Genomic DNA, 437,435 nt, shown 5'->3' with positions numbered 1-437,435 from the left:
CAATGTCCCATTTTATGTATTTTACTTTGTAGTTTGCTTTCATTTAAAATTTATATACTTAGTGTAAGATTATTCTGTTTTGTTTTGTTTGTTTGTTGGTTGTTGTTTTAAATCAAAGTCAACATTTTGGCTGTTGAGTGGATTACATGGCCATAGAATTTCAAAAGTGTTATCCACATTTTTTGTTAAGGTATATATGGGAAAACATTAGAACATTCTAAGACAACTATTGTCAGTGGCTAATTAAAATGTAAATTATCAAATCAAATGGTGCTATCACTATAAACCTTAAGATATTTTCTAAGACTGCTAAAATATAATGAATACATATTTTCCTTTCAAATTTTTATTCTGTTTCTTATTATGTTGTTTGAACATTCCTCCCACCCCCTTCATGCTGAGGTAACTGGTGATAGGACTCCCAGCAGTTCTGTTTTGTGGCTCATTTCCTCACTGGAAAAATGAGAACGGAAGAAATAAGATTATTATTCTGCATATGTGAAAATAATAGCTGTATTAATAAATTGTGATTTTTAACACCTCATTCCCTGTGACAGGAGTTCCAGATACATAAACAGTAAAAGAGGGAAAAGGCGCAAGGGACTGAAACATACTGGCTGATTCTTTCTATGTGGTGGATGTAAAAACTTGCTTCCAAGGCCAGTGGCAAAAGGTGTCTGTAGGTGGTGAAAACAAATTGGGTAAATGGGGAGTTCATTATGGATAGTTTGATAAAGCTTATAAACAATGATACTGTACCCTTGCTTTGTTCTGGTAGAAAGAACACAATCCAGAAGTGTGCAGAACGGTTCTACAGAAGACTTTCGGGAGTATGCCTTTTGTATATAGCATCTGTAAAATCATCTGTAAAACAGCTGTGGATTGATTTGCTTGTGGAAATTATTAACCTCCTCATGATCCTTTTTTTCACTTGCCATACTCTTACAGAAACACATACAAGAACGTTTAATCCTGTACCTGCTTTGACATTTCTGATGCACTGTCCTTGTTTCTTGACAGAAAGACATCTTTGTAGCTAAATGATACTGTGATGAAAAAAAAAATATCTAAATTGAGTATTTTTGTCACTAGGTAATAGAACAAAGATTTTATTACAGCTTTAAAAATAAATCATAGCATTTGCATTAGTCACAAAAGAAATCACACACAAAAATTGTTATTATGCATTTTAAAATGCATTGCACAGTATATGAGTTTATCAAAAGGGGCATTTAAAAGAAAGATAACCTCCTTACTTTGTCTAATTTCACTCGCATTCCCATCTGAATGGAGCTGAATAATTTCTTATTTATACCAATAAAGAGATGGATCAGCAAGACACACTTTTAATGTGTGGACCAAACTTCCTCCTTTCACACCTCATCACTTACAGTGTTTCTAAACCAAGAGAAAAAGTTCAGAAAAGGCCAGAGTTCTTAAGCGTTATTTCAGGCATATACCACAGTCAAAGTGAATTGCTTTATATTTGTATCTGGGGGTGGTTTATTAAGGACCAACCTAACTCCACACACATTAAAGTTTATGAAAATGTCATTATATTAAAAATATGATTTGAATGTGGCTAAAAAACCTATCATATGAAGCAAAAGCTGTGTTATGTCAACTGCAAAGAATTTAAAAGCTATAGACACTTTTCTATAGGCTCTATAATATCTTTTAAGGATGCTTGTGTATTTATAAAATATTTGAAGTATAACAGAACAGTGCTTTGTTGAAGTGGTTCATATCTACTTAAAACTGGATTTGTAAAACTGTGCAGGTGTGACTGATTTTGGTAAATAAAACCGTAGTTGAAATGCAGATTAAAAAAAATATATATAAAGAGATGCCTATGTGCAGCATTAACATTTATGTGCATTATGAAATGGTATGATGAAGTTAGATTGCTGTGCAAACAGTCTCTGTGAAGTTAGATAAAACCCAAAAGAAAAAAATACAAAGCAAGCATGCAAAAGCTGCAAATTCACAGACAGGTGGACATGTAAGTACAAAACACTCAATCTGTAAATACAAATTGATTCCATCAGGTTTACTATACAGTATGTTAGTAGTAACAGACAGTTGGAAACAACTTTCACTTAACAGCAAAATTAATTTTGGAGGGAACAAAATGGTGAAGTCTCATCCTAGAAAACAGCAAGAGAGGTATTATATTAAGGAGCTAAAATTTTCTTTGGCATGGTGAAAGGGGAGAATTGAGTTTGCCAGCCTATTTATATGAAGTTTCACGAAACTGTGGCCAGCACAACTATGTTTTGCACAGTCTACTTCTTACATAAACTTTCTGGATGTTTTTCGGTATGCCTTCATATAAATGTTTTATTCATCATGTTGAATCTGTGGATACAACAAATAATATTAAACACAAACTGTACAATGCAGACAAACTCTTTGCATGTATGTTTGTAAATTCACTAATACAGACCAACAACTCTGTGATACACACAACCTACTACATGCGGTTAATCCTTGCCATCCTTCTCCCATGCAATGGATGAGACGAGACAAAATTAAATGGAGGAACCAAAGCACAAAGACACCTTTGCTAATGTTTAAACAGACTAGAAAAAAAAAAAAAAAAGAAATAAAAATAGGATATCTATTCATTGGATTAAACACACAAGAATTTAGACTGTACAAACAAAAATAGAAATTAAAAATACTATGGTGCATTTCCAGAATGTATTAACTGCTTACAAAAATTAAACCTGTCCTTAATTGTAGCCCCCCCAAACTGGTTCTCAGATTATAATTACCTGGGATTGAAAGTTTAATGTTAAAAAACATACTTATGTACCATCAGGCTATGAACCAGAAGCTCCTTGCACAACTTAGCCAGTTCTCCAGTCCTGTCTGTGCCCAGACTCTTACACTTGCAAGAATCAAAAGACAGCTGGACTGGGACATGAACACATGTATTCCCTTCTCATGAGCTCTCAAAAAAAATTAGACGAGAGAGAGAAAGAGAATATAGCCTTCAGTTGTATTAGGTTACTTGAAATAATTGTGAATTGCTTCTCCTTGGAGACCCAGCAGGTAGGAAAGCATCAAGACTGCTGCCTCCCATGGGTCCTCCTGATGCAAAGCAAGCCACCAACTCATCGTGTGAGTTGCTTTGGTTTTGTTCTGTTTCCTCAGGGATGGTGCACAAATCCCACTGGACTGGGTGGGATGAGAAGGGTGCACCGAGGTTTTTATCAAAATGTTGTTTCCCCCCACACACACACATTTAGTGCTAGCAGGCAAGGGCACAGTCTAAAAGTTTTGTTGCATTTTTATCACAGTATTAAATTAGCTTTGTATTATTTTGTTTTCTTTGTACATGGTCAAGCATGGCTTCATGCTTGACTCATTCCCTCCCTGGAAAGACCCAACATCAAGTGTTTGCTTGCTGTTCTCATATTACATATATAAACAAGGAAGTCTGGCCTACCAAAAAGGAAATCATAATTTAGCAGCTTTATAGTAGCTTCCTTGAACAGTGCACTAAATGTTGCATATAAAAACAGAACACATTTGAAAATTAGCATGAAAAGTTCATTTAGACTGAATCAGTTATTCAGCTGAGCAGATAGGAAGTTTGAAATAACCAGTGGTCTCTGTTAGGGACACTTCAGCACAAAGACATGATAAAATAAACTGCAAGAAATACAATAGTAAAAAAGGAATGGATGATTTCCTTTTTTTTTTTTTTTTTTTGTTTTTTTTTTTTTTTTTTTTTTTTTTTTCTTTCTTTTTCTTTAAATATCAAGATAACAGCAAGAGGCCAAGAGAGTGTTGTCACACAGTTTTCCAGACTGAGGTACAGTTTGGTCCTTGTTGCCCTTTCAGAGAAACAAATACCTTAGTAAGCATACAGAGATTATCCACATTCTTAGTTTCTGAAAGCACGTGACTTAAGTATGTAACACTTCAGTGGCATCTCTGTGGTATTGTCTAATTCTTTTTTCCCTCTAACATCATTTTCATTGTTCAGAAGTGACAAACTCAAAGTGGTGATAGTGTTTCTCATAATATGATCCAAGGCTTCAATTTTGTAATGTTTTTGATTTCTTCTAGGTTCATGTAGGAGAAAGTACAGTAGACAGAGATCAAGGCAAGGCACCTTCAATCTAGCAATTTGGTGGGCATATTATCCTAGGAAGCTGGGTAGAGGTACGTACTGGAATATCAGTGAGATACATAGGACTGGACTTTGCATGCTTAGCTAAAAATAAAAATAAAGTTTTGTAATATGTCCAGTTTTAAAACTTTTTATTTTAAAACACCAGAAATATTAAACTATAATTTTTAACTACCCTTTGCATTGGTGCTGCAAAAAGAACACACAACATCCTTGCCCATGCTTTGCTAAGTAAGTGTGGAAATCAGCCAAAAATAACAATGGCATTAAGTTCTGTTCCTTAAAAACAGGAAAGGATTATATTTGAAATGGATTTAGGTAGCGCAATTCTGGTTAATCTTAACTTCTTTTGTTTACTGGTGGTGGTTGTTTTTCAAACAATGAAGATTTAGTAGATGAAAAATGAGCCTTAATTCAGGCCTACAAGGCCTACAAAATTCTTTGGACCCACTTTCCCAAAAATGAGTGGGTCTTGCTCGCTGGGCAAGGCAAATGTTACCATTACCAGTAAGCCTGTGATATGTATAAAACACACACACACAAAGAAACTATAGGGGGATGCCAAACACGTGTTTCAGAAAACTTCTTGTTGGTTGTGTTTGACACTCTTCCCTCCACTATAATGCCACCTCAGAAGCACAGTATCTGTTACTAAAGAGTATTCACATTTATCAACATTGTAAGCCAGAGACAACGATCCTATTCTTTATAGATATAATTTGTAATAATAGATTTTTGAAGGCTTCCTGATTCCCTGATTGCTTTCAAAACTAAGCCACCGGCAACACTTAAGTTATAGAGAAACACAATCCCTGCAAAAGGTCACAGACAGTGGAGCGAGCAGCCTTATAAAAAAGGGAAGAAGAGAAATCCATAATAGCACAGGTTTACAGCATCTACCTAGAAATTACTTGATTATTTGTGTGCTACAAAATAGAACTTAAACACATGGATTTTGCTGAAACTGGACTCAAAAAGGGATTATGGGTAATTGTCAGCAGGCAAGGTATCAAGTGTACTTGTGAAGTATGTCATTCACATGAAGTGTCACAGTCACAGAAAAGATATTAAAAAGGCATTCCAATATCTGGTAGGGCATTCCATGGTCTGAGTTTAGCTGGTTCATCCAGGTGTCTTCTTGTTGTGGGGGGAGCTACATGTTGAGATTTATCCGCTTGCGACAACTCAGTTCAGAAACAGCAACGCGCAAGTACTTGCTGCGAGCTGATCCACAGACACTGCAGAGGGGAAGTCCGGCAAGGATAAATTGCTCAACTGCACTCGGGACTCAGTCAGTCACAACACCTGTGAGGATCTGGCTATGTCGTCTTACTCTTGTTAACTGGTTTGCCGCCATTCATTATTGCAGATGCACTTGTGCTTTTACTTGGAGTTACCCCAGCCTTTGGCACTGTTTCTCCAATATCATGCAAAGATGGTTCTCGATACATGGCAACTGAGGGGAGGAAAGGAAAAAAAAAAAAAAAGAGAGACATTCTTAAGGATGTATCTCATTTAAGAACATAACTCAAATAAGATTAATTATCTACAATAACTAGTATTTTAATATACACCACATTTCTTTTGCATGCAAGGGAAATTATTTACTTTGACAGAGGCTTGTTTTGCATTAGTGTTATCTTTGCTTGACCCTCCATATTTCTCACTTCTGCTATGTCTGTGTTAAAAATGGTAGGAAATTGTATGCTTGCCCGTTAAAAGTAAACTATAGAAGCCTCAGAAATTAAAAACTACCATTATGTCTTTGCATGAGGCAGGCATATATTTTTATATACACACATATCTACAACCCTTAAATAAATATTCTGTGAGTTTTTAGAAGTAAAATGTTATGAGTTGTCTAGACTTAAATGTCCTTTTTCAGACCTACATAGCAAGACTAGGCTTGGGTACAGTTGTACTAAATTATTTGTACATCTGGCTCCCAACTCTGAGGACCTTGGCCATAATCTCTTGAGGTCTGCACTGAAGAAGTGTCCAGGTGTATTCTGCAGAGTCCACATGAAGTTTGGGGGTTTTCTTCCTTACCAAAACCATATGCAGGATCCATTTATCTTCACTGAACAAAGTGTAGAAAACTCCAAATTAACTATTAACAGAATTCTTAGATGAATTAAAACTTTGCCTCAGGGCTTCAGTACCTATCTAACCACTTCAAATCCTTTGAGAAAAATACATGTGTTCAATTACACAGTTTCGGCATTAAGCTGCCTTAATGATTAATGCTCTTGGATCATTCAATTTATTTTTCCATGTCAGTGAATCAGGTAATATTTCCACTTATGCCTAAGTTCAGTAGTATTTATTTATAATATACCAGAGCAGTGTTAAAAGACATATCAAAGCAGTCAAAAGAATTAATCATCACACTATGATTTGGGTGTGCTGCTATAGAGAGCACAATTCATTCCTTGGCTAATTAGAGTAGGAGGCAGGAGCATCAAAGTACAGGCCTTAATCTTCGGTGGTGTGGGGTTTCATAATAAATATGAAATTTGGTAACTAATCAAATACTTGTTCTAACATTTCCAGTACCATACTCTAAATCCCTCTATGACTTCTGAAAGTCTGAAATTAAATGTTTTCTCTAGAGTACATAAGTCTGGATATGATCGTCTTCAGGGTGAGCCCCCACAGCTGTGTTTAGGACACTTTTCTGGTTAACTAAAGATCTTGATGAAGTAACATTGTGACCTACAAAAATTATTAAGTCAAATAACATGAAATGAAACTGTAAAGTAAGGAATAACATAGAAGAGCTGCAATATTTAATAACCGTCATGGGCAATGTAAAAAAAAAAAAAAAATATATATATATATATGTATATTATATATATATATATTTTCTATTTTTTCTATGCCTTGCTTGGGGTATTTTGGGAGCATCTAACCATCCAAACATTTACAAAAAAAAAGTTGTTTTTTTTTTTTTTCCTAATCTATATGCATGGATGTTACTTTTAAAAATGCACTGGGATCTCCCCCTACAGTTCTTATAATTTACACAGGTTGACTTATAAAATGTCAGTAGAATAGAAAGCTTATGGAAATTCATAAAACTTGCAAAACAAGGGAAGCACAAAGGCATCAGCCTGAGTTCAAAGACAAATTTAAAACATAGGATTGTTCAGAGTTTCATCATAAAGAATCTAAAACATTTAACAAACTGATCCATTAATCAAAACTTTCAGTTAAAATGTTAAAAGAAAGAAATGAGACTGCTAACTAAAGCATCACTTGTGTGTGTTTTATGATGTTAAGTAATGAAATAATTTTCAGAATGACTGAGGCTGTGTGTAGCAATGGTCTTAGTGAAATTTGAAGTGCTGCCAGGACAGGATACAAAAAGCAAAAGGGGTAAGAAAAGGCCTGCGGAATAAATAGAAATGATCATAAATTCTGCTTCCAAGATATAAGTGAATGAGTTTTCCAAGGAACATGTGACACCATTTTAGTGTGTAAAGTAAGTAAGACTTATTTGCTTCTACCTTTGTTTAATAACCAGCTTACACAAGTTATGTGCATTACATCAACTGGTTAATTAATATAGTATAATTTATTTTTGATGACACCAAACTTGCTGATGACACCAAACTTGGAGGAGTTGTGGACTCAAATGAGGGCATAAAGGCCTTGCAGAGGGATCTGGACAGGTTGGAGAGCTGGGCGATCACCAACCGCATGAAGTTCAATAAGAGCAAGTGCCGGGTCCTGCACCTGGGACGGGGAAACCCTGGCTGCATGTACAGACTGGGCGATGAGACGCTGGAGAGCAGCCTAGAAGAGAGGGATCTGGGGGTCGTGATAGACAGCAAGTTGAATATGAGCCAGCAGTGTGCCCTGGCAGCCAGGAGGGCCAATCGTATCCTGGGGTGCATCAAGAACGGCATCGCTAGTAGGTCAAGGGAGGTGATTGTCCCGCTCTACTCTGCGCTGGTGCGGCCTCACCTCGAGTACTGTGTGCAGTTCTGGGCACCACAGTATAAAAAGGACATGAAACTGTTGGAAAGTGTCCAGAGGAGGGCTACGAAGATGGTGAAAGGCCTGGAGGGGAAGACGTACGAGGAACGGCTGAGGTCACTGGGCCTGTTCAGCCTGGAGAAGAGGAGGCTGAGGGGAGACCTCATCACAGTCTACAACTTCCTCGTAAGGGGTTGTCAAGAGGCAGGAGACCTTTTCTCCATTAACACTAGTGACAGGACCCGCGGGAACGGGGTTAAGCTGAGGCAGGGGAAATTTAGGCTGGACGTCAGGAGGGGGTTCTTCACAGAGAGGGTGGTTGCACACTGGAACAGGCTCCCCAGGGAAGTGGTCACTGCACCGAGCCTGTCTGAATTTAAGAAGAGATTGGACTGTGAACTTAGGCACATGGTCTGAACTTTTGGGTAGACCTGTGCGGTGTCGAGAGTTGGACTTGATGATCCTTAAGGGTCCCTTCCAACTCAGGATATTCTATGATTCTATGATTCTATGATTTTATAAACAGACCTATGTGTTTTGTATTAGAAGGTTTTTACCTTGAAATACTGACATTTCATCCATTCCAGTTATAACTCCCAACTATCCTACAATATCCATTAATTCATTCTGATTAATGAAAAGAGTATTATCTCACTGCAAGACTCACAAGAATTTTTGCTGCTAGCAAGAGAATATTTTAAAGGCAGCACAAAGCACTTCCACAAAAGATTTCTTTTCTTGCAAAATCACCTCTTAATCCCTTGAAAGAATGGTTTTAGACCTGTCCTTTCTAGCATCAGTATGCCGAAGCACAAATCTGCTCCATGAATCCTGGCGACTGTCACTTGGAGTGGCCCCTATATGTGGCACATACATTTGCAAAAGGTATTTTAGAAACCATTCCCTCTTCTTTTCCTGGGATTTATAGGAAGATCTGCCAGTGATGGACTGAACCTCACCTTCCAATGGCTTGGGTAGAAAATGAGCTGCTGGTTTTGTTTTCTTTACTCTGTTTCCTTTCATGACCTGCCCCTCCTTGTTCAGCCCCAAGAACCAGGCCCTTCCGGACTCCTGTTGTCTGTAGAGCATGGACGAGTAGATTACATAATAATTTTCAAAAACAGACTCCTTGAATTTGCACTCCGGTGTAAAAAGTTCCTGTGGGAGGAAAAGAATGTTAAATGATATCTCTGAAGTGCTGTTTCTGTTTTGTTAACTCATGAACACCTCTTGATTAGTTCAATATAAGACTTATAATAAGGTTCTGTTTTGAGACCAGAAGATCTGTTTTCCTCTAGATGACCTCAAGGTGAAGTTATTTCTCCTCTCGTGGATGCCTCTCTTTCCCTGTTTGTGCAACAGGGATAGTATATCTTCAAATACAGAGGAAGCAGCACAAACATAAAAACACTATTTAAAATATAGGCATAGTTATTTCTTGCTTTTCTGCAAGGATATCCTTGTTTATCTTGATTGAGAAAGTCTGTGCTAAAATAACATTGATAAGAAAACAATTGTTCAGTTTTAGCTTACTTGGCAGGTATAATAAATGCTATAAACTCCCTCTATGGTTTACAACAACTAATATTTAATGCTTAAAAATCACTGTTACCAACATATTATAAAATGCATCATTTCCTAGAGTAGGCCTTGGGGCCTGTAACACTGCAGGACAACACTGTGTTCATGTACAGATTTCTGTACCAAAAAATGTAATTCCTATTGACATCCTCAGCATTCATCTCAATATTGCTAGTGTTTCCACAAGTCACGTTCAGTAACAGAGCAGTTGTTCTGAACTCTTTATTAAAGTTAACCTAAGCACTAACTTCTGGAGCCCAGTAGCTGTATTCTTTTAACTTTAAACAAAACAAGTAGTAAAAAAATAGTAAAATAATGTACACATATATTGGGACAGTTTACCAACATCCTTAGGGGAAAAAAAAAAAAAAAAAGAAAAAAAAAGCAAGTTAATAAACAAATAAAATTACATATTTTAATGTACCATTAAACTTCATTTACACTTTTTATCATGAGAAAATGGGATTCTCTGTGAACATAGAACAAAGATTTTCAATCTTTGGTCATGTATGTTGAAGGCTGTGGACTGGATGATAATCCCATCATAAAAGGAGAAGGTGGAAAAGTTCTTAGCCGTAAATCCTCCTTTTTTAAATTATTATTTTTTTTAATTCTTAGTTTTATTTATTTATATTACTTTCAGTTATCTTTCCTAAGAAATAAAATTCTGGAAATATAATATATATTCTCTTCTTCATCACAGTATCTTTTCTTTCTTTCTCTACTTCTCTCTTTCTGCTACTGGCTCCTTGCAATACTCATTTAACACTATTAATATAAATTATATAAATTAATTTTGCACCACCACTTCTTTACCACCTATGTGTACAGATGTATTTATGTACATATGCAGAAATGCAAATACAATCTGTACTAGAGGCACCCAAAACCCACGAGAGGAAATTTCGTAACAGCAGTTTCTCCTTTGCCACGTTTGTTGTTTTTTTTTCTCCCCCTGTTCCAAGGCAGCTGATGGTTGTGTTACTCTCCTTTCCCCTCTGCTGATTTCAAATCACGATAGGGCTCAAGGAGACTCAAAACCAGCAGGTTGGGTGACATGCTAGAGGGAATACCTGCTACACCCTAGCACAGGCATTTACATGCAAGTCATGTTCCTCAGCTGTTGAAACAGCAGATGCTAATCAGGAATTGACTACACAGATCTCCTCATTACCTGCTTCGCTGCAAAAGCTACCCCCTGTGCTCCCCACTACATTTTATTTCCTTGTAAAAGCTCAATTACCATAAACACTACTTCTTAGCCAACAGTCACTTTTTGCTATAAACAAAAGCTATTTGTCCTTCTCTATTCCTCCTTACTGGTTGACTGTCTATGATTAGTATTTATTTATTTATTTATTTATTCCCCAAACAATATCCATTAGGACACTTAAACAAAATTCTGTGAAAACCATATTCCATGTTTGAATTAAGCCCAGTTCTTTGCTCAACTCCATTATTTAGCATGTTCTGTAGTGTCTCTAGCACTGCACAGCATAGGAGACTTTGGGTATTTTATTTTACCAAATAATAATAATAAAAAAGGATTGTATCAATACAGTTACTTATATACTCCTGGATTTAGGCTGATAGACTGGACAAACTGGCATCATTACTATTTCATAGTTATAAAAATCAAAGTAATAGTCTGATGATACTTTTTTATTATTATTATTTGAAGGAAGAACCAAAGCTGAATGTCAGTGTGACAGTGTTCTGCCCCAAATTATTGCAGCTAGTACTCCAGATGAACTGGTAGTACATCAGTTTTGGTCACGGTTTGCATTCATCTAGTCTATTAGGATGCAGTTATGCTTGGGATAAACTCTCAATCAAAAATTCACTTAAATATATGCTAGATTAAAGCATGATGCTAATAGCTTCAGTGAAGTGGAAAGAGGGTATTCATGAGTGAAAATTAAGCACCTGATGATGACTATACTGAAATACAGCCACCAATTCCTCTGAGACTTTCAGAAGCGACTTCTGAAATGGGCTTTTCCTTTGGTTTGAATATTTCTGACTTCTAAAGCCTTGCTGTAGACACCGTCTCAGGTGGCTGAAAAAACTGCTTACACACGTATTTTCTCCAGTAAAGCAGCCCTGGCACCTAAAATGATGCTTTTTGCATGTACCTGGGCTAAGTCTAGCTCTGTAGAGCTAAGCCTCAACCCAGTAGGAACTCTCAGAAAATGACTATCACGGGCTAACTGCACTCCCTTAAAAAAAAAAAAAATCAACTAAGCCCACTTTATCTGAAGTCACTGTTAGAGGGAAAACAGTATGATGACATTTTATAAGAAAAACTCAATGAGAGAACTCCCCTAGGCTACCTGGCTATCTGTATTCAGACAGAAGGAATCTAAATCTGCATCCGAGTGACATGAATCATGTAGATCTTCCCTGCAAAAATGACTTTTTGGGTTTTGATCACAGGACAATCTTTACATTTTGTATTACAAAATCAATGAATTGCAAAACCGGATATGACTTGCAAACACGAACTTATGCTCAGGATTTATTTTCCAAGGTCAGTACTCAGATTTAACCTGTAGTCTTACATAAAATGTGGTTTTCTTCTGTCAAAGCAACATTTGAAAAATAAAGTACATGCCAGCTGCCAATTTCCAAAACCCCAGGAGAGGGCTTTGGCTGTAAACTGCAATCAGTTACAGCTTCCTGGGTCCTATGGAAGTGAAAGATGTATTAAATTGCACCTTGCTGGGAAGAATTGTCACTTGAATATTTTTGCTAGATTCCCATTAAGCTTTTGCTTGGTGTGAGTCTTATTTGGAGATTATAATTCTCCTAGTAGTTGTAGAGTTAATAAGTATCATAACACATAGGTTGTGAGTTCCCCTTTTGGGATCAAAAAGTTCTGCCACTGAGGAGACCTTAGTTTTGGGGCTACCACCAGTGTTGCCAAAACTCCTCATTGTAGCATTACATCATGATAGCAGAGCCTTAGCTCACGGAGATATGTGCTGACGTCAGAATCTGTTTTCATTTAAGAACAAAACACTTTTTTATTTTTGTAAAGCCACTTTATCCACCTCTTAAACTTAGGAATGCTGGAAAAAAAGGAGCTCAGGTTACCCATGCTGTGGATAAAAAACAGGGATTGCTGTGAGGCTGTTCATATGACCAGTGAGATGAATTCCCTGCCAAGTAATGCTTATGCATTGTAACTTCCACTTGCCAGTCTTTCACTATTTCATCTGTTCAATTTAGCTAGCTTTAATACTGCAATAGTCATTTGTAGTGACTGTTTTTCACTAAAAACAAAACAAAACAAACAAAAAAACCCACAACATATAGTTTTCTGTTACAGCACTCAGAAAGAATAATTATACAGCTCTGAACAAGACACCTGTGTTGTGAACCATAACATTGCAAAGTAAAAGCATGAGCTAGCCATATAACTTCTAGATATTGTTTAACAATTATATGAACTCCTCCTGCAATTTTAAACTATATCTGTATTCAGTAAGTCAACCAGTAATGAACTGGCAGGACTGTCCAAAATGTAGCCTTTCACTGCACACCATGAGGGATAACATAAGGCCATGGCTCTACCTCAGTTGTTGAAAGGCATGAAAGAATCCCCATGGACAGGGCCTGCTAGAAAAGTTGCCTGCTGTCTGCTCCTGAACCTTCAAACCTCTTTAGATTTGTTCTATTTATTGAAATATAGGAAATGACGGTATCATTCTAGTTACAGCTCACAGAAATGATATACCTAGCAGTCAGCCTCTTGAATTGTAGGCAGCAGCACATAAGGAGGCAGTGGATTCCCCTGGAGATGGGCACAATGGGACCTGCTCATCCCACCAGGCAGCAAATGCACTGCTGCAGGCTGAACGAGCTACTCTATGGTGCTAAGCAGAAAACACAACAGTAAGACAAACTCAAAGAAACTGCCAGGTGAGGAACAGCCAGTCTAATCATGTACAGTAGAAAGACCTGATTACCAATCCATTTCAGAACTCAATACCAGTTTTAATCCTGTTTTAATCATACTTATTATTTGCATTTAGAAGTCCAGGTGATGAAACCGGGCATCGATGCTTTAGAAGTACAGACCAAGCAGAGTCTGCCTGATGCAAACATGTTACCATTCAAATACAGAATGACAGAAGGTATAAAGAAACAAAACACTCCAACAATGATCTCAGCATACTAGTAGCTGGTTATCAAACATTTTTGCTAAGAATGATGACAAATGAGTTCTAAAGAGAGGCTGGAGAAAAGACAACACTAGTTCTGCAGATGCTTATGGGAAACTTCTGCAAGGTGAGAAAAGCAGCACAGAGTAAGCACAAAGGTATTTTGGGGGTGTTAGAGGCTAGTGACACAGGAACCAAAAGGAGGAAGCGACATTTTGATAGTGGATAATAAGGTTGGAAATGACTCATGAAGAAGGGCCTTAAAATTAAAGAGAAGCAGTCTGTGTTTAATGAGGAGAAGGCACTCAGAGAAGAGAAATACAGTTAAAATAATGAAGCTGGAAAATGAACTTTGTGGCAGGCTTCTGAACTGAAACAGCGGGGGTGGTACTGCATTTGTCAGTGCAGGAGGGGAGGACACTGGAGTAATTGAGGTGTGGAATGATGAGATCCTAGACAGCAGTTGCTGCATTGTAGAAGGGTAAAAGGCACTGTCATGCAATAAAAATCAGGAGATATGGAGGCTTCACCTGCTTAGGAGTACTGGAAAATACCTAAATCAACGTTTATCTGACTTGTTGCACACTGAATTAGATTAGTTAGGCTGTTGTCTTGCAGAATGGCTATTTGACAAATGTTTATATAAAAGAATAAAAGATCTACTCAAGACTTCCTATCCATAGCACTATTTTTTTCCAATTCTTAAGCTGGCCAAAATGTTACCGTTCAAAATCATCTTGTCCAAGAGTTCCTCTTCAACTGGCAGAAAACTCAACAACATATGGTTAGATACTGTCTTGATAAAAGAGAAATTCATAAAGCTTTCCCTGTATATTGAGAAGACGTTGCTGATCTGTACCTAAAATCCCCTAATAGAGATTTAATTTTTAAACATAGTAGCAAGAACAAGAAAAGTTGGCAGAATTTTCTATATGCAAACTGGCTGAGTAAGATACCAAGGAAGAGGAAGACTGCAGGAGACTAGCTGCCATACTATGAACTTTGCAGCAACATTACTAACAAAGCTTCAAAATAGAAAGCAGTAATAGCTGAACCTGCCAATCCTACAGGCACCCCATGAAAGCAGCAAATGCTCAGAATTCTGTGTACACATATTTCATGCTCTTAAGACAGAAATTTTTCTCAATATACTCTTAACAGTTGGAGAACACCAATATTGTCTTTTCAGAGTTAGTGTTATTTATTTTCTCTGGAAGATTCCTAATACAATTCCTAAATACATAAGTAAACAAACACAGGACTTGATATCGTGCAGAAAAGAAACAGGAATGATCCTGCTGGTTAAAGAATCATTGAGAGTGCAGTCAGGATGCCAACATGTAAAAGCAAAACTTTTAGCTATAATTCTTGTCTCTCATCTTTGACCTTCTCAAAGACACAATGATGTGAGTATTACTGCTTGTACAAAAACAAAACAAACAAACAAACAAACAAAAAAGATATTCATGTGAAGGAAAGAAGGGATTGTGCATAAAAATTAAGGAAAAACAGCTCCCACTTCTTATAAAATATTTTCAGGTTAAGAACTGATAAAACAATAACAATAAAAACCAACTTCTGACTAAATTTAGGCAAAAGGAAATGTGAATCAGTGCTCTTGCAAATATTAGCACTTAACTGGCATTCTAATTAGCAGTGATATGACTGGTAATATTAATAAAATAGCAATTCCATTATTCATGTACATTCATGAGATTCACAGTAAGGTCAAGAATAAAAGGCACATAGCATGCACAAACTAGCAAAAAATATCTTGGACAGGTTTCTGTCTGTTTAAGATGGTGTGTTTAAGATCACAACCTGAATTTAGCTTCATTTTCTGTCCAGATCGAAAGAGAACATAAAACAGTTTGAATTACAAAAACTTCATTGTTTCATAAAAAAAGAAGTTGTTTTGATTGCAACCAGCAGTGATGGTTGTATTAGAATATAATTGATCACAGGCAATAATGTCTTGTATGGAAGGCAGTACGCATACTCATCACTTCCATAAACTTACTATTTGCAAGGCTAAATGTCAGATAAAAGTGTATTTTAAATAATAACTTGAAGAATGATCCCAAATACTTATAGGGGCTTGTACAACTCTTCTCTCTCTCTCCCCATCCGCACACAATATTATATCACAACCAGTGCTGAGATATTTGTGTGCTTTTGATTGATACCTACACTTCAGAGTCATCAACTCAGCAGGACATGGATGGAATAGAACAAAATTCCCTTGATGCAACTATTTCTGATATGTTATTTAATGTCGTACAGTTTGACTGCAAAAGAGAACTAATGTTTTTGAAATGAAGCCCATAATGCAGATCTGAATCATGACTCTCATATTAGAGTAAGTGAATCCAGGTTGTTTAAATTCAAACATATGCAAAAGGAGGTTTGGGGGAAAAAGCCTGGAAAGGTACCTAATGTTTACAACTGTGTTTTTAACATTTACATGCCAAAACTAGAATACATTGAGAGAACTGATAAAAAAATGTTGCCTCACCTGAATTAAAAATTAAATTTACAAATATTAGTGATAAACCAGATTTGTAAATATGGGTATAGAATGGGCTGCAGTCCATCCACAACCATCACACATTGTAGCATGTGGTCAAGTGTAACATCCTCCTTAATCTCCACAGACATATAAACGGGGGTGATGTTATTTTTCTGCTTCAGTCCCACTCCGAAATTCCACAGAAATTTATGGTTTCTGGCTTGAGTGCAACCTTGGCTTTAAAGGAAATGCAGCCAGAATCCTTGTAGCAGTGATATGATATATTCTTTCTTTCCCCCAGAGCATAATCTCTTCCCTACCTAATCCTCAGCACCTAGTTTCCCTTAAAATTTAAATTTGCAGCAAAAATCTGCTTTAAGGTTTCAGCTTAAACACCAGCTATAACTCTTCTCTGTATCAACACAGAAAGACATCTTTTATCTCCTGTACACACCTGTGATTAACAAAATCCAGTATCAGTAAGACAGGTACACACCCCAAGGCATGACTAGAAGAAATTGTGTGCATTGTAGGGAATATTTTCTTCTGCTACTGTTATGGGGTGTTCCATAGAAGAAAATGAGTAAACCAGCCAATCTTTCCAAGTCACTTCCACTCAGAACAGCCACGATTCATCAGCATGTAGACAGCATCAGGTTCTCAGCCGGAAAAGGCCAGTGCCAAGGGAAAAACGGGAAAGCACTAAATTAAGACACTGAAAGGAAGTACTTAGTAAAAGAGCTGTAGAAACTAGCCACAGTGGGTGAGGGAAGAAATTCTCATCCATTGCCAATCAATCCACTGTTCAATCCACAGGTAAATAACGTAGGAGTAGCACAGACTGCTCTCAGATTTAGACTGAACCTTTCCAAGTGACAGTGGAATTTTTTGACACAATTTTATCCAGACATTTTTAGTCATCACTGTAGATAATCTTCTGTATTCAAAAAACCTCAAATAATATAAATCATTGTGAAAACATGCAAAATAGTTATTGAAATGACCAAGTACCAAAAAAAAAAAAAATCACCCAGAGGATAATTGTTTCTTACCAGTTATCATAAATGAAATTCTGCTCCCCTGCAATACTTTATGTTGGATAAAGAAAAATGATTCCAGTTTTTGTCACTGTGTGACTGCTATATTAGCATTAATTAGCTACTATTATGCAATGTCAAACAAGGCAGTATGTTTTCATATACACACTGTTATATAGTATTTGCAGACCTCATTGAGTATAATAGTATATCTCCATAAGTATCTGCAAGTGCAAAAGTAAATACGAATAGATGGGAAAATTCTGAGGTATTCTGTAAGGTATACTTTAGACTCTTTCAGTTCTACATGTTCCTTCCAAAAGATGTGTGAATTTATGAAATTTTTAAATGGGTGTCATTTACAAGCTGAGGAGCTAGAAAAAGTCACAAGAACACTCCAGTTATAAGAAATGTCCTACTTTAGTGTACTCTTTTCAATTTCTTTTTTTTTTTTTCTTTTTTTTTCTTCTTTACAGTTGTGAGCTTGTTTTTCTGCATGCAGTCTTCTTTCTGTGATCTTTCAGTGCATGAATTAAACCACTTAAAGAATCAACTATTATAAAAGATAGGGACTGGAATGAATACAAGTCCATTAACTTAGGTCAATCTATGTTGATATCTCTTTGTCAGCCTTTTGCTCTTTTATGCTGGATGTCCATAAGGATAATGTGAGAAACAAGACCAGTGAAATCTCAGTTTGAGTTGCAAAACCATTCTGTAAGAAATGTATTCAATTCTCCGAGAAAATGCATTACAGAATCACAGAATCACAGAATTTCTAGGTTGGAAGAGACCTCAAGATCATCGAGTCCAACCTCTGACCTAACGCTAACAGTCCCCACTAAACCATATCCCTAAGCTCTACATCTAAATGTCTTTTGAAGGCTTCCAGGGATGGTGACTCCACCACTTCCCTGGGCAGCCTGTTCCAATGTCTCACAACCCTTTCAGTAAAGAAGTTCTTCCTAACATCTAACCTAAAAGTCCCCTGGCTCAACTTAAGCCCATTCCCCCTCGTCCTGTCACCAGGCACGTGGGAGAACAAACCAACCCCCACCTCGCTACAGCCTCCCTTGATGTACCTATAGAGAGCGATAAGGTCGCCCCTGAGCCTCCTCTTCTCCAGGCTGAACAAGCCCAGCTCCCTCAGCCGCTCCTCGTAGGACTTGTTCTCCAGGCCCCTCACCAGCTTCGTCGCCCTTCTCTGCACCCACTCAAGCACCTCGATGTCCTTCTTGTAGCGAGGGGCCCAAAACTGAACACAGTACTCGAGGTGCGGCCTCACCAGAGCTGAGTACAGGGGGACGATCACCTCCCTAGCCCTGCTGGTCACACTGTTCCTGATACAAGCCAGGATGCCGTTGGCCTTCTTGGCCACCTGAGCACACTGCTGGCTCATATTCAGCCGACTATCCACCATATTCAGCCGACTATCCACCATACATTAGCTAAGTCTTCTTTCAGTTTCATGACTCAAACCAGCTACAGCTGACCACTGAAGGTGGAGAGGCAAAGGGAAAAAAGAAAAAATTTTGTCAGGTGTTTGTTACTTAACTCTTGTTATGTAGAAAATATGTATTTTAGGAGAAAAAGAACTGTTATTTGCTTCTTTCACTGTGCCATGTCTGACAAGAAAAAGTAACATAGGAGAAAAGTTGTCCATCTTTAAATTATTTTACATATAAAATCCCTAATTTTCTTGCTAATATGTTTCAATCCAATTTGCTAAAAATATTCATATATATAACTCTCGTGTAAATAGTAATTTCAAAAAAAAAAAAAAAAAAAAAAAAGTACCTGTTTTCACTTCATATACTTCATTCAGAAATCTAAAAATATTTTCCTGCTATTATTTAATTCTCATAGCATCTACACAACTGTTACTTCAAGGATCCATTTTTAGGAGAACCTTAAAGTACCCAAGGTACCATTCAGACCCAAACTTTCAAAAGATGCACGGTGAATCAATACCAAAGACAATATAAAATCCACTCTGTGTCCTGTTTTAACTAAACTATTAATGGGAAATAAAATGTCAGCCACTAAAAGATATTTTTGGAATGGCATCACACTGTTAACCAGTCAGAAGTGGTGAAAAGAAACAAGTCAGACAGTTTTGTGTATATCATTACATGTTAAAAAAGAAGAAATTTACTGTATCTCATTAAATAGGAGATGATTATGTGCAACCTGTAACATACACTCAGCACTGATGCTTGTTTTTGTTATGGATGGGTAACAGCAGGATGATTATAGATACATCCTGATGCTCTGATAAAATTCCTCTTTTAGCAACAAGATTATGAAGGTTGATTATGAACAATTGTGAATATATAGATGTCTGGCAAAAATTATAAAAGGATAAAGTTCAGAGTGGTAACAAAGGATTAGGACTTCTTATTTGCTTCAGTGTTGCAATATGTACTGCAGATTCAAAAAAAAAAAGTTTGGAAATACTATTAGTAAATAGCATTCATAGCAACAATAAACAAAACAAGATTTTTATAAATAGCTGCTGGCAACTGAGTGATAATCAATGTCACTATTTGCTCAAGGTGTTAGAAATTTGACAATTTCCAATAAAATCATTTAGCCCCTTGCTTTCAGGCCTCCACCTACCTCATTGTATTTTATAGCATATTGCTATAATTGTCCTGTGGAAAGTCAAAGCTTAATATTGCATGGATGACAACATACTGATCCTAGAGCAGTTTTAATCTATTGATGAACAATTGTGGTGAATAATAAGATATGTATAAATCTAACTTTTAACCCTTCTAATCTATATATGAGGAATGTAGACTGCAAATGGGAGGAACAAGACAAAACACTTTTTTTGGCATCTGCAGAACTAATGGGAATTTTGAATCTTCCCTATATACTATTTTGTATCCCTCCTCTATATCCTATTGCTTTCCAACAGAATTCATTATAACATGCCACACATGCTACAACTTTTGCAAAGAAGCTCAGCTGTGGTGAATATGTTTCAAATAAAACAATGCGGTTTTATACAAGACTATAGTTGCCTTTACTTCTGCTTGAAAATGCATTTATGTCACCCGTGTTCCTGAGAAGTGGAAGATCATTCTCTTTGCCAACATGACATAAAAAATGCATTATCTATTTACTTTAATGGTTAATTGCAAAGACAAACTGAGCTAGAAAACGTGTATCACTACTAAATCATGTGTATAAAAAGAACTGGAGGCATAGGATCAGGGTCAAAACAACGGCCTACTCAATAGAGTATGTCTATCTGTAACCCACCTTCAATCGGCAGAAGAAATGTAATCAGTAGACTAAGGTGTTCCTTACTACATCATCTGTAAGAAGCAGGAGCAAACTCCCGAATGCAAAGAAAAGACTGGTTTTAGGTCTTGCAAACAGCATGCTAATATATAAAGCATGTACATGAAAATATCAGGTATGTTGATTTCCAAGTCCATTGGAAATGCAATTCTTTACCTGTACAAGATATTGGGAATGAAAAAAATCACTTGTATACATTTGTAAAAAAAATTTTAAAATACAATCACTTATATTTTAAAAGGTTTCTTCTGTATGTAGCTGTAATACATTGAATATTACAGTAGCCTTTAACTCAGAGGTTTAGATACATAAGCTCCACTCATGTCTGCTTTTCCACTGGGACTTGAGTGGCTGGTGGGAGTGAATGAGTGTCACAGCTGATCTCATCTGTGCTACTTTGCAGCAGCCCCAGAGGGATGGCTGGACCACCACATCTCTATCCATGCCCTCTGCTGTACTGACATGTCCCTTGTGACAAAGTGTAAGCCTGCAGAAGTGGCTATTTCCATAGTGGAATAAAGGCTGAACATGCAACAAGCTTGCTGTGCCTATAATCTCCAAGTGCTAAGGCAAGGACAGAACACAGCTGCATTTTAAAATGTGCAAAACCAATGATTTTTGGAGGAAGAAATAAGAGAAAGGGAACATTGACTGGAATAAATGGAAGATTTTGCAAATTATTTTTGGTGTTATGCTGCCTTGTTTTCTTTCTTTTTCTGGAAAAGAGAAGCTGTGGATACCCCATCTCTGGAGGTGTTCAAGGCCAGGTTGGATGGGGCCCCGGGCAATCTGTTATAATGGGAGGTGTCCCTGACGGTTGCAGGAGGGTTGGAAGCAGGTGATATTTAAGGTCCCTTCCAACCCAAGCCATTCTATGATTTTTTGTTTTTTAGATTTTTTTTTTTTTGTTTTAGAAATTTAACTCTTTGATTAGCTCTTTGGCTCTGAGCCTATCATCAGTGGTATTTCCTCAGGATTTATTCCATGCCACTTCCATTCTTTTGCAAGGAGTTTTTATAGCTACTGAAAAAGAACACTATGCTCAGATACTGTTACCTATTATTCTGCTCAAATATCTGATTTCTAAAATGGATTGAATATAGAGGTGTGGGAAAATAACAGTAAGGAGACTGAGTTTACTCATAGAGGGTTGAAGCTGCTGTATTTCAGGCATTATAAATGAGATGGTAATGTAGCATCTATTTGGCATTTTAGAACTGTATGTCTTTAACTTTTAGAATTAAAGAAGCAGCCCCTGCCCCTCCCCACCCTGCACACCAAGTTTTATACTGATGGGGTGCTGTGCTGCATGCTGGCTGCACCTATGTGTACATGTGGGGCAGCTCTGCTGCTTTTTGAAATATTGTTCATAGAGACCTCTCTACCTATATATCCTGCAACCCATTCAGGTTTGTTTCTAGAGCTTGTAAATTTAGTGACAGACTGGCATTTTTCTTACCAAAAACAGTATCTGAGACCAGCTGGACAGTAGGTAATGTAAATTTCCCTGCTTTTGCCCAGAAAGGTAAAAAAAAAAATATGTTTTCTCCCAAAGTTGTGGACCTCCAGGCCCAAGAAGGGGACATAGCAAGATCTGGGAAGAGAAAGAATGTGTTTAGAGGGCATTTAAGCCACCATAGATGTTTTTTCATTGTCAATGAAGCTATTTTAGAAACTGAAATTAAGTAAATGAATTCTTACTTACAAAGAAAATCGGGGTAAAGCCTTCTACTTTATTTTCTTAACCTATCACTATACCCAGAATGTTATTACTGGTATTCTGTTATTTGCTCCTATCAATAATAACAGAGAGGTGCAATATTTGAGAAAAAAATAATATAAAAAAAGATCCCTTCTCTACCCACACAGTGTCTGTCTCCTGCCTGACACTTCTGAGGCTCATGACTTGTGCACCACCCACAGTCGGCATACCTTTTTTCCGAAGAGTCCTCCGGTGTCTCAGCACATATATCTGCTAAACAAGCCAGACTCGAACCTAATTTACATTGGATTACAAGGCAGAGATGAAGTTTTGAATTACTACACTGATTGGAAAACTGATATAAAACACTTTGGGTCCTCACTGTGGGATAAAAATTAACATTTTAATTACACATCTCTGCATGCCTAATAAAAGTATATTTGCTTCTTAAACTGAAGATGAGTTGTTCTCTTTAGTTAAGCTCTAATTTTTTTCATTGATTAAGGAAACAACTACACAGCTACCTCTGGCCAGAGACTCCACCAAGGGGAGGGGAGGGGAAGGGAAGGGAAGGGAAGGGAAGGGAAGGGAAGGGAAGGGAAGGGAAGGGAAGGGAAGGGAAGGGAAGGGAAGGGAAGGGAAGGGAAGGGAAGGGAAGGGAAGGGAAGGGAAGGGAAGGGAAGGGAAGGGAAGGGAAGGGAAGGGAAGGGAAGGGCCAAGTGACATAGTGAAAGTATATATCTTGCCTGATTTGTTTACACTAATTTCCCTGGACTTTCTTGAATTCAAACTTTTTTGGCTTTGAAGACCCCTAAGTCAGATAATGCCCTGCACATAACCACAAGCAGAACACAGTGTGGGGTTGTTATCAGACTGCCAGTAGATCATTTCTCTAGGACCAGCCTGGCTCCTGTGAGGGACAAGGAGCCCAGTTCAGGAAGCACATGGTCTATGGCTGGCCACGATGACAGGGAGGATGCAGCTTCTTTCCCTGGTACCCTCTGTGGGTGCCTGTCCAGACCCCAGATTTTGGGGTCTTCTTGGAAGTTGCCATAGTGCATAACAGCAGTAAAACTTGACTTAAGCTTCCCAGATAAGTAGGCAAGGTCTGATGGAAGCTAAATATTATGCATTTCTTCTCTGTTGTGACCAGCTATAGGTCTCAAGGGAACAACATGAAGATGCAAGAGGGGAGGTTCAGGCTGGGTTGTAGGAAAAGATTCTTCATTGAGAGGGTGGTTGGGCCCAAGCCCAACTGGAACAAGCTCCCCAGGGAAGTGGTCACAGCACTGATCCAGATTGAGTTTAAGAAGCATTTGCACAACTCTCTCAGACACATGGTCTGATTTTTATGTGGTCCTGTGTGGAGCCAGGGGTTGGACTCAATGGCACTTGTGGGTCCCTTCCAACTCAGGAAATTCTATGATTCTATGATTTATTTTTGTATTCTTCTAAAGGAGTCCACAAACCGGGTCAGTGGGTGAAGGACACTGTTCTTGGCTGGGTCACAGCTTGGTTTATGAACATGATGATAAAATTTCTCTCCCTTCACTGAAGCTCAGTGGGTACACAGGCTTTCATTATCTAAGCCATTTCTTTATTATGCTTTTATTAGATTTCTTTTCTAAAATCATGTCCTCGAGCAATTGTGGTTTTACATCTTTCTAATACCCATTTTTTGCTCATATGTCACTCCTTGTTTATAGCTCAAGGTAAAGGCCTTCTGTAGGTATCAACACAGTTAAAAGTAAATAAAACAGCTAAAAGTAAATAAATTGTTAATTATATTTGATGAAACATAATTTTATTTACTGATAATTCACTGCTTCAAAAGGACAACAGAACTAGTAAATTGCAAAGCAGGAGGAATTCTTCTTTAATTATATTCTGTTTTACATGCTTTTAAATGAAGCAATAAATAACATGCAAAAATTACAATATTAGCATAATCTTCTCTATTCTAATGTCATGAACATTTTTCTGACTTGCTTAAGCCTCTACAAGGAGTCAATCCTCAGGGCCAATGAGCAGAATAGTAAAATAGAGCATATTTCAAAGCTGAGTAAAAGTATCCTTGCATAATTTATAATCATCAATGTTTTATTTGTCTAAATATAATATTTATGATTCTCATTTATGAAATTACTTAATGAAACATAAAATGTTATGAGCTATAATTTATTTTATTAAAATGAAAATCAGGAACATTCAATTACTAGTATGGATAATCTCATCTGAATTGAATTGCTATTGCTGGGCACTCTCTAATTTTCTCTAAGGCAAAGAAGCTGCAGACACATTACTTACAGAATAACTCTTCCTTGTGAAGAATAGAGAGCCCTCACAGAACCAGGAAAATGCTTGTTATATTTATTTTACATGGAATAAAACAGCATTCTTAAAAACTCTCCATGGCCTTTAACAAAGCTGCAACCTGTAAACACTTACAAATATCAATAACCTTAATTAGTGTACCTGACACTAGGGGGACACTCATATATTGAAACTAAAACATATACATAGCTATAATTAATAACTTAATTATTTGAAGATAGATAAAGCATTCCAGGTATTTATCAGTGCAGGTTCCTGTAAGCAGATATGGAGGTGACCTCAACTGTTTCTACCAAAATCACAGCTGAAAACTGTCAAAACACATAGATGTATAAACCACATATTTGAAATGTAATATAAAACAAAATGGCTAGATTGGGATACATTTCTTTCCCTTGCATAGTCAAAAGGAAACTCCTATGCTTTCATAGCTGAGATGCTTATTCCAAAGTGGCAAATGCATTCATACTCTTTATGAGTAAGTTAGCTGTATATGATGCTAGTGACAGTGAATGGAATGAGGTCAGCTGTAGTGTTAAAAAAAAATAAACAGATTACAGCTACACTAAAACCAGATAAAATTTAGAAAAGCACCTTGAATTGTTGAATATCAGCAGTTTGAACATCAGTCCATTAATTTTGCATTTTACTCTGTGTTTATATTTTCCTTATATTACAAGTTGATCCTTTTTTTTTTTTTTTTTTTTTTTTTTCTTGGCAAAAGTCAGATACCCATCTTTTCAACAGCAAAAAATCTTCAATAATAAATTCGATTTGTTATAGATACACATTATCATCTGATGCAGTACGTCAATATGTTCCAATGTCTGCTCTTACAAAGTACAGACCACTTCTTTCTTGCTATTAGTTATGAATCTCTTCAAATACAATCCCTTGCTAAAAATTCCTTTTTGCCTTTCACTTCTCTAAATATTGCTGATACACAAGTTCAGCATCATTGCCCTGCCTTTCTGAGCTCATCTGAAATCTGACTCAGATAAGGTTCTTTCTCCAGTGGATACTGGATTTGCTTTGCTTCTTGTGCATCTTCCTTAAAAGCCCACTGAGAGATGTTTTGGATTGGGACACAGTTTACTATGACGCAAATCCAGAACTAGAGGACACCAGGCAGTAACTAAAAGGAGTCATTAATTCTAAGTTCCACTTCATGAAACTGATTTTCAAGCACTTGTTAAAAGATATATCAAACTCTTAAAGTGGAACAGGTAGTAACTAAATCAATTAACCCATAAAACTCTATTCTATTGTAGCATTAAGTATTTCAGATCCCTTGAGCTACACTTCATTGTATTTTGAATACCAGTGAGTGGTATTAAAAGGCAGACGGAGATAACATATTAATCAGAGACTTCCTGCTACTTCTAGCTCAAAACATGGCACTCAACTGTAAAATGTAAATTTAAATTTCACTGAATAAACTGCATTCAAATGTGAGCATCCAAACCCAAAAATGCGATGACCTCTGCCTCTAGATGATCATGGAATAATATTAAAATTCCAATGATAAATAATTGACATTTTTATATTTGCCATTTGTTTATTGACCTCCTTATTCATTTGTCTCTCTAAAATTATACGGAGAAAAAAAATCTCATCTTTTTTTGCAATCATGAGGTTAGGACACTTGGGTCTGAAACAAAAATTTTGTAAGCATGCATTCACTTGCAGATTCACAGATCTTTTATTTGCCCCAAACCCACATCTATAGTTTCATTCCTAAAGCAGGTTGAGTAGACAATTGAACAATCTCACACCATTCTTCACAAGAGAAGAACTGGTGTCAATCTCTTGGCAAAGCAGAGTTTTATGAACCAGCCTGAAATACAGCTACTCAGTGCAGATAAATATCAGGGACCCAACAAGAAGTGAACTTCTGTCATTGCAAATCTTTTTTAACAGAAAAAGATTAGTACAATCGGCACCAAGAATGAACACAACTGAGCATGATAAATCCTAATACTCCTAATAATAATCCTAATATCCCTAGAGGAGAAATTGGTGTGAGATCAAGATTTAAACCCTATGGAGGTAAATTTCCTGCTCAGTATACTTGCGAAGAAAAGTTGTAAACAATCCCTTACCTTCCACCTTTCAGTTTTTTTCAGAGGAGTTATGAGAAAAGCCTTGGGAGAGACGAGTTGAATTATTTTATTGCCATATATTTCTAAGGGCTGCGTGGTTGGAACTGTTTATCAGCAGAAGGGGCTGCATGGAGCAGGAAGAACAATGAAGGTACATCATCTCCTGATCAGCCCTTCAAGATTACAACAGCTATGAGAATGAGTGAAATAACAAGTTCTCTTTTTGTCTTGAGGGGAGGAAAACCCAGCTATGATTTCTAGATGTGAAGGTAGAGCAGGATGGCCTCACTGTTTATAACAGGCCACTGATTGTGCATTGGGCCAGTGGCATGGGACGTGGGACTTGCATGGCTCTGGCCTGCCTGGAGCTTTGTCAGAGCTTGTTCAGCTGCAGCAGCAGTTATCATAGACTCAAAGAATAACTCAAGTTCAAAGAGACCTCTTCTGTGGAGAAGCACCTGGGGGTCCTGGTGGACGGCAGGTTGACCATGAGCCAGCAGTGTGCCCTGGTGGCCAAGAGGGCCAATGGGATCCTGGTGTGCATTAAAAGGAGTGTGGCCAGCAGGTCAGGGGAGGTGATCCTCCGCTTCTACTCTGCCCTGGTCAGGCCTCACCTTAAGTTCTGTGTCCAGTTCTGGGCTCTCTGGTACAAAAAAGACAGGGATCTCCTGGAAAGAGTCCATCAGAGGGCCACAAAGATGATGTGGGGCCTGGAGCATCTCCGCTATGAGGAAAGACTGAGAGATCTGGGTCTGTTCAGCCTTGAGAAAAGAAGACTGAGAGAGGATCTTATGAATGTTTACAAATATCTTAAGTGTGGGAGATGGAGGAATTTGGCCAACCTCTTTTCAGTGGTTTGTGGGAATGGGACAAGGGGTAATGACCACAAAATGGATCACAGGATGTTCCACACCAACATGCGAAAGAACTTCTCCACGGTAAGGGTGACAGAGCACTGGAACAGGCTGCCCAGGGAGGTTGTGGAGTCTCCTTATCTGGAGATATTCAAGGCCCATCTGGACGCCTACCTGGGCGACCTGCTCTAGGGAACCTGCCTTGGCTGGGGGTTTGAACCCGATGATCTCTCGAGGTCTCTTCCAACACATACAATTCTGTGATTCTGTGAGACCTCAGAAAGTCCAACTGCCCTGCTCCAGGCAGAGTCAGCTATGAGAGGAGGCTGCTGAGGGCTGTATTCTGTTTACTTTCTACACTGGGGGAGAGCAATTACTAGAGAATGTCAACTCTCTTATAATTGAAAGAAAAATTTTAGTCTTCACAGCTCCTAAAAGACTCTGAACAAGTGGACATTCTTGCTCAGAAGACAACAGAAAATTAAATTAAACTCTATGTTTACTATTTGTTTTCATATCTTGTCATTTTTGAATCAATGATTTCTGATGACTTGAGAGAAACAGTGCACAAGCGTACCTGTGACTAACTGGTTATCCATTCTGAGTCATTTCCAACTCATATTTAAACCAGCTTTTAGCTGATAGATGATAATTAGCGTACCACCAACCCAAACTCTTTGAATTCTAAATGTTCATTTTAAAACATGTGAAATGTCCCCCAAATTAAGTAATAAATATCCTCTTTTAGTTGATTTACCAAGAACCAAAGAAAAGCTAGAAAGACATTCATGCGGGATCTAACAATGGTTAAGATCCAGTATTTTTTATATATATATATATATATATATAAAGTAACAATGCTCAGTGAAACCAGCCCAAATGATACTGAAGTTAATCAAGAAATTGCAAATTATTTATTTTTGTGGCAGTCCATATGCTCTACATGTTTGTAGTCATGTCTTCAGTATACTTCTGAAGTAAATCAGAAGACTAATTCTCAGCCAACACGTTACCACCTTATACTCATGTTGTTTTCTGGATTCATTTTATAGCATCAGATATAAATTGCTGTTTGAAAAATATTTTATTAGTGGAAAGAATAGTAAATAATTCATTTTCCCTGTACATTGCACTTAGTTTGGATTTGCAATAAACTTTTGCAGTATATCAGCCTTAAGACTCCTACTCACCATATTGTTAATACCCTTTATAGTACCATAAGAAATAGAGACAAAATTAATCTGCTGTTCCACTTCTAATCCCTTACCACACTTAAAACAACATATGGCTGAGGCTGAATACATTTGAGGATTCTGTCTGTTTAGCAAAATTTAATAACAGCTTAAATTAATCTTTCTTTTAAATTTTATCAAGATTACACTTAAATATATTAGTAGTATTCTGATGCATTTCAAAAAGAAATAGGTAACAGCAAGGCAAAGTTTAGTGTTGTGCTTTATTAGCTGCCTCACAGAAGTGAGCAAACATTGCTATTCTCCCTTTTTTTTTTTTCTGCTGAAACACAAGCACAGGCAGATCCCAAGATTAACAATCTGGTGACAAGTAAGAACAAAGGCATATTTGCATTTTCCAAAATATCCACTAAGAAAGTCTCTCTGTCTGCCTAACACTGTGTTTACCTTCCTTGATTTACTCTTTTATCAGTACCACCCTTGCTTCTTTTAATTGCCTGCACCACTTCCCAATTTGTGTTCATCAAATTCTTTAGTGTCACTTTAGTGTTGTGAAGTCCCACATGTTGCTTCCTCCAGGTCTACGGGAGGTCCTGGTTTCACCAGCCCCATGCGTATCCTGCATGGCATTTTTTTCTTGGGGTTGAGAATTAGCTTTTGCCCACCTTCTTCTAGTCAGCACTAGCTGTTTTGCTATGTATGTCACTGTTCCCAATAAATAAATAGATCCTTATTATTAAATAGCAATTCTTCATCCATACCAATATTCAAGAACAAAATGGATGGGAAAATGCAGACTTCTTGCCTATCCATCACTTTGTTTAGACAGCAACAAATAAATGGAAACAATATGACTGAAAGGTGCGGGAGCCTTTCTGACATCTCTTCCACAACGGAAAAACTAAGTGTTTACTGTGATAATTTTTGAGCCTGGGATATAAAACCTGTCAAGGATTTTGCAGCATATGTGCAACGTTTCCAGTATATAGAGAAATAAGCCCTGTAATAACTTACAGTCAGAGACCAGGACTGTTGCCAATCTTTGTTATAATTTTTCAGAGCAGAAAAAAAGACACAACAATTGAGAATAGATTTAGCTATGCCCCCCCCCCCCCAAAAAAAAAAAAAAAAAAAAAAAAAAAAGAGAGAGACAGAGAAAAGAGAAAGAAAAAAAGAAAAAGAAAAAAAAAAAGAAAAAAAGACCAAAACCAGGGACAAAGTGGTAAAGTTTTTTTTTTTTGTTTTTTTTTTTTTTTTTTTGAAAGTGTGGGAGGAAGCAAATGAGCATCTTTTTGTGGAGCACATAAGGAGAAAATTCTCAGGTCAGAAGCAAACTGGAGTGCAGATGTATACAATTTACAGTTAAGGAAATAAAAGAACAGCAGGCTATTGTAAAAACTGAGCCACTATTAGCCAAAGTACATCAGCAGCACATTGAGGTTTTTGTCCTGCAAATTTCTGAGCAATCCTGCCCTAACCTATAATGAATGTAAGTGGATAACACACTGCTAACTCCATGAAGACATAAAATTGTTTTCTCTATGGGGCTTTTGGACAGTTTCAAAGTATGTTCTTCAAGAATAACAATCCCATGTCTTGTTCACGGCTCTAAAGATCATCCAGATCTCACTCTCGACAGATGAGGGTAAATAACTGAAGTGAAGATTATTGCACAGACCTTAAGAGTTGCAAATGAACTGCTGCACTACCCAGCAGGTTTTCTGTTAGTTTTAATCAAACAATTTCCCAAATCCAAAAAGTGCACTTTGGAAGGGATCAGCATCCTCTGTCTAAAACCTTCATCATGCTGCAAATGACTCTGGCCTTCATATGAAACAGTTCGCCAAATGATGTGTGCTGAACAACACTTTTGTGGAACTCCTGGAGCAAAACATTGCACACTGACACATTTTATGAGGTGCCCTATATTCTCAAGAGCAGTGACAAAATAAAAACATGTCATTGTTTTGACTTTTTCCTGTGCTAGTCTATGGTGTTTGGCTAACTAGTGTGAAACTGAATAGCTGATGGCATTTTTTCTTTTTGTGAAAAACAACAAAAAAACAAAACACAAACAAAACACACAAACAAACCAACAACACAACAAATCTGGAGGTTCAAAGGACTGTGGAATTGCTCCAAGATGCTTTCTGATGAGTCATTATCCAGCTGTCTGAAGCTGTTGGCAGAAAGGACATCAAAAACATATTACAACTGCACAGCTTTAGACCTTGCCCCAAATGTCTTTTTTTTTTTTTTTTTTTTTTTCCTGCCTCGATGTACTACTAACTACAATCTTTGTAGGATATTTACTCGCTTAGTATTCTGCTAATATTACAGTATTAGACAGCTGTTGGGTGGCCTCAAATGGTGCTATTCAACAGCAGTAGCTGGAAATGTCACATTTCCTCCGACTACTGCTTCAGCTACATTTCCTTCTTGTCATTTTTTTCCACATATGCCTGGAGGAACAGTCTCATTGCAGCTCATGACCTACATTAGGGCAGGCTGGCTGTCGCAGCTGCGGGGAGCACCTTTTCGAGCTGCGGCTACCTCCCTCCTGCAGTGCTCCAACTCTGACTGCTGCTTCTCATGGGAAGTCTCTCACACCCCCTCCAGTCTAGCATGAAATAATCTGAGACTTTCAAAAATATTCTGAGAAATTATCAAGAAATTAATTATGTTATACTAGTTACCTTTGAAAAATTCTCCCCTCATGCCAGACAGACAAAAAGCAATCAAGGATGCATACACTAATGCATATAAGCACATGCCTCTTCAGAGTTTAACAACCATTATGTTTCCACACTTGTGGAACATAGGACATATATTCAACCCCAGCAGTAGCATTGGGTGCATAGGATCCAGTAGAACTGGATATCTTTAGCATGTCTTTAGCTATCAAGTCTTCTTAAATAGCCTGTTGAAAGATAATACCTTCACAAAGTGACCCATTGCATCTTGTAATGTTGAAAATAAGTAGGTTTAATTGTTCCCTTGGGGGGTTGGTTCTCTTGTACTGGTCATGGAGGATGCCTAGAAGACTGATTCCATATGAATTGTTGAAGTCAGGAAAAGAAAATCCACACCCATAGAGTGAAGAATGAGTATTGAATAGTAAGTATATGACTGCAATTGTGTCCTTGATTAATTCAAAGCAGTGTTTCACTTCTGTTCTTTTGTGTTTGGTGTTATAGAGATCAGCATGTCATAATGATGTCAGCACCCCATCAGTACCTAACAGAAATAGCCTTTCTATAAAATAAATGCTGGATGAACACCTGAACATAATCAGCATCAGGGAACCTCAGGGTTTGAAGATTTCCTGATGTTTAATATCCAGCTTCACCAAATGCTTATTGCAATGGTAAAAAAAAACAAGAACAAGAACAACAATAAATGTATTTAATGCCTGTTTTTTAATGAAAAAATTAACAAAAACAAACAAACAAAACCCCACAGAGGTGATTAGAAACTAGTTCTGCCCTGATGTCTCAGAAGCTGTGCCAGGATTTGCAACCTGCTCTTCAGTTTAATTACACAGACTGGGAGAATAGGAAGGGTGATATAAAGGTCTTCAGAGTGCTCTTCACTTAATAAAATAAAATGCATTTAAAATACATTTTTATTTAGGAATAAAAATTAACTAAAAAACTGCAAATGGAAAACCCTACACATTGTTCCTACTTGCTTGAGCAGACAGAGGAAAGTATCTCTGGAAGAATGTATTTTTAAGAGAGAATTACTTAGTTTTGAGGAATCTTCAGCAATATGTACTTTAATACTAAAATATGATTCTTCTATCATGACTATCAAAGGCATTTTTCAGGGTAGCATGTCTTACCAAAATGGCATGCATCTGAGAACATTTCCTATATACTGGAATAAATTAATGATCAAAAAACTAAACTAAACTTTAAACTTTAAAAATTTAACTAAACATTATTGACTCCTGCTGCAAATTGTGTTTATACAGAGGAATTGTAGGGTCCATGAACAGGACCTCAGACCTCACAGATACAGACTTAGCTGCCTCAGTTATCAGATCAGGGCTAATACCCAGTTTGTCAAAGAGAAGGAAAAATAAAATAAAATAAAAAAATAAAAAACGAACACCAAAAAATGGCAGTGGTTTGGTTTGTAAAAAGTGAAGTTTCATGCTGCTAAGGCAATCTATATTCTTATACCACTTCTATCACCATAGTAACTGCAGCCTGAAAGGTGTTTCCAAGACACTAAGAGCAATTAACTTTCCAGGAGACATAAAGCCGTATATTTTTTTTTTCTTTTCTCCCCTCAGGTAAATTAGTTAGATGGAAAGGAAACCTGTGAGAAGACCCAAGGCAAAAAAAGAGGGCTGAGCAACAGCCTGGGTACTGCTGTGGATAGCGGGGAAAGCAGAAGGCATCACCACCTGGCAGGAAACTTGGTGGCAAACAGGTCAAGTGACCCAAGATAACAGGTCTTTTCACATGCTCCCAACCTACAGCATGCAACCATCTAAAGAAACCATTAGTCCACATAATGAAGTTGGGTGGGAGTGTTGGTTTGCTTGAGAGTAGAAAGGCTATAAAGAGGGATCTGGATAGGCTAGATTGATGGGTGAGGCCAACTGTATGAGGTTCAACAAGGCTAAGTGCCAGGTCCTGCACTTGGAGCTCAACAACCCCACACAATGTTACAGGCTGCAGGAAGAGCAGATGGAAAGCTGCCTGGTGTAAAAAGAACTGGAGCTATTGTTCAATAGCCATCTGAATATGAGCCAGCAGTGTGCTCAGGTGGCCAAGAAGGCCAACAGTGTCCTGGCTTGTATCAGAAATAGTGTTCAGGACTAGGTAAGTGATTGTCCCCCTTTACTCAGCTCTGGTGAGGCCGTACCTAGAATACTGTGTTCAGTTATGGGCCCCTCACTACAAGAAGGACATCAAGGCCCTCGAGCATGTCCAGAGAAGGGCAACAAAGCTGGAGAAGGGCCTAGAACACAAGTCCCATGAGGAGCGGCTGAGGGAACTGGGGTTGTTTAGTCTGGAGAAGAGGATGTTCAGGGGAGACCTTATTGCTCTCTACAACTACCTGAAAGGAAGTTGCAGCAGGATAGGGGTCAGTCTCTTCTCCCAGGCAACAAGTGATAGGGCAAGAGGAAATGGCCTTAAGCTGTGCCAGGGGAGCTTTAGGTTAGATATTAGGAAAAATTTGTTCACTGAAAGGGTCGTGAGGAAATGAAACAGGATGTCCTGGGAAGTAGTTTAGTCACCATCTCCAGAAGTGTTCAAAAGACACGTAGATGTGGTGCTCAGGGACATGGTCTAGAGGTAGACTTGGAAGTGGTAGGTTAATGGTTAGACCTGATGATCTTAGAAGTTTTTTCCAACCTAAATGATTCTATGATTCTACAACCAAAAACTTCATTCACAACTATATAACATCACAAATGCTTTTGTATACAAGCAGCAACCATACAGGGCCTGATATTAGTATTTCTGCTCTGAGAATTGAAGACCTCTCTGAAGTGTCACCAGCTTTAATTACAACAGCCAGGAACCTCCCTGCAAAAAATCTTACTATAGGAACAAAACATCCTATTAGTCATCACCCCACTGTGTACGGTATTTCAGAAATCAACACACATAAATAACTGTTAAAGATGCTATGATTTCATCAGAAGAGATTTTCTTTCAAGACAGATAGTGTATCTTCTGGCTAGCAGAGTAAATAACACAATTATGACTAATTAGTCTTACTAAGTATATTTTAAAGTATATGTGGTCATCTAGAGAGAGACTTAAAGGCAAATCCAAATATCTCACAAAAATTCAAGTGGCAACAAAATTCCTCCTTGTTATCACCATTCCTCTAATATTGTTCTCCATACCACATATTTTCTTATGTAGTTTGTTAAAAAATATATGTTCTTCAACTCTACCTTGCTCCCAATTCATGATAGCCTATCTTGGCTCACAGCTGTCCAACTCAGAAAACAGAGCTACCAGAAAAACTTCAGGCAGAACATTGTACTTTTTAAGTGTATGTTTCTTTTGACAAAGTATGAGAGAAATGGTAACACCCATAAATTCAGATCATGCAATATTCTAAAAGAACGGTAGCTTCAAATGCCATGACATTGACCAATCCTGGTAACATTGGAGCTTGCTTCAACAGTAGCAACTGGTGATCTTTCCTCAAACATCCCTTCATCTATGTTAATCCAACTGCTCTTTTTTCTGCAAGAATTATTTCACTTGGCATTTCATCATCGTATGATGAAAAAGCCAATCACCTTATTTTATTAATTTCATTATTAGCAACTCCCTTTTCCTTTCTGTCTTACAGTTTTCGGAGCCAATTACTTGAGGAACTTCTGATTACCACTGTTTCCTCTTCACAAACCCTGGGAATCTTGTCCTAAATTGATCACAGTGCTTTGCTAGTACTAGTCCCCTAGTTGATTTTCATTTATCCTTTTAATCTCTTCAGGTAGTCAGTTATTATCACATACTTACTACTTTACCACAGTCACCAATCTTTTCTTAATTATTACTTTAAAATGAAACGAATTAAATGTATGAAGGAATCTCTTAGTTTGTAAGACCAACTGGATGCTCATAGTTATATGAGTAACACAGGAGGAGAAAGACTGTGTTAATTTAATCTATTTTCAGCAGATAGTTTACATTATTCTCTCTATTAAGAGACTCTTAGACAACACATGGTTTAACTGCATAACAAAGATTAATCCATGCCTAACAAAATGCTTTTACCTTCCCTTGGAGAAGTAAACTAGTGGATTGCTAGACTGTAGTGCCAAAAAGTCCTTTAGCAAATGGAGAAGCTTCTTTCTGATAATCGGACAGGTCAGCAAAAGATGTTCATGTGATGGAGCTAAAGAACCCTGTTTAAAACAGATTAGGCAAGTATTTCTTCAGGACATGAGTTATAGTAAGGATTATTATGAAAGATGGTAACAAAATTACTTATTTGGTGTCATAATAGTTAAGTGTTTTAAGAACAGACAAGCTATGCAGGATTTCAACTATTTCATTATTATTTTCCAATTATGTTTTTCTTTTTTTTTTTTTTCTGCATTGCACATTATAATATATCATATCTTTAATTGTGTAAAAATAGCTCATATTTTCAATACCAAAGCAAACAGAAAAAATTGGGAGCAATATCATTTTAGGAGATTGTTATAGTGCAAAAGTACATAGTTACTTACAATACTGGCAACGAGGGTGCAGATAAAAATATATGGCCAAGATTCTTAATGGTGTCTAGAAATATAAATGTCCAGGCTGAGCTGTGATGCTTATATGAATCATCTGTAATTGGCAGCCAGAATACTGCCCATTCTGTTCTCCTTTTGCTATAGCACAATACTGGATGTGGTGGCCTGGAATAATAAATACCCTTCATGGTTCATCATTCTCCTTAAATTTAGATACAGTGTAGGTTCTGAATGTGCTTTGGTCTCTAGTGGGTCATCCCTATAACGATCTGAGCCCTGGCCCCTGTCTATAGTGATCATTGGGTACATAAACCAATGGGTTTGTTATTTACCTTCAATCTATCGTAATGGGAGTGTGTTGGGTGGGAAAATTCTGTATGCTAATCTAAAAACATGGTCAGTAAGGAATAATTATGCTTTCTGTAAGCATGTGCTGCTAAAGGCATATAATTTTTGCTACTAGAGATTACATCAGGAGGAGACTGTTATTTTTGATTTCTGTGGGGCATCGTTTCACCTGTCAGAGCTCAAAACACCATGACAGACTGCAGTGTAGAAACATGGGCACACATTTCAGAAGATTCATGGACAGAGCTCTCTTCCCTCTCTCTAATTCAGATTTCCAGCCACAGGTCTCTGCACTTAATAGAAGTCAGAGTTGAAGATGACTTATTTACTTAGATCCAAGAGCAGTCTGTGGGAAGCAGGAAGGGGCTTTACAGTATAATCAGCAAATGGAAAATGCTGTCAGTAAATAGAAACATCAAGAATAAAATATTTTTTATGTATTATGAGCCTTTCCAGTTTGCATATCTACTAAATATTATATAGAATATAAATTTTTCAGAAATGTTCCTGTTAGATACACTTATAAACTGAAAAACAAACAAACAAACAAAAACCAGCCTGTTATGGTATCTTTGCAGTAATTTTCATTTCAGTACAGTACTACCAAAGGAAGATACTTATTTTCAATAAGTAAAATGTTTTGATGTAACATCTCCACGGAAAAAAGAAAAAAAAAAAAATCTCCATATCTCACTGGCAATTCAGAATATAGGCGGTAAAATCTTAGACTCTGTGCCATTACAGAACCCACATTTGACAAAAGAACAGAATGAGGACTTTCAGTTCTTGAGTTTGGAGACTTTCCAAATAACAGGATAGCTTAAAGTAACTGAAGACACCTAGCCACTGTCCAGTAACTCTTGGGATCACTGTACATCACAAGCTATAGCGTCCCAGAGACACTATAGCTGAGTGACAAAAATGTGTAGCAGGCAGCTCAATTCCAACTTGATGCTAGTATGTATTGCCTACATGGAGAAATAGCCAGTTAAATACAAATAAATAAACTTCATTTGCAGACACTGTTATTAGAGCAGGGGAAAAAAAAAAAATAAGAGCATGAATACATGCCAATTATACTCTCCCTTAAGCGAAACGACCTGCAACTTATTGGAATAAATGACATTAACATAGCAGTGAGAAGTCTGGGACATGAGGTCACTTCCACGCCTTTCATCACAGCAAGGACTTTGCCTTCTTTTTTTCATAGCTCTGTCAAATACAATGTATCCCAATTAACACTTTATCTAACCCTTATCAGCACCTTCTTCAAATGACTTCTGAAAAGGAAATGAGAAAACTTATTCAGTTATGTATAATGAGGAAGTTAAATAGTGTAGAGTATTTTTCTATAATGAATGGGAAATAATTGATGGTTTTGAAACAAAATGTGTCTCTCCAGATAGATGTAGGTGCATTGACTGATGAGAATCATTTGTGTAAACTTATATATGTCCTTGTATATACAAATAGAAAAAATGTTTTTCGTGGCCTACTCTGCATTAAAGAACATGTTATGTTTTTAAACATAATCATAAGGCACTTCCTTTAATTTGTAGGTGCTACCAAAAATGTGCCCAGAAAAACAAATAAACAAATAAAACTACTTCTGTATTAGAATTATCAAATGCATGCTACCCAGAAATAGGTCCTTCTGGGATAAAATCTGAAAACTACTATTCAAATTTCAAGCTGTTCTAAGAAATGAAAGTAGTATGAACTACAGGGGAACACTATTACCACAATTTTAATGAAACTAACTTTTGAGCCTAAAAATCTCTTTATTACTAGAAATGAAATCCATTGTAACTACTTCTGAGTACTGTCTTCCTTGTGCATACTAAGAATCATCACTAACTGCCTCATTGAAAAAAAATCACACATCCACAAATATTCAGAACCAGCTGTTCTGTGGATACTAAGGTGCCCGTCTCTTCTGAACACATTCTGCTACATGAAAAAGAGCCAAAGGACAAAGCCAAACCCCAAGGGACCAAAAAACCTACTGGCAGACAAGCATTGTAGTCACCTGCCTACATGCAAAAGACATGGGATGCTGATGACCCTGCCAGTACATTTGTAATTAACGAGCCTTACTCTTCCGGGTTCCTGTCCTCCACAATTTCAGACCAGATCTCAAGAGGACACAGCTACTACTTTTTTTTAACTTTGCTTTCTCTGCTGAATTCACAGAATCTACCTTAGATGTGAATTCTCTCTTTGCTGTCCCAGGGTTTGTTATCAAGAACTTAAGCACATCCACACTTCAGACCAGCATGGTATATCTCACCTTTTAAGCCAAAATCCCTTAACAGTGATCACTTTTAAGTTCTGTTCCACTTCACAAAAATTATCTCTAAACCTTCCATATTTATTTATTTATTTATTCATTTTTCAAGGGAGAATCTTTTCCTTTTTCTACTTCACTGAAAATTTCTAGGCACTTTTTCACATGACTTGAGTTTGGACTGCCATGCCTGGCTGTGTTTCATCATTTGGTGAGAATTACACTGTATCTTTTAGAGGACCTGTGATTACTTGAACTTATTTCACTGTCCAGAAGGCTCACCAGAAGCAGTTTGACTTGATTTCTCAGCAAGGACTGTTCACAAGCTGCCTGGGGCAGCAGCCTGCTGCCCACTGAATGAGCTGTACAGGGCCTTGGCTTATGTTGACAAAAGGGGCTGTTAGTAAACATGTTTGTTACAGCAGAGGAAGGGCTTGGGAAAATGTCAATATCTTTGCATAAGTTAAGAAAACAAAACAAACAAACAAAAAACTAATTATGTTTGAATATTTATTTATGCAGAGATGTTATGTTACCGAACAACCTTAGTCTTCTTTGCTAACTGACTTTATGTATATTTTCAATAATGTCTCACAGGTACCATTGTTTCCAAAGGCATGCTTTCAGGTAACATGTCAAACTGATTTTATTCTGTGCTTCAGCCATAGTTCTGCTTCAATAATGGTAAAATTTAAATATTTAAGATGCTTTGCTGTTGTAATGCTAGGACTGCAGCAAGAATTCACTTGGAAAATTATTTTTTTCTTGAACAAGTGAAGAGAAAAACTCTGGAAAATATGAAATGTCTAATTGATTCTTGGCTGTGAATACAAAAATTGAAAATTACCTGTAACTGGAAATTACAGATTTCCATCTGTAAGTTTATACTTTTGAACCAAAAGATTTCTTCTGCTTTCCAGACTAAAAGAAAAACTCCCAAGTACTAAGAATACTGTCACAGAAAAAGTATATCACTAAGGTAGCAGAGCAGTGTGACAATAATGTGTTATCAGGCAGTGAGCAAAACACTGAATAAGAAAGAAAGGAAAGATACTTTTTTCTACCTGGAATACTGCTATCTCCAACTGAATTGAACAGTGAGCTCACATTCTTTAATTTTAGTCAAAGTTTTCAAATAATGAATTTTGGAAGAGTCTGTACCACCATATTAATATCAACTTGCCAATCACAATGTTACTCCATTCTTTCAACAGTGAGTTAAAATTGAGCCAAAAAGTTTTCTAACAAATCTGAGGATTTGTCATGATGAATTGAGGTGTCCTCTGATGATACAAAAATGTGTGAATAGCCAAGAGATGAATTAAAAAAAGTAAAAGATACCTTCAAACATTAACATGCTTTCCAAAATGATTGCCCAAAGGGAGAGCTCTCAGTCTCAGACAAGATATATAGAGGTTATAGATGGAGGAGCTGAAAGATCTCTCAGGAATCCATAGCCCGTGTTTTCCCTCTCCAGGATGCCACATCTATCATCTGAAGACATGATTAAGGAAACAGAAATATGTCTACTTATGAGATTTCCCTTCTTATGAAAAAATAAACACATATTTCCTATGCATCTTTTTGTATTCAGAATTCCAAGCACATGGAGCATGCATCTACCTTTACTTGTAGTCTTACTTCACTTCAAATATAATGGGTTATTAAAATGAAGTTGAAACCTACAGCATGTTTTAAACACCACTGATCAGCAGTTCTAAGACTGTAATTAAAAGACATGTTTGATATCTGAATTTAACTGACACCCATACATATGGCTTCAGGCCAGTCTCTGCTGCCATTGTGGTTTGTATAGCATTAATTGAAATGATTCGCTTGAAGCGAAACTTTCTGACAGCTAAGTGAGTAAACAGCTTGGATTCCAGCTCCCTTCAATCACTCTACTTTTGTGATAAAGTAGGAAGTGATTTTAAATCTAAACTGTCACTAAAGATCAAACTGCAAGGTTAAAAATAAGAAAGAAAGAAATGACTTTTTTTTTTTTTTTCCCATAACAACAGCAAAGGTTCAAGCAGAACTGTGTTTTCATTATGCCAACTTTGAAACAGAGTGGACTAATGATAGGCTGTGTGCTATAGAGAGGCAAAGACATGAGGAAAACCCATTTAGACTGAAAAATGCCATTACCACCAAACATGTTTATTAAATTAAGATTTGTGCTAGGAATGCTGGTTGAATCTGATGGAGATTTGGAGAAGAGAGTTTTGATACGAAAAAGCTTACCAAGAGCTCTTGCTTGCCAAATCAGAATTGCATAGATATATGGAAATCCAGTGGGTGGCATCCCTGCCCATAGTAGGGGGGTTGGAACTAGATAATCTTCAAGGTCTCTTCCAACCTGAGCCATTCTACAATTCTATGAATTGAGGCATGCTAAGGTCATACAATTCAGAAATATTACAAGTGAGATTGGACTGCTCAGTGTACTGGCAGTGCTTCAAAAGCAAGCAAGCCAGATACATTAATGTTATGGTAAATGGCTCTATGTCCAGGTGGAGGCCAGTGATGAATGGTGTCCTTCAGGGGTCTGTCCTGGGAGCAGTGCGTGTCAGTAACATAGTGCGATCAAGTGCACCCTCAGCAAGTTTTCAGATGACACCAAGCTGAGTGGTACAGTCAATACAGCAGAAGGAAAGGATGACATCCAAAGAGACCTAGGCAAGCTTAAGAAGTGGGCCCACATGAACCTCAAGAGGTTCAACCAGTCCAAGTGCCAGGTGCTGCACCTGGACTGGGGCAACCCCAGGCATGAGTACAGACTGGGAGAAGAACTCATTGAGAGCAGCCCTGCAGAGAAGAACTTGGTGGTTTTGGTGGATGAAGAGCTTGACATGAGCCAGCAGTGTGTGCTTGCAGCCCAGAAGGCCAACTGCATCCTGGGCTGCATCAGCAGAGGCGTGGCCAGTCAGCTGAGGGAGGAGATTGTTACCCTCTGCTCTGCCCTTGTGAGGCCCTACCTGGAGTCCTGCATTCAGCTCTGGGACCACCAGCACAAGAAGGAAGTGGATCTGTTAGAGTGGTGCCAGGGGAGGGCCAGGAAGATGATCTGGAGAGGTGTTCCAGGCTGGAGAACCTCTCCTGTGAAGACAGACTGAGAGAGATGGAGTTGTTCAGCCTGGTGAAGAATTATCTCTGGGGAGGCCTTACTGCGGCCTTTCAGTACCTAAAGGGCTTTTATCAAGAAGATGGAGAAGACTGTCCTTTTACATGGGCAGAGAGTTACAGGACAAGGGGGAATGGTTTTAAACTAAAGGAGAGGAGAGCTTTAGATTAGATGTAGGAAGGAACACTTAGAGAGTGGTGAGGCACAGGAATAGGTTGCCCAGAGAAGTTGTGGTACCCCATCCCTGGAAGTGTTCAAGGTCAGGCTGGACGGGGCTTTGGGCAACCTGCTCTAGTGGGTAGCATCTCTACTCATATCAGGGGGATTGGAACTACATTATTTTTAGGGTCCTTCCAATCCAACCCATTCTATGATTCTATGATTATAATAAGCCATTTCATACAGCACTCTTAAAATGGTCTCCTCATCATCCAAGAACAAGGGTGAAATGATTTGCCTACACAGCAATCTGCAGTACTGTTCCCTATGTGAAGAGAGGTAAAGGAGATCATTCTAACCTTTGCAGCTGAAAAGTTTTACATAGAAAAACTTTATATAAGGTATTTATGCTTTAACATAAAATAATTTATTTTACACATTTGGAGGAAATATATCAACATAGCTGTTACAGTAAAATTATCACAGACCAGATTATCTTTAGTCAGTTTTTATCTTATACATCAGTTTTATTTTGCTTTTAAATGCAAGGCATAATTTGTTGCCCGAGTATCAAGAGGGGATTTCTTTCCACATTACCTAAATTAAATCTTTGAAGGAAATAGCTGTATTGGACTATTGCAACATATTTCCAAACCAGAGGAAAAGTGATGATAGTATTTTGGGTAGAATATAATATTAACTAGTGATACATACTTCACTAGAAAAAGGAAAACTACTTTTATTACTACTATTACATTAATTGAGAAGTTTTCTTGCAGAATATATTTTCTATGTACTATACGCTGTGAAGTATTTTTTAAAGAAACTGTCAGACTTCATGTTAAAAGAATTTCATTAGACAGATGTCTCCATCTACAGCTAAAGTACTGGAGCAAGCCATCCACCTCTCTTCATTACACATCAGAAATTAGCCCTGAAGTGTGTCTCCCCAGAAGTTTGCCTACCTGAATGCACCGAATGATTTACATCCTCATGACAACTGAAACTATGAACAGCAAACACCAGCGTTTTACTTAAATTTTGAATTGAAAGGTAAATATAAATATGAACCAAAAATCACATTTTATAAATCTGAGGGCTAAAATAAACTTTTTTTTTTCTTTTTTTTTTTTTCAATTGTATTTTTTAAATCATCTTGCAAACTTACAAAGACTTGGAGAGAACAAGATTTGCCCCAAAACTGCATTTGACATGTCTTCTCAGACACACAATAAACGCTTCACTGCACACACAGATGAAACCACAATTTTCAGCCTAGGGGAACTTCAAAGTAAATCTTACAGTTCTCAACCTTTAACTGAAAGATATCATTCACAGTAACCCTGGATCAGACAGGTGACAAATTACTGAATTTTAAAAGGTCAACAACAGCTACCCATGTCCAAAATTTTTCTCTCTAACATATAATGAGAAATTTCATCTAGAGCTGCTAGCACCAGAGTACACAGGGAAAAAGGAAAATATATTAAAATGAGAGAACAGAAACATACGGCTGCTTTCTCAGAATTAAACCAAAGTTCCTTACTTCCTTAACCAGTAATAAAATTGATAAGCTTTCCCTGTATGTGGCTTGAAATTATGGGGACACTGCCTATTTTGATTTGCAGTGTGTTGACTTCTTCAATTACATCACCAAGGAGGACCATAAAGCAACACTTCTTTATTACTCTTTAGGCATTGCTAGCTACCTTATCTTAATTGGTTTGACGCCTGTTTCAGGAATGACCACTTCCATAATTCAGAAGCAATGCACCAGCACTTCAAACCTTTCAAAGCTCAAACTCTATCTCAAATGCTTTCACATTTCAGAACAAAGATTCCCTACCAAGCAGATCAAAAAATCTCTAGCATTCATAAGGAAGGTGTAGAAAGGTACCTCAATGGTTCTTTTGCCTTACTATCCAGGAAAACCATTAACATTGAAAGCTTACAAAGAAGCTATTACAGAACTTACGAGATAACACTGAGACTGAAAATAACTGAAATCTTTTATGTAGCAGAAGACATTTAGGTCTATATTGCTAGCTGACAGATCATCTCTTGATAATGGAAGTCAATACAAGAAAAATAACACAACAACACTGGGAAGGGTTTATCTGAGATGCCTTCCTTATCCAACATGATGAGTTCAGATGAACAATAAAAGTTTCTTTAATAGTTAAAAGCTTCATTCAAGCTTTGACAACCAAAAAAATTGCCCAACAGGTTGCACAGTACAGAATGAATGCAGTTACTGTCTTTTATTTTTTTCAAAACAAAACAAAACAAAACAATTATTATTTTTTAAATAATAACAGACCTTTTAGTTTAATGAGTGACACAGGTCAGACCACAAAGGAAAGAGGAATGCTTCTCATTATCTTCTCCCTCTTTCCATTTCAAATACAAGAATATTAATTGCAGATAGCAAAGGAAAATGTCTTTTTTTATGTGCACAGGTGCCTAAGTATATGTCGAACTTCAGACACAAAGTAAAACTCAGTAAGTCATGACGGAATAAGTGATAACCTTCAACTGCTACACGAACAGATTTTATGCCACAGAAGCAAACACAAAAATGCTTTTTGAATTTTAAATTCAAAAAACTATAAAGAATTTTCTTCCACTTCAACACATCTCAAAGTCCCAGTGCAAATCTCTTTTGCTATAAAGTTTATTTGTATACCCCCCCTTCTCCCACCCAAGGGAACCTTGGAAAGGGCTTTGGCTGAAATACCAGCAGGAATACATTCACTGAAATACTGCTTGGTACAGTGACTTATACATCTGGCTGGAATATCCAACCACTGGATGTCACTGTTACTCCATATAAAATAAGCAAATACAGCCTTGAGACCACCACCATCATACAGTAGATGTCTACTGCTAACTCCTTCAAGGAAAAATAAAAAAAATAAATAAATAAACTTTGGAAAGTACATTTAATTTAAAAGTCAAGGAAACTGTAAGGGAAAACTACACTTGGACCTTGGACAACAAATTCTTAGGGAGTCTGCAGTGCACTGGGTAGACAATGCTTGCCTATGTTACCATGCAAAATTTTGACTTTGAAAGAAACTGAAGGAAAAGTTGCCCAAAGAATGGGAAAAGAGGTCTGAAAACCCTTGCATTTTTGAACTCAGGCTGCAACTTGTTTTCAGTTAATAACCATTACATGTAGGCATGTCTTTGAAGGTACATTTCCAGTTGGAAGATTATTAAATAGCACCACAAAGACACACAGGCACACAATCAAAAATTTCCTTAAGTCCTCAGCTGGGTATCCTATTGGTGAATGGCTTTCAGTTCCATTAACTTTTTCATGAGTAAATTGGTTTTCTGGTGTAAAGGGATGTATCAGTTTTAAGCTGTTTCCAATTGCATTGTAAATGGAAATTTCAACACTCTTATTTGTCTCCCACACCTGCCCAAACAAACAAACAAAAAGAAAACAGCCAGGGGGTGGGTGAAATCACAGAATCATAAAGGTCAGAAAAGACCTCCAAGATCATCTGGCCCAACCATCCTCTACTACCAATATCACTCACTAAACCATGTCCCTAAGCACTACATCCACATTTTCCTTAAACACCCCCAGGGATGGTGACTCCACCACCACCCTGAGCAACTCTTTCCAATGCCTGACTACTCCTTCTGAGAATAAATTTCTACTAATTTCCAACCTTAACTTCCCCTGGCACAACTTGAGGCCATTCCCTCTAGTCCTATCACTAGTTACCTGTGAGAAGAGGCCGATCCCCAGCTCCCCACAGCTTCCTTTCAGGTAGTTGTAGAGAGCAATAAGGTGTCCCCTGAGCCTCCTCTTCTCCAGACTAAACAACCCCAGTTCCCTCAGCTGCTCCTCATGGGACTTGTGTTCCAGGCCCTTCACAAGCTCCTCTGGACACGCTCCAGGGCCTCAATGTCCTTCTTGTAGTGAGGGGCCCAAAACTGAATATAGTAATCAAGGTGAGGCTTCACCAGAGAATAGTACAGGGTGATATTCATCTTCTCACTATAATGCAAAAATAAGCAAGCAAACAAACAAAAACCCCTCTTGACCTCAAGTGATTTTCTCTGCACTAACACTGAACATGAAACTGCTTTGATCCACTGGGTAAGGCACAAACCCATTTCTTTTTCCCTTTTCAATCATGCTTTACCAAGCTGTTGTTTTACCCTTATTTTAACCTCCTCACTTGGATGTCTCCATTATTTCCAGTAGCCCCTGAAAATACAGAAATAACTGAGCTTGCTGTTGGTAACATCAGCTCCAAGAAGCAGTATGAGGATTTCTGCAGAATCTGAAAAAAGACATTTTAATTAAATGTATATATAGTTGTGCTTAATCAAAAGGTAAGCTCCTAGTAAATATTAATTCCGTATTTGAACAGCAAAAGTAGTCCTTATTTTTAAATGGCTATGATTTATTCTCAACATATTCATATTACCTCATTGTTATCATTTCAACTTCCATTTCAAACTGATAATTTTTGAAACTCTTCTTGCTAATTAAAAGTAAGCATTAGGAATGAAAATAAAATCTGAAGTTAATAATAGGAGTTTGAAAGCTGCCTAAAACATACTTGCATAAGTAAAAAATAATGTCTCTAAATTTCCTCAATTTTACTGGTTAATTTTACTTTGTGTATGTGATAACAGCAGAAAAGGAACCTTTTAAAAGTCATCTACACATTTTCCAGTTGTTTTTTTGTAGCTGAATAAATACAATAGTACTGACTTTGTTTACCCATATTAAAATAGGATCTCTATATTATCAAAATTAACTACAGGGAAACTGTAATTCTACCAAGAAACATTCAAATTTAGCATAGTGCTTGTCTATTTCCAGTCAACATGTGAATCTGCTATTATGGTTAGATATTATATGATTTTATTGTCTTGCTGCTCAGGTACTATGCTTCTAATTAAACTTAAAGCTTTAGAAAAGGTTAGAAACATATAATCTGTAAAATCAGGAAGAGGGGAATCCCTGCGAATCAAAGACAGAAAAAACATACAGAATGTCTTAAAAAATTATCTGTTCATTTATTAGAATGAAGTGGAAAATAATATTCTAATTATACAAACTGAGGGATTTCCAGATTCTTGCTTTGGAAGCAAGAGACACAAGAAATAAATAGCCACAGTGAAAACACTTCAGCAACATAACAGCATTTAAACAATCCTGCTAGCTTCAGATGAGGGGAGATGAAAAATTATCACAGAGTTGACCTTTACTGAATGGCTCATCAAACCTATCTTGCCCTTGAAACCAGCAGGACACAGAGACCCAGCATTTCATGAAGCATACATGAAACCTTACAAACTGGACACCAAATCTGCCAGCCTGTTTTTGAAACCAAGATGTTGTTCACATTTTGTTAATGAAATTTAATTTGGTAGAAGCGTCTGTATCAATACGTATCATCCACTGGAATAACAGGTTGTAAAAGACAGGCAACAGTATGGCATGTCACATGGACCCTGGCTATTTTATGTTAGCTTTTGTCTATACATTACTTTCATTTGACTTCTCTTACATTAATTAAGTAACCAAACACAATGTGGGTCAGTCAGTGACTGCAGTCAGCAACAAAGATTCTGCCATCAACAACATTGTAAACTTCAATAGAATAGCAGAAATTGGTTAAAGAATCTTCATGAAAGCAAAAGATTTCTGAAATTGTCTTTTTGTTGTCTTTAGACTGTTACAAGAATGAATCCTAGGTGATAGGAATGGGGGGGGAGGAGGGGGGACACAAATGTGCTGGGGGAGAACTCCTGAGTACTAGAAGACCTCATACAATATATTACCAGACAGTGCAAACTACTGAAATTCTGCAGATGATACCTCGAGGCATTTCCTGGCCTTATCTAAGCCCTAGTTTGAAATTTTTTGCCTTTAATCTTTTCACGCTGACTTTAGAAGATTCCCTCTTTTATGGGTGGTTGTTAAGCAGTTTCTCGTGTCACTTGCCACAGAGGAATTCTGACATTGAAAGGGTATTTTCTTTGATGAACTGTAACAAAACCCGAGTGTGAGACTGCGTTGTCTTCAGCCTTCATAATGGGATTGCTCATTAAATGGAAGGTAAACATATTAAGAATGACAATTTCCATCCAATCATTCAATTTACAAAAGGACAGACATTACTTACAAAGTCAAATAACACAGCAAGGTTATCTCTAATTAGGATTTTACTCTTACGGTACAACTGTCAGCATTTGGAGATCATCTGTTTACCAAAAGATATTTCTGCAACTGTTGTAGGGCTTTTCCCTAAGCAGAGAAGAAAACTGGACAATTACAGAATCATGTACAATATCATTGGACAAGTATCTATCAACATATGTCAATACCGTAGAGATGCCACTGTTTTTAGGCATACATTTCCAATTGCATCTTTTGTTTACACAAGAAAAAGAGATGGAAATCAAATGGAAAAGGTGCCAGAACTGCATAATCATTTAAGTACTGTAGGGGCTGAACTTGCAAACACTGCTGAGCCCTGTGCTTATTAGAATGTATATCCTTACTTAAATTATTAGAAGTAGTCAAGCAAATAAAGCTTTTAATGACTGAAATTGCCTGAGTCTTGAGGTCCACAGGTGCATAAACATAGATCATTACACCTATGTGGAATCCCCTGACTTCCCCAAAAACTTTCTGTTTAGGTGAAATTATCTGCCCACACAGCTCTTTTATAAAATAAATAAATAAATAAAAATTAGAGATGCAGTTTATGGAATGACGTACCAGAAAATTTCTTTGAACTTGAAGAAGAAATGGTTTTCTTCGTGTTCAAACAAGGAGGAAATAATATAAAGATACAATGTAGGACTGTTTGATGGAAATATGAATACCCTCATCTTCCAGATTTTTTCTCTTCTTTTGGTGACTGTAAAAAAAACTTCACTTCTATATGTTTATGGAACACACAACTCCAATTTGTAAATTATACTATATTTTGTAGAGGTTTTTCTCATTTTCATTTGGAATATGCACATTCTTTTAAAGTTGTTGATGTTCACTCCAACCAAAGGTTTTTTTTTTTCCTCAGAACTTCCACATTACATAGACCAAAGATACAAAGAGTAAAGACCACATTTTAAAGCTGATATTGGATTCACTTTTGATACAAATATTCTAGTGGTTTCTGCAAAGTATGTCACACCGATCCTTATCTGGACTACCTGTACCAAGCTCCAAATGGTATGATGTAAATGTAAAACTTGCTGGCAATGATTGAAATAACTCATTCTTTCAAAAATCAAAACTGAAAAATGAATACTACCTGTCACACTAAGTTAAACACATAATAAATGCATAAGAAGTCTGCTTTCATCTAGACGTGAAATATACATGTACATGATCCCAATGGGCTTCTTAGTCTCTGTTGACTTACGGCTAGGGAGAAAGTGTGGGCCCATCTGAGTCCCAACTCCAATAGCACAGAAAAAAAGCTAACAAATCTACAAATTTACCAAGAAGATGTGAAAAATGGACATCTATCTCAAGCCACTAAAGACAAAAGGATCATCCTAACTTTGTTGAAGTAATGCTCACAATACCATTTGCTTTGGGTGCAGGAAATCTCTATTGGCAATGTCCTTTTTAGTTTTTGTGAGGGCTAGCATAACTTCACAATTTCTGTCCATGGATGAGAAAATTTGTATTTGTATGATGTACATGCCATGTGTGAATATGCATCACTGATAAGAAATGTATATTTAAAATCCTTCAGGCAGCAACTACATTTTCTATTTTGCAGTCTTTTATAGTATCAAAGTTCCGTATGTAACAATAACTATCTACAAAATTTTTACAAACAGCTGACAATTTTTTGATAATAGAGAAAAGAAGTGAACATGTATTCTTTCTCCAAAATGAGAGCTACCTAAGTAGAATCTCTAACCACTCTGTTTATTTTTAATACATACATGAACTAGTGAGTAAAATACAGTTCTAAAGTATGCCAGTACTTGAAGAGAGCAAATGAACTCATGCATGTCAGCTAACAAAACATCAGTCCCAGGCAGAAGAATAGCAAAACAGCAAAACAGAACAGATTCAAATTGTTTTAATTAGTAGATAATTAAAAGTTAGAAATCTAATTAGGTGATATAACATGATATTATATTATCATGTTATGGAAAATATATCTTGTCAGAGAAATCCTGCTTCATTCTCCAAAACGACTTTAAATTTGTCATCTGACAAAGGTGTTTCTTTACACCATATTCAGTTTGGTAAAGCATCTGACTTGATATTTTACAGCATATTGACTGATAAAATTAAGACATCTCAACCATGATCCCTTATGGACTTGTCCTAGATGGGTATTCTGCTGTATTCACCAGTGACTCCATGACCTGTTGGCTGATGAGAAAAACAGGTACTAGGTGGACTGTTAGGTAAGGGTCAAATTCAGACAAAACACATGCTAACATAGCCAAATGGAGATTCAGGCATCTACGGACAAAATGCAAGCAATACTTCTAAAACACGGAGGAAGAATTATGGAAAATGCTAAATTTAAAAGGAAAGAAGTTCAGTGTAGACAAGCTACTTAACTTGAATTCTCAGTGCAGAATGTCATGGCAAATGGGTCTAATAGTGGCCTAGACTTGATAAGCCAAAGACCATCCAAAATTCAGAGAATGTGGCTTTAGGCTATAAATACAGCATTATTGGGCCAATGATGGAATAACATCTATGTTTCTGGTATTCAAGCTTTTATATTTGGAGACGTAGGAGTAAACAACTGTAAAGCTATCCAGTGTTTCATTTACCTGTCCTTTCATCACGGTTCGTTCTGGAAGATGTATATTACATATTTTGGAGACTGATGCAAGAGCAACTGTTGAAAATGATGAGATGTTGAGTCCTAAAATGTATAAATCTTGTGAGCAGGTAAACAAACTAGTCAGCCTGAACTGGCTACTTTTGTATCTCAGTGTGTGCTGGACTGTCTCTGCAATTAAAAAAAAAAAAAATCCTTCTGAAATAACTCCCAATGTATACTGTCTATCATTTAAATTCATAGGAAGGCTTCCAAGTGAAACTTGAATGCAAGTTTAGGTCCATGTATGAATAATATATCACCACAATATCTACAGAAGATAGCTGTACAAAAAAAAATCCTTGCTTTGGGGGACTTGGGATCATCCTATACTGCAACACCATGTCAAGGTATAACCAAGAGATAACCAGACATAACCAAGATAACTCCTACTGCCCAGTGTATCTCTACAGCACAGAATAGCCATGCAGAGATAGTTAGGTTTGGAAAGGAAAAAGGGTACATGAGCATATTTTTGTACCTATACTAATTACTCTCATGAGAATTTAGAATGTTCTAATAGTGCTAGAATGATGAGGCTACGGTGCTGCTGGCAGTTGTGCTAGAGCCAGCTCCTCTGCATCTAGCTTGTGCATCTGAACATTTTTCTGTTATGTGTTACAGGGTGTGTCCTGCATTTAAAGGAAATGCTACTGATTTTTCCTTCACCTGTCTCCCTAGTGTCCATGGTTATTACATGATTGTTATTATTATATTATAAAAATGAGGAACTAATATAAAGTTAAATGAGAGAACTGATGAACATTAAGGTGATGCCTACAGCATAGATTGAATAATTTCAGGAAAGTTTTGCCTTGTGCTCTAGAGCACAAGGCACAAGACAGCTCCAGTCCAAAAGCCCTGTGCCAACAACACATTTTTGAGCTCAAGCTAAAAATTTTTTTTGAGAAACAAATATATCAGCTGGGCATTTCACAACACTAACATGATTTTAAATTAGATAAAGCTCATAATCTAATTTGTTGATATACAGGTCAAGTTTAACCACTGACTATCCACCATACAGGTGAACACCAGAATATCAGTGGTAATGCCAGGAACACAGGCTATTTTGCATTCCATACCAAGATAAAACTTATTGTACAGAAGAGTTTAGATTAATTTATTGTATCTTTTGTTGAGCATATACTGGAAAAAAAGCACATGTTTTCAAAGAAAGCTATATAAAAACCTACTTGCTGCATATGGATACAGAAGAGATATTCCTAGCAAAAACACTGAACAAGATTAAGTTAAAAATATATGTTTTAATTTATACTATTTTGTATAGTGTCAACATATATATATATATATTTTAATTTCATTATTGCTAAGTCTCTATTGTACAGTTATGGAGCCATGAATGCTAACCTGTGGCTTCTAGTGCATGACCGCAGGGCATTTAGATATAAGAAAAAAATATTTTGCAACTTACAGTAACATGACTTATCATCACACATTATCCCATGAAATTGGGAAATGTTTCTACAATTAACTGCATACCCACTGTCAAATACCTTCTAAATAACTCTGTTCAAGCAGGCATGCAGTATCTACTCAAGCAGGAAAACAGTATCAAAACAGTATGGTTCATAGCTTTGCAAGTAATAACCTGATATGACGGAGTATTCTATAAAAATATAACTTTGCAAAAATTCAACAAAATGTTTTAACTACTTTTCGTATTTACAGAAAGGGTTTCAAAACATGGAAAATTGGCTATTATTGTTGACTACCTTATGAGAAGAAAGAGAAAATCACCACTGTGATAGAACCACTGCATTCTGTCTAACAGAAAGACTTTTCTAAGAAGCTTTTCAAGATATGAGATTTCGTGCTCCCAAGATTACAGAACTCTGCGGAATGACAAGAAGAAACAAAGAGCGGATAATTTCTACTGAATTCAAGGGACAAAACCAACCTAAACTTCATATCATGAAAAATTCTCATTCCTCAATCTGTTTTGATCTAAAGCAGTCATCAACCTTACCAAATCTTAAAACATCCTTATTGTTTGGATTCATCTCCGTTAATCTCTCCAAGATTTCCACTGTATCATTACAGAGAAGGATAGAAAAAATCATCAGTGAAAAAACGTCAAAAAATTGTCTCCGTGTCATTACTCAAAAAGTTTAAAAAGAAAAAGCAGTAGTCCAGGTCATTCATATAGGTCATTCAAGAAAAAAAAATATAAAAATATATGTGTTTTTAGTGATTAATGATTTTAACACATTCCTAGTTAGCATTAGATTTTCAGTAGGGAAGTATACACAACAGTGCCAACTCCAGTTTTAATTAACAACATCAAAACTAATCTGATGGGATAACAACATTAATTAAATTCACAGATAATATTAAATTGAAAGTTGCTGTAAACTGTAATGGGATTGGGGATATAATAAAAAGGAATGATAACTTACTAAGAGGAATTACTCCTCAAACCTGAAGATGTTCTTATACCAGTAAGCTCTATCAAAAGCTAATGCAAAGCTAAGATATTAAGTTCTGGTCATTTCCTACTATATTTTATCATTTTATTAAAATGTGCTTACTCAGATGTCAAAAGCAATAATGATGATAATACAATGACACTGAAAGAAAGCGTGTCTCACATACAGTAAACATGAAACAAAAGCCTCTGGAGAAAACATGTTGGAACACACGCAGGAAGATTTTGACTACATTTTTCCCAAACTAAATGAGTCCCAAGGAGAACAGGATAGTACAAGTGACATCTCGGAGAGGTATGTGTGGTACTACTCTTTATTAAGGCTCTAAGATTTTGTCTATATGCTGATATATTCACATAACTGATTTCTTTAATCACATGACTTTGCTGGTACTACACTTGGAACACTATATGCAGTTTGAGGCTCCTCTCTGCTGCTAAACTTGAAGATTTTTGGAGGAAATGAGCAAAAGTGGTTGAAAAGGTTCATTCACTCAGGCAAAAAAAAAATATATATATATATATATACATATATACATGTATATATATATATCTGCATATATATATATATATATTTGAAAGGTAGAACATGATGATGGGAGGATAAAATACAAAATTCCACATCCAAGTGTGCATTTAGAGAAGAGGATGATCAAGGAGATAGAAGCAGATATAATTAACAATAACAGGATTCACTTTCCCAAAGCTAAATATAGATATTACCAAACTAGCCAGACTAATGTGTTTCCAACCATTAAATTCACCCATATTATGCTAGATTTAATTGCATCCATTGTCTAAGAATTAATATTCGCTAATAGACTTGTTATCTGCTTTATTAGTGCTCATTATGCTAAGCTACATTGCTGTATTGGACAGCTGCCATTCCAATTTTATTTAGATTTTGTATACTAAATATATTTAATCCGCTACTGCTGCCAAGCACTAACAAAAGAAAAGATCTATGGCAAGAAAAACTGAGGTTATATATCTAAATAAACACAATCCATTTTATAAAGTATTATTGAATAACAAAGAATAATCCTGCTTTGACAAAGGAGAAGACCAGGTGGGATAGATCTTTTATATCATAAATATCAATCAAACTGAGAGTATACTAAATCCATTTTTAAAGGATTTATCCTTTTAAGGATTTTAAAGGATAACGTTTAAAATGTGCTCAACATTTCACTAGACACTTAAATATTTCTATCAAGAAAAATGTTTTTGCAAGGATGGCAAGACTGAGTTGTTATTATAAGGAGGTATTTTGAGATGGGACTCTGACAGCCAGCTAGAAGACAATGTAGTTCTTGCTATGTTAACATAAATTTTCTTGTGAAGTTTGCATTAGTTTCTCAGAAGTATGAATTTTTATTGTTAACTTTTTTTTTTCATATTTTCAAAATTATTTCAAGTATGTAATCTGCCTGATGATTTGCAGAAAGATAGTTTTGCCATAGACATATCTTGTATAACTTCACACTCACACAAACTTCAGTGATGATGCTAAGTTGTATTCAAAATAATAATAATAATAATAATAATAAAATGAAATAAAATGAAAAATGGTGTAATAGTCTGTTTCTTTATTTCTTGACAGGGCAGCTACTGACCATGAGAAAACAATATAAAGCACCTCTAGACTAAATATGTCAACTCCAAAAAAATCACTTATAAATGCATAGCATTTGTTGCTACTATCACTTGGGAGGCATCAGCTGAGGCAAGAGGGGGAAAAAACAGGCTCAGTTATACCCAGCACTGGTCACATACAAACATAGCTAGACCAAGCTCTCTGCAGAAGATATCTTGAGTTCAATTTCCTTCCTACGCTAAACTATGTGCCTTGATGTAACCTGGCCCATGCTAAAAACAGCAAGTGCAGTGAGTAAGCAAACATCCTTGCCAGTTAATTCAGCTCTCCGTAGCAAGAGATGTGCTATTTTACAAAGACGAATCACTTTGTGATAACTACATTTTTATTAATTTGTAAGTCTTCATATTAAGACTGCAAACAAGTGGAGAAAGAATGAGAATCAATGCATGAGTAATTCAGTAGCATTCCTGAGGGGCTGCACTGTCAACAGGTGGGTGCTACTGCAAAGGAATGTAACGGGGAGATGGTAACCTACAGCTTCATCCATTCTGAAGCTTTTTACCCTGTCAAACCAAATGGCACACAGCAGACTGACTGCAATTTATTCCCCTACAAAAAAAGGAATAGTGTCAAAGATGAAGCACTAGAATCCAAGAGTATACCTGTTTTGTATGTATAACTTACTGAAATTGATGACTGAAGAAAAATATATAGTGCTTTTTATAGAAAGTCTGACAAAAACAGAATTTTAACTCTGTTTAAATAAAACACATTTTTAGTTAAAAGTTAACAAAAGACTTAATAAACATTTAAAGAGTGCCATTATCCAAAAAGAGAAGTGAAGAAGTCAAGTTGTTTGTGTACATCTCAGCAATGATGAGGGCATCTCAGCCCTCGTGGAAAGCTTGATTATTCCAGAATTCATTCAACGATGTCCAAGTTCAAGGTGTAGTTTGAAGGCTAGTCAATAGAGGAAAGGGCCCCCCAAAACCAAATTCAGCCCAATTAAGTTACTTTCTGGTGGCTCCTGTACCCCAGAGGCAGATAGAATGACTGAACTCCTAAGTTAAGCATGACAATTACCTGAAGTCATCTGGGTGAACCTGGGCATTATCCCAGCTGTTCCTCAGTGTTCAAGTACATGCCAACTATGCTTTTTATAATCATAGAAAAGAATAACACACTTTGCTCACCACTGGAATTTATCTGAAATCAGACACGATGGTAACCATACAACATGGGACAATAGATTGGAGTTCAGATGATGTTCTCCAGGATATTATTATACTAGTAAATCCTCCTTGTCCTTCTCTCCAGTTCCCACACATGTGTTCCTCTTGTTTTGCTCTTGTACAGTAAGTGGCAACCTAACATCTTACTAAATATATGACTGTGTTGATAAATGCAACTATTGGTCCTTTTTCAATTCACAAGTTTGTAAGAATAATTCATGTTTTCTCATAAGTCCATTGTCCATGCATTACTCTAGGTTCAAGTAAACTGAAATGCACTTTCATAAAACTATGATTAGAAAGCTTGTTCAAAAGCTCTCCCTAAAAACACAGTAAAAGCAGTGACCAATCTCCTTCAGGAGCAGATTTTCTCCAAGAAGCACAAAAAGAGATGACAAGAATCCAAAGAAAAGGTTTCCTATTTTTGTCTGCAGGGTTGATAGCAATAAAAAAAAAGATATTTTTTTGACATTTTTTTTAATTATTGGAAATTTATTTTAAACATTAAAATGGCCTGGGAGTTTGCCTATTCATCCATAGACAAATACCTGCAGCATGCTATGTCACAAAGAATAGCTGAGGTCTCTGAGATGTCAGATTCTGAATACTCCCAAACAGGCTTCTCAGAATATGCAGCTACATTTAAGAAACTGTCCAGTCCTTTTAAGATCAGTTGTGTTTACTCTTAATTCTAGCAAAATCATTTTCAGCTCAAATTCCTAGGACTCCTTTCTTCCTCCTAATTTCACCTGCAGCTTTCAAAAATACTGAAAATCCTCAGAACCATGACAACCTTCACTTCCCCTGCAGTGTTGTGAGGTCAGACCTGTCTAACAGAAATGGTGAAGAAAAAAAGGGGAGAAAAAAACAGAGGCCTTTCTTAAAGTAATATTTTTGCTTGCCACTGTTCTCTAATACTTTATAGATGTATAAGCACAGCATAATCCCCTCAGATCGCCTCCTTTTCATACAATTGAGTATTGCCACAGTAAGCTGGGTTACTTTGAAATATTTCCTCTCCCTTCACATTTCTGTTGCTAGACCCATCACAGTAAGAAGCATTCAAGTAAGAAAGCATGACTTCCCAACTGTTTAAATTATGTAAAATGCTAACAATATTCTAAATACAGGAAAACTCTGTCTTTAGTGCTCCTCTCTGACAGTTCACCAGAACTGCATCCATTTCAAAGGCTTCTGCTCCCCGCACAGAATTAAATAGCTGCTACAAATGTCCTTTGAAAAAGAGCTGCCATCAGTGGGATAGGAACACAAGCAGCCCGGGGGTTGGTATCAAACAGTCCCCCAAAAGAAAGATTATGAAGCAACCAAGGACATCTAAAGAGAGAAATCTAGGCTGAGAACTATTTAAGGAATTATCCTGAGAGAGGTTTCTTCCTGAAAATATAGCAGACACTGCTTACGCTATAAAACATTTTCTTCTAGTACAGTCCAGAGCATACATGTATTCTAATCAAGTTTCAGTCCCAGGAGCTGAATCCCAACCTTCTACAAGTAAAGTAATAGTAATTGTTGGAGCTATGTGAGCCTTTTATTGGCACGTCTCCACTGTGGCAATCTGTGTAGGTGACTGTCAGCACAAACAGCTCTCTGCCATCAGACTGACAGTGCCATTGTCTGCAACACTGTGAATCAGATTTTCCAGCTCTGCTGCCCAAGGATTACATGACTATAAATTCAGGAGCTTTAAGACCTCACTGTGTCTTGGAAGAGTCCCTCCTTCACCTAGGTTATCAACACAAGTGCAGGAAGTCATGAGGGACTACAAATATTGCTTTAGACATTTCAAAACAGACAAAATTTAATGGAAGACGAACTTTACAACATGGTGAAAGCACAGCTCTGAAGCAAGAAAACAATGGAAATAAATGAAAGACTGTGCTGCCACATGCTGGTATTGTGTATGAGTGTAACACCATTTTGTGCAGGGACTCAGTAGCAGTTAATGAATGCAGCACACTCCTACAACGCACAGAGAAATGTTCCCCAGTACTGCTTAGCAAGGAATAGTTCACTGGGAAAGGCAACACAGAAGATGCAGAGCCCACAGAGATGGTTCCTGCCTTAGACTGGAACCATAGGTTTTAGGTAACAAAAATTAGCTGAAGTGAATCCCACAGTGTGACTTCAAATTCAAACTGGAACATAGCTAATGAGTTTTAGCAGCTGGACTGTACCATACCATGTGTGACCTGAGCAACCCAGTTTTTCTTCTGTTGTGACTAGTGCTGTGTTTGTCCTTAACTCTTATTCTGGTAGCATATAGAGCCCTGGTTCACAAGTTTCTTTTCATAGCTGCAACAAAGGTTATAAATATCAACAATAATACAGCCCTACAGCCTGGATCCACAGCAAAAGACAAGAGCGCACCACTTCAGGACTTCTAACATGACTTGTTTCACCTGCTTGTTGCACTGAATTTTATAAAGATTGTAAGTTTGTAGCCCATAATTTGTACACCACTGTCCTGCCAATGCCTGGCTGAAAGGAAATGCAGTGGAGGAAATTCAGTATTTTCCTTATTTTACTTCTAGATCAGAAATATTTATCTTCAGGTAATTATTCTAGTGGGAAATCTGAAATTATCCGAAATTGAGGATGTTAACACTACTGTCTTTGAGGATCACAATGTACATAAAACAATAGCAATTTCAGACTCTTGTTGAGTCTGAGTCTGAGACTTGTTGAGTCTTTCAGACTCAACAAGACCACAGAGAAAAATGGAGAAGGAAATGCTTCACAACTCTCCATACTACAGCCATTAAGAGAATAAACAACAAAACAAAATAAACAAACAACACCCTCTACTCTTTATTGTCTCACCAGTTTGTTCCCAATGTCTCATCACAATTTTCAAACAGTTCTCTTCCCCCTATAAATGCCAAGGAATAATGACACTGTACTTCAAGGTAGCCAGTCTGTTCCTGGGCTATGTATGTGGTAAAAGAAGGCACAGAGGACGACAAATTGTTAATCATTAACAACTTATGATAAGGAGCATGCCAAAAACATTGTTTTCCCAGCCAATCTAGTTTTGATTTGTTTTGTTTTTAAAAAGAGGTCATAAAGTCACCCAAAAAGTCTGTATTCCCCAAAGAAACCACCTTAATAGAGACTTCTAATGTAGTCAAATATAAAAACACTCACAAAGGAAATAAAGAAAAAATACAGAACAGTACCAATTGAAGTTATTTTTTGTGTGTTGAAAATTTCAAGGCATATCTAGAAACAATTTGGCAGCTGAATACCTGAACTTCACCAATTTACAAACATACTAAGAAGGACTCAACAAAAGTGATTTTATAAAAAATATTTTTTTTTTTCTATGCTAGATCAAAAGTTCAAGTACAAAACAAGCTTGCATGCTGCACCTCAGTTCAGTAATCATGTAGAAAATATTGAATGTTGTAAGAATAGAACAGAAGCAACCCTGTTCTCTGTAGGGACTGAGGTTCATTTTACCTCTTGTATGCTAGCAGACATTTATTTAATTTTTCCATTGTGTAATGACAGAGTTGTTCTATTGCTTTTTTTTTTTTTTTTTTTTTTTTTTTTTTTTTTAATAAAATAAGTTTTATCTTAACCCAGGGAGGAAGGGAGGAAGCAAAGCATAGGGCATCTTCTTGTTTAGATGTTGGCAGAGTAGGTGCTGGCACAAACTCAAAAGTTTGTTACCACACAATGTGCTCATGCTCCACTGAGGAAAGGCATTTCAGTCAGTACATGCCTGCCGTTCTTTGCTACTGTGCTCCAGTAGATTACCTCCATGAAGAAGCAAGTGGCTCATGAGAATATTTCTGACATGGCAAAGGAAGGTATTTCTGACGTAGCTTCCAACAACAGCAGCAATATTTGTTGAGTTAACATCTGGCTTAGTTTTGTGAAATTTCTGCTGCCTATATAATCGTATTCAGTGTCTCTAAACCATCTTGTGCCTGCTCAGATTTGGACTTATTCTTTCTCATCTGTTTTTCAGTTTTCTGAGACAGAGAACAGTCTGGGCACAGAAGAGCTGTTTGATCCTGAACACCTATTAATACTCTGAGAGCAGCACAGCACAATGCAAAAATATCCTAGCAAGTTGTAAGCCTGAAGGTAGTATTAGGACACCAGGGTGCCTGCATACTGCTACAATTAGTTATTACTATAAAATGTTGCTGTGAGAAAGGGTTGCCATGGAAAAAGATTCAAAAATCTCTTTGAAATCCATCTTCATAACAAAGGTAGAAGCTGTGCAAAAACTTTGATAGTGCAGTATTACAGCGGACTATGGGGTACTTGCAGTGGCACTTGCAGGGCACTTCATATCCACACTGGAGAAAAAATAAATAATGCAGGCTGTATCTTTAGAAATCCTGGAAGAACAAATGTAATGTACCGAGATGTAGCATGATGCAATATATAACCTGAGCTAGAGCAAAAAATGTGTATCACAAAATAAAATATTTTTAGAATGCACATTAGCATGCTTGACTCCTACTGAGATTAAAGTCAATTGATTATTGACTTATTGACTGCTAGGAATATGAATCTGACTTTAATATAACATAATTGTCAGGGAGTACTATGATATATTTTAATGAGTGTTCTAAGATAGCACAGTATCAGTAACATATGGAAGTAAAGCTGAGAGTTGTGATAGCGGTTTTTAAAAATATTGTTGTAATCGTCACTCAAGAGACCGCACAATCTCCACATTTAAAGGCACACAGGAATAATGCTGAATCAAAGCTTTTATCCAGTTACTTCATATACACGGAACTCGCTGGGGTTACAAGATTTCTGATATAAATATATACAGAATAAATAGCACTCTAATAAGCTGTAGTACAAATATTTGGCTCATTGCTTCATGGTTCATGGACAGTTTAATGATGGAAAATATGCTCATTTTGTGTTTCATTAACCTTCTCACTGCCTTGGGCATAAGTCAACTGCATTGCTCTAAAACTGAATGAATATAAAACAGTGAAGTAAAAAAATGAAATTCAGTTATCATAACAATTTAGACACAGATGTACATTAAACTCAGAACTGACAAGTAAATGCCAAAGTTATGCACATCACTTTATGCTAGTATTAATCAAAATATTTATACTGTTCAGTTGTGCAAGATGGCATACACAACTCTTGTATTGAGGAAAACTATGCAAAAGTCTACTAACATTTTAAAATTGGAAGTATTGGAACAGTGCTCCTCACTTTTCTGCAAGATATCGAAACTATCAGTGGCCGAAAGTCTCTTAACAGGAATGCCAATACTCTTTCCTTTTAAAAGCATCATGACACTGCATGCCTTTAAGGGCTAAATTCAGTGCTGTGATCCAGTGAGAGTCTGGAAATCCTCAGATCCCACTCCTGGAAAGTAGTAAGATGTGATGTTTAGAAGTGATGACATTTTAAGTTACAGAAAAGCTGCTATTGACCCTAAAGTGATTGCTGTTTGCCCTAGGGCTCAGGCAAATCTAAACCCATATTTTGGGATAGGACAAAAACAATGTTTCTCTGACAGAATCAAAGAGAAAAATCAAAATGTGCTTGTTCTGAAGCCTCTCAGGGGTCCTGAATAAATCTTCCAAGATCGCAATGACAGAAAATAAGCAATATGTATCTCTCTAGTCTGCCACAGTTTTGTTTCAGATGAACAGAAGGAAGAAAGAGAGGTGGAGACTCTATTAGTCATCATTACCTGTATAGCTTTAGTACCTATGATGCCTTCTTACAGAGCTCATTTCAGAGGACTTTCATGCTGGACATATGTGTATGAGAAAAGTTACATAGCAAAAATTCTGAAGACTATGCAACCACACCCAATCAGATATTTATTTATTTATTTATTTATTTATTTATTTATTGGTTGTGATGGGAAGGGATGAGATTGAACCTAGGTATGTCTATGCATGTAAAAATAATTCTTCCCAAACCTGACCCCAAATTTTTAACTATTTTATCAGCTCAGACTGGTTCCTAAAAAGAAATGTTTCTGTATGGTTAAAGGACCATTCAGATAAAAATCAAAAGCTGAGAGTTTGGATGTGCATTTGCAGAAAACATTGCTGCAGATGGTATAACCTGCCACCAAACAGATGCAGCTCCACAGGGTGAACAGAACAAGGAGGCAAGGAAATTCACAGCCTGGCCTCCAATATCACCAATAGGCAGTGCTGCAATAATGCTACAGGTACATAAGAGAAACAAAACAAAACAAAACAAAAAAAAACAGCATGTGCAGGCAAATTGGGAAATAAAAAACAAAGCAGAAGTCAGTTTGGAATATTTCCAGTAATATATATGTTGAACCATTAACCCTTATTTATTTTTTCCTGTTTTATCAGAGGGCACATGAACAGAGTAGATTTTGTACTATTTTACATCTGTAAAGCAGTAAAGAAAACAGAGTGGGCTTTGGTGCATTGGAGATGTTAAAAAGATGTTTCTAATACGGACTAAGATACATGTACATGTTCCTAGCGAATCTCCCTTCTCACCTGTGGGATCCTGTCTTACAGACTTCAGTCATCTTGCAAGTGACCTTTGGGGAAGAGCCATCAGGATTTTTGCACTTTGTTATGGAGGTTTGTTACCACAGATTTCAGGATCTTCCTGGGTCTTCTTGACCGCCCTTAATTTAAGGGCATATCCTGTTACCGACAGCAATGCTTACACTTAACTACAATCAGAAATAAAGCCATTTCTTGTACCTTAACAATTATGCTCATCATTTTGCCTTCTAGATTTTGTTCAGCCCTTGGCATACCTGCTTTGTCTAACTATTTTCTACACTCAACAGCATGTGAGAGGATTCAAGTTGGAATTAATTACACTGATATGAAGCCACTGGGGAATATGTCAGTGCAGATTGCTCATTTGCCTCATGGGATAATATGTCAAGGAGGAAGTAACAACAATATATCAGGCAACCTAATATTTCCAAAGCCTGACACAACACATTACAGGAATGAGAGATGTTGAGTTTTAGTGCAATCACAAAGCAAACACAAAAGCACGTTGCTTTGAAGTGAATTTTATGTGAAAGCACCGTTATATTTGTGGATAATGTACTGCTATTGAAGCTTTGCCTTTTGTACTGATTTCTGTTGCAAGTTTAAAAATCTGTGCAGAAGATAAATATGCTTAAACAACTTTAAGACTGTACATATCACCTGTGCTAAACAGGAGAAGGGTAGGTTAGTGGGGACAACCTCAAATTCAGATTCTCTATTTTGGCCTACATCTCAACAGAGAAATCTATTTGAAGCTTCTTCAGTGCACAGGGAAGAGCTGAAATGAAGACCATTTTTAACTTCTGCTTTAATTTTGCTCACTTGCCTACTTTACATCATATTTTTGCCTCTAGTCTTCATTACTGTGTTTTGAGAACAGCTTTCTGCCCACCACTTCCCCAAACTATAAAAAGAGCAGTACTTTATATTATTATATATATAAAAGAAAATTTAAACTGTCATTAAAACAAACATACGTGTAACCAATTTTGCTTTGTGTTACATGTTGTTAGAACAAACTGTGGGTTGGGTTTCCCCAGGCTCAAGGACTAAAGAACAAGAAAACTCTAAAATTACCTCTTATTTTGACAACCAGAATTAACTGTTATCTGCTTCACCTTTATATCTTTTATATGAATTGTTCAGCAAAACATTTTCCAGTGACTGCTATTCTGAATGAAGAAATTGTCTGATTTCATTGTTCCTAAAAGATCCAAAGGTGATTTCTCTAATCTACATCACTGACTGATGGTCTGCAAAACTGCAGCTTTTAAAAATAAAGTAAAACAAACACACACAAAAAAAAACTTAGGGAAGTATGAAAAAAAGAAAACCAAGAGTGTATGAGAAAAACACTTAATGCTTTCCGATCTCTGATTTTTTTATGCTGATGGTTTCTCATTAACCTGTCTGGTGGTATGAAAACAGTGTGCATTGATCACCAGATCTGAATGTGTTTGGGATCTCCTTGGTAGGGAGGGGACAGATGAAAAATACCAACATTAGGACTGGTTGGCTGGGGTGCTCTTCACAGTCCCAGTTACAAGGGAGAGGAATAAACCTGCTTGGTGGTAGAACTCCAGCTCTAAATACCAGTATGCCTGTTCCTTTACAACAAGTGGTTTTATATTATCTAGTCAGGGAATCATTCGAAGGTTCAGCTGAGGAAGCAGGAAGCATGAAAACAAGATTTTAAAAAGAGCTCAAAAAATGTTTTTTTGAAAAGAGTCACCACCTGAGCCTCCAGCGGCATACCACTGAGGCAAGACTACTGCTGCTATCTGAGCTGACCTAGTTTAAAGATAGTTATGCCAACATTTTACAGAAATATAGCACAATCAACCAGCAGAGGAGCAGTCTGATACACTAAGATTCATAGAATCATTGAATGATTTGTGTTGGAAGCGACTATAAGCATCATCTAATTCCAACTTCCCTGCCATGGGCAGGGACATATCCCACTAGGCCAGGTTGCTCAAAGCCCCATCTAACCTGGCCTTGAACACCTCCAGGGATGGGGCATCCACAGCTTCTCTGGGCAACTAGTTCAGTGCCTCACCACCCTCATAGTAAAGAATTTCTTCCTTATATCTAATTTAAACCTACCTTTTTAGTTTAAAGCCATTACTCCTTGTCCTATCACGCCACTCCTGATAAAGAGTCCCTCTCCAGCTTTTCTATAGCCCCCCTTTACGTATTGGAAGGCTTCAGAAAGATTTTACCAGAGCCTTCTCTTCTCCAGGTTGAACTACCCAAACTCCCTCAGCCTGTTTTCATAGGAGAGATGCTCCAGCCCCTTTGACCATCGTTGTGGCCCTCCTCTGGTGTTGTTGTAATACTTCCATGTCCTTCTTGTGCTGGGGGGCCCAGAGCTGAACACAGTTCAGTCTAGTTGGGATCTCATGAGAGCAGAGTTGAGGGGGAGAATCACCTAATTTGACCTGTTGGCCATGCTTCTTTTGATAAAGCCCAGAACATGGTTGGTTTTCTGGGCTGCAAGCACACATTGCCAGCTCATGTTGAGCTTCTCATCAATCAACACCCCTAACAACTCACGGGTTGAGATAAGGATAATTTAATTAAAGGGAAATAATTATAATAATTAAATAAAGACTACCATGAAGTAAACAATTTAACTAAGGGGAAATAAAAGGGAAAGGGGAAAAAGGGAGGAAAACAAACAAACAAAATAAATGAAAGCTATATGGAAGTGCAGAGGAAAGAAATTACTCTCTACTTCCCACAAATGAGCGATGATTGACCACGTCCTTGAAGCAAGGCCTCAACGCACGCAGCCGGTGTTCGAGAGGAGGACCGACGTCTTCTCAACGAGAGCCCACCCCTCCCCTCTTCTTCCTGTTTCCACCTTTTATTGCTGAGTGTGACACCACATGGTATGGAATATCCCTTTGATTGGTTTAGGTCAGCTGCCCTAGTGATGTTTCTCTCCTCACTTTTTTGCCCACCCCCTAGGAGGGTTAGAGAAAGGCCCAATGCTGTGCCACTGCTGCTCAGCAGTAGACACAACACTGGTGTGATAACACTGCTGTTCCAGCTACAAGTACAGAGTACGGCACTGAATGGGCTGCTGCCGGGAAAGTTAACATTCCAGCCAGACCCAGTACACTTATCAGGGCTTATCATTCTCCATCCAACCTGTGTTTGTGTGCTTGGGATTGCCCCAACCTAGACGTAGGACCTTGCACTTGGCCTTGTTGAACTTCATGAGTCTCGCACAGACCCACCTCTCAAGTCTGTTCAGGTCCCTTGGGATGGCAATTCAACAAATCTGTTATTTCTTACATCTGAAGGGTAAAAGCATCAGCTATCAAACACAGTATAATGTTCCCTAGTGGCAAATTATAAAAGAGGTTTATTGATTTATTTTTTTATTTTTTTAGCAATTGACTACATTTTACTGAAGTAAGCTATGTTGCAACACATATTGTATGGGATGGGAGATGACATATGACAAAAACACAAAAATGCACCAAGTTTCTGACAGAAAATGTATTGGTGTCTCTTCATTTCCGTTGTTTGAAATTGTGGCAGTTTTAAAATTAATGGTTTATTTGGAACTTAAAAGATACAGCTTAAGGACCAGGTTTGAACACACTAGAAATCTAAGGTGAACTGAAAATGAAACATAAGCAAAGGATGCTGTGAGAGAGGGAATGATATGATTATGTGTGCACTGAGGAAGGATGTTTCCCAACTGGGTATGGAACTGCTGTTAGTTAAGGTTTCATAACTTTTGTTGTGATGCAACTATAGCAATGACTAGGAGAGGCCAACTGGTATAGTCTTTAGTTTAATTGGTTTGTTGAAGCTGTAACACTGCTAACTGCATATTACTAAATTCACTCTGCTAGGAGAAACTTTTCAGCCTGAAGGAAATTGTATTATTTGACTGCAAAATCAACCAAAAGTCACAAAATGGTAGTTTAACTAATCACTGGGAAACATATTTTCTTCATTCACACACAATCCATTTGGCAACTACACATGGGGCTAATTCCATGAACAAGGAGACAAACCGTAGCTTATCATTATACTAGATTTAGGTAGAGCTAAAGTCCTAAAGATGACTGCAGAACTTGTGTCTAAAAATATACTTGTGCTGAATCCAACAACCTTCATAACTGGGGCAACAAGTCTCCCAAGGAATTATGAAGAAGAATGTTTAAATTAGATTTTGAATACTTATCATGCATAAAAGAGCACTTGTAAAATTCAGTGTATGGTTCTTCTACAGATGTCACCAGAATGCAGCTGTACTACGAAATCTAAGCATATCAGATCATTACCAAAAAGAGGAGTTCTCTAAAATATTTTTATTGATAAAAAGTTTATAAAATGTTTAAGAAAACCTTTTTGCAAGTCGTTTATAAACTGGAATGTTAAATTTTACACAAAGGATCATAAATGTGATTGTGTGATTTTTTTAGTTTATTCCAACATTTGTGCACATAATTCCTAAAAAAGTGCTTATAAATGTATACCCTTAAGTCACTAAAGTTCTGCTTTGTATACACATGGAAGGTGTATGGGGAATCAGAGCTACTTCAAACATATTACTCTTATTGTGTTGAAAATTTCTACACTGAAGGACATACAGGAAACTTCACTATAGCTATGACCAAAAGTCCATGAAGATTATTTTTTTTTCCCAAATTCTTAATCAAAACATCATATTTTTGAAACTACACCTCAAACTTTCATTTCTCTCCAACTTAATTAATTCACTATTTATATGTAACAGCTGAAACAACATGTTTCTATCAATTCTGAGTTTTGAACTTAAGATGTTTAGCAATAAAAATATTACATTATTATCAGTACTGGGGTATATGATTACAAATACTTAAAGAATGTACCAAAGGTCTCTGTGAAGCAGGATATAAATTATGAATATTTGGAATATATCAAATAATTTACAGCAGAACACCAGAAAAAATAGATAAATATATGTATATATATGTATATATACCATGGCAGATTGAACAAAAGAGGTAGTAGCCTGCAGCCAGACATATGAATGAGTTATTAACACTTACTTTTTTTCAGCACAGCTGTAATGAGGTCACATCATCTCTGAATTTCTAGTTATAAAATTTCACAGAATAAATTACTGTATGAAGAAATGCTACAAGTTACAGAAAATACAGAGCTAATGGAGAGCTTTCCACATAAAGGAAAGAACCTCTAAATGCTCTTAGGGTTCCTAGTTATCTGTTTTGTCAAGCTGACAAAAGTTCCAAAGCTATTTATTGTAACTAAACACCACTTTGTTCTTAAAGCAGGATATTGTGTTACTTTTACTGTGTACATTTAAGATGCTTTTTGTTTCTGTTTTGTTTTCTTTCCAGAAAGCCAACTGGAAAAAAAATGTAATTAAGATGATTTACATTTCTAACTTCAGCAATCTTCATATCAAAATTGCACAGCTAATATGCAAACCTTTTTAATGGTGTATTAAGCCTGGGAAGTAAGACTGTTATAGAATTACATTTTAAGTGGAATACATAAAAAATAATAATAAAAAAAGATAATAGAATTCATATCCGCTTTAATTTTCAAGGAATGGAATGAAAAGAGGTCAAAGAGGAAACCAGCAATGATAACTGAAAACCAGGCAAGCTGAGGTACGTAGAGGTTAAATGTCCCTGTGTCAGCAGTATTACAACTTAATTACTACTTAAAGTCTGATCAGATTTGACCACGTGAGAACCAGCTGCCTTCCTCTTCAAGCTTAAAGCCACCTCCCAAAAGAACTTCTTCTACAGTCTGTTCATATGGAGGTGAGTGATGCAGTATTTTAGTCAAACTGAATTATTGGTAGAAGCTTGCACAACCTGCACAATATAGAAGCGCAGAGTGCACCACAAGTGCTGCATCTGGGGCTGCATGGAGATCTCCTCTTTCTCCAGCAGTACAGATGGCTCTGTATTCTGGAGCCTCACCAAGTCTCAAACTCAAACTCTCTCAAAGCCTGTGGAGTCTCAAAATGCAGGGATAATATTACTTACTACACAATGAAGGTATTAACCAGTGTTAAACCTGACAAATTCACGTTTGCAAATGTACTGCAAGGGGAAAGTTTGAATTTGGAAGGATATCTATTCCTAGGATATTCAGGTCACTGAAAGTCGCGGCTGATGACAAGAACAGGCTTCTTAAAAATCAGAGCTCCATATTTTATAGTATTCTGAATAACAAATTAAGTAGAAAGAAAAGTACAGACTGCTTTGAACAACTTGTTTTGTGCTTTTTTTTAAAATAAATTTTTCTCACTTCTTCCTATCTTCAGCATTGCATAAAATAAATAATAATAATAATAAAAACATTAAAATTGAATTTGATTTAAATGTCAGTCATGAGAGAGACAGATGTTTTTCAAAAACAAAAGAAAATACTGAAGCTTTCTTCCCTATAGACAACATTGAAAAAGATTCTACCTGGCAGTCTAGTTAAACCATCCCATAGTCTGCAAAATCAAAAGCTAAAATTATATCAAAATTGGTAATCTTCCTTATGAAAAGGCCAGTTCATTTCAAGTGAAAACTCAAGAGAAAAAAAGGAAAAGAAAAAGGGTACCTTACCATATGTGAAAACTGCAGACTTAAATGTAAAGTCAAGGCCAAATATGGACATAATATGAAACAATTGAGTGAACTGTCTTTAGTTACATGAAATAATTCAGGGCACCAAGTTTAGAGCTACATTCACTTCTGAAACATATAAAATCAGTTGTCTCTACTGTCTGATGGTACTTGTTATTAAAATGTCCCATTAATCTGTTGCTTTAGTTTGAGGTAAATCTGTTTTGTCTAAAACATTAAGTCATTCATAAAAGCATATCCTTAAAAGGAAATAAAACAGATTCATTCTTGATAAATACTGAACAGAAAAGAATAAAACAACTATCTGTGCTTATTACATATCTGCATATATGTCACTGCACCATGTGCTATATCTCAGTTCTACAGGCAACAGACACATCAGCTGTTCAACTGAAGCACAACAAATCATTTTTATAGCATTGATTTGCAAATTTAGCTCACTGAATTTCATGCTGAATTCTGCCTTCAGACATTTGAAATGAGCAAGATCACTAGTAGTAATAATGATTTCTTTTGCCAACACAGCACCCTTATTAAAAAAAAAGAAGCAATTCAGAAAATCATTCCAGATTCTTTAAAATAAATCTGTCCTTTTATTGGAAATAAAGTATTTCTGAGTCCAACCAAAGTTTGCTGCCTTAACTTAGTAATTAATATTACCATGAAAATCTCAAACTGAGACTTGGAAGGACTCTTCAAAGGGACTACCTATAGTACATTTTTTTTCTGTACATACAAAAAAAAAAATAATTGAGTTTTGCATGTACAAAAATAAAACATTGATTTTTATTAGTTCCATAATAACTGTGCTGTTGCTTGTTATGTGAGCTAATGACTTTCTTTTTTGGGGTTAAGTCACGTCCTCACATGTTATATACCCTATATACACCTACTGTTATTCCAATTGTGTTTGCCAGTTTAAGATAGAGTATTTCACACTAATGGAAAAGAATATATTTTAAGATAATATATTTTACTGTATAGCACTTCTTTCTATTTCTGTATGTGGAAAAAAAAATAGTAAATGATAACCAAAGTTCTACCTCAATTCTTTTATCCCTCTTTTATATTTTCAGCCAAAGATTTGTTTCATAAAGAATTATATGAACCAATGATTATGAACTGAACCAAGTTTAGGATTACATATTTCACATAGAATCATTAGGGTTGGAAAAGACCTCCAAGATCATCTGGTCCAACCATATCACCCACAAAACCATGTCCCTAAGCAACACGTTCAACCTTTCCTTGAACACCCCCAGGGACAGTGATGCTACCACCTCCCTGGGCAACTCGTTCCAATGCCTGACTTCTCTTTCTGAGAAGAAATTTCTACTAATTTCCAACCTTAATTTTCTCTGGTGCAACTTGAGGCCATTCATCTAGTCCTATCACTAATTACCTGTTAGAAGAGGTCAACATCCAGCTCCCCACACCTTCCTTTCTGGTCGTTGTAGAGAGCAATGTCTCCCACTCCTCTGAGCCTCCTCTTCTCCAGATTAAACAATCCCAGTTCCCTCAGCCACTCCTCACAGGACTTGTGTTCCAGGCTCTTCACCAGCTTCGTAGCCCTTCTCTGGACATATTCCAGGGCCTTAGCGTCCTTCTTGTTGGTATGCATAGAGCCAACATGTGTCTAGTCTCCTTTATGGCCTGAGTTTTAAAAAGTAACTCTAGTTTAAAAAGTATAAAATAAATTAAATTAAAATGAATTCACAGCCTTCCTTCTCCTCAGTAGCATGCTTCAGTCAGTTTTTGATCTGCAGCTACAGCATGCTTAGAAATTACTGTTTCTGCTGCAACAATGCACGCACAAAGTAGGTATGTCATTCTTAAGATCTTCCTAATTAAAACTCCCACACAAAGTTTTGATAATGCTGGTGGAATTTCCTGGAGCTAGTGCAGAGATCTGACATGCTTCATCTTTCTTAATGCGGCACAGTCAGGCCTGACACCAGTATCATAGTTCCTCAGAAAGAGGAATAAAACCAAAATGCACTCTTTACTGCTATCTGTGCCTGGTTAGACAGCAATACCTTGCATACCTGTCCTCCAAGAAACAGATTTTGAACCAAAGTGCCCCACCAATGTCTTCAGACAGGGCAATGGCAAGAGTAACCAGGCCACACACCACTCTGGTTCTTCGATCTTATACTGCCTTCCAGGAGCAGTCTCAGTAAAACAGATGCTCCACAGAAGTCAGAACAGCTTCTTAAAGATTTATTATAGATGGAGCCACCCGCTGTGCCCACAGCCAGGCCCCCACACACTTGCTACATTTTCCAAGAATAATTTCCAAGAATTTCTGCCTCTAATAAGAGGCAGAAATCTCCCCGGTGTCCAGCCCTGTTTCCTGAGATCGCTCTGACCAGGCATGACACCAGATTCAGAAAGCTCAGGAAACAGATGAGATGGCGTCACCTTCACAGAATTGTCTAGGTTGGAAGAGACCTCAAGATCATCAAGTCCAACCTCTGACCTAACACTAACAAGTCTTCCACTAAACCATATTGCTAAGTTGAACATCTAAATGTCTTTTAAAGATCCCCAGGGATGGTGACTCCACCACTTCCCTGGGCAGCCTATTCCATTGCCTAACAACCTTCTCGGTAAAAGAAGTTCTTCCTAATATCCAACCTAAAACACCCCTCATTCCCCCTCATCCGGTCACCAGGCACATGGGAGAATAGACCACCGCCCACCTCGCTACAGCCTCCTTTAAAGTACTGACAGTGAGCGATAAGGTCATCCCTGAGCCTCCTTTTCTCCAGTCTGAACAAACCCTGCTCCCTCAGCAGCTCTTCATAAGACTTGTTCTCCAGACCCCTCACCAGCTTCATTGCGCTTCTCTGGACTCACTCAAGCACCTCGATGTCCTTCTTGTAGCGAGGGGCCCAAAACTGAACACAGTACTTGAGATGCGGCCTCACCAGAGCCGAGTACAGGGGGACAATCACTTCCCTAGCCCTGCTGGCCACACTGTTTCTTATGCAAGCCAGGATGCTGTTGGCCTTCTTGGCCACCTGAGCACACTGCTGGCTCATATTCAGCCGACAATCCACCAATACTCCCAGGTCCTTCTCCACCAGGCAGCTTTCCAACCACTCATCTCCCAGTCTGTAGCTCTGCTTGGGCTTATTGCGCCCCAGGTGCAGGACCCAGCACTTGGCCTTGTTGAACTTCATACAGTTGGCTTCAGCCCATCAGTCCAGCCTATCCAGATCCTCCTGCAAAGACTTCCTACCCTTGAGCAGATCGACACACGCACCTAACTTGGTGTCATCTGCAAACTTACTGAGGGTGCACTAGATCCCCTCATCCAGATCATCGATAGAGGTATTAAAGAGGACTGGCCCCAGTACCGACCCCTGGGGAACGCCACTAGTGACCAGCCTCCAACTGGATTTGACTCCATTCACCGCAACTCTTTGGGCCCAGCTATCCAGACAGTTTCTAACCCAACGAAGCGTACCCCAGTTCAAGCCACAAGCAGCCAGTTTCTTGAGGAGAATGCTGTGGGAAACAGTGTCAAAAGCCTTACTGAAGTCAAGATAGACCTTGACACAATCACTCACAAATTACACACTGACACAGCTCTCAGCTAATTACTTTAAAATAAATAGATAACAGTGGCAACATTTCATTTTGAAAGTAAAAATCACGAATGTCTGTTAGCTGAGAATTTTTTTCAAACATCCTCTTGAAGCTAGAATTTATAAAATTCATATTGAGTTCTGTACCTATCAAATATGATGGATATCTTTGCATCATTAAGGAATAATTTGCAGCACGTGTGATCTTGATGTCAGTTGCTGGCTAGTACTGTAGATCTATGACCACAAGTGCAGTGGAATACTGCTGTTGCTGAGACAACAAGGATATCATTTGGAGGAACATAAAAATAGAAAATAAATATGCTCTTGAATTAGTAACAAAAGATGAAGGGAATGCATAGTGGCACAGCAGAATTATATAAATGGCCTTGAAAAATCTTTAAATATTGCCATTACTCCACCTGCCTCATGCTCTGTAGGTAGTAGCATGGGACACAGAAGGCTTGCAGCATTATAAACCCAGTTGAAATCTGAGTGAATATAGGGCTCCACAGAGAAAAAGCACATTGTAACAAAGTCTGTTTATCCCTGCAACCCATCTCCATCAGTGGGCAAAACCAGGTCCCTAAAGAAAGATTAAAACAAAAACAACAAATCCCGCAGTGAACATTGGGTACACAGAGGGCCAGAAGGACTACCCTCTATAAACATGGGGATGAAAAGAAGCCCAAACTCATACAACATATTCAGGAGGTATGTTCCTAGAATACTAATGATCTATATAAAATGGAAGCTACTTATGAACATTGTATATCCTATCTTACAGCAGGTACAGCAACAACACATGCATATACTACAAGGGAGATAGAAGAGGACAAAGGCAGAACTCTTTCAAATGAATAACACCTTTCTTTCCTGATGTCTTTGAAGATACTGGACACAATGTTTATGTGTAAACTGGAAGATTAGTTCTGAATAAAGGACACAATGCTATTATAATTTTGTTTTGGACTTGTAATTGTGGAATTTCCACGTTTTCAATTAAACACTTAAATCAATTTGCTATCCACCAGTGCAGAAGGAAGTTTGGGAATTTGGTGTGCTGAACTACACATGCACAGTTATAATCTATATAATTTTATCTTCAGTGATGACTCCAATTACAATATAGTATTCTGCCCCCCTCTCCCTCCCATCTTCAAAACATTTAGCTATTGCTGTATTATATGGCTTAATTACAGCCTTATGTTTATCACTTATTATACTGAACACACAGTCTGCATGAACTGACTTCATGAGCCAATCAAGAAAGCAATGCCACCATGACCCTGCATGTAATTTTGTGTGCCAAGAAACAAAAGCTATCACGTAAGGAGAATCTGTATTCTAAATGAACAGAAAAATGACAGCACAGGCATCTCTCTCTGAAAGACTAAATTATAGTGTAGGATAAACTACCTGCCCTTGGACTTCATTTAAATTTAGCATATTTCAAAGACAGATTGATTATCTGTGTAATAGCCTCTGTTTAACAGCACTAACTCAGATTGTTTCATTTATTTTCAGTAACATAACTCCCAATCTATGCCTGTATCAGAGAACAATCAGGTCAGTAGTCACTTTACACCCCAGAAAGTGCAGAGTTTTAGATCTCTTCCTTAAGCAAATGAAATTAAGGTAAACTTGTGCTCTATAAATTAGTTGTGAGGAAGCCACTGCGTTCATTTACATACTCTTTCGGTCATACATTTTTGGACCTGATCCATGAAAATTATAGATCAATAACCTTGTGTTTTGTAGAAAGATTAGCTGGGTAATCTTCATCACCAGTATCTTTTAGCTAATTAAACCAAAGGAAGCTGCAGACTCCTCTTCATAATGGTGGTGATTATATTCCTTGACAATGCCTACGTATTTATTTTTTGAGTCTTTTATGCCTATGTACTACTAAAGCAATCTAAAAAAAATGTAGAGAGATCATAGCAGTATGATGGATTACCTCAAATACTTCCTGATCCACTTGCAAAAACTAAAGATGAAGAGATTGGTGCACTAGTTTTATGTGGCCCCAACATTTTTGACTGAACATGAAATTTTACTCTTTTATCTTTTACTGCACATACGCAAACTCTCTTGGAAAATTTAGGTAGCTATTCTATACAATACAATTTTGTTCTGAAACATTTTCACCAACTTAAAAAAAAGGCTCAATGCTCCCTTTTTAATTTTTGTGTGTTGTGGTGGCTTTTTATGTCTTGAAGTCATAACCATCTGTCAGATTGTTTCCTAATCTCTGCAGTATTTCTGAAGTATGCTTTACCTTCACAGCAAGCTCTAAAGGTTGTGCCCCACTGAACATCCATGTCCTATATTTCAAGATAAATTTCTAGGCATTAAACTTATTTCCAGATTTTGCTGGGAAGTAAGTAACAGAGGAATGAGGAAGTGTTGAAAGCTGCAGAATGCAACACAAGTGCACCCTGCAAGTTTACACTGAAGCTTCTTTTGGAGGTATGCTTTGGAATGTAATAAAAAAGCCACATTAAAGTTTACAGAATTAGTTTCTCAGAGAACATAAACCTCAGTTATTAATGTTATTTAGCATGCTAATAGGACCACCTCAAACTTAGCTTACTTATTAGTTGTGACAAAATTTCACATATTGACTATTAATGGTTACTTCTGTTCTGTTCTTGAAGAGGTGGAGTAATGAAACGGTAAGCAGCATTTGAATTTCATCCATGACTTTAAATGAAATATTTCTCTACTCTTAAAATACCTTATCAAAATTGTTTTCCTGTGGTTTCCTAACTTTTCTCCACTCTCAGAAGCATGAAATATGGTATTAGTTATAGGATTATCACCCCATTTCTGAACTGTCATCTGGTCATCATGCCATTCCCTCCTTGAATATTATTTGCTCCTTTTGCAATGAAAAGCAACTCAGACTAAAATGCTCACAGTACACAGTAGAGCTAAGATACTGAAAATTTTGAAGAAAATTTGAACAATACCTAAACACGGAAGGGTTAATTAAAATATAGCATTCTCATAAGCAATTTGATGAAGTAATTAAAAATTATCCCTAATATCTTTTTTGTACTTCACAAAAACATTACATTTCCAGAATATATCCAAAACTTTTCAGACCATAATTCACAATGAAACTAATGCTAGGAAAAATGAAATGTAAATCACAGAATTTTATGCTTTTTAAGTGTTAGTAGTTCAGCTACTTCTCAGTACATGGTATCTCATTTTCTGTGATAACATAATTACATCAGAAAATAGACAATTGTTTCAACATTCTGTTTAATGATAAGGGGAGTAGAGTTTTCAAAAGTATTCACCCTTATCTGGGTTTTGCTCCAACTGAGTTTAGTGTTATGCTAAAATGCACGTTTTTATGCTTGGGCCATTGGAGCTGCTGAAGAAGGTTAGATGTTATCTATATTATAGCTGTGAAATTGTGCTGTTGTTCCATCAGATTTCAGCTAGGGACAGCGGCCACACATTAATTCTTCTTTAAGCTCTGCTGGAGAGCAAATGAAGATCATTGCATGCATTGTCTTCTCATAGATAATTAACGTTATATCCTTTTGTTTAATTCCCCCCCCTCCCCACCCCAAGACAAAAATGAAAGTATAGAGTTTCACATAAATAGAGGCAACACTGAAGACCAGTGTGTTCAAGCACAAATGTGAAACAATCTACAGTAAAGATTCCTCCACACTATTTTTTATTTTTGCACATTAAAATAAAAACTCAAATCTCTACTATAACACTAACATTGGGAAGGAAATTAGAAAAATAACCAACAGAGACCACTGAAAAAAAAAAAAAAAGAAAGAAAAAACAACCCAAAAGAGAAATAATATGGAAAAAACATTAATGGAAGGATTTTCTATTCTCTATGGTACTAACTGGATTTCATTTTTATTTCGACTCTTTCCCAGTCTCCTTTCTGTACTCTTTGTTGTTGTTGTTGTTTTTCTGTGTTACCATTCAAAATAAACCTCTAGCTGTATTTTGCAAGAAAGGATAAAGATAAAAAATTGGGGATTGCTATTAGTGATGTAACTATCTCACTGCAGATCTACAACACCCCAGGTTTTGTTTATTGCCTGCCACGGAATTCAATAGCTTCCCTATTATTTAACAAATGTATCCTTTTTCAAAAGGAGTGTATACATATAGCCTTTGAAATATAAACATTAATACACCTTATCATACCATATGATGACAGCTACCAGTTACAGTGATTGATTTTTATTTTTTTAAATAACATTATACAAATCAAGCAACTTCACCTTACTACCTTAGTAAATTTAGGTTTCCATATATTCATATTTGCACAGTATTCCTTAAGTTAGCTAAAAATCCAAATGAAGTAGAGAAGATATTAATTCACAGATTTCAGAATGCAGGGAAAACACTGCTATTACTTACATTATGCTGATTGATATAAAATTTTGTTACATGTTAAATATGAAAAACACATGGCAGACTTATTTGTACAGTGAACAATAACAACACATCCATGTAATTTCTTTTATGGCTTTTTGCTGTGTGGACATAAATATCCTCTTAAGGGAGAAAAGATGCAGTGCAGTCCTTGCTGTAACAATTAGTTGTGATTCTGTTAGTATAGAACAAAAATTTCCCAACTGAATAAAGTAAGATGCTTATATGTAGGGTATGGCTATAAAAACTTAAGGACGGAAGAGAAAATAAAATTGCAACCGTTTTGTGATGATAATATTTTAGGACACTAAAACTCAGGGAGAGAAAAGGGGAGGGAGAGAGATGAGTGTCTTAGATGAGGAGGCCAAAATGAGATACCCTGTGGGAAGGAAGGACTTTGCAAACAGATTGCATAAAGAGGTACCTGCAAGGAGGCAGGAGTGGGTGGTGACTGCTGCAAAGCCCTGTGAACAGCTCCATGCTGGGCATGTTTGCTACTGGGCAGGTCTGAGGTTTATAAGCAAAGAAAGCTCTGATAATACAATGGGGAGTTGTACTGTTTTGTTGTTGGTGGTGGTGGTGGTGGGTTTATTTTAGAGCGTAATTTAACTATCTGACAGATCAATCCACCACCAGCTCATGTGCTCAAGTAAGAAAAAAGAGGAAATCTGTATTATATACAAAATTGGCAATGACCTAGTATTACCCTGTACAAGCTGGTGCTATGTAATTGCAGTGTTACTTCTTTATAGACACTTTTTTTTTTTTTTTTTTTTTATTCTTCTGAAAGCTTTGCCTAGTGAGTCACTCACATGGAAGTGAGCAGCCTCAGAAATCATCTCAGCCTCTGAAGCATCCCCTGTTGTTAAGTTCACTGGTATCTTTCAAGCCTCCTAGAGCAAGTGTGACATCTGTGGGAAATTCTCAAAAACAAATTCACATGGCACCACAAAATGTTACTGACCCTGGAAAAGTGCTCACTAAAAAACAGGCGACTCTAGATTTCAGTCCTGTAAGTCTAAATTCCACAGGGCTCTCACAGTCTTCAGTTAAAAGGCTAAATTTATTTAAAAAGTAAAGTAGGCAACCAAAGCATACTTTTAGATTCCTATTTTATATTTCTAAGTGGGAAGTAGCTGAGGGACTCCAAAATAATGATTCAGAAACCATATCAACTATATGGAACTATTCTGATTATGCATGACACTGAGGAAAACTTTCTCTGGAAAATACATGTATACTACATACTGACTCAGACAAATCAGTCCAGTGAAATTAGACCTCACAGTCAGAATTGTGCAGGTCTTAGTAGAAATAATGGCAGACATTTACTACCTTTTCAAATCCAAGCCATTACCTTTCCCAAATGACAGTACATTGTTCATATTTCCAATTAACTAAGGTTACTAGAAGGAAAAACTCAACCTCAAATCTTTTCATTATTACTGTACTCACTGAAATCCTGCAATGGGCAGTCCCCTAGCTACTTCTTTTTCAATTCTGACAGCTTGATTAAGTGTTACAGTCCAAATGACAATACATCCAAGGTAAAAAAAAAAAAAAGATGCAGTTAGTAATCATTTGGTTGCATTATCTCTCAAGGGCCAAGGGTCATAGACTGTCTAAATGAGTGTAATCATGTAAATGTTGGACTTGAAAAGGCATTTTGGTAGAGAGGTTATAGGCTCTGCTGAAGTTTCCAGCTCTGAATCAGAAACAAGTCTGTCTACCTCACGCTGACAAGCTTGTCTGATTTATAGTTAGAAGCCTCCAGTGAGATGATTGATAGGCTTTCACCCTGTCCCAGCACCTTATTTAGTTAAAGATTTTTTTCTTGACTTCATTGATAATTAAACTAATTACTTCTTGTCCTATCCGAGACGAACATAAAAATAGTTGTTTACTTTCTTTGTGCCTCTACAGTACAGACTAATGTAATCCAGTTCCCCAACATTAAGCCCTACTAAATTCAAGAACAACAAGATATGAGACTGATTTCACACAATTGCTTCCTGATAGATTCACGTGGGTTGTTTCTAACTGTATTCATATTTCCATGCTTATAAAATGATTTTTTTTTAATAATGTATCTATGATATCTGGAAAAATACTGTTTGCTAGATTCTACCTCCTCCTTTCACCCCACCCTCATCCCTCAAAACTATATACAGTGCTTGGCCTGCTTTGGGGTTTGTGGGATTTACATACTATCCCTTTGTGTTACAGGACAGTCAACATCAGGCAGTTCTAATCAAAACTAGTCTAAAAATACTCTAGCTTTGAGTGACTCCTGTTTTGACTCACTTTCTGTTGGGTCCAATTAGTTCTGGTGATAAATATCTCTGTGAAGACTAGAAGCTTGGACCACTTTGGCTGTCTTAATGACATACACTGCTCCTCATCCTGCTAAGGATAGACCAATAGGCTCATTATTTCTTCTCTTATTTTTGGTGTATTTATTCAGGCTCTTATCACCTTCTGTGTTTCCCACTGTAACTTTCAGCTTTATCTTTTCAAAATTATATGCTTCAAATTATATACTTCATACCTATACTTAATCTCATACTTGTTTCCACTTGTTCTACAACTTGTTCTACAATTAGTATGACTAATAGTCAAAGCTGTCTCTTACTTTTTTTTTTTTTTTGCTCTTATATGATGTCTCTCTTGATAACCAACAGCTCTCCTGAATGCAACAACTCATTGTTTTCTCACTCCATCATTTGGGATCACCTTTACCTGTAAGTAGCCTCCAAATCTAGGTTTTCCCTAAGTCCATCTATTGAAAATACTGCTGTATTAAAATTTATGCACTGAATGAGGGTACTGAAACTGTTTAGGGTATCTGGAATACTGATTTTTTGGGGGACGTTTTTACCCCTTTGCAGATTTGTGTTTATATGTAGTTCCAGACAGAGCTGCATTGAAATTAAGGAGGGTTCTGCTTGAGGTTGTGGTTGACACCTACATCAATCCATTTATAGCTCTGTCTAAAAAATGGCTCAAAAGGCCAACAATTGGCTTGGACAGAGGAGGAAAGGGGAAGGGAAGGAAAGTGGAAGGACTGCAGTAACAATGACAAGCACTGGCAAAATCAGCATTTGCAGCTATTTCCTCTGGAGGAAAATAAAGACATTCCAGCACCTCTATCAGATGAGCAATATACAGATACTGAATTAACAAAATATGTGGCAGGTTAATTTGCATTGTAAATATTACTTCATCCTAAGTAATTCTTCTATACTGTTTAAAACACTTGTTTTTTTTCTATTTAACATAGTTTCTATCTTGTAAATAACCACAACTTCAGATGAGAAACATACATTATAGATAGTATTTTCACCTTTGTTAGATGTGTTTGTGAATAAAAGACTTAAAGAAAAAAGTCTTTTTAATTTTTCTATCTCATTTCATGGCATAATTCATAAAAAATAAAATTTACTTACCACTAGGTATCACTTATCACACTTAAGGAAAAAATAAAATGGAGGAAAAAAAAAAAAAAGGAATTCTATACTCATGATTTCAAGTCTTCAAAACTATTTTATTTACAGCTATATTAATGTTTAAGAACTACTTGTGTTTTAGTTAGTCACTTTTTAATTAATGTAAAAGAATTAAGGTTTAAGGATATGAGTATGTTATATGCATATTTAATGAGATAAAATGCATATTCTAACAAAGTTAGAAGAATTGGCAGAAGACAGGAACCAAATTAGAATCACATAAATGTCAAATATTGTTGCTGTACATTGCTTAATTCTTTGCTAAGGACCAAAGGAACACCAAATAATGCATATTCCCGTGTTATAAACAAACAAACACCAAACAAGCTCCCCCCACCGCCCCAAATACCAATAAACCAAATCCAATAAATCCCCCAAACTCTCATCAACAAATGATTCTCTCAAAGTCTTTTGTCTTTTTGCTAATGGAAAAGTAATATAGATTCCCAAATGTAATAAGTTATAGTAATGGTATTTAAAGAGGAAGGGAGAAATAAAGGAAAAGCTTCATTGTTTATTAAGAAGCCTTCTATTTGTGCTATAGAAAGCATTCAAGTTTGCATAATAAAACTCTCTTCTATAGTTTACAATCACATTTTACCTTTCAGATATCATCAGTATGATACATTTATTCACAGATTTTCACATCATTTACCTCCAGTAGCAGATTTGATTCAGTATCCTTTTACTCATATGTTGCTCTCTAATTTCAGAACAATTTCTGCAGCAATTTCTCTTTCATATCTTCAGTTGCTTCATGGCTTCAGTTTCATGGCTTCAGTTGCAATTGTCTGCTTCCTACCTCCTGATAATTGACTTGAGACACTCAGAGTTGTGCATTAGAAAACTGTATTCACTTTAGTATGTTATGTTTCCAAGTAAACTGGAATTTTGTATTACTGTAAATTTTTTAATCTAACCAGCATCATACTGTTAGCTACTGTCTAGGTGGTACAGTATATCCTGATGCATTCCCTTTAAAAATAAAAGTTTTTCTTTTTATTTACAACTGATACAAAAGGTTTTTTTGTTTGTTTGTTTTGTTTTGTTGAACAGCAATTCATATGATTATAAATAGTGGAAAATGGAAAAACTTATCAAAATACTTTTGCTTGCTAACTTCATGTATACACATTTAACAAACTCTACTACAGAAGAATTTATCTTTGTCTCTGCCATTCTTACCTAGGCTTATGCAGAATGAAAATATATAGCCACGCTTCACATGGGAAACAACAGTCTTAATAAACAAAAATAGAAAATTGGATGCTAGAAAATGTTACATACGCACTTTTCCAGGAAATAATCACTTTTGCATAAGCTACTTGCATAATACTCACTGATTTTGACCCCCTCAGGCATGTTGCTTGCAACCTAATACTCCAGCGCATGCAATTTTAACTGCAGTAATATAGCAGGATGGCTTTATCCTCATGCTTACATCACACTAAAGGATATTATTTAATTAGGTTCTACTGCAGACTTTTTCTCAGAAATGTAGGTGGTTTTTCTGTTTTCATTATATAGTTTTAGCTTTATTTATTTATTTATTTATTTAGGCAAGGTACGGATGAAGAAAGAAAATGTGTAAGCCAGGTCCTATACTCCCCTTTGAAGGTTTGACTTCTTTTTTTTTTTTTTTCCCCCAAATGGCACAACTGTCTTTGAATTTCCTAATATTAGTGTGATACAGGCTTTTTTTCTGGGACAAATGTTCATCCTGCCTCATAGACCACTAATTTTCAACAAAAAGCTGATCTTTAAAGTGAGAGGGAAAGAGTGACAGATGCAAAATACATTTTCATTTATTACACTTTCTGGCTTATATACATACATGAAATATTTGAAAATATAAAAAGCAGGAAAAATAGCCTCAACAGATTATACGTGGCATCAGGTAAAAAGTGTCAAGAGCATTCTTTAAGCCTCAAATCAATGCAATCATATAATCTGCTCTATACATGGTGAGCTACACTTAGGTAAAACATTCAAGGAACTGTATGGAGCTCCTCAGGGCCAGAAGCTCTGACAAATAAGACTGGTCTCTTGAGATATCATACTAATGGTTAGTTTTAGATGTTACTTTATTTTATTGGGCAGCATCTTAAAAAAAAAACAACATACCAGTTTAAGGCTAAGGTAATGCTTTGTTGTCATATTAGTTTTAGTTGGCTTCTGGTACTGCTGTTTAGTCTTACTCTAGCACAACTAGATTTCCATTGTCAGGATCAAATGAGACAAATCTTGTTGTGCATTTAGAGTTGTATCTATGTAGTGATACGGTGGCTCTATATGAAATTCCCTTGGGAGAAATTACATATTAGTAATTCAGGTATTCAGTAATGCTGTTAGCTAACAAACCAAGCTTGAGGAAAGGAACAGTCACCAGAAAAGGAAAAGAGAGAAGGCAAGATACTCAGTTTAGACGTCAGCTTTGAACATGAGGTTTTAGCCCATACCAAACTTTATTTAGAAGGAATATTTATTTTCTCACTGTGTCTCACTGTGACTGAAATGATAAAGAGACAGGACTTTTAGATGATCTGCTTAAAAAACATTTTTGGAAACTGTGTATGGATGAAAAAATTAATTATTCTATGGTTTAGTTGCAGAAATTAGGATATTCAACACTACTATCCATATACAGGCATCCAGAAAAAAATATTTAAAAGTTTTGTTAAATTAACTCTACTATAAAATTATCTCAAATCATCTGAATTTAGGTCAATCATTTTAGAAGTGCAGGTTTTCTCCTTGAGAAGATGCTGTGACTGCATTTGAACAACTTCCCATGGCACAGTATTGAATTTGTTATGACTTCTAAATTTCAGAAAACAATGTCAATTTTGGGTACCTATCTTCTAACCCTCTCAGATCCCAGCTTAAAAACAGTCTACAGAAAGAAATAGGGACTCTGTGCAGAGTAACTTTTTACTGCTACATGCTCACTTTTCTCAATTATTTGCTATGTATTTGATATATACTTCTGTTACCATGGCACATAAACACTTCTAAATTCAACATCTTCCTTTATTTATTTAATGAAAAAGGAAGATAAAAGTGTTTATGAGGATTCCTGCCCAGCACACATGGTAATTACAAAGCTGGATTCATTCCCGCATGTCAGGTTCTTTGGGGTCCACAGGGTGTAAGCCATTAATAAAAACAAGAAACATCTGCCATGGTACTATGGGTATTTTCTGGTGCTGCCCAGGCTCTGGTTTCACAGTGATATTTTCACAGAAGCTGTAGTTTTCCCCCACTAAGGCTACCTGCAAATATGAAACTGCTTATGCATATGAGAATTCCTCAGTGTATACTTTTACTAGTAGAATATAAGATTATTGTTTTAAACCTGCCTTCCTCTCAGTGTTTCAGTTCTTATGTTTAGAATGCATATAGTAAAGAAAAATGTGTTAAACCAAACATAAATATAAGAAAATCCTTTTATTATCTATTCATACTGTAAAATAAACAAATTAGTCCTTTTATTATGTATTTGTGGTTTCTTTACATTTGGACCTAGAGACATACTTCACAATATGCTACCTTAATAAGGGCTTATCTATCAGAGCTTGCTTTCCAGGTCATTCCAATCACAGAACAATATCAATTTGACATTAGCAGAGAGATACTACTAACAGTCTTAAGCGTGAGCTAGAGAACCCCCTGCTGCCTACTGGTGAGGGGAATTAAGTCAGAAACCTTTATAAAAAGCAGCAGGCCATGAAATGCCAAATAAAATTCCTTTTACCATACAGAGATAAAGGAAAAGAGTACTGTACTTCTTTAACAAATAGGAGTTGACAAAAAAGAGAGAAAATAGATGTGAATGTTTTTTTTTTTTTTTTCAACAGTTGTTGCTTTACTGAATAGAATGTGAAGAAAATGTTTGTGTTTTTTTTTTTGAGGAAAAAAAAACATTGCACATGCACAAACATATTTACTTTTTAAGACCCGTTCTTTTACCAAAAAACAAACAAACAAAACAACAACAACAACAAAAAACCACCGTCCAGTCTGATTAGAAATTACCAAGAGATGGTAATACCAAAGAAGGCAAAAAACTTGTCTAATGTTCTTTGTATTTTTATAAGGTGCTGTTACATACCTTTGAATGCAATAGTTCCTGCTTTGATTATCAACACTTTCCTTTTAATTGAAAGCTTGGCAGAAATACAATGAATATATTTATGTATAATTCATACTACTTTTATTTGGGGGATAGGGACAGTATACACTTACAAACCTCTCATATATAAGCAGTAGAAGGATGATTAAATAAGTTCATATTCATGTTGATATTTTCTTGTGATTTTTCTAGAATTCTGACTAAAATTTCTAAGAAGATTTCAGTATTCTCCCCAACAATAAATCAGAATACATTTCAAGTTGCTGACAATTTTGATGAGTAATTCCTGTAAATAAAGGAAACTGTTTATCTCAATAATTACAAAGTACCTTTTTCAAAATATTTTAATTTATAGTTAACATCTTAAATCACAAAATTTTGCTTTTTACAAGCTGTCATTTTTCCTTTTTACCCTGTAAAAACCTTAAGCAAGCATCAAGATTTTCCAGTATTTACTACCATTTGGAAATATTCTAAAAAAATTCCAAGAATACAGGAAACAGACAATATTTATTTGGATAATAGTCTTTCATTTTACTTCTCATTGAGTCCAATTAGATATATAGAAAATAAATAAATAAAAACACTTTTTTGTTTACTCACACGATGTACACAATGTCTGAGCACAATCAACTTTTCTCCGCTCCCATTAATATTCAGAAATTAGTGCTGTCAACAGCTGCAGTTTCACAACCACTGTTCACCATTTCCTCATTCAGTAAAATGTTAACAGTTATGCTTAAGGACTTCGTTTGTGAATTTTCAATTAACTAACACATCAACATTTTCATCAAATTAACATGACTTAATATTTTCATTCCACAAACCTGCCCAAGAAATTTTGGCTATTCTAGGCTCATATAGGAATAATTGCACTGAAGTCATGAGGACAAGGCTATAGTACATTTATTCTTAAGACCAGGACAGCAGAACTCCATGCTATTTTTCTGAATTTGGCCTATCTATAGACTAATGAAATGGAACAACTAACAAAATCTGTGATCTGCCAGAATTCAAGGACACTTTATGTGTAGCTTGTGTCTTGTCTGAATCTGACAACTGACCACCCCACCCCCACATTTCCTACCAGGGTTAATTTCAGCATGTTTTGGTGTGGCTATTTTCATTTTAAATAATTTCAGGCAAAATATATCAATAAAATTGTTTTTATATGATTGGCAGAGTATGAAGTAAACATCCTATGATTTACTTGTCAATCATCTCATCCTAATCCATTATTCTGTCTCCTTTTTCTCAATGCCATACTTAAACATTCGAAGCTATGAGTCAAACACAGTATTTTAGACACCATCTCACTATTTCTCACTTCATCTACAGACCAGACACCTCCATACAATAATCACTGAAAATCAAAGATCAGCTGATCTATCTACTACTCAAATCATGCCAATTGAAGGAAAGCAGCTTTCACAATTCTTAGTAGGATAGCTCTAGATAGGATGTTGTCAGCTTTCAAAGATACAGTGAAAATTCTACAAGTGTTCATGGGAAATATCAATTTTATCTCTTATTCTGTTTTCAAAAGCTATTCTACAGCCACCCTCATCACTCAAACAAATGCTAAATGGGTGATAGAATTGCCTCAGTTGATTCTTCTAAAGTTGTCACTTCTAATGCCTGAAAGGCTGATTCCTTCATCTCCTTTGCTGCTGGTGCCAATAGATACTTGAAAATGAAGAGACAAGGGCACACTCCTGATCTTCAAATGTCAAGAAGAAAATAGTCAACTCAGTTCCCCTCATGACCAATATAAAGACATTATATGCTTCATCTTGCTATCATACCCTAAGCCTTAAAATAAATTCTCGAGAAAAGAAAAAAAAAAAAAAAAAAGAGAAAAGAGAAAAGAGAAGAGAGAAGAGAGAAAGAAAAAATAATAATACGTGGGATGTACACTGAAATTAAATATACTTTCTACTAGCAGCATTTGGATTCCCATCATGAGGAAGGGAAATGGAGAGGGAGCTGCTGACCTCTCTCATAACCAATGAGAATGTGAGGGATCAGCACAAAGCTGCACCAGGGGAGGTTCAGATTGGATACTAGGAAAAATTTCTTTACCATGAGGGTGGTCAAACACTGGAACAGACTTTCTAGTGAGGTGGTTGATGCTCCATGCATGTATGTCAGTGCTCAAGAGGCATTTGGCCCTTATTAATATGTTTTGACTTTTGATTAGCCCTGACATGGTCAGACAGTTGGACTTGATCTTTGTAGGTCCCTTCCAAGTATTCTATTCTATATTGGACAGAGAGATTCTCCATCCTATACTTTGTTCAAGAAGAAGATGAATTTAAAAAGATACCTATACTTAAATCCTTCTGGTACCTAGAGAAGTAAAGTCCAACATTTCCAGATCCCACTGGAACTAATGGAGAAGTTCCTACTAAATGTAATAAATTACTTTATGCCGTTATATAAAGGAAGGTAATTCTTATGAAAGTACGAAATTAAAACTGCTGCCAAGTTCATAGACAATACATTTTTTCCAATTTGTATCTCCCTGATTTATGGAGATAGCACTTCCAGATTATTCTTGATGAATTATACTTTTTTTGTGTGTGACCAGTCTATCTTCACACTACTGCATTAAAATGTGCCTTGTTCTTCTCTCAGCAGGGAACATTCAAACACGTTCTAGTATAAAGAAAAAAATATTAAGTATGATTGCTTAACCACAAGCAGGTTTAATTTTTAATTAAAATTTTATAAAAAATAAAAGCCTATTTTTTTTGAAATAAATATATGCTCAATCATTAATGTAAAATACTGGGGGGAGAAACAGTAACAATACTTAGCAAATGAATAAAGAATACCCTTGTATACTTTTAGCTACTCATAACATCTTCTAAGCTACATTTAGGAGTAGATCTTTTCTTAATATTATTCTCTTTCTTGTTGGTCTGAACTGTGTTTGATTTTGGCCTGTAGCCTGACTGGCAAAGTGACATGGTATAACTACTTAGGGGACATCAGTCACAACACGGAGGTCAGATGATGGCCAAAAGGGACATGAAAAAGAGAACATATTATGTTTTTGAAATGTTGGCTAAATTTTACTTTGTGCCTGAGGTATAAAACAATCTTTATCTTTGTAAAATTCATCAGCTGTTAGGCAATTCTGCAATAAGTAAACAATTCCATGGTGAATTAGGCAATCACATCTCTTTTGTGGAAAACTCTAGGTCTGAAGCTGAGTACATCTGCAGAGCTGCAAAGAACCAATGTTCTGTTTTTATGTTGAAACACTGTTTTCAGCTTTGCAGCCACAGCTACGCTAAAGGTTAAGTAATATGATGTAAAAGTTTGGCAAAGCTGAAGAAGCTTTACCAACCCATGAATAAGCCAAAGCCATTTGCAATGTAATGCACTATCGGAAAAAGAAATCCACAGGTGCACTGCAGGAATTCAGTCTTCAGCTTTTTCACAGAATCACAGAACTGTAGGGGTTGGAAGGGACCTCGGAAGATCATCGGGTCCAGCCCCCCTGCCAAAGCAAGTTCCTCAGAGCAGGCTGCCCAGGTAGGTGTCCAGACAGGCCTTGAATATCTCCAGAGAAGGAGACTCCACAACCTCCCTAGGCAGTCTGTTCCAATGCTCCATCACCCTCAACGTGAAGAAACCCTCACCATGTTTCATTTACTCAAAGTACAGGATTTTCCTGTAGACCCTGCATATTAAGTCCAGAGGTTTGTGTTTTGGTAAGTAGTAGTATCATGTCACTTTTTATTATAAAATATTTAGTGACAAATGTATCAGGAGAACAGAATGTAGAGAACATTCACAACTGAATTCAAATGTGATGGGGTGAATCACCTTCTCAACCCTTCTCCAAAGCTTTTTGTGCAGGACTCAGGTTTTACTGCTTTTTTTCTAAAGATTTATGATTTCTCTTGAGATGCCCTCAAGGGGAGACAGTACTTCCCCAAGGCTGTGTTTGTATTCTGCTAAAAAGCAAGAATCCTTGTCAAGTCAACAGGAATCAGTCAAGAGAGCTTCTCATCTGACAGTGAGTAGAATATGTTGAATAAATATTCCACAGTAAACCTCACCAGTTTAACCCTTGCAAGAGGGATTCTCACAAGTAAATCCAATAGTTATGCCAACCCCACTACCACCACAGTCAACAATCATAACTAGCAAGACTTAGGCCAACACTTGCTACGTCTGAAAATTTCTGAGTTCTCCAATATCCAGACAATATTCCAGAACTTTGACACTGGGACTTTTATTTGATTTAAGATGCATTTAGTTACACTTAGCTGTGGGTGAAAAGCATCCCACTACTGCTAGATGTTTTTCTGATGTCACATCACAGATATTGCATGGTTAAGTAACAAAAAAGATGGTTTATATATGTTTCTCCCAGAACTCTGCATGTGTCTATCTCTACCCAAAACTCCCTCTCTGGGTACTGAATAGTTTCCCCGAATGAGGGAACAATGAGGGGGGAGGAAAGAGTAACACTTGACAAAGAAAAATGTCAAAAATAGATTGTAAGGTCTATGACACTTGTCTAAACGAGTACATGTGATAATGGACTATCCATTAGGGAAAGCTGCCAGCAGAGAGAGTGGAGGATTGAGAAATTTGACATGAGATTCTAAGAGACCTGACTTTTCCTATAACTGTGTAGAAGTTGTTACTGGATACTTGCCTTCATAGCCAGTTTTGTATGAATAGATACCTGACAATCAGTCCTAACACATCTCATTAAACTGCAAAGAAACTTTAATCAGCCAATAACCAACTCCAAATTTAGCTAAAGGGAGGAAAGAAAAGTGGTGTTATCCCTTCTGAGAGCTTTACTTCCATAGGAATGAGAATGCTTCAGAGACAATCCCAGTTGATTCTGTGGACATATTATCCACAGTCTATCACAGAGTGACATGCTGTAATGACATGTTGGCACATGCCAGGCACAGAAATGGAGGAAAAGCCATGGAAGCAGCCTCTGTCTTTGCCAGCATGCACACGTAAGACTATAAACACCCTAGGACAGATCCCAAGTTAATACTCTGTCAACAAGTGAGGGACTGTAAAAACCAATGCAGAAAATGTCTATGGCTATCATATTGAAAATAATACTTTCCTTTTAAAACAGTGGGGAAGACTACCATGGCTTTTTCATCATTTGGTATTTATAGAAGCATACATCTTATACAAAACCCTACTGTATTGTTTTGCACACATTTTATAGCATTGTGTTGCAAAGATACAATGATACATTAATAATCACATACTTGTGCCAACAATTTCTTGTTATAGGACATGATTAGTACCTTACCAAGCTCCCTGAAGTTAAAGAATACTTACATAGCTTTCCTTAATTACATAGGTAAATACAACATTTTCCTCTTTTATGCATATATTTATGGGATACATTATACTATAATATTATGGGATATAAATTGAATATTCTGATCCAGGTAGTTGACAGTTTTATACATTTTTTCATTTTTTAATAATTTCTGAAAGATAATACATATTTCTTTCTTGGGTAAAGAAAACAGAATTTTACTTGCCTAAAGCCATTCTTCAGCCTATACTAAACTTTTCTGAAAATAAATGTCATATTTAAAATCTCACCATTCATTTCTGTTCAACCATCTTGATGTCAAGCTATATACCTTTTAGAAATAGACCTGAATAACAGAAAATTCATTAGCTATTCAGCTATGGCAGTAATAAACAGCACCATATGTGCCTAATTGTTGTTATTTCAGTCCACACAGAATTCATTTTTATTTCTTACCTAGAAATCTTCAAGATGAATTGAGAGGCCTTCATTACATCAAATTTATTATGGAAAACATTTCAACTAACCATAAATCCATCTACAATTGTCTTCAATATTTAAAATATTAATTAAACAATAATGGAAAGAAGTAGTAGGTTTTGATGAGAAACATGTTGTTGATAGCTTTCTAAAACCGTAAAAGTTTTTAAAATCTTTGGTAGCCACTTTTCATACTCGAATGCAACATTTAAATAAGATTGAATAATAATGAATAGAAAATTAGAAAATTTGAACACAATCCTTTTGATATACTTGTGCAGTGACAATTACCAGAGAAATAAAAGAAAAAAAGGGAAGAGGGGCATTGAAATACTATATGATGCACAGTAAAACAGCATTCAGCATTTTGGATTACAGACAAGCCTGAATGCCTAAATTGAAGGTAAAGAAACATCCAGAAAAGTGTAATTGTATTTATGTAACAAAACAAGCATTGGCCAAAGTACAGCGAGGTTACCACAAGACACAAGAAATGCTAGAAGCACAAATTTGACAGACTAGATTAAGCTGCTGGTCCATCAAGCCTGTGCCCAGCCTTTGGCTGTGAACCTTGTGCAATAATTTAGAGGCAAACCTCCCTCAGTGCATCTACAATTAAGAGATGCCATATATTGAGGAGAGCATTCCTTTTGCTTTCTGTATCAATCACCTTATTTCCTGAAGCATGAGATTAGATCACCCTCATTTTAGCACACCTACCTACAGGTACTATTCATTGTCATAGTATTAGTTGAAAAATATTCAGCTGTAGCTTCTAACTCTGTAAACTTCCATGCTTTGACAAGAAGTTTAGATGAAAAGCTTTTTAACCTTGATGCATTTACTTGTATTGCACATTTTTGTAATCTTAGGGAAAAAAAAAAAAAAAAGAATATATATATATCAAGAGATCTTTGCATGTGCATGAGTGTTAAATGTGGGAAAGGAAAATAAATATTTTAACCAAATATGGATTATGTATTTATTTATTTATTATAGACAAATACTGTTAATAAATCTTGTAAAGGATATTGAGGACCTCAGTGAACAGGACATATATATTTGGCTTAAGTACTGAGAAACATCACTGCAAGTTTTGAGTCAAACTGTTTTATCCCCACTACAGCATTTAAATGGCAGCAGGGTGAAAGAGCTGCCACAGATGAAGCCAATATAAAATATTGTGTTCTTTTCTAGTTCTAATGATCTTTGTTGTATATTTAAAGTAGCATACTTCTACTACATAAATGTTATGAACATTTTTGTACAGTTCTGTTCCATTTAATCGTGCTATTTCTCCACTTTCTTAAATCTCTGCTTAACACGATCTTCTTATAACAGACTCATTCCATTCACCTCTTTGCTTCTCATTTCTCTCCTGCCCCATCAACTCTCATGCATCTGTGCATGCCTCCTTTTCCCTTATCTTGTGTGACAAAACATTGTCTTAAGCACATTCAAACCAAAAATGTAGTGAAAACCTAGCACACTGAAAAAAACAACAAACAAAATGGACTTAGTATGCATTTTGCACCCCTTCTCTACTGTGTAGCAGGGACATCTGACACTATCTTATACATTACAACAGGACTCTGTTAACAGTTGTTCCTTAAGTGGCACTGTAGTATAAATAAATACATTAGCAATTTGCTATATTTATTTTTGGCAGAGAACTTGAGAGACAAATTATCTACCTCCAAACACAGGTATAAATAAGTATAAACCATGCAGATGTTTTCCTCCTTCCTGTCACTGAATCTCAATTCCTTCTGAAACATGTTGAACTTTTTATTTATTTATTTATCTATCTATTTATTTATTTATTTATTTATTTATTTTAACCTCCCAGGCAACACATCCCAACTTACAGAAGAACACATCCCTGAAATGTGCTGTTTAACATCCTCTCAAAGAAACTTTTCTTATATAAAGCAAGTATAGATCACCTTCCCATTGATATCAAAGATAACAGGCTATGTAAATAAGTTACTTATACATAATAGAGCACTTCAGTGGTAAATGCTTAAAAGTAGCTGATGGTTCTTGCATAAGATCTGTGTGCATACACAGTTAAAAACAGCACTGTTAACATAACGAGTTTTCAAAACCCTTTACCACAAGCAGTGATTTTCCAATAATTAATTTCACCTAATTTCCCCTCCAAAGCATGCCACAGTAGTTCCAAGACACAAATAATGACAAGTGAACTGAGGTCCAATTCCTGTCTTACTAAAGTCAACATTGGGATGTAAGATTGCGGGAGAAGGTTGAGAACCCAATGCAGAAGACACAAGAAATAAAATCTTATGTTTCTTATTGATCACAGCATTATTACAGGAGTCATTCCATTCTGATGTGCTTACATTCACAAAACCACAAATACCTCAAAAGCAGCAAGATTTACCTTATTCAGTATTTTTTCTGACTCTTAACACAAACACCTGCCTCTAAAACCGTACAGCAAGCTCATATTTGCCCACATCTCTCTATACAGATGTATTCTTAACTATTTCTGCCATACCTTGCATGATGTGGGGGTGGTACAATCTCTGCCAAAACATAGGTTTCAGCACTGTTACAATGTGACAAAACAAAAACAACAGAAAAATGCAATCTTGATGCCACATTAAGCTCTTTTTAATTGTTATTTTGAAAAAATATATGGACTTTAGAACATCGCATTTCTTCTTTAATTATGCCTAGTTTAAACTTCCTTTTGTTCTCTTTATTATTATGTTGTGGGTATCTCTGAACGTTCAAATTACTGCACATGCTAAGCATTAGCATTCCAAAGCACAAATAAAAGCACTATGAAAAGCTACAGAAACTTCTTTTTCATTTGACCTTGATTTAGATACTAGAAATATGTATCACTTCAATTCGCTTTCTTTTGCATGCTGTCTGTGCTCCCGTCTTCATCCTTAAGGTTGAAACATGTTCTCATCAGACAGGTCAATTATTTGGGCTTAAAGAAATAGTGGAAATATCAGAAATGAGAAGCTACTGAAACGTCAGGAGAAACCCTCAAAGACTTTTCTTTCAGGTGAGAGTTGTGATATAGCAAATATGCTTCACAGTATCAGGTATTGACATTTTCTCTTTCATGAAGGCAAACTGACATCTTACTACCACAGAAACACTACCTAACCAACACCCTCAAAACCATGTAACACGACTGCTCAAACACAAACCTTCATCTTACAAGAAGATTACTTTGTAAAACAAATATTGTGCTGTCTCTACTTCTAAAATACTTCATAAACATTTTGTAACAAGAAATACAGCCACGCCTTTCCATTTTTCTCTGCATTTTCCTGACAGTCTTCCCACTGTCCTGTACCCATAATGGGAGCCGTGGAGGTGCAGGTCAGAACTCCAGCCTGACAACAAATTAGAGGAGGTGATACAGTCCAAGAAGACTCTCATATCTTCATTTTAGTAAAATAGGAATTATAAAATTGACTAACATATGTTTTACCTCAGTTCATCCCGTTCCAGCAGCATAAAGTGTTAGAAGCAAAACAAGAAGCTGCAGCCCCTGCCCTGAAAATTGAATTAACTTTTTGCAGTCATTTGATCAAAATTAACATAAAAATCAACAAAAGCATCTGCCATTGTAGGGCCATCTTCTGCTGCACACAGTACCTTTTTCTAATGAGCAATCAGAAGTGTCTGCGCTCATTTTTTTCAGTGTATGGATCCTGTTCCACTCCTTTTGATTTTGACAGGCTCAATCCCTGAAATAAAATCTTATCTTGTTCACCGTTCCCAAAAGTGAGATCAAAGTGAGGCATATTTTTGGAGTTTAGCATGAAAATTCTAAGCCAAAATCTTGCTAGTAATTGGCACAGTTCTTTGTTGAACAGTCTCCAGTTTCTCCAACTAGTTTTTGTAGCGATAAAGTCACTCATAAACACTGACATATTCATAATTCACTAATTCATCTGAAATAAATCTCTACTTTGTTTTATAATACTCATTGTTCACTAATTTAGCCAGAATTAGAAAGCTGTGACTAAATAAATGTATTCAAATTATACATGGATATATACATGGATTTAGTATAGACACACAAAAATGTTGGATTCAATAAACCCAAGCTTCAAAAAAGCTGAGCGTAATGAACAGTCTCTGAGTGATAACCCTTAAAAGTGTAAGAAAAAAAAAATAAATGAAAAGGCTCTTTTTCTCATATTCTATACCATTTAAAATAATGAATTATGGCATTATAGTAATTCCTTTAAAATCATGGAAAAAATAAGCTTTTAATTTTGGTTATGTATTTTCTCTTAAGAATTCTGCAAAGTCCTGTCAAACTCCAAAGATCTTGCTTCTCCTTTATTTGACAAGGCATTTTTTTACAGGGACCCTGACTTGATCAGTCCCCAAAGGACAGAATACAAATCTCAGCTGCTGCAGCAAGCAAAACAGGTATGAAGCACTCTTGAAACTGATTTTCCCACACAATTTGTTGTCCCTCCATTCCTACTCTAAAAAAGAAATATTGTGATAACACTTGTCTTTGATAGTTCTTTAGCTTTTTTTTTTTTCACCTAGTTCTAATTATGTGAATTAATTGAGAAAAGTCTTACACAAATATGGCAGAAAAAAAAATACGATAAAAACAAGGGATTCCGAAACTGGCAAAAGGAACCATAATATATATAATAAGGTTCCTTTATATACATAAAGGCAAGAAAAAAATGCAAATCTACCTATGACAATCTACATGCAAAACTGGTCTCTGTTACTGCACCTTCATTTTCCTCTTACTGAATACCTTACATCAGACAAAGTTGGATCACACATAATACCCTTCCTGTCAGTGTTGTTGCTTAATTAGTCAATATTATGTGAAGCTTATGATAAAGATAATTGAGCTGACAATTCCAGCCTCTAAAGAGAGGCATTAATATGTAGGATATTCTCACAAACTACAGTTTTCATAGACTGTGAATGGAAAAAGACACTGAGACATTCTCCAGAGAAGGGCTATACAAGACTTCAGTCTCAATTTAGAGAGTACAGATACTGCATAGTATTAATATTAATATTAATTAATAATATTAATATTAATAATAATTAATATTAATTAGCTTCAATTTTTGGACATATTTATAATTAGTTGGTAAGATACCTAAATACACAAAAGTATTAACAAGTGCTTCTATTATTTCACACATTTTTCAATGATGTCAGTTGTCATACCAAACTTACTTTGAGAAAACATTTTTTCTCCCAGCCTCCCCTAAATAACCACGGGAAAAACACTTAATACATAGCTTCTGCATTGCAACAGATACACAATAGTGACCAAGAATAAAAAAATAGTAAAATAAAATAATAATAATAATAATAATAATAATAATAATAATAATAATAATAATAATAATACAGCAGAAAAACACTAAAAGAAAGTGATTAAAAATATTTTTCTGCAAAGGACACTATTTAGAATATTCTGCATGCAGTATTTTTTCATCTTGATCCTCAGGGAGAAGGTTTTATTCTTTCTGATGCTTTGTCTTCTACGCATTTTCTAATGCATTAGTCTCTAAGCTGAACATAGGCAATTACTAAGATCAAAACATATAGTTATTTTTTTCAATGCATTAACATGAAACTATCAAACCTGTGTTACAACACTGATATTTTGAAATTACTACCTATAAATTTGCATTAAATTCCAGAATATTAATAGATTTCAACTTCGACAAAAGTATAAGTTGAAAATCTTTTGTAGAAATACCAAAACCAAGCCTTCCACTCAGTTTTTTGATGTCTCTTCTCTTTGTCACCTTATGGGCCGCTCATCTTTTATTCTCTGTACAAGGAATAGTAATCAGTACATTCCAAACACATACATTTCCTTACCTCATACAAAGTAAAATGACAGATCGAGACACTCTCCCAAGAAATCTTTAAATGAAATATGTTTAAAAATAAATAAATAAAAACATCCACAGAACAACATTCAGAGGTGCTTAATGAGTTTCCAGTAACCACAGGAACATAAGAAGTCATTAAGTCCAAAAGTCTTGCCACCAGTGGCAATTAAAATTACACAATCTTGCAATACGTTATACATGGATTACATTTTCCATTTATATCATCTTATATTCATATCCATGAGACTGTTCACCACCTAAGTATTTCTCAAGAAGATGATACAGGAATAAAGCAATTCAGATTCCCACTGGTGTCATGGAAGTATCTTGTTAGATGCTTTAAGGGTCACGTTCATGTCTATTCGAAGTTTGGATCCAGCCACCTCTTGCTTTGTACTTTCCATTCCTTTCCTTTCCCCAGATGACACCATTCATTTAACTTGGCCTGTCTCCAAAATCATACACAAGCACAGGGGACCCCAGATTTTTTTCATATAGGGCCCTCCTTGCACAGTAACCTGCCAAGAAACTGATACATTTTCTGAAATTTATAGTTTTTTCTGAAGGAAGAAGAATTAACTTCAGAAAGTTTTGGGCAAGAATATACTCCAACACACAACAAAGTACTGTTTATCATACTGAAGTGAACTCCCCACATAAAGTGTTGGAACTGAGAATTCAGAAGAGCATTAATGCTACCAGCTCTAGTTTTTGTTTTTTCTTTTTTCTTCTAGCTTTCTTCTGTCATAAAATATTGCATGTCATATGCTGTCTTCCTCTGATAGATTTTTTTATTATTGTTTTGAACAGAAGATAAAAAATGTTTCAGATCATGCTGCTCGAGTTTCCAACAGATATTTTACGAGCAACAATTTTCTCTTTGCCTTGACATTGACATTCAAGATTAGTTCCATTTTTTCTCCCTAATTAAGTTTTCCAAGACAATTGTATTTTTGAAACAAACAGAATACTTTCCCTGAGGGCATCAGAAACTTAATCTGTCCAATTTCCTTTCAATGGATATTGAAAACAAAGCAGTGCATTGTAACTCAGTAGGGAATTCAGTACTACGTGACGTAAGAAAAAGAAAAGATACTATGAAAATAAATTCAACATAGAGCGCAATGAAAATATAGTCATGAAAAATCCTTTAAGACACCTTTTTAAGACTTGACAGAACTGCCTGTTCCTATTAAACTTTTTCTCTCTTCTAAGGGAGGTTAAGACACTAAATTTACACAAAATTGAGGATTTTTGTATTCATAACAACACACTGACTGAATAGCATTAAATCGTTTAGAATAATCTAAAGGATCAGATCCAATCAGTTTATATAGCAGTATTGCTTATGACTCTAAATATTTTTTCTTAAAGTTTGTTCTACAAAGATACTGTCTTTCACAGAACTCATATTTTTTCTGACACATGACAGAAAATAATCCATTATGCTAAGAATACAGTTATAAGATTAAGATAAACAGTACAGCTGTAAATGACTTTTTATATGGAATTTATAAGTCTTATCTTAAAATAAATATAACTGTTGTAGCAGCTTTTGGATTCTGAACAACAAACCCCTAAGAAAATAATTGCAGATCTTTATTTCCAGATTCTGGAGAAATTAACTGAAAATAATAATTTGTGTTGTGTTGCATGCAGCCAGTATAGCCTACCAGAAAATGAACTCTGCAGAAGTCTTAATCAGTACTGCTAACAGACACTCGCATACATGAGACAGTAATTTCTACTACACAGTAATTTCTACTACATACAATTTACAGATGTACATACAATTTAGATAAGTACATGAGTACACGGGTGTGTGTACCATGTGCATAGATAAATATAGAACACTACAGAACTTCTTACAAGTGACTACACATCGATATTACAGTGTAGATTTCAGCTTCAGCTGTGCCTTTTACACAGAGTTCAGAAAGGTACTTACTGATGTGTAGAGGAAACCTTCACCATTTAGGGCTATATACAATCCGGTTTTTACGCCCTGGATAGCAACAACTCGAAGTCCCACTGGTATAAGGTTGAATAATGCTGTGAAGAAAAAAACATGACCAGATATGATCAGATATGATTCATAGTATATGAATATACTATGGTTATTAAAATATTTTAATGAATAACATTGATAAAAAGAAAGACAGGTGTTTCCTTCATTTTTTTTTCCTGACTTTAAAATTAAAACTATTCAGAAAATATTGTTTTTAGTAAAGTTAATCCTTAAAATTAAAGCCTAAATATCTATTTAGCAGTAAGTCCTGCAATATTTCAGTATTAGGTACAAGTGCCAAATAGCAAATACAAAGCAAATACAAATACAAGCACTGCAGCCACAAGTATCTCAAATGATCTGAAAAGAGTCAGAGACAAACATTTCCTTCACCAATATAAATGGATCAGACGGGTAATGCTTGTGAGATACCCTGAAGAATACATACCTTCCTGATTCAGGCAAATATATACATTTTTTATTTTCTTAGGCAACTTTATGTTACCAGTTTAAGATGTACTCTTATCAAGACTGCTTTTAAGGGATCGTGATTTGAAATCTAAAAAAATTACTTGGTTTTGTGAATGGTATATTTGGTACAAGCCTCAGGTAGCTGCTTGTCCTACTTCAGGAAAGTACTGAAATATGTGCTTGACTCTGAAAGTGTATAAATATTATTGAGCTGAATATAAAATGTATTCAAAGGCATAAGTTCTGGAAAATCATGCTTTGAATTAAAAAATAGATAACAGCAGATACCCTAGCAATGATGTACACCTCTGTAACAACAAAAGCAGACATAGCTTTGATTCATCTGAAAAATACTAGTGATGGAAAGTTCACTACAACAGAAGAAAAACTGGTATAAGTAAATTTTACTTTCAATATATAAATTCTATATCAAACCATCTTTTTAATTACAGAAGAATGAGCAAGGAGATTTGAAAAATCTACTTTCTCCTGAAAAACAAACAAACAAACAAACAAAAAAAAAGCAACCAACCAAACAACAACAAACACAAACAAACAAAACAAAACAAAACAAAAATCACAGAATCATAGAATGGTTTGGGTTGGCAGGGACCTTAAAGATCATCCATTTTCAACTCCCCTGTTATGAGCAGGGATACTTTCCATTACACCAGGTTTGCCAAAGCCCTGTCCAACCTGGTCTTGAGCACCTCTAGGGATGGGGCATCCAAAACTTCTCTGGACAATCTCTTCCAGTGCCTTGCCACCCTCAGAGTGAAGAATTTCCTGCAAATCTAAATTTCCCCTCTTTTAGTTTAAAACCACCAGTCCTGTCACTCCACTCCCTCACTTAGAGTCCCTCCCCATCTTTCCTGTAGGTCCCCTGTAAGTACTGGAAGGACACTGAGGTCTCCCTGGAGCCTCCTCATCTCTAGGCTGAACAACTCCAGCTCTCTCAGCCTTTCTTCATAGGAGACCTCTCCAGAGCTCTGACCATCCTCTGGACCCACTCTAACAGATACATGTTCTTGTGCAGGGAGCCCCAGAGCTCAACACAGTGGGTTTTCATGAGAGCAGAGTCAAGGGGGAGAATCACCTCTTTCAACCTACTAGCCTACTTCTACCTCACATCAACCTACTTCTTCTCACACAGGATATGGTTGGATTTCTGCATTGCAAGCACAATACAGTTGTGCATTGTAAGAACAAGCAGCTAAATGGTATTTACAATTCAGATCTAGAATCACAGCCAGAAGATTAGAATATTCTTCAACAAATCTTTTAGACTGCGCACTGCATTCACTGAAGTTACCTGTGTTAGAAAAACAAGACACAGACCAATTCTTGTTCTAAGAATTATTCCAGCAAACACACCTATACTAATTTTACTAACTCATATCAGGAAACCAAACGCAAAGCACACATCAAACAGTCTCTGAAGAAAAACCTGGATGTGCTGAGCAGTTTTTCACTGTGGATGAGTCATGGATTCACAATTACTTGGATGAAAACCAGAAGTGCAACCGCTGTGTTAAATGTAGGCAAAGATAATAGTTGTACCAAGCCAAGTCTCAGGAACACAGTAATACCTACATTAAGTTCCTCAAACTGTAGGAATAGCATCCATAAGTGCAAGCAGAAAGTGTGCACTATGAGGCTACTTGTAATTAGAATGGCAGTGGTAAAGCCCAAATCAAGAGAAAAAGGGCAATATGTTTGCAGTGGTTAAGTGTATTTTCATAAAATGTGAAAACTCCTGGGTCATCTAAGGACATAAAGTCACAGATAAAGCTGATCAAAGCAAAAGCTGATAAAGCTGATCAAATCTTTACAACTGAGAAAACATATGGATATACTATTATAATTTAAAGATAGAAGTGGATGGGAAAAAAAAAAAAAAAAAAAGGAAGAAAAAAAAAAGAAAAAAACACCCTAACACCCTTTCCTCAGCAACAGCAACATTCTCTGGAATATTCTCATGTATAAAAAGACATAGTTCCATAAGATTTTTTTTTCTTTTTAGGAAGTCAAAAAGTGAGCCAGAAATTGTCATGGCACCTGTAGAAAGAAAATTGTATTAAAAAAAACTCTGGAACAACAGAAAAGTTATGGAACAGAAGTTTCATACAAACAGAAAAGTTATGGATTTACAAAGAAAAATAGAAGAGATGAAATCACATAAGAATTAGCACAAATATGTAGTGTTTGAATTTCAGTAATTTCTGAAAGTCTCAGTCATGTTAGGTTTTTACTGGGCTGGTCTCTGTAAAAATACTGCATACAAACAAGATTCCCTCTCTAATTTATAAAAGATAAATGTAAACCAGTGAAATATGGTAGTAACAGACAAGATATCCTACGAGTATATAGGTTAAGCGCTACCTGACTTGAAGGCTTTCAAATGTTCAATATAATTTGGAAGTTTTAAAAAATAGCTATTACCTTCAAATGAAACGATGTGAAAAACAGAAAAACCACTACACAGGGTGGTGTAGGGTGAGTCTGTCACAGTAAAACTAGGTTTTGGAGCGAATTTACCATCAGGCCTTTTTACTCAGGCTGAAAGGACCAAGAAATAAATGAAACAGAAATGGACAAAGAGGCAGCTAATTTTGTTTTCTTTCTAGAAGAAAAGAAATTCCAGGATATACCTGGATATGAGCACCCTATAGAGGCTGGGCAGCAAATATTTAGAGGATGTCAGGAAGAAAAAACAAATATTTTTATTATGAAAAAGGTGAACACACACACACACACACAAAATGAAAAGCTAGTGAAAAATAAACTTAAATCATAGAGTTTCTGTCAAAACTTGTGGAATGTACACTTCATTTACTATACTACCCATAATAAATAAATAAATAAATAAATAAATAAAATAAAAAAAAAAAAAAAAAATAAAAAAAAAAAAAAATAAAATAAAAAAAAAAAAAAAAAAAAAAAAAAAAAAAAAAGGAAAAAAGAAAAAAAAAACACATTGAAGAAAAATTAGTAGCCTGTAACATAGTAGTGTTTTATGCTACCTATAAAATTACTGGAGTGGCTTATAGATGCTGGTGAATTTAGAAAGCAGTGAGGAGGGGACATAATGTATCTTCTACTGCCACCAACTATTAATCAGAGATAGTATGAGCTGCTGTAATTAGTGTAAGACCATAAAATTTTAGAGTGTGATATGAATTGCTGTAATTCTGCACATACCAAATATTCAGTATTTACCACAAAAGCTTTCAGACTTTGGAGAAAGTAGGGAGGCTAGTCTACTATTGATTGATAAATGCTCAGCAATGTGCTTCACACTGAGATCAGCAAAGCATGCACCAGTAATGTAGGGCATGTGATTTTTACATGCTCTGAAGCTGGCCAAAGGAAAATCACCTTCCTCCACAGCCAGGCTGTGCCATTCTCCACACGAGCAAGACTTCGGTGTCCAACTGCAAATTTCAAACCTTTCTAGGATTTTCTTGTGTTATTCCCCACTCTAATAAGAACCTGCCTTATAAAAGCAGAAAGCTTTCCACAGTTTGCTGGCTTATCAGATCTGCACAGCCAAAGCTCTACTCTTACCTAAGTGGTGGTAAAAAATAATTATGCCCCTAGCTTCTGTCTGTCTTTTAGACAATCATCCAAAACCAAAAATAAATGGGGAGTTAGGTCCCTGAACATCTTGATTTTTCTGAACCTAGCCCAATGAGTACACTGATATGCTGAGAGAGACAGCACTCTTAATCAGTCAAGAAAATACAAATCTGCACAGTACTCAATTCTCTTATGCTTAAGTATAAACCCTGGTAAATCCACCTGCAAATAAGAGGCGGGAACATCAGGGAAATCAAGAGAACCAATAGACAGAAATGGTGAAAGTAAAACACTTTCTCCTCCAAAGCTCTGAGCCTGTGCTCTTTTTTTGTGTGTCTCTTTTGTATTCCATCTAATCCTTGATTGTAAAGCAGATGAATTTACTTCCTTTTCTTATGCCTGTGAGCCTACTTTCATCACATACAAGATCAGAACATGGAGGCAGAGGGCAGTCAACCGCAACAACTGGCCAGAAAAGAGAAAACTTTTCATTGTTACTCTTTTAGGTATCAGGGGGGAGATTTGCTGGCATTAATTTGAGTTGGATTCTGATCATTCAAAAGTTTTAGCCAAAGCTATAGTAAAAGCCCTCTTTTTGATAAGTAATAAATCCTTCCTTTACTTGAGCAAAATGTAAACGCTTCATTTTCCCTATTTCCCCCTATTGTGTTGCCATCATAGTATATTAACTTTAAATCTGAAATGTCTGAATTTAGATATTTAAATATCCCTGTGAAAGTCTGTGTAGGTATGACTGACATAGCTACAAGAAAATTGCCATTACAGATCATTTCTTTTCTCAAGAAACTTGCTAGAAACCAATTGCATGAGGCTTATTAACTTCCTGTCCGTTCTGCATGTGCGCTGCCCTGGTGTCAATTAACAAAACTTTCCACAGCAATTTGCAATCAGATCAAGGCAAGTATTTCTTTAATATATTTCCATCTATGGGCCCACAGGCAAAAACAACAACTCCATCTGAACATCTTTTAGACTAATGATGAGTGCAGGGAGGTTGATATTTAGAGATCTGTACATCCATTTCTCTTGGAGCAAACCCATTCTACCTGACAGATGTAACACAAGATGTAATTAAAATGCACTTTTTATTGTGGCTGAACATGGCCTCCATTGATCCTGTCATACTAAGACTATACTGATAGGAGAAATGGGCTTTCCTAAATTCCAGAGGTTGTGTTGAACAGATGACTAAATGCCTGTGTAATTCTTTGAAGACTACAGTACTGCAAAATTCAGACTGAAAATATTTCAATTTAGTAACACAAATTTAAAAGCATTAAAAGTGTTGTTTTTTAATTCTTATATACTTTATTTCTAATTATCTATTTTATCTTACAAGGATGCTGTAAAGATTATTTATTAATATCTTCAAACCAAAATGTTCTAGTGGTACGTACCTTAGATAAACATTAAAAAGTTAAAAGTTTTACATTCCATTTGGAAGATATAAACAGAGAATTAGGAGCATGCATTAAAAGATTAAAATAAAGGAATGTTAAATGGGTGCGTGATTTCTTGAACGTAAGCTCTTCTAGGTACCAGTTGTCATGAAAGAAATAAAGTGTGGTGTTGCATAATTAACCAAAAGATGTGCACAGCATAGCCAAATCAAAGTTTCTTGGGTAATCTTAAATTTGGCACCTATTGTTTATGAAATAGGGCTAAAAATGAGTGATGCCTTTTTAATATATTTTAAATATTACTGTAATTTCATACAAGGCATGAATAGCAACATTTGAATGTTAAAATGAAGATTATCATGGGAAATATCATAATGCTGAATTTTTTCAGTGGTTGTCTGAGTTCACATATTGTCTTCACATGAATCAAAATAAGCCACTGCATTTCAAACTCAGAAATTAAAGAATTAGAATTGCTTGTTTCTCAAATTTGATTATTCTTCCTAGTAAACCTACCTTTCATTTGTGAGACAAAATGCTGAATATAAACTAAAGCCTGAAAATGAGACTTTCTGGATGGGGAAGTCATGAGGGGAATGTAATGCTTGTTACCAAAAGCACATGGATATCTATTTCTTTATAGTTTCTCTGCGATAGGTTGGTTTTCCAAAGCAATAATGGTGAAGTCCCTGGAGATCATTGTGAGCACGTGCCCCCAGTATAAGTTTAATTTTCAGCAAGTAATGCTGAGAATTGCTGTAAACGATAAAAAATTATGACTCCTACTACTCCTGCTGAGTAAGATCACAGTAACCAAGTCTACTACTTTAACCACAGACACTCCTGCTTTCATTAAAACAAACAAACAAACAAAAACCATATACCAGAAACTGTAAGGCATTGAATGAAGGAAAAAAAAACAGCTAAAAGAAAAGAATCAATGCAATGAAGCCTCTTTCCACATATTTCTGTGAGTTTGGCAAAAATGCAGACTGTACATACAAGATAGTTTAAACTAATAGTCTTATTTTGAGAATAAAAGGAAACTAAGCAACATTAACCAATAGCTGTATTAGTTCATACTCTATCACAAAACATAACTACCTAAAAAATACATAAAAAGAGATATCAACAATAAACTGAAACTCATCAATCCATTCACAATGGTTGACACTTTATAATGGGTTACTCTTCAACAGCTGACTGAAACCACAACTCATTTTGATTTCAGATAGCAGCAAAAGACCCCACTAAGGAGGACTAGCTTTAAAGACAAAAATGAGTGTTAACGTAACCACTCAGTCGAAACAGACTACATTTTGATCTTTCTCTGCACTGTCTCTCCATAACCATGACTCCAATAGTATGTAACATGTTTACTGGTATACATACAAAATGAGTACAAAAAGACCTGCGCTTGAGGGAATTTTAACTTTAAGCAATGCTTTTACTGCTTGATAAAAGAAATTTCAACAGCACAAAATGTAGAACCATAACTAAGCTTCAAACAGTTTCCTCGCTGAAAACAAAATCCTCTTCTCTGTCCCTTGCCATTCACTCACTTTGGTTTCTTCAAGACAGTGAACTACTCAAAGGCTGTGCAGGTGATGAGGACTGCTTCACAGGCTGCAGTGACAAGGAATAGCGCAGCACATGCCTGGAAGGCCTGGCAGAGATGCATGCCCTTCAGCAATCTCAATTACCTCTCTTTTTATGAAACACACTTCAAACAGAAGTCCTCCTCACCACCAAGGTAAGTGTACTGTCCTATTAACAGCTAATATATGTCCATCCCTTTGCCCACTGGGTACATTAAATAGGCAGACTACAAGCACACTGGTCAGAAGAATTTTCCCCTCACACAGGAGGATTCTTCCTTTACTGCTGCCAAACCTTATTTACCGGTTTACTTATTTTCTCAGACATGAATTATCATGATAAAGAGCTCACCAAATAACAGATCAGAAGATGAGAAATTATATCCACAACAAAATTATTTTATAAAGTAAAAAAGAAAAAGGAAAAACAAAATATGCTGCAATAGAGAAAAATGATAGAAAATAAAAAGTTCAACAGGTCATGGACTGGGAATGGAAAAGAGCTAAGGAGAAAGATTGACAGTGCAAAAGAAGTACACATAATCATATATTCATGACTATACCAGATGGATCAATCTTTTCAACTGCTGATACATTGTTGATACTAGTCGATATACTGGCAAAATTCAATGTGAAGATTGTATGTTTTCCTGGCAAACAACATGGATTTTATACATCTTTATGGTGTAACCTAACTATACTATAAAATTGGACTACTGCAGAAATAAACAGTGAAGCACACCAGATAGAGAGTAAAAATCCTTTTGTAGAATCACTTTAGCCTAAAAGCCATGTTGAATTAAAACATTATATTACCTAACAGTATTTATCCAAAATATGGATTATATGGATTACATCCAAAATATATCTGGTATTTGGTTGGTTTTGGACAAGTTCTATGTTTCAAAATATTTATTCTATAAAATATTAATTCTGCATTTTGGAACAACTGAGAAGAATAAGAGACTGGCAGACAAATGGAAATCCAGAAAGAGATGGAAGAGAGGAGAGAAAAGACAAATAATAAACAAAAAAGGGAAGATTTGTAAAGCTGACAACAGAGAAAAGAGGAAAGGAAGGCATGATCGGCTAGCTTTGCAAAGATTCAAAATCCACAGATGTCTAAGATTAAAAAAAAAAAAAAAATCCAAAATTTTTGCCATCATACACACCTTTTCACTGAAGTGGAAAATTAGAGAAAGACAGGAAGAGAGTGGAAAAGGAGAGAAATAGGAGCTTGCACTCTAAGACACATTACTTAGATCTCATATAAGTAAAGCTTCTCTAAAAAGGAATAATCTTGTCTGTACAACATCTTAGTATTTGGTCCAGTACAGAAGTGGGCATGAGAGATGAACACACTAAGGAAATGGGAAGAAAAAAAAACAAGGGACAGGGGGAAACAAACAAACAAAAACACACTTGGAAAACAAACACAGAGAGAGAAATATTCATCAAAATAGATTAGTCAATTATTTTTCTCAATTCTAAAAATAATATAACAATAAGGGAAGATCATGCTATCTGCTGATGAAATATGTTAAAATGACAGCCATGCATTAACAAGTAAAATAAGGAGCATTGCCAAAGAAAGCAGAAGCTTCAAATCCCTTAATTTCTGCAGCCTAATTCCAACATTCTTGAGGGAACTAAAGACTTATTTATATATGCATAATAAATAGATAAATCCTTTGTATTAAAATGCTTAAAATAGACCCCAAGACCACATAGAAATATTGCTTAAATGTTCCATTATCATTGAACTAAACAAAATACAAATGCTCTTTTCAAAATGGAAAATTAAAAGTCAAGTTTTTCTAGAGTAAGAATACGTTTGTTTAACATTTGCAGCTGAAGTTATCAAATGTATATATGTCCGTTCAATGAAAATATGTGGCAGTATCATAGGAAAAGAATACCAAAGCAATGATCCACACTGCCCATCAAGACCACTCTTGTTTAGAGTATTTTTGAAAATTGTAGCAGTCCCCACACTGGCAGAAATCCTGTTTAAATCACTGGAACTCTTGCTAGTGTAGGGACAGACTGTAGGATCTTTAGCTCCAATTCAGCAAGGCACTTCAGCCTCTGCTTTAGACAGGACTTTGATAGCTTGGCACACATTTATTTGTTTTGTTGAATCGGTGCCTGTATGATCAGATTTTCAAATATGTTTTTTTATTCCTTTATCTTTTGTTGTTGTTGTTGTTGTTGTTACTTAATCAAAAACAATAAATTTCTGTTAAATGTATAGTTTTATTTTTTTTTAAATATTACATGATTTTACCATTTTTATAAAAATATCAGAAGACAACACTGGCCTAAATATCTCACCCCCAAGATCCATTGGCACTTACACCTTCAGAGGGAATACATTTAGGCCAGCATCCTGCACAAGATGTGCCAGAGGTTATTAGGCTTCCAATTGACAGAACCCTCTTCCTTTTGACAAAACACATCAGAAACCCTCCAAATACATTAAAAGTGTGTCTGCATGTATACACTTGAATGATTCAATCTGCGTGTGCGATTAAGACATTCCCCTATGACATTCACTTACTAGAATTACTGCTGTCATCCTTGGTTCCATCGAGACTTCCATCGGGGTGCATTTGCAAGTAGTAGCCTTGCCTGCAATATAACCTGGTCACTATACCCTTGAGCTGGGGATCTGAAAGACAAACATATTTTGTCACTAGCCTCAAAACTTTTTCCAAGACTTATCCCTACTTCTCTCACTGTAGAAGGAAGTTTGGTGAAGCACCATTGCTGTCTTAAAGTTGTACTAGAACAAGATGGTTCCTGATGGAGATGGAGAAACATCTTTCTGCAGAGTATAATCATGCCAGTTTCATGTCCTGTTCTCTGTCTTAAACATCCTTAATTACAATTAACAGAGGTAAAACAAACATAAAAATAGAATACACCAAACACCCATAGTCAAAAGACTTAAACTAGATTAAGCCCTACAAAAATCGTAGCTTTCAGCAACAAGCAGCAAACCTTACAGAAGCCTACAAAATTAAAATGAATGAATGAATTAATTTATTAACTACTTTTATTTAATACTTGTTAGTAACTTACTGTACTATCACATAAGTTCTAAGATTATGTGCATGAAAGCATCTGTCTCATTTCACTCTCTACCAGAAGTCATAAACTTATCTGGTACAATATTTTGTGAAAATCCCAAGATACCACTCTAGAGGCAGATATGATTCACCTGCTCCCATCCCCCAGGAAATAACAGCCACGATCACGGCAAGGTGATTGCCATAACTCTTTATGAGATTAAAAAAAAAAAAAAAAAAAGAAAAAAAAAAAAAAGAAAAACCAAACCAAACAATAAAAATACCTGAGTAAGCTAAAATTAAATGGGAATTCAGGTAGCTGAACAGCTAAGCTACCTACAATTGTAAAACTTGCCAAGAATTAAGTAGGTGTTACCAAGCAACAACTTTGTGATTCATCTCAAGGATGGTGCCTTACCAAACCACTTACTAAGCTGCTGAAGATTTGGTTTAGTGATGAAGAAAATGACATCACATCTTAAAAAAAAATAACAGCGCTACACGTGTGATACTGCTCCTAATATTGATAACATAAACTATTAGGCCCAACTATAGCCATTCAGTACAATATGGTATAAACTTTTGGGGACATTGGCATTAAAGGCTTCTACATCACATTATGCTTAGCTCTGCAGTAATGAACACAAAGACTTTGAGGCAGATACGTAAAATGAAGAGATGAAATTTTAAGTAAGGCAGAAATGATTTTCATGCAACCTGTAGCTAGAATATAAAATCCTCCTTGAATTTGTATATAATTGCTCTCACAGTCAATCATGCTGTGTTACTTACAGTATCCTAAGGGAAAATGAAAATAAACACTAATAAATGAAATTGTCTCTAAGTGGAATGATCTAAAGTTTTCTACAGAAGCTGAGTTCCATGAAATGTGCATGAAAATGATACATTTTTCTTGAAAATACAAAGTCATATGAAACAATAAACACATCTAAATTAAAAATATAAGTTTAAATTGTAAATATAATAGAAATATTAACACAAACTGTTGAGGCAAAGAAATAAAGTATTTTGTGATAAACAAGAACATTAAAACTTTTCTTTTGCTTTTAAATGAAAATTTTGATTTATTTATACTTTAGCAAAAATTGCTCTGTCTTTATATGAGAATAATCAATTTAATATATATAAATATAAATATAATAAATTTTATTTTCTTTGAAAGTACTGCCTTAATCAACAATATCAGGCAAACCAAAAATATTTTCATCATTTAAAAATTAAAAGTGAGTTCCTCCTACACAGGTGCTATTCTTTTCATCACATTCTTTCAGTACACACTTCCAAATTGACAATTTTAAACATACTTGCTTTATACATACTGACATTGTATCTTAAAAGACTAAAGAAAATAACTAAGGCAAAATTATTATAACCAGAGCTTTAAAAAGTATTTACAGGGAAAAAATATCAATATTTTGAAAAGCTGTTTCTATACCTAACAAACAAGAATTAAATCTGATCTTAGCTTAAAGTATCCCACAGGAGGGCAATTAGTCAATTCACTATCACCAGTTGTTTACACCTACCACTACAAAGGAAAAATGCAAAATTTAGAAGTGATTTTCAAAGTTATTCTTTATAGTGATTCTATTTATTTTTTAAATTCTCAAATAAAATCTACTTTGTTACAAGAAATCACACAATCATGTTTATATTTTCTCCAGAAGCATTACTTAAAATTAAACCAAAATTTACCAACTATCCAAAACTGTATTTGAATGAAAATAATTTGGTGAATAGTTATGCATTTCAGCTAGCATTTCAGACTTCATATGGTGGGGAAGGGCATAAGTCCCCCATTTATTTGTTCACTCAAGTTCAAATACAGCAAAACAATAACTATTATAACATGAGACAAGAGGACCTCAGTTGTGTTTTATCTCATTTGTATACAGTTTTAATAGTTCTAGTTGTCAGAGAATAGTCACAAAACAGCTCTTTCACTCAAATATTTCATTCAAAGCTGGAATTTATTACTAATAACATGATATTAATTAATATTTTGATTATGCCATATAGGTCTCTATAGACCAAAACAAGGACAAAAAGGTCCTTTTTCCCACAAAACATAGCAATTGCAACTTTCTTCTTACTTTTTTTTTTTTTTTTTTTTTTTTTTTCCTACAGATTATTAGAACCTTGTTTACCCATTCTCCTAAGAAGGTCTTTTCTATTTCAAGGTTAAAACTAATAAAAAAAAAAAAAAGAATCATAGAATTTTTACAAGTTCTTGATTGTCATATTCAGTTAAAATTACACTTCAGGTCTACAAATCAGAGTAAGAGACGAGGTAAATATTTAAGCTGAACAGTGCTCAAAATACTGAGAGAATTTGACAAGACAATATGTTTTTATTTTGTTTTTTATTATTTTTATTTTAGGAAAAATTAACCCAAATTTAGTGAGGGGGTTGTATGAAATGACTCATTAATCTCAATGCAAGTCATAATAAGCAATAGTCAAAATGCCTACTCTATATAGTCTGAAAATGGATTAAATGTCTTAAAAGAAGAAACAGACAATTTCGTCAGGCAAGGAATTCATCTCTTCACCTTGCAGAAAGATAAATGATTCTTTCAGGTCAATTTTGAGATACTTGGGCAGCAAGCAGTACAGAGAAATCCTCTGGTCTCTGTATTGTTACAGCATTTTATCTATCTATTGTCAGTTGATAATATTACAGAAACAGTCTCAGCTTCAGACAGTTTGCAAATGAGTTTCTCAAATCCTTCTTGACCACACTTATTTATTTATCTTTATTGTGCATTAGAAAGCAGGAGCTAATAGCAACACCCAGTAATACCAACAAAAGCCTACTGCTGCCTGTCCTCAGGTGCCCGATACCTGGTGCTTGTAACTCCCACCACGCTGATGCAGGTAGACAGAAAAGCAATTATCCTCACCCTTTACTCCCCACACATGCCTTTTTCTTCTCACATGAAAGAGAAAGGAAATGGCAAGAGAACGCAACCATAAAACACAAATTATCAGGATGAGAATGGATGATCTAATCAAATAGCTCCCATTTATCATATTTTTTATTATAGATTTTATGTTAATGGTTCTATGGTAGTCTTACTTGTGTCATCCAGACAAATATGTGAAAAAAAAAAAAATTACATTAAATTCTAAGCACTTTGACTTCAGCCAAAAAGAACAAACAAACAAAAAACAACAAAAAAAGCCCACTTCACCACGAGTCAAAATTTAAAGTCAATGCAACATCTCCTAATGGTTTTTATTGATCTTATTTTAGGTCTGCACTTCTGATTTTGAACAGTTCAGTGTGACAATAATGCAATGCCCCACCATGGAGAGAACCATTCTCACTTGTAATGTTTAGAGAAATCCTATAAAATTTTGGAAATGTTCTCTTGAATGGACAAATCAACACATTTCCAAACCTCTCTTACACAGCAACCTGCATAAGAGCAGTCACTTGCAGCCCCTTTTTATTGCTGCTTTCTCTTGTCAGCGGCAGCAGCAGGAGGTATGATTGCAGTTAGCATGCACACTCTGTCAGTAGCCTGATGTCCTCAACAAAGATAGAGTTTAATTAAGTAGTCTTCTCTTCTCTCTCTAATAGTGGCTACAAAAACTGTTTTGTCATCAAGTCTTGACAAGTTGAGTACAGCTTTTGCTTTAGAACAATTACGACATTTGATGTTTTAAATTAAAAATATTTTCTGTACATAAACAGAATATTTTTAACATCTCCTCTTCCCTCACCTCTCCTCCTAATGCTGCCAGGACAGATCTCTTCAGAAATTTTATAGATTTAAAATAAACAAGGTTACAAACTCATTAGAAACATGTTATAGCATTTACCTTTCATTTCAGACGTAGATAAACTTACAATGCTACAAACAATGGCAGGTATGCCCATAGTGTTTTAACACCATGAAAAATGAATCCCTTAGAATACACTGAAGTTTTAATTTTACATGAAACTCCTTGTCTTGCTTTTGGTGCAAAAGTTTAAGTCTTAAAACTACAGTTATATTTTAAAAATTATTTTTATTTTTTACCAGAGGGCTTTTTGTTGGTTTTGTTTGTTGTTTGTTTGTTTGTTTCAGCCTGGCATAATTTACCTACTCCCTCTCTTGAGTAAATAACCTCAGTATATTTGAGCTGGCAGACAAATGCTTAATGGTTGCTTAATCTCATTCTTATGGAGAATAACCTACACTAACCAGTTAATTACCAGTCTGTCACAAGTTCGTCAATGAGTCACATGAAAATGTATTTAGAGTATTTAGCAGTGTTTATAGGTAAATTGTGCTCATATTGCATAGCATAAAACTCATGTTAACTGGTAGCTCCATGTCTGTCACATTTTACTTGCACTTTATAATTTGTATTTCCCTCTTGCAGTTTTTACTTTTGGATAGTTAAGTACTAAAAATACCACTCACGCTGGTCCAGAATAAACCAGCCACCTTTTTTGGCTCTCTGATGATCCAATAGTCACTTGCCTATCATTTTTTTATTTTATTTTATTTTTTTTTTCTCTCTGACACAGTCTGCATTTGTTAAGAATCTTCTCTCTCCTGTTATACTTGATTTGAAATATTAAAAACACTTCTAAGCTTTTTTAGGATTAAAAACAAACAAAACCACAACCGTATCTAACCTGTTTTAGGATTAAAACAACAACAAAAAACAACCAAACAACAACAACAACCAATAAAACAAAGCAACAACAACAACTAATGAAACAAAGAGCAACACACAGATTTCTTGGGAAGTTGTGAAGCACAGTGCCCACCTGAAACACAGGCATGTCTCACCCCCTCTACACCGACCTACCAACTAGTACTCGAGGCCCAGGATGTGTAAAAGGCCACTGCTTGTCACCTTCTTACAAAAGAATTCTGACAGTACTGTTGTGTGGAGTTTTGGACTGGGATTTCTTGCAGTTTCTCCTGCTGAAGCCATTCTATATCATAAATTAACTGCCCACCACAGGAGGCATTAGAGTCTATGTGCTAGATCATAGCTGAAGGCAGCCTCTAGCCCTTCATTGACATCTGTGCATAAACTCCTTAATGTTTCATATTAATGTATGAAGATCATATAAAATTTTAAAATGTGTCAGTACTACTCAGTAATTTAGAAACATTTTCCAACCGGTAATTCAGCTACAGAAGGAGGGACCAAATCTAATGTAAAATAATGTTTCATTACTTTTTGATTCTCATTTGAAGTATCCCTGTTCCTGTTGAAACACTTTTCCCAGTATCAAAAAGTTGTCTTTGCAAGCATATTGTTGATATTTTAATTCCAGCAGCACTGAGAAGCAAAGGTACAGTCAATACAGAGAACTACATCATACTCCTTTCTTTTTGTTTTTGGTGCAAAACCTGCTGTTTCCCAGCACACAGAAAAGAATGTGCTCTTTAAGGATCTTTTGATCCTTACACAATCACAAAAGAAGGCTTCTTCAAACAAGTATCCAACCAATGAAGAGTTCAAAATGCAAAATTTTGTTCTTCGTTTAACAATGATAAAAACTTAAATGCTCATCTAAAACCCCCCATGTCCGCCCGCCCCCCATGTTCATTCTGAATATTAAACTCAACTGTTTGTGATACAGCTCTTGCATTCAAAAGCCTTACACACTCCCAACTTCTTTATAACTGCAACTGTCCTGTCAGTCTCTAAGTGTTTCCAATGTTTTGATCTTTTGTTTGCTTGTTAGTTTTGTTTTACTTTCCATCTCTGATTCTAGTGTTAATGATTTCAATATCTCATAATACACAACAGCCAACTAAAGCTTAATTAAAATATTTAAAAAAAAATGTCTTTTAAAGAAAATTTTGGCTCTGTTGAGAACGGAAAGGAAAAGGATATAATGTGAACTCAGAAAAGCAATAGTTTCCATTATTCCCTGTTCCCATAAGTAATAATAGTACTTATCCTGAAATGCTGTGGCTTTGTTATTTCTCTGTGCTCACTTATTTTTCTGTCCTCTCAATGATTGCAGAGCACTCAACTTTGGTGTTTATTTTTAACTCTACTTTTTGTCCATTCATGCCTAACATCACAAACCCATCTCTCACAGAGCCTCGCACTGAGAACATATTTAAGAGGGACACAAAGTCCTGTCTGTCTGCACTGTCATCAACATTTTCACTGAGTTGATGAAATTTCTTGGTAGACTATGAAACATGTTGGAGTTAGGCAGAGTGGTTGCTTTTTGTGAAAGCATAGCACTGTACCATTTCTGCTGGTGTCTTTGCCTTTGTATTGGGAATGTCTTTATGTTAACTGCACATTGGGATCTCTTCCTCCTGTGTGCACGTTTTTTCTCTAGGACTTACAATACATTTCTAACTACATGAAATTTGTTTCTTGCCATGTGGTTTTATGTGAGCAAATGTGATTGTCAATAGAACTACAGCAACTTGACTTCTTGCTGGGATAATTTTTATCTGTTCAAATTCACAAGGTGATCGGATTTAATACACTCGTCTATCGCATAATTATTAACAGTCTCATTTACCAGCCTTTTTTTTTTTTTTTTTTTTTTTTTTTCAGGATGGGAAGGGAAGAGGTTTAGGTTGTTAAGAGAACACACGGTTTCCAAATAAATATTCTAGACAGATCATGTTTAATTTTAGTAACTTTATTTAATAATTTGCATTTATCTTCCTACTGGACTATATTGTACATTTCCAATATTTTTGATCTTGCAACATATGACTTTATTTTCTGCCTAAATACTGTCTTCTACTGTTGATCCATGTTTCTTCTATTACACTAAATTTCAAAAACCTCTCATTTCTCATTATCTAAAATACCTGATGATATGTTACTCAGTTAACACTAATAACATTTAAATGGAATTAACAGTTACCTAACAGGCATCACCTTCCACTGACTCTAAAAATTATCTTTGTGAGTATAGCACAGCTATACTCATGCTCTCAAAGTTTACTTTGAAATGGTAATAAGAAAATTCTATTGTCTAAGTTCTATTTTACACCAGCTTTGCTATTGTATTTTTTATTTAACCTTTTAATTTTATATAAGACAAAAAATATCAAGTTTTATGAATCATCTTGTCTGGAAAAACATTTTCTACTATTTTGTTTAGGATGCATTTTTATAGTTGAACATCTTAGTTCTACCTAGTGTTTTCTTCTTTCTAACTTCTGACAATAAAACATTATACAAAATATTGCTCAGCATTCCTCTTGAAAACAAAAACATTAAACAATGGATACTGGGTTTAAGTAATTTTGTGTCCTCATTTTTGCAATGGGCTCCACTTTGGTAAACCTCCCATAAAAACGCCCCATGATGAAAAAAAAAACAAACCTTATTTTAGTCACAATCAGAAAATATCAAGGCACCACAATGTGACAGATTCTATTCCCATTTAATTTATGTATAAAAGTCGACTTATGTGTTGCACTTTAAATCAGTGCCTAAGTGGATTTTAAGAATGAGATTTTTCTGAAGATGTCAGTACACACTGTAAGCACAATAGGATGGACATAAATGATCTTTTCATCTTTAGATATATGTCAGGCAGCACCTAACTTGCCAAAGAATGAGTATGATTCTCCCTTTCCTAAATATTTCATCGTTTTAGAATGAACTGTTTAAACATCACATTTATTTTTACATCTTGAGTATTGGTCTCCTTGCATGCTGCATCACAAAGCAATGAAATATTTGAAATCAGTCCGTATCTCTTTGACAAACTGACTTAGAGTTAAATTTGGAAATAAATAGTCTATTGAAAAAGTATTCCAAATTATCATGGTTATGCTCAATGAAAAGAGGATAGCTTTATAATTTGCATTCTGAACAACATTCCATTTTCTATTGTTACATGGAGGAAACTCCTTCAATAATACCAAGTGGCAGGGGTCCTTAACTTGTTATTAACTTCATTTAATTCTTGCTAGAATACACAAAAGCACATAAAATGAAGCAGTATATTCCCTCTGCTTAGATATGCAATATCACTTCTGCATTGTGCACCTCAAGAACAGACTGTATTCTATTTACTTTTAGTTTCTTGCCAATAGCACAAAACATCGAAAGAAGGCACATCACTTCTGAGAAATTTTACATTTTTTTTTCTACTGACTAGCCTAAAAAGTGCAGGCAAACAGATAAATTACACTGCCAATAACTGGCACAAAAGAGATTTTATCTGGTTACAAGCAATAGCTAGGATTTGCAATGTATGTCACCGACTCATTGCAGAGCAAAGAGCCTCATTTTTCTTTGGTAACAGAACAACATACAAGGCTTTCCAGGTTTCAGATGTATCAGTTTCCCAATATCCTTTAGTGCAGCATTCTCAGTTTCTACTGCCACCACCACAAACAGATGCATTACAACACTTTATAAAATTACAAAAAAAATCACAAGTTTTTATTTCCATTTTAGTTGGCTTGAGTGGACTGAGCTTACATTAGTGCAAATTTAAAGACACCCATCAGACAGCCAACATCAACACAACTCTGCGTTCTTTTTCATCGAAGTTGACATTTCAGTACACAAATGTAAACTCCTGGTTAATAAAACAATAAAAGCATTAATTTGTGACCAAATGCAAACAAACCTATTTAATACTTGAAAGGAAAATCACTCAAAAGGAGATGAATAATTACCAAGGAATTTGATTAATTAATTAAGTTTTAATTTTATGTTTAACAATGTATAAACTACAGTGATTAGTTGCTTATGTCTGACAGAATTTACTATAAAAATATTGATCAGTAAACTATGAAATTTCAAAAAAAGTTAAAATTTTCCTTCATTGAATATGTTTGTTGTTGTTGTTGTTGTTGTTATTTAATTGTTATCCTTTAACATAAATCCTCGGTGCCAAACCACATAACTCACCAACATTATCTGAAGATATTTGTAATAAAATACCAACAAAATGTGATCTATTAAATGCAAACTACATTTTAGTCCTCTTCATGAACAAGTAATATTACTGGAGGTATAAATAGGACTCTAAAGATATGAGGTCAGGGTTAAAGGATAATTAATTATCCAATGTGGAATGGATAATACCATTGCGAAAGGAGAACAAATGCATTTCTATACTTGTTACTGGCTAGAAACTTTCTTTATTGTTTAAAATGTTGTATAAAGTAAGATTACAAAGGTCCTACAAGGCAAGCTGAAGTTTGCACTGTTAATATTAATAAAATACATTAAATATTTAGGAAAAAAATTGTGTGTAGGAAAGCATGAATACTCTGGAATTCATTCACACAAAAACTCTATGAAATAATTATCATTATACATATATCATCATACATACAGTACAATTAATAATTATTTAGTATTTTTAAAACATTCCCTTGTTCTTTCACAAAGTGTTACCATTTTCAGTTTAAACTTTGAACAGCAAGGAACACATTAATACTCAAGAAATGTCATGAGTTATAGGAAACAGAACTCCTTGAAACAGAAAAATGGCAAGCTATACTAAGCATTTCAGTTGTTCTTTACTTTTTGCAGTGTAACTAAGAGTTGTCTTGGACTTCTAATTAACAAGGGACCTGCTGAAGAAATAGTAGACATTTTCCTATACTTTATAGTACAAGCGCTTGTACAGTTGCAAGAATGCAGTGAGATAGAAAGACAAAAAGGAAAGAAATACATTGCTGTTTTGGTTTTCTGAGATTAAGTTTTCCCCAGAACCTCCCTGTGAGAAACACAAGAATCCTGGTTAGCCTATAGACTGAAAGACCTCTATGGTGTTAAACACAATTGGTAGTCTTAAGAGAAGCATCTTGGAAAACTGATCTTCAGCTACTTTAGCATTACAGATTTACTTCTTCTATAATCATCATTATGAATCAGTGCCTCTTTACTGGAGGTAATTCCTTTTTTTTTTTTTTTTTTTTTTTTTTGAGTGCAAGATTAACTTGGGCCATGACTTCAAGGATTTTTGTTGTTTGTTTGTTTGTTTTGTCTTCCCCCATCTGTGCTACTATGAAAGTTAGGAACATACAGAAAGAAAAGACTCCAGGAGCTTGGCTTTAAGGAAATCACTAAATTTTGACACTGATATGGGACAGATCACTCATCAAGCCCTTTTTTTGAGGGATCTTGGTGCAAACATTGTCACCTTGCTTCTTCTGAACTACTTTTGCTCCAAGCCTCACTTTAGCAAGAACAACATCAATACAAGCAGCAAACTCCTTTGATGCTTTGAAGTTGAGGCTTCTAGAGAAAAACAATCAAGCATTTGTCCTACCATGATTACTCTGGTTCTCTGGCTATTTAATCCATAAGATTTAAGTACTATCCAGAAAATAAGCAGAACTATACTTGGAACATCTACTGGAAAATGAGCAGATACAGTTCAGGTCAAATAGATTGTTCACTAAGAAGGAATAAATCCTCTGATTCTAAGTCTTTTGATGATTCTCAAAAGACTGAAAAGGTCTGTTGGGTTTTGGAAGAACTCAGAGCTGGTTAACATTTTGGTGGATGCTCCAAAACACCTCAGAAAACATTGAAAGGGTTTTCAATCTCTAAAACTAAAGTTGGTTAGAACATGAACCAGAAAAAAAAGTAGTTTTTGAAAAAATAATCTGAGAGTAAAATAAATAAATAAATAAAAACCAACACAACACTAAGGTCTCCAAAACAAATCTCCCATCCTGTGTAGTGCATTCTTGCTGTGACCTCATAACCTGCTTTTTAATTTTTCTTTGCTTCCAGTATGTCATTGACTACTTGTACCTTTCTTAAGTCTATCAAGTATCTGTACTTGCCCTTTTTCTTACATCATGTCTTTCACTTCCTACCTGCTGTATTCAGCAATCCAGCATCTTCTTCCACCTGTGTATCTTCAGATGTTCTAAGCAGTCAGAAGGACAAAAGACTACCCTCCTTCCTGTTGCCCAACCAAATCTTAACCTTAATAACAAAACATGATTGTAAACTCAAGCAATAAACAAATATGCCATCATTCACATACATCTTCCTTCAGAAATGTATAGAAACAATAAGATTATCTTTAGGCTAACAATACTTTTAACCAGAGATACAAACTTCACCTTGTAGCTACCAGGGAAGTAATACACAGTCTGTAATTTCTGGATTTTTTTTCTGTATACACAGAAACAAAGCAACCAGCAACTTATCAATGCATTTTGTAGAGCAGTGACTCAGAATGAAGACGCATGGCAGTTCCAAATGTATATATTATTCTAAGATTTGTAATATACAACTGGCAAAAACAAAAACAAAACTAAAACATATTCCTCAAGTCTCTGTCCTCAAGAGCCACAACACTTCTATGAAGATGGTTCCCCCTTCACTATCTTCTTGGTCAAAACTAGTTACACCAGCACCATTAACTGTCAAGGTTGACATCAAGTCTCTTAATTATGGATGACCTAAGGAAGGTACTAAACAAAGCAAATTCCATGACTTGTAGTCGGTGCCTTCCAAACACAAAACAAGTGAGAATCCTCTGCTCAGGTATGGGTGTCTGAACTATTTATCCTCAACTCCATCATAGTGATAGGGAGAAATGGGCAGCTCAAGGCATGTTTTCCCTCATTTCTAAAGGAAAGGTCAACAATGCATCAAATGAATTAAATGCAGGAGAGCCTACTTGTCTACCCAAAAATAGGTATAATGCAGTATTTAGCCCTGTTCATCCCCTAGAGACACTGAAGTTCTCAAGTCTTTGGATGAGCCTTCCCTCCCTAGGACAACTCCAGTCCCAGACTATTCGCTTTGAACTGGACTTATGGTATAACCCAAATAGACCCTCTCAGGTTCTTATTTTGTGTCAGGAGTCCCACCTACACTACAAAAATGCTACCATATGGGCACAATTAAATTTAGTTTGCTTAGCACCCTAATCTGGCAGCTGTTGATGTTTCTCACTACAGGGTTTCCATTCCACTCCTTACTTAGAAACTTGTCCTGTAAACTCCCTTACAAAACACACATATTCAACTAGCATGTTTTAAACAGAAATCAAGAACAGTTTTATTCTCTCGATTCATTAGTACTGCAGCAATGTCCTGTTAATTCCAGCAAAGACTGAGATGCTACTGTGCCAGGCAGTACTCAGAAGGGTGAACAGGTATGCTTAGAAAGAACAAATTAGACCCTTTTCTGAATATTAATATTAAACTCTCTTTAAATCTCTTATGCGTCCTGAACATTTGTTATACTGACAACTTAAATGTTATTTGAAGCTGAAAGATTAGAGATTGAAAAGCAGGAAACCCAACCCCAGAATTTCCACAGCAATTTTTGTCCATGCCTGGTGACACTCCAGTGATAGCACTCGTATTGAAGGATATCACTGAGCAGCTGTAACAACTCATGCAAATTTGACACTGTAAGGATGTCTTAATTTGACACTGTAAGGATGCCTTCAACTGAATGTTCCCCTCATCTTTCTTTACTTTCACATCTGGCACCTAAGCTTTCCAACGTGAGAGCAAGGCTTGCTGTTCCTCACTGGGAGCCCAGTGCAGGGCAGGCAGCCCCAAGCCCCACCAGCAGCACTGAGCATGGCTGACACCCTCTCAGCTGCAGTCTCATCAGCACACTAATGCACTGGCACACTAACTTCAAAACCCCATGCTGACACAGTGTGGTGTAAAAAATCCCTGCCTGCCCTATTTCCATTTTCTAACATTCATACTCCCTTGGACAGTTTGATGAGGTGCCTGGAGGTTATTCCATTGTACCTTAACTACAGATGCTGATGGTGCTTCATACTGCAGGTGAAACCCAATAAAGTTTAGTATCACACTACATTTCATCTGTGTAAATACACAGACGTACTGACATCAGACATCTGGTGTAAGTACACAGACATCAACAATATAACATAGCATGAAATACCCAACACTTCTACTTTATATTGTAATGTAAATTAAAACTTCAATTAAAACTTCTCCTCCTCCTCAGTGTAGTCAGGAAAAAAAAAAAAAAAAAAAAAGGATATATCTAATTCAGGAAACTGTCTAAAAATGTCTGCTTTCTCTCCAACAAAGCTTACATGGTATATGTTTTTTTTTTTTTTTTTTTTTGAGGCCTTCAAGGTAGTTCTCTATTTCTATACACAAATAATAGAAGAAATCTGTGTTCTAAATCTTGTTCAAATTTAACACACAAGACAAATTCCCTTTTCTACACACAGACAGGAAGGGCATATATGAGCCTTGATTATGCTTTATTAAGTTATTCATTAAAATCCATGTAAGTGTCTTTGTCAAGCAGGCTATACTTGATTTTTCTAAGAACTTATTTTCAGCTGTGTGCAGAGCATGGATTTACCAGAGAAGGAAGAGCAGGAAGGCGGAAAGAGAAGTTAAAAGCTCTCATCACCCTGACTAATACGCTGTCATGCTTCTGGTGACACGATGGCAGCACCCAGTCCCTAGTGCAGGCAGCAAGCACCCTCCCTTCTTTCTCCACTTCCCATCTGCTTTCACACCACAGCTGTGGAGTGCTACAGAACTTACAGAAGGTTTTTTTAGTGCATTTTTCTGTGGACAAACCAGAATTCTGCCACTTTGTAATCAAAGTATCACTTCAGCTGTTTCTACAGAACATAGCAACACAGCAAAGGAAGCGCAGAACACTGGAAAGCAGCTGAGCAATGACTTTCATTTCAAAATAAAGCCTGAAGATTGGGGCCATTCCCTATCTAAAATAAGCATATAGATTCTGCCCACTGTATTACCAAAACAACAGAGTTTTTTATTATTATTATTTTTATTGTCCCTTGCCTTGCCTTGCCTTCCCTATCCCTCCCCCCTCCCCTTCCCTTTTCCTTTATAAAGTTACTTCCTCCTGATAACAATGAAGTAGAGAATTAGTAGCTACTCATGTTGCAGAGGACTGACACACAACTCAGAAACTATTTACACCATATGACTAGAAACTTTTTACACCACATGAATTTAGGTTTCTATGATGAGTGCTGACTCACTCTCTGAAAAGTCATAAACTATTCAGAGAACCCAATGCTAAAGACAGAAGTCTAAAGTTAGATGGCATGAGTAAGGGAACACTGGTGTTACCCTCTGTATTTGCAACAGGAAAAAGACTTATCTGAGACTTCAAATCACCAGAAACTGACTGAAGTAGGGCAACTAACCATTGTTATTAAAACAAAGAGCCACTTGTTTTTTTTCTGAAATTAAAGAAGAAGAAAAAAAAAAAAAAACAACAATATAAAAAGCAATAAAGAAAAAAGTAAAAGCTTTTCCATTCATCTCTATTAGACCAAAATGAAAAATGATGTATAACTTCTCCAGTACAAAACAAAACAAAATAACAACAACAAAACCAACCAACCAAACAAACACACACATACACACACACAAAAATAAACCACCATCACAAAAACAAACAAACAAACAAACAAACAAACAAAAAAAGTCTTTTGGTGTGACCAAAAAAGTTTTTTGGTCACACCAAAAGACACAAACAAAAAATCAGTAAGTCAAAGAATTTAAATTATTTAATTTCACAACATACTAAATACTTAATTTTAAAGTTAAGTGTAATATATATATTTTTTTTAATTTAAATTGTCTGGCAACTTGAAGTAAATAGTTACTTCAACATTGAAAAAAAAAAATCATAAAAATTGGAAATGTCTACCTGAAAATAAAAGCCTTACTCCAGAATGCTTCTAGGTTCTCTTCTTTGTCCTACAATGAGCAACATGGTCTTTGAAGTCTTTTGTTGCTATAAGTTCTGCATTTTAGAATCAGGAAGCTTGGAAAGTAATGTATCTTTAAAAATAGCCTAGTCCCATCTATCCCATCTAACATGAACATGAAACACAAAAATCCTTACCACCGGAGCTAATGAGATCAGTTCTTTGGCTTATGGTTTCATCTACCAGAGTGGTTCTAATATATGTGAAAGTATCTAAAACCTAGAGAACTTGTCATAATGGTATGCCCTATTCTAAAATATAGATACATTATTGAAACTACTGCAATACTCAAATTCTCTTAAAAGCAGAATCAACATCCTTCCCATTCAGAAAGTGTCATGTACTCATGTACTACTGCACAGTAAATGCCCTCTATTGAAACTCCTCAGCTGCTTCCTGAAATCTCTGGAAGTCCAGCTCTAATAAAAAGAAAGAACAAAGTTAGTTTTTGATTTCTTGTCAAGATTGCAGCACATGTTGCCTTTGCATTTCTAGTTTGTATTTCTTTTATTCTTAGAAGATGATTAGTTTTGATTTTTTTTTTTTTTAATAATTATTTTAAAGACCATACAATTATGCATTGAGATTATTATTTCTTTATGCTGGGACTTTCAGCTTGAAGAAAGTGAGGTAAGCCCTGTTCACCAAGCCCAGATGTCAAGATGTGACAGATATTCCTGTTCACCAAGCCCAGATGTCTTGATCAGGAGAGGAATGGATGTGGATCCACTTTGCAGGGGATTGGTCTAATCATGTTCTAACATGACTAACAAAGCATGTTGTGGAGGAGAATGAGCACTGGCCTGATATTGCAGTTACAGTAAAAATGCCCAGCTGCCAGCAGATTCCCAGGCAGATCCTAAACACAGGAGATCAGCATCACCCTCACTTGATAGACAATAAAGCACGAAGAGGATGGATATGTTTTCCAAAGCAGCAATGAAAATGAGGTTTTCTGCATTTTAGTCAAGGATGTAGAAGCCCCCATCAGCTTATAAAAATGGATGTGCAATGACTGGAAAAGACACATTTAACAACTGGATATACAGAAACCACTATTTATAAGCGTGTCAGAGGACAGTTACTACCCTGATTTCCTATTAAATTGAATGTGTTTATTTGTATAATATAACAGTATTAATCCCACTGTAAAGGCAGGTGGAAGGTTTTTAATAGAGCAATTTAAAGCGAGGGAGGGAAAGCAAGGGGAAAAGACTTTCCACCGTTAATAAAATAAATGGATGTCAGCAAAAATAAACATTACTTATCAGAAGCCTTCTATCTGTGTAGCAGAATGACAGATTATAAAATTTTCCCAGTGCCTTAATATCTAGTGATGATTGCAACTGAAAAGACAACAAAAGACACCCTTGTCAACAGTTTCCAGACAATTCCAAATAAAATAAACTAATTTAAAATTATATTTTGTACAATTCATGCTAGCTACTGGATGCAGTATTTTTGAATAAATAATGTATAAATGAAATTATCCCCTTTGAAACCTCAAGAAGTATTTTAATGGCAGTGTTTGAGTACTGTTAATAGATCTAAGACTTCTCTAAAAATCCTTACATTTAAAGCTGAACTAAATTGGAAATAAGTATGAAGATTACCTTTTATAGTTTTGGGATACCAGTAAAAGTCTAAAATGTTGAAATTTCAAAATCTCTTAAATAATTAAATATCAGTAAATGCTTCAAGTTTCTTCCACAGAAGTATCTGAACTCCAGATATGTAAAAGCTAGATGTTAGTGATATGAGCTAAAATTAAGACAATTTACTTATTCCATCATAAAAGAATAATTTTTCTTTAGAAATCAAGCTTCTCTTTTAGATAAGAATCTTTTATTATTATTATTATTATTATTATTATTATTATTATTATTATTATTATTATTATTATTATTTATTTATTTATTTTTTCTCCTCGGCTTCACAGACCTGGGGACTAGGAAGCTGAGCTGCCACTGCAATGCAAAGAAAAGCTCCCCAACAGTTCAGGCTCACACTCCGCTAGGGAGCCTGCTGTCAGTCCAGGAACAGGAGAATGTTTTGAAGATGTAGACAGCTTGATTTTGGAACCTGTAGTTCTTTCAGAGGTCTCAGCTCTCCTCAGGCCTGCCATGCAGTTTCTCAGGAACCAGAAGCAACCTACTCCAAAGTAGGATTCTGGAACAGAATGCATTATGACTTCTAGAGTATGCATCTCCCAAGCTCTCACAGCCTCTCTTCCTCCACAGCTAGTGGAGCCATCTGCTTCAGGATGTCATCCTAAAAATAAAAGTCTCTTTCATTAACTGCATGACAGCCAAAATATGAACTTTCAAGTCTTGGTCAATATTGTCAAGTTCATCAAGTCTTGATGTCTACGCAGTCAGCATTTGCATTCGATCAGATGAATCTCCTTCCAAAAGTCAAAGAAACTCAACTGATGGGTTCGAAAGCATAGTGGAATGTCAATGGAATCCAAATATCCCAGAAAAAGTAGTGTCCTACAGCAACCATCCCTCCATACCACCATACACTCTCTGATAATGTCCAGGCATTGGTGAAAAATATCAGTAACCTATTATTTGACTACTGCAAAGTATTTTGAAAAAATCTTTACAGCTATCTGGATTTTTTTTTTTTTTTTTTCAGGAAAACCAAAGCAAACAAACAAACAAAACAAAACAGAAAAAAAAAACTTAGTTTCAAAAAACTTTGAGAACCTTCAAATTTACTTGCAATAGGCCACAGTGGCTTAATGAATTCATAGATATATTTCGGTATATTCAAAATGAAAGTGAACTTAAAGGAAGACATACTTTTAATTCAACTGTAATGTGTAGAAAGACAAGTATTTGCTCAGTTGGTTTTATCCTTTAGAAAAACAAAATTATCTCTGTCTTTTATTGCTTCAGAAAATATTTTTATTCTTTTGAAACTGTGAAATGAGTGACCTTGTATCTGCAAGGTTACTGGAAAAGATGTGTTTCTTATAATCATTCCTCTAAATCTGTTGGTTCATAGAATTAGGTCATCCTGGCTTCTCAAAAATAATACAAGCATTCCCCAAAATGTTATTTTTCCCCTCCGACTCCCCAAAGTACAAAGAATATAACCTTCCTTCTATAATATATGAATTACAGAAAATACTTAATGCAGCATACAGCTTTTACTGTCATTTACAACATCTTGTGTAGCTTGCATGACTTCCAAGCCCAGGACCAGACAGAAAGGCTGCCACCCTAGACCCATTTTTCCAATGTATTTCACATCATTAACTTGTACCACCATCTATCCACACTCTGCCAGTTCCCCTCACTAGGCATATCACATTCTAACACAGACAGCATGCATCTACTAAGGATCATCAGTAATTAAGTATTGTATGCTTTCTTTATCGGTTAGATATGTTTGGAAATAAGAAAACAGGGAAGAAGTCTGGAAATGGAAAGATTGATGAAAAATTAAGGCAACCTATTCCAGATGATTAAAAGATGTTAGGCAGTGCCATATATCTCACCTTTTGTAAGGTATCACTAAGCTCTCTCTACATAGCTTAGCAAATTAAACAAAATCAGCAGTGTGGACCACACTGAGGTTGTGTTAGAAATTTTTGCCAGTTAATTGGTCACTGATACATTTCAGCAGTAGTGTAGAAAAGAGTCAGGTGCAGGAGTCATAACAGACAGGGTAATAACCTTCCTGAGTGTTAGCAACACTGAAGTTTCCAATGTTAAAGCTACAGTGTTAAAACTTACAAATGTAAACAAAGCCAGAAGGACATCAGAATTATCAGTAATTAATGCACATAAATGAGCTCTTTTTTCTAAAGTGCTAAATGCATTTTTTTTGTTGTTGTTATTAAAACTCTGTTCATGCATATATTTCTGCCAAGGTTACTTCTAATGTGCAGTAATTACTCCCAAAGCGTTGCTTGCTAGGTCTAGTGACGGAATGAGGAGTAAGTTCTGCCACTTTACATGCCAAAATGAAGAATTTCAGTTTTGAAAGATATATGTACATGTAACTTTACTTGTTTCTTGATCTATAGAAACAAGTAAAATGGATTCAAAGCATCTGATTTAGTTTACCGAAATCTTTACAGAAGTGGGTTGTGGCCGTAAGCAGGTTTTGTCTTTACAGTCCCAGAATCAACCGACTATATTTATTTTCCCTTTACAGAAATGAAACCAATTCCAATTACCTGTTTTAATAGCAGAAAACTGTAAGAAAAATAAACTCAGTGAAATACACTGAGGATACAAGAATAAAACTGCAGTTCAGAGCTGTTTCAGTGAATTCTGGCCCTTCTTTACTACTCATCATTAAATGCCTCTCCACTTCCAGCAGAACCTGACTTGACTGCCAGCTCCACTCCACTGACCAAAATTACATAATTGCCATTAAATAGTATGTCACAAACAAACTATTACTCCCCTTGGTTTTGTTTTAATACATGAAATTGCAGGAACATGGCAGGTAAGAGGCATTAAAGAACCTGTAAATTAAAAGGTAAAGCTTGACTACTTCATGTTACAGTACTTTTTCAGTAAGTCCTGTATACCCACCACAGGTTTTCTTAGATGGAACAAAATAGATATACTCATTTTATTCTTTTCCACTGGGTAATCAGGTACCTATCCAATGTGGCTATACAGTCCTGCCCAGGGAGGTTGTGTGTATCAAAACAGGTTTTGACTGGAAATGCTGTCCTGACAAAACAGAAAATACAGCATACTTACCAGTGTGAAACGCTACAAAACTAAATGTTAGTTTGTTTTCCCAGATGACAGTAAAGGCATTTTCTGAACAGCTTTGTTTAATAAGTTGTTGGTATTACTACTACGATTTCCAAGCCATAGCTTTTAGGCAGACAGTGCAGTTTCCAGTCCACTGTAATGTTCTGCGCTTAGGAGGTGACTATTAAGCAGACCACAAAACACTTCTCTGTTTTTTTCCTTTTTTTTTGAGTACTCTCAAGGTATAGGAATAAGATAGCATGCTTTCCCGTGGTTTAATTCTTGTCACAGCTGAGCCAAGGGCACTTAGGTCTCAGCTTCATCACAGAAAGAGTCATCGTTCTCTTCCAGAGTCCAGGTGCTTGTTGAAGCAACATTCCCCACACTTGCCACAAATGTATGGAGCAATATTAACATCTAATACCATAACTGATCTACATGTGTTACACATTATAGTTGCGTCCTGCTGCTAGGAGAGTCAGACCAACTTCTCTCCTTCCTACTGCTTTTCAAATTTAATTTGCAGACAAATAGCTACCCAAGCATAAGCAGCACCATGGTATCTGTTTCACTGTTCCCACTGGAGCAAGAAGTGAGACTGAGCACTGTCTGATGTTACTGTAAGGAGTAAACAACAGCCCAGCACATCATGGCTAGCCTTTCTTCAGTCTTACATTCACAACACTGGATGAAAAAATAAATCCCCATGAATCCAAATGGCAAGAATGAGCAGCTGCATATTGGGATGTTTGGAGAACAATTCTGTTTCCTTTTAAAAGCATCTCTGCTGAAGTTTGCATGCAAAATTTGTGGCAAAGAGCTTTCAGAGCTATATAAATTCATATTTCTCCTTCTTTTGTGGGAATGCAAATAGGAAAATTTCTCTCTTGCTCCACACATAGAGTCTGAATGACCCCAATATAGAAAATTAATCTAATCTTCTCACCTTCTATTGAAACGGCTGCTTAGATGCCAGTAAATAAATAGACAAACTGACAATATTCAAAATAAGCTCACCAATCAACTGTCTTACAATTGTTTAAAAAACACTGATCCAGTAAAGAGAGAAGAATAAACATAACAAGCCATGCACTCAAAATGCAGAAAGTCCAATTGCATCCAGAAGAATGACCAAAGGCCAATTCATCATGAAAATGTTCTCTCAAAGCTCAGCAAGAGATACAAGACCAAAAAAGACTATTATTTCAATAGTTGTCCCCTAAAGACACTTCTCTGTTTCCATGGCAGTAGACAGTAGAGTCCAAAACTGTGCAATTTTCATATTACTTAAAGAAAGAAATAAAGAAAAAAAAAAAAAAAAGCCTTCGTAGGGATAAAAATTCAACCCCATAACCAAACGGAGGCATTCAGGACTCACTGAGCTGTCAACATATTAGAGCCACTGTGTGAGACACTGCTGATACTATGGCAGAAGTGAAGAAACATTTTTTCACTTCCTACACAGCTATGACATATCCCTAAAAAAGAACTCTGTATGCCACAATCTATTGGACTCATGATAAGAGTTGTGCCATTAGTGCTCTGGTGTCACATCTGCACTGCTTTAGAAAATAAACAGCATACACCCAAACTGTTTGCATGTGATAGCACAAAACTATCAGGAAATCAGCTAAAACTAACACTATTACATATATAAACAGTTACGCTGTCAAAAACTAGATGCATTTGGTTTAACTAAATACATTAATAAATAAAAAAAAAAGACTGTCTCTATGTCAGGTCTTTGTTATAGTAGTATTTGTCATCCTTTGTATGATTAATGGCAACAAAAATACCCAAAAAGAAGCAAAACCCTTATGCTGCTTCAGGCTCCAAACTTTTCTGGTTTCCCTCCTATAGTGAGGAACACTAGAATCACGCTACTTACATGAGTAAGAAGCCTGAATTCAAAGACAACTGCTCCAAACAACCCCAGTTATGTCCTAGATGGATAGTAGTATGAGTAAAGTAATATCAGTAAAGAAATAATTAAAAAAAAAATAAGAAATGAAATGACATTCTCTTTGCTTAATCTACAAACACTACAATCTTTGGTCAGTTTGATTAGATGCATTAACTTACCCTTTCCACACCTTAATAGGGTTGAATTTTCTTAAAGTTTAGCCAAAGCTGCAGTGTATGCTTTTGGAATAATAAAATCAGTAATTTACTAGTAATGCATCCCCCTCTCAACTACTCTCAAATACTCTATCCTTATTCTACCTCAGTAGAAGTAGAAAAGAGTAGAAAACAGGCTTATGTTTCTTATGCCAATATATCCCTTGCTATATTTAAAACAAATGTCAACTGAAAAAAAAAAAAGAAAAAAGAAAATACTGATACTGTGTGAAGCTGGTAATGAGCTAAAAAAAACAGAGTTAAGAATCTTTAAGCATAAACATTTTCTTTTTTAAGATCAGATTCACTATGTTCCTCATGCATGTGCCACTGGGGCTGCTCAAACCCTGTTTTTGTTAGTTGTTATTATTGGAATTCTGCAAGGAAATGGAGAGTTTTAGTAAAAAGTCAAACTTCTGAGTGTTTATTCACAACATAGAATAGGATCTGCCCGGTGATATCCAACAAGCTAGTAATCTGCCCTAATAATCCAACAGAAGCGTGTTATGCCACAGGTTCATTTCAATCATTAAGTCTGCCAACATGAAACCTTGGTAATGTCAGAGTGATGACTGGCTGACTGAACTGTACTGAATATGATAAGCAGCGCTGAGATGGCTATTGGCTTGATTCTGCGACTCTGTCATCACAACACTGATACAGCTATTAAACCTTAGTTTAACTACAACCAGATTATTCAGGTTTAGATGTTAGCAGTTTAACTGTATGGAAAACCTGATACATCTTACATAGAAGAATACTTTTTATAGAGCACTACATTTCAATTTTAAAGATTTCCATAATCATGTGCACTACATCGAAAATCTGTTTTAGAGTAGTAACATCACTACCTCACAGTTGCTTTAGACAACAGAATTCGCTAAATAAATTTACATCAACAAAGGACTAAAATGTTAATTTTCCTACTTGTACACAAATTGCAAATTAGGGAGCATCTGTCTTTTAGAGCTGGAATTCAAATATTTGTATCTCCCTTTTTCTTAAATATTGCAACCACTAGTGAGGTTCTGTGGAAACAGGTCTCTCACTTGCCCTACCACAAGTCTATGGACATAAGAAATAGAACGATGGTTCATTTTTCTTTGTCAGAAAAACAAAATATAACTGGAAGCAATAACAAAGTGGGATTTACCAACCTAATGCCTATAAGAGTTCAGCTGTAAAGTAACCTCTGCACAAATCCATTCTCAAAGGGAAAAAAAAAAAAAAAAAAAAAAAGGCAAGAAAAAAAGGGTTCTCAGAATCCGAACTGTTAATTTAAGTGAGCCAAAATTATACTAGTGATGAAAACAAGACTATGCTCTCCATTTTTTAATATTAAAAAAAATATATATATGAAATTATAAATCATAAATTACACAGTTATAAATCTGTGTACCAGACTTGGTTTGGAGTTTGAGATGAACATAAAAACTGGATACTCAAATAAAGAGTATGCATATCAAAAATATGCAGATAAAAGAATAACTTGCTTGGTAGCGAAAACTACCTGTATATCACTATTAATAATTTTCCAACTGGTTCCTTAGGAGGAACATATATATTTTCAAATTATTATTTTCAAAATATACACAAGCTAAATTAAAATATATGTATTAGAAGTGACAAAGGCTTTCATTTCTTCAGACTACCAGCATCAGCAGGGATACTTCTCCCTCTATTTTTCTATCCCAGGGACAGTATTCTATACAAAAATCACTAACGTATCCTATAAAAATCACTAACGTATCCTATGTTATTTTATAGTTAATCCTGTTCCTTGACACGGTCACCATCCAAGATAACTGAAAAGATCATAAAAAGGAATTAATAGCAGGAGAAATACATTATTAGTTTTTGTGCATCTCCATACAAGAGAAGGGAAAGACAACCCTATATGTCTTCAACCTGTAATCATGCATGCACATGTCTAAGGGCAAGCACGGATAATAGATGGATGACATAAGTACATCTCCAGATACAAGACTGCCCAGAGCTCTAGAACAAGGCTTGCAGTGGACAAAGGGGGAGCCTTGCTAAAATCAAGGAAAGCCATTTTGCCATGCAAACCTTTTTCTCGTATCACAGAATGAGATCCTATAGATGATGCAATTTAATTTTTGTTGGCTTAAATACCACAGTTTAAAATGCTCTTGAGAAAAAATATACACATTTCATGTGTATTTGTTCTGATTACATATCAAGACAAGTGAAAGAAGGAAATAGAGCAATGAAGTTTAAGAGTTCATTTATTTCATAGTAACTGGAATACAGATTACAGTGGTAAATGTTTCAACTCATCAGAATTTCATATGAAGAGATACAAACCACTAATTAAGGTAGAGGAATTCAAGTCTCAGTTATGCATAAACTACATGGATGAAAATTAGAGAAACATCTGTTTAATCTGAGACATTGACAATGCATAAGGTAGTTAAGTGTGTGAATTATTAAATGCTCAGTAAATGTTGCAAGATTTTGGACAAGTCATGAACTATAATCTGTGAACTACACAGTTTAGGTTACAAGAAGGAGTAACTGGAGAAAAAATCATTATTTTTTTTCATTATTTCATTACAATTATGAACATATCAATTTATTAGAAATCTGTTCTTAAATACAAAAAAAAAAACAAACCAAAAAAAAAAAAAAAAAATTAAAACAAATATAACTCCCCCCACCCAAATACTTAATTTATATATCCTCTAGAAAACAGAATATCCTTTATGAATTACCAATAAACTTCATACACAAAAATTGTTTGTTCTTATGTGAAGAACACTGTTGGAAATTCTGGAAAGAAAATGTAAGTATTATACTGAAATAGACTTATTGTTGGTAAAGCACTCACTATTTCACTACAGTGTGCTTTTTAAAGAGCACTAACTTAGTGTAGGTATTATAGATGTATATTTTTTACATACACATATATAGAGACATAATAAACCAAAAATATACTACTCATGATCACAGAAGTCTGAAGCAAATACTTATATTTCAAAGATATCTTTCATTCATGCTATGGAAAACACTACAATAAAAGCTTAGCATATTTAGTGGAAAATCTATTGCTCCAGTTTTGTACTGGTAATTAAGAACATGAATACCTATAATGTTCTAGAAGTACACATTCTCACAAGAACACATGTAGAAATACCTAAAATGTGTTATTCCATTAAGGGAGACCTTCATAGCAACTCCTACCTCTAAGTTCATAGTTCCATTTACTGTGAAGAAATCTGCTAACCTTCTAAGTTTAATGTATCTGTTGTTTGCAAAGTGACTTCAAAATCAGTAACAAAAACACCCTGAGGCTTGAAAAGTCCTTTTTCACTGGGACATGAAATTTCATTCAGATTTACATGCACAACGAACCATTAAAAAAAAAAAAAAGAGAGAGAGAGAGGTTTTAAAAAGATCATTACCTTCTTTTTCACATTTGCATAAAAAAAATAAAATAAAGCTCTTAAAATAGTCTAGCAACCAAAAATATATGTTTTGTGGAGCCAGGCTTTAAAGTAACAAAGCAGCAGCAGCTACACATTAGCTACATCCTGGAGATTACAAAATAATGTAGAAAGCTTTGAAATGTAAATGATAATTAAATACTTTAGAAGGATTTTTTTTTTTAAATTCTACAGAGAGAAAGACTGTGCTCTTGTGTTTCATAGTATGGAATTATTCTTGCATGAAATAAAACTTTTGACAATATTTTAAACAATTGCTGAATTCCATCATTTAGTTATGCTGATTACTACCCATCTCTGTTCTAAACCTGTTTCAATTTACAGAAAATTCATAGCACTCTAACTCTGGTGCCTTTCAAAAAGTCTACACCTGGCCAAGGGATTAGAAGCAAGACTATGGATTTAATTAAACCGTTTAATTTAGTTACATCCTAGAGATTATCCTTTATCTTAGAGCAAGGACACACTTTACATTCCCATTTCAGTCAACTTTATCTGGCTTCATCTATGAAAACCTTACTAAGACAGACAATACTTATGTTCACCATTTTATGAAATGGCAACAGAAACAACCTTGCATACCAAAAACCTTGGGGGAAAAATGTTTCTGTATGTTTTTCAACATAGTACATCCATCCAGATTTTATATTGACCTTTTATCACTTATTTATTTCATTTTTATGTTAGCTTTTCTTTGAAGTGCCAGAATTATCCACATTTTTGTTTACATATTTATTTATCTGCAGAAATATAAATTATGTAATGTCACATATTTCAGGATATGCTAAAATCATTTATAGTTTGGAACAGAATCAGAATTTGAGTTCTGAGTTTGACTTCTATCTACCTCTAACTTTTTCCAGTTATGTATTGCTAAATCCAAGCACCAAAAGCAGCTATATTCTAACACCAGGAAAGGGTATGTTTCTTAATTCTCATTTCCATAAAAAATATATTGGAAGATCAAAACTTCGTCACACTAAGGTTACTCTCTGGTTTATATAATTGAAATACAAAACTAAATATAAACAAACTTCATAGTCTACAACACAATGAAAATAGGTTGCAGATTTTAGGTCACAATAGAGAAATTCAGGGCTTTACTAATTTTTTCATCCTTTTCTAGCATAAAATATAGTATCTTCTATTCCTTGTATTTTCACACCACTCAGAGTATGGCAGAGCATAAGATCTGAATTAGCACTAATTACTCTAAAGAACAAAAACGTGCCAGTTTTAAAGAGTCTCAGAAAAAAATGATGTCACAGTAAGAATATATGCAATTGGGGTATATTACTAACTCTCTAATATTTGACAAAGGTAAAAATGAGCTTACATATAACCAACTAAGACAGGCCTCTATTCACTTGTTCAAAAAAAAGGTATCTCATCTATCTCATGTCACAGTTCTGTGCATTCTTAAGTTTACCAGTTATGTTTAAACTCTAAATCAAAAGACTTTAACAGCAAAGTTTTCTGCAGTAAACATTTTGACTGTTAGCTCTGTATTTAAATTTATTACTGCCACTAACATATCAGTGGCATTAATAGAACGTATATTTTTAAAAGTCTTTAAATACAGCACAAAAAACTGACCTCACCTACAATGTTTCTATCAGTATATTACCATGAAACAGAAACTGTGTGTACTGAAATCTCTCTTAATATAATACTTAACCAGATAAATTATTTCTATAATAAGTTTAATAGGTTCAATATGTGATACACCTTCTAAAAATGAAACAATCAAACAACCCCCCCCCCAAAAAAAAAAAAAAGAAAGGAAAAAAAGAGAGAACACTATGTGTGGAATGAAACTGCCTGAACTTTGGAGATCCAGCAAGATCACTCAAGAATAAAGAGCTAATTTGCAAATGAAAAGTTAAGTCAGCAATTACAAAGTGTAGAGCATGAAAAGCGATGATTGTTTATAGGAAAAGTGAAATTTGTTTTCTTCCAATTTTACATGTACTCCAGATAAGCAAAATTCCTGAGGCAAATAAATGTAGAACAATGTTTATCAGGAAGAAAAAATGATAAAAAATACACAGTCCTTTACAGATGAAACAAGCAAGGAATTCAAGCCAAAACAACTATGATTTCAAAGAAATCTTAGCATGCAACTACTACCAAACAGAATGTTTAGAAAACATACATTTAAATACTTACTGCTCTCTGAAATTATCTGATTTCTACTTTCAGCATAATATTTTAAGATAGACTATGTTTATAGTTAAGTTTTTCTATTCGATTGACATTAAGATAAGAAATATTTTGAAATAACTTTGGTACAGCACTATACGTAGGTTAAAGGCCCACAAAATTATTTCACTAATGTTTGAGATATTCTTAAAAATCAATGGTCCCTAAAATTATGTTACCATTTAAAAGTTCTCTTTCCCAATTTCCTCTCAAAATCCTCTCATTCATCACTTTTAGAGCCACTAAGACCAATTCAGTATAAGAGAATTACAGTCCAGCCATTATTATATTTATTTTTAAAGCCTCTGTTAGCAAGAACAGAGTCGACATGAAATACTGAATGTATGGAAAAGAAAACTTGACACTCTGTCTAGCAGACCATACATTTTAAAAATGAATTTTAAATATGCTTATAATATTTTACATAAGAAATAGAATATTTATACATTTTCAATTAGTGATGAGCATTCAATCCCTCGAATAGATTAGCAGTAAAGAAATAAAAAAATTGATTTTAAAAGAAATGATTCTTTTATATACACTGTTAAGACTAGGTCATTAGTTCCAAAAGGGTTGTGGGTTAGCCAATTTCATTAAAAGAAAAAAAAAAATAAGAATTAGCAACACTAGCAAAAGACCCAGCAAAAACACCTTCATTTTCTAAGTTTTATACTTAGACAATGCAGAAACCGTGGGCTTTACTGAGCTGTTAAGATTAATTAACTCTAGAGACAGTTACACAGGGAAGTGCAGCTACAGGTTGTGGTCCAAAGAAACTTCAAACAAGACAGATCATCCAAAGATTGGAGTTAATGGATTGGAATTCTATGCAGGTTCTTAAGTTTCCGGAAACAAGGCATGTCCATTTCTATCAGTCTACAGGTAAGGAGAACTGAAAACTACTTCAGGCATTATGGGGAATTATCTACATCTGAAATTCTGGGCCACTCCCACATATACCTCAAAACATTAGTTGATATTCTGAGGATTTTTCCAAAAATGCTTTCTTTGGAGAATTAAATTACCTTTGTAGATACAATAAAATCTAATCAGTGCATTTTCTGAACATGTTCCCTGGGTTTCTCTTTCTCATAAATATTAATATACAAAATCAGAGGCCAAGTAATTCCAGAATTTATACACTGTATGTATAAATTTAGACCTCTAAATGTGGTATTAACACAGAGAAACACTAAACATTACACTTGGTTTTTAATACATTTAAATGTTGCATATTTTCCAGTAAAATAATCTCAAGAGACTTAATTAAACAAATGATGACTGTTCAGATTAGCAAAGAAGCTACATTTGAAGATGAAAATACACACTAAGAAGTTAGAATTTGCACTTAGTGGTAATCATATGTTTTTAATCTCTGTACACTGTAGATGTATGAGGTAAATTACTGGCTTTTGTTTTCTTCCTGTTATTGGATAGTCCCAGGTTATATTAGGTTATTTCCCAAAACAACCTTAAATCTTGTCTGTGAAGCATTCCACTTGCAATTATGTTAACATAAATTGGGAAACAATTGGAATTGAACAATATCTAATACAGAAGAAGAGGACAATTTATAATTAATTGATGTCTGGAATCAGTGTCAAGCAAGATCTTGGCTTCATGGCTACCTGAAAATTAATGACAGTGATTTCTTCTGCAGATGCCAAGTAGAATAAAATGAAGATGAGACAAATTTGAAATATCATAATACGAAACAATATGAACCCAAGCTGTCTGGTGAATGAAAGTGGTTTCATCTATTCAGTAGCTTACCAGACAAGTTTTTCACAGAAATCACTTTGATTACCAGTCTAATTCATTAGCCAAATTTTAGGAAAGCTGTTTAAAATTACCACTGCATGTATCACTGGAGTATGTAAGTATATAAGCAAATAAAAATACTACCCTTTACCCTGATTGATCTCCTGGATCTTTCTTTTATGCTACCCTTCATAAGTGTTAGTCTTCCAAAACATATTTCTAAAAGAAGAACTATGCACAGAAAATTAGTCACAACAGAAAAAAAAAATCACATTCAATTAGATATGCATATGATATTATTGTGTTATATATTTATAATAACTTGATTTGTGCACAAATAAATCCCACTCAGCAAGAGTATTATCAGACATTTTTAAAGAAGAGTTTAGAAATAGAGAATACTTTCAAAAGTTTGCTAACATCTTGGTAAGTGTGCATACATTGTGTATAAGTATTTGTCTATCACGTACATATGTATATACAAGAGAAAATGTATATTTTGAATTAAAAAAGCAGCATATTTAGGTTTTGCCGTCTATTTTAAAGATGGGTAGACATTTATTTTTCATATGGAAGAACTTTACAAAGCAAAACACTTTTAATTCCATGTGTCTAGCTTTTACTGATATATGTTAAAGATATTTTATATATACTTCTATGCTTCCATTGAACTGAATGAAGAAGCTACATTTTGTTTGTCACATCTCGGTTATCTCATTTTTCACAATGTTCTCATGACACTCTGTATATCATCTACATAAGATTTATTTGTCAGAATTCCATAGTGCCTTTCTGACAACAGATATTTTGACATGCATCCTGTTTTGCTTGGCAAAGACTTATTTGATGGGTTTGACAGTAAATTTCAGCGAAGAATTCAGCAATCATTTAACTCTGGTTAGGTAAACTAACTCTGGTTAGATAAACTAAAAAGTGACTCACATAAATATTAATTTCTATATGAATTGTACATTTAAAGCAATCAACTTGTTTCATCAGCTTTCCTCCTAATAGCATACAACTTTGAATCCACAGGTACTCCAAATATCACTCTATGAATCATGAAAAGTAAAGCTCATACACAGTAAAAGGTATAATAGTATTTTTTTTCAGAAGGAATTATTGGATGAACAGTAATTCCAAGACCTTAACATGAATAAATGAACTTCATCATATCTTCATTTGAATGATTCTTAGAGGAAATAAGGTTTGATGCTACAGACTTTACAAGTGAACAGCCCTTATTCCAATCATTCTTTTAGATATCATCTGTATGAGTGGTATGGGTTACAGGTAAGATATATACTAATCAAATGCCCTTATTCAAGCGTGACACAAAGTGCCTTATGAAAAGGGAAAGAATGAAGAAAGATGATTTTGGAAGTTCCTTTTAAGCTTCATCCTTCCTAAGAAAATGTTTGCATTTCAGTGCCGAGAGGCAGTCATCACCTCTTCAAACTGTAATATAGTCAAACGCAGAGTTGTCCCCCAACTAAGAGTGAACAGGTGGTTCAAAACAATTGTTAAGTTAGTAAACCCTCCTAAACTTGTTCTCATGCACAAACATTACATACATTAATCCACCATTATAAACCAAGTACTCTAGTCTTCTTATGAAGTCTAGTCTTCTCTCACATGCAGACTGCCTAAAAATAAGCCTGCATCCAATTTACCACTGACATGCAGGGTGAGCAATAACTCATCTTCCCAGTATCATTATCTAAAAATGGCAAGATTTAGCTTACATTAGAAGTTATAAGAAATAATTCTTATTGTAATAGAGCCATGTAAAAATAAAATTGGATTTATTTTGATATTGATATTGATATGATATTTCAAATGCATGGGGAAAAAAAAAAAAAAAAGAGAGAGAGAGAAATTGATTAGGGCAGATCATTAATGGTGCTTCTTAAAATTACCTTCCACATCAGCTTAAAAAGGAGATGTAGTATCGACTACATATCGATACATATTGAACTACAACATATGGTGGCATTCTCTAATGTATATCTTGCATTTCATCATTGATTGGTATTATCCACGTTTTGAGTTATACTTGATTGTCACTCTTCATGATACAATTATTTTGTTTTAAAACTACTTGTTTCCTGAGAATGAGTACAAAATAGGTCATCATAAGTTCTGAACACTGTTGAATATCGAGTATCACAAAATAAGAACTAGGGAAGTCATGTTATCGCTTAACTCCTTTTATGCCCAGTGTCCAGACACGAAGTAGTGATGAAAGGCAGTCCCTGTAGTACCGGTTTTAGACATGTTGGGCTTGTTGACTACTTGCGATCTACCCAGAACTGTCTGCCAAACTTCCTCATCACTACTCAGGGGCACTACTCGGAAGAGCAGTGGGAAGGCAGACACACAGAGGGGGATGCAAACATGAGCTCCCAAGGCTGCCAACCGTGACATATTTATTACTTTCGTAATTCGGAAGTTACCATTTCCTGCTGCTCAGGGCAGCTGGAGGGGGCACCGCTACAGGCTGCATGGCAAAACCACTCAAGCAGCTTAACAAAGGGACTCATTAGCGACGGTTCCCTCGAATTGCCTTCCCAGACACCGGACACTTGAAAGGCTTTACGCGCCGTTTACTATTCGTCCTTACAACCACACCAAAAAAAAAAAAAAAAAAATGGAGAAAGGGAGATGCAGTGGTGCGGGTGGGGTAAGACGACTCGCCACACGCCTCCACCTCGCCCAAAGAGACCCCCGGAGCCCCGGCTCCCGCGGCCGGAGCCCAAACCCACGGCTGAAAGGAAACCCCGGGAGGGGACAGCCGGAGCCGGGGAGGGGCTCTCCTCGCCCGGGAAGTTTGTGGCCACACGTCGCCCTCTCCCGCCCGCCCCCCGGCTGCTCCCGGCCCCATGGACGCACCTTGGCGCCGCAACCTCCGTTTCTTGAGCCCGAAGATGCGGACCTTGGAGAAAATGTCCACCAGGTTGCCGTTGCAGAGCCCGCGGTTCTTGCTGGGGCTGTTCCGCCTCCTGCTGGCTGAGGGCCGGTCCCAGTGCTGCTCCCTCGCCTGACGCTTCTGGCGGATCAAGCCGCTGGCTATGGCCGCTGCCATGGCTGTTCGCCGGCTCGCCCGCGACGGGCAGGGGCGCAGGCGGCGGGGCGCTCAGCCCCGACGGGGACCCATCCCCGGGGGCAGCGGGCGAGCGAGAGCCTCCCTCCTTCCCTCCGGGACGAGGGGCTGCTGCAGGGGGGTAGCACGCCCGCCCCGCGACCCCCCGAGAGCTGCGCTGCCGCTGGGGGTCACCGCATGGGCGCCCCGCCGCCCTGCCCCGGCGGCTGCGGGCGGAGGGGCGCGGAGCGAGGCGGGCTCGGGGCAGAGCAGCGCTCCGAGGAGCCCCGCTCGGGCCGGGGGCTTCTTCGCCCCCCGCCCCGGTTGCCCCCTCTCAGCCCCGCGCTGCCACCGCCCGCTCGCCCGCCGCTGCCATCGGAGCGGCTCCGGCGGCTATCGCCGCCGCCTCTTGCAGGCTCCCGCCTGATGATTGCCAAGTGCTTCGGAAATCAGCATCTGGAGAGAGCAATCTCCTTCTCCTGGGAGAGCTGTAATCACAGCTCTTCAGTCCCACCCCGCTCCAGCCTCCCTACACACGCACACGCACACACACACCGCACACACACGCACCGCTGGAGCTTTTTTGTCCTCCCGAGCCGAGGGGCGGCGAGGGTAAAGGGGGTGGAGGAGGGACGGGAGAAAGGCAGGAGAATAAAGAAAAAAAGGCCGAGGGGCGGGGGGTGTCGTTGACGCCTTTTTCTTGTGGGCGACGGCGAGTTCCCAACGGATCCCCCACCGGCAGCCGCTGCTCCCCCTTAGCTCTCCGGGGTGCTTCCCCAGACACCCTCGCAAACACGCACACCTTCACGCCAGTTCCCTCGCACTCCTTCCGACACCTTCGCAGCGGCTCCCTGCCGCCCTGCATCCCCCAACACCTTCCCTCGCCCTCCCGAGCCTCCCTGGGCGCCGCCCGGCTCTGCTGCCCTCAGACAGGGCACGGCGGAGGGTGGGGTGGGGTCTCCGGCGGGGATGCCGACTGAGCAACCCCTTCTGCTCGCCAAACGGAGCACGAAACCTGGGGACGGGGGTGAGCGGCGATGACCCGCCGACAGAGCCGACCAGCCAAAACAATCCCCCACCAGACGCTGCTTTACACAGGTATCTCCTCTGTGCTCAAGCCGGAGATGCTCTGGGAGCATTCCCTCTCCAGGCCAGCCCGCCCGGAGCCGGGCAGGGCACACGGGTGCACCTCGCACGGTGGCGGTCCCACGGGCAAGGAGGTTCTGCCACATGGGAAGGATTCAGAGCAGTGAGAAAGAAACACTCCTACGCAGCAGACGGGACCCTCCACCAAAACCAGCATGCGCTCGTGGTCTATACCAAGACTATACCAAGAGCAGACTTTTAACTCGGAACATAATCCGTTTTTGGTGGTTTCAGAAATGCTGAAGGATTTCCCTAGGGCACCCACAAACAGACACAGCAGGTAGATTTATAGATCACCATCATAATGTAAAATTCTTTCTTAGCGTTTTTCATAATCTACATCTTGAAGCCCTTGAGCAGTCACTAGTCAAGCTTATTAGATACCGAGTCTCTGCCCCAGTGAGTTCACAAACAACACAGGTAGTAACTACTATGTAAAATATCACTACTCGTCTTTTTTCTTTTTTTTTTTTTTTTTCATAGTGTCATCTTGCATTTCAAATAAGGGTTCAATGTTTTTCAGGTTTACTTTCTGCTAGTCTAATAGTGAAACTTCCTGAAGTTGTAACTAAATACAGAAATAATGTAGAGTTATCCTACAGGGAAAGGCTTGCACAGGCAGATACAACGAAACAAACATATAGCCTTTATACTCTCGTCAGAGTGCTCTACTTTCTAATTAGATGCCTTTTTCAAAAACAATAAATCAAACAAAAACAACTAAAAAGACTGAAGTGTAAATATGCATCCAGAATAATTCACATCTAGAATATTTCACTGTTTTTCGATATAGAACCTATAGGTGTATTGTAAACAAGCAGGTTCTTGTTTCAGTGGAGGCTTCAGCATCTCCTATATTGACCATTTTTCCCTACATCTTTTAATCTATGAAGGACTATTTTTATACAAAGGGCAAAAGTTTATGAAAGGAGCTCCTTTATACAGGGATTTTGTATTAATTCTAGACCAACTAGGAGCAGAACACGCACAATCGGATCTGGATAATACATTTTAATTCTATTTAAAAGTGTCTCTAAAGAGATTCAGCTAAAACACTCACACTGGATTTTCCGTCTGGTAGTTTTTACAGAACAGCAATTTCCTTACAACTGCTACAATTACCTTAACTAATGTAATTAAAATGAGGACTATTTTTTTTTATATATTTACATTTGACTGTTCTAGTTTTGCATTAGGCTTTTTTTTTTTTTTTTTTTACTTTCTCTCTCCATATTTCCCAGAAAGCGGGCAAGACACAGCGTTGCCTCCTGTAGGTCTTTCTCCAGGTGTAGGTGCTCCCGGGGGCTCCTACCGGCCCGGCTCGGCCCCTGCCTTCAGCACCATGGACAGCCGCAGAAAGCCCCACGGCGGGCGGCCCTAGGACGTCGTCCCCTGCCTACAAGGGAGGAGGTTACAGGGCACAGCCCACAGACCTGGCTCCTGGCTCCAAACAAAGGAAGGAATGTGAGGGAGTGAAATAAAGCCCATCCCACTGTTATCTTGAATTTTCAGAGGAATTTAGGAATGGTATACAAACAGCCCTAATTTTTATGTGTGAGACTCCATCTGTAAAGTAAGTTCCACGTTCTTTTGCCCTGTACTATCCATGATACTATCCCCTCTATGTTCCTCTCATTCTATTTCCATAGTTTCCTTCAAATACTGGACTTTTGCTAAAATACCCTAACATTTATCAGTGTTATGATGCTCAGGGTCATGGCCAAAGAACGAAGATGAAGATGGGCAGTATGCCTACAGACAAGAGAAGATGTGTTTATTAATGCAGAGATCAAAAACAATAGCTTTCCACTTGCATCTCAAAAATGCAGAGCAGTTGTTTACGGTTTGAGGTTTTGCAAAGAAAACTCAAGAGAGCCATCTGCTGTCTTAACCTGTGATAAAATGTGTGCAATTCTAGTCAAAGTGAAGCTTTTCCTAACAGATGGATTGTAGAAGTAAGAACATATCTGCTGTCTTAATGACTAGTAAATGCATAAGATTATGCATTTAGGACAAATGGAAATATCTCAGTTATAACATTTGCTACATTAAAATAGAGTTTTATTTCTGATTAACAAAATTCTCAATGTGCAAACAAATGATTTAAAGCAAAAGAGGGAATTTTCAATACTCTTCATTTTTCGATCTGTTCATTTCTAACTACTAATTTACCATAGAATTCAGGAGTCTACTAAAATAAACATAAATAAATAAAAGTTTTTTTTTTTTTTTTAATTACTTATTTTAATGAATTTTTGAGAAAAGCATTCACCATATAAGGTGTATGTGAAATACTTGTTTTACCACATATTAGGATATGAAACCATATTTTTTTCTTAATTTTATTTTGGCAATATTTCTGGGGACAAAACTTTTCCCATTTTATTTATTTTTAAATGTAAATTATAATGTGTCATTTTCAGGCATCAAAGTTTAATAAGTGAGAATATACACCATTAATATTTGTGTATATTCATGTACTAGTGGTACATAGTATGTTTTTATAGGAGCTTCCGTTTTAAAAAAAATAAGATTCTATACTTTAAATCCTATCCTAACATAGATCTATAGGCTGCAAAACTGTCAAACTGTCATCATTATGGTTTAAAAGCTGTGTTCCTCTCTCTCTCTCTTTCTCTACTTTGTGTATGTTCTCAATTTTTTTGGATAGGGTTACAAGCTACAGACTCATTTCTGGCCAGTACGGGTATGAAGACTGTTCTTCCTTTCATAATTCATTTCAATATAAACAAAAAGGTATTACCATAGGTATGTTTTCACCTACACAAACTCAGACCATGTATCCTCCTCCCAGATACCCTGAAACCATTCCACTACTACTACTACTACTACTACTACTACTACTATCAGTAAAATTTCACGCTAAGAAAAATACCCCAAAGTCCTAACAAGCATAGATTTTCTAGAAATGTAAATGCCAGATTATTTGATTGCTGCTAAAGATGATTTAGTTTCATGAGAACAAATTTTTATTGCATTTTCTGAACAAGAGTAGACAAACGCAGCCTGCTTATCTGGTTAAATAACTTAGAACATGATGCTCTAAATCCATCTTATTTTATATTCTAGAAGCAATTAGTTGAGCATTGTGAATCTAGAAGTTCTTTTGGACTCTGAAGAGTTGAAGATCATTTTGTATCCCTGAAAAAGCAATTATTACTATATTTTTTTAAGACAGCCTGTGTTATAGCTGCAAAGAAGATTAATTCCTTACCCCTTATGCTTTCTTTCAAACTGGGTAGGCTTCTCTGGGAATAAAAGTACCTGTCTAGTCATAACAGTAGCAAGGTATGCGTAAGAGCACATCTGGGTAATTGAGAAATTTTAATGTTATTCCAAGAAAAGGTGTCTCAGCAGTGAAAAATACTTGTTTATAAATTCTGAAGGATGAATTGAATCAACATTCCAGTATGTTCAGTGAGACAGCAGACTGATTACCACAGTGCTAGGCTTCTGATTCTGAACATTTGTCAGTACTGATCAAAATTATTAAAGGTTGCTGATAATTTTGGTGGAATGTAATTCAAGTGTCTAAATTCAATTTACATATCAAATCAAATACTTATCATACTTATCAAATTCTGCATAATGAAATGGCAAGGAAAATTGATACAGTTCTACGGAAAGGATTATTCATGTAACTACAAACTTGTATCTGCCTGAGGTATGCAATGTGTTTATACAGAGGGGAGAGTGGGTGTTGGAAAGAAACAGCAACTTCTAATTCTTTATTTATTTTTCTTGGATGGCAAAGCTAGAACAAGAGATATAACTGAATGACTTGAATAAGAAGAAATATATCCGAGGGTTTACTCTATAGGCAGCTGTGTGTTTAGTTTTTAAATATTAACAACATAGAAAAATATTCATTGACATAAAAGGTCATATTTGTTGAGAACATACCAGTATGAACATATGAAATGATAGATAATAAATATTTGTGTTTGTTTGTTTTTTCTAGAAAGCTGAAGTGCTTTCTATGCTTATAATAAGATGAATGTTGTTATGCAATGAGGTTTAAACAGTTTAAATTAGTTCAGTTTTATGTGTTCATGCATTATTGTCAAGCTATCCAAAGACAATCCACTGTGAAGTGCTTCAATTTAAAATCCTTAATGCCCCAAACACTTGATGCTGGTTGATTAGACTTTGAAAAGTATTAAGAATGAAGTTTATTAAACATGCTAATATACTTCAGAATTTGGATAGCTCTGCTTTTACATTGTTCTGTATTAAAGGCAGTCAGCTTTCATCTCAAGATGCACTTAAGGATCCAAACCTATACCTGCTAAACTGTACTGATTGCATATGAAGTCCTATCTAATATATATATATACATGTTGAAAAAAATACTCATATTGAAAAAAAGTTTTTCCCTTTAAATAAGATAAAAGGAAGTTCCCAATATGTAGTTTAGAGGACTGCACATGTTTTATCCATCTTCTCCACAGACTTTAGACTTAACTTTATGTATCCAAATAATTAGACAATCTGCTAATTAGTAATTAAAGTATATTAAAAAAAAAACCTGCCATGTAAGAAAGTCCTATATTAGGTTACTGGTTATGCAGAGAACTATCGAAAACTAAATATTAATATGCATAACATATAAGAAAGTCAGAGCCATTATATCAGCTCACTGCCAATTCCTTAGCTAATGCAGTAAATCTTCTACATCAACTGATTTCTTCCAAACATGACCTGGGATATGTCTGCAACTCAAAGGAAGAAGTACATATATGATGGTAAGGATTCAGTTTCATTTAGGGAACTGAATAAAATTGTCTGGTAGATGACAAATAGGGCAACACTGAACAGTATTATTGGGTTGTTTTTTAGAAATTACATATTTTGAAGTTGCTTAGCTTTGCTTTTGTTTGTTTGTTTTTTTTTTTGTTTTTTTTTTGACTTTGCTTTCCTTCCTCTCAATAGCGTTGATTATATTGTAGTAATGAGTCTTATGAGTAGTGACAACTCAAGGAATATACCTGTTTTAATTGCTTGAATTTTCATTTTCATTTCTGTTGGCTAACTCTCCATTCTTCTACAGTGAAAATAAAAGTGAATAGAGATTCTCACACTATTACCAAGACACATGATTATAGCTCCTAATTTTTAATACTTCTCAGATATCTTTCATGAATATCCCCAGTTTTCAGCTTATTTATCCTCTACTTCTGATATCGCTTCTTCTGAGATTAGGTGAACAAAAGATACCACCTGGATTCCTGTTTCAGGAAAATCTGAACAGCAAGAAGATCATATGAAGCTGTCCAGGATAACTCACCTGGGTCCAAAACCTATCCCCCCCCCAAAAATATCTCTTTTAAGCAACAGTTAACAAAAATAATGAAGAAGCAACAACAACAACCCAAACACACACACACACACACACACAAAACAAGACCACTTTCAGGGACAAATCTATAAAAGTAATTAAAAATGAAATACACTGCATTTTCTTCCATGATATCTATATGTATGATTTTAACTCTCCATACTAAATAGTCCCCTTGAAGAGGGATTCTTAAGTACTAATAACAGAATTGCATTGTCTTTTATTTTGTTCACACTGAAGATAAATAATAAAAACAACAACAAAAAACTGCTATCAGAGTCCTTTAGAAAAGGCTTCAGTGACACAAGCCATAACAACTTTTGTTAAAGAAAAAAAAAAAAGCTAGCACACATCTCTAGTGCACACAGATGCATAGAGCAGTTTAAGTATTAGAGACCTAAAAACAGTGATGAGCTTCTTTATTAATTTGTAGTATGCACAGCTTAAATAAACATCTGTTGTATTTGCTTATGTAGCCACAACAGGACTGTCTTCTATTTTGCATTAATTCTGAAATAAGCAACAGATATTTCAGAAGTAACTGAAAGTCACTGCAATGTGAGTCTGCTAAAATTTATTCTACAGAAACAAAAGAAACACCATTCCTGCGAAATACAGTCTCAAGCCTGCAGTGAACTTCCTCTGAAGTCAATACAGTTGACAGAACATGCCAATATGTAAGCTATTATACCTGTTTGACTTAATACTTCTAAGGGGGCTTTCTACTCTTAAAACAGTAAAAGAAAAGAAAAGAAAAAAAAAAAAAGATTGCAATGAACTTATTCACAGTATCCTGAATGAAAGAATGGAATCACTACAAATGTAATTCTTGACACACATTGATTTTTTACACGAGTTCTTGGAAAAATAAATATAAATATATATATATACAGAAAAGTAGCTATCAATATGCAATTTTCCAACTGCAAAGAAGAAAATATCTTAGCTCCCTTTATAACTGTAACATGGGAAATATTTACCAGCATACACATATGCAATTGCTCCCTTCATATAATTTGAAATTTATTATATAATGATATTTACCAGTTAATTAGATGATTATATTCCAGCTGATATCTTCATAGAGGAGTCAAGTCTCTTAGTCTTTTTGCTCATGAAATAAATAACATCAGTGTATACAGAAAACACACAATATATACAATTACAAAATATATGAATATGTGAAATCTTACAAAGAATATTTGACACTTGTATATGAAAAGATTTTTATAAGAATTTGGGATGGTTAGTATGGGGATATTTTTATTCAGATGCCTTGTCTGAGTGACATTTAAAAGTGCATAACCTGTCTGCTCTTTATGCAATATTTAAACCCCTAATTATACACTGAGATTATATCTTCTGCTTTAAATTATTAGGAAACTCTAAATGCCATCCAAGCAATATATGTGTATACATATATCAAGCTTACTGACAGGTTTTTTTGAAACTCTTCCCTAATACGTATTTTAAATAAGGGTGTCTCACTTTTCTTGGAATAGTTATGTTCCAAGGGATAAGAACATCCCTTCCTTTGGGGTTCAGACACAAGTAATGTTTTCTATAAAAGCCACAGCTGCTTTCTTGTTTCTAAACAGAAAGTTTAGTGTATTGTCTGCTATTTCTCCTGGAGTAAATTAATGACAGATATAAATATATATATTTTAATTATTTTATATATTCAAAAGTATCTATAGGATATGTATGATATATATATATGATAAGGTAATTTATACTAGCATAGGAATATACTATTGTTTGTGATTCTTAATGTTTCTTTCATTCTGCACTATTTTCATTAATGGAAATTTTTTCTTTGCACTGACATGCTTTTCAGCAAAAAAGCAGAAAAATATTATCTTCCACAAAAATACTAGAAGGAAATTGATTAAAATAAGTTTTAGGTACAAGACTTTTCTCATCCTCTCAATGATAATCAATCTACTTTTGCTTTGTTACTCCTATAAATTATCATATCAAAATAGAGCTCTTAAGCTATCTCGTCCTCGATTTTGAAGACACAACAGTTAGCATATCATGAATACTTCTCATAAATATAAAAAATACACCTATTTTCAAGTCTTGAAAAAAAATATTACAATGCCTGTTTATATTACTATGCTGGCATTCCTGACTATTAGTTCAAATGCCATAGCATTTATTATTGGCAGCAATGGCATGAATACTGCTAACATAGTGACCTAGTACTCCTATAATGACCTGAAAAAGTCCAATAAACCTGAATTATGAAGTATTTCACAATCAAGATTGTTAACTCATCAAAACTGTTCAACGGTTAAAATCTAATGTGCAGTGCAATTATCTGATTTGCCAGCAGTGGACACTGTTACTCTAGTTATCTACAGATATATTGGCTGGAGAATAACTTGCAACACATACTGATATTTTTTTTCTTTTATTGCTTTCCTTGCTGTAAGAAACTAGAGTTATTTACAACAGGCAAAAAATGAATAAATACTGTATGATAGGTATATTTTTCAATATTTTTGTGGCAGCAGATAGATTGTTCATTTCTTTACATATATATATACATATATATAATATATATGTATATATATATTATTATTTTAAAGTAATTAAAAAAAATATCCTGACTTACTTACATGGGATTTTTTCCCCCATCATAATCATTTTAGGTCCTAGAAGATGTTCTGATACTGAAAAATAAAATTCCTTCTTTCCTCTCTTTCACAAAACCACGGTTCTCACAATGAAGCTGTAAATCCTTCTAAATGCTTTAATGTTTCACATTGCTTTTATACAATTTTTTCATTTAATTAAATCAGCAGGCTAAAAAAAAAAAAAAAAAAAAAAAAACAAACAAACAAAAAAAAAAAACAACTAAACAGGACATTTACTTCAGAAGCCTGTACCAATCCTTTTTTATATTTTGAATATAATTGTTCAAAATCTGCAAAGTACAACTCACTGACACTTTTACAGGTACTTTAAACTTAAGCTGAAGTGTAGATATTGGATAAGGACAGAAAACAGATAACTGTAAAACCAACCCAGAATGTTGCAGAAGAATTAGCTAGGAATCAACCTAGCTGTTTGGAAGAGAGTTTCTATTCATCGTAAAGACAGAAAGAAAATCTAAGCATTTAAGAAAAGCAATACACAAGAATAATCACAGATAATAAATATTATCTTCCTAGAGTTACAACATTTACAGCAAATCACATTTTTAATCCCCATGTTCAAATACCTCATTAAGCTCCCCCTAAAATTCCTACCAGTCTTGTATAATGTAAATGCACTTCTCATGTAAATATATGTGTACTGGGTCTGGCTGGAATGTTAACTTTCCCTGCAGCAGCCCATACAGTGCTGTACTCTGTACTTGTAGCTGGAACAGCAGTGTTATCACACCAGTGTCTACTGCTGAGCAGTGCTGGCACAGCATTGGGACTCTCTTTAACCCTCCTAGGGGGTGGGCAAAAAATGAGAAGAGAAACATCACTAGGGCAGCTGACTTAAACCAACCAAAGGGATATTCCATACCATGTGATGTCACACTCAGCAATAAAAGGTGGAAACAGGAAGAAGAGGGGAGGGGTGGGCTCTCGTTGTGAAAACGTCGGTCCTCCTCCCGAACACCGGCTACGTGTGTTGAGGCTCTGCTTCAAGGACATGGTCAATCATTGCTCATTTGTGGGAAGTAGAGAGTAATTTCTTTCCTCTGCATTTCCACATAGCCTTCATTTATTTTATTTGTTTGTTTTCCTCCCTTTTTGTTTTACCTTTCCCCCCTCTCTTTTCCCCTTCCCCTTTTTATTTCCCTTTAGTTAAATTGTTTAGTTCATAATAATCTTTATTTTATTATTATTATTATTTCCCTTTAATTAAATTATCCTTTTCTCAACCCGTGAGTTGTTCTTTGCTTTACTTCTCCCCCTCCTCATCTAAAAAGAGGGGGAGTGAAAGAGTGGTTGTGGGGTTTAGCTGCCCCGTACAGTAAAACCACCACAATATGTGGTATCTTAATAGAATAATGTTCATTGTCTGGCTAATGCAGCTGAAAATTTTCAAATAGGACCTAATAATCTGCTGACAGTATGTATACAGAAGGCACCGAGTAAGTCTCCTAGATCTATGCTTTTTGTCACGTGAAGTCAGTTGCAGATCCAAATTTTTTATATATATATATAATAAAAAAAATAATAACCCTTTTAACTGTTGCATTTGATTTGGAAATTGGTATGAAGCAAAGAGAGGAGCATGCATATTTTCAGCAGTAGGATAGTCTCACATCAATCTAAGACTATTTTGAAATCAGCTCCCAGAAAACTGAGGAGGTCTGAAATGTTGGTGTGAAGTCTAGCTTACAGCTGGCAGCATTTCAATACTTAAGAACGCTGAGCATTGTCTGGGTCAATGACTCTTGTTCATAGCCTCTTATTAACTAGACAGAAGTGACTTAGAAGTCATCAGTCAGTGGATGAATACAATCAAAGCAGAACCGACCTACTATATATAGGCCTAGACTGAGAGACCTGCTGAAACTGCAGTCTAGTCCCATCAGCTCTAAAACATGCTCACCCTTGAGCACAGGTAGGCAGAACACTGTGCTGCCCCAAAGCTCCATTTTCCCAATCCATTCATCTTGAAACCGAACTTGTTACTGGTGTACAGGGTTCCTCATACACATGTCTTTGAGTCTCATTTGTTACCAAAAGTCTCCAAGTGTATCTTGTTTTGCTCTTCAGTGTTCAGATAAGCAAATGTAGTTTTTGTGTTTAAGAAATAATAAATAAATATATATATAAGAATTTTGACGAAGTCTCAAAGCTTTTTGATTTAATTCCAGCCCTAGTTTATGCACTACGGAAACTTGCTTTAGCTACAGATGTAAGGAGGAAGATCTAAATTAATACCAGGAAACAGCTTGATGAGTGGAAGCTCTCTTTGATGCAATTCAAAGCTGTGCTCTGTAAATAATAACTGAGTGGTTCTGGCTATGCTACACTGATAAGGAAGAACAGAACTCATTAGAAATGGAACATACTGGCAGCCAAATTGCTGTGAACCATAGCTGCTTGACTAATATTCTCTCTCCAGAGACAAAGTAATACTTTCTGGACCTTAAAAGACTCAAATATAAACAACCTACACATCACTTATTGTGAAAAGAGATACTTATTGCTGCAGTTTTACAAATGTGGAATAGGGTAGCACCTTGCTGTAATTATTACTCATATAAAGAAATTTTCAATGATTTTTTTTTTTAATTTATGTTTTTTTTAAAATTTATGTTTAATTTATGTTTCACAAAATAATAGTTCTAATAGTTCACTATATAATAATAATAATAATAATAATAATAATTAATAATAATAACCCACATTTTTTAAACTGACTGTTAAAAGTCTTTTATACAGGTAGGTCAATTTTCATAGAAATCAATTTATATTATTTTAAATATCCTAATTAAAAACAACAGCAACAACAAATGAATTCATTTGTCTCCCAGTATGTTGTGGAAGTTAAGATCAATCTTGTATATAATTTCCTTTGAAAATATCAGCACCTTGCCCATCAACGTCATTATTTCAAGATTTGGCCCATACCTACCTTAAAAAAATTAACATATCTTTAAAAAGCTAACTCAGATTTTTTTTTTTTTTTACTACAAGGATAAAGAAATTACAGGTATGTTTTTTGCATATTCAAATTGAGAACACACAAACATTTAATAGACTGGACAATAAAATAAATGAAAATGTTCTTCATATAAACTACTGACAAATTTAGTGATCCAAGCAAATTTCAAATCTAGTCAGAAATGAAGGAGGTTTGCTTTCTTCATTCAAAGTATTCAATAAAATAATTAAACTATTAAAAAAAATTTGGAAAAGATAAAATTTCTTTTGCAGACTGAAAATAAACTGGGCTTCCCCCCCCCCCCCTTCCTCCCTCCAACCACCATAGAAATATAGCATGTGTGCAAAACGTGACAGCAAAATCATAATTATCTATTTTCTAGGTGAAGCTAGATTGTCACCAATCAGCAAATCTGATATTAGTATAATGGAAATCCAGATCATAACCCACATAGCAGAGTTGGAGGAATAGTATCTTTAAGGAATGGTAACATTTCAATGAAAGACATAGAGACTGTTCTAGGAAAAGCCTTGCTCTGTTTGTGCCTTTTTCATGTGCTGCAAACAAACATTAGGACTAGAATCACTGGACTTGATGGGCAAATCCCTTTTATAACAATCCCCATCATTAACTATCACAACAATTTGTGTTATCAGGGACCTTCACAGTGTTATTCAACACTCTTTATGTGAAGTCATTTGGCCAACATGGATTTTGAGTTGTTGTGTGAAACACCTACTGTTTTGTTTGTTTTTCTGTTTCTAAAGTGAGTAATTAGATTTAGATTCAGAAGTCTAATTCTGTTTTTCTGAAATGCACCTCTAATTCTTAAAATAGACTGAAGCATTTAAGATGCTCTGGGAGTTTAAACTAATAAGAAAGCTTCAGATAAGCTTTCAAAAAAAGGAAATTTTCAACGGTATTAAAAAAAGTTATTAATTTTCAGTACTTAATAAACCATTGTTTGAACTGGGCTCTCTGTATTCTAGCATCAGCTGAAATATCCTGGATTTTCTTTTTTTCTTGTTTAAAAAGCTTACACTCACCAGAAATCTCTAGGCCATTTAAATTTTCTCACAAAAACCAACAAGAATGCTAATTAAAAGATTATGTAAAGCAGTTTTAGGATGTAGACATCGAAACATTAAAAATTATCAAGAATTACTGACTTTGACACATTCAGTTACATGTATATCTGCAGAAACTTAAGTAATTTTGCATCGTAGCTGTTATCATTTTCCTGGTTATTCAGTGATGCCTGAACACATCTCTAGACAAGATTTCCTCTCTCTTCTCACTGCACTTACATCACTAACCTGACATACCACGTAACCAAGTCTGCCTGTACTTAATAGTGTTTTCCAGGGGTAGGAGAGAGGAAGGGGATTGAGAATCATAGATGAAAATTTGAGCTGCTTTTTGTTGTAAAGCACTCCTGGGTTGCAGGACATTTTTTGAGAAGGAAGACAAGCATCAACCCTCTTCACACACACACAAACTCTGAATCTAAATGAATATTTCAATTTAAAATATGTCCTAGTTGAGGTAAATGTTTGTGTTAAAATACTATGTAATTCATTGGTTTTTGTTTGTTTGTTTTTGTATGTGACTACTGCTAATTATGTTCACTGAATTAAGTTAAATATTAATTCCAAATAAAAAAAAATGCAGTTCTGCTATGAAACATATTTTATTGAGAAAGACGACACAAGTTCATTCCTTCTAACCAACAGCACCTTTTGGTATCTCTTGGAAAAGTATATCATTTATAAAAGTTAATATCATTTGAATATAAAGGCAAGATAAAGCTGCCCTGCTCTGGGTTGCTCAGTTCCAGATGAACACAGAAGTGCAGACAAAATATCCCCCCTCTTTTTCTGAGACCTTCTTGTGGATACTCAGCTTGCAAATGGAAATTAATGTCAACAAACTTACTTTTCCTAAGACATCCTTCTGTACCTCTTTTCTCTGCTTGGTGGACAGGAACTTTGACTCCCCTGTTACACTGCGCCATCCCTTTGGCATCATATACTTTGCCTTGCTACCAGAAATCCAGTTCCTACACATTATCAAGATTCAGTTTTTGAATTATTAATTAATTTGGTTTGGATCCATTATAATGAAATCTTATGCTCTGTTTTGTGGTGGGGCTTTCATTTGTATGCCACTGAAGTCCAACCACAGTGATACAACATGATGGTTGCCTTCTGAGCTCTTTGGAGGAGGGTCTTCTCTGTATTCCAGGTATCAAGTGTGGGGACTGAATTTCTGTGTCAGCTAGGCCAAGATAAAGCTTCCAGGCCACCAATGATCCCCATGTTTTCAGAATTTCTGATTACATCATCTAAACTAGCAATAGCTTCCTCCCATAATACATAACAGTGGGATGAAATAAGTGCTGTTGCCAGTATTGGAGAATACAGAAAGTTCTGAGGCATAGTACAGAGTTGTTTTCACTTTAGTATAAAGAAGGCTGTAATCTCACCAATGTCTATATGCTATTTTAATCACAGAATCACAGAATTGTAGGGGTTGGAAAAAGACCTCAAAAGATCATCGGGTCCAACCCCCCTGCCAAAGCAGGTTCCTTAGAGGAACCTTTATATACTAATAAAGTTTCTAATACTAATACTAATTACCGATCTTTAGTAGATAACGATCTTTGGTAGATTGGTAATTAGTATTCCTAGTATAGGAAAAACAAGAAAACAAAAAAATAACAACCACCAGAAATCTGAAGAACAGTAGGTAGACTTTAACAGACAAAATACAGTTTATTCTCTGAAATGCTCATTATTATTGTCAATTATAGGTAATTTCCTTGCTTACCCTCTCCCCACATGGCATGTCAAATAAAAGAACAAAATAATAATAATACTAATAAAAAGACATAAAAAAGTTATTAAAATTTTATGAGTGTAATCAGGATACATTCTTTCCCAGCCTAGAGCATAAAGAGTCAAAACAACCCATCTCACTTGTAATCCTGCCATAAGTGATTAATTTGCAATTGAAAATAGTTGCCAGTTTATGACATATATATATATATATATATATATTTAAAAGAGGGTAATGCCATCTCATTCAGAATTTGACCATTAGGATGTGTGAAACGTTATCTTGCTAGCCCCCGCTATACATACTCTAAATATCTGATAGCACAAAGTGCAACAATAATGCTTAAACTCACCCAAAACACATTATTATGTACCGCAGTTTCTTTATAACAAGATCAAAGATCATTCTTTTTGTACTGTGTACAACTGATCCAACTACTCAAGGTCTAATCAACGTTAACATTATACAAACTTTGAAAGAGAGAAAGAAATGAAAGAAAAGAGAAGAAAGAAACATAGAATCATAGAATATCCCAAGTTGGAAGGGACCCACAAGGATCATCGAGTCCAACTCCTGGCACCACACAGGTCTACCCAAAAATTCAGACCATGTGACTAAGTGCACCGTCCAAACACTTCTTAAACTCCAACCAGCTTGGTGCCATGACTTCATCACTGGGAAGCCTGTTCCAGTGTGCAACCACTCTCAGTGAAGACCCTTTTCCTGATGTCTAGCCTAAACCTTCTCTGCCTCAGCTTGACACCATTCCTGTGGGTCCTATCACTGGTGACTAAAGCGAATAGATCAGTGTCTTCTCCTCCACTCCCTCTCATGAGGAAGCTGTAGACCACAATGAGGTCTTCTCTCAGACTCCTCTTTTCCAGGCTGAACAGGTCAAGGGACCTCAGCTGCTCCTCATACGTCTTCCCCTCTAGGCCCTTCACCATCTTTGTAGCCCTTCTCTGGACACTCTCCAACAGTTTTACATTCTTTTTGTACTGTGGTGCCCAGAACTGCACACAGTACTTGAGGTGAGGCTGTATCAGCGCAGAGTAGAGTGGGACAATCACTTTTCTTGACTGACTAGCAATGCCATGAAAAGAAGGAAAAGAAAGGAAAGAAAGAAAAGGAAAAAAATGAAAAAGAAAGATGAGAAAGATGAGAGAAAGAGAGAGAGAAAGAGAGAGAGAGAGAGAATTTTCCCATGTGCCCTTAAGAAATCTTCTGCTAGTGAAACTGTTAAAAAAAACCACAGTGTGAATCTGAATACAGGAATGTATATATAATAAATACAAGCAATAAGTGATGTTTAAAGGCTCAGTTTTGTCATTAATAAGGATTTATAAAGACAAAATACACAAAGAGCTAGATTAGGCTCACATAAATTTAGTCACTGGAAGTACAGAATTTTGACTCTCTCTGTTGTGAACCAACCTGTCCAAACAAGACAAACACTGAACCTTTGGAAAATCCTTACAACCCTCTACTGACCATAAAAAAGATCATAAGAATTATCCTAAGAATTAGGTGAGACCCAAGGGAAGCATGCAACAGCTGCAGTATAAGAGACATATTTTTGCACCCAGCTATGTACATGACGGTATGCAGCCATACCCTCCCTTTATTCATCCAGTTCAGGTTCAGTGGTTGTGTCCTCTTAATAATATAGATCAAGATTTTATAAATTCATTTTGTGAAACCTGACATTAGCTTACCTTCATCCTGTCTATCTATATATGTTAACTATTTCTTCTTTACTTTTCTGGATCTCTTTCTGTTCCTCTGAGTACAAGACAGGTAATGCAGAAGGTCTTGTAGAAGTTCTGCCCAGAATCAGAGGAATCACAAGGCAGGGTGAAAGGACTTTGCCTCTGAGTGCCCACACTGTGACAAACTGCAATCAGCATGATGTCCTTTTTGGATTGTGGTGAAACAGGAGAGGGAATACAGTATTTTTTTTTTAGCACTTTTTTAGCACTGTCTTAGTGTTTAGATGGTCATAAATTTCATAACATTCCACAGGCATGCTTGATAGAAAGTCCTTCAAATGACAAGTAAAGAGAGCACTCAAAATTTATTAGCTACATGTATTTTGTCTAAATAAACCTTTGTGCAAACTGCTACTTTCAAATCTTTCAGAAGGCACTTCTCAGTAGAAGATTTGAGATGTTAGATTCGTGACAGGACAATAAACTCTTGGGGATTATGAGACAATGACTAAATACACACATACACATGCGTATTACTCTGAGAGTTAAGAACATACAATTTTTTTGAGGATTATTTTGCACTTGTTTGATTAGATAATATTTTACTAATCTCCTGAGCCATTAATCTTTGCAAATCATATCTAATAGACATGCTTCCAGTAGTTAGCAATGACAAAAGGTAATGAGACAGAAGGTACATTATAAAATTTCTGCCTCCAAGTTTTTGCTATTACTTTTCCTCTATCCACAGTTCTTACCTTTCCCTTCCACATTCTAAATCCTGCTATATTCACCAATCTTGTAATGGATTTTACACTAAACAATCACTAAGTGGGTGAAGAACTGCCCCAGGAATAGGAACTCAAAGCCAGAAAACCCTTCTTTCATATGGAATTTTTTCTTACAGGGCTACTGTCATGCCCATACCTCCCCTCTCCCATTGACTGTGGCATAGGGCTACATCTTGAACAGGAAGAACAGTGTCCTCTCTCTCACTGCCTGGTTTGCAAACAGTAACTCCCAAAGTCCTCCTGTCTGCAAAGGACTTCTAGTTTGTATGTCTTATGATTTCTATAGTCTCAAACAAGTAAGTGAATAAATACAGAGACTATATAAAAAATAAACATCATTTTCTACAGCACCAGCTGCACGTGAATGCAGGAGAAATTAACTAAGCTCTAATATTTAAAGTAATGAAGAGGATTCAAAACCCTCTGGAGAGGGTTTTGGTTGTAAATACCAGCCTGACAAATACAAACATTTCTAGAGTACTTTATAGCACAACTGCAGAGTAGAAGTAAAATTCCTTTTTTGTTAGTAAGGACAAGGAACTACAGATGAAACATTTCATTCACAAAACACATGATTTTGATTGACCAGGAAACTACTGTGCAGTAGCCTAATAACAGCAATTTTTCACATTTCAAAGTCACCTGTGAAAAACACAGGTATTTTCACTTTAGCGAAGAAACAAATAGAAACTTTAAGCGAGAGAAAAAAGAAAAAAAAAAAAAGATCTGAAAGGTGCAGTGTTCGTGGGTGACAACACTTGAACATGCATATATTTTAGATCTGGGGTTGGTACTGCTTTAAAGATCATCTTAAAGTAGTTATGCAAAAATCATGGTAACAAATGCAGTGGTCATTTCTGAAAGTCTCAACACTTCATGCTGCCTATAAAATGTTAGGAATACCAGCCATTATTCTGCATATCATGGAATAACTATTAAAAAGATTTTTGGCCAGAGAAGAAACTGACTTTCAGCATTATTCTCCTGTTATTGCTGAAAGATTATATTTCTAAAATCCCCCCCCCCCCTTTTATTTTTTTTAACAGGATGCAGAAAAATATGCTAGTATACAAAAGGCTTGTATTACAGTTAGAAGGAAACAAGAAAGTCTTTTTTCCTGACATAGAATTTAAATACAAGATGTAAATTCAAGTAATACTGTCAGCTGCCTGTGTTACAAGGCATTTTAATGAGAAAAGTTCACAGTAGGTTGCATAGCCATTAACAAAAACATCAGTTACAAATTAAAAGGTTGACAAGCAATTCGGAAACATTTAGCCATTCCCCACTTCTTGTATACAATGGTGTGGCAGAAGCAAAATAAATTGCCATGTAGATGTCAGTACAATGCACATAAGAAATGTTAAGGATTAGTGATTGAATGCTCCCACAAAGATATTCAATATGTGCAGACAGTTTCTTTCCTCCTATGTACCTTTTTGTCAACTTTCAAGTCTGGAGAGGGCTGTTAAGCATGGCCAATGAAAAGCCAAGAAGAGTAATCCATTTCCTGTTTAAAAAATCTTAAGAGGTATAGAAATACAACTTGCTGGTCACTGAATATGTGAATCCACTTTTTTATTATTTTTTTTTATTTATTTTGAAAATAAAGCGTATTTCTTTTTGCATTTGCTCTTTTTCTGTTTAGACAGGTTCTAACTGAGCTGCAGTTTCATTTTAAGTTGATCTAACCATTAGCCTCCAGTTCCCTCTGTTGATCTCTGCTTCCCTCTTCCAGGGGGTCAGAGCAGCTCACTGATCTGTTAGTAAAAACTGTTAGTTTTAGCACTTTGTATCTGCTAGTTCATGATACTGATTCTACTTGCCCTGTAGCCACCATGATGCAGGAGACAGAAGAAGAATGTGAGGCCACGAAGAACACTAGTCCTCTCATAAAAATGGCTTTCAAAAGCTTGACATAATTCATTAAAACATCTAGTGCTTGGTAAGAGATTATTGCCATGCATATTTGAACTTCTGAAGTTTGCATATCAGTTTAGGATCTGTTAGCACAGAGGTAGTTAATGCTACTAGAATTCTATGATGGTAATATTCTGTCACAAAGATGACACTAATATTTTATAGAATTAATTTACATGACTTTTACATGACTTTTTTTTTTTTTTTTTTTTTTTTTGGAAACCTCCTATAACAAATGTTACAGGGACTCTTAAAAGAGAGAGCATAACATGGAAAGAGTGAGTCTATTTCATAAACAATGCCATGAACATAGGATGATTCCAAGACTTCTGATATGAGAGAAAGAAGATGCTATAGACTCAAGGAATTTTCAGAGACTATTGTAACAAGTTCACAAATGGTCTATTGCTCTATTGTTGTTCAACATTGCATACATTTCTGGATCTGTTAATATGCTCTCTTCAGAATTTGAAGCCAAAAAATATATGTCAAAGCAAATGGTCTTGATTCTTCCAGTACATGTTCTTACACTACTGAGAAGATGCAGACTAGCCTGACTCAAGTCTCAGTTACAGGTTCTGATATAAGAGGCTTGTAATAGTATGACCTCTGTACTAGAGTTCATTAATACTTCACACAGGAACTATCACCATGAGACAAGCCCTATGAAGACGTGTGGTACTGTGGGCTTGGCTGTCCTGTTTAGTAAGTACCTATGAAGACTTATGCCAGTCTCTGAAAGGGGAAAAGACTATGAACAGTGAATTAAAACCATGGAGAACAGCATGGGCTGGTGACCTGTAGTTCTGATTAAAATGCAATTCCCTTCACATCCCCCAAAAAAAGTAATAGAAGAAAACTACATGTACTGGAGAGTTAATTAGTCTTGGGAATAGAATCAATAATCAAATCAAATCATCTTTCCACTGTGGTTTTTAAAGAAGATGTTAATGGATAAGTAGGTATGAATGACTGTTTCAGTTAATCCATCTAAACAACCTATAGAAGAAAACCTTATTTATCAACTAGAAAGAATGTTTGCACATGAATTCTGTTTTGAGTTGTTCACTGACTTGTTTTCCCAATTATTTCAAACATACAGATTCAATTGATTACATTGTGAGGCAACATAGAAATTACACATTTATATTCATTATGAATTTGAAAACCTCTTTCATGCCAGCCCACTTCATAACAAGCACTTTTTTTATTATAGTGATAGCACTGATGAAGTGACTTCTCATGGAAATCAGTGGCAAAATTTTAATGATTTTTATAGATAAGACCCAAAATAGCTGCCAAATGCAGTACTCCAAATTTATTTCAGATGCATTTTAAAATGTTCATATCTGTTGGGGTGGTGTGGAGAGAGCTGCTTGTTATTTCTGCTCACGTATTTATTCATAAAACAAGAAATATGAAAAAGCATAGTGAAATACTTTATTACACATAGTTTGTATCTTTTCTGTTGTGATGGTCAGAACACATTGTGTAATAAGTTTAATGAAAACCATCAGAAATTTATAGCCCTAAACTGCCTATGCTGAAATAACTTTATTACATATTGAATGCTTTCCTCAACAATGAGATCTGTGCCACCTTCCTCCAGAACCAGATGTGTGTTTAAACTCAGACCCTGAACTCCAGTCTACTATTAAGTAAAAAGCTGGATGTGTATAAATAGTTTGGATAAAAAGTGAAGAAAAAGGAAATGTAGGGGGAAATACCTGAGAAAGGCAGAAGTGACCTAATTGTTACTCAAAAATAGGAAGCATGAAGAAAACAGTTTCCCAGTGAAGGACCAGGATTATATAGAAAAACTCAGAAAGGAGGTTTGTTAAGTTACCATAACTGTTTTTGAAGTCTCAGCCTCAAGAAGAAGGTTGCTAATTCTATTATTCCTAACTTCCTAATTTGCTATGACCTTTACTTATAAAGGCATCTTTTTTTTTTTTTTTCCATATTTAATATTTTTTTTTGTTTTGTTTTGTTTTTTTTAATAGTCTGAATTAATTAATGGTTAAAGAAATGACTGCTCAGGCTGAAGTAAAGCTTAAGTGTTTGAACTTTCTAATTTCAGTTGAAGTCTACTTTACATGGGAATGAGCAGAGGCACGACAAGAAGGGCTCTCCTTGCATATAATTTTGGCAGTGTTAGAACCAAATGCATTTTCCATTTAAGGGATATTTCCTCACAAGAATTAAAAGCAAACAAAAAATAGCTCCTAGAACTACTCTCTTATTCCACTAGAGATTCAGAAAAACACCTCTGATCTATTCATTCTTCTGAATTAAGATAATTTACATTACATTGATAGCTTCACACACAATAGTGACTGTGTGACAATACCTGTCTTTGAGCTCATTCTCATTTTCAATACCATGAAGTGAAAGTAACCTCAGAGAGTTTCATTCAACAGTTTCATCAAGATTTTATATCACAGTAGATATGGGTTTAAAAACATATAGGATATGTTTTTATTACACATTGGGGATGAAATAAAGATGTATGAACTGATTTGCTTCAGCCATGAAGAAATGTTTTAGTTAAGGATTAAGTTCATGGCAAGTTTGAAACGTAAAAACAAATTCATTTTTAATAATTAATGTGAGAAAAGTGTTTTGTTTAACCCCCCCAAAAAAAAAAAAAAAGAAGAAAAAAGAAAAATGTGAAGTTTCTAGGGTGTTTCCAGAGTCAGAATTTTACACTTCTTTTGACACATTCTAAAATAAAGTCAGTATTTGTCTGTGAGTAGTCATGGGAGGAGTTATGCACCTAAAAGAATATTCTAAAAGATGTTATCATTTTGATAGTTTTAACAACTCCCATAATCAGAAAAGAAAAATAAGATGTTGCTATGGCTCAAATACCATCAGAACTGGCAGATTCATATCTCTTGTATCTTTAAAGCTGTAGTTATAATGGCAGGCTTACACATCCACACAGAACGAACTGTTGTTTTATATTTGAAATGAAAGGAATATGATATTTTTCCCCGTTCAGCTATAAGAACGTCTTGTTCTTAAACTAAAGGCTTGCAGTTGAGTTTCCCTTTAAAAATAATTTGTTGGACATAAATCATGCACAGCTTGCTCTGGTCTGTAGTTTCTAAGGGAAAATTCCAAAGAAAACCTTCCACTCCACAAAAACAAAATACCACATAAACAAGAAGCTTGCTCCACTAGCAGATGCTCTTGTATTTATCACCCTAACATTCAAGCTATCAGCCTAGGCCAAAGCCGTCAAAATCAAGCAGGCTTTTAACTCCCGAGACAGTGCTTCTAGGATTTCAACCTACCCATCTCAAATATTTGCAAAGGATGTTAATCTTCATTTCTGGAAGGTCAAACCAAACTCCTTGCCCAAGGTTATAATGTCAGGAACATTACAAGACAGCAAAAATTCCTGTGCCCTTTTCCATCTGTTGTACCCATACAAATTCCCAAAGCTTATTATGATCAAAATATACATAGATAGACATATATTCAGCTTATTGAGGTTATTTTCTAAAATAACATCATATTTTGAAATGAGAAAAAAGAATGTTAGAACATGTATAGTGGAACAAGTTTTGAGGATTGCAGCTGTAATACTATTGAATGAAACAGTTCCCTATGTAAATTGGCTCAAAAGGAAGATAAAAAATATTTTTTGAAAACCTAAGTTTAGTAAAAATGTATAATGAGGTAACTATTTATTGAAAGCATATTTCTTTCAAGAAATACCTCCTTAGTCTTTGTTGTCCATCTATTGTACCATAGTGCTAATGCTTGAAAACTGAGAAGCAAATAAAACTAAAAACAGAAGCCAAAATAAAAAACAATGTAAAAATTAAATTATTTTTATGACCGTGGAATACATATGGTGAAAACTAAATTTAGATTGGCGGTGGTCCAAAAAATCCCATTAATTTTGGCTTCAAATCCAGAAAGGCTGTCTGGAACAGCCTCAGCACAGTGGTATCCTGGCCTAAGACTCTGAGGCATTACAGGAGAACAGTAACCATGTGTAAATGCACACACACACACACACACATATGTATAAAGCAGACATGAAACAGTGCAGTAATTCATGCAAAATTCAACATATACATTCTCTGTCTCTCATCTACATTCATAAAATGTAACAACGTGAAGACCAGATACTTGTCTTTAATACAGCCTACTAGATTCTAATTAGGAACAAGGAAAACTTAAACAATCTGCTGTTAACAGGGCAGAAATTTGTAAGAGAAATACTAAGGCTAGTATGAATGAAATAAATGGAAATATGTGCTTGTAGGGAAATGGGAGAGGGAAAGAGAATGCACTGGCATGCATGTGAACAAGCTTCGATTTACAGTATGTAAGATTCTGCCCTTCTGCCCTGTAAAAAAGAATTTGTCAGAAGCATCCATAAACTCCTGCCAGGAAAACACACATAAGGAAAGCTGCCTAAGTCCTGAAAATTGTACAGAACTCTGAACTTATAGAATCTAAAAGTTTCCACTATTTTAAAAGTTTCCACAACTATGTCTCCACTAGCTTCTGTAGCCTGACTGGCAACACAAGATCAAAGGAACCACAGTCTGGAAGACCATGGGAGAGAGAAAGGTTCCCAACAAAAGGGAATCTCAGAGATCTAATACTGCCAGTGATTAAATCCTGCCAGATATAAACTTCCCTGTCAAAAAGAAGCTATTGCACCCCACTCATTTGCTCTGTCATTAGAAAAATACCTGTACTCTACCAGCTGTTGCCCTGCATCTATGTACTAAAATGTGAGTAATGGTGTAAATTAAAGTAACCTATATGGTATTTGTCCCTATTTGGGAGACGGTTTTGAGTCCTCCTAAAAAAATAAAATAAAATTAAATTAAAAAAAAAATCCAAACTAAATGCATAACCTTTTTCAGTTTCATTTGTGTTTCTGAAAAAAAAATCTATGAAGTCTGTTACTGAAAGATATGCTTATGAACTTCTGTTCTTATGAGCTTCTAACAGAGATTTTATCCAAAAATAACAGAAGTAAACTGAAGAAAGGAGAAATAAAGAAACACAGTGTTAACCAAAAGAGCAATTAAATTGGTTTTGTGTCTCCCACACAAATTGTTTTCTGTTTTGATCTGTTGTGCCCCACATCTTGATAAATAGTAAAATTAAGGATCATACCTATAACTAAAGTGCCAATGAATTGCTTCATTAGTGTTTGCAGGCTCCATTACAGAGCAGAAGTGCACAACTGAGGTTTGACATAAAAGTAAACTGTGTTTAGGGTATACTAAAAACACATTAATATGTCAAGTATAATCTTTCAAACTAATGAAAGTCAGCTGGAACACATTAACTGTTTCCAGCTGTCAAAATAATACATTTAGCTTTATTTCTCAGGTTAAGATTCAGGCAAAATTTAAATGCTAAAGTTCTGCAGTTGGCCCCAAGTTACAGGTGAGGGCACTATAAGCAAAATAAAACCTTAGGACAAGCTAAATACAGATACACATAAAATGAAACGTTTTTAAAAGGCACAACATAAGCATGCTCACTGATGTATCAAATCATAGAACAGTTACCCCCAAGATTAAAAATATTTTCTACTTGGTATATAAGCACTGTGATTGGAAGAATAATTGAAACATTTCCCTGGGAAATTTACATTGTGTACACACACATATACGAATTTGAAGAAAATTTCCTAAAAATAAAATTCATATAACCAAACAAGATTACATGTCGAAAGTTAAATCTGCTGCCCCATGCACTTGAATCAGGGTACAATTTGAGAGATGACTATAAAGCAAGAGGAAAGAAAATACTAGCTAAGACTTTTTCCTCTATGATTGTGAAGCCTCATTTGATAGTATTGCAAGAAACTTGATATTCTAAAGCATTTTTTTTTCTAAGTAGATGCAGCTGTAGAGCATTTTGGTACTTGTTTTAAAATAGGCTTGCATGCTCAGAATTATTTGAAATTTAAATACTTTTTTTTTTTTTTTTTAATTGTAATATATTGATTAAAAAAAAAAAAAAAACATTTTGTTTGTATTTTGTCTTACTTTTATTTTACCAATTTGAAAGGCATTTCCAACGATTGTTACATTGATTTTCCCATCCTATGCATCATTTCAGCTCAGAATACTTATTTAAATGAAGTAGAAAAAAAAAAGAGTCACACTTAGTCAATGCGTCAAAAATCAGATACTTTCAAAAAATAGTGATACGGTTTAGTGGACGACTTGTTAGTGTTAGTGTTAGGTCAGAGTTTGGACTCGATGATCTTGAGGTCTCTTCCAACCTAGACAATTCTGTGATTCCGTGAATACTCAACACCAAACTGTTCTGATAGTAACTGAAGCTCTTCTGTTATTTATTTTCCTCATTACATAATCCAAAATTTCAACAACAAATGGATAGTAATTTTGTTTAAAAGTTTTGAACAGTTTTTTTTCCTGATGTCACTATACGTTGAAGCTCCTTCAATCTTTCATTTTACTTCCTCTGAGTAAACTTCTTAAAAACAAACATAAAGACCCCCCAAAAATTTGAAGGAAGAAAAAAAAATATATATATATATATAAAGAATTTTAAAAATTTACAAGTTGTTAATTAAATTTCAAAATATGTTTCCTTTTATATTTATTTTGCAGTAGAAATGGCTCGATGTGAATATAGACATATTCCTTCCACTTTTTTTTTTTTTTTTTTCTTTGATAAATACAACTTTTGCTGAATCTTTCTTGCAAAAGAAAATTAAAAGGAATTTATCAAACAAACCATAAGAACACTATCTGGTAAAATACGAATTAAAATCAATCACCTAACTTTAAAATACAGTAATATTTTTGGGGGCAACTACAAGTATTATTTAACAGTTTGAATTCCCAGAAAAGAAAAATAAAGTTTAAAACTACTTTCCCATCTTTCCGTTTCCTCTGCCCCCCTCTTGTGCCACTAAAAGAGCAATGAACCCCAAAGCTATTACTAGTGCAAGTATCCTCTATAACAGACTCAAATATATCTATATATTACAGACCATCCATTTAATCTTTTCTTTACCCAAAAATAGTAGATTTTTAAAAAATTAATAATTTTAGATAACACAATTCAACTGCAAAAATTTGTGATGGATGAAACTTCATTTTCATTGAAAATCATTTTGATCGTGTATACAACACCAAACAGAATATCACTTAAATCTTGTGTGTAACACCATATAGAAGGTCAGTTTCCATCAAAGGAAAACTAATCAAACTCTTCCTAACTAAATTCACAAATTAGAAGTCTCAGACATTTGATGACAAGCTCTGTGACAAGTAATTTACTTCATGAAGGACACAAAAACACTCACAGTGGGAAAGTGGCATAAATAAGTTGAGGCTTGCCAGCAATGCTCTTCCAATGCCAACTGCAACAGGAGGAGAACCTCAAGGCAGAAGGGTAACTCTGCCTGAGCCAAGAAATCATGAATGTGTGGCAATTATGAGCACACAGAAGGAAATAATTTGCATAAGAGACGGCACTGCTGGATGCCTATATGGCATAAGAGATGGCACATGGATGTCTATATAATCCATGGGAGATACCTTTACTTCAAAGCTTCATGCAGGTTTGAGTCAGCAGCAATATTTACTTAGCCCTGGCTTAGATTCACTATCATTGATCAAGACCAAAAGTATCATTGTCGTGTTCTAGCATCCATTTCCAAACTTCTCCTGGTATTTTGTTTGGTTCAGTCAGGTTTACTTTATGTCCTGGTTTCAGTTAGAACAGAATTAATTTTCTTCCTAGTAGCTGGTGGAATGCTGTGTTTTGGCTTAGGATGAGAAGAGTGCTGATAACACCCCGATGTTTTAATTGTTGCAGAGCAGTGCTTATACCAAGCCAAGGACACCTCAGCCTTTTGCTCTGTCCTGCCAACAGGCAGGCTGGGGGTACAGTAAGAGCTGGGAGGGGACAGACCCAGGACAGGTGACCCGAACTAGCCAAAGGGGTATTCCATACCATCTGACGTCATGCTAAACAATATATAGGGGTGGCTAGCTGGGGGGAGGGGGCCGGACTGCTCGGGGTTAAGCTGGGCATCGGTCAGCGGGTGGTGAGCAATTGCATTGTGCATCACTTGTTTGTACATATTATTAGTAGTAGTACTATTATCATCATTGTATTATTATTATTATTATTATTATTATTATTATTATTATTATTATTATTATTTTCCTGTCTTATTAAACTGTCTTTATCTCAACTCACGAGCTTCACTTTCCATTTCTCTCCCCCGTCACAGAGAGGGAGGGGGGAGGGTGAGCGAACGGCTGCGTGGTGTTTAGCTGCCAGCCGGGTTAAACCACGACAGTCTTTTTGGCGCCCAACGTGGGGCGGCTGCAGGAGCTGGGACTGGGGCGGCTGCAGGAGCTGGGACTGGAGCAGCTTCAGGAGCTGGGACTGGAGCGGCTGCAGGAACTGGGACTGGAGTGGCTGCAGGAGCTGAGATTGGAGCATCTGCAGAAGCTGGGACTGGAGCGGCTGCAGAGTCCACCGTAGGGGTCACAGTGGCCGTTGGATCTGTCACGGGACTTGGAGTGGCCGCAGGGTCTGTCACTAAGTTGATAGCAGTATCCATGGCAGCTCGATAGGCATGAGCCAGGCCCCAGCATGTTACAATGATTTGTGTTACTTTGGAACTTCCTGAATCGCGACACCTTTTATTCAAGCATTCTGCCAGTTTTTGAGGATTTTGCAGTTGTTCAGGGGTGAATTTCCAAAACACTGGGGGTGCCAACTGGTCTAGATGCCTGCCCATATCCTCCCATACTCCCTGCCACCCACAACTATACTGCCTCCGGGCAGATCTCCGGATGAGCTTCCTAAGTAGTTGTTTAACTTTAAGCAGAACCTGAAGTGCATTCAGGAGGCAGAACAACAGGACTATGCTGGTCTGAGTATCCCAAGGATATTCAATATCTTGGAGAGCTATTGTAATAAACTCGGAGGATAAGAGGGTGGTGAAGGAGGAAGGGAGAGTGATCAAGGAGGGTACAGGGGTGGTGAAGGAGAAAGGGAGAGTGATCAAGTAAGAAAAATTATCTTCCCCTTTCCCCTCCACAGATTGACTCCCTAATGAAAAAAGGCAACAGATACAATTGCTAATAGTTTCCAAAATACAGTTTCCAAAGTATAGAATCGAAGATGTTACTGAGTACAAATACCAGGTTAGAGTCATGGCCAGATATTTCATCATCTCATAAGCCACTGATACGACACACAGTACCATAATGGTCTGAAACCAGGGCCCGGAGAGGATAAACAACATGACAGAGAGCACATACGGAAAATAACGTGCTATAATACTCAATTTGGAAAACAGGCGCAGCACAGTTGAGATTAAAGCAATCAGCATTATGACAAGTGACTATTAAGCAGGTCTAATACTTATACCAATTTTAGTTTAACACACTCTGGTCAGATCTGCCGTTATCTCAACCTTTCGTGCCCCACGTTGGGCGCCAAAAAGACTGTCGTGGTTTAACCCGGCTGGCAGCTAAACACCACGCAGCCGTTCGCTCACCCTCCCCCCTCCCTCTCTGTGACGGGGGAGAGAAATGGAAAGTGAAGCTCGTGAGTTGAGATAAAGACAGTTTAATAAGACAGGAAAATAATAATAATAATAATAATAATAATACAATGATGATAATAGTACTACTACTAATAATATGTACAAACAAGTGATGCACAATGCAATTGCTCACCACCCGCTGACCGATGCCCAGCTTAACCCCGAGCAGTCCGGCCCCCTCCCCCCGGCTAGCCACCCCTATATATTGTTTAGCATGACGTCAGATGGTATGGAATACCCCTTTGGCTAGTTCGGGTCACCTGTCCTGGGTCTGTCCCCTCCCAGCTCTTACTGTACCCCCAGCCTGCCTGTTGGCAGGACAGAGCAAAAGGCTGAGGTGTCCTTGGCTTGGTATAAGCACTGCTCTGCAACAATTAAAACATCGGGGTGTTATCAGCACTCTTCTCATCCTAAGCCAAAACACAGCATTCCACCAGCTACTAGGAAGAAAATTAATTCTGTTCTAACTGAAACCAGGACACTTTATTTAATTTGTTTGGGTTTGCAGGCCTGCACAACAAATATAGATGAATTAATTTGTTGTATCTTGCAGTGAAGTAACCTACACATGTGTAAGAAAATAACAGCTTTTGTAATAAATTTATCTTGCATTACCTTAGCAAGACTAAGTATGCATACCATAACAAACTAAATATTTATGGAAATAAATGTCTGGAAAAAATGACTAATTTTAAGACCAAGACAAATAAACGTATACTCGCACATTTCTCTATCACTTAAACACATGTACTAAATGGCTAAAGTAACAGTGCAGCTTATTTATGATAATTCTAGTATATTTTAAAAATATAATTTTTTCTTGGTTCCTCTGGATTTTGCTTTCACTCTGGCTGGAAATGTATTTGAAATCTTTATCTATTTATGGAACCACAGAAAATGAGGTACTAACTACTACAGAGAAGATAAATAAAAGGGTTAATAACAACAACGACGACAAAGTCATTTTTAAAAAGTGTGCATCCCAAAAAGTGAGAGGAGTAAATGGAAAACAAACAAACAAACAAACAAAACAAAACAAAAACTAGAATGCATTTGTTTATCATTAAGAAACTTGATGACACATTTTAAAAGATGTTTATGTGGGTGTACATTTCAGACCACAAATCACTTCTTCAGGACAAATGTACATTATTATTATTAAATGTTACAACAAATATAACAGTTACCTACCACATTCTCTCAAGATATGATGTTGATATTCCACAGATGTAAAATGATTAGTAAATTCAAGACATCCAAATATTGAAAGAAGGCTAGAGGTAGCTTATAAGACTGCCTAATATAACAAATTAAATATCAAAAATCTCTTAATGGGGGAAATTTATTGCATTGAAAGAAACAGAAAAAACAGATCAAAAAACTTTTTCAGATGGGATGAGTGAAAAATTTTCACCAGAGCATTCTTTGGTGCTTTTACGCTGAAATTTGTGTTTTGTTTTTAATATGATCCTGGTCTTAGCCAGTGAAGTCAGCTTTAAAATACGCTTCAAGAACAGAACTAAGCATGGTGGTAAAACAATTTATGAAACAATGCATAAATAGTCTGTGCAGTTTCCCTATGAGACTTGAGAAAACATACTGGCTTCTATCCAGACATCAAAATGTAATTAAATATGATTTGTTATGTATATTCATGGATTATTCACATCTGAATATTTTGCTTGCTTAAACTGTATTAGCGTATTTGGCCCAGATCTACAAAATATTTTAAGTGGAAAAAATACATTATAATAACTTTTCCTGGAGGAAATCAGTTTCTCTTTGTCTCCCTTTCCACAGATAGAGAGCAATTAATAGCTTGAGACATTAGGTTACTGTTAGACCATTAATCTAAATATTTAAAATAGTGACAGATGGTGCAAATGCAACACACAGTGTGATCCTGCAGAATGGAGAGCTCAGCTATAGGAGCAACACCAATTTTCCATATGCTCAGGTCGGTGGTGAACACTTTAAAGAGAAAATGATTTGCTACCAACAACACAATTGCCACAATTTCTATATAAAATAATAAATTGTCAAATTAGCTCAAGGACAATCCCATGCCACATCTCAACCTTTTCAGGCCTTTAGTCAGAATGCTTTTTCAAACACAGAGAAGATCTCCAGAACAAAATATCCAAGATCTCATCGGTGCTTCCTGTAAAGATGAGAAATCTCTCACATATAAACTCCTGTCAGATTGGCCTTAACCTGTTTGGAATTAGAAAGTCACAATTTTTATTTAAATAAGTGATATCTGATTAGTATCTCTAGCAAAAGAGGAGGATAGAAATACCCAAACAGCATTGTTTGAGGCCCTTTGAGAGAAGAGCCTGGTTTTCTTTTGATTTATTAGTTCTTCAACTTTTGTTATGGCTCAAACAGTTTTTATAAGACAAAAACCCCACAATCTGCACAGCACACAGATGTAACAATAAAGATGTTATCATGGTAAAGATGTTATCCTTGCCCATGTGGCAATAAATGCATACTACTGCTTCCTATATTAAAATACACTTGCTTTAACATTGTTTTCTACCTCAGACTCTTCCCTCCTCTAAGGCTTTATTTAGTCCACTTTATGGTGACTCAGACCAAATTCTAGACTCTTTAATGTGTCTGCATTTCCATGAAACTACCTTTTTATTTGGTAATTAACACAGCAAGCTGTCAGTCACAAACTAAAGACAGTCAGGAGCTCTTATAATGTTAACATTAATTTCACCTTTTGCCATATTATTCTATCAGTCTAATTATTCTCCCAAATGATATAGATGATTACACTCTGTTCAGTTGTACAGACATGGTGGTATAATATAGAAAGGGACTAAGTGTATTGGGTTTATGAAGCAAAGTTTTGGTAGAGGGATCTTCAGGGGTGGCCTTTGTGAGCAGAGTGCAGAAGCTACCCCATGTCAGATCAGAGCCAGCTCCAGACAGGCCCCACAGTGGAGCAGATCTCCATGCTGCAGCCTGTGGAAGGGCAGGTGGATGTGGCCTGGAGGAGGCTGCAGCCCATAGAGAGCCCCCACAGGAGCAGGCCCTGGGCTGGAGCTGCAGCCCATGGAGAGGAGCCCACACAAGAACAGGGGGCCTGGGGGGATCTGCCACCCCTGGGGGACCCATGCTGGAGCAGTTTGCTCCTGATGGATGGACCCCATATGGAGCCATATGGGAGCAGTTCTTGAAGAGCTGCTGCCTGTGGGAAGCCCCCGCAGAATCAGTTCAGGAAGGACGGCATCCCATGGCAGGGACCCCACATTGGAGCAAGGGAAGATACTGACTATGGAAGGAGTTACAGATGAAGTGTTATGGACTGACTTCAATCCCCATTTCCTATTCCCTATGTCACTCAACAGGAGGAAGTGGGAGAGGATGTGCCGGGGGGGAAGGTGTTTTTACTTTTCTTTTAGTTACACACTGCTCTAGTCTGCTAGTGATAGGCAATAAGTTATATTAATCTTCTTATGCTGAGTTTGTTTTGCCTGTGACGATAACTGTTGAGTGATCTCCCTGTTCTTATGAGCCCCCGTGAGCCCTTTGTGTTGTGTTTTCTCCGCCTTCTCCTTTTGAAGAGGGGGAGTGAGAGAGCAGTTGGGATGGAGCTCAGCTGCCCAGCAGGGTAAAACCATCACACTAATTAAAAGTATTTGTTCTAGAAGAAAAAATAAACACAGCTGATAAAGGTACTTAACTAGAAAGGAACACACCTAGTAAGCAAAGAGAGTGCTGTAAAAAAGTTTTAAGCAATACTACATATAACTCTTCCATTTCATAAAGGAAAAAATCATCCAAAATTATTCTTCCCCATTGAGATATCTAAATAATACAGGCTAATTTTGTTTATTTATTTATTTGAAAATGCTTAGCATCCTGTAACTATGGTAACAATTGCTTTGCTGAGTGTATCTTTGTTAATGTCCCCTTTCTGTAGTAATGCTTCCATCACCATCTGGCAGTGACACTTTTCTTGCTTTAGCAAAAATTTCTTCAGTCTAAAAATGAGGCCATTTATTTTTAGAGGGAGGACTGCCGTAGCTCCTATTGACTTGCAGAGTCCCAGTCAGAACCTCTGTAAATTCACTCATGTGATTTTGACGTCTTACATGAAAGGGACAGTCACCAGTATATAAGAAAAATGATTGTGGTAAAAAGCACAATCTGTTGCCTTTCATAGATAAAGTATATTTTTTCAATTTTTTTTTCAATAAGAGAGGTTTTAAAAATTGTGTAGTTCACATCATCTCCTTTGCTTCAGCTTACTTGAACGAAATCGGTTGTATCAAGCAGATGGCAAAATAAATTCCATTATTAATAAGACAGGTTCCAAGAATATTGCATGAAGACTGGGAAATCTTTGGTTTCCATGGTAAATCATTTGACTCTAATACACTTAATAAACATGGCTAACATTCCAAATTCAGTGGGTCAAATGGAAATAACATAATCAAATTAGGTCAAATAAATAACACAAGAACTCAGAACAGCAAAATACCAGGTTGGACAGATAGAAAAGCAAGAGTTCTTTCAGCCACGGACCTCCCTACTATCTACGTATTAACATTACAGTAACTTTTCTGAACTCTGCTCTAAATCAGAAAACATTATATTTGCTTCACAGGTATAAAATAAGTATTATATTTCAGTTTAGAAATAAGATAAGTGCTACTAAGTATTAATTAAATTAAACTCCATTGGTCGTTGTTCTTTTTTTTGCATATCTGTTTATAAAAATGAAGTTGATTGATAAATAATTTATTTCTGTGTTAGAAGTATTCTTTGCAGTTGCATAGAAAACAGCCAAATAATCCTCCCACGTTTAAGGGGAGTGTAGGTAAGCACTAAACTGATGCTAGAGCTTAAGATACATTTTACACATATTTATATCTTCGGTGTACATGCAGAGAACAGAGAAGACAGGCATGGGACCATTTTTTTCTAGATCACTCATCCAAACATGCGTCTCTGTTGATTTCTCCCATCACAGGTCCATACCATAAGACCACGGAATGCTGGTTTGCTCTGTGCAGTGAACATCTAAGACAGGCTCCTTTTTATGCAAAACTTTGTCTTTTTTTTTTTTTTTCTTTTCCTGTATGTTCATATACAGCTACCCTCTGCCTCAGGTGTGTTTTTGTATTGTTTTGTTTTTCTGAAAGTAAGATACATTCAGAAAAAAAAAAAAAAAGGAAAAAATAAGTGGGGAGAGGGGGGACAGTAGCAGCTTAGGCTGGCATTTGGAAACAATGCACAGCACAATATGTAGCTTGGTAAGAAGCATATTGAAGGAAGAGCTATACTGATGGTCACCGTGGGAGAGCTGAGAGACCACATGACTTTCAAATTCTTGGATAATTCTGTAGTGTTTGAATACTTTGTCAAACAGATGTGCTTTAAACTGAGCACATCAAACATGAACAGAAAGGATATAGATAAATAGATAGATAGATAGATAGATAGATAGATAGATAGATAAAAAAAAAAGCCAGATTTCTCAGTAAGAACTCCTGAAGTTACCTCAGAGAAATGACTAAATGTCTAGTTATCTTTGATGATTCAACATCTTTTAGGCTTGGCATCTCAATATACCTCCCAAACAGTAGTGTTACAAAACCTGCTTTTATTTTTATTTTTATTTTTTTTATTTTTATTTTTATTTTTATTTTTATTTATTTTTATTTTTATTTTTATTTTTATTTTTTCAATACTACTGCAAGTTCTCCCTCCTTCACAAGGGTCTTTAATACACTTTTTTTCTTATGCTTAGTGAATAAATATACAATAAATTAATTAAATATGAACTAAATTATTTTATGAAAGGACTGAAAAGAAAATTATCTATTAATTATCCAGTTTATCTCTTTAAAGGAAGTTAACATGTAACACAGAACTTTGGAAAGGTCTCTGAGGAAGACCACTACCAGTGTTCTGATCAGAAAATAAAAAAAAAAAAAAAAAGCATGTGGCTTCTTAGGCAAAAGAATAGAACCTAATGTTTATATTTCATTCTTTATAAGGTAAAGAAACCTAACTTTTATTGAGACCACTAATCTTTCTTTGTGTTATAAACTTATTACATAAACAGTTCATTTCACTGGAAAAAAAAAATCATCTGTTAAAAAAGAGAAATTTTTCTTCTTTCAATCTCTTATAGAGTAATTTAATATTTTTAAAATGCAGAAGCACTTCAGTGTATGAATTATCAAAAACTCACATGAACAGAAATAGTAGACCTCTCAGAGCTACAAATGACTTGATAAGAAATGTGAAAATAACAATTTACCTTCCCTCCTCCCCAGGTTCTGGGCATGGTGCTAGGACAAAAGGTTGGGAAGGAACAGGTTTTGATGGGGCCAGTGTCTCTACTGAGCCTGAATAAGTAACCTATTCATTGCCTACCTCCTAATAAAGCTAAAGGGAGATGTGCTGAATGATCCTGTAAAAAAGATCCTGTAGTGGTCAGACATAACTTCAGTGGTGCCATAACATGAAGGAAGTGATAACATGAAGACGTTTCTCGAGCATTGTTAGTCTGGAGTTCATTTCATTGCGGATGTGGTATAGGTTTCTCTTGCCACACCCTCAGGAAAGATAGTATATTGGTAATTCTCCTGTCCTAGGAAGTAGATGCAGAAAGTTGCTGCTTCTCGTTGGCTGACAACTCTTTTGTTTCGACATCAATCCCACAACTAACACTTTTTATAGTACCATCAGAATCCCATTTCAGTACGCACAAGAAATTGCTTCTCTTATGAGAATTATTAATAATGAAACAGGCAAAACAAAATGGATAGGCATATTTACAAACATGTTATAATAATTATAGGCTTAAAGAGCAAAAACAAAGGACTCCAGAAATGATTTTAAAGGCAAAAGTCATTATACTCACAGTAAGAAAAATATTATATATTTGGCATAAAACAAGAAAAAGAAAAGATTGCCAAAAGAAAATCCCAGCTGCAAAATAAACAGGCTTGGACATGAAGTTACTATTAATCTGAATTGTTACACCTAACATTTGTTACACAGTTTTCATGTTCTGAGAGAATTTCAGCCATGCCATCTCTCGTTAACAATGTGAGATTTCAGTATGACTGAAGAACTAGAAATATTATTATTTTTTAAATATAGCAGACTTCATACTCTAGCTATCCATTCTCAAAATCAACCATTCAGTATTCCTAAATGTTGTCTTTCATTATTTATAATAGAAATATAATAAAAATCTAGCAAATTGCAGAAAGAACAACCACATATCTGTTTCTAAGTATCCACTTATGTCCATAGGAAAGCTTTGCTTGAAAAGGTTTGTAGTAGTCTTAGTAAATTGTCATATCTATTTTATTACATTAAGAGGGTTGTTGTAAACACTATTTGCAGGAAATACAGAAAATGCAAGACTCATGTGATGCAACATATATTTTGCACTCACAATTCAGCCAACACAGATAATGGGATCTTTGTTGCTAACCAGGACTTTTAGGTGCCACAGTGATGCCATGGGATCTTAGAGTATCCAAGTTCTGCTATTCCTTTCCATTCCGGCTGGTAAAATACTCACTACACACCTATTTCCACTAAAATATGTTTCATCCACATATTTTCATCCACAAATTTCATCCACACATTTTTTGAATATGTTTTTCCACATATTCAGTATTCAGAAAAAGAGAATATAACCCAGAGGTGGCTGCCACTCTGCTATAGTCCAAGAAAACCTCTTGAAATTAAAATGGACAACCTTCTATGCTGTATGGAGAGAAGGAAGCTATCATTTCCATAGGATTTGTGAAGGTTATGCAGACAAATCATGCTCATATAAAATAAAATAATAAAATAAAATAAAATAAAATAAAATAAAATAAAATAAAATAAAATAAAATAAAATAAAATAAAATAAAATAATAAAATAAAATGAGATTAAATTAAAAAAAAAAAGGAAAAGTAATTCCTTCCACATCCACCTCAATTAGAACTTAATCCACAATAATTTGCAACTCTAAAGGTGCAATTTTTCTTGACATCTTAGTAGCCCATGCACTCTCTATCAAACAGACAGCTCTATTCAGTATGTGTCATGTCTATGCAACAAAGTTATCATGAAAATTAATGGTAATATTATGAACCTCAGAATAAAAGCAATTAACTTTTTTCAAAATGCCAGAAGGAAAAGACATGCAAAACCTCTACATCTTAATTAGTTCTCTATTATCTTATTTCATATTTTTCCAAAACATCAAGTTATTATCCGCATAAAGTACACTTTGGGGACTAATTTCCCAGCATGATGAAGTAGTTTTGCTCAATGTTGACAACATGAATTTAGATTTTATCTTAGACAGGGAAATATCATTCCACCAAAAGGCTGAATTTCCTTTTAAGTGAACCAGGAAAAAAAAAAAAAAAAGTCATTTCTAGTTTCACAATAGAAGGAAATATTCTGACCAGAGGCATCATCATAGGTTAGTCCACAGCGGCATGCTGAGAATTAACGTAAACCATTATAATAGATTTTTCTCCTAGCAGATATTAAGATTATTTTACTGAGTATCAAACAGATAAAATTTATTCTGCCTTTCCATTTACTTTCTTGACACACAATCTGTGTGGGTCGGTTAACATACAGGATCTGATCCCTAATGTGCCCTTATCAAAAGGAGTACTGATTCACTAATCTTCTGAGTTTTTGTTGGGTTTCATTCTTGTTTTCAGTTGAAATGGAAGAACCTTCTGATCACTGTCGTAAACACAAATGCAGCTTTCATTTCACAGATATTTAGGAATTGAACATACAACCATACAATTTTTTATTTTTTTTATTGTTTTGTTTTGCTGTAGGTGTACTTCTCCGGATCTTAAGGGTGTCATAGAAACTAGTGATGATTCACTGGGCAGGCATGTTGTTTCTCAGGCAATAATGAACAAATAGCCTATTAATTCTAAGAAAAGTTTCTTTAATGAAGATGGTATCTTTCTTGAAACAAGTTTTTGACACTTCATTTGTTTTTTCTATTCCTTTGATAACTGAATTCAGTATTTTTTCTGTAATCTTTGTGCAAAAACTATGATGTTATATATATATATGCATTATAAACACTGTCAATTTGTACCATTTTAACATGAGGACAGAAGTTAAGGGCACTTTAATACAGGAAAATAAAAAAGAAGAAGAAGAAAAAAAATAACAATACGACTAACTTCTGTGGTTTTGAGCAAAATGATCAAACACTAAGGAGCACAGTACTTTTTAAAGTGCTAGCCTACCCTTAAAAATAATACAGGTCCTGTGCTTACAGCGATCTTCCCTTTCATTTTATGAGAAATATCCCTCTAACCTCCAGACAGTTCTTGTTGTGCATACTGGATGGATTTGCCTCATGCCATTTGAATTAATTAAGACTCTGCAACTAGAATTTAAGTTTACAATATTTTAATGAAATTTGACCCAGAAAATCAGACAGTTATCTATCAGCTCTACAGTATTAGCTTTTTGGAAAAATAGCACACTGTATGAATATAGTAGATTTAATTAATAGCCAGATAATTGCCATTGCAGCTGTTTCCTCCAATATCTGATATACTTTATAGCCTTTTAAAGGTGTTTTAAAAGATAGTGTATGACTAGAGGATACATATACATATAGGACATATACTATATCCTAGAGGACTAAGGTATAATAATGGGATATAGAATCTGTTTTGTTTAACTTCAGTCTCATTGCGACCAAGAATGAGTATAGAATGACCCAATACTCATTTAAATACATTGTATTTAAATTTGCGCTCTTTCTCAAAACACTTCAGCCGATTAAATAACAAAAGCCAGGAAGATGTGTTTTTTAAAAAGCAGAAAATAGCAGTACAAAACATCATCATATGATCAAGAACATTCTGTGTTAAGATTGGTAAGTAGGGAGAGACAAAGGAGAAAGGGAAAATTACATACCACTATTTGTGTTTGTTGTAGTCCTCCCTCTTCTTTCACCCTACAAAACAAGATCCCATACAGCAAGCGTTATCTACCTACTAGGAACTAGGAGGTAAAAAGACTGTCAATCACAGGGGTATTACATACAGTAAACTTCCACCCTTTCTCCCCCTTGTAGTCATTGGAGAAAAAAAAAGGGGGGGGGGGAGGAAGGGAACAAAAAGAGATTTTTTTTTTTCAGATTTAGGAAATATACTAATATGGAGGAAGTCACTATAATGCAAAAAGGAGAAAGAGGGAGGAAGGTAGGATGGGAGAAAACAAGACTATGACAAACACAATTACTTGTACGTAATTTTACACTTTTGCATATCCTGTCTCCTCCCATCCTACAAAATAAGATTCCATACAACAAGCAGAAGTGGTAAGAAATGCAATCAGGAGATGATAGACTCCCTTTTATTGCCAGCCTGAGGAATTCTTCATATAAAATCATCCAGACTAAGTAATAAATCTTGTTGATAACAATAGTGGCAAGAACTGCATCAAGGATCAAATCTCAGCTTTGCATGTAGCAGATGTTGTTGCCTCAGTCCTTTGGTGTCCTTTGGAACAGGCAAACAACTACACTTTTTCTGTACCCAATGGAATATCTTCACAGAACTAAGTAATGCTTATTTCAAGTATTACTTTAAAATTCCGTTCCCATAGAATAAATCAGATGACTTTTGAGTGAGGATATAGTGTCATCTAGAGTGTGGTCTAGGTTAAGGAAGATAGAAGCATATGGTGACCAGTGCCATCTGACAGCTCTTAAGAAAACCAAGAGTTACAGCAATCTATATAATGCAGAAAAATGAAGGAAAGAGAGATAAACTACACAACAAACTCCAGCTGTAAGTAGCTGGCTCAGAAAAATAACAAGGTCTGCCTCCTTTTGTATAGAAACAAATGAGTGTTCTCAACAAGACTCATACAGAAAATTTTGGAATTTCCAGGTTTTGAAATACAGATTATCCTTTTCTTAGTGTTTGTCAAGTCGTATCTTAAGTACACTAAGTATGGAAATTTCTTAAGCACAAAGAAGTGTTTTTTTGATTTTTGTACTGAAAAGGGGAATTAGAACCCAGTAACTTCAGAGATCACATGCCTACAAAGCTACCCTAAACTAAGAGGATTCAACAGCTGTTAAACAGCTATAATGTGTAACAATATAAAGAGAAATTGATGTTAGAAGACAAATATGATAGAATGACTACTAAACAGAGTGAGGCAGGTGGGTCAAAATTGGTTGTAGATAAGTACAAGAAGATTGAAAGAATAGTGAAACGCATACCTTGTTGCAGGAGGTTATTTCACTGTTTCTACACACTAAATATCAAAGTATAAGTGGGCAACTAAGCCAAAAGTAGGATGTCTGGGTGGGGTAGGTTGGGTTAGATATTCATGCAGTAACAGGTCAAATGTTACAAGAGGACACGATGTACATAAACAGTCCCTGACAATTTACATATATTTATTTTAACTAAATGTTCTACAATATAAAAGAGACGTTCTTGAGAAAACCATAAGTCAATCCTTAATTTCACACAGCAGCCATGTTCAGTTACTAAGCTATGGTAACAGGAATGCAATTAAAGTTCACATTTTAGGATAATTATTACAGTACTATGAGCATTACGAACTTTACAGTGATATTAAAAAGAAAAAAAGATGTTAATAAAAAAAATAAATATCTACACCAAATGCAAAGATGCAAACATATGTAGGTTAAAATTCTTCAACACCTTTTGAAGTCTCCTTTAGAATAATATAATTAAGTCACAATGAGTAGTCAGAGCAAGAGGAAACAGCAGTATGACAGAAGAAGCAAAATCCAATAAATGGAAATAAATATTCAACATCTATAGGACATTTTTTTCCAAGAGTAAAATCAACACAGGTAAACTTAGAAGGCAGTCTGAAGACCAAATAATCCAATATATAAAAGACTAAACTATGAGCTAAAGAAGCTATGAGAAAATAGAAATGTTCCACCAGTGCAAGGGAACAGAGCAATTAAAATACATTGAAAGCAAAATAAATGATCTATTTGCCTTGTTATAGCTACAAAATAAAAAGTTATAGACTTCTTTTATTTAGGTAGCGAAGAACAGCTATTCACTAACATTGACATGTTAAGACAGTCAAGAAAACTGAAAATGCACCAATCACAAGTGAATAGAACTATGTAGCACCTCCAAATGACCCACTGCGTTTATGGAGGACAAAGAAAAAGCAATCCGGTAGCTACCACATACAGGCAAGTGATACAGACACATGGTATCCACCAGCCTCAGGCTTCCTAAATATACCATTTCTGTCTGAGTTACCTGATGCAGAGTTTTCAAGCTGGCTTAAAGTCAAAATCTTGCTACAGATCCAGAGAACACACCACCTCTACTGTTGTACCTACAGAAATGTTTTCCAGTGGAGAAAGGATCTAAGATAGAAATTCTATCCAGGAGAAGAAATTCTAGGAGAAGAACCAGGAACTAGAGCATGGGGCCACATGTGCTGGCTTTTTTACTGTGAAATTTGTTTGACCCTACAGCCACCTTAAACTCCGGTCAAGTCTTTCTTACACATATCAGTGACTGAAGATGTAGGATAGCACACTTGGATTTCTCATGCATATTCAAACTCCCCACAGTCATACACATTTGATTAAGCAGGAATGTCCTAACAGACCTGGCAGTCAGATTATATCATTGTTAAAAGCAGTTTGCTGCCAGATATATGGTCCTGCCCAGATTAATAAAAATAAAGCCTTGTTGTGGTTCCGCTCGAGTGGGCAGCCGAGCTCCACCACAGCCGCTCTCTCACTCCCCCTCCTCAAAGAGGAATGGGGAGAAAATATGTGAAAAGGGCTCAAAGGTTGAGATAAGGACGAGAAAATCACGCAGTAATTATTGTAATGGGCAAAACAGACTCAGCATAAGGAGATAGTAAGATTTATTGCTCATTACCAACAAGCTAGAGAAGTGAGAAACAAAGGAAAGAAACCAAAAGCACCTTCCCCCCCCCATTCACCCTCTTCCACCTCCTCCCCCCGAGCGGCGCAGGGGAACGGGGGAATGGGGGTTATGGTCAGTCTACAGCACTTCTTCTCTGCCGCTCCTTCTCAGTCACTCTCGTCCCCTGTGCTGTGGGGTCCCACCCATGGGATGCAGTCCTTGATGAACTGATCCGGCGTGGGCTTCCCACAGGCAGCAGCTCTTCCAGAACTGCTCCAGATATGGGTCCGTACCACGGGGTCCATCCCTCAGGAGAAAACTGCTCCAACCTGGCTCCCCCATGGGCAGCAGCTCCTGCCAGGTCACCTGCTCCTGCGTGGGCTCCTCTCCACGGGCTACAGGTCCAGCCCAGAATCTGCTCCGGCAGGGGTCTTCCACAGGCGGCAGCCTCCGTCGGTGCAGGGCCACCTGCTCCACCGTGGTCTCCTCCACGGGCTGCAGTGTGGAACCCTGCTCCACTGTGGTACTCCATGGGCTGCAGGGGGACATCCTGCTTCACCATGGTCCTCACCACAGGCCGCAGGGGACTTCTGCTCCGGTGCCTGGAGCACCTCTCCCCCTCCTTCTACACTGACCTTGGTGCTGTTCCTCACTCCCTTGACTCTCCCGGCTGCTGTCTGGCGCAGTGTTTTTTTCCCTGTCTTAAATATGCTCTCACAGAGGCGCAAAACAGCATCGCTTATTGGCTCAGACCTGGAAAACAATGGGGCCCTTACCAAACATGGGGCAGCTTCTAGATCTTTCTCACAGAAACCACCCTTATAGCCCCCTGCTACCAAAACCTTGCCACGTAAACCCACTACAAGCCTGCACAGTAAACAGAGTACAGAGTACTAAAGGAGGCCAAAATCTCATTGAACAGTTCAGGTAACATGAGCTAGGTCTATAAATTCTACACTCAGTCATCCTATCTTCAAATAATACGTAAGATTTTTTCACCAAAACCATGTTAATGGTAATGAAACCCTCAAAGAGCAAAGATTTGTGTAAAATTTGCTCTTTGACCAAAGAAAAACAAAACAAAACAAACAAACAAACAAAAAACAGAAACAGAAACATTGGTTTTAAATACATATATTTTTACTGAAATGAAATTGTCATTCTTCATCTTTCAGAAAAAATGTTGTGTCCTAACAGCTCCACTGAAGTTGCTGAAGCTTTATGGAGAGTATCCTCAGTCAGGTGGTTTCTGTATACAAAAGTACACATATCATATATACATTCTGTATATATATGTAACATATTGGAAATATATTCAAGAGGTTCTTGCGAATTAATCTAAAAATTAATAGAAATATTTTTTATTTCTCAGAACACTATCTGACTTGGGAGTTCTCCTACAGATCTTCATAATAATTTTTGTTTGATAAAGTTTTGTATCTTACATGTCATCATGTAACCAATGTCATCATGTAAACAATGGGTCCCACTGGGCTGAGTAAAAGACAGTTGTAATGCAGGAGCAGAAGCAGGCAGTGCAGAAACAAAAAGAAAAGCAAACATTTCTATGAAGGAAGCCTTTTCTAGCTGAGATGAGCTCTGTTTAGCAAATGGTGAATGTACACAGAATTAAGAGTACAGAATGACTTATAAAAAATGAAAGACTAAATACTAACAGTTACAAAAGTCTACCCACTTTTGTATGGAGATGAAGGACATCTTTATCTACTGTAAAGAATGCATCAGATGCCAGAATACAGGGGAAAAATAAAATAATAAAATAAAATAAATAAAATAAAATAAAAAGACAAGCAAGAGCTTAGTTATTTAACAGGGAAAAAAAAAAGCAAAAAAGGAAATTTCTCCTAAAATTATAGGAAGAGATCCAACTATATCTGCAACGTTTTATCATGAACTCAAGTAGAAGACACACACCTGAAAATAACATTCAAATATTGGATTTTCCATTTTCCTTGAAATTCTGTTTGGTAAAAAAGGGAAAATGATTAATAGAAAGGGGGAGGGAAAAAAAAAAAAAGAGAGAGAGAGAGAACCATAAACTGAGGAAATGAGATAACTACAACTGACTGTGCTCTGCTAGAATCTCAGTGATTCAGGACATTTCTTGGACAACACACAGAGCTCAATGTGTAGAATACATAATCTCCTGTTCCTCCAAGAGATGGAGGAAACCCGTGACATGGGGGTCAATAACTTCAACAAAAGTTTGAATATGATTTATGAGATATACCTCATGCCAGCACACCATTTTCCTTTGGAAGCAAAAGGCCTGATCTCAGAAGAACAAGTGTTAGGAAAACCTGTGAGCTAAGATAACATACACCTGGATTGTTCATACTTTCCATTATGAAATTTCCCTTATTTCTCCTCATTTCAAGTGGGTGGAGTTATATTACTTGTTGTATGTAAAGTTATTTTGTAGGCTGAGAAGAGGGGAATATAAAACTATGATGAAATCTGAGAAATAGTGTGGAAAAATTCTTTTTTCCACAAATCTAGCAGTATTGTAAGTAAGTATTGTAAAAAATAGCAGTATTGTAATCATCACAAAACAGTGTCTTGGATGTTAGGGAAGTAGAAGAAAGAACATATGGGATAAACTATCTACTAGATTGAGCTCTGCTTACAGCCATTTACAGGTATTGCTCAAAAAAGTGAAAAAAATAGATCTACAACAGCAGTAACATTTATTAAATGCAGGAGACCAGACATTTTTCACAGGTTGCAGATGAACATTAAAGCAACCTCCGTGAGATCACACAACTATTTTTTTTTTTTTCCATTGTCTAGGTTTATTTGCTTTTAACCATTATCCTCAAAGTGAAAATAATCTGTATTCTGTTATCAACTTCTTGAACATCTTACTCTTTATAGCCAATGTTTTTGAATGAAGTTCTTCTGAACTGATTGTATTAAAGAAACAAAAATGCTTGCTTGCACAAATACAAGTACTTTTTCATAATGAACTTGTTCTTGCAAGGAATTTTCAAGTCAGAAATGGAGGAAAGAATTTTCCAGTTAGATTATTGACCATGGATCTATTGTCTGGGTCAATTAGGCTTAGTACTACACAGCTCACTAAAAATACACATGTCAAAGCATAAGGTGCAATGCAGGCATTTCCTAATTTCTTAAAAATGTAACTAATCTCCTCTGGCCCAACAGACTTTGTAGCACAACCTAAGTTATCAGATACACACATAACAGTTCCCAAATTACAATATAATTAATAATTATTCTCTAGTCACAAGAGTTAATCACTCACTGTACTGTAAACAAGCAATGTGTCAAGCAAATACCAGCTGTAAAAATGCAGGCATATAATTAAATGAGTTTATTTTGTTTATAAATCAACTCCTTTTGCTATCTTATGTTTGCTTCATAAACAATTACAGTTTGACAATACCATGTTTAGTATCTTAACCCATTGAACATGAAGACAATTGTTTTCAAGTTGTCTTGCAGAAGGAAAGAATGTACCATGAATTCCCTAGGCTATAAACACTGTAAAGTTCACGTCTGATGGGATATGATTATGGGGATTGCAAGGAACTCCAGAAACTCTGAAGAAAATGTTATAGATATTATTCTACTGGGCTTATACATGAAATACAAGAATAGTAGCATATTACCACTGACTCGTATTATAGTCATCCATTTAAAATTCTGCTTCACTGACACATTTAAGAGAGATGCTGCCTGAAGGAAGGATGTAATTCCTCAGTCGTATAACAGCTATAGCACAGAAATTGACTTTGTTTTTACAGCACACAGTGAGTTTCTGGACCATAACTAGGTCTCTGAGGTACTACTGCAGTATAAGTAACACATCTAACTATACAATAGCCATGTAAAGCTAGTCAGTTATGACAGTTTCTTCATCACACCATTACTTCTTTGAAAAGACCTCTTGCTTCTTTAAATATGCTTCAAGATAAAGATACTTGCTTGTAATATTTTGAGTTGCTAGCCATACATGTATAAATGTACTTTTCTCTTTGAAAATACATAATGAATGATATTCTTTCTAACAACAACAATAACAACAAAAAACTAAGTGTTATGATAACCAATTTGATAACACTAAAAACAGTTCATTGAACAGCATTATAAGAGGGATCAGGAAAGAAAAGAGAAAATCCTCTTTAAAACACACCTTCAAAAGCTTTTATAAGAGAGATGAACTGGAACATGTAATAAGAAAATAAAGTGCTACGTATAATTTTACATGAAAATCAAGAAGGAAGATTACAAGATCTTCTAACCTAGAAGAGAAAGCATGATTCCCAACTAAGAAAGCTGATTCTCATATGAACAGAGTGAAGAAGCATACACTTTGAGAAGAGAGAAAGAACATCATGAAGAGATGAACAAGAGCTGGAGTCAGCCTGGACAACAGAATAAGACAGAATGTGTGTGTATATTGGTATGTGTGCCGGGGGAGACTGGCGTCAAAAGAAATGAAAATAGAAAATAATTAACAGAGGATAGAGATAGTAAAAAGATAATATATATATATATTCAGAGAATATAATTCATCTATAAAGAATAATGTGAATGAAACATCTACAAAGTAAGTGGAGTGCAGGTAAATTAATAGCACTTCAGTATCTTTCAAGAAACTCCAGTATTCAGTGTATTTCTAAACTACACACTGTTCTGAATGCCTAAAATAGTGTTCACAACCTATAAAAATTGTGCAATATATCCATGTATTTAGACATAGCATTTAAATACCTGACGTTGCACTATTATATTTGAATATTGAGGTCTTTTTGTATGCTACAATAATTCAATCTAACATATAATGGCAGGCCTGTTTTTAAAACTTGTATCCCTCCCCTCACTAGAATAGGAACAGAGGTGAACAACATCAGTTGTAGAAGTGTTGTGTTGATTATTTCTCCTCCATGCATTGCTCTATTAACTTTTTCTTCAGAGAATATTGTGTGCTAAAGCAATAAGAACACATGAGATTAGGCTGCAACAGCTTGAATTCAGAGTTGGCATTTTGACCAGTCTGCATATCAGACAGCTGTTGAGCGGTACCTAACTTGTATCAGCAGTTATTATGGGTGAGGCACATAGTACAGAAGGACAAATGTCTTGCTTATTTCCTTTTCCTAAAATAATAATAATAATAAAAAAAAAAACAAAAAACTTTTACTGACAAATCTCCAATCTCCAGAATGAAAGAAAAAACAAAACAAAACAAAACAAAAAAATAAACTGCACACTGCATGGAAAGTGAATTGCCTACCAATCACTTGTACCTTTTAAAACTCCTTTTTACTGTAAGTACGACTCATCGTTTGTAAGTCTTTGTAACTTGCTACTTAAGACTATTGACTATATAGCCTTAATGGTCTTATATAGTCTTGATATAGTCTTAAGACTATATTGTCTAGGTTTGCACACCTTCCCATGGTCTTGCTACAGTTATCCTTTACATGTCAGCATCAGAAAGGGACATTAAGAAATGCTGTGTAGATATTTTTTTTCCTAATTCCACAGCTTCCACGAAAAAAAAAAATCAAAAATGCTTAGCAACTGACTTGTTTAGAATATTTTTAAAAGCCAAATGCCTTATTTTTATAGCTAGATAAGATTAGAACATCTTGCTGGTGTTTTAGAAAAAGTAAAATCTAGTTCAGGAAACCCAATCTTCTTTCAGTGACACCAAGTGAAAAATAACTTAACAGTACAATACAGTTAGTTTGGACCTTAAATATATTTTTCAGTATGTTATCCATCTCTGCAAACATTATAAGTGGAAAAAGACAAAGCCTGCTACACAGTATTCTAACTTTTTAAAATAATACAGAAGGACACTATAAGGCATACTAAAATTAAGATATAAAGCAAGAATCTGCTCACTCAAATACGGTTAGAATAAATAAATAAAGCATTCACTGTATTCACAAGTAAAATCGAATAGTTCCTAATATATACAACAAAAGACTAAATTGGTTTAAATATATTATTACCATAGACTGATGAAAATTTTCCATTTCCTAAATTCAACTGTCCTTCAAAACAGTATAATTTAATCTGAATTCAGATCCCATTATCAAAGTTTCACTTATAGTTGTCTAGCATTAAGAGAAAAAAGTTCAACCGGATTTCCACCTCAAAGAGTCTCAAAATTCCTTAACAAGTCAGGCAAACACAACAAAATTTGATTTCATATCAGGGAATCACACACATAATAAACTCACTTCATCAACACTATCCAAATTCAGGATATTCATATTCCTGCTAATGAAATCTCAGTGTTCTTCCCCCTTTACTTCCCACCAATTTCAAGGGAATCTTTGAAGTAATTATATTAGGATACAGGTAGGTTTACATTATAAATCATCACATGGATGAATATTCAGTGTGTCATCACAGTTAATACATAACTATTAAGAAAAATTGAAAGGCAACAGACTACACAGTTATGAAAAAAATGTACCTAGATTTTATAGATTTAATTATTATATTCAAGTGCCATTTTAAGATGATAAATTAACTAGTTTTTTCCAACCATCATTTCAGTTTAATTAATAGTTTGCATAACAGGCTACAGCTTCAGCACATTCTCTTGATTCAAGCACTTTTAATAATGCAGTGTAAAACGTAGTTAAAATATTCTGTTATAATTTACTGTCTTTGGCTCTGGAAAACAGAAAGTTTCCAAATTCTATCTTGTTAGTCATTTTTCACTAAGTTCTACATGAAAGTAAACTTTCTTTTCCTTTTTTTTTTTTTTTTTTTTTTTTTTTTTGACACTTTTTCATACTGCTGGGGAATTCTATGTTAAACATTAATGCTAAAGGGTCTCAAAAAAAAAAAAAAAATCTTCCTCTTCTGAAGAAAAAAACATCTCTAAGCAGAAAAAGCGACAAATCACCTGTTCCTGAATCAAGACAAGCAGAAATCACCTGCTATTAACATAGAGGACTACTTCAGAAATCACATAGAGGATAAGGGACTCCTGCATTTTAAAGATGCTGCCTGTACAAAAATGTTAAATTTTATGGACACTGTATCCACATAGGGCTAACTTAGCCCACTGCAGAATTACCATGTTAAGCCACTTGAAGCATGTGAATATGACTCTTTCAGCCTTATAAAGACTCTTATACAGAATTTCTGAAGTGAGTAGGATTACAACAGCTTGTCAGATTTTTTCATTAACAATCACAAGAATTTGCTGTATTTGAAGAATTTTACTATTTCCCATGTTTCTCAAAGTGCTAAGCATGCATGCATTCTAGACCAATGCCAAGGAATATTCACAAGATGTCTCCTTCTGTACATACAGCTTGAGCTTTTAGAATTGATCTCCCCTTCAGTTGTTGGACTCAAATTCATCCTACCATTATATTACCTTTAAGAAAATATATTGAAACAAAGACTGAATCTGATACATGCTTATATTCACTTTCCCATCCCCAGCCCCAGCCCTCAAAATCCCAACTAAACAAAGCCCAAGAGAGTAAATTACTTTCTTATCTGTTAAAAAGTTCTTGTTGATTTAGGTTCAAAGAGTGCAAGTTACTTTTTTTTTTTTTCCTAAGAAAAGCAAACATGGGTTTTAATGAAGCTTCAAAAATATATCTTTTCACTATAGAGTAAAACTCACCCAGATGATAAAAATTTACTGTCAGGTAAAATTAAAACAGAATTGGGTGAACAAAATATGAATGCACATTACAGAGAAAACGAGCAGTGGAAGGGAAAAAAAATCAAACATCATACTAGTGATATTGTACTCCATCTACCCAGAAGAATAGTGGGAAAGAAAAAAAAAAATCAGTTTCTGATGTAGAATAATTTATAAAATGCTGCCTGAAATAATAAGGAAAAACTGCATAAATCCCTCTCAGTCACTGTATTCTAAAATTACTGACAGCTATGTCCAAACAAAATGCTTCTCCATGACTCTGGTAAAGTCAGCATACAATTAAAATTTAGCTAATAATATAAAAAACACACACACAAAAAAAGTGGAAGTTGTGATTTCTTTTTCAAGACAAGTGACAGGAATGAAAGTGCATGAAAATAATTATAAAAGAGCTATTTGTTCCAGTTGCTCATATGCAGTAGGAACATGAAAAGGCAGGAGGTTAATTACCTTCTGTAAATAATGTTTTCCAGAGAACAACTTTGCTAAGTGTAACAGGCTCATTGGAGCTGCAACCGTTACTTATTGAAAATATCTGTCCAGAAATGTGTATTACCTGCAATAGGGAGCTAGTGATATAAATCATATTTTAAACAGAAGTTTCAATTCCTAGAAAATATGAATAATTCCTATGTGTAATTTTACCTGTATTTTTAAGTTTCTTCACCTTCAGTTTTGTGACTCAGTCTTATTATTCCTCTTACCAATACAGTCTGAAACATTTCAAATATGGGACTTCAAATATATGAATAAACATAATGAATAAACAAATGAATAAACATTTCAAATATTGGACTTGATGATCCTTAAGGGTCCCTTCCAACTCAGGATATTCTATGATTCTATGAAATATATGACAGCTTTTCAGAAACCCCCATTACACCCAGCTATAACCATGCCATTCATACACCATTTATGTGACTTTTTCTAAAAGTATGTAGAAGAGCAATATAAGCAATATTATAGCTTCAGAACTGCCAGTATGATGCTTACAATTTCACCTATCTGATTTTTCCGTCTCTGAGAAGTAAAGTTACATTTACTGATATCAGATAGACTTGAAAATGCCAAAATAAAAGTACTGTTGATAACACAATTTAGAATAGCTCACTCTTATCTGTACAGGAAAGTGCCAGTGATAAGTTGAAGAGAATAGAATTGATGATGGACTGCACAACTGCAAATGTTGTTCTATGAACCTTTCAGTCTCTGCCTTGCTAACCAACTCCACATGCCCACTTGTCCAGTGTTGTTGCTCACAAAACAAGGAAAAGAAGACCATACACAACTAACAGACTTGCACATTATGATGAAGAGGAAAGACATCAAATGCCATGTCACAAGAGTAAATTAGACATTTTTGTTTTCTTTTTTAACCAACATAAGTCAGCATCGGACAGATTTTAATTTTTACTAGATTACTGGAAGATACCAGTTTTCTGGAGATAGAGAAGCTATCAGTGACATGCATGGTTACATGCAAGATTCTTTGATTCAGTTACCCATACTGAATCCACCAATCTATGGAATTTATTGCCTCCAACTTCTGCCTTGGTGTATATAAGATTACATGGGATAGTTTTGATTCGCCTACTTTATCACTGGAGCAAAAATTGAGAAATCGATGTATATGTTAGACAGAATTAACTTCAGTTAATAAAACTTGGGGAAAAAAAAAAAAAAAAAAAAAAAAAACAACAACTAAAAGCAAGTTATTAAATAGAAATGCTTGAACTGTTGAAAAGAACAAACAAATTAACAAACCAAAAATTTTGTTAAAAATGCATGTGATCTTGTTCTCTTTTAAGTGATTAAAGTATTATACAGTTAAACAGATCATCTACATGTATACAGAACTGAATGAATAAAACCTACAGCAATTCAAGGTTCCATTTCAGGTTGGAAATTAGGAGAAATTTCTTCTCAGAAATTGTGGAGTCACCATCTCTGGGGTAGTTTAACAAAAGGTTGGACGTGGTACTTAGGGACATGATTCATTGGGTAGTATTGGTGGCTCAGAGACTGAACAGATGATCTTGGAGGTTTCTTCCAACCTTTATGATTCTATGATTTACTCAGCCATGTACCACAATATATGAAAAAAAAAAAAAAAAAGGGAAAAAAAAAGGAACAGAAAAATAATCAGGCAGAGAGAGAAGCCAACCTTCAGCAGGTAAAACAGTCATGAAGCTACTATGATAAGCCACAGAAATCTATGGAATAAAGCTAGCTTACTTTGGTGAAAGTAAATACTGAACTATGTGGTCCTATGAGACCTGGAGGAAAATGGGAAAAAGAAAGGACACAGTGGTATGACAGAATGGCACTATAAAGCAAACAGAAGAGCAGAAAGCGCATAACAATAAAACACATTTATTTATGTATTTATTTAGTAGTAGTAGTAGTGAAATCATATTATTTGCATATGTGCTATAAATATCTGCCATTACCATCATGGGTCCACTCCTCAAAACCAAATTCTTCATGTGCTTTTGAAAGATTCTTATGTTTTTGTCTTTTTGAATATAACCTTAGAGCTTATACTTACATATGAATATTTTGCAATTAAAAAATAAAACTAAATTTATGTATTTTACTGCTGGTCTGAGTGTGTCTGTTAGGAAAAAAAAAAAAAAAAAAAAAAAAAAAAAAAAAAAAAAAGCATTGTTCCTTACATATTTAAGACATAAGGAATATAATGGCCTTTTCACTGTTGAAAACCTCATGCTGCCTATGCTTCTTGAATCTATATGTCTAGTTGCACCAAAAGGGTCTCTAACTCCTAATTATTTTTTTTACATTGTTCTCCAAGTATTTTTTCAGCAAAGTAACAGGAAAAAGAAAATCAAGAGTTAAAAATTAGTTTCATATGTCATGTGTTTCTAGCCTCTAAAATCTTTTCACAAAGTGGACTGGGCACAGCAAGTTCAAGATTTGCAGCTTTAACAATAAAATATACTATTAATGAGAAACATCACTGGTTGAACTCCTTGTCTTTGGATTTCTAGAGATAGAGCATCTGACTCATCAAGGTTTAGAAGAATATACCTATAATTTCTGCATGGATCCTGAAAAAAAAATCATGGCTACTTTGGAAACTATCAATTATTTGCAGTGCTATTAGAAACTTAAAATATTTCAGAAGGTTAGACTGTAATGATTTTTATTTATATATATATTTATAGGTGAACACACATGTTCTCACCAATACAAGAATCAAATTTCTGGAAAAAAGAATAATACTCTGAGGTGTAATGGACAAAATGAATGCTATTGACTGAAGATAAACATTTATCTTTCCTTTATCAAGGAAACCAATCAACCAAACAACTTTCAGATGCTCTTTTAGATCAAAAACATGGGAAATTTGCAAATCTAACCTATTTCTTAGTTTTAATTGTTAAACAACATCTACATAACTGTAGTGGGTTTACGTGGCAAGGTTTTGGTAGCAGGGGGCTATAAGGGTGGTTTCTGTGAGAAAGATCTAGAAGCTGCCCCATGTTTGGTAAGGGCCCCATTGTTTTCCAGGTCTGAGCCAATAAGCGATGCTGTTTTGCGCCTCTGTGAGAGCATATTTAAGACAGGGAAAAAAACACTGCGCCAGACAGCAGCCGGGAGAGTCAAGGGAGTGAGGAACAGCACCAAGGTCAGTGTAGAAGGAGGGGGAGAGGTGCTCCAGGCACCGGAGCAGAAGTCCCCTGCGGCCTGTGGTGAGGACCATGGTGAAGCAGGATGTCCCCCTGCAGCCCATGGAGTACCACGGTGGAGCAGGGTTCCACGCTGCAGCCCGTGGAGGAGACCACGGTGGAGCAGGTGGCCCTGCACCGACGGAGGCTGCCGCCTGTGGAAGACCCCTGCCGGAGCAGATTCTGGGCTGGACCTGTAGCCCATGGAGAGGAGCCCACGCAGGAGCAGGTGACCTGGCAGGAGCTGCTGCCCGTAGGGGAGCCAGGTTGGAGCAGTTTTCTCCTGAGGGATGGACCCCGTGGTACGGACCCATATCTGGAGCAGTTCTGGAAGAGCTGCTGCCTGTGGGAAGCCCACGCCGGATCAGTTCATCAAGGACTGCATCCCATGGGTGGGACCCCACAGCACAGGGGACGAGAGTGACTGAGAAGGAGCGGCAGAGAAGAAGTGCTGTAGACTGACCATAACCCCCATTCCCCCGTTCCCCTGCGCCGCTCGGGGGGAGGAGGTGGAAGAGGGTGAATGAGGGGGGGAAGGTGCTTTTGGTTTCTTTCCTTTGTTTCTCACTTCTCTAGCTTGTTGGTAATGAGCAATAAATCTTACTATCTCCTTATGCTGAGTCTGTTTTGCCCATTACAATAATTACTGCGTGATTTTCTCGTCCTTATCTCAACCTTTGAGCCCTTTTCACATATTTTCTCCCCATTCCTCTTTGAGGAGGGGGAGTGAGAGAGCGGCTGTGGTGGAGCTCGGCTGCCCACTCGAGCGGAACCATGACAATAACATAAAAATATTTAGAAGTTTCACTTTTCAACCCAAATAAAATTGCATTTTCAACTGATTATAGAAAAGTATTCTTTTTTTTTTTTTTTTTAATCAACTGTCCTCTTTACAACAATTGTTTGCTATACCAGATGGTTCAACACTTTTTTTCCAATAAAGAATTCCTGAATAATGCGAGTGTTAGAAATAAGATCATATTTCATTAAATATGCTTACAGCTTTCTTCAGATCATTGTCTCCACAAAACTGCTATGATACAGTTGAGGTGTGTGTTGGGGAAAGCTACTCAACAAAACAATGAAACAAAGCACCCACACTTTGCCTCCTCTCTGTTGCTTCACCATCTTTTTGTTATTTTCCACACTTTGCCCACTCATCTGAATTTGCTCCAAGTGATATTTAGTTTTATCACTAAAAACAAAAATTGAAATTCTTCTAGATAATGTTGAATAAGAAGCAAAATTAAAGGAATTCTTCAACAAGCTATTCTGTTTGTTAGTTTCTTTGTTTTAAATGCACGACTAGAACAACAAAACTCCAGAACATTTTATTGGTTACACTTTTCCAATTATATTTACAAACCATTTTGACACATGAGACCGCTCTAAGAACGACTCAGAAAACTGGAACCCAACACCTATTACTGATTCTAACATAAAGTCTGAAACAATACTGATCAATACATATCAGGACTGTCTAACAAACAAAAAACAAACCAAAACAAGCAAACGTCACCAAAATTCCTTTTATTTACTTACAGTTGAAGATATTTAATTTGACCATAAAAACTTGGACCCTTCCACATATACATAAAAACCAGTAAATTGTAAGATTTGCTGTTTTCAGTTTATGTAATACATAAAGTTTACTGCAGAATCATTTAGGAACATAAAACAAAGCAAGTATTGACAAGAGAGTCCACGTAAAACAAAGGCCTTTAAAAATGTGTAAGAAAACAGAAAGATCTTAAACATACAAAGGCAAGAAAATAAGATGTTGTCTATATTGCATAATCTTGTGTTTTCTTTCCATATACAGATTAATTAAAACAGGTTCTTTTAATCTAACTAAAAAAAAAAGGATTAACAGATGAAAGTAATCACATCTGTTTAACTTTTCGGGGCATTTTTGGTGCATCACAATTTTCTATTTTCATAGCTTTTCATTCTATTTTTATTATTCTAAATTAATTTTTACTTCTCATGGTGCTGAAACAAGTAATCAGAATAATAATGCAAAATACTAATACAAGAAATTCAGTTGCTATTAGATCACTGAGACAACCCATATTGACTTGAAATCAAGCTTCACTAATTATCACAAAAGTGTTTCCTCCTGCTAACAATGGAAAATTAATCAGATACAGGAGAGCTATCTTAAACAAGAGTAATGTGAAGAACATATGAAGGACATAAAATTAGAAGGCATAACTCTCAGAGTTCCAGTGTTTGTATATTTGCAGTTCTTTATATATTGCATGTCATTTTTAGGACTCATAATCTAAAGACTTGACAGGTTCCATAGGGGAAATCGGTATATATATCTACATATATATTCAAATTCCATATATGCAAATTCCATGGGATGGCAAGTAGTTTCAGTTCTCAAAGACAGATGGTAAATAATAGAGGCAACAATTTTGTTGTTGTTTGTTTCATGTGGAAAAATGGAGAAGGAAAAGAAAGAAGAAAATGCAAAAAGAATAAAATGCAAAGAAAAAAAAAAGAAATTAGAATGAAAACTAACATGACATTTTCTTGTTTTGTTTTTCCAGTGATGAAGAACAGCTGTAAACATAAGTGAGGGGTGAGACAAAGACTAACGTCTTTCAAGACTTAGATTTATTTTATCGTCTAGATGAAATTAAGTTACAGGCTTTCTGCAGTTTAGATGCTGAATCACATTTAATACTGCCAGGGATTCATTGCCTTATTCACATGTTCATCTTTCATTACTACAGCTTCTCTGTCACAGGTATTAGGGCAATCTGAATTCTCTGTTTGGATAGCCAACAATTACTCACTATATTCTTTATTTCATGTATGAGGAAAAAAATATATCAGGCCTAAATGAGTATGACCCTTTTTGAACAGTTCTGATTCCAACTATAAATTTCAAGGTTTTCATGAAATGACTTCAAGAAAGAAGAGCTATATAAAGGAGAAGGAACAGGCCTGAAAATGGCTATGCCAACTTCTGGTCTGGGGATTTTTTCTATTTTATAATTCTTACAAAGATCACAATTGAACTTAAGATCATTAGAGGGAGTTGATGGCAAGTGAAAAAAAAAAAAAGAACTGATGAAGCCTTAAATGTTTATTTACTGTAAACTGACTTGCAAGTACTAGTCTGCTATGAAAATTCATAATGAAAATTCCTCCCTCATTATCATTATTATTTAACCTATTTTGGCTGCTATCAAAAATGTTAATTGAAACTAGAAGCTTTTTCTCACTTCTTGCATATTGCACCTAATGATCTAAATGCAGCTCATCTCAGCAAAAATCCATGCAGTGCAAGGTGATACCGACTCTATTTTTTTCCTGTAATTTTGTTTTTAAACAAGAGGGAACAGATGTGAAAAGATGTCAAAAAAAAAAAAAAAAAAAATTGCGAAATCCAAACATTTGGCTGGAACATATTTGTCACTTTTTACAAGAATGAATTTATTGATTGATTGAGGTGGGAAGGGGAAAGAATAAAAGAGGAAAAGAAGGCTGAGAGAAGTAATCTTTAAATAACATTCCCAACAAAGATAACACTAAGGAGATGGAGGCTGGTTAAAATCCACTTGCTGTAAAACCTACATCAGGTAATATAACTCTGCTGTCCGTATTCCAGCGAATGCTGATTATCAGGCTCTTTTCTGTTCAATGACTAAACATAGTAGAACAAAGAGAAAATTACAATTATGTCTATTATATTCTATAATATACAGCCGTTCTGTGATAGATGCAAATGCTCATGAGCTCATCTCCAAACACTCAGTCCCGCTGCAGAACAGAACACATTTAAATTGAGACGTATCCTATGAACAAGGGAACTAGCCCTCCCAACTCTTCCTACATAGGCTTTTGCTACAAAGAATTTTATATATATTCTTTTATAGTGTTACATTAAAATGTCACACATCATATTAATACACTACAAAAAAAGCATTGCTTTTAAAGTGTTTTCAGACTCTACTTAAACATAGGTCTCAATCCTTAGCATTTCAGATTGCAATTAATATTTGCAATTAAAATTATTATAAAATAATCAGAATGCCATTACTCAACAAAAGTCAAAGTATGATTCAACACATAACACTTTTCCATAGCAACTGCTGAAAAAAAATATTTCTCATGCACACTCATACACACATGCACACTCATAAAAGGAAAGATAATTCTTCATTGTTTCCTAATGAATCAGCTAAAAAATAGGTCATCTACAGGGAAAATTAAATTTAAAAAGATCTACTTAGAATGTGTAGCTAGTTTTACTTTAAAAATAAATAAGTAAGAAAAGCATTACTGCGAATCAGTAAAAAATTGATATAGGAAAGGAAAAAAAAAATCCCTAAACTTAGACATTGACTCCTACCATTCCTATAGTACATTTTGGATTTGTGGGGAAAGTTCAGATTAAAATCTTTTGAAGAAAATACTGGAAAATGGTCAGCTTTTTAATGAAGTTTTACATTGAAATGTAAGGCCTGCTACATAAACTAGGATTCTTCAGTCCAGGCAAAAACACTGCTGAACATGAGGTGTATAAGAGCTTTCTATAAATTCAGAAGTGACATAGAGAAGGTAAAAAGGGAGCAAGAATACAACTGTTATATCAAATTAGTTTGGGAGAGGACGGGTATGAAAGAAACAAAATCAGTGGTCAACCAGTCACTGGATACTGTAGATGAATCAAAGTTTAGGTAAGTTGAAAAATTACTTAGAATATTTCTTAGTCAAAAATTCTCTGAGTTATATTAAATAGAAACATTTTGTCTTTGGCTCTGGAAGCCACTAAACTGCCTGACACTGGAAACTGAGTTTCTGGAAAAAAAATTCTCTCCTCCCACCATTTTCTTATTCTTCCCCAAAAAACTCTTTGCTGTATTCCACCTGAGTGATGGTGTACAGAGCTAGGTAGACCTTTGGGCAGATTATATGCCAATATATTTTCAAAGTCCATAACAAACTTATTGACAAGAGGTATTTGCTTTAGGATAAAGTCAGTACTTCTGTTAGCTATATGGACAAAGGCAGCTCAAAAGAAATAAATAAATAGAAATAAGCTTGTGATAAAGCTCACAAACTCAACTACTAAAACATGAGATGTGCCATGCACCTATCCTATTTTCCAGCACATTCAACCAAAAGTTCAACCATTGCAAACAATGGAAGGATCTAAACAGCCTTAAATGAGCTTGGAAGGCAGGTCTGCATATGGAGAGCTCTGAAGGGCTCCCCAGACAGTCAGCTACAGATGTTCTCCTCCTCTCAGAAGACAGCACAGTAAAGGAAACAAACAAACAAAAAAAGGTTGACAAAAATTGATCAAAATACTGTATAAAGCCATGTTTGAATATGCTACTTCTAAACGAGCGGGTTTGATTCAAGTTGGTATACCCTTAAATCGTTTACTGCATCTTGGTAGAAATTTAGATGATTAACATAGCTTGATATTAATACCCAAAGCACTAAATATGCTGCACAACAATTTTTTTTAAAGAGATGTACAAGTTCCAGAAGGTAGGGGTGTAGACTGTGGAACACATCCTAAAATAAAATAAACAGCAGAGGTGCGAAACAAATGCCTTCTAGTAAAAGCAACTTATTTTTAAAATAGTTCAATTTTTGATCCTTTTACATATGTATTTCACGTATGTCATTTGGTAGAGGAAATATAATGATCTTATCAGTCATTTGCATTTCTGGGCTCAGTTTCCGAATGGACTTGATTTTAGAGGTCTTTTCCAGTCTAAATCATTCTGTGATTCTATGATGCTATGATCAAGCTCATTAGAAAATACATGAATACCAAAATCTCGTTTATTTTCAAGTCTATCCTGACATTAAGTACAGAGCTATTACTTCCTTAAAAATGTATATTGCATTATTACCAGAAAACTTACAACTGGAAGGGAAAAAACAAACAAACAAACAAAAAAAAAAACAAAACACATCATAAACAAATACTTCTCTCATCAAAAGTCAGTTTGCAGTGGAGACCTTACTGCTTACATTTAGATGTTTATCCTCACGACATACAAGTATGTGCTCTCAGCTTTTTAAATAAACAGTATGGCCAGTCTGTATAACCGTATGGAGTTCTTTCATCAGGAAAAGAGAGAAACACAAGAAAAAAGCCATATTGAAACAAGCAATATACCCCCACCCCCCACCCCCCAGGAATTTGTCATCAGGCACTATTTAAATTTTATATTGCAGCTGTTCCTGTAAACTTGTTAGAAGCTGCCATTAGTTATAACCACAGGCTGTTGTAACATGGTAAGGTTTCATGAGAAATCTCTGCAGCTTGCACAAGTCATTCTGCAGGGACATTTCAGTGTTCCTTAAAGGAAGTTTCACATGAAGCTTGACAACCAGGATGACAGAGCATGCTAATATGTCACTGGAGGCAGAGAAGGCCCTGAATGTCACATGGAGCAGATACTCATGCAAAATTCTTTACTGATGTACAGAAGTAATCATAGCTTTCATACTGCACTGTTTTTCCAATACGTCATTAGTATGTCTATGGCTACCCCTACTCTAAGACCTATTCTAGCATTTCTGAGCATGACCTGAGCCTCTTAACCTTCAAGTGAAACCCTGGAAATGAACCTTCAGCTGAAACTCTGGAAATGACTCTCATGCTGTGGTGCCCCACATATGAAATGTACCTAACTGGGTGATCCAGCAAGATTTAGTGCTGTTACTTTTTCTCTTTGGGATGAGTGGTGACCAGCAGTGAATAAGACCATTTCCTTAAAGTAAGAGTGCTTAATGTTAGCTCATGACAATAGGAAATACTTAAAAAGTAAGAGGTCTACATGTATGTCTTGTGACTGGATACCAACAGTGCAATTGGAGAAAGACTGTAAGAGGTACAGATTTATTCAGGCCATTTCTAATCAGGGTCATTCTGACACCTATTGTAGTGATGTGGAAGAAATGGATTTTGGTGGTGAGCAGATTCTACCAATAACAGTTTTTCTTTTTTTATTTAAAAAAAAAAAAAAAAAGACAACAACAATGACAAAAAGCCCTGTTGCTATCAAAGACCCAAAGAACAAAATGAGAAAGCCACTGCAAAAATATCAGTTTTTCCCTTGTTCAATATAAGCCATAGCATTACCAGTATTATCACACCATTACATTCCCATTAATGACTCAGGGATTTGAAATGAGAACACAAGCCCAATCTGTTTTTAATTTATTAACAAGGAAACAAACTCTCCCCTCATTCTCCTCTCAAAGAATAAAAGCTGTTTAATTGTGCTTCAGCTTTGGAATCAAAATAGCCAACTGCTACAGGTGTTGGAAAAATTAGTTAATTTATTGCAAAACTTATGTAAAAAAAACACATAAAGAGAAATCAAATGCTGCTAATTGTTCTCTAAAGTGCTCTCCTATGGGCAGCAGGAGAGAAATAGAAATAGCCACCTAAGACAATGCATAAATATTTTATTAATTTATGCAGGTTCTACCAGATTTTTTCTTTTTTTAATGAAAACTACTGGGAAAAAGTGTCTTTATTTTCATTCCCCTATTCCCATTCCCCATCAAGACCATATTGATCATATGGCAAACCCCAATAATTGCAAACAAATTGTATTTAAATTCATAATTTTTGAAAACATTTGTCACCATAATTTTTAACATCCTCCCTGAGATAATTATACTCCCTGAAGTATATTCTACTGATTGTTACAAATTTTGAATATTTCAGGATATTAAAACTTCCTCATGTCTTGCTCCAAATCTCTGTTCTGAACAGAATGAGCAGAACATTATAGTTTAAAAACATTAACCTCAACATCTACTCAGCTTTGGTGCCAGTGATACTCTTCTTTTAAACAGTTTGCTTCTCTGGGGAATCTAATATGAAATGCATCTTTTTTGCTTTTTAGCTCAGCAAGACCATGGAAGCAATAGAACAAGATTAGACTATGCACTGTCTCTGAATACAATTTCAAATGTTGAATGAAAACCCGTACTAGCCTCAATAAAAATGCTATGTATAGCTCTGGAGCTTGTCCTGCTTCGGCCTCTTCATTTTGTGGACCTTTGAGGAACTGCATGGGAAACAAACTCCTGTGATACAGTGTCACAGCTTTCCACAGTCCCTGATGGCAGTACAGTACAACACCATCATCAAGACAAAAATGAAACAGGAAGAGAAAAAAACAGCTCAAGCTTCTGCCCCATCCTGCCAGGCAGGACTCTGCCCTGTGAAGAAGCTCAGTCTTGCAGAAGCTCATTCTTGTTAAGGTTGCTTTGTGTTGTGGTCTGTTAGCAGGTTTGGTCCTGAATAGTCTCATCAGAGAAATTGGCAAATATCCGCAGAAGCCAGAGAAATCTACATACCATATGTCTTTTTACTGAGTCCTCCAAGATTATGTTCTGCCAATGCATTTTCTTCTGTTGTTGTCCAGGCACACTCAAAACACCTATTAGCCCTTCACCAGTAATATATTAAAAAGCTTTATCAGATCCCTAAGAGCTTATCAACCCTCTGAGACCCATCAATCCTTTATCTTAAATTACCATTATATCCTATGTATTTAAAAAAATGTTGGATATAAGAGGTAATATTCTTTTGCAGTGCATGGATACAAGCAAAGTGGGGACAGGAGAGGACACTATCCGTTACTGTAGGGTTGGGACAATGAGCTACCACAAGTCATTCTCTCTCCAGCCCATCGAGCTCCGTGTGCTGCAGTGCCAACCATGCCAAATCACTGAATTTGTTTGCTCATCCCCAACAGCCATCACCTTCTGGGAGAAAGCTAAACATAGCAACTGTTTAGCATCCTTAATCCACACATGTTACAGTGCAGCGTAAAGTAGGTGAGGAATTTTTGGAAACTTGCTGCTGGAAGACAGACAAGTCAAGCTATTACAGCAAAAGATGTCCAATCCTCATTTCCAATTATAATTTAGCAGCACTTCAAAAAATAGACAACAAATGCAGCAAAAAAAAAAAAAAAAAAAAGAAAAAAAAAAGTACTTAAATTTCTTTAAATTATTTGCATGCATTTGGTACATTATTAACTCCTGATTGGAGTAGAAAGAGGAGGAAAAAAAAAAAAGCTAAAAAGATGTATTGAGACATTTCCAGGAGAGAAGCAAAAGACTGAAACAAAAACATCCCCGCTTTTAATAGAAAACCTGAATTTGTTTAGTATCATACTGTGACAATAAACATGGCTTAGATGCTCTGATGGCATGGCTTTTTCAGTCCATTCCACCTATGAATGCATAGAAGCTCTGGAAGAAATGCAGCACCGTGGAGGAGGGTGAACTCTGCAGGAGGAGGGTGAATCACTCTGCAGAGCACCATGCTCAATTCTGTCTACATCACCAAGGTGGTCCTTTTTATATATGTTCTCATAGCTCATTTTCAGGTTCAGCCATGGGAGACAGCATCCTACTACCAGAGACATGAAAAAGAGGTAATTCTAAGTTACAGTAAGAACCCTTCAAAACAGATGGAAAAAGGTGATGCTTCTAGAGCTGTTGGTAGGTTTGTTATCTAAAGATTGAGTAAACATGGTGAACTGTGGTGAACTGCATCCTCCTCTCCCTGGAGGACAGATATATTTATTTCACTGTTTTTTAAAGTTTTGAACTATTCTTTCTAATTACTAAAATACTTGTTTTGTGTTTCAAAGTGATTATACCTACAGAATTTTGTTTCTAAGTTTTGCCATGAATAACCCGCCCCCTCCCACTCCCCAGAAATAAAATAAAATAAAAAATCTGCTGATCTCATATAGTGGGGATAGGGAAGTAGCAGATGGTTTCCCTTTTATGCAAGAGAAGAAGCCAGGGCAAGGGGCAGGACAAAGAATAGCAGGCCAGCAAGCCTTGGTATACTACTTTAAGAATGAATAAATGTGCACAAATAAATTTGTGAAAATGTTATTCCAAAGAGATCCAAGCACTGAGATGAAAAACAAAAGTATTTCATAAAAGTATTGGCAGCTTTATAAGTGATGAACAATCCTTTTAATATTTTTTTGTGATGTGATTTAAAGAGTTCTTACTACTTTACAAGAAATCCAGGGAACAATGTTCCTGTCTCTAAGAACATAATTATTAAACTGAAATACATACCCAGTTTCTGAGGCATCATAGAGCAGTCTCCCTCTCTCAAAAACCTGGTTTAAATCCAAGAGGCTATAAGGTCTTTTATTCTACAAGCTTTTATAAAACTCAGAAGCAGACTGGAGATTCAATAAAACAGTCATCTCTGAACATAGGTAGTAAGGAGTTAATTGGGGTTATAGGTCAGAGTCCTCTAGATGCATCCGAATTTATTTTAACTTCACCCAAACAAACAGTCCTACTTAGGTCTGAACTGTATGAGAAAGCCTCAAATACCAGTGCCTTCATACTTGGAGATTTGGTAGAAGGAGACGCGGTACGGGAGAAAGGTGTTTAAAACACATTTACATAAATAAAATTCAAGAATAGCAGCCCTGCTTCTAGCAGCATTCATTACAGTCTTCTGAAAATGAGTCTGTTACCACAGTAACCAAGCTAATATTGGCTTTCCAGCTTGCAGACATTAAATCCCTTAAATGCAGGTGCAAAGGATGAATTCACAGTTTTGGAACAGGTGAATTTTCTCTGCCAAAAATGACTTCATTTGGAAGAAAGAAAATTTTTTTTATATATATATATATATTATGGTAAAGCTGTAGCAAATCAGCAACCCAAAGAAAGCAGCAGAAGAGCTTGTGATGTTAGTAAAACTTGCACTGGATGGAACACAAGCTATAAGTACATAGTCTTGCTGTTCTTTGCCCAGAAATATAAGACATGCTTCAGAGAGTAGTTCTGTTGATGGTTAAGGTGAGATAGAATTAATTTTGGTCTTTCAAATGTAGGAATGACAGGCAATATATAGATTGGTTTCGGTCAAGTGAGCAGCTAAGGTTCTGAATACAATTTAGTGGTAGACCTGTTAACATGACACACAGCATACTTCCCAGGGACGTTTTGCAAAGGGAAAAAAAAAAAAAAAAAAAGCCTTGGAAATATCTACTATTCTTCATGAAAACTCTACTGTGCTAGCTTTTCCTACTAAACCAGTAGTACAAGTAAGTTACAAGTTATATGTAGATGTATGTTGTAGATACCTAATTTTTCCTAACTTAGTGGCTAGCATCAAGTTACAGAACACTTGTTGCTAACTCTCTTTAGAATTATTTTCATGGCACTCATAACAGCTTTTCATTTTCATTTCTTTTTTAATTTATACTTATATTGATCATTTGCCTGTTAATTCCAGTCTAAAGAAACTTACAAACTAGGAGTTTTACAATTGATACATTCTAAACAATATACGTATTTCAAAGAAATTCTGTATTTTATGTTCAATATTTTATGTTCCAAAATAAAAATGTATGCTGGAATTAAATCATTATTAGACAATATTTTTAAAATAGATAAATATGTGTATGTTCATACAACACCTAAACCTACTGTCTGTTTCGCTTCTAGTATCATTTCTTGAAAAATCTTCACCAGGCTAAGAATATAAACATTTGGGGAAAAAAAGCCAAAAGCTGCTAGTCACAGCTGCAGGAGCTGTGGACGCCACCAGGATGCTCAGATCTCTCAGAGGGGCTGTGCTCACTGTAAGGTTAATGAGTCACTTCTTTCTCTCACTCTCTAACTAAAGCATTTTAAAAAAGTGACACAGAGGTGATCAGCCAGCTGGAAAAGTCACCCTTAGTCTATGCAGCACACAGGTCAGATTGGCTTAGGGGAATTTCCTGCCTTTTTCAAGTGCACAATCTCACTCTAGCAGCTCCAAGTCCTGAAGTCTAAGTTTCAGGGTAACCAAAATAACCTTTCCTAATTCATCTGCTACTTGTTCAGAACAATATCAGATAAGCTTTCTAAAAAGAAAGAAATAACTAGAAAGAAATAACAAAAGAAACATAGTCTATTGCATGAGGACGTAAATTATCGTTCTTGCTTTTCTGTGGGCATATTCGAGGATCTTACTTAGTGATTCACCTAAATGTTTTTAATAAAGCTTCTTTCCTCTCTTAAGTTTGACTGTCAGAAATGACATTTCAGATTTAAGGAATCTCTCAGGCATATTAGATGAAAACAAAATTTGCAAAGAATAAATACAAAAGTTTTTTTTATAACAGTTAGTGGATAATCTTACTCAGTTTTAAAGAGTTGGCATCTTATCCAGTGTTTTGCTAGTGCTCATCTTCAGGATCATGATCAAGATCAAGAAGCTATATTGGTCCGTAATGAGTTTCTGAATTAACTCTAAAAGATTTTCTGTATAAACACCATTTAGAATACTGAACATTTTAATAGCAGACATATAACTGAAGAAAATTCAGTTATATTCTGAAAATCTATTCTGAAAAAATATATTATGAAATCTATTTTTTCCTTTCTCATGCTATAGTAACAGCTTGAAGACTAAGCATCATGACAGAGTAAAGTCACTGTCTTATCAATCGGCACAGATCAGGAAGACCTTTGCAAATACTGACAGCTGGGGTACTATGAACAAGAATCTATACTAACAATTTATTACGTATTTATTATGTATACGATATATAGTATATCTCTTTAATAAAAATATTCGAAGATGTTTGATGCATGGGAAAAATGGAATGTATCGTGCTAACATTCAGCAGAAAATGCAAAATAAAATTGTTTTTCTACACTGAAGTATGTTTTATTGATTTTTAGAATAAATTACAGAGCAGCATACTACTAATTGAGCAGATTTCAGCCTGCTACTAAGTCATATATACTGTATTTCCTTTTAATTACATCATCTTCAATCTCTTACCAGGAAATCTGTGAAGATTTTTTTATCTAGTTCACAAGCAGTGTTTCAGTAGGTATGGAAGAACACCAGCATTCGAACACTCAATGTCACTTCCTGGCCTCATGTTTGCTTCCACATAAATGAAGGACATTCATTTGCTCCTTGTCCTTCATTCACAAAGCCATTTGTGCCAATACACCAAGGATATTAGGAGTGTTCATTTGACCAAGTACATCCAAACTGCAGTTCTTGCAGTTTGTCATGAAAGGTAAATCTATGTAAATGATATTGGCCAAGAAAAGAAAGTCTTGAGTAAATCTTTACTTCAGATATCTGTTTTACTTAATATCTGATAGGAAATCATGACCGAAATGCACATATTTTAAACTGAAATTAAGCACTGATTTACATAAAAAGTCTAATAGCAGTTATCAGTTAGATAACATCATTATTATCTAACATAGTTTTGAAATGTTTTTCCTTTAAGTAAAAATATTCACTCTTTTTTTTTTTTTTCCTTTAAATTTTTAATTACAAATTGATATCAAATATAATCCAGTGGCTCCAGGCTTTCAAAAATGTTGATTAAACAAAAATCACTAAAAGTTTTCAAAACTCAAGTTTCTCTGCCCCAGGGCTCTCAATATTTAACTTTGTTATTAAGGGAAAAGTAGATGAAATTATAATAATGATTTTAAGAAATCTGAAAAATACCTGTAATAGTTGTAAGAATGCCTATTAAATTAAAAACTTTCAATTCAACAAACCTATGCAGCATGGGACTGCTTAAAATCCAAATGCCAGACAAAACATGGGTGATCCTGACTCATGTGCCTTACAGAAATTCAGGAATACAGTCACCAGGCAGAGTTGTCATCTTTGCATGACACAGCAACAATATATTTTTTTTTGTGACAAGTCCTATTTTTCATAAAATTATACTGACTGACTCAAGTCAACATTCATCCTCTAATATCTAATGAACTGAATCTCCTGTGGTGTCCTCAAGGACTAACAATGAGTTAACTGGGTTACAGTGTTCTAAATCAGCCTGTATTTACATTTAAAATAATCAAAGAATACTGAGACATTACATTTTACAGCTCTTTTAAATACATCATTAGTATCATATTTACTAAAATTTGTCACTGACTCAAAGCTTTTTGGTCAATTCATCTGAACAACTTTACTATAAGTTATCAAACCTGCAGATAGAAAAATGCTTGTTTCGCAGGTGATGTCCAACTTCTTTAGCTTCTTCTGAAATAGGCAACGTGGCACTACTTCTCTGACACCCTCACAACTTTCCTTAAAGAAATAAAACAATTCGCTATTTCTGTCTTTTCTCCACCATGCTTGATAACTTCATAATTTAAATTGATACCAGTGCAGAAATTCTGATATGAAAGAGTTTAAATGTTGACTGAACTATTTGCTATGCACATAATCTTTTCTGGAGTGTCTAACTCCTTCAGTCACTCACTCCTTCCTCTCTAAATTAATTTATTCTCATGATTTAACATTCTCTAAGTGTCTGGGTAATGTCACTCACCTCAGCTATCACTTGTACATAGAATATATTCCATTAAATTAATGGAATGTATACTAAAAACAGTGCATATAAACAAGCACTTAAGATTTCAGAACTTTGTCATTTTCCATGTACTTGAAGGAAAACAGAACAGCCTTTCAGCACTTTGGTGCAGTTATATTTTAAAAATCTAAACCTGAAATATGCTATAAATTTTGACAGGTATATGTTGGCATTACACCTGCAAGAGAAATAAATAGTCTGAAGCAGACACTAATTTCTGACTCCCAATTTTATAGTTTGAGAAACAGTCACATAGTGTATCAACATAGCATAGATAACTCAAGCTTGCAGTTTTGCACAGTGTTGTGACAGCTAAGAGTTCCAACACTGTTTCAAATGCAGGTGATGTACTTTTGGTATGAATTAATAATAAAACATTAACCTTCATTTAAGAAAACTGTTGTTTACCAACAATCCCCAAACACAGGCTTAGTTCATTGTCCTATTTCCTTCATCTGCCTCCAAAAGCTCTGCCTGTTTTCAGGGCTTCTTTCAATATTCCTCCATCATTATCATTTCCTTTTTCTTCACCATTCACACACTGTTATGGCATATAATGACATATAAGCTGCATTCATTGCAAAAGCAACAATAGTCTCCTTATCACCTTCACATTGGGTTTAATTTCTGGTAAAATGGTAAGTCATAGATTCCTTTTTGTTATTGTAAAGCATGCTGCTGTGTTATGGAATTGTTTCCCTACTTTACAGAAAGCTTGAAAATCCTATTTGTTTTAAAGGAAACTCTATTTTTATATTTTATTTTTTAACTTATCGAAAAAGTCTAGTTAATGTAGTTTTGTCAGATGGGCTCTTAATAGGCAAGAATGCCTAGGTTTTTGTTGAAAGATTAAATATATACACAGCATGAAAGAAAGGTATTAAAATACTAGAATAAACAAAATGAAAGGGGAAAAACAAAGTGAAAACATTCTAATTTTTATTAAAGTAAGAATCATCTTCCCTTCAAGGGTCTATTACTGAATTGATCTAAAAACAGACATGAGGGTAGCACCTCACTGTACAAAACTTGCGTCACACTTTCCTAACCTTTTCTTTCCCACTGAAAAATGTGTGCCAGTCATCACTCATGCATAGCCAAACCTAGCTGAATTTAGCAGTTCCCGAATTTCACAGTGATGTAATAACAATAATAACAATAATAACAATAATAACAATAATAATAATGTGAGACAGCCCACATAATGCTTCTCTGGATAGCCATAATCCCTTTCCACTTTAACTCAAAATGAACCTGAAAATTCAGTGCCTGGTCAAGTACCTTGGAAGGATTTTTGACAAAAAATATGCTGAAACATATGGTTTACATTGGGAAAACTCTAGCACTTAAAACATTTATATTATTATTTTAATGCACAGATTATTTCCTTCCATTAAAATAATAATAATAATAAAAAGTTTGAAAAAAAAAGTATTTTTATCTCCATAGTAGGGCACAACAAATATTTAAATCCAGTTTCTCAGTAAGACCCCATAAATGTTCTTGTCAAAGATAAATACTGTAGAAAATACCCTACTATAATTTTGAAACAGCACAAAATTCAGCACAACAATTTCCACTTCTCTACATAACTTTCAGTAGAGGAATTTATGAGTGGTTTCCCTGTCACATCATATGAGACAAGTCTCTAATTTCCAAACATTTCCAATGAAAATATTTTTCAGATTGATAAGGGTTAGGTAACAGAGATTTTTCAGTTCTTCAAGAAAAAAAAAAATCATAAAAAAAAAATCAATAACACTGTATTTACTGACTTGATCAGACACCATGACAGAGAGAAATAAAAGCCCCTCTAGAACTGTGACATGATAAAAGTGTAGTTTTAGTCTGATCTGTTCACCGAATATATTTTCTTTCCTTGCTGAGACCCTGCAAGAAACCTTGGGAAAAAAATTATTAATCTTTCTCTGAAAACGTTATTTGCTGATCTAGCTATAGCACCAAGGCAAATTTAAATAGTTGGTTAATTTAGATTTTTTCAGTTCTGCTAAACTTAGTAAAACTGATGTCATCGAGCATATAAGCTGTCTCTAGAAATACACAGCTTCTTTTCAGAGAATGAAATCTTCTGACGGACACAGGCAGAGATGGATAGAAAAATAAAATTCCCCCCAAAGTGCTGAATTTTTTTTCCTTCCTTAACATTTTAGTTTTGACATTTGTGAAAGAGAAACAACAGCAACTTCTCCATCTAAAGGCTGCTTTACCAGAACAATCCAACCACAGATGCATACACCTTGGTCTCTCACATTTCAAGGAAATGAGCTAAACTCCGATACACTACTTATTCCAAGACAGATTTGTCACATTTCAAAACAGAAATTAAGTCCTAGAAAGAACTGTTGAAAATTGCATTGGGAGACATGCTTGATTTTGATAAAATTTGATGTTTTCTTGCCAGAGGAAAGTGAAATATTGAATAGAAAGAGCCAATTAGAAAAAATTCCTGTCCTGAATACTTGATCTAACCACTAGTGCTGAGACAAATTTAAATTTCTAAGCTTTACACAGTAAGGATGTAGCAAAACTTGTCTCCTTGTGAATAAAACTGAAATCACATGATCAGCTGGGCTTAGGCAAACTAGCTTCTTCCTGTCTCCGAGCAGGATATCTGGGAATCTGTAAATTTTACTGAGAGAAAAAAAAAAAAAAAAAAAAAAAAAAAAAAAAAGATTAAAAAAAAAGAAAAAAGGGGCATTGGTGCCTACCCCCTTTTTTGCAGCAATACTACTTGGGATTACAATTCACCTCCCACCAAAGACTCCCAGTGTTAACATCAACCAGTAAACTTGTCTAAAGTAGAGCTGACACACTAAACAAGCAAATCTTCTTAAGAAGGTGTTTCCAAAAGCCAAAGAGAATTATTTTGCTACAGCTCTGCTGCATGTCTCAGAAGACAGAAAATAAAAGCCTTCTCTGAGCGTGCTGTTGGTGATATCAACACTGGGGGCCATCAGTGGGAGGTGAACAACTGAATCCTATACTCAGAAAATGCTTTTGCACTTTTTTAGAAATATGGGGGTAAAAAAATATCACATTTGCTGAGTTTGGAGTTTACTGTTGCTAACCATTTTCAGTTTGCTGACTAATATCCTTAAAGTTTTCTGCCACAACTCCACAATAATAGAAGTGAAGAGGAAAGGTAGCACAAGGTGGCACAATGGCACACGATGGTTGGAAACACGGTGCCTAATTAACATGAAAGTCAGCATGCAAAGCATTGATTCTTATCAGTGCTGATTCCCCCGTCAAGCTTTGCTGTGCCTGTGAATCAGAGCTGCCGGAACAGCTCCCAGCTCAGTGGCCAATGCCCATGGAAGCAGCAGCGACCAGGAAGGCTCAGTATGGAAAGTGTAAGGAAGAAGGCTTTATGCATTATTAAGCCATCCTTTTTAATTCATGCAGTCAAGCACGAGACTCCACTAGTCCCCCACTCACTGGGATGCAGGATGTTTTTTTGGCATGGTATCTTTGTCGTATTTAGTGATACTTTTTTCCCTAGAGAGCCATAACTCATCTGCACAGCTGGACGTGTTACATACAGTCCTTCATTCTCCCTGAAGAGGGACAGTGCAAAAAAACTGCAAGCCACCATATCGCACGAAGGAAAAATCCGGTTCTGACATTCAGTCTCAGAATCTCCCCATGCTGCTTGGCATCTGCCATCAATAAGATCTTTTTTTTTTTTTCCAGCTCAGAACATATGCCTCTTTGTGCATGAGAGAAGATTGGGTGAAAAAAAATGACATCATCTGTATCTTTGTAAACCCATTTTCAGGGAACCAAGGTCCCATGACATTAGAAAGATAACTAGTTTTTCCATGTGCTAAAGCAAGATAATCTCCTGTGTTTTGTTTCTTCTGGCATCTTGTTTAGTACTTATGCAAATAATATAATTTATTTGAGCCATTTGCAACATTAAACATGGAATTCAGCAGACAGCATGCATGACTGAATTGCACAACCATATGAGAATGAAATGGTTTCCAAAGATAGTTACATTAAGCTTACATTTGCAGAATAAATAATTCAATTCTCATGCTCCGCATTTAAATATTTATACAAATACACTGCTTGTCACAATTAGTTTGATTAAACTGTTAAGAAAAAAGGAACTGTGCAAGAAATGAGACTTCATCCAGGAGGAGAAGCTATTTATATTGCAGTTAATTATATGAAATCACAGAAGCAGCAGCAGGTCAGGATGCAGTTCTCCACATCCAGTCAAAGATCTGACCCCTAGGTCATTCAGGGAAGACTTCTTACACCAAATTTTTGTTTTTATTGAGCAACAGAAGACCCCAAGCTTATTTTGCCTTGGTTTCTCCTTTTCCCTTTCTCCCAATAAGACTTGGAAAGTCTTATTTATAAACTGAAAATGAACTGTGGTTTACAAAATATTTTCTGCATAATTTTATTTCACAACACGCTCAGTACAAATCATTTTATATCACAGCATGCTCACCATACCTCCTTGAAACAGGAAGTGAAACATTAATTGCAAAATCTTTTCCCTTTAATCTCTGGTGCATTTCTCAGGAAACTACAAAAATCAAACAGAATCAGAGAAAAGGCTTGCTTTGTGATCTTTAAAAATCAGAATAGAGATTATTTCTGATATCTGTGATGTCCAGTGATAAAAAGTTTAGGGGGACAGGATGCCACTTGTCCTCTAGAAGCAACTGAAGCTCTGACCACATGTGCAGTTTTGGAATGCTGCTGTAACAAGACTCAGGAATGGGCAAGTGGGTCACTTTTATTCTGACTCCATCCCTAACCAAGGACAAACTGAATAGCATCATATAGTAGCTTTAACAACAACAACAAAAAAAATAACTGGTGGGTGGGAGGGATCCTGCAGGACAAATCAAACTGACAAAACAGCTTACCATTCAAGCTATAGCTAAGGGATCTGCTCTTGACATCAAAGGCCACTGAACATAGATTGTGTCCAGAGGACAAATCAAAAATCCTTGTTTCTATCTAGTTATTTTAATACCATTTGTGGAATACACCTCTGAGAGACAGATTAAGATTGCTGCAAAGATTTAAAAATACCTGTAGTACCTTTCAGTGGTGGGTGGTAGTGCAAGAGCACAGAGATTATAAAGGAAAGCATGAAATACTGACTTTAACTGACAGACAAGCCAAAACCTGCCAAGGAGTTTTTTTCTATGATTCAATGACACCACAGAGTTTAGTTGCTGTAAGTATGAGGCAAACTACATTCCTGAATGCACGTGAAATTTTGCTTGTTTTATTGGATAGACTGTTGACATGTTTCCTCATATTCCACTTTCTCTTTCCTTCTCCTCCCAAAATAAAATTTCAAAAAAGTTCCATATTTCCAAGCATGAACACACAATTACATTAAAATAAAAGCAAGACAAAGAAGATTGCTGCCAATGAGGTGATGTTTTAGTTTTCCAATACCAGCAATAAGCTCATGTAGTCTTGGGAAAACTCTTGTACTGCCTAGAATTATATGTTTAGAAATAGCAGGCCTGAACCCAGCTCCCCTTGTTGGCATCTGGTTAAGGTTAAGCATAATGGTATGCACAAAGATGAATACATAAACAAGGACAGAACTGGTGCCTTGTCAAAATGAAAGATAGGTTTATTGTCCAATTTCCCTATTTCTTCAAAGTTTGTGAAGCAAGAAGAAAATAGATGGACAATTACCCCTGCTTCCCTCCTACATGAGCAAAGTTAGGTATCTCATAATAGATAAATCCTACCCTTAAAATGTTTCTTTGCCTCGCACTGCAACATCATTTATGCAGTCACGGTCCCCAAGAAATCCAAAATGGATAGTCAGATAAGTTCAAAGAATTGATGTAGAGTTTACTAATAAAAACTGTTACTACAGAGCAGACCTGCTTTTCTTTAGTAAAAGACCAAAAAAAAAAAAAAAAGAGAGAGAGAGAGAGAAGGAAAAAAGAGGCATCACAGACTTCATTCTTGCAGAGAAGTAGGAGGAGAAAGGAAGTACACATGACATGGGCATTTATCAGCTTGAATTTTTCAGGAAATGGATTATTCAGACCTTTCACTTTCTCCCCTTCTATTTCTCTGTCATCAAAACAGAGCAAAGAGCAACATTTCTGTGTCAGAGAAGTCAGGCATCAGAGGTTTTATTATTGTATTTATTACTATCTACAGAAAATTCCTCCCCTACAGCCCTCAAAGCTGGAAGCGTGCTGAGAGAAAGAAAGGTAGAATACATGAGCTATTTACATTATCTGCCAACTTACCTGCAAGATTTTTACAGGTCTGGGGAAAGACTTCATTTTCACATTAATCATGTAAATCAGTAAAGGCAGATTCTAGTCAGTATCTTTGTGAAGCGGCTTCAACAGATCAAATCAAGACTTGTGCTTTAAAATCATGCTTCCATATTATTTTCTTGACTATTTTAAATTGCATTTGTAGATTAGTAAAGCAGTGGTAGCAGAGAAGACTTTAAACCAGCTTAAGCTGGACCTGCCATTGAAAGAAATGTTCATGACAGGTTAGCTTTAACATGGAGAAACTGTCCAGCAATGTTACTGCTTAAAGGTTTGTGCAAGCCCAAGGACCTGGTTGGCACAGGCATAGGAACAAAAAGCATGACAAAATTTGAGTATGAGGGGAGCTTAAAACTGTTTTTCAATACTTTTGCCCATCATTTTAAATATATACTGGTTCAACATATGAAAATGTTATTTCTTATATGTTTGCAATATCTCACAAGATTTCAAGTTACAAAAATATGCAGGTTACCAGGGGGTATTATTTGAAGTCTTATTAACAAATAGTTACCACTGCTCAGTTATTCTTCAAAGAATCATGCAGGACTGGAGTCTGACAGATGGCCATGCCCTTCCCTTTCAACTGTCCGCTCTTCCCTCTCACCCATTTTTTCTCCTTTATTTTGGTACTAAAGGATGCACTTACTTATCCATGATTATGCCACTTCCCAACAGTCATGCAATCAAGGCATAATTTGTTCTATCAGAAATGTGAGAAATCATTTAGAAAAACATTATTCACTGTCAGCTGAGTCTGAGTCAGGGAAAAAATTGTCCAGAGGTTGTAGAAGAGAATGAACTTTTAACCATGTTATTAATTTCTTTGATTTCACAATGTGCTACAGTCTAGCCATTGTCCCTTTATAATGTTTCTACATATTCAGAACACTTTAAAAGCAAATCCATCATAAAGCAGGAGAGAATGATAATGCTAACCAATATTCCCTTCTCTACAGCAAAGAAGGAAAAAGAATCACAGTGACAAAACATATTCAATTTTTGTCCTCAAAACAGTAGTGCACCTACCATATAAATAACTACAGCTTACTTGTATTCAGCCTGGAGAAGAGGAGGCTCAGGGGCGACCTTATTGCTCTCTACAGGTACCTTAAAGGAGGCTGTAGCAAGGTGGGGGTTGGCCTGTTCTCCCATGTGCCTGGTGACAGGACGAGGGGGAATGGGCTTAAGTTGAGCCAGGGGAGTTTTAGGTTAGATGTTAGGAAGAACTTCTTTACCGAAAGGGTTGTTAGGCATTGGAATGGGCTGCCCAGGGAAGTGGTGGAGTCACCATCCCTGGAGGTCTTTAAAAGACGTTTAGATGTAGAGCTTAGTGATATGGTTTAGTGGAGGACTTGTTAGTGTTTGGTCAGAGGTTGGACTCGATGATCTAGAGGTCTCTTCCAACCTAGAAATTCTGTGATTCTGTGATTCTGTATTCTACATACAATACATATTTTACTACATATGTTTAATTTGTCAAATGCATACAAGTGCTAAATAACTCTTTGATTGCTAGAGACAGATTTGGTTGATTAAAACATTTGCTTAGCATACGTGGAAGCAAAGTCAGGGTCTGTTCCTTTCTGGGATTAAGTAAAAAGAGAGCAAAAAGCAAACACTGTTTAAAAAGCAAGCATTTTTAAGATTCACATTAAGTAACAACTGCTGTTAAGGGCTCTGTTTATTTTACCTTTCCATGTCATCAGTAATGGAAACAATTAAAGTTCATAAAACTAGCTCAGTGTGTCCTGGAATAATGAAGAACTTAGCCACTGAGCCTGATCCATTAAAGTGATCCATCCGTGTAACTCACGGACTATTTTCACACACCCTCTGGGAAGTCAGAACAAGATGCCTCAGTCAGAATAAACCTGTACTCCCAGAGAGATCTTATGGAAGATCAACAAACTTGAAGAAAATTCAGCTTTCTGCAACCATAAGACATATGAGTAGAAGGAACAATAATGACAAGCCATGGTTTTCCCTTACTATTCTGGTTTTGAAATTGCTCTGAAATGGTGACTAGGGTAAAGAGCAGCGCTGAAACGCTGTAGCTTAAGTAGAGATTAAGGACATTATTAATGTTTATTCCATAATTGATTAAATACTGTCTTGCATAATCATCTCTCTACATCTCTCTTGGACTCTGGCAGGCTCAGTGCCATGAGCACTCCCTTGGGGAGCCTGTTCCAGTGCCCAACCACCCTCTCAGTGCAGAACTTTTTCCTAACACCCTGCCTGACCCTTCCCCTGTCCCAGCTCCATGCCATTCCCTCAGGTCCTGTCACTGTCCCCAGAGAGCAGAGCTCAGCGCCTGCCCCTCCACTCCCCTTGTGAGCTGCAGGCCGCCATGAGGCCTCCCTTCAGCCTGTTCTGCTTGGGGCTGAACAAACCAAGGGACTTCAGCTGCTCCTCATACCTCTTCCCCTCTAGACCCTTCACCATCTTTGTAGCCCTCCTTTGGATACTCCTTAATAGTTTTATGTCCTTTTTATACTGTGGTGCCCAAAACTGCACACAGTACTCAAAGTGAGGCCACACCAGCACAGAGTAGAGTGGAACAATCACTTCCCTTGACCAATTAGCAATGCCATGCTTAATGCACCCCAGGGCACAGGTGACTCTCCTGGCTGCCAGGGCACACTTTCCATTGACCAAAATGCCCAGTTCCCTTTCTGCAGGGCTGCTCTCTAGCTTCTCATCCCCCATTCTGCACATATAGCCAGGATTGCCCCTTCCCGGGCACCAAATCTGGTACTTGCTCTTGTTAAACTTCATGCAGTTGGCAATTCCCAGTCCTGTAATTTGTCAAGAGCTCTCTGCAAGGCCTCTCTAACCTCAACAAAGTCAAAGGGTAGAAAAAAGGGCAGAAAAGCAAGATACCATGACTCTATATTGATAGCCTCAAACACATAACATGTTCTTTAAGCTTTAATAACTTTAAGATTTATCAGAATTATTTTTCTGTAGACCTGTTCTGAACCTATTTTCTAGGTTCTAGACCTATTTTCTAAAAGACATGAATAGGCATGTTTCTTTTTAACTTTCTTACAAAGAATGCATGCTAACAGAAGAACACATGGTTTTTACAGCTCAGAGAGAACTGTTTCAGTACCCAAACAGTTAAGATGTCTGGATGCCTGCATTTGGACAGCAAAAGTTTTTGGTTTGCATCCTGAATTAAGTTTATCTCCAATCCTTCTAACAAGAAACAACTTTCTTCTTGCTGCAGTGTAGAAACTTGATTATTAGTGATACAGAAAAATATGCCTAATTATTCATCTAGAGTTTTTCCCTTGATCATTTAATTGGCCTTAGCTCACCTTTATCAGATTCAAATACATTTTCAAAGGAGGAAACTGCAACCCATTTAATAAATGTGCTTCCCAAAATTTTAGAGATTCTGGCAGTGAGAGTGAGGGTGGAAAAAAAAAATAAAAAATAATAAAAAAATAATAAAAAAAGCTATTGATTACAAGGGTACATTTGTTACACAAACAGTTTTTCACCAGCTTCAAAGTGTTAGTATTGAAGATTAATTTGTGATAGGACACATTCATATCTACAGAATCATGAGATAACTGCTGGGTCAAATAATTAGCTTAACTTACATGTAATGTATAATTATGCTGTTTTTTCAAATCTTCTTGGGAAAGCTCAGGCATGACTATGTATGAGAGTTCTACATGCACTTTAACTTAGGCTTATGGTCTGAACATTGCCACTAAACATTGTGCACTTTGCAACTGACTTAAGACGTAGTTCTGAAATTCAAAAAACAAACCTTTGCTAGTTCTGTAAGCTGTTCAGATGTGCAGCTGTCCAGATCCAGCTGCGAAACCCTGCCTGAGAAGTCTGACAGACACCTGAACAATCAGCCAGCAAAGCAAAAGTACATATACATATATATTTGCATAATGTTTCCACTGTTCTATCTAGTAACATTATGCTCTGTGGTCAAAAATTCATAAAGAAGAATTAAATTAAAGAAAGTCTAAAGAGCATATTGTAGCTTCTGGAAGCATGACTCTATAACCTTCAGCAAATGGACCATACAGATGATTTTCTTGACTGCTGTAATCAGCAACAGAATAACCCAAGTAGAAGTTGTCACACTCGAACTTAATAATGTATTTCAATAGATATTTTTTTTAGATTTTTTTTTTAACTAAAACATTGTATTTTTAGAGCCATAATACATCTAACTGTTTGAATGTAAATCTTTACTTTAATAGAAAAAGATATATATATATTTTTTTAACCATTCCCAAGTAAGCTAGAAGGTAGCTAGAAGACATCAACCTCTGTGTTGAGATTAAATAAAACTCAATGCTTGCTTGTTTCAGACCTTTGTCTTCCCACCAAATCAAATAGGCAAAACAGTGGATAAAATTTGAGAAGCCTTACCAGTAGCCCACAGTAGCCCATAGTTTTTCTACTTAATCTGACAATTCAGACAAAGGAAACTACATTTGCAGTTACTAGAAGGGGGGATATTCACCACCCATGAGGAACAAAATTGCTCCGGTTTCAGGAGAATGCTCACCACCATGTTTCACATATTCAGGATGTTTTACTTTCAAGCTTTCCTAGACACAAATTTTCTAATGATATGAACTTATCTCTGTAGTGTATATCTGTATATTCCATATGCATTTTTTTCTCTTCAAGCACATCTCAAAAAAGTAAAATCACAGATTTATTTAACACATAATCTGGTACCTAGGAAAATTAATTAGAACAAGAACATAATACCTACACATATTTCTATTACAGAATTTCACAGCATCTTAGATTAATACTGGTAAGTATTTGTTGGCCTTTCCAATGACACTTCAAGCACTTTTACATCAAAGTAAAGTTAGAAAAGTAACCAGCTTCTAGCTGCAAGAAATCATAACCAGGAACTAGGTTAATGTTGATTCAATTGCAAACTTTAGTAATTAATTTCCTCTCCCATTATTGAAAATTGCCTTAAAAAATACTATAGTCTTTCAGTGAAATAATCTAATTTAGCTATGTACAAGCAAACTTGAAAAACACAATACTATTTTACAATAAAGGTAAATAAATAAAATATTATATTTTATGACTTGAAGACATAAGTATATATTATAGCCCTATTACTTTGGTCTTACAAGTTGACCAAGAAGAAATACCTAGGTCTAGTCACAGTGAAAGTCTAAGTGAAGTAGATGGAAATACAAGTGGTAGGTGAAAATTAAAACAACTACTCCTTCTGTCATCTCAACTAGCAGACAAAAAGATCACATACTGGAACACAGGGAAGATATTCCTGTGCTCTGCAGTTCTTTTTTCTTGTTGAAGCTCTTCTATAACATTTGAGGAGGAGACATGTGAGAAGTATCTAGTGAACATGGTATCTAGAAAATACTCAAGTCCCCGTTTCCATTAATATTTAAGCTGAGTATATTTATATGTAGCGGGATGCAAAATAAAGAAGTAGAAATGGACCCCAGTGGTTATTTATTTTCACAAGTATTTTACTTTGCCTTATTTTTTAAGAAACTGAGTTTAAATTCTGATAAAGAATCACAAATCTCCATCCAACCTAACAAATGAGCTGTAAACCCATCATAAAGCAGACTATATTCTAATACTAACAATCTCTTCCCTCATCTACTCATTTGTTCATTTTCTTGAACAAGCCAAAAACATATGAAAAAAACAAAAACAAAAACAAAAAAAAAGAAAAAACAGCAGTACACAATAAAAATTATAGCCTACAACTTCTAGATTGCAGAATACAGAAAAAAACTGCAGTACTTTTATTTTTAGTATAGTCTTATGTGCAGATACCATCCCATGTTTGGAGAGGGATTACTGTTTACAAGCAGTCTAAATTGTAAATTTGGGAAAGAATAGCAATAGTCAACTGTACCCATGATTTTTATCTGAACAAAAAATATTGCTCCCATTGTTTTTGATACTTCTCTCTACATGGCAATATGCAGAATGCCAAATTTCAGGTCTTAAAATTCACTCAACACTACAAGGAAAAGATAGCTGAGGAGCTGGATTTGAGACTTTTGAACATGAAGGAAAAGAAATTTGAATGGAAGAGTTGGCCAACCTGTAATTTAGACACTGGCAAAAGCTTGCTCTGAAAAGATGGAGGCCCAGCTGCATAGAATCCTATGCTTGGCAAGAAGGGAAAAAAAAATAACTGAGCCTGACCTGTCTCTTCAACCTTACAGACCTTTCCTGCCAGGAAGAGGCACAGAGGAATGAGAGAAAGGTACTAACACATACACATCATGAAAAATAAAAGGATTAAAAATATTTTTACTCATTCCCTATACTGCAGGTTACATGACTTTAGTTTATAAAACATGCATATTTGCACAAGTTCTGAAGCAAAAAAAAAAATAATTCAAGAATAAAATTAGAACCTTAATCATGTGTATATATATTTTTATATGAACAGAAAATAATCCTATTCTGTGAAGGACAAAACTGAGAGGAAAGGAAAAGATGATTTATTTTAGATTCATGTAGCTAGAAGCTGTATATAAGGAACTGTGCTCCTGTTGGCAGAAAAAAAAAATAAATAATAATAATAAAAATGTACTTCTTACTATACAAAAAATAAATAAATAAATAATAATAAAAAAACCTCCTGTGCCCTATATATTCTTATCTGCAGAAACCACACATTTCAGTTCAAGACTTCTTTCCATATTTATCTTTTTTCCTACAGAAATTTTGCTGACTATTTTTTTTAATTACATAAGCTATTATTAGAAGAAAATATGAATAGCATATTTAGCTATGTTTAATCTTTGGCTACATGTTTATTTTTGCAGGCTGTATTACCTGGACCATGTTCCGGTACTGCCTGGCTGGAAAGAAACTTGGCAGAGGTAGAGCTGGGGGTCCTAGTGCATACCAAGTTGGACATGAGCCAGCAATGTGCTCTTACAGCAAGGAAAGCCAACAGGCTCCTGGTTTGCATTAGGAGGAGCATTACCAGCAGGTCAAGTGAGGTGATCTTTCTCTACTACACATTGCTGGTATACCTAGACAGCTAGACCTAGGTCTGGGGTCCACAGTACAAGAGAGACATCGGTAGCACAGCCAATCCAGCAAGTGCTCATGAAGATGATAAAGGGACTGGAGCATCTCTCCTATGGGGAGAGGCTGAGGACCTGGGACTGTTTAGCATGGAGAAGAGAAGGTTCACAGGTTCATTTTATCCACATGTATAAATACCTGATGGTGGAGTAAAGAAGATGGAGCAGAATTCTTCTCAGTGGTGTCCAGTGATAGGACAAGAGGCAATGGGCACACACTGAAACACAGAGAATTCTGTTTAAACACAATAAAACTTTTTTTACTGTGAGGGTGGACAAGCACTGGAACAGGTCATCCAGGAAGGGTGTAGAGTCTACATCCTTGGAAATATTCAAAAACTTTCTGGATACTGTCATGGGCAACCTGGTTTAAGTCACCCTGCATTGGACAGGGGTATTGGGCTCTATGATCTTCTGATGTCCCATCCAACATTCTCCATTCTGTGAGTCTGTAATTTTTTTTCAGTATTTGTTATGTTGTTCTGACTTGTATTTGTTTATAATTTTACTTCACAACATTTGAATTCTTCTATTAGAAATTTTGCATCTCTTGAAAATTATCATGTTCTAAAATCCACTTTAACATGTTTTCACAGTCATAACTGTCAAGGTTTCAGAAAATTCAGCATTGTATATGCTCCCCTATACATAAAGTAGTTGACCATGCTACAACAATTAAAGCTAAGTTTAGCAATAAGAAAGTCTTCATAATGTTCACTGTTATCTGTATCTCTCAAAGCCAATCATTTACAAATTAAATGCCAGTAGTCTATAAAAGTTGCCCTGGTTTCTAAACCAATACTTTTTGTTTTCTTATTTAGGTAGAAATAAATGACCATTCTTCCATAAGTGCCATAAAAATAAATTATGTGTATGAGTTCAAAATGATTTAGAATCTTTCTGTAATGACTTAATAGTTACTCTACCTAAAACAATGCAGTATATTAAAATAGCCAAATCTTCAAGGAACAGGGTTAGTCAGGAGTCTACCAGACACCAGTGGTCACAAATAATACTCAAATGACAAAATGCCAGGAATATGTGAAAAAATAATGCCACAAAAAACAAAGGCAGTCCAAAATAATTTCAGAAATCATCTAAGGTTTATGAAAGCTATATATATCAGGCTATATATATCAGGCTATATATATATATCAATTTATTTATTTATTTATTTATATATATATTTAATTAAAAAAGCTACTTGCTCAGGTGTTATTCTATTTTCTTTCAGTAGTCTAACCTTAAAAAGGGCTCATGCAGTTATGGATAGGGAATGAAGGACATTTATATTCACTGCTGGTGAATCTTCATGCTTATTTCCTACCAAACTTCTCAAGTACATGTTGTCCTATACTTAGGATCCTAACATTGGTGTGGTACAAGGATTGCCCTTTCCTCACCTATTTGTACCATGCTTAGCCTGGTGGGGTACCAGTCTCTGTGTATCTCTGTCTGTGTGGATCTCTAAATGTTATACTAACACTACTACCCAACTTTACCTATTATTACCCAGACAATAACTCTATTACTCAGTATTACCCTAACACAGACATCACATTATAAAATCATTGAATCACAGAACGGTTTGGGTTGGAAGGGACCTTAAAGACCATCAAATTCCAACCCCTCTGCCATGGGCACCTCCCACTACACCAGGTTGTTTCAGAGCCCCATCCAACCTAGCCTTGAAGACTTCTAGGGATGGGGCATCCACAGCTTCTCTGAGCAACCTGTTCCACTGCCTCACCACCCTCATAGTAAAGACTTTCTTCCTAATGTATAATCTAAATCTACCTTATTTTAGTTTAAAACTATTCCCCCTTGCCCTATCACTACACTCCCTGACAAGGAGTCCCTCCCCAGCTTTTCTGTAGGCCCTCTTTAGATACTGGAAGGCCACTATAAGGTGTCCCCAGAGCCTTCTCTTCTCCAGGCTGAACAACCCAGCTTTCTCAGCCAGTCTTCATAGGAGACTTAATATCTAATGTAAAATCACTACATGCTCCAGCAGTAGGTATAACATCTTATACCTACCACATTCTAATTTTACATTGCTGCCAAATGCACATTTACATTTTATCTCCTGCAATGTTTATTGTGCATCAGGCCTACAAAAATGGGGCTGCAGGGCAAGTGGGATGAGCTTGATGATCTAGTGAAGCCCTGCACCCTGTGTTTTCGTTAGTTAATTCTCCACAAGACAAATCACTGTGAGTCATCTTCATGTTGCAAAAGTGCAAAGGAGACTGAAACTGCATATCCTTGGGGTTTCGTGTGGGGGTTAGACCCTCAGTTAAATTTCACCAGCTGCAAAATGAAACTGCATTCAAACAGAGCTGAAAACAGCTTTGGTAGAGCTCTGGCTGATCATAATAAGCATGAAAATGAACTAGATGGTCTTGTTCACAAATGCAGTCACCAAACTTTATTGATTTTTAGTTTATCCTTCTAATCAGACTACTGATGGAAATCCAAGGAGAGCGTATATCAAGAGTGACAGAAAACAGTACAACTATACAAAATAAAATAAAAATAGTATTTATAAATTAATGATGTGGGAACTACTTTTTCATTTACATGTATTTCTTCACCTCCTCAGAACCCAGGAGGAATTTTGGGCTGACCTCGTGGGCCAACCTGATAAATAGAAACTAATCTCCACCAGACTTTCTCCCAGAGGAAAGGTTTTTCCCACCAGTCAAGAGATCAAGGACTTTTGTAAGAGATGTCTTTCATTCCTCAGAGAAATTTCAAGCCTTTATTGATAATTCGACAAGAATTACACTGAGCTGCTGCTTATGGAACCAATTTGGTTGTATAGATATTCAATTCCATTATATCCATCAATAAAACAAACAAAGCAACTTAGAAAAACATATGCCACAGGAAAGTGTTCTTGATTAGATCCCTAGTCTTGGATGCAGTCTCCATTTCTTGCTTTCCTATAGTCTCAGGATAATTTACTGTTACTAAATCTACAGGATGACTGAGATTAGTGTAACAACAAACATCAGAAGCCCAGAACGTAAAATGTCTGGGCCTGAATTCATAAAAGACTTAAAAATAATCCAGTAAAAGAATTAGCCATCTTAAATTAGGCATGTCTAAATGGCAATGTCTAAATAACGTCTAATTTGTTAAAACTCAATCAAAGAGCAGAAAAGAAAATTCAGAGCTAGACACAGAACAAGCGTACAATGCACAAGAAGAACTGTAGATAAGGCAAGGGACTTGTGCTCTGAGTGGGAGCTCAACAAATGTCTAGCAGCAGGGAATATAAAAACAAGAGATGTGTGCTCATTTTCCTTGAAGCAACTCCTAGTCTGTTTGGTATCCATCGCCCTGATTTCAGTGCACCCAGCAGTGACCACAAACCGTCTTTCCAAGGAATAAGTAGAGAGTGGTGGAGGGCACGTTATTAAACAGTGCCAGTGACTGATCTCTAGGTAAACTCCAGACTTCAAGCTCTTCTCCTCCATGGCCCATGGGACGAGAGTCATTGGCCGACATTTGGCTGCACTTTGCAGCCTGTCTCTTCTGAAGCCCAGCTGCACTGCCAGAGCAAGACCTCCAGTCTGACGGCCTAATGGCTGGTCATACCCCAAAGACTGTATTCTGAGTACTGTTCTCTAAGACTACCACTACAGTTTACAAGAAACTGTCATTAGATAAAGTGAGCAATTTTTTTGTTTTGCTTTATTGGCACTGGACTGTAGAGTTATAGTACAAAAAGAACAAGCATAACTGCAAGAAAAATACTTAGGAAAATGAAAAATCAAAACCTAAAGGGTGGATTTTCTCATATCACAGAGCCCAATGGGTGTTCCAGGCCATGAAAGCAAAAAACTTAGCCACCTTTCCAGCCTCCTGCCAAACTGCCTGTCTTACAGCCAGCACCAGCTAGGGGTTCAGATATCCAAGCAGAAGCCTGTGAGAAGTCTCTGTAAGGATAGCTTCAGCAGTTTCTGAAGGAGTTTTACGTGTTGCAGTCTTTCACCATTAGATTAAAAGTTAAAATTATTTCTTCTTTTTTTCCTGTTCTCTACTTGGTCATCTCATGTATCAGGCACAGGTTTTACAAAGGATGGTTATTTCTTCCCATCCCTCCTTTTTAAACAATTAACAGCTAAATAGGAAAAATAATAATAATATTTTTAAAAAGTGTGTGTGTGTGGGGGGGGGGAGGAGGAAGTGGTGGATAAAACCCCTTATTTGTTTCAAAAAGAAAAGAAAAAACAAACACATAATACAGTGTTGTCGTATATGTTGTGTATGAGACCCACATATTCTCCTTAACACACCTCACTGCTCTTATTTCAGCAGGTTGTGTATTCACATATATCTCATGATTTAAACAGCAGACATTCTAAAACTTTTTACTAACCATAAGATAGATAGATACCTCAAAGGGGAATGGAGGTAGGGAACCTCCCCACCATCTTAACATTTTTTGTGATAACGTTTGGATATTTATTTATTTATTTATTTATTTATTTATTTATTGTCAAAGTATATCTTAGCATAGAAAAATAATCAGTTACCAGATCAAACTGGGTTTTCCCATTGACTCATTGCCCAGTGACAGTTGTTGAGATGTTTTTCTCTAAGCATGTGGTTCACTCACTCAAAAAGTCAGGAAAACGCAACCTCACCCATTTCTTTTTTTTTTTCTTTTTAATTTCTCCACTGCAAAACTGGTTGACAATACGCACTCTTCAGAAAGAATTCAGACACATATGTTTATATGCACACAGAAATTTCATATACTGAATAATTTCAAATAATTCAATCTGCTTTTGAGCTTTAGTATGAATTCAAAGACCAATAAAGAAAAAACATTTCTGGCATTAGTTGCCTCTCACATTTTAGTTCAGCTCTCTCATTAGCACTTATTTTTTTCCCATGAAACTAAGCAACATTATTGCCTTCCTAAGTATACACTCAGAAAAAAAAAATTGCACCAATTGCTAAACCCAGGGTGGTTTGTGAAGGAGCTAGATCAGAACGCCAAGCTTAGTACATAAAAAAACTGAGGAGGAGTTTTGGCAATAAGTACTACTAAAGATTAAATCCATATGAAAAATGTTCTGACATTGTTTGGAGATATGCTACACAAATAGACAAAATCCAGTACAATCTAAAGCTTTTCACAAATTTTGCACCAACCATCTGTGTTACAAGAATGGTCCTAGAAGCAAAATTACTTGAGTGTCCTCTGTTTCAGTAATTAATGCCAACACAGAAATGTCATATTACAATCATCACTTATTTATTTTTCACAAATACCTAGAGATTCCAGAAATGTCGATTCAGAATTAAACTAATTTTCACCTATGTGTCCCCAAACAGAAGAGCTTGCATTCTTAGAACAGGAGCCTACGCTTAATGCAGTGAGAAACACTGAGGACCCTTATATTTTTAACTGTTATTCTATACTGTAACTAAATGTCAAGCTGTAACATTTTTGAACAAATGTGACAAAGTATATATGCTATTTTCTCTTTGTACTGCAACAGTCTACTGTAATAAACCTCTATCTATAACTAATATGTATGAAACACACTCACTCACTTAAATCTCCAATACTGTTTTGCAGCAAAAAATAAATAAATAAATAAACAAACAATAACCAGGTTGGCACTCACTTACACTTCAATACTAGCTTTAAGTAGGGGCCCTCACTAATTTTGGAAAAGATCCACAATGCTGATCATACATGTGTCTGTACTTGCTAGGGTACTATGTTGTGGGCCAATTCCAAGGCCCAGTTTCCTTCACACAGGACTCAGAAGTATTTTGGTGGCAAAATTTTTCTATTTTTCTAATTTTTCTATCACAATATTAGGTAATGAATCCACACTGATCTTGCCATAGAGCACTTCTGAGCACAAATGACACAAGTAGGTTACTCCTTTCCTCCTTGATAATAAAGTAGGTCTTTGTTCTAACTAGAGATCTTAGGAAAGCACTTTATTCAATTAATTTCCTCCATCTTTGCATTTTGCATTACTCTGCTATGACTTTATTTATTTATTTATTTTTAATAATAATTCACCTATCTTATAGAGAAAAGTTTAGTTCTAAAATATGTGGGGAGTTTGGTTTGTTGTTTGGTTGATTTTGGTACAGTTTCCTTTACTTGCTTTTCACTTTAAGTTAACTAGTTTTCTCACGCTGCTGTACCCAGAACAAAATAAAAGGAAATGCATTTTCTAACCCTAGACTAGTCTCTCATTGCCTTTTTTTTTATTCTATTTTATTTTATTTTATTGAGATGCAAAGTTAGGTATTCAAACATTAACAACATCCATTTGAAATGGAAAGTTATGTTTTTCAGGGGGAGATAACATCCCCTGGCAGTATGAAAACTTTATGCCTACAACACTCTCTAGAGAAAGGAACATTCCAGGCACAATGACAGTGAGATCTTAATAGGAAGAAGATTACTCTTCCACTGGGTATTGTTAGTATATGGCTTTCTGTGTCTGAAGGTAACATGGTATTACCAATTTTTCTAGGCTACCTTTAGGCATGTTTATTATTTACCACCAGAACAGTAAATTCTGTAAGTGTTAATGCTTAGAGTTCAGTCTTTTACATATACTATTTCAAGGATTGTTCAGAGCAGGCACAGTTCACGCAGCATGAAGTATTAATTCTTTAAAAATAGTTAAGTACAAGCAGTATTATGTTTTGCAATAGTTAATTTTCTTGAAATACTGTCAATAACACTATAGGGGATAGTGGACTAAAGTATTCCTAGTACATTGATGTAGAAAGCGCTAGTATCGTTTTCACCTTGGCCATCACCTAAACACGGTCTCACTTTATACATTGCAATTTTTTTCCTACTCAGATTCCTTGGCAACTTTATTATTAATACATATGAAAATCTTAGACAGAACTAATTCCCTTAATAGAAAGGTTTGCTTACAGTTTGCTGTCCTTATGTGCACCCAGGTGGATGATGTGGAGGCTGTGGGGCAGAACCCAAAATCTACCCACCAAGAAATAGAGTGAAAAGACCCAACCATCCCTGTACACATCCACACAAAGAGACCTGTACTTTTCTTTGCTCTGACTGCAAGATTTAGCTGATCACGCAGATGGATTTTGAGCATGGATTTTCCTTCTCACACAGAGATTTATTGAGCTGTAACAAACGATGAGAGTCCCTGGAAACGGGTTGCTGGTGCTAGTCCTGTGATATTGCTGAACTCTGCTGACAGGCTGGCTGAGAGATGAGGGCAGTGCCTCTGGTCTGATTTTTTACAGCAGCTGCCAGCAGACACACACTACAGATTTTATGTGTCATGTTATTTGAAATTATATACACATACACACACAAAGAAATGAACAGTGCAATTCTGGTATAAAGCTGTACGTGTCAGCAATAACACTTGCAATCACAAGCTCTCACCCTTACAAAACTCCCCCTGATGATTCTGCTAGAGCATTAGATTATTGTGATAGCACGTTATCTGTTAAAATATAAATATGCTCATTTCTCACAAGGAGATAAAATAAAGCACGACTTTAATTCTCTCTCTCTCTTTTTTTTTTTTCTTCCCCCCCCCCTTTTTTTTTATAATTTTAACATAGACTAGAGTACAGACTTTATATGAAAACAGAGATCTATAAAAGTTCTACATCAGCTATTTTTTAAGACTTCATGAAGGAGCAACGACCATTCAGCAGGCTTTGGTGAAACACTGAGAAAGGCTGAAAACTTCACAACTGCATGCCCTTCATTTCCAGGGACAGGATACCTTTCATTCCAAATCCAAACACTGTCCTAATGATTCTCTTCAAAGACTGAATTACAGCCAATAACAGTTGATATAAACAGTCTAGAATCATGACATGCTGCATAACTACTAAATTAGCAGCAGCAAGACTTATCATGAGATTAATTAACATGAGACCCTACTTCTCTTCTCTAACCAAACAACCTGAAAACAAAGTCTATAAAACAGCAACAGAGAAAACAGTTAAATACCAAATCTGGTGAAATTTCCATCAAGAAGAACAGTGTTCTGCAAATTCTGCAAATTCATTAATATTAATTAGTATAACTATTACTTCCTTCACTGCATATATAATCTCATTACTGTCTGATGGTCAAACATTAAAAACAGTTAATCTATAAAGATATACTTTAAAAACAATTTTCAAGTTTTTTTTTTTTTCTCTCAGAATTAATTACCAAATATTTATCAAAAACAGTAGAAGAATTTATAACAAGAAAACAAATAAACATAGTTAACTGCACAGGTTTTGTGTGACGATAGTTATTACGTTCAACATGAATACAATAAAACTAAATTACCCTCCACAACCAAGATACAATTAGTCAAAATCAGTTTTTCTTTATTTAATATATATATATAATTACATTGGAGGCAGGAGAGACTCGGTTCAGCCTCCAGCCACTCAGCTTCATTCCCAGAGCTAATAAGTCACTGCTATGGTGAAAAGTATGATCTCACCACTTGCTTCATTCAGTGTGTTTTGACAAATTACTGAAGAACTCCAATTCTTCAGTGCTGTGTCTAGCCAGGAATATTTATAGGCTCCCTGTACCTGCTCATCCCCTCCTTCTTACTAAAAAATACACATCTCCAAGGATGACTAACTGGAAAGGGGAACACAGGCATCCTTACTGGTTTACAAATTAAAAAATGCAGTAGACCGCCAGTCTTAACAGGTTTTTATCTTCCTCTAGGGCTCATGGCTTCACAAGTGAGATGATGAAACTGAAGAAAACTGCTGAGTGACATTTACCATTTTACTTCAGTTTTCAATGTATTATCCAAGGAGTTGATGACTAATTTCATTGTGGAAGCTAAAACTCAAAAGAGACACTGGAAAGTTGGAATGGAAGGTGGTTAGACCTGGGAGTGGGATCTCCTCATGAAAAAAAAAAATAAAGGAAGGCTTTAAGTCCTAATGCTAACTAAAAGGCCACATAAAACCTGGAGTCTTAAAGTCATAGAATCATAGAATGGCCTGGGTTGAAAAGGACCTTAAAGGTCATCTAGTTTCAATCCCCCTGCTCTGGGCAGGGTTGCCAACCACTGGAGCAGGCTGCCCAGAGCCACATGCAGCCTGGCTTTGAATGACTCCAGGGATGGGGCATCCACAACTTCTCTGGGCAACCTGTTCCAGTGCCTCACCACCCTCTGAGTGAAAAACTTTCTCCTAATTTCTAACCTAATCTCCCCTGTCTTAGTTTAAAACCACTCCCCATTGTCCTATTACTATCAACACATATTCCCCCTCCTGTTAAAACATACTTCTAAGTATATTCCCACAAATACAGTCTAGAGATGAGCTTTCAATACGAGACATTTGAGTATGCTTCTATAATCAAAAGAGAGGTAGAATTTAGGTTCTCCTATTAAACCTTTCGTTACAGCAAAACATTGAACTAGAAGTGCAAATAAAAAACAAGTATTTTATTGTTTATGCAGCTACATATTTCCTATCTAATTTCTGTTGACAAGAACTTAGAAATCAAAAATATTCCACAGTAAAGATTCAACAACCATCTACCTTTTTTTTTTTTTTTTTTTTTTTTTTTTTTTTGTGGTGAATGATAGCAGTACAAATGAAGAACCAGATTTTTGTGAGTGCCCCACCTCTGAAGAGCTTGATAGTTGATTTTTCTCCATACCAAATCAAGAATATAAAAACCTTGTGTAAGCAAAGTGGTAGAAAATGGAATAAGAATTGAAGACCAAAAAATTCTGTAGAAAACTGATGTAGTACACATCAGTCGGTAAAATTATGTTTAAATGCACACTGAAACCAGAAGCCGTTCTGCTTATTTAGAGGCAATATGAAAATATGGCAAATGTATGCACAAGCAGTTGTGATGTCACTGAATGATGGGAGCAGCAGTGCAAGCAGAAGCAGCCAGTGGTTCATCCCTATGGTACATCCTGGAGAGGAATACACAGATAGTAAAGCCCTTCAAAAAGAGTTTTCTTTCCTTCATTCAGGTACCCCAAATCTATCAACTCTCTCTCTAGCATTAGATTTTGATGGATTTTTATAGACAAAACAGTTAAAAGGAAAAAGCAAAACAAAACAAAACAAAACAAAACAAACAAAAAAAAAACAACCTTCTTGGTTGTTACTTGTCCATTAATATTTTCAATGGGAAAAAAGAAATATATATTAAAAGCCCCAAACTATTAAGTTAGAAAACGATGGATTAAAATACTTGTAATTAATTGTATACAATATAAGGAAAAACTCCAAAGGTGATATACCACCATGAAATAAGTAAGCTTTTCAGTTTTTGTTGTAGTACATTTTCAGAAGCGAAACTATAGGTTCAAGTGCTTCAAATATTGCACATGGCTGGGCATGTACAGCTTTTACAGATAACACTCTTGACATCCATTAGAGCTACTTCTCCTAATGAGCATAAAAAGAAAGAAAATCCAACAAAACTTCCAACAAACTTTTCAAATGTAAATTTAATCTGACAGCAATCTTGTAAAAAGTTTTGTAGTTTCGTTTTTCTACCTAGACCCAAACAGAAATAACATCGAACTGGGAATAGAAGCACTGATGCATGGGTAAGCAAGGGGATTTCTCAAGCTTTTTAAAAAATAATTTTGTGTATATACAAATGCATTTCATCTGTAAGTATCAGAATTTTCAGCAAAGAATGCATAACAAATTATAACGTTTTTAAAAAACGGTATATTGACTCATTTTCATTTCTTAAAGACTCAATTACTGACAAATAGATTTCATAAAGGAAAGAAGGAAAAAATCCAACTTATCTATATTAGTCAAATTACAGAATGCATTGCTTCATTAATTCAAATAAATTAAATTCTTTAATGCAAAAGCATCGATATATCAGACAGATCTTACAAATGTAGCATGCCAACTTCCATCTACTTTTGATCTACTACGAGCATTTAGTTAAATTTTTGCTTTCAAACAGACTCATCTTGGAAAGATTTATTGCTCTTTAATTTTTACACTGTAAAACACTCCCAGATCTCAGCAGAACTATTCATGTCATTAAATGTAGAGCATACACATACATCTTTTGCAGGACTAGGGCCCAATTCTCAGACTAAGCTCAAAATTCAAGTAATAAGTCAATATTTCAGCAGAGGGAAAAAGGCTACCAATTGCCTATATCGTTCATTCAGATTTTATAATATATGAACAAAAGGGGGTTGCACACCCTTTAACAAACATACCTTTAACAAAGTATCTAGGCAAACCATTCAAGAGATGATATATTCTAGGTAAAGATTGAGAAGCTGTGACTCTTTGAAAAAAATAGAAATGAATACGTAAGAGAAAGTCTGGCTGTTTAAGGCAATTCATATTGTTACCCCAACATCTGAAAACACAGATCTCATTCTGTTACTATTTTTTTTCCTTTTGTAGGTATAGACACATTTTTAATTGAATGGAAGTGCAGAGGAACCATTAAAGGCAAATGTTGTAGTGAAAGCAGAAAAATGAGGGGATATAATCCTCTGAGTAACAAAATCTTGAGCTAGGATTAAGGAGGGAGAAAAAAAATGTTCTTTTAGGCCTAAAATTATTTCTCTTGACTTTGGTAATTTAGAACTTAGGCATCAAGTGCTGGGGTGCAGTTCTTGATTCAAAGACCTAACTTCAACTGCCCATAGTCCCTTTACGATCACTGGAGATCTAGTCAGTATCTTCAAAAGAGACATGAATTATCATTTCACCATAAGCAACCACCCGTGTTGGTCAGCTCAGAAGCTGTCTCTCGTCCACCACGTTTTGAGTGGTCCACCATGTACCTCCATTGACTATAAGATGTCCCCAGAAACAGCTCTAGACACACGGGTATTTTCTTGGATGTCTCAGTTTGGATCTGAGTCACATCCCTCATCTGTGTTGGAATTTCAGGGTTTTATTCTAAACCCAAGGAGAAAAATAAACACTTCTCAAGGAAGGTTCATCCCTTCCAAATCATATATAGAATAAATAGGGTGAACTGTCCCATGGAGGTGCCTGTCCTGCTTCAAGCATAGCAAGGCAAGGTTTTCTGACTTACTTTGGAACAGATATACCAAATGAGACTTATCACAAAGCAGAAACCTACAGTGCTATCACTGAAGCTCCAGAACAGCTAGATAAATCCCACTACAAGGATTGTCTGGAATGGATGGTCCTTTTGAGATGCTATTCCACACCACTTTTTCTTCTGAGGTCCAATGCTGCCTGACTGAACAGCAAAATGCAGTGTATGTGCAAGCTTATCTCACTTTGGTGCCCACACGAAGCTAATTTGTTCTTAGGAAAACACAGCATTAAAAGTTCATGCCCCATCACCAAACACAAAGTTTTGGTATGTTTGCTGTTAAGGGGATGAGTTTCCTTTCTGTTATCTGAAACTTTTTCTTTCACCCTTGTTATTGTCAATATTTACCACGGTTTCACTTCAGAAACAGAAGTCGTTACTGTTGACCACAAATTCAATCTGTTCATTGGATTTTCACAGGAATGCAATTTTCAGTTTCAAATACCACAACGCTATTCGTGTTATGTTCTTAGGAACTAGAGCTGAATACAGGCTGCATTATCCAAGTCATAAAATTAAAGCACTCTGAGGATAAAACGAATGCCTCAAATGTAAAAATAGAAAACTGGTAGAAGACAACCACTAAAACTCGTTTTGCTGCTTAGATGAGGAGGCATGCTGAAGACATAGGGAAGAGATCTGTCTTCCCTGCCTACAAGTTAACTTTGTCATCAAATGTATTTACTCGGAAGGTCAGAATAAATCCCTGTGGATATGAAGCCCTTTAGTAATTTTATAATATAAATGACCACTTGGAGGTGCTAAAGCAATGGCAACTGTATATTCTAGCTATCAGGAAATATAGGTTTTATCCAATATGACCAGGCTAAGAGTGCTGTTTTTCAAATGTCACAACTCTGTCTCAGCACGCGTGTGTTATATTTTTAGTCTCTGGCCTCTTTCCTGGACCTGCTGTTTCCCTCCAATGGCACGGATGTGGCCTCTCTCAGAGGGTCACACTGTTAGATTGTCTGGGGCCCTACAAAGTGGAAAAGTGCCTTTTCAAATTTACACTCGCATGCATCGATTGCTTGCCTGCTATGGAAATGCGGCCACCTCCAAAACAGAGCAGTGAAGCTACAAGCAGCTTAATACCAAATTCCTATCAACATAGGGAAAGGTGACATTTTGATAGGTATTTCTGTAGTGGGTTAAAGCAGCTGTGCAGTGTACTGTTGCTCAAGCTAAAGAACTTGACAAGAATTTCACCCTGAAGTTAGAGCTCTTACTCTTACGAGGAGCCTGTTAAGACTGCTATGGCATCACTTGAAAGAGACTGATGGTCCTGGTAGGACTTAAATGGGTTTCTGGGTGATCGGCAGTGTAGGGGGGACCTTAGTATGGCTTAGTATAGAGCTTAGTGGCTTGGCATGGCCAGAAGATGTACTGGTGCCCTGAGGACCCTGACAATGCATTTTTTTGTGAAGGAGGTTCATCACATTTTGGTATGACAAAGTCCTGTTTTCATTTTTGAAATCTGAGCAGATTGCAGTTCAAGGAGACACAGTTGCACAGGGAATCAGGCTGGGCTGAACGTCGCATCATATATTCTCATCACTGCATCTGTGCTTGAAAAGTGAGCCTTCCTAATGAACTATACACACACACAAAAAAAAAAAAAAAAGTCTACGCATAAAACTGAATGGGATGGGCCTGGACAGGTCCTTCAGTTGAGCCATCTTAGACCACTATGGTATGCCACTTAAACCACGCTGAAACCCTTTTGGAAAGATTTTTTGAAAGTATTTCAAAGGAAGCAGCATCTGCAGAGCTTCTGCAGCCATTGGTGCCAGAAGCATATTCCTACCACCTGAAACCCTGCACTGCTGGCAAAGCTATGAATTCATGGTGTGATGATATAAGGGAGAACTGAAACAAATGAAATGTTTTTGATGTTCCAAAGTTAAAAAGAATTTTTCAAGTCTTTCAAAGTTTTCACAGTTTATTATCACTCACTGATTAATAAACTAGCAGTTCTATAAATGATCAGCCAGTGAAGTAGGTAATTTGGAGTATATTTAGTAAAGATGAAGATACATCTACCCTGCCCTTTGTACATCATTTCTGACACTTTAAGATAAAGGCAGAGTCTTGGCTCCACTGAACTCATAGGAATTTTATAACTGATCCCTGCAGTGATAGATTTCACCAGCTATTCTGTTTGTTCATACAGGTATTGAATTCCCGACTTTGAACTTATGCTTCTATACTGGCTCAAGTGTGCTCCAAATGCACAAAAAAAGAAAAAAATCAAGCAGCAAGAACATACAAAATATATGTTCTTTTTGACATTGTAGGCATCCACAACAGTGCAAATTATAGCAGTGAAAGTCTGTAATTTCTAGCAATATTGGGATTTATATCAAACTTGAACAAATAATAAAATGGATACTTCTGATAGGATTAGAACACAGAATTGTTTCATGAAATCTCCTTCCAAGACCATAAATGATGTTTTTTTTTGTTCTTGTTATTTTTTGAAAAATGCTATTTACAACTGTCACAATAAAAAAGTAGAAAAGTTGTATTTCAATAACAAAAACAGGAGACTGCCAGTTTGAAATCTCACACATAAAATATTGCAGGCACACACACAGGTGACCTGTGGGGATGTAATAACTCAAGGATATGCAACATAAAGCAAAGTTGCATAGGAATGCAGTTATTTTATAGAAAGTCCCAAGAAGAATTTTAATAAAACTTACATTAATTGTAATAACAATCATCTTTGTAACTGTTACCTGGTAAGCTAGTGCTGGTGAGTTGACAGGCAGTAATTTGTTAATCCGAAGTGGTCAAACTATTATGAATCATGTGGCTTTTCATGAAACCACTGTTGAGTAACAATTACTTCATACATGATATTTAACTTAAGATGGGAGAAACAGCCTCTCCTATATGAAATAATTGTGGCTCAAAATGCCTGGATCACTTCATTGTTTTTCTGATTGGGAGTAATCACATTTCATGCAATTTATATTAAGAAATGTTTGCAAATGCGAGCTGAAACTGACAGTGCCAAATGCTGACAGGACACTGAATTTACAGGTAAGAAAAAACTTCCGTAAATCTTCATAAATGCACTCCTCCTTATCTCAGTTTAGAGAAAAGTGACATCTACTCAGAGGCATAAAAAGTCCCAGCTACATTTTGTATATGTATACATATATGTCTGTGTGAATAAAATAATAATAAAGATATTTGCTTTGTGCTGCATCCTTATAAATCACTGCCAATGCAACAAGTTTATTTGCTCTACATGGATGAAGATCACTACCTGTAACAAATTCTGAGAATCTGAAGTTGCAAAAGCAGAGCTGGATCTGAGATTCTAGGCTTTACATATCCTAACAAGACTTTAGACAGATTGAAAGGTATCAATTAGATCAATATCCCAAATACCTAATTTGAACCAGAAACTGTCTTATTTTGTGATATTGTTTCCTCTCTGTACATTTGCAGCAAAACAGCAGTTCTTACTCTTTGTGTCCTACTCTTCTAGAGCTGGTAACAGTGTAAACACAAGATGTCAAGAACAAGTTGTCCTTAGCTACACTCAAGCTGCAGGGCAGGCTCAGGGAGCACCCAGTGCTCACTGTAACTCCATTGCCCTTTCCTTGTCCAAAAGCCCAGCCTGCTTTTCTAGGGAAGGAAAGAAATGGAGGACAGGAGATGGGAAGAGAAAAGATGAGGCTAGGTGGTTTTTTTTTGCACCCCATTGTGCTGCTGGAGTGTAGTTGGGAGGCACCCCTGGAAGCTCAGAGCTCCCATAGCTCAGATGGACACCCACTCAGAATATCACCAGCCCCATGATCCCTGATAAATACATGCATTTAAACATGCAGTCCCTGTAAAACGTCACATACCAATGAGGGCGTAGGTTGGCATACAACAAGGTTACAGAATTGAGACCTGTGGGCTGCTCAGTTTTCTTCTCATTATGGCTGGCCATATTGCAGCAGCAATATTAACAGTGATCACGTTGGATCTCTTGCACTGCACTGCATGCAGATACACAAGATGGCAGTTTTCCACCCAGGAAGGTTTTGTGTTCTAAATTTAAATGAGATCCCATTTATAAATAGCAACAGAATAATGTGGCTAAATAGTCTCATTTGCCAGCGTCATAATGATTCCAAATTACATCAATGAAAGCAGAGAAAATTAACAGCTTTGCCTTAATCCTTTGTATGTTATGCTGGGGAACTTGTCAATATGACTGTTCCAAGCATTTCTATTCCTGTAGCTTGATATAAAGAAAACAAAATAAAATGTCCTCAAAGACAAATCATCTGAAATAGAAAGGGTGTGATGATTAAGATAAAAAGTCCAAGGTTGAAGATACTGCTCATGGCAACTGCTGAGATTGGCTGTGCTTCCTAAAAGAAAAAATAAATAAATAAAACAAGAATCACAGAAAGCAAAAATTAACTTCCCTATATTCTAGTGGAATTCCCCTACAGTTTAATATTGATTCCTTTTATTTAACAGTTGGATACAGCTTGCTTTACAACTTGGTTTCAATGAGCTGCTCAGTAGAAATTGTTGGTCTCCATTATATTGCTGAAGCTTACGCAGGCATAGCTAAATGCCATGTAAATAACAATCCATAGCACATTTCACCAGATGGCTGTTCAAAGACTCGTGTAGGCATCCAGAAAGCCCACAAAGATAGCATTCATAATGGGCATAGTTACTAAGCACACCTCTAGAAGCAGTACAAATATGAACAGCTAAAAACGGAATAGATCTGATTTATCACTACCCAAGTTTCATATGACTCTAATTTCAGCAGTTTTCCCACGAATCAGTCCAACCGAGTTCTGGTGGACAGAGTTAGAGTGGCTTTAGGCAGAGTTACATAGAAATGAATCAGATTCTCTACCTGTTGCTGTTATAGATTTCTCCCTCTCTAAAACTAGGAGGAAACGAGATATTTTTGAGGATAACTGCAAAATCATATCTTCTTAATAATCATGATATATTAAGAAAGAACACAAAGATGTTTCCCAAGGTCAAAAGAAAGTGGAAAATGTTACTTTAAGTACCAAAGTTGTGATGCAGAGTATAAATTTGGGGAGATAAAGCACTACCTTGCAAAGCAACTATATTCAAATATATCTCCAGGAGTCTGAGAGCTGATGGTGGACACTGCCACAGCCACTCTGGGGGAGTGTTTAATTATATACAATAACAACAACAACAACAAAAATTATATATATATATATATATATATATATATATATATATATATATAAAAATGATATGCCATTCAGGAAGGATCAGGCTTGCTAGGGAAGCTGAAGTAGAGACAGGCTCAGTCTGTAATCCATCCAGTAGGCTGCCAGCCTCATTGCCAACAGCAACTCAGAAGACATCTTGCACCCTCCCTAGTATCTTCACAAAGACTAAAATATCTTTATCTTGTTTCCATGGGGTCACTGGTCCCCCATAACTTTCTTATTCTTTTTGCTTTTTTGTTTGTTTGTTTGACTTACTATGATCAGTATATGTCTAGACACTAATGAAGAACATATGATAGTTCATTTCAGCTCCACTGCAAGTAAAAATTCTGATTTCTAAAACATGAAGATGAGCACAAGTTTTTGCTGAAACTTAGTAAAGGTAATTATGAGAGTTTAAATTGAGAGAATATCATACATGAATCTTTGTAGGGAAATTTCTGGCTTGAAATTAAAGCCAATGTTGTAAACTTATACACAGAAGATTCCGGGAACAAAACAGAATCAGATAAAGTAAAATAGATAAGAAAATAAATAATACAGTCAGTTCATGAAAATCTCCCCCAGTTAAACAAAAAGGTCTCTCAGTAACTGCGACTGAAAAAAAAAGCTGACCAAAACAAAGTGTAGGACTTTTCTGTTCAACACTCTGAACTACTTCTGATGACAGCTAGCAAATATCAACAAGTCTTTTAACATATAAATCAGATTTAGAAAACAGAAATGAAGGTTATAAAACTTTTCAATGCTTACAACAACAAAAAAAAAAAAAAAAAAAGAACATTCACTTGTGTGTAATATATTATAAGATTACAAGATAAAAAGTATTTGTTTTTCTGTTTAATCCTTGCCTTTTATTATGCTTTAGTCCCCAGCAGAGTAGGTTGGTACAAATTATTTTTTTTTTAACTTATTCTGAAAATAAAAATATCACACAGTGTTGGTTTTTTGTTTGTTTGTTTGTTTGTTTGTTTGTTTTTTCCTGCAGTATTTTAACCTAGTGTATATGTATTCTAATGGTAAAATGTTGTTTTTCTGGTTCATCCATACCAGTTTAAATAAAACCAGGTGTACGGGCAAGCATACAATACATCATCATCACTTTTGGTCAGGGGCTTTTGGTGGCTTTGGAGCTGGGATGACCTCTGAATAAAAGGTTGTGTACTTCTGACCACAGAGAAGGGAAATTAGATTCAAAAAAAAGAGGTCTTTAATATTACCTTTACATCTTGGTTTATTGGGGTAAGAAAATGGTAAAGGTATATGAAGGGGAGACCTTAGAGAGTAGGACGAATGTATGAGAGAGCTTGGTAGATTAAATAGGGTCAACCTTAGGAATAGATTCCAGAATCTGGGTAAATGAGGCAGGCTGAACTTCAGAGTTGGTCTACACCTGCCAACGCTTAAAAAAAATCACATCTAAAGACTCAGTTGTAGCCATACACATTCTGAACATTGAAAACATTGAATTTGCAATGGATTCGAAGTAACTTAAAAGTTCAAAGTTACAAAGGAGTGCTTTGTTTTGATGTGATCTTTTTTTTTTTTTTTTTTTTTGGATGTTAAGTGTTAAGCAGTAAGAAGTCAAATATTACTTGTCCAAAGTCATAATAATCTGCCCTTTCTTCAGTTTCTTGTTTTGGGCTTCTGTTTTCACAGAGACGTATTAGATATCTCAATATCTAGATAATATGCAGATGAGAAGTGTAGAAAGTAGGTAATATCTAGATAACTATAAATAAAATCATAGAATCATAGAATCATAGAATATCCTGAGTTGGAAGGGACCCTTAAGGATCATCAAGTCCAACTCTTGACACCGCTCAGGTCTACCCAAAAGTTCAGACCATGTGACTAAGTGCACAGTCCAATCTCTTCTTAAATTCAGACAGGCTCGGTGCAGTGACCACAAATAAAATAAAATAAAATAAAATAAAATAAAATAAAATAAAATAAAATAAAATAAAGCAAACTAAAGTAAACTAAACTAAATTTTTGCAGCTGGGGAGCAGAATGGATGACATGAGAGGGTGGTCAGGCATTGGAACAGGCTCCGCAGAGAATTGTTCATGGCACCAAGCCTGACGGAGTTCAAGAAGGATAAAGTTCTCAGACTTATGGTCTGAGTTTTGGGTGGTCTTGTCCAACCAGGAGTTGGACTGCACAATCTTTGTAGGTCCCTTCCAAATCAGGATATGATTCTATGAGATAATATCAAAGGTTTGGACAGAACACAGACACCCTGGTAGAGTTTCTATCTGTAATCAGGACTATCCTGTATATCAGGACACCTCCATTATACATTATGGATACATTACAATTTATTGAACTTATCCTTGGTTCATGCTCCTTTTCCCAGTGATTCTTCAGTATGAAATTTTCTTCATGGTAAAATTCTTTCTTTTTTTTTTTTTTTTTTTTTTTTCAGGGTAAAACAAATATTAAATGAAACTACAGCTACAACTAAAGCTACAGCTTTAAATTTATTATATTTCTATAACAGTAAGAATAACTCTTTACAATTTTTACTTTAGATTTTCCTCATTTATTAAAATATTTCCTTACTCATTATGCACCTTATTTTCTCCGATGCTCATTTTAAGGCTATCCACTGTGAGGCTGAAATACCATATACCTTGAACAAACTGTAGTAAAACTTTGCACACAATGCAAGGAGAAGCTGAGGCTTTTTGTTGATACAAAGAGGAAAAATAACTATTAAAAACAAAAACAAAACAAACAAACAAACAAAACTGATGAAGTGTGGGATTAAATGTAATTAAAAAGAAAATGAAAATAAACTATTAAAGGTGTCCAAATTATAATACTCCTAATGATCTAAACCAGTGAAGGCAGCATATGATCAGAGGCTTGCTTGCAGTGTATTTATTACATGTACAGCTGCATATATATTTTTTAAAGTGATAATGTATGTTGCTGGTCTAAAAACATTCTCACTGAAAAGATAAAACAAAAAAAAATGGTCATGTCAAAATCAAATTACAATTTGTTTTCATGAGAAATATTTTCTATATTTAATTTGGTTTACATTTAACTGTTTGCTTAACTGGAATATGTTCAAAGTAAGAACAAAATCTAGACTACAAAGAATTTTTGTACTGCTCTATGTCAGCCATCTTTGATTGTTGCTAATGTTTAATCATCCTCCAAGAAGAACTGAATTTGCTATAATGCAATGTGAAAGGACATATGAAGCAAAGATATCAATTATTCTTAAATACAAAACCTATAAACTCTCAATTTATTATCATTCTAACATAGACATAATTTATCAAGTACAGCAATAGCTGTTTTCAGCAAGAATGAAGAATAATATTTGCAAACCTAAAGCTGACTTGGCATACACAACGGTATTGTCATAAACCTAAATGCTGTTTTCTTTATACCAAGGGCACAAACATAACCAAATGAAAGAACAGACTGTTAAGAAGGAACATTTTGTATCTTCCCGTCTTTCAGACAATTGGAACCCTTTATTTAGTCCTTTTGAAGTACACGTTTTTGCCTTCGAGTCCAGTCCAAGAAATGTTGTAAGCCATTCAATGTCTAGGTCACAGAAGAAGAACTGAAAACTAAGCTCATGTTTCTCATCCACTTTCAACACAGCCTTTGCCCTTGCACTAAAGTCCTTCATCTACTGGCAAGTCTGCACTAGAAAATGGATCAGTCAGGGCCAGAGGCTTTTACATACTTTTTTGAGTATTGCTTATTTACAAATCTGAGTGGATGGATGTTGTTTCTTAAAAAAATCAGTGCGAGAATAAATAGGTGACATCATAACCAAACATGAACTTCTTGTTCTTTGAAAATGGCACTTTCCAGTAAAACAAAATAAGAAGTATTAAAATTATTCCATGCTTGAAATAAGAAAATTTACAGGTTGCTCTCTATTAAAACCAAGAAACACATATACTTTAGTTTCTAAAACAATTTGCTGATGGTGGACTGTTTTTTTGTTGTTGTTATTTGTTTGATTTGTTTTTTAAGTCGTTCCATGATTTAAATAATACCTGAAATTCACGTATTTCTGCTAATGAATGTCTGCTTTTTTTTTTTTTTTTTAAGTTTTGTTTGTTTGTTTGGTTGGTTGGTTGTTTTTTTTTTTTTGCGGGAGGGGAGGGGGGGGGTGAGGTTTTTTGCATGTTTTAAAGAAAGGAATGATCCAGCCACCTTTAATATAAAATTTCAAATTTTAGTACAACACACACTCAATTCTGACTCCTAGAAGTCTTCTGAGTTATTTTCTGATGGATATAGAAGGAAGGCAGCTTTTGTTCTTAGGATTTTACCCAAAATCCAACATGAGTATGAGGTGTCTACCTTCTCAATTTCAATATTCATTTGTGTGTAAGTATCATTTTTAAAGTGTACAGGTTGATTAGAAGGGGAAACATTTCAGTCATGTTGCTAGATACATGTGATTATGCATATGATAATCTTAAAAATTTTCAAAGCCATTTCCAGTGTAAATCCATTAATACAAATACATTATTGAATAAAAGCCACCTGAGGATTCAAAGGAAAACAAAGCAAAACTAAACAAATCAACCCTCATAGAGGAAGAATTAAGATAATAGTGTAATCTCTCATATTTCCTGTGATCCCTCTGTGCCTTGTGACAGGGCGCCTTATAGCCTTAGCCTTTAAAAGGAAGGTTTGGGAGAAAGAGGCATTCTTTCTCGAGTAGGGCCAGAAAGGAGCACACGCTGTACAAAAAATGAGCTGTGTCAGCCTTCTGTACCTCTGTAGTCTTTCTCTTTTCTCACAAAAGGAAAAGGGAGATCCAGATGAACCTGCCAGAAGTGTAAGGGTGGTCAGAGAAAGTCTGATGACCATTTCGTTAATAATCTTCTGCAACAACAGCACTACATTATTCCTGATAAGTTTTAAATTGTCAGTCTCACAGATTAGCCAGTGCTAAACTTAATGAACTATATTAATTTAATACATAGTGTTGTTTGACACCCATCTGCATTACTGAAATGTTTCTATTTTATCAGTTTTTAAAAAATATGTAATTGGTGTAATAAAGATGTCTGAGCCATTTGCTTTGTACCAACTTCCGTATTCCTTTGGAAATTCTAAAACAAATAGGGTTAACTGGCAGATCTTGGCCACCATAAAACAAAAAGCATTGGTTTTGGATTGCAGTTTCCTCCTCCCACAAAAGCCAGTAGGATTCCTGGGGATCCCATAAGCCAAACCTTCACAGTATAATCCCTAGTGATTTATAACCAATATTCCAGCTGCAAGTGGGAGATGGGTGCAGAATAACCTGAGACTTCAGAATTACACACTTGTCATTGATAAGAAAAAATAAAATAAAATAAAAAAAGGGAGAGACAGAAGTAAACCAATTTAGCTGAACAAAGCAAGGGTAAATACAAGACAACTGCAGTAAATCCAGCATATATACTTTGTTGAAACTGACAGTTCTGACAAGAGAACAGGAAACAATGCCTTAAATTTTCTGTTCTAGTATGAACATCTGAAAAACAGTACACTGCAAAAGATATATGCTAAGAGTAAGCCAAAGATGTTTGACAAGTAATGGCAAGTAACAAAAAGCTGACATGGCTTCCATACAAGGGAAATTATGAAATTCATTAAATCTATAGGATGACTCAACTTTGATGAAACTGAATGGGGAAACTGAACATAGACAAAATAAAAATAAAAATTAAGTTTTTATGGTCAACACTCACAACCAGGTGCTCCATCAGGCTTGCTATAGGACAACTAATCAATAGACAACCCCCCTCCAGATTCACTAAAGAAAACCTTCACACCGCAAAACTTAAAATGAACCAAAGTTTGTTTCTTTTTGTTTTCTTTTTACTTTTTAAGTATCTTTACTCATTGCAGGTTCCATTACCAACATTCTCCTTCCTAAAGAAAGCATCAGAATGTAATTTCCTAACAATTTTAGTGTCTTGACAGACTTGTTCATCTCCTAAAGATTCAAATGAGAAATGTGATTGTGATTCACATGATACAACTGGAAGATAATCCAAAAACCACTTCAGTTTCACTGAACTTTTGCCAGAAGTGGACAGTACCCAGTACAGAAAATCCTGGACACTGCTGCTGACCATGACTATTTCCACTGCAGAAAACAGCACCTGCCATGGACTTTCAAGAGTTTAGCAGATTAGTGGAACTAAATGCTTTGCAATATGAGTAGGTTGCAAAGCTGTTGCAAAACTAAAGAATCCTCACAAAACAAAAGTTCACTGATATGTTGATATAGTTGTATATGCAAAGTAGATTGTACAAAAAAAAAATAAAATACACAGGATAGTTCAGGCTAGATAAAGCATACTTTCCCATGATACCAGAATATGTAAAGAACAAAATGGATGTAAAACAGTACACAATGAGTACCAGACAGAAAAGTCCACCTACCATGTGAGTATCCAGGTGAGGACTGATTCCCCTTTGGTTGGCTCCTCCGTGCAACTTTGTGCACATTAATACACATTTAGATGTTCCCAAGAATTGTCTAGCACAACAGAAATACTAGTAATTATCAGTTGTTGTGTTTTGTTTTGCTTGTTGTTTTTTTTTTTTTTTCAATTTTGTTTTGCAAAAGTAGCAACAAAGTCAGTCCTGTTCTCTTTAGTCCACCCTACAACAGGTGGGTCCTGCAAACAGCACAAGGCATCGTTTTTCATGTAACAGACTGATGGAGAATGCGGGCAACTCAACAGCCAAGGCTATGAGAGCAAGAATGTGAGAGCCTGAGTGGAGCAGAAATAGAAATTGTATCATTGTCACACACAGCGTACAAGAACACTTGAATACCAGGATGGTAAAAAAGGTCATAACCCATGTAAGCCAAGGCAGGACAGGGAAGGGGCTTTAAACCCACTTGGGAATATTGCAGCCATTGAAGGAGGCTACAACGTCTTCTACGGAAGGAGCATAGGCAGAACACCAGGGTCCTGCCCCCTGGACATGTGAGGCTTTTAAAAGTCTAGTAAGTAGAGTTATATGAGTTTTGGGGGGCCTTAGAAAGAGAGGATTGCTTATGGAAAAGGAGGAGTTAATGTGGAGGGCAGCCTGGGCTGGAGGAATGTTGGGCAACAGACAGCAGCTCGTGAGAGCACATGCAGATAAGAGCAGGGCATTAGGGGAGAACAGTAAATAGGGGATCTCAGAAAGGAACGTACCTTCGCTGCAGAGGCGCTAAAACGGCTGCTGCTATGAGGGGATGGTGAGCATGGGAGAAGAGACTAAGGAAAGAAGTTTTGGATGGAAAGCACAGTGAGGGAAAAAGAGCAAACAGTGAGTTTGATCAGGCTAAAACTGCTATTATTGGATAAAATACAGGAAGGGAGACTGGATGGTGATAAGTATGACACTTACAAAAAGGTAGCTGATAACCTGGTAAAACAGGTAGCATGGCTGCAGTACAAACCAGAAAACAGCTAGCAAAATGGGTTCCTGAGAACTGTCAAAGAGACCTTGGGATGATCCCAGTCCATCTGAGCATACTCCTTGTGAAAGTAAATTGTCCCTAGTCAAGCACTGACACTAGATTGCATGTGCCCCTTTGCATAAAGAGGGACAGACATGAAAACAAAGGCAACCTGTAGTGGTAAAAATAGCAGGGGAGGGAAAAGCACAAGTGAAAAAAGCTACCAAGACTTTAACCATTGAAATACACCTGGCTACTACTCATATTTGAGCTTTATCTAAATAATTGGGGCTTTTGAAGAGCAATACCTATGTGGGGGACAGGTGGTTTTGAATCACAGAAGAATCACAGTTTAGTTTCATTGATGCAAATCAAAATCACATGACTAAAACAGCCTGTGCAGTCACTGATTGGGTCATGTGTAATGAACTTGCCAAAATGCCAGCCACAGGGAATTAGAATGGTTGCAGCCAGTGTTGAGATCTGTTAAGGCAGCTGTATTCATGTCTGCAGAGCTTCATTTGGAAGAAAAAAAAATAAAAAGACCAAATGGGTCACACATTGTTAAAAAGCTGCTACTGTCTGTAGTTAAACTGTTGCTGTAGTTGTTAAACTGGGGTTTGTAGTTATGAAAAGCTATTCAAAAATGTGGCATTGGAGGATTCACTCATCCATTGCAAGTGATTATGGGACCTTTGAACCCTGTAGAGTGGGAAAGGCAGGCTGAGAGGGACAGGAAGATTCTCCAGGAAGGAGAAGCGCTTAAGAAACCCAACCAAAACGTATAAGGCAAATAAATACAATATTAAAATAAATACAAGCAGTTATTATGCTTGCTAATACAGGCTTTGAGGGCAAGCAATCCAGGTCCCTGGAAAACAAGGACAAATCAGACCCTCGTATTTCTAGTTACAGGGCTTGCCTGCAGGAAGACACAGAGGTTTTTTCTTTTTATTTTATTTTTCCAAGAGTGCTGGATGAGTCATTAGGGTGGCATTTGAAGTGGAACAATAATAGGGTTTGGAAGAAAAAAATCTGAGAGTCTGGGTGCAGATACAATGAGCAGAATAAGAAAACACCTACTGCCTTTGTGCGTAGGTTGGCAGAACTGTATGCTAGAAGTGAAAGAGAGGATCCCAAAAGTCAGGTGGTGAAACCAATGCAGGTGATCTCTGGAGAAAAGAAAGCAACACCTTCTTCATCCTCATTGCATGAGAAACAATTGGATTTTAACACTGGCCATGGCCACTCCCTCTGGAACACATTGTTAAGTTAATGTATCATCAGCCAGAGGATGCTAATAGTACCAACCCTGCTGGTGTATCTGTAAATGTAATGTGTGGCCCTATCCTGTTAATAATGAGTCTGGCACTATTGCTAATGTCTCAAGGCACACTGGGTGCCCAGCATAATGACAAGTTTGCAGAGCAGAGTGGTGGTATGTTTTTCAGGAACACGGGGGGAAAAAAAAAAAAAAAAGGCATTTTAGGCAATGGTCTCCAGTTAGGAAATAGTTTCATTCCATATCCTTCTAACAATTGTTTATAGAGGAGAAATGCAGAAATAGAAAGCCCATAGAAACCTTGGTTACACAATGGCAAACAACAGTGAAGCTCCAGAAACACTTAAAACACAGGGGAAGTGGCAAGAGAGGTTGCCTAAGTTGGAGTGTGGAAATATTAATACATTTTTATTAATATCAGGATCTGATCCAAAACCACAGAAACTGTATGTGAGGTTGAGGAAAGATTGTGACCCACTATTATGGTGGATTATGAAGTTCTAGTTCAATGACACAGTTTATATCTTTTACCAGTGTGTACCAGACTGATGGAAAGATGCAAAGTCTGAATTCCAGGGCAGTAAACACTGTAACTCCACAAACAGCTCTTGTTAAAATGGCAAAATGCATGGCCACAGAATTACAAGGACAAAAGCTGTGTTCAGTTATGGGCCTTGACACTTTTTTTGTTATTCCCCTAGAAAGGAGGGCTTATATAATTTTGCTTTTATATTTTTAAGGAAAAGATGAAGTCACATGAATTACTCAAGTTTCACAAGAATTATTCAAGTTTCACAAGTCCTGCAGTTTGCCAAGCACGTATCACCTGAATGTATGATAAATCAATTTATGAGTGAAGGAAAGTGTAATATCAGGTAGTAATAAAATACCACAGTTGTTGTTGTAAATACTACTTGGTTTTGTTCAAAATCTGTACATTTTTGATAACTAAGAAAGTTTATATGTCATTCATTTATAAATGCACAATATTACGTGTTAGACTAATAAGGAACAAAAGATAGAGCATTCATAACTCCTGTGACTGCTAAAGGGGCTTAGGGTACAATTTAAATGAGGAACAAAAACCTTTACAATATTCGAAATCTACTAACAGCTGAAATATTACACAAAATTTCTCTTTTGTATTCAAGAGCAGGAGCAGAGTAAGGTTTTATATAGTGAATTGTTTAAAACTCCTTTTTCCAAAGTATACATCATGAAAAAGATCCATTTTCCAGACCTTTTTTCAGTATAAGAGGCAGCAGCCTTAGATCAATTTTTATCACTAGACATTGATATCAGAAGATGTATTGTGCTGCAGTCAGTTATTGAAAACAACAATTTGGCTTTTTATAAAGCAATTGAAGCTGCAGTTATCTGAATGGCTGCTTGACAGGAACTGCTTGCAAACTACCTTGGTTTCTGCTTCCTCAGAAATGTTTCCTGTGGAGTCTCAACCTAAATGCTATCTAAGTGGTAAAATTAGACAGGAATATTTTCAGAATTGTATTATTAGTGTAACTGTAGAGTTTAAAAATTATTAATAGCACCTGTATTTTAGTATTTGATGTTACTAAGCATTTTAAAAATAGCACAGGACAAAAGCCAAATTAAATGAAACAGGTTAGTGATAATATTAGAGTATTAGAAAGAAGGTTGAACTTAAAATGATGTTTTACTTCTGTATTTTTATTAACTCGATAATTCTTTTCAAAAGCTCTGTAAACTGCAGAATTGCAAAAAGGCAAGGATAGGAGTAAAAACTGTAGACTACCTGTATGGGGATGACCGTACATTTAATGAACTGTAACCATTAACCTGTAAACTGCAGTCTCTTAGTTGATCCCAGCCTGGCATTTATGGTTTGTTTTCTAATGTCTTTCACACTTTTTTCTTTAAGGGAGCAATGGTAGTACCAGGGAGGTATTTGGTATGTTGCGCTGTTGTTTTTTTTGTTTGTTTGTTTGTTTGTTTGTTTGTTTTGTCTGAAGACATTTGAAATAGCACCGTAGTGATATGACATTATGACATTCCTATTGCTAAGAAATAAATGAAGCTGGGAGTGACATGGGAAGAGGGAAACCAGCATTTCCTAGCATCAGCAAGTAAAAGGGTTTTCAAATGTTCTTATGCTCATCCATAATAACAGCCTCTTTGAAAGGCTGCAAAAACCTCAGCCTCAGCATACAGTCATAAATCAAAACAACAGCCAGATGCAAAGTGAGGGATTCATCTACATTCATCTACCATCTCAGAGTGCTGTAGTTTTTGAAGGCAGAAAATAATCCTCAATTACAAGATAATTTTCCATCTATAGTTTTCTATAACAGACACAAAGGAGAATTCCTAAGGTGCACCCATCATTCTCCACAGCATTATACAAATAAAAAATATCTGTCAATGCAAAGACCACTATTGATTTTAATAGGCAGGCTAGTATCAGGTACAGAATGTTTGCTGCATGGTTTTTCATCCCCTTTAAAAGAAAGTCCTGATGCAATTTTAACAGCAGTTGTATAATCACTACAGCTACATGTTGTTTTGTTAATGAATAGAAAGAAATGCCAGCACAAGCTGGCACATCAGGTCTAGGAACACCTTGCTTCTTAAGTGGTTTTAAGACTCACGATCTATGTGCATTAAGTTTCTTCTACTCTACAAGGCAGCACTTACAAGAATAGGGTTTGTACTGTGAGAGAAATTGGCATTTTTTTTTTTTTCAAAACTATAAATTCTAATTATTGTGGAAGGTTATAGCAGCTGATAGCTTAAATAGTCTATGTCTAATATATTTTCTTGAATACTACCTAATAGAATTCTTCAAGGTGTTCTATCCCACACAAAATACCACTTCAGCATATCAAAGGAGACAGATGGGTTTAAGGGCAATGAAAAAGGTATAGAGACATGTCTATTGAAAATGTCTCCTTAAGATCACCTTCATTAAAAACATAATTATTTAAAACAAGTTTGATTTTGATTAATCTTTTCTTTTAACACTTTGTAGGGTTTACTTTTTCTTTTGGTTATTTTCATATTTTAGTGCTATGCATGTGTTACTAATTAATCCATATAGATTTTATTGCAGGTGTAGGAATTATCCATTCATCTACAGAGGGAGGGAGAAACTGAAAATTCTATCAGATTTAAATGATGAATTTTTAATGTAGATTCCTTTTTCTGATATAATTGTTTATCTTGTGATATAAAATTAAATAAAATAAAACTATTTTAACTGTGATAAGCATAACAGAAGTTATATCTTTAAGAAACACCTTGGAATATCTCTCTACTTGCTCTGTAAATCTTTGTATGCCTGGAGGCCACAGGTCTGAAGGAAAGAAGGGAAACATTTACCCTCATTATGGAGGTTACAGCACACACACAGTTATCTTCCAGACTTAAAATACCCATTCAAATGCATTCTGGTTGCAGATTTTCCCACACCCATTCTTTCCCAAAACAACAAGTATTTATACTAATAATTTCTGTGTGTGTATGTGCGTGTGGCTGTTTTTTTGTTTGTTTTGGTTTGGTTTGGTTTTTGTTTGTTTTTTAATGTGCATAGCCTTTGAATCCATGGTCACCTCACTGACAAAGATAAAAATGTGTCTGTAGATTTAGGTGAGCGCAGGCACATTTAGGTGACCACAGGACCAGTATGTTGCTAGCTGCTTCCAGCTCTGGTGCTGCTCAGCAGTCTCCATTGGAGTGGCTGTGGGTCTTCATGCTTGGCCATTCAAACTGTCATAAGATCATTTAAATGAATGGTCTCTGGGGTTGCTGTCTGGATGAATAAATAACCTCAATTCTCACATGCACTGTAAACTAGCAATGTACTGGTAGCTTGGCTCTGAATATCTTCCTTCAGAAAGCATTTGATGAACTTGAGATTCTCCCACCTCCACTGCGATCTTGAGCCCTCACGCTGTGTGTGTACACAGTGCAGGCTTTTCTGCCAGATGATGATAAAGATTTTCAATATACTCCTGTCTTAATAGAGCTGCAAGTCCTACATCAGTGGTAGAAGTATAAAGTCCAGCATAACATTATGGTAAAGTCCATTATTTAACCTTTGGATTTCATATACTGCAACCACTTGAGCTTTACCCTTGCAGTCTATGAAGTAATAACAGTCATTTCAGTGAAATTGCAGCTTTGCAGAGCTCTGCTACATACACAGCCTTCCACACTGTAACACAAGATTTACAAGGCAATAGGTAGTACCTCGAATATTTTAAAACCTGATGTGAATATTTGAAGGAGTAAAACACTTTAGTGCTTTACTTTTAGTAAAGCACTAAAGTTTTCAGTGCTTTACTAAAGCACTAAAAGTCCTTTTTAGTTAACAGTAGTGGATGAATGACAAAAGTGAGTCATGATAGTACTATTTTTCTCTAAAAGTGAGAGAAAAACAGATGTTTTCTCCTTTTTCTTGTGCTCAAATAGATATTCTTTTCAGTATCTTCTTTAACAGAATTTGATGTATTTCCATTATAAATTTCCATTGTTCCTGTCTCTCCCCACAAAAGACAGCAACCACAGCTCCCTTACTCCCACCCTGCTGGCAGCTAAATACATGGGGTTTCTCATGTGCTTGTAGGTCCCCACATATGTGCAGACTGCCCAGAACAGAAACAGCAGCCTCGGCTGGTGGCACAGACTGTATGCCATGCTTTTGTGCCTGTTCCTTTTCTTGGAGCCACAAATATTTAACAGGAAAAAGAAAATCCTCACCTTGGCCTGCCCAGGAGCCAAGGCCCAGCTGCCTAGTGGCTTCACCAACACACTCACCTTCTCTTACAGATGTTTTATCTAATCAAAGATCTGTTTTCTTTATTCTGGAACATACTCTACATGTTAATACCTGCAAGGCATGCTTAAATCAGAAATGAAAGGAGATAATTTAAGAATGAAGAAATAACTGACCCAAATTTTCACACTCTCCCCAAGGAAAATGTGTTTTGTTCCCTTGAGGATCATTGTTTTGCCTAGGGAAGCAAAGTTCCTGAAGTCTGCATTCTGTATTCCACACATCTAATGTGAAGTAAGAGTAACTTGATGTGAAGGACATCTTGAAATATTCTGCCTTTGTGAATATGAATGTAGGGATCTGCAGTAACTGTGAATGAACATTTACAACAAACTGTGAGCCTCCTACTGATGCACTCAAACACAAAACAGGAGGCGAGATAGAGAAGGAAAAGAGATGAATTTGTTTTCCTAGCAAACAGCTGTCTTCTTTAACAGAAGAAATTAAAAAGAAAACAGTGTGTGAAGAGGCCAAAAGCTGCATTAATTACAGTATTTTTAGATGCTACAAGCACAATTTTGATAAACACTCTAAACTGTGAAAAAACTGTACTGTCACTGCAATTAAGTCTTTTTTCTTGGTGCAGCATCATCAATGCATGTGCCTGCTGAGAATATATTGTAGGCTGTGCAGTGCAGTTACCCTTTGATTAATGATTCAAAGCATTCACTAGGGACCACACAAACTCCTGGGGGATGCCACAGCAAGCAGCACAATGTCATCATTTATTTTCTTCTCTTGACCTACATTAGAAAGAGTGATGATACGTTCAGTGTTAAGGGCCAAATTTCAGCCATGGTTATAAACAAACAGCTCCCATGGAGGTAAAAAAAATAAGCACATGGCTTAGGAGCAAAATTTGGCATAGAAAGGTTACTGCTTGATTCTAGGGGTGGGATTTACTTATTTAGATCATTTGGGGGATGTGGGAAAGTGTCAAACTAACTCTTAGTTTTAATGTCTAGGACTGCTGTAAGATGCACACATCAGGAAAAAAAAAATCCCTCAAGGTAGAAAAAGCTAGATCTCATTTCTGAGCTGGCTAATATTTCTGTTCAGCCAGAGCATGGCATTAAGCTGGTATTTTATCAGGATAGACTTAAAACTCAACCTGAAATAATATTTTTGCTAGAGGCTCCTAAAACTAGTGACATCACCCTGTCAGTTGGATTGTTTTTCTGCACTGACGTGAAGTCCTCTATTTCATGCCCATGGGCAGTGATCATATATTCTCATTAAATATTCAGAGCTGAGCAAGTCAATGAAACATATTTGGTTTTGTAGCCTTCAGCAATTAGAAAACACTAAAAGGCTCAGAATATTATAGTACATCATTCAAACAATACTGTTTACTTTTTGGGTAGCAAATCTGTTCTCTGCTTCCTGATCTGGTCCTCTGTATAGTATTTCTCCTTGCCCAAGGTCGGTGATATTATCTTCAAGGTACGTCATTGTTTCAACCAAGGTTAACTGAAAGGCCAACATTAGCAACGCTGCCAACAGCACTGTTTCTCTGACATAGTGAAATTTTCTACAGTGAGGGTGAAGCTCGTCTGCACTAGAGACATCATTTTCTCCAGGGCTAAGTGTTTGAAGTGTATTTCCTGAATAACCAAAGGACATCTATGTGCCAGAGTTATTTTCAGCTTTGACTCCTTTTATTAACTCAAAGCATCTCTACTTCTCTCATTTTTCCCATAGGGGAAGAATGCAAGAACAAATATGATCGATGCAAGTCACATTACTTTCTGCTCTTCAGAAGACTGCTCAGACATTACAGTAAGAAAATCTACATAATATAAAATGGAACAAAAGAATATAAATAATTAAATATATGACAGTGCACTTAAAGAATATTTCTGTTTGTAGAGAGAATTATGAGCTTATGTAGCTTCAATGGGTTGTTAAACAGGAATGGAAATATATTTACTTTCATGTAAATGAAAGTTAGTATTTTTCTAAGTAAAAGTATTATAAAAGTTTCTATATTATTAAAAAAAAAAAAAAAAAAAAAAGTTAATTAAAATCCCTCTGATGTACTTTATGAAATATAGCCCACTGGGTCACATACACTGAAAAGTGACTTCAAATCTGTGAATTATCACCCATTAAATATTTCCTCTGAGTATGATCATAAAAAATATCCAGAACAAAACAGCACACTCTGTGCTTAAGAAGTCCACAAGGATCTTCTTCTAGCCTAGTATTAGATAATTCAGGCAGTAATAGTGCAACTCCAACAAATGTCTACTAAATTTTAAATTGACCAAAACAAATGAAGACATTCATTACTGGGGTATTCAACAAGAATTTCTATTTTTATCTTCTACTGCATAAAAAAAATAGACTAAGTTTGGCAAGTCAAAGCAGCTGTTGAAACTATGTTCTACATACTTGCAGGTCATTGACCAGCAGACACAGACTGCGATATCTTACCTCACCTTCAAACTGAGGATTATTTAGTTTCTACTCCTATACAACTGGAATGGCACATTAAGTTTTCTGTCTCATAGATATAATCTCAGATGCATCACTTAATTTTTATGAAATATTAAACTTTACATGTTATTAAAAAAAGTTATTTCTAGTGAAATAATACAAGTGGACTATATCTCTTAAATTAATGATGTATGACTTCAGAATTACTTAAGGGGAGTTGCCTTTTTTTTTTTTTCTTTTTTTCTTTTTTTTCTTTTTCTGAGCTTTGCATGTAAATAATCTGCTTTGGCTATAAAAATACATCTTTTGTCCTTTTTTCCCCATCTTTGTGTATAATCTTTCTATATAATCTATATAATCTATATAATATTTCTTTATATAATAAGAGATACATTTTCCCTGAAAAGAGTAAAGCTTTAAGCCATCAAAATCCGATTTTCAAAATCCTTCAGGTGCCTGGAACTGTGCTTCTATGTTTAAGAAGAACTGAGAGAATTGAGGAGTAAGGTTGCTTTATTGGCAGACAGTCTCCATTCCAAGGATTTCTCTCTTACCCAATAAATATTTAATATAAAAATAGGTCCTTGGACCAAGCACCAGAACCATTGTATCCTATTTCTACTCCCCTACCCTTGTACACCCTAACAGCCAAAGAGTTCTGTCATCAACACCTAAAAGAAAGCAATTGGACCAGTTTCAGTGGAAGGAAAAGGGTAATCCAATCAGTGTACACTACAAGTTTATATTTCCCTGATTATGTACTTCACAGACTTAAATCCTTCATCACTTAGACCTCAAACATGTATTTTTCTATTGGAAAACTAACTTAGAAGCAGCCAATATAACATTATACATCTAAACATAAATTGGTTCACCTTATTCCTAAGAAAGTGGCATTAATTGTTCTTTAGACAGGTCCTTTCTCTTTCCTTCAATGACAGAGAAAGTCAGGGTGAATACAGGGAGCGTGAACCCTGAACTCTGTTGCTGCTCCCTTTCTGCCTCATGACCTCATGTCTACACTCATACACTCTCAGCAGTCACCAGGCTAGAGAAGCCAAGTTTGATAATAACCAAAATTTACAAACTACCTGATCAAGCACCTCACTATCCTTAGTGACTAAAATTCAAGGCCTGAAAAGTAAGAGTGTAAGACATTACTAATCACCCAGATAGAATAACAGCACTGGTTGCTATGCCATGAGAGATTACAGGCAGGAAGGACAGGAAACACAAGAACTGTAGGAGCCTTCAAATACTTTTACGAAGATTGGAAAATGTCATACTGGAACATAACACAGAGGTCATATGTTTATGAGGCCATCAATGAGTACTCCTTGAAGCAGCTGTGAAGGCAGTCCAAAAAGTGGGAACACCCCTTTAGCTTTGCCCTGACTCTAACACGTGGCTTTGCTCAAAACAGCACATGGGAATCTAAATAAACCTTGTAGCTGCAGACATAAGCTAAGTCAATATCTCTACAGGCAAAACAAACACCAGGAAGATACACTGCAATTTTCCTCTATTTCAAGAGATATAAATGCACAAGCATGAAGAAACTTGTTTAAAAAAGAGCAACTAAGATAGTTAAAAACTTACAGACAGTTTAATCCTTACAGAATTATTGAAGGACCTGTATTTTGGAGCACTATCATAGCGCATATTTCTAAGACCATTGTGACAGTTACTTTCATAGAACTATTATTATCTCAGTAGTAATCAGAAAATTAATCAAGTATTATGAATCGATGGAAAAAGAATAGAAAACTACACAAAGAGCAAGTTCAAAGTTTGCAAGTCTGGGGGTCACCCACATCTTGAACACTGCATGGTGCTTATTCTGTCATGTCAAAAAGGACATATCAGATAACTGGAAGATTCCAGAAGAAATAGTGAAGGTAGTCAAAGGAAAGAACAGGAAAGAACAGCTTCCATAGAAGGAATCACGAATGCCATGGCAAAAGGGATAGACAGTGAGTACTTGCTGCATCTTCCAATACAAAAACTAGAGGCATCAAATGAATATAGTAGACGTTCATTCTCAAAGAAACAACAAAGGTGGTTCTTTGTGCAATTCAAAGCAGACAAAAGGAACTTGCATATAAGAAATGTTTTGAATGATAAAAGTTTACAAGAGCGCAAGGAAGGAATGGACAAGTACTTAGAAGAAGCATCTGTCAGGGGTTAGTAAGCTCACAGAAACATCAGACTTTGTAAATCAGCTGAGTGGAAGACATCTGGAACCTAGGAAAGTACTCCGTGGAAGTACTGTATATGGTTGTCCCTGTTTGTGTTCTCCCCAAGCTTATATGGCTATATGCCATTGATGGAAACAGAATACCAGAACCCTTGGGCTCCCACAGTATTGATGTTTCTAATGAGGAAATTCAAGAATGTAACTTTTAGATAGCTGGAGTTAGACGAGATGGAACTCACACAGATTTCTAAGGAAAAAACTCCAACATTGTTATTTCAGAGAGGAAAAAGGTATGTGTTTCCCCTGGTAAATGCATCAGTGGTTACATCATCTTTTTTCATACAAGTAAACATACAAGAGATATTATATTTTGACTTGGAAAAATATTTTATCCAAAACAAAAAGCATCCTTTAAATAAATATATATATATAACATGCAAAACTAGAATATAAAGGAGTGTTCTTTGAGATCAATTCTTAAACCACAACCTAAGCTACCATTTCAAGTTCTGATTAATATATTAGCTTTCTTCTTACTGATGAAGATAAAACAATTTCTATGTTGCTTAAAATATTAGGGTCCTTTAACCAAACTTTATGATTTTGATTTTTTCTTATCTATTTAGATATTGTATGACCCAAAGCCTTGCTTCTCCCTCTCCCCCAACAAAACAAAACAAAACAAAAAAACAGGATCCTTTGCCAAAATCTCCTATTCTCTAACTCACTGTTTCTTTGGTTTTGATTAAAACCACATTTCGTTTTCTGAACTTGTAGAATTAAAATTATTGGAAAAAAAGTTGAAAATAACAAAAATATTAGTCATTTGCATGGTTTGTGCATGTGGAAATGAGCTCTACAAATAAAGCATTACTTTTTTCTCCTGTATTAACTTCTAACTCATATAATTAGTTAAGGAGAAAGGGGAGAACATCTCCTGAAGAGTGACAAAATATTGGTTTGTCCATGAACAAGCTGAACACTTGCCTAGCACCCTGACTAGGAAATATTTTACTGCTGTCCTGAGCTAAGAAAAGGCTTTCAGCAAGCCAGGTAAAACTTGGTATGACAACCTTTACAGGCCTAGGGATGCTGTAATGAGTCTAAGTTTTATTTTTCCCTAGGGAAATATAAATCCTGAGTGCATTCAACTGTTGTATTTCTGATACACGTGGTGTTTTCATAGAGAAGGTAATGAGATATTTATAAGTGGTATGATACATTACCCTGAAAATTGATGAGTAATCTGTGCATCATGATCAAGAAATTAATCAGTCACAAAGTATCTTTTGCTTCTGAATTTTAATTTTAGACGAGCTGTGAAAACTAAACTATTAAGAAGACAAAAGTTAACATTCCACAATAACACGTGTTCTCTGCATCTAGTTTGAAAACAACCTAATAGAAAGATTTAAACACTTTTTGATTTCATTAAATAATACAGGTGAATAATACCATGAGTGGTGCTGTTGATCCACCAGACAACAGGAAAAAAAAAAAAAAAGATAAGAAAACATCTATAAAAAGAATATTTGGAAGGTTTTGACAGGGGGGAGAACTATCCAAAAACATGAACTTACACAGCCTTGGGCATGCAACCTTTTGTAATGAGTTATACAGGTTACAGGATTATCTTTCACAAGTGGCTTTCAATCACTTATGAGGAACATTTCAAGAACTGGAATAGAGGGGTGACTGGACAGAGCATTCCTCTACTGTTACAAAATAACAGGCAGAAACTTAGAACAGGGCTTTGGACCATATAGTTAATTTTCCTTTGGGCTTCTCCAGAAGCCACATAAATATTACCTGTTTGCCTGGAGATGGCTCTAATTCAGCCTTAGATAAGATGTACTGAGAGTTTGTTCAGAACCCTGCAAAGTTCAGAAATATTAACATCAGATAATCACTCCACACTAGTGTAATGCCTACTTTAAACAAACCTACAGTTTCTCATCTAAAAATACCTTGGAATCTTTTCAGCAAGAGTCATGATATTGAAGAGATCATTCTTAAATTCATTGATTCTATTGTGTTTTGGATTGGTGTGTAATCCTTAAACTTTATGAATAATATCATAGATTAAGGAATTAATTCTATCAAGTAAGACTGCCAGTCACTTTGTTAAGAAGAAAAAAAAAAAAAAAAATATATATATATATATATTAAAAGTAAGCCAAACCACATTCTTCTGAAAACACTGATTTCACAATTTGTTTTGTTTTTTTTTTTTTTGTTTTTTTTTTGTTTTTTTATCTCCCTTATAAAGATACTTGTGTTTTAAATTTAGTATCAGCCTTCCATCACCTTTAATTCATTTTTTCTTTCAGACTTCAGCTAAGGGACAATTAAAGATCTAAGAAAATCTTCTCTTAAAGGACTTTTAGAATTTTTTTTTTTTCCAAAAGGAAATCATGACTTTACCAAGTTACTTCAACTAGAATAAGAATCCTTCAATGTTGTAAAGACTGGAAAAGGGTTTAAAATGACTTGGATGTAAGCATCAGATATATATAAGAGATATATATGATATATATATAAAAGAAATAAGACAAAACCTTGAGCAAATCACTGTCTCTCCAAAAGGCATGATGCTCATCTTGTTAATGATACCCTCTTGAATCTCTTTGAAAAAGTTAATATTTTCCTCCTCTTCTCTGAACTGATGAAAAAAAAAAAGCAGTACAGATCTCCATCAAGAAAAAAGAATGAATTTTGGAGTTAAATCCAAACCACATACTGAAAATACAGTGCTCATTAAGTTGCAGGAATACACATGTACTCCACTGTACATTCATTCTGATATCCAATGTGGAAAAATATAATAGCCCTAGAAGATGTAAAAGGAAATGTTAATGACTTTTTTTTTTAATGTTCCTTTTTCTATTTTAAGACATAGAATTGCTAATCAATTTATTCCTTTATTTCTGGCTTTATGTTAGAAAGGGATAAATAATACAAATATGGTTAAATCTGAAATAATTCTCAATCAAAAATCAAGTACTGGAAAGCAAAAATTAAATTGTGATGAAAACAAGAGAAAGAAGTTGAAGTCTGCATTTTAACCGTAAGACACAAAAAAATAAAACAAGTCAACTGGCTAACAAGAAGAGGCAATGATCTCTTCTGTTGCTCTCCAGATACAGATCAAGAACCAGAGTTTCTTGATTTTTAGAACCCATTTTTCTTATATAAAATTAAATTACAAATTAATAAATATTATGAAGGGCAAGGCTTTTATGAGAATTACAAAGATTTTATGCTGAAAAATTAAAACAGCAAATCTCAGTGCCTTTCTGAAATTTCTATTCTAGGTTCCCTTTAATTTGCAACAACTATTGCAATAAATAAAGAATACATTTATTTTAATCTAAACTGACTTTTCTACTTGCATGTATTCGTGGAGTTTGGCAACTATTCAGAGTGTTCCACTCAGTCCCAACCTGTCCTTATATCCCTCTTATTCATTTTGTTATTTGATTTTTTCCAGTTAACTCATATCCTCTCTAATATGACTTCTACACTTTCCATGTGATGTTATCAAACCATTATTTTAGAAATAATACAAGATACTTATGAAAGTGTCTCTTTTATATAGTTAATAATTTAGCACTGACTATGCAAATGTGATGTCTGAAGATGTCGTTACAGTAATTTTTCTCAGGAGGTTTGGAGTTTCTCAAACTTACCTTCACCTCTGAATCTTCATTGGCAAGAGGTTATGATTCCCTCCATCAATAAGTTCAATAATTTGCCCTCATTCTCAGAATTGTCTTTTACTGAACCTCTCTGCTGGCATTATTGATAGATTTGAAGATGTTTTGTATCTTTTCCAGAAAGGAAATTACTTCCTATGAAATGTAAATATCGCTATGGGCAAAACAAGAGAAACGAACAAAAAAAAGTCAAGAACAAAACTTCACTTTCAACCAACATAATTTTCTCCTCTTTCTCCTGGCATTTTCAAAAGCAAGATAAAGATTTTTAGTTTCAATGAGGTATACAATGACAAACCCTAGCTAGTTGTCCTAGTAGTTTCCTTTGGGGAAAACCTCTATTTGAGAGAAGTGAGTTATTAGTTTCTGTGCTTTCCAAATGATGAAATAGGTGCCTTCACTGCACTTCCTCAAACACTGTACTCTAGTTGCCTTATATAGCAATAAAGATATGCCAGCAATAGTAGTTGTTTTTCTTTTTGGTTAGGAATTGGATTTCTCTCCAAGACCCTCTCTCCCTCTAAAAATGGAGATGAGGTTCCATAGAGAAAACATAAAAACATGAGTAGACTTGTTTCTATAAACTACAGCAGAATTGTATATTTTGGGAAGTACTAAAATGGGCTAAAAAAGACAGTGTATTAAGCAGAACCTATTAGCAGAACCAGTTCTACTCTTTGTGTAGCAGCCAGAGTTTTGCTAAAGCCGTAATACCTGTACCTGGGCATGCTGTCAGCATTTGTTCCCTGCAAAAACCAGTACTGACAGGAGGAAGAAACTGATAGATTTATCTTCTCAAAGTAAGAAGTTGCATGGTGGAGCCTGAGGGAGTGCAGTGACTAGGAAAGCTGAGTTTGGATCCAGACCCTGCAAATATGCAAATTGTTCCAGTCCTCACCAAAGCCAGCGAGATGGAGTCCAGATTTAGGAAACCTCTGTGAAGATCAATAAATGGCAACATAATCATAGAATCATAGAATTATAGAATTACAGAAAAGAAAGGAGACCAACAGAATGTATGGCAACAAGATAGACCACACAGAAATGTAAAAAATAAAAAAATAAATAGGCAAAATCTTCCCCTCACACACAGCTTTTTTTGTCCCATAATTTTATAAATTTGAAGTCTAACTATTCGAACCTAATCCATAAAAAATAAAAAAATAAATAAAAAATAACTGTGCAGTGCTCAAATACAAAACTCTCAAAAACATTAATAGCTCTGTGGATGAATTTAGAGGCACATTCAAAGGCTGGAATGCAGCTGGTGAAGAAGTTGTTAGTGAACATGTAGCATCTCATCCTCCAGCTTTCCTTCAAACAGCTATACTTTCAGTTGAGAAATTCCATTGTTGCCCACCACTGTTTACACATGGCTCTTCAAATATACACCACTGAACACTGCTCAGTAATTACTCTTACTGCACTGATGGAGGACTCTACTAGAATTCAACTCAACCTATAGCTACCAGCTCTAGTGGAATGACACCCAAGCCATTTTTGGCACAGCAGGTTCTTCACTGACTTCATGTTCACCAAGAATGGTGACTGCCCACAGCTAGCCTACCTGGACTTTGTCCCAGCAGATGACTCTAATACTGTAGTCCCATATGAATGGCAAGCTTCCCAGACTGCTCCTGGGATAGCGCCCTTGTCTAAGTACTCAGGACATTGACCTTGTAGCCTTCAGGTCAGGCAGGTCCTCTTATTTTTCTCTTTGAACCTTTGTCACAGACTGCATTTCTGTTTGCTGAGGAAAAAAAAAAAAAAAAAAAAAAGTCTTTGAAACACTTACACTTTCATGCCCTGAATAGAGAATACCCAAATAAGGTTCCTAATGTGTTTTTAGCAATGCTTGCACTGAGACTGTACTTCAAATGTGAGAACAGGACGCCTCAACAGAACAGCTCCACATCTCAAGCCCAAGTGTGGAGTCTGCCACCAAAAATGTTGTGATTAAAATAGAAAGCATTATTGAGCTCAGACCAAACAAAAAGGCCATGAAGTACACCTTGATAAGCTCATAAAGTCTCTGCAAAATGGGTCAGCAAGGTTAAATGCGCAGTACAGATGTTAAAACCAATGCTCCAGTGCCAATAACAGTGTTTCTCAAGATTTTTAAAATCTTTTCTTCCAAAGTGTTCATATGAAGATGGATTCTCAGTATGGACTGAGACTCTCAGTGTGGACTAATACTTTCAGAAACCTCAATGAAAGGCTTTTTAAAGAGGCAAAGCACTGACATAGTAGATTTTGATGTTGTCCTTACAGCTACAGCTTAAATATATTTTCAGATAAACAGTAAACATTTTAATTAGGAATCATTTCATGAATACAAACACTAAGCTCTTAACTCAGGATTTTCTCAACTTGGAGCACCTATGAACTTTCCCCTACTTTTTTTTTACACTTTTTTTACACTTTTGCACTGTGTAAGTGGTACACCTGTCATTTCTATAGCACTTTGTATGAATTCTCCCTATAGATTTTTCAGTTAAGATATAATGTGCAATATCAATTAAAAAGAGATTTAAAAAACAGAATTCTACAAAAAGGAATAAACTTTTAAAGCCAGCCATGAAAACAGTAGCTTCACTGTCAATAGTGTTAGCTGAGAGTAACCTGTTGCCATAAATGTGAGATATCAGATCATATAATTTGATATATTAAAATATACCACCTGCTTCATCTGCTTGCCTTCATTAATAGGGCAGTTTCTTTACATATTGCAGTATTTGTGGGATATATTTTTTTTCCTTAATTCATCAACTATACCTATGAATAGTTGTTTACTGACTATAAGGTAACATTTTAATGTTTCATCTGACCTCTCAGTTTCCCTTCATGATGAGGGCCTGCTGTTATGACAGTTTTCAGATTCAGATTATTCAGGGTAAAGCTCAGGACACATTTGTCTAGAACTACAGAAAGAATAAATAATATTTACATGTCTAGTTCTTTAAGAAACACTTAATAAGTTTGTCTAAATATGAAGTGATATTTTGCATGGCCATGCTATTGTTACTCTTGATTCTTTCATATGAGTTCTATATAACTACCTCCTAAATTACTCACCTCAACATATTGGCCAACTTGAAACAAAACACTGGCTAGAAACAAATGAATTCTTATTAGTGAAATGGAAACAAATTAATTCTTATTACTGAAACAGAATACACACAGTACTATTAGGTGAGGGCCAGTGAAAATGACAGGCAAATATTTTTTGACCCACATCATACTCCTGAGTCAGGAAATAAAGCCCAGGCTCAACTCTTATCAGTGCTCCTTGGACTCTGCCAGAGCCGTGAGGGTAATCGCACAGCAGTGCTGCAGTGTCAGCATGCTGTCACAGGGGCCTTGCCACTGGAAAGCAAAGCTCTTGTCTGTCCAGGGGTAATATCTAGAACAGGCTCAGCAGAGCACAATTGAATGGCTAATAATCTCTGCCCTAGAGAGCATGCCCTCTGACAGTTTATGTAGCATTGAAATTCATAAGCAAGGCTCTTCAGACCATGCCAAACCACTGAAATAGCCATAAAACTCTACATAGTCTGTATCTTCTGCTCATGAAATTGAAAAAAAGTCAGGGTTTTAAAAGAAAAGCTACAGATAAGAGGTAGCACAGATAAGCACAAATGCAAGTGCTTGAATTATAATTATTCTTCTTTCTCTTGCTCCTTTTTTTTTTTTTTTTTTTTTTCTCTCGGAAGATGTTCCCTATTATGTGATGAAAGAAAGGGCATGATGAAATACTGAAAAGACCATCAGCTCTGGGTTTTGTTACTCTACCTTATTTATCCCACCCAGAATCCATGAAGCTGGCAGAACCCTATATAATTTCTCTCTTTGTTCTTTTCTTCCCCTAGTCTAACAGGCTTCCAAATGGTGAATTGGCTGTACACAAGAAAATATTCAGATAAAAATTTGTAAAATAGTTCAATGTATTTTTTTTTTTTTTCATAAGGGGATTCCTTTTCTTGGTATTTGTAATTTTTCTTATGATGTTTGGTTCAATCTGTTATCTAGTGAATAAAGGAAATCACAGAAAGATATGTCCTAATGCACCAAGGAACATGTCTTTACGTGTCTTTATTACATTCAGGTGTTTTGGTTACAAAGAACAATAACTACCTCTAAAAACGTTGTTGCGTATGGACACCATAGGTAGGTATTTTTTAAAATGGTACACACTAACTCATTCCCCAAACACCCTTGCTGGTTGCTCACCTCCCATCCTCTCTTTGTTCAGAAGGTTCATTGAATCACAGCTTTTTTGTCTGCCTGAGCTTCACCCACGCATTATCAGGAATGAATCATATACCCGTAGCTTCTGCTCTACCCCCAGCCAGAGTCTCCAAACAGAATCAGCAGCCCACAAGACAGCTCCAGATTTCAGTCATGCAAGCAATTCTCCCACCCTGATAGATGTGGGCAACCACCCATGCAGTTTACGCAGTTCAGATGCTAGCTGGGTACCACAGAGCAGCAAGGCTGCACTGCAACATTGGAGCATTTCCTTCCACAATCCCTTTCCTCACCTGTGAAATACCCCCACTACTACACTTTCATCCAGGAAGATGACTCTAAGTCAAAGTTTCTAACTCTGAACATAGTAGCACCACCCATATGCATTCAATTCTCTCTCCACACTATTCACTCATTTAGGAATTTAGGATGACTTAGATTCCCAGCTGATAAATGTTTCACAAAGTGGTTGGCCCTTTTTTTTTTTTAACTTGTGGAAGTAGTTTACAAACTTGTCCCATATTTTAAAAAAGAAACAGATGTTCTACTCATATAGAAATTACTGAATGGTGTAGTCTTGAAGTCATGGACCAGAATCAAACTTTTCTACTGATGATAAAATATATACATTTGCACTAGCAACTTTTTTTTTGACTTTTTTTGCTGTTTTTACTTTATGCGTATCTTTAAAAATAAGGAGGCTTTATTGTTCAGAACTTTGTTTCCAGAACCTATTCTTTTCTATAATATAGTGTCAAATAAAGTAATAGATAAAACACATGGATAGGGGACAGGGAAGCAGAAAAAAAAAAATGGGAAAAAGAGGAAATAATAATAATAATAGTAATAATAATAAAAAAAAAAAAAGAAGCTCATGAGCTCCTTGAAGTATTCATGTTCAACTGATGTCAATACTGAGGAGAGAGGCAGGCACAAGAGCTGTTCATAGATCAGAGCTTGGAGTGTCATTTGTTCCAACTAGCTTTAAAGTTTTAGGTGCCTCATTATGAACATGTGTTTTGGAAAGATCATTTTCTTAGGCTTCTTATTGTGATACAATTGCCTGAAGTAACTAGGAAAATAAAACTAACATTCACATTTTAAAGAAAATGTACAGCATTGAAGAGGCTTTCAGGGTAGGGTGTAGGTGCATTACCTGAGTGTTCCCTAAGTTTCCAACCTTAGATGCTGTTGCGCTGGGGGAACCTGGTGTGCTAGCTCTAAGGAAAAGTAAGGAGCATAAAGTGGAGTGGAGACACCACAGCTAGGCTCTGTGATCAGGTGGGGACTCAACTGTTCTTGTGCACACCGAGACTGATAAGCTGCACTTCTTACTACCCTGAGCCAACGGCCTGTCATGTTTTGACAAATGCTGTACCCTAGTGTACTTTCGCTCATTATAATATCATTATAATACCAAAACACACCTCCATCCCAAAAGCTACCTGCCCCTAAGGTGCAACCACCCCTCACTGAGCATGCACTCTGAATTTCTCTGAGCCTATTACTTTAAACGGAGACAAGAAAGCTTTTCACCAATCATAACTAAGATATGCTTGACTAGAGTCACTCAAGCTCCACCTAAAATATAGAAAATAATAGAATATTTGTGCCTTTTAACGCGTTAATTTCCAGGCTGTGCACCTGTGTCATCTGTGTATTTCATGCATGCTAGCTTGCTTTTGCAGACAGTAACTATCACTGGCAATCCAAAGAACCTGTATAACTGTTGCTGTAATAAATTGCACTTGATTGCATTGTTCCTAGCCGTGAGAGTTCTCATTAAACATGACTAGAGTAAGGGTGGTTATATGTTATTGGTGAATCCGTGACTGTGGTAGTTCAGTACTCTGAATCCAACCAGACCCCTAATGGTTAATGCGTTACTTATGAATCAGAACCAGACCCCTAACGGTTAATCCGTTATTGGGGAATCTGTGATTGTGATTGTGACTGGACCTGTAATGGTTAATCGGCTACATCCCTTAACGCAACACTTACAGAATCAAAGACAATACAGAACTCTTCTAGATTCAAAGTATATCTTATCTGACCAGAAGGACAGACTAGATTTCTGTGTTAGGTGTATAACTCAGTAGTATGGATATCCCAAATGAGATAGCTACATCCTTGAACTTAAAAACACAATTCCAGAGGAATGGACATGAGAATTTGATGATACACCTAGACATCTTTTTGACAAGACAACATCTTTTGTGAACTGGTGAGAAATAAGGTAACTCAATAAAATTCCCAGCAGCCCAATCCTGATACAGGTTTGCCACATCACAGAGCAGCTGATGAGGCCATGTGTTCTGCCTACATTTTTCCAGCACCTGAGACAAGAATGGCTTTTTCTATTTTTACTACTTTTTTTTTTTTTTTTTTCTAGTACATTTTGTCTTAAGAAAAAAAACTTAAAGCAGCAGTCTATATCAACTAACTTTTTCTCTTCCACCCCTTCCCTAATACCTAAGAGAATAGTCATTAAACAGTTCTAAATACAGAAAAAGGCAGGCAAGCATGATTTTTCTCTGTTAAAAACAAAAACAAAACAAACTCATGCACTTCCTAGGGAAAAAAAAAAAGTTTAAAAGAAAGACAAAATGAAGACATACTGCAAAATTCAAAGCCTCAATTTGTGTTTAATTGTTTGCCATTGCTTGGCATTACCTGTTCTCGTCTCTCATCCATCCTGCCCAGTCTTTGATAAAGGCTGCTAACAAAAGCAGCCTTTGGTGTCTACATTAGCATGTAGCCTGCTGCAATATCTGCAGCAAAGCAACTGTTGTTAGAGGCCTGGCATCCACTAAAATGCTGATATACATGCACACCTAGTTACTTAAAACTACAAATGATCTCTGAATTTGTCACCCACAGTGAGGGAGACACATTAAACTTCTTTGATTCACTAGGTTTATTAATAGAAACATAATGTAACTCTGCTTTTTCTTCTACAAACACACACACACACACACAAAAAAAAAAAAAAAAGGAGAGAAAGAGACAAAGAAAGAAAGAAAGAAAGAAAGAGAAAGAGAGAAAGAGAGAAAGAGAGAAAGAGAGAAAGAAAGAGAGAAAGAAAGAGAAAGAAAGAAAGAAAGAAAGAAAGAAAGAAAGAAAGAAAGAAAGAAAGAAAGAAAGAAAGAAAGAAAGAAAGAAAGAAAGAAAGAAAGAAAGAAAGAAAGAAAGAAAGAAAGAAAGAAAGAAAGAAAAAGAAAAAGAAAAAAGGAAGGAAGGAAGGAAGGAAGGAAGGAAGGAAGGAAGGAAGGAAGGAAGGAAGGAAGGAAGGAAGGAAGGAAGGAAGGAAGGAAGGAAGGAAGGAAGGAAGGAAATACGGTATTGGTAGTATTATAGTTACGTCAAACAAACATTATACAAATTTCAGAATTACCCATTGTAGCAGGTGAAGTACAGGGGTAGTAGCATTTGCGACATGCTATAATGTTTCCTTTCACTACAGTAAAGACAGAAACCACTCTTCTAATACTTCTCTTTTATAAAGGTAGTTTAACTTATTAAAAGTTCGTGCATTCATTGTTTTGTTGTGGTGGAGACTGAGTTGGAATATCACTGTAACTTCTTTGAGATAGTTTACTTCCAAATTTGCTGGATAAATACCTTTTATTAAATTCTGCTTAAATACTTTAAAAATATTCACACATTTCAAGAAATCACGCCCATTAACACAGAAAATCACATCCATTAATATAAACAGAAAATAGTTGAAGAAGAATTCTAATTAAGGTTCCTGTGCTGACTGACATTTGGTAAAAGGAAAAAAAAACAGATACTGTGGCCAGCATGCCCTTGTCATACACTGCTTATCTTGGATTTGTGGCAACCTACAAGGATAAACATATGATCAACACAGAACACTTACATAAAACTAACTTTCCAAATATTAAACAAGAATATGCTATCGTTACAGTTAACAAGTGGTCAAAAGTTAGAATATTTAAAAAGATAGATATTAATATCTATGAAATATTAATTCAGTGTTCTCTGTATAGGCAAAATACATCAGTCATTAATTATACTTTCATTTCCATGCATGACAATCCCTTCTCACTATTAGCAGAATTGTGACAGAAAAAGTTGTGCTTAGCCATTTCCGATCTAAGATGAGTCACATTCAGCTAACGATCATCAAAGATTTGTAGAATACATATAAATTTAAATTCTTCGGAATCACATAACTTTTGTTTCCACTCAATATATTTCTTTAAAAACAAAACAAAACAAAACAAAACAAAAAAACACTAATCAGTCAAAGACATTCTGAGACAGACAGACAGCACTGATAGTTTCAGTCCAACATTCACATTTGGCAAAGTTGCAAAACCTCTCAAAGCACAATCTTCCAATTAAAATAAACAAACAGTCACACAACAACAAAAAACACGCCCTGAAAAGCCATCAACCATCCAAAAAAACAAGCCCCACACATGACATGGTTTCATTATTTAAAAAGGTATCATTTGCATGTTATAAGCCATCTTAACTGCTTTAAAAATAAATAAATAAATAAATAATAATAATAATAATAATAAAAGTCAGATGTGCTTTGCCATGCTCTATTTTCATTTAAATAATCTGCAAGCACCTTTCTTTCTTTCACATTATGAAGAAATATTCTACCTGAAACTTTTCATGTGCCTAGTGAGTATTCTTCAAAATCTTAATGAATGCTGTGGGACTCTGGATGCCTCTTGGTAGCCTCAGTGGAGGCTCCACTGACAAGCAGAAGCACACTCTGTACAGAAGTACAGAAACCTCCCCAGTCCAGTCCAGGTCTGACTCCAGAAGAGAATTACAGGGTTGTTTAATGTGCAGCTTAAATGTATCTTTTCACCTCTGAAGGAAGAGCGACTGGCATGCATTACTAGCTTCTCTGCTAGAGTTGAGGTGTGCTACATGATCAATCATAACAGAGGAAGTGAAGAAAATAATATAATAAAAACACTTTACTGTGTATAATGAGTGGTTTATTCATACAATTATGGAAAACATTTTGAAACAGGTAAGATTAAGCACCACAGGAAGCTGCAGAGGTACATTATTTATCAATATGATCTGTGCAAGTATTTGGCCCCCTTTTCTTGTAAATAATTTTCCCTGTGCAGCATTTTACCAGGCACTAATTGGCAGCACTGTAGGTAATCATACATTTTCCCTTGCCTTCAAAAGTCAAAGACTGAAGAATAATGTTCTTAAGCTGATAATTTTATCCTCACTTTTTATTATTATTATTATTCCTTAAGGGAAAGCTACAGCAATAACAGTTAAAATTTGAAATGGTATTTGTGGTCCTCAGTGACTACTAAGTTTGGATTTTATTCTTTTTTTTTTTTTTTTTTTGTATAAACAAAGACATTCACAGCTTTTCTAAATATAACCAGAAATCTTTATTTAGCATTTAAGTGAATACATTTTGAATCTGATTTTAACATCACTTTAATATCACAGTAAGTTTAGGCACATTATTCTGTAACTTAATGGACCTTGACTGTTAAATTACCAATGAACAGTTACTCATCTGAACTGTTATTCTGACCCAAAAAGTAAAACTCTTTTGTGATATATCTTCTGACAATATGCATTTAGAGATTCAAATGCAAAGTTGATGGACAGCGCTTGTGTCATCACATGTAGTGGCTAAGCTAACCATGTTTATTGAATGAAGGAAGCAAATTTTGAACTTTTCAGTCAGCCTGTCATGATGAACACCAGGAAGAGATGCTGCATATGTTATGATGGTAAAACTCTTCTGCAGTTTGCTAAAGTTTCTTTTTCCAGCAGACCTATGATCTGCTGCTTACAGAAAGGGTGGGAATCTGAGAAGCTATCTCCAGATTAAGTGCCTTAGGAAGCCATCATTGGATACTTTATGAAAAGCATCCAGAATTATTTTGTTGCTTTGGTGGTATACTTCATTTCCAACAGCTCAAGGTTAGTCAAACTGTTTAGCTGTCTAAGGACTTGTAAGAGGATGTATATTGTAGTTCTGCACTTAAGAATTCAATGCTTAGTAACTATGACTGAAGGCAGTTGGAAAGAAGAGGGGAAAGTAGCAATGGCACGTAGAATGTTGTAGACTTAGGAGGGATGCCAACACCACTTCAGACCATGATGCTATACTACAGATTGGGTAGAGTTCACCCAGGAGCAAAGAAGCAGGGTATTTGTAGGAAGTCTTATAATGCCTCTACCCTGTGAAAATACAGCCTGGGTATGGTGCTGGGCCTTGAAAGTGCATAGCACAAATGTATGTACTAGTTGTGTATGCTTCTAGATGTGATGGATCATATTCTACAACTATTCTTGCAACTAAGGACTCGATCCTTTCATTTTAAAATCAGCCTCATTCTTCACAAAAATTCAAAATCTAAGAGAACTGATGCAATAGGATGTAGAAAACTAACCACATCATTTTCAGTTTACTCATCCTGAAACACAATATCTAAAAGGACAAATTGCAAATATAGAATACAGACTTGAATTTATTTTCTGTCCCTTCATTCGTATATGAAAAGCTTTCTTTAAGTGCTTGTCTGAACATGACTATTTCACAGGATACCATTCTCCTCACTGTAGGCAAACTTGTAACCCCACAAAAATTATTTTGATGACATATCCATAACAATCAATGCACCAAAGAGCCCTTTTATTTAAAGTTCTCCTGCTTGGCTGGAGCAGCTGCCTTCATGAATCTGATACCTTTTTGCTTACCAGGTGTATGCAAGGGCAGGGACAGGGACAGAGGAGGTACAGCAGACTGCTTTCTCAACTGTGAACAGCTGGTATTTATCATGAGCAAGCTCCTGTCCTCCTTCAAAATACACACAGCATGGAGGCAATTCAACAATAACAGCTTTGCCAATTTTCCCTTCCTTTTCCATGCTTTCTTACTCCCTGTCCAGAACCTCATATATCCATAATATGGTGAGGAATCTGCAGACTGGAGGTATACCTTTTTCTGTTCAGACAATAACACAAATGTGTATGCTAATGCCAGCTGTGCCAAGGGTATTAAAAAACCAATTCAGCCCTCTGTCCCCTCTCCAGAAGACAAGATACTTGAGCACATGTTAAGCAGAGCACAGTCCTATGCCTGTAGAATGTTGTTGCACTTTAAAATTTCTGTACTTTGCAATGTTTGTAGCAAAACGTTCCCTTCAAGCACTAGCCATCTGGCAAGGTTTGCTTATCAAATCTTTCTGCATGCCTCAAGGGAGAGATGTGGGCAGATCTAAGGCAACAACAAATATACCAGATTAGGCCCTTGGTCTTTTTAGATTGTTTTTATTTTAATGGAAAGTAGAAAGTAGAAGAATATTCAACATGATACCTTAACTTCTCTACAAAATTGCCCTGTATTGTGGTAGCATGTACCTTTTTTTACACAAAGAACAGTCTGTGCTTTCAAAGCACTTACATATATTTAGATTGGAAACACTAACCAGAAAGGAACTACACAGCCAGGGAGGTATAATTATCATTCTAATATTCAGATCAACCCAAAATATCTTAAATTGTTCATCACATCATAGTCATTTATAAAAATCTGACACCTGAAAATAGGCTGCTGGCTTACTTAGGGAATATTTGTGTGACTAAACAACTATGTGCTTTAATTAAAGCTTTAAAATCAAGCCAATAGTTGGTAATTTATTCTATTTCACAGATTCTTATATTTGCAAAACATGGTGGCAATTTTTTGTCCTTCACTCTTCAGAAGATACACATTTTGTCAGAAGAAAATAATGTTGAGCTCAAGGGAAGACAAAGCAACCCAGTTGTGGATTTATGATATTGTTGTTCAGAAGGCTGCTAATTCAAGCTTTCCCTGCCCCCCACTTTTATTTTTATATGACTACATAAGAAATTTCTGTCAGAACAATCAGTCAAAGAAACATTAAACACTGTGTTATATGGAATACATGCAGTAAATAATCATACTGGAATCAGATTATCTCAAAGAAATTGAAGGGTATGGGCTCCATCTCTTATGTAAAATACTTTATTTTGACTGAAGCCAAGTGAAGACACCACCAATTTAGGAGATGAATATCCTTCTCTTCTATTCTGCTTCTGCTTACCCAGTACTTGTTAATATCGATGTTCAGATTCTGGAAAGAACACACTTATCAGATTAAGATAACCAAATCCTTAACCTTCCGATTTCATGTGTTCATCCCAGTTTCAAGTGGTCAGCTGTGAGACATGACCAGGTTGCTCAGGTTTTTATCCTGTTGCATCTTGAAAAATTCCAAGGATGGAGCCTGAACAACATCCCTGACAACATCTCCCACAGTCTGACTCTCTTCCTGGTGATGAAGTTTTGCTTTATAAATGGTTAGAACCTCCCACTGTTCAGTCTGTAGCCACTGCCACTTGTACACCTCAGAGTCTGGTTCGAACTTCCCACTCCCCTCCCTGTAGGCATCATGTAGCTGCTGGTATTTCCTCTGAAACCACTTCTACTCCAAGCTGTACAAGCCTCTCTCCCTCAGTTTGTCCTACCACCAAATGACTTGGTGGCCCTCTGCTGGAATTGAATTCAACATCTTCCTTGTCCTAGATGAGATAAAGAACATGGGCAAGATTCCAGGTGCTATTTGAAGCCAAGAGGAAAGACCACTGCCCTGACCTCCTGGCTGTGCTCCCACTGATGCATACCTGGATGCTGTTGGCCATCTCCACTGCCAGAACTCACTGTTGGCTCTGTTCAGATCACTGTCTGCCAAGACCTCCAGCTTCTCTCTGAAGAGCTGCTCCCCAGCCTCTTTCATTGCAGAGAGTTCATCTTGGCTGTGGAACTTCGTATTTCCTTGTGATGGATTTCATGACTGTCTTATTGTCTCACCCTTCTTGGTTGTCTAAATCCCTTTGGATTACAGCCCAACCCTCAAGTGCATTAACTCCCTTGTTTGTTGATGGTGCCTTTATCTCCTCCTCCAAGTCATTGCTAAAGATATTAAACAGGATAGGACCCAGGATAGACCCTTGCAGTACAGCACTTGTAACTTACCTCCAGGTAGAGAACAATCACTGACCTTTAGCCTGACCACCCAAATGCTTTTTCACCCATTCAGTAGTCCATTGATCTAACCTGTATAGAAGAATACTGTGGCAGATGGTGTTGAAAGCTTTGCTAGAATTAAGGTAAATGACATTCACTGCCCTCCCCTCATCCACAAATAAAGATATTATCATAAAAGACAGTTGGGTCTTTCAAATATGATTTATCCTTGGTGAATTACTGATGACTTCTCCCAATAACCTTCTTTATTTACCCAGAAATGTGATCCAAGAGGACCTGTTGTATGATATCCCCAGGGGCCACAGTGAAGCTGAAGTATGTTGTATGATATCGCCAGGGGCCACAGTGAAGCCTAGTCCCTCAGCTTGTCCTTTTCAGCCTTTATGAAGACAGATGCAACATTTGCCTTTCTCCACTCATTGGGTTTGTACCCTAGCTCAGTGACTTTCAAAGATGATTTCAAAGAGACTTTCCATTTAAGTTCGTAAGTCAGCTCTCTCAGCAGCCTCAGATGCAGCCTGTCTGATTCTACGAACTTGTATGTGTTGTGCTTTTGCAGGTAATCCCTGGCTCAATCCTCACCTGCTTCTGGACATTCTTCTCCTGCCTGAAGATTTTCATGAAGCACAGAGGCCTGTGACGTCTTCCTGGTGAAGACCAATCCAAAGAAAGCACTGAGTCTTATCTGTGTTTGCAGATGTGTTACTAAATCACCCACTTCGCTCACTAATAGACTTACGTTTTCCTCATTTTGCCTTGTACCATTAATGTAGCAGTACCATTAACGTAGCAGTAGCTACTCTTCCTTCCTTGAGTATCCCTTTTTCAGCTTTGGCATTCCCAACACCTTCCATACAAGCCTAGACAGTGTTTCTCTATTCCTCTTTTACAACTATCCTTGTTTCCATGGTCTGTGTACATTCTTTATGTGCTAGAGCTCATTCATGAGTTCTCTATTTAAGCAAATGGGTCTCCTTGCTAGCTTTCCTGAGTATCATGATGGAGAATTCTTGTGCTTGGAGGATGCTGCCTTATGGAACTTTACATGTTGTCCTTAAATACCTGCCAGCAATGCTGAGCTATTTTGCCCTTCAGAACTACCTCCCCTGGATTCTACCTACCAGTTCTCTGCAGAAACCAAAGTTTAGTCTCCCGAAGCCCAGGATCTGTGCTTGGCTAAAAGCCTTCTTTACTCCCCTTCTGTTTTTGAACTTCAGTATTTCATGGTCCCTACAGTTAAGGTTACCACAGATTAATTATCACATCCCTAATCAATTCTTCCTTTTTTTGCATAGCAGATCCAGGAGACTATCACCATTGGCTAGCCAATCTTGCACCTGTGTTACAAAGTGCTATCTAACATCTGTTCAAAGTCTTTTGGATTGCTTGCATACCATCTTGTTGCCCTTCTAGCAGTCTGTCTTATCATGGGAACATTTTTCCCCAAGAGGATTTTTAAGCAAATAAGTCTTACTTTACATTCATTTATATTTAACTGGTGTTTTGATCTTGTTGTTGTTTTTTGTTGCTGTTGTTTTGTTTTGATTCCAGCGTCTTAGTTCAGTGTCCTTTGAGTATATCTCAAACTCCCCACTCTGTTTTTTATCCTACACATAACTTTATGGATAAGCTATGTTATTAGATCTTTTTCAAACCAAAATGAAAATTTTACACAGATCAATACTTGAATCCACTAGGAGCATCTTTACTTCTTCAAAGAGAGCTCTTCCATGCTCTGTTTTATTTAAATCTTTTCAATTGTCCATATTTTACTTTTGGTATTTGCAGGATAGTAGTTAAACTTCTTCATTTCCCATCTCCCAGAATGAGAGTTCAACTTAACAGCCAGATCCTGCCTCTAAGTCCATAAAAGCACAGAAGAGCAGGATAACATAACCATTTCAAGACTAAAATATTTTGCAAAAAAGTGGTTCTACCTTCCACCAAGCCAATTTGCTAACAAAGATCCCAATGTCTCAAACAGCTTCCTTCGCCGCCCCCCCCCCCCCCAACCCATTTACAAATGAGGTAATAAAATCCTTCACATAAAACAAGGCTCAAGTTCAGAGAGGATTGACAGCCGATGATTTTTTTTAAATCCTAAAGGATTCATGGTTTTGTGTTAGGATTACTGTTGGCTTGTGAGACTCCATGTATCTTTATTAATTCTCTAATACACTTAGTTTTTTTCTATAGGTAGAATAATTTATTCTATTTTTTTTTTTTCTATACAGTAAGCAAAGGACTAGGTAACTGTGTAAATCAGCTCAAGTAATTATGTTTCTGGTTAATATTTTCTTTCCTTATATGCCTGTACTCTGAATGCAAAAATCATTTTAAGTAGTGTAAGTTAAATCTGACTGCTCTGTTAGAACAAATGTTGCTTGTTATTTTGAATATGTCAATCTTCAGTACAATCAATAAGCAACTGTATAGAAAAAGGGGAGCATGGAAAGATTTGCTTCTCAGTTGTTGCTCAGGCAAAGCAATCACATGCAGAAGAACAGCGTAGGCAACTCTGGCTGTTAAAGGGACACAATGCAAGGAACATAGGATAATCCTTTACCTGTTTGTTTCAAATTTTCACTAAACAGACTGAAAAGACTAATATTAAAAAGTGACAGATTCCTCAAACAACAGGTTCCAGCCTTAGAAACCAAAGAAAAAGATAATCAGAGTTTATTGCTGCAAAAATAATTCCTCAATAGTGAACACACATGAATATCAGAAACAATTTCAAGATTTGAGGATGTCAGTGTAACACTCAAGCACCTTGGAAGATAAATGTGGCAAATTTTTATTTGACCACAACAGTTTGCAGAAGAGGGTGATCAGAGAAAGTGCTAATTCCAAACAAATAAGACACATACTTCAAAAATAAAGCACTTTTGACATAGAATTTTACAAGGTAAAGGGGCAAGTATTTTTTTTTTTTTTTTATCCCTACACCTGAGTAATGCTCTGATCAAAAAAATTTGTACCTTGTGCTTTTTAAACAGCTACATGAATGTCAGGTCAGATGAATCAGTCACATCTGAGTTTCTCCCTCTTCCAAAAAAAAAAAAAAAAAACCACACTTTTTTTCTTCTACACAATAAGAAACCTTCTCAGAGGTGACTCATGTAGGTGTTTGTAGTTGAGTTTTTATGATGTGGACTTTTTAGTCATTCCAGAACAATTTGTAGCTTAGTAAGAAACAAGCACAGTGCTTCACCCCACAAATGCAATTCACTAAGTCCATTTGAGTCAAGTACTGTCACAGCAGTCAGTATAAACCTACCTGGACAGTGTACAACCACATTAATGTAAAGGCAAGTCCTGATTCAGCTTTGCTGAGGCATGAAGACCTTAGGAAAGCACTCAGAGAAATCTTCTTTATCAGAGTCACCCTGATCATGTCCTAGTGTCAGGTAAGGCACTGAAGAATGGCTTACTTCTCTTATTTAAATGGGTATGAGAAGAAATCCAAGGACTTCACATATACACAAACAGCAGAGTATCTGCATTTGTGCATTCCTGGGCACCACTACATTAAGCAATTCTTGTCTGTTAAGCTTTTATTTTTATTATTTTTTTGTGTTTTGAACTCAATCCATACATTAAGTGCTGTAATAATTATAGGTTTAGATAGGTTGAAATGTTGAGCTAATTAATTTAAAACTTTGTTGACTTACAGTGATATGGAACCACCTAGACCAAGACCTATTCAAAACAGTCAAAACCCCTAAGTTACTTGGTGAAAGAGATACAAAGCATACAAATTTCAAAATTTCATCTTACTTGCATCTCATAAATTTCCATTCATCCATATGATTTTCCCATTATAGGTTTGTTCTCGTTTCCCAGCTGAGAGCTCAAACAATAGGACTCCCAGCATTGCATTAGCATAGTATACCTTGTAAACCTGAGTGAAACCTGATGGCCACCAACCCTCAATGTGATAAATACAAAAACAAGTGGAGTCTTCCCCTCCTACTTGAAAAAAGAAACAATCATAATAACCTTGATTTAAAAACAAAACAAAGCATTTTCAAAACAAACCAACTGCATGTTTAATACCAAATTATTTTCAAACATAGGGTTTCATTGTTTTGAGGTAGTTTGGACAGGCTGAATATGAGCCAGCAGTGTGCTCAGGTGGCCAAGAAGGCCAACGGCATCCTGGCTTGCATAAGAAGCAGTGTGGCCAGCAGGGCTAGGGAAGTGATTGTCCCCCTGTACTCGGCTCTGGTGAGGCTGCACCTTGAGTACTTGAGAACTTGAGAACTTGAGAACTTGAGAACTTGAGAACTGTGTTCAGTTCTGGGCCCCTCGCTACAAGAAGGACATCGAGGTGCTCAAAAGAGTCCAAAGAAGGGTGATGAAGCTGATGAAGGGTCTGGAGAACAAGTCCTATGAGGAGCAGCTGAGGGAGCTGGGTTTGTTCAGCCTGGAGAAAAGGAGGCTCGGGGGCGACCTTATAGCTCTCTATAAGTACCTTAAAGGAGGCTGTAGTGAGGTGGGAGTTGGTCTGTTCTCCCACGTGCCCAGTGACAGGACGAGGGGGAATGGACTAAAGTTGCGCCAGGAGTGTTTTAGGTTGGATATTAGGAAGAACTTATTTACTGAGAGGGGTGTTAGGCATTGGAATGGGCTGCCCAGGGCAGTGGTGGAGTCACCATCCCTGGAGGTCTTTAAAAGATGTTTAGATGTTGAACTTAGTGATATGGTTTAGTGGAGGACTTGTTAGAGTTAGGTCAGAGGTTGGACTCGATGATCTTGAGGTCTCTTCCAACCTAGACAATTCTGTGATTCTGTATACAAACACCCAAATGCTTCTTAGGTTCTTAAAACCTGAAGAACAAAATTAGTCCAAGCCTCAAAGTCAGAAGTGCTTGAAACTCTTTGAGCACAGAATAAGTTGGCAATAGAGTAGGTTAAGTATTTAACCTAGTGGTTGATTTAATTTCCACAGAAAAGTTAAACCAATTCAAAATATGCATTTTCCCTTTACTAATATATTCATATGTAGTTTCACTAATTTTAGCTAGAAGCACAGTTCATTAATGAAAGATTATGTCTCGACATCCTCTTCCTGAAAAATTTTAAGACAGCAAATTTAAACTCTCAGAGTGCATTAAGTGACTGAAATATCTCCTCAACACCACAGTTAAAAATAATAATAATAAAAGAAATAATTTATATACTTTTACAAGTGTCCAGTAATTCAAACCGTAATCACAAAAGAACCTACTTTGGTTAGAAGTTATTAGCTACTGCAGTATTTCCTTTCTGTCTGAAATTGAGACTTATTTCATCAGAATTAAAATATATAACTGTTGCTCTTTTTCCAAAAAAAAAAAAAAAAAAAAAAAAAAAACTTATACAAAAAAAAAAAAACTTTAAAAAAAGGAAAAGAAAAACAGATAAATTTGATTAATTTTGTAGTTAGTACTCAAGAGAAATAACTTTTTAACCATTCTAACTCAGCTACCATGTTTCAGTAAAACAAAAATCTTTGCTTTTCCCATTTCATAACATTTAAAACAAATCTTTAGGATTATAGAAAGTGATAAATCATAAGATGTTTATCCAAATTCTCAGCTATTGAAGGATCACTGAGAAGGGGCAGATTTGCATTCCTATTTCTTTTCTTTCCTTCTTGTTCATTACAGAAATAATTTAACTAATACACATCCAATGAGCACATTTCTAGCAAAAATAGGAAATGTATGTGTTACAAGACAATACCTTCTGAGAAATTTGCAATGAATTTGGTAAGTATAGCATCATCCTAAGTATCAAATCAATAAAATATTAATATCCTCTCAGTCTGTCATAAAAGTTTATATCAGGATAAAAACTATGTTCTTTTATCCTCTATAGGGAATCTCTATTATAAAAACTTTATTTCATGTTTTACTCAAAAATAAGTTTTTAAGCATGATTATTTAATAAATCCATACAAAACACAAAAACATACTTTACTCAACTTGCTCTACCCTGAAAATATTACTTGGCAACCTACATTCATTCCTTTCTTAGGGAGTAAATTGTCTTACCAAAGAAACTGAGAGATGATATTGCATCTCTCTAAGGCTCTTTTGCAGTTGGACCTTCTGTTGGAAATCAGATGTGTGCACTGCACAAACCTCCATTATTTAGGACTCATAGATTCCCTGGATGCTCATCATTCATGCCTTAGCAATTTACCAAAATCTATTCAAGCTTTTTAAGGAAAAAACACCACAGGGCATATACAAGATTTCACTGGTGACAGCCTGGTTATTGGAAATGTGATAAAAACACATTACTCCCAGTCCTGACACTGTTTCATGGCCACTCCACTCCCCTAGACCTGCATCTAATATTTTCAAACCTCCAAGGTTAATCCATATCACTCTTTCATGGTCATAGCAGCCACCCCTGTCTCTTCCAGATCTAACCTCTGGATCTAACCTTCCTCATTAAGGGACACTCGGGTGACAGCCTACCCACCAGGTAGATGTGGCAGGCAAGTACAGTGTATCCAGGGTTTAGCTTTGCACCTACACCTCATCAACGTGCCCACCCTACCTGCCACATGGACAAACAAGCTCATGCTCAGCCCCAGCCAGGCATTTGTCACAACTTTCCAATAGATGTTTTTTTCATTGGTCTTAAAATCTGATTAGGAGCTGTATCATCACCAACCAAATACATACCATGATATTGCTATCTTCTCTATTGCACTTCTCTACTATTTTTGACTTTGAAAATCTATCATGAAGAGTCATGCAACAGCACATTGAAAGCATGCCTATTCTGTCAAAAAAAAAACAAAAAACAAAAAACAAACAAAAAAACACCACCACCACCACCAACAACAAAAAAAATAAACAGACTGATTCCCTTCCTTGAATTTCTATAAATTGAAATAATCTAAACACAAAAATTAGGATTTTAATCTGTTTTTCTTTCCTTCAGACAAAACAAAACAAATCATTGAACAGATTTCCTCAAGTTAGTTTTGTATTTTGACAATCCCAGTGAATACTAAATCAAGAATTATACCCAATTTAATATTATAAAAAAGACTGAAAAAGGAAAAAAAAACATCTTAGGAAGTGTGCTTATGTGAATAGTCTAATCTTTTCTCACCTATTTTTTTCCATGTAATATTTTTCAAATTTATTTTGTTTTCACATTCATTCATCAGCTCTCATTCTACTTATGGTGCAGGAAAAGTTACTTTTTGGGATTTTGCCAGGGAAAGAAGATTACTTATGCCAAAAATTCACTGAACGGCTATCCGAATGGAAAAAAATATATATATGTCAAATATGTTAGATGAAATTCATCACACAAAATTTATTACCTTTTATCATGTTCAACTCTGACAAAAGAAAAAAAAAAGTGACACAAAATATTAGTAAGCAATATATTGAAGATGCAATTTTGGGAAAGAAGAAAACAGTGGTTAAAGGAGAAGAAAAGGAATACAACTGTTTAATGCAATTACAGGTGCACAGAAGGTTAAAAATGTTGGCTTGCAGCAATCCTAAAGAAAAGAGATACTCCTAGGTGGTATTATTCAATACTGCTTTATGCCTCATCTTAATAAAGAGAATTGTGCTTCTCCACATACTGCAAACACCCATGAGCTCATAAGAAGAAAAGGACAGCATTTTTTGGATTATTATTGTTAGTTTCTTTTATATACTGTTGCAACTGTCACTTTTTAAAATATTAAATACCCTGGAAGAAACACTGACAAAGCCTCACATATGAAAGAAAGAGCACTAAGGTGAGGCCACCAAGCCAGCAATTTATAGCTACAGTTTGTATTCACCTCACCTACTCAGCAATTTAAAGATCACATATACTTAAGGAAGTCAGCTACCCAGGAGAATTATGGCATTACCCTTTACAAAATAAAATAACAAGGATTTTACTTCTTATCCATTAAACATCAGTAGGTTGTAATAACTCCAATGACTATAGTTGCCAATTCTAACATTTATTCCCAAATCCTGTTTTATAATCAATAACATTATCTTGTGGATTTAAAATTTACTTTTCATCCAGCATTCAAGAGCCTTTTCAGATGTACACATACAACATATCAGTCAAGCACACATTGTTCTCCCTGCCCTTCAAAATGTTGCTCTAATAAGCTTGCAGGCTTGCCAACAAAATTAAACTGATGAGGCTGATGGGAATTTACAACTTTCCATCTACTTCAAGGCAACTCAATACATCCACATCATGAGCATGCAGTAGACACAACCACCTTGTAGCAGAACTAACCAAGAACAGTTGCCAAATATCTCCTGTGCATGCCTCTACAGGGCAATATGACAATGAACAACTGATGCCTATCCCTGTTCCACTCAGCTGGAACAGTGCGATGACTTCCCTGGGTCATTGCAGGATTTTGTTGAAGATGCAGGTTGTGTGCCCTGGTGGTGTGATGTCAACATGCTGGGTGGCCATGTCAACACAACTGCTTTGGCAGAAGCCTCACTGTAGATCCATTTAAGTCACTAGTGGAATTATACCTTACCCTATTTTAACATTCTTCATCGTGATGTCTTTGTGTTACAATCTCTATCCGACTTGCTCAAACCCAAGAACATATCTACACAGGTACATTTGCAAGAGAAGCATAAGACAGCAAAGCCCAGCCAGAAAGAGAGAGACTTTCCTGGGATTAATTCAGGATGTGATTTGTTGATAGCTCCAGCTAATTTATGGTGGGGCTGCCACAGTTCCTCACTTCCTTTAGCCCCAAAACTAACTTCACCCCCCCCCAAAAATAAATAAATAAATAAATAAATAAATAAATAAATAAATAAATAAATAAATAAAAATCGCTTGCAGAAAGCAGTGCCTTCTACAACTCCAGCTGACACTGCTTTATTCCACCACTAATATTGCAGCTGCAGATTGCTTGCAAGAAGCTTCATTTCAGCACAAATACAAATGGCTTGTATCTCCCCCATGTCAGTTTATAACAGAGTTAAACCCCAAGTAACCTGTGGCTAGTATAAAGTACATTACCTGCACGGAGCTTAGAGTTCTGAGCATGTAAGTGTGGATTACAACCCAGGAGGTGTTGTAATCTTTCCAAAGAGTATGAGGAAACTAAAATCTCTATTCATGACTGCTGTTATATGCCTTAGTGTTCTGAAGGGTGTGTCAAGGGAGAAAAAGCTTTATTAAAATGGTAAGGATCTGCACTTCAGCCTGGTGCTTCCTTACAAACTCAATGTTATCTGACTACATATGATCATCCTCATAATCCTGTCACTTATCTACCAAAAGAGGCTGACCTACTAGGAGAGGAGAAAGATATGAGAACAACTTAAGGCATAATTCAACTCAGAGCAGAGAATTTTCATTATTTGAAAATTAACCATTACCTTGAAATTTAATGTCTTTCAGTCTTCAAAAACTCTTACACTCAGGTTTGTAATTATGCTCTTGTATCACATCTTGTGAACAAAGTGATAGCGATCCAGAAACTACTTTGGTATGTAACTACTCATAGGAAAAACTCAGTTACCGATTTGGGGTTAGGCATTCTTTTTCTTCCTGTCTATGCTGCAGCGCAGTCCTTAACAGCACAGCAAACAGCCATTCCATCTGGGTTCACATCACTTGGTGAATTGCCAGCTGATCCTGTCATTTCTGGCCAACTTTTCCTCTAACTTCAAAACTGCAAGTCTGTCATTCACCCTCTGAATCTGCTCTTAGTAAGGTCTACTCAATCAAAAATTAACCCTTGCATTTCCATTCCCTTCTTTCTACTCCAACATATTAAAAAGTGATTAAATATGTAATTAGATTATAAAAGTGATATTTATCTAATAACTAAAATGTGTTATTTTTCTGCTAGTTCAGCTTTTAGTGAAATCTTGTTCTAAGCTGCTTTCAGCATTTGAAGAAAAAAAAAAAAGGGGGGGGGAAGAAAAGAAAAAAGAATGTTATGCTTATAACACTCAGTTAGTCAGAATCAGCATACATTTGTATGAAAACTATACACCAGCTTCCACAACAATTATTCTCTAAGTATTTGGAAGATTCAGGGAAACATGCCATTTGCAAAGGACAAGCTGTCAAAAACTCAGTTCACAGAAACATTTTTCTTCTAATTTTATACCTTTTTATGGTAACTCTATTTTTTTTTTTTCATCTTACATCATGCAGTTATTTCTTAGCCTCTACACAGTGTTATTTACTACACTTCTGCCTTGAACACACTTTCCACAATGACTATGATTATTTTTGGCATTCAGAAATGGAAAATCATTTTAGATTATATTTATAAAGAATCTGATTTATCAATTAGGATTTATATTTTTACTTGCCATATGAAAATTATGAAATTTCTCATTTATAAAATCATATGCACATGTATTAGAAACCTTAGCCTTCAAATTAGACTCTCTACACTTCTCTGCACAGGAAATTTGAAGGAAAGAGGTGATCTTCAGGCAAAGACTATAAGCCTGCACTAGAACCACTTATAACAAGATGAAAAACCTCTGTAATTTCCCTGTGTCTTTCAACCCCATTGGCAAAATACAAATAATAACTATATGACTATACATGTCAGTGGTGCGCAACAAAATTATGAATAAAGAAGATAGAGACACATTGAGTTACACATCAGATACAGATACAGTGAGTTAGCTGTGCAATAGCTAGAGTAGTTTCTACAAGATATTGTAAATCATGACCATATCTGCAAGATATTGGACACCTTGACCGTACCTGGTGGCAGATTAGGCACTCTATTCTGGATCTGTTTTGCAGCAACCCAACTTCAGGAGCTGAAATCATCGCCAGACAAGTGCCCAACATGTCTGCACAGGTGGTGAGGAGAAGATGCCTAAAGAGCAACCACTGCTGACTGTATTCAACACAACACAAGGAATAGGACCCATGACCAACAAATAGGACCCATAGCTGACAAACCTATCCAGATTCAGGATGGGTGCTGCTGGTGTCAATATGTAGGTATATAGATACCATACTTTGCCACATTGGCAGCTTCTACCTCTTGTATGGATGCCTCTGTCAAATGTTTGCAAGACAATGAGTGTGCCACGGTTGATGAATACTTCAGTAATGCATAATCATAAGTAACCCAGGAGGACAAATGCACCATCTAACAATCCTCATCTACTTAAAAGAAAGAAATGTCTTAATCATGGTTTTTTTGTTTGTTTGTTTGTTTTGTTGTTTGATTGTGTTTTTTTTGTTGTTGTTGTTGTTGTTGTTGTTTTGTTTTGTTTTGTTTTGCTATTTCAATATAGATTTAGGAGCCCTTGGTTTTGGACACCATATTGCAAATACTGTTGCTCTTCTGTAGAGTACAATCTTGCTTCCACAAAAATACTTGTCTGAGATAAATCCAAGAGTGAAATTTATCTTAGAAAAAAATATGTATATGCTTTACAGAAGACAATTACTAAATTTTTATACATTATTAATACATGTGAAAGCCTGAGGTATAAGATTTTTACTTCAAGAGGAAAATATGGCAAAGCATTTACAACTAAGATTTGTCTATTTATTTCATGTGTGATATTCTAACAAGCATTCAATACACTGTGGTGATTGAATCTCTGGAAATGCATATTTTCACCATTCCCCTCTGAATATCAAATCAGCTTTACACTGATCACTGCAAAGGGAACATTTTAAACTGCAGCAGTTATATTAAATTAGTATTACTTAGGTATGTTCCTCTATAACTTTTTTTTTTTTTTTGTATGTATGTATAGGCCTAAAAGCTGATGACACAAACTAGAGAAAAGGCATACAAAAACATGGAAAAATGCCTCTCAACTTATATGTTGCCTCTCGATTATTACATTCCCATCCCTATAAGCAATCTTGTCTGGAGATTGTGAAGTTAATACTGTACTGGGTTACAAAATGCGGTGTAGTTTCAGCCATGTGAGACTATATTAAGGTTAAGATTAAGATTAAGATTAACATGGTTTGCACAAACTGTAGTAAATGCCTCCTGCAGGGACAAGCAAAAAACATTGGTTTTGCTCTGGACTTTGAGAGTGTTTGAGGGTTTCAGGCCATTCCTCCAGCTGAATTTTATACATCAGTCCCTAACTAAAATGACTTGACTTAAATGGGTAGAAAGCACAAGTAACTACAAAGCAAGTAAAGCTTTGTGGTGGATGGGCTGGATTGCTGAGCACAGCACATGTAGCCCCCCTTCTTCCCTTTTCCCTTATTTTAAGTCTCTTTATCTAAAAATGGCCTAAGAGCCCCCAGAATTAGTTAGGAGTAGGACAAGCGTGACTGCAACAACTGCTTCAAGGAACAATGGTCAATCAGGACAGCTCTCCCTCACAAGCACACAGAGGTCAAGGTGTGCAGAGAGTAAGCAGAAGCAAATAGCCACTTAGCTATTTCAGATCCATCGGAAACCTGTCCACTTGCACTGGTGACACTGCTGAAGAAAGGTGAAACAGCTCTGTGAAAGTAGCTCTTTCAAGAGTACTTATCTGCTATCTAGTAAAAACCGGTTCTGAAAGCAAGATGGAGGCTCTATTGTGCCTTTATATAAAACACCCCCCTTCAAAATAGACAAGTCTATCTTTGTATACCACTAATAATCTTCTTGTTCATCAGTAGTTATTTTTATTGGTCCATTGTTTTGTGCTTTGAGAACCACATTTAATGCTAGCTGGGGTAGAGGGGGGAACAGGGAAAAGAAAAAAAAAAACAAACACTGCCATTGTGCATTAGCTTACTAGTTAATGCTTGCTAGTTATTCCTGATTTTGGAAAATATCTTAACATTTTATGTTTGTATGATAGAATTTAATTGGGGAAATTTTTATGGGGAAGAATTTTTATGGGGTAAAAGTCAACATGTACATCTTTATATAAAGAGACATAATGAACATAATTTAGCAAATCATAGCAGCATATCCAGACAAACCTATAGCTCTGAGAATACAGCAGTGACATTGAACATAATATGTCCCCTAAATTCTTCTCAGCCATAAGAAAATTATTTATTTTCTTATTAAAAGAATTACAGAAAGAGTAAGTTTTTTTGAAGGCACTAAGTATTTTAAGAAAACATTAAGGACAGTATAACATGAGTCTTTAGGACTGTTTTTTTCCTAGGTGTTGAATGTTAAGAAACAGCTGACATTCCTAGAGGAAAACATTCTTATCTATTTCATTTCAAGGTTTCAGGACAGATTCCCTCTCTGACCATTAGCAATTTTTTTGTCAGCTAAGAAGCATAAAAAGAAAGCCTACAAAATTCTGACTACTGGAAAATAGGATAGTTAGTGGAAAGAAGATTCGTAGCATGCTTGTTCTGTCTCCAGCAACTTCTCCAGATGACTATTACCATTATACTGTGCTAGATGACAGATATGGATTTCTTAAATTACTCAGTTATCTTTCTCTAAGAATACCTTTCTCTTCTGAAAATAAAGGCATGAAAACTTAGATTTGAATTTCACTCATAATAAATGAATGCTGCAAGCCATAGATATGATTCATCATAAAAGATGAGAAATCACTTTTGTTAACACAGAAAGAATATTTGGAATACTGTAGGAAAAAAAAAAAAAAAAAAAAAAAAGTAATTAGTCAAAACAAGCTGAAGCTGAGGTCATAAAATACAAATACAACCACCAAGTTTATAAATAGTTTTGTGAGACCAGCTTTTATAATTCAGTCTTTTATACACACACAAAAAAATAATTTCTCTCTGGCTAGAAAATAAACTTCCCCTGGAATTTATGGCTCATTCTCACTCTCACAGAAATGAAAGTTTATGAGTATTTTAATTTTATTGGAAGACTTATGACTCTCCTACTCAAGTATTGATGAGTCTTAATGATTTTTTGTTTGTTTGTTTGTTTAACTGGGCAGCATTATTATTTTCTAAGTGTTCAAGATTTTCATTTAGGCACTGGTTTCCACTACCTGCTCATAACGGTGCTGCTTCTGTTTCCTGGAACTGATATAGCTGTTCAGGGGAAACCTACACTGCCCAAGGTGATGATGCTGCACATGCATATTTTAACTATGCTTTTCCAGAGTTAATCTCTTCTATCATTTGTGTCCCATTTGGACCAATGAAAAGATTAATCTGGCCCAAACAGGAGAATTTTCAAATTTCTCACAGCTAAGTAATATCTGATCTACTTTAGATTTACATCTATGTAGATCTAAATTTATAGATGGTCATGGTTGGCTGAAAGCTGAAAAAGTAGGGACATAAGCATACACATATTTCTTTAAAAAAAAATAAAAACCAAAGGTGAGCACTTTCAAAATACATGAATTAACTACCTTATGTGGTATTCATATCCCTGAGACTTTATCAAGATAAGTGTTAGGCCTCTGGTTATTAAAGATGCGAACATAACTTCTACTTCTGTTCCTAAACAAAAGCAAGACTTCTTTCTGGTTCCATAGTTAATCAAAACTTCTGGCATGTTTAAGAAGATTTAGATTCTTTAGAAAAATCTTTAGATTTTTAGATTCTGACTAGTAGCATATATAAATCTTCATATTTGCAAGAAAAAAATAAAAATAAATAAATAAATAAATAAATAATAATAATAATAATTTAAAAAAAAAAAAAAAACATAAAAATGACACAGTTTTTGGTGAGCCAAGTACATACTAGAGAAGTCTCCCCAGTACAGAATGTTTTGGCAGTGAGTGAAAAAGAGGTATCTATTTTTGGCAATAACATTTTTACACGAGTCTGTGATCCAAGATGCAGAATTAAAATCTGACTTTCTTGCTTTTGACTTCTGAAAGCTCGAAGTGGAGTTTCTGATTTGGGTTGGGAGCATTGGTACTCTTGTAACCTGCCTTCGTGTTGCTCTCATTAATTTTTACCTAAAATTACACTTTCAGAAAGTGGTTGTTGAGCTCCATGTTGAAGCTGAACAGAACAATTTCAAATCTTTCACTTAGAATGCTGCAAAACTTAAAGCACAGCTACAGGTGTCAGTTGCCACTACTCCATAGCCCCATGCTTTGATTCCATTAAAAGAAGGTAACACGAGATCTAGTTTAGAAAATGATTCAGTCCTTAGTAGTCCATCCAGAGACAACATAGCTAGACCAAAGAGAAGATAGTAAATCTGGTTGTTGCTTGTATGAAACGAGGAATAGGTGGCAAGGCAAAGGCACAGAGATTAAAAGAGAAATCATCCAAAACAGCCAGATGTTCAGCTCAATAACTTGTGGTTGACAAATGCTGGGACAGTCTTACGGGTCAAGCAGCAATTCATACCTCTGCCTTTTGTCTTTCCTCTCCTGGTACAGAGTGTGAAAAACAATGGTAAGAGAAGTTCAATTAAGGATGAAACTAAAGAGAGGGAAAAAAAAAAAAAAAAAAAAAAAAAAGCTATGTGACTTACAGTTAATCAAAAATAAGTCGTCTTGCATTGTTTTCAGGCCTAATTCAGGGCATTGTATTTGTCTGGGTAGCTTTTCCACACTACCATAATAAGTCTTTAGCTTTAACTCATGTAGAGAATCTCATGACGGGTATGGCATGCTTCTTTAAGAAAAAAATTATTTCACTACTACGGAAATTTCTCATTACCACCATGGAGATGTTTGTTTTGGGTATAGGATAGAGGGAGGGAGGGTGGGTGGAGGGCCTGTTCCACAACAGATATTGCAGTATAAAGCACCTCTCACAGGAACATCTAGAGACATTTTATAAACACTGATGAAGTCTCCTGAGACCTTGACAGCTTTGGGAAATAATATGCTTGTATTGTGGAAAGTTACTCTGCTTATCTGGAGGAGTTACCAAATTGCACAAGACCATAGATCCATAACAAAACTCTCAGTGAATGTAGGTTATTGCAAAAGAACTGTAAGAGAATATTGTAGCAAAAAAAGACAGGTTGGTAGAGAGCGAAGCTCTTGCAGTGCAGCATGTGTCCGTAGAGCTCAGACCTCTCTTCCTGTTCTTCAAGCTGCTTCTTTCACAGTGTCTGAATCTTTTTTACTTGCCCCTTCCTACAACTCCATGTCTTCACATGCTACAGCAAGGATGGTAGAAGGAAGGCTTGCTTTTCTATGTGAGAGATAATGGTTTAGAAGATGTGCACCTGAAAGTGTTTTTATTCTTTAGAGCATGAAATTTTCCCCCACAAACACACTTTTCTTAATATGCCTTTAATTTTGTTAGTAGGCAAGTACTTGGAAGTAAACTGTAAAAAGTACATTAAGTGTCATGAACACTCTCAGCTTAGGTGCAATTTTAATTTAGCTAATGTTCTTTAATAACACGGCATCTGACAGGCAAAACTATTTCAATTCAAAAAAGAAAATGCATGGGAAATTTCAATGACTGTTAATTTTATGAATATGTAACATTAAGCAAATTATATTATTAGAAATTAGGTTGTTCCACACAAGATCCTATTGCCAAAACAATTTTTCTCAGCACTAATAGCATTTTGACATTTATACCTATAAAGCTATTATTATGCACCCATTCCAATACAGTGATTATAGTGATTTCTCACACAATCAAACAGGGAAACACTCCAGACCAACTGGAAAAAAAAAAAAAAAAAGGAAAAAAAAAAAAAAAAAAACAGAAAAAATGGACATGTCCCAATGCACCACAAAACGGCAATTAAAACTTATGTTTCTTTTTGTTGAAGTTATTGATATTTTTTAAATGAGCTCTCAGTTTGCACACTCACTTCAACATGGGAAAAGAGGACAGCTCACCTATCAGTGCCAACTTAGATCAGTGACAAAAATCTGTGTAATTGCTTGGATATATTTTCACAGATTTTCCTTCTGTGTTCCTGGACAACAAGGACAAAGGTTTTCCAATGCAAAGAACAGAGAGATGGATACACTTATTAACTTCCAGAGAGAGTTAAACCCTAAACTGCCTACATACTCACTAAAATTACCACACTGCAGAGCAAGCAGCATAAGCAGAGTTGTTCTTAAGCACCTCAAAATTCCTCTTAAATACCTAAGAATATAAGCTTCTCTGGCTGGGATGTGTTTCTGGGGGACTTGTTCATGTGCTTTTTAGTACATTATAAACACTAAAATGCCTTGATATTGTATATTCAATGAAACCACTGAAAAATCATTTGTGCTTGGACTTCTTCAGGTGAACACCCAGATGGACAGTAACTGATTTAACCTGTTGTGCTTTATCCTTAGTTATAACAACTGTCACCTTAAACACATTTTCACAGGAGAAAAGGCTTTGGCTGAAAGGCTATGTACTTTCTAGATTGCAATTCATTAGGAAATAGCTCCAAATCTTCAGCAGTTTCAGTTACAAATTTTTCTACTCCCTCAGTTCAGTGAACCTTATACTGCTTCTTGCTAGTCTGTGTCAGAACTGTTTATGAAATGCAGGATAAATTGCAGCTAATACTTAATTCCAGTTAAAAGTTAATTATCAATTCACACAAAGTTGATCGGTGTGGACTAAGCTCACTAGATACCAACAATGAAGACACATTTCTAATATAGTAATGAAAAATCCCAGCAAAGGGAAATAAAACCTTAATACTAGAAATGAAAGAAGTCTTAGCAGGGAACAGAAGTTCAGTTTGGAAACAAACAAACAAACAAAAAACACACACACATATGTAGTGTATACATATGTATATATGAACATATGATCATCCAAGATCTCAGATATACGGGTTATTCAGCATCCACGTTTATTAACTTAAAGCACAAATAGTTCTCAGGAATCAGGATGATACTCAATTACAAACATTTATTGTTCTCATTCAGAAACAAGGAAAATAGGCATTTTCCATGTGTTTTTGTTTTTGTTTTGTTTTGTTTTGTTTTTCACATATTCAAAACACATCTTAATGTGAAAATGATAAATTAGTCTGCCTCAGAAGGTTCCTTATTTTAGAGTTCAGAAACGATATTGGGTTTTATTGATTACTTGTATTCAATAATTGTGAAAGAGCACGCATATAATTTGTGCAGCTAGAATGAAACAGAAACATCTAACAAGAAAAATAAGTTGATATTCTCTACTTCACAGGGGCTCACCACACATATCTTTGATGCCTTCCTTTCAAACCTCTGCCTCAAATGACATATGATTAAGCAGAGTATGAAATGTGATTAACAGCTCAGATTAGATAAAATAGTAGATATTTTTAAAAGTCAGTGTTGGCTTTATTAGCAACATTCTTGGCTTTGTCTTTTACCCATACATAAGGAAAACAAACTAATCTAGAACACCTTAAACTGAAGCTCTACAGTCTTGTTATACTGTTTAGTTTTGTCTGGCTGTGAGGATTCTCCTCTTCACTAATTAATGACCTCTAATTAATGAGATCAAATAATCTCATCTGCTTTACCCGTCTTCCTTTGAAGCATCCTAACTTTTTTTTCTCCTAAACTCATTTAACCCTTTTACTGGAATAGGAGTTTGGAGCACTCTGTTCTTCCTAAGAGGGCTTTGGTGTCCATACGAGTATAGTAAGGGAGAAGACCTGCTTTGTGTCACATCAGTGCTCTTATCCCCTCATCTGGGAGTATGATAAAGACAGAACTAGAATGATCATTAAAGATCATCTAGTGTAACATCCAGCACTGAGACAGGATAAGATATAGCCAAATAAATAGAGATAAGATAACAATCTAAGTATGCCATTAAGGTCAGTTTTCTTGTAGTTGAACAAAATAGCAGTGCATTTGAATTCAGTTCTTGGTATCAGTTCTGCAAACATGTCTGTGTAGTAGTCATTAAACATATATTTAATTTTCTTTGAGTCATTTTAACCACCTGTGAAAGAAAAGTAGAATAACTAAAAATACAAAGCATTGACTGGAAAAAAAAAAAAAATATATATATATATATATCCTAATGCTGAAGGCACTTGCCTATTTGTGTTTTGTCTTGTTTAATGTAAAAGAATGAATTAGGAGACATTTCTTCTCGGAAAGAGCAGTCAGGCATTGGAATGGGTTGTCCAGGGAAGAGATGGAGTCACCTTTCCTGGGAGTGTTCAAGGAAAGGTTGGACGTGGTGCTTAGGGACATGGTTTAGTAGATGATAGGAGTGGTAGGGTGACGGTTGGACCAGATGATTTGAAGTTTTTTTCCAACCTTAATGATTCTATGTTTCTATTTAAAAAGTACGCAGAAAATGTTCTAAATTATCAAAGAGTTATAGTTCCATTAACAATTTAAAATTACAAAATTACTGCAATCTTTGAAAAGTCTCTAATGATATCTGCTTACTGTAAGTGTAAAGAATAAGTATAAATGATATATCTGTATTCTGACCTAAATTAGTTCACTTCCTCTACCGAACTGTTTTCTTGACACATATCCAAGCTCCAGCTGTAGAAAAAAGATATGCCAAACTTGGCTTGTACTGAACTTAGAGGAAAATTTACAATAATTTTAAGTTTGTGCTCAGGAATCAGAAGACATTTCAGTTCTTAGAACAAAATATTATAAACAGAATAATAACAGTGTCAGACTGTTATTTGTAAAGACTGTATTTATGTTTAGACTGTAGCTATGATTACAGTGAACTTCAAACACCCTATTTTAAAAATGTTATGATGTCGCACATAAATTGTTAACTTAAAGAAATTATGGTTGCAGAAGTTGTTAGCTCATATTTAGCCTTTAGGAATGCTAGAACTAAGAGTGCCCATTTCTTTAAAATGTTTCTTCACAATGCTTAGGTCTTATTAAGTATATCATCTTGACAGCACTCACCTGATCAACAGCTATTCAGCATTTCATTTATTTTCCTTGTTGTTTAAGGCTAAGCCAAATAATTTATTTATTATAGATGATTTAAATCCTGGTCTGAACAACAAATAACATTTCCTCATGGTCTTTTTGAAGGCTGCCATCATCTATGCTAATCAAAGTCCTCAGGAAAATTCATCTCTTTTGCAGGTGAAGGCCATCAGAGAAACCCTGATTTCACAACCAGGAAACTGACACAATGAGGCGATGTTAGAAGTCTCCACAAATACTGAATGAAAACTAACAGATTCCTTCTGGGTCTCTGTGAACTAAAATACACTTCAGGCAGAACTCAGAATATTTCCATAGGACTGACAAAAAAAAAATGATATGAAGATAACCTTATCCCTCCTGCAGCAAAATTTCACGATCTTCCTCCTAATCACTGAAGTGCTGCAGACCTCCTTTATAAGTGGGGTGCAAGGTACTCTAGCACATAGGAAAACTTGGTAAATCTGTTCACTTCCCATCCCATCCCCCTCTCTCCTTACTGATTTTTTTTGTTGTTGTTGTTTGTTTGTTTGTTTTTTTGTTTTGTTTTGTTTGTTTTCTTCCCCAGAAGCTCAGAGGAAAGCAAAGACTGAGAATTAAAAGGTTTATACTTGAGAACCAGAAGAGCTGCAGGATGGTTGGGAGAGCCATACATATCTGCAGTACCCACCAGACCTCAGCACATAGCCTGGGGAACTGCGTAGGGTGCTTAGGCCACTATCTCCCACTGACTGTGTCATATAAAGAAGCAAAGATGCAGAGTAAAATGTAAATACAAAGAAACTGCTGTAGTGTTGATGACCTAGAGCTGTCACAATGATGCCATTCAAGCATTACTTTACCACTTAAGTGGTATTCTTTGAGGCTGCTTATATCTGGCCAAGCAAAGATATCTGTTATACAGGTATTTAAATCTGAGTTACTTGCCTTCGGCTCTCTTTACAGTCAATGTAAAGAAAGAAGCAGTTCCAGGGCATGATTCATTTCCTCCTAAGGCAGGCATCCAAAATAGGTCAGATGAATCATGCCCTAAAAGCATCTGTTTCTTTCCATTGACAGCAAAGGGGCCAACACCAATGAGCTCAAACACAAACTGCTACCACATAGAAAACTTTTGGAGTTAGGGAGAGCTGAACCCCACCCAGGCACTACAAACAAGTCAAGGTGCCAGAGCTCCACCTTGCCAGGTTTGGTCTTGCTGGAATAGAAGGCTCCTTCTTACTCATTCTCTAACTCATTCCCAAAAGTACATCTTTATCTTTTCCTCTTCACATAGCAACTGTTTTCCTATTCCCTTCTTTCAGAGGCTCGTATCACCTTGAGCTTTATAGCATGCCCTTCCAGCAGCACTCTTCTAAGTGCTCTCCCCTACTTCCTTAAGCACACACCCTCCTTCTCCTAAGTGCATTTATCCCTTCCAGCTGCATTTCATCATCCCATCTGTCTTGTCAGTGCCTGTTAACCATTTACCTGCCTGAAAGAGTCTAAAAACCCTACCTCATGCTGAAACTTCAAATACTTTTATAATCCTTTATCCAACCTATGCATACTGAGATATATATTTTATCTGGAAATGTGATAAAACAATATAAAAATTTTTTTTGGCTGTCTGGAAATAAGAAATTCATGTTTTTCCTTTAAAAATATTCTCTAGCATTCAAGAGCACCCTGCACTGTAATAATGAAAATATTACAGCAGGTGATACTATAGCTCAACTACAATTAAAATAAAACATGCTAGTATACAGAAACACATTTCATGAATGAAAAACCTGCATCTTTTTTTCCTTCCAAGTGGAGCCACAGTCTGTACACTTCAGGGGAAAAAAATGCTAACTGTGTTTCACACAAGTTAGAGGTTACATTGCCATGCACCAACACAAATAGCAGCAGCAGCAGCACAGACAGCTCCGCAAAGAGAGGGACAGAATGTCTCATGAATTCTTAGTTCAGTAAGGAATAACTATACCACTACAATTTGTGAAGTAATAAATCTGTTCTGAAGAATAAGACATGGCACATTGTGGAAAAGGGAAGTATCTGATCATTTTCTGTTTGATCTGAAATAGCCTTTTAATGCATTGCTACATGAAAATTAAAGAAGGCCAAGGAGTGAAGGTAAAAATAAATCTATAGATGTTAAAGTCTTTATTAAAAATTAAGAACAAAAACAAACAAACAACAACAAAAACAAAACTATGAAGTTTTTCCAGTTTCTAAATGGTAGCTATTACATTAAATTGTCTCTATAACACATGAATTTTTCTGAGGTTTTAAGCAATATTTTTTTCTAATTCCAAAAACATCAACACACTCACAAAAGCATAGTGTAAACTTAGCTTTAAAAAAAATATTGTTTTAATTCTATGTATATGAAAAGTATTACGGAATGAAAGGGAACTACTACATTCACATTCAGATAGGTGTATGCTTGTAGGAATACAACCTGTTTAATGACAAAGTATATTTCAAAACCTTCAACTCCAATGTTTTTTTCATATCTAACATTTTCTCTTCTTCTTTTTTTTTTTTTTTTTTTTTTTTGTATGATTTAAAGAAGATATGCAAGTGTAAGTTTAAGGGAGAAAAATGACCAGAATTGAAATCAGCATTTTTTTTCTCTTCTTTTCAAGAGAGAAGTATCAGATATTTGAATAGAAGGATAATTTTAATAGAGCAAGAATGCTTGAGGGTGGCTTTATGGTGAAACTGCTTTTATAACTCGACTGTCTCTTTTGATGAGCTTTAGTGCTCATCACCAAGAACATGAGTACTACCAGTCATTTGCATGATTAATAAAAATTCATGCCAAAAGCATGACTTTATTACAATCTATAACTGGCACACTGAGGCCTGGGAAACTGTATACCAGTTGATGTGAGGGAATTGACATGCCCACCTCAAGTTCTTCTATGGGAGATAGCTTTCACCCCCGGAACAACAGTCTGTCCCAGCAACCCAGATGCAAGAACTGAAGCTCCATATTTTATCCAGACTTTATTGCAATGCATTTACACTATGGCCTTAAAAAAAAAAAAAAAAAAAAAAAAAAAAAAAAAAAAACAGATACAGAAACATTTGTTCTAAGTTTAAGAGTAGATGTGGCTTGGAAGATAGAAAAATCATTTTGTTGTTTTAATTAGATGCTGTTCCTTCCTCCAACTTCCAAAATAATTTCTTATTTTTTTTTAAATGTTATTGACACATTTTTTTCTTAAAGAGTTTTCTTAATCATCCCTTCAGTACACATATAAAATAAACTCACTTATGACACCACTGATATCTACTGCATGGGACAGAAATTTAAAGGGATATTATAAACTTGAAAAACATATTTTCAGTGTTATCAGTGACGTTTTAGTGTTCTTCAAGAGAAAAGCTTGAGCTAGGAAAAAAAATAATAAATAAATTCTAAAGTTATATATTACATTTTCTAAAGAATTTTCAAACCCAAATCACATATTGACCATGATAGTATTTCTTTAATCTTTTTATTCTTGTTCTGCCTAATTCCTATGTTAAACGCTGCTTTACTATTATTTAAATCTAGCAGAACAAATCTGCACTGACAGACATCAATTTCTGACTTGAAAGACTTCTGAGCTTTTAACATGGCTTGTTTGAAACAACTTAGTTTCATTCCCTTTAAAATCAGGCATACTCATTAAACAGGTCGATTTGATTGAATTAAACCATGTTGATCACCTATGGTTTCCATGACAGTATATTTGTAATTCTAACATTAATTACATTTGCTAAAGGTTCATATTAACATGGATGAAAGTGCAAGATGGTACTCTCTTGTGTGAGTTACTCAATGATGCATGCTTAAAGACTAACCTTATTGAAATTTAACAAATTACTAAAAGATGTTCACAGATGTACGCCATAAATATGTGTCTTAACCCTGTCGTGATATCCATGGAAGCAGCCCTCTGCAGTTGTTACGTCCCTATGCTTTTACATGTCACCTTCTGCAGTGCTGTCTTACAGCTTGATCTCCTTTATACCAGACTATTATTTTGGACTTCCAATTAACTTTAATTTTTTTTTGTATTGCACAAGCCAACCCTCATGCAGGTAGCACAGTGAGCACAGCAGGGTGCAGTCCCACAGCATCACCAGGCAGGATGGGGTGGGAATGGTTCCCACCACAGCCAGCAGGAAAACGCAAGGAGAGATGTCAGGTTCCAGGTCATGCCAGGATGCAGCAGGGAAAGAGGCTGGGAGCTGACCTACCTACAGTGTCACTGAAGCAGGGACTAACCTGCTGGCCAGGGTAAGGGCAGAGGCCCCAGCTGCACCTGGGCAGGGCCATCAGGGTCTGTGAGTAGACTCAGAGCCCAAACAAATACAATATAGGAGTGGGGGAAAAAGGTTCCAACAAACATCTTGTCAAAATTAATTTTATCCATCAGAAGTACCTGATATAATTAACGCCAAATTACCGTAAATCCATGTCACAGCTATCGTCTTCTTTTACAATAGAGTGGAATAGGACCAGTTTGCAGATCAGTTCAATAAACCATGAAGAAAGGTTCAAATTGTCCAAAAGTTTTAAGCGGATAATTAGTTAATTTCTGCCAAATTTCTGAGTTAACATTAGAGCCTTAAGTGGGAAATTGAACAAAGCAGAATGAACTGGAGGGATATTACTTTGAAAGAGATTGCTTAAATCAGATTTATTAAGGAGATTGACATTTACAACAATAAAATTTATTTATGATTTGTGCAGCCACCAGAAAAAGTAGATCAGATTGCAGCTGATGTAAGTTGGCCAAATGCATTCTCAGGAAATGAGACAGAGTATTTCAGTATCAACATACCAACTGACAAGTCTTTTAGCAAAATGATACTGTTAAGTGCCTTCCAATGGACAGGTGCCAATACTGTTATCCTGCCTCTAAGTAGCTAGCTGTCTGTTACAGTTATCTGTCCAAAGGGAATATCAGTAACAATGTTCTGAGTTTGTTTTGATTGTCTTGTTAAGTACTGTCTTGTTACTACCAGCATCTTGCCAAGGAAGTCAAGGTATCAAGGTATCTCTTCAGACTTTTTAGCCAGTGCTTTTGGTTAACACTTTTTGCTCTTAAATGTCAGGAATAAAAACATACAATAGATATTATTATTATAATGTATAGTGCTGTGAATTAGCATCCCATTCAGTTTTCTCCATCAGTTCCTCATATCTGTTTGTACACACGTGCTAGCACCAACATAATCAAATAATTTAAACAAATAACTTTTTGCACTACTTCTTCCCATACATTTGCCATTCTGAAACAATACGAAGGCCATGCAACATTCAATACCTAAAGTTACAACCAGCCAGAGCATTCAACATTCAATAAATAAAAATTACTTTAAATTCACGATATTGATGGCATTGGGAATCATGGAGGGGAGGTTGTTCAAGATTTCTAGCCAACACATACTCTTTTGGTAGCAGTATGAATCTGTGCAGAAAGTCCCAGGACCAGGGTTATTTCTTCCAGTACTAATTATTTCTTTTTCTCCCTCAATTATTTAATTCTCCTGAGCAAGTAGTACAGTTTTCTCATTCCCACCATGCCATTACAGTCTCAGATGCCTACTGACTACCAGCAACTCCCCCAACCCTGAGATACAATCTTTGTTTCTAAGCAGAAAATGTTACCAATATATTAGGAATTAGTAATAATAATAAATAATAATAAAAGTAGAAGCACTTCCCAGAGCCTTCACTTTATTGCTGATGTCAGATGTTCACAAGTCCTGTGTCAGGACACCACGTAACAAAAGGCATTAATTACGGTGGGAAAAGTATACATTTCAGGTGCCTTTATGTCCTGGTTTCAGCTAGCATAGAATTACTTTTCCTCTTAGTAGCTGGTAGCGTGCTGTGTTTGGGATTTAGGATGAGAATAATGTTGATATCACACTGATGTTTTAATTGTTGCAGAGCAGTGCTTACAAGGATTTTTCAGCTTCTCGTTCTGTCCTGCCAGTAGGCAGGCTGGGGGTGCAACAGGAACTGCGAGGGGACAGAACCAGGACAGCTGACTCAAACTGGACAAAGGGGCCATACCATCTGACGTCATGCTAAACAGTTAATATGGGGTCTGGCCGAGGTGGAGGAATCAGCTCGGGGATAAGCTGGGCATCTGTGGTAAGAAATTGCATTATGTCTCACTAATTTTGTACACGCTATTACTATAAGTACTATTATCATTATTATTTTCCTTTATTTTATGTCCTAATAAACTGTCTTTATCTCAACCTGCTGACTTTTTTTTTTTCCTGATTCTCTCCCCCATTCCAAAAAGGAACGGGGGAGGGTAAGCAAATGGCTGTGTGGTGTTTAGCTGCCGGCCAGGTTAAACCACAACACTTTATTTTACTTTCTTGTTTTTCAGTATTAAAACAACATTTTTGAATCATGTTTCCTGGCTTTTTTTTTGTTGTTGTTGCAAGCCCTACAGCAAAGAACATATTAAAAACTGTAGCTGGTTTTCTGATATTTATATGGCTCTAATATAAACCAGGATCTTGAGAGCATTTCCTAATCAATGATGAATTTAAGACCTATGGGCAATACAGTTCTTTTCAGTCTATATATGGATAATATTTTCTGCTGAATGTTAAATTGCCATGTCTCAGCTAATTTTGTACTCATCATTTACTCCAAAAAATAATTAAACACAAATTTTCTTAAGCTTAATCTGTGTTGAAATAAAGCTCTGCAGAGCAAATCTTAGTTGATTGTATAACAGCAACATGGAATCAAGAGGGTTATTTTCTGACAGTTACTATTTGCAACAATAATTCTCATGTCATTTTATCAAAAATTCCTCCAGCATACCAATACATACTTGAAAAACAGTTGGAGGTAGACTTTTGCAGAAGATTAAAAAATAATGTTAGTTACTGTGAACACGTGTGAAAACATATGTATATTTACAGTTATGTTCATTCTTCCCATGTTATTTCACAAATAATGTATTGGATATAAAATGATAGGCATTTCTGTCTGCTTTTCTTTTCTGGATACAAGCCAGAGCAAAATTTTAGGCTTCACTGAAATACTTGTTTAAGTTGTTTGCACAATTTTCCAAACTAAAATGTTACTGCCTGTACCATTCTTTAAAATAAACACTTGGCTTAGCCAAGCTATAAAGAAAAGACTCTAAAATTCAGGTGAAAATAAACAGATTTGAAACTGCTCTGTGGCTAGGAGATTTAATTTTTTCCTCTTCCCCATCACTTCCTAGATTTGGCAGTCTACTTAACGCTTTTAATAAAGGTTCTGGAGCCATGTATAATTCTTAAATCATGTAACAACTGGTATACAAAAACCTGACCTGGAACTGATCAGCAATCTTGAACAATCTACAGCACAACTACACAATTATTTTGCAAAGCAAATTACAATCCTTTTAAGCAAGATTTTATGCCTGGGCTGAGCCTTGTCAGTAAGATTCAATCTGCCAAACTCCAGCACCTAATTTGCACTCAAATTTGAGGCAGTAAAGCCATTAACTAAGGAAGCAATCAAGTTCACCATATTACAAATGGAGAAGGTGAAATGCCTCCGGAGGAATAGCATGTTCGTCTGACAAATACACAGATTCAGGCAGAATGGCTCTCTTTGAATACCTCTAAGTTATCTAACTCTTTGCACTTGTACTTCTACCGAAATATTTTAGGAGACTAAATTTATACACATTAGCCTATTTTATGTAAAGGTCCTTACCAGTCAGCTGCATTTGGCAACAACATTTACCTGCAACAGATTCTGACACTCAACCTCAGATATTGCTATTGATTAAATATTTATTTACTTCTGTGTTGTTAATGCATTCAATTATTGATGCATAGTTGAGCAGAAAATTTAGAGAGAAGTATTCTGGTATTCATGAGAAACTTGGTAACAGGAGTCTCATGCAAATGCGTCAGTAAATTTGGGTGAAAATCAACAGATGTGAAGGGAAAGACGAGAATAAATATGTGGTTAATAGTGCATATTTTAAAAGCTTTTTTAATATTCCACAGAGGTTAAGAAGAATAGAATATTTTATAAACATCAAAAACAAAACTTCAAGAAAAAGAAGGCATGTTAATAAATTAGAAGAGAGATTAAATTAATGATGTTTCAGTAATGGTTGCGATACTGAAATCTCTTTTGAAATCTGTCTTTAAAAAGATGACAAAAGAAGTATGAATAAATTGAATGTACTGTAGACACTGTAAAATAAACTACTAAGAAAATGAACATGAAAAAAAAGTCATGCTACTTTGAATGAAGCCTATCACACTTTGCAGCTGTCTTGGAAAAACCATGGGCAAGTAAATGCTGGAAAACTGGAACAACACCTTAATGGCTTACAAGGACAACATTTTTCAAGTACAGGCACAGCAGTCCCAGTAAAATGTAAGTGTAGGTATAAAAATGCAGGTAATATCCCATAAAGATTTTGTTAAAATTTAAAGCATTCCAAAGAACAAGAGATTTTGCAAATGAATGCTTCTACTACAAATATTTAGTTAATTTAGAGGGTATTATTACATATTTAAGCTTTGTCATGTGTTATTTTTCTTCCTATTTGGAGAAAATTTTATCTATTCCTTTTTCACAGAAAAGATTTTTGAAGCTTTCTAAATACAAAAACAATTACTCTACTAAAAATGCATATTTCTGGTAGCTTAAGAAAAGCCCTGTGTTTTCTCCAGCAAAATTTGTTGGAAAAAGAATACCAGGGGCAAGCCAAAGTACCAACACAAAGATCTTGAACAATTAAAAAAAAAAAAAAAAAAAAAAAAAAAGCTTTCATTTACCTATAATAACAATGGTAAGGACAAATGAATGTTGCTCAAATGACATGAGCAACATCACTTGCAAAATAAAAGGTAAAATTAACACTAGAGCCTGTCATTCACAGCCATATAAGCTTTGGACATTACTAACAGCCATGTCAGGGCAAATGAATATTCAACTAATGTGTCCATGTTTATATCTTTCCCTACCAATTTCCCAGACACATAGAATAGAGTCCTCATGATTCTGTATCAGAAAAAGAAACTCCTACTATAGAGGTTAGAACTAAATCACACATTTTAGAGAGCTTTACTTCAATACAGTTTGTGTTCTAATTTAGTTAACATAACAGGAGTTCACAGACATTTTACCTTGCCAGCAAGAGGCTATTTTAATCAAATTCTGACTAAAGGCAAAGTTTTAGTCAAGGGGATAATGCAAAGATGACTTTGTTTTCATTTTCAAAAAGGTTCAGAAAACACTAGTTTCCACTTCCAACATGAATTTGATCTTTTTTTTCTGCAGAGCCCATATTAGAAGGCAGTTCTATGGCCAGGAAAAAAAAAAAAAAAAAAGAAAAAAAAAACAACAGAACTTCAAAATGAAAACTAGTTTCAGCTTCAGGCTGTAGTTCAGTAAATGTAACTCTAGCTAAATATAGCTTTTCCTTCTTTATAAAAACAAACCTGAAAGGTGTGCAACTCTACCAAAGTAGTTAGACCAAATTATTTATTAATTTATTTTTATTTGGTGGCAAATGATACTGGTATTCAGGTAAAAGAAATTAATGCTTCGCTGTAGAGCAAAAAAAAAAAAAATATATATATATATATATATATATTTAATGGAGTAGAGATAGAGCGGCATGTTGCAGAAAAGGAGATGGGTTCCAACAGCATAAAGGGTAGTTGTTAAAAAGCCTAGACAGCTCTAAAAGTGAGAGGATTTTAAAATAGGAGATTTTACTGTCATGAGAGAAACCATAACCAGGTTGTAGGGAAATGAGGAAAAAAAAATACCATCAGTCATCTTTTAAATTCATCTCAAAAGACCAAGACACCATGAATTCATACTAAGTTAAATCAGTTTTTTCAACATTGTCTTCTGAAAGTTACTTACCTGACCCCAAATAGCCTGCACACTTTTATAAGACACTTACTGTATATCTGAAAATGCACTTTTCCTCTACTGCTTTGAAAAACTAGACCAATCTTACCGAACTGCTTGAGCCATGTTTGAGATTTTGGCCAATATTTAATGGTTTTATGTGTAAATGTAATTTTAATAACTATTTTATTACATATACCTAATAACAGATGTTCACGCATGCTCAACGTGCAGTGTATTACTATTTCTACCATTAGTTATCTTTATATTCAATTACAAAGTTACATTGACAATGGCACGAAGGCTGAGTCTTATGTCTGGATAATGCTTAGTCCTTGTTTTATATGTCAGTAACTGGATACCTGGTCTTAATAATCTAAAATGGGATAACTGATCTTATTGACGAAAATTAACTATATGTATTAACTACATGCATTTCCTTTTTCTGTATATTTCATTTTTTGATTAAAATTCACTTGGGTTAAGCTTTGGACTCCAGGGAAGTTAACTAAAATTCTTAGATATGAAACTATACTACATGAATTACTGTCAAATTTCTAAAATGAAGTAGATTTTAGACATTTCAAATGGGGGGGGGGGGCAGGGGGATGGAGGGAGGGAGGGTGTTAAACAGAATTTTCTTCCTGTAATAGGTATAATAAAAAACCTGAATTAAATTTAGATCATGATTTCAGTCTAAGAAAAAAATCACCTGAAACTTAATGTTTCTTAAGCTTTAAAAATAAATAAATAAATAAATAAATAAATAAATAAATAAGAATAAAAAAAAAATAAAGGATGTCACCAGCAGAAGAGTAAAACTACTACATATATTATCAGATGTAGTTTCTTAATGGTGTGTCATTCAAAATATTACAATAAATGCTGCAAAACATACAAGATTCCAAGATACAGAGATCGCCATTAATAACAGATAAGACAGTAATAATTACAATTTTTTGAACACACCATGAAAATTTTCACTATTGTGGATTTTTTTTTTCCAGTACTTTAGTAGGTAGAACAATCTTTTATTTTGTTCTACAAAAATTAAACTCCTGCAGATATTCTGATGCAAGACATATGCTTAAATATGTGCATGACTTTCGGAGGTGGTGGATATGCAAAAACTCCCACTATGTCAGTGCTAGCTTCTGGATTCAATTATCTCATCTAAGACATGTGGCATCATTTTGAGCATTGTGAGGTATCCTGTCTAACCTTAGCTGTCACTCCATAAGGCAAAGAATTTCCTAAATTACTTGTGTTATGTTAGCCAGCAATATTTTAAGTGGCACTTCACACCTCTGTTTTGGCAACTGAACACTGCCTGAAGTATTTAAATTTCAGAACATAAGATTGAAATTTGCCTACAGATATTTCTTATCTGTACTAATGGGATATATTCTACACCTAAGAAAATATTACATATTTAGTCTGCTGAAGAGGTTATGTCACTGTTCCAAGTAAAAACTGTCATCCTAGTATTTTTGTTGGCAAAGGCCCTGAATCTGCACGGATCCCACATAAAAAGTCATTTTTACAGAGTTGGGGTTTATTCTGGTGTTTCTCCTTTTCAGAGTGATTGCAACTAGATTTGCCCAAATTATGATCAAATTTGCCCAAAATGATATATAGCCAAAATTCATGAATACCTACCACTGCACTAAAATGTATTTATTTCTGTCTTTCTGTAATAACCTGCAAGAAAGATGTTGATATATTCCTGGACAATTTTCCTTTAAAAATCAGTAAATTGCTTCACATTTTGACCTCCTAAAGTTTATATTGCAACTGCAGTCCATTGTTATGGCATGTTCATCTGGTTTGCATTAGTTAACTTGCAAGCAAAATAATTAAAAGCAAAGGGTGATTTTAAGAAAGTGGGAATTAAATTAAGCTATTCACAGAAAACTTAGCACCATCTGCTAAGGTACATAAAGTCTCAAGGAACAGTATAAACTAGCCAAGAGTTAATCATGAAAGATAGAACTTTGTTTTATTTTCTGTGAAATGCAATAGAAAATAAGTATAGGAGCTAAGTTTTTACCAGGTGAAAAATGACATGTTTTAGCTTATTAAGTACTGCAGGTGCAACATTTTTTATTTTTATTTTTTTTTTTCAAATCATTTTGGAAGACTAAGCAGCTTGTTTGGAAGGAAATGATTCAACACCCCTACAGCTTCATCCAGTGCTCAGTCAGTTACTCAAAGAAGAGGTGCTAGTTCATAAAGTAATGTGTTTCTAGTCTAATTCTACTGAAGTACAGCGTCAATAGAAATGAGAAAAGGAAGTCCAGATAGGATACGTTTACATATGAGGCATCAACAAACTGTATTTTGTCACGTAGGAAGGCTGCTATTGAGTGATACTGAGAGGTTTCACAGTGTGCCACATGACAGCCTTAACTGAGAAGATTATAGAAAGACTACAGACTTTGAGGAGAAGGAAAAGTTAGTAGAATTACCCAGTTAGTACAACTGTGGCAGCCACAGGAACCAGATCTGGGGTTTGGGTTCTTATTTCCATATTATCCTTCTTTGCCTTTCATGCTCTAATTTCTTAGCCCATTTCTCTACAATTTCGTATCCCTTCCTCACCTCAGCAGCAGTGGATGCAGCCTAGCTGTGTGCAACTCTGTGCCTACTTATATGGACAGTGTATGCTGCTCAAATAGAATTTTGTCATTCTTTCTAGGAAGAACTTGAAGGATTGGATGAATTTTTTGACCACCAAATAAGGTCCCCTTACTCAGTAGTTAAAGCACATTTTCACAATGAAGCCTATAACAAGTGTTAGAGGTTATCATTAAAGAAACTCACACGCATTCTCAAAGAACACGTATTCTTGTATTCTTGAAGAAACTTCAGCAAACACACTCTCTGCGATGTATGCTTTATGGTAGTGAGCAATCTCATATTCCACGGGAAAAAAAACTAACTTGGTATCTTTTGCAGAGGTTAGACATAAGACCTGGAAGGAACTGTGGGTCAGGGACATATTTCTTAATACCTAGGGCCACACAACAGACTTTCAGCATGAGAATAAAGCCACTATGGTCTATATAGTTTAACTGGAAACTAATATGTTTAAAGCTAGGTATGGCTGTCACCCTGTGCAATACAGAGCTTCTTACCAGTCATGGTAAGTATCAGTTGAATTTGAAAAAAATGAGGCAAACAGAGAAAATTGTTTAATGCTTATGTACATCCCCCATGAGAATAACAAAAACTAATTATTCAAAGTTCAGACCTGTCCCCCCAGGTGAAGTAGGGCTAGTTCTGCTGTTCAATTAGACAGCAGCATAACTGAAGCACAGAAGAAGAGTGATGAGCTGAATGTTACTCCATGGGAGAGCAGTGTTCTGCAAGGACACATATTAACTTCCTTTCCCTGAGTCCACCACTTTTCCACCTCCCTGCTCTTCTGATTAAAGAACAAATCCTTCCGGTAAAGTGACTACACAAGCACTATCATTTACATGCAACTGTATTATTATAATGAATAAATGTAACCAGGAAACTTTGACAGTGCTTGTGTATGAAGCACTTGCATCAGCTCATAAATGTTAGAGCATGACAAAAAAAACTGAATAACTTCTATGATATTAAACGTATTGAAATCTACATTATGCCTTAATTCTCTAACTATTAGCTGTGTAATAGTCACCAAGCACCTCAACTACAGAAGATGTAAAGTCCGTTACACGTGTTTATTGAGGGTAGATCTCTTCCAGCATCAAATTTAAATAGAATTCCTTTCAAATTTCTCCCAAATGCACATCCATCTTGACAGAACTTTGCTGTTGAACTCACAGGAAGGCTTAAGAGAAGTCAAATCTTCTTATGAAGTATTGCAGTAAAAGAAAGCGCTACTTCATTTCTTAAATTTGTGTGTGGATTATGGAATTGCTCTGTGTGATTGTGACTTATCAAGGTTAAAGAGGGGAGGACTGGGTGTAGCAGTATTTGGAAGGAATTCTGACAATCAGTGTCTGTTCCACAGGGTAAAGAGGCAGAAAGAGTATGGCATCTCCAGGAATCCAGCAACTTGCTGCAATCACAAACAACAGTAACAGGAGGGCAAATGACATCCCTTCTAATGAACATCTGCAGTATAACAAAAGAACTGTATTAATGGAAACCTCTAAAAACTCACTGTATCAGTTATCCATTCATAAGTCAAGAGCCTGTACTAATTAGGAAATAATTTCAGTATTTTATTATATTGTTATTTGCAAAATAACATAAGAAAATTGGAATACAGGTATGGATGAAGATAGAACAGGTGTTTCTGCTGAATTACATTTGCTGTCAAGTAATTTTCATTTTTTTCTTTACAGTTCTTCTGCTCCTTTTCTAGAATGCTTACCAAATAACTACTTATGCTTCTCAAGGTTTTAAACAAAAGAGGGGCAGTTAAAATGAAATTTCTAACTGGCTTCCAAATCTGAGTAATACCACCAAATTCACAATGATGAACACTGCTCTCTTCTCTAAATACTAGCTCTGCAAATCTCAACAATCAGAAGTGGCCTGAATCTATTCAAAAATCTTTCTGGTACAGAAGCAGAAGCCACTTTAGAGCATTCTTCTAGGCAACATCTCATATACTTGTAACAACTGATCTGTAATAGCACAGTTATAGTGATTTCACAAGAGTAAGCATAATAAATTTTAAAAGCCAACAATCAGCAAAAAGTCATCATCTTTTTTTTTTTTTTTGACAAATCTAGCTAAGAAGCCACAAAACCTTCCAGAACCTAAAATACTCATCATTGCCTCATCTAGCTGAGACAGAAGCTTTTAGGAAGAAAACTGCCACATCCAAGGCTTCACTGAAATTTAAATCTTCCAAGGTTGAAATTAAGGATGAGGGTTAAATTTAGTTGGTGTTATGGTAGTGACAAAGGCTGTTGTGATAGATTAGGCTACATCACCCCTATAAACGCTATAGGAAATTAGGAATTTTTGAGTCCTCTGCTCTCACCATAGCATGTCTGGGTGCAAACGTACTCTTTGCTGCTATATGAGGAGCAGGAATGACTGTCACTTTCAGAAACAAGGAAAAGAGACAATTCTGAGGATACAACATGGTACAGTTATCACAGGACAGACTGGAAAGGTGTTCAGACTGCAATTATGAGGGGCCAAAAATAACATAAAGATGCTCGTTTCTTTTTGTAGTCATCTCAGGAAAGTGCTGGCTGCTTCAGCACCTGTATTTCAGCACTTCTTGAGCTCTGGCAGAAAAGCAGAGCTCGCAGCAGTAAGAAATATATTGTCCAGGATGCTGCATGAAATGATTGGCTATCTAAGATCTAGATGCTTTTCAAGATATGCATGGCTGGTAGAGATAAGGTAGATTTCACAGCACATTTCCCCTCACTACCAGAACTGCCCATCTTGTGCTGATGCAAAGAATATATTCTCAGCCTTGACCCAGCTGATTAATCCCAGCATTCTTTTGCACTATGTTGCTCAAGAAAGGTGATGAGCTGAATCTCCCCGACTCAGCAAGAAACACACACTCACAGAATCAAGAGTCTGTGCTTGCTCTAGAGAGGGTAGCCCAGTATTTGATGCTGTGTTTTGCCACAAGGAGACTACTTCCAGACACAAGACCTCTAGGAATGTACAAGCTGCTGCCAATCCTCCCTCCAGGGACCACCTATGTGAGGCTACCTGAGTCCTGTGGTGTTACCCTGCACAGGTACTTTATTCTCTGCCAGATGAAGAGGCATGGGTCATCTGTGAAAGACCCACACAGCCCCCTGCTCCAGAGCAATAATATGAGTCATCTTGTTTTTAATATTCACACTTCCTGCATGTCCTCCTGGGGAAGCAATTCTTGAATGCAGACCCACCGCCTTGCATCCCAGCAGCTCTGAGAAGCAATGTCTTTGTTAAGAAAACAAAAGAGTACAGAATCTGTTACATAAAGGGTTGGAGATGAGAGCTGGAGGAGGGAGAGAGGTATCTTCCCATAATATCCTGTCTCAGAGAGACTGCCAACAGACAAAGCAGGCACTTTGGAAGCAGTTCAGCTTCCTGTGTTGTTGAATAGGTCTGAACCTACTGTGTTCCTACTGTCTCTCTTTAGACTCGAGAATTATTGGGTATAAAACAATGAAATTCTGCCCAAATGTGCTCTGCTGCACAGAATTACAGAAATAAGTGTGCCTTTGTCCACTGTCAGCTTTCATCAGAAAAAGTAGATCAAACACTCCAGTCAAATGAGTTAACAGATTCCAGTGCACTTTCAAAGGATGCACAGCAATACCAAAAGTCACTGCTGAGAAAAGACATTTGGAACCTGTGGTGGGTTTTACCCTTTGATCTGCCTCTGCAACAAGGCCCCCATCCTCTAAGGTTTGTGCCCAGCTGCCATTGAAATCAATGGTAGAGCAACCCCATATGTTTCAGCACTGGACAGAACAGCTAGCAGATCATTGATTGTTTTTTAAGTTCTGAATTGACAAAGAATCTGTTTTTAGCATCACCCTTGATTAGACAAATTTCCTTTAAGAAACTGGGATCAGCTGAAGAAGAAGAAAGTACCCTAAAGATCACAGAGTTAGTCATAGAGTAGCTAGCCAGAGTAAAGTCAATTTGCACTGCACGAACCATGCTGTACAACTGTCTACACACAAGATAAATAAATAAATAAACTAAATAAATAAATAAATAAACTAAATAAATAAATAAACTTGGACTAAATTTATTGCTTCAGAATAGTTGCCTTGGATATCCATGGCTAGTTTCCTGATCCTCTTAAAAGTCCTTGACAAGATCTCAGAATTATATAGTGGCTCTTTTATTGCCTTTAGGTTTAGCAACCAGCATGAAAAGAGCCAGATACTTCCAAAAATTAAAGGGGCACTCACAGCACACATGCTTTTCCCTTACAGCTTAATCTGTCAGCAGAGCAATAATTGTCAAAGCATACTGATTCTTCTGTAAAGGACTGGTAGATTTATGATGAAAAACAAAGTAGTTCACTGTTTTATTTGAATTGTTTTTTCCTATTGCAATTTATTATCCTATATTTATCATCCTTTCAGTGTAAACAGTAGGAACACAAGTCTTTCTGAGCTTCCAAATATCTCAGATTCCACAAATACTTTGCATAAGCTCTTCAGAACTGGGTCCTATCACAGGGCAGAAACATTTAATGACATAAATATTGCTTGTCATGAATAATTATTTCCAGTGAGGAACTGTGAGAATCCATCTAATGGCATGAGTAATGCAAGACAGTGAACCATTCCTTTGAGGTTTTTTCTCTATTATTGGCTTTTCCAAAACATTTCCCTCTACTGGCTTTCAACAGCATGATGAACCACTTACTGATTATGAGCAATCTCATCAGCACTAACAATGTCCTCAAGACTCAGCACTATATCTCCTTTGAAACACTTCTATCAATAGCCAGGAATCACATGGTAATTATCAACAGCATCTGAGGCAGTTCAAACTATTTTGTCACTTATTATAGGCGCTTCTTATATACTGCATACTTTCCTGGGTGTAGATGACCCAGATGTGTTCTAAACAGTTCCAAATTTAACATCTCTGACCTATGCAAGGCTTGTTCATAATGCAAAATAATATATCTCTGACTTCTGTACAGCTTATATATTCCAAGAGAGAATGTATCCAATCACCAACAGCTGAAGCTAAAGCAGTAAATAGTATTTGTTTTTCTTTAAAGTTCTTTATAAGAAGCCTGTTTACAAGCCACATTAATTCAGCAGTTATCCCTTGAGTTCCTCACTTTGTTTCTTGTTCATTACCTGCTCCTCCCTTCAGCACCACAGTCCTGGCAATTCACCCCTTCCCAGTTGCTTTTCAGGCAGCAGAGAGAAGCTGCATAGACATACAACCACCAGGCATGTGCACAGGCACTTGTGCACACCTCCCCTGCTCCTGATGCTTTGGCACAGCATGCTTCCTCCAGAACAAGACCCACACAGGCCCATCATGTGACCAAACGTGATGGTAGAGCCCAGATGATTCCATCACATGACAATTACAGAGATTAAAAAATAGGAAATCTCTTTCAAACTAGGCTGTGAACAACTCTGATTGATATCTACGTCTTCATTGATGGGGCGACACGTTTGTTGCACAGTTCAAGGAGGAGAAGCTGAACCATATGCTCTGTGACCATTTGTAAACCCAAAGCACTTGTCCAAAGGGAAAAAAAAAATGCATGTATACTGATGAGATCTAACACTTCTCTCCCAAGTAACCTCATTTACACCCTTGCACTGTGTATGGGGAGAGGCAGCTGATATATAAAACACTTTTCTACAAGCACAAACCCATTTTGAACTGACATCCTTCACAAGTTGCAAAGGAAGGAGGGTGCACAAGAAGGATGTTGTAGAAAGGCATAACAGCAGCAAACCATTTGGAATAATTTAATGACCTCCAACCCAGCACATCCTTTTTCTCACAGATACATCACTATCAGTGTCCTCAGATCGATGCCTTTGCATTTACAGACTGAGGAACCTCTGCACTGTCATCAGGCACTTTTTTAAGCAGCAGAGACATTTAAAGCAGGGATAAACACTGCAGAACAGCTATGCTGCACCATCCTGTTACAGTTATTGTTTTCTCAATGTGCTTCCCAGGGGAAAGAAGTGCACTCCACAGTGTACAAACAACATCACACCATTATCTTCAAAGCATGAAAAAGATACCAAAGCAAAATACAATTCAAAGGATGACCTTTATGCACTATTATCTGCAGTGCAGTAATTAATTTTATCTGCTTTGCACAAATGAAATGAAGAGCAGTCTTGAAAAATACAGAAATGAATAAATAAGTAAAAAGGAACCATCTAACACTTCTTCCAAAACATCCCTCCCTATTCTACATTGTGATGCTGTACACAAGGGGCAGAAAGATGATGCTAGCAACCCTGTGTCTGAGCTTTGAAGTGCTCACTTGTTCACTCTCAAGTGTTACAAAGAATCTTTCAGCTTCAGATGCCACGAAAACCTTCAACAAACCCTTCAACAAACAGGACTTGATTTTACCTGTTATATAGTATCAGACATTTATTGTGAAACCAATCTGAGAGAGTTCTGCTGGTATAATTTATGCTTTTAGATGCAAACTCAAAATTTCTGGCCCAGGGTGTATTGCCTTCCTAGTGCACCCCAGGACACCATTGGCCTTTTTGGCCACAAGGGCACAATGCTGGCTCATGGTTAACCTGCTGTCTACCAGGACTACCAGGTTCTTCTCCACAGAACTATTTTCCTCATATCGTATCCCTCATTTCTAAATTTTAGCAACAGACATGCTCCTGAGATTAATCCAAGGGAATGAGGACTTGTACTTCTGATTAGAAATTGTAGAGAGGAGTTAAGTAGAGCCAAGAGATACACTTGTCTTTGTCTTTTAAAATGCCATTGGCTCTGCCCTCTGATTTATACTAGCAATCAACATTTACAAATACTTCTAAGTTAATTTGCCACCAATTTAAGTTAATGTAATTACAGCAACAACAACAACAACAACAACAAAAGATTATTTTTTCCCCATCAGGAATATATATAATATAAATTTTTGTTTGTAACAGATACACAAACTCAGTGTTACCTGCCTTTTCACCTTTACAGTAAACTGAGTGCTATAAGAAGACTAAACTTTGCCAGAGAAGGACATAGTTCACTTCAAAATATCATTTTAATTAATTTATTTATTTTTAATGACATACCAACTCTCACTGAGGTCAGTTTGCACTTTCCTTTTGCCTCTTCCTGTTTTTAAAGGAGTAAGATGTCATGAAGTGCTCTGGGCACACTGGAGTGCTCTATACAATTCTGCAATGCAAAAGAATTATTTTTAATACTTGACTACAGCCATGCAGTGCATGTGGTGCTAACTCCACACTCTGAATTCCTTGCAAAATTTTGGGAATCCAGCTTTTGGGATTGTCTGCACATTAGGTCAATGGTCTTTGTCAATATTGAATTTGCACTGATCACTCAATTATGTAGAGCACTATGTTAATATGTTGAGCAATATATTAATTAGGCCAACAACTGAAACATATTGCAGGGAGATTTAAGCTTTACAAAGCTGACAAAGATTACTGAAGTATCAAACAGAAGAACAGAAGAATATGTTGCAATGAAATGATTAATTTTATGAACAAATTATTTTTAAATGATCATAAATGTTTTTTTATCCTTAACTGAAAAAAAAAAATTAATTAAAAATAAAAATAAATATAATTAAATAAATTTAATAAATAAAAATAATTAATTATTAATTTGCTGCTCCACTGCCACAAACAGTGAAAATTCTTCAGGCCAGCAGTGCCATACCAAGCCATCAGTATACAGTATAGTGATGGTCACTCATTACTTTATAAAGTCATTCAATACTTTAGAGCATTTTTTTTTCTTTAAGGTCTGTAATCATGAAAGCTCATTATAATTACAAGTCTTATTAAAATATATACGTATACTAAAAATGAAAAATTTGTGATTGTAATGAAAAACTTTAAAACACCACATGAAAAACAGAGGGAAAGGGAAGTTGAAAAACAAACAACAACAGAAGAATTGTAAAAGTACTATTTTCACTACAAAATATGATGTTGTATGTTTGAAATTTACTTCATATTTTTAAACAAAGAATATGAAAAAGTGTTTTTTGGTGTATTTCATTGTTTATAAATCTTCAAGCATTTAAGAAATGTACAGTTATGACTTCCATTACTTCTGAACCACGGGCTCAGAAATGTTTGCTAACTTTTTGAACCCTTCTATATTATGTAATTAAAAATGACCTACTACAGACTGTCATTTTAAATATTATTGCTCTCATTGAAGATTTCTCAATATCGGAAAAAAAAAAAAAGTGCTACCAAGGATTTATATTTTTGTTTCAGAAAAGGCTCATAACTTTCAAATTTACTCCAAATATAAAATGTATATCCACAGTACACTTCTATGATTCAGGGCTTTCTGGGGCAATAGTCAATTTTTATTGAATTGTTGATATTAACTGTTGCCCCAGAAAGCCCGGAATTGTTGAAATATGCTGTGGATATGTTCCAAAGCTCATCTCTTTTGAAGGAAATTGCTGATTTTATGTGTCATGCTTTCCAAATGACATTTTGTGCCTGTGTAGCTGTAGACTGATTCACCTGTTTTTCTTGATGCTAAAATCTATTGAGAATACTTGCATTCTTGGGAGAATAAGCATTACTTCATCCTTCAGGTGATCTCAGGGATTATAATAAGAATTTTAAAGGATAAAAGATATTACTTAACTTGAGTAAAGGAAGAAAAATCCAGTCAAACTTAAATGTGAGGCTTTCAAGGAGTCTTAAAAGTCTTAAAAGGATTACCTGGTTAAATAATATCGCATTTGAAAAACTTCTGTTATACTCTGTGTAGGAAAACATACGGATTAGGCCCCAGCAGCAGAGATATGCTAACATGAAGAATCTATCTGTTAATCAGTCTTAGCTGTATTTTAACCCCATTTTGTTTTGTTAGATCATGTTTATATTTTGCATTCTTTTGAATGAACCCATTGTGTAATGCTGTCACCTCTTTTTTTTCTACCAGCATGTAGACACAAAGGTGATTGCCTAATTTAATAGTACTGCTAAAAGAAGCAAATTAGCACCAACCCTCTTTAGAAGAAAATTGCATAAAGCAATAAATAATCTGTTAACAAATTAGTAGAAGTCAAATAAAGCCGCTTACAAAAAGAGATGCATTTCAACATGATGTCCTCTCAAAGAAATGCTACTTCAAAGCAGGCTTATATTTGTTCAGCCAGCTTTCACATTGTTTGGTTTTAAAATGTTATGAAGCAAATGAGGACTTATCATTTTAAAAGAGATTATTTTATTTCCTTTTTGCCATCAATAATATGCTGTATATCTGATGGGTTCCATTAGTTCAGAGTCTGGTTTTATTCCTACTGAAGCAAGAAAATACTTAATGTATTTTTCTTTTATATATCCATTTTTGTTATTACTAGTATATGTTTCTTGCAGTTAGTCAAGACTGAGGGAGATTTACCCATTGATTATTGCATTTTACCTAGCATAACAATTTACTGTTAATTCTTATTTTGATAATAGGGTAAAACTGGAGGAACAATATTTCTTGGATGGAAAAAAAAAAAAGACAATGAGATGAAAAAGGATCTTTTCAAGAAGTACCATATAGCATGTACTTTTCCTGAAATGTACATTTCTACCGTCTACAAATCTCCAAATGTATTGTTCAATTATTAAAAATCCAAGATAAATTTAAAGTAGCACTTATCAGTTTTAATACATTTGAATACATCTTGCTTCATTCACAAATCTCAGTATACAAAAAAATGAACTTTATATAGGAACTTTTTGAACTTTTATAGGAATCTCAAGCCTAGCAGAATCAATACTTAGCAGGATCTGTAAACTGTCTACTTCTCTGAATTATATGGTCTTTCCACTGTTCTGTTTAAGGTAAGACTGAGCATCACAATTCAAGAGTGGATAAGAACTTGAGAGCAAACCTGGTTAAGATGAATTTTCTTGTTAAAATAAAGTGTAAAGGTAGTTATTGAAGTGTTAATATACTGTAGAAATAAAGTTTCTCCATGTCTTTCTGCTTTATAATGATATGTTTCTACAGAAAAAAATTATTTAGTTTTCAGGAATGGCTTGCTATAATTCTTTGTTCATGTGCCTAAATTATGTCATAAACTTTATTAGGTATAAAATATTTTTTTCTAGCTTTCAAACTGCTTCATAAAAACTTTAAATACACTGTGACAGAAACAGAAATTAGTATTATATTACTGACAGCATCTCTTCATCTTTGTCATGCCTAAGAAGATTTTATAATTGTTATTTTCATACAAAGTAGAAAGCAACTTAGACCACTAAGAAAATATTTGCATATACTTTCAGCTGCAGGTTGTAGATACAATGTCAGAGGTGAGGGAAAATTTCATGGTATGTTAGCAATTCTGACCCTTTTGGGACTGAAAAAGAAGGAAGTAAAAATTCTGTGTGGCTTTTTGTGCTTTGTTGAACACTGAAGCACAAGGAAAAATAAGGAAACAGATACTCATCCTAAACTGAATTTATCTTTAGGCAAGATAACATTCAGGGGTTACAAACAGTAGCACTACTTAGCTGCAGATTAATATATCCTGTCAAACCTGAAATCAGTTGATTTGTATGCATCAGTTGATTCAGGATGTGTTCTTATATCTTTAATTATTCCTAATACATTGTCTTTTCAGCTCTTAAACAATAACCACAGAAACAATCGATTATTTTCACTGAGGTTCTATGATAACAAATAATTAATTTGGAATCATTTTGTTATTTCCCTGGTTTGAGACAGCAGTGGCCATAGAGAAAAATATATCCTTTCAGAGAAGCCATTACTTTTGAGAAGAGCTGGTACACGAATGACTATGCATAAAGTTTCTATCCCACTGTGTGGAAAACTGCAACACTTAATTTTCCACCACAATTAAGTGGTCTGTGTGAATGATTATGCATAATATATAGTAAGACAACATATTTTCTCCATAATTCCCCTTATCACTTGCTTTATTTTCTTAGTCCACAATTTTAGCACTGCAAAAAATTCAAGAATTCTGTTCTTGAGCTATGCCACAGTTGTGTTTGTGATCTGCTTGATTTGCATGCTGTCCTACATCTGACAGTCATTTCTAAACGACTGAGAATTTTCTTCTGCAGAAGCTCCAGTAAGCCTTATGACAATTACTGCTGTCTCTGCAAATGCATGAAAACTGCTCTCCTACTCATCTTTGGGAATGTAAAGCCTCTCTGTCTGTACTTTGACTCACCAATGGGATGTTACCACCATGGTAGCACTGAATACAAATATGAATAGATGGACTTAAAATATGTTTATAATATCAAAATGTAGGCAAATCATTGCAGATGTTTTTTCTTCCATCCCTTATGGATAATAAACCTGAGACTCTGTACCCTACAGGGGTGGTATTGAGCTACATAAACTGCCTATAGTCACTCTGGAATTTTTTAATGTTTAAAACATTTCATATTTATGTAATTTACCATTAAATTAAAAAAAAAAAAAAAAAAAGACAGTAAGATGATGGGGGGTAGGGTGTAGTTGGTTAGTTGGTTTGGGTTTATTTTGGTTTGGTGTTTGTTTGTTTGTTTGTTTGCTCTTAGCTCAACCTTAAATAGCAGGGTGATCTGGAGAAGAGAAAAAAGATTTAGCCAACAGAAAAAAAAAAAAAAAAAAAAGTCACAGTTTACAATCTCTTTTTTGTTAGGTCATTTAGCCTCCAAACTGTAGTCCCAGTTTTGGAAGTGATAGAATTGTTTAGAAGCAGTCTTTCACCTCCATTCTCTTCAAAATTCACATTCAGTCCACTTTTCAAGGGGCTCATTTCGCTTACGACTTTTGCACTTTTTTAACTAGCATCTCCTTAGTGTCTCAGAAAAAAAAAAAAATAAAGTGTAAATTATCACCTTCTATTCCTGTGCATGGCCAGCTGAGATGGGATGAAAATTTCCTGAGCACTGCTGGTGAAGGAAGAAACATTCAGATTTTACTGGAAGGAGTAGTCTCCTCCTGCTGTTCATGGCCCAATCACATTTCAGAGCAAAGAACTGACTGCACCTTTTCAATAAAACACAATAAAACATGGATAATGTGGCAAAGACACATGTTCACACAGTCACTAGTGACCCTCTCTAGGAGTTCAATTTCCATCAACCTACCAGTATGATAAGTGGAATTTTCTTGTGTAAAGCCACATCTGTGATCATTATTGCAGGTATATAATTCAGCCTTGTGAAACACAGGAAGGCAGACTTAAATCTGCCTTAAAAGCCTGGTAACTTAAAGTTTGTCTTAAATATTGGTAGCTGATTTTTTCAAAAACATTATTTTCAGGCTTCATTTTACTCTGGAAAGGAGGTTTAATTAACACTTACATTGCTCTGGGTTGTTCTGCAAAGGTTTGATAGATTGTGCCTTCCGATCACTCATAGGACAAATGAACGAGAAAATCTGTGTCCCGTATAATTAGAGTTTTTTTCCTCTCACAAAGAAATTAAAGAATAAACGTCATAAACTGTGGGAGAAATGGTCAACCAAAGTCCCCAAACCTCTAAGCATATTTTTCTTAACTTTGAGCAAAAGCAAAGACAAACTGTTTTTCAGAGACCTTATTTTCAACAAAATGCTACTAGAAGTTTGATGAAGAGGAGGACATGAAGAAGAGTAATGACAATAAGGCCATGCAGACATCCAGCTTTTCTATTATGTCTTGATGAAATCGATCATATCAAAGATTTTATTCTTAACAATAAATAAAAACATTTCACTCTGCCATAATCTAGCTGTCATGGATTGTTGAGTGTTTTCTGTGCACCACAAAATAAGAGAGAGCCACAAAAAAAGGGCAGCAGGTGAAAAGATATTTAAACCTTAAAAGCTCCCAAAGGTTATAGGTACACAGCAGATAGTGCATAAGCCTTCCTAGAGTTAATTCATTTATGTAACATCAATAAAATACTCTCCCTTCAAAGAACTTTAAAATTTCTTGAGAGAGCTTTAGGAGAAAAGGATAAATTAATGATACTACTAAGTTCAGAACTTCATAAAGAAAATAATTCAGCCTCTGGAAATTACAATTAATTATCAAGAGATCTGATAGAATTTTTACAGGTTTTTAATCCAACCTCTACATTTCATATTTCTGAACCACAGCATGACGTAACTTGCACTCAGATCACACTTTTTGGATTTGTAACTACATCAGCTAGATCTTCCTCTTTAAACAAGTGAAATACCCTCAAAAGGGGCATTCTGAGGAATAAGCCAAGATAATGGTTTAAGCCAAGTTAATGGTCATCAGCTATTTCCATGACTTTGTATCTTTTGTTGTTAATATTGCAGTTTTCTGAATATGAAACATGTTGTTTCTTTCCTGCATCCCTTTTTTCAAAATATATTTGTTCTGCATTTTTGTGGTAACTATCTCTGTGATGAAGTCCTGGTGAAGTTGAGGTTCTGGTATTTTTAAAACCAAATTAGGACTTCTAGGCTCCACCCTAATCTATCCTTTGAGCTGTTATTGTATTTGAGAGGTATAAAAAAATGTTCACTTGGATTTTGCATCATCCTAGCTAAAGAAAGATAGCAGCTTTCATCCTATGGAGAATATGCAGTGTTGAGAAAAAAAAATGTCTTTGTTAACAGAACTGAGAGACCATCTGGGCAGTGGCTGAAAGAATTCATAATTCTTTACACTCAGTGTTAAAAATACTAGGAGAATAAGGTCTCCTTTCTTAAAATATATATATAGAGAGAGATATTAAAAATATAAATATTATATAAATATATATATACATATATATATAGTATACATATTTATAGGAAAATTTGTTCAAAGTAAAACTTCAAGAACAAGAAACTATCAAAAATAGGGAGTAGAGGTTTGAACAAAATGTCAATGCATTTTTTCACCACTTACCACTGTATGCCATGCCCTTCATAAAACACTAACCTACTCTCCCTGCATAGGACACTCAGACTTTCCTTTTACAATGAACACAACGTGAATGTAACTGGCTTCTAGTTCCAGTTTTCTGACATTTACTGAAAGAGAAAAAAAAAGATTCAGGAACAAGGGTGATGGCAAATGTAACAGGAGGCAGAAGAGAAATTGTGCATTTATGTGTGTTAGAGAGTAGAACAAGTTCTGAAGAAGAAAGTAGTTAGCTTTAAATTTCTTTTGTGCCTTAGCCCAGATGTCTTTGCATCAGATTTCAGTTCAGCATCCAGCACCAATACTCATTTTCTGTTAGAAAGATTAAATTATAAATTATAAACCCCACTTTACTTTTTTTTTTTTTTTCTTAGCAGAAACAGTATAGCATAGAACTGAATCAGAAACTGCTTCTTATGTTGGTAGTAGTTAGGTTCAGGAAGCTGAAAGAAGATCAGGATTTGAAATCCTCCCAGAAAACTGAGAAGATGGAAGAAAAATGAGAGAGGAGGCAGATGGGATAATTGAAAATATGCAACATGTATAAAGGTAATATACAACAATATATTTAATGTACCAGAAAGAACCTTCCTGGGCCATTATTTTTCTTGTCATGTTTTTACCACCAGTAAATATTATGGGAGAGATACATTGAAAAAAAAAAATCACTAAAATGTTCTTTTTGAAAATATCTGAAACTTATGATTACTAATCAATATTTTTATGATATTATTAATTACTGCATTACTTTTATCCTTCCTGAGGGCTGCAGGATACTCAAAGTGTGCATGAACAGCCTAGCAACAACACCCATGAGTGTTATTTCTATAAAACAATTTTAGTTTCTTGAAGGATATTTACATCTGAAAGATGCAGTTTAATTAATGATCATGACAACAAGCTGAACAAAATGAGAAAAGGTGACTGCTGGCTGTGTTTTGGGTGCATTAATTTTGAAATAAACCTGACATTTTAAAAACAAAACAAAACAACAACAAAAAAAAGTGAATTATTTTTCCTGGATAAATAAATGAAATCATTCATCATTTTTAGTCCTCAGTTGTGAAAAAGATGACTTCATTCCAAAAAATGAGGCTAAAATTGGCAGGTAAAAAAAAATTACCTCTCAGGAGAAGTAGGCTTCTAAATTAGATTGTCCATTTATGAGTAAGCAGAAAAGATTACCAGAAGACTAAGCAGATCTACAGAAAAAGGCCTGGAAAAACACACTTCACTGCAGGAAGAGTCTTAAAGACAACAGTTCATGACTCGTGCTTTACAGTTTTGGAACCCAAAGAGCTGGTTGTGAAGTCACAGTACGTGGAAACAAATATGAATGAGAAAATAGCAAACCCAGTAGCAAAAGGAAGATGTGTTGCATGCATGTTTCTGATGATTTCTGTGTATATTTCCATGATGATTTCATGTTTATTTCTATGATTCTATGATTTCAAAGAAAGAGAAGTATAAAATATTAGTCTTGCAACAAACACCAGCTCTGGAGCCTTTGTTAACATTTAACAATGAATAGGCCTGACTTTAAAACTAAATTTTAAGACCAAAGACAAACCAAGAAAAATACAACAGCACTTCTATCATTTATTTCCTGCCTACATGAGAGAAAGAAGAAGAAGAAAAAGAAGAAGAAAAAGAAAGAAAGAAAGAAAGAAAGAAAGAAAGAAAGAAAGAAAGAAAGAAAGAAAGAAAGAAAGAAAGAAAGAAAGAAAGAAAAACTTAGAGTTAAGCTTGCCAGAGTTAGCAGAAAGTTTCCTCAAGAGTCTTAGACAAAAATCAAACTCCAGCAAATGGTGGACTTGCTGGTAGCGACATTGTACTGGGCCTCATTTGTCAAGATATAATTTGATTTTTAAAAATAATGAAGAAGACAAGGGGAAGAGAGACAGAAAGGAAAGGCAAAGCACTGGATGCTTTCCATTTCTCAAAGTTAAGATCCAAATGTAACATCAAGATGATGCTAATATTATACAAGCTTGCTGCACTGCACCAAACTCACAGAACATACTGCACTACTTAAAACACTGCCACACTCTCTCTACAGCAGGCTGACATAAAAGAGCCTCCTAAGTTATTTCTAGCATTAAGCTGTTCTTCAGATAGAGAAAGTATTCATTTAATCACCTTCGAAGTGTGTAATATAGTGCTTTGTTATCTGTTCATTGATATGTATCTAACATTACAATGGTATGTAAATCTTAAATCATTGTGCTTTTTTCCTACACAGAAGTTTCCTTTTGTGAGAGAGAGAAAAGAAAAAAAAGAAAAAGAAAAAAAAAAAAAGGACTGATTCTTCACCTGCATCATCTACCTTAGTCCCAGAAGGACTTTCTGTTACAGAGAAGTTTTAGGACAAGGCACAAGATCATTCAGGCAATAAATAGAGTAACTGTCACAGTACACCGCAGGAACAACAACAAAAAAGTTGAAATAGTTATGGAACATATATTAACATTTATACAGTTAAAACATTGAAATCTGATTAATTCTAAGTAGAGAATTATTAACAGAACACAGGGAGAAACCTCTGTACAGGGATACAACAGAAACTTGCAACATTTGTCTCTCCCACCAGTCTAAATTTTATCAGTCATGAAAGTCTCAGAGTCTAATTTTCAAATCCCAATCCAATATACTGGCAGAGGATGCAGGCCATCAAGCAGATCTAGTCACATGCCCTACATTGCACCTTTGGATCAGTACAGCTTGGGTTCTGCCCGTTTACTAAGACTGCACTGGCGTACTACATAACTTTAATGTGGGACATACATACTTCATCAAGTAGATATTACACATAAACTGGCTAATTGACACCTAGAAAAGGCCCAGAGACCTTGGTTGGATTACTGCCTATCTGTTGGGCATCAATATACATGTCCAAGCATTGGCAAACTTTCAATCAGATAATTAAATTTTTACTATTTTTTGTTTGTTTGTTTGTTTTGTTGTTGTTTTGTTTTGTTTTGTTTTTTGAGTGTGTGTGTGTGTTGTTTTTGTGTGTGTGTGTGTGTGTTTTATTGTTTTATTGTTTGTTTGTTTGTTTGTTTCTGACAAGGTTTTATCTAGGTCTGTGTACCTCTGTTTTAGGAAGGAAGAGCATCACCATAGGGGTGCAAGGAATGTTGCACAAGGCAGTTTCAGGGCCAGAGGATGGCTCCTGTCTCATTTTGTTTACTGGTAAAAAGAAACAAAATCAACCCACAAAGAAACTGAGTAATCACTAGTTATATATGAGGAACAGAAGAGTTTGACATGTAGACAATATCTAAGATTCTTGCAATGGCAAGGAACCAGTCAGATAGAAATAGGCAAATGATTTCAGCTGGTGTTCTGTGGTCCATGCTGAAGAAAAAAGTGCAAAAATCCCCAAAATATGGGCAGGGGTTTCTAGCCTGATCACCTTGAATCTTTATAGGGTCATATCTTCTCATACTATTCTGTTTTGGGTAACCCTGTAAGAAGATTTTTTATTTTTTTAAAACAAAACCCTTCCAATGTTCTGTTTCCTTTACTAGCAACCTAGACTCCACCAAGAATCACAGACACCCTCAGGGAGGGTAGAGCAGCACATGGCAGATCTGCTTGAAACAATGATTTTTCCACAGACTACCATAAATCTCCATTTTAAGATTTAAAACTGATGACAGATGCTGGGCCAGATAGCTTTCCCTCAGGTGCACTGGGGCAAGTGCCAGGGTCAGACAATTTTGTGCGAGAAACTGGATGAGGAGCATGACCTAATTCTAGCACATGTACACTTCCTGTGCCAGAAGTACCTCCAGTGATATTACTAGCTGTGTCCCATATGGCCTATTTCTGCTCTCATTTTGATACAAAAAAAAACACTCAGTACCAATACCCTTCTTATGAGTCACATCCAGTGGTTTAACTGGTTTTGTGACCAAACTCATCCCTGTCAGGAAACGTAAACCACAAATAAAATGGAATGAGCTACAAGGTACTAATGTGATTATTATATTAGCCAAGCTTGTTGCTAGTGGTTTTCCTTAAATAAAGAAAATAAAGGTCTTCCTTTAATGGTACACTGAAGTTTGATGCTTATAACTCATTGTGATAAAGTGTATGTGAACACTGGAAATATTCCACAGATGCTTCCACAGCAATGAACTTGCACTCGTGAATGCTCTTTAAGTAATTGGGAAAACTGAAGATTTGAACATACAGTACAACAGTGAAAAAGAATAGAGTAGATGACAAGAAGTAGAAAGTTAGAGTAACGCAGTAGGAGGGAAGGAAAAACAGGTGAAGGAAATTAGAATACCATGCTGTAGTTGAACAGAGGAATCTGCAGGCCTTAAATACTTGTCACTATGCAGAGGAGAGGAGAGAAGAGGAGAAATAAGTCAAAAATATATTATGTATCTACAGGCAGGGTATTTTTATATTTAAAACCATCTGTCTTACAAAAGTTCAGGTCGCATCATTCAGTTAGATAATTACAAGCCCTTCCAAAGACCCAGTTTTAGGAGAAAATGCTAACTTGATATGAGTTCCTGCCCTGAAATATCTATAGGTTCTGCTAAGACTTGGTGGTGGGAAAATGGATGGTGTCAAAAATCCTTCAGTAACTTCTGCTCCCTAAGGAAAGGTAGATTTGCACAGCTGCAAGGCTGCCCAATTCACTGGGGCCCCAGTAGCCCTGGCATCCATGAGTCAGGGTGTCAGAAGTGAGTCAGTGAGTCAGAGGTGAATGATAATCCACACTATGTCTACATACTGGGACTTATTTAAGAACCAGTGAGGTGAGAATTTTACCCTATTTGGTTATCCCAGGCATCCACTCCTTCTTTGCCCCACTGCTCTTGCCATGATTTCTTGCTATCCCTTCCCAGCAGGGATGTCACTGCTGGCCCATGACTATCAGGCATCAAGTCAGATAATTCCAGCTGTGTTGCTGTACACTGTGAACAGTCATAGGTTTTATGGGCCAATGTCTCCAGGTGTCCCCTGTCATCCATCTCCACACAGCTCTTTGGTGAGATCTTTGGTCTCCAGGATGACTTCGAGGATCTTTCTTCTAGCCAAGGTGTTCACCTTCCTTCCAAACTCCCTTCTTTCTTTTGAGATTGTTTCATATTTTCAGAAACTCTTATTGGCATCATCTGTCCTTTCCAACATCTCAAGCTCCCAGTTGTCCCAAACTAAATTGTCTACATGCAGAAGCACAGCATGGAATCAGCCTCCTCATTTCTGTTTCTGGCTCATGTCTCTCTTAACAGGAGGACTGAGGTGGTGGCACTTGTTTAGTGTTACCAAATCTTACAAGCAATTTGTACTGGTTGCAGGTAGTGAGTAGCAGGCTTCTGCTTAACAATTCAAAAGTTCAGCTTCAAATGTCCACCCTCACACATGTATGCATCCTACTATATTCCTCATGGCATTCACAATTCATTTTTTTCACCTTCAAGAGTTACCCTATCTCATATCAGGCAATATCACCTAAAAACCTAGAAACAGAGAAAAAAAAAATTACATATGCTGTATGACTACACCCAGATGAGGAACCCATGAACTTCCATACTCTCTGGTCAAATTAGGTGACATATCGTGACACAAGATGAAGCCTGGACACTCTGCCTTTCCTCTGGGACTTTCCTCTGCACGTAAGATACAATTATTTTAATTCATCACTAAATGGGATGATTAAAGGATCAAAATGTCCTGCAGCATACACCCATACACCCAAAGATAGCTTCTTGTCCTGCCTGTGCCTTCAGATGAACAAGGTAGTAATAAATAAATAAATAGTCATTTAGATGTTATATGGAAAAAATCAGTGATGCAAAGTCTCACATCCAGAGATACAGGGCAGGGACAAAGGCAAATGTAGTTAAGAAACAGACACTGCACAAACATATTGGAAAGAGTTATTTGCTTAAAATATTTAGATTTATAGAATAGAATCATTAAGGTTGGAAAAGACCTCCAAGATTATCTGGTCCAACCATCCCTCTACCACTAATGTCACCCACTAAGCCATGTCCCAGAGCACCATGTCCAACCTTTCCTTAAACACCCCCAGGGACGGTGACTCCACCAACTCCCTGGGCAACCCATTCCAATGCCTGACTGCTCTTTCTGAGAAATGTCTACACATTTCCAACATAAGCCTCTCCTGGCGTAACTTGAGGCCATTCCTTCTAGTCCTATCACAAGTTACCTGTGAGGAGAGACCAACCCCCAGCTCGCCACGGCTTTCTTTCAGGTAGTTGGAGAGAGCAATAAGGTCTCCCCTGAGCCTCCTCTTCTCCAGACTAAACAAATCCAGTTTCCTCAGCCACTCCTCACAAGACTTGTGTTTCAGGCCCTTCACCAGCTTCGTAGCCCTGCTCTGGAAATGTTCCAGGGCCTTGAAGTCCTTCTTGTACTGAGGGGCCCAATGCTGAACACAGTACTCGAGGTCAAAGATTCAAAGACAAAATACTGTCGAGCTTTCCAGGGATCATATTAAGAGGGCTAGACAAATCTGACAAAGTCAAATACAGGCTATGACAAAGCCGATGACAATCACCACAATATTTCAAAGAACTCAAGATTCACTGGACACAGAGGAAGACAGTGTATTTGTAACTACAATACACACTCAGAAGTACACAAATGCTATTTTCTGCTCTAAATACTCATTTCAATAGTATTAGATGAATATTTCTCAACTGAGACAGGGAGCACAGCAGTTTCTTTTCATACGATAGTGAACTATTTACAAGAAGGTATAAAAGGGGAAAGTGAAGAAACTTCTCTACTCTCTACTGAGCCATGCCTACTGAGCAGTTCTGAGCCCTTTCCTAGCAGGTGGTAGATTTGGCTAACTAAGGAACTGAACTGACCTTTGCTACTTCCAGCCTGAGCACTTCACCTGATGACCCTCTTTGCAGTGTTTTCTTCCAATCTCCTTATACACTCCCACTAACTGCCTTTTTCTTCCAAGACTTCTTGGCATGGTCCTTCACTTTCCCCACACAGTCCCATGTTGTCTGTCCTATATCAGATTGCTTCTGTTTCCTTCTCCTTCTCTTTCCCATCACCACTTTCAGACTCTAAGCTAATAGTACGAGCAGAGCTTGACAGTCTGAGCTCATATTTGAACCATCACATAAACACAAATATCTAATTCTGGTCTTCTACAGCCATTAGAGGTTTGGACTCTGGCTCCAGAGGTATCAGGAAAGCAGTTTCTGCCTCAGAATTTCAGCTCTGTTTTGAACAGCAGTGGGCACTAACATTTTGTGTTGAGTGTGTTTACTCTATGCTAGGAGTGCTCCAGGGGTTAAGGAGAGGAAGTTCACATTTTTACATCCAAATGGGGCTTAAACACAAGCTTATTTGGCCACATCAGGAACAAAACAGCCTGCAGTTGACAGAAGTCAGATATCAGGTGTCTAAGGAATTTTACAGAGAGCAGCATTCATGCTGCTTTTCCAGGGTTAGGGAGCAGATAAGCAGTAGTTTCCGCATCACAATTTTGTGTACTGGCTTCTGACTTCTTCCTGAGACATAATTAGATATTGACATCTTTCTTTTGGGTCCAGCTCTTTCTGTTTCAGTCGGATCTAATGCGCTCAGTACTATCATTAAAAAGTCTCAGCCACAAAAACAGTGATTGATGTGATCAAATAAGGCATCCATATGACTTGCCAGATGTAATGCTGTTATACACTCCTCACTTTAACACAGATGCCAAAACAAGTCTGGCTTTCTCATTTGCAATAACATGGGAGAGACATACAGCAGACAGTCAGGTTACAGAGGCTAAGGCAAATAATAGGAGGCTGCTACCTATTGTGATACAGTGACGCATAGTGCCATCAGAAAAGATAAAAGGAGTATTCAATATTCAAAGAGACCATGAAAGAAAGGTTTTTCTGTTTGGAAACAAAGTTTAAAAAGAAATTCTTGCCAAACCTTATATATCTTCTGCTTTCAAAAGACTCTGAAATGCTAAAATTATGTTGCTGTCATTATTCACAGCTGTCCTTAACAGAGGCATACTGCAAATACACTTAGAGATAAAAAAGTTCATGTTCAATCCTTTTCCAAAGCAAAGCAGTCCTGATAGGTTACCAAGAACGTGTCAGAACTTCTTCTAGAGGCCAGTCACTTTAACATCTTCCTAATTATAAAACGGGCATTCAGGTCAGTGAACTCTATCAATCTTCTCAGAAAACAATGAACACTAATTGGATGCTCACTCTTGATTATGCAGCTTAAAATCTGCCCAAATGTGTCCTGCCACAAAAGACTGTTCATCTCCCAGCCCAGATGCGCAGTCAAGGAGTCAAAAATACACCAGTGTGAATGTGAACTGACATCACAAAATGTTCCATCAACATTAGTGACATATTTTTCTAAGGTGCCAAGGCAAATCAAACACAAGGGTTAAATTTCCTTTTACCTTCAGGGTTGAGAATTTGTGTTACATGAAATGGCATAGAGCAACACAGCCCCCAGATTCCTCTGTAATCATCCACGTTTGAGATAGATGTGTAAAGGAATAAAAAAACATGTGTATCACAAAGTTTCAGTACATGCCCTCTATACATAGTTCAGACCCCTAATGCTACTTCATCAAAAATAATCAAGAAATGGCATTATTCTTGACTAAAAATCAATGTCTTGAGAGTGCAGTAGAAATAAAAACATTTTAATAAACATCTGTTTATTACACTGAAATTTTCACAGAATCACTAAATGGCTTGGATTGGAAGGGACTTTAAAGATCATCTAGTCCAACCCTCTGCCATGGGCAGGGACATATTTCACTAGGTCAGGTTCCTCAAAGCTGTTCTTGAACACTTCCAGGGATGGGACACCCACAGATTCTCTGGGCAACCTGTTCCAGTGCCTCACCACCCTCTGAATAAAGAACTTCCTCCTAATATCTAATCTAAATCTCCCTTCTTTTAGTTTAAAACCATTCCCCCTTTTCCTATTGCTATCTGCCCAAGTAAAAAGTCTCATTCCATCTTCTATGTATGACCCCCTTAAAGTACTGGAAGGCTGCAATGAAGTCTCACCAAAGCCTTCTCTTCCCCAGACTAAACCTCAGCTCTCTCAGTCTTTGCCTTCTGATCCTCCTTGTAACCCTTCTCTGGACCCACTCCAGCAGGCCCACATCCTTCTTGTGCTGAGGGCCGCAGAGCTGAACACAATACTTCATGTGGGGTGTCATGAGAGCAGAGCAGAGGGGCAGAATCACCTCCCTTGACTTGCTGGTTGAAGCTGAAACTCTGAAGATCTCAAGGTGCCACCACAAGCCAAATGATGGAGATCATATTCTGATCATATCTTCTAGGTAATAAGCAACTAATTTAGTCTTGCAGGATATGGAACAGCAACTACATCAGAACTCACATTGGTGCTGTAATTGCATACTATCCAGATTGAAAATGAAAGACGGGCTAATAACAACCAAGATCTTAATCCAGAGAAATGGTCTTGATTCTTTCCATGCCAAGAAGTCTCAAGGAAGGAAGGAAGGAAGGAGGGAAGGAAGGAAGGAGGGAAGGAAGGAAGGGAATGAATTTTTAAAATCTGACAGTTTTACAGTCCTATCATCTTGTCTTTTGTCATGTATATGTTGAAGTTCTCCAGTTTCATTTGAAAAGACTGGGAAATTAATGCACTGACGTTTTCTGAAAACAACACGGAAATTCCCACACAGGAGCCAGAGAGATTATCAAGACAAAATAGAGAGATCTTCATGTTCATATGATGGCTAATGAGAACCAACTGCACAAATAAGCAGCTGGCAATTCATTCAGCTAATAATGTGTGTTATCAAGGAGAGTTTAAGTATTCCTATACTGCACTGTTCCTGGGCACATCTGTATGACACAAGCAGAAACATAGCTGAATGCAGTACCTTGCTCAGGTGGTAATAGTGCTAAAGTACAGTAATAGATTGTGGTTAGACTTGTGTAGTCAACACTGAAATCTCTGCTCCTGTCAGTCTCTTGTCAAATACAGGTCAAAGCTAGTTTGGGGATATTTGTACCTGCTGTGATTGTGGCTTCTCTTCCAACATAAAATAACCCAAACTGGATGAATGCTATGAAAAGAAAACAGGCAGCAAGAACCCAGGCTGTTCAACTTCCATTTATGCTTTAGAGCACTGTTTAAGCATCACAATAGAAGTACCAAAGATGTTGATGCAGTCAATGGATAAGAACCTTTAAAAAACCCTGACAGAGGCCAGTTTGGGCCCTTTATTGGATACCTTAATCTTGCCAAATCTTGCATTTTCAATATGCATTTGTATAAGCTGATGAGCAAGCAATTAAAATAGGATGCAAATATTCATGGAAATCAAGGTATTTGTATTAACTGCACATAATGCAGTCTCATTTTCCTACCACATAATTTGTGATTATTTCAACATCCATAATACCGGTATCCTCAAATCCTAAAGTCAGAGTGCATACACATACGTACAATGAAAAAAGATTAAAATATCTAATTCAGATGTTAGTCTAGCCTGCCTAGCACTGGATTTTGCCTCAGTCTGACTAACTAAAATCTGCTGTTATTATGATTTCAGTAAGACACCTTCTTGTGTTGGCAAGAAAATGCATTATTGGAATTAGTGGGGTTGATTACAGTTGAAAAGAAACTCAAAGCACATAGTTGCTGCGTCTGTTTGTCCTAAAGGTTACTCTAGTACAGGCAATCTGAGGTCTCAGACTGGAAAAACAAACAAATAAATATCAGAGATAATTATTTAGTGCTGAACAAAGTCACTGAAAAAAAAATAAATAATACTTTCAGCGACAGTCTAGGCAATTTTGAGGCTTACATCTCATTCTCAAGCAGTACTTTAAAAGACAGTGCAATAGACTGATGTACACTATTGTGCCTGAGGTAGTAGACAGACCTAGATGAGTTTCAAGCATATCCAAGGACAGAAATCCCATTGATTTCAACTAGTTCATATCTGTCATTAGACTAGCCAACATCCTCAGTAACCACTTCTTGAACAATGGTGAAACTCTGTTATGGGTTATCTGCAGTTACTGATGAAGCTATTTTACTAGATTGTTGTAATGTAATGAAAGACATGCATTCCATAGCCAGTCTCTTTCTAGTATTGCCTGAATCCCTGTGCTGAAAATTTATTAGGTTTCTCTGTTTGAAAAACTGCAGGTGGTAATAGAACCTGCAGAAAGGTAAGATGTTCACAGTTTGATGTGGTGGAGTTCATAAAATATAATTACTGTGTGGCCATATGAACACTGTATTATGAAGGTGTGAATCCTAGCCTGATTTTATGAACTCTCTTTATATCTTTGTAAAACTACAGCTTATGTTTTCATTTTAAGAATAACTTGATATATCTACTATATTTTTACTTCCATTTTCATATGAAGTCTAAGGCAGTGGTGACATCACCAACTAATGGAGATGCTTGTATCTTCAAAATCTCTTGTTTAAACAAAAATGCCATGAAAGAAGATATATATATATAATTAAAAAAAAAAAAAAAAAAAAGTGAAGCCAGGCAGATTAAAAAGAAAATGAAAAAAATAATAACTATTACAAGACAAAGATATCTGGACCAAACCAGAAAAGGAGGCTGCATTTTTTAAAGACTGACTCTCCTCCAGTTCAAGGAAAATGATGCTGGAAGGAAAAAGTCAAGCTAGATAAAAGAAAGGAGAGTAGTAAACCAGATCCTGCCTCTATATTTTCCTTGTACTAAATGAAAACTTGGAATGTTTGCAGAATAGGAGATGGGTGTTTCAGGTGTCTCATGAAGTGACAGGCAAACCTGAGCCCCTGTGTGGTACTGGTCTGGGCTGACAGTCTGCTCACAAGACCTGAGCGCATCCAGTTTATGCTGCTCATAATGCAGCCAAAACCTCAGCCTCATTTTGAAGCATTAGCAGTTGACCCCCTCACTTCAGGCCCTTCTGTTTGTTTTTTTTTTTTTTTAAATCTTGAAGAAAAGAAGAGAGACTGGGTACTGGAGTATACACAAACTAAAGGAAACTTAAGGGAAAACATGGTTTCATATGCGGTACACCATATGGCAGTAAAGTGTCCATTCAGAACATCCTTTCTTGTTGCTAAATTAACTAAGGTTGCTTGTTCTGTGATGGTGTGCAATTTGACATTTACCTTTTTTGTTATTTATGGCCCTTGGTTTGGAAGAATATGCTTCAAAAGAGATCTCAGAATATTTCCCCTTTATTTAATTATTTTTATCTCACTCTTCTTTGAGAGATTGCCACTTTCCTTGCAAACAAGGATATAAGATGCATGAGTAATTGTCACTATATTCTTTTGAAATGAAAAACATTTTATTATTCAGCATATTTGTCATCCTCATCTTCTCTCTTAGCTCTATAACTTCCAGCCATAAGTACCTATTTTAAATCATGTGTATAGACGCCAATATTCCCAGCATCTCAGAGTATATATTTTCCATGTCTCTGAGCATCCTGAATCATTAGGGGTATGAAACATGTATCAGAGAAACAATTTGTCTTTTTACTGAATCAAACTCTAAAAAAAGAAGACTAAACAATGAATAAATTCACCTCAATAAATTGTGCCTGCAAAGACCAACTCAAAGTCACTGTTCTTTCAATGACAGAAATAAATTCTAATATTCCACTTAAGAAAAATTTTCTCCTGATACTTCTAGGCATTTAGGGGAGACACTTGATAAAATTTCAGCAAGACTGAACACACAACTGTATAGATCACCAAGATATGGCAGCGAGCTCCACAATCTCAGCTCTATTTATTTACCTTCTTGTTACAATTGACTTTTTGAAAATCTGTATGCCTAGCTCTGTTGATTGAATGCACAGCTCTCATTTGGATAGGCAACTGACAACACAATATTAAATGTATGTAAGTGGGAGCCAACATATCTGAAAGGCCTGGGGTCTGGTAAATTAGTTACCAAATGTATATAAATTGAGCATTCATATCTGAACTCTGGACATCTCCTCTTCCTGACCCTGGTTGAGCTTGTCAAGTTCTCCTACGTGGGTAGAATAATTTATGCCAAAGAAAAAATTAAAAAATTATAAAATAAAATAAAATAAAATAAAATAAAATAAAATAAAATAAAATAAAATAAAATAAAATAAAATAAAATAAAATAAAATAAAATAAAATAAAATAAAATAAAATAAAGGATGATCTAATATGAACCTGTCCTGGAACTTTCATTAGGAGCACAGAAAACCTGAGTATGTTTCCAAGTGAATTCTCTGCTAAGAGCTCTATTTTCCTCTTTATCTACAGAATTGGGCAAAGAATTACAGTATGTATTTAAAGCAGTGTTTTAAATCAGTTACTGCAGAGGTACTTTCCTGGAGATGGTGAATGGCTCTCTGACACTAGCTGGACCATTCAATTTGAAAGCAAAGCATGACAACTCTGCAAAAATATTTTACCCCTTAAAATCATGCCTCTGAGCAACATTTTGAAACTAGTGTCCCTATTTGTAACCTGGAAGAAGGAGAAAAGTCATATCAAAGAGCAGAAGCATCAGTAAGGACTCACTGGGGACTGTTGAGCTGCTGGAGAGAAGAGCAGGGAGGGTCTATTCAGCTGCAGCACCAGCTGCAGAGATTTCAGGCTTGCTGGCTGGATAGTGAAATTTATTTGCTGTTTTTCAGGCAAGAAAGTCAGGCAGAAATGAGCAAAATTACTTGAGAAAAAAATGCCTTTGGAGAGAAAGTTGCCTAGGAAATCTTGTCTTCTCAGAGCACACTAGAGAGCAAAGCAGTTTAGCCATAAACTGTCAGACAGCTTGAGGTTATCAGAGGATAAGGAATTCTCCTACTGGGGCCAAAAGGGGGGCTCTGGGCTTGCAGACTGTCAAAAGAGACAAATAAAGCCACACATATAAAACAAATTAATTCCTCTGAAGTTCCAGAGTGATTAAGAAACTCTTGTTTTAGGGGAGAATGATAAATTATTACATTAACTTTAAAACATATTCTCTAATCCCACTCTTCAGTCTAGCTGGACAACCATCTTTGTGCTTTATTTTTGTATGTTATTTATTGAAAGATGAGGACTTTGCTAATTCCTTAGGTGTTCAGAGAAAGAACTACAGTTCAAGATGAGAGCAATGAGCAGACACCCCTTACTCCCAGCAACACATCTTTTGACAGTTCTCTTAACTGACAACATTAAAAGTAATGTTAAAATGAAATTTCAAGCTTTACATTTTATATCATGGCTTGTTTGAAAAACATCTAATCTTTATTCTTATACTGAGCCATTCCTTTCAGACAAAATAGGAAGTTGTTGAACTGTCATTTAATATACTATACTATAATACTTAACACACCTCAGGAAGCAAATAAGCATCAGGTTTGTAGTGTAGTTTGGAGTCTTTTCTTCCAGGTGCCTTGGTGTCTTGGCCCAAGAGTGCCACTTTGCCTTCTGTCAAAAACTGGTTACCCAGGTTCATTTGAAAGGGTTATTGTCTTGGTGGTTTTCAATTTGCACATAAAATGAAGGTCTACTTTTCAGCCATTATCAGTTCTGGTAGCTGGGAATGGTGGAAAAGAGAAAGGCATCAAGAACATTGAGGAATCATCTCCCCTCTTTGGAAGAAAAGAGGGCAAACTGTCTGTTGAAAACATGATATATCTTAAAGCATAAGAGTTTCATATTGCACATTTCTGGACAAGTCTGTAACTGTTACCAACAGTGTAATTTAACACACATTCAGGTACTAACCTCAGTGTTCTCCCAGGACACTGTACAAGCACAGAGATCCATCTGCTTGGAGATTTTGCCATACCAAGGCCAGTTATAACCCTTACCAGACTTGGCAGGAAAATTGAGGTACAGGTGAGGAGAGAAGCCGGATAATGCACCTTCAACATTTGCCTCACTAAGAAGATGAGATGCCAAATACTTGTTGAGGGATATCAATTTTTCAAGAAATAAAACTTGTTTATACATTTCACTTTCTATATACTATAGCAAAAAGCAAAAGAAAATTTGTCCTGGCAGAAAAATTATGATGACTGTTTTGCAAGTTTCTCTTCAATGTCACTTTGTTCTGTCACAAAGACCGCAGTGCTGCAAGGCTCAAACCTCACTGTAAGAATTAAAAATAAAAATAAAAAAATATCACTATACATGACTGGAAAGCCCTTGGCTTCAATGCATTTTCTACTTATCCTTACTAAGATGTAGTTTTCAAAGGACTCATAATCTAGAGAAAGTGAAAACTAAAGTGAACCTCTTTCAGGTAGTGTGAACTTTCTGATTCATCGTTTTCTTTATCACAACAAAATTAAAAGCGTTGTGCCAACAATAAAAAGACAGGGATGCTGTCTTTGTGAATGCTCCAGAACATGACCTGTAGGATGAATACAGTGGTGCTTAAGACAGCAAGATGGAGTCTTGGTAAGTTGACTAATCTGTTTTGAGAACTATAAGGCATGGAGTTCAGCAAGAGGAAACAGACAGCCATGCCTATGTGGCACTACTCTGATATGAGAAGCAGTACAGTCATGTTAGTGTTTAACTCCTACCTTGCTTGCAGCAATATCTTGTTTGCAGAAAAATTAAATATCTCAGAAGCCCACAGTGTTAGCCCAGCCACTCAGTTCCTTCCTCAAAGATTGCATCAGCCTGGGTTTCATACATGGAAATTCTGCTCTGATGGGCTGCAACACATTCCCCGTGCAAGGGCACAGAGGAGAATCAAAGCTAGGAACCACATAGTTTCCAGACAGACAGTCTGCTGTAGAGGAGCTAAAGAAAATGGCTAATGAACTATATCATTATATCAATGAACTAGATCCCTGTCTTTCTTTTATTTAGACTGTACCCTTAGTGTCTACAAAAAGTCATGTAGCCAATATTTTGAGGATGCAGACCCTCACTACAGAATGAACAGGGAAGGAAAGTAGGGTATTGCCCTATAACAAAGGGACACCTTGGCAAGAAGATAAATATCAGCTCTGCACTGCAAGAAATGAGTCCAAACTCTTATTTCTGCTGCCAAACTATGTAGGAGGGTTGAGAAACTTGTAGGCAAACAGATTTGTCTGAGGAGAAAATGGTATTTTCTTGAAAAGTTTTTTTCTTTTTGATTGGTTCTGATTTTGCTTATGTAATGGACTTTGTAACCAAGGTGGGTAGACCTGGATAGAAGTTATTTAGGGGTTCTGCTGAAACAGCTACTCGAGGACATAAATATGCCACAATAGTCTTGTTGAGTCTTAGTAAGATGAGTCTTTAGAAAGCTAGAGAATTCTCAGTGGCCAGAGTTTTTCAGAAGTTGGTGACCATGGTCCTGTAGGCTAGATATCTTCCATGGACATTCTTCGTGACAACTCCTTTCCCTGCTTTCCCGTCTCTCATCTAGAGACATTTGCAGTATTCTGGCTATGAAGTTGTTCAAATACCTAATCTTCAAGATGGAAAAGTGGCTGGTCTGGCTTCTATCGAGATTTAAACAAACAAACAAACACATACTTTTCCTATGAGTCAGAATAAAATCAAATTATACACAGACTATATTACATTAGAGAAGGTCTGTTTCTTAAAGTTCCTTATCTGTTCATTTCTCATTTTAGTCAGCAAAAGCAAGCAGATTCACAGAATGCTGTTTATAACTGTGAGCCTCACACATGCATAGAGATCAAATTCTGATCCAGTAAAAGTCTAATTCCAACAGTGATATATATAATTTTCACCTGACTCCCAAGCAGAGGATTTTAACTGAAAAATCAAGCACGCTGATATGCATTAGTGCATTATGGAGTGCATTAATGGCTCCTGTTAAGTCTAAGTGGTCCTATTACAAGTACGAAGGCTACAATGGATCCACAGTAGAGAAGTATTGCATAGCAATTCACGCGAAGCTCTTCCTGACGGCAAAGCAGAGACAGTGCTTGTCAGGAGTATCAGGAAATTAAACTTCTTTTAGACATGGCTTAGCTGTTCAGAAGGTGCCATGGAGGTCTAGTGGTATAAGTGTGATGAAAGCTCACCTTCAAAGGAGCTCAGTTTGAGGACTCTGCCAGAAAGGAACTCAAGAAGCCAGTCCCCAGCCTAAAGACAAGAAGCAGCTACATCTCCATGCTATATGAGAACAGCCCAGGTTTCAAGGAGAGGCTGTATATTTTATTTGAGCACCTGAGGGAATCAGGAGCAGTAGGTGAGCTTTCAGTCTCAGGCATGGTAATAAGTGCACAGGAGTTCACTGCTTTTTCTGACTGTATCAGTTGAACATTCAAAAGATAACACCTTTCCCTGTGAACTAAGCATCCTTTATGGTATTAAACCATCACCCCTAAAACAAAAGTTTCTCTGCATGTTGTAATCTTAGTATTCTCTTCTCTTTCATGAGTGAGGTTGCTACTAAAATAATTTATATTCTGTTGAACACACAGCATGGGAATTTAAACTCTTCAATAAAATATTCTCATGAAACTGGAAAGAACATGAGTTTTAAACAAAAAGGAGTTCCTTCTTGCCCTTTTGATAGGAAACTTGACCCCCTAAATAAGTGAAAATCTAGATAAATATTGTTATATTATCCCTTAGTTAAGGGGCAGTTTATGAGACTTCTCAAATAGCCTGTAAATCAAAAATTTCACCTCCAAATCACAGTTACACCACTTTTCTATATAACCATTTATCACTTTTTATTTTTGCCACCCTCTCTGATCCTGTGCTTTCATTTGGTTCATTTATTTCTTTTAAACTTTTTGATTAACTAGACAGGACTTTAAGTAATGCATAAAATAGAAATAATAAATTTTATATAATTAGGACACAATTCTTTTAGCACTTTTATTTACGTTTGTCTTGCCTTAGTTCATAAGCGATTTCTATCTTTCTAATACAATAAGCATGTTCACTTGTAGGCAACTATTTTTATCAAGTTTTTTTCATTAATCTCTGAAAACTAAATAATTTTAGTATTTTATGTATGCATTTCTAAAAATGCAAACTAGGTTTAGGACCAGTTTTTCAAAGAAGATATTTCAGTAAAAATAAGTTCAAATACACACCATTTAGAGGTAGCCACTTTTTTTTTTTTTTTTTTTGTGCCTTATATGGTCATCCATAAATATTCATTTACACATAAAAATGACAGTTTTTAAGTCTAATATCTTTCTGATATTAAAGAACTAATTAGATAATGTTCGACATCCATATATCTAAGACCTTTTCAAACTATAAGTAAAACTTCTACCACAGTGAAAACCTTTCAGGAACATGGGAAACTAAACTCTTACTCATCTAATTTGAATATCATTATCATTTGAAAATGCAGTAGGTGGTTCCATATTTTGTACAGAAGGGGACAGAGTACCATATATTGCCAGAAGAAAGAAAATTATTTGTAGCAGGTATGTATTTTTTAAAAGTCAGCCACCTGAAGCAGCTGAGAGGTTTAGAATATTAGCGTCTGTGGCAGAGACAAATTAGTGGGCAAGTGAATGGTCAACAGTGTTTAAACACCATTCATCTTCTAAAAGCTTTCTCATGATTATCAACTCCGCATCTGCTGGATTCTCACATGCCTCACCTAATTTATATATGAACACTGCTCATGACTGCTCTTTGTTGGCAACTTAGGTCTTTAGGTCTTGGATAGTTAGCTACTACATCTACAATGGCGGGGGGGGCGGGGGGGAGGAGCAGGGGATAAGAAAAAGAAAAAGGTAAAAGAAATTCAACACATGAAGAACAGAAGTATGGGACAGGGATAAATGTTTGAAATGTTATTTTTTTTTATTCTGAGAAGTTATGAGGATCCGATACTAGCTCAGAGCTGAATGATATCACCTCAAGGATAACTTATCCATCAGCAGTAGCTTGCTCCTTGCCTAGAACTTTTTTTAAGAACAAGGAAAATCAGATAATCATAAATTAAATTCAGATGTTGAAGAAAGAATAGTTGTTTGATTATCTCAGCTACCACATTATTTACTTGAATTCATCTATCATGTATGTGTATATCCTAACAGCATAGGTTCTTCACCTTAGTCCCTTACCTCAGCATAAAATTCATTTGAATGCCAGGGCAACATTATCATTATTATTATTATTTTAATTCTGATCATGAGATAAGGAAGTGGAAACAGCTAAAAGCTTTGTAATTATAATATCAAGCATCTCGAACACTGAAAAAGCTATACAATAAGTTATCAGTTTGAATCTGAGAAGTCATTCACTCATAAGACAACTTCAGCCGTTAAGAATTGATATTACAATAACTTATAGAGATCTCTATAGTGATATAGAATAGTATCAGATTCCTATGAAATCTGAAGAAATACAGTGCCATTTTAACCATTATAGCAGCCCAGTCCAAACCACCTCAAAGTTCCAAATGCATCTTATAAAATAGCACTAGCATTTTTGCATAAAAACTGGCACAAAAACATTTTCAGTAACTGCATGTTCCTCAATACAGTTTGGTTACTAGAAGGAAAAAAAAAAAAAAAAATCTCTTGAAGAAATCGCTGCATACAACTCTATTTAAAATCCTCTTTAAATCCTGCCTGCAGGATCGAAGCCCCCAGTGTTAAGGAGTCACATAAAATGTCCAGCATTGTGCAGCATGCACTTAAGCAAATTAAGCCTTGGTAAAACTTAAAACTACACAGCAGCAAATACAATGAGTAGATAGCTGAATTATTATGACTCTAAGCGAAGAGGTTGACTTATCCTAGAGAGTGACTGAAAGAATATTTGACTCCTCTTGGTTTCCTTTGGAGCCCCTTCATTCAATTGATTCTAGATGCCGACTATGAACACTTCCATTACTATGAATAAAATTTAGTATCTACAGACTCTCTCCTGAAACCCTGATAATCAAGCTAGCGGAATTCTCACTGTATTACTTATTTTAAATAAAGCTTTTCTAAAAAATATATTTTAAAAGTGAGAAACAACCTGGTATGCGGTCAGATTCTCTCATAAAAAGTTCTCTCTTGAAACATGCAAATAAGCAAGTATATTAATACAAGAAAATCAAGTAGACTGATGTTGTACTTCAGTAATCTCATTTTAATAGCCAGATCATTCATGTTGTTTGTCTTGTGATTACACTTTGAATTTCTTAAACTACAGAGCTATTTCCCAGCTACTTCTGTTTACTGTCTTATCTGATCCAAAAAGTGCTCCAAGCCATGGTTCCCTGGGCTCTGGCAGGCAGAACACTTCAGGGTCTGTCATGGACAGAGCCCCCCCAGTAGCCCCACTTCTATGCTGATCCAACAGGACAGAAACGAGGCAGCAAACTCTTCTGAGTACACATGCAGCTACCCCACACCTACAGAGCTGCATGTGGAAGGTGCTGCTGATTATGATGTTTTCTCCTCCTGTTGTTATCATCCAGGGATTCATATTTTTCTTCTCCCTCCTTTGGCACTATATTATTCTGCATAGGACCAGTTTGGTCCAAGCTCCGGTCACCCCCATATCAGCAAAGTCACTGCTCTTCCCAGTCCTGCTGCATGGCACAGAGGCAGCAGAGCTGATGGCAAAGGACTGCCTGCTCTGGACTTCCTACACACAGGAGCACTAGTGGTGAACAAAGACCTTCAGATGAAATACTGAGCTATATAGCAGAAGTAATAAAGGGCTAATTTAGATGAGCTTTCATTTCCTTTTATTATACCACTACTTCTTTTTGTAGGTATACATTGCTTTCTCTCTGGCTCTGCAAAGCAGGTCAGACCTGCACCAGGGAAGAGCTACCCTGTGTGCCTGGACCTTTTTAAGGACTGTGCAGCCTGGAAAGCCAAAAATTATATCTAGATGGGTTTATCTCTATTTGTTAACTTTTTTTTTTTTTTTTCTCTCCTGCTTCCTATGAATAAGATTAATATAGAATTTGTGGATTGAGTTAAAATTATTTTATTATTTACTTCAAATTAGTTTTGTAAAAAAATAGGAGACCAATGCCCAAACTCTAAACATTTTTTAAAAAGTATCTTAGGGAACAAACATAAATAAGACACTATAGAAGAAGTTTCTTTATCTACATGAGATAAATTGATAATAAATTGCTACATCAGGGTCTGCATAATGTTTTTTTAAGATCTCTGTAATCTCTTTTGCAACACTTGATTTATTTCTTTTTACAACCCACATAAACTTTTTTCGTCTTTTCCTGAAAACATTCTGATATCATCACTAATCTCTCAGAGTTTGAAATCATTCAAAACAAAATGAGAGATACTTTATATCCCATGAGAGCAAAATAGTTATATGCATGTTTAATCATAAGTATTTAATTAGCATTCTAATGTACATATGAAACTGAAGCACCTAACTGAGATGGGACACAAAAGGAACATGGGAACTGTCTCCAGAATACATTTTTGCTGTTGAGCATAGGTATGGATAACTAACAGAACTTCAGCTGAAAAACTTTTCCTTAGGGTTAGAGGGTTAGACAGGAATGATGTCTATTTACTGTTTTAGAAAAAGAAAAAAAAAAGAAAAAAAAAAAAAGTCTTAACATTAATCCATTTCTTGTCTGAAGAAAACAAATGGGAGTATTCAGCTAGAAAAAAAGGAGCATCGATCCAAACATTACAGACAGGCATGAAAAAAAACTTCCTAGAAGCACTGATAATCTGTAAAATCAATGCCTCATACAGAATACTTCTGAGAACAGAGATTAACACATTTACCAGATCAACATTATCCTTGGCCTGAACACATCACAGTAAAAGCATAGTTTTATACATATATAACCAAAGCATACAAATTATGATCTGAGTTTTAAATTTATGGAATGACTAACTGATGGAAATGGGATAAAACAATTCTGCTGCAACAGAGTCCTTTAAAACATTAGATTTTCCGTGTGTAAGATGATTCTTATAAATCATCATATTATCAAAAATGAGCTGCAGCCAAGTCTAAATTCTCCTACTTATTTGCAGTAAACTGTACATATCTTGACCCACTATATGGATGAACATTTCAGTGATGTTGCTGCCTTGCCACATCCCATGCAAGACAGTTTCCTGTCTAGCTCAACATGCCAAGTATCATCAAAGGTACATCTCCTTTGCACACGTTTTTCTTTCTGCCTAGAAATTACACTAACGCAATACCCGAGGAGGATTTACCAGGTTGTTTACCAGGTTGGTCAGGCTACAGTAACAGGAGCCCTGTCCACATTGTCACATGTTCAGAAACTACAGGTAAATATAGGTAAATGTCCTCTTCAAAAATATAGATCAGCTCCAAATGCACATGCACAAAGCCTTCCCTTTCCAGGATGCCTGCCTATGCACTGAGCAGACTGTATGCATACGGATGTATTTTTGATGTGCACTCTGCCCATGCCCAGATCAACTAAATGGCACATACACAGTTACTGCTATCCTAGATAAAACAGACTCATTCTGCAAAGGACTAGCATATGCTCTTATATTTATGACACCTGTAAATTTTCAGTTCTCTGAAGTGCTAAAATAGACATCAATAGAATACAGGCTGTTTAAAGTTACAGCAGATCTTCTTATGCTGGTTATAACTTTTCCCAGGATCTCTTTTCCCAGGATCCTTTCCCTCCAGGAAGGAAAAGAAAAGACCATGAACTCGGCCTTCCAGAAAAAAAAAAAAAAGTACTGTACCCATACACTACCCTTTGCAAGCTGTTACTGGTGTTTTTATCTGCTGCAGAGCTGGTGAAGGTGCAAGGCAGAATCTCATAAAGATTCAGTGCCAAAATATGCATTTTGTAGTTTCAACTACATTCATCTGCACAAAATATCAGATATAAAAAACAAATGGCAACATTGTAAATTTCCATGACATACAGTGCAAGGGAGCTTGTGTATTAATAGGAAGAAGCAATACGTTGTTTATTCCCAGGGAGAAAGTCTTTGTTAAGAAAATAAAAAATAAAAAAAAAATAATAAATAATTAGGAATACGTCATATCTTCAGGGCCATTTCCCTTCATCAGTGAGAGACTTATTAAAATAAATAACATCTACAGAATACCTATAGGAAAAAATCATTCTGTAAATATATTGCTTGAATTTTTAGTAAAGATTTTATGAGAAGAGAGATTCCATCAATCTTTACTCTTGCTGAAAAATAAGGTACCCCTACTTTCTACTCAGATGGTCTTGAATTTTGGAAGAAATCAAAAAATACACCTAGAGTAAATTGATTAATATCAGTGATTATGTCACTTGTATCTGTGGTATTTAAAGTCTACCAGCACTAAATGTCCCATGTTTCAAAATTAAGTATGCAAGTCCTAGACTCTTAAAGCATACTTGACAGTGGAAGATACTGCTGCTCCAAAAATAAAACTGAAAAGTATTATTACTGAAAGCTAATATTAAGAATATAGACCAAAAGACAGTATTTGCTTCAGTTGATTTTATGCCTGAAAGGTGTTTGTTGATGCTGAACTTCAAGCAAGTAAAGTCAAAGATGATGTCTTGCAGATTTTGTGATGACTAAATCATTTCCTGCCCTTTTCAAACACCATCTTTAGCAATTGGTGCATGCCATCCTTAACACTTGAATGTGACTACCTTTGAATCATCAAATTCAATTAGACGCACCATGTTATCTAAACAGCAATGCTAAATCTGATAAGGGGGATAAGAGGGAGCACAAACTGCTTTAGTGTGAAAAAAAAGATTAGATGCATTCATTACAAAATAACTGGTTATGTGCAGGTGTAAGACAGTGTCCTACTCATATTTTAAAAATTTCTTTTTTTTTTTAATGTTAAGATTAAATTAGAAAGAAGCACATTTTTTACCTATTTACAGAAAATGCACTCTCAATTCAGCCACAGAATCATCTGACAAGAGAAGTAGTACAAATCTAATTTTCTGGGACTTTTAAAACAGAAGTCAGTATCATTTCAATAATACAGTAATAATGCAGTAGTTCTCTACTGAAATGTAGGGAATGATCTTATGTTTCCAGGAGACAAGCATGATAGATCCTCTTATCCTTGCAGCCAGAGTAACAGTGCTGTATGTGATGGGGCCATCCTCCTCAGCATGCCATTTAAGTAAAAAGGAAATACCAGAGATTTGTGTAGTTAGATTTTTCTCACCCTTACACTCCTCACAGTGATACTGATGCCTAAAATGACAATGTTTACTGTTACTGTTTTCCTCTATGCCAAACCCAAGTGGGCATGTCTTAACATACCACTTTAAAATATAAAAATAAAATAAAATAAAATAAAATAAAATAAAATAAAATAAAATAAAATAAAATAAAATAAAATAAAATAAATAAAATAAAATAAAATAATAGATAAATACTAAAAAATAAAAAAGAAATAAAATTATTATTAAACCTTGCTGTGGCTTGCATGTTGGTACAGCACAAGGTAGAACACAATGTGCACATCACAGTAGTAATGCTTTACCTTACATTCACATTGGGAGCCAAACATGCCATTTTACAATCATTTTATCAAACAATTCAATTATCTAGTATTGCACAGATGGCCTAGATATAGTCTTCCATAACCATATGATATGCAAGGTGGTCAGATGAGTGACCAAAACTGTTCTTTGTCTTTTAATCTCATCAGCCAGCCAAAAATAGCAATAAATTAATCAATAAGCCCTTCAAACTTCTTATGTATGTCGCAGTTATTTCATAATATAATAAATGCTGCGGTAGCCATTCAACAGTCTACCTGACAAAGACATCAAGTTTTAAACAGTTTCATCAGTTGAGATTAACGTCACAAATTTTAGAATTTCTGTAAAGCTACTTTCTTTAAGACCATAATCTCAGTGTTATCTAAAGATCTCAGAAACAGCTGAGGCTGGTAAAATGTTATCTATTCAGTTTCTTGTTTTGCTCTGTTTTGGTATAAAGAAAGTGCAGTCTAATTTATTTTTCCCATTATTACAAAATAAAAACCATCAGTTTATATCAGGTAATCTTGCAAACACACTAACCTATTACATTTATTTATTTATAACGTGGATAGCTGAAAAGGACTACATTGGTTTTCTCATGGTGCTTTTGAGCACATGAACAAATGTGTGCACCGTTTCCCTACACAATCAAAGTGAGAACTTGGTTGTTGGACTCATCACATTGGTCAGGCACAACAGGTGTGCCAACCACTAAAGTCACCAGCCCGGCAATATAAGACTGATTTCTCTGGAGATATTTAAGGCCTATCTGGAGACCTACCTGGGCAGCCTGCTCTAAGGAACCTGCTTTGGCAGGGGGGTTGGACCTGATGATCTTTCAAGGTCCCTTCCAACCCCTTCAATTCTGTGTTTCTGTGATAGAGCCCTTAGCTGCAACATCTAGCTTGTTAAATTTCCAGTTTTTGTTTTGGATTCTAACAATATTTTTTTCTAAGTTGTCTCTAAGACCATCCATTGCCACAGAATCATTTTTTTTGTTTGCTGTCAATACTGTTAAAGGCATTATTTCTTTACTAGATCTTGAATCTTTCAGACTGTCTTCTGAAATCTTGAAAATTATGTGAAAGAATAAGTCAAGAAATACTATACAAATGTACAGATAGATGTTATCCCATAAGCAATTTATTTCCTAACTGCTTAGAACTACAGCCAAACCTCACATACATGTCCAGATTAGCAATAAATAAGCGGATGCATCTTGTGCAACATAGGAGCAGTAGGAATGAGTAAAAATGGTTTAGAAACCAGACAACACCCATGTAGAACTGGATAGCTACACCAGACTCCATTGGTTACTTTCCAAGGCTGATCTTTATAAAGCTAATAGATCCTGCTGTATTTAACGTTTGTTTTCTTTGACATATGTCTTTTGACACAAAAGAATACAATTTTTGTAAAAATGTAAAGTCACTGAGGTATTATGGAAAATACAAAAGGTAGTTAAGAGGCTAAAACATCCTGTGAAGAAATAAAAGTGAAATTTAATTTGGAAAAAATGCACGGGAAAATAGAATGCCTGATAGAAAATAATCTGACAGAAGTGTTCAACAATACAATGCTGACACTTTTTACAGAGCTAACACCTTTCATTGGAATATCTAAATTGTTTTACCAGACATTGGGAATAATTCTTCTTTCTACACTTGAGGTAGCCAAGGTCTCAAAATATGGCATGGCTTGCTTAATATTAAACAAAGGAAGAGTGAATTACAGTGCAGATAGCAGAACAAACACAGCCTGTCTGTGGCGCCACATGTATGGTCACAGCATCAGAGGATGTTCAGAGACTACTTTGGTTGTGGTGAGATTCTTCTGACTACATCTTTCAAAACTACTCCCTATCCTTCTCAACTGTTTTGTTTCCTTTGTTGTTTTTCTTTTCTGCTTTCTCTTTTCTGGTCAGCTTGCGAAATACTCTGTTCAACTATTCTGTAATTCTATGATCTCTATTTATTTAAAGTATTTACTTTCTCCTGGATCCACAGAAGAAAAACAGGTGAGGCAAACACACCTTCAGTCTGCCTGGAGATGACATGAAACCTCTGGACTTAGACAAAAAAGGCTTTTCTTCAAATCTATGTTTGTTCAAAACAAGAACAAAAACAAACAAATAGGTTGCCTAGAGCAGGTAGGCATCCAGATGGGTTTTAAATATCTCCAGAGAGAGATTCCACAACCTCCCTGGGCAGCTTGTTCCAGTGCTCCATCACCCTCACTGTGAAGAAGCTCTTTCGCATGTTGGTGCAGAACATCCTGTGATCCATTTCGTGGCCATTGTGATTTTTGTATCATGGCTTCTAAAAAACAGTTTGAAGAGAATCTGGGCAGACATAAATGCTATATACATAAAAGTCCTTCAGTGAGGCAGAGGGTAGGCATTTACTTACTATTTTCAGAGCTAATAACCAGTCCCAGGCTAAAAAGCAACCAGAATGCTCTGTAGACTATGTGTTTATTTAGGCTATCATAATTGAAGCCAATGCTCCATTTTAGGAAGCATTAAGCCCTGGTGTATTGAGAAAAGAGCTCTCTACTATTTCCCTTAGTTGTCAATAATTACAATTCTGAGCAAGTTCCCAATTAGTCAGAGCTAAATGCTTAAACTTTTCCTTCATAGCTTCCTAAATGAGAATCTCTGAGCCTAAATAAATATAATATTTATTTTAATTTAAATACAGAAAAGATTTAGTACTTACTTTTACAGATATTCCTAGAACTACTGTTTAAGTAATTCACACCTGATCTTTACTGGCTGTTACATTCATCTAGAACAGCTAAGTGTTTTGCTGTTGTTTTCTGGTTTTGTTTTTTGTTTTGTATTTTATAAACCTCTATCTCATAGGTTTGTGTTTTACTTTATATACATATGTATATATAAACTGTCATAGACAGAATGTGGAGAGCTTTTAAACTGATTATATAACTCACAGAAAGATCCATTCCATACTTAGTCATCAGTAGCATTATTAAGCTAGCAGCTGCAATCCACACACCCTTTTTGCTTTTATCATGAAAACAGAATGAAATTTATCAGTTATCAAATACAATGCCTTCTCTGTATGAATAAATTATCTTATGGTTATAACTTACAAAATGTTCCCATCTTTAAATGCATCAAGTCATTTGGATGACACTACACCACAAAAATTATCTGAACTGTCAGAAAGCTGGAATGACTTATTGTATAAAAATTATTCTAATTTTTAGAAACTCAAAACAGTAGCAAAGAAGAAAAAAGATAAGTCTTTCAAGAATATTGGTCATACCTAGCTTAGAGTGAATCACCATTGAAGAAATCATTTTTGTTCTTTCTAAGGAATCAGTGATTTACGTTTTAATGACAATTGACAGGACAGTCATAATCCCTTCTTTCAAACAAATCTTCCCTCAAAACAGTACTGTATGAAATTTTGAACTTATCATTTTTAACACAGTTAAATTAACAATAAAGAGTACTTTCTTAGTTTTTTCACTCAGATAAAGCACCATAAAATGATGCAAAGCGCAAATTGTTAGAGTTATGCCTGTTCTTCGACTTTGATTTTTTTGCTTGAATCAGGCAAAAGACTGTCCTGCTCAGAAAGCCCCACAGATGAGGGAAATGCATACAGAGCTTACTGATAGAGCTGGAAACTAATCCTATTTTTTGTGACTCTGCATATGGAATTTGGCCAAAATGAGTTTGATAAATATTTTCATAGCCATAATAAATAAATAAATAAATTTATATAAAAAGCTAAAAACCTATAAACAGGTGTTTAGGTATTCTTCTGTCCATTTTAGTGACTGTAAAGCCACTGAGGTTTCACAGTAGACCATAAGTCTTAAAAAAAAAAAAAAATCATAAAATAAAATTACAACTTCTTAAATCAGTAAAGGAAGGTTAAAAATAAACTTTTTTTTTTTTTTCCTGAAGACAGCAACTTCTCCCTCAACTGCAGAAACTTCAAGCAGTTTTCACTTGAGCTGAGTCAACACAGATTGAGCTAAAGCATCTGGTCCTATGAAAGCTGCTGTGAGAGCTTGCAGAATGTTAAATCCTATTTCAGGAACATCGTGGTGACACTGTAATTATCACACTGCACTACTAAATAGGCTCATGTTCCATTTCAAACACACAGAGCTTCTGCTCCAGCATAGCACAGAAACCATAAACTGGGCCTGGCTGGTGACCTGGCTGGTGGCCTTGCTGGTCCAGTAATGTCTACAGCATCTTCCTAGGATTTCTTCAGAGGAAAACACAAGAAATTCTGAAATAGGCAGAATGAAAGTACATCTGGGGAGGGAAGAAATCTTCCTAATCCCACAGTAATAACTAAAGTTAGTGTTATGCCTGGGAGTGTTGAGATGCTGAATTTTCCAGAATCCCAGAGGTGGATCCTTGGCATGTAGGCTAGTGTCACAACACTGAAGACAAAGCGGCAACTGTAGCTGAGGCATCAGCCTAGTTACCATTTTTTCTTTTCTTTTCCCCACTCTATGTCTGAATGCTTTAAAGTCCATGTAAACCTTCACCCATTCAGTTAATCTTAACTCTTTTCTTTGACAGTTTCCTAGTTTATTCCTGGGCATGATCAAAAATATTTTAGTTGTGTGGTCTTTGCAAAAATTGTAAAGATCTTTGGTTTGCCAAGCACACCTACTTTTTCCTTTTACTTTAACATTTTTCTTAAGTGATGCTCTCCCGAGAATCATGGGATTAACTTAGTGTTTCTGCTGCTTCAACCTTCACCATGTCTGCTTTGATCAGACATTACCCAAGCTAAAAATAAGACAGCTGAAAATCCTTCTAAATGATCACAGACAATATATAAAATCATGCCTTATAAAATGACAGATAAAACTATAATGGGTCTGGTCTACCTGTGTATGGATGACTCAAGTAGCAAGAGGAAAGTAAAGTGAGGCACTGTCTGGACATCAGCTACACTATTGTATGTTTTATGCATGAGCTAATAGGAATACACTGCTATGATAATGGAAAAACAAGATGGAAACCTTGATTTCTTGCCATTCATGGAGGTTGCAGATTAGTCCTCTAGAAAGATGCTCTCTTATGTCAAATTGTGTAAAAGAAAAAAACATATATTTTTTTCCATCACATATTTGCATTTTTCTGCTAATACATAGAAGGAAGTCAAATCCTGGACCAGGTTTCCCAGAGAGATTGTGGGCATACTTGGAAATATTCAACACTCAACCCTGAGCGACCTCATTTGGTTGAACCCACTCTGAGCAGGAGTTGGACCAGAGGGACTTCAGACATCTATTAGAACCTAAATTACTCCATGATGCTGTAATAGATTTCTATCTTAGACATTTGATTCTGATGGTATTGAAAGTTATGATTTTTGAATTTAAAAACAAAAAACAAAAAAAAAAAAAAAGATTTTTTTTCTTTTTTTCCTGTAAGGAAGCAGGTATCATTGATCTAAAGATAGCATTTATTGAGTAGAAGGCCTCAAGTCAAAGGCACATGATCTCTATATACTATCTAAGGCTACTGTGAGAATAAAATATTCAAATGTAAGTTTTTTGTTCTTTGAACCTATCTCTTACTTATGGGAAAATAAAAGACATCAGTTTTCTAGAAGCCATAAAGACATGATCTTAAAAAGAAGACTCTTGTTTTCAGATTTTGACAATCTTAACCTTTCTTACATTTCAAAATAACATCTACTTGACTATATGAGAACAGCTTCTTTTGTATTTTCTGTTTTAAGTATCTAACAATCTGATCATCTTTTATCTTATACCAGCTTAATATGGCTTGAACCCACAGAAGTCTTTGATAAACTGGGACATGTTCTAAGTATGGAGATAGGAAAAAAAAAAAAAAAAAAAAAAAAAGAGGGAGAGATGTATGGAATCTCTGAAGGGCTGAAAGCAATGACTACTTAAAAGAAAGAAATTCCGTTCTTCATTTATAAAGGGCAAAGCAAAAGAAACTGATCTATGTTTTAAAATGTAAGACTAAGTAATGCTAATTCTGAATTGTGAACTTCAAATCGAAATTACAATGTAGAGATTCAAAATTCAAGAAGTGAAGGCATCCAATAAGTGATTAGATTTAAAATTGACCATGCCTGTCTAAATATTCATTCGTGAGAGTCAGACAATATTTATAAAAGCTGTTGCAACATGAATCTGCATGTGTAACAAAATGCAGATAGTATGAATTATGGTTAATCACTTTTCATGCAAGTGGCAAGATCACATAGACACAGGCTACATTTATGCCAAACACTATCAGTATGAAGCTTCAACAAATTGGAATTCGGAGGCTTTTAGTGAAGCAAATACCACCCTGTAAATCTGTCCATAACAAGGACTGATTTTCTTCTCAGTGTTTCTCATCAGAGCGAACATTAGTGGGAAGAAATTACAGTACTGTGCAGATGCTTCCTCCCTGCCAAAATGAAGTCATTTAGGGGAGAAAAAAATAGAAGTTGCCTACTAAGGCGTTTGTTTCATTCTAGCATTTGGGTAAAAGTAGAGGAAAAATTATATAACAGAGAATCCAACAAAAAAATACAGATATGTTATTTATCTAATACTCTAATTAGTCAAAGACCTTAAAAGCAAAAGAAAACAGACAACAAAACATGCATTTGTGCATTCTTTTTTACCAAGAGCTTGATGTTGTGTTTTTAATTCGAAGTGATAAGATAGTCAAAACTAATCTTAATGATTAAGATAAAAACTTCCTGACAAAGGGTGTTGTAGTCTAAAGTGACAAATGGGTTCACTTTCTGAACTGTTAAACATTCCAGGAGCCTAGATATATTTATTTTCCCTAGAAATGGCCACAGAAAAATGGTTATCCAACAAGCCCATTTTCTGCTTGATATGATATGAAATCTCAAAGATCCCTTATTAAATAGAGACATGTTTTAAGGGGTGAGGTCAGAAGAAGTGTGATAGGAAAATGCTGTTTTAAAAACCCTGTAGCTTGTAAAATATATCAAAGAAGATGAAAGGCAACAAATGTGCCTAATTTATTAAAGTATGTTTCTCTCAGACCAAAGAAACCACTACTTTGACTTCTAGGCTGGCTTCTCAATTATGAGTGTGGGGAGAGATATCAGCCCAAAATACAGAATTTCATCAATGTTTGGGGTAAAATATGAAAATGCATGAGAAGCCATTAAACATGTGAGTGGTGCAGTTGATACAATAGAAGGAAGGGATGCCATCCAAAGGGACCTGGACAGGCTTCAGAAGTGGGCACATGTGAACCTAATGAGGTTCAACAAGTCTAAATGCAGGGTGCTGCACCTGGGGCAAGACAATCCTGGACATGAGTACAGACTGGGTGAAGAACTCATTGAGAGAAGCCCTGCAGAGAAGGACTTGGGGGTTCTGATGGATGAAAAGCTTGACAGGAATCAGTGTGTGCTTGCAGCCCAGAAAGCCAACTGCATCCTGGTCTGCATTAAAAGAGGAGTGGCCAGCAGGGCAAGGGAGGTAATTTTCCCCCTCTGTTCTGCCCTTGTGAGGCCACACTTGGAGTACTGCGTCCAGGAGAAGAAGAATGTGGATCTGTTAGAACAGGTTCAGAGGAAGGCCACAAAGATAATCAAGGGGCTGGAGGACCTCTCCTATGAAGACAGGCTAGGAGAACTGAGACTGCTCAGACTACAGAAGAGAAGGCTCCGGGGTGACCTCATCACAGCCTTTCAATACTTAAAGGGGTCTTAAAAAATGATGGAGAAGGACTCTTTACTTGGGTAGATAATGATAAGACAAGGGGGAATGGTTTTAAACCAGTGGAGATTTAGATTAGACATTAGAAGGAAATTTTTCACTCAGAGTGTGGTGAGGCACTGGAACAGGTTGCCCAGAGAGGTTGTGGATGCCCCATCCCTGGAGGTGTTCAAGATCAGGTTAGATGAGGCCCTGAGCAATCTGATCTAGTGGATGGTGTCCCTGCCTATGGCAGGGGGATTGGAGTTAGATGATTCATGAGGTCCCTTCCAATCCAGGCCATTCTATGATTGCACAGAATCACAGAATGTTAGGGATTGGAAGGGACCTTGAAAGATCATCTAGTCCAATCCCCCTGCCAGAGCACCTAGATCAGGTCACACATGTGACCTGACATGTCCATGCAGGTTTTGAAAGTCTCCAGAGAAGGAGACTCCACAACCCCCCTGGACAGCCTGTTTCAGTGTTCTGTCACCCTCACCATAAAAAGGTTTTGTCTCATATTTAAGCAGAACCTCCTATGTTCCAGCTTGCAACCATTGCCCCTTGTCCTGTCATTGGATGATTCTATGGTATGATTCTAAACCACTTAGAATGACTTCCAAAATTCCTTCTTAAATTCTTAATTCAAAACGCAATTTGAGGCAAAAGCTTCCATAAATAAAACAAATTGGTTTACTTTTATAGGCTTTGTGTGGAATGTCATAAGGGAATTTTGCATTCCCAAAGCAGAGTATCGGGTAAGCACTGATGTTAAAGATGTCCAAGAAGAATAAGGTACTAGAAGAAAAGGAGGAACACTACAGGCAGAGTATATAAGAGAGAAATACTTATGGTATTAGCATCAGCTCATTACTTTAAATAGCTTTAAAACTATGGAAACTTTGTTAAATGTCCTAGCCATAAATAAAAAAAAAAAAAAAAAAATAACCTGGGGAGGGGTTATTCACAGGATTAGCCATAAAGACAGCATGTAGACACTTTGCCTAGTATGGACAAAGATAAAACAATCCCTTGCCTGTGCCCTAAGCAATGTCTGATGACTCAAGGAGAATTCCAATTTAGAAGACACCAAAACAAATAACTTGGTTTAATGTTAAGCATGTTTTTCAGAAAGGTGTGCTTTCTAGATATGATGACATAAGAAATACAGTCCTCAATAATCTGTTCTAACCATCAGCCACTTTCACCATTAAAAAAAAGTAAATAAAAAAAAGGAAAAAAAATAGTTTCTAGTAAGATTTTGTCTGGTTTTAGCTATCAGCCATTATTTTCTGCAGTCTTTTCCAGCTAAACTAAAAAGAACTTTGTTTCTGACATTTTATCTTGAGCTTGTAGACTGTAATCGAGACACATTATAAGAGCCTGAGTTTTGCAAGTACAATTCTAAAAGGTATTTTCTATGGCTTCAAAACTCTTTCTCATATTTTTCTCCTGCATCATTTTCTTTTGCTCAGGTTTCTTCAGAAAAGTGACATCAGAACTGCACACACTGTACAATTTATTAGCAATAAGAAAAATGCTGTATCCACCTGCTTTTATCAGGTTTACACAGTTTTATACTAACTTGCTCAAAGACTGAGCATAGTCTTTCGGTAAAAGTATTACTCTGGTGCCTATGTTGAGGTGTTCACCCACCAAAATTCCCAAGCCTTTTTGCAAGTTGCTACTTTCCTGTACACAGTCTTCCATTTTATATATATGGTCTCCTTCCCTTGTCCTCATGTATATTTGTTTTAGCAGACAGACCTTCCCAGAAAGCCAAGCTGCACTCTTCCTCAAATACACATTTCTCCAGTTTCTATAGTTTTATTTTGTTTGTTTCTTTGTTTGTTTTAAATCAGCAGTGACTTCCATATTTCATTTTGAAACTTTATGATTAAAAAAAAAAAAAAAAAAAAAAACAGTTTCTCAGGTCCTAAAAACCCCAAAGCTAGAATGACATGTAGAACTAAATGAACAGCTTTGTGAAGCTGGATCTTACCTACACAGTTTTCTTTCAGCATTTCAATCAAGTATAATTCTTCCAAAATGAAATAAGGCTTTTTTGATAAGACATATTCTCCATAAAACCATGTTGACTAGCCTTAATGAACTGCTTATCCTTTAAGACTTTAATAATTACATCCAGTATCAACTTTTCCATTATTTTGCCCAGGACTGATGTCAGTTTACCCATGTCATATTTCTCTAATGTTGCTCTGCGATAGTTCTCTTAAATTGCAATATTTTCCTAATGTTTGTTGCTTAAATTGCAAACATTTCCTAATGTTTTTTCCTAATTAACATAAAGGAGGTAGACAACTTCCCAGTCAGCTTCTTACAAGTTCTGCTGATTTAAATCTGTTTACCCTTAGCAGACACCATTTAACATACTAATTGTCTATGAACGAAGACCAGAATGACTAAATTATTTTCATGCAACAAGAACACATATCCCTATTCCTTTCCAATTAAAATAAAATAAAATAAAATAAAATAAAATAAAATAAAATAAAATAAAATAAAATAAAATAAAATAAAAATTCTTGAACAGTTTTGTTTCCCTTGAATCATGTTAACAATGTGATCATTTTCATTCCATATTGGACTGGCACCTCTGCCAACATTTCTTTCTTTTTTTTTTTTTTTCTTTTTCTTAATCTTGTAAAAATAAAAAAGAAAAAGAAAAGAAAAAGAAAAGAAAAAAAAAAACTTTCTAGTGCTGTTACATTTATCAGGTTTAGGTTTTTTCCCTGACAACTTTGACCTTCCTAACATAGATGCAATAGTTCATAACCTCTAATAGCCACTTTAATTTTTTCTTTTACTCATCATTTTATTTTTTAATTGATTATGGCTCCTGCTTCCATCACTACACCTCAAGAAAGGTGTAGTGATGGAAGCAGCCATCACTAGCTCAAGAAAGGATGCTAGCCAGAACTCTGCCTATGGTTGTAACTTATTCCTGTTTATGCTTTTAAAAATATAGTTACTTGTTCTCACACATTCTTCACTTTCAGGATTTTGCTCTTTTGAGACAGAAAACAAATTCCTACTGAGATTTTCACTTTTTTCTTATAATGAACATAATTACATTACAATCACTAGTCCCTGGTCCCCAGATAGCCATCATCTTTGAGTACTATGTCTAATTCATCTTTATTTATCACACCAATGACAATTTACTTTGTTTTAAAGACAATATTCTCCAGCTCAAACATGACATCCTACATTTTTTCAAAACTATATTTTGCTATCTGTTGGGGAAAACTGAGCATGTACCATCCAAACTCAGTTTCTCCTTCCTCACGCTACACACAATGAGTTGTATTTGAATAGGGACAGGTAAGAATTCATACTGTGAACTGAAAGCATGACAGCAGAGCACCTGAGATAAATTCTGAAAAGTAACACACTGTGAGACAGCAGCGTTTTTATTCAAATAGTTGCAGCATGCATAATAAAAAAGGTAAATATTAGTATGCAATGGAAGTATCTGAGAAACAAAATTAGGTGATTTAGTCTGGTAATAATATAAGATATCACAGAAACACAGAAAATGAATATATATACAGGTAAATGTAAATCTGGACCCTAAAACATACAGGAAAGACAGAGTTTTTGTAGTGGGTGGAAGGAACATTATAAATGAAAAACATGAGAAGTAAAAAGTGAAGAGATACCTGCAACAGAATATAAGTGAATACAAATCTTGAGTCATAAATACATAGTGCATTTATTTCAAAAATCAATTGAGCAAGAAAAGAAAATCACTTGCACAAATTTAAGGGATATAATGGAAACAGCTCCAAATGTCAAGTGATTATAGATATTTCAGCTTATATGCAACACATAGAACATGTTTAACCCCTAAAACTATGGCTTCTCAGAAGAGCTTATTTTACAGTATGCAGGGCTGGAAATTATTCTCATATTTCTGCTTTAAAACACACTGGAACTAGTACATCAAGTAACTGCAGCTGAGCTGTTAATTAACAGTGACACAATACAGTAAAGTTCAACTTCCTCCATGGAGAAATTATAAGACAAAAAAAATATATATATATATGAGAAGAGGGGAGGGGAGACGAGTGAACAGGATAATCAAAAAGATACAAAAGTAGAGAATTAATACAGTAAACTTTTCAAACAACAGCATAAAGAAAATTCAGGATTTTTTAAAAAGTGTAGGTGGTAAAATACCGATAAGTATATCTCTAAATAGAACAGAAAGAAGAAAAAAAGCAAATGAATGGGAAAATGCTAAATACTTCTATAGTATAGGAAATTAATTTTAGGCAATCAACAAGAAGAAATGATAGAAAGCAAAATGTGTCATGGGAAAAGACCATGGGCACTATACTCTGCATAAGAATTCAGTGAAAACCTCTATGCACCCTGCAAATCAATAAAACAAACAATACTAGAAAGTATGATACTGAACAGAAAATAATATTGGCATGATTGCAAGGCTTCTACTGAAATGGTATAGCCTTAAATGGAACAATGTCTTTAGTTCTCCGAAAGTGCAGAAAACCCCCATCTTCTTCTAGTGTCACAGAAAGACCAGAGGGTATGAAAAATGAAGATATTAAAGGTTAAAAAGGAAAGACTCCGGTGAAGAAGACCAAAAAAAAAGAAAAGAAAACCAGCCCCTCTACTCTGTGTCATCCTCTACCTCCCCCCCCCCCCCCCCCCCCCCCCCCCAAGAAAAAAAATAAAAAATAAATAAAGAGAGAGAGAGAAAGAAGGAAAGAGGGTAGATAAGAAGGTAAATAATCTTCTACTCAGTTTCATAAATATTTGGATAAGATTTGGACAGACTGAATAATCGCAAAATTAGAAAAAAAAATGTTGAATGCAATATAGAACTAATCCATAGAGTTTGCTCTTCTTTTGTTGGGCAGAAACTCTTACAATTAGTTCACAGACAAAGTGTTTTTTACAGGTAACACTGCCACGGTATGCATAAAGTTTTAGGCAGTGCTTTGGAGAAGTTCATGTAGAAGACCTTCCTAGCTTAAGGAACAAAGCCAAAAATATTTGTTTGATAAATGACAAATGGAAGATGCATAAGAATATCCTGAGCCAAATAGATCTTAACAGCAACTGTCAGATAGAATCATTAGCAACAGGCAGTGTCAGGCCTTGAGAAGGAAGATAAGGTGTGCCAGGGAGATAGATGGAGAGCCCAGGAATATGGTAAGAGCTTAGAAAAATAAAGTAAGAGCTTAGAAAAATAACTTTTCAGAGGGTAAATATGTGCATGGAAAGACTGTACTTGGCAAGGTCTGCCTCCTCTATTCCCACATTTCCCAAAAGGTGTTACAAATGTAGGTGAATGAGAAGGAGGTAGCTTGAAGAGAAACTCTGGCAAACGAGATTATACTGTGCCCCAATATTTGCAGTATACAGTCAGGAAACATCCATAAACTAATATGACGGGAAAATAGAGCTTCACATTATATATACAATGTATTCAACATGTTTAAATCTTAGAAGAAAGAAAAACTAATATTTCGGATAACTGCTGGAGTTTTGAGAACCACATTATATATAGTTGACATAGGAATCTCCTGCAACATCCACACATAGATACAAAATAATGTCAGGGTGTAGCTTCTCTGGACATGCTCTGGGACCTCTATGTTCTTCTTGTATTGAGGGCCCCAAAACTGAACAAAGTGCTCGAGGTGCACCCTCACCATAGGGCCTGATCCCCTGGTTGTCCCACATACATTGCATGATTGCATTCAAGATGAATTCCATTACCTTTCCTGGCACCGAGGTCAGGCTGATTGGCCTGTGGTTCCCCGGCTCCTCCTTATGACCCTTCTTACAGATGGGCATCACATTAGCAAGTCTCCGGTCATCTGGGACCTCCGCAGATGATCATGACTGCTGATAGATGGAAAGTGGTCTAGCAATCACATCCACCAATTCCCTCAGCACCCTATGGTGGATCCCATTGGGCCCCATGGACTTGTGACAGTCTAATTGTTTCCACCTGAACTGTAGGGGGGGTTCTTCTGCTCCCTGTCCCAGACTCCCAGGTCAGGAGGATGAGTACCCCAAGAATAAGTGGCTTGGCTAGTAAAGACAGATGTAAAGAAGGCATTGAGAACTTCAGCTTTTTCCTTATACTTAGTAGCTTAGTAGTCACATTCCCCCCTGCATCCGGTAAAGGATGGATGGCCTGATTAATCATTACAGAACATTTTTCTCCAAATGTTTAAATGTTTTCTGATGGATTGGACAGAAACACTATGCTTTTTTATTATTATTTTTGCTTTTTTATTTTTTTTTTTATTAGTGACCTTTCTTCTGTCTCTCAGAACTGTACTTTTTGTGAAGAAACAGTCTGTATTTAAAAATGAAGTAAATATTGACTGCTTCTCTTACTGAGTCTTATGGTCACTGAAGATGTACTAGAACCAGACTGTCAGGGAAAAACACACTTCTTGATCAAGTCTGGATCAAAGTTTCCTGTGTCCTACAGTTCAGGAGAAACTCACCATAGAAATCTGCTAGACATCCACATCTGACTTAATCAACCTGAGCAGTCTGCACTCAAGAGAGAAACTTGTGGTTCCAGAGAGCAATAGAGCTCAGCCTAAACAGGCTGTCTGAAAAGATCAAACAAAACACTTTCTGCAATTGTCCAAGGATTACCAGACCAGATTTAGAGATTTAATTCTCAGATATCTCCAGCAAGATGCAAGCAAAACCTCCTTGTCTCCCCCTGTACTCAGCTCTGGTGAAGCCACACCTTGAACACTGTGTTCAGTTGTTGGCCCCTCACTACAAGAAGGACATCAAGGTGCTGGAGTGTGTCCAGAGAAGGGCAACAAAGTTGGTGAAGGGTCTGAAACACAAGTCCTATGAGGGGCAGCTGAGGGAGCTGGAGTTGTCTAGTTTTGAGAAAAGGAGCCTTGAGGGAATCTTATAACTCTATACAACTACCTCAAAGGAGGATTGTAGTGAAGGAAGTGGTCTCAGGATGAACCATAGATAGTTTAATTTGGATATTAGGAAAAATTTTGTCATTGAAATGGTTGTGAATCATTGCAACAAGCTGCCCAGGGAAGTAGTTGAGTCACCGTTCCTGGAGGTATTCAAAAGACGCATAAATGTGGTGCTTAGGGACATGGTCCAGAGTGGCAAACTTGGCAGTGCTAGGTTAAAGGTTAGGCTTTGTTATTTTAGAGGTCTTTTCCAACCCAAACAATTTTATGATTCTATCTTTATATGTCTGCCCAGAATACTAGAATATACATTTAACATTCTTCATTCTCTTCACCTTTTCAAGGCTTGTCATTCTTTATGACACACAAACTGTCATAAAATTGGTCCAAGCTAAACAAGGGACTGGGAAGGGAAAACATTGAAAATCCATCTGCTTATCCCTCGGTGATCTCTGTAGAATTGCCTGACTGAGCAAAATTCTTGGCTCCAAAATCTTTGAAATTTCCTAAAACAAACATCAAGAGCTGCAGATCCTACATATTTGTGCCCACATCCTGATGCATATTTTTCCTAAGAAAATACATACTGTATTTATTTATGCATTTCTTAGCAATCTGATGACGTAAAAAGAGGTTTCATTTTGGTTACTTTTAGGACATCTTCTACAAAATCTTTTATAATGTTCTACAGTTTTGTGAAACACAACTCATTTGCCTTGCTTCACTTGTCATTTGAGCAGTGTATGTCTTAAGATGACAGTGTGTGGAGCCCACAGAATATGGTCTCTCTAGTCAAGACATGAGTTCCACTACATTTTCATAAGAGCTGCAGAGTAAGATATAACTCTAAGCAACAGATCCACCTCAGAACAACCTGTGCCACTGGTGTACCAGCCCATTTTCCACCAAAGACTAGCATTACCATTCAGTTAGCAAAATGTCACTTCACTTTGCCAATATGAATTACATTTCCACTTCTAAGTCATCTACTCAGATTATTTTTAGAAATACCTGCAGAATTAGTTTACCAGAAATCAAGTCAGAACTCATATACCCCATCTTATTCTCTCCCTTACCAAACTCCACACACACAAAAAAAAAAAAAAAAAAAAAAAAAAAAATTGCAGTGGAAGCAAAGCACAATGTTATGCTGACAGTTCATCAACACCTCCTGGCTAGCATCTCCTGTACTGTTCCCTCATTATCTTACAGCTCTAAACAGGTAAATCCACCATACTACATGGAATATCTTTTGCTCTTCTTCATGTTTGTTATGTACCTCCTGAAACAATACACTTCTGTTGAATAAGAGAGGAAGGGAAGAAAATCTGAATAAGCTTTGCATGCAATTCACAGTGCTTCAGTGACAAATATCCTGATAACTATTGGGAGCCAGTGTAGTTTTTGACAGACTGGGGACAGAGGCTATGGTTAAGTCTTCCATTTTTCTGTACCAGCCTCACACAGATCCATGCAGCCAAGATACTGAAAGGGCAGATTTTCTTCAAATCTTTCTCCAGTCCTACAGACCAGCCATCATCAGGCAGTCAACAGCTGACCATAGTTAAAATGTTGGAGGGCGGAAGAAAAAGCTACATTTGCAAACATATTGTACTCAATAACCTAAATGGCTCAAACTCCCAACCTTTTTTACATAAAACTCCTTTTCTGATACTGGGTGATTTTGTATGTATGTTATGTGCAACTCCAAAAAGTTTGTTCTTCAAAACATGTCAGACACTTACTTGAGAAGCACATTAAGGGTTTCTACAAAACATTTACCAGTACATGATTTCCTTATAATTTAATGAATGCTTTACATTGTCATTTTTAACTATTTTTGAACCAGGATATTTCTGTAATGCCTTATAAAAGAATCTTTATGTGAAGAATGAAAGGGAATAATTTATCTGAATCAAACTTGGTAGTCTTGATAAATAACATATTCCTCCTTGGGAGCTTACAAAAATCTCTTGTATTTCATAGGGAAGAATTAAAAGAGTAGGAGAATGGAATGTCTCCTTGCCTTTTTGGGGAAAAAGATTTACTGGTCGTTTCTACAAGTAGCAAAGAAAGGAGGTTGCTTGTCTCCAGAAACCAAAGATACAAGCTATTCTGTCAATTTGTTTGGAATTCAGTAGCAATGCAGGGAATTTTGTTATTAATGTGTTTTTTAATAGTTTTTAAATTAACCTAATGTTAAAAATAAGTAATAGCTGATTTTTCTAGTGATTTTTTTTTTTTTACCTGCACACTTGTAAACAAAATGAACACACAACTATTGTCCTTTCAGCAAAGACATTAGAGTCATGCTCAAAGGGAGAGAAAACAATTTCCAATATTTTCTAAGTTTTGTTTTTTGAACAGGCAACTGAGAAAAAATAGCTGTAATTGGAGAAAAGAAAAGGTCTTCAGAGATGGGGCAAGCCAAGCAATACAGTAGAAACCACAAGACAGGAGTCAATATGTTGGAGCAATATGCACTGATCGTCAAACAAAACACAGTAACCCATGTTCTGGTGTCCTGTCTGATAAGTCAGCCAAAATGTTGTCAAAGAATTACTCTTCTTCCTCTTGTGATTTCAATAGTTTCTTTAAATAATACCCTTCTTTAAGTTGTCATTTCTTTCACCTGACCAAAACGCAAGGTTGACCTAGCTTAGATTGTATTATCCTTAATGGAAAACATCACTAGTTTTGATAAAGAAAAATAGCCCAGTTTGAATGGAAGATTCAGATATATGTTCCAACTTCTGACAAAATCATTCTCAAGTTCCCTCCATGAGGTAACTGTACCTAAATACTGGTTTAGATTAGTCAGAACTGATATTTTTTTTCCTACAAAGGCTATTCTGTTCACACATGATAAATGAAATCCTTTAATATTTTGCTCATGCATAGTTCACTTTTATTGCTAAAATGTACTTTAAAAGACTTTCCACACTATCACCTCCATTGGAAAAGTCAGTTATTAAAAATAATACACCTTGTAACATCCCTTTCTACCTTATGTCATCAACACATTATATGTTTTCTGCATGAGTTTTGAGATCTAAGAAAGAAACATGTATTAGTTGAACCAAAGGAGAAGCTGCCATTAATAAGCATTGTTTGCTTTTAACAATCCTCAGTATCTATAGGTAATGATAATGCTGACAACCAATAATCTTCTTGTAATGAAGGTAGAGGTTTCATCCCACCTGGATCAAAAGTGGAATGTGGGAGTCAATCCCCGTAGAGAAAGAATTATAGGCATTAGAGACCTTGAGAAAAATGCCTGGAGTAATAACCACGGTAGGCTTTAATGTCCTGTTACTTTCCTCTTCTAAGGAACTGAAATTCTGTTATCGAATACCTGTGACAGGTGTGTAGGAATATCAATTCATCACAAAACTTATATTTGATTTATTTATTTTTTTAGTCTCTGTCTCCCCTTCCTTAACAGATAAGTGTATTGGAGTATCAGTACGAATGTAACGGGTTATTTTCTTACGAGTTAAATTTAGTCTTCACTACAACTTTAGGGCAACGTTTTATATTGCTTACAGAACCAAACTTTTAATAGCTTCTGGTAAGCTTTATAAATTATATCCTTCAAGTACTGAAACCATTAATGTTATGTAATATTATATCAGTTTCTATATCTCATTGCAAGAGTTAGAAAATATCTGTAACTGCAATTTTAATTTCATTGCCTACACCTCTGAAAAGAAAAAAATAGGAAAGCAAGATGATAGACAAGATGAAAAATTGTTGGTGAACTGAACAGTGGATAATAAAGTTGAACTAAGTCCCATTTCCAGGTATTTCCAGTTAAATCAACAAAAATAAAAACATAAGTTGAGGAAGAAGAAAAAAAAAAAAAAAAAAAAAAAGATTTTATAGTCAGATAAAATAAAAATGTTTTTTATTGGATCTTGGTATGAATCTTCATTCCTTTGAACATGACAAAACATGGGGAAACTATCCATAAATGGGCTGAAAGAATATTTTTTGGACTTTTTCCAAAAAGTGCTGAAATTATAAAAAAGTGTGTTTATATGAAACAAGCAGTGCCATCTTAATGCATTGAGTCAATTTCTTTCTTGACTGCAAAGTATTTTACTTGGTAAAACCCTTCATAGGGTTGTTTTTTTTTGGTTTGGTTTGGTAGTGGTTTGTTTTTTTCTTTTGGTTTGGTTTGTGTTTTTTGTTTGTTTGTTTGTTTTTGAAAAACAAATTCACCACTAATATTAAACCAAAAAATGTATTCAAAGTACAGTTTTATTGGAAAGAACCTCATGAATTTTTGTACTGACAGACAATGAATCACTTCAGAACCAGCAAAGATGATTTTCTTTCCTCCATGGAAAATCTTTTCCTATTGACATGCTGTCTTTTCTATCATACATGCCTTGCTCTGACCCCAAAATTATCCCATTCCCAAAGGCAGTCATTGCATTTAACATAATGCATCTTCCTTTTGAAGCCTATGAGCTTCAAAACCATACCTTACACAGCACAGTAAATCTACCAAAACACTTCTTTTAAGAATCTTGTCTGGAATTAACCATTCCTACTAGACTTACTCATCTCTGACAAGATAAGAATAACTCTCACTGAAGTAAGCCAGAGCCATAGATAACAGTCTGCTTGGGAATAACAGGAGATTTCTTCTTGTCTTAAGCTACTTCTAGATGTGTTTAAATATATATGCACGTTTGTGCACTATATGCAGTCACTCACTGCTGTCACATACTGGAAACTACTCTCAAAGGTAGCTTTAATTTTGCAAATAACAAACAGTTGCGAAGCCTACTCTCTGGAGAGACTTTTAATGAACCTCCATAAGTCCTGCTTTGTGCCTATCTGACATCATAACTTAATCTTGCAAATATTCATCAGGCCTGAAAATTGTTAGATAGAGAACAGAAAGTATATTCCCTCAAAACCCGAAGAGCATTTAAACTTAATTAGTTGCTACAAATAAATTACTTATATTTGCAATGCTAATCAAATGACCATAATATTAAATCTTGCATATAATATTTTTTCTTGGTAATTGAGAGACAGCTTGCTGTTACCTAGTCAGTTACCACATTTTAGTCTTTCTGAAAACTTATTAATGATCAAGATTAATAACAATTTGCATTGTAGCCAGCATTGTAGCTCAGACCTACTGCCAGTTGTTTCTGTGAGTTTTTGTCCCACTTGACAAGTACTGGTATTTTTCAGATGGTGACTTCAGTAGGATATGGACATCTCCCATGTGTGATCATTCTCCATTTATTGACTAGCTGTATCTCCAGAAGAATTTCAGGCTCTGTTTCTGCAGAGTAACTGAGGGAGTTCTTTAATATGAAAGGAAGGTCCTGCTGTTCTGAAGCACTTGGCCAAGATCTCTGGTTTCAAACCTTTAATCACACAGAATTGATATGGAGTGGGGAAAGCAGTTACCCATTAAAATCTCAAAGTCAGACTCAAATCTCAAATCGTCAGGCTGTGGTGTTTTGTTTTGTTTTTTCTTTAAACCTTCCTTGTTCAGGTTATAACCTAATAAATAAATAAATAAATACAATTCCATTCTTCAGTATTTCATAACTTGTGGATTGAAGTAAAATTTGCTCCAGTAAATATGAATAACTTAAGCCAATGCTTTTTTGATATCGAGTGTTCAGAAATAACTCTTTCCTAAACTGTTTCTCAAGTGACTAACATTTATGATTCTCTGTCAGTCACAAATTGTGCTATCTCTCAGTATTCAAAACCACTATTGTCACTTTTCAGGAGCCAAGAAGTCATGATTATTTTTCCAATCAGGGTTCAGCATCTAGATATAACAGTAAAAAATGCTTTAAAAAATCCACTTTATCAACAGCCAAGATAGAAATTTCTTTTATATTAACACAATCATCAAGCACTTTTCAAGGCACAAATTTAAGAATCCATGAGGATTTGAAACTAGACATGATTTTCTATCAACAAAGCTGATGAAAAGAAAATGGAAAGAAAGAAAAGCCACAAAGGGGAAGCCATTTTCCAGTTGTCCCTATCCACACATGCTTTAGGTGACCAAACTAAATTTTGAAGGTGTTACATTACTTGTGCCCAGTGATCTCCTGCCATCAACCTGCACAAAAATCTGCTAAGAACTTGCAATCTCATCTGAGAATATATGGAATCTACCGAAAGAAAGCATTGTCTGCAGGCTGGGTGTATTTGCTTCTCTTTTTCTACAGTCTGAAGGTGGAATACAGACACTGCTTCCCAGTTATTATTAGCTCTGTCACAAGTACAACTTATTAATTTGCTCACTATTAATTTTTGAGATGTTTTACTAATTCACCTTACAAATATATATATATATATATATTTAGTTAAAATATTTTAAAAAGAGTATTTTTAACCCTTGCAAGCAGCCCCCCAGGCTCCCATCATCCCAAGCTCCACATGAGCAGCGTTTGCAAACCGGATGGTTCCCTGCCACAGCCCTTCCTTCCTGCTGCCTTTCCCCAGTGCGAGAGCGTGATGCTCAGATGACCACAACATGGGTGTGCACAGCTGAGAGGCTGGTCCTACCTAGGAAACTGGTTTGTGGAGCGTAGCAGAAAGGGAACTGAATGCTACCTGAAGGATCACATTAGGGAGAGGTGTGTATGCTTCTCTGAGTCATGACTTAGCTCTGTGTCATAACATGAGCTCCACAAATAGATTTTCTTGAAGGCAAAGCCCATTTAAGAGATTCCCACTCTGGCTTCATGTTCCTGTGCATCTGCCACAGTTCTCAGATGCATCAGTTGTGCATTTTTTTCTGAAAAGGTATTTTTAACCCAGATTATCTCCCAGTCTTAGTGTGTAGAACAGATCTGCAGACCACTTGTACCAGTGCAACCACAGAGCTTGAGAGCTGAGGTGGGAAGGTTGGGATAAGCAGGCAAAACCTGAGATTACATCGTTAGCTTAACTTGTGCAAATGCATCCTGAAAGTGCATCACTGTACTATCTTCAAACTAAGCTCTTTTTTTCCTCATACTATGAGAAAAGAATCAATAAGAAATGAGGTCAACCCTAATAGTAATGCACTGCTCATTGCTTCAGCTTCTCACCTTCCAGTAACACCATTAGATCAACAGCTACAGTGTAAAAGTAAGTGTAGCTATGTAAAAAAACAAGGAGGCAAAGAGAAATCACAGAGAGGGGATGAAAAGAAACTGAAAAATTCAAGGTATGTGGAAGAAAAAAAAAAAAAAAAAGAAGAAGAAGAAGAATCAAAGCATAGAGCCCCACTTCAAATCTGCTTTCTTTCTAGCATACTGCAATGGACATCCTCATTATCCTCCTCCTCATAAGAATTAGTATAGCGTGCACAGGTACAAAAATATATTTTGATAAGGATAAGACATATTGCCATAACAAAAAGTGGATGTCTTCGATCCTTTTCAATACTTTCTTTCTTCCATGAGTTGCAGAAATCTTGTGTTTGTCCCTTTGCCTTTTTGAATCATTAGATTGATCTTATCTCTACATCACACACATAGATTTACTGTGATTTTTCCCAGCAATTCTATATAATGTTCAGTAGAATGTGAGCAGAAGTGGCCACAGAAAGCCATACCATATTATGAAGGGAATCGTGACTTCTTTGAATTCACCCATCCTGCTCAGTTCCTAACATGCATAGTACTGGTGATCTGCACCAAGGAACATCACTGACCTCATAAGAGCATTTACATAAATATATCAAAGAAAAACACTGGTGTTTGACATGATGAGGTTAAATGAATCAAGTGATTTTACCACTATATTTTTATTCATCCTAAGCCACTGATTTGAGGACCACCGATGTTCACTGTAAGTTTTTCAGGTCAACAATATTTCCATCAATGGTCTTAGCAAACCCACAGTCTCATTTTCATCAGATAAAGTGCAACCAGCACACTTGATCAAACCCATCTGATTTAGCTAAGGGCATGGGAAGCCCTGGATCATTCCCTTCCCCCAGCCCATATCTGCTCACTCTGCACTCAGCTGGCAGCAGGTACCTGTGACCCTGAACATGCTGTGCTGATCATTTTGTTGCTTTGTGCACTGAGCACAGCATTATTAAGCCTGACAGATATAAAGACACATACACTGCCTAGCACATATATATCAGAGGAGTGGACAGATTGTCCAGGGGATCTGTAACTTCACAGCTGCTCTGGTACTGTAAGAGTGCCAGACAGAGGCTTACAAGAAGAGATTCCCAGTGCAGGTATCTCTGAAACATGCAATCAGCTGGCACTGCCCTCCTGTGTACTCAGCAGACAGACCCACCTTCAGTTCACTGCCAGCACGTCCTCCTAATATCTATAAAGAAGAAAATGTTTTTGGACAAAGTGATGATGTACCCTACTCCTTAAACTGCAGAGGAGAAAAGATGCAATCTATAGTTTGCTTTGCCTGCATTCATGTGCCATATGCAGACTTGATAAAGTATGGCTTTGTGATTAAGCAATACCAGCTGCTAAACTGATAAAGTGAGGAAAACATCCAAGGATTTCTGATTTTTTAACTCATCAAAAAGGAGGGGGGGGAACAACATAATTTGACATAATTGTTCCAATTGAGTGGCACTTCGTTTTGCTCATCGATATGAAAAACAAAATGCTACATTAATAGCAACTATAGCAACTGAATTTTTCTCCAAGAGCTGCCTGCCTTGAGCCCTGGAGGAGTTCTCTCACCATTGAGACACATGGTAGAGGAGCAATAGCACATCTTCCCCCAGCAGGTTTCAAGCCTCTCAGTCTTCTCTTTTTTTCCCCAAGTAGAAAGCACGTAGAGAATCTGGCCTCATTTACAAATGTTTTCAAGAGTGCCCACACTGCAGCTTCCAGAGTATACACTCCCAGTTCCAGCACAGCACATGTAGCACAGCTATGGCTGTGCATCGGGCAGCAATATGCTAGATGCAATTTTGATGGAAAGCAGTGTTTCTCTTGTGAAAAGCACAGGCCATTACAGTTTCACTCCTGGCTGCACCATAGGCCAAGGAGTGGAATGCTAGCAACTGTTACACATTCATACGTTTTGCCCCCTGCCTCATGCCTGGTGCAATGGTCTTGATAATTAATGAGAAATCTGTCTTGGGGTTTAGGAGATGAGTTTTGTCACATGAGGACTGATCAGCTGAAAACCATTAGAGGAAAGAGCTCAGGAGACAGACACAAGCTGGAACACCAGCTCCCTGCCTTCTAGCTGCTATTGCCAAGAAGCCCAATTGAAGTAGGTCTCTACATGGCATCTTATGTTGCAGGTCAAGGCCTAATGCATAAAATTCCTTACATATGGGCTAGTTCCCCATTTTCATACTTGAGCAAACCTAAACAAGAGAAATAGTACAGAAGCATGATGTTCTTCTTTTGTTTACTTCTTCAAAATGCTTGTAACAATGATTTTCTAATTTCTACCTTCTTGAAGCAGAAATGTAATAAATCAAAAACTTTGAAAATACAGACTATTCCTACCACAAATTAATTTTATCATGTCCTTCTCTTAAGCACACTGACGTAACCGTTGATGTGCTGGATAGATTAATTTCCTCAGCTACAGCAAACCAAGGTCATTAGTCAGAAATCATGTTAAACAGCTATATTTTTGTTGAAGACTACCTTTTCTTTACCTTGAGCATGCTCTGGCAGCTCTCACTACTCAGTCTGACTCAGTATTTCAAAAGTACTGTTCCCACACCTTCCTACATATACTTGGCACAGCCCTTTGACCTGCTACACCACCAGGAAACTACATATCTAACACTTGGTGAGAACGAGCTCAGAAAGGCTAAGAAAAACATGTTTTAGTCAAATTAGTGGTTCCCAAGTAGTCTGGACCAACAGATTGCTGTAATACCTTGACATTTCTCATTAACTGTTGAGTACTGTGCCACTAAGCAATGTGCCTAATGCGAAGTAAGAGACACGTTTAGTTACAGGCAGAAAAGAAAAAAAAAGTATATACTAAATGAGTTCCAGATTGAGACGAAGTATTCCACAGGACTTCAGAAGACTGTTACTTATAATATTAATTGTGGAACATTACAACACAAAGTAATACAAACATTACAGGAAAAAAAGGCACAAGAAGTATAAGTTTAATAATTTATCAAAAGGAATTCTTACAACTATGTAGGTTGAAAAATGTAAATAAGCTTTGTGATAAATTTTCCCTAAACTTCCTTAAAAATGTCACTTCTGGGGTGAAAAAGGTGTCCCATTGTACCTGCAACTGAGAACTGAACATGAATATGAATCTTTGCCAGAAGAACTTTGCTCCAGGGCAGATCCAATCCTTTACTACCTGATCGCTAAAATTAAGCTGCTTTATTATAAATAGGATGAGTTGCTGTAATTATAGTATCACCTTGTTTCCAGGCAGATTCCATCTAAACTTAAACCTGATTTGTATAGCTTATGGTTACCTAAATCATGACCTTATTTGGTAGCCTGTTATAATTGTGCAGACAAAAATCTTATTCCTTCTACTATTTCTTACCTGTGAATATTTCATCTTGCCTTTCTTCCCCTGACATCTCCTTCTGATCTAGGAGAAACTCAAAAAACAATAGTTTTTACAGTGCATTCTGTAAACATCTTCAAAAGGCACTGCTGCACCCTTTCTAGCATATTAGGAACTTTATATCTTAATTTACCTTTATGTCTTCCTCAATGTTTTTTTCAGCCATTGTTGCGTGACTTTGAGGTTCTGAGGTACTCTCTAAGACGTAAACTCTCTGCTGTGCTATATTAGAGCTGACGGAGGTACCGGCAAATATCATCAGCTGTTTGTTTCCATGGGACAGCTTTGTACCATTTAGCATGGCCTTAAAGACTTCCAGTGATTTGTTGTCAAAAATTAGATGATCAGAGAACTGGAGCACCTCTCCTGTAAAGAAAAGCTGAGAGAGCTGGGGATGCTCAGGCTGGAGAAGAGAAGGCTCTGAAGAGACCTCATTGCAACCTTTCAATACTTAAAGGGGTCTTTTGGAAAAAATGGAGAAGGACTCCTTATTCAAGTAGATAATGACAGGACAAGGGAAAGTGGTTTAAAGTAAAAGGGAGGAGATTTAGACTAGATGTTAGAAGGAAATTCTTTGCTGTAAGGGTAATGAGGCACTGGAATAAGTTGCCATGAGAAGTCATGGATGCCCCATCCCTGAAGGTGTTAAAGGCCAGGCTGTATGGGATCTTGGCCAACCTGATCTAGTGGGTGGCATCCCTGTCTATGGCAGGGGGTTTGGAGTTAGATGATCTTTAAGGTCCCTTCCAACCCGAGCCATATGATTCTATGATTAGGAAACTACTAGATCTAAACCAACCAGAACATTCTAATTAGCACCTAGAAAGTCAGTGAGTAATCTTCCTTATGTTTTTTCTTGATCCCAATTCAGAATTATAGATTTAAGAGTCGGACTCTCCCTAACTTGTTTGTCCCCAGATAACATTATTCACATTTTTGATCTGCATTCAGCTGTTAATATTTCTGACTTTAAAACTGTGTCAAGACACTGATGATGTTTTGACAAGGAAGGCTGTAATGTAGGTTGGATGCAGATCAAAAAGGGAAAGAAAAAATATATTTAAAATAAATGAACAATCAGTTTTTAAAAGTTTCATCAAGAAGATCCAGGCCATGATGGCAGCAAACAACCCATAGACTTTGAAATGCTGGTTGGTAGATTATTTTAAGATAGAGTCTTCCTAATACAGAAATTCTGCAGTACATATTACTATGCACTCAGGCTCAAATTTTTAAAACATGATTGTCTAATGTCAGCTTCCTAAATCAAACCTAAGTGCCATATTTCCAAAAGAGCTGAATGCCAGCAAGTCCTACCGCAGTGATTTCTACTTCTGTGGCATGTTGACTTTAGTATGATAAATACTTCGATAAAACCAATCCATTTATTTAGATGTCTAAATAAAGGCTGAGCTAGCATACCAAATTTCAGACTGATGAAAATGATTTTCCATCAAAGTATGAAGCATATCTTCAGTGAAAATGCTGACACATTCTTAACAGTAACAGCAGTTCAGGATCCCAGAATAGAGAATACATTCACTTGTTCTCAGAAAAACAGTTAATTTCATTAAACCCATTATGACTGCTGTTTGAATCCCCCACTACATGAGTGGGACTTGGCAAGCAGTGATTTTTTTGCTAAAGCATGTGTATAGTTCCTGAACAAATGAGCAGATAATAGACAGTTTTTCTAGAAGCACAATCATGTCCAGAGGGTGTCCTAATAGCAGTAAAATCATGTAGCCTTGTGTGTCCCAGAGAAAATGCCAGGATTTCTGACATTTGCTCAAACCATCCACATCTCCAACATATGAATGCCAACAGGGGTTTAGGGAGCAGAGGAGCAGGGAAGTGGAATTGGGCAACATGAGAAGTGCAAAATCATGTATTAGTAGATTCACAGTCAGTCACATCCTAGCATATCTTTACCTCTTTTTTTTTATTATTTTAAGAAGCAAACACAAGATATAAAACCTGTATTTTTACAAAACAAAATATGGTGTAGAATAAGGACATATTCTGAGGCATAAGCAATATGGATATGTTTTTGACTAGCTCCTTAAGTTTAATTCATTGCTTCTCAAGTTCAGCCCTTGATTCTTCTCCTGCTGTGTATGGTGGCTGCTGAGGCAATTGCCGTATTCTGTTGCATTTTGTTTGTATTCCAATAAGTAACTGGACTGCAATAAACTAAATGTTAAGGATGGATCCTTAGCAAACAATGAAGACTTCTCTTTCAAAATAACAAGATACTGTACCATCTGTGCCATTTACAAAATGTTGCATCACATCTTTGTGAATTAACCATAGCATGTTGCTGTGACTCAGCTGAATTCCTGGTTGCAACAAACTCTGTGAGTCAATCGTGTAGACAAATGAAGAAGGAACTAGAGTTTGATGGATTTTTTTTTTCTTTTTGGTGACTAGACACAGTGGATTGAAAATGTAATGGCAAAGCTGTGGCAGCTAGGGTTATTTTCATTTAGCAAAGCAGGCATTTCAGGGCAGTAAGAGGAATCAGAGAGATGATGAACCAATTCAGAATTCATAATTCTGCCAGCCTTGTCATAATTGTGACCATTTCACTTGCTCTTTGTTGTCTTGCTGTTCCACAGCATTGCTTAAATTCCTCAGTCCACGTTCAAGACTTTCTCTTTCTTTGCCACTACACAGAAGAGAACAAGCAACCTTTAACAGGACAGTCAAACAGTAGCCATAAAGTTGGTACAACCAGCTTCTGCTCTACTCTGTCTTGGAGACTTCAGTGTAGAAAAGGCACAGCAGAAGTCTACCAGAGTAAAAGATTTACAATACATGCTGTATGCTGTATTACAGTTCAGAAGCTATCATTAACTCACTGGGAGAGAAAAAAAAAAAAAGAAAAAAAAAAAAAGCTCAGCTCCCTCACTAAACCAAAATGCATTCTGCTGTCAAGAACAAAACAATACCATAAATATTAGGCTCCTAATAAAGTATTTTTCTTCCCTTTCATCCTTTCATCTGACTCACATTAAGCCCAATAAAGAGGATGCTATACTGCAGAATTGTCCAGGATTGTGATGTTTCCATTCCTACTAAAAAACTATTGCATTTACAGGATTGAGAATACCAACTTTCTTGAGGGTACAAAGCACTGTAATTCCAACAAGAACACATGCCTGAAGTATAGCATAATCCAACCAGTATTAAAACCATGACTGTCACAGTAATCTCAGATTAACTATTGCCTGGTGAATATACTTTGCATTGCTAGTCCAGTCCCCTGGGAAGTCCAACAGTGTTTCTGCCCTGTTCTCCAGGGTGCCCATGGAGTCACAAGGAAAAGGCAGACACATGCCTGTGGCAGTGACACCCATTCTGTTAGTTATGTGTGGCACAATAGATACTCAACAATTAAGGTAAGCAATTGGCTGAAGAACTGAAAGCTAGGACTAAAGTAATGCTGGCAAGGAGAAAAGCAGATGGAAATACACAAATTCTTCTGTAATAGCACTCCTTATGATGAATGTGTGCCCTGAGATCACCAAGACCTTCTGTAACCAGGCTGTTCACCTTGTTTTATGACTCCTTCTGTGTATTTGTAACCACTGCTACAAAAACAACTTCTTTCCAAGGCTTAAAGAAGATTGAACGTCTTCTTGTCAAGTGATGGCTGGACTATCGTGCCCTCGTATGTAAAGCCTCATTATTTACATAACTACAACTCTTAGCAGTCTCTACAATTCACCTCTCTCTTTCTGGCACTTCTATCTCTAAAGGACCTAATTCAGTCAGAACAGAGAAATCAATATCATGTGATTAAGTGCATCACTACCAGTCTACCCTGCTAGATAAATCAAATTCAATAATATCAAGACCTTCTCCTTAAATGTTTATTGTCATGCAACAATCTTCATGTGATCCTCCAGAACAACTATATCACACTACAGCAAAAGGACTTCCATTTACATTATGGAACAAGCAAAAGTCCAATTTTTTTCTTCCTTGTACCTTTTCTCTACAGATCAAAGCATTAAGGCAAGTTGCTTGAACTGACTACCTACAGGTTAAGAGGGAAGTGCATGAAATGGTGGATACATACTTAGACATGGGCAGAAACCAATGCCAGAAGAAAATCTTGTTGGCTTTGTTGATCCTCAGTAATGGCCATAGCCAAGACAAAGTCAGTTATTTAGCTCAAGTCACTTTTGTGATTTTTTGACTTTTCCCTCTTGTGAAAGGTAGAAATCACATCTATCATGACTCTTCTTGTCAGAGACTGAACTTGGAAAATAGATAGGATTTTTCCCTCTTTCATAAACTGCAGATATAGGAATGAAGCTGTTAAACTCCATGAAAACAGTATTTTCTCAAAAACAACAAAAAGGCTTTTTAATTTAACATGGTTTTAAACTAAAGCAATCGCTGTTATTGCAGTTACAGACTTCACAGTGCTCTTTTTAATCTTGAACATAGATTTATGGCTCCACAGTTCTATATGAAGAAATCACAATCTTTGGTCTTGTTATTACCAAGGTTTCTATGGAAAAAAAAAAAAAAAAAAAAAGTCTTCTTTGGAAACCAATGACAGATTAAAGATTATACATACACCCACATGCACACAAATACATTTTGGTTTTCTCGACATATTCACCTCCTATCTGAGAGAAGTGTATGTGTGTATATATATTAAAGGAAGGCCTGAGAGTAGAAGTCTACATGTCAAAGGAGAAGGTTATTTAGAGGCTTTGGTCTAAACTATGTATTATGCTACCTGCATCTTTTCACAACCTCCTTGATACTGCCACAACATTTTGCAACATCACAACCAGCAGCAGAAGTTTCAGTGTGAATGTTACCACCAGGCAGAGCCTCCCTATATCTGAGGGATTTCCCAGGTAAGGGTATACACAGCACAGCCCAAGCTGATCAACTTCAACTCTAAGTTGCATCTGCATGGCCTCACTGAAACCAATGCTTGCGCACCTGGCTAATTGCAGGTCATTTTCTCCACAGTGAGTATTATTGACTCAGTGGCAGCTATGTGTTTGATCTTCCTCTCCACTCACTGGGGAAAATGAAAACACGTGAGGTGAACTAGTTTTCAACCTTTTTCAAAAGGTGATGAATGAATGATAGACACAATAGATAAAGGAAAGAGGTAACAGTTTTTCATGAATAATCAAATTATGAATAACTGTGGAATTCTATCTATAGCATACAGCTGCAAACAAAAATCTGAATTGCTAGTGACAAAGCCTGGCTTTAACCAGGAAGTACTAAAAAAAAATTTTGTCAAAATGACTTTGAGCTGCTCAGAACACTGGTTGGTGGAGTCCCTTGGGAGGCGGTTCTGAAGGGCAGAGGGGTACAGGAAGGCTGGGCGCTCTTCAAGAGGGAAATCTTAATGGCGCAGGAACGGTCTGTCCAAAGACGTGCCCAAAGACGAGCTGGTTGGGAAGAAGACCAGCCTGGCTCAACAGAGAATTGTGGCTTGATCTTAGGAGGAAAAAGAGGGTTTATAAGCTTTGGAAAAGTGGGCAGGCCACTAGGGAGGACTTTAAGGATGTAGCGAGGCTGTGCAGGGACAAAATTAGGAAGGCCAAAGCTCATCTGGAGCTCGATCTGGCTACTACCGTTAAAGATAACAAAAAACGTTTCTATAAATACATCAACACAAAAAGGAGGACTAAGGAGAATTTCCATCCTTTACTGGATGCGGGGGGAAACTTAGTTACAAGAGATGAGGAAAAGGCGGAGGTGCTTAATGCCTTCTTTGCCTCAGTCTTTAGCGGCAATACCGGATGTTCTCTGGATACTCAGTACCATGAGCTGGTGGAAGGGGATGGGGAGCAGGATGTGGCCCTCACTATCCACGAAGAAATGGTTGGCGACCTGCTACGGCACTTGGATGTGCACAAGTCGATGGGGCCGGATGGGATCCACCCAAGGGTACTGAGGGAACTGGCAGAGGAGCTGGCCAAGCCACTGTCCACCATTTATCAGCAGTCCTGGCTATCGGGGGAGGTCCCAGTTGACTGGCGGCTAGCAAATGTGACGCCCATCTACAAGAAGGGCCGGAGGGCAGACCCGGGAAACTACAGGCCTGTCAGTTTGACCTCAGTGCCAGGGAAGCTCATGGAGCAGATCCTCCTGAGAGTCATCACGCAGCACTTGCAGGGCAAGCAGGCGATCAGGCCCAGTCAGCATGGGTTTATGAAAGACAGATCCTGCTTGACGAACCTGATCTCCTTCTATGACAAAGTGACACGCTGGGTGGACGAGGGAAAGGCTGTGGATGTGGTCTACCTTGACTTCAGCAAGGCTTTTGACACTGTTTCCCACAGCATTCTCCTCAAGAAACTGGCTGCTCGTGGCTTGGACTGGCGTACACTTCGTTGGGTTAGAAACTGGCTGGATAGCCGGGCCCAAAGAGTCGTGGTGAATGGAGCCAAGTCCAGTTGGAGGCCAGTCACTAGTGGCGTCCCCCAGGGCTCGGTGCTGGGGCCGGTCCTCTTTAATATCTTCATTGATGATCTGGACGAGGGCATCGAGTGCACCCTCAGTAAGTTCGCAGATGACACCAAGTTAGGTGCGTGTGTCAACCTGCTTGAGGGTAGGAAAGCTCTGCAGGAGGATCTGGATAGGCTGCACCGATGGGCTGAGGTCAACTGCATGAAGTTCAACAAGGCCAAGTGCCGGGTCCTGCACCTGGGGCGCAATAACCCCAAGCAGAGCTACAGGCTGGGAGAGGAATGGTTGGAGAGCTGCCAGGCAGAGAAGGACCTGGGAGTGATGGTGGATAGTCGGCTGAATATGAGCCAGCAGTGTGCTCAGGTGGCCAAGAAGGCCAACGGCATCCTGGCTTGTATCAGGAATAGTGTGACCAGCAGGGCTAGGGAGGTGATCGTCCCCCTGTACTCAGCTCTGGTGAGGCCGCACCTTGAGTACTGTGTCCAGTTTTGGGCCCCTCGCTACAAGAAGGACATGGAGATGCTTGAGCGGGTCCAGAGAAGGGCAACGAAGCTGGTGAGGGGCCTGGAGAACAAGTCCTACGAGGAGCGGCTGAGGGAGCTGGGCTTGTTCAGCCTGGAGAAGAGGAGGCTCAGGGGCAACCTTATCGCTCTGTATGGGTACCTCAAGGGAGGCTGTAGCGAGGTGGGGGTTGGCCTGTTCTCCCACGTGCCTGGTGACAGGATGAGGGGGAATGGGCTTAAGTTGAGCCAGGGGAGTTTTAGGTTAGATGTTAGGAAGAACTTCTTCACTGAAAGGGTTGTGAGGCATTGGAACAGGCTGCCCAGGGAAGTGGTGGAGTCACCATCTCTGGAAGTCTTCAAAAGACGTTTAGATGTAGAGCTTAGGGAAATGGTTTAGTGGGGACTGTTAGCGTTAGGTCAGAGGTTGGACTCGATGATCTTGAGGTCTCTTCCAACCTAGAAATTCTGTGATTCTGTGAAATTAAAATATATATTTAAAAATAAATAAATAAATAAGCAGCTACAGTGGTAGAAAAGATGAAGATTAGAAAAGCCTCATTTTCCAAAAAGGAAATTGTGACTGGAAGTAAATAAGAAACAGGATAATACACATACTTTGGTTAGCAGCCTGCTGTGTAAGCAAGTGCTTTAGAGACACGTAATTGTTAACTTAAAGAGTTGCTTTGACATTGTTTATCTGTGTGTGAGAACACAATATTTAACAGTATTTCAAGTGCTGACAATGCAACTTAAAGGAAAGAAATAAAGTATTCAAAATAGTAAGAGTGATCAGAAGAACATAGACTGATAAGAAACAAAAAGATTGTATTTATTGCAAAGTGCTTGTTACTGAATATGTAACATTGATAAGCACCAATAATAGGAAATTCATTTGTTGATGATAACTCTTAAATAACTGAAAATGTTGAAAAAGAATAGATCACAGTAAACATTATGCCAGTCTCATAAAACAGTGGGTATTTTATGTCCTCTATCCATTTTGAATGTGTCATAAAATGCTATAAAAGAATTGCACCTTTAGAATTATAATCATATGGTTGCTGCCATTATAATAAACAGATTACTGGTATGAATATTTAAATCATATGCAGTATATATGCAATTAAATTAATTCTGACGTTTACAGCATTGCATGACCTTAAAGCAATGCAGGCAAAGTACCTGCAATGCACCCGAAAGCTGTTGTACATGTCAATAAATCGTAAGATTGTCTAAGCTTTGAAAAGAAACAGAGATATCCGGAGTCTGAAACAACTGGATTACAGCAAAAAAAGCATATACACAAAATATAAGCTCCAGTTTTAACACTTTTATTCTTATTCTTATAAGGACTGTTGGCAATATTCACTTTTATTATATGTTTTAAATTAGACAATGATAGACATAACACTAATAAATTACAATACTTGCAATGCTATGGCTGAGTTTACCCTGAATAAGCAAAGTATATGTAAAACAATTTCATTTCTTCAGAGATCATGACATTTATAAATTACTTTCTTATAAAATGAGATTAAGATTGCTAAACAACCCACATAGACATATTTTACTCCAAAATGAGAAACATAACACATGAATTGATGTTGGTAGATGGTATATCCATGTATTATCCATGCACATAGGTATATTCATACAATGCACTAATCCTTTTTACTGTAATGGGCTTCCAATAACACTGGTGACTTCTGTCATGTTATTCCTTTGACATTTCTTCAGTCATAGATTTGCAGCATAGCATTATTTCCAGAAATAGATTTCACTAAACACAGGAGTGATGCATAGAGGTCCTAAAGGCATTGTTCCTCCTTCTCAAGCAATTAATGTGGCTCCCAGACACAAGTTATTTCACAGCTATTTAAATAGATATATATACATGTATATATGCTCACTGTAGTGTGAAGGCAAGAAGTTAAAGTCCTCAAAACATTGTACCTACAACCATGTACATTAATAAAGTATTAGTCCGTATTAGAACGACACTCTTTTACCCAAAACAAAAGCAACAGGATTTGCCAATGCCATGTTAGAAATACAAAGTCTGCACCCTTTCTGAGCACATTATCTTTCATCCTGCACATCCTTTCAATACCACTGGGTGGTAAAGAAGTATCCACACCACTTTTTACCTGGAGATCTAAGAGAAGGGATTTGTTTTTCCCAATCTTCAAGAAAATACACAGAAGAAAAGGAATAAACTGGTCTCTAGTGCCAGCTAGTACTCTTCCTATTATAACCAGCATCATTTCTGACATTTGAAATTGAACTTTCAGTACAAAGTACATAGCAAGCCACACTAGCAGCATTGCATTGATGCTATTAATTCAGTTTTTCTGTCTGCTTTTTAAAGGAATTTCTGAACAGCTGCATATACTATGCTATTCAGGCACAGAAGATGCTGTGCATTCTGAATGTCTGAATTTCTTTTCCTCTGTGCCTGCAGGTTAAATCTCAGAATTATCAGAAATTTGTTTGCTGGGGGGAGGCTGTGGTTCACATTTATTGGAAAGTTATTTTGTTTCAATCATGTGATTTAACGTGATAACAGAACTTTGCACAGTCTAAGCACCAAAATAGTGCACTCTGCAATGTGAAATACTCTGTCATTTAAGCAGGGAGAAAAATACAGTATATCTGAATTTTGGGACATAAGTGTTTAAAAATCATGGAATAACATATGCAAGAAATCCCTGGTTTTGTTTTGTTTGTTTGTTTTTAAAGTAAGTTCTATTAGTTGGCATGTTGAAGAAATATTCTGCCATGGCATCACTGCAGTATAGTTATGTTGGGAAATACCCACAAGCTTCAAGAAGCCAGTATGCAAGCATCTCATGATGGTACTATAAATATTGTCTACATACAGAGTATGTCATATACCAGTTGCAGTATGCAATACGTCACACTGCAATTAAACATAACTAAAAATGATATACTTCTCCTGCGTTTTGAATTCCTAACTCTGACTTTCTCTTCATGATCAACTTCTGTGACAAAATCATACCAGTACTTTAAACTCTAATTGCTGATTCTGAAAGGGAAACAGACTGACTTATGCAGCAATGATCCTGAAATCAACGCTTTAAAACTTCTCAGCCTGATTATGAAGATTGCTAGATAATCTACCCTAGCAGTAAGTCTCTGATAAATGGTCAAATACTTTCTGGTGAGAATTACCATGCTTTGGACAGTTCTGTCATCAAAACTACAAAGAGCTATTCTTGAAAATACTTTCTGGCTTCCTTGCACAAATATTTTTCCAACACAAGAACTGGTAATGACGCACACTTTTTAAATCCCCTTCAATTTATCCTGTGATATTTTTTTCCAGCAACATAAAATGTGATACTGCAAGATACTGAGTGTAAAATACTAAGTGGCTTTTACTCCTATGAATGTCAATTCTATTTCTCAGAAAACTGGGGTGATATTCCTAATCTTCTGTGAATAAACAATCCAGGGGGGGGGAACTAACCTGTTGCATTCAGTATATTTTCATGAGAAAATACCTTCTCTCAAAGTCTTCTTGAAGATGTTGGCAAGTTCTGAAAATAGTTTTGTCAACAATGAAGCAACAGTTATTTGTAGGGTAGATATCTGCAATTCAGCATGCAAATCCCCAGAGCTCATACCTTTCTTATGGTCCACAAAATAAAATGAAATCCACTGAAATTTTAAGAATCTGATGCAAACTTTAGCAGACTTTTTATGAGGTTCTGCACAGAGTAAACCTTAGAAGATCAACCCTTTCTGATGTTCACTCTTAGAACATTTTAATTAGAGGTCGGCATGTTTGCAGTCGATCTTCATCCTTGATGATCCCTGCCCTTATTCTTAACCTATACTGAAGCTGACATACACATAGATGCTACCTTATCATTATCTATTCATCCCAATACTTCGTCATTTTTAACCCTAAAACAATAGAGGTACTGCACAGTACTAGTACCATTCCCTCTAAACATTCAGATGGAATATCCAACAAAACTGAAGATTTGTAAACAGCTGTCCTCTTTTTATTCAGTCTAGATATTGAAAAAAATTAACGTGTTATTTTCAAATATAACCGAGTCTCCAATAAGTATATGATCAATGCCAAGAGTCACTTAAACTGTTGTCATCAACAACAATAAATAAATGTGGAATAATTCCACTTAACATCTATGCATTGAACCTAGTCTATAGAATCTAGTTATCCCACTTATTCAAGATAAGCAATTTAGCTTAGAAATAAAAAGGAAAATAACATTTACAAAGGCTTAAACTCTGAAGGATACTATTATGCAATAAGAAATGATTTCATATAAACTTTTGGCATTCACGTACATGCAATTTAAAGTTTCAATCAATTACATTATTGTATATTACCCAGAAAAAATATATAAATCAGCTGTAATGGAAATGCAGCTATTTCAGAGACCCTGATATGTTTATGATGCTTTTAAACAAGTCAAGGCAAAACATTTCTTGCATAACTTAACTGAATTTAATAATTATTTGGGAAAATATATATATTATTTTTTCTTCTTATTATTATTTTATTTTTTTGCTTAATGCCTGATGGACAAAGCTATCATGATTAACCATTACATAATTTGCATTGACATTGCAACTATAACACTATAAATCCGGGTTCTGAAAAAAAAATTATTCTTTGAAATAAGCTCATATTTATATTCATCTGAAAGACATGGGGGGAAAACACTCCTAATGACTTATTTCAAATAAAATACAATTAAAAAAAATAGAGAGAGAGAGAGAGAGAGAGAGAGAGAGAGGTGCCTGCTAGACTAAAAATAAATAAATAAATCTAAATGTCTCAGTACAACCAGTTAGCTTTTTCTAACTTAATGTAGTAGTTTCAGACTAATTGCCAATATGTGAGAGTTTTCCAACTGAAATATAGAATAAATGTGTTCCAATGATTCCATTTATGGAGAATAAGTTATGCTTCAGTTATGCTTCCAGTTATGGAGAATAAGATTTAGGGGAAAATTTAAGAAAGAAAGGGGGAAAGAAAGAGGGAAGGAAAGAAAAAGGAAGGAAGGAAGGAAGGAAGGAAGGAAGGAAGGAAGGAAGGAAGGAAGGAAGGAAGGAAGGAAGGAAGGAAGGAAAATACTATTCCAGCAGTGTCTGTTGCCAAAACAGACTTATCAGGTCTGTGACAGTGTGACAGCATTTTAAGCAACCTGGAGATTTTTTCAAGTCATGCAAAGATACGCTTCACCCCTAGCAGCATAGTACCAACACAGTGTGCACTTGTACCAGCCACTTCATATAAAGGAGAGGCTCTTTTTAGGCTGACATTTGCATCACACTGCAGGTATGCTCCACCCTCCCATTGGTTCAATGGCTGAAGGTGCCTTGCTGCCAAGGTGCCTTTGGGCACCCCTCTTGCCGAGTGGACACAAGGTTCTCCAGTAGCTGCTGCTGCCTATTGGCTGCCAGCAACCCCAGACAATCTTGGGGAGATGAAGAGAAATCTTATTCTGATCACCTATCAGTACCACAAAGTAATTTGAGTTGGAAGGGAGCTCAGGAGATTTCTAGTCCAGCCTTTTGCTCAAGCCAGACTTGACACCAGAGACCAGGTTACACGGGTGTTTGACCAATTTGCATTTGCAAAGGTTTTCCAGGGCAGCCTGCACAACCTCTCTGGGCAGACTGTGAGTACACCACAATGGGTGTCTACAGTTGTCAGCTGGCCTGAACGTCATTGCCAGTGTACACATCCTTTAAGCCCTTAAAACAAAATGGATTGCCCTTGTCCTCCCCGCTCTGTGCTGCACCAGTCAGTAGTGGAAAAGCAAACACTTTGTGCAGATGAATCACAGTGTATGAATCCCACCTCCCCCTCAGATGGAGTACGTGGAGCTCTGCTGCAGCATCAAAACTGCCTTTTGACAAAAGCATTTTAACTGTAACTTCAGGAGAAAGGAAAATCTTGAACTTACCTGAGTTATATGTTAATACACTAAAAAAAAAAAAAAAAAAAAAAAAAAACAATGTTAATCATATATATCATATATTTGCACCTGCCCACTACAGAGTGCTTTAAAAAGCAGCTTCTGAGGATGATTCCTGGTGTGCAGGAGTGGTATCACTCTTGGTATCACTCTCAGGAACTAATTATTTTCACTGTCTCTTAGGGAATTAAATCAAGAGACAATGGAAAAAAAGAACTGGGTCCTTATTCACAAACTAAGCCATATAGGCTGTAGCTCCCATAATAATAATAATAAATGAATAAATAATAAAAAGACCTTTTGGAAACTTAATATTGCTGTTTAAGAGTATTTTCTAATGAGTAAGGCAAACAAAATAAACAATTATATTTTCATAAAGCAGCTAAAATGTTAGTATGCTCTCAGGTTTCATAAGACAATCACATAAGCAACAGGTTAAGGTCTTAACAGAGAAATTATTTTTCCTGTGGCTAAGGACTCCAACACACAGTCTGAAAGGTCTCTTGCTTATGTCAGCTGTATATTGCTGTAGCACCAGTGACTCCCCTCTAGTTTAGAACAGTTATTCCAGATTATGATAAATCAAACCCAAATCCTTGCTACACTAATGAGATCCTTGCACTTTTAGAAAAATACAGGCTTTCGAAACTCAAAATTAGAGCTTCAGGTTTTTTGATGACTACTTGTAATCCTATTCTTTATTTTTGCAGTATTGTCTCACATATGGGAGGGTGTTGCTCATATGGGAGGGTGTTGCTCTTTTATGACTTTGTACCTACCTATAAAAAGAAGATATCTTTCTCAACAATTACTTGAAAGAAAAAAAAGTGTGGGGGGAGGAGAGGGGACTGGGAAGGAGAGGTTTGCCGTGTATCCTACATGCAACAGTAATTATGCCTGGGAGTAAAAATAGGGATTTCATTTTTCCTCTAAGGAAAACACTTTTCAAGAAAGCATTATATAAAGGTTACCCTTCTTCTGAACAAAAACCACTATAGAAAGATCATTTTAATTATAACTACATTCATTTCTATCAAAACTGCCAGTACGCACTTACAAATGTAAATTCCATAAGGCTTACCTGCTCCAGTTCTTACCAGGTACAAATAGCTAGTCTGAAAATTCATCTTTTAATTGTACCTCTTGACATGCTGAACAGCGCACAGGTATTGTGTTCAAAGGCAGCAGTGCATAATCAGGCTGTGTATAACCATAGAAGTCTACCTTCTGGCATATAACTCTACATGTGCATACGTGATGGCACATATAATTGTAAGAAATACTTTCTCTTGCCTTCCAGACTGGATTTGAAAAGATGATGCATATGTAAAGGTATACGTGTGTGTGTATGCACATATATACACACAGAACAGCAGCACAAAAGACTGGTGTATACTTATTTATCTAGATAAATGATGAGTTTACTTGATTTTCCTTACTGAAGGGAAACTACAGTTTGCTTACTTTTTAGCCTGTGCATCCTGCACTTCCCTAGGGTGTTTATATTTTCAGCACCACTTAGCTGCCTATCAACCATCTATACAGAACAGCATCTATACAGAATCTATACAGAACAGTAAATGCCAAGTGATGCAGTCTAACAGAGCATATCTCCATATCCATTTTGACCATATCAGACTTTGTTTTAGATTGTGTGCATTTTCCATGGAATGTCAATTTCAAGGCCCTAATCCCTATTTTCAGATCTCTCAATGTCTGAGCATGAGGATATCTAATAGCTCATAAGCATTGAGGCTCTGGTAAATAAGTTCACCTTTCCGGCACAGTAGAACTTTCTACAGTAAAGATTTTCTCAGTAAAATGAATGGCCACCAGAAAATTCTCTTCAAATGCAAGGTGCATTTCTTTGAGTCTTCTCTAACAGAACCACAGAACAATCATGTGCATCTTTCTAATAATCCAAAGCACTCAGTTTCACAACATGCACTACCCATCTAAAGAAAATGAAGAAATAATTAACATGCTGTTGTTTGAATATATTAATACGTTATATTAGACATTAATAAAATTTAATGCATTTCTGAAAGGAGCAACAATGAAGAAGGAAAACACTTCCTGACTTAAGAATTCTTAAGTGCAAAACAAAGTTGTGGTCAGCCCCCTTTCCTTATTCTACAAATGTTCTGCTTTGCTCAAGCACAGTAACTGTTAAATATTATTATCCTATAACAAGAACACAGTAAATTAACTAAAATACTGTGTGCAACATTACAGATTTTTTAGTATCCTATACATGGCCATCCACATGTGCTCACATCCACAGTCCAAAAGCCTAGTCAAAGATATTCACCATCTTAATGTAGTCTAATTTTTTTACGATACCTGCCTAAGCTGACTAGTCTAGTTAACACATACAGGTTTCTGTGCCCAAGTAAGCAACTGAGGAGAGCAATATAGTGCCTATAGTTATAGCACCTGACTCTTTTTGTTCCATAAGTACTCATGATCCACTGCCCAGGCAAAACTGGATCAAATCAGATGTCTTTGGCACAAACTCAGAGTAAGTCTCAAACTCTCACCACTGGTTTCACATACTGACTGTACTGCTCCGTCTGACCTCATGCCATTACATTAAAATAGAGTCTCTCTGCAGTTCAAAGATTTAACAAGATACATTGGACTCACCTTATTTTTATAAAGTCCATCAGAATGTATTTCTAAATAAACAATAGAATCCTTCACTTTGTTTTTACATAATCTCCAATTCACAAAATAGGGTCATTTTCAATGGGTTTACCACATGGAATGGTGAGAAATAATTATCAACAATTAAGTCAAATTTAGCACTCAGCAAGAATTGCCTAGAAACAAAACGTTTCCCATAAATGTATTTATCAATCAAAAACCTTTTGAACATGTTTAAATGCATGCACCTCCTGCCCTATAGACTTTAATAACCTGTCCATTACAACAATGCATCATAAGATCACAATTCAACATTCCATCAAAATTGACAGGTCTCAAGGCAAAGGTCTCTTTTTCTGTTTACACAAGCATAATTCATTTGATTTGCAGTATGTCAGTTCATGAGCTTGAATGCAATATTTACTTTTCATGAATATTCTGCTATAATTAATAAAAACACTGTTTTTGTAACTGCTTCTATGAGTTGTTGTCCTGGGCAGAGTCAAATTATATGTAGGGAGAATTTCAGTGAAACAGCTTCGCCCAGCTCTGTTCCTACTCTTCAGCACAAATCAGAGTTGTATACCTCAAATATGTCAAGAAAGTCCTAAAGAGGACTCCGTTTCCATTGCCATGAAATTAAGATCATTCTGCTTCTCTGTTGTTTGTGTAAAAGAAAAAATATGAGCTATTCTCTTTCTGTAAGTGTCAAACACTTAGCATCAATCGTTAATAATTTCATAGCAAACACGTAAGTGAGCCATTTGGTATTCATCAGCTTTGATGTGCTGCCTGCCCTCAAAGACCTTTTTTAAATATGCACAATGTCCGCAGTACCAGACATGCATTTCTGGACCATTTTCCTTCTCAACCCATAGTATAACCACAGTGTAACTACAAAATTACAGTTTGTCATCTCTCTCTTTTTAATTTCAATTATAACTTGTAAAAAAAGTCAACATCCCCTTACAATAGGAATCATTCAGGTTGAATACTCATTACATGATCAAAATAGAGAGCAGGGAATTAGAATAGGTACACTGTATTTATAACGCCCTTTGAATGTATCCCACTTTTACTTTCCCAGCACAGAGAATCAAGAATTTAAGTTAAAAATAGTCCTTCAGTCTTTGGTCTTTAAGTTAAAATTAGCACTCGAAAACATTCACACTTAGGGAATTATAGCTCCAGCAACAAATCTCACCATTTCAGTTGCAACATGTGACAACATTCTTCTGCAGCGCACAAAATGCTAGCTTAACGGGATGTTCTTAGGTAGAAATTCAGGAGGTGCCGCATCTCTCAGCTGGGAGTGAAGGGGGCTCTGAGCCAGAACTCAGAACACAGTGCCACAGCCTCCAAACAGGACTTAGGAGAACAGTGTAAGGATGATGGTGACAGTGCCAGGAGGCAGTGAAGTCAATCTGCTTTGAGTCCATGAAGCACATCTCCAGCCCATACACTCTTTCAGTACGAGCTCAAGGAGGTGGCAGAACCTGATCCTTGACCTTTATTTTCATTAGTCCCCTGCTGAACTAGCATTCAGCATGCACTTTACCAACAGATACAGTTATGGTGATGCAACTTTGATTCAAATGGAGTTGATTTTTGAACGACATATCATAGAATGTATGCAATGCCAGCATCGATAATGTCACCATTTTTCATTCTGTAAGTTGTGCAGTTCACAAGCATGCAAAATGAGAGTGCAATAAGCAGACAGACTGAATTTAGTACTGTCCCTATGCTTTGCACAAATATAGGAGGCCTCACACTGAGCACAGCAGTAAAGAAGTCAGCCTAACGTTTCTCCAAGTTGTTTACCAGCTAGCTCTCACTCCCACATATTTGCAGACTGCTAAAAATGACAACTTTTCTACATTTCAGCTTGCTCCTACTGGCTGCCTACTACGGTTTGAAATTTCCAATCTGACCACAGAATAAAGTGGGAGCCAATAATGAGACAAAGAAGCTGCTAGAGGTCTGTTTCCCAGTCAGCACTTGGCACAAACCAAAGCACCTGTCCAGTTGTCCAAAGCAACTTATTTTTCTGGGTTGGCTCCGATATTCATTCACCAGGACTCACTTCAGGTAATAATATTGGCTAACAAAGATTTCAATTGTCTTCTGATAAACAACAGCACATGGAAGAATACAAAAGACAATGAACTATACCATATCTGTTGTCTAAATGATATAAGCTTCTGCATTGGAATTTTATCATCAATTGACTAATACCTGATGGCAGTAATTAGGTATTTTGTCAAAAAGTCAAATAAAGACATTAAATTAATAAAGGAATAGCTAACCTTTCAGAACTTAAATAGAACAGTAACAGAGAAATATTCTTAAATGTTTTTGCTTCCCCGTTTTGCTCACTGCAAATTTTCTCAGATTTTATAGGTATGCATATACAATATCCAACCTCACAAGAACAATACACAAGCAAAGCCTAACACAGTTACAATGTTAAGTAGAGCAGTTCTGTCCTGGCTTTGGCCATTATTTGGAAGGGACTATATCTTTTTGCTGTGGAGTATTCTGGGGAAGCCTTCCATAGGGACCTCCACTTTTCTGCTTATGGTGGTGTGCTTCCCCTAACTCCTTGTTCCATGTGCAACTCCCTGTAGCCCTCCAGCCCACAGCCTTGCATCTTCACGAATTCTATCTCCAAGCACTGTTTCTGTCCAGTTTCACATCTCTTGTAAAACTGCTGCTTTCCTTTTTCTCCACACGTTGTGGCTAACTACAAGACCAGAAAACCAGCTCTCCTATCTCCTGTTCCCTGGATGTTATTTCCTAAAAGTTTTTACCCTCTCTCTGCTCACCTTTTCCCTGTTGGGATCTGAGTACATGCAAGCTGGGCTAAGACTGGGAAAAGCAGAGATACAAGGCACCTGCTACACATTCTCCTTTGCTTCACTCTCTTCCGCTTCACTCCAAGTGAAGGGAGAAGGTGTGCAAGAGGATGGAGCAGACTTCTTGTTTTGCCCCACAGGTTGCAGCTCCTAGGGCGGCAGGAGCAAATGCAGGCTGTGCAACAGCTGCCTCAGCTGGGAGCATCCTGCACCCTGTCCAAAGCTATCCTCTAGCCTCCCACTCTGGCAGCCATCCCACCCTCTGCAGCCAGCACTGAAGCAGAACTGCTGAGCTGTCAGCAACTTCTCACAAGAGGCCAATTTTTACGCCGCATAATTGTAGCAAAAAAAAAAAAAAAAAATCATGAGAGTTGGCAACCCGTGTTAAATCTGCATGCATATCTGATTAGCTGAATCTTTAGAATACACAGTCTTAGAAAATATTGCAAAATTATTCAGTTTAATTTTTCAAAAGTCTGGATTGAATTCAGTCAAAGTATAAACCCTGTTTTCTCCTTTATTCCCTCCCTCCAAGTGAGTATAATCCAATTTTCCTTTGAAACTGTGGCATTTTATTTTGGATTGCTTGGGAGTTATTAACAAAATAGAGTAACAGTAATAGGAATGAAAAAAAAGGATTTGCTAGCTTCATCCTTATTTAAGCAGCCAGAGAATGAAATAGGACACTTTGCTTCTGTTCATTCTTTTTCTTCCACCCATTTTCCCAGAATGTACCCAGAAGAGAAGGCTCCAAACTAGTTATTAAAGACTTATAAAAGCGAGTCTCAAGGGCAGTTTTGTGTACCTCCTACAGGGCTTTAGTCTAAGAGTTCAAGCGGTTGATGTCAGAGTACAGGAAAGGAACCAAGGTCTTACAGATCTAGGCACTGATGGGAAACTTACTCTGGCTTGCCTTGACAGCCAGAAGGCCATCTGAAGGCCAAAAACGGATGCCATCCAGGCTGGACTGTAAAACTTGTAGAGCACTACCAGCAGACAAGATTCCCATCAGTTTGCCAGACTTACTAGGACATATTTTCCAAGCCAGAAAACCATAATATTGCAGCAGGTTTGGAGAGAAGGGCTAGGGTCACATTTTCTGACCCTACAGAAGAGTTTGGTCCTGATATGCTGCTAATTTCACCTTTGTTTGTGAAGGCTCAGATGATGAATGCTGCATTTCATGTTGTGGTGAGGGCTATCAAGCATCTGTTTCTTCTGGCATTGCTGTCACACAGTCTCAGCTCTCAGCTTGCTCTCCTGCATCCAGTGGAGCTGCCTGGGCAGGCAGCTGACACCCTTGTCATTGGTTATCATGACATAAGGGATCCATGCATATCCCAACCCATTCTGTCTCATACTGAGGAAGTCAAAGTAAGCAAGAACAACCACTTTCATCCCAAGAGGAAGGGGCCAATTTTATTCCTGACTCATTATCCATCAGGCTACTGCATATGACAATCCCTTCTAAACCTGCCTCACACCTCAAAGCTGCCTCAAAATTTTCTTCCCAGGCAAGAAGTAAGCCCACTGGAGTCATCTTCCTGCTCACTGGTTCCTCACAAAAAAAAAAAAAAAAAAAAAAAAAAAAAAAAAAAAAAAAAACTTCCAGCAGGATACAATCTCCTGTCTTCATCCTGCCATCACCCTGCCTTCCTTAGAAGCTTTCCTAGCATCCATGGCCCTATAAGCAGATTCTCCACCACCTACTTAATGTCTGTCATGTTTAAGGTTATGTGCAAATAACAATCAAATACACAAATTGTCATGAACATTGATATTATGTCACTTATACAAAAACTGAAAATCTGCAACAAACACGAAACTAAATATGTATGTCTCTGTGCATGAGCTAAAACTGAAACCTTCTCTTTCTCTTGTTTTTCCAAAGGTATACATTTTTTATTTCATAAACATTCATTATGCAAACTGCCAAAGACATATTATAAGAAAAGCTGTATCAAATTGCTTTACTATAGTCCCAGTTGATTTAATTTTTCTTTACAATATTTCAAGCAGCATTTTGAATGTTGTATTTTGCTCAGTGTGACTATGTGAGCACTGAAGCTACTTTCTAAAAGCAGTATTGAACAATTTTTTAAACCTCATTTAAAGATTTCCATACAACATGCCAGGTCTGGTTATATAATACTTTCTTTTAAAAACAGCTCTACAAAACCCAAGTTTCTATTCAGAAAGTAAAATGTTGCAGTGGCTACACTGGTTTTGCTTCAGTACATTGAGACATAGGTGTTTACACACACTTGAGAAAAATAAGCCTTCCATAAAGACTTCCTAGAAAAGCCCAAAGTAATGAATCATTCCCAAAGTCTTAAATAAAATTCATCCACTTCTGTGGTGAAAAAACAAAAACAAAAACAAAAAAAAAAAAACTTTATTTTTAATTAACTCTTACAGCTTTAAATAACGTGGTTCTGCAATTTCCGAAAAGTAGACTGTAAAGTTTTACCACAACAAAAATACTTAGTCAACATCTAGTCATGTTGATGCATAAGGGGGGAAGCAAAACATAATAGCAAAAAAGAAAATCTAATGGCAAAAATAAACTATGAATTCTGCATACTTTCATCAATCCACATACAGTATCTGTCAACTTGAACAGCAATTGCAACCATTTCTCTTGTCAAAGTCCACAGAGAAATTCTATTCAGTTAAGAAAGTGATGGTCCTCAACTCTGGAAGGTGTTTGGACAATGAACTCCCAGTAAGAAGCTGGCACTTACATAACTACCTTCTCTACATGGAGGAGACACCTCCTCTCCCCAGCTAGGCTCACACCAGAAACAAGATGCACGAGGTACCTGGCATCAGTTTGTAATCATCAGGGTATTTTAGCCCTACATGAGCAGCAGTTTCAGACGGATCAAGAGAGCTTTGCTTGGAGCCACTTGGCCATCCCCACCTTGCACTCTTCAGCACAGCGGGTTATTTGAAACCTTATTCATTTAGGCATGGTATAACACAAGTACACACAGACAGCTTGGTTTCTAATCACACCTGAACTAATAAGCCCTCCTGAGACTTATTAGCGTCAGCTTGAGCTGTCTGGAAATATGCCTTGCCCATATTTAAAAAAGCCTTTCAGTCATTGCTCTGAAAAGGTCTACTGCATCAGTGAAGTAGAGCAGACGGCTGAAAAAGCACCACAGAAAACCTCAGACTGTATTTATAACAGACTTAGGAGAATTTAGCAGCTTACGTCTCTGAAATTCTGGTTGTGCTGTGCATGCTTCAGCCCAGGGTTTTCATCAGTGGGCAGGGATGATTTTGTCTCCATTTGCTCCTGCCACCTGGGATATACTACCTCCTGTGCTCTTGTGATGCTCAGCAGTGAAGATGAAAAATAAAAAGGAACAGGCAATCATGTAATTAAAGCCCAAATCTATCCTAATTAATATGCATAATGAAGATTAGTTAAGTAGAAAGTTAACTGTTACAACAACAGGAAATTGCCTTATTCCAAGGAACCTTATTTCTTCCTGGTACAACTGCCTGGAAATCAAGGGATTTAATCTTACTGCTGTAGTTAAAACAATATAGTTTTCTAAAGTCATTTACACCTAACATGAATGCTTGGATTTTGCAGCTCCTTCTAATGTGCTTTAATTTAGTCACTTGTTTTTAATAATGTATTGACAAATATTGTCAAGCAGCAACAAAAACAAGACAAAAACAAGCACTGTGATTGCATGCAGCAGGTTTAACTGCCTGATAGCTATTTACTTTCTTTTAGATATCTGGATGCCAGGATACAAAGACTAGTGAGCAAATAACAGTTTTTTGGTTAATGCATTGAAAAATAAGGTTGTGTTCTTAGAAAGAGTATTACAGAAAAACATTAAGCTGTTATACTATTCAATTCCTCATTTCCCTATCTCTAGATGGAGGTTAGTAAACCTTCTGAGCCCATAGAAATTTTCAAGTTCTAATTAACATTTTCAAAATAATTTATGATCATGGATGGATGAATCTACTTTAAAGCAATTCATTTTTGTTGGTTCTCTCTTCTATATGGCATCTCGGAAGAACTGCATGCTGCACACTTAATTTCTGTCTACCATACAGAACACAGAAAAATGCAGAACTCCTTGCTCTGTTCTCTCAGAGCATTCAGAATACTACTGAATTAATGGAGTTAAATGGACCTGATTTTACATGAAGAAAATAAAAGTACAACTATGACACATCTGAAAGTTTCCATAGCACTAATTATTGTTTGCACTACTTTCTCTCAGAAAAAAAATAATAATAATGGTAATAGTAATAATAATAATATATATATATATCTTAGGCATTATCAATAAAAACAGCCAACAACTTTTATACCTTCTCAAAACCACTACACTTACAAAATATGCTGGAGCATTTTTCATTACTTTTAGTCATACAGAATAAAATGTAAAGCACTTCTTGTTTCAGATATTATACCATACAGCAGTTCCTCTGGGAAGTAAGTGCTGTTGTGACAGTAGCAAATCTCCACAGCATCACCGATGTGAAAGAAAGCCGTTCAGTTTTCATCAGCTGAGATGTTGTTCCATGGTGAGGGTTTGGCTAATTCCTCTCCTGAGGCTATTGGCATCTTCCTGCAGATCCAGTTGCTTAAACATGGGAGAATTGTCAACTTTGCCTCCACATCATATCGAGAAATGTTTATGGCTCTTGGGCAATTTTCTTACATGTGTTCACAGAGGGAAGGTTAAGGCCAGAGGAACTGGGGCATACTTCTTTTCTTTGCTCCTCCACTGTCATCTGAGCCCCTTGGGGTCAACATTAAATGACATTTCTAAATTGAACTAGAGATCTAGAAACTCTTTCTGCTGCAAAGAAGTTAATTTATCTCATATTTCTGTGCACAACCTTCATGCCACAGACATAGTTAATTACCAGGTATTAAAAGCAAACACCAAAAATACCAGAAAATTGAGTGATCTCAATCCTGCAACAAACAGGAGTTCTCTCTTCCCTCGGTTTGTTGATTGCCAAAGTCACTCTCACTTAAGCATCAACAACTGAAAATATGCCCTGTTCTTGCTGCCTGCATTGCACGTGCTGTGTTAGAGTCATCCAGAGATCAAGCACATCCAGCTCTGAACAGATGCTCACAAAGCAGTGGAACAGGTAGTATTGCTTTCACTCTTGTAAATATTGCGTGTTAGAAATTGTATGTGAGTCACAGCTTGAATTCTGAGATGAAAGATGCTAAAAGCCCCGGCCATTCATCTCCCTGCTTAGAAGTCAGTATTTGTCAAATATTTGAAATAACATACTGTAACTTGTTATTCTTAATTTCCACAAAATATGACAGTAGCGTACACCATCAACAGATCAGATAAAATGTGGAAAACTGGAGACTTTAACTGCAGTTTAAGCAGAATTATTCTTTACAGCGAAGGGACAAATGAGTGAGCAGTGAGAAATGCATGTTCTGCCACACAACACTGAAAAAATACTATGAGCAGCTGTTGCAGAGTTGTCAATTTTAATTGCTAGCTGTGGTGAAGCAGAGTGGTGACTTTGTGGTTGTGTCCCACACACCACTGGGAAGCAAGTAGTCAGGAACCTTTTTAATCAAGATGATTGCACAACTCCATGTAATATCAGAGTCAGATTTGTTGTGACTGGGAGAAATGGGTGATTATTCCACATCCTTCAGCCCCACCAGTGTAGCTATAGTCTTCTGGCTGACATAGAGAGATCAGAGACATGTTTTTTCCCACTTTGTCAAGCAACAACCTCCTGGACATCCATCTATGCTCAGAATATAATAAATAAGTATGTGCCAGCCACTGCTGGAAAATAGTGAAGAGAAAGGGTTAGGCACTGCCTCATCTTTGGTATGGCAAGTGACAGGCCATGTGAATAGCACTGTTTAAATGAGTGAACGTTATTGTATAAGGATTTTTTTTAGATGCATCTGACAGAATCAGAACATATTTTAGTGCTTTTCTGTCATAACAATGGTAATACTACACAGGTAAAGCAGAGACAGTGAGTAATAAAATCCTATCCTTTGTCACTGTCCAGTTAGATGTTGAATCTGGATAGAAAGCAGTGAGCTTCATGGTGTCTTGGGATGAAAAGCAGAGACACTCCATTCTATTTTAGCCAGATGTTATTATTCCTAATCCTTTTTTTTTTTTTTTTCTCCCCTGAAAATGCATTTCAAGAAATACAGTTTCCAATTTTGGTTCTAAAAGCCAAGATATAGATGACCAAGCCTTCAGTGCCTCCACTCTATAGCTACTGTGACCAATTTAGTTAGTAAGAGAGAGCAAGCCACTGATAAGACAAATGAATAACCTGTCTTGTATCTCAGGAGTATTTTCAAAGACTACCAAAGACGCAGAAAGAAAGTTCTTTAGGATCAAGGCTACCTAGAGTAAATAGTGAGTAATCACTAACTCTTAAAAGACATTCTAATGATTCAGGTAGTATATGTTCCTATTTATATAATTAAAATAACCTTAGGGTAAAAGAGAAAATAAATAAATAAATAAATAAAAAAAACACACTTTTCATCCATTTTCATTCTGCTTATTAAATGTGAATATTTTTCTTATTCTAGGCAATAAAAAAAATGTACAATCTTTAAGTTTATTTTTTAACTTTTTTGTTGCATGTTTACCACCTCTACTAATAAGGTTTTTTAAATAACTGTATTTTGTTACTTCTTTATTATATTAGGCCTATGGACCACTCTCCAATTGAGTTTTTTAGTAGAACTATATACATATGTAGTGCTACTTTATAAAGAGACAGCTGAGTAAGTCGATATGGTTTATCTGTTTATCTGAATGACAGTTTGGCCCAGCAATCTCAGTGGCTCCTCAGACTTGTATGTAGGCAATATTTTCCTTTTGTGTTTGTAATGCAGGATGTGAATGATAAGTATCAGCTCAGGCACCAGCTTGTGAATGTACAAATTGTCATCTTTGCACACACAGTTCTTCAAAGCTACAGACTGAGATTTGATTTGGTGGTACAGTAAGTACAACGTGCAGCTCAGTGTGTACATGCTGCATTGAGAGCCAGTTAATACAGGAAAATCGGTCTTTATCTAGGCCTTGTGTGGTACAATACAAGCTAAGCAGAGTCCAAACCTGTGACATTTTTGTTCCAGTCTCCAGGAGGAGAAGAAAAAAAAAAAAAAAAAAAAAAAAAAAGAGAGAGAGAGAATAAATAAATAAATCAATGAAAACAGTGAGAGGAAAGATACTCAGAAAGAATAATTTATTAGTGTCTGGAGCATAAATACAGCATTCAGACCATTTTCAGAAAAAAAAATATCTTAAATACATTGAATTTGCACTTGCTTTTGCTACTATTTTTTGTAACACAATCAAAGAGTAGCAGCTTCACCCAAGTAGAGACTGAGATACAGACAGGGCTGCAAACCTCCTGCTGCTGAATGGATACAGCTTTGAAATGACTGAGCTCTTCTTTCAACCTAATGTTAAAATGAACTGGTAAAACTACGCATTGAGAAAGGCTGGTTAAGAAACTGAATGTTAATATTATCACTTAAATGCAAACAGGCCAATTGCACCTTCCATTTTACGTTTTTGCTAATTGAATAAGTCCCATGTATTACATCAACATAGGACAAGTTTCACTTAAAAACTCAGCCAGGACTGCAGTAGTATTCCTTCTTACTGAAACGAGCCTTGGAAGGGGTTTTGAATGTTCCAAACAAAAAGTGCTTTTGTATGTTTGTTTGGTTTTTTTTGTTTTGTGCTCTATCATAAATAGTACATCCTTGTACATCCTTGTACATCCATCATAAATATGATTATCTGATTCCCGTTTAGACACTTTCTTAAATCCTCATCACAATATACCCACAAATGGAGTTGAGTGGACACAGTTGAAACGGCTGCTGCATGATGAAGAAGAATCAAAATAAAGGTAATTTTATAAGCATTAACAGCCTTGTGCTATCCATGAGCCTGGAAGAGCAGGAAGGGAGAAGTACTCACTGTGAGTACTGTGAGAATAGTACATGGAAGTGCAGGAAGGCTCTCTACAATAAAATTAAAGCTATCTTTCTTTTTACACCTTCTGTAGAACAAAAACTTTTAGTAATAATAGCTAAATATTAGAGATCTCAGGAACAAAACCAAAGCTCATTTGTAGGACATCTGGGTACCAGTGGATTTATTGGACTTTGTTCTTTCGTCACCCAACTCGCAACACACAAATCCCACTGCATACAGGCTAGCTGCCACAACAAGCAGGGCTTGCACTCTCTCTAGAGAAATTTCAAAAGCCTTTTCCCTCCCATCTGTTATTTGAATCCACCCTAATTTGTTCTGAGAAGAGCTTACTCTCAGAAGGGCAGTATTTGCCCCAGAGTAAAATCAACTCAAAGTTCAAAGTCTCTTCACTCCTAAAACAAAGGTTTCCTCTGTTACAAAACAGTTTCACCATGCTTAACCTCATCTGGTAGCAGGGCCAAGCGATGCACTCTAAGGATGACAGTAATTGTCACTCTAACATTAAAAGCAGGCTTTGTATATTTCCTTTCATCACTGGAAAGAAGTGAAGGAGAAAGAGCGGAAGATCTGTTATAGAGCACAGCAGAGGTGTCCTAGCTCTCAGGCTTTTTAAAATCCACCAGGATTTTAAGAACATGGAATCATTCAGTGCTCCCAAGGCCCCGCACTGCAGGGAAAGATGTGAACTGACAGGAGCTTTGTATGGTACCCACAGAAGTGGAGAGAGCAGCGAGAAAGCCTTCCTCTAAATCCCATTCCCAGGTGGAAAAATGTACCAGCTGGTTGCTCTAAAGCAGGATTTTCAATCTAACAGATTTGTCTGAAAGGAGGATGTGAAGTGAGAGATGAAGCAGGAAGGAGGGGAATAAGCAGATGGACTGTGGTAGAAACAATGACACTGATAAAAGTAGTTTCCCCATGCTTACATGTATGTCTTTTGTGGGCAAAGAAGGGAAAGTACAGGAACTCTGTAATTGGATAACTTTTATCAAAAATTAAAGTATTACCTAATCTCTGACCAGGTTACTACATATCCAGGGACAGCAACAGTCCATCACTGTGGAATATTATGACAAAAATATTGTCTTTTCACAGGACTATGACAGAAAACATTGGAGCTATGGCTAATTTTTGACATTGAAAATAGTGTGGTAGCAGTTTGCCTAGTTATGAACAAAAGAGAGAGAAAAAAAAAAAAAAAAATATGAAACAAAAAATACACTGAAGTAAAAAGAGGTTGTAAAAATATCTGAGTGAGAAAGCTTCAGTGCCGTCCTTTCTGTTTGAAAGCATTGGGGGTGACAAACGACCTGCCTCCTCTTGAAGCACAGGTACAATGTGAGCATGCAAACTACCACACTATGGACACTCCTCCTTGTTAGCACTAAGACAATTGTTAATGTAATACTGCTCACCGTTAATTCAAACAAATCGCATACAACTGGTTCCTATAAACTCGAGAAAATACCATTTCACCACCTTGGCAGCCTGAGTGCCTCAGTGCATCCTCAGTTCAAAAGGCACTGACAGAGGATGCAAAGAATAGCGTGTTCAGTACCACGAACCTTCTGATTCAACTGCTCTCTAAGTAAAACAGCATTGAACTTCAAGCAGGAATTTTTACGTTTTGCTTATGTGATGAACCCTCATTTTATAATTAGTTGAAGAGTCAACTCAGCATCATTACTGGCCCATAATATGTGTCAGTACGTGCCAGGGCAGCCATTCCAGCAGTGCTCTCTCAGAAGTTTATCATAAACTTACCATTAAATATAATCCTAAAAGGACTAGTATTCTTAGTGCTACTCTTTGAAAAGTACCGTTTATAGCAACAGATACCACATGTTTCTGCACTAGCCAGATCCTTCTGTACTGGATTAAATAATTAAATAAATGGTCATACTCTGTTATGTATTTAGGATATTGTTTTGGCACACAGAAAGGACTACCACGTGTAGTCCAGGCTTACTAATTTGCATGCTGCAATGTTTGCAGTTTGAACTTTCATTTTCTGATATTCCTTTTTTTGGAAGGATTTTTCAAAAACATTAGAAGTTTCAGCTAACTTGGGAAAGCCTTTCATTTTATAAGTTTGTTTTGAGGTCCTTCATTGAAAATCACCAGCACAAAAACCCCCAAGGCAATATCTGTTCCTGGTGGCCAGCGAATGCAAGACAAAATAAACATTGAGGCCTTGAAAAGACTTCAAGGTCCTTCTGTCTAGCCAAAGACAGCAAATTTTCTCGCCTTCATCAGGGCTGATGCAATGAGACTTCTGAAATCTGTTTGCATAACCACCAGTTTGTGTTGGTTTCCTCTGTTGCCTGCACATTAAGAGTGAAAAATAAATAAATAGACAAATAAATAAAGTCAAACAAACAAATAAAAACAAACAAGCAAATAACTTTGGGATTCTGAGAGAAAGCTTAGTTCTTTTTAGAGGGAAAACCCAAAAAAAACTGTGTACATGTGAGTGAAGAACTGTTGTTCTGTCTCAGCTGTTCATTTGCTGCATGTTCTGCTGGGTTTCTGTAGATCTAGATTACTTTCATTATGTGTTAATTCTCTTGGATGCAAACTGGAGAAGACATGCTTGTTCTGCAAATTAGCCACAGTAAGTTAAAATAGACATGAAGATGGAGCAGACTGGAAATGATGTTGTAAGAATTCGAATTAGAGTAGATTAGGCACAGATTCACTTAATCTGTACAATTAATAACTTCCATAGGAGAAAAAAAAAAAAAAAAAAAAAAAAAAAAAAAAAAAAAGAAAGAAAACAAACAAAACAAAAAAAAAAAAAAAAAAAAAAAGAGTGGTGTACTAGGAAGAAAGGATTTGAGTATTTAAGGTTAACAAGATTTGAAAAATCCAGAACAGTGTGCTAAAGCCAAAGGGGGAAAGAAAAAAAAAAAACAAAAAACAAAAAACAAAAACCACCACTTCCTTTCCTTCCTTTGAGCGCAAAGATAACTTCTGTCACCCAGATGGTCTCAGTCTGATCATGGAGAACATGTACCCATTTTTGCCCTGTAAAACCTTCTCTGGACATCTTTGTTGACCTGATATGACACCGGAGCACTACAGCATACAGCAAACAGCAAGGATCTTACAGAATAAGGGTTAAAGGTGGCTCATTCAGCTAGCCTGCCAAAAAGAAAGGCACTGTAAATAAGGAGATACCAGAAAACAACTGCCCAGCCTGGAAGGGGAAATGGCGAAGGAATATTTGGGCTCTTGGAAAGAAGCTCAAAGCATTTAGTTAACCTAATTGCAGTGCTGTGTAAAAGGTCCTAGACTTGTTACATTAGTGTTATGCTAACTCAAGAAACAAGCTTTCAAGATACCTAAGAATTTGATAAGTATTTGTACTGAAAGTCTTTTACTCTATTTTTAGCTTTACTACTAAAAAGATTTTGACAGATTAGAAGATTTGACTTGATTTCCAAATTTACAGGGTGGTTTCAGAAATCCCATCTCTATGTAACAAGCCCACATGCTGAACACAGTCCTCCACCATGGTCTGTTTTAAGGCAACAGAAAACTACGTCCCATCATCAAGAGCATTCTACAATTGGTTTTATTGCAGGCAATGCAAACACAATCTCTTTTCATGTTAAATGCAACACATTTCTTTGTCACAGACTAAGTAATGACACTTGGGTTTCTTAAGATACGTAATTTGTGAAGAAAGAGTTACACTAAGAAAAAAACTAAGGTTCTCAGGGAATTCATGAAAGGAGAATCCACTGCTTAAATTCAACCTTTTAGTATTTATCATTTAATGCAAGAATAAACATACCCTTCAGTGCCTCAGAGGAAAGAATTAAGAGATTCCAAGTGCTATACACTGATTTTACTAAAGGTATTTAAATAATAATAATAATAAAACATGGTTTATGATCTCTAATTCTCATTAATGCAGGCAAAATGCACACAATTATACCAGTGCATGCTGACAGACTGTAAGACAAACCCTTTCAACTCACAAACTGGTTTTAGCCTGTTAAAATATATAAAATATCAACAATCAGTAAAAAAAAATTATTTGCTCACACTTCTCACAACTATATAAGGAAAGAGAAAGACCAGTAGCCATGTAGGAAGAAATATATATCCTTTCATTAAAAGGAAGATTAAGAAGCATGTGCTGCAGTAACTCGGGGTGGTGTCAAAGAACTCAGCAAATTGAAGATAAGAGTGCAATAAAACAGCTTAGTCATTTGACCAATAATGTTGACCAGTTTCGTTGCATATGCACTCACAGATGAAAGGGTAAGGTCAGTGAGGAAGAAAGTGAGTAAAAGTCAGTGAAGTAGATGAGAAAGGTTTCTTGCAGAGACAGAGGAAAACTCTCATTCTTCAGCTCTTCTTTACCCTGGAGCAACATCTTCTGTTCGTCAGGGAAAAGAGAAAGGAGAAATCTGTTGCTTTCTCCAGAAGGACTGAGCCTTTCCTCCTGGCTGGTTCACTCTTCTCAGAAATCCATTATGATTTATTTCTTGTTGACTCAGGTCTCTCTTATTCAGCTGCCAGACTTACTCCAAAGCTGGGTGCTTTGCTATCTTTTCTTCACCAGCTTTCACAGGGTTAACCAAGAAAACATGGAAAGAACTTTCCTGGATGCTTCTTCTCAGAGCTGAGGTATATCCGTTCCACTTAAGCTCTAATATCCCTTTTGCATGCCTGGGATGGTGACATATGCTGGTATTAGTCCAGGTGTGTTCTCACTCTAAGGCTGGGGGTAAAAGTAAATCACCCTACAGGCACAGCTTGCTCTGACTTTCCTTAGTGGAATCAAAAGGGGTTCTCTAATTCTCTTTGGCTGTGCTTGTACTGTAAATAAAAGTGCTAGACCCCTGGTCACTCATACTTGTTATTTATGTCACAGATGTTTTTGGACCACTTAAGCTAGCTTTCTCCACCCATACCTGCTAGGGAGGGCAGTAACTACTAGTAATGTGTATACAAGCCAGACACTAGACATAGCCATTTGGGCTTGGATCAATCCATCTTACTTTTTAATCAAGCAATATAAACTCAAGCTTAGGCTCCTTGGCAGTTAGGAAGAGCTTAAGGTGGGAGAAGAATAAAAATACCCAACTGAAGGAGTATAGTTCTTACAATTCTTACTTGCCACCTGATTATAAGATGAGATTTACTCTCCCCTCAATGTTCCTTTAAGATCTCCAGAATAAACTTCTTTATGCAGATTTATGGTGATCTGGTTTGCCTGGATAGCACCTAAGATTCTTGGCCTACTTGGCTGTGCACTTAACAAGTTATTGGAAGAAAAAGTCAAATTAATATTGAACCTGTACTAATGCCTGCAAGTATGCAAAAATGACTTTGAAACCTCTTGCTAAAGATAAAATATAGTGAAATGCTTCTGGTGTTGGATACCTCTACAGTTTATATTGCCCATTGCATGGTGTCTGATTCACAAAGATTCACAAAGCTGAAGATCCATAGAAGCACACACACCACATTTTAAAAATTGTGCTGTAAATCAGTTTTAGGGTGGAAAAAATAACACATTTCCTCTCACCAGCAGATGCTGAGGCAACTACTCTGATGGTTTAGGGTTAGCTTGATTTACTGTTAGCTTGTTGGTCACCCTCATGACCAGACTCATGTGCCATCTTCGGTGAACCCGCAGGTGTTAGCCTGGGCAGCTGGGGCACACGTAGGATACCACATGCCCATGCAGGTTCAGAAAAGCAACGGCTGCCAGGCGCGCACATGCAGACGGACAGCAGACTGTCCACATGCCAGCAGGCAGGAGGTACTGGACACTTGGTCTAAGGTCACCCTGGAGGCCACTCCTTCAGAGCTGTGCAACAACAGACGATAGACTCATGCCAGTGTGAGAATGCCTTTGTTTTATGAAAACAAAGTAGCATTTACAAGGGTATCTCACCTTTAGTGAGATAGCTATAAATGGAATACACTGAGAGAAGCCAGACTCTATTAAATATAACTCCTATATGTCCTTGGTAAAGGAATGCTTCTAGAAATAGATGTTTTCCATGAATATGTCCTTAAATTTCAGGTCTATTTGCTCTTCAATTGATAAGTAGCTTAAAGAATTTCTAAATTCTGTTTGCCTGCAGGACTCTGTCACTAACCTCTCTAAATGATTACAGATTCCTTTAATCCCTTTATTATTTACTTTATAATTTCTTTTGTCATTCTGGTTTTTCATCTTCCTCTGAGAATAAGTGGGAGAGAGATCATCCCACACTGTTCAAGTATCATCCACACTTTAAAAAAAATCTAACTTAATGTACTAACATCACATTCTGACTTACTTTTGTTTGAACTTCATCAAATTCCACCCCCAAATTCTTAACTTATATATATGACTACTCGGTCTTAGTAATTACCTTTTCCCCATCTTCCATCTTAATATTATTTAGCAATATTCTTTTTGGCAGCCAACTTAAGCCATAATGATTCCAGTTAGTCAATGAAAGCCAATAAAATGGGCCTCAGCAAGTATAATGAATTCTCATCTTGCCATTTTTCCCCATATTTTGTTAAAAGGTTTTAACCTAACCTGCACAACTTATAATTTACTTCTGCTCTGGTTATAAGGTCCCAGACTGCTACCTCCTCTTTCATTCTGGAGGCAGCTGGCACAACAGGGATAAAATATTTCTGATCCAGCATTTAAGAGGCCATAAAATTAAGTAGATAAACTACTATTCTATTCGTACATCTTTAGGTTCAATTATTTTTTCTCATTGTGCTTACAGTTTTTGTTTTTGTTTTGTTTTGCTTTTAAGAGCACCATGTCTAATTAGGCATCTTGAGGAACTCTTTGTATTGTATTTTCCTCAGTGGTGTATGGCAATGTTCAAAATTGATGTGCGTGCTTTGACAGTGCTCAGACAGCCAAAGTCTTCAAAGATAATCTTTCTCTGAAAACCTTCAATGAGGAGAGAATATCTTCTGTGGCTCACAAATCTCAGGACTCACCTCCACTTCATGTCAGTAGGACCCCAGATATATCATCTCTTATAAACTGCAAAGACAAACTGAAATTAGGAAAGACAGCAGAACATAAAATCACAGTGACTCCATTCCTAGTTCTTTGGCACACATTCCTCCAACCATGATTAAACTCATTGATTTTACCCAGATAGATATTGTCTAGGAAGCTACAAAAGCTTTTTTTTTTTTTTTTCTTTTTTCCCTTACACTTCCACAACTCCACAAATATTATCAGGGTTTAAAGTCTAGATCAAAAACAAAATACAGGCTTCTTCTTCAAAAAAAAAAAAAAAAAGTCTTCAACACATATACTACATAATGACATATTTGCTGTAAAACAATCCTATATTGTTTTTAGGTGCTGTTCCATGGGAAAAAAAAAAAAAAAAAAAAAAAAGTTAATGATACAAGTTTCAAAGGTGAGAGAACTCATCTTCAACATGTTTCAAATTTTTTTTGCAAGTAGACAGAGCTTAATACTTCAAGACACGGGGAGAAATAATGCATATAGTCACCTGTTTTGTCACAAATCTCCCTAGTCAGCAGGAACCCTAAAGTATGTTGCACTGAAGTGGAATATTGTAATTTTCTCATACAATAATGTCTCTGAACTGGACCATCAAAAGTGAACTCAATTAAAGGTGAACAAGGTTAATCAAAGGTGAATCAAAGGTAAGCAGAACCCAGACTACAAGTTCATTCTGTCTGTACCCTGCTGAAGATATAGACATACATGGCATGTCTTGCACCCACAAAGGATTTGCAATTCTCTGGGAACTCTTGGGAGCAGCTTTAGTAGGGTACCACAGTCACAATCTTCTAGGAGACACATGGCACCCATGTGAACAAGCACAGCCAGGCCCCAAAAACTACTCTGTACCAGGTCAAGTAAGAAGAGGTCAGCAATATTATCCAGAAAATATTCCTGGAAGCTGAGTTGTCCTGCTTTAACTGCAGAATCACGTATAAAGCATTTTACCCTCAAACAATATGCTCAAACTGTCCCCAAGACAATAGAAAGGGGTAGCATTTGTTCTTGAGTTTTCTGACTCTTCCTGCTGATTTTACTGTCCTTTCCTAATCAATCACAGTTGCTTTGCTGCCTCTACATTTATGTACTTCTGCTACTGTTCTGCTATCATAAATTAGCAGCAATAGGGAAACCAATCATTCATACTGCTCGTGTCCAATAAACAAGGATAGTTCATCAGCCTACCCTTCATCCATCATAAATATCTATTACTTCAGTAATAACCTGTAAGATAGCTCTGCTCACTGCCACTAGCTAATTATTCAAAGTGGAAAGAACTTTAAAACATCAGAAAGAATTATAATTAAGGGCTAATTTTCCTCACAGATCCTAACCCAGAGAACAGGTGGAAGAACTGAGATGCAAGATGCTATTATGGAAGACATGGTGTCTGTGATGGCCCAAGATCAGATTCATGGTTATAAAACAGGTCCCAGTAAAGCCAGGAGATTAGAAAATGTTTTGGGTGCTGGAAGTCTGTATAACCCTGCTTATTGAGACAGAAAGTCACCTTCACATGGGGACAAAGCATCGGTTCCAGGAGGAAATCCCTGGGGGACACAAGACTTTACAGATTTTAATGCAACTGTTAATGCCATTTAAAAACACGGATTTTAGTAAAAGCTTAAAGAGTTCAAGCGACAAAATAACACCTGGGTTTTAGATAGCCTAAAGTTAATTCACATCTGAGATCTTGTGCTGATCTCTTAGTGGGATAATCTGTCTAAATCATGTTTAGGTTGTTTCTTGGAGACTATTAGTAGTGCAGGTATCTACATGAAGTTTCTAGTTGCAAGAATATCTGAACTGTAAAGTGGTTTCTCATATCATTAGCCCTATGATTTAATAAGTACTACCATTAATTTAACTCTTATCAAGATATTCCTGATAGGACAATCTATTTTATTGTTTACTTCTATACTAATGATTTCACTGCTTTTTTTAAGCAGTTACTTACACTATATTTTTTCCATACCTTTTTCTGTGTTTTCCACTATGTTTTGCACTGTTAGATCCTGGTCATGCCATTCAGTGTCTGTAAATTTACCTATCTTAGCAATAAATGATATGTGTAGAAAACTACCAGGCAACTGCAGTGCTCCATAATGCACTTCTCTGACAGGAACCTGTTATCTGGGAGTTTTGTTTAAATATAGCAAGACATGCTTAGAAATGCATTTACTGAAAGAGTAACAAGTCTGGCAAACTTGTTTTCTTTAAATTAACATTTTAAACTCAAAACCTCACTAAAGGACAATTAAATTCTTCTAATTTCCTTTGCTAGCATTGCTGAGAACCATGAGATTTATATGTAAACAGAAGTATCTGATCTTATGTGCAAGCTCTCTCTCCTGCTCAAACCATTTAACAGTGGTATAAATTCTAGTTCTCAGTGACAGTAGAGCTTACTTCTTTAAAAGCTTGTTCAAGGCAGCAATATCCCCCTCCAGAGAAAGGACTTTGTGAAAACATGACCTTTGCAGGAGACACTTCTGAATCCCATAGCCTAGAAAATATATAGGAATGAACTCCTTCTAGCTGGATGAAAGCAGAAGCCACTTGTCAGTGCTGGACTCCATCTTCCTCACTGTGCTGTGGCTCTGTGAGCTTCTGGGCTGTGGTGAAACCATGGGCAATGCTCTGCAGACACCTCCACACACAAGCAAAAGCCTCCACTGGCTTCAGCAGGACCAAAGAGGCAGTTTCCTCATGCAAAGGCATGTGTCAGCTGCTGCTTCATCTTCGTCCTTCAAAGCCAGAGACATCTTATACCCTCAGCAAAGGCAAGTTACACTGCGTGGGAACTGAGATGATAGAAATGCTGAGTATTTTTCTGACCATTCAAGGAAGGAGAAGGAACCATAAGGGAAGTGCTCTTCACCTTACAGATGAGATACCCCTGAAAAATAATTACTGAAAAGTTCAATGATCATGAACATGAAGTGGCAATAGTGTTGTTAGCTTCTGATTTTCAACAGAAGTCAAGCAAAGGAGCACCCACAGAAAGTACAAATCCCTTCACACACCCCTTCCATACATCATTACTTGGAGCTCACTGCCACAAAAGTTTTTGAAGACCAAAGTAGAAATGCTCTTTGACAAGCTCCTTTAGAGGCTAATAAATGCAGACGCCTGAATAAAGAGATCTCTGATAGTCTGGTAATAACTGAAAACTGAGTGGATAGATTAGGAGAAGGATCAAACATAGATTTGCCTTGTTTCTTTTTTTTTTTTAACTCCACCTACTGCCCAGTGCTAGAGACAGGATACGATATGTTCAACAGCTGAGGCACTAGTCACACACTTTCTGCATCCTCATCCTTTTCTTATCTTTCCAAATTAGAAAGTTGCATGAAAAAAAAAATGATGACGCGATGAATTTGCAGGGAACAGCAAAGTCTATTCCTGTATGAGACCTTTCTGGAAACTCCTTAAAACAAATCTTTTGTATGGGATTACAGCTTATTTCGGATCATTGTTTGCCAGCAAAAATGAATATAATTTCAGATAAATTAAAATGTTTAACCCTGGTATAATTATACTGCCTTCTGAGACCTGGTTAACTTTAGTGCCACCGAATCAAGCCAAATGATTTCCAAGATACTACCTTCTGTATGCAAACATTAAACTTGTTCAGTGGAAATCCTCATGCTGTTTCCAGCTAAAAGTAAAATAAGCAGGTGTCAGAACGAAAACACAGGATAAGGACATCAAAATTACACTACCGATTTCTGCTATCAGCTGAGATCCATTTATTGTTATTTACCACACAGAACTATCCAATATTAACTCCCAAACTATTAATTTTTTTTATGTTCTACACGATATGTTACCTAGACTAGTCCATTTACTGCAGGTGTTATTATTCTGACTTGTGCATTGAATTTACTACAGATATTATTATTCTGACTTCTTAGTGCTGTCTCATCAGCAACTATTTACTTCTCTTGCTACTACTTAATGGGAGTGCTTACAACAGAGTATGCTACAGACACACAAAGCCTGCATTACATTTATCCATTAAAAGCCTTTCACTTAATGATTTTGGAGGGTTTGCCATCAAAAAGATCCCTTTCAAAGACAATGGATTCCTTATCTGAACAACAGTTTTGCTGGTTATTTATCTTTGGCACAGAGTATATTCAAAAGGACACATCCCTTAAATATGTTTTGTTCACTGTGAGTTCAGTCCATCATGGTGCCAAACACCATCAATTCCCCTTGCAACTATAATTTTCAGTACTTTTGAGTGGTTCAGAACCTCTCAGAATCCACTTTAAGAAGATGATAAATAATTTTTGAAATATTCAGTCTGAAGATGAATATACTCCTTTGAGCATTTCATCACGTGGCCTCCAAGAAAAAGTATTTTCCTCGCACCCACTTGGTTTGTTCTGACAGTTGAAACATGCTCTGTGCAAGATGCTGGCTCTTTCTCAACTAAAACATGGTCCCAGTCCTGCAAAGTTTATTTCCAGGTACACTGTCTGTCTGTTGAATACAGTCTTGCCATGCAGTGGCAAGTAGATCTCAGGTGGTTTAATTGTTCAAGTCTTGTGTTGCACCAAAACAGGTTTGGTTTTTTGTTTGTTTGTTTATTCTTTCCCCACAACAGAGATTTTCCAAATTTAAAAGCATTTGTTGTTTTGTTAATAAGTAAATTGTTTAGTGAACTACTAATTTGTCTTTAAAAAGCTATCATTCACTGAAACACAGAGAAAAAAAAATATATCAGCAGCATGCTTTTGCAATGTTGGTCAGGTCTGTAATTTTTAACAAGCCAGCAAACAAGACATAGGGCAGTAATAGTGTGTTCAAAATCCCAAGGGAGATCTTAAACAGAATTAGATATAGAAATGGACCCAAAACGAACCCAAGACCAGCCCTGGCTGCATGAAACCTGCTCTACTAGGACTCAGCACTCACAATCTCATTTGGCTAATTTCTGTGAATATTCAGCACAGTTTAGCTTGCACACAACCACTTCATTTGTCCAACCACCTTCTACACTTGCAGCATCTCACTCTACAATTACAGAGAAATTTCAATAGTGACCCCATAAACCACAAAATACCATCCCACGGTTGCTGTAGTGCCCAGCTGCTTCTTTCCTTAATTTTCATCAAGTCCTCTTGAAAAACTGCTTTACAGTTTCAAGCAGCTCTCTCCTCTCCAAACTACATTTTTATAGACATTTACAGGACGGAAAATCTTTGCAAAGAAAGGGACAAATTCTGAATGTCTAAATCACTCCTTACCTGAATTTGAAGTCAATGGGGATTTTAGCTCAAAATTAATATACTTAACATAATCTAAGTAGATAAGTAGAATAAACATCACTCTTAAAGGAAAATGGCATACACATAAACATTTAAACCAATTATTTCTGTAAATGTATTTTTCATATTTTCTCCAAGTCTAAATCATCCTTCGTATATTTGAATTCATTTATAAATGGCCTATCATTAGCAGACATTGAACATTGAGGTATAAGCATTTTATCACAGTAGGGAGATTCATGAGCAGGCATAAATTTCACCCCTTAACAAGTAGAACATGCAATCTAATTTGCTCAACAATAATCAAATTTGTATAAATTCACAAAATGTATTCCATAGAGGACAAAACTTCAGTAGGTGAGATACATGTAAATAGGCAATTTTACATCTGAGTGAGAGAAACACACCGTGGCTCTAATAACAGCACAGGAATTACGGTATTTAGGCAGTCAGAGATGCTTTTCAGACCTACTTGAAAGAAACTCCAAGGACCCAATCCCACAGCTCTTACTGGGGTCCTTTGCCTTTCGGTGGGAGGTTTGTTTTCCATGAGTAAGAAACGCAGCGGGTGGCCCCAATTTGTTTCAAATTCAGATAATGACTCACACTATATATTTTATGAGCAGGACCCAAGTTGCTGTTTTAAACAGATTCAGTCTCGCATGACTATGCTCGGAAACTTTTTCAAGATGATAAGTGACCATGAAGGAGCAGCCTGACTGCTTTATGGGGATTATACGGAGATCCCAGTTTAGACACCACTCGCATGTCAGATGTTCTTCTTTTTAAATAGGTTTTGTGCTTGAGATTGATCCAGGATTGATACTAACAGAAACTAAATTCCTCTATCAGCAATATATTTATAGTAATGCCAATTTCCATCTACTCTCCTGTCAACACCCCTGACTAAGTTGGAGAGATGCCTCTCCTTGGAGGTAAACGGAGAGGAAATGCGATACATCCTCTGCCTGCTGGGCTGCCACCAGGAGTGAAATGTGATAGCGATGGGGGCATCTCGTACCCCAGCGAAATATCCCATCTCCCATGGGCAACCTAGCAGCTGTCACCTGGTAAAAAATGTTAGTCACTTCCTGTATTTGCCTTAAAAAAACACCCAGGGGTACTCACCTTCCCCATATCCTCCCAAGCCCCAAATTCTCCTGAAAACTTAGCCATTCACTAGAACATGCACTATGCAGAGCCACAGGGGCAAGCCACCAGGATGGCATCTCACCGTTACAGGCCCTGTGGTTTCAAGCAATGTTTAACTCTTTCTGAGAAAGTGTTCCTTTAGTCCCACACTTTGTGAAGTCCTGTGTGTGTGTGTGACAAGCCATAGTGGCTGAGTTAGGTGGGAGTAATTACACCTGCAAGTGAGGCCCAGGGAACCTAACACGGAAATATTTTCATGCTGGGCAGGACGCTGAAGCTACACAGGGCTTCATCGCTTTGTGTGTGTATTATTAAACTCCAGGAAGAAAACAAAAAAGTCAATCAGTGCCAGCAAAGCCACACCTACGGTTCCTCAAAGTTTTCCTCCTTATGAAGAAACATAAAGAGGTAAACAACTGTAGTGCTCACAGGCTACTCCTCTTTCCAGGATCTCGGACCTGAAACACTGCATTCAGCCAGATGCATTTCTACGACAGACAAACCAAAGCTTCCTGCCGCAACCCTGCCAGAGCTCTGACACCTCCCGCGGGGCTCCCCATCCCTCCTGCCCCTCTCACCCTGGTTCCGGACCCTGTCCTGTGCCAGGAACCCCCCCCGGAGACAGCAGGCAAGCCCCGGAGGAGGTCAGCACAGGGGGGAGAGGGCTGAAGCCAGCCACGGGGTGGAAATGCAAAGCAAAGAACGTTTGGAAACCCGTTTTTGGAAAGAGACCAGCTGTTGTGAGGGACCCATACAGAAATAAATAAATAAATAAATGCCATCAGGCCGCAAGTAACTGAACGAACTGAAATCTCAGCTGCCCAACCTGCCCGCTTTTCCCCTTGGCTGGCTCAGCAGCGGCTGCTCGCCCATGTTGCAGCCTTTTGGAGAGCGAAGAGCCCCGCCGATCCTAAAAAGTTTTGCGGGCGAAGGAGAGGGGTGGTGGCAGGAAAGGGAGCCCCCCCCCGGGGGGCGTCGCGGCCCCGTCTCCCCGCTCTGCTGCGGGCATCGCACGGCAGCTGGAGGTGATTTGCCCCCGGTACCCCAAGACCCCCTTACTCGGCCCGGTTCTTGCGAGCAGTCGCCGTTCAGCGCTGCCCGGAGCCGCGATTTAGGGACCAGGGTGTCTCCTCCTCCGGGGGGAAGATGGGACAGCGGCTGGACGGAGGGAACCACGACCCCGGCCGGGGGGCCACCAGCCCCGACACCCCCAGAGCCGCCTCTCGGCTTCAGGTGCAGTTTGCCACCAGCCCACCCTTTTGGGGGCCTGGGGGTGTAGAGGGGGGGTGTGACGCCTCTCCACACCCCCCGGGGCTGCTAACTGAAAGGTCTAGAAACCACCTCCGCTCCCAAAACCCTTCCCAGGAGCATCAGCATCGCCTCTCGCTCAGGGCACGGCGGTGTTGGTGCGGGCCCCCCCGTAGGGCGGCAGCGGGCTCCGTTTCTCCCCCTGAAGCCCCCCCCCCCCCCATTGCGGTCACGGCCCCTTCAAGCACGGCCGGGGCCGGGCAGGGGCAGGCGCCGTCCCTGAGGGCTGCGAGGCTGCCCCTGCCCCGAGCAGGGTGCAAGGAGCTTTGAGTTGCCCCCGGCCCGGGGGGGGGCGTCTCGGTGCAGAGGGAAGGGGCGAGGGAAGCCGGGGGCGGCCTGCAGGAGGCTGCGGCCGCTTCCCAGCCCCCAGCGGGGCATTTCGGCTTCTTTGGTATGCTGAGAAGTGGCTGCTCTTTGCTGCAGCGACGGGGAGGGAAGGGGGGAGCCGAGCTGGCAAAGCAGGAGCGGGGAGAACGGGGGGGGCACAAAAAATCCGCCGAGGTGCCCACCGCGACTCCCCGCACCTTTGCGAGCCGGGCAAAGCGGGGTCCGGCCCCCGGCTGGCCGGGGAGCAGAGGGGTGCGGGCTGCCGGGGCTGCTGCTTGGCGGTGTTGGGGTGTCAGAGAGGCGAGGAGAGCCTATGATCTACTACACTGCAGTGCCAGCGTCAGGAGCCTCCTGCTCGGGAGCTGCCACTGCAGGGCAGCCGGCACACACGCACACGCAGAGCATCCCTCCCCACGCAGCCCGGGCTCCGGCAGCTCTCGCCTCCCCCGGCACGAAGTGCTTGCAGACAACCCGCTGGCCGGGGGAGCGAGCAGGGAGGAAGGGGGGGGACCGAGGCTTGGGGGGGTTAGGCAAGGAGGGCCGGTATTTCCCCGAAAAGCAGCCCTCCCCTCCCTCCGAGCCGGACGCCCGGAGCCGGAGGGATGCAACAGCGGCAGCCGTGACCCCCCCTCTCTCCCCGGGGCCGGGCGGCCCGGGGCACCCGCATTTACATTTCTTATGTAATGCACCGCAAGTTTCCCTGTCAGAGCCGGGCTGAAGGGAAGCGCATGATGCCGGCAGCAAGGCAGAAATGGAGAAGCACGGCACGGCCCCCGGCGGGTGTGCACGGAGGGGGCATCCCGGAGGAGGCGCAGCCACCCCGGCCGTGCTGCTGCCGTGCTCGGCTGCCGTCTAGGGCACAAACCCCGGGCGAGCGGCCACCCCCGGTCCATGCCCCCCACACACGCCCCCTCCACATCCCTGGCTTGAAGTCCCGGCGGAGGGAGGGGGAGTAATAAGCAGGGACCCCCCCCCCCTCCTTTCGCCATCCGGGGGCGGGGGGTGCCGGGCTCGGCTTGGGCAAAACCGGACGAGGCGGGTGGGTGTGGAGGGGGCGACTTATGGCGAGCTGAGCACAAAGTGCGGGGCAGGACCGGAGCCCCGCAGCCGCTCGCCCACCGCAGCGGGGCCGGCTCGCACGGGCACGGCGGGGCCGCGCTGCTCGGCCCCGCAGCGGGCGCCCCACAGGGGCAGTGCCCGGGGGGCTCGCCCCCGGGAGCCGGGAGGGTGGGCGCTACCGGCCGCCCCTCGGAAAGGGCAGTGAGAACAAAGTTTCCTCCTCGGAAATAGCGCACGGCAACTAGGAGATGCGGAACGGACTATAGGGTCGCCTTGGATTATCTTTTTCCTCCGTGGTGACAGGGGCTGAAGCTAATCCGTGCTGCTCCTTGCTTATTCATACACGTATGCACATGCATGTCCGTGCCGGCCTCGTTACATTTCCCCCTTCTCCCCTCAGCAGGATTGCAGATCTACCTCGGCGAGCAACAGACAGGGTAGCATAAAAGAAAAACAACGCAGTGCAATGGATTGCTTACCAGTTTGGTTCTTGTTTTTCTTAAGACTCTTGCCACAAAGACACTGCAGCATATGCGATCCTTTGCTGAAAATGTTCCAAAGAAACCACATTGATTTGGGCGAAAAGCAATCCAGCAGCTTATACACCCTGAGAAAGAAGAGATCCTTGTGGTTGCATAATAATAAATTGAGACCAGTTCTCCTGAAGAGGGGCACCAGTTTTATCATAGAAAAAATGATTATATTCCGATCTTCTCCCAGTTTTTTTTTTTTTTTTTTCCTCACGTGGTATATTTCTTTGAGACTTTTCAATGGATGCTTTTTTCAGCCAGGCTGAATGGTTATTCCCCCTAGATCAACATTGGATTATAACCAAAAGCGTGGAAAGAGAGAGAGGGAGAGGGAAAAATAAATAATAAAAATAAGAAAAATCCCCTTTTTCAGCGCGAAGCCAAACGAAAAGTAAGGTAGCGAAATCCCAGCCGAGGCCAAACCCTCACCGGAGACGCCGGCAAAACGCGGCGGAGAGATCCCCGAGGAGAAAACCATAGCCTGGCACTTGACTGCTAGGAGGATGGGTGGATCCGCAGAACAAAAGCCACGGCAGGATCCATCCTACTGAGCGCCTGCCATTGTGCGGCCCCGCGGCGGGAGAGCGCACCGCCGGCCCCCGGCGAAGCCCGGCTTCTTCTTCGGGCGGAGACACCGCCTGCCGCCCTTCTCCGGGCGCCGACCCCGCCCGCAGCCCCCTCCCCGCCGCCCCCCGGCCCCGCTGGAGGCCGCTGCCACCGCCGCCCCCCGCCCGCCCGCCGCAGCCTCGGCGCCCAGTCGCCGCCGGGCGCCCGGGGAGGAGGAGCCGCGCTGCCCCCCCGGCCCGCAGCGCCGGCACGTACCCACGTGCGGCAGGGATGGGGGCGAGGGGTCCCCGCCAGGGGTGCCGGGCACCCCGGGGGTGGCTGGGCTTTGTGTCCTGCCCCCAAGGTGCGGTCGCGGTGCTGGGGTTGGGGTGGTAGAGGTGGTTGGCGCAGCCGGCACCATGAAATGGGGGGCGGTGGGGGTTGGATGTGGGAGGGGTGATGGGGCGGTTGGGGGCTGCCCCCAAAGGGGAAGGTGCTGTTTTGTGTTAGGGTGGTGCACGGTGGAGGCCTGGGACGCTACTGGCGGGCTCAAGCACTGTGAGCACCCCACAAAGGCAATGCAAAATAACCCCACAAAGCACCCATAGCTCAGACGAGTTGACAGGCCCAAAGAGAGAGAGACAGGCCAGCTCCTGAGCAGTGCCACTCACTGCAGTCCCATGCAGAGAGCCCCCTGCCCTTTCACCAGCCCTCCCCAGCCTCTGTGGGAGGCTCACTGCACTGATCCAGCCCTGCAGCAGTGTGGTTGCACCCATGCATGGCAGTGGTGGCACTGTGAGGGCTGGAGGTTGATGCCCGTGTTCTCCCTCTCCCCTCCAGATGCTCTGCTGGACTGCGTGGATACTGGAAGGTATTGGAAGTACGGGACAGGGAGCATGAAGCAATGAAGGAAAAGACAATGGGGTAGCAGTAGAAGGGAACTGTTGAAAGGATGAAGGTGGAAGAAGAAAATAGGTAATAGAAGCGGAAGAAAGAACAGCTCTCTCTCCTCTCCTGCTCTTCTCCTCTTGCCAAAGTCATCTGTATCCTCCTTCTTGATCATTTCTACCTCTTTGGACAAAGGCCCTTTCGTTGACCATTTACTTTTTCTCAGACAAAAACAGAAATCCCAGGACGCTGTTTTCACCTCTGACATTTCTGTTTGTATTTACATTCATTCAGACACGGTCAGACTTTGGTGTTTTCTTCTGAGGCCATGGAAGCTGCCATTGCTCCAGGAAGAGTAAGACTAAAGTGTGTAAAAACTCAGGGGGTTCTCTATGGGCTTTTCCTCCCCCATGACGACGTCTGGCTCGCTGGCTACCAATATTTGTGAACTCTGACTGTTAACATCAAGAGAAGTGACAGGTACTGAAAATTTCCAATAGCTATCATTTCAGTGAGTTTATGGATTTATGCAAGTAGATGAATTGCTTGGTTGTGAGATCCCTATCTACATAATATTTAAATGGCATTACCCTGTTATATGGAGATGAAGGATAACGCACAGAAATGAAGGGTCATATTGTGAGAAGTGACCCATGGAGACTGCAGAGCATTATATGTACAGGGAGGTATCTGCTTGTAGGCACCCAAGTTTGCAAGAAATAAAATAAGCAAAATTCGATGGATAAAATTTAGGAAAAGGTAAAAAGAAAGTGAAGCAATAGTCAAAGAAGAAGATTATGCTAAGAAGCGTCTCAGTCCCTTTCCCCTTCCCCATGGCCACACTGCCTGTTGAACTAATGAACAACATTAATGACAGCAGCGTGCTGGAGTTACACAGGCTGCTGGGAAGAAGATCTGGCTCGGCCACCTTGCCACCAGCTGGCTGGGAGTTTGTAGCAGCCCTAGTGCTATTCATGGTAGCTCATATGTCACTGCTCCCTGCAAACATAAAATTGATCTAGAGTCTTCCCAAAAATATCAGAGATCCCTGTCTATCTTTCATTGACCACCAGAGCCAACATTATATAGCTGGAACAGTCTGTGATCTGTGAAAAACAATAAGTCATTGACAAGCTTTCCACCCCAGTAATTGGTTTATGTACCTCCTCCAGGCTAGCATGTAACTCTCTATTTCTAAATGAAAGTAAAACTTCTATTTAGCATCTCACCATCATTCAGGTATCAGGATCTGTGACGGCAGAGACAAAGGGTTCTCATTCTGGAGGTGATACGTTATTTAAGGGTTACTGGAGTTAGGGTAGAAGCAGGAGCTCTGTACCTCATTCACCTTGTGAATCCAATAACTTAATGCCTTTGAGGAGGTCCCCAAAACAGGGCAAGTCTGTGGGGAAATACCTGAGCAAGAATGTGATTTGTTCAGAATTCCTTTTTATGCAAAGTCTAAGTCATGGAACGATTAGCCTTTTGAAAGAAGAGTTGACCTGATGTGATGAAAACAGAGGAAGCCTTTTATTCTTAGCTGAAATATGTATAAGAACCTTGAAAAGTCTAAAACATTTACTCAAACCTGTTTAGTCTAAGTATAAATTATCCATTTCAACACTTCAATTAATTTATAAATGGCCTATCATTAACTGGCACTGAACTGGGTGTAAGCATTTTATCACAGAAGGAAGATTCATGTGCAAAAATAAATTTCGTACTTTACTGCATACAATGGGCTAGCAATCAAAAAAAAAAAAAAAAAAAAAAAAAGGAAACTGGACAAAAACATTCCCTCATGGGTTCTGATCTGCCTCAAGGACCACAGAATACAGGACTTTACATGAAAAGAGATATATGCATAAAAGATGTGCAGACCCGTGGAAGAAAATGTCATCTACAAGTCAAGAGAAGTGAAAATCAATATGAGGTATTCGGTCAGATCTTTTTCCGTGGATTTCAGGTTCCCTTCTGGGCGAAATGGAGAAAGCAGTAGTGAAATATTCTGAGCACTCAGGCTGTACAGAGAAAACCTCTGTTTGATATACTATTGCAGGTTGAGGAGAGAAGAAAAACATAACAAAATGAAAGGCCCCTTGATTTTACAGCATACCACCAAGACTCCCTGTCTTCTGGATGAGAGAAAAAGAAGACTCTCTTTGAGAAGAGAGACAGTTTTCCCAGGATGTCAAGGCAAACCTACCATATGCACAGCTTAAATGTTAAGGCTGAAGAATAACCCGCTCAACTCAAAGTTTCTGTATACATTGATTCCAAGAGTAAGTTAGGGAAAAAAAAAATGCTTCAAACTCCTTGGTCTTCAAAATTATACAGCTTATGTTATTTTCATATTGTCTAGAAAATACTAGGACCATAGCTATCATTCAATGAAATTGAGCCTGTAGAACAAGGCATCTAGATGTCTGTGAGTTAGATGCTTTTACTCTATTATAGCCCATGGAGATCTAGAAACTTGATTTTTCTGCTGAAACTTAGACATCAAGTGGTGTTCGACTCTTCCTAAGATATCTTACAATATCAGGCATGGCAGATATGATGCTGTATCTATGGGTGACTTAGGGCTTTCTGGACCTGCAGGTGGAGGCCACACAGTACATCCTAGAGCATCTCAAAGGACCAGTGATGGTTATCCATGCATAAGCCAACTGTACAGAGCTCCTAAATCTCTGTTGATTACAATGGAGCTTAGGTACCCAGCTCACAGGTTTCCATGTATACAGATACCTCATCTGAGGTGTTTTATCCACAAGCTTAACTAAAAGTTTACAATTCTAGGCTATTACCACCTTTGGGTACAGCTGATTCTAAAATGCTCTGCATCTCTTTTTCTTCTGTGCTGGGAGTAGAGTCTAGGGGAGTATAAGGCTGAACTCTTTGCCATACTTCCAAGGTAGTCCAAGGTAGATTCTTGGACTATTTAATGATTGAAAATCAGAAAGAACTGCCCAAGTATTAAGATCAGTGGAGATAAAGGGATACAGTCTTTTTGGAAATTTCTGCTTTGCTCCTAGTTGTAAAGGGAAAAAGAAAGGGTTGTCATTCTCCTACAATATGGGCACACACATTGGCAGAATGAAAGGAGTGAGCTTGAATACTGGATGATCTTACAAATTAGAACATGTTCATTCACCAGTTCCAGCCCAGTGCCACATTCTTTAGGACAGTAAGGGTGACAGCTCTTATCTGAGAAAGAAAGGGAGACAACAGGGAATAGACTGTATCTTACAAGCATTACATATGTACAAAAAGAGGTTACCAAACATCAGGATTTACCTGTTGTTCCAACATGATGGAAGAACTGCAGAGAATTCCTGAGGGAACTCTTGTGAGTGGTGCTCTAAACTGGTGCTGCAATGGTGCCCTGTGCTGGTGGTGCCTCGCTGAGCTGCATGGGTGAAGGTGAACATACTTTGAGATACTGGGATTGTTTTAGGTTGCTAACATAAGTGGATGTTTTCTTATACATGAGTGGTGCCCTTTATTATCTGTTTTTCTCTGACCAGCCTGGTACTCGTGATGGCATTGCATACGTGGGAAAGGAGCTAACTGAATGGGGGGAAAAGGGCCATTGCACTGCCTGCTCAGCAGGGGCCTAAACAGGTCCTGATATTCGGGAGGAGTAATTGTGGGAGGAATCCTACTGTCTCCATACAGCATAGTAAGATTTTGTGAGAGAGTAACGGGGTTGTGGGTGGGATGTGAGCATGATGTGGACTGAGTGCTACATAACGTAGTCTGACACTCAAAAAAAACTCTAATCTGTTACCCTGTTTTGGACTGGAATTACAATGAAATGCTTTACAGGGAGGTGCCAAGATTGCTTTACTGAACAATTTGTTATTATTACTCTAGTAATGCCAAAGTGCTTTAGTCATGTATCAAGACCTTGGCATACTGGGCCCTGTAAAACTCAATCAAAGACTGCGCCTGGCCTAAATCAGTGTTTTCAAGAAACAATAAGAAACATAGCTTGGAGGAAACACCCAGACTGGGGTGGTTCGGATGTTGTCACATGCTAGACAACATTTAATTCATTATTCAACATGAGAGATGTTCACAGAAGCACAGAAATGCTCCTGTATGTCTTAGCTGTGAACAACTCCCCTGACAAAAGTGAGGTCCAATGAACATAAACACTTATCAGTCCATCAGGGTATGTACCTCCTCAGCCTTTTCCAGGGGAAAAGCTAAATGAAGATCATCTGGCAGAGCACAGAGTCCAGCAAAGGGGATGACATATGATGCAGGAGGATCCTGTGTAGGTTTCCATGTGGGATTTGTCTTCAGAAAGCCTATTAAAGTTCCTTCAATCACCCTTGTGGCAAGCACACCTGAGCAGGCTGTTACAGCCATACTCATCTCTGTCTAACCTGGGGCAATCAGATGACAGTGACCACTTTTAAGGCACTTGGCAGGGGTTAGAGAATAGTGTGACAGGTGAGAGATTTACAGATTGAGCTTTTGTGCCTGAAGCAGCCGCTAGTGCTGGCTCCAGGCAGCTTCAGCACAAAGTGTGGCTCAACTCACTATACTTTGGGGAGCAGAGCCCTGGCTAATCCATGGTGGACATGTAGCTGTAAAGCACTGTGGTTATGCCAGGGGACTGGGAACATCCCTTACTGAATTGAGAGGCTAAAACTGCAGTGATGTCCTCTGTGGGTGCGCAAGTCAGTCACTGCAGAGACCATGATCTGTAGCAAATGTGAGATTGTTGTTATACTACAAACAAAATACAGCCATGGGTACTAGAGCAGAAGGGATTCATTTTTAAACAAACCTGGTCCCAGCACTGATTTCAAATGCAGATTGTGCCTCTTTTCTTTCCCTTCAATAATAGAAGTTTCATAAAGTGCAAGACCATGTACTACAGGGTAAAGGGTAGTAATTTCAGAAATATAAAAACATCGAAGAAGCAAGGCTCTTGCAGTTAAACAGATACACTGAAAGAAAGGTCTCAAGGACTTAAGGGCAGTGGCATTAGAGGAGCAATTAACTGTGAATCTAAGCAAATATTGCAGATTTTAGGACAGAGGAAGCATTTAAAAATAGCTTAGTCTAAGTTGTTTAGGTGATACAATGGTTTGGTGTCTGTAGTTGCCTGATTTAATTTCAGATATGCATAATTGCTATGAAGACCAACTAGTGAAACTTTTATAGTTCTTAAACGGCAAAATATTTGTGTTACAGCTCTGTGGCTAAATTAAAAATGGTGTCAGGGAAGGACAGCAAAATGCTCCAAGTGGTTTAAGTGGAATAAAATAATTCTGCTTCAGCAGAGCTTCTGAAAAGCTTTTACATTTGTGTCTCAGTTTTATATTTATTGTATTTGAAAGATGTGAAGATATCAAACTATTAGCTAAAGAAGATACTGTAGTGTTTTATTGCCTGAGCAATAGGAGGAGCAAAGTATCTGAAAGATCCCTGGAATAAAAATAAAAAAAAAAATAAATAAATAAATAAATAAAAAAAAAAAAAAGCAAACGCTGATGAAAGCATAAATAAAACATGATACCTTATACTTTGTGCTATGATCCAACAAGAAAGCATAAAATATATGTTGATCTAAATGAGAGTGTAATTGATACAGAAAGCAGACTCGGTTCCTGACAAGATAAAGAGAAGTACAGTGGTGACAAGACTGAACACATGTTTGCAGACTGTTTATATTTGTCTTGGTGCCATTTAGCAGAGCACCCTAAGGCAGCAGCTGCACCAATTAAAGTGGTGGGCAAAAAAAGGTGGTGCAGTGGGCTGCCAAGCTGTTTAAACAGATAGCAGTGAAATGTGCAGCACTGTCAGCATTAGGACAGATCACCAAAGAAGAGAAGAAATCTGTTTGCCACCAAAGCAGATTAGGGGAATTTGCAGATATGTACCTGCTGGACACAGAGGACTTTCTTCATGAAGTGTTTTTATCTGCAGAGTTTTCATATTAACACACATGTTCCCTGAAACAAGAATCCATCATCCACAGGAGGAAATCAGAGTCCTCTAAAGGAAGAGATTCCAAACCATTCAAATGGTTTTGAATTTTTATATTATTTTTGAGTCCCGACTCAATAGGGAGTGCATTCAACTCAGCCATCAACCTATGATAAGATAAAGAGTACCCTTCAAATGAGTACCCAAGAAATAGCTGAAGATACAAGTCAGCTCATCTGTTTAGTTGCCTGACATAGGAACTGATCTCACTGAATCACTCTGCCACAGGAGACAAGAGGGAAAATCCATTTTGTCCTACCTGAGTACCTTCTTTATTTTTCCGCTGATTATTCAGAGGACTGAATCCAGCCCACCTGCTAAATTAGCCAGTGGCTGCAGTTGTAGCTCCAGAGGAGAGACTCTTCAATCTAAAGAGAGTGATTATCTTTCACTATATAATCACTAGATTACATAGATAGTGACAGACTATCACTCAACCACTAGCTGTTGCCATTAAGTCCAGTGTACCAAAACATATGTAGGGCAGGCACTTGATCTGTCTTAGGGCCCTGCACTAGATTCAGGTTTTCTCCTTCTGACATGTCCACAAATATGTCAAGCTCCAGAGAGAGCTGTGGCAGATTTCTGGTCCTTCTTTTGCTTTTCTCGAACACTGCAGAGACATTCGTGTAGATTTTCCCAAGTTAGGTACAAGTGAGAAGCATGTTTAAGTAGCTTGGTGAAGAACCACACTAATGTGGCTATACTTCTCAATATGAACTTAAAAGGGACGTGGTCACCACAGCATTGTTGCTCCAGATGTGAGTGATGGAAGAACTGCACAGCCAGAAGGTCAAAAACTCAATGGGCAAAGGAAAGCATGGTACTAAGCATGACTGTTAAAGGGGCTAAGGAGTCTTGCCTTTTGTTTCTCTGGTCACAGAAAAGACTGATCCTTTCAGCAACATGGCACACCTACAAATGCAGAACTGGAAAGCTGGTGAAGCTCCCTCTTTCAGGAGAGAGAGACATACAAATTGTGAATGCTCTGTAAAACTTGTCGTTGTAAGAAAAAAAAAAAATATATATATATATTATATATATATTTATTTACTATATGTATATAAAATATATATATTTTTTTCTTTTTTTTTCCTTCTCCCAGCACAGTGTCTAACACTGTCCTTCCTGGCATCAGCATAATGAACAATAAGGCATTTTTATGAGCACATTTTCAGAAGTGTTAGGACAAAAGGCAAAAGAGCCATCCTCTGAATTGCTTGCTGGAAGAAGTTATTGACACTACTTTTCTCCACTTTTTTCATGTCTATGGGTCGGGGCTACAGCCCAAGCATTAAAAATATTTAAACATTTCCCATTGAAAGCAATACCTATGATCATAATGATAAGATCACTGACAGAAGCTTTTCTCTGCTGTATACTATACATATGTCAGATGCGATAAAAGAACAATTCGTGAATAGTGCAGGTAAATAAGACAAAATGCAGTTAAAGGAATTAAAGAGCTTAGTAAGCAGAAACGGTGCTGTTTCGTGTGTCGTGTCTTTTTTTTCAGTGAGAACTCTCTACATGCCAGATTTTGCTATCACTAATCATTTTCACAGTAGCAGTGATCAAGAAAAACAAAAATATTTTTTTCTTTTTTCTTTTCTTTTCTTTTCTTTTCTTTTCTTTTCTTTTCTTTTCTTTTCTTTTCTTTTCTTTTCTTTTCTTTTCTTTTCTTTTCTTTTCTTTTCTTTTCTTTTCTTTTTTCTTTTCTCTTCTCTCTTCTCTTCTCCTCTTCTCTTCTCTTCTCTTCTCTTCTCTTCTCTTCTCTTCTCTTCTCTTCTCTTCTCTTCTCTTCTCTTCTCTTCTCTTCTCTTCTCTTCTCTTCTCTTCTCTTCTCTTCTCTTCTCTTCTCTTCTCTTCTCTTCTCTTCTCTTCTCTTCTCTTCTCTTCTCTTCTCTTCTCTTCTCTTCTCTTCTTTCCCTTCCCTTCCCTTCCCTTCCCTTCCCTTCCCTTCCCTTCCCTTCCCTTCCCTTCCCTTCCCTTCCCTTCCCTTCCCTTCCCTTCCCTTCCCTTCCCTTCCCTTCCCTTCCCTTCCCTTCCCTTCCCTTCCCTTCCCTTCCCTTCCCTTCCCTTCCCTTTCCCAATGCATTTGGAAAAATTAAGATCTGAAATTGATTCCTTTTTGTTATATCAATAAAGAGTTAACAATTCCAGTCAAGACAGCCAAGGCAAAATATACAAATTCTTGCCGTAGGATAAAGGTTCTAAATTACACACGTAACTTCTTTCTTTTTCTTTTTTTTTTCTTTCTTTTCATGTCAATGTCTAACTGATGATTGTGCTGAACAAACTGCTACTGTAGAATACCTCTCTAAATTGTTTTTTTTTGTTGGTTTTTTTTTTTTTTTTTCCTTCCCAAAAGGAAAAATATTCACTCCAAGCTTTTCATGATTTTTTTCATATTAGTTCCAAAAACCCAAACGGTTAATTTCAAGTCTGATTTGGCTAATTCACCAGCTTTCCAGCTAGAATAACATTTTAAATTATGACAAGGCACTTCAACTGCACAGAGATCACTGAACATATTTCAATTAAAGGCTTTACTTTGTACTTGGAGCATGGGCCTTACAGGTAACAATCTACTATTTAATAAATTAAAATACAAAGTGATCTACTTTTCAGCTGCAGATGGATGAGAACATGTTGTAAATAATAAATTACAAGAGAGACTGACAATGTATCCACTGCACATCTTAGATCTTGCATTTATATTGCACTAAATGACTAATCTGTGGTTTGTGTCATGGAATTGTAGAACAAAGTACAAAGAGGTGTATTAAAATAAAAGTGCCTTTCAAAAACAAAGCCCAGTTTTTCTTCCCATCTGCACCCTTGACGATCTGAAGTTAACTGTCAAATCACTGAAGTTGCTGTCCATTACTAGAAATACAAATGAGAGCAGTGTATAGCTTAGAATAATATAATCATCTTCTTTAGAGACATTTGAGCTGTTCTGATGCTATTTTTTAAATAAATAAATAAAAAAAAAAAATGAAAGATAGAGTGACAGACTGCTCCAGGGTAGTGTTTAGCTAGTTTTCTTTAAAGAGAGGAAAAAAAAACAAAGCATTAAAAAAAAAAAAAAAAAAAAAAAAAGATTAAAGCTATTTTTTTAACCCCATTTATGCATCTGAAATCACGTAGAGCAGCAAGATCAAGAGTCCTATAAATCAGCTTCATCAAAATTAATATATGTTCAAACGTTATAGAAGATGAAGAAATTCTGCTAGCAGTTCTTCAGTTGAGGTTCATTTTCACACAGGATGATATGAAGTGAAGGTTTGCAGAAATCATTGAAGAGTGAATAGATTAGTGATGATATTAATTAATCCTGCTTCTAATATGTATTAGGTTTCAATGGAGTTTTAATGAGAGTCCAACTCTGGTGATAGCTGGCAAGGAAGAAAATACAACTGTGGAAAATTAGACAAAGAAAAAAAAAAAAAAAAAAAACAGTTACACTCTTCAATAAACTTAAGATCCACTATTTTTTGAATATATTCTGAATACCATCCCAGGAATACCTGAATCTGGGTAGGAGGGAGCATTTTCCATCCTCTGTCTGCTGCATTTAAAGGGAGTGCAGGATGTGCTGAGAATGAGTCTGTAGGAAGTAGAAGTCTTGTGTAGATATCTAGAGGTCCAAGGTTTGGCTGCCCCTGGAATATTTTGGACTTACCTAGAGAAAGATGAGCAGACAACATAGGCTGATTCAGTAGTTTCCAGTGCTAGTTTATGATAACCTCTTTTTACAACATTCACAAATTCACGTGGGCTCACTGAGAAATGCAGAGATCCATACAGGGAAATCTAACTTTGACAGTTGCTAGTTTCATTAACATGCATCTTCATACACCAGTCATTACAAAGAATAAAATGGTATTAGAAGTGATGAGAAAGTTAAAAAAAAAAAAAAAAAAAGAAAGGAGAGAAACAGGGCAGAGCCCCTAATGCAGTGTATCTTGCCAGCAAGAAGTGCTTGGATTTAGTGCAGGTGTATTGCTATCTCTAAATATACCCACTTCTGAACGTTCAGGTTTAGGAATACGGGGCCCTACTTCTTCCTTGTTATAACATACCTTGTAAATAAATTAAGTTAAGAAAGAACAAGAAATATGGTTTGATAAAAAGAACATTTAGATTATCCATGGTTTTAGCATAGAATAAACTTTAGGTTGTCTCTCAGTTTCCACTGAAGAAGACAGGAAACTAAATGACATATAAACCAACTGGAAGCACTTGTAAACTTCTAACTAAAATACCTACCAAAAAAAAAGTAATTTCTTAATTGCTTTTTTGACCATTTAGGCACCAAATCTACATCTTCATTGTGTTGTTGAGGTTATTTTCAAGTTAGCTGCCATGAGGTACTGTAAAATTTGAAGGCTTTAGGGCTTTTCTGCAGTAAGACCATTTAGCAGGCATCAGCTGTCAAATGGGGCCGAAATGTGGAGAGAAGATGAAAAACAGAACAAAACTTGAAGGTCCTCCCTCACACCACACTCAGAGCTAGATGCCCTGCTTTTTGTCATTGTCCACCAACAGGAGTAGAAGCTAATGTTCCACACAGTATTAAAAAAAGGACACTGTCAACCTAGCTTTAATAAATTAAATCAAAATCTAATAAAGCTACTTTCTCAAAAGGGCACCTGCCTCTGAGATCATCTCCTCTATATTCTTTCTCATTATTTAAACTAATTTTATCTAATTTAATTTTTTTATTACTTTTCCATTCTCTGCTGCTGTATGAGACCATTTCTTCCCTTTACACACATGCAAGCAACTTCAAAATATTCCCCTGAGGATGCTTGGAAATACAGCTGAGATCTCAGGGACCATGTCACTGCTTTAGGTACCCACATGTATCCACCTGTGTCTGTTCTTTGCTTCTCCTCTTCCTTAGTTTCATGCAGAACAAGGCTAATTGGGAAAAACTATTAAGTCTAATGCTGCAATTCTTAACTGCCCTTTCTTAGTTGCTGCATGATATTACAGTACTTTAATACTTATGAAGAGGGTTTGAAACCCCTGAGAAAGAGAGGAGACTATAGTATTTGCATCCCAAGTAGCTGCTCTGTCCACTAGGCTATCATACAGAAAGGTGGTAGCAGAAGCAAATATGTTTTAAAAGGTTGGAGCAAGCCCAGCGTTTTAAAGAGATGACCTTTTTTAAGTGCATGATCATGTGAGGAGAAAAGGAAAAGAGGTGGCATGACTATGTCAAAACTGAGACTGAAGATGTTTCTTGAAGAAAAACTCAACATGAGCCATCAATGTGTGCTTGCAGCCCGGAAGCCCAACTGTATCCTGGGCTGCATCAAAAGCAGCATGGCCAGCATGTTGATGGAGGTGATTCTTCCCCTCTGCTCTGTTCTCATGGGACCCCACCTGGGGCACTGTGTTCAGTTCCGGGGCCCCCAGCATAAGAAAGACATGAAGGTATTAGAATGAGTCCAGAGGAGGGCCACAAAGATGATCAAGAGGCTGGAGCACCTCTCCTATGAAGACAGGCTGATGGAGTTGGGGTTGTTCAGTCTGGAGATCACAGACTGCCCAGAGAGGCTGTGGATGCCCCATCCCTGGAGGTGCTCAAGGCCAGGTTGGATGGGGCTTTGAGCAACCTCAAAGGTTGCAACCTCAAAGGGGTGGGAGGTGCCCCTGCACATGGCAGGAGGGTTGGAACTGGGTGGTCTTTAAGGTCCCTTCCAACCTCACAGACTCCACTTCGGTGCACGTCACAGAGCAGTTGCAGCTGCACTTCACAAGCACAGTTCCTTATGGATGAATCTAAACTGATAAATGTGTTTTGAGATTACATTATTTTTTCTCCAGCCACTATTGGGCCTCTGTGGGACTTGACCTCATCTGAAGGAAAGTCCTCCAAAATACAAGTAGTGTGAACAATGGATCAACTGTATGAACTTTTTTGCTCTGTAGATACATTCGTATTATGTCACAGTGCTTCCAAATGTACATAGCCTGTGTGACCTTGAGTCACAAAGCTAGCCCTAGCCTTATCTAGCAAGGAATTAACCATCCTTATTAGCATTTTTGGAGGCAAAAAATATTTTTTACTTCTGGAGATCAAGTTCTTACAGACTTCTTAAATAAATTAATTCTTCAAAATAAGTCTTTAAGACTGATGATACCTGCCTTAATGTTCATGTATCTTATATAATAACAGTAAAATGTTAGAAGCCCATTTAAGACATCTTCTTGTAATTAAGAGAGAGCTTTAAAGCATGTTAAGCAATTCATGTGTTTTGCAGTGACTCGAGCAATAATAAATTTTAATCATTATGGAAATTGAATAATCTCAGTATGGCAGGCTGGAGAAATGAGCTGACAGGAACATCCTGCAGTTCAACAAAAGCAAATATACCTGAAGAGGAGAAATCTCATGTACTAGTAGATTCTGGAAGTCAGATCGCTGGAAGTGATGTTTACAGAAAAGGTGTTGGGGATCATGATAGATACTGCCCCTGGGAGTGTTCAAGGAAAGGCTGGATGTGGTGCTTAGGGACATGGTTTAGTGGGTGTGGGTGATATTGGCGGTAGGGGGATGGTTGGACCATCTTGGAGGTCTTTTCCAAACTGAATGATTCTGTGATTCTGTGTTATACTGTTGAGAGGCTAGAGCCTGAGCTGGAAAACGTCATGTGGAACATGTGGAACAAGGTAGGTAAGACTGCAATTTGCAAGCTCCTGCAGTTCTGCCACCTAACCTAACCCATAAAAGTGGCCTAAAAGAAAGCTGGAGAGGGACTCCATCGGGGAGTGTAGTGATGGAACAAGGAATAATGGCTTTGAGCAAATGGAGGAAGATTTAGCTCAGATGTGATGTGAGGAAGAAATTTTTCAGAAAGTGAGGAAGAAATTATCAGAGCACAAAGCACACATGGGAATTAGGGCTGAAGATGCACCTTGCTTCTGTTCTTTTATTTAAATTAATTTTAATTACCTAAAAAACAGTGTTAAAAATAAACCCAGGGCACAGGATAGGAGGTGGAGGGCAGTCCCTGTGGCTGAGGGACAGCCTTTCTCTCTGGCAAGCCAAATGGCCCCGCGGGACCCAGCCCCAGAAAAGGGGCCCTCAGACCCCCCAACACTCCTCCTTCTTCCACATGAGGGCATATTCCAGGCCACTCCCAACACAGCTGTCTTTGGCCAAGCGTGGGCCTCTCCATCACAGAGACTTGCTGAGGTCACAGTGGCCACCAGTGCCCCACCTTTTCTCCAGGCCCTATAAAACATGTCCCCTGCAGCTGGCCCACCACTTGCTCAGCTACTAGGTTCTCTGAGAGCCAGTGTACATGGCAGGAATTAGGCTAGAAGAAGCAAAGTGAGCGGCAGCTCTCCTTGGTGTGAGGACAGCAATGCAGTCTGAGGAAACACCGAGAAGGAATGCACCTAATGAGAAGTGTCTTGGGCAGAGGGAAAGCACCTGTGGCACAGCAGACACCAGTGCCCAAGGGACCTCTGGCACCCAGCCCACAGACACATATCAGCAGTACCACTGGCACCGCAACAACACAGGGAATGGGCTGCCCCCTCAGCCATACAGCAACAGAGGATGTCCAGAGGATGTCACCTGCAGGATGTCCTGGCAATAGAGAACTCAGTTGCTGATTCACAGGGGTTGTGTGAGTGCTTCTTTCCCATCTGCCAGCCCTCATGTGAGAGGTGGCACCCCTTCTGAACAGAGCCTCGAGGAAGAGCACAGGAGAGGACCCAGCTTCCTTCAGGCTGCTGCACTCGGGTGACAGGAGGAGTCCCTGAGGGCCATCATGCACCTTTAACATTTGTGAAAGTAGACTGAGGGATGAAAGTAGTAGTGTTTAAGTGATTATGGGTGGCTAATTTCTTATATTAGGAGTGAGTTTCTATATCTGAGTAATTGGTAATGACAGACACAGAGAAGGCTGAGGTACTCAGCAACTTCTTTGCCTCCGTCTTCACTGACAGACAGGCTTCCCAAGTCTTTCATTTCCCTGAACCTGTAGATCGAGGCTGGGGAATCAAAGTCCCACCCACTGTAAGTGAAGAGCAGGTTTGAGACCACCTGATGAATCTAAACAGGTACAAATCTGTGGGACCTGATGACAAGAATACCAGGGTCCTGAGGGAACTGGTTGATGTAGTTGCCAAGTGTCCCTCCATCATAGTTGAAAAGTCCTGGCATTTGGGTGATGTCCCTGGTGAGTGGAAAAATGGAAATATCATGTCCCTACTCTTCAACAATTAAAACAATTAGGATATATTTCTTCTCAGAAGGAGCAGTCAGGCATTGCAACGGGTTGCCCAGGGAAGTGGTCAAGTCGCCACCGTCCTTGAGGGTGTTCAAGGAAAGGTTGGACATGGTGCATAGTGACATGGTTTAGTGGGTGTCATTGATAGCAGGGTGTTGGTTGGACCAGATGATCCTGAAGGTCTTTTCCAATTCTATAATTCTATGTATTTGGGTATATGGCATTCCCATTTGAGACTCATCTGAATAGTTTATTTTGTTCTTTTTCCATAGCAGCTCAGCAGTTACTCTGTCTTTTTCCTGTCAGTCTTTTGGGTAGGTAGAAAAACAAAGTTCCTCCTCATATCCATTAGAGGAATGACTTCTCCACAGACATACCTTCTGTTCCTGCTTCTTTCTCAGGCTATCACAAAGGCTGACCACGTGTGTCTGAGACAGGAGGCAGCTTCTTAGATGAATAGTCCTTCCTCTAGTGTCTGCAGAGATTCAGATCAGAAAAACAGCACTACTCACCAGCTGCTCCGCGGACTTACACATCTTCTGAACTCCCTGGAAGCATTTACAGATTAACTACTATTACTATTTTCTTACTGTCACCTAGCTGAGGTCTACAGATTCCTTCACAGTCCAGATGCTCTAAATTTAAGCAGCTATATTTGCAAGGTCTAGTTTACTGTTCCATAAGAAACAGAAGTATTGAACTCTCATTTCTCGTCTAGGACTAGGGCATAACACTGACCAAAGGGGTACTCATTTCATATGCAAAGAAATGCATTGGAAATCATTTCCCACAAACTGGACTGCTCTGGGAACCCAGGTCATATTTCCCGAATATGCTATTTCAGAGAATGTAGGCAGTACTGTGCAGAAAGCTGACCAGGGCTATGTGCAGTATCAGTACTTGTCTCTGGAGCTAAACCACATCAATGATAGCCAATGAGCCTTTAAAAATCCTTCACTAAAGAAAGAGCTTCCATGTAAGAAATTGCATACTGTTGCCATAAAGTATATGGCTTCCACCTGAAAGACCACAGCAGTGCTGGTGGCCTAGGAAGGTGCTGAGGCTCTGGTCAGTGTGGTTTGTGCAGACAGACCTTTACCACGTTGTGTCTTGCTGACTGTGGTGCAGTTTCACAGAATCACAGAATTTCTAGGTTGGAAGAGACCTCAAGATCATCGAGTCCAACCTCTGACCTAACACTAACAGTCCTCCACTAAACCATATCCCTAAGCTCTATGTGTGAACTTCATCCGCTTCCCAATTAACACTAGGACCTTCATGAGCTACAATGTTAATTCAGTTGTGTAAAGCCATCAGATCAAATGTGAATGATTTTATACTTTCGGCTGGTGTTAACTGTGCAGGCCAGATGTAACCACACAGGAATAATATTTTGCTCCGTGTTTGAGGCTACCAGCAGTTCACAAGACAATTCAACAGCAATGTCCAGGAGCATCTACAGAAGTCAATGAAACTGAAACAAAATTTGTTGCTGATGGTGCTTAGCATATACTCCAGCACTTACATTTGCATTGCTGGCAATCACAATGTGGTTGTAAAGTGACAGATGTGGAATTAAACCATTGAAGAACAATAAAAATTAGAATCCCCTTAAACCAGTTGTACATGATGATCACTTATCAGAACATGGCTGTATTGTAACATATGGCCCATAAAAAATGTTACTCAGTATGTTTTAAAAGATAAAAGAATGACCTTTTAATTGCTGATAAAATTGGCTTGGTCCCCAGGAAATCCAGTTTGGAAGAAGCTATACAGAAATTAACTGTTTTGTGACAAAAATAAATAAATAAATAAAATAAAATAAAATAAAATAAAATAAAATAAAATAAAATAAAATAAAATAAAATAAAATAAAATAAAATAAAATAAAATAAAATAAATCGATTATATTTCCAGGAAATAAAACAGAGTAAAAATTAAACTTAGAAATATGGGTTGACATTTAATTATCATTAAAAAAAAAAAAAATTGCAAGAAGAACTAGAAATCAAAGATAACAGAAGTCTCCATTATAAGCGTTAATTCAACTAATTGAAAATTATATAAATAATGCATCTCATTTAATATTCATAGAATCATAGAACAGCTTGGGTTGGAAGGGATCATCTAGTTCCAATTCCTCTGTCATGGGCAGGGATGCCACCATACTGGCCTTGAACACCTCCAGGGAAGGGGCATCTATAACTTCTCTGGGCAACCTGTTCTTGTGCCTCGACACCCTCACAGTGAAGAAGAATAGAATAACAGACTGGGTTTGATGAGCTAATAATACAAAGATTTATCTACTGGCAGAAACACACTATGCACAGGGTACATTATTTTTATATTCATAAAAGATACATTTCTCTTCTTATGAAAAGATTGTGAGATTTGATCTACAGAAGTATAGGATAGGATGCCCCAGCATGGCTGGTGTAAACCCATCACAGTAACTATATCAGACATGTTGATTCATATCTCTGTCTTATTTTAACCCTGTTACTTTTCAAATAGTCATTTGTAGAGCATGACACAGGGTCCAGTGCTGCCTTTTTAAAGCACTTTTTTCCTTATATTAAGTGCTATAAAAGCATTTTCTTGTGAAGAAGTCATAGCTCATTTTACATTTCTCTTAACAGCATTTACTTAACGACTTCACCACTTCGGAGTTACAGTTGGGACTGACTCATAAGATATTTATATAAAGGACTATTTTATCTTGTAGTTAAATTCCCATATACAGACATACTCCAACCATAGAGAGAGCAAGACAAGATCAGTACCAAGCAATGTGGATTTATATTTAGGACTGCTGAAGTAAGACTCAATTTTACAAAAAGCCTCTAAAGTGATCTCGCTATTTACTCACTTCCTAATAGACAAACCTGAGCTTATTTCTAGGCAGAAAGTGCCTGTGAACATAGAGGAATGAAGACTGTTGCTTTTACAACCCATTTACTACCCTACTCTATGCAGAACATGCACTAGTTACACAGTTATATTGATTTGTTCCTATCATAGTTTGCTCAAGGAGGTATCTCATTTATTTCTTAACCAGGCTGATTGAAAAGTGTTGGTTCTTCATCAGGTACATCCTCTGATGAATTTAAATTAATATTTTATTGCTTTTTCCCTGAAAATCAAAATAAGAACATTCAATGCTTTGACAAGATGCATTCTCTTCCCCACATATACAGTACTACCAGTAAGATAAACAGAAAGAGATAAGAATAATTATGAATAACTAAAATCCCAAACTACCAGTAAAGATAAAAGGTTGAGAATGAAATTTTATTGTTTTGTAAAGGAAAAGATGGTTTCTACAGAAAAATAGTTTGAAAAACATGAAAATTTTCTTTCCCCTAATTGGCTGTCTAACTGGGGGAGATGCAAACCACAGCCAATATTTGTTAGAACACCTTTTATTGCCAAAGTTATTATGGTTAATGGAGGGAAGCAGTTAAAATTAGTTGCAGGTAATTATCCATCAACAGTCATGGTCACACACTTGCTTCCAGCCCCTGACTTTTTCCAGTAACTCTTTCTTCATCCGTGTCCATGTCTGTAAGTTCCTGTAGAGCCAATTCACACAAATCTACATAGAGGGCTTTTTATGACCAATTGAATTTGTTGTTTGCTTTTGTTGTTGTTGTTGTTGTTGTTTTGTTTGTTTGGCAGGAGGAGAAGGACAGCAGGAAAGAGCCTCTTAGTCTAAAATCTTAAAAGCATGTCTGTATTTTTCTCCCTTGTAAAAATAACACTTTGTTCTAAGTCTCTGCTTAATCTTGTTCATTACGGAGCTACTGTGGAAAATGTTGCTTATAAAAGCCTCAGATCAATACGATAGATATGTGCTAACATTGAAATTGTTAGTAAGACTTGGAGAAAGCTAACTGATAAACCTGAAGATATCAAATCACTACAAAGTTGAGCTCAGCAGTCCCCTGAGGGTAAGTTAGCTATCTCTGCTGGTAGCTAAATCTCAGGAGTTATGTTAAAACTTTCACAGTATTACATGTATTACGCTCTCCTCCACCCTGGTGTCATAACCAATTCATATATATTGACAACTTCTTGACATGGCTGACTGGAGAATTGCAGCTGTTCAGCTATTTCTTGCAACTTAGAAAGGAAGCAGTCTCAATTCAATCTGAGTTATTTGCAGGGAAAGAGGAGGGAAAGTATATCAAAATGATAGAATTCACATTAAAAAAAAAAAAAAAAAAATGATGGTATCCAAGGTAAGAGACCTCACATCTGTCCTTCTTTCTCACCTGGTAGTTAAACCTTTTTGCCTCAGAAGAGAGGGTGGATTTTTTTTTCCCCTACTTTGTACACCAGAATCAGTTTGTTAAGAGATTTTCCTGGGACAGACAGAGACAAACTTCCCAGGTTTATGAGGGTCCACAACAGAGTCTGTCCCAATCTGGAGCAAGGATTCTCATCACTGTGTTAATATCTATACAATGGGAAAGTGGAACACCATGGTTATCATTTTCTTTTATAAAAAGAGTGGTCATGCTTTATTAGGTCCATATCTTCAAAGAGGACTATGCAGAATGTATTCTGAAGAGATGAAGTCATCTATTATTTCATAAAGTCTCTATGAAGTTAATGAAGAAAGATAAATGTCTGATTTAGTGAGGCTGCACTTCCCTTTCAGTATCTTCAGAGACACCTAACACTCTCCATTAACTTTAAAGGCAGTGTAGGCACTTTCTTTTCCTTACCAGGCCCAAATACCTACAATTTCAGCAGATTTTTGCACATTATCTAGACACTCTGGGTTTACTTGCAAGGACTCGCCTTCTACAGGATTATTATGCAATCAATCTTGCAATTTTAAGTTCCCTGTGTAAAACAATGTAATGTCAGATCACATGGTACATATGTTTGGTACTTTAGGATACAAGAAAATGATCAGCTGACTTTCAAAGGATAAGGGAACCAGCCTGACTGTCCATTCTTTACACTTCTTTTGGTCTGTACAGCATAAAGTGAATGTAAAACAGCATCTACCAGCCTTTTAAGCTCAAAGAATTGTAAGTCTCTGTGACATGGCAATATTTAATTCTGTGTTTGTACCCTGTCTGGCTCAAAGGAGTCCTGGGCAGAGAGTGGAGTTTTGAGATGCTATGACTAATGTGATTGTATATGGATTTTTTTCATCTCAAAATCTATTTTTTTTCCTCTGCCAACAAGGTCTATTCCAAGATGATTCTAATAAGAGCTTGGAACCAGATTTTGAAGGTGTGACCAATAGCAAGAGTTCTTGCTGGGAACAGGGATGAGAAGCAATGCCCAAGGAGAGGCTGTGTATCATTGAGGTACAGCAGGTACAGGGAGAGGTGAATCCAAGGTGCTGGTCAGCTATGCTAGGTGTGGGGGGAAGTGGTAGAGCAGATCTCATTGCAGATTGCTTCATGTTCCTGTACAAATGTGCTAAAGGCTGTGACTTCTGTTCCCTGTGTGAGAAAGACTGTCCCTCAATTTTCTTGCACCTTCTCCATTTGTCTTTGCCTCCTGAATGTACTTCTGCCTTCTGTGAGCTCCTTATGTTGTCACCATGAGCTCAGACACAATTAGCTCCTCTAGCTTTTGGACAGTAAAATGTGACACCTTTCTGCTGGTGACAGCTTTGAGCCTTACCCATTGCCTATGTCTAGAAGCAGCTGCTCCCAGTTCCAAAGGATGACCTGGGGTCATGTCCCAAGTGTTGCCTTCCAGATGTCACAGAGGTTGCATGTAGTTTGGTGTACCAGCTCCCTGCTCCTGGCCAAGAGACCCACAGACTTCCTTGTGGGGAAGGAGAGAGGAACCAGGGCAGGCAAAGGTGGGCTGCCCATCATCACTGGCAGAGCATACACATCCTGGCAGAGACTGAATGGAGCTGAGGCAAAGAAGGGCCCAAAAGACTCTCAGTAAGCCAACGGCTTTGGGATAACAAATGAAATCTGACATCTGGATTTGATACTATATTCATGAGGGAGATCATTATGAGAAGTGGTGATTTCATCTTCTCATGGAGCATGTCATCTTAAGAGGCCAGAGCTGACTGTTAAATTACTTAGACTGACTTCTCATGTATTAAAGGCATGTAAATGTCACCCACACATTCCTGTACTGAACACAATGACTTTAATTAGACTTAAATCCTTAGGCAACTAAACCCTTTTGTACCACAGAGGGAACAGAGAAGATTGAGGAGTCAGTCTACAGTGGAGGAGATCTACTACAACAGAAATTACCTGTTCCTCTTTTACTTAATCTAGGGGAAAAAAAAAAAAAAAAAAAAAAAAAAAAAGTGTCTTGTGTTCAGTTGAATTTTGAGTAATTGTCAATCTTCAGCCAACTGGCAGGACACACCTGGTGTACCTCAGAGTACCAGTCTATCTGTTGTTCTGCATCCAGTTCCAGTCAGAATCTAATATTTTAGATTAAGGTAGAAACATGGAAAACAATATTTGGCCAGTTGTTCTTCTAATTCAAATGATCAATTGGTGAACCTTGAAGGAGATGGGAGTCTTGGGAATATATTACAGTGATTTACTGCACAGCAGCCAGTTCTGTAGGACCATGTAGGAAAGACTATTGATCCTTCTGTTCCCTAGGGATGGGTGGATGAAAGTAGGCAGCAGAGTAGCATTTGGAGTCACAAGATCTGAAGCACGAAGGAACACAACCACATAGGCTTACTTATACACCTGCCTATGCAGCCTTTGAGCTCTCAGAAGCTGGATCAAATACTATCTTTAGGATGGCAACTGACGTCACCTTCTAATTATAGAGACTGCACCACCCTCCAAAATCAGTGCTAATTTATCATCCTCCCTGCTCAAAAACAGCATCTTATGTCAAGGTGAATATGTTTGACTGCTGCTCCTTGGATCTGGCTATCTTATGTTATGTAAGACTGAAAACACTTTCAACATTGCTTTCTTTCCTTAAAAACAGAACCACACACTTTCAGATATTTTTTTTCACTCTACATGTATGAGTAGCTACATAAGATCTTGTCTTGGCCTCCCTTTCATAAGCTGAATAGGATCAGCTTCTCATTTTAGGAGTTATATTTAGGTATTTGATTTTTTGTCTCTTCCTCTTGAAGTGATAACAGAACAACTATGGTAGCCCAGCATATTACAGCAGCAAAGAATTTTACTGTAGCACAGTACCACAGCTATTGCAAAGGTAGAACTGTTACAGCATTGTATTGTTCTCATGTGCAAAGGTAATGTTGTAGCCCCCCTACAGTTTGATATTTCCTTTTTTTTCTTGATCAAGGGTAATGTTGGAGCCTCTAAGAACAACACTTCTCTAACACTGAAAGCTGACAGCAAGGTGGTAAAGATGGCCATTGAGTAAGCCAAAAAAATATATACATGCATATAGTTTCTGAATTCTGGAAAAACATTTATGGAAAATAAAGAAGAAGAAGAAGAAAAAGAAGAAAGAAAAGAAAAAGGAAAATAAGCAGCATTTTAGTCTTTACAAAAGGAGAGAACCGGAATGTTTCTGTATTATATTGTTAAAAGAAACAGGAACATACTACTTGACTGATACATTTCTTGTGGTAGTGGACCTACTACCACTTTACTAAAAAGAAATGACATTTTAATATTTTAAGGAAAGGGCAAGGAGAAAATTAAACAGAAAATAAGTATCCTTACCACTGTTAGAGTGAGGCTCAAATACAAAGTGAACAAAAAATCTGAGTATATGCCACATCTGATAGCAAACATGCTCACTGATAGTTCTATCACATTTTAAAGCTAAACAGATGCACCTATGTGCAGAAGAAAGTGTATAATTCACTGATTTAGTAGGTAATAGATAGGTAATTTGAAATTTTGTATGAGTCAAAAAACCTCTGATATGCTCCAAATATATTCTGTCAAGATGGTTTTGTAATAAATGGCTCAGTCTGCAAAAGAGGACTATAATCAAAGTTTACAATTTATTAAAGGAATAGAGATAAGCAAACAGCGCTGGGTGCGCCGGGAGTCTCTGCTCCACCAAGACGCACACCAGTTACATCAAGCAGCTGATTTTTATGCTCCTAGGCTAATACATATTCATTACTACTTCTAAAAAAAACAGGGTTATTATAATTAGTTTCCGGAATCCAAACCTTCCTACTGGAGCATGCGTATCAGTCTCCACTGGTCCCTCTGGGGGTCTCTCATGCTGAAGGCTCATAGTCTTCCTCCCTCTTGTCCTTCTCCCTTGTCCAACTTGGCTGTAT

General features: G+C 36.7%; 1 protein-coding gene across 3 annotated transcripts; it reads right to left on the bottom strand.

The window, feature by feature from the left end:
• Positions 1-4,855: 4,855 nt before the first annotated feature.
• Positions 4,856-414,139, bottom strand: FGF14 (fibroblast growth factor 14). Of its 3 annotated transcripts, none has more exons than XM_032198638.1 (6): positions 413,919-414,139; positions 413,439-413,768; positions 108,311-108,421; positions 98,622-98,725; positions 9,085-9,283; positions 4,856-5,600 (listed from the first exon to the last, which is right to left on the bottom strand). In XM_032198638.1, the coding sequence occupies exons 2-6, from the start codon at positions 413,644-413,646 to the stop codon at positions 5,464-5,466; spliced, it is 759 nt and encodes a 252-aa protein (XP_032054529.1). In that variant the 5' UTR covers positions 413,647-413,768; positions 413,919-414,139; the 3' UTR covers positions 4,856-5,463. The 3 variants fall into 3 exon arrangements, with proteins under 3 accessions (XP_032054529.1, XP_032054545.1, XP_032054537.1); XM_032198654.1 differs by lacking the exon at positions 413,919-414,139 and adding an exon at positions 179,824-179,863 and having other exon boundaries at positions 413,439-413,630; XM_032198646.1 differs by lacking the exons at positions 413,439-413,768; positions 413,919-414,139 and adding an exon at positions 140,705-140,897.
• Positions 414,140-437,435: the final 23,296 nt, after the last annotated feature.

Source organism: Aythya fuligula, chromosome 1 (assembly GCF_009819795.1).
Source record: "Aythya fuligula isolate bAytFul2 chromosome 1, bAytFul2.pri, whole genome shotgun sequence".
Taxonomy (NCBI): Eukaryota; Metazoa; Chordata; class Aves; order Anseriformes; family Anatidae; genus Aythya; species Aythya fuligula.
The sequence above is the reverse complement of the archived record's forward strand: the minus strand, read 5'-3'. Positions and strand labels throughout refer to the sequence as shown.

Bases quoted from the DNA above. Each gene is read 5' to 3' on its own strand.
- FGF14 (XM_032198638.1), bottom strand. From the start codon at position 413,646: ATGATAAAACTGGTGCCCCTCTTCAGGAGAACTGGTCTCAATTTATTA. The intron at 9,284-98,621 runs GTAAGTACCTTT...TTCCTCCCACAG, and splicing joins AAGGTTTCCTCTACACATCA to GAACTTTTTACACCGGAGTG. The intron at 5,601-9,084 runs GTGAGGTTCAGT...TCCTCCCCTCAG, and splicing joins TCTACCCAAGCCATTGGAAG to TTGCCATGTATCGAGAACCA.